A 539,117-nucleotide genomic window follows, 5' to 3' on the forward strand; every position below is an offset into this window, starting at 1 on the left:
TTGCGAAATTCTTTTATTGTACTTTCAGATATTGATGATGTCCTATCACTGAATAACCAATAGTGCAGTCAGTACTGGCATCTCATATATCCCAGTGAACTTGAAATAAATGATACTAATCATACAAGAGCGACTGTTTCATACCTTGATCTTTTCCTCAGTATTTACACAAATGGACGACTACACACTGAACTCTATGACAAACGGGATGATTTTAAAAACTTCCCAATTATAGATTTCCCATTTCTCTGTATTGCATACCCTCTATTCCGTCGTATGGTGTTTACATATCTTAATTAATACGTTATGCTCGTGCATTTTTCAAACTATGCGGACTTCATATACAGGAGTGTACTCCTTAACCAGAACCTGCTCCAACTGAGTTATGAGGAGGAAAGTTGAAAATGACACTCTATGCGATTTGTCTGTGTCTATACTAACCAATGACATTTTGATCATGATTTAGAGTTTTGTTCATGTCGTCCGTCTCCTTAGTACCATACATTGTCTATTCCCGATTATGCTTGTTTTAGTGAGTGTGAATTTGCATTGCTGTACGAGTATCTTGGTATTTGTACATTCAACATTCAGGTGTTTATTTTTAGTGTTTGTAATGTGGTTTCGGTTGTGTAATGTGTTGTCTTATCGTTTGTAGTCTTGATAATTATAAAATAGCCTTTTTCATGATAATTGTATGGGCTGGTATTGATAATAGTTGTACATAGTTCAAAATTACATATTCGTTACATAAGTGTGTCACTGTTTGTGCTGTCTGTTGTTGACGGAAGATGTTCGTTGAAGGTGCAATTTGCATGTTATGTCGACCATTATATTATCTATTTGTGCGTTTCTCAGTGATGAGTGTTCTTGTGTGTGTTTGTGTTGTATTTCTGTCACGTAGTATTGTCATTTTAGCGATATATTGTTTTAACATTGTGATATAAGCTGGTGGTTTAGAGCTGGCCTCTATTAAACCAGGTTCAAACAACAATTTTCTTCATAAAAGATCCTGTATCAAGTCAGGAATGTATCAGTTAAAATCACGTAGTTCGTTTTTGTGTAAACAGAATCCGCGTTTTGTATTGAGCGATGATGATGCCAAATATAAAGTATTGACTTCATTGAAAACTCTAGCAGATCTTTTTTTGTTTTATATAACTGTATGCCATGTCTGAGCTTATTACTTATGCATATGATAGCAATGATACCATATAGATTCATTGTAGGCATTCTTGATACCCCAAAGTTACCCGAAAAAGACATTAAGTTTCTATTCAAATTTGAATACCATGAAAGATATCTGAAATGTTCTGTATTTCAGGACCAAAATCTTACGAAATCTGGAAGATTGGATAGGTTTACAGAGCAACCATATTTGACAATCGGTAGAGATCATGGTGAACGTCATATAAAGATGAAAGATGTGATATGTTTGTTGATGAAACAACTTTTCGCCAGGGAACAACAAACGAGGATGTCTACACTATAGGACACTGTTTGAAAACAATTAGCCAGATAGCAATCAACGATAACCGATGACGCACATGGTTCTAACTAGGTACACACACAAAGAGAATATGGTGAGTTTTACAAGGTTTGTGATTTGTCATTATTAGTTGGAAAAGGCTTTACTCATCAGATCGACAACAAGTTCATGAAAATTTTAACAATAAGAAAATATCGATATCTATTTCAGATAAAATAAAAAATCTTGACAATTATCTTAAGAAAATCAAGAGCGATTTAGTCATCAAGACATTCATTACTCCAGCTATCACTTAGGTCGTCGCTGGTGTCAGCACTACTGCTTCCCATACCACCACCTCTTCCTCTTGTGTCTTCGCATCCCCAACGTTTTCCATCTGAAATGTAAAATATATTACAAATGTAGAACTGTTTGATGATAACATTGTTCTCACGATATTCCCTTTTTGCAAATGTATTAGATCATTTGTACAGATCACGTTGGTTTTTATGTGCACACGTTTGTATATAATATGTTGTCCTGTATAATTCAACTATTATCTGAACATTTCTTGTTTTTCTTATACATTTACAATAAAATAAAATAGAAAGTGATAAATACGTGCACTTTAAAACAAATATAATGCGTTTTGTCAAATGTCTAACAGCAGGTATGGGAAATTAAAGTGTGCTCCTCTGAACCACATTGAAAAGTGATTTGTTCTTAGTGGGGATCTGAACCATGATATCTGAATTGAATTAACGAAAATCCGACTAAAATTTGCAAAGTTCAAAATTGTATATGTTAAAAAATATGCTTAAGTTTTGTACAAATACTACCTTTAATTTAACATAAACACGTATTAGGGGGAACACAGAATTATATGAGTTTGTTCATAGATAGAAGCATTTAATGATTTTGTTTGAATATTCTCAAGTAAGAATTATACTTTTTTAAATAATCACTGACAGAGTACAATTTGCACAACATTGAATTCTAGATTTACAATATACAGAATTTCGAAGTAAATTATGTGGTGAAAATGGCCATCTTACAATAACGCAACTTACTTTTTCTAAATATTCTTCTGAGTTTTCCTCCCCCAGCACGATATCCTCGACGATATCCGTTTCCTGGTAAATATAAAAGATTTGGATAATAAAAAAAATTCAAGGATACCACATAGATTAAAGAAATAACACAATGTTACCCCTAACTAAGCACTTAATTCGGGCACCATTTTTAATTTATTTGTTTGGTAGGCTTGTTTCAAACGATTTTAAAATATGCAAGCATTAAGACAATCCTTCAAATTTTAGTATCATTTTCTGGCACTTGTCTTTTGTTTTGTCTTGTTCTAAAAACATACTACAATTAACACTACAGCAGAGAATACATTATATATCCTTATGATATATATAACTTATGCATGAAAAAAATAATTAAGATAACACTGGTATACACTTATTTTTATTCATGTATTCTAACTGCTTCGTAAATGAATTAAAGAAATTTAAGAATAGCATACATCAGCAATAAAAAAACAAGTGTTTAAAGAGAAACAAACACAAAGTCATAAATAAGATAACCCTAAAACGCGATTTTAAGAATTAAATCAGGCAAATCAACATTTTGCAACCCTCTGACGAGGATTTGAACTTAAAACAGACAACGACACCCTTGTAGATTTCGAAAAAGAGCGGGCTTATGTCGCTACAACGCAGCACTCGCACTCGCAAAGTGAAAAGGAATTAATTTAAGTTGTTATATAATGCTTCCCAATCCACTATAAATAAATATGTTTAAACTTGACTAAAACAGAAAAATTAACATGTCTCAATCCTCTAGCGAGAATTTAGACTTAAAAAAGCACATTGACATGTATCAATCCTCTAACCAGGTTTTAGACGACGTTTGACAGCCACATCAACATGTTTCAATCCTCTAGTCAGAATTTGAACCTTAAACAGGTACATACACATTTGTCAATCCTCTCTCGAGGTTTGAGTCGTTTAGCAACATGTGGCTACTTGCTTACGAGGTCTAAGACTTTAAACAGGAACATTAATAAAAGGAGGCGACATTTAATAAATGGACAGTCAAACTCATAAATAAAAGATAGACTGGGCAACACGAATCCCACCAAAAACTGTGGTTAGAATTTTGAATTAAAACAAGCACATCAACAAGTGGCGGTATAAACTTAATTTTGCCGTCATCTCCATGTTAGTTTATTTTATTTTCAGCATTTGTTTCATATAATGATATAATCCGTACTGTCTTATCATAGTGTTTGCCAATCAGTGGTATTAGACTAATACTTCGAATAATATCTTACCTTGTGCATCTGCGACCTCCAACAATAAAGCTACAATCAAGATCCCGAATAAAAGTTTTTTGTTCATCCTTTGCTTTTATGTTGTTGTTGCTAAGATGGGACTGCTTGAATACTGGAGCAAATAGTTCTGTATTCCCTTTTATAGGAATTCTAGTTTGTTTTGACAACATAGTTAAATACAACATCACGTATTTTCAGAATCCGAATATCAATCAAATAAAAATATAGCTTTCAAAAACGTCAGTCTGTCAAGTTTACTTCCTATTCGTATCTGGCTATGCATTTCACCAAATTACAGAAAACCCCCTCATTTTTCCAAAAAAAAAATCCATGAGAAAGTTATCAGCCAGTCGTTACATTATACTGACAGTTCGGCAAAGGCACTTTGAATGTTTTAACCATACTGAGAACGTTCGGACTGTAAATCAATCTTCGAAAGTGTAGCACCGTATTTCTTGTATCTGTATAACAATATATGTCATCCGAAGGTCATACATTAAATGATAAAGTTAACATTTAATGAGAATGTCAGATTGTTACTTTGATATGATAAATGAAAATACTGAATAGTACAAGCCACTGTTGAACTGATATTCTTTAACACATTTCGTTCGTATTTGCAAACTTATGAAGAGAACACACAAAATCACTTAGTTGAACAAATTTATGCAACAAAGTACTTACCTTAATTATCAAGATAGGCTCGTAGAATCAATTCCGGATGATTTGTGCATATCAATTTTCTACTTTTATTGTAACTATTGTATCATGGTTAATTTTGAAGTTGGTATTATTTTTGTAACGGGAGACTTTTACGAGGTTAAAATAATTATATTTTTCTCTAATTTAGAACTTGAACAGAGTGAGTGAAATAAAATCTATCGCACATCTCACATTACCATATCAAAATCAAGATACCAATGGGACAATACAAAACAATGAGTTGAAAGAAACCACCATGATAAAAAAACTAAAAACGACAAAAAGACCAACAAGTCAACGGAACACTGTAAAGAAATCTAAATATAAGAGCAGCAAAAACCCAACCAAAATTTCAGATGTCCTGGAATGGTTACAGTTCCTGTTTTAGTTTGTAAACATATTAATAAACAAAAATGAACAACATACATTTGATTTTCAGAAAAAATTTCATACATATAGCTAATCTAGGACCATGCACAAGCAAATGAAAAAATACAAAGAAACAAAGAATATTTTGTAAGTAAATGTGCGGTACTGTTACATATAAAAAAAAAAAAAAAAAAGATGTGGTCTGCTTGCCAATGAGACAACTCTCCACAAGAGACTAAAATGACACAGAAATTAACAACTATAGGTCACCGTACGGCCTTCAACAATGAGCAAAGCCCATACCGCATAGTAAGCTATAAAAGGCCCCGAAATAATGTATATAAATGACTTTAAAACATCTCTTTCAAATGAAAACTTGACAGCCATGGCATAGTTTTGAATCAAAACATTCTGTTTATTTATTCTTGTATATATAATTTGTGTGTACTGGAAAATTATTAAGCCAGCAATTTCGTTTCCACGAATAACTTTAAACTTTATTAAATTCTTTCATAATTATAAAGATTTGGTTTTGAAGTTTGGTCGAAAACTTATTTCAAACGAGATAGTACATCCTCATTTTTACGAAAATGGTTTTTACCGTGTCTGGAAATTTAGAAACGATCCTTTAAATAAACTTATTCTAAAAGGTTAGATCATCGAATATTGTTTTTACTGGCATGAATGATATTCATTTTGTTATCAGTAAATTAAAAGCAAACTAAATATTATTGTTATAATACATATGCACATTCATGGATAAACAATGTGTCTGATACCTGTATTTTGGCATTGCACAAGGTCATGTTTTTCTCTGCCTGTTTATGGCGTCTTAACACTAAATTTATTGGATGTTGGATGCGTACTTATTGATAATTAGGTCTTAGATGCATGATTTTTTTAATTGTTAGTGGATTTGAACTAGGTGTCAGTAATGCGAGTACTCTCAGATCTGTACCAAGTGGGGTTTTTTTTGTGTGTTTTTGTTATGTCTACTCTGTGTAGTATTTGTATTTGTATCCATCTGATCAGTTAATTCTTTTTCAACTGATTTGTATGGCTCGTTCTTATTATGTTATGTTACACCACTATCCCAGATTAGGGCGGGTGGCATCCAGCTAACATGTTTTACCCCGCCACATTCTATATGTATGTGCCTGTCCCAAGTCAGGAGCCTGTAATTCAGTAGTTGTCATTTGTTGAAGTGTTACATATTTCTTTTTTGTTCATTTCTGTACATAATTTAGGCCGTAATTTTTTTCGTTTTGAATTGTTTCACATTTGTCATTTCGGGACTTTTTTATAGGTGACTATGCGGTGTGAGCTTTGCTCATTGTTGAAATCCGTACGGTGACCTATAGTTGTAAATGTGTGTGTTATTTAGGCTCTTGTGGAGAGTTGTCTCATTGGCAATTATACCACATCTTCTTTTTTTTAAATGTCGGTTTTAAAAGCTCTCAAAAGCATATGTTGTATTGTTATTTGTCTACTCTATATTTCATGATATTAAATTACATTTTTTCTTACAGAGTGGTGGAACAAATTATGATTAATTTTGGATAACAAACACCCGTCGGATCACTAAGAAAAATATCGATAACATAAAAGATTACCACAATCATGTTCTCAGCAATTGACGAATCTCATTTCATTAAACAGTCTAAAGTATATTCTTAAATAAGTTATCAGAGACAAATAAAACCATGTGTTATATTAACTTATTACAGATTTGTTTATGAGTTGTCTACTCTTTGTTTCTAAAAATTTCTTATTAGTCTATAGTGACATATATATAAATGAAGAGATGCGGTTTGATTGCCAATGAGACAACATTATATCCAAGTCACAATGTACAAAAAATTAACAAATATTGGTCAAAGAACGGCTTAAACACGGAGCCTTGGCTCACACCAAACTGTATCTACAAAGGGCCCCTAAATGACTAGTACTAAAAAGACATGCTATAAACTAACAACTGCAATGGCTTAACTCGATCAAAAAGAAAATTAGACCGTTGGTTTTCCCGTTTGAATGGTTTTACACTAGTAATTGGGGTCCTTTATAGCTTGTTGTTCGGTGTGAGCCAATGCTCCGTGTTGAAGTCCGTACATTTACTTTCTTAAATTGTTATTTGGATGGAGAGTTGTCTCATTGGCACTCATACCACATCTTCCTATATCTATTAAAACAAAAACAAATATTAAAACGTAGGTACTTATATAACATATACGTAACAGTTAGTAGGAATAGTGTCAAAAAAACAACTTTTACCTGGAACAAAATGGCGTTAAATGAAACAACGCACTCAGGGTAAATTTTGTTGTTCAGGGTAAGAATACAGAAGTGAACATTCATCGTCATACAAAATGCTTCAAGTCATTAAAGGTGGTTACAGGTACATATGAAAAATAGTGAGACAAGATACGTTTTCTTTTTGTAAGAGACATAAAAAAAAGAAATTGGTGTAGTTGAAATTAGTCACTGGGGTAAAGCTGATGACCGTAACTGCATTTACGGTCATCCCAAGATGTCGGATGAAAAATTAGGTCAGTACCTGTATTGTCTGATAAAGTGTTTCTATATCATTTTCTTTACAAATCATACATTGATAAGTTGTATATTTATAAAAGATTCACACGGAATTCACAAATTACTACCGTGAAATGTACATGAAACGGGAAATTCGATTTGAAAAAATCGCTAAGATCGCTCATCAATGTATGATTTGTAAAGAAAATGATATAGAAACACTTTAACAGACAATACAGGTACTGACCTAATTTTACATCCGACATCTTGGGATGACCGTAAATGCAGTTACGGTGATCAGCTTTACCTCAGTGAATAGTAGTAAATATAATTACGATGATGACATAACCTTATCCTATCCTGATTTCGATATTCAGAATGTCATGAAAAAATTAGAAAGTGATAGTCTCAGAATGCTGGACTGGTTTGATTACAATTTAACATAATCCAGATATTGTTTTAAGTTCTGACCATTGACAAACAAACTTCCAATCATGATCTTGTTTTAAACTTAAAGGAAATAGTATATAGTTATCAAAGGTACCAGGATTATAATTTAGTACGCCAGACACGCGTTTCGTCTACATAAGACTCATCAAAATATTTATAATGCCAAACAAGCACAAAGTTGAAGAGCATAGATGATCCAAAATTCCAAAAAGTTGTGCCAAATACGGCTAAGGTCATCTATGCCTGGGATAGAATAGAGTTTGAAAAGATTTCAAGCTACTGGGAGTTCTATAGTCGATAGATCGTGTATTTGAGATCAAGGCTTAAAAGTATATGACAGACAGAAAATACTCCATGTAAATAGTAACTACCATGACAAATTACAATCAATTTTTTTTTTATTATTATTAAAAATGAAATGGATGGTACGATACTAAGGTTATACTTAAATTATCAGTGCAGCAGACATTTATAAATTATTTAATAGTTTCATGCTAGTTTGCATGACTTGTTTATTGTGTTTTTATTGTCCAACTGTCAATTTTCTAGAGCAGAGATGTGGTTTCATGCATACACAAGAATAAAGGACATTTTGTTTTACATTAATCAGTACACGTGCTATATCATTGATAAATCTTATAAATAGTTATCATTGACATTTATGTAAACGGGAAACACTTATACCATGTTATTATCTTTAATATATCTTTTTTACCTTAAATGTGATAAAAAAAAATCCATACCAAGTGAACTTTTAAAAGGATTCCCAAATATGATTCTTTAAAAAAAAAGTCAGCGTTTACTGTTGTCAATGGCCACTTGAAAATAATATTCCTATTTTATACCACTGGGTCGATGCCACTGCTGGTGAACGACTTCGGTGTTGACATGAATATCAATTATATGGTCATTTTTTATAAACGTCCTGTTTACAAAACTTTGAATTTTTCGAAAAAAAAATAAGGATTTTCTTATCCCAGGAATAGATTACCTTAGCCGTATTTGGCACAAGTTTTTGGAATTTTTGGTCCTCAATGTTCTTCAACTTTGTACTTGTCTTGGTATATAACTATTTTGATCTGAGCGTCATTGATGAGTCTTATGTAGACGAAACGCGCGTGTGGCGTATTAAATAATAATCCTGGTACCTTTGACAACATTTTTATTACTTCTACGGCTATGTAACTATTGTAGTTATTGTACCTCTGACTATGGGTTGATGCTTTAAAAAAATCATAAAAATTCCATTTTCGTCGCAGTTAATGTTTCCACAGCAGATAAGATTTAGAAATGATGAAACAGTCTAATTATCAAGAAAAAAATATTTTAAATCAATGTTTTCTGTTGTCAACTGCATTTTGAAATGCAAACTCCAAACCTCCGTTCGACAGATGTCGTATGTACAGTATACAAATTGATCGACATAATAGAAAGGTTGAGTTAACTTTTTTGGATTCGAGCGTCACTGATGAGTCTTTTGTAGACGAAACGCGCGTCTGGCGTATATACTAAATTTAGTCTTGGTATCTATGATGAGTTTATTTATAATAGTTTCTGCCTTGCCAACTTTCATTATTTAGAAATAAAAAGTGGTAATTGTTATTGAAAGTTCTATCGAATTTTAAGAGATTTGATACTGAAAAAAGTATCGAAATGACGTATTTTATTTTTTTGTTTATGAGTTTTATATACCGTGGCCATGATATATTTCGATAAAAAAATGAATAAAATAACACAGATACATTCAAAACCGAGGTTATGTCAATTTACCAAAATTATGACTTAATTTAAATACACATACGAGATAGCATGTGTCATAATAAAATTATATCTTGGTGAGCATTTAAAACTACCTGAGTTTTTATTAAAATTTCTTAAACAAATTGGGTTATCTCGCTTGGAAATGTCTAATATTTTTGAACATGTTTGCAATTACTATAGGAGCTTCATGATTTCTGGTCAACTTTGCATTCTTGGCAACTTTGTCATCTATGATATTATTTATGAATTGATCATCTTTAAAAGTATAGTAACGATGGTTTATTCATCTGTCTTCAGGTCAACTATTTCTTCAAGTCATTTTCGATCGTTCAAATTTGTTGTACTATACTTATTTTACAGTATGTTTATATTAACTTTTATGCACTAGTATGTTATGCTGGTGTTGTTTTAAGGACACGGTGCACTAAACGAAAACTGAGATAAATTTCCTTTACTGAAACCGTGTCTACCATGAAACTATTAATCACCGAGTAGAAAGGTGTAATATCGTACTGTCCTCCATTCATAAATACCGGATTCAAGTGGACAAAAGTTAATGACCTTTTAGGTATACAGTAACACTGATAGATCGCAGGATTAAGTGACCTGTAAATAAATTGTTGTTTAGTTTTTATAACAGGTGAATTATAAGTTATTATTTCGATTAAGTTGACTATTTTGGAAGAACATGATTTATAAATTAATGTTGTTGGCATTGAACTAGCTTGCAGGAGGCTCCCACAGGGTACCCCCTCAAGTCGCAAGGTCGCTTTTAAATTCGTCGAGAGGTCGTTTTTAGGGGAAATGTACAGGTCGCAGGTCGTTTTTTCCCAAACACAGAGGACTGAAGTCGGTCGGAGGTCGTTTTTTCTAAATTGTACAGGTCGCAGGTCGTTTTTAGAAGGCCCTCAGGTCGGAAATCGCCTCTAAAAAGCCCATAGGTCGCAGGTCGATTTAGACCCTGCGGGAGCCTCTTGCAGTGACTGTTATTACTCTTAGATCGGTGCTTTGTGTTTATTGTCTTTATGCTGGTTGTGTTTGTGCTTTTACTTATCTGAGGAAACTAGCCATTTACATTTCGGCCCTCTTTTACAAGTTATGTTGAGGTTTGCTCTTATGTTCGCGCTGTTACACCACTTTCACAGGTTAGGGGAGGGTTGATCATGATTAAACTTATTTATCTAAATTTATGTTTCTAAATTTGTCATAAATAAGGAAATTTTACATTCTCTATTTGTCATTTACTACCACCACAACCCTTTATCCTCCCGGGTATTTAGAAATCCAATAAATTCAAAGATTGGCTGTGGTATAGAAAAGGATCAACCCTACACTTTACATCTTCAGTCCGACAGTAAAACTTGTCCAGAAATGGTAATGGTGTGTGGTATGTAAATGTATAAATACTTTTCCAAGTTCGGTCGGACTGGGAACGTTGATAAATCGGATACTCCGTGAAGGGTGAATAAAGCCCTCTATATACATTAAAGAAACCCTTGTAACAACTCTTTGGGGGTTCGTATGTAGCCTTTTTCAAGGCAAAATCTCTTCCGCTATTTAACATTTCCTTATTTTCTGAAATACGAATGAATTACGCGCATAAAAGATATGCAAGTTTTATCCGGATCACCAAAGTTCAGTACTAAGTGTTAATGGGTTCCGTGTGTCTCATAAGAGAAAAACTAAACTGATAAGTGGTGTTCCTTGGACTCATGAATACGCTTAAGGTCTATATCGAGCAGAATTGACACATTTTTGTCAGTCTAGAGAAAACACACAGGCGACATATTAATGTTCATTTTAATTCAGACGAGACATATACTATCGAGAATGAAAGATGGCATTCTTCCTACAGTAAATAGTGTAATACAGTATAGAACTATGTATTGGCTACATTAGAGAGATTTAATTTTTGTGTTTTGTGAACATTAAATTTGTTCTTCGTTTTGCCTTTTTTGTCACGGTGTTGTGTGCTTTTCTTTGATAATGAATTTTAAAATTGCGCTTAGTATCATATAAAAATAATGATAAAGTATTTGACAATTTTTTAGGACTTGAAAAACTCTTATTAACTAGTAAACGATCTAATGATTTTTTTTTAAATGAATATCTATTTGTTGCTTTTTTCAAAATCAGAAATTTTTTATACATTAATTTTGTAATAGCCTGAATCATATTTCTTGACCTATGCATATTTCAAGATATTGATTTATTTATCAAAAACAAAGAATATTAATTAAATAAACACTTTTATAGATTAAAATAAGTGCTTCCCCAAACTGACAACAAGCTCTGATAAAATTTGCTTTGTAACAATCAAAATGTACTCATTAATGTTGTAACGTGTACCTGCCAGCTTCTGTAGTGTATTATCAATTAATCATGTCAATAATCTCGTTGAAGTAAATACAATAATATATACAATGTATAGAACTTTTCTTTAAATGACGTTAATGGAGTTGATTTTGAAATTTCGAATAGCAAATATGTGTATAAAGCAAATAGGAAATTTAAAACCATTAAAATATTGAACAAAAAAATGCTAACCGATATCAGTCTGCATAACCTAACTAAAAGCAAATTAATCATATCATTTGCCACTCAGTGGTCGTATCAGTCGAAAAGTGAAAATTATAAATTAAAGTTATAACGATCGTAACTAGTTTATTATGGTACTTTTTAAATTAGCTAATTTACAGATTAAACCAGACAAACTGTGTGTTTTTTCATCTATATTGTGTCGGCAATTTGTAAACTGAGGACAGGGGACTCTTGAAATATTTACTTTTATTGTGTATATTAATGATCTTGTTGTTATTTTTTATTTTCATTTTGTAATGTTGTGTCACATACTATAAACATGTAGTTTTATGGCAATAAAGATTTGAATTGAATTGAATTGAATTATAAAGATTTACTCTGGGCATTGCACAAGGGTATGTGGTCTTCAAGTGTACGGCATTTGTGGTAGGCCCGAGACCTATCTGTGAATCCGGCTTGGCTGGCACTAAATTATAATCCTGGTACCTTTGATAACTATTGGCATATAGTTTTGTTATATATGACCCCTACCCCCTCCCTTCTACCCTACATTAGACCGTTGTTTTTCTCAATTCAATTGTTTAATGTTTTTGTTATCAGGGTCTTTTATGGGCGACTATAATGTATGTTTTTTTTCACACTGTTAAAAGCCGTACGGTTGCCTATTATTGTCAACATCAACTTCATTTGAACTTTGGGGGATGGTTGTCTAATTTCGTAAGTCATTGCTGTATGGAATCTATATAGCCAACGATATTAAAGTGTACATCAGCATGACTACACACAACACTTAAAGTACTTTTTGTTGATTTTGGGGAGTGCTGACATTCCTTCCATTACTAACATATTTGCCACTGACCATCAAGCAGAGAACAATAAAGTTGAACTTATTAATGCAAACATGAGTTACCTCCCTTAATCCTTTTTTCAGAAAATAAAAAGATTTTAAAAAAACCACACCAATGACCGCTTGTTGCTTGCTTAACTTCAATTGCCAAATAATGCATGGAAAGGAATTTTGAAATCGTATAAAACGTCTTTCACTGAATTCATCGATTTTAGTTTGTTTTGCTTTTGATGTTTTTTTCTACGATAGATCTAACGTTATTAACTAGAGGCTCTCAAGAGCCTGTGTCGCTCACCTTGGTCTATGTGCATTTTAAACAATGGACACAGATAAATTCAAGATAAAATTGTGTTTTGGTGATCATGATGTGTTTGTAGATCTTACTTTACTGGACATTCTTCTTGCTACAATTATCTCTATCTATAATGAACTTGGCCTAGTAATTACAGTGAAAATTGTTAAAAAATGACTATAAAGGGCAAGAACTCTTTAAGGGGTAATTTTGGTCATGTTGACTTATTTGTAGATCTTACTTTGCTGAACATTATTGCTGTTTACAGTTTATCTCTATCTATTATAATATTCAAGATAATAACCAATAGGCTAACTGCAAAATTTCCTTAAAATTACTAATTCTGGGACAGCAACCCAACAACAGGTTGTCTGTTTTGTCTGGAAAGTTCAGGGCAGTTAGATCTTGACCTGATAAACATTTTACCCCCATTGTCAGATTTGCTCTAAATGCTTTGGTTTCAGAGATATAGGCCAAAATCTACATTTCGCCCCTATGTACTATTTTTAGCCATGGCGGCCATCTTGGTTGGGTGGCAGGGTCACGCCACACATTTTTAAAACTAGATACCCAAATGATGATTGTGGCCAAGTTTGGTTAAATTTGGCCCAGTAGTTCCAGAGAAGAAGATTTTTTAAAAGAATTCTAAAATTTTAGAAAAATGGTTAAAAATTTACTATAAAGGGCAATAACTCCTTAATGGGTCAACCGATAATTTTGGTCATGTTGACTTATTTGTAGATCTTACTTTGCTGAACATTATTGCTGTTTACAGTATATCTCTATCTATAATAATATTCAAGATAATAACCAAAAACTGCAAAATTTCCTTAAAATTACTAATTCAGGGGCAGCAACCCAACAACGGGTTGTCCGATTTGCTCTAAATGCTTTGATTTTTTAGTTATAAGCCTAAAACTGCATTTTACCCCTATGTTTTATTTTTAGCCATGGCGGCCATCTTGGTTGGTTGGGCGGGTCACCGGACACAATTTTTAAAACTAGATACCCTAATAATGATTCTGGCCATGTTTGGTTAAATTTGGCCCAGCAGTTTCAGAGGAGAAGATTTTTGTAAAAGTTAACGACGACGGACGACGGACGACGCCGGACGCCAAGTGATGAGAAAAGCTCACTTGGCCCTTCGGGCCAGGTGAGCTAAAAATAAATTAAATGAATTCCAGAGAACACGAAGTCAATACCTAAAAGTTTTGCCAAATACAGCTAAGGTAATCCATTCCTGAGGTAGAAAGCCTTAGTATTTCACAAATTTAAAGTTTTAACAGTTAATTTATAATTATAGACATATTGATGATAACTCAAGTCAACACAGAATTGCTGACTACTGGGCTGGTGATACCCTCGGGGAAATAAATCTCCACCAGCAGTGGCATCGACCCAGTGGTTACAAATAAACTCATCATAGATACCAGTATTAAAATTTTATATTTACGACAGAAGCGCGTTTCGTAGATACATACGACTCATAAGTGACGCTCGAATAAAAAACTGTTTAAAAGGCCAAATAAAGTACGAAGTTGAAGAGCATTCAGGACCAAAAATTGTTAAAAGTTTTATCAAATACAGCTAAGGTGATCTATTCCTGAGGTAAAAAAGCCTCAGTTTTTTCACAAATTTAAAGTTTTGTTAACATTTAATTTATAATTATGAACATATCGATGATAACTCAAGTCAACACAGAAGTGCTGACTACTGGGCTGGTGATACACTCGGGGAAATAAATCTCCACCAGCAGAGGCATCGACCTAGTGGTTGCAAATAAACTCATCATAGATACCAAGATTAAAATTTTATATTTACACCAGACGCGCGTTTCGTCTACATAAGACTCATCAGTGACGCTCGAATCAAAAAATGTTTAAAAGGAAAAATAAAGTACGAAGTTGAACAGCATGGAGGACCCAAAATTCCTAAAAGTTGTGTCAAATACGGCTAAGCTAATCGATGCCTGGGATAAGAAAATCCTTAGTATTTCGAATAATCCAAAGTTTTGTAAACAGTAGATTTATAAAAATGACCCCATATCTAATATTCATGTCAACGCGGAGGTGCTGACTACTGGGCTGGTGATACCCTCAGGGACGAAACGTCCAGCAACAGGGGCATCGACATCGATAAAAACGATATCGCTAACGAGTATTTTTGAAAAGTCGAATTTAAAAAAAAAGGTTACTTTGATTGACTTGTGTTTTGCTTAACGCCCAGTAACAATTAAATTGTGCATGCATTTTAAGGACGAAAACATATTATCAATAATAAATTATTGGGTCGACCAGGCTGAGCTCGAAGTTTACCTGCAACATGAAAAGTAGTGCATGTTTGACTGGATAAAAGAGGGAGGGTAGGAGGGGTCCTGATCCCGAAATCCCGAGCTTAAAAACACGAAATCCCGAAATCCCGGGCTTAAAAAACATCAAATCCCGAGGTCCCGAAATTCGATAAAAGAATTCCCGGATCCCGAAAGGGTCAATCCCGAAATCCCGAGCTTAAAAACACCCGATCCCGGAGTCCCGGTAAAGGTCCTATCCCCCCTCATAAAAATATTGGATTGGAACATACTCATTAATTGTTTCTAAAGAGTTTATCGTGCAGAAAACGTGACACTCTCCCTATACGAAATATAAAATTGATTGTTCCTCCGTTCGTTCCAACCGGGCGTGGCGGCGTATTTGTAAATCCCATACTGCCGAATGGACACCCTCTTAAGCATGTGTCTTTACGAACGGATGGGTAAAGTTCGGTTTCATTCCAAATGAGAACGAATCAATAAATCCAAGAAAAATGACTCGACCGAATCCAAGGATAAAGTAATGCACTGTCACTGTGAAAATCGGATAGGGTCCAGGTATAAAATATATTCCGCATAGCAAAACAACGTCCGTATCTTTGTAACTATTGTATTGCTAGAAAAAAGACGTGCAGATGGCCAAATTTCTATACGCCAGTTCATCCTTGGGATCATTTTTATGATTTAATATTTATAGTCGTGAAAGATAATATTTACAACCAACATCAACAAATTGGTTACAACGCAACTTATCGAAATCAATTTTATTTTGGTCAGTAGTACACAGCTTCTACAATATATATATATAAGTAGTTTACCCTCTGATGTTGATATAACTGTGTCCTAAAACTATTTCATTGTCATTATATAAATTATAAAACAACAACGAAAAAAGAAAAAAACTACACATGAGCAGCACAACGGGTGCCATATGTGGAGCAGAATATGCTTACCCTTCCGGAGCACTTGATATTACCCCCAGATTTGGTGGGGTTTGTGTTGCGTGGTCTATATTTTTTCATGTTTGTCTTTTTTCCTTTTTTTAGCCATGGCGTTGTCAGTTTTTTTTTTTCGATCTATGAGTTTGAATATCCCTCTTGTATCTTTCGCCCCTCTTTTACATTGTTTCGACTGCAATCACAAGCCAATCTTTATAATAAAGGACAGTTGGTTGGATAGAAGTGATGGATTGCCTAGTATTATTAAACTGAGTTCGTATGAACTAAGCCTGGCGTCCTGACCCAATCTAATACTTCGCTGACAGCAATGCAGTAGGCAAGGATACCAGGCTTTCTATGAAATGACTTCAGAAAGCTGTCAATATCAGGGGAAATATGCCAGATTTAATTACACTTTAAGTTCGTGTTCGATATTTGAAAAAAAAATGATATCTCTACATTTATCTAGTTGCAAATGTTTGATGATTAAAACAAAACAAGTTGACAAACCTGGACATGTTGTGGAATAAGGTTTAGCAGTCTCATTTATGTCAAGCAATACAATTAAACAACAAATCCATTAATCTATCAAATTAATTACTTGGTAAACTAACAAGGTTTGAGTAAAATGACTATGACTGTAAAACAAATATAGAATTTATATCTTTTTATCGGCAAATCAATATTCCTAATGTCCTGTAGGTTATTTCCCTATCTGCAATTTGGGGCGGGGAGGGGGGGGGTCTCTTCGAATTGTAATTTTAAAGTAGCTCAAAGACTTTGAGACCTGAAAGAATTTTTTTTACCTGCAAATAACATTTGCAAACTGTCATCGATTGAAATGCAATGTCAATATCAGCTGATTCATTAGACAAAAACATAACGGTTACAACATAGTAAGCTGGGGCAAACATATTACTATCGACAAAATAGAAGAAGACTGGATAAGGAGAAACACAAAAGTATTTGTCCAGAACTATGAGCGGACGGATGATCCTGTGTGTATGCCTTCCGAACTGTGAGCGGACGGATGATCCTGTTTACATCCCTTCCTAAACTGTGAGCGAACGGTTGATTCTGTTTATATCCCTTCAGAAACTGTGAGCGGAAATTTTTTAGCTATTTCATTGTCATTATATACATTATAAAAATTATAAAACAAAAACAAAAAAAGAATACAACTACACATGAGCAGCACAACGGGTGACACGTGTAGAGCAGGATATGCCTACCCTTCCGGAGCACTTGATATTTTCCCCAGATTTTGGTGGGGTTCGTGTTGCTTTGTCTTTTTTTTTTCATGTTGTGTCAAAAGTACTATTATTTGTCTGTTTGTCTTTTTCTTTTTTAGCCATGGCGTTGTTATTTTTTTTTCTATCTATGAGTTTGAATGTCCCTCTGGTATCTTTCGTACCTTTTTAACGTTGTTTCGACTGCAATTACATATCAATCTTTATAATAAAGGAAAGTTGGTTGGATAAAAGTGATGGATTGCCTAGCATTATTAAACTGAGGCCCTATGAACTAAGCATGGCGTTCTGACCCAATCTAATATTTCGCTGGTAGCAATGCAGTAGGCAAGAATACCAGGCTACTATGAAATGACTTCAGATAGCTGTCAATACCAGGGGAAATATGCCAGATGTAATTAGACTTTTAGTTTGGACCTGTGTTCGATATTTGAAAAAAATTATATCTCTACCTTTATCTAATTGCAAATGTTTAATGGGTCTTCGAATTGTAATTTTAAAGTAGCTCAAAGACTTTGAGACCTGACAAAAAGAAATTCTTTTTTTTCACCTGCAAATTACATATTCAAACTGTCATCGATTGAAACGCAATGTCAATATCAGCGGATTCATTAGACAAAAACATTACAACATAGTAAACTGGGACAATCATATTACGATCGACAAAATAGAAGAAGACTGGATAAGGAGAAACACGAAAGTATTTGTCTAGAACTATGAGCGGACGGATGATTCTGTTTGTATGCCTTCCGAAACTATAAGCGGAAGGATGATCCTATTTACATCCCTTCCGAAACTGAGCGGACGGATGATCATTTTTACATCCCTTCCGAAACTGTGTGGCGGCCAGATGAACATGTTAACATCCCCTCCAAAACTATGAGCGGACGGATACCCTGTTTACAGCCCTTCCAGACATATGAGCGGACGAATGATCCTGTTTGCATCCCTTTCGAAACTATGAGCGGACGGATGATCCTGTTTATAAACCTCCCGAAACTATGAGCTGACGGATGATCTTGTTTACATCCCTTCAGAAACTGTGAGCGGAGGGATAAGCTTGTATCATCCCTTCCGAAACTTTTAGCGGACGGATGATCCCGTTTACATCCCTTCAGAAACTATGAGCGGACGAATGATCTTGTTAACATACCTTTCGAAACTGTGAGCGGACGGATGATCTTGTTTACATACCTCCCGAAACTGTGAGCGGACGGAAGATCTTGTGTACATCCCTTCCGTTACGTTGTGGTGTTGGGATTGTAAGATGACGATACATACAAAGTTCTGAGTTTTAGGTAGACAGAATAGTACTTCATTGAAGAATCACATATCTTGAACAATTGTAGAAAAAAAGTTCGGGGTGAATTGATTGCAGCATTTTAGTATACATAAAGGTGATAAAATTAATGTGAAAAAAATTATGAATTATTATACTTTAACAAAACAAAATATGAGAAGAATCAAGAACATGAAAAATTCCCTAAAAGACATTGGCTTAGTATCTAAAATTTTCAAAAACAATACATAACCATTTAATATATCGAGTATTAAAATTTTATCAAATTGCGAAATCCACAATCCTCAATCCGGTGATATTTATTGACACTAGATTTTGACATTGAATAAATGTGACGTTCAAAGTGATGAATGAAGTGTATAGAAAGCATATTGTCAATATGCGACTAAAACGAGCAAATAAATAGGTTAAATATTCAACAAAGCGATTCAACTACAACATGTACAAAGACTTAAATTACTGTGTTTATCATCATGACGTGTGACCACTTACGATATATGTTAGGATAGTCGGGATTAACACCACACCGGTCAATTTGTTCTTAAAATTTATGCTCATTATGATAAGGATTTGCAGCAATAGCTTAGCAATGCCACTGTTTATTTTATTATTTCTTTGCATCTGGATGGGAAGAGCTGTAGTTTTAGGCTCAAATGATATCTACAAGGATTTATTTCAAAATTACACGAAGGAATTACTTCCGACATGGGATGTACCAACACCTCTCAAACTTAGCATCAATGCTGCATTAATATCAATAGTGTCATTTGTAGAACTCGAAGAAAAAATTATAACAACAATGAGTTTTTCATTAAACTGGACAGATCCTAGATTATCATGGAATCCAAGTTTATATAATAATATTTATTTGTTAACGTTACCGTCACATACTGTCTGGCTCCCGTATCTGCACATTTCTAATAGTGTGAACGATGTCAAACCCATTGGACAGGAAGCAAACTTCTATGCAATTGTAACATCCCCGGGAGCGGTTTATTGGACCCCAGGTGGAGTGTTTGCGACACAGTGTGCGCCTGATGTATCTAACTTTCCTTTCGATACACAATTCTGTTCGTTTACAATCCTTATGTGGGGTATGCCAGCTGGAGAAGTTGAATACATAAGTAATTCTAATGTTCCAGATCTGACTTACTATTATCCCAATTCTGATTGGACTCTTACTGGCACACAACAGTCTGTAGTTAAGGGAAATTATTCGTCAACGTTTTTTGTCGGACTTTACATTAAACGTAAACCAACTTACTATGTCGTAACCGTAATATTACCCACATTAATGTTTTGTCTGATGAATCCACTAATATTCTGTCTCCCCGTGGAATCAGGAGAGCGAATTTCTCTAGGTATGACAATTCTACTTGCTTACGCTATATTTCTTACCATAGTATCGGCTTCAATCCCAGCGAAATCGGACCCTTTGTGTATCATTCTTCTAGTTCTTGTTTTAATAATGATGATAAGTGGTTTAATTGTTATTTTGACTATTGTAAGTTCGTACTACTACTATATGGAAGATACAAGCCATGCGAATACATGTTTAAGGCGTGTAACATCGCGATTCAAACAAAATCAGGTAGAAAATTTCAATGAGGAGGGAAACAAAAAATCAAATTTGAATTCTCTGTCAGGAAAAGACTTGTCTAAAACACTTGACATTATATTTTGCATCATCTCTTTCGTTTCATTTATAGGAATATTGTCTGCATATTTTCTATATGTATTAATTGTATAGTATTGTAACATTATTAATTTTGTTCGGAAGACACATGTTCATAGTTCTGTATAAATTGTAAGGTATGTGAATTTCATTTATATTTTATTATAACTTTAAGGGGCTAAGTTTTACCTTTGAACTTATGTAGCCAGAAAAAAAAGACTGAACAATTAAGTACAGTCAGTATTACCTGCGACTTTTGTCTTTTGTTTATATAATAGTCTATAGTATCACTTAATGTATCTATTTTAAAAAGCTCCAAAGGTGGATTAAAGAGAAGAGGTTACATAATGATATTTAACTGTCGGGTCTCCTCTTACTTTTCGGTAAGCTCATTTAGAGCCTCTTTTTTAAGTGACAGATCCGACACTCGGTTTGGTTGGAGCATTTTTACAGAGGATGACCTTGAGGTCACTCCGATGTATTGTTATCGCTTAAATTTCCGTCATTCATAAATTCTAGTCAAATTAGTTTTGGGTTATCAACACCAGTGAAAAAAGTGCATTTTCATACCTGCGACTTCTGTTCTCCGGTTGTACGATGTTTCAACAAAATATGGAATCATTTCAGTTGTTGATTTAGTGGTGAAAATTTGACTGAATTATATCTTAATAAATACGATTTTATATGTTTAATTGGTGTTTCAGAAAGAGGTCAGGTGCTCTTGTTCATTCATAAAATTATCGTTCATTCATAAATTTATCGTAAAATAAAAATCACTACACAGGTTATACGTGTAGTGTAAATGACCACCTGTAATCTAAAAATAGCGGTCTCACTAATAACGAGAAGAAGAACTTTGAGCGACAAGAAGCGTCAAGAACGGACAAGAAGAATAAATTAAGCGACAAGACTATTTAGCGACATGAAAACTTCTCGTACCGCATGAGGATGACACATATCAAATGAACAATTATGTGTGGGACTAAGTTTTAAGAAATGATGTCAAAGTAACACTATGAAAATATTTTTAGTAAGCTGAAATATATATTTATTTTTTACATGTCAAAGTTTATGACTTGTAAGTTAGGCCGTGTTCACATTGACCTAAACTCGGTGTTGTGTAAGTGTAACTCACACGTAAACTAAACAAAATTATGTTCCCATTGATAAAATTCAATGTTTACATGTAGTGTATAACATGTTTTGTCTACATGCAGTCGATACTCGATGTAGGCCTTGTGTAGATTAAGTGTACACAAAACTAGGCATTTAAAACATTAGTTTCACCGTGTATATTTAAGGAAGAAACAATTTTTGAATAAAATTGATATTTATAACAATTATTAATAAAGTTCTTTACGGAAATATTTGTCTAAACTTGATATATTTATTTGTTTTTTTTTTAAACTTAACGTAGCTTTATTAACCCCTTATCAAGACTCAAAGCAGCATCATTGCCAAACACATAATTCATTTGAAAATTAAGTTCTTTCCGAATCGACTTGACTTGACAGAAATGTTTGCCACTGGTCTACTCAAACAACGATTCACTCATAAATGCATTACTTAAAAAGTGTGAGGTAAATGTATTGTTTGTCTAGTACATGTATCTCGGATCCGTTAAATACCTTTAAAACAAAAAAAAGCATTACCCCCTCCTTTGCCAAATACTTCTTGGAGAAGAAATACCATTTGAAACAAACAGAACAAATAGGAATATAGTGATCCCTAATATATCATTCCTTCTTCTCCTTCAATCTCTGTACCGTAATCTCTACCGACGTAATGCATTGGCTTCATGAGAATAAAAATATATATTCTTCGCCTGTAAGCACGCTACTGCAGCCTACGTTTTCTATTGCTTAAACGAACCATCTTTATTATTTTTAAACTACTGCAAATCAGCAAAATGGCTTTCATAAAGAAGCAACCACTTAACTTAAAAAAAGGAAAAGGGGGGGGGGGGAGTATTTTGATAATTTATCTGAGCCAGAAATTTTTCCGCGCAAACGTTTTATTCCGGGTTTTTTTTCGATGCTGGTAATCAATTTTTTTTCAAAATTTAACACTATAATGTATGGGGAAACTCTTGATTTAGAATATTTTTATATCATCTATGGGACCTTTTTTTTTATCCAATTGGGGTTCGAAATATTTCCATCCATACACCCCCCTTTCCCCCGGATTTGAAGTCAAATGGTCGTTTCCTTACTACTAGAAAAGTTGTCCGAAAACTTTACATTCGGTACTACGTAATGAACATTTAAATGACATAGAGTTTACAAATGTGAACAAATCTTATGTACAGGTAATTAAACAAGGTGTATAGATGTGAACAAATTTAATGTGAAACCAATGGCCAGTACGTTAAACTAATTGTAAACAAGTTTACTGTACATGGCGTTTGGTGTGAACACGGCCTTATTTTATTTCTGTCCCATTTTTCAACATTAGCGTCTCGAAAGGTGAAATGTTTTAACTGAATGGTTAATTTAAATTAATTATGAAAATTGTTAAAATTAAATAAATAAAAGTAATTATTGCCCAGTTACAAACACTACCAGGGGATAATCCATAATTACCCCCAACTTTAGCCTGGTAAACTTGTCTCCTTGTGAAATATAAAACATATTAAAAATGATTTCCTGCTTAAGTCTTTTATTGATATAAAGTCAAAACCTTCTTGCTTTTCACTAGACAACCATGTCCTGTCAGGTTTAATTCTTATATATGTAGATGAAAAATAAAAGTGTCCCAAAACATAAACATGGCAGCTATTGCTTTTACAGCCTTTAAGGCTTTGATTTTTTTTACAGAAGAGTGTCCACCACTGCACTATAATAATAGTAGAATAGAATTATCATATATACAAATAGATGAAAATGATATTTATCGGTCGTCCAACTGTCTATATAAATCTGCTCAGCTCTTAATAGAACTCCATATCACGGCTTTGTGACGTCAAATACGTTGACCTGGCCTTAATAACTTTGACCCGGACATATCAGCGACGTCATAATGTTTGAACCGACGTTGATAAGTTTGACCCGAACTTATCAAGTCAACTTCCGGTTGCTGGTGAAACTAAGACAATACTTCCAAAAGACGCAAATGCAGCCCGATAAATCGATTATCAGGTTATCGGCATATTAATATTGTAAAATATCAGCTGCTCGACATCATATGAAGGCTTTTTGATCTCGTTCGCTGCGCTTACTCGACAAAAAGCTTAATATTATGTCTCGCAGCTGATATTTTACGATATCAACATGCAGACAACCTGATAATCGGTACATACATGCAATCGTAATATTAATAATACTAGTACATATAACAACAAACCAGTGTATTCTCTACGACTATTATTATACAAGTATAATAGTCCAAGGTATATTGATTTCTTGCACTACAATATAATAGTTATTACGGTGAGGTTGAATTTCCTGTCATTTATTCATCATCCAAGCACGAACTTGTATCAGAAAAAAATATTTCTGTAAATTAACCCAAGTTTCAGGTATAGAGATGTGATCTGTTTCTGTGACATGTGCTTTTGACCATCCACAAGAACCTGCGGTCATCCGATGTTCAGTAGTTCAGTACTTTGATTTTTTATACAAACTCCATTTGTTGAAACTTTACTACTAGACAAGTCATTTGAGACCGGGCTGAAGTACGTTCACTATATTCTAAAATCATGCCTATCAATTTTTCGTTTTCTGTGTTCTTAAAAACATACTGCATTTGTTATACTAAGGGAAATTCAGAATACTTGTTTTCAAATTATCATGAAATTAAGAAATAAAATTTATATTTGTTTATAGTACTTTAAACATTTACTGAAATCTATTTTGTGTGCTAGGCTTCTAATTTAATTGATGTATACATGTACTTGTAGTGGTCAATATAATTTACCACCTAAGTTCACATTTTGTTTTTGTTTGACGCGTGTTTAATTAAAGCATAAATTATGTCTTTTAAAATTTGATATGAAAAAAAAATGAAATCTTTAAATGTGTTCTTGTTTCTATATATCCCTTTGAGTCTTTTCGTTATATAATAAACTTTAAAGTAATCTCTCTGTCTTCGAACGGTATCGGTATTTTGTGCCATACATTGTTAGCCTTTTTATGTATGTGCATGTCAAAGTTTGTTCCTCTTCACAAAAATTTATCTGAGAGGAAAAATATTATGATTCTTATTATCGTTGTCTATCAAACTTACATTTACTTCAACATATGGCATATATCTACACATCATTGAAGGACCCTACGCAATCATGGTTTGAGAAGAAGAATCATTATTATAATTATTAAATATCCTTGTACGGTCTGACATGACCAGACTCAAGCTGGCAGCCACTTTTATCGGCCAATCAAGATAGCAGCCAATTTTGATGATATGTCTAAAAATAAAAAAATGCATGAGACCCAAACGTTCCGAAAATCGATCAATCTTAGTTAAATGCAATTTATCAGCGGAAATCGACAATTTCACGGCTTGTACTGATTTCACTATCAATCCGTTTTCAATATGTATGTGAAGCTAGAGGTCTGTTCGTTATTTGATATTCGATAATTGATATAATGTAAAATTCGCTATATGTGCAACTTTGAACCTATGTGGTGGCCAGACGGACCCGGATCCCTGAAAAATATTTAAGTAGGAAATAGCATGGGTCTATGGTAGCAATACACAGTTAGGAAAAAAACTTAAAATTGACACTCATAATTTTTAAACACCCTCTTTCTCCCCCTGTCTAACAAAGAAGGCTTTATATGTGTGTTATACATGTATATACTTGTAGAAAGAGAATCTTCCATAGATTTGATTTCTAATGGTCATAAGGGTGAAATATAATCCCTTTTGGGTGTAACCATGGCAACAATCTGCATTTCTTAGATACAAAATATAGCAAAAAAGGGGGGTGAACATGTCACAAAAGTCTCCAAAATTTGGTCTAAAGGAAAATTTCAATGAATTACAGTGATACCTTTCCTGAATCCATAGGTTTATATCTATCAAGTGGTCCAAAAAAAATCATATGTCTTCCTGCTCGTTTTTCCATAAAATTGAATTGAAAAGATCGAGCGCAAAATCTTTGTTGATAAACACTACAATAATTTATGGACCTATGAACGGTACGGATAGGTAAATACGGACTGTCAATCATTGAAATGGCCTATAAAACATGTTAAAATCAATCTAAATGTTCATATAAACCCACTAAGTAGGCTATATTATTCTTCAATTATCTAAAAATCAATTTTATTGTACAAAAACTTTCATATTTAAAAAATTCACAGGGGCCATAATGCGAAACTAAACTTCTAACTGTGTATTGCTACCTTAAGGATTAACATTTTTTTTTCCCAATTCCACTTTAAATGGATTTCTGTTTTCTACTAGTTAAAACGAGCATTTTCGCCTGCTTGTTTTGAAAATCGGTTCAGAAATAAATATTTTATGAAGGTTAGCAGTTGACACTGAAATGCAACAAAAAAGTGATTTTATGAAACATGCCATGTCAAAGTACATTTTCTCCTTTTTTAGTCAATTTTCTAAAACTATACCTTCTAAGCCTGTCTTTCCTTGTTTAAAAACCTAAAATAACCTTAACAGTAGACAACTTTTACAAGTTAAAGCTATTTTAAAGCTCTAGAATGTCAATTTTGTTGTGTATTACCATACCAAGGCCTTGGTTAAAATTTAGTCAATACTGAATTCATTTATAACAGCGGGGAAAAAATTGGGCTTAATTCATGCTAAATTGTGACTTTATACTTGCTAAAATAATAAATTTGATTTAGTCGCATGAAAAAATATAAAGCGTTCCCTTCTAAGGTTTCTACATAACGCGCAATCTTCTTTTCCAAGGGGTAGCCAATAAAGTATCAATAAATAACGGAACCAAGTCTTTGTGTCAAAATGTCTATATTGGTTGCTAAGGACAATAAACAACAAAACTAACATATATTGGCATACTAAAGGTTGTTTCTCCCTTAAAATTGTATCTATAACCTAAATATCAATAGTTTTGTGGTATGTTTGTCTAAAAAAAAGGCAATAATTTGCTTTGTAAAATGCCATAAGGTAGCAATACACAGTTAGAAAAAAACTTAAAATTGACACTCATAATTTTTAAACACCCTCTTTCTCCCCCTGTCTAACAAAGAAGGCTTTATATGTGTGTTATACATGTATATACTTGTAGAAAGAGAATCTTCCATAGATTTGATTTCTAATGGTCATAAGGGTGAAATATAATCCCTTTTGGGTGTAACCATGGCAACAATCTGCATTTCTTAGATACAAAATATAGCAAAAAAGGGGGGTGAACATGTCAAAAAAGTCTCCAAAATTTGGTCTAAAGGAAAATTTCAATGAATTACAGTGATACCTTTCCTGAATCCATAGGTTTATATCTATCAAGTGGTCCAAAAAAAATCATATGTCTTCCTGCTCGTTTTTCCATAAAATTGAATTGAAAAGATCGAGCGCAAAATCTTTGTTGATAAACACTACAATAATTTATGGACCTATGAACGGTACGGATAGGTAAATACGGACTGTCAATCATTGAAATGGCCTATAAAACATGTTAAAATCAATCTAAATGTTCATATAAACCCACTAAGTAGGCTATATTATTCTTCAATTATCTAAAAATCAATTTTATTGTACAAAAACTTTCATATTTAAAAAATTCACAGGGGCCATAATGCGAAACTAAACTTCTAACTGTGTATTGCTACCTATACCTTTGAAATGAGCTAGGTCCGGTTCGGAACTTTGCAGTAGGGATATGCCGAAAAATACCGAATGTGTGGTTGGTATGGAAAATACGTAAATGGATCACCCCTAGTTTTTGGTGGGGTTCGTGTTGTTTATTCTTTAGTTTTCTATGTTGTGTCATGTGTACTATTGTTTTTCTGTTTGTCTTTTTCATTTTTAGCCATGGCCAGTGGCGTAGCCAGGGTTAAAATGATGTGGATGCGAAACTGTTCGCCGAGCGGAGCGAGGCGAAAATATTTTTAGGACCTTTTATGCACTTTTTTTTCAGACGTTTTTCCTGTATACATGTGTACTCCCCCTACAATCCGACAATGGCTAGATTTTTGTTTAATTTCAAAATACCCATCAATATATAAGTTTCTTACAGAATTTTGTTGTTTTCTCGTAACTACCATCATTAGATACAGTAATATGTGATGTTAAAGTTTCACATCCAATTGAAATACGAAATCTCAAAATGGACCCATAAAAAAGGCCTTTTTGTATATGGAATTTCGAAATATAGGCTCTGAAGTGATACCCCCTTTCGCCGGAATTTGAGCCTCCACATGGGATTTTTTTATTACATTTTATAAATGCCGGTCGTCCGTCAGGTGTTGCCAGATTTTTGTGAAATTTATATCATCAGCAATGTCTTTGAACCTCGCGAAAATAAGTCCTGATCAAATAATTTAACCAACTATGTCCCCTTTCAGTTTGAAATATAAATCATAATTGATATACCATTGCATTTGGCCTGAAGCTTTTATATCTCTTTAGATATTAAATAATAATAATAAAAAAAATGCTTTTTTTTAAGTAACTGCCCTTGTATATTAGAATAGATAAATATGTGCACTACGGGGACTTTTGAACTCTTTTTTTCAAAATAAAATTAATATTGTACCAAGTTTGAAACGGGTATTTATTAGCCCAGAAATGATCACACTCCATAATAAATACTAGTCGTATTTGATATCACAGGAAACGATGTGTTCGTTGTTAACTAGTAACGTTGCTTTGTCATCGCTCCGCTTGTTTCAATCTCAGACCAAACATGTCTACAGGTCTAAATATTATCATCCTCTGCGCTTGCCGTTGCCGACGACGCGCTAAGACGTAGACTTTTAACGAAAAAGTTGACAGCACTTTTCTGCAATTTATCCATCTTGTTTACATAAACTATAAATGATCTTAAAGGAAAGACCACATATACTGCTTTGGAAATGATTGGGCGATGTTCACATATCCTCACCCTTACATTCAGACACAACATATACAATTATATATATATATATATATATTTTTATTTTTAAATTATTTTTTTTTGTCAAAATGATGTGGATGCTTGAGCATCTGAGCATGCATGCAAGCTACGCCATTGATGGCGTTGTCAGTTTGTTTTAGATTTATGAGTTTGACTGTCCCTTTGGTATCTTTCGTCCCTCTTTTTTTAAACCTCTGTGGTGGCCAGACGGGCCCGGATCCCAGGAAAATATTTGAGTGGCGAATAGCCTTGGTCAATACCTTTGAAATGAGCTAGGTCCAGTTCGGAACTTTGCCGTAGAGATATGCCGAGGAGTACCGAATGTGTGATTAATATTTTAAAATTCAACTTTGAAACTCTGTGGTGGCCAGACGGGCCCAGATCCCAGAAAAATATTTAAGTGGCGAATAGCCTTGGTCAATACCTTGGAAATGAGCTAGGTCCAGATCGGAACTTTGCGGTAGGGATATGTCGAAAAGTACTGAATCTGTCTGTCAATTCCTTTGAAATGAGCTACTTCTGATTTGGAACTTTTCCGTCGAGATATGCCAAGGAGTGCATAAAGCCTGTGTTGTTGATATGAAAAGTTCCTTAAGACACCACTTTTAACTCTTGTAGTGATCAAACTGGCCCAGATCACAGAAAAAATATTGAAGTAGTGAATAACCTCGGATAATGCCTTTTAAATTATCTAGGTCTGGTTAGGTACTTTACCGTAAATATAAGCCGAGATACCGAAAGCACGGTGGTAAATATACAAAGTTATGGCACAAACTTGAATCCCTATGGTGGCCCGACGGCCCCGGATCCCAGAAAAATATTTAAACAAGGAATAGTCGAGGTCAATACCTTTGAAATGAGCTAGGTCTGGTTGGGAACATTGCCGTAGGGATATGCCAAGGAATACCGAATGCGTGGTTAATATTGAAACTTTGCTAAGAGAAAACTTTTAACTTCATGGTTAATTTTCAACGTTGTATTCTATCAGCTTTTGTTTTACACTAAGCTCTGTAAGTTTATTGCATCAATACAGAATATCGAAAGGAGAACGACATGTGTTATTTTTTTTACCTAAAATGACAAAATGCCGAGTAAAACTAATGTCATACCTAACCATTAAAAGAGAGTCACATTTTCAAAGAACTCTTTTAATAAAATTTACAATTAAAATTAAATCTTTTTTTTTTTTTTTGCTTTTGTAAAGAATTAACAACGGTATGTCGAGTTAAAGAAAAAAACAAAGAAAACACATGCATTAGAATGTGTATGACAGCAAGTACTTTCCGGACTGTTCGAAATGCAAATCAAAAGGGTATGATAATTTAAGATATTACAATTCGGAATGTTTTGAAACTTTGCAGGAATATGTATGAGATGTCTATTCCAAAGATCACCTTGAGTTGGGTCAAACAGTCACATTTTGCATGAAAATAATATAAAGGAAAATAATATTTCCCTGAGAAGGTATTTACCATAAAATTATATAGAAAATCCTTCCAAACGTCTCATAAGGGCTAGTGATGCCCTACAGGTTAGAAGTTCATTACTTAAAACAAGTACCTTCTTGGCAAAGGATTTGGGATTAAAAAGATAAAGTAGAAAACCAAAAGACATGTTGGTAAAGCTTATTGAAGCTAAAACGTCAAGTGTTACCCCGATTAGAAGTGTTTACTAAAAATGAATTAATATTACAAGCAAAAAAGGAAAAAAGACTTCAACAAGACATAGCAAAGGAACCGGTTATTAAGGTGAAAGATGGTAAAAAAGTACTACAGTGACCATTGAACCATTTGTTAGTACATTTGTGAGTGCTTTGCATGCATTTGATTAGTAAAATGTCAGAAGCACAAAAGTGAAGAAGGCATGGAAGGTACAGTTAGTGCTTCGATTAGACTTGGCAAAAACAAACCCTGCAACAGGTGACAATGATTCCATTTTTTAGGTCAACTCTAGTTATTGTTACTGAATCAACTGACTAAGACACTGAACTAACGTTAACAGTAATAAAAGTATAGCATATTGCATGCGTGATTAAAGGGGGTGAACGTTAAGCCATATTGTAGATTTCAACTTTCATATGGATAAAGTGTACCCCTGAAGGGTAAGTCTTACATACGCCTTTTGGTAAAACTAGCACAAAAAAAGGCCATTATTAAAGTGAGCTGTGTTATCAAAATTACATCATGAAGAGGTGAATCAGAAAAGTACGCATCAAGTGCGTCAATACGAACAAACGTGAAAATGAGTTTAACTAGAAGGGGTTACTTTGTCAAATGTCGTTGAAACACATTTGGAAGGCTTAATACTACCTTTTCTATTAACGTGTTTGCGTATGGTGGTGTTGAAAAAAAAACGACGATAAAAAAAATGAAGTACCCGTTAAGAATTTCTAAGAACATCGGAAAGGACAGAACCCACGCAGACATGTTGTATTAAACCAATGCTACTAAATAACATTACTGTTGGATAAAAAAAAGTTGATCACATTTGTAAAGAGCCCAAGTGTCATCTACAATGTTAATGTTTTTTTGTCGAAGGTGTATGCACCACTATTCAAGAGAAGACATTTTAGACGAACATTTATAGTATTGTGATCAGAGGGATGGAGTGAAAATCGAGATGCCAGAAGAAGATACCATAAACCTCGGTCACACCTTAACGGATAGCTCGAACGGACGCTTAACGGATAACTTTTTTTCAATCCGTTCATGTCCGTTAGACGTCCAACGGATGAAATGTCCGTTGAACGTCCGGTAGGCGTCCGTTTTGTACGGTACTCGTCCGTTTCGTTTCTGTTGTGTATCCGTTACGTGTCCGTTATACTTCCGTTGGAAGTCTGGCAGATAAATTCACCAACGGACTTCTACCGGACGTCTAACGGATAAAACGGACGTTGAACGAATGTGAAACGGACTTCTGCCGGACGTATAACGGAAAAAACGGATGATGAACGGATCTGAAACGGATAAATGCCAATTGAAAATTTCGCGTAGGAAATGATAATTATTGGTATGTTAGCTTTCTTAATGTTCGTGAATTCTTATTATTCATAATCGATCTTAGAGTAAGGGCACGTCTTCACAATCAAGCAGCTCTTATTCAGGCCACACACTGCCCTTTGGCCTCATTTTGAAGAACAAACCAAAATAGTTACAGTTAGAATGATTACCTCCCCTGTAATGGCAGCCACCATGTAATTTTTTGAAGTCCGGGGAAAACAACAAAATACTCAATGAATATGTAATAGAAATACTTAAAAGATTGCAAATATCATAAACAAAACATCGTCTAGAGGTTTAAGTTAGTTCAAAGACATTTATTACGCAATTTTCAATCGTGGTATTGTGACATAGTTTCATCGCTTCATCGTTGATATTTTTGTGTACATGTTACGTCATACATGTACATGTCATTCATAAAGGTAACATTGAAATTGACACACAATTTACTGATATCATCATGACAAGTCCTTCAAATACAACTATGGAAGATCTGAAAACCCTTATTTTGGCAGTAGACTCAAAAGTAAATAAATTTAATGAGAAATTAGATACAATTGAAAATAAATTTTCAAATCTAGTGCAGGAGGTAAAACAAGATGTAAAACAAGTTAAGTTAGAGGTCTCAGAAACAGGTCAAGCATTAAAAGAATTAAGGCAAGATCACGATGAGTTACAAAGAGGGGTTGAGGCTATGGAACTCAATGTGCAATCTCTAGAGGTAGAGAAGTTTGAGTCAATGAGGCAGAGTTTTGAGACTGACATGAAAAATTTAAAAGAGAAGCAGTTACTACTTGAAAAACATGACCGCAAATATAACGCTTTAGTGTATGGCATGCCTGAAAAGAGTGATGAAAACATCTGGAAAGTTATTGATGACCTAATGATTAATTATTTGAAAATGGAAAAACCTAAAGCAGAAAGTTTCCCATTTGCAAATGCTCATAGAATACCAGCTATGCAGAATTCAGGAGAGAAAAAACGACCAAATCCCATAATAATTAGATTTATACATTATGCCGATAAAGAGCTATTCTTATCTCATGGGTCACATTTAGCCGGAATGAATATCCGTATTGTAGACGATCTGCCTCCATGCATGAAGGAAGCCCAAAATGAACTTGCAAAAATTGCATAAAAGATTAGGTCAGATGAAAAACTAAAAACACGCATTCGTCACTTAGGAGTCACTGTGATCCTTGAAACACGCACTAGCTCAAGAGACCAGTGGCATATTCGCAAGCAATTCCGTTGTTGCTAACTTGCATAGAACTTTTATATACTCCGTCACATACTGTTATCACTATTGATAAGTTAATTGACTTTGCTTCAGATATTTTTTTGTTTGTCTCCAGTAAAATACATATACTATGCTTGCATATTTGTACATATATCTACCATTTCTGATGTATTTATTATTTCTTTTATACATTTTAGAATACTACAATGAGTGTAAGTATATGTGTGTTGAATTGTTCTTACGTGTGCTTCTATGTGCTTTTAGTTTATGAGCTGGCATTTGTTAAAAATCATGCAAATGAGCAATGGATTCAATCCTAAAACTATAAACCTACATGTAACTCTCATTTAAATAATCTAAAATATAGAATATCTCGAAACATGTTTTGTTTTAGACAAAGTTAAACAATTGAATATCTTTGGAGCGGTTATTTAGTTGTATTACAAATCTAAAATATGTGTCTAATCTAATTGTGCAGTGAATAAAACTATTTTAAAGTGTGTTCAATCGATTCTCTTAAAGTTGAATACGATCAGTTACTCTTTTAACCTCAATGATAAAAACCTATAACTGAGTAACACAGTGTCAGTGATTCATAATCCCATCCTTCTGTGTATCAGAATCGAAAGATTTTGGAAGACAATTTGAATATCTCTTGTTTGATTGAAATGAAACTTTTAAGAGAGATCGGTAAATGGAAGGAACCGATTGATTTTGGATAAACAGTTCAAAGGTCAAGGTTTCTGTAATATAAAAGAAAAAATGGGGAAAATGGTATCGGGATTGTTACACGAGTTTGTTTTGATTGATTGAAATGAAACTTGTAACCGGGTCCTTCATTTAGGCATAACCAATTTTGTTCGTTCCTTGCATTGAAATACAAATAATGAGATGCGAAATACTTCTTGCAATCCCCAAGTATATATAGGTTCTACCACTGCATCGAGTGTGATACGATATTTATCCTCTCGAGACACTTAACTTTTCAAATTTAAAACGCTAGGCTCGCCGATCGTTTAAAATATTTAGAATTTAACTGTCGATAGTGGATAAATATCGTATTACACGAGATTCGGTGATGGAATCTGTTTCTGTAATGATTTTATATCAATATGTAGGCAAACTTATTCCTTCTTTTAGAATGATCTGCAAAAATATGTGTTTTATCTATGTGACGTCATCAGGCATGGTCTCCTTTTTTCATGCCGTCACAATAGGAAATGCAGAGAAAAGCAAGACCATTCGACGTCATAATCGGATTTTAACCAATGAAGAACTTAGATCAAACGAACCACACGTTGAATAATTTTTTTTATACAATGGGTGCAGACAAGGATAAATTGACGAAGAATTAGAGAAATATATATATTGTGCTTTCCATACGTGTCTTTTCATACATTGTGCAGAACTTTTACAGGTGAATAATAAGCAAGTTTATGTGTACTTAATAGAGTATAAGTATTTTCAACTCGATCGTAGTTTATAATGTTTTCTCAGTTAATGCGCATTTCGGGTAGGTATAGAACCAATTCTAGCTTTTTTTCCTGCGTTAATCTGTATGCAATAGTTTAAAATGTCCTGTACCAAGTCAGGAAAATGGCCATTGATACATTATAGTTCGTTTCTCTGTGTGTTACATTGTAATGTTGTTTTTCTATTGTGTCGTAGTTCTCTTATATTTGATACGTTTCCCTCAGTTTTAGTTTGTAACCCGGATTTTTGTTTTCTCTATCTATTTATGAATTTCGAACAGCGGAATACTACTGTTGCCTTTATTGATATAACAATTTGTTCAAACGTGGCATATACGGAACATATGTAGACTGATTAATTAATTAATTAATTAATTAATTGTTATTGCAAATATTTAATATTTCGTTTTACATTATTTAGTTCCTTCTTGTTCCCAGTTGTATTCAATAAATGACTCATTTCTTTTTTTTTATCAAATTACTTGGGTCATTAAGATTCTGACATTTCTGACTTAAAGTAAGAACTTAATAACATTTTTCTGGTTTTATTCAAACGACATTCATATCAAAGAAATCAGATATTAATTGGTATCAGTTTCTGAAAAAAATATGTATCTGAAGTTTTGATTTTTTGTTAAAAGTCTATAAAAAAACATCTGGCAAATTTATTTCAAAAGTTATTTTGATCGATGGTTGTATATTTGTAAAAACTGTTAAAGAATACGTTCTAAATGAACGTATTAATATATCGTTGATTGCTTCACTTTTTTATACAAAGTCACGAAAAATTTGACAATACTACAGGATATACTCTCTGCGCCCCTTCGTCCAATGTATTACGAAATCAGTACAGGGTAGTTGCCCTTCATAGAGCTTCTGATTATATAACTAAATGGTCTAACAACTACAGATTATTTTGGGAAGAAAATTAACACTAGGATTATATGTCGTTTACAAACATCAGTAAACTACTCAGTTTCTGACATAAAAAGCAGAAAAAGAGGGGCGAAAGATACCAGAGGAACAGTCAAACTCATAAATCGAAAATAAACTGATAACGCCATGGCTAAAAATGAAAAAGACAAACAGACAAATACCGGTAGTACACAAGAAACAACATAGAATACTAAAGACTGAGCAAGACGAACCCCACCAAAAACTGGAGTGGGGGGTGATCTCAGGTGCTCCGGAAGGGTAAGCAGATCCTGCGCCACATGTGGCACACTTCGTGTTGCTCATGTTATTACAAATCCGGTAATAGTTTAATTCGGAAGGTTACATTCATGAAAAGGGAAAGGTATTGTAGCTACGACGTAAGAAACATAGTCGATATCATCTGTGAAACGGTTATTCCATAACAGTCAACCAACTCCTGATGGCGTTCGTAAAATTTACGAAGGGGTGATTTAAACTTCACCATTTCAGAACATTCCCTTCTTTATGGCAACAAAAATTGGTGATATAGATGCAACTGAAGCCCTGTCAAACAAATTAATGGAAACAATATAGAAAGTCTCCCTAAGAAAAAAAACATAGTCACACTAACTAAATATGGTGTTAGAATGACAAATGAAATAACAATAACACAGAACCGCAAAACAAAAGATATACCGAAGAGCTTACTGCTACTAGTTGTTACAACATATGATTCTGTAGAAACAATTATTTATAAGGATAAAAACGGAAAACTTACTAATTATCTTACAAAGTGAAACCATTATATAGTTCAAACATTCATACAGATGAGCATATAATGAATAGTATGCAAGGAAAGTAGTAATAACAAACAACTAATCCGAGAAAAAGTTAAGAATCTTCGAATCAACTTTTCATTTTCAAATTGGGGTGCATTAGCTGAAATACTCGTAATTGCCTGGAGATCGGAACTTCAAAGATATTCTCTTTTGATGGTGTTGTTAGTTAGCCTTTGAGTTTGAATATCCCTCAAATACCTTTCGTTTTACTTTTGTATCTGCGATATCAAGGACTTGAACATATTGTTAAACTTGTGCTTTTTTGTCATAACAAAGTAAATGTGAATAACAACAATTTTCTCCAAATATTAATGCTCTTCACTATAGGCCAAAGTTAGAGGTAACATATTTATTTTGCTGTTTAGTCATGAGATGATTCGCCCAGATTACAAATCTCACAAGCCTAATACGACCACCTCTAATACCAAGGATAATGAATCGATCAAGATAAATTTGAGAATGGAAATAGGGAATATGTCAAACAGAAAACAACCAGACCAAAGAGCAGAAAACAGCCAAAGACCATCAATGGGTCTTCAACACTTTGAGAAAATCCCACACCCGGAGGAGTATGATTCACAGTACCGCTAGAGTCATGATGAGAAGCAAAAAGTAAAATCACAAAAATACTAAACTCCGAGGAAAATTCAAAACAGAAAATTTCTAATCAAATTGCAAAATCAAATCTCAAACACATCAAACAAATGGATAGCAATGGTAAAACAATTCAAACGAGAAAACTAACAACCTAGTTTATGTACTTAAAAAAAGAACGTAAATCAAATATGTAACACAGCAACAAATGACAACCACTGAATTACAGGCTCTTACCTTAGTACAGGCACATACATACATAATGTAGCGGAGATAATCATGCTACCGGGATCCCAACCCACACCAATCCACTTACCAAAAACAGTGGTGTGACAGTACAACATAAGAATGAATTATCAAAATTAGTTGAAAAAGGCTTAACTCATCCAATGGATACAAATAGGAATACATCTAATAAAAACACTGAGTGAACGTGGCCGGGTACTTATACATTCTAACCTTCTGTGAATTGGTACGTTATTGCATTATACATGTTCATATCTGTTTATTCTTTCCAGCTGCTTACCTGGTCTTTTTCACATTGATCAATATTTAGAATTTATTTTTCGAATTTTCCTCAGCAATTATAAATCAGATTTATTTTTAAATTATATTTTTTGGGTATCTATTATAAACCGATAAACTTCGGATTCATCATTATCTACTTCATTTTGTTGCATTCATATATAAAAAAATCTTTGATTGATGCACATAAAATATCAGTATTTTATTTGTTTCTCAGCAATTTTAAAGTCATATGAAACTTCAAATTTAAACAAAAATAATAGTAGTTTTACCAGTTGTACATGCTTGAAGGTTTAACTAAAAAAAATAAGTGAACGTGACTTTTTTTCACTAGAAAATTCCATTTCATTATCAAACTCTTCATAAATGTCCATTTATTGAATTGATTAAGTTACCAAACAGTAAATCGCCGATATTTTCCTGTATGCAGTGACATTAACTACGACACCTCTAGTTATAACATAAAATACTGAAAAATACTGAACTCTGAGGAAAACTCAAAACGAAAAGTTCCTAATCATGAGAAAGAATGTAAGAAAAGGTATTCCTGATGGTAAATAGTAATGATCGATTCTCATGCCCCCATCACCCTAAACCACGACCGCACCACGCTTACCGCGATCTATAATAAATACAGACCGTGGTGAGGTTGCGGTGTGAGCGGCATGTAAATGTAAATTTTCGATGTTTTACGATCTTACTACGTCCTCATTATTCTTCTACAACGATCCCGCTACGATTATACCACGTTCTCACCACGCTTATTCTGCGTCCTTACTACGTGTATCACGATCTTACTACGCTCATCGCGTTCTAAATATGACCATACCACGATTTAAATGATTGCAACACGATCTTAACACAACCTACCAGGATCTTACCACGGCCTTACCACGATCATACTACGCTCATACCACGTTCAAACTGCGATCTTACTACGCTCTCAGCAAAAATGTCAATATCGTGTTCCATATAAATACTGTTTCGTTCCTTCTATTTCACATTAATACGTGTGTGGACGCTGTTGCTAAACTCGTACTATGGTCCTGAACAGCGTGTTATAAACGTGGTATAGTCGTGGTAGAAGCATAATTTGTTGGGTCGCGACGAGAACGTGATGGTCGTAGTAACGTCGCTGTGGGGTTGTATCTCAATCTCTCCGAGTAAAATCGCACTTTCGTTACGCTCTCGCTACGATGGTACAGCGACCTTTAGGATCTTTGAACGACTTACCTGCGCACTCACTACGCTTCTTCTACGATCTGATTTCGACAACACCGTAACACGACCTTACTGCGATCTACTTGATCGTACTACGATCGTCAAAATTTGCATTTTTTTCATAGATTGTAGTGCGATCGTGGATTAGTGTATTAAAGAACAAATTTAATACAACAAATCATTAAATAACGGTTAACAAATATTTTTTAATTATCAAAGGAGAATATAAAAACAAAGAACAAATTTAATACAACAAATCATATAATAACTGTTAACAAATATTTTAATTATTAAAGGAGAATATAAAAACAAAGGTCATGGCTCTTTCCATTCCTTTATATGTCACGTTCTCCACGTGATCGTTTTATTGTTTATTAGTATCACGATCCGGTAAACTTCGGGAAAACATCGAAGGTAATTAGCCTGCAATCAACAACCTCTGTTTTAAATATTATTTGTCGATTATACGTTATAGATTTAAAATAAATATAAAAAAAACGTGCATGAAAGACATGGTTTAGTTTATATGCATACATTAGCTCAGATCAAAATAGTTAGAAAGCCTTAAAACTTTTGTTAAAGTCTTTTATAGAAATAAAATAAATATTCGTTTTAACGTCCAGTTGTCTGTATTTGTTTTAATCTTATTACAAAAAGGATATCAAATCCTAATTTTAACAATGATATTGTTTATAGTGCAGGTGGATTAAATATCTATGTTAACTAATTGATCCTTTTAATAAACCTATTATCATTCATCAATCTGTCAGAAATGTAGTCGCAAATAAGATAAAAACCAGCGAAATTACCCTCTTGTAATGAATCAAACTTATATGGAAATGGACGCACATTTGAAATATTAACTAGTACTAGTGAAACTTCTGTATGGTAAGAATTCCACATTCCAAAGTAAAAGACAAATTGAAAGAGTTGGCATTGCTTTGTTTCATAAAAAAAGAATGGCCAACCTAGATACAAGTATCTTGTCTTATGGAGGAATAAATCCTACTTTGTAAAGGATCACTCTGATTCAAACAAAAAAATCTCTTTAACTGACATTATCAAGATGCTTGATTTCTTGATTAACAACATATTTGTTACGTTCGGAGGACGTGTTATTGAACAGGCTGTCGGTATTCCGATAGGAACGAATTGTGCCCCTCTTCTTGTCGACTTGTTTCTTTATTATTGAACTAGAGATAAAGGATACAACAGATACAGTTAAGTCGGCCTCATATCTTGACTAAAATCTAGAAATTGACAATGAGGGTCGGCTGAAAACAAAACTTTACGACAAAAGAGATGATTTCAGCTTTCCAATTGTGAACTTTCCATGTCTAAGTAGCAACATTCCAGCAGCACCTGCATACGGGGCATATATCTCCCAATTGATACGATATTCCGGTGCTTGTTTTTCCTATCATGATTTTCTCGATAGAGGGTTACTGCTCACAAGGAAGCTATTAAACCAAGAGTTCCAAATGGTGAAGTTGAAATCGTCCCTTCGTAAATTTTATGGACGCCATCACGAGTTGGTTGACCGTTATAGAATAACCGTTTCACAGATGATATCGGGTATGTTCGTTTTGTCGTAACTATAATCCCCTTCCGTTTCATGAATGTGAGCTACCGAATTAGACTATTTACCGGATTTGTTATAACATGAACAACACGACGGGTGCCACATGTGCAGCAAGATCTGCTTACCCTTCCGGAGCACCTGAGATCACACCTAGTTTTTGGTGGGGTGCGTGTTGCTTATTCTTTAGTTTGTCTATGTTGTGTTATGTGTACTATTGTATATCATTTTATCTTTTTCATTTTTAGCCATGGCGTTGTCAGTTTATTTTCGATTTAATATGAGTTTGACTGTCCCTCTTGTATAGGATACAATAGGATATTTTGTAGTTCATGATTTTACTTCCCTTTCTAACCATCGCCCAATTAGATGTGCAATGTTTGCTAATTTTTCATCCGTGCCTTGTGATTCACACAAACTAGATTCTTTGCCGGGTAAATTTCTTTGGACTGATGAAGCAATTGCTTCATACACAGAAAATATACAAAGTCAAATGTTTAAAGATAAATTTGCAAATTTTATGGCCAAAAGCTTCAATGACAGTGACTCGATTACCGAGTCATTTAATTCAATTTTACTAGACTGTGCTAAACAATCAGCTAAATTTATACAAAAACTGAAAAAATCAACCAGGAAACCATGGTTTTCACATTCCTGTACTGACTTAAGAAACACAGTTAAAAGCTATGAGAAACTAATTAATAAACATCCACTAAATGGACAATATAGGAAATTATATTATACATATAGATCAAAATTCAGAAGTCTTTGTAAACATGAACAAAAAATGTATAAACAAAACAATTGTAATGATATAAATGATAATATTGAAAAGAATCCAAAATCATTTTGGGCAATATTAAATAAGTTAGATAAAATGCATGCCAATTCTGACTCCCTTCAGGACATACCTCATGAAAATTTTGTTCAATTCTTAAAAAAGTTAAACAAAAGTGATGATAACTGTAGTAGTTTCCATAAAACCATAATGGAACATTTCCAGCAATTAAAAGATAATTTAGATAATGACCCATCTAATAACATTTTAGACGTAGATATCACTACAGATGAAATAATTAAGGCTATCAAAGCTCTTAAAAATGGGAAAAGTACTGCAATGGATTTGGTATCAAATGAAATGCTTAAATATGAAGGACAGGCTATATTAAATCCTCTCACAAAGCTGTTGAATTTTATTCTAAATATTGGCCAATTCCCATCTAAATGGAATGATAGTTTCCTAGTACTTTTACACAAATCTGGTAGCAAAATGGACCCGACCAATTATAGGGGCATTTCTATCACTTCTAACTTGAGAAAACTTTTTAATAAAGTCATTCATTCAAGATTACTGAAATTTGTTAATAACATATCTCTTATCAGTCAATATCAAAAAAGGATTTAAACAAAATTGTAGAACTGCTGATCACATATTTTCTTTAAAAACCATTATTGATCACTATAAAAGTAAAAAGAAGAAAGTATTTGCTGCTTTCATAGACCTGCGTAAAGCCTTTGATACCATATGGAGAGTACTAGGCTTATTTTATAAACTTTTAAAATCAGGTTTACCTAAAAAGCTTTTTAATATTTTTTCTGCTATGTATGCAAATACTACCACTAGAATTAAATTTTCAAATGGTCTTAGTACTGCATTTACTTCAGAGCGAGGTGTTAAACGAGGGGATGTTTTAAGCCCCACACTTTTTAATATTTTTATTGATGATGTCGTAAAAGATTTATTCAATGGTAGCTGTGAACCAGTTAGAGTTGGTGATTTGTCTGTAAATTGTTTATTATATGCTGATGATATTGTATTACTATCAGAAAGCAAAACTGGTTTACAAACCAGTCTCAATATTCTTGGTACATATTGCTCAAATTGAAAGCTACATGTTAATGTTAATTCTAATGCTAAAACATATCTAAATGAGTTTTTCTATAATGATAATGCCATACAAACCGATCCAAATATTGTTACTTGGGAATAATGTTAAAGTGTAATGGCAACTTTAACTTAGCTGTATCCTTACTAATGGAAAAAGCTAGGAAAGCATGTTTTAAGATTAAGAAAACAATTGGATTGGATAATCCTGGTAAACTTTTAGAAAAATTATTTGATTCATTAGTAAGCCCCATATTGCTGTATTGTAGTGAGATATGGGGTGTTTTTGATAATTCAGGAGACAATTCCATTTTGGAAAAATTCCTTTTGAAATTCATAAAAGAAATTCTAGGGGTTCATTGCAAAGCAATTAATGCTGCTTGTAGAGCTGAACTTTGCAGGCTACCGTTATGGTCAAAAATATTATTTTCTTGTATTAAGTTTTTTTATCATATTTTAAGGTCTGAAAACACACTTGTATCCAAGGTTTTTCTGGCAACTGTGCACACATGATCAATTATCAAAAATTCATGATTCATCAAAATTAAAATTTTACCAACAATTTCATAATTCAAATCAGCGTAGTTCTTATGTTGATGTTCTAAGTAATAGATTAGAAAGGTCATCTCTGTGTAAAATAAGATTGAGTGCACACAAAATTGCTATTGAAAAAGGGCGATATTTAGGTTTACCCGCCGATGAACGAGTTTGTAATGTATGTAAATCAGGTGAGGTAGAAGATGAAAATCACTTTTTACTGAAATGTGAAATTTTTTCCGACTATAGAATTAACTTTAAAAATATTATATTAGATATACTGTGCCTGGTGTTCATGTGGTGAAATCATGGTCTTTCAGTCAGTTTAATTGAAGTCTGGAGCTGGCATGTCGGTTGACTGCTAGTGGTCTGTTGTTATTTATGTATTATTGTCATTTTGTTTATTTTCTTTGGTTGCGTCTTCTGACATCGGACTCGGACTTCTCTTGAACTGAATTTTAATGTGCGTATTGTTATGCATTTACTTTTCTACATTGGTTAGAGGTATAGGGGGAGGGTTGAGATCTCACAAACATGTTTAACCCCGCCGCATTTTTGCGCCTGTCCCAAGTCAGGAGCCTCTGGCCTTTGTTAGTCTGTATTATTTTAATTTTAGTTTCTTGTGTACAATTTGGAAATTAGTATGGCGTTCATTATCACTGAACTAGTGTATATTTGTTTAGGGGCCAGCTGAAGGACGCCTCCGGGTGCGGGAATTTCTCACTACATTGAAGACCAGTTGGTGACCTTCTGCTGTTGTTTTTTTAATTGGTCGGGTTGTTGTCTCTTTGACACATTCCCCATTTCCATTCTCAATTTTATTCCTACATGTTGTAGTGAAAATCAGCTAAATATTGATAGTTGCATTAATAGTAATTCTTCAAAAGTCCTGAAAGTGACTAGTTCTTATATATATAAATGTCTGGTGTATAGAAACGAGATATTAGCTTCTTAATTATAACATATTTAACTACTAGTATGCTGTATTCGTTGTTGTAATGTACTGAAATATGGGCCTTTGCCAATTATTGTAATTGTGTTTGTGCCAATAAAATATTTGTATTTGTATTTGTATTGTATCTTTTGTCACTCCTTTAGTAACAAGTCTGTGCGGTAATGTCTCTTCCCAACTTTCCCACTCTATATTTCAGATAAAAATCTTATTTCAAAAATGCCGTAGTGTCATATCCGGTTGCATTATAATCAACTTGGTACTGGTATGACTTTAGATTACTTAGGGAAGCTCGAGGGTACAAAAAATTCAGCAAAATTCTAACTTTTTTTTTCATAACAAATTTTATTTATGACTTTATTCGTTGTTACTTTATCATATGGTACAAAAATCAACCAAAAACAATCAATTCTTTTTGGTCCCATATGACTTTTATTAAAATGTGTATATCAATGAAAAAGCTTCAAACTATCTCCCTTTGCTGCAAAAATAATTGAAACTCATCGGTGACCTATATTTTTTATCATTTTTTTTTCAAATAAGCTGTACTTTAAAAAATAAACGATTGAAAACTTAAGCGATTTCTGTTATTTAGTTCTTTTTTTATTTCGATATTAACTCTATTTCTCCTATTAGTTCAATAGAAAAAAGTACCTTTTCAAAATGTAGGCAGATTGTGAGCTTAAATGAACGATGACCCTATTTTTTTATATTTTTTTTGTATTAAGTATTTGATAAAGATCTTTTAAAGAAAAACATAGCGAAATCCTATATTAAAAAAAAAAATTCTACCCGCGAGCCCCCTTAAAACAATATTGTCATAAGTTTATTTGAGAATTATGATTTTGTTGTGAAGTTTTTCTTTTATTAGGATATATACACATCCGTGTTTATTTACCTTATAAAAAATTTCAACTGAACTAAAATCTGTGAAATGTATACCTGAGATTTTTTATAAATAAGGATGAGGTTTCGTGTACAACATATTTGATCTTGTAAAGGTTTTAATAACTCCTCCGTTTATTTAAACTGATCTTATTGAAAATGCAATAAAACCCCTTTCGGAACACTCTTTTTAAATAAAAAAGTTGTTGCCAAATAAATCAAAACAAATTATAGTTTACATTTACCGAAAGTAAAAGTAGAAAAGCAAGTTTATAAAATCAATTATCACGACGACACATAATATGACCTAACCATACTACAAGTTGTAACGTAACAATAATCAATGGTTGTCGACGAAATATTCAAACACAAAGTATAGTCATTTAATAGTTCACGCACTTAGTGATTCAATTTTCTGAAAATTCACATCAGTGAACCTTAACAATCACCATTTTTATGCATGAAAAACCGGTGATAAAATGTAGAAGCATCTGAGAGAAGCATCACAGTTTGTGGGGAAACGTGTGTTTGTGTTTTGAGTTTATCAGTAAGTGTATTTTTCTTTGTTAGATCAGTAAAGAATTGCGGTTTTCAAAACACCTTTTGACCTTAATCAATAATAACACCCATATAGCTAGGATTATACACACAGTGTGTGAATGAAACTGTACGATTTAATAATGTTTTGGTCATTCGGGAGACTGTCAAACGGGGCTCCGTCACTTGCAACAATAACAAGTTGGTGAATGGAAAGTTTGATGAACCCAAAAAGTTACTATAATTACGTTTTTCCTTCAAGTTCTTGTAATTAAAACATTATATGATTTGATTTAGAACAAACATAAATATTTGATAAATCAGTCTGAATAATGCAATAGATCGCTTCTTTGTTATGCCCGCGTCACACTGTCCCGATTTTTGTATACGATCGACACCCGAATGCGAAAGTTGTAAGTTCGTACGAAGTTGATTCCGATCTCGTTAAAATACCAAAAAGTGACCGAAGCAAGTACGATAAATAACGAAGTCTATACGATGGTGCCAACATTATATACGATAGCAAAAGATGGACATACGAAGGTTAACCGAAGACGGGTTTTAAAGCTTCATATCTCAGCCGAAGCCCACACGATGGATCACGAAGGCTACACGATGGATTTTGCAGGCTACACGAGGTATTACAATGATGGCGAGATGGCCATACGATGTCTAAAAGACGTCGTGTATGCATGACAGGAAATCGATCTTTTTGTCTAATTCTTATAAAACTTAGTTTATTATCCCCTCGCCTACTACATGTAAGTTGCGTGTAGATAAGATTGTTATGGACACTCTAGAACCAAAATGCTCAAAACTTGGTATGGTGTTACTCGTTAAGAATATCTTAAGCGCTACTGACTTTAAAGTTCAAAAGTCAAGGTCACAGTGGCAGTTGTAATACAAGGTAATATCACCCTTGTGGACACTCTAAAACCAATATGCTTCAAAAGATTTTAACCACATTTGGTATGTTGTTCCTCCTTGTAATGATCTGACATTTTTTACGTTCAAGGCCAAAGGTCAAGGTCATGCAGATAGACTTGTTTTTTCTCCTTGAAATAGCATAATACACAGGAAATTGGTTGCTCATTTTTTTATCTGCTGGTTCTAAAGACAATATTAAAGGTATTTCCAGTTACTGAATGTTTGGTTGATTTCTAAAAAAATTGTTTATGTATCAAATATTCATATTCAATTTACCATTTTCTGCATGTGTCATATACAAATAAAGTGTCCATATTTGTCCCGAAATTACCATAAATTACCCATCGAGATAGGGAGATGGACAAATATTCAGAGAGATAGACGAATTTGTAAATTATGTAACTCTAAAGATCTTGGAGATGAGTATCATTATATTATGATGTGCACAGAGATGTCAGTAAAACGAAACGAATGTATTGACAAAAAATATGTTAATCGTCAAAATATAATTATGTTTAAGAAAATTATGAATTTAAGTATAAAATCTAAATTGAGAAAGCTGTGTACTTCATTAGATTTATAAATTCCCATGTGTGCCCTCCTGGCTAAATACTATCAGTATGATTGTGAATAGTGTACATATTTTGCTCTGTGTATTCATGTATTTATGTCTGTATTATTGATGTCATGTAGTGTCTGTATACCATTGTAATTGCAAAGGTTTTGACAGAATAAAGATATATATATATATAAAAAAAAAATATGTTACATACCAGGGATGCCACGCTCGGCATTGCTTTGTTTGAACTGTAAAATGTGTGCACTAGTCTGAATAATCACCCATAATTATGCTCATGTTTACTGGTCTATCTTAAAGGTAAGGTAATGGGTTCGTTGATTCCTTTTATACAAAAAGAGCTCTTTCCAGGAGAATATCATAATAATATAGACAAAAGGAAGAATGTGGGGAAAGCAGCAAATGCGGCAAAATATGACATATAGAAAACAAAATGGTTATGAAGTAAAAATTCGTGTGACAACAACTCAGACGATACATTAAAAAATCAGAATAATGAAGACAAAGTTTCCCTATATACGTGTGCAGTGTTGGTGTACGATGCGCGTTTATGATTTTAATTAGGTTACTTGATATGAAAAATTGACAAAAAATAATATTTTACTTGTAAAAGTAAATCCTGAGCCTGTAATAGCGGCTCTTCTTGTTCATTTGAATTAATAGAAACAACGCTGTTGCCTTTCTTGTTCTCATAGAATCATTTGATATGAGCTCTATGTTTTGTGAACGTCTTTCTTAACTGTCGTATTAGGCTGACCAATGCATATCGCGCATGGCACTTTAAATATATTTTAGCGCGAAAATTAACTTACATTTAGCTGAATCTATTGCCGTCGTAGTTCCATCTTGTCGCCTTCGTACTTTTATTCGATGGCAACACGACGGGATTACGAGGCCTTCACGAAGTCGTGTTGCCATCGTAAGACCTTCGGGTAGCTTCGTGATTCATTCGTGTGGACATCGTAATGTCAAAACTGCCCGATGGAAACGATGGAAACACGAATTCAATACGATGTTCAAAGATGCATTCCCGTTGACATTACGATGGTGAGGATGGTAATACGAACTCAATACGAACGCTCAACATCGGACGCACCTTCGGGGATTTTTTAACATGTTAAAAAATTTAGAACCCTTCCCGAAGTTGTCCCCGAAGGCTAAAAAAAGTGGCCGATGGTTCTACGATGGTTAAAGATGGCACTACGAATAGCCAGATCTGGATACGATCAGTCCCGATTTTGAAAATTTCCATAATCGTGTTGCCATCGGCGTAAAACTCGGGACAGTGTGACGCGGGCATTATGAAAAAAAAACTAAACAAAAATCGCTTCTTTATTCCAATAAACAGACTTACTCATTAATTATCAATGTCCTAAAATTTGCATATTCTAACAAAAGACTAGACTCATTTTGGACTGCTATTTTACAATCCAAAAGGCAGTATACAGTTGTCGATATACAGTTAATCTACCGTAAGTGTAACAATTACATGTGTAATGAAGTATGGTAAACCCTGTTAATGCTTTCTAAGAAATTGACCAATTTTGATTTGAAATGAACTTGAACATTTCAGGTTCACATTTGCAGCTGAAAGTTATGATTTTTTAATTAAAATATGAGGAGATATATTTTAAAACATGCTTTATGAAATTAAAAATAAAAATGAGTCTCCGACCTTGATTTCATGCTACAAGTAAAACAATCTCTATCTTTAAAAAAAAAACTATCTCCCTTGAAATGGCCAAGTTGACAATTTGATTCGCACAAGCAACAAAATTTAGAATTTGGAAATCAGTCAGGATAATAAAATATGTGACTTGTTTTTGTCAATTCTATTGAACAATATGCCCTATGAACATGATGAATTGCCCATAAGGTGATATACAGTTAATCTACTATAAAAGAATCTGGGACGATTCATCTTTTAATAATTTGAACAAATATGTCCTAGCCTTTATGCTACTTTTTTTCTCGTAAATTCAATTACAATGGATTTTATACAATTTTTAGGTTTGTTAATAGAGCAGAGAAAATGGAATCTATTTTGATGGAGTTTCAGGATTTGAATACCAAGTTAGAAATACATCCGGGTTTAATACGCCTAAATCTGAACATAATGAACGCTCTTGATATGCATGTGATTCAAGAGGCAAAGCAAAATATTGAAAAACTGTTAATTAAAGAACATCCGATTGTCGAAAACGTTCAGAAAAATATCATTGCTATACTCAAGACTAAAATACCGAGAGAACGACGAGAAGCCAGATTTGATCTTGAAAATATAAGAATGAAGTCTCCAGACAATTTAAACGTACTAGCCGATTTGGAGTGCATTTATACAGAGCTAGATAGGAGTAAGGAAGCAGAGGTTTGCAAACAAAAATATCAACAAATTCTTTCTGGTACCTCCAAGAACAACATACGTTGCAAGCAATTATGTTTGCTTGAACAAGGGTATGCAATTTTGATAGAGCGAACACTGATCAACCAAAGTACAGTGGAATTAAGGATAACTGATTTACACAAAATTCTTAGCACTGAACTTGAAAGAAGTCAGGGACGAAGAAAAGAGTGTTTTGAAAGAGGACTCCATCACCAAATCCAAGTCTTACGTAATGTCCGAATTGCGAATGAAGACGAGATAGCAGACAGACATCTAGTTCGAAAAGGATCTAGTCTTCAAAAATTTAAATTAGCTGAGTCATTAGATGCATCTTTTCCAAATAAAATATGGAATTACTACTATGCTAAGGCATTAAACCAGTATTATGACTCTTTGGAAACTGTACTTAAACGTACAGATCATGGGAAAGATACAATAAACAAACGACAAATATTTGAAGATGACTTAACAAAAGAAATGAAAAAGGTAACATTAAAAGCAATTGAAAACTTTTGGATGATATCTCAAATTCAAATTAACAATTCCATAATTAGAACATTTGTTGCAAGGTCTTATGCCTACATCGGGCACATTCTTATGAAACGTGGTGATATGGTTCATTCTTCTGGAAACTCGTTTAACTTAAATACAAATAAAAGCTTTAAACGTTATACAAATAATCCAGTTGAGGCTGCAGAAATGGCTTATAGGCTTAAAAAAAATGATATGACTGTTTTGACGAGATATGGAAGGACTCTGTGGAATAAATCAAAGAGTTTTGATGACATAAAAGAAAAATTAGTATTACTTCACATGGCAAATGATATTCTAACATGTTCAATCGATGTGGAAAACACCGGAAATTGGTTTGCCTTCTCGACTAGAATGCATGTAAGGAAACAAATATCCGACATCAGAGCGAAAAGAGATATCGAGTTAGCTAGGAAATATCTGTTGGATGCGTTACAAGATGGAGAAGCAATTTTCAAATCACAAAATACACAAAAAGATTTAACTATCCTTGCAGAAATTTGCCAGAAACTCGCAAAGTTTCCGCACACCCATAAGTATGGGCACAATTTTGTTCACACAGAAGGTCTTTTACATCAAGCTTTAGACTATTTGTTATATGCGTCGTATTTAGGAGATCGACCAGATTTTCACTATGCCAACAGAAAGGCATCATGTCTCTTCGATCTCGGTGAATACGCTCATGCCATTGAATGGGCGAATAAAACTTGGTTGCTGTGTTCACCTTCAACTCAGATGTCGTTTTACATACTATGTAGTTATATGGTGACTATGTTTGAAGATGATTTGCAGATACCCTTTGATCAGTTCGTAAAAGAATTTTTGTACGCTCTAATATATGGTAAAAGAAAATACCAGGATATAGTTAAGAGCATAGAAAAACTGTATAAGAATAACAAAAAAGGACTCTTGGTATTAATAAAAGCAATTATCGTAGAACCGAAAACAACACTTAGAACGACAGAAAAGAATATTCTTAGCGAATGCATAAATATTTGGACAAATATTGCAGAAACGGGAGATTTAGAAGAGTTTTCAAAATTAGAAACCATTTTAAAAGATATGATACCACGACAAGAAAATGAGTATGTACTCTCAGAAACATTTCATCAAACATCGTGTATACCTCCAGTTAAGGTTATAAAGGCATGCTCCAGAGAGTTTGAGTATGATTTTTTCATATCTCATAGTCATAAAGATGAAGACTGGGTGACTAAAAGTCTACTCAGAAATCTAGAGAGCCAATTTGATGAACAAGATGTAGCGTTTAAAGGTAATGTACAATGATGGCAAGTATTTTATTTCCAGGAGAATAAAGTATAACATTTCATTTTTGATTCTTTTCTTCCTTGTAGATATTTAAACAATAATAAACTGAGTCATTTCATTTAACGAACTTTTATTAATATGGTAAAAATAAATAAGTAAGTGAAAACCAATGAATAAAATGATATATAACGTATTAAAATTGATATATATTTATACATAAGTACATTTCTTATTACAAATACCGTCTAGGAGTTTTAGGCTTGCATTGTTACAGAAAGCTATGAGTTATGTAGCATGGTGTGATAATTGCTATCCCATCAGACTCAACAAAAATGTACGACTTATTTGAGAGCTATCACTGGACATTTACAAGTCGAGAGAAGCTAAATGTAACTGTTGACTATGTATTTGATGGTGTATGGTACCGCTGGTGGTGTATATAACCAGGTCGGGATCGACTGACCAATATAAACGTGGAATTCAAGCATTTTAATAAATATAGATAAAAACAAAAATAATACAAAACAAATTAAAAATATAAATAAAGTAAAACATATATTTTTGATTTGTTCTTTAATATTAATTGCAAAAACAATATATATATTTTGATACACTTTTTCTTATGTAAAAAAATAAATATTAGTAATTTTTGATTTTAGTTTATTATGCTTAAGAGAGTTTTAAGGATTTTATTCCAGGCATAGATGACCTTAGCCGTATTTGGCACAACTTTTTGGAATTTTAGATCCTCAATGCTCTTCGACTTTGTACGTGTTTGTCTTTATAAATATTTTGATATGAGCGTCACTGATGAGTCTTATGTAGACGAAACGCGCGTCTGGCGTACTTAATTATAATCCTGGTACCTTTGATAACTATTTACTTCAAATCTTAATCATTTTAATATAATGACTGACCTAATAATTTTAAGGACAATTCTATTGTCTTATGCAGAATGCGGAAACTGATATAGTAGTACATTGATGTTATGGTAACGTGCCTTTTTTTGTCAACGCAATCATGGGAATGACTAAATATAGTAACGGTTAGAAAGTATTGTTTAATATTGTATAAATATATGTCCTAAATATTATAGATACTTTGATAGTCATAAAACTTGCATTTTGTTTTTTAACGATTCCGAAGTTTTTCAACGGAAAATTTATCGTCTTTTGGTCATCATTGTTTGTGCTTTATGTGTCCCTGATATAGGCTAATCCAAAAAAAAGCTTCGAACGCATTACATTTAAACAGTGTTAATTTCATTTGTTTTCATAAATATTGAGCTAATGATACACTCAGGGACTTATATAACAGTCAACTAGATAATGAAAGTAACAGCAACTCCTGCATATGCATAAGTTTGTTTTCAGAAGATGCATAACATCCAAAATTAAATTATTTTTCATTAGTTAGAACTTAAATTCATACAAGTACAACTTAAACATTTCAGACTTGAAAACAAAAAATCAGCAATTACTATTTACAATATAACTAATCAAGGGAATGCGGTTACAAAAGTCACTAGCCAGGAGGACAAACAAAAAAAATTTGATTGTTTTTTATAAATGAACAAAAAAATACATACAAGTATAAATATAGTAGATATTCATATGCACATTGCAATTGTTATATTGGCGGGAAAAAGTTTCCCTTTTGTTACGTTTTGCTTCTTCCTGTTTTAAGGCTTTACTTGATAAAGTTTGTAAAAGAACGTCTAACCACTTTTTAACTACTGTTCGTTTTCAAAGTGAATGTATGTAATTTCTTTGAGAAAAATTTTACTCTACTAGTAAGTGTTGAAACTAGGTATCACCGAAATAAATTTAGCTACAATCTTTGGATAGAAAAGTTACTTAGAATTTAAATAAATGAAACCAAATTTTGGTAATAAATCAAGATCTTCATGGATATCAGAAATAAATTAAAATGTACAGTATATTTGTGTAATTACATAAGCGCTTGAAGTCTCAGTATGACTGAAAATTGACATTAAGAAACTCTTCTCATATCAGAGTTCGTATTATTTACATGATGTCACTTTTTCATTGCAGGTTGCATTGCCGACAGAGATTTCATACCTGGTACTTCTATACTGGATAATATCATCGGTGCTATCAAGAAAAGTAACAAAGTTCTCCTTATTCTAACGGATCACTTTGTGTCTAGTAATTGGTGTCAGTACGAGGCAGATCGAGCCGTAATTAAATCATTAAATCTAGATTCGAAAGACAGTAATTGCGTTATACCAATTGTTTTAGAAGAGTGTACTATACCAGAGAAAATTGACCATCTAAACTTCATAGATATGACAATAAAAAGGGATTTCGTGCAGGAAATGATGAGATTAAAGAAAGTTTTGTTGCCAGAGGATAAATGAAACATGCAAACATAGAAATGTATATTTGTTTACTCAATAACTGATCAGAACTTATCATAATGATATGCCATGAAATAACTAATGTTTTGTTATAGTCAAATTTGTTTGTTTAAACTCTGAAAATTCTTTGAAATGTTTTTGTTTGTCTTTAATATTCAACTGTACAAATGAATGAAAACTTCAAAAATTTTATTAACAATTAATCAAATGGTGAAGCGTGTATACAATCGAATTAATTCTTGCTGTTGAATATTATCTGTTTTCTGTTGTTTTTTTTTTTTATCTCCATGAAAATAAAACGGAACCATATATCTATTGCTTTTTCAGTGATCCGTCTATCCTTCCGTTTTTGTCTTCGTTACTTATAACATAGAGAGCCTATTGATTACGACACAAATGTCACTGTTACTAAAAGAAGGATGTGATATAATAACTTGACTAAACCCTGCCAGATTTAAATGACATTTATACCGTGGAAAGATACTGTGGAGAAAATGCCCATTTAATGTTTCTTTTACTAAACAAAAGTTTATAAAAGAAAATGGTTACCGGATTGTTACACGAGTTTACCTTGCTTGATTTCAATGAAACCTGTTACTGGGTACATTAATTTTGAAGAAACCAAATTCTTTCGTTCCATGCATATGAATTCATATTTCAAGGTATGATCTTGAAATATCATGTGTACATATATTTCTGTCCGTACGTGTCTTTCCATATAATGAGCACAATGATCTAAAATGAATCAAATTCGAGGTAAGGTTCATCCAACTGATCATTTTGGCTTGTTTTTACTATTTCGTCGTTAATCTAAAACGAAATAAGCTACTAAAATACGCTAAAAACAAATTATTTGACAGAAATCCTACTCATCATTTGGTTTTAGGTGGTCCGTCGCCATACTGAAAATAATATTCTATAAATTTTGTTTTTTCTAAAACAAATCGCCATACTGAAAATAATATTCTATAAATTTTGTTTTTTCTAAAACAAATATGTTTGGGGTAAAATGGTTTTCGGAAGGTACCATTATTATCCTTTGCTTGTTCAGATTGAATCTCATTCAAAGGGACGAAATAAAAAGGTATAGATTATGGGGTAAATATGAAAAAGATCAAAATCACTGTAACAAAATACTGAATATTGAAATGTTTTCGGGATGGTATCCCACTATGAGCTGTAACATATCTATACATATATGTTGTTATTTATTTTTTTCATCATGTTGAAAATACTCTTTAAAAGAGGGACGAAAGATACCAAAGGGACAGTCAAACTCATAAATCTAAAACAAACTGACAACGCCATGGCTAAAAATGAAAAAGACAAACAGAAAAACAATAGTACACATGACACAACATAGAAAACTAAAGAATAAACAACACGAACACCACCAAAAACAAGGGGTGATCTCAGGTGCTCCGGAAGGGTAAGCAGATCCTTCTCCACATGTGGCACCCGTCGTGTTGCTTATGTGATTACAAATCCGGTAAATAGTCTAATTCGGTAGGTCACATTCATGAAAGGGAAGGGGATTGTAGTTACGACGTAAGGAACATATCCGATATCATTTGTGAAACGGTTATTCCATAACGGTCAACCAACTCGTGATGGCGTCCGTAAAATTTACGAAGGGATGATTTCAACTTCACCATTTGGAACTCTTGGTTTAATAGCTTCCTTGTGAGCAGTAACCCTCTATCAAGAAAATCATGATAGGAAATGCAAGCACGGGAATATCGTATCAATTGGGAGATATATACCCCGTATGCAGGTGCTGCTGGAATGTTGCTACTTAGAAATGGAAAGTTCACAATTGGAAAGCTGAAATCATCTCTTTTGTCGTAAAGTTTTGTTTTCAACCGACCCTCATTGTCAATTTCTAGATGTAAGTCAAGATATGAAGCCGACTTAACTGTATCTGTAGTATCCTTTATCTCCAATTCGATGGGATAGATGCGTTCCACATAGTCACCAAAATTATAGTTATTAGTTTTAGATATATAGTATTTCAATATCGTTGGATTTTTATATTTGTATATATTTTGTGTAATGTGTCTATTAAGCCAAATTGATATGGCTGGGTATTAATTGTTCTATGTATGTTTCAATGTTTCAATGTTTTGTGATTCCTTGTTTACTCCTTGGTGTTGATTGTTATTGTCTTATTGTCTAATATGCATGTGAATAAATATGTGACACAATAATAAAATTGTTTATTATTATTATACGGGTGATTAATTATCAAGTTTAAATTATCAAGTTAAAATTATATGTCAGTTAGTTATATGCGTCAGTCTCTAATTGAATATATATATGTAGTTATTTGATCATTTGTTTATAGAAACAAAAGTCTATACAACAAAAGGAAACCGGTAAAAAACTGGTTTCAAAAGTTAATTTGATTGAGGGGTGTAGGTTTGAATTTCGAACAGCGGTATAATATTGCTGCCTTTATTTATTTGATGATACTTTTAAAGATTACGTTTAACGTATGAGGAATTGAGATCCCTCTATTATGGGGAAAGGGGGGGGGGGGTTCGTGTTGCTCAATCTTTAGCTTTCTTGTGTTTTGTGTTTTGTGTACTGTTGTTCTGGGGTTTGTTTTTTTTTGTCATGGCGTTGTCAGTTTATTTTGAACGAGTTTGACTTTCCTTGTCATTTTCGCCTCTCTTTTCAATGAATGGATACAACGTTGATTGTTTTTGTATTTTTACAAAGTACTTAAAAACATTATGTTGTATTCATTCATTGAAAAGTCGACTGTTTGATTAATTGACTGATTGATTGATTGATTGATTGAATGATGCCGCATCAGCACAAAAATGCCATATCCCGGCGAATCAAAGTCATGAAAATAAATGACCTTACTATACAATATACTTAAACTCTCTGCACCCCATTCATCAAATGTACAATGGAAAACCAGAACATAGCGATTGCCTTTTTTTAGACTTTTAATTTGAAAATTCCGATGGTAAAATAACTACATAGTGACATTTCTTTTTATAGAAAACTGATACACATGTCATCTGTCGCATACGAACATCATAAAACTACTGTTGTCTCCAACACAAAAGCAGAACTTTCCATTCTGTACGACAAGACGTATGTGTGCTATAGATACAAATATAGACCTGTCAACTTTCGAAAATAATCTCTCTCAGAAAAGTCATATAGTCACACTTATTAAATATGGTGTTAAAAGGGAAAATGAAATATCAATAACACAGATCCGCAAAATCTAAGCCCTCGTGAAATAACCTTTACTCGTGTTCACCATTTTGGATATGCACCTCTTCAGCGGGCCATAATTGTAAAGTGTTTGATAAAAAGATATTCAAATTGGAAAAATATTATAGTGGAATAAAACACATTCTATTACCTCAATTGTTGTAAACTTAAAGGTCAGAGGTAGCTACATTTATTCGGTCGATAAGTCCTGAGATGTTTCTCCCAGATTACAAATCTCACAAGCCTATGTCAAGGATAAAGGATCGATCAAGAGTATGATTAACAGTACCGTTAGGGTCACGATGAGAAGCAACTCACTATCTTGTTGCAATACATATGCATACAAAGTATCAAGTTAGTTTTAAAAGATAACAAGCAATATGTGGTCAACAACAAGCGATGGGGAAACTTAAAAAAGGACTCAAGAAACAAAGTACCAATCTCGGAGATTTCGAACTGAGCAATTAATGATTTTTATCAATTTATTTTGCTTTCCAGAAGTCAATCAAATTTGAGTTTTTCAACAAATACAAACATATTCTGTGTGTTAAAATATATTATATAACTAAGATGCAAAGTGTGATTGAAGGTATATAAATTGGATATACGTATTGGACATTAGAATGTGGTGTGTACATTGAATTATGTGATATGTAGGGACACAAGACATTGGTATATTTTATGTGCAGTTAGAAACTCATCAGTGCCAGTGGAGATATCAGGCTTATGATTTTGTCTAGTGTAGATTTATAGAAAATTTGTGTAGCAAGTTGATTTTCTTCAGTAAGTTTATGATTATAAAACAAATCATGTTAACCATTACATGAATAAACCCTATGAATCGGTCTATCCAACCCAATAGATAAACAAACAATTGATTTAAGTGAACGTTTAGAATACTCTTTTATTCGAAATCAGTATTTTGAATGTCCTTGAAATCTTTCAACTTTCCACTTTTTATTGATGATAACGAAAATAGTCCAAAGGAACTTTTTCTGTTGATGGGCTTTTTGTCGAGAGCTTTATTATTTTGTCAGATTTATTGGATATTCCCCCTTTTGAATTTAGCTTGAAATTTCTGTAAATACTTTTATACATCCTCAATAATTGGTCTGTAGTATAAAAATGTATACATTTGTTTTAATAAATAATCCTCCTCCTTCATTATGCCGATCTCTTCTTTTCACATTTGTTTTCAATTATTACAATAAGCAAGTATTACGTAATAAGTTATAAATATAACTGAATTGATAAGACAGGATATTTTTAGAAATAAATTTTCTGAAAATGATTTCGACCTGCCAACATATATAAACATTCCTGTGTTGATCAGCTGATTCGTTTCTGACAGACTTCATTTTCAACCGATAAACATGAGCCACAGCAAATCATTGGTAAGTAAACTATAGGAACTAATTAAGAAACTGATAAAGGAGATAATATAAAAGCCTTAATTCAAAATGATTTACCGTAACATTACTTATAAACGATATGATTTTTTTACATGTTTTCGTCTCATGTCACGCCATGTCAAAGTTTTGTTTTCTTTTCAAAGCCTTCACATGTCAAAATTTACTACATATACAATAACCACGTTGGTTGGTTTTGCCTTTGGTTTTGCAATTGTAAAATACTAAGAAGGAACGTTAGAACTTTCTTGGCCATATTGTGAAACATGTACTCTTATTATTTTTAAAGAATTGACCCTTTTCAAAATAGAAACAATAGCTTAAGCTACATAGTATTATACAAGTAACCAGAATATTTGAAGAATTTATGATATTAGGTGCATATATAATTACTTATTAATTCTGCAATGCATCCTATAAATCCTTGTTCCAATCGTAAAGCATTTAAAAAGATATAATCAAATTAAACCTCAAATCCGTTGGAAATAATTATGTTACTGGTCGATGCCACTGCTGGTGGAGTGTATCACCAGCCCAGTAGTCAGAACTTCGGTGTTGACATGAATATCAATTATATGGTCATTTTAATAAATGTCCAGTTGTCAAAACTTTAAATTTTTCTAAAAACTAAAGATGTTCTTATCCCAGGAATAGATTACCTTAGCCGTATTTGGTAAAGCGTTTTGGAATTTTGGGTCCTTAATGCTTTTCAACTTTGTACTTGTTTGGCTTTATAGGTACCAGTCTTGTATTACAACTCCAGTTTCCGGTGCATGTCAAAACATGGAGGGAAACAAAATAGTCCTTTTTTCTGAATTTTCTTCTGGACTCAATTTTTTCTGTTTAATTATAGTTTTATGCTGAATTGAAACATAAATATAGATTTTTTTAAAATCTTGCATCTTTTGGGGGATATCAATCCAGGAAAGTGGAAGGATATCATGTTTACTGGAAGTGTTGCGGCCTACTAAAAACAGCAAACAGAAAGTAGAAAAAAAATGTTTTGACTTCAGGGTTACGTAACTTTTTATTCTTCGTGGCATGACCCACTTTTTTTTCGATTAAATCACAATTTCACATTAGTACATACATGATATGAACATGAAATTTTTTTTCTATGTAGCGTTTTTAATTTTTTTATTTTCAAAGATCATCTGTTTAGCATGTAAGCCTATAGAGCAGTCAATTACAAGACTGCAACCTTTATAACTATCTTCATCTGAACGTCACTGATGAGTGCTACATGCAGACGAAACGCGCGTCTGGCGTATTAAATCATAGTCCTGGTACCTTTCATAACTATTAGGTCCTCTTTGAATTATTCACCAAAGTTTATTCACTTGCATCACTGGGGTCTAGATAAGACCACACATAGATGTTCATAAAAGTATAAATATGAAATCCAGAATTAAAGATACCAGAATTTTATCGAATTCTGCATATGCATGTCCAATGACCCCATCCCCAGATGATTAAAGTATTGAATAATAGACTTATATCAGTAGTGCTTTATGATTCGATGATCGTATTTGGCTGGATAAGATATATGAATATACAGTCAAAAATTTCGAACAAATACGGAGTATGCAAAAAATTCAGACGCCACAGTGTCGAGAAAGGACAGTTAATAGAAAGAACACTTTGGTGTTTGTGCACATCGTGTCTTTACATTTCACCGTACGCGTATTCCCAATCTTTAAGTCAAACCACCTGTTGTACTGAATTGTTGTCTCTAACTGTGTTTTCACTACCGTTTATCAGACATGATTAAAGTATTCAAGGTAATATAATTATACTTGCTTAATGAAATAGTTTGTAACAGTTTTATACTACTTTTAGGAGAATAATAAAAAGATGAAATAGAACAGGCTGTCCAGTTCCATATCTTCATAAAAAGTTGATCAGATACTAGTACTCTAATATGACTGAGGATGTTAAGCAACCGACAACCAATCAATCAAATATAATTGAAGAGCATATTACGCCGGGATTGATAGGACTGAACTTAAATATTATGCATGCCTTAGATATGCATATGATTGAAGATGCAAAGCAGAATATCTACAAATTGCTTAAAAAAGAACATTCTGCTCTAATTAATGTTCACAAAAACATGGTCGCATTATTCAAAATGAAAATACCAAGAGAAAGACGGGAGGCTAGACTTGAGTTAGAACAAATATTGGAAAAGTTCCCCGATCATCTTAATGCTCTGGCAGATTTAGAGCACATCTACAGAGAATTGCACAGATTTACAGACGCCGAGTATTGTCGTCAAACAATTGAACACAATCTAGATGGCAAAAATCGGAATTCTCTACATAATAAGAGAATATGTTTGCTTGAGCAAGGGTATGCAATTTTAATTGAGCGAACGTTGATAAATGAAAGTACGGTTGAACTGAGAATTACAGACTTGCATAAGATGCTGAATACTGAATACGAAAGAAGCGAAGGTAACAGGAAGGAATGTTTAGAACGCAGTCTTCACCATCAAATGCAAGTTTTACGCAATGTACAAAACGCAAATGAAGATGAGAAAGTAGATGGCCATATACTCCGAAAGGGTTCTAGTCTTCAAAAATTTGAAATGGCGGAGAAATTATCCGCCAAACCCTTACCCCACATAGTTTGGGTTTTTTACTTTGCAAAAGCATTAAATCAATATTATGACTCTTTAGAAAATATTTCTAAATTAAAAGATGGTATGCAAGACGAAATGAGAGCAGTGACATTAAAGGCCATTGAAAAATTTTGGTATATAACACAAACACAGGAACCTTCCAAGGAAGACATGAAAACGTTTGTAGCAAGATCTTATGCATACATTGGACATATATTGATGAAACGAAAGAGTCTCATTGAAGCAAATTCAGCTGCTCCTGAATTGCTGCAAATTCCTGAACTCACGAAGCTATTGAATGATCCTCTACAAGCCTCCAAAAAAGCCTATGAACTTATGCCTGGTGATGTAACCGTACTAAATAGATATGGAAGGGCACTATGGAATTGTGTCGTCCAAACAGAGTGCCCGAAAACGAAACTTCACCAACTTTATCAATCCGAAAAAATTCTTACAGCTTCTATCGCCAAAGATGGACAAAGAAACTGGTTTGCCTATTCTTCTAGAATGGTGGTGAGAAAAGATATTGCTAGCTTGGAAAGATATAATTATGAAGTTGCTGAAGATTACTTAAAAAAAGCAAAATTAGATGGACATACATGCTTCAAATCAAAAACCACAAGAAAAGATATGACTTTATTGGCAGAAGTGTGTCAAAAACTAGCAAAGTTTCCACATACAAACGATTTTGGCCTTAAGTTTGTACGCGATCCAAATTATTTGCACCAAGCATTAGACTATCTGTTTTATTCTACATACTTGGGAGATCCTCCAGAATATCACTGGACATTTAGAATTGCCTCCTGTCTCTTTGATCTTGGAGAGTATGAGCAAGCTATTGAATGGCAAAGGAAAGCCTGGTTTCCCTCCAACGCCTCTTCGTCGTATGCTTTTTATATGTTGTGCATCTATATGCTGACTATGTTTGAGCAAAGAAAAATGTGGGGGAAATCTGATAATCCTTTCTTTAGAGAATTTTTATACATTTTAATATATGGTAAAAACAAATATAAGGATATAAAAAGAAATCTTAAGGGATTGTACCAAATAAGGCGAAAAGAAATACTTCGGTTTTTTAAAGAAGTTATGCAACTAAAGCCGATGAGGATAGACGAGAAAAATATACTAGAAACATGTTTGGATCATTTTATTGCTTTTTCGGCGACTAATAGAAATGGTGGTCGTGAATTTAGACAACTTAAGTATAAGCTTCAAGAAATTATTCCTGAAAAAGAAGTGGAGTATGTATTGTCCGAAATATTTAAGAATCCCTCAATTAAGCCACTTGCGACAGGATTGAAAGCATTGTCAAAGTCATTTAAATATGATTTCTTTGTATCACATAGCCATATAGATGGTAACTGGGTTGACAACATTTTTCTTCGACATTTGGAGAGCAAGTTTGATGAGAGCGACGTTGCTTTTAGAGGTATTTCTTTTAATAAACTATTTATTTACATATCCTACTTCGTTTCAAGTAAATATATATTGATTATAACAGAAAGAAGAATTAATACCAAAACTTGGTGTATGCATAATTTTAAATGTACTTTAACTTTTATTTACATAATGTTATAGTAAACATATAGAGACAGTTAAACTGTTTCAACGTTTCAAACATTTTTTTTCCGTCACAACTTTACCACGGCCGACACTCGGCTAACCGAGAGATTGGTCGGTTAATCTATATTGAGTATGTGGCTATATCGGCGGTGGGTCTGTTAATCGGGTTGGCTAAAGTCTGTTAATCAGGTGTTATCGAGGAAATCATTGGAAATTCTGCATGTTTCATTGTATAACTTTTTTAATATATGTTTATCATAAAAATTATTCATGTCTAACAAAACAATTCAATGTACTGAATCCAGTGGTGTAATTACTATTTTTCTAGCTTCGATGTGCGATCTATAAAATGAAAAGGCGTGTTTAATACTCATCAATAAATTTATACACATTTTACACACACAAAATGTACACAAAAAGACACGTTGGTTGAATTTACTTGCATGCGATATTTTGAACATCGAACAAAGACAGGCATTATGTTTGTCAACCAAATGGATATCATTGTGTGAAAAATCTACACAAAAATCTGTATTTTGGTGACATAAATCAATCTTTATTTATAACCTGGTCTGTTAATGGGTCGGATGTATAAAACTCGGTCTGTTAATTGGTCTGTTAAGAGTTATGAATGGCAATAAAAGTATAATTTTATTGATGTATGTGATGTTATCGGATCAAATGGGTAGACTCAAGACGAGTGGCTAAAATATACGGAAACAACACATGAGCAATGAAACAAAATATATACGGAAACACTGACATGAACAATGAATTTAGGGCCATGAATATTGAAAACTGATATAAAAAAGTGTAATATTAAAGTATTATTATACATCATGTTAAAATGCCATATTTTGATTGCCTAATACGAAGGTGTTAATTTACTCTATCACATGGCTGAGCGAGTGACAATTTTTTGGAATGTCACCCTCTCGGCTAGACCAATCAAAAATCGGCAGCTTAAACGACAATGAATTGAATCTACATCAAGTTATTTTATAGACAATGCTTAAAGTTCTAATTTACTATACAACGAAGCGTGGAACGACTCAAACTTATTTCTTTTACAATTGTTGGAAACTTGTTAATATTTTTACTTTAAAACCTATAAATCATTGTGTGTTATGCTTTATATTGTTGATATTAAACGCATTCGTTCACCATCGATGGGTTTCAACTGGTGATGTACATTTCATCATGTTCAATGTGATGTATATTTCTTAGCCAGATATGAGGCCTTTTGAAAGGGGTATTTACCCAAAATTTAAATAAAATAAATAACAATAACAAAATAACAACAATTGAAAATATTTTTTTTCTTGATAGCAGAGCTTTTTTCCCCGTTTCGGGCCTAATCCTTTTATCGTTATAAATATGTCAAGTCAATGCACTACTATTGTCTATTTACTTCACTTCTGATGATTTTTCAAATACCCGTTACGCTGTCAAGTACGTGACTACATAGAAAATACTTTATAATAAAACTCATCTGTTAAAGAAAATGATGATAGGACATTCATTATAATAAATCAAATATCACATAGCTGAGAGGGTGATAGAGCAGATCGGTATCCCTCGAAAAAACATTGTCAACCTTCGCTTCGCCGCGGTTGACAATGTTTTCTCGGGACCCAATCTGCTCTTCTTCTTCTTTAAGTTTTCCAGTTTTCCATCTGAATAAAGATGATTAATAACTGGTGCATACGTGGCCTATTTATTAAAATTAAGTTATATTTACAAACAGTGCAAAGAACAGATGTAGTGATTAAAACTATGTACATGAGATGAAGTTTTTTAAATAATAGTGGAGAGAACAGCATATGTTAGCTGATCTCTGAAAGAGTCGACTGACTGTGTATTTACTACTGTGGTTGGTAAAAGATTCCATTGAGTTATTGTGTATGGGAAGAATGAAAATCTGTACGAGTCTTTTGATGTATAAATATGTCTGAAGGTGTGAGAATGATGTTTTCTGGTTCTTGAGTCTGATGGAATGAGAATTGTGCTAGATGGTATAGCAACAAGTTGATGTGTGATCTTGTACATCATAACCAGTCGTGCACGCAGTCTGCGTTGTGTCAAAATGGGCCAGTTTAGTGTGTTCAGCATGTTTGATACACTACTAGTATTATGATACCTGTTGCAGGCATACCGAGCAGCTCGCCTTTGGACCATCTCTATCTTTGAAATAGATTCTGAAGTGTGGGGGTCCCAAACTGAGCAAGAGTATTCGAGTTTGGGACGGACAAGTGCTTGGTATGCCTGGCTCTTGATGTTTTGATTTGATGTTTTCAGATTTCTTCGAAGGAAGCCAAGAGTTTTGTTGGCCTTTGATATATTGTCATCTATGTGTTTGTCCCATTTAAGGTTTGATTGTAATGTGATGCCTAAGTACTTAGCAGATGTAACAGATTCTAGTATATGATTGTGGAGAGTGTAATTATGTTTTAAAGGTTGACGTTTAGTTGTTACAGAGAGAACATTACACTTGTCTGGGTGGAAGGCCATCAGCCAGTCCTCTTCCCATTTTGCAGCTGCGTCAAGGTCAGCTTGCAGTTTTAGGCAGTCACTCTGGGATTTAACTGGCATGTATAAGATACTGTCATCAGCAAATAGTCTTAGTTTGCTATGTGTAAGGTAGTCTGGAAGGTCGTTGATATACGCCAAGAATAAGACAGGACCTAAGACAGTACCTTGAGGAACCCCAGAGGTGACTGGGACTGTGCTTGATGATCTTCCATCCAGAACAACTGTCTGGGTTCGATCAGAGAGAAATGCAGAGATCCAATTTAAAGTGTTTCCATTAATGCCAAAATAGTGTAATTTGTATAGTAAGTGACGATGCGGAACTTTATCAAAGGCTTTCGCAAAGTCCATTATTACAAGGTCTGTTTGTGTATTTGAATTGTTTGTGGATTGAAGTTCTTGAATGAAGGTTTATATTCCCGATTGTTCCACTTTTTAAAATTTTAGAGTTCTGATTGTCCCACATGAAAAGTTCTGATTGTCCCACATTATTTTATGTAGTAAAATGTTCTTAGATAAACAAGGTAACTGTTGTTTGTTTTGCTAAATAAACAAGAATTAATTATTGCACATTTAATATTAATTTTATAAAAGTATAAAAAATATGTTTTTTAAATGATTAAAATGATACACTTTAAATTTGATTAAAAAAATATAATATTTCTGATTTATGAAATAGATCTTTTAAGGTCTTGAATTAAACTTTTTTTTTTAACCTGATTTTTGGGTTTATATAAGACTCTAGAAAACTAATTGGTGACGAAAATCATATGGTGGTACACTTATTTTTGCTACAGCCATTTTAAAGTACCCAATTCTGATGATTTTCTCAGTTTTCATCAAATGTTATCCATTTTTGGGCTATTATCATGAAAAAAATCACAGTTTCACAATTAAACTTTATTTTTTTCATACTTTCAATAAAGATAGAGTGGACCAATCTGAATAGATCTAACTTTTAAAAAAAAAACTAGAAGTAGGTGTTAATATAAGAAAGTTTTATAAAATTTTATTGCTTTTTTGTGTCAAATTGACCATTCTGGTCTATATCTATATGCCAGCATAGTAAATCAGCCATATTTTTTTATGTCACGATTCAATGTATAATACAACGGACAGCTATATTGCAATACAATAACAACATGAACAACAAATTTTTGTTCGCATAAATTTAGGGTGCCAGCATGTCCTCCTTTTATTCAAAATTTTGATACGTAACAAAATTTCAGTAGTTTTGATACCTCATACTGACTTGTACAACAAAATTATTTGACTGCATCAACTAAAACTGACCATATGTGCACTTTAATTTGTAAATCTATATACCAGCATAGTAAATCAGCCATATTTGTTATGTCAGGATTCAATGTATATTACAATGGAAAGCAATGTTGCTATACAATAACAACAATTTTTTGTTTGCATAAAATTAGGGTGCCAGCATGTGTCCTCCTTATATTCAAAATATTGATACGTAACAAAATTTCAGTAGTTTTGATACCTCTTGCTGACTTGTGCAACAAAATTATTTGACCGTGTTGACCAAAACTGACCATGTGAGCACTTTTATTCATAAATCTGTATACCAGCATACTAGATCAGCAAATTTTTTCAAATTTTTGTTTGCATAAATTAAGGGTGCCTTCATGTCCTCCTTTATTCAAAATTTTGATATGTAACAAAATTTCAGTAGTTTTGATACCTCATGCTGACTTGTACAACAAAATTATTTGACAATGCATCAACTAAAACTGACAATTTGTGCACTTTAATTTCTAAATCTATATACCGCATAGTAAATCAGCCATATTTTTTATGTCAGGATTCAATGTATAACAGGCATGGGGTAATCGTAATCAGTAATCGTAATCAGCTGTAATCGATTACATTTTGCAGTGTAATCCTATGTAATCAGTAATCATGCCATTTCTGATTACAAGTAATCGAAATGTAATTGATTACATTGCAAAAAACAGGTGTAATCATGATTACTTTTAGATTACTTTCAGATTACATTCATATGATTACTTGCTGATTACAAATCTTGTATATATATGAAAATAGTTTTTGATAGACAAGATGAAAATAAGAAAATGTAAAGCTTGAATGAAAAATCATGAAACTAGTATTCACAATGATGGGACCTTAATTGTTTAATGTGATAAATTCTATCATCTATATAACAGATTTGTATAACCAAGTGTTTTATTTTGTTAACAGTTTACTGAAGGAAATTGCCTCTCCAATATTTTGTTGTTAGATTGAGCTCTTATGAGACAAGAATATGCCTTGATTGCATTTTTTCACCCTTGATTGAAAACTTCTGATATTAACTGCAATTTCATATAAGTTTACCCAATATTTTTACATAACTACTTTGAAATTCAAATGCAGAAAACATTTAGTTCCAATTTGACTTTGATGGTCGACATAAATATATGAGCCCACTGAAATCAAAATGGAAGTTAAAACCAGATTACAATAATTGACAAATTTAATAAATTTTGTTTCCCATAAATTTGTGTATAATATGTGCTTTCTAATTTTTATTCTTTATTAACTTTGAGCCTTACGACTCGTCAGTATAAACAAGTACATGTACAGTGTATACATATCGCATAATATTACAAACAATGTGCATAGTAGGCAATAGGTGACGTCAGAAGTTTCATCAATACAAAATATCTTTTATTACAATAAACTGTTTCTTAATTTAAAGAGAATAAATGTATTTACTTTCCTAAGTTACAAAGTTGTTTTGTGTTTTCACCTGGCAATAATTCTATTTTAAATTATTAATTAGATCAAGTATTACAAATTTTCAAACAAATAATGACAATTAACCACTTTTAACTTTCTTGATATTGTTATTAAGACAATAGAATTTTAATACCCAAGCTCACATATTGTTTGTTAAAAAAATGGAAGTAGTGATTAACACCTGTAAAAACATTAATGGATGTGTCAATTATGTCCCAACAGACAATAAAACTATACTTAATTAATTTTTCCTTATTTGTTCAGGTTTTTTGTTAATTAGGCAGTTGGTTAAAATTTGTAGAAAAAAAAAGTTATATCTCTTTTACATAGAGAAAGGACACTTGTCTATAGCTATTTTATCAAATTACACATGTTGTACTGTACTCGTCTATAAATTCTTTTGAATAAGATGAATTAATTAAGGCTTTTAAAAAAAATCACCAAAATTAGCTTTTTGTGAGGATAAAAAGTTATAAAAAAAACTTTGATATTGCAATATACAATGTAATCATAAGTAATCTAAAGTAATCATGATTACTTTGAAGAAAAGTAATCTAATGTAATCGATTACATATAAAATAGGGTGTAATTGTTATGTAATCGATTACATTTTATTAGCAAAGTAATTGTAATTTAATCGATTACATTTTAAAGTAATCGACCCCATCCCTGCATTGTATAATACAATGGACAGCAATATTGCAATACAATAACAACAAATTTGTGTTCGCATAAATTTAGGGTGCCAGCATGTCCTCCTTTAATTCAAAATATTGATAAGTAACAAAATTTCAGTAGTTTTGATACCTCATGCTGACCATGCTGACTTGTACAACAAAATTATTTGACCGCATCAACTAAAACTGACCATATGTACACTTTAATTTGTAAAGTTATATACCTGTATAGTAAATCAGCCATATTTTTTGTGTTAGGATTCAATGTACAATACAATAGACAGCAATATTGCAATACAATAACAACAAATTTGTGTTCGCATACATTTAGGGTGCTAGAATGTCCTCCTTTTATTCAAAATATTGATACGTATCAAAATTAGTGTTTTGATACGTCTATACAAACTTCTTGTCAAAGTACCTAATAACTGACTCAAGATTAGTGTCTTTAAGTTCACGATAAAATTCTGAGTAGCTGTCTTCGGTCCTAACATATGCCATCTTTTGAAGCAATTCAAGAGCCAAAATACGTTCGTCTTTTGAAATTCCAAGCTTCTCAGTAGTCACTTCTCTCTTGAAAGTTCTTAGTACATGGAAAAGACATATTAGTAAGGGTACATTTGGTATTTCTTCCCTAATGACGTCTCTCTCGATCATGTCTTTGTCACTCATTACACATCGAATTTTGGACCAGTTTTCTTTGTACTTTTTGAAGAGTTGCGTTATTTCTTTTATAGTTTCTCGAGATTCGTCAGAAACTATCCAGAATGCTATAACCTCGCTCTCGCCGTTTCCATCAACAGACATAAGTACAAAAAGAGGAAGAGTATCTTTAAAACACCAAAACCATTTATACGTTAGAAAAAACAATTTAAACACCATTTGTTAACGATAATATTTATTATTTATCATTATTTCAAGTATTATTTCGTACATATGCAAAATTAAGGCAACAAAAGTTGTAACTATACAAGATTTAAGTTTAATGATTGCTGTTTTTCATGTAACAATAACGCCATGTAACCGTAGCCTCAGTAATTATTGTTACATTCGTAATTAATCGGTTCCTTACCCGACTTTGCATTCCGGCATTTAGTCTCCTATGTAACAATAATATTTTTATTATTGTTACATTTCCATGTAACCGTAGCCAGTGCCTTTCAGTTTAGTTTTATTTTAAAGATGTAGGGCATACCCTATTTTTTTCACTTTACAGGAACAAAATCAAAAAGTTTTAAGACCTACCCAGGGTAGATTTTCTTTCATGAAAAAAGGAGGGGGATGTGGACATGGACCTCCATTTTGTTTAAACAATAAGTTAATTGTTTATGGAACCACTGTTACGGCAGTCAGAAGTCCACACTCCTACACCCCTATGGAATTCGAAATTTATATAAGATCATATAAGTTATTTATGATACCCGGCTTACTCGTATCAAATTATCTTTTTATATTTCCTTATATATTCAATGAGATATATTGCGGCATCGAAAATATTGCTAAGTACGTTAATATGTTGAGAATATACTTACTGTAATAATTTGGTTTAGTAAAGATTGTAGGACTTTTGAAAAATGCCCTAGTTTGTATATGGATTCCTGGAAAAAATTCTACCCTCCCCCTTTTTTGTTGTAAAAGGGAAGTGATAAAAATGTGAATTTCACATCAAAATAGATTTTTTCAAACCATAAGCAAATGTAAGCAAGGGGTCTGGAAAGAGAGATGTCAGCGCATAATAAGCTGAACTATTATAGTAAACATTTTATTGAAAAAAGTGTATAATGATTTGTTTTGTAAAATGATTTGCTTACAATGATACTCTTAGTCTTGTGCTACGCCACTGAAACCTTGATCATGTATTGTTAGAGTTTAAAACATATTGTTGTATCCAGAAAATATTACACCTATTAAAAGATGATTAAAGATTAAGAAGAGGAAAGTCTTGGATTACCGAAATATTCTCCTCCAATGCTCATCCGTCAAAACATCAACCTTAAAAAGCGTTGTCTTATATGCGCCAATTGTTGATCATTATACTATGTTATGGTTCTATTGAATTGTTTTACATGTATACCAATATCAATTTAACCCCAGCTCTTTAAAATAAAAGCATGCATTGATCAACAAATTTAAATAATCATAACAAACTTTTACACGGGTGAGTACATGTGATGAGCTAGTATATATCATACGGTAATTAGAGAAAGGTTCCGATTTAAGTATTCCTTAGTTAAGTGAAGACTTAAGTAAATTTATGCATACCACTTAAGAATTTTACTTAACTAAGGAAATTCTTAGTGAAATCTAAGTTTAAGGAATACTTAAGTTAAGATGTTTTATGCATACGGCCCCAGGGCATATAAACGTTGAAAATATGCCGCACAGCACTATATGTTGACCCTTGAAAAAAATTGTAGTGCATATGAACTTTCAATTCTAGGATAAGATTTTTTTCAAAACTTCATACTAAAAGTGGTACAGTTTTAGCCGTAAAAGGAGTTCCTATGGGAAATTGCATTGTCAATATTTACAGAAATGCAACCTATATAGGGTGAAAAAAGATAATATTCAGAATTTAACCAAATTTGATTTATCTCACAGATTTTAAAGAAATTAACTCAAATATGAAGTTTTAAAAATATTTCATGAAGATTGATAGAATCCTGAGCCTTAGATATGATGACTCAGCATAAATTCACAGTTTACTGTATGCATAGTTTACTTAAAGTCCTGAATACAAAATTAATTCATAATATTTGCATACATGTAAGTTAAATTGTTAAGAAGTGCTTATATTTACTCTTCGCAGTCATTGAAACCCATCGATCCTTCCTGAATATTATTTATGGGGTGTTTGTGTCCTGTCGATAACCCAAAAGTAAGCCGTAACACCTAAATCTGCTTTTTTGTCACCACAGCATAAAAAATACAAGCTAGAAATACAAAAATATCTCAACAAAACTTACAATAGTGTGTTCTATCCTGAATATGTACTTCATACTAAAAGTGGTACAGTTTTAGCCGTAAAAGGAGTTCCTATGGGAAATTGCATTGTCAATATTTACAGAAATGCAACCTATAAAGAGAAGAAAAAGAAATCTATCTACATATGTAACATATGCACACATGATGCAGATTCAAAGGAAGCCAGTGTAATGTGTAGTTCCTGTTCGGAGTGGCAACATTTATCTTGTGCTAGATTAAAACTACTTACAAAGGCAAAGAATTGGTTTTGTAACAATTGCAAATGTTAAATCATGTGTCCTTTTGAAATTCGTAGCAAACAACTTTTAATATTGTCTTTTTTATGATGTACGTAGTTTAACATAACACTATTTTTATAGCATGGAAGGATATTTAAACCATAGATTTTACACAGATTTGAACATCTTTTTAATAATAGATATTTAAAAAAAAGTATATTTAGTAATGTACAAATGTGTTTTGATGCTTTTAATTAATATTATAAAGTTTATATTTTATTTTTGATTGTACTGTATATTTAATGCTTGATATTGTGATAAAATTATTTTAAATTCTTATTAAGCTTTTTTATTCTCTACTAATCACATCAATGAACAATTTTATTCAGTGCCGGCTAAATAGCAAATTTGCTATTTTGCCGGTGCCGGTCAAATAGCAAATTTGCTATTTAGCCGGTGCCGGTCAAATAGCCACTGCCTTTATTGATACGAAACAAAATTTCAGTAGATTTGATACCTCATGCTGACTTATACAACAAAATTATTTGACTGCATCGACCAAAAACTGACCTGCATATGTGCACTTTAATTTAAAAATCTATATACATGTATATCCGCATAGTAAATCAGCCATATTTTTGATGTCTGGATTCAATGTATAAAATAAATGACCGCTGTTTGGATGGCGCCTAATTATGTCTTCTCCTGGCACTCCTGTGAACATGTTAGTAGGACGGCAAATGTAAGCAATAAGGAAAACAATTAATGCAATTTTTTTCCCGCATACATTGAGAATGTCAGCGTTTCATCTCTGTATTCATAATATTGAACAGTCACTAGGGTGTGTAAAACGAAACTATTAGGCTGCATCATCCAAGTACATGTACCAACACTGACATGTCTGAATTCATTTGTGATTTTTAATAAAAAAAGTATTTGAGGTTCTCTTCTGGTAATACTGTTTATCTATTATGTCGGTTGATTGATTTTGTTTGTAGTTAAACGTCAAGTGACAACTATTTCATTCATGTGCACAAATCTCCCGACAAATCTGGATTGTTGGTAGTTTTACCACATCGTACATATCCGGACACTGTACAACTGTACAATTTTCGTTAGAATATCCTGCGGAAAAAGAATAGTAAATCCAATCCAAATAAGTAGAATAACAATGAAATATCCATGCATGTATTAACCAGTATATAAATCAGAGATAAACATCGTAATGTAACTAAACATCAGTAAGTAAAATATATTGGGATGCTAGAATATATAAAGAATAAAGAAATAATAATGAGTAAGATAAAATAAAATGTAGAGAAAAGTAACAGACAATTTAAAGAATATAGAAATAAAAAACACCCCCAATCCGGACCCTCATTGTATACACGAGAATTTGGATGGAAACACAGAATATATAGAATAATAGATAAGGACAGTAGGAAGTGATGCATTAATAAAAAAAGATAGAAAAAAATAATAACTGTTTGAGAATAAAGACATGAAACACCCCTGGGTGTTGAAACAGTAACGGATTGCTATGTACTCATATTGGTAATAAATGCTAAAAGTTTACATGCGGACAACTGCAGTTCTCCTCTGCACTTATGTAGAAAGGAACTAAACGGAATAAAATGAATTAAAACTTAAGATAACCAAATGTAGCTGCATTCGCTCCTTTCCGTTTACTTCTTTAGAATGATTTGTTAACAACATATGATTAAGTAATAAAAGAAAAGAACCAATCGGATGATGTTGACGATTTAGAGTTTAACGTCCAGTGACAAATATCATGTGCATATGAGAACGACAACACGTTATATGTACCCTGTGTTGTATTAGAAAGACACTTTCGGACGGATTTGAGAACGTGCTACTTTGAACAGACACAAAAATTAAGGCTGAAGAAAACGTTAATAATAGATTCATACATATTCCAGCAGGCAATCCATATCCATATATTGAAGTGACGACACCCCTTAATAAAATGCAAAGGAAGTCAAAATAAAAATGTTGTTACTAGAAGGACACTGTTGCAGCGTATTGTCATTTTTTTTTACTCAAGAGCATCTCATTCTTAACTTTTTCAAAGGGAAAATATAAAGGTAGCACAACTATTGTCGTGGCTAAATAACTCTTAACTGACACAATTTCAATTGTCCAACCCATTAACAGACTTTATTCCCATAATGTTCACTAAAACGTTGTATTACTCACGTTATATTACAATTATGAAATATTTACTAATTTCAATTTATATTTTAGAACCAAAGTACGATTTTGTGTCCTTTAAATGATATCTAAAATTGTTTTTTTCGCCTTTCATTACTAAAATTGCTATGCGTATAAGCATAAATACTACATACTTGCGCGACGCCTTTTAGTTTTACTGAAAACTGTGCAGACTATGAAATGTTTTTACAGTTGGTAAATGTTCTATGATATATATCATTTTGTCAGACACTTTTCTTTTTTTGATTTGATTCTTATAATGTACCTAAAATCTGTATATTAAATAGATTTTAATATTAAAATTGTGGGTTTTACTCTTAACAGACGTATAACCAACCCGATTAACAGACCAACCGCCGATATAGCCGCATACTCAATATAGATTAACCGACCTATCTCTCGGTTAGCCGAGTGTCGGCCGTGTTTACAAACATGTCAACCCAATATCCGAATAACCCTGTTTGTTCACAAGAGGATTTAACGCTTGTCTTATAAATAGAAGCAACGTTTTTCTTTGATGTAATAAGTATATATACATTGTAGTTTATGCAATGGAGGATTTCAAAAGTCAGGTCTTTCACGGGAGAAATCCCAATAAATCGGAAAAGTTGGCAAGACTATTCTATTTTGTTGGTTTTAAACCGGATTTTTGTGACAAAAATGTCGGTTATTGATTTGGGGATGTACGGCGGACGTCAATCAAATGTTGTCCGTGCATTAGCTCATGAACCGTTCAACCAAAGCTTTTAAAATTTTAATATGTGGTTACTGACAACTAAATGAAGGTCAAGTTCAAAAATGGCGACTTTTACCGTTCAGGAGTTATGGTTCTTGAAAGATTGAAAAATGGAGTTTCCAGTCGTGTCCGTGCATTAACTCATGAACTGTTCTACCAAAGCTTTTCAAATTTTAATATGTTGTTACCGATGACAAAATGGACCTCCTGTCAAGTTCAATAATGACGATTTTGACTTTTACCGTTCAAGAGTTATGGTTCTTGAAAGATTGAAAAATGGAGTTTCCAGTCGTGTCCGTGCATTTACGCATGAACTGTTTTACCAAAGCTTCCCAAATTTTAATATATTGTTATTGATGACAAAATGGAGGTCAAGTTCAATAATGACGATTTTGACTTTTACCGCCGGTTCAGGAGTTATGGTTCTTGAAAGATTGAAAAATGGTGTTTCCAGTCATGTCCGTGCATTTTCTCATGAACCATTCAACCAAAGTTTTTGAAATTTTTATATGTTGTTACTGATGACAAAATAGAGGTCAGGTTCAATAATGACGATTTTGACTTTTACCGTTCAGGAGTCATGGTTCTTGAAAGATCGTAAAATGGCGTTTCCATTCACGTTGTTGCATTTACTCATGAACCATTTAATCTAAGCTTTTCAAATTTTAATATGTTGATACTGACTACAAAATGGAGGTCAAATTTGATATTGACGATTTTCACTTTCACCATTCATCAGTAACACAAATAAATGTTAATAAATCCGGTTTGCTGTCGTTGTGACAGCCTCTTGTTTTATTCTACTTTATACACATATAAAAAAAAATACAATTCCAATTTTAACATATTACATGTGGGTGTACTGTTTTAACTTTTAGTCTAGAATAGGTATAAATGTTCGTTTTCAAATGCCTTTTTGTGGAATTTATATAATCCTAGCCTTTTAAGAGTTAAACTGAAAGATATCATGTTATTTTCAAATAAAAGGAATGAAATAATGGATTAGGGCTTTGTCAGTAGCAATATGCTTTTATTGTGTTATGGTAAAAAAAACAATAACCATATTTTATAACTTTCAGGTTGTATTGCTGATAGGGATTTCACACCTGGCATTTCTGTTTTAGACAATATTTTAGCGGCCATTGGTGAAAGTAATAAGGTGATTCTCGTGATATCCGAAAGTTTTGTGTCAAGTAACTGGTGCCAGTATGAAGCAGATCAAGCAGTCATTCGATCTCTGAATTCTAAAAATGATAACTGTGTTATTCCAGTTTTGTTAGAAGATTGCGACATACCAGATAAAATTGCACATTTAAATTATGTAAATTTATCAGAAGACACTGATTTTAGACAAGAATTTAGACGATTGAAATTAGCCCTACTGCCAGACGACAAGTAGATTATATTTTCATGTAAAGCAAGCAGATTTGTTATTGTATGATGTAGATTTTTTTCATAAATTATAATATTCACGTTTTTATTTTGGTACAAATTCTGCTGATAATAAACATTAATAATCTATGTCGGTGATACATTTTTTTTCAATTTAATCGGTTTAGTTTTATTGTCTAACGTCCAGTGACAATTATATGTCATGCATATTCAGGACGAAAACGAATTAACAAATAAAACAATAGGTAAGTTCTTCAAGGTATGGGTCGACCGGGATGCAGGGCGGATAGTTTGGCACAAGATATCGAATTCAGTTTCCCAATTTTGACTAGACAAGGCTTAGGTGCATATTTTTTTTATTGGTTGTTAATGGCTTTGAACTAGCTGTCAGTTACTGCGAGTACACTCAGATCTGTACTTAGCGTCTTGTTGTTGTTTGGATGTACAAGTACCGTCCACATCAACTTTATGTTTTTGTAAGATGTATTTCTATTTGTATCCATCTGAAGAGTAAAGCCTTTTTCAACTGATTTTTATAGTTTGTTCATATGTTGTACTGTTACACCACTGTTCCAGGTTATAGGAGGGTTTGTGCCTTCAACCTTGTTTAACCCCGCCACATTGTATGTGCCTGTCACAAGTCAGGAACCTGCATTTCTGTTGTCGTTTGTTGCTGTGTTCAATATTTGTTTTTCGTTCGTTATTTTGTACATATATTAGGCCGTTAGTTTTTTCGATTGAATTGTTTTATCTTTGTCATTTCGGGCCTTTAATAGCTGACTCTTTGGTATGGGCTTTGTTCATTGTTGAAGGTCGTACTGTGGTCTATAATTGTTAAAATGTCTGTGTCATTTTGTCTATTGTGGAGAGATGTCTCATCGGTAATAATACCACATCTTCATTTTAAATGGCTGCATGTGTATTTATATACATAAAGCATGTCCACACTTACGACCCACTTTAGCAAGGATTGTACTGCTGGAAGGGGTACGTCCAAGGGATTACCATATTTATATACCTCCACTCAACATTTTGGGTCTCTTTCAATATGTGATATTCCCACATAGCATTTATGATATACTGTTTGATTTGATTTTGTCTTACATCAACTGTATTGATATATTATAAAATTTAGAATGGAAATGGGGAATGTGTCAAAGAGACAACAACCCGACCACAGAACAGACAACAGCAGAAGGTCACCAAACAGGTCTTCAATGTTTGCTCCTTTGTTGCTATTAAATGTTATATTCCGCCTTTTTAAGAGAAATATATCGTGATAGGTGTGTCCTCTTGTTTTATTTCGTTCGTTTTTCTGTTTTGAACCTGTGGACAAAGATAAACGTCATATGTTCTTGCAGTGATCCTGGTGTAGCTTGTGAGATGCATCTATATTCCAAACATCAAAAACATATCCCGATGACAAAAATATAATGACTCGATTAAGGAGATGTCATAAAAAATCCAGATTATGCAAAAAATGCAAACAAATTGAAGATGAAATTCATTTCTTTTTATATTGTAATAGAAACCATAATAATAGAAAAGCTAATTTTGATTTTTTGATAAATGAGAATATTCACTTTATAAATTTAAATTACATAGATAAATTAACATATTATACTCAATCCAATTTCACACATTCAGGTAAATAAGCTAGGGTCCTTTTTAAAACAGTCTATTGAACTAAGGACAGGGGACTATTAAAATATTTACTTTTATTGTGTATATTAATGATCGATCGATCTTGTTGTTGTGTTTTATTTTCATTTTGTTATGTTGTGTCACATACTATAAATATGTAGTTTTATGGCAATAAAATTTGAATTGAATTGAATTGAATTGAATTAATTCACTGGGGACAAAGGTTAAGGTTTCGCGAAAATTGTGATGATTTCTAATATATGACAGCTGGGACTTTCCATAGATGATTATAATTAGCGACCCACAGTGTTATTATAAAACATGTTCATACTGAATATCATGTTAATGTCAAAAGATCAAAAAGTTAAACCAATCAGATAAAAAAAAATATCAATATATGTATCTTCTTCGAAGAACAGACATATTAATTCAGAAAACAGCAACAAACAAGAGGATAATATACATAAAGCTCTAGCTTTTCAAATCGCTAAAACCGGAAATGGCCATTAACAAATTCTACTTCTAATATTTGATTTGATTTTTTTGTTTTTAACGCCGTTTTTAAGCACCGCATTTAGGCTATTTCGTAGCGGCCAGTTTTTATTGGTGAGGAAGCCGGAGTGCCCGGAGAAAACCACCGACCATCGATAGGAAAACTGACAATACTAGTCAATTAGGATTGGTGTCGAGTGCACCCGCACGAGCGGTGTTCGAACTCACAACTCCAGTGTCGATTGGCTTATGATTACAGTAGTAACTACATAGACCACTCGGCCACCGAGGTCCCTCTACTTCTAATAGATTATGTCTGGCTGATAAAACTCTTAAATTATAGTTGTCTTTCAAATATTCTAGAAAATAAAATAAAAGAAGATTTGATGTTTACCTCAATCAGACTGCAACCCAATGACAACAATAACCAAGGACGTGAGTGGATTAATATGTAAAATGTCTAGCTCACCTGTCACTAGATACACATGTTATACTGTTATAGTAACAGTCAGGAACCTACTTCGTCAAAATTATCTCCCCATTACGCCAGTTCATTTTCACAATCGTAAAAATGGATGCCATTGTAGGGATGACGCGCTGTCAATTTTTCTCTCGGAAACCGATATATTTATCCACATTGCACCATTACGATCATTATATATCAGTTGTATTTTAAAAGAAAAATGTATCAACTAGCTAATGAGCATCAGTTAATAATTTTGTCTGCATTGATTCAACTTAAAACTATTGTCTGATCGGTTGTCAGGTGGAATTTTCGAAAATTAATAAACATTTTAAAAAAAATCTAATTAAATATTTCGTGGAAGGGCAGACTAGATTTTTTTAGTGGTTGAAGACTTGAAACCCTATTTTTCACGCACAAAAAATTATAATTTTTCGAAGATATGCATTTTCATCATCCAACTTTTAAGACTGTCGTCAAGTACTTTCAGTAAAAAAAATTGCTATTCGAACACACCAACTCTGTTTTTGTGATATCAAATTTTTAGAATTAAAATTTAGTTTTGTAAATTATACTCACCTTCATAAATTTAGATATCAGTCCACTCGCTGCATTATTCAACCGGAAACCAGCCAGAAAAAGAACCATGACCCCGTGACAACCTCTCCCACCTGACACCTGTGCTTCCTAAACCTTCATCATTTATTCCTTAAAATGCTAGGCACTAAGGGAATGAATGGGGAGGGGGGAGGGACCTCTGATTTATGAAGGTGAGTATTTAGTTTACAAAACTTAATTTTAATTCTAAAAATTTGATTTTTATTACATTAAATACCTCACCTTCATAAATTTAGATAACAGAATTTAACGAAGCGCTGAATCCCCATCACTAGGAGGAGGAAAAACAACATGTTGAGCAGCAACTAAAGGCCCTAAAGAATAGAGGTTGTCACAATGAAGAGGCATGGAACGTAAATAATGGTTATAAAAGGCACTATCAGACCTCCAAAAACCAGCTGACATGATTTCCGACATAGAGGAGGAATTTAAAATGTTCCAAGAAGAGGGTAAAGCTCTAACTTCATGTGCTTTAACTTGATGTTTAACTAAAACTTCAGAAGAAGCAGACTTATAAGCCAAAATGACAGTATTGCAAATCCAGGTAGAAATGGTTTTAGCAGAAATGTCAGAAATTTCTTTTTTAATAGGAATGAACAACCTAGAAGAACCAGTAGATCTTAATTTAGCTGAAGAAGCTAGGTAAACAAGCAAGGCTCTCATTGGACACAAAACCTGATTATCCGCCGTGGGAGGTAACGCAGGAATAGTAATTAAACCAGAACCTTTATCAGGTAACTGGTTCTTTGCTAAAAAAAGATGGATCAGTGAGAAGAGTAACCGAAGACTTATCAGCCGCAAAGCGGAGACAAGACTCAGAAATTGACAAGGCATGAATCTCACTCCTTCTGCGACCCGTAGCCAAAGCTATCAGAAAACAACATTTATAAGATAAAAATTTCAAGGAGGCTGAATGTAAAGGTTCAAAAGGTGGGAACTGAAGAACCTTCAAAACTAAACCTAAGTCCCAAGAAGGAACCAAACGCCTTTGACGAGGTCTATTAAGGCAAAAGTTTTTTTATCAACAAAGACAAAAACTCATTGTCACCAAAATCAGAGCCTCCTGAAAGTGATATTGTTCTGGCTATGGCAGATCTATATCCCTTTATAGTAGAAGGAGAATGACCCTTTTCTTCAAAAAGATGAAGGAAAAAATCCGCTAACTGTTGGACAGTAACTGTGATAGGATCAATCTGTTTCGACAGACACCAAGTACAGAAAATTGACCATTTGGAGTCATACACTGCTCCTGTAGATTGTCTGACTGATCCTGAAATACGCTTGGTTGCTCCCTCAGAAAAGCCTCCCTTTCTGAGGGAATTCCTGACAGTAACCAAGCGTGCAGATGGAGATTCTCTAGAATCTGATGCAGTTTTCTTCCTTTGAATTGAGACAGAAGATCCTCTCTTAGAGGAAGACGAAGAGGCTTCGCACAACACAGAAGTAGTAGTTCTGGGAACCAAGACTGTTGTGGCCAAGCCGGAGCAATAAGAATGGTCTTTCAAAGATCCCTCTGAATCTTGTGCAAGATCTTTGGAAGAAGACGAAAAGGAGGGAACATGTAACTGAACATTCCCTTCCAAGATAGGGTCATAGCATCTACTGCCCAGGCTTTCTCGTCTGGAATGGGAGAAACGTAAGTCTCCAACTTGTGATTCAGACTGGTGGCAAAAAGATTTATATGAGGACGATCCCTACAAAGAATGATCTCCTGAAACACTGATGGATGAATTTCCCATTCTGTGTTCACTGGAACACGGGAACGGGAGAGAGCATCCGCCAGAAGATTTTGACTGCCTGGAACATGTCTCACTGACAGAATTATATCGAGACTGTGACACAGAAGAAGAATTTCCTTGCTCAGATGATACAGAGAAAAGGAATGGGTCCCTCCTTGATTCTGAAGATAAGCCACTACTGTGGAGTTGTCCGTGGCAACCAGTAGTGACTGACCCTGAACCACAGCCTGAAACTGACGGAGAGAAAGGAACACCGCTCTCATCTCTAGCAGATTGATGTGTTCCTCCAACTGAGCACCTGACCAAAGGCCTGATGCTGTCCTGCCCTCCAGATAAGCTCCCCAACCCATCAAACTCGCATCTGTGAACAGAGTTAGGCTGGGGTCTGGAGGATCCAACAAAACTCCCTTCCGAAGATGTTTTTCCTGAAGCCACCATTGAAGATGAGGTAACAACCGAGGAAGAATTGGAACAGGTGCCTCCCACAACTGAGAAATTGGGTGCCAAAACTCCGACAGATACCACTGGATTGGACGAATATGTAGACGTCCTAGTGGAATGACGTCCATGATCGAAATCAAGAAACCCACCAGCTGAAGCAATTGACGAGCTGGGACAGATGAAAACTGAGTCAGAGCATTGACTAACTGACGTACCTTGACTACCTTCTCTTCTGGAGGAAGCACTAGACCCAAATCTGTCCGAAAATGTTCTCCCAGGAAATTGAAACTCTGACTGGGAATTATCTCTGATTTTTTTTCATGAAATCAAAAAACCCAGTCTCAGGAGTAAAAGGATATAGTCCATCAGCTAGTTTTCAAAAGCGCTCTAGTTAAGGAGTTTGTGTTACACCCCAGGGTACCGCAATTTGTTTTGAAAGAATTCAACTTCAGTATCTTATTAATAAAATACAAGGTGTTAGACCAAAAAAAAGTGTCCAAAAGAGGTTTAAAAACGTCCCTTACAATGGTCCCCTTATTTAGCTATCACGACTAAGTAATTTTTAATTAAAATTTTTAATATAAAGCGATTGAAAAAAAATAAAGTATAGGTTAAAACAACTAAAACAGATATAAAACTATCATATTTAATGTAAAACTAAAGATTTTTTGTTTAAAAAAAAGTGTGTATTTACATTACAAACAATCAGATTTTTTGGGTTAAAATCAAGGCATATTTTCTCATTTCATAAAGGAATTCGTAATACAATTATCCGTTTTTGTGAATTAAACTTTAAAATTGACCAGTATGCAATGTTTAAACTATTTGCAGTATGTATATATCGTCTAAAATATGAATTATTCAATAAAACATATATACGTGCAAATACTCGTGAAATACCGGAAATCATCAAATTACCGTCTTCGATTTAGTCGACAATATATTCATACCTGAGTGCACACATACGCACTTTAAGCTTATCAATTTGCAACTGAAAACAAACATTTAATTGTCGATTATGTTGTTTTTGTAAAACAAATTATTTTATAAAGTAAATGTGTAACAAAATATTTATGAAAAAATTACAAATTAAAGTTATTTTTTTTGCGTTTTTAAAAGGTGCACTCTATCGAACTCAATAAAGGTGTGCTTGCTTACATTTTGTGTTTTAGCTATGTGGTGATTGAGTTAAGATTGTTAAGTCATTCAATCGACAAACATTGCTTTGAACGTAGGTCAAATAGTCAGCTGGGGAATTTGTTTAGACTTTTTACTTTCTTTGGCACACAATTATGTCGATTTGACATACCATCTGGTTATTATTTATTTGCTTTTCGTAATATATACATTGTCCCTCATTTGATAGTGCTTTTTATCATTTTTCTTTCTAGCTTCTTAATTTGATATATTGCTTCACTATTGTTTTATAAATTTGAACATATTGTCACACTACATGTGCTTTTATGGCAGTCATTGGGAAACGGTTTGGCGATGCAGGGCTGGGCGATCTCCTGTTGGAGTCTGGAGTTATTGGGTCAGGTTCTTTGACTGGTGTATTTGAAGGTAAACATTATAATCGAGCCCTGCGATTGCTCAAAATTGTATCTGAAGCTTTTGAACGATTACGTTGGGAAGCATTTGGTTCTTGGCTTAATTCAAATGATGAGAATGAATTTCTCGATCCTAATTTTCAGCATCTGTTCTGTCAATCTTAGCTCAATCAGACAAAATTTAACAGAAAACAATTTAAAAACCTTGCTAATTTCACCTTATGTTGGTAAACTATTTGAGGTATTTAGTGTATATTGAAATCTAAGTGAGGGACTAATGAAAAAGTTCTGGAATTCTTACATAGAAATGGTCGAACTTTTATTGGTATTTATAAGAGCAACAAGGGAAGGTAAGTGGGAACTTCATTTGGCATGTGTTGAAAAAATGTTACCATGGTTTTTCGCATATGACCGTCAAAACTATTCCCGATACATGTCAGTATATTTGCTTCATATGCAAAATCTGCCAAATACATATCCTGATGCCCATGTGTATCGTTCATCTGGTGGTTTTTGTGTTCAGAGAAGTTCTCATGGATTTTCTAGATCTCCAGTTGACCAAACAATTGAGCAAACGTTGAACAGTGATACCAAAACAAGAGATGGCATTGTTGGTTTCAGTTTGAATAAAGGTTCTGTTAAACGTTGGTTGCTAAATGCACATGACAGAGCTTCAATATCATCAAAATGTCGAGATTTGGCATGAATAGTTAATCCTGAAACATCCACACAAACAGAACTTGACAAAACTCGAATGAAATGAGATGACACTGACGTTTTGAAATTGGTTTAAACACTGCAAAGGTGGACAAACCCATTTGAGACATCTGAGCAGCTATCAGGCTTGTCCTCGGGCACTGTTTCTTCCTCTGGATTAATGTGCGACGCCTATAAAAAGGGAATGTTGGCATCAGACAATTTTATCAGTGAACGGTTTGTTCAAAAGTCAATCGGCATTTTCAAACCAATTAAAAGACAATCATTGCTTACATTTTCTACAAAGAAAATAAAAGGTAAGCAGTTAATAACTGATATATGAACAACAACACATTGAAAGTAGATATAGGGTAATAGCTCAGACAAGACAGTTGGATATGCGAGAGGTCCTCGAGTTTGAATTAGGTCCTCTTCCATAGACTTTTGCAAACGTTGATGGTACACTAGTAAAGACAAATAAATTTGTCCTTGCTGGTCTTTTAAAAAGGGGCGTTGAACAAATGCAAGCTATTCCTGAGGAAAGCATGTGGATATTTGATTGCATGGCAGTCATTCAATCCATCACAAGGATACCAAGTACTTTTTCTGATTTGGCAAATGTTGTTTTTAAAACCATCCTTTCAGTTTCAAATAGAGCTCCCCGCATTGGTTTTGTCACTGATCAGTATCCCACAATGTCCATAAAAAAATCGGGATCGCAGGTCCTTCGGAGGGCAAATCATAACAATAATTTCGAGACCATCACAATCGTGTCCTCGGTAATGGTAGAAATTGTTGTCAGTTGGTAGAAACAAAGTTGCTCTTGTTAAATTCTTTGTGTCGGAATGGATTTAACAATCCTATAGAATTACACTTGAAGGAATCGATTTATTTGTATCACTGTTGAAAATGAAATAGTGACAAGTGTAAAATGCACTGAGCTTCTAAGCAAACAGGAAGAAGCCGAGAAAAAAATGTTTCTTCATGCAAAACACGCAGCTGACAAAGGTTACGATTCCATTGTAACAAAATCAATCTGATGTGGAAGTATTGGCCTGCTATTTTCAGAATCGCAGCAGTTCAAATATTATAGGTACGTCTTCCAAATGCAGATTATAAAATGTGCAATCAATGTGCGCAAAATTTGGGAAGAATGTTTGTAGAGCACTTACAAGATTTCACGCCTTTAGTGGTTGTGATTCATTTAGTGCTTTGTCTGGTAAGGGAAAACGCAAAGCATTTGGCGTTTTGAATCGTTCTGTGGAGTTTTCAGAAGGTCTATCCCGTCTTGGTGAAAATTTTAAAGAGGTAGGCGAAGAACTGCCAAAAACACTCGAGAGGTTTTTGTGTGCTATAAATGGATACGATTATAATAACATCAATGAATTTCAGATTTTTTTTGCAATGCAAAAAACATTCATTGTCATCTACTGCCCCAACAAAAGATGCAATGTTAAAGCACATCAAACGATTCAACTTTCAGGGAAAGATTTGGAAATCTGCTCTATAACACAACACTGTTTCATCGCCAAATAATCAGGATTGGATTGTTAAGAACGATTTGATCAGCATCAATTGGCTAGACCAACCGCCAGCGTCAGATGCCTTATTGATACTGATAAGCTGTTCATGTATAGCTGCGCTGGTTGAGCCACCAAAAGATGTTCATGTATTCGACAAGGTTTATCCTGTACAGATGGCTGCAAATATACGAGTGATTGTAGCAACAAGAATAATCAAATCGTTGATATGGTTGACGATGACGACGAAGATGATGAAGATGATGGTGATGATGATTCGGTAGATGGCGTTGACAAAAATAAAGATGATTCTATGGATTGACCTTCTTCATGACCTTAAAAAGTGGTGATTCTGTTGTTAAAAGAACTTTAATATAGATCTTGAAACCCTGACAGTTCTTTTATTTTTTTTAGTACTATGTGTGTTTTTCAATGACTGTGATGTACATTGATTATGTTTGTGTTTGTCATTAATTCCATGTTTTTTCCCTTTCTTACCTTTGAATTTTGTTCAACTGCTTTTAGTGACTTGATGCTCTATGTTTCAATGTAAAAAATATACCTTTTTTATCAAGAAAACTAGTATGTATGCTTTGGTTCATTCAACATCATGAATTTTGGATATTACCCTCCCCCTTTTTTTCTTGGTCCTATACGATTTAAAAATTAAATAAAAAGTAGCCTCCGTATTAATAAGATATGATTTGTTCAATTTAATAAGGGTAGTTGTACCGAATACTTGATTATTTTTTCTTTTTTCTGTACATATGTGTGAAACAAAATTTTTGATATACTCTTAAATAAGACCCCTTTTAACCCCTTTTGGACACTTTTTCAAAAGTCTAACACCTCTTAAAACATTCTTCAGACATTACTCTTTAAACTTAAACCAAAAAATTGCGGTACCCTGGGGTGTAACACAGAACTGAAATTTTGCCTTACCAGCTGATGGACTAATAGACAAATTGGTGTGTTCCTCCAAAAGAGATCGGCAATGATTCTTGATAAGAGAATCGTCTAGGTAGGAGTGAATGAGTACTGCCTGAGTATGAAGATAACACACCACCGTCTGAAAAATCCTGGTAAAAACTAGGGGTGCAATAGCCAGGCCAAAAGGCATAGCCTTGAAACTGTAAACCTTGTCTGCCCAAACCAGTCTCAGGAAATGACGAAACTTGTGAGAAATTGGGATGTGAAAATAGGCATCCATCAAATCTAGAGAGGTTGTCCAAGTTCCTAGATGAATAGTCGACCTGATAGACCTGTTGGTCTCCATTTTGAAATGTGGGACCACTAGATACTGATTGAGAACAGAAAGATCTAGAACTGGTCTCATTTTCCCGTTCTTCTTGGGAACCAAGAACAGCCGGGAATAAAACCCTAGATGAAAAGGAGGATTGACCTCTTCCAACACACCCTTCTGTATAAGAATGTTCACTTCGTCTTGTAACAACTGATTCTTTTGAGAATCCTTTGTCACTGACAGATTGATTGGAACAGGAGAAAGAGGAGGCTGTTCCAGAAACTGAAGTTCCAATCCCCTCCGTAAAATCGAAAGTACCCACTTGTCTGAAGTTATCAGAGCCCATTGATCTAGAAAGCCCCCCCACTGGAAGAAGATGAAGAGGAGAAGTATAGTCTTCCAGTGGGGAACGATTCAACGGAGGGGACAACACATCACTTACCCTGCTTCTTTCCCTTAACAACTTTAGCTTTCTTCCCACTAGAATAGTTGGGACGAGAAAAAGCTGGTCTCTTCGTAGGTTGTGAATTCAAAGAAGAAGAGGTAGAAGCCTTGGGTTGATGAGCAGAAGAAGGATTGTTAACCTGAGTGGTCTTGACAAATCTTTTCCCATCAGTGACCTTCACATCCACCTTGACCACATGAGGGGCCTTATTCAACTCCTCCTGTAACTGCTCTAAGGAAACAGAGAACAACTTGTCCTTAGACAAAGGAGAACTGACAAGTCTCTGCTGAAGCGCTTCAGAGACAGTTGATTTATCAAGAATCTCCTGTCTCTTAGCAAGAGTAAAGTTGGCCACAGTCCCAAGAAGAAGGAATTGAGACATTCCAAGACTCTTGTCTACCTGAAGCAGCATAGACCTCAAGTCTGAAAATTCCTCCCCTTTGTCCTTTAAAAGAGACCCAGCTGCTGACAAAAAGTGCTCAGCTGTCTCAAGAACAAAAGTCAAACACCTCAGATTATTCTCTGACTTGACATAAGAAGCTTGAGAAAGTCTGAGGCCATCCAAAGGTTTCGAACCAAGTAAACTAGAAAAAGCCCTGTCACAATTAGGAGCCGACATACCCAAGGAAGATCCATGGATCTCAAAGTCCTTAGATCTACATCTCCCTGGGTAAGAGGCAGGTCCGAAACCAGAGAACTTACTACCACCAGTTTTGCTAGTGTTATCAAGATTCTCAGCCAGAGAAGAGTTTACAAAAGACAAAGCAGTTGTAAAGTGCCCCGACTCTGGAAAAGAATAATACCCCTTACACTCTGGCTTGACTATACCTGAGCAAGCCATGAAATCCGAAGGAGTAGAAGAAACCCTAGGTTGAGACGACATGGGTATATCTGACATATCCCTGCGAATCGAGTAGACCAGACTCCTAAGGCAATCAGAATTGCCTGAAGAAGGCTCCTTAGGAATGAAAGCATCTCCCTCTGTGCTTACTACACTGTCAACATCTGAAATACCACCTTGGTCATCCAAAAAGTTACCCTCCTGACTTCTAGGAGCCAAAGACACCGAGTCGTCTTCCAACAACTGTCTAGGAGACAGACCCCTAGACTCTATCAGATCAAGCCTGTTACCAAACTCCACAAACTTAGCATTCACAGTAGCTTGAATCTTGTGTATGGACGTGGTAAGACTCCTCATCTCATCCTTCAAAGAGGATGACTCTGAAGAGGGTCTACCACCAAACCCCTGACCAAACTGATTGAGCCGAATACGGGTCAAAGGGCTGGGGATAAGGCGGCAAGTTGGGCATACCCATAGGCATGGGAGGGTAGGCAAAATTCATGGGCCACCTAGTCCTGGAAAAGGGGTCACTCCTGATGCCAGCTGGTAGAGTCTCCTGCCTGCTTGTCGTGCAAGACACAGGAGACGTTGGTATCTGTGCAGGCCTAGTAACGGTATGTGATACCCTACTAGGCCTAGATAGCCTCAACTGACTGGCACCGGGAGTGAACGGCAAAGTCCTGACAGGAACAGGTTCTGAGTCCTGTTCCATACCAACACCTGAAACACCTGGAAATTCCAAACTTCTATCCCAAAAGTCATCAGAATGGGTGGCCGAACGCCAAGGGGACAACAAATTACTGTTGGAAGTGTGTATTTAACTGTCACTTACCTCTTGGGTAGCCGAAGCTGGAATTTTATCCATAATATTCAGTTAAAATGATGATAAATTATCTAAATACACTTATAATAAACAAAAATATCAATTTGAATTTCTATATATATAATAAACCACTTGTTTGCAAAAAATAAACTTTTTCCTCCTCCACAAAAGCGTGCAGCATGCGTTGTTGAACCGGAAAAAATGATGAAGGTTTAGGAAGCACAGGTGTCAGGTGGGAGAGGTTGTCACGGGGTCATGGTTCTTTTTCTGGCTGGTTTCCGGTTGAATAATGCAGCGAGTGGACTGATATCTAAATTTATGAAGGTGAGGTATTTAATGTAATAAAATCATTAGATAGGTATTTCACTTGACCCATATATTTCATCTTTTAGTACTGTAATTTTTTGATGTTATAAAGTCAACCTATAGCTTTGATATATAAAAATGATAGAATCTGAAGCGAGACGATGTATGAAATATTCTTGCTTTGTACGATATCAAGACAAAATATTCAACTCAAACACGCCCTAACATAAAAAGGTGCACTCGATTTTCTCTTTTCGATACAATTGTTACCCAATTTTTGGAATTTTTTCTTGAGTCACATAATGGAAGGGCAGACACGAAAATTACTGAACTAATAGATTGATATGTTTTCCGTCCGTGGTAAATTTAAAAAAAAATCGGAGGTTATGCATTTTCTACATCCAACTTGAAAGATACCCATGTCGTCGACTTGATATCTAATTGTTCTGCTTAACTATGTACTAGATGAATTGAAAACTTATGCAAATGGTGTTTTTTTTTTTAATTAAACACTTCGTTATTGAGAAGAAAATTGTAATTTTGTTTGTTTCTATTAACTTTTAAAATTTTTGTCACTATAGTAAACATTACAGTAAGCACTTATCGCCTTCTCTTACAAAGAGCTTCGATTCTTTTGTTCTATTTCAACCGGGTTTCCGACTGGGAATAGACAGAAAACTTGATAATCTATTCGAGAAATCTTTTGATGGATTATCTATTTTGAACTAAAGAGTTTTCATATAAAGAGATGTGCAGCTACATGAGTGCAGCTACCAAACGGGAAAACCAACTGTCTAATCTATATAATTTCTTCCAGTTACAAGCTAGTAACCAAGGATGTCACGATGATATAGTAAGATTTTATACTATTTTTATTCTTGATTTAACTTACAAGAGTTTATCTATTGATAAATTCGACGCTCGATAAAATTGATTAGTCTTGTTAATTTTTTTATTAAATACTTGATAAATCATACAAAGAAAATTTTTGGGATTGGCTCTATATTTTTTTTTCAGAAAAAGGGGGCGGAATGAGGAAATTGAAATACAGTATTTAAACATTATGTAACAATTTATATTTCATGAAATGGTTATTTATGTCAGCTTTCGAAATCAGTTTAAATTTTACATATATATGTTAAGGGAAAACGGTAGTATTAAATTTTCCAAGCATTAGGTTGGCCTTTTGTGTACCCAAGCAGGTGAAGGAAGTCAAATTATGAGCGCTGTGATTGGATGTAAGGGTACAATATATTTTTTATTTATCTATGAATAACTGCAGTGTGTATATTTACAATATAAATTTTTAAACCTATTGAAATATTTTCTAGAGAATCATTCGAAAAGACTTGCAAAATTTCATAAAGGAGTAGGTTCAGTAAGAAAGACCCCTTTTTGGCCCCAAAATATAGCAGTTTTACAAAATTGTTCAAATGTAAACTTTTAGTAATTTATTGAATAGAAGAATGTTTCTGCTACATAAATATGGGCTGTTTTTGACAATACAATGAAAATATATCGGGTACTAGCACCACAAAGTCATGCTAAATTACTAAAATCTTCAGAATTCTAGCATTTTAGTTGAATTTTAGACGGTTTTCGTGTAAAACGAAAGTGGCCGCATTCGTGTTCATCCTTAAAATGCTTAATATTAAAATCTGAGTTGTATTTTATGATAATACATAACATATATAAAGGTTGAGGATGAACACGGATGCGGCCACTTTCATTTTTGACAAAAACCATCTGAAAAGTGACATTTTTCGGCATATTTGGTAGATTTTTCATATTTCAGCTTGAATCGGTTCGTTTTTTATGATAAAATCAGTTAAAATCTTTCACAAAAACTAATTGATTCAAATAAAATAGACACTTAACGAAGTGTTTAAAAAGTGGCCAAAATACTTCGTCAGATAAACCTGAAATTTGAGGCCAAAATCGGTCCTTACCGGACCTTTTTCTTCTCCTTTGGTGCAAAATGACGGTGGGCATGGATAACATAAACAAGCTCCGTTGGAAGTTGGTCATGATACTATTTGGCTTTAATTTTTAAAACAGAATAATAAAGTACTAACACAACATATAACTGTCTTATCCAGGTTTTTATCTTAAAAAGTGGTAAATTTAGAAAATGTTAATATTGTCGCCTATGGCAGAATAAATAGTACCGTTTTCCCTTAAGCCCTTCCCACGTAAAAACCGAACATTTTTTCACACTTCCGTGTTTTAGTCAATCCCGGACAAGGTCAATTTATTCGTCCGACCTTCACCTTATAAATCGAAAGGGAAAGTACAAAAGAAATAAAAGGATAGTCATATCACATCACGTATATATAATTTGTAGACTAATTGTTAAGTTATTTTACAACTGAACAGCTTTAACCGAAAAGTTTATATTACATTGTGTTTAATAATGTTGTTGTAAATACAGTGACTCAAATATATTATAGATTTAACTTGATAATTTTTTCGAGTAAGTTGATACCTGCAGTTGCGTCAGTTCCAAGAATTTCTCCAAAAGCGGATAGTAAACAAAGAAAATCATGGCTTTGGATAGACATTTACGTATAGACTCGCAGGAAGGGTAGGTTTATCCTTTATATTTGAAAGAATTGGGACTTTTACATTTGAAGTTTGAGGATCCCGAGATGGGATACCGGCCTGTACTGATGTAGTCTATGGAGAAGACTTCATAAGTCTGTTTGACTTGTGTCTTATCCAATTTGTATTTAAACAAATAAAATATGTTTAAACTAAACTGATGTAGTCCAAATAATTATGAGGTCTGGGAAGGCTATTTTAAATTTCTGCTTTGATGCCTTACTGTGCTGATGTACATTTTGTAAGGTGTCAAAGAAAAAAATATAACAGCCTTTCAAGATGTCATAATTATTTGGACTAGGAGACATGATGAGAAGTTTCTAGTTTTCTACACTACAGTTAGCACCACAGTCATAATACGTTCTGTCATTAATAATATAATATAATAAAATATTGGCAATCGGAAGAAAATAGTGTTCATGTATTGTATAAACATGGACACTATTTTCTGGGTTGGTCTTTTCACCACTGAAAACAACCGCACCGTGACCACTGAACACCACCAAACACCCAAAAAGACTATTAACTCTAAAGAAAAACATCACTCAATAAAAGATCATAAAACAATAAAATCATTTAAATTACTTAATTTTTAATCATAGGCACTGGCTACAGTTACATGGAAATGTAACAATAATAAAAATGTTATTGTTACATTGGAGACTAATTGCCATAATGCAAAGTTGGGTAAGGAACCGATTAATTACGAATGTAACAATAATTATTGAGGCTACGGTTACATTGTGTTATTGTTACATGAAAAACAGCAATGTACGCTAGATTTATTAAACATAAATCTTCTATATAGTTGGGTTGCTTAATTCATTCATGTCTACTAAATAATATGTGTTATAGTAATAAATAATAGATATTATTATTCAACAAATGGTGTTTAAAGGGTTTTAGGTATTAATGGTTTTGATGTTCTTAAAGATACAGTTTTTACTTCTCCAAATTAGTAGTGCCAAAGGTAAAAAATATAGTTCAATGGTTTGTTGTTGAAAACTTGGGCTGAGCAGGCCTCGACAATAACGCTTGTCCGATTGTCCGGTATCAGGGGGAAAAAAGGTCGGACAAGTAAAAGCTGTATCAAGCTTGTCCGTCGGGACAAGTACATTATTATTCTGCAGAAAATAAATTTAATCCATCTTTGATGAACAAAGTAATTATAAACAAAAAACAAGAAAACAAATATTAATTTGACATGTTTCTGTATTCTGTTTATTCAAATGCAAAGCCTTTTTCTTCAACATGTTTACTTGCAATCGATAATTTTTAACTGGTTCTTTGTCAGGTACTTTTTAACTATTCTTAGACTTTTCTCGGAAACCAGTCTTACTGATCCGAACACCCCCTCATTGGCAATTCCGACCTTATGATGGCTTATCTTCTTCTTTTTATTGATTGCATTTGAACAAGGATTTGTATAGTAAGACACTTACTGTACAAATCCTTGATTTGAATAAGCTTTTTTCAACTTAAAAAAAACCACAGGATACAAACCCAATGAGTGTACATTGGCCTATCAGATGGTGCCTCCTGTTAAGAGTCTGATGAGACTAGCTGGCGTTGATGAAAACTAGAACCTAATTCCTGTGACATGACTAGTTTTGCAGCTGTACTTGACTCATATTTTTGAAAAGTATTTCAAAAGAAATAAATCAAATTCTGTTATATTGTTTAAATTCGTTTTGCTCCTTTAATCAACTAAGAATATAAAAAGGTTATTTTTAATAGAAATTTTTTGGACAAGTATCAATTTCATTCGGACAAGTCAATTTTGGTATGTACTTGTCCTACAGGACAAGTTGAAAAAAAAGTTATTGTAGAAGCCTGCTGAGAAAACTGTTCACTTGTAAGTATTTAACTGCACACCTACTCGTATTACTGTCATTATACTTTGAACAATGGATGAAGAGATTCCTATTAACAATTTTGTTTGGATGAAAAATTTCAAACTTGCATGGGATGCGTTTGAAACGAAACTGAAACAATATCAAGACACAAATTTCATACAGCTATACAAACACACTTACCAAAAATTGTTCAGTGGTCAAAAGACCTACCGCTAGCCTATTTTCTTCCTGTTGCCCTTATTTATTACTATTGACAAAAACTTTTACTTAGTGCCTGTGTTAAGGCTTACACAATTTGGATTTAGATTCAAGATTTTTATTGACCATTTTGACCAATCATGGACCCTCAGGAGCATAATACTAGTAATATGATCAATAATAAACAACATTTTCACAATGGTTAAAATAGAATTCAATAACAGATTTTAAATTTAAAGATATGTGGTAGGGCACATATAATTGATATAATAAGCAAATAATATACCCGTATTGTATATGATAAGTATCATGGAATGAAGGCAAGGGTCCAGATATTTTTTTTCAAAAAAAGGGGTCCCAACACATGCAAGTTGTTTAAAAGCAGAATTCGAACTGAAGGTCCCCATATAAAAGCATAAGTTATCAAAAAGGGGGATACCAACCCCCAGAACACCTCCCTCCCCACCCAATATAATTAGATTGGAAGATTTTCTCATTTTTTAGGATAAGGAAAAATAAAGGGAAATTGGTCAAAGAGTAGAACATTGTATAGTTGTTTTGGTCATATACAGAAATAAGTCTTACCAAACTTTGGGTGTGGATATTTCTTATCTGCTTAAAAGCCCATACAAATTGGAATAGATAAGATTGAAAACTTGTACAAGTATAAATTTGAATGACTGTTTGATTTATTCTTGAATATGTTGCTGAAGGTTGTAGACAGTATATGATTCAGGAAAGTTTCAGTAATGTCCATATTTCGTCAATGTATCAAGAAGTTTAATTTCATTCACTAGGTGAGTATATTTACTGCACTGGAGTTAATTGATGAATTTTCACATGTATAAGCGATGTATTTCATGTATTTAATCATGTTAATGTAGGACTTTGTACTTTCAGGATATCCTTTGTCAGGAATATCCACCTTGATTCCATGGAAGAAGATGTCTTGTATCACCTGGCGCTAAGCAACAAATCACATGACCTGAAAGAAATATTTGGTGATGTGAAGGTATCATTTCATTAATTTGATAAAAGATATATAAAATTTCCTATCACAACTTTAAACTGAATACACATTTTAAAATGTCAGATCAGTATTTTTTAGAATGTTTTTTTTTTTTTTTTTTTTTATCATGGACTAGTACATGTAGTACAGAATAGCCTAAGAGTTATGTTAAGTTATGTACCGGTAAAAGGTGTTTGTCACTAATTCTTTGTGCAGATAAATAGCAAGACAATATAAAAAAGAAGATGTGGTATGATTGCCAGTGAGACAACTGTCCACAAGAGACCAAAATGACACAGACATTAACAACTAAATGTCACCGTACGGCCTTCAACAATGAACAAAGCCCATACCGCATAGTCAGCTATAAAAGGCCCCAATAAGACAATGTAAAACAATTCAAACGAGAAAACTAACGGCCTTATTTATATAAAAAAATGAACGAAAAACAAATATGTAACACATAAACAAACGACAACCACTGAATTACAGGCTCCTGACTTGGGACAGGCACATACTTAAATAATGTGGCGGGGTTAAACATGTTAGCGGGATACCAACCCTCCCCCTAACCTGGGACAGTGGTATAACAGTACAACATAAGAACAAACTATAAAAATCAGTTGAAAGACAAGACAATACAAATATTTTATTTCCTCAGAAACAAATGTGTACAAGAGGTCAAAACATGATATAATGTATACACAATAAATCGACAGCAGTGTAGTGTATCTTAGCACATGATTTTCATGACATTGAGATATATACATTATATTTTACCTATTAAGTTAAAAGGATTACATAATGCATAATGCTCTAAATTATGAAAGTCATGACACTTTAAGACACATCCTTAGATATTTGTCACAATCAGTCTAAGGAATCGATATTATATGGTATATTTCAATCTATTTAAAATCCATAAAAGTGCCTTTATATCTATGTAAAAAGTAAAACCACTAAAATACTGAACTTTGAGGAAAATTCATAATGGAAAGTCTCTAATCAAATGGCAAAACCAAATAATAAAACACATCAAACGAATGGACAACAACTGTCATGTTCCTGACTTTGTACAGGCATTTTCAAATGTAGAAAATAATGAATTGAACCTGGTTTTATAGCGGCGCCCTTAAAGTGTTGTGTGATGATTTCTACACAAAGGGTATGCTTCAGTGTAGCCCAACATGCTACGACTTAAGAGTGGCCTTTTGGAATAATCACTCTGCCTTTTTTTTAAACTGCAGGAAACACTACTATAATGGCATATCAAATGTAAGTATTCAAGATTGTGAATTTTTTTTAAAGGAAACAAAAGATAAATGGAATGATTTTGCTCATTAATGTTAATTTTGTGGACAATTTTGCCCTTTAATATCCTATATATGTGGGAACATATTCAGGGAATAATACTACTCTATAAACAAACACAAAAAAAAAATCTTTTTGCTTAATAAAAAATATTGTAAACTAACAACATTCTTTCCTTAAGATCATAATTATGACTCAAGTAATCGTTTCCTGAATGACAAAAAGAGTACAAATGTACCATAACTTTTATACCACAAAATGTACATTTTAAAAAGTATAAATGAATTTAGTGTAGTCATTTGAATGATTTATAGTTGGTGTTATATTTACACCACAGCATAATAAAAAGTTATCTGATCTATAACCATGATAACAAAGAAGAACTTGAAATGGATGATATGAAATTAACCCCCCCCCCCTTTTTGTTGAAAAATTTTGGTTGATTACATAGGGAATCACTGAAGCATGACTGGAGCGCAACCCCCCCCCCTTCCCCCTTGGCCAGTCAGTGGGCAACCCCTTTAGGTGTCAGACCACCAATTACTCCCTCCAATTTAGAACGTATGTAAAAGAAGCCCTACTCTGACACAAAATAGTGCTTTTGATGTCCTTGTTTACTTAAACTAACCAACAAATTTGCAGAAATGAAACTTTTAGTGAAAGAGAAATATATCTAGATCATTTTGAGCCAAAATTTACTTGTCTATGAGTTTGCATTAAAAATTGAGGATTAATGCGCTCCATAGTATACTAATTTGAGATTTCCAGAAAACCAGTTTTTATTTTTGGAGTACCTCTGTTTGAAGGTCAGTTATTTTGTTAGAAGGCTTTAAAGGTATGGTGGAAATTGGCATGTAGAAAGCTGATACATGTACAATTAAGGATATACCTGGTTTCTATGAAGTTAAACTTAAGGTAAAATATTTAGAAAGCTGTGAAAATTGCAAAATTTGGTTGAACAGATAGGGATTTTTAATTGGTGGTCTGACACCTTTTGAAAAGTTCTGGATCCTCCACTGATTTTAATTGTAAACTAAGACCTCCATTTCCCCCAACATTCATTGTACAACAAGAAGAAAGCTATATGGTATGGATATGTTGTTGGCTGAGACCATTCATGTAGACTTCCATGATGTTTTAGATTTTTCCTTGTAAGTCATCAATTCTGCTTCAATCTTTTTTTTTTAATTCTTTGTTGAAACCAAAATATGTCCGTTAGAACTGGGGGTAAAATTTTTCCTCTGTCTTAAACTATTTTCACAAGGACACTCACAAATTGTGAGTATGTAATGTTTAATTTTTTATTTTTAGTTTGTTTGTTTTGGTGGATCACCATCCCGGATGGAGAAGTTTGCACATTACATGGTAGATCAGCTGAAGTTTAAGTTAACACCAGGGCAGACCCTATATAACATCTCTAAAGGATCAGATAGATATGTTTTATATAAAATGGGACCAATCATCTCAGTTAGTGTAAGTATAAGAGAAGAAGAAAAAGGCAAAAGGTTTCCAATGTTGATAATAGATACATTTTTGTATATCATTATGAAAATAATCAGATGTTGTGTGATTGCCAATTAATTGACTATCCACAAAATGACATAGATGTTTACAAATATAGGTCACTGATTCAACAGGAAGCAAAATTCATATTATACAGTAGGCTATTAAAGGCCTAACGTAACGGTACCCAAATTGCACCGAGTACCCAAATTGCACCTATTTATCAAAAATAGCAGCGAAAATCTAACAAGATTTCCTAGAGACTAAAAAAATGGTATTTTTATGATTTGATACTATGCACGTCTTTCAACATAGGTAAAAATATTTAGATATACACAAAACGTTCACAATATTTATCAACAGATGAAGTGTTTACTGAAAAAGCAAAATGTACTGAAACGTCGCCATGCGACGTCATCAAAACGTCATCTTTTTAAAATTAACAAATACAATACGTTTCAAGTATCCATTTCTTAAAAAATGAAGAGTAAGCATGGACAAATATCCAATTGTTCAAAATATTTGAAAAAAATAAACAAAAGCTCTGTTATTCGACTTTTGACGATGTGAATTTAAGCATGGATGCAATTTGGGTACTCCTCATTACAGAATCTGGGATGGTTTGGAGGTAAGTTCAGACCAATTTTTCTATGATTCCTTATGGATTGAAAATCAAATTGGTGTACCTTTATAATAAAGAAGGATATGGCTACAAAATAAACACAAAATGGAAATTTTTGTCTTGATCATAAAAAAACTTAGTTGAAAAAACTGTCAAAATAGGTGCAATTTGGGTACCGTCACGTTATACATTAATACATAATGAAAAAATTTGAACCGGGAATACAACTTGATTTAAAACTATACAAACAATGAATAAAAAGCAAATGTGACACAGTATACAAAGACAACCCCTAAATTATAGGCATCTGACTTGGAATAGGCACATACAAAATGTCATTTAATTGAGTTAAATATGTTTTTTGAGCTCTCTACACTCCCCTAACCATGGACATTGATATAACACTACAACATAAGAACAACTGAAAAAATCAGTTGAAAATATAAGATGCAATTATAAACAATAATTGTGCATTTTTAGAAAAGGATATTTTTAAATATTACATTCAACTTCTCTACCTTTTAAAGTCAGAAATTGCATTTATTCAATCAAAACCTTACTGGACTGGCTTGATAGCTGATCATTTCTAAACTTTATCACATTTAAGATGAATAAAATATAATGCTCTATAAAAATTAAAAGAAATTGTACATCCATCCATAAACATGTTAAGAAATTGGTCAACGAACTACATACTCTTGATATTCAAGTTGCAAATAATATAAGGTATAAAACCTTGCTTGCCAAAAATAGATAGAATTATGATAAGTGTATGAATCTAGTATCTGTTCTAAAAATAACAATGTTGTCATTATTTACATAAAATTTAAAACTGGAGTTATCTACTTATGTCCATAGTTGTAGTTGAACCTCCAACACTTTATACACTGCAATGGTTTAGTTCCCAAATCAAAACTAGTGCTATCTTTACCCTTCAGTGCTACATGCTTTTTAATTTTATATTATGACTAAATTTAGATTGAATGTTTTACATGTATTGCAAAAACATTATGTTGACTGGTTTTGTTTACAGCATGGTATGGGAATTCCATCTTTGTCTATTTTGATTCATGAAATTCTGAAACTGCTTCAGCATGCTGGGTGCGATCCTTCAGAGGTAGTTTTCTTCAGACTAGGAACCAGTGGTGGACTAGGTATGTATCAATATAGAATCTACTGGACTACAAGCTCCTAGCTAGGGACAGTAACAGATTAAATGTGACGTGGCAAAACATGTTTGTGAGTGCTCAAAATTAGCCCTAAGGGGATTGACTCATAAAAAAAACTGTGTGTAAAAGCAAAACAGGAACATTCTGCTATTAAAGGGGCATAATTAGTACCTTCAAGAAAGAACACATTGATAATCTTTTTAGCTGAAGAGTCACAGATGTTGTCAGGGAGAAAATTAATAACTTTAATCTGACATGATCTAATCACAGTTTCAGTGCATATTTCTTACATAATTATCTTTTTCAGTACTGAAGGTCTGGATGAATTTGCAATGATATTGATATGAGTACAAGATTGAAAATTGTATATATTTCAGATTTGTTGATACAATGTATGAGTAAATGTATATCTGTTGTAGGGTTAGATGCTGGAACAGTGGTTATATCTGAAGCAGCAGTTGATGGAATTCTTAGATCATACATGGAAATTGTAAGTAGAGAAGTATACATTATGATACTGTTTGCATTTTGGTTTAGAAACGGGGTGGCATTATTTTTAAATATATTTAAACTTAATTAAGATCTTTATGAATTCCTTTAAGAGGTTCTGGTACATTGCTACATAAATGTTATGTTTTATAATTTAATGTAAAAGAAGTATGAACGGTTGAGTTAAACAAAATTAATAATTGCTTTTTAAATATTTTTTTATTTGTACACAGTCTTAATCAATAGCCATATCAAATTGACATTGAAGTGTCATTAAAAGTTTTTATGCATAATAAAACTTCATGATACAAATAGATTATACCACTGATTCGAGTGTGATAAGATATTAAGAGTGGACAAATATCATATTACACTAGATTTGGTGGTGGAATCAGTTTCTCTAATGATTTTTAAAGAGTATGCAGGCAACCTTATTTCTTCTTTTCAAATGATCTGCAAAAAGATGTGTACTTTCTACCTGATGTCACCAGGCATGATTGCTTTTTTCGTGCTGTCACAATAGGAAATTCATAGGAAAGCATGAAAATTTGATGTCATAATCAAATTTTGATCAATGAAGAACTGAGATCAGAAGAACCACACCTTGATTAAATAAAAATAATCAACATGTCAGGAAAAATTGTATAAGAATTAGAGAAATTGTAGTTACAGCCTTATCAAACCATTATGCAGATAAAATCATATCCAATTAAGAGTTTTAAAATCTGAAATTAAAATTAGCATTTTTATTCTGTTTACAGCCAACATTAGGACTTATTATACAACATCCTGCCAAATTAGACGAAGCACTAAACAAAGAACTTCTGCAAATTTCTGAAGAAATTGGATGCAAGTCTGAGTTAGGAAAGACTATGTGTACATATGATTTTTATGAAGGTAATTGCAGGATAAGAAAATAATATGTGTTTGCAACTGTCAACCAGTTTATTGATTAACCATCAGAAGTACTTAATATCAAATACCTTCAATTTTAACACGAAACGCACGTCTGGCGTATTAAATTATAATCCTGGTACCTTTGATAACTGTTTACACCACTGGGTCGATGCCACTTGAATATCAATTATATGGTCATTTTATTAAATTTCCTGTTGACAAAAATTTAAATTTCTCGTAAAACTAAGGATTTTCTCATTCCAGGAATAGATTACCTTACCCGTATTTGGCATAACTTTTTGGAATTTTGGGTCCTCAATGCTCTTCAACTTTGTACTTGTTTGGCTTTTTAGATCTGAGCGTCACTGATGAGTCTTATGAATAAGAAACGTGCGTCGTCTGGTGTATTAAATTATAATCCTGGTACCTTTGATAACTGTTAATCTAGTTTATTTACCTTAACTTTTTTTCATGACTGTGATTCTTTCTTGACTGAAAACATCAGAACCGTGGCATATGTGAGATTTTTTGTCTGACATAATTTAAAGTTGACTCTACAATACCTTTAGTCTTATTAGACAATTCCTGCAGGAAATATTGAACTAAAACCAATTATGTTACAACTTTTACTCAATGACAAATTTTAAATGCAACTTCTCTATGATCAATTGCCAGAAAGTCTACTGAAGTCTACTGTTCAGAAGCTCTTTTCACCAAAAAACTTACCAGTAAAAATACTCACAAGTCAAGAACAATTCAGTATAACTTAATACATGTATCAATTTTAATCATAAGATTTTTTGGTTAATAGAGCTGAGACATTTATATCCCTCAGGTGCACAGTAGCTAGAGGCATTTAAATACAGTGTAACACTCTTGTTATTTTTGAAGGTCAAGCAAGGTTAGATGGAGCATTCTGTGATTATACAGAAGAAGATAAACTAGCTTTCCTAAAAAGAGCACATGAGAGAGGGGTCAGAAATATAGAAATGGAATCCTTATGCTTTGCTGCCATGACACATCGAGCTGGTGTCAAAAGTAAGTCATTCTCCTCAAAGCTTATGTCTTTTATTTTGAAGTTGCATGTAGCAAAAACATATTAATGAAGTTGCTGTTAGAATATTTGATATTACCTAAAATAAGTTGTAAAATTAATTATATATGTGTTATACTGATCTGTGACAAAAACATATATGTTTATCGCACCGCGGGTAAAATATCACATTGTGATTGGTTTAACACCGTCACGTGGTGATCCCCTATGAGACTAGGGGGTTAGTAAATTTCATAGGAGGTTCTTGACGCATTAATAGTGACGTCATCTATTAATGTTGTTGTGTTTCATTGTTTAATTTTCAACATAACGCAGCAGAAAAAGTCCAGCGTGCGATAAATTCGTTATACGGTTAACTACTGACCCCCTACGGATCCATAGAGAGTGTCACCCCCTATGAATTTTACTAACCCTCTATGGATCCGTAGGGGTCAGTAGCGAACCATATAACTTATAATATGGTCAACACAGGTGCTTAAGAGCAAAAAATACAGTGACAGGGCCAGGTAAAATCTTCCAATATGAATATGTGTTTTTTGTGACATTAACTATTAGCAGGCAAAATTTTACTTTCAAGAGTGCAAAATAGAAATATCAAAAATGATAAAGTATCAAAATTACAAGAAAAAGTCAATCTCTTCTGTTTCGTATGTCCTTAAAAGATACTGTTTATTTGTTAATCCATGTAAGATTATTCATATAGTCTCTTTGATAAATGTGTGATATTTTTCACAGGTGCTGTATTATGTGTGACTTTGTTAAATCGTCTCAACGGTGACCAGATAAACACTCCACATGATGTAATGGAGGAATGGCAAGCTAGACCTCAAAGAATAGTAGCTGCTTACATTAAAAAGAAACTTGGAATGGAATATAAAAGTTAATAGTTTTTTAAAGAATATAGGATGATAACAGGGAAAAGTTTGACCAGCAAATAGCAATGCTTCTTATAGCATAATATGCTTACTTTAAATTATAATTAAAAAATTATATTTGCAATACAGTCAATCTAATACTAGTTATGACTGAAAATGACATTTGTTCCACTTAGCAGCAAAAATTGTTATTTAATTTTAAATATTTCATATTTTATACAAACTCTATTTGAATATAATGTTTAGTAAAAACTAAGGTACTCCTGTTTATGACAGAGTGCTCAAAATCTTTTTTTCCCCATAATTGAAAGAAATCTGCATGTTCCTTACTATTGTATCTTTTAAACAGTACCAAAAATGTGTCTGTCCTTTGCAAAATTTTAGACCACCACTTTTGAGAACTCTATTATTATGATTCAGATCGAAATCCACCAAAAACATGCTTTATAACATATGCTTTAGATGTACATGTTAATCTATGATAGTTTAAAGTCTCTAGTTCAAAGAGTTATGGCCAACTCTTGGGAAATCAACGATTAATCATATTAAAGAATTTAACAAGAATGGAACTTATATATCTGTTAATCGCTCACTTATCAGTCCAACGAAAAGATATATTCTGAGAGTATCTTAGATTTTAAGTATGATAGCTTTTTTATGCTTGTTTATAACATAGAGCTTATATTTTCAAAGCTTTCTAATATTATAGAGTTAGTCTTAAAGTCTAATATTTCAGTTTGGAAAAAAAAATATTGTTCAAAGCGATAAAAGCGTTTTGCTGATTTCAAGATTACCTTTGAAAATAAAAAAATAAAAAATATTATCAGAATGAGCAATATATGGAATAGGATTTGTGTTATGTGCTTATTTATCTTAGATGTTGATTTATTGTTTTTTTAGATTTTATTTTGCCATAATATTGTTTTATCAATTTGCTTCTATATGCTTAATTTATTAATTATTAATCACCCAGACAAATTATATTTATTATTCATCTCTCCAAGGTAAATATTTTCATTGTTATTTATTTTAAAAGTCATGTATTCCTTCTTTTATTTATTTGACATATCAATATAAATCATGTGCATTGTTTGAAGAAAGAAAATTCTCCCAACTAGTCGACTCTGTCTGTCAGAAGTACAAAAAGAGTACCTAGTTTGTATCAGTTACCCTATCAGTTATTCTTCAACCTATGGACAAATTAGAATTATTTTTTCTGATGTTTTTTATGAATTTAACTTACTTATTTTTTCATCTAATGCTATAAGGTGTATTTAGTTTGTATCAATGGTAAATCCAACAGTTTATTGTTTACATTATTCAAACTTTGCATTTATACCCAAATGGGGTATTTTCCAATTTCAAGAAGTAGAAAAAATATTACACATTAGAATTTTCCAATCTCTACTGGGCTGAAGGCTTTTTCATCAAAATAGCATTGTTTGATACAGGTCAATAAGAATCTAGTTGAATTATTTAATAAATGCCTTTTAATTTAGATACAATGAAAACAGCATACAACAGGGAAATTCATATCTTTGATTTTAATGCCTTCAAATTTACTAAAAAAACTGTTTTGTACTGATAGAGAATTATTTGCTAAACAACGAAAAAACATTTCCTGTCTCATATTTATAGGGAGCTAAAGAACATTAACTTTTATAACTGTAGAAAAATACCTTCCATTAAAGAAAATAATTCTTTCAAAGGGGAGATAATTAACATTAGATGAAGACAATAAAAGTAGAGTTATGCATACATTCCTTCTTTTTTATTTTATTTAGACCAGTTTTAATTTTGTGAATTAATTTATCATTATGAATGGCCACAGTTTACCTTACTACTTTTGGGGTGAATGTTTGAATATAGAAATCCTTAAATTTGAAATCCTGGGTTATTTTCTTGTCAATATGTGTTTATTGAATTTCTCTTTAACTAGTTTTATTAAGAAGCCTTATTGAATCAAGAATTTAGAATTGATATGTCTTGCTACTTTGCTTTAAGTTTGCATCTCCAGTAAAACTGCATTTATGACCATCAAATTCCAAATTGACAATTGTAACTCTTCAAACAAAGAACTGTTATTCCTTAATTATAACAGGAAATGCAACATAGACCACTTCAGAAATCAGTAAGTTAGACCAATTAAAACATATGAAGTTTGTGCAATACAGGATTTCAGAAATTGTGAAGACTTCAAATAAATAATTTATAATATGCTGTACTATCTGTTTTTCCAATTTTTGTCTTGTTTGTTTTTGGCAGTGTAGGGAGAATTAATAGTTGTTCCAGTGTGTGATTTTGTATCAAATTACAAAGACTAAACATATATCTATGTGTTAACAGTTTATTACAATTTAACATTATAAACCATGAAATAACTGGTTAAGAAAAGCCACTTATAACACAAAAGTAGTTTTACTTACCTGAAATCTTTATTGTTGATTTGTCTGTTTGTGCTATTATGTGTTATTAAGTAATTTTACATTAGTTCTATCATTATATCACCTTAAGGAATGTTTAAATGAATGTGGAGTGTTTAGTTGTTTACAATTTTCAGGGTTAAGATATGTATTTAATAGATTGATGAAGATTTTACTTTATATTATTTTATTTTCAGTGAATCTCTATCTTTCAAATTGTAATGCATGGTACATGTGTTTTGTATACTCTTTTAAGTCTGTTTGGTTTTAATTTTTTGTGAACAATAGTGGAAAGTGTGTTATAACAAAAATACTATAACACCTAAACATAACAGTAACGCTGCAATAAGTAAAAGAATATACCTTTTACATGCAGATTGATATTTATTAACATATTTTAAACATATAATCACATTTAAACTTTTGTTTCTACTTAAAATTCTTACTTAGATATAGGAAGGTGCAGTATGAGTGCCAATGAGACAACTCTCCATCCAAGTAACAATTTTAAAAAGTAAACCATTATAGGTCAAGGTACGGCCTTCAACAAGGAGCCTTGGCTCTCACCGAACAGCAAGCTATAAAGGGCCCAAAAAATTACTTGGTGTAAAATCATCCAGACAGGAAAACCAATATATAATTATAAAATTGTCAATGCCAACTTGCCAAGTGAACACTGGAGTACAGGGCGTTCTATATTTCTGCTTATATAACATCAGGCTTAAGCACCTGCTCTTATTAAATATGTATTTTATATAGATGTTAACATTTTTATATTAACTTAATTCCTTGTTATACTTGTTAATTGATTATTAATTTATTCATTATACTGTATTCTCTGTTTTATAACTTAATGATTTATAAATTCATGTAGCCAATATTTACATGTAAGACCAAAGTTTTTATACATTCTGACCAGAATATAAAGTACAATTTCTCCCTACCTCATTTTTTGTTATGATGCCAATTAAACACTGAAAAGTTTAATGAAATTATAACAAATATTTAAAAAGAACTAATTTTATATATGTTTAAATTATTTCAATACACCCATATATCATATTTTTCTTAATTCAGAATCAGTGATTAAGTAATAAGATGCTAAAACATTTATAGCATAATTTTCTTGTAACTTTTATGTGTTCAAAAATTGAAATTATTACAGTTTAAAATGTTTGTACTTTTTACACTTTTTATGTATTTTTGTAACTTGTTGCACTATGTGTCCCTGTTTGCATGTAGGCTAAATAAATATTTTAAAACATAATCTTCTTCCTGTGTACTTACTTTTACTGCCCTAAGAACAAGTGAACTATAGCAACATTGAACAAGATCGGTGATATAATGTTGTAAAAACTCTGAAATGATAAGCTTATAATATATTAATATTCAGTCTGTGAAAAATGCTAAAGGGAGATAATTTACAACTCTTTTGAAACTTTTAATTAAATATGGTCTCATATTTAAAAATTTAGTTGGGAAAAATTATGAAACAATTGGTTTATTGCTGATATGAACAATTTGTAAAAGTTTTGTTTGAAATGCTCTTCAAATGATAATTATTAGATACATGTGACCAATTCTTACATATATATAGTAATTACATGTAACCAAAAATGTACCAGGATGTTTTGGCATTGCTTATTTTTGACTTCAACTTGGGTTCATAAAAGTCCAAAAATAGCTCTCAAGTTTATTTTGCTAGATGAGCTTTTGAGTGCATATAGCATAAGATTGGTGATGTTAAATTATTTTTACAATAGACAACAGATTTAAGATAATAGTCAAGCAAAATAACTGCTGACTAAAAGTGAATGTTAACAGCACAATAATAACTGCTAAGCACTATACACATGCAGATAGTCAAGTTAGCCAATGATTCAGTTTCAATCCATAAATTATCAAGAATCAAAACATTATTAAACACCTGTCCACAAAATACAACACAGAACAATAAAAATTGAACAATGTACAAATACCCAGGATTAATGTAGGGGTGAACTTAGATGCCTTGAAAGGTTGAGCAGGTTCTGCTCCACTTGTGGCAACCTTTGTGTTGCTCATACATGAGAAGAACAAATCTGGAGATAAGTTGTATTTAAGGATATTAGAATCTTGAACTTGAAAAGGGGAACATGATTGTGGCTAAATAAAACTCATAGAAGTGGCACATATATTATACTGTAACTATGAAAATAACATTAATAATTAAAATACATTTTACATTATAAGTACTCTTGAATATTTGTCTTTCCCACAGTCATATAGTATAGCTGGTACTATTATACTTATTATGATCAACTATATATAGCCCCAGAGTATAAACGGTTTTCTGCTTTCCCTTATGCATAAGAGGAAAGTAGTGCCCTTTACTGTCAGGCGTCAAACAGTCATTTTCAGATACAGTAAACGTCAAATTGGTTAAAATTTTGCAGTGATTTGTCAGAGGTCTCAAATAATTAATGTTACCGTTATTTTGGAAAACACTTAACGTGATTCACCAAATCAGGGAGTTTTTTGTTGTCTCAAAAAAAGTGTACATTTTATCGTTATGCATCAAAATTTACCGCTAACAGTAAAGTCATTTGGAAAGATTTTGCCATTAGTAGAAAGTGTAACATAAAATATTGTCCTTCATGAAATATTGTCTGTTGGACAAAATTTCATATAGAATACTGTCCACTGACAGTATTTCATTATGATATATATTTTAATTGAATTATTACACAATTAGAAATATTACACAAGCATGCAGCATGCACATTTTTAGATTTATAACGAAATTGTTTTGTATAGTAAGGAATTTATATAAGTACTAATAGTGAGTTTCAAATTTGCATATAGATACATTATAAATGGTTAATTATAGATTACAATCACTTATTTTGTAAATATATACACAGGCACGTGTCGCAGGAAAAAAATCCTATATATACCTTCTCTATCATGAATACATTGGCGTGGAACGTTTGCGCTCTTCCATAGGAAGTTTGCGCTTTTTTAAATAGACATTTGCACTTTTTATAAAAGGACATTTGCTCTTTTTATATAGGACATTTGCGCTTTTTATATAGGACATTTGCGCTTTTTATATAGGACATTTGCGCTTTAACAATAATAACTATTCATGACTTCCCGGCCTCCTATTTCATCCGGGCTTTGGACCCGCAGTTTTGAACTGGCAGAGTCAGTAAAGTCACATTTTTTTCATTTATATTGTTGAAAGTCATTACATAGCACAGTCGTGTTTTAAAGTCATTTCATAGCACATCAATATAGTTATATATAGCTAAATGTAAACATTCTAAAGATAACATGGGGACAAAGTCCCAAATAACAGTAGAAAATCAATTAAAAAAAAAAAATCGAGAAAATTTCCTGAATTTTTCATTCTACTAATGAACTCAATATCGTTAACTTTTTTTTTCAGATCTACTTTCTTTTCCGGTCTTGTTGGTATGAGACTGAATAAAATGTATATTTATCAACAAATATAGGGAGGAATTCAACACCCAATCATATTTAATAATTGTTTGATATGAAAAAATGTTACCTGATAACAGGGTTCCTTTGTTTACATTGAGTATGACATCATTATTTAAATAACGTCACAACTAAATCCCTTACAACAGAACCAATATCCGAAACGTTACGGTATTTCCGTTTCTTTTATCAACATATTTGAATTAAAAAAAAAATTTATACAGACTTCGTCCCCATTCACAGGTAATGCCTGCCTCATATTATATAAAGACAAGTAAAGTCATCACAGATCAGTTTTAGCTTAATATCTGAAGCTCAGGGAATGAACAAAAGCTCTTGTAATCTGTACTGACTGGTATTTCGCCCATATTTCAAATAAATATTCTAGTTTCTTTTTCTCAATTCTTGACTGAGGTTCCTCAGTTCAACAATATAACGAACTTTAATGTAATTAACCGACTGTTGTTCAATGACAGAAAAAAACAACTATCGTGACATACACATTTTTAGCTCACCTGGCCTGAAAGGGCCAAGTGAGCTTTTCCCATCACTTGGCGTCCGGCGGCGTCCACCGTCTGTGGTCCGGCGTCTGTCGTCCGTCTTCGTTAACTTTTACAAAAATCTTTTCCTCTGAAACTACTGGGCCAAATTTAACCAAACTTAGTCACAATCATCATTGGGGTATCTAGTTTAAAAAATGTGTCCAGTGACCCGGCCATCCAACCAAGATAGCCGCCACGGCTAAATATAGAACATAGGGGTAAAATGCAGTTTTTTGGCTTATAACTCTAAAACCAAAACATTTAGAGCAAATCTGACATGGGGTAAAATTGTTTATTAGGTCAAGATCTATCTGCCTTCAATTTTTCAAACAAATCAAACAACCTGTTGTTGGGTTGCTGCCCCTGAATTAGTAATTTTAAGGAATTTTTTCAGTTTTTGGTTATTATCTTGAATATTATTATAGATAGAGATAAACTGTAAACAGCAATAATGTTCAGCAAAGTAAGATCTACAAATCAGTCAACATGACCAAAATTGTCAGTTGACCCATTAAGGTGTTATTGCCCTAAATTTATAGTCAATTTTTAACCATTTTTCAAAAATTTTAGTATTCTTTTAAAAAAATCTTCTCCTCTGAAACTACTGGGTCAAATTTAACCAAACTAGGCCACAATCATCATTTGGGTATCTAGTTTAAAAAATGTGTGGCGTGACCCTGCCAACCAACCAAGATGGCCGCCATGGCTAAAAAAGATACATAGGGGCGAAATGTAGATTTTGGCTTATATCTCCAAAACCAAAGCATTTAGAGCAAATCTGACAGGGGAAAATTAATTATCAGGTGAAGATCTATCTGCCCTGAAATTTTCAGACAAAACAGACAACCTGTTGTTGGGTTGCTGCCCCAGAATTAGTAATTTTAAGGAAATTTTTCAGTTTTTGGTTATTATCTTGAATATTATTATAGATAGAGATAAACTGTAAACAGCAAGAATGTTCAACAAAGTAAGCAGAGGCGGATTTAGAGGGGGGCCCAGGGGGCCTGGGCCCCTCCTTTTTGGGAAAAAAATTGGTTGCTTATATAGGGAATCACTGAAGCGTGACTGGAGCGGGCCCCCTCTTAGGTCAGTCAGTGGGCCCCCACTTATGAAATTTTTTGGATCCGCCACTGGTAAGATCTACAAATAAGTCAACATGCCCAAAATTGTCAGTTTATCCCTTAAGGAATTATTGCCCTTTATAGTCATATTTTAACAATTTTCATAAATTTAAAAAATAAATTTGGTTGCTTATAGAGTGGGGTGCTCATTTTCGCCGGGGACACAATTTCGCCGTTTAAGCATTTTGAGGTGTAAAAACTTCAAAGGATGGCTGAAAAGGAAGAAATGTACCCGTAAATTCCCGTAAATTATATTTTTATAACAAATATGATATTTTTTTAAACTGAGACAAAATTGCGGCTCCTACCGAAAATGACCGAAAAACGGACAACGATTTTCGGACAATTTCCTGAATAAAAAATTTCTAAGTAAATATTTGACTGAATGCCCTAATTTTGAATTCTTTATACCTTTGAAATGTCTGCTATTCATCTATAATGCAATTGATTTGATAAAAGCTGCGGTTATTTGGTTTTAAATAGATGTGTAAAAACGGCGAATATGTGTGTTGACAAAACATCCGGAAATTTCAAACACCCTTTAATCTTACTTTTCAGATGATTTTCTTAAAACAAACCGGTTTTCAAGCTTAAGTATATTTTGCATTTGAAATTATCTTCATATAGAAATATCAGTATACTTCAAAAGCATTTAGACCTGAACTTAAACTGTAGAAAACATGGAAAGATGTGGCGAAAATGAGCATCCCACTCTATAGGAATCACTGAAGCGTGACGAAATCAGGCCCCCTCTTAGGCAGCCAGTGGGCCCCCACTTATGAAAATTCCTGGATCTGCCACTGGACAAGGACAATATTTCATGATACATGGTTATGAAATATTGTCTTGTGGTACAATATTTCATTATAAAAAATAGGACAATAATTTGCTTTACAAGGTACCCCCATTATGACCCACATATAAAAAATAGAAAATAGGTGTGAAATGAATACAAAAGATTAGAGAAAAGTTATCGTACAAAGACCCCCCCCCCCCCCTACAAAAGGGAAAGGCATAAAATTATGTATGACCCCCATTGAGACCCTCATGATACTTTCAAGAATGTAAAAATAAATTTGTATTTCCCGCTTTTAAAAGTTCTTCAAACTAAAACATTCAAATAATCTTGATCACCCAAGCGTCTGAATGGTTTAAACCCCCAGGCACATGGAACTGTTTTGAAATTTTATACGATCATGACGATGTTATGAGCCACATTTTGACGAAGTTTTTTTCATAGTTTCGTATGTTTCAGTGTAATTTTGTAATTTGTATTGTTTCTTAGACCAGAAATCGACGACAAGTTAATCTAATTACCACAGGTAAATCGTGCACAGGTGAGTTGAAAAAGGTAAACAGGTAAATATCAGAAAATATCGCGCTTCCGTAAAATGTCAACAGGTTGACTCACAAACAATGATTATTTGTTGCATAACGAGATTTATCAGGGTTATTGAATAGAGGTGAGACAAATATTTTTAATTCATTTGTGTCACTGTCAAGCTAAATTCCGAAATTCAATTTAACCACTAGCTAAAACTGCTGAAATTTGCTGAAATCAGAAATCCCTATGAAATAAATCAGCATGAATCAGTATTTAAAATACTTGATCATGGGCTTTTCATGGCATGACACAGAAATTAAAATTTTGTTTGTCAATATAAATATATTTTTTTTACAGGGACTTCATTTGTAACCCAAAAAGAGTGAGTGGGGGAGAGATCTTTAAAATATTGGGGCATGAAGGGGGTGTCCAACTTTTTGAAACTTAAGAAAGAGGGGGGCATGGAAAAAAATTTGATGACCAACATATAAACAATTAAGAACATATTGTTAAAATGTGACCTGAAAAGATCCTCAATTGGCACGCCTTTGACGTACATCATTTACCAGAACGAAGGTGCAACTGTATCCCTGCTCTATTTAAAGTTTCCAGCACTTTTAAAATCGTCATTCCGTAAGCACGGTAAGGTAGTATAGAGTTAATTCATGTTCCGTAATTAAGGATTTTTAGATTTTAATTTCCCAAATATTTTGTGCAGTTTAAAATTAATCTTTATTACCAATTTGCTCAACGTGTGTTGGAAATGACAATGCATAAATATTTGTCACATGGTGATGAAAATCACATGACAGATTCATCTTTTAAAAAACCCTATCCAGGAACTGGCCTACATGTATGTAATTTGAGGTAAAAATAATGGCTTTTATATTCATCACAGCTCCAAAATTTTGAATTGGTTTTGTTTGTTTTTTAATTCGGTCGGGGAATTTATTTTGACCAAGGAGTTTCTGCATGAGCAGTATACATGATTAACAAATTCATAGAAAGTTGTACAATTTTTAATGAAAATGATTTTTTGTAGAGAGAATTAGAATGATCCCATATAGCCTGGTGATACTACTGGTAACCACTGTCTTATCCCAAGATCCTAGATATAGTAAGTAAAATTTCCATAAAGCATACATGTTTTTTGAGTCGCAACTTCTGGAACGACAAAATTGCATAAATTGATTTTTGTTTCTTTATTCAATTGTACAAATGTATACTTGTTAAAAAATGTGGTATTCATTTATGTTTGTACTTCCTTAATATATATATGTAAAATCCTGTATTTACCCAGGGATCTCCATGGATGAAAATTGAACCATGGAGAAACTTTCACCATTATAAACCGTGTCTACGCTGTAAAGTGTAGCGCAATCGGAAGTATTTTATCCCTCCATACAAGGAATGGTGAACATGCTAATTCATTGCTTATTTAAATTATTTATTTGAATTTTCATTATAGAATTAGAAGTATCAATATTTTCATTTTAATATTGCCGTTTTTAACCATTCAAATGCCAAGTCTTCATGGTCCCCCCTTAGTCGAGAATGACCAAATGCTGTCATGAAGGTCCCCATGTAGATTTCTTGTATTTTTGGTAATTGTTATGGGGGTTAAAAATCATCTGATGTGGAGCTTATTTTTCATGGACACTGTCAAATTCAGAGCCCATTACCGGTATGGCTGATTTGCAGCAACAACAAAACGATTCGTACGGGTTATGTAAAAGTTTAAAGAGATTTGTAAAGCAAACAAATGAAAAGGTTTTGAATGACTTTATCTGACAAATTGATGCTGTGCAACATGCATCTTTCGAGTCTGAATAGAAACCGGAAACGCGGATGTATCAATTTGATTGTAATATACGAAATGAATTCGGAATTTAGATACGATATTTCTTTACAGGAAATATTTAAGTTTTTACTTTTAAACTTTTAAAGTTATTCTAAATTATCGTTACAGCAGTACTCAAGTTATTTGCGATGAAATAATATTTACTGTTTTGCGTCTTATTTTGTACTTCTTAAAAAAGGGGGATGCTGATTGCGTAAGTCAAAATAAAGCATGTGTTTGACTTGTTAAACTGTTTTCTTTGTAACTGGATTATTAATTTAATCTAAATTATCATAATCATTTGCTGAAACTTAGTTGATTACTTCGACAAATGGATCGTCTAGTATTCTAGTATTCAGATAGTATTCTCCTGTCTGGTTTGTTGATCTACCTGTACAAGCTCCGGTACAAGTGATTAGCGATCTTAATCCGGATATCCCTCAGGCGTTAGAACTGTATTGGATTATAACATAAAAAGCCTAAGGGTTATGCAATTACATGCATTTGTTTATATTGATAAAAAAATGGCATCGGGGTACAAAAAACGATGAAGTTTTGAACGATGGCGGAAGACAATTTAACGATGGCGCAAGACATTTGAACGATGGCGGGGTGCAATCGTTAAACAGGCCATGGAGATCCCTGATTTACCTACATGTAACACAATATATTTTAATGCTGCACTTAAATGTATACAACTAAATAAACATCCAGAATTGTTAAAGATACTTTTGTTATTTAAAGGAAGTAATGGCAATTGGAAATGATAAAAAAACGAAAAAATATAACTGCTGGTTTAATTTGTGACAAACTATATATATACATTTACAATGTACTCAGCCATTTTACAATACATACCTATATTTCAATTTTAGATTGTCCAAGTGATTGGATTAGCACTGATAACACATGTTACAAGTTTGTTTTTGCACCTAAACTGACCTATGAAAAAGCAAGGAAGTCATGTGCTGTAAGTTTAAATAGATAACTTTTTGACTTAAGTTATTTCTAATTTATCATATAAAAAAGAAGATGTGGTATGATTGCCAAACTCTTCACAAGAAACCAAAATAACACAGAAATTAACAACTTTAGGTCACTGTACGTCCTTCAACTATAAGCAAAGCCCATACCACATAGTCAGCTATAAAAGGCCCAGAAAAATTCAAACGAGAAAACTAACGGCCTAATTTATGTACATGTATGTTTACATCAAATATCAGTTGAAAGTTACTTCACTTGAAGGCAAAACAAGATGACTGAGTACGTTATTTCTCTTTTCCAAACAAACATTGAACACCAAATCATAAGCATTGATGCTTTTTGTGTAGCATTCAAAACTTATAATAATCAGCGGCTTTAAGGACCACCTCTAATTAGTCATCTGTTCTATCAATCTTTCAAAGTATATAACTAAAAGATGCATTGTACTTTAAAATTATGAAAAGATGTCAGAATCAGGCCACTGCTGGCTGCTGCTGATCTTTGATCTTGATCTGTGTTGCAGCGTTCACCAGTGATTCTTCTGAAAAATATCGAGAAAATGGTTAATACTACTGATATAGGCAAACACTGATAGAATGATAGACTAAGATATAGGCAAACATCTGGAACTAATGTAATAATTCAGATGAAGTTGAAGGGAACTTTACGTCTGTCTGTCTGTTTGTCTGATCAGTTTTCCTCATTTCATTTCTTTGTGCTTAAAAATAGTGATTTAATATTTAGTGTAATGTTTAAACATGACAAGTTACAGATCAATTTGAGTTTTATTCTAATCTGATGATTTTTTTGGAGAGTTATGGTCCTTGGACTTAAATTTCACTTAAATAACTGTATACATCTATTTTAAAAATATTTTTATTTTGCAGGATATGTTTGCTTCACTGATAAGTATCACAGATTTAACAGAACACAATTTTGTTGAGAATTATCTAATCAATCATGATTTTTATAGGTATGTTAATCAAAAATTTGTAAAAAAATTGGTTTATCTAGTTTGCAGAAGTCTTAGAAAGTTCAGTTTTATTTATAAACTTGCACCACAGCATTGTTTGAACTCATAAATTACCTAGATTTGTCTAGCAGTCAGAGTTGAAGACTTCTGCAACATGTTTTTCACTATTTCAGTTTTATCAGATATTATTTATAATTATATTTTTTTAGTTTGATATTTTAGAGTTGTACTGTGTAAGTGGTTTTTTTTTGTAATTTATTTTTATTTCATCTGAAAATACACCAAGTATATATTGTGATACATAATTATATAATTAATTCATAATACATATAATGATATTAAATTTTTCAATAACAGTCTGAAATTAAAAAGTTAGTTATGCTAATTGTTCTAAATTTTCTACTGGATCATACACATCCTTTATCACTCTGGATTAGAATACCTGAATATGCTGATAAGGTTAATGATTGCATCAGCCCTCTCCCATAGCCACATGCATCACTGCCTATATACTGTGTAAGTGTTGTTCAGGCCTTTTGGTCATAAAATTGGAGTACATTATTTGTGCATGAAACATTAAACCCAGTATTTAAGGTGCTAGATTTCCAAATCTGAGTATGATAGTCCTGTTGGTATGGTTGTACATTTGTAATTTTTGGAGTCTTTTATGGGTTGCTGTTAGATGTAAGCCAAGGCTTTGTTTGAAAGGCTGTAAATTTGACCTTTTGAACTTTAAAGTTTAACAAATTGTGACTTGGCTGGAGAGTTGTCTCATTGGCACTCATACCACATCTTATATCTATATATGATAATTGTTCTCCAAATATTTCTGTATGGAATCAAACAATTTGGTTTGAAGATAAATATTCAGGAGTCAGTTTCACAAAAAAACTTACAATTAAGATTGATCATAAGTCATGAACAATTCAGTATACTTACAATCAATCTTAGTCGTAAGTATTTTTGTGAATTGACTCCAGTTGTACAATGAAAATGATTTTTCATCGGAAGTAAATAGGGCCATTTTCTTTTATTGGATTTCAAATTTTGATTTGGGTTCTAAAAAAAGTAGACAGAAGTCCCATGCCATTTCTTCTATTATAACCTACATTTTTCTGACATTATTTGTCTAAAACTACTCTTAACACTAGCAAGTAAACTTCATAGAGTTTTTTTATATTCAACATTAGACAATGAAAAAATTCTGTAAAAGCTATAAAAGGTCCAGAAATAACAAAATTAAAACAATTCAAGAGATAATCAAAAACCAACACCCTGATTTATGAGAGGGGGGAACAAATATGACAGCCAGCAACCAACAACAACGACTGAATTTCAGGCTCCTAACTTGAGACTATAATTAGTTCAAGACAGTTTCATTCTTGAATAAGGTTAGCAATCTTGTTTTGTCTTACAATTGCATAAATTTTGTTTAAAACAATCACTCTTGCTCATATTCTTTATTTAATATGCATTTTAGAAATAGTTGGTATACAAGAGGAATACAGGACTTTACAGGTTCAAAAAGCTGGTACTGGGATGGAGAGACAACACCTATACCCTACACTCAACAGTACTGGTTACCTAATGCTCAAAAGACTCCTGGTGTTATCATTGTATACAGTTATTTAAGTAAGTTCAAACATCGTTGTTAATATAACGGAATTTGATGACACTGTTGTAAAAGTTAGAGGTTAGGGCTATAAAACCAGGTTTAATCCACCATTTTCTACACTTGAAAATGCCTGTACCAAGTCAGGAATATGACAGTTGTTGTCCATTAGTTTGATGTGTTTTGTCATTTGATTTTGTCATGTGATTAGGGACTCTCCTGATTAAACTTTCCTGAGTTCAGTATTTTTGTGATTTTACTTTTTACTTGTCTTCTGTTTAGGGAGTTCTAACTTCATAGGAGTCAAGACTTAGTAATGCTTCATTGATTTTAATTTAGAAGGTGACTTTTATGGAATAACTTTCTGGATTTTTCCGCTACCATGTAAGCATTAAGAGTTCATTTAAAGGAACAAAGGGTGTTTTTCAGGAGTCTTCAGTCATAAACTTTTATAATTTTATTTCTTGTTGATTTAAGATTGTTCATTTTTAACCGGATTCTTGTGACAAAAATGTCGGTTATTGATTTGGGGATGTACGTCGGGCGGGCGGCAACCAAATGTTGTCCGTGCATTTACTTATGAACCGTTCAACCAAAACTTTTAAATTTTGATATGTTCTTACTGACAACATAATGAAGGTCAAGTTTAATAATGACGATTTTGACTTTTACCGTTCAGGAGTTATGGTTCTTGAAAGATTGAAAAATGGCATTTCCAGTGGTGTCCGTTCATTTACACATGAACTGTTCAACCAAAGCTTCCCAAATTTTAATATGTTGTTACTGATGACAAAATGGAGGTCAAGTTCAATAATGACGATTCTGACTTTTACCGTTCAGGAGTTATGGTTCTTGAAAGATTGAAAACTGGCTTTTCCAGTCATGTCCGTGCATTATACTCATGAACTGGTCAACCAAAGCTTTTCAAATTTTAATATGTTGTTACTGATGACAAAATGGAGGTCAAGTTCAATAATGTCGATTTTGGCGTTTATCATTCATCAGTTATGGTTCTTGAAAGATAAAAAAATGGCGTTTCCATTCATGTTGTTGCATTTACTCATGAACCATTCAACCTAAGCTTTTCAAATTTTAATATGTTGATACTAATGACAAAATGGATGTCAAATTTGATATTGACGATTTTCACTTTCAATGTTCATCAGTTATGGTTCTTGTGATATTGGCAGGACACAAATAAATGTTAATAAATCCGGTTTGCTGTCATTGTGACAGCCTCTTGTTCTGGATAATTTATTGATAAACTTCGGTGAATCATAAGATGCTAAATGCAGTAACATGTGAATATCAAGAAAACACCAACTTCTCATTTCAAATTGTAGTTATTTGAAGAAAAAAAACATTTATATTTTTTATTTATGAGTAATTTCTAAATCTGCTTTCACTGCTCTCCTTAGTCTAAGTCATATTGTCTTACAGAGGGAATTGGAATTAACTCAGGAGGGCTGCTTATGTTTCTGAATTTTTTCATAAAATTGTAATTCTCTTGTATTATCCATATAGTTTCATTTAAAACTTTGTCTGCTTATATGTACTTTTTTTTTCATAACTTTAGTACATATAGCTTAAAAACTAATTTTCAAAATCATGTAAAATCATTGTTATTTTTTCATAGTTTTTGAAAGAAAAAAGGTACTTATTTTAAATGTATAAAAATCTAATTTCTCGCCAAATTTTCACTTGCTTACATCTCAAAAACAAGAAAACAAGGACACTAACCTATCAATTTTTTCTACTTTTTCTATTATTTATATATCATCAATTTATAACATTTATTTAAAAGCTTGTTTTTTGCTAATAGTGCACGAATATATTTTAGTCAGATAGTGTCAGACCTTTCATAGATTTCCAATTTTCTATTTGACATTGAAATTTTATTCAAGTTGAAACATTTTTTGTTGTTCTAGTTATTTGATTTAAAAAATATGTATAAAGAATTGAATGAATAAATTGTTTTCAATTGTTTCAGCAAGTAAATATGGTTGGAGTTTAGCTGGAAAGAACAAAGTATTACCATACATTTGTGAAATACCAAGAACCTTTGCTTATAGATTGACTATGGAAAGGCGAACTTTTGGTGAGTTTGAAGCAAATGTTAAAAATATTAAGTATGTTAATAGACAGATTAGAAAAGACTTTTGAAAAATTGTAGCAAGCTATTGTAACTTTGATTTTGCATTTGCATTTAATTGTTCACCTGTTTGAGTTTGAGTCTTTTTGTTAGATGAGGATAATTACTAGTTGATCATCAAAATGACTTATTGCACACATCATCCTTTAGTATTTATTAAATCCCAGATTAACTGGGATGAACTTTATTTCTATGTTAGATAAAGCCCCATAAAATTATTTGTTGGTCTTAAAAAATATGACAGGGTAAATAGAAAAGAGAAAAGGGCTAAATATGATGAAAATTTTCTGATAAATGATAATTCTATAACTCAAAGGCATTGAAAGTATACTGTAAATTCAAGAGACATTAAATTTTTGGCAAATGTGAAGTTATATAAATCAAGTTTTTATGCTCCACCTACGATAGTAGAGGGGCATTATGTTTTCTGGTCTGTGCGTCCTTCCGTCTGTTCGTCCATCCGTTCGTCCCACTTCAGGTTGAAGTTTTTGGTCAAGGTAGTTTTTGATGAAGTTGAAATCCAATCAACTTGAAACTTAGAACACATGTTCCTTATGATATGATCTTTCTTATTTTAAAACAAAATTAAACTTTTGACCCCATTTTCATGGTCCACTGAACATAGAAATTAAAAGTGCGAGTTTCAGGTTAAAGTTTTTGGTCAAGGTAGTTTTTGATGAAGCTGTAGTCCAATCAACTTGAAACTTAGAACACATGTTCCTTATGATATGATCTTTCTTATTTTAAAACAAAATTAAACTTTTGACCCCATTTTCATGGTCCACTGAACATAGAAATAAAAAGTGTGAGTTTCAGGTTAAAGTTTTTGATCAAGGTAGTTTTTGATGAAGCTGAAGTCCAATCAACTTGAAACTTAGTACACATGTTCCCTTTTGGTTGATCTTTTTACTTTTAAGGCCAAATTAGATTGTTTACCCAATTTCATGGTCCATTGAACATGGAAAATAATAATGCGAGTGGGGCATCTGTGTACTTTGGACACATTCTTGTTTTAATCTTGAATATATGCTCTGTTGCTCAAATGGTTAAAACATTAATTTAAGTTATCAATAACATGTTAGATTGAAATTGTATTTTCATATTAATGTTTCTTTCCATGCTTTGAGACCCATAAGTAATTTTGACCTAACTTAACCACTGGACAGTAGGTATTTCTATAATGCTGTCATGTAATATCACATGTAATAATATAACTTTTTTTGTAGAATATGGTGTAGCATATCAAAATCTGACCAATGTAAAAAGAGGACCAATTTTTCAAGCACAGCCTAAAGGTGTGATGGTAGTATCTCGTACTCCAATTGCTCATATAGAGTGCCGTGCCATGTGTAATCCTGCTTGTCAATATAAATGGTACAGAGGATTTAACTTTGCAGAAGAGGTAAGATAAAGCCAAGAACTGTTTAGTGTCTTTAAAATATCTGCTGTATTTGTACGAGGCTAAGGAACAGATAAATTTCAAGCTTCAACAAGCAATTACTTCTTCTGTTTCCTGCCTCATACAAATACAGCTGTTATTTTAAGACACTAAACAGTTATTGTCTTTATCCTGTTATTGAATATTTAAATTTTTGTACCGTCTCAATTGTTGAATTTGTTTATGAAGAAATCTGCATGACCTAAACAGGGACCGCAATGGGAACCCTAAATTGAACTGTGAACTAAATAGTCATTGACATAACCGCTGGCTAGCAACAGAAGCAGGATACCAGGGGACTATATATGTCTAGTATATGTTTATCACTTCCTGTTATCTGTACACCTGTATAAGTATAGTAGAAAGGTTGATTGCAGGATAAAATGATTGTATTATAACCTGAAGGCACAACATTTTAGTAAGAAGAAAAGTATTGCAATTTAGTTACTGATGGAAATAAATACAATTTCTGACAAAATACTATGGAAATGTCAGATTCTTAATTACTTTTCATATTCAATAAGGTGTGCATTTCAAACCATCTTTGAGATTTCAACAGCATCTTTTTTTCATGGATTTGAAAAGACAAAGTATTACATATATTATGAGACTTTAATGGAAAAAATAGCTAGATTTGCCATTTCTGCACTCTTATTCAAGTTTGTCTCAACTAAAGGAGTAAGTTCGGTAAGGGCCATATTTGGCCCCAATTATAAAGTTCATAGTTACAAGACAATAAATGCTTTAAGTTGCCTTAAAGACATGTGAGAAAGTTAAACAGAACTGTTTTTGTCAAAGTTTAATTCTAACACGTTGATTTTTACATCCCAAAAAGGTCAAGATAAGGGATTTTTGTGAAATTTGACAAAATCAGCTGGATTTCAACCAAATAAAGGACCAGGAAACATAGAGCGCAGGCGTCGACAAGCTTAATATTCAAATAAGACATGTGAAATGTCTTCACAAACATTATTTTAAAAGATCTTTGTTGTCGACGTATGCGCTCTATGTTTCCTGTCCAATAATCTATGGAAATTTACCCATTTTCATTGATTTTTTCGTAAAAAATCAATATGAGTACAACTTGTGACGTCATAATGAAACGCAGAAACGTGAAATTTTCAATAAAATGGCTTATATCCTATCTAGTCAATGTATTAGCTAAAATTTATTGTGATATTGTTAAACAAATCTGAATTTGAAATTTACGCTAAAAAAGGGGGCCATTTTAGGACCTTATCGAACATACTCCTTTTATACACAATGCTTAATATTACCCGCCACAATCATGATCTAATTTTTGTGGCATCAATTACATGAATTTACAGTTATTGTCCTTTTTGTAGTTAGATTATGGTCCTTTTTGTAATTAGATTTGAATGATGTCCCTTTTAATGTTTTCAAGTTATGTCCCTTTTCAACACAAAATAAACCAAATTTAAAACCCAAGTGACAATTTCTGATTTTACAGTGCAAGGGTAGTTAAAATTTTGATTTCTTTGATTGAAGGTGACAGTTAAAACAGACAATAGATACACAATGACCAATGGAAAGCTATCAATACAGGATCCTGTTGAGGAAAAGGATGCATATACTTACCAGTGTCAAGTTTCTAATAACATAGGAACAGTCATTAGTAACCCAGTCCAATTGGCTTTTGGAAGTAAGTTTTAGAATGTTCATTAAGGTTTCCAGAAATTTAATGAAATGATCATATTTTATTTAGGTATATAAATGTACATTGTGTACACACTAGAGAAATAACATAACCTATATTTTTACAAATATTTTTTTTTAATGTTTCTGGATGTTTAATTGAATTTAAATTTTAACAGATATCTTAACATTTATTGGCAACATCTTATAGAGCGATCAGTAGGCAGTCTTCACGATGGACTATAAAAACTTCAGGCCCGGAGGTCAATTTTTGAAAATTTTTAGTTAGATTCTGTTGGCCTGTAGATATGATTTTTAAAGGCACGAGAGCAATTTTACTAGCCTGGGCTGTCTGGGCTGCCACTCAGCTTGAAGACTGAGTAGGCCAGTATTCCACTAAACAGACTATAGGTTTGACACACTGGGTTGGGTTAAAATCCAGATCAAGAATGAAAAGATATAAAAACTTTTATATGTATAAGTGGGGGAATGTAGTATGTAATGAATCATATTACACTGTATAAGTGGGAAAATGTAGTATGTAATGAATCATATTACACTGTATAAGTGGGAAAATGTAGTATGTAATGAATCATATTACACTGTATAAGTGGGAAAATGTAGTATGTAATGAATCATATTACACTGTATAAGTGGGAAAATGTAGTATGTAATGAATCATATTACACTGTATAAGTGGGAAAATGTAGTATGTAATGAATCATATTACATTGTATAAGGGGGGGATGTAGTATGTAATGAATCATATTACATTGTATAAGGGGGGAATGTAGTATGTAATGAATCATATTACATTGTATAAGGGGGGGAATGTAGTATGTAATGAATCATATTACACTGTATAAGTGGGGAAATGCAAAAAGCAATATCATGGAAATAACTTTCTTACATTTTGCTGCAAGTTTGTTTCGATTTTTTTTGGTACAAAATGAATTTTGAAGGACAACCTAAATTGGAAAAATTAATCTTTATTCAATAATCTAGCTATTAACCAGGACTAAAGAGATATATTGCCTTCTCCTGGGGAGCATAATTCTCTTACTAACCATTTGTATTTGTACAAAACCTAAATGTACCTTTTTATACTTCATAGCTCTTGGAGAATTTTCCAATGTACAAGATGCACCAGTATATACAAATGCATATAATGGAGTTGCATTACACTGTAGCGCTATCAAAGCTGATCCAGGTAACATTAATAGTATTTATAAGTGAAATACAATTACTGAAATTACATTGAATGTTCAAATTATTATAAGTCTATGTTAGATTAGAGTAAAATATGTTTGTCAATCACAATGAATCATAGCTTTTAAAACAATACAAAAAGGAATTATGTCTTTTTGCTCAAAACATTATGTATAAGCATTCTTTTCATGACTCAGGATATACCGGTAGCCAAAACTTTGAAACAGATCAATTAACACTGATTTTTAGAACTAGAAACTGAAAGCACATGCTTCAATATAAAAAAGATTGTTTAATATCATTATGTATTTTTGCCTATGCATTGTTTCGCATTTACCTCTTTCTAGTCCACTTTGTAGTGCTATGATTACATGATTGTCAAATTAACTGAATGTAGTTCAATCAGAAAAGATTTAACTTATTTGTGACAAATTTTTTTCACATGATCTTTTCGACTCACAAAAGTCTTGAAAAAGAATAACTTGTGAAATTGTAGGTTAAAACCAATTATGATAACTTTAAATATAGACTATATTTGGGACCATATAAGGCCATTTATAATTTGTTTTATGAAATGCATCAAAAAAACAAATAAATCATAAATAATTATCATAACAGAGACACTACAATGCTACAGATTTACCAGGCGTTGGTTCACTTTGTTTGTAATTTATAATTATAAAAATTGATCATTATGCGCAATTAAAGATACTATCTATCTTTTATATCGTTTCATGGAAATGGAGAATAAAACATGATGGATATTTGTATTAATTAGACAGCATCTGTTTATTACTTACAGCTGCAACTTACATGTGGCTAAGAGGAAGTCCACCAAGGGAGATAATTACTGAAACAACACCATATATCTTCATGTCTGCCAATGGTAGATTGTATTTCTCAGAGGTGACATTGATTGATACTTCAGACTATTACTGCCAGGTGTCATTGACCAGTTTGACGACCTCTTCTCTAGGAAACTCTCAAGCCCCTAGTAGAGTCAGCAGAGTTATCAAATTGGTTGTTATGCAAAAAGGTAAAAATTAATTTCTTTGTTATGACTACTGTTTTTAATTGTATAATCAAAATCTGGAAGACAAATAAACAATTTTTAAAAAATGATAAATAACCTGGTATGTTTAACGCAGCCACATTTTTGCGCCTGTCCAAAGTCAGGAGCCTCTGGCCTTTGTGAGTCTTGTATTATTTTTAGCTCACCTGGCCCACAGGGCCAAGTGAGATTTTCTCATCAATTGGCGTCCGTAGTCCATTGTTAACTTTTACAAAAATCTTCTCCTCTGAAACTACAGGGCCATATTTAACCAAACTTGGCCAAAATCATCATTGGGGTATCTAGTTTAAAAATGTGTGTGGTAACCCAGCCAACCAACCAAGATGGCCGCCATGGCTTAAAATAGAACATAGGGGTAAAATGGAAACTGAAACCAAAGCATTTAGATCAAATCTGACTAAGTTAAATTGTTTATCATGTTAAGAATGTGGCCGGGTCACAGCCAACCGACCAAGATGGCCGCCATGGCTAAAAATAGAACATATGGTAAAATGGAGACTTTGGCTTATAACTCTGAAACCAAAGCATTTAGACCAAATCTGACATGGGGTAGAATTGTTTATAAAGTGCAGATCTATCTGCTCTGAAATTTTCAGATGAATCAGACAACCGGTTGTTGGGTTGTTGCCCTTAATCGGTAATTTTTAAAACAATTTTGTCGTTTTTGGTTATTATCTTGAATGCTATTATAGATAGAGATAAACTGTAAACAGCAATAATGTTCAGCAAATTAAGATCTTCATATAAGTCAACATGACCAAAATGGTCAGTTGACCCCTTAAGGAGTTATTGCCCTTTATAGTCCTTTATAGTCATTTTTTACCAATTTTTTTTTTAATTTTTGTAATCTTTTACAAAAATCTCCTCTGAAACTACAGGGCCAGATTTAACCAAACTTGGCCAGAATCATCATTAGGGTATCTAGTTTAAAAATGTGTGTGGTAACCAAGCCAACCAACCAAGATGGCCGCCATGGCTAAAAATAGAACATAGGGGTAAAATGGAAACTCTGAAACCAAAGCATTTTGAGCAAATCTGACTAAGTTAAATTGTTTATCAGGTTAAGATCTATCTGCCCTCAAATTGTCAAGATGAATTTGACAACCAGTTGTTGAGTTGCTGCCCACCAATTGGTAATTTTTAAAAACAATTTGCCGTTTTTGGTTATTATCTTGAATACTATTATAGATAGAGATAAACTGTAAACAGCAATAATGTTCAGCAAAGTATAATCTACAAATAAGTCAACTTGCCAAAATGGTCAGTTGACCCCTTAAGGAGTTATTGCCCTTTATAGTCAATTTTTAACAAGTTTCATTAATTTGGTAAATTTTTGTAAATTTTTACCAAATAATTTCCTCTGTTACTAAGTGCAAAGTTAATTATCAATTCAATTGTAAGTAGCAAGAACGTTCAGTAAAGTAAGAACTTCAAACACATCACCATCACCAAAACACAATTTTGTCATGAATCCATCTGTTTCCTTTGTTTAATATGCACATAGACCAAGGTTAGTGACACAGGCTCTTTAGAGCCTCTAGTTAATTTTAGTTTCTTGTGTACAAATTGGAGTTTAGTATGGTGTTCATTATCACTGAACAATTATATATTTTTGTTTTGGGCCAGCTGAAGGACGCCTCTGGGTGTGGGAATTTCTTGCTGCATTGAAGACCTGTTGGTGACCTTCTGCTTTTGTTTGTTCTATGGTCGGGTTGTTGTCTCTTTGACATATTCCCCATTTCCATTCTCAATTTTATTGGTGTTCATTTTGTTACTGGTACTAATGACATGTATCATTGTTATTTGATCTTCCAGATTTAATGCCTCCTTCACAGTGGAGGTAGAATCAAGTTCAACCTTTGTCCATCTGTATGTCCGTTCTTTAACTTTGCCTCAACTAAATGTTATAAAAATTATACACATTGCTAATTACCACCAAACACAGATACATTTCAAATGTAAGTGGTGTTACTTTGATTGTTATTAGAGTTATGTCCCTTTATAAATGGAAAAATTTACCATTTCTGGCTCTACTAAATTTTATCAAACTTATACACAATGCTTATTATTACCCACCACAATCAAGATTGAATTTCTGTGGCATCACTTTCGTGAAATCTACAGTTATGGTCCTTTGTAATAAGATTTGAATCATGTCCCTTTCAATGTTCTCAAGTTATGTCCCTTTTTTTAAACAGATATATGCTAAATTTGATGTTTCCGCTCTATTTCATTAGTTTGACTCAACCAAATGTTATAAAATAATTTCACAAAGCTTATTATTTTCAAACACAGATTGAATTTGGGTGGCATCACTTTCTCTGTTCTGTAGTTATGTTCCTTCGTTAATTGGTTTTTTTTTATTCTTCATTCAAGTTTTCCATGTTGCTTGAAATGAAAGAATCAATTTTAAAGGAGCTTAACACTGATTAAGATTCTTACATTAATGATTACAGATTTTCCTATAGATCCTGTTTGTCTTATTGTGTTGCATTATATGTAGGTTTGGCATATTTATGGGCAATAATTCACTCTTTTTTTCAGCTCCTATGACCAACTGGGGACCACAAATAATGGATGATTTTATATATGTGTCACCAGAACGTCCATTGAAAGGATTCAATGTCAGGATGGAATGTTTTGCTTATGGATCGTAAGTATAATTATACTCCTATCCAAAAGGAGGAAAGGTATACTAGTAAATGTCTGTCCAAGTTTCAAAGTAACCAATTGAAACACTTTGAATATTCAGAGCTGTTCAATATTTGTCATTTAAAAAATCCAGTGTATGCCAGAGACTGAAGACCACATGTCAACTTCATTGTAAATGTTCTATGGTCTTTGGTTCTTTAATACGTACATACATACATACATGTGTTACACTGTATCTTTGATTTTCTAAACCAAGATCATTCAGGACAGTTTGATACAGCCTTTCAAAAAGTGTTTTTGTATTTGACTCATTGCCTGAGACACAATATATTGTAAAAAACATAATATCATACAGTTTAAATAGAAATATACTGAAACTCAACAAAACTTATAGCAAACTTTACCAAACTTTACAAACATTTACTAAAACATTATCTTTACTTTTGTCGCGATGTTTTGAATTATTTAAGAACCTTGATTTATAAAAACATTACAAACATTTGGTAAAACATTTATATCTTTAATTTTATGTATGTTTCAGGGCTGTGAATTATTTAGGAACCTGGAGATATCAATGGGCAAGACCTGGAGGCAAAATACCTGCAAATGCTAGATTTAGTGACTTTAATCGTGTCATGACAATTGAGAACTCTCAACCAGAAGATGAAGGAAATTATGTGTGTATGGTGTCCAGAGGCACAACATCCAGTGATGAAAGAAATTTGTATCTTCGTCTTTATGGTATATTTTATTTCTGGTTTTAGGTCATTGCAAGCTAAATACTACTTTTTTTTTTAACTGAAACAAAAAATTAGAGAGAACTGATACCGTTTGTTTTTCAAACAGATATTTGATTATTTAAACAAATGGTATTTTGCTTTAATGGATAATTAGTAAAATTTAATAAGCTTTCCTAAATCTTTGATGTAGAGGTTCTAGAACAAAGTTGCAATAGATTATGTGGCTTAGTCCAATCAGGAAATGATTTTTTTAAGCACAAATTAATATAACTTCAAAGTGATGCCAATTATGAGAAAATTTTATAGAGAATGGAATTTTATTCATGTACTGTCAATTCAAAAATAATGACCAGGATAGTTTTTGCTAAAAAATAAAAAATGCATTTTAGATATACACCTTATCGCTATTTGTCTGCCATTACTGGACATCACACCGGTTCCTGTTGAAATGTTGACGTCTTAATATAAAATATCTGATGCCACAATGGAAAAGTGATTGTTGTATGACGTCAATAGTTCAAGCGGGACAGATTCTCAGGTCAGCCGGTAATGGCGATAAGGTGTATTGATAGCATTATTTGTAGGCAGAATTTACCGAAATCACCATAATAAATGTACCATCTTTATATCTATAATTTAACAATCTCAAAATCAAATTAAATTTCTGGATTTACAGTAGTTTTAATATTTTTTTTTAGCTGTGCCTTATTACTTAGTTCCATTACGAGCTCAGCATGTAGATCTTGGCAGTGACTTGACATGGACATGTGAAGCATCAGGATATCCTTACCCTACTTACAGTTGGTACAAAGACGGAAAAATGATACAGAATATTCCAGGGGAAATAACTGTTGCTGGAAATGCCTTAACAATTTTGAACTTACAACGAAAACATAACGGAATGTATCAGTGTGCTGCAGAAAACTACCTTGGAACTAGTATGAGTGAAGCACAACTTAGAGTATTAGGTGAGTGAAATAAAAAGTTTGTTTTCTAATGTTGAATTATACGATAAGAAAGTCAACAACACCCATCAATCACCACATTGGAAGATTTTATTAATGTTTTGGTGTCTTTATTATTGTTTAATTTACTTATCTAGTGAAAGACAACTGTGAATACCTTTCAGTATCCACCCATTGTTCCATTGTTACCTAACGGCACAATTACTACTCCAGGTATTGGTTCACAATATATAAATACTTGTTGAATTATATTTAGAATCTTTTTTTTATAAGTCCCCTACCAAGGAAGTCGAAGGGGATGTTAGGTTTGCACTCTATTTGTCTGTCTGTCTGTCAGTATGCCTTTTGAAGCCTCTAGTAATCATTACATTTATTTTCTTTACAATGTTTATATATTATTTTCAGCTTTTGAGCCAACATTCAACAAGAAACCTTTACCTGCAGAAATGTATGGAGCCGTAAATGGAAACATAACAATTCAGTGTCGTCCTGAGGCAGCTCCTGCACCAACCATTGAGTGGTATATAGGTGGTAGTCTAATATCATCTACTGACAAATTTAAACGGGAGCTGAATGGAGATTTAGTTATAACTGGTCTTAATATGGCTGATGCAGGAGTCTATAGATGTAAAGCTACAAATGATTTAGGATCAACCGAAAGTGCAGGAAGTCTCTTTGTTAAAGGTTGGTATTATATAATACATGTATATAAGTACATACACATTGAAATTATTATCATTGCCATAAATTGGTCTATTCATTATTTAGTGCTTAGAAATATTTTATTTCTGGTAAAAGGGGTGTCTTCTAACAAATACTTTCTTCCAAATTCTTCACAGAAACAACCAAACAGAATGACTTCATATTTGGTTTGAGATTTGACAGTTGTGAGTTGTAACATGTAAGCACTATTCAAGTCTCTCAGATAACTTATTCCAGTTAGCACATGAATTTTTCAATGCATTGAATGAATTTGAAATTTTTAATCAACATACATTTTTCCCAATGCTACTGACCTGAATGATTTCATATTTGGTCAACAGCATAACATTGATAAAGTCAGTTGTAATGTGTATGCTATATTAGCATTTTACCATTTTCTAATACTTATGCAATAGTATTGGGTGTGTGAGTGTGTGTTTACAACATATCAGTGTTTACAATACAAAATATCAGCTGTTCTACAATTTGTGTTTTTTTGTAGGTCAAGTTGTTATTAGTGTACCACCAACTGTAACTGATAAGGCTGTGCAAAATGAAACCAAATTTATACGATGTGAAGCATCTTATGATCAAGAACTGGATCTTGTTTATGTGTGGAATTTAAATGGTCATCGGATTAATATCACAAAAGATTTCCATTATGAACAGGTAACTTATAGTATTCATAATTTATAATTTTTTTCACAACTTAATATCTACTAGAAGTATTAAATCTACATAATAGCCTTCAGGTAATACTGTGTACATGTAATATTGAATAACTTTGAATAGTTATGATAAAACATAAACTCAACAAAATATATCAATAAATGTTTTTATGTCCCACTTACTATAGTAGAGGGGCATTATATTTTCTGGTCTGTGAGTCTGTTCATTCCTTCTTCCGTTTGTCCGTCTGTCCCACTTCAGGTTAAAGTTTTTTGGTCAAGGTAGTTTTTTTATGAAGTTGAAGTCCAATCAACTTGAAACTTAGTACACATATTTCCTAGGATATGATCTTTCTAATTTTAATGCCAAGTTTTTTACCCTAATTCTTAGTCCACTGAACATAAAAAGATAGTGTGTGGTGGGGCATCCATGTACTATGGATACATTCTTGTTTCACTGTGTTTTTATTTTGAGAAGTTTATTTCTGTTATCAAGTATACTGTTGAGCTTTGTAAATTCAACTGCAGCTAATCTCAAGAGATAGATACCGTTTTTCATGAATTATCAATTTAAAATTTTCATTTTCTTATGTTCATTCCCCCAAAAGGACTATGTTAGATAACTTGTATTTTAGTTATTGGTAAACAGTTTCACTGACATCCATTGATCTCCCCATCTATTTAAACCTCCTCCCAGTAATTTTAAATTGCTTTTAAAAATATACAGTTTCCATTTCCATTCTCAATTTTAGTATTCTTTGTAGATGTGTTTGTAAAAAGATTTTACTTGTTATTGATATATGGCCATCTTTTAAATCTTACCTATTTATATGGTGCATCCAAGCACTTTTTGTTTGAACCAGAATGTGAGGCTCCATGGCCTTAGAAATATGCCTCAGTGTCATTCATAGAATGTTAAGGAGGTACATAACAAATCAGCTGAATGTTTTAATCACTTTCTATTGTACAGGCAATATTAAGCTTCTCAATGATCAAAACGAGTGTTTTACAAACTGCTATATATTGAATGAAAATGTTCAGATAAAGTGTGTGTTTAAAGTTGATGAATGTTATGAAAATTAAATATGCCAAATTATTTTTAGTCAAGGTGTTTGGTACCACCTTAAGCATTCTGATTTGATGGGTTTTCATAAAGCAATTAGGTGAATTGCATGATATTAGTAAATCGGTTAGTTAGCACTAATACAATGATATTTATAGAATTGTTAGGACTTATAGATTGATATTTTCAGATTGTAAGACCTGGTTATACAGGACTGATGATAAAACTGATTGATTTTAAACATGGAGGAACGTATGAATGTATTGCCAAAACTCCTGTCAATGAAGCAAGAGCATCAGGATTTCTCAAGATTTTAGGTAAGATTTATAAAAATCCTAAATAATGGCAAGGTTATTGCCAAAAGAGAGCAAACATTAAAAGTAAAAGGAAAAAATGGATTAATTCATTGAAAGTCATGTGGAATTCATAGGAAATTCAAGTGTTCAGTCAAACATATTTTGTATTAAATAAACTGGCGTAAAACCAAATGACAAAATCAAGTATCTACACTTAAATGCAATATTTTTCCACTGCACCCAGGATGATAAAAAGAATATTCTTGATATGAATTCTGAAGTTTCATCTTGGATAAACAGAAATCAGAATTAAAACAATCAAGCCTTCATAGACACCACATCATAATTTCTATATGTTCATTATTGACTGTTCTTTAAAGATAAGAAGCTGATACTGATTTAAGATTTTTTTATAGATAAGAGACTGCTATGGGTATTAAGATTTGAGGGGATTGTTTTACAAATTAATAGATTGAATATAGACTGATAAAATATATATATGTATGTTAGGTCCTCCATCAGAGCCTGCTGGTGTGAAAGCTGATTCAACTATGACCACTAGTTTGAGGATAAACTGGTTCCCTGGTAGAACAAATGGGTTACCAGTAGATTATTATACAATACAATCTCGTGTAGAAGGAGAAGAAGGTGTGATGACAAATTGGGAGTATATAAACAATGATGATGGCGGGAGTAAGTTTATTTAGCATTGTTGTTTCATATTTTCATACTGTAAATTCAGAAATTATTACGAGGTTTTTATACGACCGCAAAAATTTTAATTTTTTGGTCGTATATTGCTATCACGTTGGCGTCGTCGTCTGCTTCGTCGTCGTCGTCGTCGTCGTCGTCGTCGTCCGAATACTTTTAGTTTTCGCACTCTAACTTTAGTAAAAGTGAATAGAAATCAATGAAATTTTAACACAAGGTTTATGACCACAAAAGGAAGGTTGGGATTGATTTTGGGAGTTTTGGTCCCAACATTTTAGGAATTAGGGGCCAAAAAGGGCCCAAATAAGCATTTTCTTGGTTTTCGCACTATAACTTTAGTTTAAGTGAATAGAAATCTATGAAATTTTGACACAAGGTTTATGACCACAAAAGGAAGGTTGGGATTGATTTTGGGAGTTTTGGTTCCAACAGTTTAGGAATTAAGGGCCAAAAAAGGGCCCAAATAAGCATTATTCTTGGTTTTCGCACAATAACTTTAGTATAAGTAAATAGAAATCAATGAAATTTTAACACAAGGTTTATGACCACAAAAGGAAGGTTGGGATTGATTTTTAACCGGATTTTTGTGACAAAAATGTCGGTTATTGATTTTGGGATGTACGGCGGGCGGGCGGTCGGGCTGTCGGGCGGGCGGGCGGGCGGCAATCAAATGTTGTCCGTGCATTAACTCATGAACCGTTCAACCAAAGCTTTTAAAATTTTAATATGTTATTACTGACAACTATACAAAGGTCAAGTTCAATAATGGCGATTTTGACTTTTACCGTTCAGGAGTTATGGTTCTTGAAAGATTGAAAAATGGAGTTGTCCAAGCATTTACGCATGAACTGTTCTACCAAAGCTTCCAAATTTTAATATGTTGTTACTAATGAAAGAATGGAGGTCAAGTTCAATAATGACGAATTTGACTTTTACCGTTCAGGAGTTATGGTTCTTGAAAGATTGAAAAATGGAGTTTCCAGTCGTGTCCGTGCATTTATGCATGAACTGTTCTACCAAAGCTTCCGAAATTTTAATATGCTGTTACTGATGACAAAATGAAGGTCAAGTTCAATAATGACGATTTTGACTTTTACCGTTCAGGAGTTATGGTTCTTGAAAGATTGAAAAATGGTTTTTCCCTTCGTGTCCGTGCATTTTCTCATGAACCATTCAACCAAAGCTTTTGAAATTTTAATATGTTGTTACTGATGACAAAATAGAGGTCAAGTTTAATAATGACGATTTTGACTTTTACCGTTCAGGAGTTATGGTTCTTGAAAGATCGTAAAATGGCGTTTCCATTCAGGTTGTTGCATTTACTCATGAACCATTCAATCTAAGCTTTTCAAATTTTAATATGTTGATACTGATGACAAAATGGAGGTCAAATTTGATATTGACGATTTTCACTTTCACCATTCATCAGTAATGGTTCTTGTGATATAGCCAGGACACAAATAAATGTTAATAAATCCGGTTTGCTGTCGTTGTGACAGCCTCTTGTTGGAGTTGAGGTCACAACAGTTTATGAATTAGGGGCCAAAAAGGGGCCCAAATAACCATATGACCATAAAAGGAAGGTTGGGTTTGATTTTGGGAGTTTTGGTCCTAACAGTTTAGGAATAAGGGGCCCAAAGGGTCCAAAATTGAACTTTGTGTGATTTCATCAAAAATTGAATAATTGGGGTTCTTTGATATGCCGAATCTAACTATGTATGTAGATTCTTAATTTTTGGTCCGGTTTTCAAATTGGTATACATTAAGGTCCAAAGGGTCCAAAATTAAACTTAGTTTGATTTTAACAAAAATTGAATCCTTGGGGTTCTTTGATATGCTGAATTTAAAAATGTACTTAGATTTTTAATTATTGGCCTAGTTTTCAAGTTGGTCCAAATGGGGGTCCAAAATTAAACTTTGTTTGATTTCATCAAAAATTGAATAAATGGGTTCTTTGATATGCCAAATCTAACTGTGTATGTAGATTCTTAATATTTGGTCCAGTTTTCAAATTGGTCTACATTAAGGTTCAAAGGGTCCAAAATTAAACTAAGTTTGATTTTAAACAAAAAATAAATTCTTGGGCTTATTTGATATGCGTTATCTAAATATGTACTTTGATTTTTGATTATGGGCCCAGTTTTCAAGTTGGTCCAAATCAGGATTCCATATCAAGTATTGTGCAATAGCAAGAAATTTTCAATTGCACAGTATTGCACAATAGCAAGAAATATCTAATTGCACAATATTGTGCAATAGCAATTAATTTTCAATTGGAGTTATCTTTCTTTGTATAGAATAGTAGTTGATAATATATGTTGGAAATTTGCCAGACATGACTATGATGTCATTTTCTATTTTTATTTGCCAATAACTTTATGTAAATAACTTCATTGGAAATTTGCCAATATAAAATGTTGCTGATGAAGTTTTTTTTATTGTTTTATACAATAAACAATGTATATTCACTTTTACTACCAACCAATCTTTACCATTCAGTGATAACAAGCACTTTATTTCACATTTTAATATTTTATGATGTATTTAAAAGAGTAGTTATTGTTGCAAACTCCATTAGAAATTTGAATTGATATCAGTTTTGGAAAAAGGGAAACGGGGATGTGAAAAAAAGGGGGGGGGTAAATTTTTCTCATTTCAGATTTCATAAATAAAAAGAAAATGTCTTCAAACATTTTTTTAAGAGGATTAATATTCAACAGCATAGTGAATTGCTCAAAGGCAAAAAAAAACTTTTAAGTTCATTAGACCACATTCATTCTGTGTCAGAAACCTATGCTGTGTCAACTATTTAATTTTAGATTTAAAAAGTTTGAAGAAGAAATCTTTAAATGATTTGTAAAATCTTGACATTTGTTTTGTGTAAAAAAAAAAACCATGTAATGTCAAAAATTTGATCACAATCCAAATTCAGAGCTGTATCACGCTTGAATGTTTTGTCCATACTTGCCCCAACTGTTCAGGGTTCGACCTCTGCGGTCGTATAAAGCTGCGCCCTGCGGAGCACCTGGTTATTATTACAAAGAATGCGACAGAGTTATAAACGCAATAATTAAACTCGCATTTGGAAATATTGTATATGAATTATTCTCAAAATAGTAAAAATTAAATACGCATTTTTAAAAGTCTTAAATGACAAAATCGCAAATAAAAAATGCACACAATAATTTCTGAATTTACAGTACCTTAGATGTCATATGATTATGTGAATTAAATTTGTTTCAAAAATCACAATGTTTAAATCAAACAAAGGACAAAGTTCTCGCTTTGCCAAAATATGGCTTTGAATTTCAACTTAATCATAAAATATCAGAAAGGCCACAACTTGATTCATAAATAGAATTATTTCAAAAGCTTTCAGGCTAAGTGAAAAAAAAGTTCTTTTAGTTTCTCAGTTAAGTTACTGTGACCAGTTTTAATGTGACAGCAAAATATTGTATTTAACATGCCTTGTTTTGTGATATTTTAGGGGTTTTTGAAAGGGATGTGATGCCTCTAGGTGAAGCTCGACCAGACAGGAGAAGTTACCTTGTAAAAAATCTAAAACCAGGCAATGTATACCAGTTCAGGGTGGCAGCAAAAAATGGGTATGCTGGCATAAGTCCTCAGAGTTATCCATCAGGTAAATACAGATACTATTATTTTTAGGGGCCCTTTGTAGCTTGCTGTTCGGTGTGAGCTCTGTTGATGGCCATTCTTTGACCTACATACATTATTGCTTAATTTTTATACGACCGCAAAATTTAAAAAAATTTTCGTCGTATGTTGCTATCACGTAGGCGTTGTCGTCGTCGTCGTCCGAAAGGGTCCAAAATTAAACTTAGTTTGATTTTGACAAAAAATGAATCAGTTAGGTTCTTTGATATGCTGAATCTAAAAATGTACTTAGATTCTTGATTATTGGCCCAGTTTTCAAGTTGGTCCAAATCGGGGTCCAAAATTAAACTTTGTTAGATTTCATCAAAAATTGAATAAATGGGGTTCTTTGATATACCAAATCTAACTCTGTATGTAGATTCTTCATTTTTGGTCCTGTTTTCAAATTGGTCTACACTAAAGTCCAAAGGGTCCAAAATTAAACTTAGTCTGATTTTAACAAAAATTGAAATCTTGGGGTTCTTTGATATGCTAAATCCAAAAATGTACTTAGATTTTTTATTATGGGCCCAGTTTTCAAGTTGGTCCAAATCAGGATCTAAAATTATTATATTAAGTATTGTGCAATAGCAAGTCTTTTCAATTGCACAGTATTGTGCAATGGCAAGAAATATCCAATTGCACAATATTGTGAAATAGCTAATTTTTTTTTAATTAGAGTTATCTTTAATTGTCCAGAATAGTAAGCAAGAAATATTTAATTGCAAAATATTGTGCAATAGCAAGATTTTTTTTTAATTGGAGTTATCTTTCTTTGTCCAGAATCAACTTAAATCTTTGTTATATACAATATACAATGTATATTCACTTTTTACTACCAACTGATAAATTAAAATAATCTTTACCATTCAGTGATAACAAGCAGTTTTTTTACATCTTAATATTTTATGATGTATTTAAATGAGTAGTTATTGTTGCAAACTCCATTAGAAATTTTAATTGAGATTAGTTTTGGAATAAGGGAAAGGGGGATGTGATTAAAAAAATTGGGTTCAATTTTTCTCATTTGAAATTTCATAAATAAAAAAGAAAATTTCTTCAAACATTTTTTTGAGAGGATTAATATTCAACAGCATAGTGAATTGCTCTAAGAGAAAACAAAAATTTTAAGTTCATTAGAACACATTCATTCTGTGTCAGAAACCTATGCTGTGTCAACTATTTAATCACAATCCAAATTTAGAGCTGAATCCAGCTTGAATGTTGTGTCCATACTTGCCCCAACCGTTCAGGGTTCAACATCTGCGGTCATATAAAGCTACGCCCTGCGGAGCATCTGGTTACACATTGTGACTTGAATTGGAAGATGTCTCATTGGCACTCATACCACATTTTATTTATAGTCAAATGATTTCCAGTTAGTTGAACTGATTAGATATTTAATTTAGTAAATCAGTTCATTCAGGCTGTGTTCATATTAAGTTTTATTTTGTGACTTTGAAGAAAGTGCAAAAAATAAAACATGTTAAGTAAATTTCCATTATTTAAGAAATTTCTATAAAATGATTATTAAAATACAGGATTGAAACTATGAGCCAAAAGTTGAACACAATAATGTTGTTTTGGTTAAAAAAAAAAAAAAAACGAAATGTCCCTATTTTCAGTATAAACATGTTGCATTTAACACTTTGACAGTGTGCTGTTGTAAACCTATTTTATTTATTCTGATATTTCAGCATTAACAAAGACATTGGAAGCTCCCCCCATTGCAATGCCATCTTTGATCTATGGTGGAAATGGTAGTGTTGGAGACCTTCATATTATATGGAATGTAAGTTTTAACAGGAACCTTTTTTTCGAATGTTAATTGAATACATGTTTCTTTAATCTACTGTAAATTCAGAAATTATTACATGCATTTATTATTTTAGACTAAAATCAATTAAATTTGCAATATTCGGGAGAAAAATCCTGTTTAATTCATATAAAAACTATAATAATTCATATAATAGTTTAAATTATTGCGATTATAACCCTGTCGCATTTTTTAAAATCATAAAAGCATCGCAATAATTTCTGAACTGACAGTTTTGCAGCAATGAGAAAATTAACGATTTTCATTTCAGCCTTTTTTTTTTTTGTTATGGTAGATGTATGCCATCACAGCAAATATTTAAGTTGAGCTACAAAACCTTGTATATAACCTTGTCCTTATTGCTGCAAGCCTCAACAAGATTCAGATCTAACCCTGATTAGGAAAAATTCACAATTGCAGCAGACATTAAAAAATTAATACAATAACAGACATAGTAACAGTCATATATAATGTTTATACTGAAATAAACAGGTTAAATATGAATTAATGGTTGTCAACTTAATCTTGGTTTTATGAAGTTTAAAACATAATTTGCCTTTTATGAGAATTATTTTATGAACACCCATTTTTAAAGAATGGCTGAAAGTGAATAAAACACCATCATTAGTTTGCATAAGGTAATGTTCCTCAGGTACAATATACGATTAGTCAAGACCATCAATGCTTTTACCTTGTTTCTATGAAATGAATTTCTGTGTTTAACTTTCTTTACTTATAAATAAAAAAGTGCCATTACATCAAAATTGTTTTCTATCAAAGTAGTATTTATTAATACCTGCAATTCTTTTAAATTACTAACTAGATAGCAATAAGACTTTCATAGAGTCTTCAGTATGTTCATAGAATTTGTGATTTCAGCTTCTCTTTTAGGAACTTATCATTATTTATCTGGGAGGGGGGACTGGTCAAAATACAGGTATGTGGAAGAGGGGGGGTTCAAATTTTATTGTAAATTCAATATGGGGGGATCAATATTTTTTGCACAAAGAAATGAGTAGTTCGAGCATCACTAATCATGGTACCTTTTTTAATTCATTATAAGATCCCTACTCTCATTCCCTCAAAATCTGTATTTTTTAGGCTAACAATTCAAAATGTTGGGGTTTCCCTGCTTTCCTGACCTTGAATTATTCATGAATATTCATGAACAATTCATGAATATTCATGAATATTCAAGGTAACAGTTCATGAATATTCATGAATATTCATGAATGTTAAATGGCACCTTGAATATACATGAATATTGTTTGAACTGAATAAGCTTGAATATACATGAATATTGTATGAGCTGAATAAGCTTGAATATACATGAATATTGTATGAACTGAATAACCACGATTAAACATGAATAATTATCTGTAGAATATTCATGAACATGAAATAGGATGTCTATGAATAATGCATGATTAGAATCACCATGAATGAAAAATATATATCTATCCCAATTTTCTTGACATCTGCCCCTGCGAAATGATTATGAATAGTTCATGAATGTTCATGGATGATTCATGAATGATTCATGAACATAATTCATGAATTGTTCATAAAAGATTCATGAACAGTTAATGAACTAGACATGAACTACAAATGGACAAGCACGTTCATGAACCAGTGAATAATGAACTATTCATGAACAGAAAGTGTTCATGAACTCTTTGGTTCATTAAAGTTCATGAACAAAAATAGTTCTTGAACTTTTATTATTCATGAATTGTTCATGATTTTATAGTTCATGAACACGCTTGTCCATTTGTAGTTCATGTCCTGTTCATGTATAGTTCATGAATTTTTTTATGAATGATTCATGAATTTGTTCATGAATTTGTTCATGAACCATACCAGTCCATGAATCATTCATGAACACATGAACTACTGTGTTTATGAACTGTTCATTAGTAATTTAATTCATGAACATTGTCTGTCCACTTGTAGTTCATGAACTGTTCATCTAAAGTTCATGAAATAATTTAAAAGGATTTTTTTGAATTTTCATTTTTTGTGTTATTATCATAAGTAAACTCCTGTCTGTAATAAACGTATTTACACTTTTGGTATTTAGCTGTATTTTGCCTCCGAATGACCTTATATCACCTCCGAATAACCTTTTGACGTCAAGCAACAATCGCTTTTTAGTTGTGACGTCAAATGTTTTGAATTATGATGTCAAAGTTTACGGGAACCTGTGTGATTATATGTAATGGCGGACAAATTTGCATACAAGTGTAAATACGTCTATTAAAATTGCTGTATCAGGACTTCCAACTAGAAATGCTAAATAACATCTTGGTGCAGTTGTTCTGCTTGAAATTCTTCACAGTTGAACAGATCTTTTAATCAATAAATGCATCTGAGTTTCCCCCTGCAAAATCAAAAATCACTCCACAAAGAATCAAAAGTCCTTGATATTTGTTTTTATAAATAAGCACTCAAGATTAAACAGCTTCTAACAGGTATAATACAATGTAATAATTTAATTTAATAAATGTTGTTTTTATTAAAATATCAATAGAGTAAGATTAATAACATGAATATCACTTCAGCCTTTTCATGACATTTCAAATAATGTACCTACCCCCCTTTTTCCCCTTTTAATTTACCCACACACAATCATAAGAGTGGCTGAAGCATGAATTATTTTTACCTTGAAATACAATATATTGTACAAATCTATCAGTTATTCCTGAATGGAAATCATTAAACTAACACTGTAAAATGTAAAGGCTACTTTCTGGTGTTTTATATTTATTTTAAAAAATCAATAATTATTATAAAATGCTTCAACAAATAGTTATTCAGCAAAAAAATATAATCAAAATATATATAATTTACTTATCTGATAACAAATCTGCTTTGTTTTGACAGCTATATTACTTCACTCCTCATCAAACATCTTCATTTGTATTCAACCCTGCTTTCCTGACCTTGAATTATTCATGAATATTCATGAACAATTCATGAATATTCATGAATAATATTCATGAATATTCATGAATATTCAAGGTAACAGTTCATGAATATTCATGAATATTCATGAATGTTAAATGGCACCTTGAATATACATGAATATTGTTTGAACTGAATAAGCTTGAATATACATGAATATTGTATGAGCTGAATAAGCTTGAATATACATGAATATTGTATGAGCTGAATAAGCTTGAATATACATGAATATTGTATGAACTGAATAACCACGATTAAACATGAATAATTATCTGTAGAATATTCATGAACATGAAATAGGATGTCTATGAATAATGCATGATTAGAATCACCATGAATGAAAAATATATATCTATCCCAATTTTGAATGCTAAATACATACTCTAGAATAACCTTGAATATTTAATGAATATTGAAAGGTTGAATATTCTAGAATAACCATGAATATTGAAAGGTTGAATATTCTAGAATAACTATGAATATTGAATGGTTGAATATTCTAGATTAACCATGAATATTGAAATAAGTGTCCTTGAGAGGTTTTTTGAAAACCAAAAGCAAATACAGACATTTAAGTTTAAAATATTTTTTAATCATGATAGCTGTGAAATATGAATTTTACAATCACTTTCATTAAAAGCTAGCAAAATTGTCCACTATTTAATCTAGAATTTAATCCAAACCTGTTTAGTCGGATAGCTTTTTGAACATTTTGTAATTATGCAATGATATTTTTTCTCATTTATCTGGGAATTGTTCAAAAATTGTTATTGTCAATAATTCTTATGTAGGCCTATCTAATGCTGGCTTGACGTCGTCCTTTGCATTGGCTTTTCTTCCTTTCATTAACTTTACCCAACCCGCTAGTTTTCTCCAAAAATGAACAGGAAAACATCTATGACACATGACTGAAAGTCACTTTTGTTGCTTATTATTTTCTTGACATCTCAGCCTGAGTGTTTTGTATGAAGATGTTATGAATATCACCTACATGAGCTATCTATTAAAATTATCATATATTTTTTTCATTTAACTGTGGAATACATACATGTACATGTATGTTATTCCGCATCAACAATCAAGTAAAAATATACGTATACAAAAGTCCTAGAACAAATTTCATTATCAATTTTTATGCCGTTTACCACAAATAGTTCTGAGTCATTATCATGCAGCTTTATTCATGCTTATTCATGTTTGTCACACAATGGAAAAAATATTCTAAGTCCAAAATTTATTCCTCATTATTCATTCTTATTCATGAAATGTATGCAAAAAAATTCTAAGTCCAAACATTCATTCTTATTCATGTTTATTCATATTGACAAAAAGGGTTTTATTACCACAAAAAAAACAATTTTGAATGAAGGAAACTTGATTATACTATGATATAGTAAGTGACTAGCATTTTAAGAACATTTATTTGTTGTCTCCAAACAGTTATTAAGAATTCATGTATATTCCACTTAATTCATGTTTCATATTCATGAATAATTTTGACACTGGAATAGTAACCATGAATGGAAGTGGAATATTCATGAATATTCATGAATATTCTACTTTATTCATGAATACATGAATATCATGAAAGCAGGGTTCTATCCTACATTTATGAATGATATGTGTCAATAACTAAGCAAGTATGCAAGAATAAAAAAAATAAATAAATAAAAAGAATGAACTATCCATATAAACGTTTACCGATTCAATGGAGGTTTCAATAAGGCCTACTGTAAAACAAAAGTTTTACGCAGCGTCCAAGTGAGGAACATATACTGCGGGTAATAGATATCCCACTTAGTAAATAATGTGTTGTTGCTGTATCAAAAAGTCTTTATAGAACTACTTAGGAACAAGTTTTCTTTAATAGCTCAGTATAGGAAATTAGAAACAAAGTTTGAAAAAGCCTCCTAAAGCACTGGCTGGCTGCCTACCTTTTAATATTCATGGAAGAGCCCATATTTCAAGGCAATTTTCCTTCAAATATTTTTTTGGACTCAATCCACTGAGAACATTTCATGTTTGCATTATACATGTTATATCTGCGATATAACAAGTATTTTGCATGTTAAAATTTTGACATGTTTAATAGAGGGGGGGGGGGGGATCACATTTTTTTTAATGTTTCTGTGGGGTGTCAAATAAAAATAGTGAAATATTATGGGGGGATCAAGAAAATTTTATATCTTTGAATTCAAAATGACCAGCACCCCCTCCTCCCAGGTAAATAATGATAAGTCCCTTAGCTGAATTTGTTCATTGTTGAAGGCAGTAGGGTGACCTATAGTTGTTAATTTCTGTGCCATACTGTCTTTTGTGAAGAGTTGTCTCATTGCCAATCATACCACATTTTTTTTTTATATATCTGCCATAGGGTAAAGTGTCTTGCATCTGTTTTTCCTCTAAACCCATACTGATTATAAGAACACATTCTCTCTTTAGATTTTTTTTGGAACAATATAGAATACTGTGAGTAGAAGTTGATTTGTCCCAGCATTGAGATAATCAAATTGAAAGATTTATAAGATGATTGTCAATAGGCTTGATGTCAAAAAGTAAATGAATTTATGGAATGGTTTATATGCTATTTGTGACAGGTGCATTTACGTCCAATTCTGATTATGAATGCTACTTTTTCTGTGGCAGGTTGGTGGTTCTGTCCTGGTACACTTGTTTCCTCCACTAATAAATACTGGCCACCGCAAATATTTCTAAGAGTTCCTAAAGCAGCTTGTAATTTACTGAATGTGTATAACCATTATTTAGGAAATGCCATACGAAGACAGAGGTCATCAGAGTGGTGGATATATGGTTTACTGGAGACAACATCAAGAGGGTAATGATGATAGATTATGGAATAAGGTAAGTCAAACTTGTTCAAAATACAGTCAGACTAGTTCTAAGTATACAGTCAAACTAGTTATTAATATACAGTCAAACTAGTTATAAATATACAGTCAAACTAGTTCAAAATACAGTCAGACTAGTTCTAAACTAGTTCTAAGTATACAGTCAAACTAGTTCTACATGTTCTAAGTATACAGTCAAACTAGTTGAAAATACAGTCAGACTAGTTCTAAACTAGTTCTAAGTATACAGTCAAACTAGTTCAAAATACAGTCAAACTAGTTCTAAGTATACAGTCAAACTAGTTCTAAATATACAGTCAAACTAGTTAAAAATACAGTCAAAAAAGTTCTAAATATACAGTCAAAATAGTTCATAATACAGTCAGACTAGTTCTAAACTAGTTCTAAGTATACAGTCAAACTAGTTCAAAATACAGTCAAACTAGTTCTACATGTTCTAAGTATACAGTCAAACTAGTTGAAAATACAGTCAGACTAGTTCTAAACTAGTTCTAAGTATACAGTCAAACTAGTTCAAAATACAGTCAAACTAGTTCTAAGTATACAGTCAAACTAGTTCTAAATATACAGTCAAACTAGTTAAAAATACAGTAAAAAAAGTTCTAAATATACAGTCAAACTAGTTCTAAATAAACTGTCAAACTAGTTTTTAATATTCAGTCAAACTAGATCTAAATATGCAGTCAAACAAGTTCTAAATATACAGTCAAACAAGGTCTTAATATACAGTCATCCTAGATCTAAATATACAGTCAAACTAGTTCTGAATATTCAATAAAACTAATTCAAAATATACAGTCAAACTAGTTCTCAATATACAGCCAAACAGGTTTAAATTATACAATCAAACTAGTTCTAAATATGCACTCATCATGCTTCAAATGTAAATAATTTATTTCGAATTTGTGCCGCTCATCAAATGTTATTTCATCACTTTGCACAGGTAAATCACCTAGTGCTAGTGGTAACCAAAGTTAAAATTGTTTTGTCTTTTCACTTTAAGTAAAACTTGATAGTTAATATCATTATCAAAATGCTATCCAAAAGCTCTAAAAGAAAATTAGGATGTGCCTTGTATTAGTGGTGTTTTTTAAAACATTTAAGTATTTGTATTCAAATACTATACTAAAATAGAATTCAATTTCTAGATGAATTATATTGAAAACTCACCATACTATTCTCTCTCACTCTCTTTCTTTCTCTCTCTCTCCGGTGTTCAAACTGCTTTACTCCTTATCTTATATTTGTATATCTAAAAAAAAAAAAAAAATTGCTTCCTAATAGAAAGATGTATTGATTAGATAATATCTATAGTTTTTTATATTATATATTGCTATTATATTTGTGTATATTATGTTGTAAATTGGAAGTTATAAATAATAAAAAAATTTAAAAAATATTTGGATTAATTAGTTATCAAAGGTACCAGGATTATAATTTTATAAAACATACACTGGGGGAAAAAAAAAAAAAAAAAAAGTATTTGTATTCAATATTTGATATCTTTCAGGAAAAAATTAACTCCTGGAAGCAAACACACTTTGTTTACCAGGTCGGAGAGGACAATTTTTATCTGTTGTATGAAATCAAAATACAAGGCTGGAATATACTTGGAAGTGGTCCCAATGCTTCAGCCATGATTTACTCCTCTGAAGGCAGTAAGTAGATCAAAATAGTAGCAATTTCCTTATAAATGTACTTAAAACTTATCAGTAAAAACCTCCAAAGCATTACGTAAAAATTAACTGCCCGTCCAATATTATTAGTTACACATTGTGCAATTGTCCTAATACCAGAAATTATCGGGTCAATAAAATTCATTTTGGGTGAGACAAAGTCGAACTCGATATGAATTTTATTGATCCTATAAATCTATGAAATTTAAACACAAGGTTTATGACCATAAAAGGAAGGTAGGGATTGATTTTGGGTGTTTTGATCCCAACAGTGTAGGAATAAGGGTCCAAAAAGGGCCTGAATAAGCATTTTTCTTGGTTTTCGCACAATAACCTTAGTATAAGTAAACAGAAATCTATGAAACTTTAACATAAGGTCTATGACCACAAAAGAAAGGTTGGGATTGATTTTGGGAGTTTTAGTCCCAACAAATTAGAGTCCAAAAGGGTCCAAAATTAAACTGTGTTTGATTTCATCAAAAATGAATTATTGGGGTTCTTTTATATGCCAAATCTATCCGTGTATTCAGATTCTTAATTTTTTGTCCTGTTTTCAAATTGGTCTACATTAAGGTCCAAAGGGTCCAAAATTAAATTGAGCTTGATTTTAACAAAAATTGAATTCTTGGAGTTCTTTGATATGCTGAATCTAAACATGTACTTAGGTTTTTTATTATAATCCCAGTTTTCAAGTTGGTCCAAATCGGGCTCCAAAATTATTATATTAAGTATTGTGCAAAAGCAAGAAATTTGCAAGAAATCTTCAAATGCACAATATTGTGCAATAGCAAGAAATTTTCAATTGCTCAGTATTGCGAAATAGCAAGAAATCTTCAATTGCACAGTATTGCGCAATAGCAAGAAATATCTAATTGCACAATATTGCGCAATAGCAAGAAATTTTCAATTGCACAGTTTTGCGCAATAGCAAGAAATATTCAATTGCACAGTATTGTCCTGTTTTCAAATAGGTCTACATTAAGGTCCAAAGGGTCAAAAATTAAACTTTGTTTGATTTCAACAAAAATTGAATATATAGGGTTCTTCAATACCATGTATTTAGATTTTTAGTATTTGGGCCCGGCTATCAATTTGGTCCACATTGAGGTTTAAAGGGTCTAAAATTGAACATTATTTGATTTCATCAAAAATTGAATTCTTGGGGTTCTAAGATATGCTGAATCTAACCATGTTTTTAGATTTTGGATATTGGACCATAATAGGTAAATGTCCAATTTGAAATTATTAAGTTTTTAAGTTTAAGTTCTTAGACCACATTCATTCTCTGCCAGAAACCTATGTTGTGTCAGCTATTTAATCACAATCTAAATTCAGAGATGTATCAAGCTTGAATGTTGTGTCCATACTTGCCCCCAAATGTTCAGGGTTCTACCTCTGTGGTTGTATAAAGCTGTGCCCTGCAGAGCATCTGGTTATATTACATATTATTATATTCAAATTCAATATTAGGACAATATCAACCAAATATATTTTAGATATTTAATCTAAAACTGTGAAAAATTAAAAATATTAGAACTATAAAGCAACTCAAATTTTATTATTTTTATTAGGTCAATGGTATAAGGGAGATAATTCCAATTGCTGCAATAAATAAGGGAGATAATTCCAATTGCTGCAATAGAAAATTGTACTGAAATTTATTAGGACACTATCAGCCAATCAAATTGCGAAAAATTACTCTAAATCAGGATAAATGAATCTACAACATGCTGTTTCAAAATAGATTGTGATGTGGGATTGGAGGTATTCAAATTAATTACAGGTGGTTGCATTTTCTAGAAATTGAGACTCAAAGAAGTGTCTTCATGACAATCATTCGTTTAATTCTTGAAACTTTTTGAGAAAATTTATTGATTTATAGAAAAGACTGCATCTTTTACATTTCTGAAAAAAGGAAAACATTGCTTGATTTAAAATTCATATGAATGAAATATTTTTTTTATAGTGCCAACAGCTGCACCTGGTAACGTATTAGCAGACGCTTTTAATTCAACTGCTATGGAGGTAACATGGGATGAAGTAGAAGATACCAGGGAGGTTATGAAAGGTCGTCTCTATGGTTACCAGGTTAGTAATGATTTAACTGAAAAGTTGTCAAAGTTTCTGGATACATAAAAACATATAACATGGAAATATGTGATTGAAAAGTAATGATGAAATAAATAGATATATGATTATATATAATATTATATACTTACTGTCACTGAGACCATCAGCAGAGTTTTTTTTATCATTTTTAGAAAGTTAATTAAAACACATATTTACCGAAATAAAAGACTACTTGTTTTATTTCATATTTAAAGAGAGTAGCAAGAGAAATGTATGAAATAACAATTATTTACCAAACCAATTTCAACATAATTAATTATACATGTAAAAGCATGGGACGTTTTCCACTGGATTAATTTATAACTCTTGGAATGATTTATAAGTTCATATATTCATCCTCTAGTTTCATATGTATTATGTCAGATTAATTTATATGGTCATAATTTGAAAAGTTGGGAGAGATAACACAAACGTTTTTCAGGGTTTAAAATGAAAACTTTTCTTTACCCCATAATGGTTCCTGCATGTGAGTCTTTTTTTATTTTTAAATTTCAGATAAACTACTATTCTGATGATGATATTGAACCATTGTACAAGACATATATACGTTTCCCTGGACAGATGGGATCTGCTGTGTGTATTGGTCTATGGGCAGATTCTAACTTCTGGTTTCAAATTCAAGTGTATAACACTGCAGGACTTGGACCTGTCAGTGACTCTTACAAACAGGAAACTCTGCATTTTGGTATGTAAAATATACATGCTTGAAGTTGCATACGATGATGCTGTACTGTGTGATGCATTTCCATATTCCTATTCATTTTTCTTTAGTTCCTGTTTACCAAATATTGAGAGCCTGGGTTTCATTAGTGAGCAATAGCTCAAAATTCTACTTGTTGGATATTAATCTTATACTTATAATGAATGAAAACAACATTGCTCTCAGTCCATCGGTAATAGGTAACATTTGTCAGAAATTTGATTATTATTAAACTTAAAAAGATTTGAATTAAAATAAAAAGATTTGTTATGAGACAACTCTCCATCCAAGTCACAATTTATAAAAGTAAACAATTTTAGGTCAAGAACCAATAAATTGTATATGAAAGTTAAACTATTATTGGTTTTGTTACAGCATCAAGATTATACCCAACAGAAGTAGCAGTATACTCTCATTCAGCTACATCAGTTGTACTCAAATGGAGAGGTATTTTGATTGAATTTGACGAAGCAACTATTGTAAATTATAGGGTACGTTTTAATCTTATATATTTATGAATTTCTTGTTTATTTTACAAGGTTAGATGTAGCAACTTATAGAGAATTTTATAAATAGAATATCATTTGAATATTTCAACCACTTTAATACCAGAGAGATTGACATCAGATAGGGATCTCTTGATGTTACATTACCCTTTAGTGGAAAAGAGTTTAAGCACAAATTAAAATCATCTAATTTCTTAAAAGGACCTAACATGTTTGAAATTTATCTTGGTATCTATGATGGGTTTATTTATATACCTGCAATACTAATCAAGAAATCGTTAACTGGTATATTTTTATATTTTTGAGCTTCACAGATGTACTATATAACAGAAGTATGAATTATTCCTCATTCCACAATTTAATTCTCAATGTTAGTATATAAATCAATTGTATGCCCAAAATATTACCTTGATTGCCATTTTTTACTTAGTGTTAAGGGATTAAAATGGATCAGAAAAAAATGGCTTAAATATTTATTGAAAAGCCTGATATTAAATGTATTTAGAAAAAACTCTGAAAAATGAAAAAAAAATAACAAATTGAACATGTCAGAACATAAAAAAGAAGTGAGAAAATCAGGAGAGGTCATTATAGTTTTCATTTAATAATGTGGCTATTAAAAGAGTTTCAATCTCTGAAATTATATGTTTATGATCAAATAAAACATTTTTATATGGAATATGACCCTACAATGATTAAAAATATGCATGCATCATCTTTATACATAAAATTGTATCTTTCAGTTGTATCTTTGGCCTTCAAATGAGCACTTTAGATCAGCAGAAGAAATTGACACTGATGGACTGGTCACTTCTTATATCCTAACCAATTTGAAGAAAGGAATTATCTATGCAGTTAGAATAGCAGCAATAAGTGATGGTGGTGAAGGCAAAAAGTCTATTACACTTTATTTCACATTGACAGGTAAAGGTCTAGATAGTTCAATATCTGGTAACATATCAAACTGTTTGTTTTCCCAGATGACATGCATGAATAAATTTAAAAACACTTGATTTTACACATTGATAGGTCAAATTGATTCTTTTTTACATTTACAGATATACTATTTCTTTTCAAATTGACCTCAATAATTACATATTATTTGCAAATTGACCTATATGATCAATATGACTCCTTGCTGTTTTAACCTTTTGTGATATTTGCCTTTTATCTTGAAAAGTATCATTTTATTAATAAACAGATAAAAACTATGTCCAACTGAAATAATTAGCATGACAAGACTTTGATCTCACTCTTCACAAATAATCTTGTTTCTATGTATCAAGTATCAATTGTATGTAAAAATATCAGGTGAGCAATACATTTCATTTACATACATTTCATTTTGTTATTAGCTCACCTGACCTGAAAGGTCAAGTGAGCTTTTCTCATCACTTGGCGTCCGGTGTCTTGCGTTCGTCGTCCGTAAACTTTTACAAAAATCTTCTCCTCTGAAACTATTAGGCCAAATTTAACCAAACTTGACCACAATCATCCTTGGTGTATCTAGTTTAAAAAATGTGTCTGATGACCTTGCCATCAAACCAAGATGGCCACCATGGCTAAAAATATTTTGGCTTATATCTTTAAAACCAAAGCATTTAGAGCAAATCTGACATGGTGTAAAATTGTTTATCAGGTCAAGATCTATCTGCCCTGAAATTTTCAGACAAATCGGACAACCTGTTGTTGGGTTGCTGCCCCTGAATTGGTAATTTTAAGGAAATTTTTCAGCTTTTGGTTATTATCTTGAATACTATTATAGATAGAGATAAACTGTAAACAGCAATATTGTTCAGCAAAATAAGACCTACAAATAAGTCAACATGACCAAAATTGTCAGTCAACCCCTTAAGGAGTTATTGCCCTTTATAGTCAATTTGTTATTTTTTGTAACTTGTACAAAAATCTTCTTCTCTGAAACTACTGGGCCAAATTTAAACTAACTTGGCCACAATCATAATTGTGGTATATAGTTTAAAAAATTTGTCCGATGACCCCAACTACCAAACAAAATGGCAGACATGGCTAAAATTAGAACATAGTGGTAAAATGCAGTTTTTGCTTTATATCTTTGAAACTTAGACATTTAGGGCAAATCTTTCAAGATTTAAATGTCCATCAGAATAAGATCTATCCCCTCACAAATTTTCAGATGAATCCTACAACCCGTTGTTGGGTTTCTGCCCTAAAATTGGTAATTTTAAGGAAATTTTGCAGTTTTTGGTTATTATCTTGAATACTATTATAGATAGAGATAAACTGTGAATACTATTATAGATAGAGATAAACTGTAAACAGCAATAATGTTCAGCAAAGTAAGATCTACAAATAAGTCAACATGACCAAAATTGTCAGAGAATCCCTTAAGGATTTATAGTCAATATTGAACAACTTTTTGTCATTTTTGTAACTTGTACAAAAATCTTCTTTTCTAAAACTATGGGTCAAATTTAACCAAATTTGGCCACAATCATTACTAGGGTATCTATTTTTAAAAAAAGTGTCTAATGACCCCGCCTACCAACCAAGATGGCCGACATCAGTAAATACAGTAACAGGTGAGCGACACAGGCTCTTGAGAGCCTCTAGTTCCTTTTGTTGCTATCATATCTATATATACCCTTTATCCTATTTATATATACCCATTGTCTTTTACATACAGTTAGTTTTAAATGTTGTTTTTATAATAATTGTAGGTGGCTCCAATGTAGCTATTGATCAGACATTAACAGAATTCAGAGCTGGAGGAGATGCAGTTTACATGTCCGTCTTTCTACTGATTGGTTCTATAGTGATGTCCATTATTTCCTGGTTATAAATTAAAACAAAGCAGATAATTATCAAATTATTCTAGTCCTTCTTAATAACTCTTTTATTAAAAGACAATGAAAAATACTTTTTTGGTATATTTTACATGTAATTTTTCATATTTTTTTAATATTTTTTTATATGTCTTTATTATATTTGGAGACAGAATCTCTTAGAATTGACATATGATATGAAAGCTATGATGACTCTTATCATGGTTTGACTATCTTTAGGATTATGAGTCTTCCAATATAAATTATATTTTGAAAATCAAAAGTCAGTTATGGATAGTGTTGAAGCATAATTGTATATTGTTAATTTTTTATATTAATCTTTTTAGCAGGAGCTTGCCATATCAGCATTCTTGTAGACAGGTTGTTTAACTTCCATTATTTTTTTTAATTGTTTTGAAGTAAGAAATTAGAAGATTCCCATGGCTATGCAATTATATTTATACACTGCATGTTTTCCTTCATAATGTAGTTGTAAATAGTTGTGTTGATATAATAATGTACATAGTTTTTGTATTGAAAACATTAAAATTTTGAATTAATTTGCAACGTTTAAGAGAATACTGAAAAAAATATTTACATGTTTAATTGATATTAGAATTGTAGATCTATAATAACTCCTGGTATACCAAATTTCAATTGTATTGATAGACTAAGATATAACAATAGGCTTATATTCAAAACCAGTTAGTAGACATGTTCCAAATTAATTTGATCATTACACAATTTTAGCTTCTAAAAATGCATAAATTAAAGAATTTAGATTTCACTTGAGAAGAAAATGAATAAAGATAATAAAGTGTGTGATAAGTTATATATATTGACCAGATTTCAAAAACACTACTAGGAGTAATTAGAATGAAATTCAAAACAGTGTGGCTGTGGCCATTGATTGACACATTAATTCATCCATTGACTGGGACAATTTAGGTGAACGTTTGTATGTAACGACTACTGCTCACTATGTACTTTTTAAAGACACTTAAACTATGGGGTCACCAAAGGTTCTCAACACCTTAATAAAGTAATTCGAAAAATTAATCAGAAATAACACGATGTTTTGATTTATATCAATTATATAAATCAAAACATAAAGGTTATTCCTGATTAATTTTTCGAATCATTTTATAATTAAAGGCGTTAAGAAACCTTAGGTGACCCCACAGTTTAAATGTCTATCGTAGGTACGTCGTGAACAGTGGTCGTTACAGACAAACATTCAAGTAAATTGTCCCAGTCAATGGATGAATTTAATGTGTCAATCAATGGCCACAGCCACACTGTTTTGAATTTCATTCTATAATAAAACTTAATTCATGATTGTTATAAAAAGTCTATGACTTAAGGATAATTTCAAATCATTAGCTGTGGAAAGTAGTGAATTTTGCTTTAATTAAAATCTATTACAGTGACTTGACTGTTAGTGTTGCTCTCCACCAATTGCAACTCATTCAAAATTCTGACCAAATTGCAATTTGTTTTATAAAATCAAATTGTTCAACAGGTCAGATATTTGAACAAACTGCTGTAGAAAACCACAGCCAAGTCATGAAAGTGCAAGGTGATAAAATAAAACATACTTACAATCCTATAAGACTTTAACTCCACTTGAATGATGTTGTTTCAAAATTAATTTTGAAACAACATCATTCAAGTGGAGTTAAATTCTTATAGGATTGTAAGTATGTTTTAATTTATTACCTTGCACTTTCGCATTTTGACTGAACAATTTGTTCAATATTCTGACTAACAGTCAAGTCACTGTAGTACCATTGTGTTTTTTCAAAAGCTCATGAAAGGTTGTGTTTATGAAGTTAAATTTTCACCACAATTGTGTTTATTTTAAGTTACATTCCAAGCAATCAAGAGCACATATCAAAACGTTTTATATATATTACATATATGTTGTATTTTACAAATATTATTCATTATATATTTTTTTAATACTCGTGGTAAGCATTTTTAAACCACTAAGGTCAAAGGTTGTGTAGTTGTTTATTTTATATATGATTCTATAACTTTCTGTCATTATTGATGAAAAATATGTGCATGTCATTTTTTGGGGTCATTTATAGCTTGCTGTTCAGTATGAGCCAAGGCTCCGTGTAACTTTTCAATAATTTGTAAATGCATAAGTATCAATGAATTAATCCTGTAACAGGGAGGAATTATAAATATTCTGTTTTAGTAACAGTTCTTTCTTATTATGAATAATGAGTGTAATGCTTTCCCCATTTAATCAAAATATAAAATGTCATGTTATCTGTTTAATTATTATAATCATTAGTCATAATGTTTTACTTAAAATTATTGAAAACTTGCATTTGGTCAATATTAATATTTTAGTCCATAAATTTATCTAGTCAGTTGCATATAAAGAAGACTCGTATTATATAAAAATTATCTCAGATTAATGATTGAATGTACCCTAGAAAATCGGTTTAATTTTCATGTAATAGTTTTTATTAATGACCAAATTATACTTAATTAAATTTATTGGAATGGCTTTGCATGATGTCTAGTGATTTATATATATAGTATTTGCATAATAATCTGATTGGTTTTATTGTCTGAAGATATAACAGTTTACCAAAGTTTATATTTTTAAAGAAATCAATACTTTTAAAGTTGAGTTTTGTTCACTTCCAGTAAAGTTTAGATTGTAGTACTGCACCTTTTGTTGTGTTTCATTGACTGCATAGTTTACATGTTAAATTATTGCAGTTTTAATTTCAACATTTGTATTATACTATCAAAATTACAAAAAAATCAGACATATCTTTGCTTCAGCAGTTTATTATATTCTAGTCCATGAATTAATCTAGTCTGTTGCATATAAAGAATACTCATTTAAGTAAAGTTTCACTGTTTTTTTTACAACCACAAAAAATTTTTGTGTTCGTATAATGGTATGATGTCGTCGTCTGTGTCATCTGAAGACACATTTGGTGTCCGGACAATAACTTCAGTTTAAGTAAATGGATCTCTATGAAATTTTATAAAAAGGTTCAATACCTCTAAAGGAAGGTTGGGATTGATTTTGGGGATAATGGTCCAAACCGTTTTGGAATTAGGGGCCCAAAACAAGTATTTTTCTACTTTCAGGATATCAACTTGTGTTATAGTATTTCAATTGCTCTGAAATTATACCACAATGTTTAATACCACAGGTAAAAGGTTTGGATTGATTTTGGGGGTTATGGTCCCAAAGGTTTAGGAATTAGGGGCAAAAAAGGGGGCCCAAAATTAGCATATTGTAGTTTTCAAACAATAACTTGTGTTTAAATGTATGAATCTCTCTGAAATTATACCACAAGTTTCCATACCATGAAGGGATGGTTAGTGTTGACTTTGGGGGGTTGTGGCTCAAAATATTTTGGAATTAGTGGCAAAAAATTGGAAAAATTAGGTTTTTAGTCAATGGGAAATTAAAGACAATTTAAAAGCAGTGTAAGGAAGGTAACTCAAAAACATTTAACATACAATGTTGGGTATGTTCGGATTTACCTCCCTTACACTACTTGTAAATTATGTATAAAGAAATGTCATGTTTTGGACTAATTGCAAAAAAAATGGGGGTGGTAGTAGTTTTTTTTTTTTTTCCAAATTTCTCAAATTCCAAATTTTTGTAAAGTTTTTAAGAAGAAATCTTTAATTGCACAATATTGCACAATAGATTTATAAGATCTTGACATTTGTTTTGTGTCAGAAACTCATATTATGTCAAAATTTGATCACAATCCAAATGCAGAGCTGTATCAAGCTTGAATGTTGTGGTCATACTTGCCCCAACTGTTAAGGGTTCGACCCCTGCAGTCGTATAAAGCTGTACCCTGGGGAGCACCTGGTTTTTATTGGTGATGATAAATGAAGGAACCAAAAGGATAAAGGGCATTATATGAACAGTGTAATATTGTGTTATGTTATCAATGTAATATGTATTATGTTCTCTGAACAATGTGATTTGAATTCATCTAGACAATGTGATTTAATGTCATCTAGACAATGTAATATTATGTTAACATTGTGATATAATGTTAACTTTTTTTTAACAGTGTAACAGGATGTTTGTATGAAGGTTTCTGGTTCTCTTTCGGCACTCAAGATTCTTTTACCAATAAAAAACTGGCTGCATCAATATAAATATGAGTACTGAAAAAATAAAACAATCAATTATTATTATATGTTAAAGGAACAATGTAAATCAAAATATATTATATCAGCATTAATGAGAGTTTATCATTTTAGTGTTTACAGAAACAGTGTTTGTGAATTACACCTAAATCAGCATTCAACTTTGACTAGCTTCAAAGGAATCTAATTTATATTGTGTTCCATATCATTACTAAATGTGAATCAATTGTAAACATCAATAATGTTCAGCAAAGTAAGATTTACAAATAAGTCCCCTTAAGGAGTTATTACCCTTTATAGTCAATTTTTAACAATTTTCATTAATTTGGTAAATTTTTGTAAATTTTTTCAAAATATTTTCCTCTGTAACTGAAGGGCCAAGTTTACTATAGTTAGAGAAAATTGTAAGCAGCAAGAATGTTCAGTAAAGTAGATCTACAAACACATCACCATCATCAAAACACAATTTTGTCATGGATCCATCTGTGTCCTTTGTTTAATACATGTATGCACATAGACCAAGGTGAGCGACACAGGATCTTAAGAGCCTCTAGTTTTGCAAACTAATAATCTTTTAATCATTAATGTGAAAATTTTGCAGATTTTGTAATTTTATTTAATCTTTTATGTTTATTTGCTCTAGTATTATCAATTCTAGTCTATATACTCGAGTATTACCAATTCTAGTCTTAAATAATGGTTGCCGATTTATACAGTTCAGAAAAGAAGATTGAATGTTTTATTACTTTATCAATATCAAAGTCTTGATTTTCAATGTTTTCATTGTTTTTAGTTAAAAAAAAATTAGGCATGTATTTGAATAATCACAATCAGAAAGTATTGCCAAAATCAGTCACTTTGAAAGCTCTGTATTATATATGATAATACATGTACCATATGAATCCTATATTGCATATAGGCATCTTTAAAGTAAAAGATGTTTATCAGAGAAAAAAAAGCTTTGATGGAATATTAATTGAATTTTCATTATAGATTTGACAAAACGTCACAGAAAGTTTTGCAATTGAAAATTGTTCCCTATTTTTCTTATGGTAGAATTTTAATGATATGAAAAAGTGAAATCATGATTACCAACATGTGTTATGGTTCGAAAATATCATCAATTAAATTTGACTGTGGTTGTATTTTATTGTTTTTATATGATAATAATAATTAAAAAATTTACAATAGTTAATTTTACTTCTTTGTTGTGCCTTGCCAAAAAGGGTTTGGGACATATCCTTTTACTTGATCTATAATTAAATGTTATCAATATTTATTTTGCAGTTATACATTGATAAAATATAGATTAAGAATTTTTAATCATTTCATTCACCTACTGTTGCAGTCCTGGAATTCTTCTCAAGACTTTTTATACTCTAGAAAAAAAGTTTGGGAGCATAGTTATCACTTTGTTTGTACTTTGTCCATCTTTTTGTCAAACTCAAATGAATTTTGGTTAATAGCTTGAGTATCCCGTACTTGAAGTTGCTTATATATGAGAATGACAGACACACAAAAGAGGGGTTTTGTGAGAACAACTGATGCATGGGGTCCTTATAATAGTAAGATGATAGGGAAATAAAAGAACTTGAATTATGTATAAGAAACTTACAAAATGAAGTTCAAGTCATTAGGAAGAATAATACTATTGGTAAGTGTTATAACAATAATAATCCACCTCAGCAAAGGAGGGACAGTATTAAATCAAGAGGAACAGAAACTTCAACCAAAATCAACATCTGAAAATTACCAAGTGTTGAGTGCACTGGTTATGGAATGAAGTAGACATTCTTTATCATTAAAAGGGTGTATAAGATAAAAGACCAAAATATTTGGAGGATTAGGAGGTCAAGAAGTTTTTATGTTCTTCTCAAGATGTTTTTTTTTCTAAAAAAGCCTATCTGATATTTGATATACCGAAATAGTTAATCATCAAATAAATACATGGAACGCAAAACCAATTAAACTAAAACTATACAGACTGCCTTTAGAATAAGAGGTTATAGAGAAAGACTCACGTGACTTGGTATCGTTTCCCTGTTGTCATGGTCACGATCAAAGTATTAGATTTTGCATTGATTTTAGGAAACTTAATGAACTAACTGAGAAAGATTGTCAACCGAATCCCCGTAATGAGGAAAATTTGTACATGAGTAGTATAACGAAATCAGAGATTTATATTTTAATTATATTGACTTTAAGCGTCAATAAATGTTCACTACACTATAAAATTCTGTTTATCCCTATTTTACTTATAAATGAACTTATAGTTTGTCTGCCACTTAACTTTACATTCACTCTGTGGTTAAAGTTTTCAAACAGTTTTAGAATTCCTTTCTTAAACTATCTCAGATTTGTACCAAACTTGGACAGAAGCTGGTTTAATTGTGATCAAAAGCTAGTATCTAGAAGGAAATTTTGTAAAAAAAATATATCTGGTTTTCCGTATATACTTATAAATGGACTTAAAAACGTTTTCTTCATACAGTTTACATTAAAGTTTTCAAAACATTAATTAGATTCATAAACCCTCCAGGATTTTTACCAAACTTTAACAGAAGCTTTCTACATTCAAAAGAAAGTATCTAAAGGAAAATGTAAAGTTTATCTGCATTCGAGTCTATTTTCTTAAATTAGAGAGCAATTTAATAAAGTATTTTCACTTTTTTTTTTATTTTAAAAAGGCAGTGGCTATTTTTTGCCAGCTGCAGCAAAATAGTCTCTTATGTCAGGAACAGATCCAGCCATTTAAAAAAGGAGGGGGGCAAAACCCAGGATACAGGGGGTTCCATTTATATGTCCCCATTCAAATGCATTTATCGTTCCAAAAAAGTGATTTCAAACCCTGGAACAACACCCCTGGATCCACCACTATATGTGCTATTTGGCAAAAGCCTGCAAAATAGCATCATTGTCGCTATTTTGCCAGCTCAAACAAAAAAGTGAACTTTTTTTAGGGTTTTGCTATTTTGCCAGTCCTATTTCAGATTTTAAACAGACTATGTGAAATACTGAAATATTTTAATATAGATTATTTACAGACTTCCTATATTAAAGAACAGTATGTATATATGATTTAAACAATGTTTAAAAAAGACATGCTTTCAGAGAATTCTTACTGAAAATATTTATGCACCAATGATATGTGTGGCTAGATGTCAACTACTCTTTTTCTGCCTTGCAAACTGCACTCATTTAATTACAAGTACACATGTTAATTTATGTTGAACATAGACGTTCGAAATTGGAAGATGACAATTTGTTCCTCAAACAAACTTGAATTATCGCTAAACTCGTGAGGGTTTTAAGCACTTTGCAAACGACAACTATGTGCAACTATGAAAAAGTGATTCGAGGTCAGGACTATAAATTCATGAAAACCAGAGAACCATAGAAACTTTACAAATGATAATCTAGTCTATGGTACAATATTATTAAAGTATTAACATTGATAAAGAAATATTGTACAGAAGATGCATTGAAATCTATTGTCAGCATTAATTTTATTCTATGAAAGATGCATAAAATGTAAAATGTATATGTGCATTTTTTCGCAACACTGATACAGACGCAGAAGAAACAAATGTTATGTGCAGCTCATGTCGCTTTCATCTTGTTCCAAATTTTTTTAAAAAGGCACCAAAAGCAAGGCACTGGTTTTGTAACGCTTGTTAAGCATTTTTTAAGGTTGTTGAATGTTACTTTTTATATCAAAACTAATAGGATATTTTAATAAACGTTTTTAATTAGAATATCGTTTTTTTTTCATACGGGTTTGCATGCTTTGCCGAATTAGCATTATATCTTTTTTTTAAATATCTTTTTTTACAGATTTCCTATTGAAGAAAAATAAAAGTATCAATGTATGGTTTTAAAGATGTTTTAAAAAAGACATGTTTTAGAGACTTCTTAGTAAAACATTTGTGTAAAATGAGGAATATCAATTTTAATATGAAAGCTTTGTATAAATGTCTTAGAGAAGAATTATTTGCTTAAAGATTTCTAATTCAAGTGTATGTTTCTATATATATATTTTTCTATTCTTTTAAAATACGTATATATACTTCTTATTAGTCTTAAAACCGACAAAAAACATAACTCAATACAAATCGCTATTTTGCCGGAGCCGGTACAATAGCTCCACAGAGGCTATTCTACCGGAGCCGGCAAAAAAAAAACCCACTGCCTTTAAAAATATTTACATCAACAAACAGCACGCGTATTAGATTTTTTTTCAATTGTGTAAATCAAAATGAATTTAGAATTAAAAAAAAAAGTAATTTTCATTTAAACTTCAATTCAGCATGAGTCGTCGTCAGGTATATGGGTGGGATGTGAGGCGGAAACATGGTTAGAATTTTTATTTTATCATATGTGTGGACAGTAAATAACGTTAAAGTCGGTTTTAAAGACTACTAGAAAATGTGTTTTACTGACATATATTGATTTGCATGTATGCTGTTCCAAGATTGTGTTAACACAAGTTCTTTGCAGAAGTTTTAATGAGGGACGGTGCATTATTTATCAAGCAGGGGGGACCGGTGCAAATGGTAAGGGGACATGTACTTTTTTCAACGTGCAAAGTAGTGGGACCTGATGATATTTCATTATCTTAATGCATGGGACATACACTTTTTTCAAATGCTTAAGTAGTAAACATTTTATTTTAATTAGCCCAAAAATACACACAAGAAACATTCAAACAGAAACAGAATATGATAAACAATTTTAGTTTTGACTGGTGTAAATCAGCCCATCTAACTAAATTAAATATTGATCTTACAAAATTCAAGCTTATTAGGTAGTTTGATTTATTGCTGTGAAATGAAAGAATTTCATTTTACAATAGGTAAAAATAAAAATTATTATATAAATTCAGATAGGCATCTTTAATTTTTTTTATAACTTTTTCAAATCAACTTGGATTTTCATCAAACTATGCAGCTATCTTAGATATATATTAAGCTTACTGAATCCCAGGTCATTTTGTTTTTTGTTGTATTGCTGTCAAATTCAAGAATTAAATTAATCTAGGTAAAAAAAGCTAGAATTTGCATTTCGAACAAAATAGAGATAGTACACTTTAATTATTTTAATAACTTTTTCAAATCAACTTGGATTTTCATCAAACTACGCAGCTATCTTAGATATATATTAAGCTTACTGAATCCCATGTCATTTAGTTTTTTGTTGTATTGCTTTCAAATTTAAGAATTACAGTAATCTTGGTAAAAAAAAGCTAGGATTTGCAATTCAGACAAAATAGAGATAGTATACTTTAATTTTTTTAATAACTTTTTCAAAACAACTTGGATTTTCATCAAACTATGCAGCTATCTTAGATATATATTAAGCTTACTGAATCCCAGGTCATTTTGTTTTTTGTTGTATTGCTGTCAAATTTAACAATTAAATTAATCTAGGTCAAAAAAGGTAGAATTTGCAGTTCGAACAAAATAGAGATAGTACACTTTAATTTTTTTAATAACTTTTTCAAATCAACTTGGATTATCATCAAACTATGCAGCTATCTTAGATACATATTAAGCTTACTGAATCCCAGGTCATTTTTGTTTTTTGTTGAATTGCTGTCAAATTTAACCATTAAATTGTAAAGTGTACTATCTCTATTTTGTTTGAACTGCAAATTCTACCTTTTTTGACCTACATTTATCTAATTCCTAAATTTGACAGCAATACAACAAAAAACAAAATGACCTAAGATTCAGTAAGCTTAATATATCTCTAAGATAGCTGCATAGTTTGATGCAAGTCCAAGTTGATTTGAAAAAGTTATTAAAAAAATTAAAGATGCCTATCTTAATTGCAAATCCTAGCTTTTTTTTTACCAAGATTACTTTAATTCTTAAATTTTACAGCAATACAACAAAAAACTAAATGACATGGGATTCAGTAAGCTTAATATATTTCTAAGATAGCTGCATAGTTTGATGAAAATCCAAGTTGATATGAAAAAGTTATAAAAAAAATTAAAGATGCCTATCTGAATATATATAATAATTTTTATTTTTACCTATTGTAAAATTAAATTCTTTCATTTCACAGCAATAAATCAAACTACCTAATAAGCTTGAATTTTGTAAGATCAATATTTGATTTAGTTAGATGGGTTGATTTACACCAGTCAAAACTAAATTTGAAGGTCAAGACTAGTCGAGAATGTTAAAATGATTGTCAAAAACATTTATATCACAATAAATATTGTTGCTTTACGTTATTTAAGGTACAGATTGTGTTTTTATTCACTCAATATATTCATGATATTCATGGGACAAATACTTTTTTAATGAATAGAGGTCATGGGACATAACTTTTTTTCCTATCACATCAGCATGGGACAATACTTTTTTCCAAACAGGTTTTGCGATTTGCACCGGTCCCCCCTGCTTGATAAATATTGCACCGTCCCTGATCTTGAATGGCTATTCTGATAAATAAGTTACCGGTATGGTATCTTTATAGTTAGACCACCATAAACTGAATAACAAAATTTAAGACTCAAACTAAATATAATTTCCCACATGTATGGTATAGTCGTCTCGGATTTAAATACTTCTTTGTCAAAGTTTAAAATAGATTTATCGGTTTTACTGAATGAACAGTGTTATGAAAACCACCTCAATCGATAATCTTGACTTTTAAACGTGTGTAAAAAGAGTTGATTATTACCTGTGAGAACGGATCGCTATAAATACACATCATTTACAAAGTTCGACAACATGCAGACAATTAAACCGGTGTTAAGAAGGAAACAAAAGATCAGTCCTTATTCTTGTTAGGGGTAATTATTTATATGAATACAGTGACAATGGAAATACCAAAGGAAAGTATTGATGCGTGTGGGAGTGAAGTCACTGTGGCCATGCTTTGTGAAAATGGAAAGAAGTACCCAATGTCCGAGAGTGTTAGATATTTAAAAATGGATATGACCACGATGAATCCGATAAATGATCCAGAAAGACCACACATCTGTACGACATGCAGTAGAGGGTTCAAAAGTAATGTAGATCTACGAAAACACGTGAGAATACATACAGGTGAAAGACCATATGCTTGCAAACTTTGTAATAAGACGTTCACACAAAATGGAAACTTAACAATGCACATGAGAGCCCATACTGGTGACAAACCTTTCATTTGTGGCATATGCGATCATAGATTTGTAAATAGCAGTCACTTAAAGGCACATGCGAGGATCCATACTGGCGAGAAAGTAAAACTACCTTTGAAACATTTTTGTAGTGTATGTGAAAAAGGTTTTACAAATCATAGGGACTTAAAGAAACACGTGAGAACCCATACGGGAGAAAAGCCGTATGCGTGTACAGTATGTGAAAAAACATTTGCACAAAACGGCAATCTCCATATCCACATGAGAATCCATACAGGATATAAGCCATATTCTTGTGATAAATGCGGCAAACAGTTTGCCACCAATAGTAATTATAATGTTCATATGAAGATACATGCTGGTAAATTTTCACAATATTGCTCTGTTTGTAATAAAGGTTTCACCAATAACTGTGACTTGCAACAACACATGAGAAAACACACAGGTGAAAAGCCGTTTCAATGTAATACTTGCGGCGAGCGCTTTAAACGAGAATTTAACTTAAAAGAACACACCATGAGGAAACATACAAAAGAAAATAATTACGTCTGTGGAGTTTGTGACAAAGGATTCATTCGTAGTACTGAATTAAAACTACACATGAGAGGACACACAGGCGAAAAACCTTTTTCGTGCGAGGTTTGTGGTAAAGGGTTTAGTCAAAACTGTGATTTGAATAGGCATATTAAAACCCATGCTTCCCAGACAGATGAGAAATGTAGTAAACTATTTGTTAAAAAGGTTGATTTGACCAGACATATGGAATATCATACAGAACCCACAAACGAAAATTGCAATGGAAATAGTCAACATAGCGACTTGACTAACTTTACAGAATCAAAAAGTCAATCCAGTGACTTGACTAGACTTGTGGATTCAAATAGTCATCAGAATGACTTAACAAGACTTTCAAAAGCAACAGGTCAATACCGTGACTTGTCTAGACATATGGAATCAAATAGCCAACACAATGACTTGACTAAACTTGTGGTTTCCAATACTAGTAATGTCATATCAGACAGTAATTTGGAATCAAGCTCTAGTTCAAACAGTATTTTGATAGGACAAAGTACATCTAATACAGAAAAAAGCTGCGATGAAAATTGGTATAGTGATCTTACTCAAAACATAATTTCCCATCCTAGTGAACATAACAAAACAATTGGTGATTTGGACCAAATTAACTGTTTAAACAGCAATGAAAGACTAGATACTGTAGAGACCGGAACCGAGTCTTCCCATGATAGCGATTTGAACACAACTGAAACAATCCTTGAAGAAGTGAAACGACCTTTATACCTTTGCACAACGTGTAAACGAACATTTCCCGATAGCAATCGTTTACAATATCACGTGAAATATCACCACACTATTACAGAACATAACATTTGTGGTATATGTGATAAAATTTTCAGCTGTACGAATTCTTTAAGAAGGCACGCACTACTCCATAAAGAAAGTAAGGAACAGGACTTCGCGTACAACTGTAACTACTGCAGTAAACGATTTTGGAACAAAAGTGATTTACAGGTTTGCTTTATTTTCCATATGTATTAGAAACTAGGCTTACTATATATAAGTGATAAGAATTATGTTAACAATATTTGGTGCCTGGAATTATTGCACATGTCTTTTTGGTGGTTCCATTTGCCTTGACCCAATTTTCGTGGTTCATTGATTAACATTTAGTTAACCAGGTAAAGCCTGTTTCTAATATACTATTAGCAATAGATTTACTGTCTTTGGTGCATGAAATGATTGTAAGATGCACATGTCTGCCTGTCATGTACCATATTACCTTGACTGCCTCATTTTCATGGTTTATTGGTCAATGTCAAGTTTTTCTCAGTCTGTTTTTTCTTACACTTTTTTAAGCAAAAGGTGAACTATATTTAGTGTATGGCATGATTACCGGTACAAGGTGTACTTTTATGTCTGCCAGTGTTTATTTGAAATTGACCTCATCGATCATTGATAAAATTAAGCTTTTGGGATACTTGCAGCAAAACTTTATTTTTTACAAGATTTTCATCATCAAGTCAATCATGGTCGGTACAGACGGTACATTTCATTGTGCACTCTTGATTTTGTTGTAGACCTCTAATAGTTTTTAGTAACTTACGGTTGCTGTCTAGTTAAAGTCACAATACCTCACGTCTCCTTAATCGTGGTCCTAAATATGCATAGACCATTTGCAAATGAAGCGGATAAGTAAAAAACTATCGTTCATGCTATTAGTATGCTTTAATCTATAGCTTGTACATGTTGTAAAAATAGCGCAAGCAGGCTATCAAAAGTGGAAAATCGACATTTAAAAGACAATACATTAAACTGATGATCGCTTGCGTAAACACTTGGAACCATTTTATCGTATATACGTCTTCATTCAATTACATAAAAAATGTTACAAAAACGTGTTCAATAAGTTTTCAATCGATTAACACTTATACACATGATATACATGTACTAGTATGTTCAAAGTGTTTAATACAATTCAATGCAATGATATTAATATAACATTTCAAATGTTAGATCACAAATTTAAAAGTTATTTCTTTTTACAGAAGCATACGAGAACACACACAGGAGACAAACCATTTATTTGCAAAATATGTCAAAAAGCCTTTGCCCGAGATGGCAACTTAAACGTACACATGAGGAAACACACTGGTGAGAAACCGTACGAATGCAACTCATGTGATGAGAAGTTTACGTACCACAGTGGGCTGAAATATCACAAGATGATGAGATGTCATAAAACTACAAGGGTCAAATCTGTAAGCATGGGCGGAAGTTCTCTGGATAATAAACGGACATATGTAAGTGTAGCTTGCAACACAGAGAATGAAAACATTGGTCAGCCATGTGTCTTCATTAACATAGAAACGTTTGATAAAAGCAATCATCTAGAAAATGACAGTAAACTTCCTCAATCAGAATCGATCATTCTAAATCGCTCACATATTAGTGAAGCTTGTGACATTAAGAATGAAAGCATCGATCAGGCAGGTGTTTTTATTAACCATGAAACGTTTGATAAAAGCAATCATATAGACAATTACGATAAATTTACTCGAGCAGAATCAGTCGATCTAAATCGCTCACAAGTTAGTGTAGCTTGCAACACGAAGAATGAAAACATTCATCAATCAGGTGTCGTCAACCAAGAAATATCTGATAAAAGCAACCATATTGAAAATGACGATGAACTTCCTCAATCAGAATCAATCGATCTAAATCGCTCACATGTAAGTCTAGCTTCCAACATAAAGATTGAAAACACTGATCATTCAGGTATATTCATGAACCCAGAAATGTTTGATAAAAGCAATCACATTGAAAATGGCAACGAACTTCAAGCAGAATCAGTCGATCTAAATCGCTCACATGTAAGTGTAGGTTGCAATATGAAGAATGAAAACATTGATCAGTTGGGTGTCATTATTAACCCAGAAATGTTTGATAAAACCAATCATATCGAAAATGACAATAAACCTTCTCAAGCAGAATTAGTTGATCTTAATCATGGGTTTATGCATGAAAACATCCCTGGTGTTCCAAACTGTGAGAAACAGCTTTCAAATGATCACATTGATTCGGAAATTCCCAATTTCGAGTGTAAAGTTGACATTGGTCAGGCGGTAAATTCTGAACACAGTATTGCATTTCACAAGAATTCGTCTGGAGACCAAACTGATTTATTTTCTCAGGAAATGGAAAATTGCATTAAGACAAAGTCCACCAGAACTAACCAAGAACCGCCCACCATAACTTATAATACGCGTTCGCGAATTAGAATTGAACAATCACATCCCTGTATGACAACTGGAAGGTGTTGTCTGCACGGTACTATATTGAAATAGTACAACAAGAGTGCACACGCTGAAATGTCTCGCCTTCTATACTAATCATTGATATTATGTTGATAGTCCTAAGTATAAAGCTAAGCTTTATTACAACTGTCACATAAACTTAACATTAACCAAGATAACTAAACAAAGACCAATGAACCTTGAAAAAGAGGTCCAGGTCAGATGAACCATGCCAGGCAGACAGGTACAGCTAACAATGCTTCTATACAACATATATAGTTGACACATTACTTATAGTTTAAGAAAAATAGACCAAAACACAAAAACTTAACACTGTTCAATGAACCGTGAAAATGAGGTCACGGTTAAATAAAACCTGCTCGACTGACATAAAGATCATAAAATATTTCCATACACCAAATATCGTTGACCTATGGCATATAGCATTAGATAAAAAGACCAAAACTCAAAAACTTAACTTTGACCACTGAACCATGAAAATGAGGTCAAGGTCACATGACATCTGCCCGCTAGACATGAACACTTAACAATCATTCCATACAACAAATATAGTAGACCTATTGCATATGGTATGAGAAAAACAGACCAAAACACAAAAATTTAACTATAACCACTGAACCATGAAAATGAGGTCAAGGTCAGATGACACCTGCCAGTTGGACATGTACACCTTACAGTCCTTCCATACACCGAATATACTAGCCCTATTGCTTATAGTATCTGAGATATGGACTTGACCACCAAAACTTAACCTTGTTCACTGATCCATGAAGTGAGGTCGAGGTCAAGTGAAAACTGTCTGACAAACACAAGGACCTTGCAAGGTACGCACATATCAAATATAGTTATCCTATTACTTATAATAAGAGAGAATTCAACATTACAAAAAATTTGAACTTTTTTTTCAAGTGGTCACTGAACCATGAAAATGAGGTCAAGGACATTGGACATGTGACTGACGGAAACTTCGTAACATGAAGCATCTATATACAAAGTATGAAGCATCCAGGTCTTCCACCTGCTAAAATATAAAGCTTTTAAGAAGTGAGCTAACGCTGCCGCCGTAGCCGCCGCCGCCGCCGTAGCCGCCGCCGGATCACTATCCCTATGTCGAGCTTTCTGCAACAAAAGTTGCAGGCTCGACAAAAACGATTTGATTTACTGATAAATTTTCTATATGAAGCGTGAAGGATTACTCAAACACAAAACATAATAAAGCCGACGGTGAAAGGTCGCAGATGTCTTCCCAACATCGTCGTAGCTCTAGAAACATTCATGTATGTGAAACACGTTTTGTTTAAGAATTCGTTACATGTTGAAGAGGAGCATGCTGCAGGAATTGATCAAATTATTTCCGTATTACATTTCATCAAATATAAACGTTTTTAAGTAAATAACTCTTGAAGGATGAGATGGCTAATTCCTTATCCGTTTGTTGTTACTTTTTTACGATTTTTATGATTACTTTTTATACAACTCTTTTTTTTCATTTTTCTATAAAAAAAATCTTGTATATAAATTAAAAAAAAAAAGAACATATTGTCTTTGTATCTCTTACACCTGCATAAAAAAATGCGATACTATGGTTGATGGAAATCAACCAGTTCAGTTTATGCTTTTGATTTAAATAAGGAGATGTTTTATGATTGCTGATTGACCAAATGATACATGTAAATTTACGGAACTTACAGTTACTGTCTTGAACAGTGAGCAAGTCTTTTATTGTTGTGCTGTCTATAAAATTTGAGTTTCAGATTCTCAGTTGATTGTAATAACTGCAAACAAGAACTTTTAAACGTTAGTACTAGGAATAAATACTGCAGCCCCTTCAGACAAAGTTGGTCTAAGACTGTTCTTTTAATTCTTCTTTGGTTTTCTTGCTCTCATTTTATAACTTATACGTCTCCCAAAAAGTTGATAAGTGAAATCACATAATTATCTAAGTTCTTTGATTTTACTTGTAAAATTACCTTCATCAGTGACACAAAATGGATGACATCGCTAGTGTCTGTAGGCACATATTAAATGCGAGCAGTTGCAATTTTAAGTAAACCAATGATATACAAATGTACACTAAATTATTTAGTTATCCTGTTGATATGTAAAACCAGAACCTAAACATTGACCAATGGGAAATAATGTGGTCTATATGTCAGATGGTACCTGCAAGACATGTACGAAGTATAGTTTACCTAGTGCTTATAGTAAATAAGAAACGGAACAAAACTTCCATTGAGAATGAACTGGAAATGAGGTTAAAAGTCTGATGACACCCGACAGTTAGACATGTAGTACACCTTTGTACAATAATTCCATACTACACCTTGCATATATTTGACATCTCAAGTATATTCTTAGTGTCAATAAAATCTCAACTCCTACATGCATTTTCCATTAAATAAAACAACAAACCCAGATATTCTTTTGGAAATGACCAATTGTTCTACGATTTTGAAAACCTATTAGCATCAATTTAATTAAAAGCTATATTTTAATCAGATTGTATAAGAATATGCATTCAAAAAACAAAACTAGCACTTTTAGAGCTTGCATTTCAGATTTTGATGTATAGAAATTCAACGTTTTTAATCAAAAATTAAAAAAAACTTTGAGGAAAGGTCATTGAAAGTAAGGGAGACTAACACTTTTCCTTTGCATTTAGTACCAGTGTGATCACATTATGCAAGTTTCTAAACTGAAAAAAAATGATGGAAAATTAAATTGAATATGAAGTTATATTTTTACAGGCACTCAGTATATTAACTGAAAAAAGTAACAAAACACAAACCCAACATTGACCAATGAACCATGGAAATCAGGTCAAGGTCAGATGATGTCTGCTTGAAAGACATGTACACTTTACAATAAATTGGTTATCTTTTTGCTTAACGTAATGGACCTTACCAAAACTAAACAAGAAACTTTCTTTTACAGTTTGCTATGTTGAGCTGTTTCGCCATTGTCCCAAGTTATGAGTAATTTTGAGCGCATGTAAACCCTGCACTTTCTCAGACTTGTTTTTGTCAAATGTTTTGTTTTAATTTAGGTCGTTTGAATTGTTTCAAATTTTGTCATGTTAGTGGCTTTAAAAACCGACTATACAGTATGGAATTTCCTCTTTGTGGAAGGCTATTTAGTGACTTGTAGGTGTAATACCACCATTGATTTTCCCCTATTAGTCTTTGTTAAATTTGCACTTTTTAAATAAATGTGCAGAATTTATCTTTGTTTCAAATAAAGAAATACTTGGCATGAGTAAACTTTTATCCTGTCCAGTACTATAGAAAATAAAATTCGTAAGGGTTCCAGGGAACCCAGTGTCTCGCCTACTTTTGCTGTTAATCGCAGACTCAACAAAAAAGAGGAAAAACATCAATAAAAATTACCCTCTCGATACTGTCTTTTGATTGAAAGAAGCTTCCAAGTTTGGTAAAAAATCCAGGATAGTTTATGAATCTAATAAATGTTTTATAAACTTTAACTGCAGACTGTATGTAATGTTAACTGGAAGAAAACTAAGTCCATTTATAAGTAAAATACGGAAAAAGTGAATTTTTTTTTCACAAAATTTTCTTCTGAATAATATCTTATAATCAGAAACAAGCTTTTGTCTAAGTTTGGTAGAAATCCAGGATAGTTTAAGAAGATTATAAAAATTTTAAAAACTTAAACCACAGAGTGAATGTTTTGTTTCTGGCAAAAAAACTAAGTCCATTTATAAGTAAAATACGGAAAAGTGGAAATTTATTTTTACAAAATTTTCTTCTTGATACTATCTTATGATCATAAACAAGCTTCTGTCCAAGTTTGGTACAAATCAAGGATAGTTTACAGGCTCGGATCCAGAGGGGGGGTTCCGGGGGTTGGAACCCCCCCTTTTTTTTGGACGATCAATGCATTTGAATGGGGACATGTAATTGGAACCCCCCCTTTGTCCTGGGTTAGGAACCCCCCCTTTTTAAAATGGCTGGATCCGCCCCTGGTTTAGGAAAGTTATTAAAATTTTAAAAACTTTAACCACAGAGTGAATGTAATGTTTCCTTGCAGAAAAACTAAGTCCATTTATAAGAAAAATACGGAAAAGTGGAAATTTATTTTTACAAAATTTTCTTCTTGACACTATCTTATGATCATAAACAAGCTTCTGTCCAGGTTTGGTACAAATCAAGGATAGTTTATGAAAGTAATTAAAATTTTAAAAACTTTAACCACAGAGTGAATGTAATGTTTCCTCGCAGAAAAACTAAGTCCATTTATAAGTAAAATACGGAAAAAATGGAATTTTATTTTTACAAAATTTACTTCTGGATACTTTCTTATGATAATAAACAAGCTTCTGTCCAAGTTTGGTAGAAATTCAGTATAGTTTAAGAAAGTTATTAAAATTTCAAAAACTTTAACCACAGAGTGAATATTTGTGGACGCCGCCGCCGACGGAATGTAGGATCGCTTAGTCTCGCTTTTTCGACTAAAGTCGAAGGCTCGACAAAAATTCACATAACATTTCATTGCATATAAGAAAATAACAATCACTGGAAGTTAACCAACAGATTTCTCCCCTTATTTAGTCTGTGTACAAGGTTTAGTATTAAGTAACCATGTAACCTCAAGTTTACAAAATATTCTATAAAAACGCCAAATAAAAAAATAATGGGGCTTTGAAATATCCAAGATATATGTTTATGACACAGAAATGTTTTACTGCAATAAAATGTTGGATAAATTACCTACAACTGTCAAATTCAAGGGAATATTTTTTTCAATCCATTTTATGTATACAACCGGATGTGACGTACCATGATTTGGTGGTATTACACCTGAAATTGCTTATATCAACTTTTTAAAAAATCTGGTGGAAAAGTGTCTCTTTGGCAATCAAAGCACATCTCCTTATTTCATATTTTTTCTCATTTTGGAAGGTTTTACAGCGACCTATATATCCGCTTTTTAAATTCGGATGGATTGTTCATAAAAGCATCTCAGCTTTTTTTTAATTGACCAATGAACCATGAAAACAAGGTAAAGGCCTTTCAATAAGACATGTACACCCTCACAATGAATCCATTCAACAAATTTACATGCAGTTGACCTGCTGCTAATAGACTAGTAATTGAGTGAGAAACAGACATATTCATAATTATTTTTTTCCTTTACCATTCATAAATGAACCGAGGACTGAGGTGAATTCAGTCTAACAAACATGTATCCTTGCAAGGATCCAATATACCAGACATAATTATCTTACTACTCATAATAAGTAAGAAATTCACAGGTCATTAAACTTTTCTCATTTTCAAGCAGTCCCTGAACCATGAAAATGATAGACATTAAGATTGTATGTTGAATCCTGAGAGGCCTTAGTGAACATCCTCATTCCCAACCATTTTATGAGAAATGCTTAGCCAAGACCAGCCTAATACGACTGCAAAGGGTCAAACCCTGAACAGTTAGGTCAAGTTTGTTAAATGTGGTGAAAGATCTAAAAAATTTGAAATCTGGCATTTAATTTACCTAGTATGGTCTGATATCCAAAATCTCACAACACAGTTAGAAGCAGCAATTTAAAATTTTGAAAAATTCTTGGAAAAAGGTTAGAAGCCCCCACCCCCAATAAAAAAAAATTGTATCTGGTTCATTGGGCATGTCTGATAATTCTATCTTGTGACTGCACTAGTTCTTGCCATCAAATCTTTTTATCTTTTTTCTGTTTTGTAATGTTCTTTTCTCAAATTAACTAAATTCATGTTTTACACATCCTAACAAATTCAGTACTGTTAATTGGCAACCTCAATATGAAATCCATATTTCAACAATTTCCTTTAACGTAATAAGTTTGTAATTGACGATTACCCCCAGTCTTAAATTTTATCGAACATGTGAGTTGTTAATGGCATTCAAAAGACTCTACAAATCTGTATTTTTTTAATAAAGCACTATATGATAATGAAACTAAATGTAAAATTGTCTATGAAACACCATTTTCCAAACTGCTTCCCTGTTCCTTAGTGTTAGATTCCTTCTTTTCCTCTTCATCCATTGGCTCTTCCCCATTTTTAACATCAGATTCTCCATTTGTGTCAGTCTCTGTTTTGGGACAACCTTCAACATCTACATCGCCCTTTAGATGTTGAAGTAATAAACGAGTGCCATTTGATGTAGAGGGCTGTTCATCTCCTACTGGTGGTAAACTTATAGTTGGCGGGACAACTGGATTTAATTGTGTTTTAGGATCACATGACCCATTCATTTTTGCTGTTTTAGGTGGATTCATTATAGATTTTGTCATATTGTCATTTGCAGTTACCTCAGTCCTTTTTTCAGTCTCTTTTTGAGATAACTTTGGTTCAGTTTGTTCATGATCAGATCCAGAAAATATTAAATCAGGAAATTCTGGATTCTGTCCAAGAAAGTGATTTCCGAGGAGTAAGTCTTGAGGATTTAACTCTAAATCAGGCAATAAATTTTCTAACGCTTCTTTTGTTAACACAAGTGCTTCTTCTTTTTCCTGCAAGTATAAAATACAAACACTCTTATAACAAAACAGGACTTAGTAGACATATTTTAATTACAACACTTCAAAAAAAATGATACTGTAAACAGGGAAATTTTGGCGGTAGTTTAATTTTCGCAGTAAGAATAGAAACGCGAAAATAAAACGACGAAATGTTACATTTACTTTTACAAGTTGTGAATTGGATGGAGAGTTATTTCTTTGACACTCATACCACATCTTCATATATCTAAGCATATGAATAAAACATATATAGGACTACTGTATAACACTGATTTTATAGACGACACATATATAACTGAAATCATAACTGTATCTCTTAATGAAAAGCAGTGTTAGAAGTTATAAATTTAATGCAAATAGTGGACCATAAAAACGGAAGCAAACATAACGGATTTTGTTATGTAAACAATACTCATTGCAATTATGTTAATGATACATGTCAATCAGTAATAAAAGTATCACCTCGTTGAATCTACTACACAAATTAATCAGATAAAAAAATGGATTAATTATCATTAATCCTGACAGCATTTTATCTAATTCAATCCTAATTAGGTCAACTTTCTGATATTGTGTATGTGTTTTTTACAAGCAAACATTACAAACTTGTAATCTACTTTAACATTAACATGATAAATGAACCGAAAACAAGAGATTTCTGATTGATTTTATCACTTGATTTAAGATATCACTTTCCAAATCATTTATAAAAATATTTATATGGGCCAGGGTAATTGTGAATTCAAAACGGCGCAAATTTGGATTATGTTAGTAAATCGTGAAATAAAGACGGCACGAAAATTTCCCGGTTTACAGTATTTATAGGCTATAATTACTACAAGAAGTCAAATGATGGCATTTTTGTATGATGATGAAAAAAAATCCTTTGATATATTAATACTATTGCAGAAATTTGCATTTACTGCAGTTCTGCAGAAAGATAAGCATTTTTTTCAGGAGATAAAATGAGCTAATGTGAGTGAATGATAGTGGGTCGGACATTAATTAGAGGAACACTTTTCTATTTTATTCAAACAATGGTCCCTGTTTCATCTTTTACATTTCCATCTTAATAAACTGAATAAATTGTTTATCCAATCATCCCTGGGAAGACATTGGGACCAAAAGAGAGAAAGAGTAAACGTTGAAATTAAGATCTTTTGTATGCCAAAATTATCCAGAAAGGCTTTATTTCTAAGGTATTATTTTGCCATTTGAAACCCTGTTGCATGTATATGTTTTCTCCTCTAATGATTGCTTATTGGTTTTGAAAACAAAAACAAAAGGTAATGGGCTGCACTTTTTTGTAATTGTTATGGTTATGTTGTGTATCCTGCCTTCAACTTATAAAATTATTCTGCACTTAGCTTAGAGACAGCTAGATACAAACAAGAATGGCCTAAGTTTTCTAATATCATAGTACAAACCTCTTCTACTAGATGTATTCTTGGTTCACATTCTGAGAGTGGAGTATGTCTATGACATAGAGGTACTTCTTCCCATGATGCAACTGGACAAGTACAGCTGGTGTCTCCAAATGAACATTGTCTAAACAAAGCCTGGTGATTATCATTTAAAATATCTTGCAAGGTCAAGGAATTTGTAATACAGAGGAGTTGTTAATGAATGTAAATCAAAGCACCAAAGGGTGCTATAGGCAGTTAATCAAAAACCCAAAGGCAAACTTGGCCAAGTTCAGATGAATAGTGTAAAGAATTAGTAAAAATATTTATCTCAGGCATTGTTCTCAGCTATTTCTAAAGTATCAAATAACATGAATAATGCTTGTACAGTAATGTTTATGTTATGCAATCCTACCACTTTCAAAAGTTATTTCCAATTTATATTTATAAAGATTCCATGTCTGAGATTATACACATACACTGTCCTATGTTAGGGGAGAGTTTTGTGTCAGTTAAGATGTTTAAGCCACCACATTCTGTATGCACCTGTCCATAGTGAGGACCCACTAATGTGGTGATTGTTGCTGTATATCATATTTATTTTTCATAATTGTTTTGTACATTTTTTTTAAATTTTAATTTCTTGTGTATACTTCTGATTTTAGTGTATGTCCAAGTTATTGTAAATGCTCTTTTGTTCCGACGTTGGAAAGTTCCGGGCGGAAAGAACTCACTAGCCGAAAAGTTTCAGAGGAACTTATTAGTATGTGTTACTTTGTTCTTCCTCTGATTTAAAAGTTCCACCGGAACAAAGTGACTAGTTGAAATAGTATACATTTTCGTTATTATGTAAAGGGGCCAGCAAAAGCAATCCTTTGGGTGTAGGAGTTTCTCCCTGCATTAAAGATCTATTGGTAACCTTCGACTGTTGTCTGCTCTTAGATCAGGTTATTGTCTATATGACACATTCCCCATTTTCATTCTCAATTTTATTAGGCACTGGATACGGTTACATGGAAATGTAACAACAATAAAAATATTATTGTTACACTGGAGACTAATTGCCGGAATGCAAAGTTGGGCGAGGAACTGATTTATTACGAATGTAACAATAATTACTGAGGCTACGGTTACATTACCCTGAGATTAATAGTAATCTCAGCATTACGTTATTGTTACCGGGTGGAGGGGTACATGAAAAACATGCCGATCAATGCATTTGAATGGGAGCATATAGTTGGACCCCCCCCCTTTTATTAAATGGCTGGATCCGCCCCTGGTACTGATAGAAAATAAATATTATTATTCAACAAATGGTGTATAACTTTTTTGAATAGTTTTACGTATTAATGGTTTTGATGTTCCTAAAGATACTACTCAAGATTAGGAGTGCCAAAGGCGAAAAATGTAGTTCAATGGTTTCACTTTTTTAAAGTATTTAACTGCACACCTTCTCTTATTACTGTCATACTTTGAACCAATTTATTTAGAGTGAAAAACATTTAAACTTGGGATGCGTTTTAGAGGAAACTAAAACAATATCAAGACATAAATTTCATACAGCTATACAATTTGATGCAAATTGATACATCAAAAGCAAAGTTTGCTGACTGTCACTTTAATACTAAGAACTTCTGTATGTACACGTAACAGTGGAGGACTTTATTTCGTTCATCAAAAATGTGTCAGACTTTAAAAACACTTACTGGATTTGTAGAAATTGTCATTGTAAATAAAAAATTACAGTAAATAAATTGTATGTAATAAATGTATGCATTGCAAATATAAAATAAATGTCTTCAACTTTTATTATTAGTACATATTTCTAGTCCCATCGTACATCACTGGTTTTCAACAAGTCCTTACCCAACCATGCATTCCGGCATTTAGTCTCCTATGTAACAATAATATTTTTATTATTGTTACATTTCCATGTAACCATAGGCAGTGCCATACACCTTATCGCTATTAGTCCGCCATTACTGAAAATCACACAGGTTCCCGTAAAATTTTGTCGTCATAAAACAAAATATCTGACGCCACAATGGAAAAGTTATTGTTTTGTTGTATGCGTCAAAAGTTCAAGCGGCCGGGTCAGCCGGGATTAGTGATAAGGTGTATTTTATAAAAGTCTCAAATTATAACTGAATTAAAATATCTTGATTACGGTTTAACTGTCTTCCATTACTAATATCATAATAAAAAAACACATTTATTTAAACTTTAAATAACTGTAATAGTAGGAATTAAGAAAAACTTGTTTGTAACTTCAACTTGTTGAAAACATAAACGTTTCTCGAGCCTCGTTAGTCCATATATGTCAAGAAATTAGTGCTGAATATTTCCCCCCTTACATTTGTAACCAGGTACAAATCTTTTCAACTGTAACGAGTTACAAATGGGTACAACGATACATGATTGAGGGAACCGCATAGAATTGATTCAAGAACACTTAACGAGTGTTTAAATAAGAAAAATTATAAAAAGAAACATTATAACAAAAAAGTCGTATTTTTCTGAACCGGAAATCAAAAATTCCTTGTAAAGTAAAAACAATTACGGTGTGATACGCGTCACAGATTCGGACTTAATATTTTACAGAATATGCGACTTTGGAAGTTAAATAATGCCGTCCTTTAGAAAACAGTTGTTAAAGTTTTAATCTCAATATTTATTGAAACACATTGAGCTTAACAAAACACGTGTAGCATTATGTTACATTGTAACACCAAAGCGAAACAATCTTAAAATGACCTTGACATCGACCAATCAGAAAACTACAATAACAACAACTCTATTTGACAAGCATGAAGGAAGTCATTTGCGAGATAACGGAATAATATAACGAGAATACAAATGAGCATACATTTAAGATTACTGAATTTAGATGATTTAAATAATCTCAATCATTTCAGACAAAAAACGAATAAAATGATTAATAATAAAGTACCTATGTATCATCAGAATCCTCCCAATTTAAAAGGTACGTAAATTTCGTCTTCTATGTAATTTGAAATTGCCGCCAAGTTATATCAGCTGATTAATAGACTACTGACGTATGTAATACGTATCGATGACAAACAATATTCCTACGACTTTTGCCATTTGGGAAATGTAAACGACTCGTCTTTATAGATTTTCGGCGATCAAATATTTCATACAATTGTTCTTTGACATCTTAACCAACAGCACAGGGAATAATAAACTATAGAAGGATTTCTATCGAGCACTACTTCCTATGTGCAGCTTCAAAACTTTTGGGAAAATCGACGACCATTTAACGTTTTTATGGTAATATCTTTTATATTCCAGAATAAAAAGTATGAAAAAATTGTCCAATTAGTTATAAATAACATGATAGCCAGCCAGATAATAAAAGTGGCACATATTTCAGCATTTATTGGGTAGAACATAAATCTAGGGTGCTCGCATAAAGCAGCTTAACTGCTTAAAAATATATCTATATATTCCATCAAAAATTTATTTATTCATCAAAAATAATTTTCTAAAGTATATATATACTCCATGACAATTTCTGACATCCCAAAAACAATTAATATCCTTAATTCTTCTTCTCTGTCTATGAATATTTCATGTTGATGTCAAAAAGATATATTTAGAAGACTTAAGAACAAAAATACAGTCAAACTGTAAATTGTTTTCGCTTTTCTATCCATACAGTTGCCTTTTGTCCCATTTTAACAGGCATTTTGTATTTCAGTGTTACCTTATACATATTTATGTAAAAGTTATAGCTGGTTGGGTTCTTGATCGAAATAATCTTAAGATCTTTAAGATCAAACTAGTATCATATTTCCCGAATAATTTCACTGTAACCTGTGCTAGGGGCCCTCTTAAACTTGCAGTGAGGGGACACTTTTTGCTCTGTTGAAGGCCTTACTGTCACTTTGAGATGAAGAACAGTAATAAAAGCCTAGTTTCTTTCCTTTGAGTGTTTTTTGCTCATCCTGTACAGTTTCAGTGTCACAGATTGGTACCTCATATAGTTTTTTTCTATTTAGTTCTTTCAACAAAGGTTGTTTTTATGCTAATGCAAAGAGATAACTGCTAATATAAACTGGTTAATAGCCTTGAAAAAAATGTTATCCTTAAAATTTTTACACATATTACAAAAGGATACGTTTAGAACAATATTTAGATAAAGGCATTGCTCTTTCTAAACATTTAGCACTGCCATCGATGTTGATACACCTAGGATAAGATGGTGGTCTGTAATTAGAACCCTCTGACACAGCTATTCTACGTTGCTTTGATTGTCGATGCAACAAAGCCTCTTTTCCATATCTTCTATGATATCGCTTTATGTACTTCAGTTTCTCATATTTATGTAATGTTTCAGGATCTTGTTTGTAGTCTCTGATACTCCCTGGAAAATGAAGATATATGTTATTCTCTCCTCCTATTTTATTATGTCATCATAGCCATAATGAATAATTTTGTACAAAGTTATCCTGAATCATAAGATAAATTTAGTTTTAAGTTATTTGCAACACTTCAGGAGAAAACATTAAAAATAGAAAAATCAAAATATCCATAGCTTTGGAAATAATGTGAATTATAAAATTTCATGCTAGCAACTGTTTCCGACCAGATCTGTAGAGATTGGCCAATAGATTTCAAAGGAGATGATGATCATCTAATTTCCTCTTAAATTCAGTAGAAATCCTTGTGGCCTAGATTTCCTCAAATACTAATGGCCTGTGAGTTTGATAGTAAAAGAGTAATAAACATGGTATGAATGTATCCATTCCAAAAGTGAGCAAATCTTGTCTTCTGTATTAAAGTGCATATATTTTTTAGGATTCTAAGAGAAAAAGAAGAAATTTCACTTTGTATCCTCTCAATATCACTGTAAATGTTTATCTGTATAAAATTTATGCATTTGTCAATAAAAGTAAAACCATTAAACTAAAATATGTATGTCTCAACTAATTGCCTCAAATAAGTTTCAGAAACCATATTGTACAGTATACCTTTAGGAAAATCTGGGTTTCCCAATCCTATGTTGTTGAGGGCAATGATGCATGAGAAGTAGCATCTATGACTGGCCTCAACAAAAGAATTAATTACATATACATGTGATATACACACCTAAAGATTCCTTTTCCTGTTTGTAAGTATGCAAGTATTTTCTTCTCTTCTCCTTCATAATATGTTGTAATCTTTTGAACTGGTCGATATACAGAGATTGTAGACGTATCAATTTATCTCTCATGATTAATGCTACCTCCTCAGCTGTGTATATTCCAGCATACCTACAATTCAAAATCAATATCAGGAAATAAATAAACAAGAGTGCACACACTGAAATGTCTCGCCTTCTTTACTAATCATTGATATTATGTTGATAGTCCTAAGTATAAAGCTTTATTACAACTGTCACATAAACTTAACATTAACCAAGTAGCTAAACAAAGACCAATGAACCATGAAAATGAGGTCAAGGTCAGATGAACCATGCCAGGCAGACATGTACAGCTAACAAAGCTTCCATACAACAAATATAGTTGACCTATTACTTATTATAGTTTAAGAAAAATAGACCAAAACACAAAAACTTAACACTGTGCAATGAACTGTGCAATTGAGGTCATGGTCAAATAAATCTGCGGGACTGACATATAGATCATAATATATTTCCATACACCAAATATAGCTGACCTTTGGCATATAAAATTACATAAAAAGACCAAAACTTAAAAACTTAACTTTGACCACTGAACCATGAAAATGAGGTCAAGGTCAGATGACATCTGCCCGCTAGACATGTACACCTTACAATCATTCCATACAACAAATATAGTAGACCTATTGCATAAAGTATGAGAAAAACAGACCAAAACACAAAAACTTAACTATAACCACTGAACCATGAAAATGAGGTCAAGGTCAGATGACACCTGCCAGTTGGACATGTACACCTTCCAGTCCTTCCATACACCAAATATACTAGCCCTATTGCTTATAGTATCTGAGATATGGACTTGACCACCAAAACTTAACCTTATTCACTGATCCATGAAATGAGGTCGAGGTCAAGTGAAAACTGTCTGACGGGCATGAGGACCTTGCAAGGTCCGCACATACCAAATATAGTTATCTTATTACTTATAATAAGAGAGAATTCAACATTACAAAAATTCTGAACTTTTTTTTCAAGTGGTCACTGAACCATGAAAATGAGGTCAAGGACATTGGACATGTGACTGACGGAAACTTCGTAACATGAGGCATCTATATACAAAGTATGAAGCATCCAGGTCTTTCACCTTCTAAAATATAAACCTTTTAAGAAGTTAGCTAACGCCGCCGCCGCCGTAGCCGGATCACTATCCCTATGTCGAGCTTTCTGCAACAAAAGTTGCAGGCTCGACAAAAACAGATATGGTATATTATTTAAACTTCATTTTGTTTGTTATGTGTCATAACCACAGGGGTAGAAATTAGCGCTAGTCCGGTGGTTCCGGGACTAGTAAAATTTGCGTCAGACCAGTAGATTTTGTCAGCTGGTGGTCCGGGGGACCAGTAGAAATTTGTCGATAAAAATCACTGATTGCATCGCAATCTCCGTTTGTTTACAAAACAATTTACCTGTGAAATCAATTACACGGTACTGGGGGGTATTACAATTGATCAAGTTAATTAATATCTCGGGTGAGCGTCCTTCACAACAATATAAAATGTGTAAATTTTTGGAAGGAGTTAAACCGCCGGACAAAAAAATTAAGATAACTGAAAATCAAAAGGAAGATCGAAATAAAGTATACGAAAGTGACAAAAGGAAACGCAAATACCAAAAATCATGGGAAAAAGATCGTGAATGGTTGCATTATATAGTAGCTCGGAATTTAATGAACTGTACAATATGTGAAAAATTTGCAGTGACAGACCTAGATAGGAAATGTATTTTCGTAACTGGATCGTCACATTTCAGATTGGATTCTGTACTTGCTCATGAGCAATCAGAACAGCACAAAAAATCTACAGCAATAAAAGACAGGAAGGCACCCGAGGAATCCAAGGCAGGGAAAATTATTCAAACTTTAAATGTTGATATTTTTTCTGTACTTGATCCTGATTTTGATAAAGAAAATCATTGAGATTACCAAAGCCTTTATCAAAATCAGAATAAAGACTATTCCTTTGTCTAACTTATGTAAACGAAAGCATCAAAATAAAATTAAGCATCTGTCATTTATATTAGTGTTTGTCAAATTAATGTCATTTTTGCAGGACCAGTAGATTTGGAGCCGAACCAGTAGAGTTTTCAGTCCACTGGTCCGGCTGGCCAGTACACAAAAAAGCTTAAATTCGACCCCTGCATAACCATCTATTGACCTAGAACACTAAATGTTTTTTTTCTTTCTTTTACTTGTAATTTGTTTTATTATCTGGTCATGACATAGAGTCAGTTTTGTAATAATTAATGCATACCTTATAATAAATATCTTAAATCAACAATAGAATTCAGAACTGTTCTACATAATAATTAAGATTCTACCTAATAAACTGTAAGAGGATATATATAAAGCGAGACAAATTTGTAGCCTATAAAGGTTTTTTTTTTATATAAAAGTGACAATATTAATATGTTCACTGTTTTGAATGGGAAGAGCTAGAGGATTTTCTAAATATATACATCCTCACTAATGATGAAAGGGAAATTCTTAATCCACTGTTGGCTGCATTGTATTATATTGTTTGTTTTCCTGTTTGAATGGTTTTACACTAGTCATTTCTGGGGCCCTTAATAGCTTACTGTTTGGTGTGAGTCAAGGTTCCCTGTTGAAGACTGTACTTAGCCCTATAATGTAATTACTTTTACAAATTGTGAATTGGATGAAGAGTTGTCTAATTGACACTCATACCAAATCTTCTTACATCTATAAAGTTATAAAAGTCAAAACGATTTACTTCAAATAATCTTCTTGTTCACTATCTATACTCTCAGCATCACTTTCCCCGTCACCACGCCATGCTTGATCCACCAATGGTAATTCTTCATCTGAATCACTTGAACTGGCATATTCTGAAATAACAAATTATTATCAAAGAAAAAATAGTCTCTTTCTTGTGAAAAGCAAACAGAAGAAAATGATATTTATCACTGAATGCATTAATTAAATTCCTTACTCTCTGTGATAAAGTTACAAAATACTTTAATTTGGATATGATCATGATGTCTTTATCAAACTGATATTCAATTTGAACAAAAAATCATGGCACACTTGAATACATGTAAGTTGTTTGAAAATGAAGGTGAGAACCATTCAATATTGTGGAGTGGATGAACATTTGTTTCAATCGTTGTGAGAAATGGTTATTTATTTTTGGTTATAATGCTGCATGAATATTTATTTTCAATTCATCATGCACAAATATTTCATTTTTTTTTATTGGAGAAGAATCATTGTATCTATGTAAAATGTATGTAAGTATGGAAAATCAACAAACCTAAGAAAACGATTGATGGTCATTTTATAACAATGTAATATTTTCTGTTGACAATATAAAGATCACAAAAAAAAAGTTTGAATGCACCAGTGTTTTCCATTCGGCATTTAAGCCGGGTGTGCCGACCACCTTCTTTTGAAAGCCGACCACCTTTCGATTTTAGGAGGTGGTATTCTGTATTCTGTAGGTGTCGCTGTTGACACTGGATTGTCTCCCTTGTAATTATTTAAATCTCGCGTGTATTTATATTTCACTCTGGTAAACAACTCACTTGTACTTTAAAATACATACTATTAGGTGGCAACTGTGCTTAACATATTTTTCCAAAAATTAAAAAATATATCTACATTTATTAATTAACATGAAAATTTAAAGGAAAAGAAAGAAAAAAAATAAAAAAAATCTAACATTACATTAATCAAACCGACGCGACTCGCAAATAAAGTCACCCAACAATCGCATTAGTGTTTCATTAGAGACGGAGACATTGTCGTTTTTTTCTATTGACAATAAAAGTTCCAAATTAATATGTAACGATCCTGTGTTGAAGTATATCTCATGTATAAGTTTCTGTCTTGCCTCTTCATAATTTTCACAAAATAGTAAATAATGTTCCACAGTTTCTAATTGACCGCATTCACACTTTGGGTCTATATTTTGATTGATTTTGTTTTGATAATTTTTTAGGTAGTATCCGGATCTTAAATTTCTAATAATTTTTGCTGTTTTGTGATCTGGATAATTAAATGTCGATTTATTGCTGACAGTCTGATGAAAGTTATAATAAAATCTTCCTGTATCACTATTATCCCATCTATGTTGCCACTTTTTATTTACTAAAATTCTTGCTGCTGTTTTAATATCTTGTTTAGTTACTGTAATATGGGCTTCTTTCTGAATTTGATTTGCCTCTTTAGCTGCCTCTTTAGCTAGTTTATCAGCTATTTCATTTCCTCTAACATCTGCATGTCCTGGGGTCCAATCAAAATTAATTCTTATTCCATGGTGTTTTTGGATACATTTAATAAGGGAAATAATTTCATGTGAAGTGGATCTGTTATTTTCAATTTTCCAATTTAATGTTAAAATTCCAATTGCTGTTTGACTGTCCGAAAATATTTTTACTTCTTCAATTAATGTTTTGTTTTCAATTCTGCTTACATAATCTAATACTAATTTTATTGCAACCAGCTCTGCCAAAAGAATTGAACCCCTTTTTGAAACTGGTTGTTTAAGTTCAATTTCTTTATTGTTGAAGATTACAATTGCACCTGCTCCACAAGGTCCTGGGTTGGATTGGCAAGAACCGTCTGTAAAAGCAACAACTGTTGATGGAGATACTGTGTTAAGTTTGTTTAATATTAAATTTTTTCCTGTGATTTCTTGTTCTTTAGTTCTGTTTTTTGAGGAACCAAGAGTACGCCAATATTCTGGTGGAGATTTTGATGCTTGTAGACCTTGAAATTGATATTCTGGTTCTATGTCATCAATACTGATATCTGTTTCTTCTTTCATGTTTTTTGCTTGTTGTAACATTAAGCCTAAAGGTGATATGAACTTGTCCACTGTTTCTTTGTTTTTCCATTCATCTATTTTGTTTCTGATAGGGATTTTGGTTGAGTATGAATTAAGTCTTGCAATATCTCTAATAGCCATTTCTTCTCTTCTGAGATCTAATGGCAAAACTCCTGCCATAACTTGTAAGACTTCTAAACTGGCTGTTGCAGAAACTCCTAGACAAATAGATAAGCCCTTTCTTTGGATGGCATTTAATTTTTTTAAGTGTTCTTCTTTCCCTGTTTGCCAAATACAGCTTGCGTAAAGAAAAATGGAACCTATAATACTATTGTAGACTTGAATAAGAAATTTAGTTTTTATGTTACCTATTCCTTTTATTTCTCTTAATATTCCGAGTGATTTTCCAGCTTTTTTTTCTATGATGTTGATATGTTCACTAAAGGTAAGTTTTTCATCCAATGTAACTCCTAATAATTTTGGATTAGGATTGTATTTAATTGGTTGGTTTCCTAACACAAGGTGTACTGTTCCTGGATGCTTTTTATTTCTTGAAAAAATACAGTATTCTGTTTTATTTGTATTAATATTTATTCTCCATTTTTTGCTCCAATTCATGATTGTATTTAATTCATCTTGAGTTTTTAATCTTATTTCCTCTAAATCGTTACCAGTATTCCAAAAGGTACTGTCATCAGCAAATTTGCATTTTCCCGCCTTTACTTTTTCAAAAAGGTCAATTACAAAGATATTAAAAAGTATTGGTGAAATAACTGACCCTTGTGGTAGACCAGTTTCAGTCCTACACCATTGTCCTTCGTGTTTATTTACTATACATCTGGAGTACCTTTCATTTAGAAAAGCCTGTATCCATTTCCATATTTTTCCTTTAATTCCATATTGGTGTAATTTTACCAATAATCCTTCTCTCCAAACACTGTCATAAGCCTTTTCGAAATCAATTAGAACTGCTAACGTAAAATTATCTAAATTAAATCCATCCAGTATAGATTGTGTTAAATTTAATAGTGCATTAGTTGTAGATCTAAAATGTCTGAAACCTTCCTGTTCTATGTCTAAAATATTTTCAGATTCCACATAGCATTCAACTCTGGTAGTGATTATTCGTTCCATGGTTTTTCCCAAAACGCTGGTTAAACTAATTGGTCTGTAGGAGGTGGTCGGCTTTTTTTCAAATTTCGGATTTTTTTCGGTTCCGTACCGTTACAATTTGAATACTAATCGCGCCTCGCTGATTTGTTTTCATTGACAAAGATGGCGTCCAATCGTCAAATTTCAATGTTTTCATTTATCATTCGGGGTACAAGAAAGGCAGATGACGATGATGATAAAGAAAATACTAGACCAAATAAGTTAAATAAAATTGCTAGTAATGTTGAAGTTGTGGAAATTGAACAAAAATCAATCAAAAAACGGAAAAGACACGCAAGTGAAGACAAAAATGAGCAAGACTTCAAATGGCTTATAGTCACAGAGGAAGGATACTACTGTTCTATGGGCCAAAAATACAGCACAAAAGCAAGAAATAGGACATAAAATTGTAAATGAAAGAAGAGAGAAAAGAGATAAATTGTTGAAAAAAATCAAATCAAAGAATATTTGACAATTAATATGACTACGTCTATTTATGTTTGTTCAACTCCATTAAATGTGAATATTATACTAATCTTTATTTTTGTGACCCCCACGTGCACCCACAGTAAATTAAAAAAAAAAAACGGATGGACATTTAAAAAAAAAACACCCGGTTGCAAGTGATTTTTTTAAAACACCCACCTTCCCTTAGTGAAAAAAGGAAAACACTGTGCACTTCCCTAAAAGGTTATAAAGCAGTTAGATCATAATCTCTGACTTTAATAAATAAGGTGTACATGTATATCAAATCATAGTTTCATACATTAACCCTTTCAAATAATTTGATGTGCAGGGATATAAAGAATGCCTGTTATTAACAGACTCTGTAATTCTGTCAATAGATATTCATCTAGGGACTGGTACCAAGTGGCAACTCAAATGTGTAACTCACTATTATTCATTGTTATTATTATGAATCAGTTTAATATCTACAAGCTTAAACGAAAAAAACATTAAGACAACTACCATTGTCCTGAAAATTTCTTGATAAAAAAATGTCAACTGGCTGAAAATCCACTAATAACATTCTTTACAATATTTTATGTAAGTTTATAAAGTTAAAATAAATATCATTCAACTTTGCAATGATGGTGAAAGACTGACCTAAAACTTTACTTGATGTTGAATCGGTATATAATTTTGGTCTTGACTTAGTGACATCAGCATATTTGTAATGATCAATGGACTCCAACAAGGATTCTGCTGACTGTGATGGCTGGCGTTTCCTTGATGACTTTTGTCTTGTGACAGCAGCTGTTCTTGCATGTTCTGCACAGTATCTATAAATTGAAAATAGCCATGAGATAAATGTTGTAATCAGCCATTGTTACACAATTCTTAAAATAATGAAAAGTTAGAAAACTGATGATTTTTAAATTACACTTACATTTGGGTTAAATCTATATAACCGGAATGACCATAATAACACAATCTTACCTTCTTGTTAAATATCTCCTATTATTCATATCAGATCCTACATATACCATGTGCTTTATATAACAGTCTAATTCATGACCTTTAATGTCCTTTAAATGTCTACAGGTTAATTGCATCAGATATTTATCTAGAATATTCCAATGAAAAGTCTTATTCTTTAAAAAACAGAATAGTTTAATTAAATTCAGGGTCTTAGATATAAAAATAATGCATAAGATCTAAAGATTATAAGTTATTATTTTATTTCTTATGTAATTGTTTGCTATTTCTTGGGAAATCTTAAAGATATTAATAAACTGTTACACAATCTATTTATAGAAAACAGTAACTCTAATAGTATATCATTGTATTAAGGATGTACTAAATTACAGCAAGTATTTGTAGATTAGTCTATGAAATAAGGTACAAACCTTAAAATATTTATTCTGGTTTTAATATCAGATAATAATATATTTTCTCTTCAAAATGATGAACTTGTAATTGCAAAATTATAACTTGTAGGATTTTATTTTTATTTAATTCATTTTGATTTATAAACACAGAGATTTTTTGTTTACACACAACTTTTGTGTTCCTCAATCAGAGGCACATTAGCAATTTCAGGGATATTGACAAATATAACACATTGTTTCAATTTATTGTTTAATTGTATGCTTAAATCTTCTAATTCATGATTTTCGTCATGAGAACATTATAACTGAATTTCAGAAATTGATAAAAGGATTTTTCTTTTTCTTTAAATCGGCAACAGTGCTAAATATTAAGATGGTAGTGTCTGACTGGTGGAAAATAATGACGAATTCAGTGTTCTCCCCAGATATTTCATTTAGCATCCTGGTAAACAGGGGAAATTGAAATACCATCTTGTCTCTAAAAATTATAAAACCACTTCAGATAGTATCAAATTTAAGATGATAGCATCACATTGCCATGATGCTATTATAAAATTAAAGTCCGTGGGGAGAACACTAGGTGAATTAAGTCAGTTCAATTAAACTGTAAATAACAATTAAAGCGATAAACTGAGATAACTTTTGATTATATAATATTAGAGGCATATAATAAAACATTATTGGCATTGTACACTACAGTATAAAATAGAATTAAACTAGACCTGTCTACATAGCCCCTACATGTACATGCATTATCTCAATGCATTATAGTTAACTTGTTGTAGTGAACAGTATTGAGACAATGAAATTTTATATTTTTGACTTCCAGCAATTCACTTTATATGAAATCATTGCTTTTGTGTTTGGTTGACACATTGATACTTAGAGGGCAATTTGACAGAATTATACTGACTCGTGAATAATGACTGAGGTTTGTATACTGTAAATTCAGAAAGAAATGCGTCTACATGTATTTAATATTTAGAATCTCTGATGGACGTCTCAAATGAGAGTTTCAATATTGGTTTTTTGTTTTTTAGGTCAAAGGTCTATGCCACAATGATCTTATCTCCATGAAAAATCGATTTTCCCGGAGAACAGTTTTGCACCTGACATAATAACTTTCCTAGGGTCAAGGTAAGATTGATCTGATTTTGATATTGTTTCACATCCTGCTCCCATGATGATAAATATATACATTTATTGTATAGCAATATAATATTTCCCACAGAAAGTAACCAAAAGTTAGCGTGCAATAAATTCTAATATTGCACTAGTGCAATAAATCGTCAAAACTCATGACGTCATCAACGACAAAATCTTAGTTTAAACCAATTTTTACTTTCAAATATTATATTGCTATACAATAAAAGGGTTATTGCATGAATATTGGGGAATATTGTCCCTTGTAGAACATATATTGCACTCGCAAGCTCTTGCAATATAAAATTCTACTCGGGACAATATTCCCCAATATTCATGCAATAACCCTATAGTATATGTATTCTGCATACATTATTATTACAGTACATGTATACAAAGTTTTGTCAATTAAGCTACAATACAAAAGATTTATATGTAGTGCACAGAAATCAGACATCATTGTTTCCTATCATAGGGGTCAAAGGTCAAATCTAGGTCTGGATGACATGACCTTGATATATAACATCCGCCCACAACCTCATGATGTAATTGCATAACATGATTGATCAGCCTAAGTTCTATGGCTCAAAGTTATGTGCAGGACAAAATTCAGACAATGTTACTCATGTTGCTATCATAGGGATAAAAGGTATACATTATATAAGATCTGTTTTAGGACTGGAATATGATACAGGATTCTTTTGCTTTCAAATTTTAGGCACCATAATCGATCACAATCTGTTAATAAAAAACATCTTTTTTAATCAATCTAAATGTCATTTTAAAAAAGAAGGATCCATGATGATAGGAGATTTGAACAACCTTGACTGACTCCCCAACTGTTGCTTACAGGGCAAGGGTGATCAGCTTGGCAGCCTGCTTACCATGACGTTGTATTGTTGGTAGATGAATCATTGACTCTGTAGTAGATGACTACAAATTGCACTAAAACTTTGATACAGCTAGCCCTTGGATGTATGGACAGCATAATTACATGTATGACACTCACCCATTAAAAATGGGTTTAATATCAGACTCGCTGATGCCGGTTTACTGTATGAGGGCCTTATAAACTAATTTGACTTGTAACATGTTTTAGTTAACAGATAATCAGGACCTGATCCAGCACGTCCTTTCAGCTGTAATGACTGAGACATTACTGAGGATTGGAGGGATCCATGTACTCATTTTCAAGCTTAGAGCAGAACAAAATGATCAGTAGAAAAAGTAGGGAAGGTAAGAAAATCAAGCAAGGAGGCTGACAGCCATGTAGTGAAAATGGACCATTAATACATACCCATCTCTTTTATCTGTTTTAGGAGCAGCATTAATACATCGTTTGCCATTCTTCAAGGAAATAAATCCACACTGTTTGTATGGTCCATTCTTGTCTTCTAGAATATGCTTTATACAATATTCAAATCCTTCTAAGCGATTGTGCATACATGTTCTATGGGAATAGTTACAGAATACTCCTTCAACAGGCTGCTTTGTTTTTCTAATCTGTGGTTGTGTTATTTTACTGCGTATCATTGTAATTCTGAAAGAAAAAATACATAAAAATATTTAGATGTATTAAAACTACAGATATTTATTATCCCTGTAGGTCCACATATGCAAGGCTTTCCACCTATAAATTGCCCCCCCCCCCCCTTTTTCTCATAAAAATCCTAAAATTAGAGATACAGATAAATATCTACAGGGGTAAATTCAGTAAATAAATATACGTCATCAGGGACCGCCACATATTGGTAAAAAGTGCTCTTCTGATTGGTAGATGTTTGTAATAAATATTTTTGGATAGACAGATCAAAACTAAAGTAAAAAAGTAATTAAAAATAAATATTGAATGTACCTATTATTTTTACTACAGTGTTAAAAAGTCTTGGGGGTCAGTAAAGGAATTAAGTGTGAATCTACAGGGTTTGTAAACAAGGCCATGAATGCCAAAAAATGATGCATGACCCTATGACTATTTTTTTATTGTTGCAAAAGATAGGGCTACATTTGTACTTTCATGAATGATATATGAAAGATTTTAAATTCTAAAGGTAAATCAGGTATAAAATTCAAGACATAGATTAGTATTAAAGTCAATGGGGGATTTTTTTTAATGAATTTAGCACTACAAGAATGTGGTACCAGTGACCTACTTTTTTTACTAAAAATTGATGACTGAAAATTTAACAAATTTCCAAATATTTACACATAACCAAGTTTCTCTTATGATCTTTCAAGTTCATGCAATTTTAGGCATTTCAACTTGTGACTCTTTTGTTTCAAATGAGCTGGTTTCTTTTAGCGTAGGTGTTGGATATTATAAAAGGTAAATCGGTCAAATCTTCTATTTTACTATTTGTCTTGCGTTCTATCTGCAACTGTCATTTCAGTAAACTAAATATACGCCTTCCCGAATACATAGTTGTAAGGAAAATAAATGAAATACATTTTCTATGCATTTCATGTCAAAATTACCTGAAATGCGAAGTATTTGGAGGCTATGTTACACAGCTACTGTCCTCTTAGTGTATTGATATGAATTGGTAAAATGTTTACATCACAATTTATTCTTTAAGCTACAAGTAATTAAAATAACTATATAATATTTTTTGTAAAAATCAATGAATCTTAATTTTAAACTTCTTATTGCTCAGAGGACAAAACAAAAATATGCAATTGATTTTAAACCAATTAGTGTTGTCTATAAATTCAGTCCAGTCCTATGAATTTCGGACGAGCATGCGTCCTTTCCATTTTCCTCGGAGTTGTGTAAATGGCGGGGGAGCGATGGATATTCACAAAAGAACAACTTTTGAATACCCCCAGCCGAAAGAGTGGGATAGAAAACGACAAAGAACTTATTTATAGGCAACAAGCTGCCAACCTTATCCAGGATATGGGACAACGGCTCCAAGTGTATCCTGTTTGAGGGAAGGGGGCACACTGCAAACATCGAGACGCGAAGTTCCAATGAACATTTTTCTACCGACGTCACGTTTTCACTAAACGGATGATCACATTGAGCATAAATTGAATAATTTTTAATAAAAATAAAAAAAAAAACTAAAATACCAAGCAATGAAGAAGTCCTTACCATTTGGTCTGAAACTCTTCTCAAGACCGACCATTTTCTGAAAATGAAGTCACGTGTTTTCAACCATGTGACTCCTTGGCACATGTGTTTGTTTATAAAAACTAAAAAATGTACATTGCCTACTTTTGAATTATTAATTTATATCTAGTTCCAAGTTTACCAGAACTTTCATTTGCCTATGTTTCTGAAATTCTGATTTTTATACACCTGAATAGTATGTAATGATTCTTGTCCTTGAAAATAAACTCATAGTACCAGATGAAAACCACTCTTCTGTTCAAACAAAATAAGATAATATTTTCCAATATTATTATATGGAAAAGAATATAATTGAAATTTTATTCTAAATAAGTAAAAAGGAAGTGCTACACGAACAGTATATAGATAGTTAAATACCCAATTCATGTTCTTGGTTTGTCTATATATATAAGTTATATTAAAACCTAATATTTGTAACTATAAACAGCATTGACTACTTAGATGGGTCTTGCATAGTCTGGTTCTGTAACCTATTATAGATGCTACCAATATAGCAATCACTGCTTTAAGATTTATATACGGTCAATATCGACTTTCTTCTTCCTTTTATTTATACCATCGATCTAATTGCAACAGTTTTTACCTTTCACAATGAAGAATAACACAATCGTGTACAAATTAGTTCTATAAAAATTTCTGTGACACTGTACAAGCCTTTTGATTTCAAAATATTGCTAAATAAGCATATATGGATCTTCATAATCAGTTAATAATAATAGTCAGATGTCAGATTGGTCATTGTTATAAAAAATAGCCAAAATATGTTTTCTTGTATCATGATCATTGATTTCCGGGAAAATTTTTAGCTAATTCTGAGGTCTATTTTCTGGGATTAAATTTCTTTCATTGTAGGAGAGGAATGAACAAAAGTAAATATCCTTAGAAAAGACATAAATGATATATCTGTTACTAGATTCTAATACATGGATAATTATACATTTATAAAAGTATACAGAACTGAAAGTAATTGTTGTTCTTTAGTGTCATAGGTTTGTTGCTAGTACATGTTCATCTATCAAAAATATTCTTGCTTGCAGATCTGTTTCTTTTATAAAGATATTTCATTTACCTAATAAATAGACTTAAAAAATCCATGCCCTCCAGGAACTATACACTTGAAAGTTATTAGATTATTAATCGTTTACATTTGTAAGTAATTGTGCCCATCACTGCTTGAAACACAAGTCAAAGTGCATGGCTCCCTTTAAGGGAACACAGTTGTGTGCCGTTATGCTGAAAAAGAATTCTGAACAGTGTTGTATTCATGAATAGTGTCTATAAGTTATTTGTAGCACCTCTTTTAAATAAAACATTTCCTGCAGAAAAAGGGTAAAATTTCATGACTAGTAATAATAACACTGGTGAATGTATATCAAGTTGTAACTTAAAGATAAATAGTGGGAGAGTTTGTCTCTTGCTCTGTACAGGTGACAGAAAGTTTCCTATTGTACATATATTTTTAGATCAAATTTTTCCTTGACATTGATTTCAGTACTCAGCTATGTATCAACACCGCCATCGTTTACATGCACAGATTTTATATGTTCCACTCATTTCAAAAGTTCCATCGCAATGTAAGTTTTTAATTAACATTTGTAAGGGTGGGGGGATATTGTGTTATATATATGAGGGAAATAAAATGTTGGATATATTGTTGGAAGACAGCAACTGATGTAAAAAAAAATCAGAAGGTGTCTTAGAGGTCATCATGGGTTCAGCAACACTAAACAAGTGTTCCACTTTAGATTGTTTTTCCATGATCTACTATTAAATCCAAATTAAGTAGATGACAAAAAAGAAGACATATTTAACATTCCTCTCAGATCAGAGAAAAAGTAGCAGTACAAATTACTTAGCAGTACATGTAGCTCGCACAACATCTTGTTTTTATAAGTCTTCCCAGCCAATTTACCTCAATAAAATTTTTTGAAGTTTGTTTTACACTAAGACTTGTTTTTATAAAACTTTCCAAACAATTGAGCCCCTCTAAAATACGGTTTGACCTTTATTATAATGATTGACATGACAATTTTGTTTTTCATTTTAAACTACATCAATAAAAGATTTGTACTTTCAACATGTCACCATAATAAAGTTTTGTTATTGATATTTTTCTCATAGGCAATGGCAGCAGCATGTTTGTTTTTAGCTGCCAAAGTAGAAGAACAACCTCGAAAATTAGAGCATGTTGTCAAAGTGTCCAATATATGTCAGAATAAAGAAACTCCTGACACTAAAAGTGAAGTAAGTATTTCATATGCTATTCATGTACATGTAGGGTCATTGTTTATATACTATCTGAAATTTAAACCAGATCGAAAATTGTTGCACTTAAAGATGATTCAGTATTCTAGCTAGGTTTATAACATTGTACATGTAGTTTCATGTGATAAGTTAGTTGACAAAATTAAAAGAATATGTAAAATTTTCGCCATCCAAAAACAAACTACAATATATTAGGCTTGTCACTTCAAACAAATGTTGATCTCTTATTTAATAAAAGACAATTCATTTCATTCTGTCATATGTTTACATTTTGTAAGAAGAAAAAAAACACATTATATAGTAATGTCTTGTGAAAATTGATACTAAATACAATGATCATATTTAAACAAAAAGTGCTTTCTGACACCCTCCATTACAAATATGAATGTCACTTGCTTTCATTATGTATAAATTTTTAAAACTGCATTCAGCATTTCACATTACATGTTTTGATTTTTGAAGCAGAAAGCATTCTATGAAACTTCATTAACTTAAAATCTTGTATGTTAATGTATTTTCAGGAATATTTAAATGAAGCTCATCAACTTGTTATCAATGAAAGCATTCTATTGCAAACTCTTGGTAAGTAATGGTATTATAGATATAATTTTATTGTTCTGTCATAAGAGTTTAACAGTACGCTATACAGTAATACAAAATATTTTAAAAGAGAGGTAATGTCATCTTTCAGTTTCCTATTGTAACCTAATAAAATACATTTGTATCATTTTCTTCAAAACTACATGTCAAACCTGAAGAAAAATGCCAGTTTCTGTTGAAAACTTATTATTTGCTGGATACCAATTTTTGTTGGTTTCGTGTGTACTTTATGTATCTTGGAACCACAAATTTATAAGTACAACGATATACAAAAATTTTATGATTATATAGGCAGGCTGACAAAACCATGAAATCAAATATCCTCGAAATTGCAAGTATATCTCTAACAATGAAAATTTGTACTCGCCAACAAAAAAATTATTCCACAGTTATACAGAATATTTTACTTGGGCATGAGAAGTAATGTCAACTTTCAGTTTCCCATTGAAACCTAATGATAAATCACATTTGTACCATCTCCAAAAATAGATAGTTACAACATCTTTTTTTAATGTCACTTGTAAAATTAATACCTATCAACTAAAGTATTCTGAAATATTCTTCTTATGGACCAATTGCTACCAAACTTTAAAATGCTGACCATGTTTAATTATAAAGAATGACCATTTTTATATTCTGGCCAAAAATACCAAGTAGGCAGTTAACTGGTTTTCAAATTATGGTCTTTTCAATTTTAGTTTAAACCTTAGAATATCCTAAATAATTATCTACTGAACACATTTTGAATGAGTTTTATATTGTTTCCTTACAAGAAGTTTAGCATTATAACTAGTACTGTATTTTTTTATACAGGTTTTGATCTGACAGTAGACCATCCACATACCAATGTAGTGAAAACATGTCAGCTTGTAAAAGGTAAGAAAAAACATATTACGAAATCTGAGGATAAGTACATATAGAGAGACAGAGTAGTATTAATATTAAACCTCTGGAAAGCAGCACACAAGTTAACTGCAATTTTCAACTTTACACTGGAATTCGATACATTTAAAGCTAGAAATCACCACATCTAAAATAAATAACAAGTATTCATAATCCTTGGCTTTTCAATTTCGTGGTATTAGCTTTCCTGATGAAGGTAAATCCAGAAAAGCATTTTAGACATGCCAATTTATTAGGTGTTCATTCTATTCCGATTTCATAATTATCACATTGGGAGTGCTAGGTCGTGTGATTATAATTATATTGCGTCTGATTAATGTACTCCAACTTTGATTCAACCAATCAAATTTACAGTTTTTTAGTGTTTCAAGCACACATTTTTTACCTCCTAGTAATGAGTGAAGATTTATGATTGAGGTCCCTTATCTTTGCCCATATATTATCCTGAACATACATGTAGACACATTTGAGAATTCTTTTCAACATCATTAATAGTATCTTCAAATTTACATCCAATGTTGGAAACTTTTAAAGCAGTTGTTTATTGTGAATAATTGACAGACAGAGTTCTTCAACTTGATGTAAATTTTTATAGCATTTGAAGGTTAGGTTATCAAGCAGCAACATGTATAAGGTGTGTTTGTCCAGACTAAACTTGAATTTTGAATTATAAATTTCTATTTTACAGCTACAAAAGATCTTGCACAGACCTCATATTTCCTGGCAACAAACAGGTGAGATTTTATTCTGGATATGAATAAACGAAATAAATATGCATTAAAGCTGAAAAATCGTTATTATAATATTAATGCACAGAAATTGGAAAAAATTGTCCCGGGCAAACTATTTTATAGTATGAATGTGGATGTAGATAAATAGTTCTTCAGTAATAATCGGGATGCTCTAAATTATGACTAATATAAATAAAAATTGTATAAGCAAAATTTTTGATTATCAGCCATAAAAATGTCCCATTCACTGGAAGAAAACCAACTGATTTTAAAGACATGTTCATTGCATGGAACGTAGCTAAAAATATACCAGTTGTTCTCATTTTACAATGGCCATAAACACTACATTAAAATGTTGCAAATGAACCACTATGTTAATGATTCCTTTGCATCTATTTCTTTTAATTACACATATTATAAGAAGGTTGATAGTCAATGCACAAAAGTCACATACTTGTATATAACTGTGGATTCATTATTATGATGATGGGGTCATTATTTTCGTAGATATTTGTGGGTTATGGTTTTCCATGAACAATTTAGTTTTTTACACACTTGATTTCAAAATTTGTGAAACCAAGAAATCTAGTACTGTATCCTCAAAAAGTTTGAAGGAAAAAAATAAAAGAATCCACAGTTTTAATGTTTGCTCACCCATGCAAAGAATATTGAATGGTGAAAATAAATTTCAGCCTCCATCTGACCGCCATGTGTCTTCAATATAAGCCTACTATTGTAGCCTGTGTATGTGTTCATCTTGCCTGTAAATGGTCAAAATGGGAGGTGAGTGACATGCTGTTCATTTTAGTGATAAATGTGATGATAAAGGAAAACATCAAAAGTAATGCAGTTAATCAATACACAAAATTACTATGTGTTCATAACATGCTTTACAAAAGCAAGGAACAAGACTTTTGTTTATGTTTTCTTCTATAAATGTCACAATAGGGCTTCACCAGTAAAAGCTTTTACCTTACCTCAAGTTCAAGACAGCCCCTAGCACTCAGTCGGAAACCAGGTTGAAATAGAACAAAAGAATCGAAGCTCTTTGTTAGAGAAGGCGATAAATGTTTACTGTATTGTTTACTATAGTGACAAAAATTTTAAAAGTTAATAGAAACAAACAAAATTGCAATTTTCTTCTCAATTACGAGGTGTTTTATTTTAAAAACACCATTTGCATAAGTTTTCAATTTATCTAGTACATAGTTAAACAGAACAATTAGATATTAAGTCGACGACATGTGTATCTTTCAAGTTGGATGAAGAAAATGCATAACCTCCGATTTTTATGAAAAAATTACCACGGACTGAAAACATATCAATCTATTAGTTCAGTAATTTTTGTGTCTGCCCTTCCATTATGTGACTGAAGAAAAATTCCAAAAAATGGGTAACAATTGTATCGAAAAGAGGAAATCGAGTGCACCTTTTTATGTTAGGGCGTGTTTGAGTTGAGTATTTTGTCTTGATATCGTACAAAGTAAGAATATTTCATACATCGTCTCACTTCAGATTCTATCATTTTTATACGACCGCAAAATTTGAAAAAATTTTCGTCGTATATTGCTATCACGTTGGCGTCGTCGTCTGCGTCGTCGTCGTCGTCCGAATACTTTTAGTTTTCGCACTCTAACTTTAGTAAAAGTGAATGGAAATCTATGAAATTTTAACACAAGGTTTATGACCACAAAAGGAAGGTTGGTATTGATTTTGGGAGTTTTGGTCCCAACATTTTAGGAATTAGGGGCCAAAAAGGGCCCAAATAAGCATTTTCTTGGTTTTCGCACTATGACTTTAGTTTAAGTTAATAGAAATCTATGAAATTTGGACACAAGGTTTATGACCACAAAAGAATGGTTGGGATTGATTTTGGGAGTTTTGGTTTCAACAGTTTAGGAATTAGGGGCCAAAAAGGGTCGAAATAAGCATTATTCTTGGTTTTCGCACAATAACTTTAGTTTAAGTAAATAGAAATCAATGAAATTTAAACACAATGTTAATGACTACAAAAGGAAGGTTGGTATTGATTTTGGAAGTTTAGGTCCCAACAGTTTAGGAATTAGGGGCCAAAAAGGGACCCAAATAAGCATTTTTCTTGGTTTTCGCACCATAACGTTAGTATAAGTAAATAGAAATCTATGAAATTTAAACACAAGTTTTATGACCATAAAAGGAAGGTTGGTATTGATTTTTGGAGTTTTGGTCCCAACAGAATAAGGGGCCCAAAGGGTCCAAATTAAACTTTGTTTGATTTCATCAAAATTGAATAATTGGGGTTCTTTGATATGCCGAATCTAACTGTCATGACTGTGTATGTAGATTCTTAACTTTTGGTCCCGTTTTCAAATTGGTCTACATTAAGGTCCAAAGGGTCCAAAATTAAACTTAGTTTGATTTTGACAAAAAATGAATCAGTGAGGTTCTTTGATATGCTGAATCTAAAAATGTACTTAGATTCTTGATTATTGGCCCAGTTTTCAAGTTGGTCCAAATCGGGGTCCAAAATTAAACTTTGTTTGATGTATAGCAAGTCTTTTCAATTGCACAGTATTGCGCAATGGCAAGAAATATCTAATTGCACAATATTGTGAAATAGCAATTTTTTTTTTAATTAAAGTTATCTTTCTTTGTCCAGAATAGTAAGCAAGAAATATCTAATTGTAAAATATTGTGCAATAGCAAGATTTTTTTTTAATTGGAGTTATCTTTCTTTGTCCAGAATCAACTTAAATCTTTGTTATATACAATATACAATGTATATTCACTTTTTACTACCAACTGATAAATTAAAATAATCTTTACCATTCAGTGATAACAAGCAGTTTTTTTACATCTTAATATTTTATGATGTATTTAAATGAGTAGTTATTGTTGCAAACTCCATTAGAAATTTTAATTGAGATTAGTTTTGGAATAAGGGAAAGGGGGATGTGATTTAAAAAATTGGGTTAAATTTTTCTCATTTGAAATTTCATAAATAAAAAAGAAAATTTCTTCAAACATTTTTTTGAGAGGATTAATATTCAACAGCATAGTGAATTGCTCTAAGAGAAAACAAAAATTTTAAGTTCATTAGAACACATTCATTCTGTGTCAGAAACCTATGCTGTGTCAACTATTTAATCACAATCCAAATTTAGAGCTGAATCCAGCTTGAATGTTGTGTCTATACTTGCCCAAACCGTTCAGGGTTCAACCTCTGCGGTCATATAAAGCTACGCCCTGCGGAGCATCTGGTTATATATTAAAGCTACAGGTTGACTTTATAACACAAAAAAATCACAGTACTAAAAGATGAAATATATGGGTCAAGTGAAATACCTATCTTATGAGTCACAAAAACAGAGAAGGTGTGTTCGAATAGCTATTTTTTTACTGAAAGTACTTGACGACAGTCTTTCAAGTTGGATGATGAAAATGCATATCTTCGAAAAATTCTAATTTTTTGTGTGTGATTACTAGGGTTTATAGTCTTCATACACTAAAAATATCTAGTCTGCCCTTCCACGAAATATTTAATTAGAATTTTTTTAAATGTTTATGAATTTTCGAAAATTCCACCTGACAACCTATCAGACAATAGTTTTAAGTTGAATCAATGCAGACAAGATTATTAACTGATGCTCATTAGCTAGTTGATACATTTGTCTTTTAAAATACAACTGACATATAAGGATCGTAATGGTGCAATGTGGATAAATTTATCGGTTTCCAAGAGCAATATTGGTAGCGCGTCATCCCTACAATGGCTTCCATTTCTACGATTGTGAAAATGAACTGGCGTAATGGGGAGATAATTTTGACGAAGTAGACTCCTGACTGCACTGGTTTGATAGGAATTCATTGCCAGATGCTGGTCAGGCCTCATCCACACACATCATATTATCTGCAATGCATCATGGACCTTATAAATAAACATATTGATATGTTTTGCATTGAGGATATTTTCCATTCAAAAGTTTGTTTGAAGAAAATTGATAAAGTTATATTTGATCCCAAGTAGACATGGTCAATGTTTTAACCATGAAGATGAGATACCTATAACATCAATGAACCAGATGATTAATTCCCATATTTCAAAGTGCTAGTAGTTACAAATAAAATTATAACAGTTGTAGATCAAGTAGGAAATAGTAGACAGTTGGTCATTGTGATAAAGGTTTGATTGATTGAATAATTAGATATAGGAAGATGTGGTATGAGTGCCAATGAGTCAACTCTTCATCCAAGTCACAATTTATAAAAGTTGTAGTTCAAGGTAAGGTCTTCAACACGGAGCCTTGGCTTACACCAAATGGTAAGTTATATTGGGCCCCAAAAAATTACTTGTGTAAAACCATTCAAACGGGAAAACTAACTGTCTAATCTATATACAAAACGAGAAACCAGAAACACTTATGAACCACATTAACAAATGACAACTACTGAACATCAGATTCCTGACTTAGGACAGGTGCAAACATTGTCATCTGGGCCAGCTTAGTTAAAGCAGGCCTATATGAAATTATTCCCTAGATTGAAACAAAATGATAATTAATATATGTGCACAGTTATTATGGATAAATACTATGTTATGTATAAAAATATGTATTTGCAGTTTATACAAGTATATTCATCGTTATAATTCTTTCATGCTATATACAAAATACATTGATTTTATTATTCACAGATTCCAAGTTCATATGAGGGTAAAGAATGGTTCTGGTACAGTGATCCATCAGTGACAACTGAATTATTGGAAGGTGTGTAAGATACACCACATTAAATCTGTTGTCTAAATCTTTTTTGATTTATACATAAGTAAAGTAGTATCTTTATAGGTAAGTTACAGGTCAGTGTCGTAAATTGCAGTTGCAATTAAGTTGTGAAAATTTTTCACTAAATTGGGAGTTCCATATTTGTACAGAAAGCCTAGATTTGTTTCTATTGAGTGGATGTATTTGTTGTGATAAAGTATTCAATCACTGTAAACTAAGGATTTATACAGGTGTTAGATCAAACACGTCTTTCAAAATAGTTTTTGTTTGCATAGGCTGAAAATCTTGAGTAAAAACAGCTGTGGGTTAGTTGTCCGTGATACAAATAACCAATGACACAAAAAAGCCCAAAAGAAATTGTTATGGTTATGTATCTACATTGGAGAAGGATGGTCATTCTGAGGTTTTTATTTTTTAGCCTGAAAATGGCTTGGTCACAAACAAGGCTTCCAAAAAACATTTGAGCCAGCCGGACATTTTAAATCTGATCCCGATTTTAATCCCTTAAGACTTAGTCACAAAGGCAATTATGGTAATCAGATGGTCATTCCAATGATAATGACATTAGATTAAAAAACGATTTTAAACTTTACTTTGATATGAATTTGATGTTTGGATGTAAACTGTTAAATTGGCAGTGCATCACTCAAAGTGTGCTCATCAGCGTGCTCATATCTGCCATAGACTCTTTATTTGTGCAAAATGACATGTCAAAAACTTTATTTTCGTTTTTAAAATCACGTTTTTCTAAAACCGGATGTTGACTTGACAATGGTAAAACATGGACCATAAACGGATACGTAAAATCCGTGTACGTTTACAAAGCATGACTGAGTAAAGAAGCTCTTTCCACGTTATTTCTTCAACAAAATACTTGAAATGAACGTTTAGATACATGTATCCATGATAATTTTAGCATTTTGAAGAAATAAAGGATGCATAATTAAATTTCCCACATTTGCACATGCGCACACGTGTTCTAGTTCATTCAACGTAGTTCTGACGATTTTTCATTTAAACCTTTTAAAATTTTTCATCAAATCATGTAGATAAACTAATTTCTTATAATTTTAATCTTTTGTGCTAAATCAATGAGCTACAAACCGCTGAAATGTAAGAAAATAATTGTGAATAGACCGATCAATTTATACGATGTCCGGTACTGAACATAGTTCACCTGTCAGCTGAACAGGTAGATATGATATCACCTGTCCAACAACTAATTAGCCTTGATTAAAATAGAAAGTATTGAAGTAGGGGTTGTTTAGATAGTAATTAATCATCATGTCACTTTTATGACCTGAAATGTGTGGATGTTAAAGCCAAAAATTATGTTGGGTCAAAAAGATCGTGAATTATGTTAAAATGACCGAAAAAGCCTTGAAAACTAAAATGTATATGACCGTTTCATGCTTTACCCAGCCGGACTTTTACCGGACATTATACAAATGTCCGGAATATATGACCGTTTTGGAAGCCTTGCTTGGTCAGTCTATGATTTTATTTTTATTACAACGCAAGGTAGTGATTTTGATGTGTAAATGATAATTAAATGAGAATGGGTATGAAATGTGTATATGGTATATAATCAGAATGTGGGAAACCAATTTGAATTTATTTCAGTTTATGACAATTGTAAAGATATTGATTGACATGGTTTTTCGGTCTGTGTGTCCCTTCGTTCGTTTGTCTATCTGTCCCGCTTCAGGTTCAATTTTTTGGTTACAGTAGTTTTTGATGAAGTTGAAGTCTATTCAACTTGAAACTTGAACACATGATCCTTATGATCTGATCTTTCTAATTTTAATGCCAAACTAGAGTTATGACCCGAATTTCATGGTCTACTGAACATAAAAAAAATGCTAGTGCTTGTAGGGCATCCTTGTACTATAGACTTATTCTTGTTCATCTTAAAGTTCATCAACTAAAACGCACAGAAAAAGCAGAACACAATGTTTTGTAATCTGACAAATTCCTACAAGACAGTAAATTGTGTTAAATAAAAAAGAGTTGTACCAAGCAAATAAGAATCTGATTTTGAAAATTCAGAAGTCTACAAGAACTTTTTGTTCATACAACCAGAACTAAAACATTTGTGTAAGGAGGAAACTTTTTCTGCACCTTATTTTGAAATGTTTTCATTTATACTTTTCAAGTTAAAGTTACTAAAAGATGGGATTTTTTTTAATAAAAAAGTGGTTTCAGGGTGCTGAATCAAGTACTACATACATGTATGCCAATGTCATATATAATAAGAGAAAAATCCCTATTGATCGTTGAAGTCTCTCGAGTCTAAAAAAAGATTTGTGCAAGGAATAGAGGCAATGTCCAAAATCATATATCTTGTAATGTAAAAAAAAAACCAACCAAACTATGCCATAAGTTGACTTTAAGCTTTTCTCCTTTATTTTGAGGATGTTGGGTATGTGTGCTTGCTCACTAGTTTCTAGAATTTGTTAAGCTGGATCACAATTTATGAATTACTGGTTTGAAATGGTTTATAAAAGGCTATATATAACAACCTGTAATCACTCGGATATGAATTATCTAAAGGAAGATACCTATTTTAAGGTATCACAACACTTAGAAAATGAAGATAAAAAAATCAACAAATACAGAATAAAATGGAAATAATAGAATTCTACTATAGGAACTGTGTTTAAGAAAAACTTTCTGGCATATGACAAAGCTTCCACTTGTTTTAATTATACTATAGTGCCAGGTGTAAAATTGTTAGGATAGGTCTATTCCTTTAATTTTGTAGTTATACATTATAGAAAAACTGGGCTTTGTATTTGGGTTTGTTGTAAGTACTAGTTTCAGTGTTTTAAAATTGTTCATGATGTGAGGATAGGGGACTTTCAAATTATGGGTAATTGCATTTTCCTTAAAAAGATTACAGAATTATAATTACATGTAATGACAAATTTTAATTTCTGGTGTTTGGAATCTAATTTTGACAAATTACCTCCCATGCCCCAATTCCTGAAAGTACCTTAAAATTACAAATGAAGTGATGCCAATTTATTACTGTGCCCAGTTGTTAGGTTGGAATTTTGTATCTCAGAAAATGTATTTTAATAATGGATTAATTATGTGCATGTGACAAGTTTCATATGAATTCAACGTCAGTTTCAGACTTATTGACCTTGTTATTATTTAAATATTGTCATGACTGTCAACCCATGTTCCACAATGGCCTACTTGCTTTCTCAACTAACTATTGATTTTAGCATTGTTCCCATTTTCACCGGATCTGCGATACCTAATTGACAATTGCTTGTTTGATACAAAAATTTCCAACATCTATTTCTGCAAAAAGAATTCAAATTTTAAATGTAAGACAAGAAACATGTAGTAAATCCTATTTTCTTTACTTCTGCTGGTTCTGTAAAACAAATGAAAATTTTCTGCTATAATTGAGACACTTTTATTGAAAAAATGCTTATTTTAGTTAAATGAGTGTATAGTAAAAAAATATGTTATTTTTAAAGAGGCAAACAAAAGTTGTGGTCTGTGAAGGGTTTTCTTGGAAATAACTTATTAAAGTGTGAATCTGATTTACAATTAAAATTAATGCTCCTACTTGGAAGTACATTTGTATAAGTACTGGATTGCTGCAGTGGAGAGAATTGGTGAGAAGAAAAATAGAAAACCATGCATTGACAAACATTTTCAGTATTAAAATTGAGTTTGATAATGATTATGTTAGAAAACAAAATACAATTACAATGTAGTAAATTTTTGTATTTATGTAAACAGAGTATCTATACCATTAAACGAGAAGACCTCATTTTGTTTGTCGCTTTTCTTCTTTCCACAATAAATTAATCATCATGCTTTTGTGTCCTATATGTACAGTGCATAGTCGCATTTGTCATCCATTCATATGATTATTCAGATTGAGTTATTTTGGGAGAAAAACGAGAAAAAAGGCGTCTGGATATTGTTCTGTCATTGGACGAAATTTTAAGTCAAGATTAGACTTCCGGTTTGCTGGTTTGTTCTGTATACTTTGAACATACATATACTACGAATAAAGTGTATTTTCTATCTGCTATCATTTTCAGGTTTACTATCCACGGCGGTCACAGAGTTTATTAAATAGAGAGGGTCTGTTTAATATTACAATGACCGCCGTCGATCGATTAGTTAACTGAGAATCAATAGTGAAAGTAAAAAGTAAATACACTTTATTTATAGTAATGCATGTTCATAATATACAGATAAGCACTAAAATTATTCATGTGTAATAAAATTAATAGAAAACAAAAAATTGGGAATTTTGAAAATAAAGGAGGAGGGATAAAATAAAAACATTTTCCTGTCCATAAGTACCTATGACTTTTGATACCTTTCCTGAATTTCTCCAGTCATTAAGTAGTTTACAAAAATTCCAGCCACAACTCTTTACATACTTTCATACTCGCTTTGAATGCCCGCGATTTTGCAGGTGTGTTCTAGTTGTCTCTAAATCAGCAGGGATTTGAAATCACTAATCTGACTCTTTAATGAGATTTATTGTTGCTCTCTAAAAAAGGGAGATAATAAACTTCAAATTACAATTTTTGTCGAGCCTGCAACTTTTGTTGCAGAAAGCTCGACATAGGGATAGTGATCCGGCGGCGGCGGCGGCGGTGTTAGCTCACTTCTTAAAAGCTTTATATTTTAGAAGGTGGAAGACCTGGATGCTTCATACTTTGTATATAGATGCTTCATGTTACGAAGTTTCCGTCAGTCACATGTCCAATGTCCTTGACCTCATTTTCATGGTTCATTGACAACTTGAAAAAAAAGTTCAAATTTTTTGTAATGTTGAATTCTCTCTTATTATAAGTAATAGGATAATTATATTTAATATGTGCGTACCTTGCAAGGTCCTCATGTCTGTCAGACAGTTTTCACTTGACCTCGACCTCATTTCATGGATCAGTGAACAAGGTTCAGTTTTGGTGGTCAAGTCCATATCTCAGATACTATAAGCAATAGGGCTAGTATATTCGGTGTATGGAAGGACTGTAAGGTGTACATGTCCAACTGGCAGGTGTCATCTGACCTTGACCTCATTTTCATGGTTCAGTGGTTATGGTTAAATTTTTGTGTTTTGGTCTATTTTTCTCATACTATATGCAATAGGTCTACTATATTTGTTGTATGGAATGATTGTAAGGTGTACATGTCTAGCGGGCAGATGTCATGTGACCTTGACCTCATTTTCATGGTTCAGTGGTCAAAGTTAAGTTTTTGAGTTTCAGTCTTTTTATCTAATACTGTATGCCATAGGTCAACTATATTTGGTGTATGGAAATATTTTATGATCTTTATGTCAGTTGCACAGGTTTTATTTGACCCTGACCTCATTTTCATGGTTCATTGCACAGTGTTAAGTTTTTGTGTTTTGATCTATTTTTCTTAAACTATAAGTAATGGGTCAACTATATATGTTGTATAGAAGCATTGTTAGCTGTACATGTCTGCCTGGCATGGTTCATCTGACCTTGACCTCATTTTCAAGGTTCATTGGTCTTTGTTTAGTTATCTTGGTTAATGTTAAGTTTATGTGACAGTTGTAATAAAGCTTAGCTTTATACTTAGGACTATCAACATAATATCAATGATTAGTATAGAAGGCGAGACATTTCAGTGTGTGCACTCTTGTTAGTAAAATTCATGATTCTGATTTTGAGTTTATGAAAAGGGTTACAGGAAATACATTTCCGGCCAATATATGTATCAACAATTATTTTTTTTAACAGTAACACTTTTACAATTTAGTTTTAAAAACTATCTAAAAATTAAGCAGTTTTCTTTCATCTTTTAATATATACATATATGCAGATTGCTTAACACATGTTTTAAAGTGATGTTTCTCTTTTCAGAACTGACTCAAGAATTTCTGAACATTCTAGACCAATGTCCAAGCAAATTAAAGAAAAAGATACTCATGTGGAGGGTAGGTTTTCTAAGAGTTAATAATTGATTTAAAAATGAGAAAGCAAACAATAATTAATACATGATATAAGGTTTTTCCAGGAGCAGAGGTAAGGAGATAGAGATTTGGACAGCTGCATAATACACTTAATATTTCTTTATAAAATGGTTTGGTTATAGGTAAAAAAAAAAAACTGTTTCATCATTACACTTTTTCACTTAATATAATATGATCTATATTTCACACTTGAAAAACTGGGTTAAGATTTTCTGAGGATGATATATCTGTAATAAACATAGACCTCTCTATAGTACAGCTCAGATCAGCAGCAATAAGAACCACCAGTATCAACTTCACTTCCGACATCACAGTGTTGAATAAGGAGTGGTGGTTCATTGAATCATCTTAATACTCTAAAGCAACATGTTAATAAGTTAACCAAAACAGACATTTATTGAGGGACTCGCAAGATATTTTTTTTATTATACTGTGCATGCTTCATAACAACAACCTTTCACTAGCAAAGCACATATTTCAAGTTAATCATGTAGTCTAGTTATTTCTTCTGGGGTGAAATTATGTTTTTTTTTTTTTTTTATTGTAATACTGTAAATAACTTTATAATTACAGTCTGGAAAAGAAAGAGAAAAGTTAATGGACGATGCAGATTTAAATCTACCACCAGAAAAAAAGGTGAAATTGGAAACTTCTACATCGGGTTCAACTTCATCTTCAAAATCTCATCCGTCATCTCACCATCACACATCAACAAACCATGATCGGAAAAGTGATCATCACAAATCATCAACAGAACAACATGCGACCAAATCTGTATCAGGGGAAAACACAAATAAAAATGCTATTGATAGCAAACCAAAAAGTCTTTCAGCAACAGTAGTCCCAACTTTAAAGGCAGAACCTCAAACTGAAGTCAAAAGTGAGCCAGAAGAGCCCACTCCGACAGCACAGTCTGCTGCAGCCTCAACAACAATTACAACTTTTAAAGAGTATAAAGAAAGAAAAGAAAAAGAGAGATTATTAGCAATGAACAAACCTAATGACCAAACCACTAATGTTAAACATGATAAAGTGGAAACCAAAGAAATTAAACAAGAGGCTGATGTCAAACAAACAAGTCGACATTGGACTGACAATGTACAGAAACAGAATGACAAACCTCAGGATAGTCAAAAGAATAGTGATAGACATGAAGTAAAACATACTGTTGATGTACAAAAAAGTGACAAACATGTGTCAGACTCTCATAAATTGGAGGAAAAACACAAACATAGAGAAAAACATACCCTTGATGTGCAAAAACATAGTGACAAACATACTCCTGATGGTGAGAAACATCGTAAATCACATAAACATGAGAGAAATAAGCATGGTGATAGACATTCTCATTCAAAACATGCTGATAATAAACATGTATCAGATAGTGAATCAAGCAAACATATTGTGAATCACGATAATGCTTCATCCTCTCATGTATCTAGCAATGAGATTGGTAAAATTAGAATAAAAACTGATACTGGAGCAGTACCGCAGGTCAATGAGATTGGTAAAATTCGAATTAAAACTGATCCAGGAGGATCACCTTTAGTTGTTAAACAAGAAGCTGAGATAGTTCCTGGATCAGAAACAAAAATTAGAATTAAGACAGAACCTGGCATATCACCTAGATTAAAAGTAGAGTCAAGTTTATCACCTCATGTCAGAACAGAAACTGGTATTTCTCCAACAGTTTCTCGAGATGCTGCTTCTCCCTTGAAAATGAAAATTAAAAATATATCAAAGGAGCATCACAAAAGTACTCATCAGTCTGAACAGAAAGTGCCAAGTTTGAAAATTTCTTCAAAGATGCTGACAGAATCTCGGCATAGTGAACATAAATCTCACAGTGAACACAAGTCTCATAAATCAAAACATTCAGACAAAGAACATCGAAAAAGCCACACAGGGGCCAATGGGAAACCTGAACTTAAACTTCATATTAGTATGTCTGCTATAAATAAACACAAAAGTGAGTCTGAATCCAAAAAACATCATAAATCAAGTCATTCGGATAGAGGTTCTAGTGATGAAAAAAGCTCAGGAAAATCAGGACATTCACACAAAAGTGGGAAAGAATCCTCACATAGTTCAGGCAATCGCAAAAGACAAATGAGCCCCAATACTGAAGCTAGTTCCCAAAGCAAGACTAAAATTTCTAAAGTAGATTCAAAAGGATTGACTCGTTCATCTTCCAGCTATTCTAATGTTAGTATGGAAATGTCTGATTCAGCTTCAGTTGATGGTAGTGTCAATGGTGATAAAAAAGGGGTGGCTCAAAAGGAAGTGCTAGACCAAATACAAGCTATGAACCAAGTTATAGATTTGATCAAATCGACCAATCCTAATCTAGCTAATAGTGTGCCTGGCACGCCAACAACACCAACATTTCCTCAACCACCACTTCCTCCTTTATCAACACAGCCGCCACCACCTCCGCCACCGCCACCAGATGTTCCACCACCACCACCGCCACCATTTCAACAAACACAATTATATCAAACATATGCTTCAGCACAACCGTATGGTAACCAGTATATACAGCCTCAATATGGATATCAGCAGTCTCTGTTTGATTTTGACTTTCTGTCAGATGAAGCCATGCCTCCACTGCCATCAGACCAACCTACCCGTCCCCCAACTCCTCCCTTAGGGCCTCCACACTTTTGATCATAGTTTAATTTAGGTATTTTGTTAATTTGTACTTATTTGAATATTTCAGGCATTATATCAAGTGCTAATTTTATTTATTTCATATCATAATTGTTAAACTTTGAGAAAGACTATTATAGCTCCTCTGATATATTTTTTTCAGGTGTGTATGGAAGTGAGTATGTGAGGTGTGATTTGATGGTCTTAAGATATTATCACCATTTTGCTGTATTGTCTGAGACAGTTTATAATGTTAGTAGTTAATTTTGAGGATATATAGAATGCAGGTCATCTTGATTAATTGAAAGCAATTATGTTGGAAGTATGATTGCTGTTTGCCAGTTGCTGATTATTAACAACTTTTTTCCATTCAATATCAGATGTAAAATCTATTTGCAAAGAAGTTTCTCAGTTTAAAAGCAACAATCTCATTCATGGTTTTCATGGTCCTCAATCAGATCTTGCAACTTTGTATTCACCCTACTACCACAAACAAGATGTGGCTTGATTTCTAATTTCTCTTCTAGCAATAATTTTCTAGAGTTATACCCCTTGAATTATATGAAAAAAATAAAACACAAATATTACATATAGCATTTATCGGACTCCATAAACCAGACTCTTAAACAAGTAATACTATCATTCCCTATCAGAGAATAACCAGCAGAGCAGTTCAATATTCTTATGTTTCCAACAAATTTATCGAACTCCATTAGCCGGATAATAAACAAGTTATACTGCCATTCCTTATTAGAGAATAACCCGCAGAGCAGTTAAATTTTTCTGTTTCCAACAAATTTCTCATCTGTGTTAACAGTCATGTTCCAGTTGTTAGCAAAGGTTCTGGTTAATGGGTCTTCTTTAAAGCTCAAGTTTGTTTTATAGTTTCACCTTAAAACTTTTCAAAGTTACTACCTACAATTGTATATGGGTAAGGTATAGTTCAATTTCCACTGTTGCCAAAATCATTTTTACAAGTTGTGCCCCTTGAATTATTTCACAGTTTGCTTTGATGTGACAATTTATATCTCAGAAACGTTACCATGAAATGCAGGTCATTCTTGACTGTCTCTGTTGCTGCAATTACCATTCATCGAGGATGTCTTGTAGAAACCAAAACACTTTCTGCATTCTATTCATTAAATAATTGTAGACTCTTGGGAAAATGCTAGAATTCTTTTTATGGTAAGTAAAGCAAATGAAATGATTTATCTCGACAAAAGTAAAAATTTATTTTAAATAAAAATGCCTTTTAAATTTGCAAAGAATATATTACTACTCCTAGTTTTGAGAAATTTCTGAATGAATAAAACAATGCTGATACACAACTGTCAGATGTACTTTATTTTGGTCTAATAAATGGGAAATTTGGTATTGGTTGTGTGCTTGAATAATTTTGTCTATCATATATAGACTACTCGTAAATCTAAATTTGAAAAAAAAAATGGTAAAAACTAGATCAATAATGCTGAAACGTCAATGGGGGTTGGTAAAAATGATTTTGTTTTTATCATTATAGACTTTGTAAATCTAAATTTTAAAAAAATGGTAAAAACTAGATCAATAATGCTGAAAAGTCCATGATTGGTAATGGTTTCTGGTATAGTGCATATGGAGGGGTGTCTTGATTGATTTACTTTATTTCATAGTCCAACAACAATCAGCTGTGATATCGTATTTGTATTCATTTCATTTTGATGTTGGTGTAGTTTGATAAATACACACCTATATTATAGCTACATCAGATTATTAATTGGCATTTGAAGCATTTGGGTAATATTTATATTTTTAACCACAACAATACCATTTGTTAGGACTTAACATGAAAATAGAAATTAGAAATTTGATTGCTAGTTTCATAGAATTTGAGAGTTTGTTTATACTTGGCAGAAATATAACATGGAGCTTGATTCTATCACAAAACAACTTGATTCTGATATTTTTCTGCTGAGGATAATTAAATTGGAAGATTTAGAATTCATTAGAATATGAACATTTGAATTTCATCGGGGTAAAATGCTAGTCAGAAGATGATTCTAAAAAGTTTTATATAAAATAGAATTTACAAAAATATTTGCTCAAATACCTGGTACATGAAAACAATCATTAAAAAATAACAATTGACATGGTTAAGGTGAAATTGAATCTGTATTTCATCAAACCCTACATCAATGGCAGCAAACAAATCTATGTATAGTTAACTCCGTAATACCTCAGGTGTTGTAAAAAATCATGATAAGTTTAAAACTTTGGGCACAATATATAACTGTATTGAAAATATATATGATAAAAGTACAAGCTTTTGACCAGGAAGAAAATCTTAAGATGCAAGCTTTTACTTCTGCTTAGTATTAAATTCAAATGGTTTTTTTTATTAATTTTCAGACTTAATTGCTCATATCTTGCAATTAATATACACTGTCAAATATTAGATTGTTTACATTCCTATTTGTTGTCTGGATTCATAAAAGAATCAACTTTCTGTTGATGCTGATTATGAAATGGGTCACTAAATAAAAGTAAATTATTTTGTATCTTGATCTTTTTTAAAAGTCCACCAATTTTAAATAAATTTATTTGGACACCTTCATATGTACAGTAACATTGCTTATTGTGAGATATATTAAAGTAAACAAATTTAACATGTCATTATAAGGGAAAATATTTTATTTGACCCGTCACTTAACATGAGGTAATAAGTAAATAGGGGAAAAAAAACAGTCAAGCTGAAAAGAATTCATTCTTTATGTTTCCCCTAGTGCGCTCATATACTTTACATAATTTAATACATAGAAAGGATGTTATGAGAGATAAAACCAGATTTCGAGCTGCTTTGTAATATAAAGCTTGAAGTGACGAGTGAACCAGAGCAGCTGAAAATTTGGTCTTAATCAAATTTATGTGATTCAAAGGTGAATTGGAAATTCAAATTGACATTGTAGAATTGACTTGCTTATTTTAAACCATTTTCAATAAGAGGCACAAATTCAAGAAAATGTGTATTCATTTGAGTTCACTAAAACATGGATATGTGTAGTGTATACCGTCATTAAAAAATGGATGTATTTTGTAAGAATCATTGAAAAAGGCTCAATGTACATTTTGTATATTGTTCTCATAAATAAATGTGTTGTATTTACTGTCTTTGTCTGCAATTCATATACCATTTATATTAGTTCATGTACATGATAAACAGTATTTATGTAGTTCAACAAAAAAATGTTAAAAAGTATTAAAATCATATTTTTGTTATTCATGATGATAAAAAGAACAAAAAAAAAGTGACAAAATATCAACATTTCTGCATTCTTTAGAGGGCATTTGTAGATTTTATTCTCATCATAACTGCTTATTGTTTTCAAGTTGGATATTTTTTTCTAGTATTTTGATATTTTCTCACTCATAATATTTTGTATAAATATGATGTATGAAATACAATTTGAGTGAATGAAACAATTTTACTGTTTTCATAGTTTTATTTTAGAATTGAAGAAAACAAATTGGGGCTTCACTTTAGTGTGTTTACATGTAAGTGTGAGTGATGTGTTGATACTGTTGAAACACATCACTGCTCGAGCTCCCCAGTATGAATCGTACACGTTTTAGTGTTCACATGCTTAATTGCTACTCAAAATAAAGAAACTGAGATGCATGCAATCTTGTAAACACTAAACATAGTGCAGAGAAAACAGAAGACATATTTTGTATCAATTTGTTTATGTCATTTTTAATTAATGTACAATTTTTGCTATTTTTTTTTTATGTTCATTTAAAAATGAACCTCAGAAGAGTGGGATTGATTTCGTCATGGTGACAATTATGTTTTTACAGAGCTAGCACATTTGTTCATATTGATGGAAAAATAAAGAAATGAATTTTAATCATTTACCTTATACCAACATGTAAAACAGAATTTGTTCACAATAAATTTATACAAATGTGTGTTTTCTTCATTAACAAGAAGGCTATAATGTGTATACATAAGAGCAGAAAAATTATTCCAATAACGAAAGAAGAAAACACAGAAGTCATTATCAAAAACTTCAAAGAGAGCACAACCAACTAAGGCACACAAAAAACCCTTAACATTAGTTTTTAACGGTGAACAAGAAAGCATGGTGTAATCAAAAAGTAAAATGACATAAATACTCAACTCTGAGGAAAATTCAAAACGGAAAGTCCCTAATCAAATGGCAAAATCAAATAATAAAACACATCAAACAAATGGACAACTGTCATATTCTGGACTTAGTACAGGCATTTTCAAATGTAGAAAATGGAGGATTGAACCTAGTTAAACCTTTTACTTGTCTGACAGTTGCATCAAATTTTATATTGGTAATGACATTGAAACAGAAGCTTTGAATTGTGAACTTCCACAATGGGAAAATATAATCTAGAAAAAGAACCTCTGTAAAGCTTGAGGGAGCATTTAGCAAAGATGTCAGATACCAGTGTAGAAATGTGTATTTTTTATGCCCAATTTATTGGCTTTATGTTTTTCGGTCTGTGCATCTTTTTGTTTGTTTGTTGTTTGGTTTAAGTTTTTGGTCAAAATTGTTTTTGATAAAGTTAGACCAATCAACTTTAAACTTGGCACACATGTTCGATATGATATGACCTATCTAATTTTGATGCTAATAACACAGTCCACTGAACATAGAAAAATGTGTGAGTGGAACATCTGTGTGCTTTGGAAACATTCTTGTTAAAAATTTAAATAATATGAGTTGTGTGATTGCATTTCAGACAACTATTGTCTAAAGACCATAGGACAAGAATTTGTGCAACTATAGGTCAAAGTATGTCCTTCAATAATGAGAAAAATTGATACTGTTAAATTAAGTATTAAAGGCCCAGCAATACACAATCTGAGACAACTTCAAAACTGCTTTCTTTTAAAACAATGCATAGAAAAACAATTAATCAGTGAGCAGCATCATTATAAGCCAATTTTAACAAAGCCTTTAGCAAACCACTGTCGTGTGCAATTCCTAAAGATGTGTATGTAAAGAAGAGTATTTTTACCCTTCCTGAGGAAGGATACAAACAATCTAGGTGGTTAAAAAGCTCAAGATAATAAAATGACAAAAGGATTGAATACCAAAAAGGGGTCTATTTTCCCACAGCCAATAACAAATAAATAGAAATTGCAGATGGAAAATTATCCAGACAATCAAATTCTGCAAACAATTATGAAACTTAATCAAAGATATGTCTATAAATACAACTTAAAAACAAGATGAATGAATGCTAGCTTAAAGTTTGGGAAATGTTCACCCACAGACATACTTAACAAATAACAAACTTGAATTGGCAAAATAAAAAATCATTGCTTATCATGCAGTTATGTTTAAAAAGTTGTCAAAAGTTGCACAATAAGGTCCATTTCTCAGATACTATATGCAGAAGGTCAACTAAATGTCTTATATGAACTGAAAGCCATAAGGTGACCTATAATAGTTGTTAATGTCTGTATCATTTGGTCTCTTGTGGAGAGTTGTCTCATTGGCAATGATACCACATTTTCTTTTTTATAAGGGTTAAATTTTTAACTGATAGGTTTCATCCAACCTAGACCTCATTTCCAAGTTTCATTGGTCAATGTCAAGGGTTTTGTTTTTTTGGTCTTAAATACTGAAAAACAAAAGGTTTACTTTTCATGTAGTTGGTGTATGGAATGATTATAAGGTGTACATGTTGTCTAGCAGGTTTCATCTTACCTTGACCTCATTGGTCAATGTTAAGATTTTGTGTTTTGGTGGTTTTAAATACTGTAATCAGTAACTTACTGTAAGTCAAATATATTTGGTGTATGTAATAACAACAATATTCAATATCTGTCTGGCAGGTATGCAACCTTGACCTCATTTACATGGTTCATAAGTCAAGGTAAAGTTTTTTTCTAACCTGCAACTTCTGTTCCAGCAAACAGACTGACCACTTAAAGGCTTTATATTGCAGAAGGTTAAAGAACTTGATACATCAGACTTTGTATTTAGTTGCCTTATGTTATGAAGTTCTCATTTATCATATGTCCATTGTCCTAGACCTCATTTTTCATGGTTCAGTGACTACTAGAAAAAAGAAGTCAAGTTTTTTTGTAAAGATATTTTCTCTCATATGAGTTATAGGATATCTATATTTAGTATGTGACCACCTTGCAAGGTTCTCACCACCTTGCAAGGTTCTCATGCGTGTCAGACAGTATTCACCTTACCTTGACCAATTTTAAGATTTTGTATTTTGGTTTTTTATGGAGGTAAAGAGGGACGAAAGATACCAGAGGGACAGTCAAACTCATAAATCGAAAATAAACTGACAACACCATGGCTAGAAATGAAAAAAGACAAACAGACAAACTATAGTACACATGACACAACATAGAAAACTAAAGAATAAGCAACACCAATCCCACAAAAACTAGGGGTGATCTCAGGTGCTCCGGAAGGGTAAGCAGATCCTGCTCCACAGGTAGTACCCGTCGTGTTGCTTATGTGATAACAAATCCGGTAAATAGTCTAATTCGGTAGGTCACATTCATGAAAGGGAAGGGGATTGTAGTTACGACATAAGGAACATATCCAATATCATTTGTGAAACAGTTATTCCATAACGGTCAACCAACTCATGATGGCATCCGTAAAATTTACGAAGGGATGATTTCAACTTCACCATTTGGAACTCTTGGTTTAATAGATTTCTTGTGAGCAGCAACCCTCTATTAAGAAAATCATGATAGGAAATGCAAGCACAGGAATATCGTATCAATTGGGAGATATATACTCCGTATGCAGGTGCTGCTGGAATGTTGCTACTTAACAAGAGGCTCTCAAGAGCCTGAATCGCTCACCTTCAATTTTTTTGTTTAAATCATTCATCAATGATTATTTTTGCTTTTCAGTGTGTGCTAAAATATGCCATTCAAACATTCTTTGTATCTGTCATATTTTCTTCACAGGCAAAAATAATGCATTTTACCCCTAGCAACATTGGCTATTTTTCTTGAAGTAAAAGGAAATGAAAGAACATTTAAAATTAATAATAATTAGAGTTATCTCTCTTTTCATATTTTAAGTCGGTGTGTAGAAACCAAAAAAATAACTAAATCTATATAAATTAAGTTAATTATCTCCCTTCAAATATTTCAGACCAAGAATATCTTCCTTTATGCACATTCTCTGGTCATGTACTGGATCTGTGCAAAGTTTAATATTGGTACAGTCATTAAGGAGGAGTTGTGCTCATCTCCCTTGAAAAAAATCTTACCAGAAATATCTTCCTTCATGCACATCTACAGGTTGTGTACAAAAACTGTGTAAAGTTTCATCAATATTGATTAATCTGTTTAGGAGTAGTTGCGCTTACAGACTTGTTGCCATTTATAGCTATATTTAACTAAGTAAAATCAATTATCTCCCTTAAAATAATTCCGACCAGAAATATTTTCCTTCATGCACATCCTCAGGTTGTGTACTACAACTGTGTGAAGTTTCATTAATATTGGTCCATCCATTAAGGAGGAGTTGCGTTTACGAGACATATGGACAGACAGACGGACGGACAGGGTGATTCCTATATACTTCCCCAAAACTTTGTTTTTTGGGGGGTATAAAAACACAAATTAATACAAGTTACCCTAAGGATTGTTAAGTTTTAAGTTAAAGTGAAATTGGTTCAGTAGTTTAAGAGAAAAAGATTTTTTTAAGTTAGCAAACAATGAAAAATTGTGTAAAATTATCATTAAAGGGCAATAACTCCTTAAGGCGTCAACTGGCATTTTTAGTCATTAAACTTATTTGTAGATCTTACTTTGATAAACATTTTTGTTGTTTACAGTTTATCTCTATCTATAATAATATTTAAAATAATAACCAAAAACTGCAAAATTTGCTTAAAATTACCAATTAAGTGGCAACAACCCCACAATGAGTATTGATTTGTCTGAAAATTTCAGGGCTGATAGATCTTGACCTAATAAACACTTAAACTCCTCAACATATTTGCTCTAAATGCTTTAGTTTTTGAAATACAAGCCAAAAACTGCATTTTAACCTATGTTCTATTTTTAGCCATGGCGGCCATGTTTTTTACAAAACACAAACTTTATACAAGATACCCTTAGAATCATTTAGCATAAGTTTACCTGCAATTGGTTCAGTACTTTCAGAGATGAAGATTTTTGAAAGTTAACAAATATGATGAACAAATTGTGTAAAATTGTCTTTAAAGGCCAATAACTCCTTAAGGGGTCAATTTACAATTTTGGTCATATCTTATTTGTAGATCTTACTTTGCTGAAAATTTTTGCTGATTACAGTTTATCTTTATCTATAATAATATTCAAGAAAATAACCAAAAACTGCAAAATTTGCTTAAAATTACCAATTAAGTGGCAGCAACCCAACAATGGGTTTTTTGATTCCTCTGAAAATTTCAGGGCTGATAGAACTTGACCTAATGAACATGTTTACCCCCATGTCAGATTTGCTCTAAATGCTTTCGTTTTTGAGATATAAGCCAAAAACTGCATTTGACCCCTATGTTCTATTTTTAGCAATGGCGACCATGTTTGTTGATAGATCAAAACTTCGGATACAATTTATAAACAAGATACCCTAAGGAACATTCAGTTAAAGTTTGGAAGTATTTGGCCTAGTAGTTTCAGAGGAGAAGATTCTTGAAATAGTTTACGACGACGACAGACGACGGACGACGACGGACGCCAAGTGATGGCATAAGCTCACTTGGCCCTTCGGGCCAGGTGAGCTAAAAATGGAAAGTTCACAACTGGAAAGCTGAAATCATCTCTTTTGTCGTAAAGTTTTGTTTTCAACCGACACTCATTGTCAATTTCTAGATGTAAGTCAAGATATGAGGCCCACTTAACTGTATCTGTAGTATCCTTTTTTTCTACATCGATGGGATAGATGCGTTCAACATAGTCACCAAATTTTGAATTATTTAGTGAAAGAACATCATCTATATAGCGGAAAGTAGAGTTAAAGGATATTGCTAACTTCTTGTCCTTCTTCCTAAGAAGTTCCTGTATGAAGTCGACCTCATAATAATAAAAAAAACAAGTTGGCAAGAAGAGGGGCACAATTTGTACCCATTAGAATGCCGACAGTCTGTTGAAAAACATGTCCTCCGAACGCTACAAATATGTTGGTAATCAAGAAATCAAGCATCTTGATAATGTCAGTTTCAGAGAATTTTTTGTTTGAATCAGAGTGATTCTTTACAAAGTAGGGATTTATCCCTCCCTAAGACAAGATACTTGTAATTACGTTGGCCATTCTTTTTTGGTAAAGTTTTCAGGGTTAACTCCAAACCTCAGTTACTATATTTGGTGTTAGGTGTACATATTCAACTGGGTCATCTAACTTGATTTCATTTCAATGGTTCAGTGGTTAAAGTTAAGATGTTCTATTTGATCTTTTTTCCTCAAACTAAATGCAATTAGAGGTCAACTATATTTGGTGTATAAAAATATTTTAAGATTCTGCCAGGTTTTATTTGACCTTGACCTCATTTTCAGGGTTCATTGCTCAATGTTAAGATTTTGTGTTTTGGTTTGTTTTTCTTGGCCTTTAAGCAATAAAACAATAAATTTTGTTTATTAAATAATTGTAAGATGTTTATGTCTGACTGGCAGATATCTTCTGACCTTGACCTCATTTACAGGGCTCATTGGTCAATGCTAAGTTTCCTTTAGATACTTTAAGCAATAGGTCAACTACATTTAATGCAGATTGATTGTAAGGTGTACATGTCTGTCTGGCGAGGTTAATTTGACCTTGAAATTTTTTTAAGGTTCATTGGGCAATGTTAAGATTTTGTGTTTAAGTCTGTTATTCAATTACCATAAGTAATAGGTATTCTATAGTTGGTGTATGGAATTATTGTAAAGGTTTCATATGTCTGACCTTGACCTCGTTGTCATTGACCTTAAAAGTTTAATGTGATACTTTATCTTTAAAGACTTTCATCATACAATCAATGGTCAGTAAAACTGACAAGACATTTCAGTGTGTGCACTCTTGTTAAGTTATTGCCCTTAGACAGATAAAATGTGCATGAGAAGTAGGGTACCTTGACCTTCATTGGAGAAGATTTTTTTATAAAATTATAAAACTAGAGTCCATATGCATTTTTAAACTTCAACAAAAAAACATTTTGATGAATACACTTTGCTGTGCTAGTAATGTGGAAATTCCCAAGCAATGTATGTAAAGCACCTTAATTGATCCAATTTCCAAAACAAACATTATTGAAATACATATATATGGTAGCCATATTGTATGTGCAACTTGACACTAAGAATCAATCATAAAACCTTACTTATAATATTACAGTGTAATACAAATCTTGTGTCAAATCTATCTGTTTATTAAATAAACAACAATCAATTGGAAGTCATGTGACAAATGGAGGACGGCAGTATTTTTCCATGAGAGAAAGAAAATGTGAAAATTTTATGGTAAAATGCCTCGCAGAGGTGTCAAAAGAACAAATAACAGTAACAGTAATAGCAACACAAGTGATAATACTGCATTTGATGAATCAGATACGAAAAAACTGTCTAAAAAGGAAAGAAAACAAAGGAAAAAAAACAAGTTATCAAACGTAAACAAAGGTGAACACATAAGTGAACACTTGAGTGGTTCAGGTGAAGTTCGGAATGTAAACAATGAAACCTCTTCTACAGTAGATAAAGGGAATGTAATGTCTAGCTCTAATCAACCACGGTACTTTAACGATACAAATTTAATGTATTCACAAAGCCCCAGTCCGATGTTCCAAATGCAGAACCAGAGTCAACATCTTTGCTCTACACCTATTAACGGTAACCCCGGTATGATGTCGTATCCTTATCCTATACACCAAGTCCATCACACATCACCGCACGCCCAACAATTTCCAGAACAAAGGCCAGGTTGGGTTGACGAAATGTTCCAAAGAATGGATAGCTTTGAAATTAAGTTGGGTAAGCTCGAACAAATTGACTCGGTAGTTACGTCTATAAATTCTAAAATAAATAAATTGGAATATAATGCCAAATCGATAGACGATCGAATGGACCAGGTAGAAAGAAGCGCCCAGCTTATAAGCAACGATTTTGATAAACAGAAAGTTTTTTTTTCTAAATTTAAAACTGAACTTGACACGATTTCGAAGCAAATTAAATCTGGAGGAACACATTCTGTAGAAGGAATAGGGGAAACCTTAGATGTTATTCGTAAGGAAAATACCAAACTGAAGAGCGAGTTAATTGACGTTCAAATGAGGTCCATGCGGAATAATTTGATATTTTACAATATACCGGAATCGGAAGGTGAACAATGTACCCACATTATAAACAAATTTTGCGTTAAAAATCTGAAAATAGAAAATGTGGACACAAAGTTATCTATTGCTGAGGCCTATCGTCTAGGAAAGCATGGTGAGAAGACTCGTCCGATACTAGTGAAGTTTTCAAATTTTGAAAGCCGGGATTTGGTGAAAAAAAGCGCAAAAAATCTAAAAGATACTTGTTTCGGTATTTCAGAACAATTACCTTTGGACATCCAGAAACGAAGAAAAGAAAAGCTGCCGATTCTAAAGGACTTACGCGAACGGGACATTAAGGCTTACTTTGTGAAAGACCGTATATTTGTAAATGGGAAGGAATATTTGCCATAGGACAAATCCAGAGAACAATTTTGTAAATTAAAATGTCTATGTTGGAATGTTCATGGTTTAACTTCAGTCTACAAAGATAATGACTTTTTGAACTTAATAAATGATTATAATATTTTATTTCTCAGTGAGACTTGGTTAAAAGATAATAACTTGTTAGTTATAGATGGTTTTGACAGAATTTCTTGTGTATTTCGTAATAAAAATATAGGTACTAGAAATGAAGGAGGTATTGCTGTTTTTTGTAAGAGTTTTTTATGTAACGGTATTATTGTTGAAAAAGAATTAAATGATGGTATTATTCTGTTAAAACTTGACCATTGTTTCTTTGATACTGATAAAGATATTTTTATTTGTTTTTCTTATGTACCACACGAAAGATCTAATTATTACCAATTATGTGATATAGATTTTCACGATATTATTGAAAGTATTGTAAATAACTATAGTGATAAAGGTATTGTTTTGGTATGTGGAGATTTAAATAGCCGCATAGGTGAATTAAGTGATTTTTTACTTAATGACGATCTAGATAAATATGTCGAAAGTGTTGAGCACGTTGTAAACCCCATTATTTCTGACAGAAGTTCGATGGACAAAACAGTTAATGCATTTGGCCGTAAACTATTACAAATGTGTTTTAACACGGGTTTAGTTGTAGCCAATGGCAGGCTTTGTAATGACAAAAATGGTAATTTTACGTTCTGTACAGCCAAAGGAAGAAGTGTAAATGACTACCTACTAGTGCCCCCGAGCGAATGTAGGTTAATCAATGATTTTAAAGTGCTACCTATGAACGAATTTTCTGATCACATGCCTGTTTACTTCGAACTAGACTTATCTGTTATTCGTCAACAAAACCTCCCCCGAGTCCATAAATTCATTAAATGGGACAACAATAAGTGCGATGAGTATATTGAAATTTTACAGTCCCATCGTGACAGCCTCTTGAGTTTGGTGAATGATCTACCTTCGGAAATTGATATTAATAACGCAGTGAAGGAGATAACCCGAACTATCTATGAAAGTGCATATAAAGTTTTTGGACACTCTGTTTTATCTCGAGACGATATATATGTTAAACGACCAAATAACGAATGGTTTAACGAGAAATGCGCAAATTCACGAAAAGAATTTCACACTGCTAGAAATTTTTATATGCGTCATCCGACAGATACAAATAGACATTCATATATAACGACTAGAAACAAATTTAATAAAGTCAAACGTAATGCACAGTTTAACTTCAAGAAAAGGAAAGGAATCGAACTTTGTAATATTGCAAAAAGGGAACCTAGAAAGTTTTGGTCCGCTGTAAAACCGAAAAACAGATCAAAATGTTTAGTTGAAAATAATGAGATGTTGAACTATTTCGAAAATATTTTGGGATCGAACCCACCAGAACTTTGTGATGAAGTTTTACATTTATTAAACAATACCGACTTTGGTGAAATAAGTATTGATATTCTCGATTCAGAAATTACAGAAGATGAAATTATAAAAGCTATACAGAAACTTAAAACTGGCAAAAGTTCGGGAAACGATGATATAATTGGTGAAATGTTAGCTGCGAATCCTCTTTTCTTTGCGCCTATTTTTAAAATTCTTTTCAACTCTATGTTTGACAATGGAATATATCCAGATAATTGGACCGAATGTATAGTTATCCCTGTACCCAAAAGCGGTGATTTGTCAGACCCTAACAATTTCAGGCCGATTGTATTGGTGAGCATTCTTTCTAAGATATTTACTAGCATATTAACGGAACGTTTGCTGTCGTGGTCGGAAGACGAAGAGAAATTAATAGACAATCAGTTTGGTTTTCGTCCTGGTCGTTCAACTGTTGACGCCATTTTCACACTGCATGGAATTATATCACATGTTTTAGTTCAAAAGCTTCAGCTTTTTTGTGCCTTCGTGGACTTTCGCAAGGCTTTTGATAAACTACACAGAAGAATTTTGATATACAAACTGCTAAAGAATGGCATTAGTAACAAATTTGTTTCTATTATTAAAACTTTATATTCATCAGTGCGTCTTCGTGTACGATCTGGAGGAGTGCTGTCAGATGCGTTTGACAATTTTCTTGGTGTAAAACAAGGGGAACCTTTATCGCCTTTGCTGTTTTTGTTTTTTATTAACGACATTATTCAAGATATTTCCGTCGAAACAGATAAAGACATCGTGTCTCTAAATGGATTTTTAATATATTTGATCTTATTTGCTGATGATACCGTACTTTTTGGAAAATCAACGAATGTGTTGCAACATTTACTGAATAAATTACTACTATATTGTAATAAATGGAACATAGAAGTAAACACGGAGAAGACAAAAGTTGTTGTTTTCCGAAATGGATGGAGGCCTGTGGTAAACCATTTTTATTACAACGACAGAGAATTAGAAATTGTGAACTCCTATGTATACCTCGGTGTATTGCTCCACTATAATGGAAAATTTTTACAAACTCAAAAGCGTTTATCTCAACAAGGATCAAGAGCTTTATCTTCACTAATAAATTCATTGAAACAAATATATGTGACTACTGAACAACAAATTTTCCTATTCGATAGTATGGTTGGATCCGTTTTAAGTTATGGGTCTGAAATATGGGGTTTTCATCGTGCTGGTGATATAGAGCTTATATATAATAGATTTTGTAGATTTATTTTGAAACTTGGTAAAAAAGTCCCTACAAATTTTTTATATGGTGAACTTGGGCACCTGCCATTGCATATTTTGAGAAAATATAAAATCCTGAAATATTGGATTCATATTGTAACTAATAAACCTCATATTGTATATGAAGTTTATAAACTTTTGTACAAAGATGCAAATAATGGTAAAATTAATTGGGCGTCTAACGTAAAAAAATTGTTATGTAACCTTGGATTTTATGATGTATGGATTTCACAAGATACTAGTAAATTATCATTTGATTGTATAAAAACACGTATTAAAGATCAATTTTTACAAAGCTGGAATACAGCTTTAGAAGAATGTAATAAACTTTGTATTTATAAACGATATAAACTAGAATTTGGTTTTGAAAAATACTTAGATTTTCATTGTAATGTATCTATATTAACAAAACTACGTAGCGGCACACTTAAATTAAATGTTGAAGTTGGTCGTTATCTAAATACTCAAAGAGAAAACAGAATTTGTATGTGTTGTAATATGAATGTTTTAGAGGACGAGTATCATTTTGTTTTATCATGTCCAGCGTATAGATCTGTGCGTATAGAATTTTTACCTTTATTCTACTGTTCTTGGCCAAATCGGCACAAGTTAGATAATTTATTACAAGCTCATTCGAAATCTCTGACAGTAAAACTATGTAACTATTTAAATGCAGCTTGGAAAATTAGATCGCATATATTGTCATAATATTATTGTATACTCTGTAACTACTGTTCTCTGCTGTCTTTTGTTTGTCATATATTGTATATATTTTCGTTTGCCATAGCATGTATATGCTTCTTGCAAATAAAGTATTCATTCATTCATTCATGAACAAATTCATTAATTAGTACAATTAATATATACTTTGTAATAACAATATTACAGACAATGTACAATACAATGTATATGTATCACAGTTATTTAAAATGGTCATTTACTTTAATCTCATAACATGCATGTTATTTAAACAACCCAGTATGTTTACAGAAAATTTGGCTTTTACTTTAAACAATTTGGTTTTGTATTATCAATCATCAATACTCAAAATTTGAAGCCCAACTCGCTATTATTGTATAGTGCACCAAGGGATGCTAATTTAAAGGACAATCTTTGAAAATAGCCTTTTAAAGAAATTGTCTTTAACACTTTAGATATTTGAAAATAGCCTTTTAAAGAAATTGTCTTTAACACTTTAGATATTTGAAAATAGCCTTTTAAAGAAATTGTCTTTAACACTTTAGATATTTGAAAATAGCCTTTTAAAGAAATTGTCTTTAACACTTTAGATATTTGAAAATAGCCTTTTAAAGAAATTGTCTTTAACACTTTAGATATTTGAAAATAGCCTTTTAAAGAAATTGTCTTTAACACTTTAGATATTTGAAAATAGCCTTTTAAAGAAATTGTCTTTAACACTTTAGATATTTGCAAATAGACTTTTAAAGAAATTGTCTTTAACACTTTAGATATATGCTCATTGACATTTAACTTTACATGTATGATTTCATCTATTATCAAGGGTACCAAATTTTGTAGATTGTGATTTTTCATGGATATTTGATTTCATGGTTTTACAAATGTCTGCATACACGCCATTGGAAAATTTGTACTAAGTTGAATATTGAATCCACGAAAAATTGGTAACCCAAGAATTATAATGAATCCACGAAAAATTGGTAACCCAACAATTATAATGAATCCACAGTATAACATTTCATGAATGTTCGTTTGAAAGACCAGCCTTTATATCACTGCTAAGGTATAAAAGGGAGACAACTGACTGATTGATTATTGATTATAATTATGTAATTCTATTGTGATGATCAATAACTATGCAAGGAGATCTACAATCAGTTGGATTTTAAAACTATAAATTATGCACTTGGTGTTTTTGAAATTTATAAGAAATTCCATTTATTTTACCTAATACTCTATTATGGCAGCTTGAAAAAAAATGATGTATTTATTCTCATTTTCATATATTTACAAGTATTGCAATATAAAATTATTTTAAGGTCATTTATTGAAAAATCGTTGTGTGTAAGTATTTCTAAGCCAATGAATGTCCATTTATATAATTATATATGGAAGTTAATGGCTTGTTGAAGTTATCAATAATTTTGTAGATATGTTACCCTGAGCCTGGATATGGGTGGAATATGAAAATTACAAGTAGGACATTCATTGCTAAAATCATACATGGAAACTGTAAAACTACAGGATTTATTATACTTTTCTCAAAGATTCTTATAATCAAAAATGCATCAGAAGATGCTTGATCTGAAACTGACATTGTGTAATAATAATTATGTGATTGAGACATTTTGTCTGAAATTTAAGTTGACTTGAACATAGTTTGTTTACTCATTGCTTTGTTCATATGATAAATGTAGCACTTTAAGATTGGAATATTCCTATAACTAGACCAAAACTTAACAAATAAACTGCATACAAATTTAGAAAACTGAGAGAGAAAACAATAAAATTTAAACAGAACTTGATAAATGTGGTGATACCAATATAACCTAATGACAAAAAACAAGTGTCCTATCAAAGACCTAGAGAATTCCTGTGACCTTATCAAAAACAGTTCTTTTAAATGAAAGCTTTGGCCTATCAGAATGATTATTTTTACCTAAAAAAATATCACAAATATTGAAAATGGTATTTTAAAATGAATATGTTTATTTTGAACATACAATGTTTGACTTGAAAACTGAGTACTTACATTTTCCTGAAGTACATAGATAAACTTATTAAGTATTGATTTGCTGTTTCAGATTGGTACTTACAGTTTAACAGGTATGTTGGCACCTAGCTATAGGAGGTCAAGATTTTATTCATTGTGCACTTACAATTAAACATTGCCTTGTATTATTCAAAAAACATGTTTAGTCTATAATTTGAGTTGAATTATCTCCCTTTATCCAAAACATTAAGTAGCTTCAATTTCATAATTCTATTGAACTTTTACATCAGAATAACATAAAAGTTTCTGACATAATTTTATGACAAAAAATAGCACCAACTTTAAAAATATTTTTTTTTTTTAGTAAATAGTCTTCTTTCTTTGAAAAATAAGTGCACTGTTAATATAAAAAAGAAGATGTGGTATGATTGCCAATGAGACAACTCTCCACAAGAGACGAAAATGACACAGAAATTAACAACACTAAGGTTGCATTTAAAAAACCATATGATTGCTGAGTAGAAACATACTTATTTTCAATGTAGTCTCAAGTAACTAGTGTTCAAAGGTTTAAAATTGCTCATTTCCTAGTGTTTAACTTTAAAACCAGATGCTCTGCAGGGCACAGATTTATTCATTTTTTAATCAAAAAATCTAAAAAAATGTTTAGATTCAGTATATCAAACAACTACAAGGATTCAATTTTTGTTAAAATTAAACAAAGTTTAATTTTGGACCTTGATTTGGACCAACTTGAAAACTGGGCCCATAATCAAAAATCTAAGTACATATTTAGATTCAGCATATCAAAGAACCCAAAGAATTCAATTTTTGTTAAAATCAAACTAAGTTTAATTTTGGACCCTTTGGACCTTCATGTAGACCAATTTAAAAACAGGACCAAAAATTAAGAATCTACATACACAGTTAGATTCGGCATATCAAAGAACCCCAATTATTCAATTTTTGATGAAATCAAACAAAGTTTAATTTTGGACCCTTTGGGCCCTAATTCCTAAACTCCCAAAATCAATCCCAACCTTCCTTTCGTATTCATAAACCTTGTGTTTAAATTTCATGATTTCTATTTACTTATACAAAGTTATTGTGCGAAAACCAAGAAAAATGCTTATTTGGGCCCGTTTTTGGCCCCTAATTCCTAAACAGTTGGGACCAAAACTCCCAAAATCAATCCGAACCTTCCTTTTGTGATCATAAACCTTGTGTTTAAATTTCATAGATTTCTATTTACTTAAACTAAAGTTATAGTGTGAAAACCAATGTTTTAGTTTATAGTGTGAAAACCAATGTGTCTTCAGACGACGACGACAACGACGATGCCAACGTCATACCAATATACGACAAAAAAAATTTTGCGGTCGTATTAAAATCAAATAAAAAAAAAAAACATTCATATTACAGTAAATTAAAGTTCTGAATATTTGCATGTTTAAAGAAAAGCGGTATTTGACTTAATAAAGAAGTTAAGCTTTTGTGTTTTAAAGGGCAGCATGTGCAATTTGGAAAACAATTGTGATTAAATGTAATTGCAGGAAATACTGCATACTTATTATGTCATATAAATTATGCCTTATTATTAATGTGATACTAGTCCAATCACAATTTCACACCCTAAAATGTTTCTGGAATGACAGCAATCCATATAAAGAAACATATGAAAAACATGATATGGACTGATGCAGTGATAGATTGATCTACGAATATGAATTAGAATTAAATATAGGATATATCATATGTCATGTATATGTAAAGATGTGTGAATTAAAACTATTTTTTATATACATCCCATACCATTTCTTGGAATCTAATTATGCTAACTAATATTCATGGGATAGAATTAGTTTTCTATTTAAACTAATAATACATTATATATTAATGCTCAATATTTAAACTGAAATTTAAATAAATTAAAACTATTGCACATGAGTTGAATGAGACATATTTTCAAAAAATATTTCAACAAAATATATGTGATTTCCTATATACAATTAACAACGATCATCTTAAATTAATGAATAATGTAATGGCGACCAAGTCTCATTAGTTTAATGTAATATCAACATTTTACAAAATTGAAGTCGTATACTTGATTAAAACATAACTGATTTATCAAAAAGAAAGAAGACTGTTCATTGATGGACCTTTCAATGTGTGAAATAATTAAAAAGGAAGATATAATCAGTTTATAATTATTCATCTTAGAATTGCATTCATCATTTCAAATAATCAAACATAGAAAAGTTACAAAATAGGAAATGCAATGTTTGGTAATATTTTTAAATAACTGTTGAGCAGCCTCATATGACATATATATGGGAAAGGCTAACAATGCTATTCCAAATTGTCTCTATTCAAATAAGGGTGAAATATGATATAACAACATTTTATAATTTTTGACTATCATAAATATAATGACATCAGTTGTCAAATGCAAACTTTATAAAATGCATTCACATGAATAATGCCTCTCTTTAACCAGTAGCATTTTCGTTTTCTTCCGAAGCAGTTTCACCACCAAATTTACTCAAATCATCTGATACTAAGTCATATTGCTCTTCATTAACAGATGATTCTGATCCATTGGAGTTCTCTTCCTCTGATGGTTGTAGAATTTCTGGTGAGCTGGTTGATGTATCTCTTTCTGGCTCTGATCCATTGGTATTGTCTTCTGTTGATGGGTCAATGGCAGAGTGAGCTGGTTCTTTATTATTTCCTGTTGTAACTTGTAAATCGTCATGAGAACTAGAATCGTCTAGTTCTACAGACTTTTCTGAAGATGTCGAGTCCTTTTCACTTCCTGGTTCAGTGGTATTTTGATTTTCTTCTTGTTTGATAATATCTGTTTTGGCATATGATTGCTCACCAGTTATACTTTCCTCTACAATGCTGGAAGTGTCAGCTGAAGAAAGGGATTGTTGGTCATTTTCTGGAAAATTGATTACAATTGCTCCCTCTGCATCAGATGCTTTGTTGTTTTCATCATTTCTTGTAAAGTTGCTATTTGATGTTTCCTCACTACTTTTCTCTGATGAGAATGATCCTGCCATGACTAACATACTTTCTGTCTCAGCCTTCATTTCCTGTTTAAGTCCTCTTGCACCAGGAATGACAAGCTTTGCAGCAGATTCGGGAATATTTGAAGTACAAACATCTCTTGAACGGTAGTCTAGCCTGGAATAGAAAAATCATATTAAATACAGGGTAAGTTGTCTTTTTTGCAACTTGTGAGATATAAAAAATAAAAAATATGTTTGATTGAATTCTACATAATTAACTGTTTATCTTTGATAAGAACACATTCTGTATTTTACACACATTATTTGCTTAATTCATCTCTATAATTTAGTAAGGATCTCATATCAGACTTGTTTGTACCACATATTTCAATTTGGTTAGTCAAATAAGAAAGTCAACCATTTACCCCTCCAAATTGGCAACGAAGGGAAATAACTCTTAACTCAAATTACCTCCTATCAAAACCTATCTAATATCTGTAAATTGTAATATATCAGTATTCATAATATTGAATTTTGTCTTACATACAACTTCTTGAATTTAATTCAAAACTACGATCAAAGTGGTTGTAAGCACTGAAGGGTAAAGTTTGCTTTAATTTATCAGTGGGAAGTAAAATTAATTCTAATATGACATCCTTATTACAGTTTGTAAACAAAGCCATGTTCTAATTAGCACAAAATATGTTTGACACATGCACACAAACTTAGTGCTTACATTCTCGTTATTTTCATTTTTATCCCCATGAAGTATGTACTTTAGCTACTTATATAAACCTTTATTATATATTTTTATTAAATAACATATATATTTACCCTGATATTAGTTTTTAGACTTATTAAATATAAAAATCCAATTTACATACTCCATGGGGAGGAAACGAGAATAGCCGAACATTTCTAAGGTATTTTGGTACGCTTTGACCTATACAAATACTGTGTTTGTCCTATTAGAATCGAAATAATTACTTCATGTCATACTCTATGCTCATTTTAACATGGGTAGGCATTATATTTGATCATATTTTACACCTCGCAAACGCTCAGTGTAAAATATCGACAAATACTCGCTAAGGCTCAGTGTAAAATATCGACAAATATAATGCCTACCCATGTTAAAATGAGCATAGAGCATGACATGAATGAATTATTTCTTAAATATTGCATGTATAAAGTATTGGTTTTAGGTTTCAACTACAATTCTGGACAATGGGAGATGACTCCAATATTTAAAGACGACTTTAACAATGACATCATTTATATTTTATACTTTTAGTTCCTGCAACTTGCAAAAAATATATAATTTTCTTGACAGGTGTAACATCATTTTGTGACTTGAATATCTGAGCATATATTACATTGATAAATTCTGGAAATGTTCATGGATAAGATGTAGAATGTTATGATCAATGCACTATAATTTGTGTATCAAAAAGGTAGTGATAAACCTTGGAAGATTTAGATATCAAGTCAGTAACATAGGGTTTCGATTGCATTTTATGCAATCTTTACCCAAAAACTGTCAAAATAAAATTACTTTGAGGTCTGGTCACTCATATTTAGAAACAAAAGTCTAATCTTAAAATATAATTAGCTTCAAGATATCTTACCAAAAGATGAACTATTTTTGGGTTAGGCCTTGATTCAAATCTAATTTGTCCAAAAACTTTGTGTTAAAAGACTTCTTAGGTCATATAATGGATTATGTCATTTTCCATATTTGAATTCTTTGAATAGTTATTTCATTATTAAACTCTAGATCAAATGTTATTAAATCAAAATATGAAATTTAAAAATAGACTGCAGTCTTCTTACATTTTTTATAAATTCAAATACATTAGCTTTACATAAAAAATTCTTTAAACAACTTACTTATGCGAATCTTCTTTTGGTGATGAACTTTCAGGGTTAACTATTTCTAAGTCTATAAACCCAGACTTTAACTTTGTGACGAGAGCTTCATACTTAGTACTTACTCCTTCACACTTGGTAGTTACAGTGGTCCTAAAAACAAAAACAAGGTTAAATTGTTACTCATGAAATAAAATTTAGGTAAAATCAAAATATACCTGAATGAAATATAATGGTTTATGTAACTTTTTAGCTCACCTGGCCCGAAGGGCCAAGTGAGCTTTTCTCATCACTTTGCGTCCGGCGTCGTCGTTAACCTTTACAAAAATCTTCTCCTCTGAAACTACTGGGCCAAATTAAACCAAATTTGGCCACAATCATCATTGGGGTATCTAGTTTAAAAAATGTGTCCGGTGACCCGACCAACCAAGATGACCACCATGGCTAAAAATAGAACATAGGAGTAAAATGTAGACTTTGGCTTATATTTCTAAAACCAAAGCATTTAGAGCAAATCTGACTTACTTAATCCTCTTCGTGCGCATTTGCACATGAGGCCACCACCAGAGCAAATCTGACATGGGGTAAAATTGTTTATCAGGTCAAGATCTATCTGTTCTGAAATTTTCAGATGAATCGGACAATTTTGCTGCCTCTAAATTGGTAATTTTAAGGAAATTTTTCCGTTTTTGGTTATTATCTTGAATATTATTATAAATAGAGGTAAACTGTGAACAGCAATAATGTTCAGCAAAGTAAGATCTACAAATAAGTCAACATGATCAAAATGGTCTATTGACCCCTTAAGGAGTTATTGCCCTTTATAGTCATTTTTTAACAATTTTAACAATTTTTCGTAAATTTTTGTAATCTTTTACAAAATCTTCTCCTCTGAAACTACTAAGGCAAATTTAACCAAACTTGTCCACAATCATCATTAGGGTATGTAGTTTTAAAAATGTGTCCGTTGACCCGGCCAGCCAACCAAGATAGCCGCCATGGCTAAAAATAGAACATAGGGGTAAAATATAGATTTTGGCTTATAACTCTGAAATCAAAGAATTTACAGCAAATCTGACATGGGGTTAAAATTGTTTATCAAGTCAAGATCTATCTGCCCTGAAAATTTCAGATGAATCTGACAACCCTTTGTTGGGTTGCTACCCCTTAATTGGTAATTTTAAGAAAATTTTGCCGTTTTTGGTTATTATCTTGAATATTATTATAGATAGAGATAAAATGTAAACAGCAATAATGTTCATCAAAGTAAGATCTACAAATAAGCCAAAATGGTCAGTTGGCCCCTTCAGGAGTTATTGCCCTTTATAGTCAATTTTACCAATTTTTCTTAAATTTTTGTAATCTTTTACAAAAATCTTCTCCTTTGAAACTACTAAGACAAAATGAAACCAAACTTGTACACAATCATCATAACAGTATCTAGTTTAAAAAATGTGTCCGATGACCCTGCCTGCGAACCAAGATGGCAGACATGGCTTAAAATAGTACATAGGGTAAAATGCATTTTTTTGTTTATATCTCTGAAACTGAAGCAAATCTGACTCACTGGTGGCAAAAATGTTCATCAGATTTAGATATATCTGCCCTGAAATTTTCAGACAAATCCAACAACCAGTTGTTGGGTTGCTGCCCCGGAGTTAGTAATTTTATGGAAATTTTGCAGTTTTTTGCTACTATCTTAGATATTATTATAGTATCTAATGATATCTTATACTATAAATTATGATTTTAACCTTATTTTACATGACTTCCAAAGCATCAGTAAATACAGGTGAGCGACACAGGCGCTTTAGAGCCTCTAGTTATACATTGTGACTTAGATGGAGAGTTGTCTAATTGGCACTCATATCGCATCTTCTTATTCATATTATATAGCAAGCCAAAAATTATTTCATCATACAGTTCCACATCTACATTCCAAAAGTAGTTATTCAATACATATAGATTTTTCACCACTAAAAAATGTAGACCATTTATACTTTTGCTTTATTTGATAGCAGATCTTTATTCACATTTTTTCTAGACTTGAGACAATTTAGAATTTTTCAAATTTCTTAGAACCAATCTACTATTAAAGGTTGTGTCTAGGTTATTCAACTTGGGGATTTAGGTTGGTGTGTCATTAAAATATACACCTACATATCCCTTTATTCATACCGTAAGAATGATCATTACCAATTATAAAGGGTTCAATTAGACAAGTGGATTAAGTAGAGAAGATGGTTTTTTAAAGACTTTTTTGTAAAGACCTTGAGTCGATTTTACAAAAAAAATTACAACTAAGGTTGATCAAAGTATGCTGAACTATTCATGACCTAGATCAATCTAAGTCGTAAGGTTTTTTTTGTGAAAACCACTCCAGGTTAACATCTGTAGATTCATTTTCATTCTCTGTACTATCTATTTTTTGTGGATTTTGTGAGTATATTATTCAACAAAGTGCAAATTTCTTTTAAACAGAAGTTGCTAAAACCAAGAAACCAAATATGCATTAAAATATATGTTTTCCGGGTACAAGAAAATTGGTACTCAAAGAAAATCGAATGTCCACATAAAGTAAAGTTTTTCCTTCACTTACAACTGATGCTGAAGCTCTATAACTACATTTTCCATCTGTAATCGATCCTTCTTAGAATCACTGTCAAATTTCTTGAACACATTACACAAATTTGTATGTTTTCTTTGTAAATCTTGAAGTTGATGCTCCCTCTTTCGTAGTATCTCTTCTAGATATCCCTGAAAGAATAAACTTAATATGAACTAAATAAATGATGCATCCCTGATCAACGAGACATTAGTTGATACAAATGAAATCACAGTTGACAATTAGATCATAAATCTTATAATCATTGACAAAATTAAAAATAATATGGAACTCATTAAAAGAAAATGTATAAGATAAAAAAGACTAAGAAAGAAAAATCAATAGCTTACATGGATAAACATTCAGGCACTTTGAGTACTGAATTGTGGCATAGTAAAACTAATAACATATAATCTAGTCTGTACCTTTTGTTCTTTTATAGTTTTATGAGTTCTTTCCAGTTCTTTGAATTTGACCTCCCATGAATCACCAGATGACCCAACAACAGAAGAAGAAGTTCTGCCTGCATTGGTGCTTAATTCTTCCAACTCTTCAAAATCTTTGTTTACACTCTCTTCACTAAAATGATAAATTAATGAACCAAAATGATTAGAGCCCAATCAGCCTCATTTTTTGTAAGTTCTGGAAATATTTTTTAATGTTAGACCATGTCCTTTAACAGGGGCGTAGCTGCCGTTAGGCACTTTAGGCACGTGCCTACACATAAATTTTTCACAAATATTTTTTTTTATTGTAAAAAATAATAAACAACGTTATCTGTAGATAAACGCCAGCGAAGTTGTCAAAACTCTTTAATTATCAAATGTCATGTGTACACTAGTCTCTCGTCCTTAGTGAATGGAATGTTTTTATATGATTTTACCTTATATAGAAACTATAAGCTAGAAATTTGGTTCAGATCATTTCACTTCTATCAACAAAAACTTGAATGAACCTTAATTTAACCATATGATTTTTTTAATTAGTTGTTGTTAGATTTCAACTAGCTTTCCACTTTGTCTTCACCCGACCTACAATAAAACCCTTGCCAATGTTGGTCGTCTGTTTGGTTGTGCAGGATGTATAAATACGCAGTCACGTCTGGTCAGAATGGGGACATTAAATCCGATGCCTAGTTGTAGAGAGAATGCCACTCTTTGAGGAGTTCGTAGTTGATCTACTTAAAGGCAAAATTTCTGCTACTATCCAATAATCCATCTTTTTCCAGTGCATGGCATTTTCAAATTTCCAGACCTTCGTCCTGTACGACACCTATTACAGGACCTAGCTCCTGTTGTATTTAAATTACAGTAAAATTGTGTTTTTGTCCTGAACTTGCATAAATATTTGACACTGGATGTTTAAAAATCAATCAATCAACTAGCTTCCAGTAATTTTGAGTACTCTCATATATGCGTGTAATGACCACAATTATTCAAATTTCTAAGTAGGTAGGGATACAGTAGAGGATATAAAGACATGTGAATTACTTGAATTTTGTTACGATAGTATGAACAGAACAGAACTTTTGCATTAGGCATGGACTATGTGTGTATGTGTTTGTGGCTTGGATGAAGGTTTAAGAATCGAAAGATTGATGGTTGATGTCTAGCCAAAAGGATAGTTTTATTGTATGGTGATATCAGTGTTTATGTGCCTAATTTTTTTTAATGAAGGATTGTCAATATGTACTATTAAGTTAAACATGTATATCAGTCAGAACAGATTAGATATAAAAATACCAAACAGGGTGTACTGCTCAATTAAAGGTATACGATGATCTACGCTGGGCAATGCATATTGTAAATATTTTTTTTTTTTTTTATATATTTCTGATTGTACTGTGTTATTTAATTCACCAGTCAGATGTTATGGTAAATTATTCATAATTCTTCGAACTTTTCATCATGTATTTTATAATTATCATGATTAAATAACCAGTAAATTTAATATTTTTGTACATAAAATTTGGCTGCTAAAACGCTAAAAACCGTTTTCCGTTTTCCTGAACCCCCTACCAGGGAGCTCTGGACCTGCTGGGGGCCCAGACCCTCTGCCGATTGGTGCCTACAGTTGACTGAATACCTAGCTACGTCCCTGTTTAAAATCATCAAAATGGTTCAAATTTTGAGTTGCCTTTCACAAAATATAGAGTTATCTTATGCTTGCCCAAATATTGATTTTTGTAAACTATGACATGTTCAGTACAAAATTGTAGCCTTGCTTTTGTGGGAGGCTTAAAATGTCATTCAGAACAATGCAGATTTGTGTTAAAATTTGTTGCCTTTATCAGATTCTAAACAGCTTTTAAATTGTTGTAAATTTACAAAATTTACAAAATAAAACAACATTTCAAACAAATTCAATCAGGCAATTGGTTCTCTCTTATAAATTGTTTAAGATGTTGCCATGCCAGAGCCTTTTGATCATTACTATATGGTATGGATTTTTCTCATTGTTGAAGGTCATATGGTGACATATAGTTGTTTAAATCTTTATCCTTTGGTCTGTTTAAATTCTCATCCTTTGGATCCTGGTAGACAGTTGTTTCATTGGCAATCATATCACACATCCTGTTTTTATATTATGTAATTTAAAATGATAATTATATTACTATGTAAATTTGTTACCATAACTCCCTTAAAGAACCATACTGTAGACATCCTCTGTATAAACAAATTATTTGTTGAGTGTTTAAGGTGGTACCTAACACTACAGGGAGATAACTCTGTAAAATCAGCAGAACGTTTTAATGATGATGTGTTCTTAAGGGAATATTAAGCTTCTCAATGATCAAAATGAGTGTTTGTCAAACTGCTATATAACCAGTGTAATTTTTCTGATTAAACGGTTGGTTCAATTTTTTTTTTTTTTTTTTTTTATATTTTTGTCAAAGGGTCAAAGTAAATACTTTGTCAAAATTTTAAGAAAATTAAACGAGCCAAATTAATTTTAGTTCAGGTGTTAGGTATCACCTTAAGCAATGGTTAATTATTGTACAAGCATTACATACCTCTGTTGAAAAATGAGGTATGGTGTATAGTCAATAAACAGAGGGCTTTTCAATTCTTCATGCTGACCCTTTAAGCAAAAACTGAAAACAAAAATAACAAAATAATGATTGATACTACTAATCATCAACAGAGGAAATAATAATAAATTGATACATGATGACTTAGCAAATAATTTAAGTACATTTTAGTATTTCACTTTGATACTTGAAAATAAAAGGTTCAAAACTTATGCAGATTAAAATAAAAACATGCTAAATTCATTCCGTTTTATCTTGACATTGAGTAAAGTTGACAAAATAAACAATCTTGTGGAGAGTTGTCTCATTGGCAATCATAAAAAATCTTTCTGTTAACTATTTTCCAGCTTTTGAGTTCAAAATTTAGCATTTGCATATCTATTAAAATGGTTTATGATTTTATGTAACTTTAAAATACTTTTCTCAGCAATCTCAGAGAAGATTCTAAGGAACTTAGAATGACAGACTAAGAGGATATATAAAAATCTGGACATCACATCATGTTAAGTCTGAGAGACAAGTAATATTGATAAAATATAATATTACCTAAAATCAATAGAATTGAGTCCCAGCAAAACTCCACATAAAACATTGATATCTTCTGACAAAATTACTGATCCATCTTGATAAAATCTCCTAAAAAGGAAACATTAATAAGTCTGTGATTCAATGGTCTTTTTCTTCATGATATACATATTTTTCTATATAATTTCAATTATCCCTAACATTTTTGTCATGAAAAATATCAAACATGCATTTTGGTGAAAAGAATGCATATATATTCTAAATTTTATTCTACAAAATTTTTGTTTTCAGGAGCAAGAAAAATGTAATATTCTGACAATTGTAGGGCAAGCAACAACATTTTCAAAATGAAATTGATGATTTTATTCAATTCAAATGGGAGATAATTCAGAAAATCTTCAAGGAATGATGATAATTTTTTGTTTTCGGTTGCCTTAACTTTAAAGAGAGCAAATCCTAATAACAACGAATCAATTTGGAGAGGTTTTATCAACAAAAACAACTAGTGACAAGATTCCCCATCTGTGTCCAGCAGATAACATGTGGCAGGGATTAATCAGGTTTTTTTATAGTTATGAGGTCAGGCGCATTGCATTTGTGCAAATTTTTAAAAATCCAATCTTTCATTTGCGCTTCAAGTTTATATTTCATTTGTGCAACAAGTTTATATTTCATTTGTGCAACAAGGTTATATTTCATTGGCACAAAAAGTTAAAACTTCATTTGCGCCATTTTACAGGTAATACAGGTTATATATAACGGAAAAAGTTAAATATCCATTGCTCTATTGTGAATAAGATTTGTTTCAACAGCATTTCTCTTGAATAATCTAAAGAGTTCACACTCATTTCTACAAAATTGAGGTTTAGAATTATATAGCGTTCTCATGATTGAGTTGTCAAGATGGACATTGTCAATTCAGAAATGGAGACAAATTGTTAGGTGTACCAAAATAATTGCAAGCCAGATTAACAACTGATATGGAGGGACTTATAACTTTTCTACAGTGTATGGTGCTTAGAATTGTCTGCATTTTTACTCCTGTCTTTAGTGTTTCCTTTTTTTATGATCACCTTTATTTGTCAGAACTGTGTTTTATCAAAGTTTTAAGGGGGCTCGCGGGTCTAAATGATTTTTTTTTATTTAATATAGGATTTGTCTATATTTTTCTATAAATGAACTTTATCTGATTCTTAATAGAAAAATGAAATAAAAAAATGGGGTCACCGTTCATTTACGCTCACAATCTGCCTTCGAAAGAAGCATACATTTTTGTTCATGTCCTTTTTTTCTGTTGAACTAATAGGAGAAATAGCGGTAATATCGAAATAAAAAAAGAACTAAATTACAGAAATCGCTAAAATTTTACAATTATTTAGTTTATGTACAGCTTATTCGAAAATTACAATAAAAAATATAGGTCACCGATGAGTTAAATAAGATATTTCAATTTTAATGCCAAAAAATGGCATTTTGGAACCAAAGGGAGATAATTTGGAGCTTTTTCAATGATATCTACATTTTAAAAGTCCGCTGGGGCCAACACGAATTGATTTTTTGGAATGATTTTTGTACCATATGATAAAGTAACAACTACTTAAGGTAATAAATAAAATTTGTAATGAAAAATTAATGCTTAATTTTTTTCTGAAAATCTTATACCCGCGAGCTTCCTTAACAGCAGTTCTATGCTTTAATAATGACTGATTTAAGAGTAAATATGTTTTCTTATACAATCAAAAACTGTCTTTTTAAAAAAAAAATCATATTAATGTTACAACAAAAATGCGACGTCAAAAGGGTTTTTTATAGCGGTAAGTGTTTGCTAATATTTTTTGTTTGTTTTGCGGAGAGAGATTTCTATTTAAAGGAAAAAATTTGGACTACTGACCACAATGTCTGCAAATCTTAGTGGTATCAATGACAAATAATACATCAATTAATTTACCTTACAATTTTTGTCTGTTGAATTGCATTAGACAGATATTCTGACAGTCTCTTCTCCATAAGTACACATCTTATCCAGGCTCTTCCCTGGAAAATAAAAATTAAAACACATACCAATTAATTTAAAAACAAAGAAAGATAATACAGCTTATTTACATCATCAGGTATAAATAATGAAATATATATTATGGAGCAGCTACATAAGAATTTATTTTTTGTAAAAATTCCCCAAAATATTAACCATTCACTAGTATACTTGGAATTACAGCCTTTAATCTATAAATTTGGTATTTTTTCAAGCTATCATTATTATGGAGCATCTACAGAAGAATTTAGTTTTTGTAGAAGTTTCAAAAAAATATTAACCATAATCCATTCACTTGTATACTTGGAATTGCAGCATCACTATAATAAAATTTCGTATTTTTTCTTGATGTAATTTATTTCCAACTTAAAACAGTTGATCAATTGAAAATCTAACCTTTCCTATTGGAGACTTGACATTCTCAAGTGTAGCAATACTGGTGATACAGTTGTTTGGAAGATAGCGACATGCTGACTGTATAAAATCCCAAAATGGTCGAACTTCTTCTATACCATACCATGTTCTTTGTGCTGGAAGTTAGAATAACCAATGAATAATCATACACAATGTATATTTATGGACTTTATGCACAAATGTCAATAAACAATCACATTTTAAGTGTTATTTTAGGCATTGACAAATACATCAGATTTAAATTAACATTTTTATTCTAAATGTTATCTAACTTTTATTTTTAACTTTGGTTTCTAGTAATCTAAAATATACATAATATTGTTAAATGTGGTGGATTTTTCAATTATATCACCCAAACAAGGGTTAAAAACTGAGAAAGAATTTATATTCAGGAGAAAACTGTATTGTATTTAAAGCTCTGATGTCATCAACTGGTGATTTGATGGTTGAAAATTTAGTTTACTTGCGACGCAATGATTTTTTCATCATCTGTCTGTAACTATACCACATTCTGTAAAGTCAGAACTTTTTGAGATGTTTTTGACTACCAAAACTATAGTTTTCCATTAATTAAAACTTAATTTATATTTCTGACTGCATTATGTTTTACATGTACTTACTGAAAACATATGTCTATCTTTTATTTATTCATTGTCCAAAAATCACAAAAAAAATTGTTAGTTCCAAATTTTTAATACCAATAGATTAATAGCCCCTTGCCATTTTTGCAAATGACCCTAAGAAGTATTGAAACTGGAATGTATAAATGATTATATGCTGAAGTATATTTGTAACCTGTTTAAGAAGATGACAATCAAATGAGACCACTTATCTGACTCTGACACATAACACACTACTCAAATTAAAGCACATATATTTATACAACCTTTCTGTCTGTATGTCAAGATCTGTTCTATAGCCGCACAAAAATTAATGAGTTCTTCACAATCATCATCTATATTGGTAATCGATGCCTTGTCGATCAGTGTTTTAACTGTCAATCTATAAAAACATGACGATAAAATGTACACTTTCTTTTAGACAATAATAACACAGACTGATTTTGTAGAATCACGTTTATTTTTTTCCAAAAATGATGGTTACAATAATTATTTGAGACCTCTGACGATGTAATACACCAAAAATTACCATTAACGTCATTTGGCAAGAATTTTTACCGTTATTCGTTATGAAAGTACCCCATTACAACCCTGTATAATCTAGAAGCTCCTTCTGCAAGCTTATCTTCCTCACTAGCAAACAACAAAATATGCAACTGTTAACTAGTACCATTATGCAGTCTTCATGCTTAACCACAGGCCCAGCAGCTCAGGCAGTAATGACAACATATTAGACTTGTCTGCTACTTATGCCATAATTAAATGATTTATTTGATAGAAGTGATTTCCTACTACAAAAGAAGTGATTTCCTAATACAAATGTATAAGGATTAACAAAACTGACCTAAATATAGTCCTTGTTGACTGTGGTAATACGTCCCTAAATTTCGAAATGAAATGCTCTTAAAAGTAAACCAAATTACAACCATAAAACTATTTCAGTGCAATCTGGTACAAATAGGAAAAGAAGATAACAAAAAAGCTACTCCAATGCTGTTTAACTGTGGAATATAAACTTCTGAACATTAGACTGTTATACAACAGATATACAGATTCTATTATCCTTACAATTTAAAGCTGTTGTCTATACGACTTATGAGTTTTGAATGTGCTGTTGGTATCAGCTGCTCTTTTTTTTGGCAGCCTATAGACTTATGTGCTTTGAATGCCCTTGCTATCCTCCACCTTAATTTGTGTTGTCCATACCACTTACATACTTATGAGTTATAATATTCAAATGGTATCCTTTTGATTGACACCTTAGTATCCTTTGTGTCTTTTTTGTGTTGTCTATACCACTTATGAGTTTTAATGTTCGAATGGCATCTTTTTGAATGTCCTCTTGGTATCCTTTGCGTCTTTTTTGTGTTGTCTGTACCACTTATGATTGTTAATGTCCCGTCATGGTATCTTCTTGAATGTCCTCTTCGTAGTTGGTACCCTGGCCTCTTTTTCGTGTTGTCTATACATTCATATGTGTTCTGAATGTCGCCTTTGCATCTTCTGACTCTTTTTGTAATTATTTCAGTACTTCTTGCTATTTTCATAATCAAAGTGCTTATGAGCACTGAATAATTAAAACTGCATTCATTTTGCAATGGGAGCTAAAAAAAAATAGCATTGGATTGAATTCGTAAGCATTTGGAGTAGATTCTATGAATTGGGTTATGGACAAAAGGCAAAAAGTGATAGACATTTTGCCATGCACTAGTTTGTTTTGAACATAGATCTCAGACTCATATGTACAAATATATGAGATCCTGGGGTGACAAGAAATTTGAAATAAAAAAAAAGAAGTATCTTTAATGCACAACAATAAAAAATCTAAAACATCAAGCTGTTCTGTGGAAGTGAAGTTAACTTAATTATAAACCGGACTGCCAGTTTCCAGTGGAGGGTCACAGGTTATCCATAGATGCCAACCTCCTTTTGACACAATCAGTAACAAACTATCAAATTTTCTGTATTTTTGAAAAGTTTTCAGTAATCATTCATAAACGTGCATTTACCAATAAAAATTACTGACGAGTGGTTGTAAAGTGATGTACACTAAAATTTGTCATTTAACATGTTGTCTGTAGTATGTATTCCATTCATTAATTGTTCAGATGTTCTCGACTCAAACATTTTTGTTTTGTCAAGGAGAAGTAGAGAAAGGGGGAAAGCTACTTAATAAAATGCAAGTTTGCCTCTTCGGAAGTCAGTTAGTTACCCAACAATAGGTTGATAACTCCCGAGAAACCGGAAGCATTACATTGGCGTTTCCTAATACTGGACCAGGACGGAAAAGTAATGATAAAAATCCGCGTTTTACAAAATTGAACGTCGATGATTGGGAATCCGTAACTATTTGACTTTGACCGTAATAGCGTAGTTTTATCGCAAAATCGGAAAAACTACGGAAAAAATCGTAATGGTTGGCATCTATGGGTTATCTCGAGATTCCACCGCATATGGGAACTAGCAGTCACATTAAGGTTAATGACAGGAGTGCCTAATGATCTTATTAAGGAAAGTTCAGTTGTTAATAAGGTTATGAAAATATTTGTATTGTATTGGGTTTTTTTTTTATATAAATATGGCATGGGTATATGATATATATTTGTGTCATTTTAAAGTGACATTGGTTGTATATTGAAAAAAAAAGTAAGTAAAATCAATTTCAATTAGAAAACCTGCAAATCTGAACTAAGTTTTTTCTCTGGATGTCAGTCTGCCGTTTTGAAAGCTGAGCATAAATTTCCTCATTCATTTTGAGCATCCACCATTGTTTTGTCATGTGACCATGCACCTGACATGTCTAAAAATAAACATTGTTTTTTTTTTCCCCTGTTCTTTTCATATTGATTATCACTCAATACATTTCTAATGCACATGTGCTGTATAACTTTTAACTGAAATGTAATACAAAACATTAAAGAGCTTTATAGTTCGATTTGGTCATTGTAAGTCGATAAACGATTGACCTAATTTGTGACCTACATTCTAGAAATGAGCTGAGTGCGCACGTCCAGACTTATATTTGGGACACTGGCCAGGCACTGCTGTAAATACAAGTGTTATTTCTTTGTAAACAGATTCAAATGGCTATACTTAAACTTAAAAGAATGAAAAAGAAAAAGCAGCTACACATGTTTTAAGGTAAGACATTATATTTAAGTGTTTTAGTGAATGTGGATAAAGTTTTGTCCGAATGTCAGATGTTGTTTGTTCGTAAATTATCGCCTGGTGCTTGTAGATATCAACCACACTTTTCTATGTTATATGGCTTTAAAATGAAATTCTGAATGGACAGGATTAAAGTTTAATGAATATTAAAATGTAAAATTTCAATTTTGAATGATTTCTCACTTTATAAAGCGAATATTTAAGATTTTTATTCAGAACGGAAGTTGAAAATGAAACTTCCGGTTCATGCGAACGTATTTGAGCAGACGAAATTACACAAAATATTTCGTGCTGCACGTTTTTGTACACACATGACAAGAAATCATGAAGATACTATTGTATAGCTATTATTCTGTGCAAGATGATAAAAAGGAGAAAAAGAGAAAATCAACTTTCGAACTCGTACAAACAGCTTATCAATATCAGTAAGACAGTATGTGGCTATGGTAAACATGATAAAACAAGAAGCAAGCAAACCCCTGGAAGAAATGGCAGTAAATAATCTATATGTTTATTACATTAACAGAAAGAAATTATTCCCAAAGTTTAAATATGTTTGCCATGTTTGATATAACGGAGAAGATGTTACACATACCGATTACTATTAGTATTAGTAATTCATTCGGCTTCGATTGGAACATGTGCAAGGGACATCAATTGTACAATATTGAACATTCTGAAAACTTCTTTCACCAGTGTTCACCCAAATTGGTATCCTTAATCTAAAGGTATTTTCAATTTAACAAATTTTTGAAGAAAAATATATCAATTGCTTTAACTTTTGGAAATGTTCATGGTTCAGAGTACATGTACCTGTGAGTATTATATTTACATGAACAATCAGTTCACGATGGCATGCTGTAGCCGTGATTTCGGTTTCCTCCTCAGCAGATTTGTTGCAATTGTGTGTCAACAGCAGCATAGTAAAAATCATTGGTTCTGTAACACTCTACCACTGACTTGTTGCTTGGCTTATCTAGTTTGTTCAGGAGGAGTTGTGAAAAAAAATGGTAACCCCTACATAGGCTACATAGATATAGGAAGATGTGGTGTGAGTGCCAATGAGACAACTCTACATCTAAATAACAATTTGTATAAGTAAACCATTATAGGTCAATGTATGGCCTTCAACACGGAGCCTTGGCTCACACCCGGGCAAACAACAAGCTATAAAGGGCCCCAACATTACTACATGTACAGTGTTCCCACCTGCCCTAAATAGAAGGGCGCCCCGCCCTTGGTGCCCTTACCCCCGCCCTTCTGCCCTCCAAAGCCAAAGAATGCCCCCCTCTGCCTTTTCAAAAGATACATTTTACAAATTTCATGCCTTCTGGCGTTTCCGGTAAAATTGTTACCTGAGTGATTGTGTAACACTAATTAACTGACAATAGGATTAAGTTAAATACCTAATGCCTTTGGCAGTTTTATCACCTCTGCTAATGATTGTTCACTGCTAATTAGTGGATTTAAGATAATTGAACAAATACTAGATATTTAATACAGAATGAAAATGCTGACATGTTAGCCATTTGTAATGTTTACGTATCATAGCATATGTACACATAAAAAAAAATATTTTTAAAGAAAATTTAAAACAATTTAAAAGGCAGACTAAGTTTTGAGTAAATTGGTAGATTGGTAAAAACGTTTTGTTTTTATAACCACGAGTATGAAATTAAAAGAAGAACCAAAGAAATTTGTATTTGAACATAACAAGATTGCACCACTTCCTGTTTTATTTCTTGTATTATAATCCTCCTTACATAGGAGCACTTAACAAATGCTTTTATTTTTTAACCATAATGGAGTTTATACCTTCTGTAATATATGCAATGTATTATTGCATCATTATAATATAATCATCTCTTGTATCACCTGTTATATTTATAAAACTCCCTACTTAGGAGCACTTTGGTGTGCACTTCTTAATACTTTTTTGTCACAATTTACAAGTTAGGTAACTTTCAATAACACAAATACTATATGTCTAAACAAGTAGTTTTAATGTAAATAATTTAATTACATAACAAATTCAATTTTGTTTAGCTCCATCTTTCAGAACTACTTGTTTATTTTTATAGACTTGTATAATTAAGTTATATAAATTATAAAATAAAAAAAAAGATTTTTCTAAGGATTTTTTTCCTGATCAAAATGCACAGTTTGCATAAATTTACATCAATTAAAATGATATGCTTTGTGTCATGGTATGATAATTTGATAATAAAAAAATCTTACTGGAACCAACACTTGGAACACATTAATTTCTGAATAAGGTTAAAATACAAGTAATGTTCTGCAGCTGAGCCTAGAAATATATAATACATATATTCAAGGTTATTAATACACTGCCAAACAGTGCCCTTACAATTTGGGTTATTGCGCTAAAGTGCCCTTTCAGACAAGTAGCACCCTTCTGCCCTGAGATTCAAGCTGGAACACTGATGTAGTGTAAAACCATTCAAACGGGAAAACCAATGGTCTAATCTATATAAAAAACAAGACATAAGAAACACGTATAAATAACATTTATAAACAAACGACAACTACTGTACTTCAGATTCCTGACTTAGGACAGGTGCAAACATTTGCAGCGGGATTAAACGTTTTAATGGTTCCACATTAAACCTTCTCCCTTTTCTGAAACAATAGCATTACATCACAACATAGAAAAACACACAATAAAATATTAATTGGAAGGCTTAACTCAATCAAAAAACTTAAATTAACATACTATAAACGAATAAATTTGATCTGCGATACCTGAATGCAAATGCATAGTTAATAAAATATTAGGAACAAACATTGTACATTATAGTTTAAAAGTTTTCAAAATTTTGATGGGTAGTTTTGTCTCGCCTGAGAAGATGAAGTGGTCGTAGTAGTCGATAAAAATAGTTAAGTTATCTGCTCTTTTTAGCTTATGCTTCTTGTTATAGATGATAAAGATCACTTATATTTTGTATGAAGTTTCAATGCTATCAGAAATTATTAGTTAGCCAACTATATTGAGGTCATGCCCTCATGCCATGGTCCAGTAACTTTGAATTATTAGACCATGTAGATCAATGACATTTTGTATGAAGTTGCATTACTATCAGTACATATCAGTTTGATGAACTACAAATGTACATTTTGTACTTTTGCTAGATCAAGGATACCCTCTATAAAGTTGCATTATAATGATCTGTCTGACAGCTATTATGAGGCCCTTTATAGTTGCATTGCTATCAGTACGTATCAGTAAGATGACTATTTTGAGTCGCTGCTCCCAAGGTCATGTTCCAGTGACTTTGAATTAATTAGCAATTTTCAATTTTGAAGTTTTCTGCTGAAATCTCTTTGATTGGAACAACCTTTCTATATAGTTGTGTTATATTACTATCAGTAAATATTAGATTTTAAACAATTTTGTCTCCTTACCCCTTTGGTCATAGTCCTGTGACTTTCAGCCAATTGCCAATTTTCAATACGAGTTTTCTGCTGAATTTAGTTTGATTGGAACTACTTACACTAGACAGCACTATTAATTATGCAGTTAAATAACTGTCTGTACATCTTTAAGTTTGTTTACCATTTTCAGGCCTTGTCCTCCAATTCATGGTCCAGCAACTTGGAATTAATTAACAATGTTGCAGTCCATCAGATTATCTTTTCTGAATTTTATACCAACAGGCGATTCTTCAACAGCTTATTTTATTTAACAAATATATTTGAATAAATGTTTAATGCAAAATAACAAATAATGACCAAAAACAAAAAGGTAAATTAAAACTTAAAGTGAAAAAGGGGCCAAAAACAATCGTTTTTCTAGTTTCCAGACAATAACTTGTGTTTAATTGTGTATGGATCTCTCTGAAATTGTACTACAAGGTTTCATACTACAAAGAAATGGCTGGGACTGAGTTTTGGGTTTATTGCTACCATTGGGGGTTTCAAAAAGTTGAAAGGGGGGGTTCCAATTAGGGATTCATTTTTGTTTTCAAAATTTTCAAATTTCGAATTTTTGAAAAGTTTCAAGAAGAAATCTTCAATTGCACAGTATTTTGCAATAGATTTGTTAGATCTATGACCACATTTATTTTGTGCCAGAAACCGATATTATGTCTAATATTTGATTAAATCCAAATTCAGACACGGTCAAGCTCGGATATTGTGTCCAAATTTGCCCCAACTGTTCAGGGTACGACTTTTGGGGTCCTATCAGGCTGCACTCAGCAAAGTATTTTATTTAAAATTTATACTGCAAACCATGAAGATAAATTCAGGGTTTGACTCTTCATGCATTTTAGTATTGAGGCATTTAAAATTTAAATGTAAAAGTTAGACAATGCAGGCATCACATTATTTCAGAATTATAAGGAGAAATGAAAACTGAAATAAAAGACTTCAAGGAGAATGGGGGGATGTCTGGATGTTCAGAATACACAGATGTTATTAGTGTTGATGCATATAAAAAGTAAACTACATTTCACATGTATATGGAATAATTATAATGTATACATGCTTGTCTGGACCAGGTATATTTTACCTTGACCGTATTTTCATGTATCATACATTTTGAATTTGTTGATAATATTTACTTTCTATTTTACATGTATGAAGATCTTGATCTTGTGCAGCTAAATAACCAAAGTTGTTGTCTTTTATCTATTTAAGTTGTTTTATATAATTTCCCCTTTGTTAAATTTCCCCCCCAAAAAAGTTAAAACTAAAGATTTTCTTATGCATTGTAAATTCTGTTTTAATGGCCCTCCTACTATACATATAATTAGTAGGGGTTTTATATATTCCAGTCTGTTCTTTCCTCCTGTGTCAGACTCAGTTAAGTTGGATTTTAGGTACACATAGTTTGTAACCACAAAGTCCTGAACACCTCTGCTTTAAATTTTGTACACATGTTGATTATGATCTGAACTTTTAGGATTTATGCTTAATAAGGCTTTTTGACTCTAATTGCACAGTTCAGGGAAAACACAAACATATATATGAATATATATGACAGGTCAGAAATTTGGTTTTAGATACCGTAGTTTACCTACAATGTATTTGTTTGGGCATCACTTACGAGTCTTTAGGAGTGTAAATCATAAATGTGCATCTGGCGTATACATAGATTTATAAGCCTTGTTAGCTGTATCTTTGATGAGCTATTTTACCATGAAATTTATCACCAAATCTTAGGTACTGATACAGTTTTCAGAGACAATTTCAGTTTCCTCAAAATTTGTTCAAGGCCCATTGAATTTAGGAATGAGTCAATGTCTTTTTATTGTACCGGTAAATGTCTTTCTTCATGCAGATGTACATGTATTTCAAAACTTTTTAATAAGCTGCTTATTTCAGTTTATTAAATATGTACCCAGTTTGTGCAATAAAAATGCAAAGAGCCTGTTTGTAGTTAGTCTATTACTCTCTTATATGTTGGTCTTTTTGCGTAATGAAATCATTCTTGTTGATGGTGTTGGACTGGTGTTTCATCCAGTGGCAAGCATTACATGCATATTAGGACTTATTTTATATGAAATGATTTTACCCCTTCTTTGAACAAGACATACAAACAGAGCCCTATTTTTATTATGCTTCTACAGAATGTTAGTTCACAAGGTGCCAGTCTGCAAGAAGATGTGCTGGTGACCCTACACAGACATATTGTTCTGACTCTCAGCCAACCAGTCTTTTGCCTCAAAATGTCCATGTGAAGCAATATTTCTAATTTTCAAGTCCTTAGTTTGACTCATCCATACTTGTACATGTAGATAAAACCCACCTATCATGCTCAAAGGAAGCATGTTACTATCAGACAACTGAGGCGTGAATGTATTAAATATGTTCATCTTGTAGTTATACTTTGTATTATATAATACATTACATGTGTGAATAATCAAAGATACAATGTATTGACAAATTCTTTTTTTTTTTCAGCAAATCAGTTTCGCCAAAAGTAATTTATTTAGTAAACTGTTAATTTAATAAAATCTGAAATACAATATTCTGATGATTTTAATATGTTTGACTTTATTAAATATTATAAATCGTCCTCTATTCAAAAACAACTTTCATTTTTTTAGATCTGATAGTAACAGTTTGTCATCTCGGAAATCATTTTTCATATCTTTTCACCCTATTTTTATAAAGTTTAACTTCAATAATACTAAATATAGTCTTAAAATATTGTAGATGTTCAATAAGATCTGATTCAGCGTTAAGTGATACACATTACATTGTTTCCTGAATATAAAGTTAGATTATTGTATCAAATGATACTTCTTAAGGCAATTTGAAAAACAATACACCAATAAATTAAAGCTTTTGCATGTTACTAGAATCATGAGAATTGGGGACTAAAATTAAATCTGGACTTTCTGTGAGGATCTTGTCATGGGTTGTCCGTTTCTTGTGAGTTTTTTTTTATGTTATTTGAAGAATTTGGTGTTGATGGAACAGAGGGGTGAACTGTCTTGAGAATTCAATTTATAGAAAAATATGATCATCTGTCAACTTAATCTTGACTTAAAGTGATGGTTATTAAAATTAAGACCCAACTTTTTAAGGAGCATTTGTAAAGTAATATCATTTTATTGTATTTTATAACTAAACCTTTCTAGTGTTAAACAACAGTGAATACTCCTTTAATTTGAAAGTCCTTCTCATGATCTAAATTTCGTGAGTTGACTGATCATGTTTTACTTTTGATAGATTTCTCAGTCACCTACATGCATATTTTCAGGTCTGTTCTGCACTAAATTTTGTACTATAATGTAGAAGATACATTTTGATTTACAAAACATTCATGTACTACACTGATGATGATTTTCTATCGCAGTATTTTTGTATGCTTTATATGCATTACTAATAGTAATTTAAGTGTTCTCATGATATCAAGACAAAAAGAAAATCTGATTTGAAAGTGTAATTTCCTTCTTTTTGTCAAATTCAAATTTACAATGTAAACTAAAAACAATGTAACATTACATGTAAACAAGATTTACTTCCCTTTGCACATGATGTTGGATGTGTCATTTCATGCTATTTCTGAAACAAATAGACCAAGTAAAACAAAACTTTTCCTGAGCTTATTAATTGAAAGTGCCAATAAAAAAGTGTTTTAATCATTTGTTTTGGTTGTTAAACTTAATTTATAGCAGTCCTGAATTGAAGCAAAACAAATTTAATGATTAAGGATTGATACCTGTTGGTATATTTAGGCAACTAATTTTATATCTCAAAAATGTTTTAATATTGGTTTACTGCTTAGACAGTGCAGACAGTCTTACTTTAATATGGCTTATTAAAAAATGTGAAAACATCTTTAGGATATATCGATGTATAAAGACACTAAAAATTAGTGTAGAAGAAACACTGTTATAGTTTTTAGTCTAAATAGTGTTCAAAAACAAAATGTTGAGTTACTTGATAATTGCTCTAATTTTATATCTTTAAACTTGCAAGGTACAAGTAAATAAACTTTGCAATACATGTACATTTTTATTGCTGACTATTGACAATCAACAAGTGTTTGTTTTTATAGCTTTTATAAAAACTAGTGTTGGATAATCGGTTGAAATTAACAACCGATTATCTATTACAATCGTTTGACAGCAACCAACCGACTATCGGTTATAATCGCATCAGAATACTTTGCCCTTTTTTTAAATGAAATCATGCATTTTAGTCTCATTGGTCATGTCTAATGTGTATATTCCATTTCATTGCAGAGTTTTATATGTTAATATTTGATCTTCTGTTTCCTTTTCATATTTTATTTAGCAATTATAAAAATGAATTAATTAGAATCCAGATTCAGATTGAACATATTTTATCTCATAATTACAACATTAATTACCAAGAGTGACACTAACTTTTCTAAAGTTCAATGGTGTAACTCACATTATAATTTCTATAACTTAGCAGTATAAACATTTGAAGACAGACAGGGAGACAGATTTGTAAAAGCAAATTGCTTGTTTCTGAATCCTTAAAATTATTTCATTGTATAATATGTTTAATGTTGATTTATCTGAATAAATATTGTTTAAACTAAACATTTGAATGTTTCACATTAAGAAAAGATATATATAAAGTATTTTACTTTAAGAAATTTAAGATTAACAGAAAAAAATAATACAATGCATTTGCATTGAAATATATACAGTAAACAAAGAGGATCCAGCCAATGTCTGCTAATTCGTGTAGAATGCTTTTTTTCACTTTTATGATCATCATTTTTCTGTCAATTGTGTCATTCGAGCGTCTGAACTTATAATTGCAAGAATGCGGAATTATTACATAGTTGAACCGTATCCGATCCGTGATGCTAATGTATTTCAATGGCGGACAAATTTCAGAAAATTTACAAAAATAAACGATGTTTTTTTGGGAAGGAATATGACGCTTTTGACGCTACTAATGGATAAAACACTAATAAAAGGCAATTTGCGACACGCTCTAATGAAGTAAAGAAATTATTTTGTCTAAAATCTGAATGATTTCATGTACGCTCTCAAGTAACAAGTATCCAGTATTGAGAGAGTATTTCATACAAAGTTATTTATTTTAAAGATCAATCTGTATATATATAGTCAATGCTTTTGTCACGTTTTAAAGGGGAAAAAATGGTTTTGTCTTTAATTATAGGATGTTTGACATTGTTATTGTCATCGACTGACATTTTTCGTTACAATTTGTTTGACTGAGCAAATAAAATGCAGACCGCAAACGGACCGGAAGTTGATACGCAAAAAGTCCGGAAACTATAACGACAATCGATTGAACAAAATCCCAATCGATTATCGACATCGTGAGGCCCAACCAACTGATTTCCGACTAATTCCGATCATCGGAACAACACTAATAAAAACGAAAAAAATATCAGACCTATGCATGCAGCGTTGTCGTCGTCGTCCGAAAACTTTTAGTTTTCGCACTCTAACTTTAGTAAAAGTGAATAGAAATCTATGAAATGTTAACACAAGGTTTATGACCACAAAAGGAAGGTTGGGATTGAATTTGGGAGTTTTGGTCCCAACATTTTAGGTATTAGGGGCCAAAAAGGGCCCAAATAAGCATTTTCTTGGTTTTCGCACTATAACTTTAGTTTAAGTAAATAGAAATCTATGAAATTTTGACACAAGGTTTATGACCACAAAAGGAAGGTTGGGATTGATTTTGGGAGTTTTGGTTCCAACAGTTTAGGAATTAGGGGCCAAAAAAGGGCCCAAATAAGCATTATTCTTGGTTTTCGCACCATAACTTTAGTATAAGTTAATAGAAATCTATGAAATTTAAACACAAGGTTTATGACCATAAAAGGAAGGTTGGGTTTGATTTTGTGAGTTTTGGTCCCAACAGTTCAGGAACAAGGGGCCCAAAGGGTCCAAAATTGAACTTTGTTTGATTTCATCAAAAATTGAATAATTGGGGTTCTTTGATATGCCGAATCTAACTGTGTATGTAGATTCTTAATTTTTGGTCCTGTTTTCAAATTGGTCTACATTAAGGTCCAAAGGGTCCAAATTAAACTTAGTTTGATTTTAACAAAAATTGAATACTTGGGGTTCTTTGATATGCTGAATCTAAAATTGTACTTAGATTTTTTATTATTGGCCCAGTTTTCAAGTTGGTCTAAATCAGTGTCCAAAATTAAACTTTGTTTGATTTCATCAAAAATTGAAAAATTGGGGTTCTTTGATATGCCAAATCTAACTGTGTATGTAGATTCTTAATTTTTGGTCCCGTTTTCAAATTGGTCTACATTAAAGTCCAAAGGGTCCAAAATTAAACTAAGTTTGATTTTAACAAAAATTGAATTCTTGGGCTTTTTTGATATGCTGAATCCAAACATGTACTTAGATTTTTGATTATGGGCCCAGTTTTCAAGTTGGTTCAAATCAGGATCCAAAATTATTATATTAAGTATTGTGCAATAGCAAGAAATTTTCAATTGCACAGTATTCAGCAATAGCAAGAAATCTTCAATTGCACAGTATTGCGCAATAGCAAGAAATCTTCAATTGCACAGTATTGTGCAATAGCAAATATTTTCAATTGCACAGTATTGAGCAATAGCAAGAAATATCTAACTGCACAATAATTGGAGTTATCTTTCTTTGTCCAGAATAGTAGTTGAATCAACTTAAATCATTGTTTTATACAATATACAATGTATATTCACTTTTACTATCAACTGATAGATTAAAACAATCTTTACCATTCAGTGATAACAAGCGCTTTATTTTACATTTTAATATTTTATGATGTATTTAAATGAGTAGTTATTGTTGCAAACTCCATTAGAAATTTGAATTGAGATCAGTTTTGGAAAAAGGGAAAAGGGGGGGGGGGGTTAAATTTTTCTCATTTCAGATTTCATAAATAAAAAGAAAATTTCTTCAAACATTTTTTTGAGAGGATTAATATTCAACAGCATAGTGAATTGCTCAAAGGCAAAAAAATATTTTAAGTCTCATTAGACCACATTCATTCTGTGTCAGAAACCTATGCTGTGTCAACTATTTAATCACAATCCAAATTTAGAGCTGAATCCAGTAGAATGTTGTGTCCACTAGCCCCAACCGTTCAGGGTTCAACCTCTGCGGTCGTATAAAGCTGCGCCCTGCGGAGCATCTGGTTGAACATTAGTATGGTGTGAAAAGTATCAGCAACATCAGAAACCATCAGTTTTCACAATGTGCATTTTATCACGTTTGGTCTGAATAGGCAAAATACCAATTTTAATTTGACATTTATCAGCACTGTTTTCATATTGGCATAGTTAAGAATAGTGGTCAGGAAAATCTTTGTTGAATAGCACCTTAAAAGAAAGTTTGACGTCACATAATTGTGGTGTATGCAGCTGGGTCTCATCAATAAAGTATTATAAAACCATATTAGATGTATAAAGAAGTATATTTGTACTTACAAGAAATAACCAGACACGAAAAAATAAAAAGTGACTTTGAAAACAACATTAGAAAGTCTATCTTAAAATACTGGTATAAAATAAGAGATGACACAAAAGAATACTAACTATTTATTATTGATTTTAAACTTAATTCAGCAACTTAAAAGAAGAAATTTGATTTGTGTTAGCTAACATTAACTGAAATGACTTCATTGAAAAACATTGCTTTTAGTAAGGATTGATCCCCTTATATAATGTACAAATACATTTTAGAATTTACAGTAAGGAGGTTTAAACTGAAAGTTTTACTCACAAACTAAGACATTTTCAGCTTCTGAATGATCAAAATTAGATGTTTGTCATCATCATATATCCAATGAAATTGTTCCTGTAAATTGTGTGGTTCAAATTCCTTGATATTTTCCTATTTATTTCAACATTTTATATGTACTGCAGCTAATATTATTTTGTCAAAATTTTATGAAAATTAAACAAGACAAATTAATTTCAGTCAAAGTGTTGGGTAACCCCATAAAGTTGGTCTTTATATATAATAATGGGATAGTTTTCTCATTTGTTCTTGTCACTCACTCAGGTGAAAGCCTCCAGAAATAAAATTGTAAAACTTCATTTTCAAATTTTTTCTGCTCAAGATTTGAAACTTCATGTCAAACTTTGTTCAATCTTATTGGCAACTCCCTTTGAAGATTATTCTTTTTGGATGATTCATACTATGTACGATTCAACAGGCAGATGAATAATGAGTCCAAATTGAATAAGTATATAAGACACATATTTAGATGTGTTGTAAGAATCCTGTAGTTACCAGTGTATATAATAATGTGCTGATAAGTCTGATTTTTTTAACTATGCCTCCTTCATTTTGATGTAATTTGTAAATCAATGAACACAAAAATCAAACCGCAAAAAAGAGTAAAGAGAGTGATATTAACAGAAGAGACAGATGAATGTGAGAGAGAATGAAACAGAAAAGAGGGGGAGAGTTGAAATATGAAAGAAATTAGAGAAAAAGAGTAAGCATGAAATGGTATTGCTCACTTGGGGTCTCCCTATTACACAAACTATTTCACAAATCATTAATCCACAAAATACTGAATAAACTGGTTAATTTTTATTAATTACTAGTTTGATTATCTCCCTTGAAATGGTCTGTTTATAAAAATGATAGTTAGCTTTCTGGACAAATCATTATGAAAGATTTGATATAGTTCTGATTTAGTTGAATTTTCTAAAATATACCTAGATATATAATGTGTTATTTTGAACAATTATGTTTCTGAGAAAATTATGATAAATTCTCAGTCTTAATTAATGTAAGAAATTTTAAAAACATTTCACAAGATGTGTACTTGTTCATTATCATGTTAATAAAAGATAATATTTTTTGTGTTGGAAAGATCTTATTCCCAACTTAGTTTATATAAGTATGAAATACTATTTGAGTATTTTAACAATTTTCCATAGAGGCAAGACCTATCAGTAATAAAAACATAACAAATAATTCTGCTCTGGATTCCGCCCTTGATATAGACTTCTGTCAACTTTACAGAGATTTTCATGGACTTATGATTTGACCACCTGAAATTTTAAATCTTGACACTAAACAGTTTTTTTTTTTTAAAGTACATCATACATTTATCTGCTTACAACAGTTTGAACCAAACTGTTTTCCTCTTAAGCCTCAGTTCATAATTACAAATGTTTAATGCACAGTAATGTCTGATCTATCAAAAAGTCCACCAACCCATTAATTATTACATTGCCATAACTCTACTAAGTAGAAGATGACATTTATGGGGACAAGTACATTTCCAGAATATGTAACATGTTTTATAGATTTTCTTCTTTATTGATGCCATTTGCAGCGAGTTGTACTTTCTTAAAGGTCAAAGTTCTGTAAAATCATTGGAATACAGACAGTGCATATAAAAGGTGACTTTTCATAGGAACATCCCAACAGATATTTTCTGTACTTTTAATATGTTATGATATAATTCAAATTCTCTTGTTCAAGGTAATGTTTTGGAGATTGTTTCTGTGTCAAGGTTAAGTCCCCGGTAATCAATCTTGTTAATGCATGATAATGAGCATTGAATGGGAGGATTGAGTGCTCAGTTCATAATGTAGAAACTCCTATATTTTTTTTTTATACAAATGAGAGGTTTAGATAGAATTCGTTTGATGTATATGAACTTTTGATTTTGCAATTTATTAAGGGACTTTCTGTTTTGAATTTCCCGTGGATTTTTTTGTTCATGCCCCGCCGTTAGCCGAGGGGGGATTAAGTTTTACCCTTGTCTGTCTGTATTTCCATATCATTTTGTCCTGAAATTTGTTTCCTTTCTCTTACTTGTGTTTGCCTCAACCAAAATTGCAGTGATATTGTTGGCTTTTTTCAAAACTATATACCTCTACCCTTTTTTATTGGGAAAATATGCGTCATTTTTGTCGAGCCTGCAACTTTTGTTGCAGAAAGCTCGACATAGGGATAGTGATGCGGCGGCGGCTACGGCGGCGGCAGCGGTGTTAGCTAACTTCTTAAAAGCTTTATATTTTAGAAGGTGGAAGACCTGGATGCTTCATACTTTGTATATAGATGCCTCATGTTACGAAGTTTCCGTCAGTCACATGTCCAATGTCCTTGACCTCATTTTCATGGTTCAGTGACCACTTGAAAAAAAAGTTCAGATTTTTTGTAATGTTGAATTCTCTCTTATTATAAGTAATAGGATAACTATATTTAATATGTGCGTACCTTGAAAGGTCCTCATGTCTGTCAGACAGTTTTCACTTGACCTCGACCTCATTTCATGGATCAGTGAACAAGGTTAAGTTTTGGTGGTCAAGTCCATATCTCAGATACTACAAGCAATAGGGCTAGTATATTTGGTGTATGGAAGGACTGTAAGGTGTACATGTCCAACTGGCAGGTGTCATCTGACCTTGACCTCATTTTTATGGTTCAGTGGTTATAGTTAAATTTTTGTGTTTTGGTCTGTTTTTCTCATACTATATGCAATAGGTCTACTATATTTGTTGTATGGAATGATTGTAAGGTGTACCTATCTTGCGGGCAGATGTCATGTGACCTTGACCTCATTTTCATGGTTCAGTGGTCAAAGTTAAGTTTTTGAGTTTTGGTCTTTTTATCTAATACTATATGCCATAGGTCATCTATATTTGGTGTATGGAAATATTTTATGATCTTTATGTCAGTCGCGCAAGTTTTATTTGACCGTGACCTCATTTTCACGGTTCATTGCACAGTGTTAAGTTTTTGTGTTTTGGTCTATTTTTCTTAAACTATAAGTAATAAGTCAACTATATATGTTGTATAGAAGCATTGTTAGCTGTACATGTCTGCCTGGCATGGTTCATCTGACCTTGACCTCATTTTCAAGGTTCCTTGGTCTTTGTTTAGTTATCTTGGTTAATGTTAAGTTTATGTGACAGTTGTATTATACTTAGGACTATCAACATAATATCAATGATTAGTATAGAAGGCGAGACATTTCAGCGTGTGCACTCTTGTTATCAAATTGGAAAATTTATAATATACCATGAATTTGACTGGAATTCAATATGCAGACCCCCTTTCAAGAGGTAAACCCTCATTTAAAATAAGACCCCTTATGATACATAAATAGACCCTCAAATCTGCACATATAGTAATTTTTGGCATGAAAAATGTTTAAAAGAGTGTTTTTCAGTTTGAATTCATCCACAATTACTACTGAGACTGCACTTTTTGGGAATAATTTTAAGCCATTTTTTTTCAAATTGGAATTCTTCTCCAGGGGAAAAAGCCTTTATTCTCCAGTAATTTAAGGCAAACCATATCACTGAATTGTTATGTATACATACACAATGCTTTTATTTTATAACCTCGAAACTCTGATCAAATACGAATTTGACTTTCACATGTCAAGCTTACAAAAATCAGTAATCACGTGTCACGCTTAGACCCCAATGAGACACACTTCTAAGCACCATTTTCTAGGAGAAAACAGAGATTTTGATCAAATTATAAAAATAGATTTGGGACCCGCAAATATAGAGAAAGTCCATGACAGAACCATCTAATTAGTGGTTTATCTTAATTATGACATGCCCTCAATATTTGACAGTCTCATGTTAATATGTCAAATATATATACAGATGTTACAGTTTGTGATTAGTTCAATTTAAGAGGACATATTATTGGTAGTCAATGATAATTGGTATGCACATGTATGAGCACTGACATCATATTTAATGGATATTATTTGAACTGAACCACTCAGTTAGTGTCTTATTGACTTGGAAACTTTGGCATATAGGTTTTTAACTAGGTTAGTTTAAGGGGAACCATCATTTGAAAGTCAGTGATATTAACGGGTATTGGGTATTCACTATGCAGTTTTCTTGCATAGCAATATAATATTTCCCACAGAAAGTAACCAAAAGTTAGCGTGCAATAAATTCCAATATTGCACCAGTGCAATAAATCTTCAAACTTCATGACGTCATCAACGACAAAATATTAGTTTAAACCAATTTTTACTTTTAAATATTATATTGCTATACAATAAAAGGGTTATTGCATGAATATTGGTGAATTTTGTCCCTTAAGTAGAACATACATTGCACTCGCAAGTTCGTGCAATATAAAATTCTACTTGGTCAATATTCCCCAATATTCATGCAACATCTTATTTTGCATCTTATTTTCATGTAGATATGTTTGCCCTGCCCCTCAGCTAAGAGACATCAATATTGAAACCTTTGTACTGTTATCACTCAGGATCTTTTTCCTTTCATTTTGCCAAGTGAACAGATAGTGGTACAAAGATGCCACATAAAAATATCAGAAGCTCAAGACACACGCACTCAGGACATAATTTTTGTGTCAAGTTATTTAAACCAAATTCATTGTCAGCAACTTAAGGAGTTATTTTTTTTATTGCCCTTTGACCTTGAAATCTTAACAATTATTAGTTATATTTGTCCTTGTTGTTTTAATTTAGCACATGTCTATGCCTATCACTTATTTTAACAAAAAGACGTCTCATTAGCTTGTTATAATTCACTCATTAGGCCTAATAAAGCACTAAGTGCACCTATTCCAATGTTTCAAGTGTTGAAATAATGACGCTTTGATTTTTTTTTTCTCAAAAAATATTGCAAAATGAAATCTGCTACATCCATTTCTAGATTAACAGTGAATGTTAAGATTTTTTTTAACACTATTATGAATTGATGTAAAACTTTGCAATATGAGAAAAGTTGTAGGATTACTTGGAAATTAGACCCTTCAAAGTTGCAACAATGAAAGGTTGAGATGTTAGTTGCTGCATTGAATAAGTTTTAAATACTTATTGTTAATAAGCACAATATAATGGAGTGAATAGTGCTGTTTGTTTACCTCTAGATGTTTTATTTTTTGTTGCTGAGTGCTATGTCTTTGCATATATTCATACGGTCATAGTCCTAACATGTACTTTTCATCCTTTTATTATACATAGTAGTCAGAACACAAATCAATCTTGTGTTTTTATATGACACATGGATTGAAAGATAATTTAATGCACATTATGATGGAATTAAATGTACCAAATTAGGATATACTTGTACATGTGCTTGCATTAGGTCACCTTTTTAAACTTTATTATATTGTTCTTTAGGGTAAAAAACGTTTTCTATAATTAGTTTAAATATGTAACTGTGTAATCATAAAAAGAATTCATCTGAAGATAAAACAAGCTTTATTTTCCTCAGTACAAAGTAAACATTGTAATGTTAAATTATCATAAAATCTCCTTTACAAGGATGTTTACCTGAGCCAGTGTGGTACACCTTCATAACATCATTGTTTAACATCAGAAAATTAGATATTTACACTTCTGATCAATCTTATTGATTAATTATTATGAGGGAAATGAACTTCAATTCACCTCATCTTATGTGTTATAACCTCAGTAAATAAGCAATGTATCAGGTAAATATTGGCCAGTAATGAGGAGCAGAAGGACCTTTTTATGGAAGTCAGAATTTATCATTTTATTTCCTTCATGGACATTGGGGAATAGCCAGTCAAATGTTCAGGAATTCAGGATTCAATTGTATCATGATGTTGGAATGGACATATTATTTTCACAGGGATTTGGGATTTGGCATTTATATTCTCTGTGATTCAGGATGAGACCCCCTTTCTTCTGTTAAATTTTTAGGAAGATGGCACCCCATCAGGATAAATCTGAAGGTGTTTTGTTTTTCCTTGGGTAAAGTTGTCATATAAACGCTGTATGACAGTTGAATGTGATGTTGAACTCATATGTTTTGTCAATGTGTCTGTCCTGCCTCATATAAAGGGTGAAACAAACAGCTGATGTCTGTCTGTCTGTCTGTCTGAAGTTTGAAGTTGAATTTTGTTTTGGTCTGATGATTTTGTGCAGAGTTATGGTCCTTGGACTTAGAAAATTGATTATTGATTAATTATTATGAGGGAAATGAACTTCGATTCACCTCATCTTATGTGTTATAACCTCAGTAAATAAGCCAAACTTTTTTGTCATGCTTGAAAATATTGACTTGATATGTTTTAGATTGTTTACACATGACAAATTATAGGTCAAGTTAGCATTTTGTTATAGTACAATTCCTTTCTAAGGCCAACATTAAAAATATCTTTGTTTCCCCTCTCCCGACTGAGGTTGTTAGGGTATGGGTAGATAGGTAGGCAAATTATTTTATTTTATTCCTTGATATGGTTTTCTATATTGAATTTGTACAAAATTCAACAGATAAGGCTCAAGTCAAGAAAAGTGGGGTATTCCCTGTATTCTCATTCAGTGTACACCACAGTTTTCTGGTGTTAAAAAAAACAGTATACAGGAACCTTCTTTTTTTTCCTAAGCACACATTCTACTTGTGATAACAATTCTTAATGATAGCAAGTGTTTTTTTAGTTAAAAAATTAAGCTTATTTCAAGTCTAATTTGATGCATAACTCACAACAAAACAATTCCTTTGTTCACCAATTCATACCTTGATCATCAATTATGAGATGACAAAAAGATACATGTATGTTAATCACTTGGGAATTAAAATTCAATGAATAAAAATTTTCAATAGAAGTGAACATAATTCAGTTATGTCCAGTTACACCTGGATCATGCAGTTTGGTCAATTGATTCCTAAACAAAGATTTGTATGTTTTTTCGAGTTCTAGAAGAAACAAGGCTTCACTTTATATTCATGTTTTGTATTTCCTAAAATACTTATAAGTATTTACGAATTCTACTGATGCAGTTATAACGTTAAAACGTGTCCTTTTGTAATTTTCATGCCATAAATGAAATCCCATTTAAACTGGTTTTTTTTTCACACCAGAAAACAGGGACGTTCCCTGAAAGCAGGGAATACGTATGTATCCCACACTTCCCGACTTGTGCCCAACCTGTTCAAAGACAAAGTAGATAGATTTTAAAGCATGAGTCAGACCATTTTTGTCGAGCCTGCAACTTTTGTTGCAGAAAGCTCGACATAGGGATAGTGATCCGGCGGCGGCTACGGCGGAGGCGTTAGCTAACTTCTTAAAAGCTTTATATTTTAGAAGGTGGAAGACCTGGATGCTTCATACTTTGTATATAGATGCCTCATGTTACGAAGTTTCAGTCAGTCACATGTCCAATGTCCTTAACCTCATTTTCATGGTTCAGTGACCACTTGAAAAAAAAGTTCAAATTTTTTGTAATGTTGAATTCTCTCTTATTATAAGTAAAAGGATAACTATATTTGATATGTGCGTACCTTGCAAGGTCCTCATGTCTGTCAGACAGTTTTCACTTGACCTCGACCTCATTTCATGGATCAGTGAACAAGGTTAAGTTTTGGTGGTCAAGTCCATATCTCAGATACTATAAGCAATAGGGCTAGTATATTCAGTGTATGGAAGGACTGTAAGGTGTACATGTCCAACTGGCAGGTGTCATCTGACCTTGAACTCATTTTCATGGTTCAGTGGTTATAGTTAAATTTTTGCGTTTTGGTCTGTTTTTCTCATACTATATGCAATAGGTCTACTATATTTGTTGTATGGAACGATTGTAAGGTGTACATGTCTAGCGGGCAGATGCCATGTGACCTTGACCTCATTTTCATGGTTCAGTGGTCAAAATTAAATTTTTGTGTTTTGGTCTGTTTTTCTCATACTATATGCAATAGGTCTACTATATTTGTTGTATAGAACAATTGTAAGGTGTACATGTCTAGCATGCAGATGTCATGTGACCTTGACCTCATTTTCATGGTTCAGTGGTCAAAGTTAAGTTTTTGAGTTTTGGTCTTTTTATCTAATACTATATGCCATAGGTCAACTATATTTGGTGTCAGGAAATATTTTATGATCTTTATGTCAGTCGCACAGGTTTTATTTGACTGTGACCTCATTTTCACGGTTCATTGCACAGTGTTAAGTTTTGTGTTTTGGTCTATTTTTCTTAAACTATAAGTAATCGGTCAACTATATATGTTGTATAGAAGCATTGTTAGCTGTACATGTCTGTCTGGCATGGTTCATCTGACCTTGACCTCATTTTCAAGGTTCATTGGTCTATGTTTAGTTATCTTGGTCAATGTTAAGTTTATGTGACAGTTGTTATAAAGCTTAGCTTTATACTTAGGACTATCAACATAATATCAATGATTAGTATAGAAGGCGAGACATTTCAGCGTGTGCACTCTTGTTACTCCAAGTCTTTAAGATTTTATCCTTTAAACAGGAACAGAGGTTAGACACAAAGCAAATCAAGATGCACTCAGCGGGTTAAAAGATGCTTCAGTTTTTTTTTATTTTTAAAAAAAAGATCACCCTTGCACACAAACAAATCGTGTGGAAAGCATTTTGTTTGTTTTCCTTGATTCCGAATCATGTAGACGCTTCAATGCAAAAATACCTTGATTTAAAATGCTCGTTGACTACAGCATCGGAAAGGTATCACCAAAACCCAACGATCGTTGACTACAGCATCGGAAAGATATCACCAATAACCAACATAGCAAAAAAAAAAATAGTGGACAAGAATGGCCAATAAAATTTTTCGGGTCGCGGTGATTTTACCGGGTCGGTCGTGTGAGGGGAAACAAACAATATTTTATTTTTGGCCTAACCGGAAGGGGACTTACATAAATATTGCCCTGAAAAACTCTCCAATTTATGCTTATTCCTATTCTATTTTGTAGGCTTCTTTTTGCTTGAAGTCTCTAAGGCATTTATAAATTTATTCAAATTTCCTAGTCCAGATTACTTCAATATGAGCTGAAAATCTAACTACTTTTAACGCATAAATGTACAAATCTATAAATAATTTAGATAGACACTATTAAAATCATTATTTAGTCTGTGGTTTCTTTTTTTCTTGTCACCCACTTTCAATTTTGCTTGCTTAGTCATATGAAATCATGAGTGAGGGTGTTGTTTCAAAGTACATTCTCAGTGTTTTGTGCCATTGGCGATAAAATGGCTTTGGAAAATAATGATTTAAAGAACTTGTAACATTTAGAAATGTGACAGGGATGAAGCACATTTGATAAAACTAATTAAATATGTATACAAGTACAAATGACCTATATGTATATAATTACATTAGAAGTATGTTTCATTATGATACTTTATTCTGATTGGCCAACTGCACATCTCGTGTTATTCCGTAAGCAATTGCATTGCTCAATAAAACTTTTCATTCATGATAACACGTGGTCCCACAATAAAGTGCACAGGTGAATTAAATAAAACAATAATAAAATTCGACTTTTCATGATCATAGCTAAAAAATGTAATTATAAGTATTGAATGCTTCTTTTTGTAACTTCATAGGGTTGTAAAAGCGTTGACCGTGTGCACATTTTGAGTATGAAGCGCTTCCGCGCTTCATACAAAATGTACTTCGGTCAACGCTTTTACACCCCAATGAAGTTACAAAAAGAAGCATTCAATTCTTAAATAAAAGTTGGAAAAATTTGTACATATTGGTATTCTCTTTATATTTATTTACAAGTTTTGCAGACCTACTCATAGAGTGTATTATATGTCATTTCTATTTTTGTTTTTCTTGTTAATATTATAAATGTTTCCTACAAAGATGTTAAAAAAAACAAATTTTTGCATATAAAATAAGCCCTACATTTTACATACATGTACATAACATATTGTTATTTTCTTTATCACTTTTACAAGTTTCCCAAATACAATATAGAATCAAATGTCAGATTTATATTAGATTTTTGTATTAAAAGTTGAATGTCCTTACAAGGAGAAGTAATACACTAATACATAGTACTCTGTATCCAAATTTATGTTAAAAAAAGGAAAAAAAAAAAATCCTTGAATTTTCCAGTTGTAGGAAATTGATTAGCTTTATTTATAAGTTTATTAACATTTGGTTGCCGCAAACTAAAGTAGGAAAACAGAAAGGAAAAAAAAATCAGCAATTTTTATGTTTATTCAGGGGCATATCTCATGAATTGTATTTTGGAATCTTTCAGTAACATGGTTTCTAGAGCTTGTAACAGGAAAATATGGGCCGAACAGTTGCTTAGATTAATTCCTGTGATGATCATTTTCTTGTATGCTCATTTTGAAATGTTTTATGTGTAACTTTCATTGTAGTAACTTCCATTTTAGTACTCAGGACAAGATAAAACTTTTCTCATACCAAGAATTTCTTCTTCTTTTTTTTAAATTAAAGCAGTTTCAATTCAATTATAATTTATATAATTATAGAATATATATCATCATCAGCTTATTTTCCATATTCCATTTTCCAAAAATGTTGGTGAGTAATCTATATACCCAGTACCCTTGTTAAATTATCTTTGAGTGGTTTCTTATATAAATGTGTCTCTCTGGACCAACTTATTTATTATTTGATTTGATCCACTTCTTCTTCAAACTCTTTTGACTGATTCAGATTGTCAAGTTTATCCAGCATTATGTCTCATTCTTTATACTTGACAAAGTTTAGAGGTTTGGACTTCTGACTGTGTATTGTATATTAAAGAGGTTGGTTGATTCCTCTGTCAGATCTAGAAATTTTATTGTATCTCTATTTGATTGAAGAATTATTTTCATAACTTGCTATTGCACAGGCTAGAGTTACAAGGAAGCGTAGATTTTTCTGTTAACAAAATTCTTTTCTCGATTTTAATGTTTTCGTCATTTGGTTAACACATAGGGTATCTTGATCTAAATTCAAAGGTGGTATCAAAAAACCAGGGGAGCAATAACATAAGACCAAAAATCGTTAGAAAGTATAATCTTGATTTGATTCCAACAGAGGATTATGTTCTGTGTAAATTAGATCCTGACTTTTACTTCCGTAACTGTTCACAGTCTCGTGTAAATGTAAACCTGGTCTCAAATCCCTTCGCAGATTTTGAATAAGAGTACACTGTGTGTTAAAATACACTCAAATGTTGTTTAATGTTATGTAAAAATTAAAATGTTCATTAACAGTTTCATAGTATTCCTTTAAGTATATAAGTGTATTACATACATGACTTCAGGACATTCATTAACTGGACCACCCAATAAAAAATGGGGACACCAGGTCACTAAATGAAAATTAGCAAGGTCACTGTTCATGAAGTTTAAAATATTTAGGACTAACTGTTGTTATAGTTCAGGCTGAGAAATTTAATGAGACATTATTTAGATATCATCAAACTTAGCTATACTAAGCATGTTTTATACACATTTCATCATTTATATGTAATAAAATGTATCTACATTAATTAAATAAATATTAGTCTATGAATTTTTATTAGAACATTTTTAAATAAATGTCAAATGTTAAAAAAAAAATTCCCATCTTGAGCCTCTTGTCTAAATCCAATGTCAGTGCACTTAAAAGTAAGGATGGTGTGAGGTTCTCCATGTAGGTGGTTTATGTAAACCAATCAAACCTAGGTTTATATGAACATTTATAGTAGTCTTGACCTAACGGCTAAGTAAATAATCACTAATTAAAAAGGCAGTCCTTGTCCATTCACTCACCTGGTATGTCACTACCCATTAAAAGTCAACAATTTTATTAATCAGGAAATGCTTACATGAATGTCTTGAGGTTAGCACTTGAAAAGGTGTATATGATTTTGTTGACATGCGATACGTTTATACAACAGTGCATATATTTATAAAGAAAAATAATATCAACCTTCCTTCAACATTTCATCGGTTAACTGATGAAATATAGTGTGAATTGACTTGAATGATTAGTTCAGGAAAGGATAAATTTTATGATTTTTTAATTTAAAATTATACCGATACCATATGTTTATATAATAGAAAGAGAAAAGGTTGTCAAATTATTTAAAGTAATCGGAAGTGATTGTCAATGTGATTAATTGTTGATTTACATGTTCTTTTACTGAATTTATAATCATTACGCAACCTGCACTGGAATGTTTGACTTTTGTTTATGACAGCCAAAAAAAAAAACGTGAATGAAACAGTGAATTTTATTCTTTAAGTAAGGAGGAATTATTAATTGTATAAATCTTAGAGATATCTGAGATTATATTAACTACAACAAAGGAAAAAATCTTTTATTTGAGGAATTATTCAATTGATTAATTATACAAAAGAAAAAATGGAATTGTGTCTATAGAAAGATATAAAGATATTCCGAAGTCAGTGTCTTGTACTTCATTATAGGCAATAGTGGATTATATCGACAGTAATTTACATGAACACAACTGCACTAGAAGAACCAAATGACTGATTAAGTGCAGGAACAGGGATTTTATCCTGGAGCAAAAAATATTCAATATATTCTGTTTGATTTTAAGTCTTTGTTGTTTTTCTGTGTAACCGATAACGTTGATTGAAGTGGTATTAAAACACAAGGAGCTACGTTTCCGATTTTCTTGAGTGTTTAAAGCAAATCCGACTACAAAACCCTGTTAATGGTATCCTGTGGGATAATACTGAAGGAATAACACTCATTGAATATAGTTTTTTTATGTCATCAGGAGTTAACATCCCAGTGGTTGGCCTCTAAGATTTTTCAATATCCTCTCCTGGGCCTCAGGATTATCGAGTTTATATAACTTCACCCTTTTGGTTGAGTGCAGCAAATTTTGCAAAATTGAGTAAAAAAATGTAATCACTAGACTATAAAAGAAATATGTGTTGACAATTGCTTGTAAGAACTCATTGGATGGAGGTGTTTTGAGCAGACTCAGCGACCACTAATCCGGAAAATTTTAAATTACATTCATTCTTTATTATAGATATGTACTAAATTAATTTGTAGTTCATAGAGGTTTTTATTGATTTGGTTGTGGAGAAATTGAAAAACGATTGCATTTCGTGTAAATAAAACATTAATTTGGATATTTGATAGAAGCAAAAGTGCTGATTTGATTGAAAATTGAATTACAAGTGAAAATTTGACCAAATTCAGTTTTAAGGTGATAAGTTTGTGTAGAATACAATACAATGTACTGCAACTAAAAGGAAAATAACAAATTAAGACTTTCACAAGTTAACACTTACAGTTTGTGAGATTGCAAATTTTAAAGGGCATGGATTATTGTTTATTATTTCCTTTTGGAGACAAATAAGATAACATTTATTATGTAAAAATAATTCAGTGAGAAAGGAAGGTTTGATAATTGAAAACAAAACTGTTGGATAACTTCATGAACATTTTATATATCTAATGTTAATAATACAAAAAGTTTGGATATGGATGGAAATGGACCAGTTATCAGTAGTTCAGATGTAAAGTCAGATTTATCAAGGTATTGTACAATTATTACAGTGAACATTACAAAATACATTCTACAGAATAGAATAAAACAAAAATGATATTGAATGAACATTAGATCAATGTGGCTTTAGATTTTATTAGTATTAAACTAAAATCTTAACAGTACAGTAGAAAATATTGCACTTGAAATTCAATGTTTTTCAAGAAAGAACTAATAAAAAAGGTCTCAAAATTTAAAATGCGTTAATTTTCTTTTAAAAATGAAAAAAAAAAAAAAAAATTGAAAAAAGAAAGAAACAAGTTAGCACTTATATTTTGTATTTCTATTTTTAAAATTTATTAGAATTGATTAAGAATTGATCTTGTAATTTTAGGTGCAATTATCTGCAAACATTTCATAAAAATCCACAAGAAGTTAAATTATATTATCACATTTTATAGTACAATGTATAATATATATATACTTAATTTATCATGATACAGATAAATTAAAAAAAGTTGGTTATACATGTACAGTAAACATATTTTCTTGTTTATTGTGTCACCTTTTGTCATGTCAGGATCTTTAATAGCTGACTATGTTTCAGACATGATTATTGTTAAAAGCTGCAATAAGAACATTGTAGTTACTTATGGTGGCCCCAATGGCAGAGTGGTCAAATTTGTTACTTCTGTAATCACTAGCCTGTAAGTCAACACTGAGGTTGTGAGTTTGAACCCTGCTCGTGCAGGTGCACTCGACTCCAATCTTTCTTGACTAGGATTGACAGTTTCCTATGGAAGGTCAGTGGTTTTCTCCAGGAACTTTCTCTTGTTCCACAAATAAAAACTGGCCGCCATAAAGTAGCCCAAAAGTGGTGCTTAAAAGTGGTGTTCACATAAAATCAAATGTAGTTGCTTACCATCTGTGGTGGATAATTTGGTCAAACACATCTACTTATTTTTATATACAATCTCTTTTTGATTTGTGTACTTAAAAAATTACAAAATGTTTACAGTGAAAAAAAATTTTGTATAATATACTCAGCAAAACAATTATCCAAAATTTGTCCTATATAAATAGGGTATTTTAATCACCAGTGATACATGTTCAAATTAGAATAAAGTCTCTACACCAGATTTGTTTTACATAAGTAACATTACTCAGGTTCCACATGTGGAGCAACATTTGCTTATTCTTCCTGAACACCTGAGATCACCCCTGGTTGTTTGGTAGGTTTTGTGTTGTCCTGTCTTTAGTTGCCTGTGTTGTGTTTATGATGTTTTTCTCTTTGTCTTTCTTTTGGTTTTAACTATGTCATTTTCAGTTTATTTTCGACTTGTGAGTTCGCTTGTCCGTTGGTATTTTTGCCTTACTTTAAATCACAGTAAGGTGTGAATGTAAACTTGTTAAATGTTATTTGAATGTTAATTCCAACTATATATATATTAAAAGTCATTTTGAGATTCTTATATGACACGTTTGTAAGTTGCATGATATCAAAGTTTTTACATGTAAAAAAAAGAGTTCCTGATGATAATAATGTTATAGTATAGTGTAGTACGAACCTTCTTGCCATATTATATGGCCCCTGCTGAAAAAAGATTTTAAGAACTCTTTCTCAAAAAAGGTATATGTCAATCATACTTTCAGACACAGTATCAAAATCATAAAGTTGTTATAAAAAAACTGCAGCCATTTCAATATTAAAGAGTTTACATATTATGCTGAAAAGGTAATTTGTACAATTTTACTTATTTCAATCATATTGAGATGTTATTCAGAAAAGCAAATTGCTGTTGGAGACAATTTTCAAAAATGTTCTGTTTTGTAAATTTTGCATCTTGAACCAAAAAAAACGGATACAATTTGTACGTAGTTAACCTTGTTCAGGCCTGTAGCCAGGAATTTCCAAAGGGGGTTATTTGGCCTCAAAAACTCGACTTTAACAGTCACAATTTGAACAGAATGTTGACTTTATTTGTTTTCAAGGGGGGGTTCGTCCGAACCCCCCTGGCTACGGGTATGTTGTTTCTAATATTTTTTTGGTTTTATTTGTTTCTTAAAATGGCAGTATTGAGCAGTCTTTTGCATTTTTGTCGAGCCTGCAACTTTTGTTGCAGAAAGCTCGACATAGGGATAGTGATCCGGCGGCGGCGGCGGCGGCGGCGGCGGCGGCGGCGGTGTTAGCTAACTTCTTAAAAGCTTTATATTTTAGAAGGTGGAAGACCTGGATGCTTCATACTTTGTATATAGATGCCTCATGTTACGAAGTTTCCGTCAGTCACATGTCCAATGTCCTTGACCTCATTTTCATGGTTCAGTGACCACTTGAAAAAAAAGTTCAGATTTTTTGTAATGTTGAATTCTCTCTTATTATAAGTAATAGGATAACTATATTTGATATGTGCGTACCTTGCAAGGTCCTCATGTCTGTCAGACAGTTTTCACTTGACCTCGAACTCATTTCATGGATCAGTGAACAAGGTTAAGTTTTGGTGGTCAAGTCCGTATCTCAGATACTATAAGCAATAGGGCTTGTATATTCGGTGTATGGAAGGACTGTAAGGTGTACATGTCCAACTGGCAGGTGTCATCTGACCTTGACCTCATTTTCATGGTTCAGTGGTTATAGTTAAATTTTTGTGTTTTGGTCTGTTTTTTTCATACTATATGCAATAGGTCTACTGTATTTGTTGTATGGAATGATTGTAAGGTGTACATGTCTAGCGGGCAGATGTCATGTGACCTTGACCTCATTTTCATGGTTCAGTGGTTATAGTTAAATTTTTGTGTTTTGGTCTGTTTTTTTCATACTATATGCAATAGGTCTGCTATATTTGTTGTATGGAATGATTGTAAGGTGTACATGTCTAGCGGGCAGATGTCATGTGACCTTGACCTCATTTTCATGGTTCAGTGGTCAAAGTTAAGTTTTTGAGTTTTGGTCTATTTATCTAATACTATATGCCATAGGTCAACTATATTTGGTGTATGGAAATATTTTATGATCTTTATGTCAGTAGCGCAGGTTTCTTTTGACCATGACCTCATTTTCACGGTTCATTGCACAGTGTTAATTTTTTGTGTTTTGGTCTATTTTTCTTAAACTATAAGTAATAGGTCAACTATATATATTGTATAGAAGCATTGTTAGCTGTACATGTCTGCCTGGCATGGTTCATCTGACCTTGACCTCATTTTCATGGTTCATTGGTCTTTGTTTAGTTATATTGGTTAATGTTAAGTTTATGAGACAGTTGTAATAAAGCTTTATACTTAGGGCTATCAACATAATATCAATGATTAGTAAAGAAGGCGAGACATTTCAGCGTGTGCACTCTTGTTTTATCTCTGCATTTGTTCAGAAATGCCAAGAATGGCAAGATAAACTTTTGAAGTTGTGATTAACTGTGAACTTTAGTACAAATCTTCAAAAATAATATGAAACAAGTCTTTTTTTAATGCAATTTATTTTTAAATGAATATTGGTGATACAATTTTGCCCTCTGACTGTAGTGATAATTGTGTAAACCTTTTACCAATTCCATTTACTGTATATAAAGCCTTGGTTCATTATTATATGAATCCTGGAGAAATATTTTTTTATTGGTTTGTTATTTTGTGCTTCCCTATTCTGTCAAGGAAGTTAGAACTAACAAGTATTTGCTGAGGAGGATGTTTTATTTGTGATCATTGATCTATACAACCATGTTGACTTTTAAGCCTGGTCTGACTGAGTGCATTATCTAAGAGCAATTGGTGCACCAGGGTTAACATGGTTAATATTAAGTGGTTGGCATTTTGTTATGGAAGTTTGTGGTTATTTTATATGGACACCTTTTATCTCCCCCTTGTCACTTATGTTAATTGTTGCCACATGCAGTTAAAATGCAGATAGTAAATTTTTGAAAGCATGAAATTGTCGTAAAAGCAGTGATTGATGTTTTCAGTGTTTGAACTATTTTATTTCAGACATATTATAATATAATTTACTCAGTATTTCAAGAGTAAGAATTACTTGCAACCTTATAAGGCACAGAAATTTATGCTGCTTGAAAAATCAAAAATGATGGATATTTTTTTTTTAAATGTTTTGCCTCTTGTGCATTGATTATCATATGCAACATAAAACAAACCTGTGTGACGTTTCAAGTACTGGATATCACAAGCAAAAAAATCTTGATATTGATATCTGATTAAAACTGCAACTTAATTTATGTTTTTCTCACATGAAATGAATTTTGAGACTGCAAAAGCTTTCTCTGAAAAAAATGCTGGTCAATTATGTTAACAATGTAAAATACTTTGAAAACTTTGACAATCAGTGAAACATGAATGATTATAATGGGGTGAACTGAACCAAAATATACACTATCTTGTAGTCCATGTTAAATAGCATGTTTATGAATGGATAGCATTTATAAACACCAGAAAAAGTAATTTAACAGAACAATTTTTGTGAGCTATTTTAAAAAAAAAGTCAGTTGTCAAAAAAAAAAACAAGTTTGATACTTATTTTGATAACATGAAGTAAATTGTTAACAGCATGCAATATATTGTTGAATGGGAAAAAAAGACAAAAAAAACATTTCTTTCTCATTGTCATGGCAAACATTTCAAATTTGAGTCCTTGATTTTTTTTTAACCATGTGCAGAAATTTTGATGCAGTTTTTACTACCTTAGGTGCACTTCTTTGCTATCAAGAATTTTAAAATCTCATGCATACAAAAAAGAAATCATCCTGTTAATGCCATTATGGCAGGTTCATCTGGGACAATGTGCCTTTGTCAAACTGTCAAGTATTCATCCTTTAAGATGGATAACTGTTTAAAGTTGCATAATTTTACACAGAGAATTAAAGTTTGCAGGGTAAAACAATTTCCTGTTTTAAAAAGTTTAAACAAGGACAAATCTGTAACCTGCATAGTTCAAACAAGTTTCACCTATTAAGTAGCTCAATGAATTCAATTAGTACACGAGTGCAGTCTTTCATAATAATTAAAAATTGTAATTGATGTCCTACGGTTGTGGTTCGTAAATGATTATGTTGATATTATGTACTTTTTCTCTGGAGTATTGAAATCTTGAACGTCATTGATGGTATAACAAAAGTTATTCAATCAAAAAATGAGTGCATGCCTCGCAAGTTTTTAAATGACGTTGACATCTAGGTGGCATGTATTTATAAGTTTTACTTCCTCTCAGTATCTGTTGCGAACAGGAATTTTATCAAGCACAAATAGGTTTCTTCCTTTTAGGTTTTTTGTAAAACAATAGATTTTGCCATACTTAAATGATTTGTTCTTTAATGAAATGCAGAACAGCATCCTCCCTAAGATTTCTCAAACATGTTCTTGTTAGTGCGTTACTTTGTAATTGATGATTTAGTGGTACAATGAGTGCTCAGAGTTTATAATCAGGTAGGGGCACCTGACTTGTGTTTTCTGTACTACAGATTGATCATTAAGGAAATCCAAATCAGATTTATGTGTTTACACCAAGCTAGTTAACAATCAAGTAGATGTGTAATTGCACTTTATCGATTGGTCACTTCTGGAGGAAATATGTTGACAATCTTTTATTGAAATGGTATCTATGAAGTTATGAGTTCATTGTGTTCACCTCATTTTTTGCAAAAGTGTTTTTCTTTCAGATGTGACACCCTTCTCCTGTATTGTCCTTACTTATTGTGGCGGCTGGGGTTATGGACTCTATGTCAGGGTTTCACTTTTTGTTTGCAATTAAGACTATGATGTAAGAGTATATATGTAAATGATATAAAATAAAAAAATAAAAAACTGGTCACGAAATTAAACAAGAGAAAAAATTTATACAGATTAATAGTGAAATACGGTTTATAGAAATAAATGTGTGTGCTCTTTTAAGGCTTATTAATTTTATCTTTTAGAGAATAATCTCAAATATATGTATGAAAAATATTGAGCATCCGATTCACATAAGTTGAGTAAGTACATCCTTTAATCTAATTAATTTGTACTAAGAGTATCTTGTCTGGATATTAAAAATAGTTGTCACACTCCATAATGTTTGTTTGATCTTATCAGAGGAAGTTTCAAGGGCATTCTATACATACGCTTGACCCTTTTTAATTTGTGATTTTAGCACAGATAACAATTGATATAGATTCTGAAAATTCAATAACTAAGAACTTGCCAGTTATGCAAACAAAAATATTGAAAAAAGGCCGGTTTCATTGTATAATAATATGGATTAAATGTATTTCCTTTAAGCAAATCAACGGAATCTGAGTAAATTTTCAAATGAAGTCTTATTTAGGTCTCCCCACATATTTTCAAATGGTGGAAACCAGTACAAGTGCAACTTTAAATTTTGTGCAACATTTAGTTATGTAAAGTTATGCCCCTTGAAATATTTAGAAAATGTTTCTTGATAATTTTTTAAACTTAAAGCTTATTAAACGGTGCTCTCCCAAGTATTTGTGTATAGCACCATAGGATTTTAAGATAGTAATGTTTCCTAAGAATTATATATTATTGTCCCTAAGATTCATGTTGCACTCAAACTCAAGTATGCCTTGAAAGAATTTGTCATCCTTGTACTTCAAATTTTCGCTTTTTTCCCCCTGAATTATTGGAACATAATGAAATAATAACAGTTGCTTGGTACTCATGATTCATGTGGACATGTTGAAGCCTTTTGATTACTGATCTTCTTTTATTACTTGGAGGGGAAAGATAAAGTTCTATTTTGTTCCAGAAACTATCTTTATTGGACTTGCAAGCTGTCTTGAACACTTAAAGGAAATAAAAATAATGACATAATGTGCATTCAGCTGCATATGTGTTTAATTTTGAATCGATTTGTTAGATCTTTATTCAAAAGTCAAATCCTGACAGTATTTAAATTAAGTCCAAAAATTATTTATTCATGTTGTGCCTTTGAAGACCATAGAGACTAGTGTTGAGATAAAAAGATCAATTGTTCTTCGTTTTCATGTGTAAAAATATACCTAAAATTTGTGCAAATTATATGTTATTAATAAATTTAATTACTTTCCAAAGTTTTTTTTTTTTTTTTTTAGAAAAATTCTAGGAGTTCTGTCTCAAAAGTAGTGAAAATAACATTGTGTAATTAATAATTATTTTATGCATGCAAGTTTTTAAATGATTTTATATAATAATTCAAAAGAATTTTATGTAGTTCATCTTTTACCAAAAAAATTTATTTTGATAAGAAACAAATAACTACATGAGATACATTGCTTAAAGGGATATCAATTCATGTCCACAAGCTCCAAAATGTTTCCCTTAAATTAATTTCATTGCATAAAGTAATTACCAGTTAAGAGAATTGAATAAGTACTGTTTGTTTTTGTTGACATAAAGACATATTCAAGATTGTACCTTAAAAGGTGAAAGGAAAAATCGAATGTACTAGAAGAAAACAAAAACTTCCAGTTCTGTTCTTAACTCCACTATATAAAAAAAGAACTATAGATAAATGTTTTATTACATTTGAATTAGACCATTGTGTAATATAACTCGGTGCAAAGCCTGAACTTAATGCCTTTCTTTATATTCTCTCTTAACTTATTAAGTTAGCTCTAGGATCGTGTCTAGTAGGAAATCTACAGTAAACTCAATTAGTACCTAGTAACATTGAAAAGAAAGTAAACCTGAAAGATTAACAGCTAAAGTAGGATTGATTTGATATCTCAAGCTTATGATCTCTTTAAAATGTGAATCTGTAAACAGAGGTGGATTTAGAGGGGGGGGCCCCTTTTTGGGAAAAAAATTGGTTGCTTATATAGGGAATCACTGAAGCGTGACTGGAGCGGGCCCCCTCTTAGCGCAGTCAGTGGGCCCCCACTTATGAAAATTTCTAGATCCGCCAGTGGTAAATGTTGCTTAAAAATCATTGTCATTTTGTGTTCAAGTGTAAAGCTGTTATAAAAAAAAAACCCGAAATACTAGCTTATTGGCCTTAAATATCCTGTTCTCATATACTTGTGTGCTATACCTCCTTAATATTTCACTATTAATCTATAAATCTTATTATACACAATGTACATTGAGGTTTTACACCTACAACTCTTTGTTATTTGAAATTAATAAAGTAAGTGAGCGATAGACATAGTGTGGGTAGTTTGGTATATAAAGATAATAAAGCTTAAATTTGGATACAAAAATAGATAAGAAGATGTGGTATGATTGCCAATGAGACAAGTATCCACTAGAGACCTAATGATGTCAAGGTAAACAGCTATACTGAGGTCACTACTGCCTTCAACAATGAGCAAACTGCATACTTTCAATCTCTTGACATGGATATCATCAGTCTGTACTCTCAAGATATTTTGTATTGGTTTATTAATTATAACATGAAGTTATGACAAGGAAATAGAAGTACAATAATGCCTTAGTATCAAGTTTAATGGATTTGTAACCAATAAGAACAAACATGCTTATGTTCCTTTATGACTTTATTAAAATTATGTTAATTTCTTCCTTATTAGCTGATAGTTTCTGTAGTGTTGACTTACTAACAGGGAAGACTTTTTTGGTTTAAGAAATCTCTCTTTCTTTATGACTTATGACCATCAGACAGCAATCCAATGACACAAATAACCATAAAGCATAGTATATTAGGTCTTAAATATTTAAAAATTAATATTTTTTGATAATTTTTGTTACTAAAATGTCTACTTGTTTAATTCTCAAATTATTTTTAAAGGGTGATATAAGTTTTTGACAATTTCTGGTATTTTCCAATAAAATAAACTATTTCTTTGAAGTTTTAATACATTTACAATAAATGTTATGGGTGTTATTATCCAAATTTTTGTCTAGGCCTATAATCCTTGTTAAAAGAATGTTACATAAACCTTGCCAGAACTATTCCTTGATGTTTCATTCGAATTCATTGAAACTTTCCACAAAAACTGAGATAATGAGAAAATTTTAGTTTGATCTGAGAAGGCATGAAAGCTATAGGATCTGTCTTTTTTAGGAACTGTATGTCACATTTTAGCTACAAGATATTTGTTGAATATGGGTTTTCAACTTTATTGTACTTGTTCAAGCCATAAATTAAAAATTTACTTGTGCACCTGCAGTTACCGACTCGCACAGTTAAACCTTATTTCTATAGATAAAAATAGACCTACTTACAGTAGAGATCCCTTCTGTTAAGTGCACTAGAAATAGACCTACTTACAGTAGAGATCCCTTCTGTTAAGTGCACTAGAAATAGACCTACTTACAGTAGAGATCCCTTCTGTTACGTGCACTGATAGAAATAGACCTACTTACAGTAGAGATCCCTTCTGTTAAGTGCACTAGAAATAGACCTTCTGCTGTTGTCTGCTCTATGGTCGGGTTGTTGTCTCTTTGGCACATTCCCCATTTCCATCCTCAATTTTACTACTTACAGTAGAGATCCCTTCTATTAAGTGGACTAAAAATAGACCTATGCAGTAGAGATCCCTTCTGTGAAGTGCACTGATAGAAATAGACCTACTTACAGTAGAGATCCCTTCTGTTAAGTGCACTAGAAATAGACCTACTTACAGTAGAGATCCCCTCTATTAAGTGCACTGATCGTGACACTAATTTTTATTTCTCATCGATTATATCCATACAATGTCATGATTTATTAATGTAATATAAAAGTGATAATAAAGCATGAAAAATACTGCACCAACTTGCAAGCTAGTAATTTTTCATGATGAATAAACCTAGATAGGAGTACATATGTTCTCCACTGTTGCATTCAGTTACAGATAATTAGTTTATATTAAAGAGAGAACAAAGAAAGATATCAGTTTTAACTCTGTTGATTAATTTCATTTTGATCTGCAATGTATTATCTAATGTTTTCTGTATGCTACGTACAAAATGCAACACATTTTTATAGATGATCTATAGAAAGATTTGATTCAAGTTGCATCTAGAATTATGTACCCAGAGCTGTCATTGTGACAATATTATTCAATTGCACAGGCTTAAATTTACAGAGAAAAAAAGGGGGGAAACTATGTTGCTCATCACTTCAGAAGTTTCCCATAATCCCACATTTCAGCCTGCCCAAAAACCACTGATGAGGTTACAGGTTAATTGTATTAACATAAACATTTTCTTTTCAAACCTGTCAGAATATGGTTTGTTTTATTTTTTTGTCTTGAAGATAAAAAAAATAAAGCAAAGAAACATATGTCCAATAACTGACAGATCATTTCTGAATCATTTAATGAAATGAAACTGTCATAGAAACTTGTACTTTTTAACAATGAAAGAAACCAAACCTAAGAATAGCAATGCATGTCCTCTTGTGTTGTAATGAATGACATTGGGTGAATGTGGTTATTGACTTGAGTCAATAGAAAGTCACCAAGTATATTTAATCATTTAATTTTCCTTCCTTGTGGATTAACTCCTCATGTTGACCTGGTTTGACCTGTAACAAATCAGGACATGAACCATTGATGAATTTATTAAAATAAAAAAGAGGATCCCTTGAGGGAAATATGTTTAAGCTGAAAGATCAAAACAGACCAGCCTTTAATAAGACGTAGGTGGTTATAAATGATGATTACTTTAATGGTAGCGTGGATGTGTTCATGCAAGATGACAGCATATCGAAAAATTAGATTAATAATAGTATCACTATAACTTTAACCCAAAGTAATATTTCTAGGGCATGCACATGCTTTCTTGTCTTTCTCAGTTGGTTCAGAATAAGTAAAAGTGCATGAGATATAAAAATGATCCAATAATTATTACCAATGACTGAATTTAAAATAAAAAAATTAATAATAAAAAGTAATAGACAAATAATAAAATATGACATTTCATAATTTGTCTATTTCTTTTTTGTAAATTTTTAAAAATTATTAAATATGATTCAAATCTGCTCTAGTAAATTAAATGATGCAGGTATGATTTTTCTCTCTTTTTTTTAAACAATTAAAAAAAAATAATTTATATTTCATTTTATGCATGATGCCTTTTTGTACACCATTTGAGATTTACTGTCATTGTAATTTAAGGGGAGAATATCTACTCTTAATGGTATGAAAACTCATTTCAAATCCCAAAAGCAGTTCTACATTGTCATATATTTTAAGTCAAGCAGTCAGATTTATTTTTCAGTGTAACCATTTCAGTTTCAAAAAGCAATATTTCAAGTTTAAAACATTCCTTGTGAGAAATTAACCCTTATTTTTTCACTTTTACTTGGATTCAAACCAAAAGATGAAAATGAAATCTTACTTGTTTACTAATTTGGAGAAAAGTTGATGCTGGCAGAATATATCATTGAATGATTTGCGTAAAAAAGCCATTAATATTTGTTATCTGTCTGGGATGAAGGACAACAACCAGTAGAGAGATTATTGACCTCTATTTGAACTCAGGATTTCATCAGGCTACCTAGTCTAGACTATTGCCTGCTTAAGGAATTATTAGAATAGATACTAATTAAAAAAATATGACAGGCCGTGTGTCTCAAGTATATATTCAGTTTTCTTTTTGATGCAATAATTTTTTTTGAAAAAAGAGAATAATTTTTGTCGAGCCTGCAACTTTTGTTGCAGAAAGCTCGACATAGGGATAGTGATCTGGCGGCGGCGTTAGCTCACTTCTTAAAAGCTTTATATTTTAGAAAGTGGAAGACCTGGATGCTTCATACTTAGTATATAGATGCTTCATGTTACGAAGTTTCCGTCAGTCACATGTCCAATGTCCTTGACCTCATTTTTATGGTTCAGTGACCACTTGAAAAAAAAGTTCAAATTTTTTGTAATGTTGAATTCTCTCTTATTATAAGTAATAGGATAACTATATTTGATATGTGCGTATCTTGCAAGGTCCTCATGTCTGTCAGACAGTTTTCACTTGACCTCGACCTCATTTCATGGATCAGTGAACAAGGTTAAGTTTTGGTGGTCAAGTCCATATCTCAGATACTATAAGCAATAGGGCTAGTATATTCGGTGTATGGAAGGACTGTTAGGTGCACATGTCCAACTGGCAGGTGTCATCTGACCTTGACCTCATTTTCATGGTTCAGTGGTTATAGTTAAATTTTTGTGTTTTGGTCTGTTTTTCTCATACTATATGCAATAGGTCTACTCTATTTGTTGTATGGAATGATTGTAAGGTGTGCATGTCTAGCCGGCAGATGTCATGTGACTTTGACCTCATTTTCATGGTTCAGTGGTTATAGTTAAATTTTTGTGTTGGTCTGTTTTTCTCATACTATATGCAATAGGTCAACTATATTTGTTGTATGGAAGCATTGTTAGCTGTACATATCTGCCTGGCATGGTTCATCTGACCTTGACCTCATTTTCATGGTTCATTGGTCTTTGTTTAGTTATCTTGGTTAATGTTAAGTTTATGTGACAGTTTTTAATAAAGCTTTATACTTTAATAGGACTATCATCATAATATCAATGATTAATAAATAAGGCGAGACATTTCAGCGTGTGCACTCTTGTTGAGATTGTGGTCTTTTTATCTAATACTATATGCCATAGGTCAACTATATTTGGTGTATGGAAATATATGATGATCTTTATGTCAGTCGTTCAGGTTTTATTTGACTATGACCACATTTTCACGCTTCATTGCACAGTGTTAAGTTTTTGCGTTTTGGTCTATTTTTTTAAACTATAAGTAATGGGTCAACTATATAATATGTTGTATAGAAGCATTGTTAGCTGTACATATCTGCTTGGCATGGTTCATCTGACCTTGACCTCATTTTCAAGGTTCATTGGTCTTTGTTTAGTTATCTTGGTTAATGTTAAGTTTATGTGACAGTTGTAATAAAGCTTAGCTTTATACTTAGGACTATCAACATAATATCAATGATTAGTTTAGAAGGCGAGACATTTCAGCGTGTGCACTCTTGTTTAATTTTATTTAACGTTTAAACTGTTTGACTTTGAAATTGTATTTCAACAGTGTTCCTCTCCAACACTCTTTTGCGCTCTTTTGTTTGAGATAATGAAATGAATTTTGATTATATATTTATTTTGTAGTTTAATTTATGTCAAACAGTTTTTTATATGTCCATTCCATCCAACCAGGACTAAAAATAACTTTACGTAGATTCTGTCCACCTCATGTTTTACAACATATTTAGAGGTGAAAATTGAGATCATTTACTTAAAATGTAAAATGAATAACTGAAAGCAAGCCTAATATGAAAACATTATTTATGAAAAAGGAGAATAAAAATAAACTTAGAAAACTGTGGAAAGTCATAGTCTTGAGTTTGTAAGTGGCTGGTACGTGATTGCATTGCCATTTCATGATGACTTTGTGGTCAAAACTGTCTGAATAAGATTACATGACTAGTGGTATGATACACCAGGCATTGGTTGTTACAGCTACCTATGATTACAGGGTGCTTTGTTTACCTTCATACTTGTTAAGGTACAGGACATTTCTCATGTCATATCTACCTATAAATAGTTATTCTTTTTTTCTCTGAATAGCAAAGAGATGAAGTCATAGTCAACATTGGGAATGGAAACAAAATTTGTAATATTAGGCTTTTCAATTTATTTGTATTTTAGATCAATTGATGATTGATTGGTTTAATTGATGTCTGCTGAACCTCCAGTTGATATATATTTGGGCTTTTCAATTTATTTGTATTATAAATCTATTGATTGATTGATTGATTGGTTTAATTGATGTCTGCTGTACCTACAGTTATGATAGTTTAAAACTTTCTTGCTTAACACAAAAAAATGTGTTCTCATTTTCATAACACAAAATATGTGTGCTCATTGCCCATGTTTGATTAAAATATTTTGTTTCCCCAAATACATTTGTTTATTAAATTAAGTCAACATCCGTTTAACAGATTTAATTGTACAAGATTTAAGAGTGTTACATGAAAAATTCATGTACATTTGAATACCAGGGAATGAGTAAATTAATTTTGTGTTTCATTGGTAAAATAAGAAAAGAAAAAAATCACCTTTTTTCTATTAACCGAGATCAGCTACTTTCTGGTATTCCCCATTTACTGTAAAACCCAATTCCCATTAGAGATCAGTTATTTTTGGCCAAGATGTCACACTAATTGAATAAAAAGATGATTACATTTAAGTCCACATGAAATAGATTTTCTGAAAGGATGATGTGTACTTGTAACAAAACTGAAGAGTTTCGTAACCTATATATATCCAATAAAAAAGGAATATTGTTATATTGCAAAGTACAATGTTTAATTAAACATGTCAATAGGTCAGTCTGCATCTCAGTAACACAAGTTTAAAAAAAGAACATGAAGTAGAATTTAAATCAAATATTTTGAACATGTTTCAGACTTTGTGATTTCATTTATACAAAATCAATGAACATCTCATTCATAATGAATGAATTTATCAAGAATCATCTTCCAAAGGGATGTACTTTATAATTCTGCATCAAGTTCATATCCATTTAGATATCATATCACGTGTAATATAAATTTGCGATACATGGATATATATAAGGTATTATAGTTATATTAAAAAAAATAAAAAATGACTTGTATCATTAGCCATATAGAATGATGTAAATAGATAACTGTTGTAATATCCATATGTGCTGATATTTAAATGATAATAAACAAGACCAGCATGAAATTTTTTTTTAAAAGACCAAAAACCTTAGGAAATATCAAAGAGGTTATATTGAGACAACATAAATGCTAACCTCCTTGGTGAAACTATATTGGGATTTTAATCTAACCAATATAAAGTTTATGTGCTTAAAAAATTTAAACTTTTCCTTGAATATGTTCTAGATATTTGTCAAGTATATTGACCAACTTATTGAATGTCATTCAATGTATGTGTCCTTGATAATGACTAAATTTGGAAACAATGTAAGATCAATGTAAACGTGACAATACCTAAGGACCTTATTATTTTCTTTTTTTGCTGGGTACCATAGAATAAGATAGTGTGATACTACTTTTATTATAGCATTATTTTCTTTTTTTGCTGGGTACTATAGATTAAGATAGTGTGATACTACTTATATTATAGTATTATTTTCTTTTTTTTTGCTGGGTACCATAGAATAAGATAGTGTGATACTACTTTTATTATAGTATTATTTTCTTTTTTTTTTGCTGGGTACCATAGAATAAGATAGTGTGATACTACTTTTATTATAGTATTATTTTCTTTTTTTGCTGGGTACTATAGATTAAGATAGTGTGATACTACTTTTATTATAGTATTATTATTTTTGCTGGGTACCATAGAATAAGATAGTGTGATACTACTTTTATTATAGTATTATTATTTTTGCTGGGTACCATAGAATAAGATAGTTTTGAGGTACCAGTTTTGATAAACTTAGTTGATGGACATTTTTTTATTGAGTCTGAAAATAATTATCATCAAAACCATGAATTGAAAACCCCATAAACTAACAAATGATTAAAGTCATATGAAACGAGTGAGTGGTGAAAAATAATGTTTTTCCAATTCTTGAACCAATGCATGTATATATCACAAACTAAGTCCTCTGTGCACGATTTTATCATTATTTACGCAAATATATCGTATAATCGTCAATTTTTTTTCTCTCTGTCTGTTATGATTTAACAAATATGGCTGCTCATTAAATGCCGTGTTTTGAAGCCGAAGTTTACCGATTGTCACCTTATAGTAAATAAATAACAAAAAGCATGGGTATTGAGCATGTGCTTAACATGTACAATCAGATAATTGTTTATTTTAATGACATATTCATGCGTATTGCGATCACCGGATTTTTACAAGGAGGGTTACGCTCAGCTCACTATGCATACGGAAAATATGTCGGCGAATTGCTTCCTGGAAGCAAGCAATTAAAAATAAGTAAACTTCTTCTAAATGTGGACAAATTGAAGAATTTTCCTCAGAAAAAAGTATATGTACAAAAGTTTTATAATGAAAACTATCCATTTAGTTATAAAAAACAGATGCATATTTTTTTTTAATTTGAGGTTTCATATGACTTTAAATATTGTAACACAAAGAAAAGTACTCCCACAAAAAAAATCACACAAAAAAGAAGACAAATCTGTAGTCAAAGTACAAAACAGTAGAAGTAAATTAAAATTAAAAAAATAAAATAAGTATGGTGGGACCTATTTCTGTCTCCCCACCCCCCTTTTGTGGTATAAATTATTCTTCACCCCATTTATTTTGCTATGTCATTTTGTTCTATTTATTGTCTTTATATCATGTCAAAAAGATCTAAGTGCAAGATATAAATCTGTCTAATGAAGGTTATAAGTACGAGGAAGATTTGATTTACATAGTTCATACTCCATATTTAAAATAAATCATCTTCTTCCCATTTGATGTATGTATAACTAGTGTATTTGTCTTGTTTTAATCATTTCCCAGAGTTTTGTTATATGGTTTCTGTTATCCTTTGATACATATGTTCTAACAGATCCAGAATTACCAGGAAAATGAAGCAGTGTTTTATAAATTTTCCCATAGTGGGAAATGTCGTCATACACATCCTGACCAAAATCTGACAAATCAAAAAATAAGTCAGTACTTCCCTTTAACAGTGGGGTCTAAAAATAGGTTTTTTTTTAGATTAAGGTACATTACAGTTTAATCATTACTTAAGTATTAGTAATAGCAAATGTACTAGTATCCCTATTCTTAATCAATATTTTAAGACTAATTATCTCATAAATAATGATTAGTAGTAGTACCATGTGACATGGCATTTATCCATTCATAGTTCAAACATGTGAATAAGCATGCACATGCTCTGAACTGTTTTCTCATTCAAAGGGAAATCCTCATTTACAGGTCAAGGTTGTTAACAGAAAAATAGGACAACTCAAGTCACTGTTTATTCTTAGGGTTTATAACAAAGTGAAAGTTGGTTTTACTGAATGAGAAAATGATAATTTGATTGTTTAAAGGATTTATTACATACAACTGGAGATGATTGATGTTAATAATCTTAGATCTGTTTTAGGGTAAATATAAACCATTTGTCTATCCACTTTATTTTGAAGTATAAAAGTTACAGGACATCAGTACTTGTTATCCTATTATAATATTAAAGTTTCAAGTAAAATTTAAATTCTAGCTTTTTGCTTTGTTACATAAATATAAAATTATGTAGCAGTAAACTGTAGCAAGTGAAATATTCAACTGTTTCATATTTGCCTTTGAAAAATTCAGTCCCTTTGAAAAATTAAATCATGGCAGAATAATTTGAATTCTGTGTAATGTTGTCAAAATCTGTTCCTATGACAATTTTTTGGTGAAATATTTCTAAGAAATCGAATATTATATGAGTATAATGACAGAATTTTATAAAGAGAAAAAAAATCTGTTAATTCCCTACTTTAATTTCCCAAAATTCATCTGTTTAGATGTAATATCATGAAGAAATAACTTAATACCTTTACAACTGAACTGTTTCTGTAGAAAATATGGTAAAATGTATACATAGTAAGTTGAGATAACTTAAAACAAGACATTGGGATGAATCATTCTGTATCTATGACATTATCAGACAGATTCTACCTAGTCAAAATACAAGAGTCTTTATTATAGACCTTATTTTACTTTCTGACTTTTATGCCCCATTTATGGTCATCATGTTTTCTGGTCTGTGTGTCCGTCCGTCTGATTGTCCCGCTTCAGGTTAAAGTTTTTAGTTGAGGTAGTTTTTGATGAAATTGAAGTCCAATCAACTTGAAACTTAGTATACATCTTCCCTATGATATGATCTTTTAATTTTAATGCCAAATTAGGGTTATTATCCCATTTTCACGGTCCACTGAACATAGAAAGTGATAGTGCAGATGGGGCATCCTTGTACTGGGGACATATTCTTGTTAATACCTGGCCTAGCAGAGATCTCTAAAAACATGGTGGTCTGAAGGTTAGACCACTGAATTTTTCGAAGGACCAACACAACTTTGGTATTTTTCAAGAATAATAATAGTGAAGCCCTATATATTTTTTTCAAGGACCACCTTGTAGAAAAAAGATTTTGTGACCTTTGGCCTAGGACAGAGGTTAAATTATGTTTTATTGTCTGTGTGTCTGTCTGATATTCCTTTTAATCAACCTGTATCTGGCAAAAGATTTTGGTTAAGGTAGTTTACAAGGAAGTTCAGGTCGCATCAACTTGAAACCTTAAGTTCACATTGTCATTTGGACATGAACTTTTAAAATTGTATGCAAATTTCAGTTCTGGTTGACTGATCATAGAAATGTAATCATGTTATTCACATATATATCTCAAGTTGAAAGTTTTTGGTTAATGCATTTTTAATGACATGAAGTTGTGGTCATATCAACTTGAAACTTAGTACACTGTTATTCATTCTGATGTGAACTATTTAAATTAAATGCAAAGTTATGGATTTGACCCTGATTCCACAGTTCGCTGAACATGGAAATTGGATAGTGCAAGCAGAGCATTATGTCATACATATGGAAATATTCTTGTTCAATCATGGAAAGGGTAATGATTGAAGATTTAAAAGCACTGTCATGTCAGCTCTTGAAAACTGATAATTTCAAATGGCATCATAAGAATCCCTACTTTAAAGTTGTATTTTGAGAGAAGGAATGATTTGCCCAAGCTAATAAACATAATCTAATATTCTTTTGGCCTTATAAAACATTGAATTATAGTTTGATTGGTTGTCAGAGAAAATTTAAGAAAATTTAATAAATTTCATTTGGCTGTTGATTTTGTTATTAAATCATTTGACTGCCTTATTTGAAACACTACTATGTGATTGGGCTTGTGTGTGAATATTTCAAAATTACAATAATGATTTGTTAAAAAATGGCTAGTAAGTTAGTAAACATAGTGTTTTGCTCATTGTTTCAGGTTGTACTTTGACCTTTTGTTGCATAAATCCAGTCCTTTGGTCTCTGAAGGATAGTTTTCTCTTTGGCAAATTATGACATCATATAAAATAGTTTGTGAATGCAAGTGTTTTTGTAAACTTTAACTGATAGAGTTAAGATTATCAACAGAAACAATAGTGTTGCAACCATACATGACCATTGTGTATTGATTTTTAAATGAGCACCCATTCTTAACCTTTGTGTATTGATTTTCGAGTCTGTATTAGCACTTAATGTATAGTTTCCATATAATCCTAGTCCTGGACCTGATAATTTCACATTCCAGACAATGATTCAGTTTTTTGCACTAAAGTTTACATTACAATTTTGGACCAGACTGGTTGTTTCAGATAAATGTATGTCTAGGTAAATTGTACATACATTTATCTGAACTAAACATTGTAAAGGTAAACAGGATACATGTCTGTCTAGTTTTAAACTATTGGAGCATAGAGAACAGTAAATTGAATTCTAATGGCTATAAAATTCAATGTTCTCAAATACCTTTCACTGAGATAATATTTCAAAAATGGAATGTGATGTAAACAAGGTTATAGGTGAAATGATTTTGTTTACTAATTGTACAAGTTCAATATAATCAGAATCAACATTACAAATATACCTATTGCCAAAAGCATGATACTATTTAAATAAAAAAAATATAGCAAACTGGAATTCATTTTTGTTGTCAACAATTCCACCTGACCTCCAGTTTTCATCAATATTTTTAACTCTTCCAAAGGTGTTCCTAATAATACAGTTGTGTACCTTTAAGTAACATTATAGAATTTTTTGAGGCTCATTTTCCTTTTTCAGCAATATTTGGTTTATATCCAGCATTTATATGGATGGTCTGATGGTGGTATACCAACATAAGATGTGAGAGATGCTTGATTCCATCTCATAGCTATGTCAAATCAAAAACTTGAAAAATTGTATTTGCTGCTTCTAAGCAGCTGGATAGGATGACCTTCTATCTGTCTTTTGGGTTGTCAGCTTGTTGTCTAGCACAACTTCTTTAAAAACTATCTGTATGCCTAAGAGCTTAGTTTTTGTTTACTCAATGTTTGCAATTTTATTTTATATTTAATTATTCCTTTTTTTTCAGATCTGGCAGTGACAATTCAGCTAAAAATCCCAGAATTCCTTTGTCATATCTTGTCGCCCTGTTGCAACCGTCCAACATACCAGACACACTGGATAGAGAGGCGTCATCAGCACCGGATCATTCCGGACGAATGGCGGTGACGCGTGTTCCGACACCGCCACCGCCAGAAATGTCATGTCCGGTAGCAGAAAACTGGTGTTACACACAAGTAAGTCTTATGGCAAATGACATTTTTACCTTATAAATCAAACCCCAAATTTCAATTGGTTCCATTAAAGTTTGTTTTATGAAATCTTCACTGAAACAAAAATTACAATAAAAAACAATTGGTCAGTGTTATTTTTAAAAGAAAATGGTAGTATAAGCCAAATGGTATAGTTACCTGGAAATATTTAGCTGATTTTCAATGTAAAGTTGAAATTAGTAATGACAGATGCATGTGATTTGTTTTTCAAGTTTGATATTTTATGGCCATTAAATTTCAAGAAAATAACATTCTGAGCCCTTTCGCAGCTATTCATAGTTTATATTTGCCTAAGAAAATGATTTTTGCACTTAGTACCAGTATAGATACTGTCCAGTAGCCTTGGATAAATAACACATTTTTCAGTACTTCATCTTTTTTTTTTTTTGCAATGTTTTGTGGACTTCTTTAATTATTCTGGACACATAGTGTTGTCTGATTTATCTCGGATTTCGAAAGTCACCATGTTTTCTTCCCACTCCCCTTATTTTGCAATAATTTGACATTTCATTTTGAAATAGCAACATTTTGTTATAGTGCTACAAAGTAAGCCAATTGGTTAGAAAGGTTAGGATTTCTGATATTTTAAAGATAACTAATGGATTTTACTACTTCTCTGGTAACAATTTCATCTTCACTGAAGAAAAGAGTACCAGTGCAAAAATGTAATTTGTCTGCTGATGTGATTCAGGTCAATGTCTGGAAAATAAAATTAAGTATTCCTTTTTTTTCTGTTTTTCATGCATTGATGGACAATTATTCAGCAACAAGGCTGCATCTATTGAAAATGAAGCACTTTTTTTCATATACATGTAGATTATATTAAAAAATGGAATAATAATATTCAACAATTTTTTTCAGTAAAAGAACTTTGCTCAGTTGCTTTTTTTTTTAAATCATTGGTTATGATGGCAGTCTGATAAACTTGACTCCTGAAATCATCTCCTTTGTTGTAGTAAATACATGTATATATGTAACAAGAACTCACAGAAAATTACAGAAGTGTACTTTAATATGAATGCTTTGAACTTCTGTTATATTATCTGAATGCTTTGAACTTCAATGATATTATCTGAAAGCATTGACATTCAGCATAATATATTTTGTACTTTAAGCTAATGTTATGATTAACCATATTAAAATATTTTAAGGAATCATAGCCAAGAAATAGCTATAAATACACTGTCTTCCTGTTTGAACTGACTCACAATTTTAGTATTAAAATTCATTTTCATATTTATAATTATACCCCAACCCTAGGCTGCTCTAGGAGAAGGGGTTATATTGCAATCCCATTGTCTCAGTCTGTCCTTTTGTCCAACGAATATTTTAGTTGCACTTTTAATAGGTACTGCTACTAAGTTTGGGAACAGTTTGACAGCGATGAGTTGCATTGTATAAACATTTTTATACGACCGCAAATTTTGAAAAAATTTTCGTCGTATATTGCTATCACGTTGGCGTCGGCGTCGTCGTCGTCCGGCGTCCGAATACTTTTAGTTTTCGCACTCTAACTTTAGTAAAAGTGAATGGAAATCTATGAAATTTTAACACAAGGTTTATGACCACAAAAGGAAGGTTGGTATTGATTTTGGGAGTTTTGGTCCCAACATTTTAGGAATTAAGGGCCAAAAAGGGCCCAAATAAGCATTTTCTTGGTTTTCGCACTATAACTTTAGTTTAAGTTAATAGAAATCTATGAAATTTTGACACAAGGTTTATGACCACAAAAGAACGGTTGGGATTGATTTTGGGAGTTTTGGTCTCAACAGTTTAGGAATTAGGGGCCAAAAAAGGGCCCAAATAAGCATTATTCTTGGTTTTCGCACAATAACATTAGTTTAAGTAAATAGAAATCAATGAAATTTAAACACAATGTTAATGACTACAAAAGGAAGGTTGGTATTGATTTTGGGAGTTTAGGTCCCAACAGATTAGGAATTAGGGGCCAAAAAGGGACCCAAATAAGCATTTTTCTTGGTTTTCGCACCATAACGTTAGTATAAGTAAATAGAAATCTATGAAATTTAAACACAAGGTTTATGACCATAAAAGAAAGGTTGGGTTTGATTTTGGGAGTTTTGGTCCCAACATAATAAGGGGCCCAAAGGGTCCAAAATTAAACTTTTGTTTGATTTCATCAAAATTGAATAATTGGGGTTCTTTGATATGCTGAATCTAACTGTCATGACTGTGTATGTAGATTCTTAACTTTTGGTCCCGTTTTCAAATTGGTCTACATTAAGGTCCAAAGGGTCCAAAATTAAACTTAGTTTGATTTTGACAAAAAATGAATCAATTAGGTTCTTTGATATGCTGAATCTAAAAATGTACTTAGATTCTTGATTATTGGCCCAGTTTTCAAGTTGGTCCAAATCGGGGTCCAAAATTAAACTTTGTTTGATTTCATCAAAAATTGAATAAATGGGGTTCTTTGATATACCAAATCTAACTGTGTATGTAGATTCTTCATTTTTGGTCCTGTTTTCAAATTGGTCTACACTAAAGTCCAAAGGGTCCAAAATTAAACTTAGTCTGATTTTAACAAAAATTGAAATCTTGAAGTTCTTTGATATGCTGAATCCAAAAATATACTTAGATTTTTTATTATGGGCCCAGTTTTCAAGTTGGTCCAAATCAGGATCTAAAATTATTATATTAAGTATTGTGCAATAGCAAGTCTTTTCAATTGCACAGTATTGCGCAATGGCAAGAAATATCTAATTGCACAATATTGTGAAATATCAATTTTTTTTTTAATTAGAGTTATCTTTCTTTGTCCAGAATAGTAAGCAAGAAATATCTAATTGCAAAATATTGTGCAATAGCAAGATTTTTTTTTAATTGGAGTTATCTTTCTTTGTCCAGAATCAACTTAAATCTTTGTTATATACAATATACAATGTATATTCACTTTTTACTACCAACTGATAAATTAAAATAATCTTTACCATTCAGTGATAACAAGCAGTTTTTTTACATCTTAATATTTTATGATGTATTTAAATGAGTAGTTATTGTTGCAAACTCCATTAGAAATTTTAATTGAGATTAGTTTTGGAATAAGGGAAAGGGGGATGTGATTAAAAAAATTGGGTTCAATTTTTCTCATTTGAAATTTCATAAATAAAAAAGAAAATTTCTTCAAACATTTTTTTGAGAGGATTAATATTCAACAGCATAGTGAATTGCTCTAAGAGAAACAAAAATTTTAAGTTCATTAGAACACATTCATTCTGTGTCAGAAACCTATGCTGTGTCAACTATTTAATCACAATCCAAATTTAGAGCTGAATCCAGCTTGAATGTTGTGTCCATACTTGCCCTAACCGTTCAGGGTTCAACCTCTGCGGTCGTATAAAGCTACGCCCTGCGGAGCATCTGGTTGGATCATCAGACACTTGCTTCTTGTTTGCCAATGTTTTGAATTTTTCAAGGATTACATCACTTGGGTATAGAAATATCATGGTCATTCATTTAGATCTCCTGTTTCAGCAATAAAACCCATGTAAAGTAGTGTGTCTGTTTAGCTGTGTGGGATTTATAAATTTACAACCATTTCCAGTTGGAAATGAGACTCTGTGAGGAGCTCCTTTTTGCTCTGTTGAAAGGTAAAATTTCTGCCCCTTAAATTTATCAAACCCACATTTGTAAATGGTAGTCCAAATTTCCAACTTTTCATTCTGGTTAGAACATAGATAAAGTGTTTTACGTTGATTAGTTTCATCCTGAATATACTTGAAATATTTGCCAATTGACATTAACACAGGGACTTCATATTTGGTGGACAGCTTGGCAATAATGAATATTAACATATATGAAAAGTAAAATTACCAAAATACCTAATTCCAAGTAAATTTCTAAATTGAAAGTCTCTAAACAAATGGCAAAATCAAAAGCTCAAACAGATCAAAGGAATGGAAAATAACTGTCACATTCCGAACCTGGTACAGCCATTTTCATATGTAGAGAATTGTGGATTAAACCTGGTTTTATAGCAGGTTAAACCTCTCACTTGTGTGACAGTCATATAAAATTCCATTACATTTCACATTTTTCCATTATTAGTACTGATTAGCATGACTTCATAATTGGTTAAAAGTGATGACTTTTACTGTGTGTGAGTTTCAGATTTGTCAAACACAGTAACTTCATCTTTTCTGACATTCTTTGAGGTATGCTCAGTGCAAAAAAGAAGCCTACTTGTTAACCTGTGAAAACTAAGTAGCAATCGCACTTGGGTGAACTGGTGGAAAGATAAAAAGGTCTTCAATGATTGTTTAATTTGGTCCTTATAAAGCAAAATAAACAGTGTTTAAGATATGAGTAAAGTCTTAGAGAGGAAAGACACATGTGTAATGATTTTGTGTCATGATTTGACACCATATCTTTTCTTTTCATTTTAAAAACTGTGGACCTGCAATTAGATATGGAAATTTCCCTGATAAAATGCAATTCTAAATGTCTGAAAAAAATATTAGTTTTATGTGTCCTTTAAGCAGATTGTCTGATGAGAAATATATATGTCCCTACCACTTACCAATTATGGTCTGTTGTTTGAAGAATTAAAGTATCTTATATCTGGCTGCATACCTATTATTGTCTGAAAAATCTTTATAGCAGTTAGAAGATTTAAAAAGATCAAAATAATGCCAGAAATGGGAGAGAAAAATAATAAATGAGGTCAATTGTACTCCAAACAAACTCTCAGGACATAGTATAGATTGATGTTGGAAATGAAACTGTAGAAAAATAGCTGCTCCAGAATAGTTCTGTTAGCAAAAGGTTTCTAGGTCATATATTGATCAATACACTATAATTTTGCCACTATATAATTACTTAAATGTGATCAAGTTTGTAAGCCAGTAATTGGTTTCATGGAGAATAAAATCGCATGTAAATCAAATAATGACTAAATATAGTGATTACTTTAGGTGAAAAGATGATAAATTTGAAGTTGTCACCTAAAAAACTAAAATCAGGCCATTTTGTGTTTGTGAAAATGTACTGAATCTATAATAAGCCTCTAAATGACCTTTGGTTGAACTTACACAAAAAACAAAATGATACAGCTGGTTTTAGTGATATCTGTTGCTTACCTGGAAAACAATTATACCTGTACAACATTTCACTCTGTTTTACCAAAAAACTTGCTATAGGTTGACCACAGCACAGCTGATACAACAATTAAGCAAATTAGTGCAGTCATATGAAGAGATTTTATCAAACTTTCTTAATTTCAATTAATCCTCTAAAAATAAGTCCTCTGATAAATCACATCAGAAAAATTGCCGAACTGAGGTGGGTTTATTTATTAAAAGTTTTCAACTGGGTAGATGTAAGATACAATTTTCTAAAGATTCCTTAAAGTGTACTTATAAAAGTAGATCAGCTTAAAGGAAAAACTAGGTCACTTTTATTAAAGTTTCCTTTTCTATTGATATTGCTTAATTTCTTAGGGATGAGATGGTTTTTATTTTTTGCATTTCTTGCAGTCAGTTTAATATAGAGTTTTAAAAAAGAAGGTTTTGCATCTTTTCTGGACCTCCCTGTTTGTTTAGATGTCAGACTTGAAAGCAGGTGTGCACTCAACATCTTTCAGGGAAACATCTATTCATCTTACTTATGTACTGAATATAGTTCATAAATTATTGCAATTAATAAACACATATTTTCTTTGAAACCCTAACAAGACATTTTTTACAAGTTTTAACTGTAAAAACATCTGTTTGAAGTACACGTACTGCTGAGCTTGACAGATGATGCACAGCAGAATTATTAATTAATTAAAAAATTCATAACTATTTTAGATGCAGTTTATTTCTTACAATACGCAACACTGCTTTTGAAAAATATGCAAAAATGCTTCAGGGAACTCTTTGTGTTCTGTTGACAGGCTGTTATGAGTTTTCATTAAATTCATACAAAAGTAATAACTCTGTATTTAGTTTTTTGAGTGTCAGCAAGTTGGAATCTGAGTTCGGTACTCTAAAGCATGATTATTTATTATTAAATCATATTCAGCAAAGTTAATTAATAAAATATTCAAAATTGAATTTTAGGTTATAAAGTTTATTTATCCTTTCATAATTTTATAAAAAAAAATATAAAGATTTATACACCAAAATAATTATAAGAAATACATGAAAAATCATCATTTAAAAAAAATCACACATGTTTTTGATGAAGGATGAGTTAAATTATCAATGAGGTATAACAGTGCATGATAATAGAGCATTCTGTTTTATGTTTAAAGCTGTGTATAATCCTTTGTTTTCAACCTCAGCATTTTACTTGTATGATACAGTCATAATTTTGTTCAAAACATATTTGAATAAAAGCTGTTCATCAGTAACAGAAGCAATAAGCTAATGTTTTTATTCTTTATTTTTTTTTTCACAGGTGAAAGTTGTGAAGTTTTCTTACATATGGACAATAAACAATTTTAGTTTCTGTAGAGAAGAAATGGGTGAAGTTTTAAAAAGTTCCACATTCTCAGCTGGAGCTAATGATAAATTAAAATGGTAAGAATTCTGGAAGATTAAATTATGTTGTTTATACTTCGTTTATAAAAGGGTATTACATGTATCTAGTTTGATAGATGATAAATGCAGGGATATCTTATTTCATTTAATGGCATCATGATGTAAGTAGACAAACATTCACAAAACTTTTAAAATACTGTAAACCAACTTATTTATGCAACTTTCGCAAGTAGAAAAAAAACACAAACGTAAATCGTCACGAATAAGTAAAATTTAGATCAATCCTTATTCAACTACCTAGAGTAAATTTGAAAATCGCGAAATTAAATCGCTGCAAAAACAGATAGATCAGGATTAACGCAAAATAAAGTTTGTGAAAATAATTTGATTTACAGTAGTTCTTCTGTTTTTGATTTTCGGAAAAAGAAAGAAGAGAAATCTCTACGAGATGTAATACCATCAAATCATAGTATGTCACATACGGTTGCATACGAAATAGGAAGAAAAAAATATTCCCTTGAATTTGACCATTTATGAAATTAATCCTACATTTCCTTGCATTAGAAAAAACCTTGGTCATACACATATACCTTTGTGGTTTCAAAGCACCACTATTGTTTTATTTGGTGTTTCTGTAAAACATTTTGGAAACTTGAGGTTACATGGCTACTTAAGCTTATACACCAGAAAAAAAGGGGTGAAAATTTGTTTGGTTAACTTCCAGTGATGGGTAATTTTTTCTTATATGCAATGAAATGATATGTCAAATTTTGTCGATTGTTCTTGTCAGGATAAAACTTTACTAATGCCAAGTAATTCCTTATTTCAAACAAAGATAAATTCTACACAATTTTTTGAAAAGTACAAATTTAACAAAGACTAATAGAGGAAAATTAATGTTGGTATTACACCCACATGGAAAGAAAAAAAAACTTGTTTTCTAGTATTGTTTATTCACAAAACAGATGTGTCAATGAATATTCCTTGAGGCAGGATATAGGTGTTGGTTTTCAATCAGGATCTATATGACAGGCATATAGATCTCTAAATAAATAGTTCATACTGTATTCAATATATAGACACACAAAATTTCGGTTCAGTCTATATAAGTCAATCTTAAGATATTCTGAGGGATTTTTGTTACAACCAGAATTATTATTTAAGTTAGTACATTAACGGGATAATAAAGTGCATTCCAGCCATGTACATTTACATTTTGATTAAATTTGATTTGATTGTTATTATTCTATAAGCTTACAATGGGGGTAAATCAGCTGCATTTAGATTCACTTTTTAAGCCTAGTTTAAATCATATTAAATTATCTGAAACACTTTATAGAGCCGAAGGAAAAGTTTGAATTTTTTAAAGGCACATTCAATAGTCTTAGTGTAAATAGGGTCTAAGATATTCTTTTTTTGTATATTTTAGGTGTTTGAGGGTGAATCCTAAAGGTTTAGATGAAGAAAGTAAAGACTATTTATCGTTATATTTATTATTAGTGTCGTGTAATAAAAGTGAAGTTAGAGCCAAGTTCAAATTCTCAATACTTAATGCAAAAAGGGAGGAAACCAAGGCTATGGGTGAGTTTATGTAACACACTACACAATATGAATAAAAATATTCTAAGATGAACTAGTTCTCATACATGTTGTCCTTTCGTCACAAATTTGGTTTCTGGATGATAAAGTCCATGTTTAAAATCATATTCTGTAAGAACAGAACTTGTTCCCATCTTTGATAAGCTGCTTGTCAGTGTGTTTAATGCCTTGAAATGTTTAAATGTATAAAACTGACTTGTGTTGTCAATCTTAACTTTTTGTAACAGTTTTGATTTCTGAGTGTCAATACTGCCATTTTAAATAGCATTGATTTTATCATGATACTGCTAACATTTCAAATTGAACAACGTAGAAACCCATCGTAATTTTATTTTCGTCTTATGTTAACATTTAAATCAATATGAAACCTTTCAAACAACTGTAAGCCTTTTTGTATCAACTGTCAAAGTGGCAGTGGGTTGATTGGTGCTTGATTCATGCTTTTTTAACATCCAGAGCCCTGGGTTGATGGGGGGAAGGCGGTGGGTTACTTTGATAAATAGATAGATTAAGTTATACTACTGTGGATTCATGGGTAACAATTTTTTGGATTGAGGAAAACTTACACTTTGATGTATATTTAATTTCATGTTTGCAAAAAGTCGACATACAAGCATATGAAAAATTTGTAATTCGTTTAACATTTAAATTTGTGGTTCACTTTTACCAACAAAAAACAGGAAAATTGTTATCCAACGAAAAATAATGAATCCACAGTATCAAGATTGTTGGTAACATACTTCTATTTTTGGTAGGTTTATTTTTCATTGTATATATTTTACCTTACTATACTGCTGTTTTTGTATGAAAATATTGTGAGAGATATTATATTTGGCTTGTAGTATTACCACACCTCAGGAAGACTACTTTTCCATCATGATTTGGGTAAAAATATTTTGATACACATTCTTGATAGAATGATATGTCATCTTAGGCAGTTTACCATAGCCTCACAGAAACCCAACACTTCAATTTTATCAAAATAAAAGTGATTAACCAACCATTATCAAACTTCAAGCAACAACATGTCCTCTACAGAATACACAGAAAGAGAAAAAGCAATTAAAGCTGACTTGTTACACACACAAAATGTATTGGGTTTAATAAGTTTTCCAAATATGGAAACCTCCCTCAAACCATTAATTCAATACATCTTAAAATACATATATATATATGTTGGGTTGATGTTTAAGACAAGTTGTATATATATACCAGTACACGTGTATCATTAAATTGAAAGAAACAAATATTTTATGTTGGATTTGTTTTTTCCCAATATGATTCCTGCTTAGTACTAAATATATTTAAGCTTTTAGTGCAGGATTCATTTTAATGCTTAAAAAATTCAAAATATCTTCCTACGTAGGATCAGAATAGGTAATTTCATACTTAAATTATTGAATTTGTCTGATCTGAACAACTTTTATGTGTTTCTTGGCCATTCTCTTGTGGTAACACCCACTCAATCTGTTCTATAAAGATTCTGAAAAGTTCAAGATAAGTTGGTACCTAAAATCTAACACAAAATGGATCAATTCAACTGAATTTAGCAGACACCTAAATGTATACAGTTATTATTTTATCTCATAAACTTGGATTTTATTGGGATTTTTTTTGGGGTGATTAATTTTGTTTTAAATTTGAAGGGTAAATTGTTTATTGTACTTTTTTAAAAGAAAGAAATTATACAGTCAAAAATAATAGCAGGCACATCAAAGTTTTAACAAGTGTAATCCAAAATTTTCTTTGTTTTTGAGGCTTATCCCTTCCTAAAACTTTTCCTCAACCTCTTATGACGAAGATACTGCTTGTGCTTGAAATAAGAAAAACTATTTCATCAACTTTGTTAGTTTTAAAACAGCTTCTTGCAAATTTAGATTTGGTCATGACATAATCTGCATTCCTTTGTAGAAAGTATGCTTGATAAAAACCTATAAATAAAAGATGATGTTTGGCATGCTCATCAATGAGACAGCAACATTGTAATGAAAATATTCAGATAAATCTATCTGTAAAAATTGTCTTAAAAAATGGACCAGGGCATCTATAATATTGTAACAGTATATGCATTGACAAATCCAGAATATAGCTGAAGCAAAGACATAAAAACATGAATCATACTTTCTAGCAACAAAAACAATTATAACTTCCATTAAGCTTTTGGTCTAGTGGTTAGAGTAAGTATTGGTATGTATTTCATAAAATTATCATGCTATTTGAGTTCTGTCTGATCTGAAAGTTGTTCTTAAAAGGAATTACACTGTTTAATATATTTTCAGAGGTCCATGTGTTGGAAAGATAATTTTCCAAATCCTTCATATTTGTTCAGGTGATGCCATCTTTAAAATTGTCAGTCAAATCTGAAATGTTAACTTCATTAACACTCATTGTTTTATTTTAGAGTTTAAGCTATTGATTACTTTAAGACAAATTAACTTCTGAATGATTTCTTTTTTAACCAATTATATTTTTTTTACAGAGAGCCAAAGAGCCTACAGATTCGTACAAGGAAAGGACTGGGGATTTAAAAAATTTATACGAAGAGATTTTCTTATGGACGAACAAAATGGCTTATTGCCAGATGACAAATTAACAATATTTTGTGAGGTAAATTCCTGTGAATAGCAGACTATATATAATGCAGTTTGACATTCACAACTAAAGTGACCAGCTGTGCTGTCCACTATCGTATGTGATTCACATATATGTCAAATGGATAGTGTGTTAACATCTAAGATAATGTTGACCAATAGTAATACCAGATTGGAAATGAAGGAATATTGGATAAATATATTTGGAGACAACACCGTCATGAAACTCAATGAAACATTACCAATTTAAAAAATCCAGGCTTTAAATGCTGGTCTTAATCCTGTCCGTTACCAAAACCCCAGACCGGATAATCTGTCTCTTTACTTTTATTTTTGATATTTGATATTTCCTTTTAATCATTTGGATTTTATTTTTGTTGTGAACATGGATTCCGATGTTTAACAAAAATAAAATCAAAAAGGTCAAAATCTTGAAAATAAAATATGGGAAGGTTGAAATATGGACACATGAGACAGAAACGTTTGGTCTATTAATACCCCTGATGGTGATAGGTGTTTATTGCTGTGGGTTGAATTGTTTCTGACACTCTGAATGATCCACTTAATCATCAATATTCATCAGTAACTGCTAACATATATCAAATATGGGTAGTGTTCTTTGGTAGGAGCATACTTATACAGTACAAAGTATCATGATTTGAGTCCAGATATAAAACAGTGACCACACATTATTTAAAAAATGAGACCATTATCCATGGTAACCACTATCTTACTGGAATGTTTATGAACAGTTAAAAGATACCTTTTAGACAAATTTTGTTTTTCATTTTGTTTATTTTTATAAACAGATATTGTTTCATGTCTTGAAAAACTTCATGTAACAGTACAGAGCATGTCCAATAAGCTCTTAAAATTATGTGATATAAATATTGTTTTGGTCAGTTTTCATTTTCTTAAATATAATTATTCTTCAAGATGCTAGTTTTACAGTATAGGAAAAAAAAGACTGTAAAACTACAACGTACGTTCCACTGTATTATCAAATTTACAGCTTAATGGCAGAATTTTTGTATTTTTTTGTGTTATCAGATTTTTGGGTGGCTGTCTTTTTTGTTTAAACTCCTTTTATTATGATCAAGCATTTGATTACATTCAAATTAACTTGATATAAACAAGGTTTGCTGTCAATAAAATATTATTTGATTTGATTTCAGGTCTCAGTAGTAGGTGACACAGTAAATGTGTCGGGACAGTCAAATTGTACCCCAGTCAAAGTACCAGAATGTAAATTAAGTGATGACCTTGGTAGTCTCTTTGAAAGGTCATCGTTTAGTGATGTCACGTTATGTGTTGGAGGAAGAGAATTTCAAGCGCATAAAGCAGTATTAGCAGGTTTGTTTTATTTTTGTTTATTTATTGTTTGAATAAAGTCAAACTATAACTTTACAAAATCCTATTGGATATTTTAAACTAATAGATTATAGGTATTTAGTCTGACCTTTGGCATATGTATTTATTTGTACTTGCTTCATTACCTGAACAAACTCAATTCTAATAATGAATTTATATATGAACTCATTACAACTGCAACATCTGCAATGATTGTTTACAGAACAACTATGTTCGGTACTACAGAGGAGATTTTTATGTTTAGTCCTCAAATTTTCACAGATTTGAAAACAGGATATGGCCAACACCTGGTGTTTCTCAATGGATATGATGTAACTGCACTAAGTTATGCATATGAAATTATGATTGACATTTGAATATAATAAGTCTAGTTAAAACACATGCTGCACGTACAATTTATATAACAAGCTGTGAAATTGAATGGTAAATATAGGGGGAATAACTCTATCTTAAATTAAGAAAATTATTATAATATAACTATTACAATAAGTAGTAGAATTTTTGTGTTCAAAATAAAATTGTCTTACCCTTGCTAGCAGTTTTGTTATAACTGACCATTAATTATCTGAGTATAGAAAACATTATCTCTAAAAACCACCAGAGCAACTGAAAGAAAATTTTACCACAATCATTTAAAGAGTACAACTAAAAAGTAGATATTTAATATTTGTTACTCTTCCAATTTCAACCAACATGGCTGGCTATACTAAAACAGAAAGCAGAAATAAAATATAGAAAATGCATGTAAATTCTTCTAAACCATTGTGCGAGATAGAACAAACTTTACAAAATTCATCTGTTATTGATATGATTGATTTCATTATTTGCATTGGTAGATATATTTATTGAACATGTTGAAGATCAGATCCTCTATTTACTTTTGTCTTTTACAGCTAGGTCTCCTGTCTTTAATGCAATGTTTGAACATGAAATGGAAGAAAGAAAGCAGGTTTGTTGAGTAATACATTGGTTTACAGAGAGCAGAATTTATGCACTATTTATATAAATCCTACTTGCATTTACACAATAACCAGACCATAAAATATCTTTCTTTAGAAGAACCTGGTTCTATGTTTCAGGAGAAATGCACAATACTATCAAAAGATTTGTTTGTTGAACACAGAAATGTTGAAACATCTGATCTGTGAAAGTTTATTTTGTAAAATACAAATTAAACAAGATTTGAGGAATTATTCATGAGACAGCAATCCAAAAATATTCAGAAACAAAAAGACATAGATCTACAGGTCAACAATAGATGTCAATACAAGATTTTAAGCTATAAATCACATATTTTCTATACTTCACAATAATATTTAAACATTTTCACTAAATGAGTTTGTTTATTTTCAGAACCGTGTAGAAATTACAGATGTTGATCATGAGGTGATGAGAGAAATGTTACGATTTATATACACAGGGAAAGCCCCCAACTTAGACAAAATGGCTGATGATCTATTAGCTGCTGCAGACAAGGTATTTTAACTTTACTGTATTGCAATTAATTTTGAATTCGACAAATACAATAGCAGACTTAATTATTTATTGGCTTAAAATCAGTCTTGTTTAAATATACATAAATTTGATGGAACATTTGATTGTAGACTTATTAAGCCACTATAGAGTAATTTACCCTTTTTCAGACAAGTTTAATAAATTTTATATATATTTTCTTTACAACAGGATGCAATAATGTGATATTATACTTATATACCACTCACAATACTGCAATGCCCTTATCTATTATCGGTTCATTTATTGGTCTATCCTTTCTGATAAATATAACTTGAACCATTTGGAATTACACTGTGTATTTTCAGGACTTGGGACTCTTTTCCTGTTTGAGAAACTTTGGCTTTCACTTCCTGTTTTCATACCCCATCTATAATAGAGGGGCATTACATTTTTCTGGTCTGTGCGTCAAATTGTTCGTCTGCCTGTCACGTTTAGGTTAAAGTTTTTTGGTTTTTGGTCAAGCTAGTTTTTGATGAAGTTGAAGTCCAATTAACTTTAAATTTAGTACACATGTTACCTATGGGAAGTTTTGACCCCAGTATCACAGTCCACTAGACATAGAAATGATAGTGCGCGTGGGACATCCATGTACTATGGACACATTTTTGTTGCAATACAATTTCAAATTATGTAGAATAATAGAATCTATCTAAGTGTGTAAACATAAAAACATAAATACCAGCTATACTATCTGCATAGTTTGACCATGAACATTAATATAACAATATATTAAATACAATTAAATCACAGAAACTTTTATTAATGTTAAATATCTTTTTCAGTATGCATTAGACAGATTAAAAGTTATGTGTGAAGAGGCATTGTGTTCAAATTTAAGTATAGAAAATGTGTGTGAAGTTTTGGTGCTAGCTGATTTACATAGTGCTGACCAGTTAAAAACACATGCTATAGATTTTATAAACAGGTTGGTATTGTGTTATCTTATCTGCTTTATTGAATTCTTAAAATTGAACATTACTAGAAAGTTCAGCATTTGACAATTCTTGTTTTATACCATTGTATGTAATAATAAGAGGCAAAATGATGAACAGGTAGACACAGTGAAACCTTATTGTATGAAACTATTACAAAACATTGAGATTGAAAATAAAATAGCAGCAACATTTGATACAAAAAGCACACCAGATTACAAGTCTAAAAGGGTATTGCCCCCCCCTCTTTTAAGAATAGTCATGAAAAAAAACAGTGTACATGTCTAATACCAGTCATTAAAAACATACAAATGTACAAGTCTAAGTCATTAAAACACACCAGTGTACAAGTCTAATACAAGTCATTAAAAACTTACCAGTGTACAAGTTTAAGTTTAATACCAGTCATTGAAAACATACAAATGTACAAGTCTAAGTCATTAAAACACACCAGTGTACATGTCTAATACCAGTCATTAAAAACATACAAATGTACAAGTCTAAGTCATTAAAACACACCAATGTACAAGTCTAATACAAGTCATTAAAAACTTACCAGTATGTAAGTCTATAATTAGTAAATGAGATGTGATAAAGAAGTTTTAAAAGCAAAAACAAGTAATTTACTGATTATCAAAAATTTTGTACAGAATTTAATTAAACCTTGCATTATATTAACAAACAATAGAAAAAGATATCTTTTGTTGATTAAAAATTAAAATGAAATATCTTATTTTTCAGTCATGCAACAGACATTATGGAAACCCAAGGCTGGAAAACATTAATACAAAATCATCCTCATTTAATCGCTGATGCTTTTCGTGCTTTAGCAAGTCAGCAGAGTCCACCATTAGGTCCGCCTAGAAAACGAGTAAAGACTTCATAGCCCTTGTAGTTAACATTAATAGTATATGAACTACATTAGCTTTCCTGTAAATTATTCCCAGCAAATTATGTGATACTGTTGCAACAGATTTTATATTGAGGACTTGATCAAAGAACAGACTTGATATAGATGTGAGGAAACAGCATATAGATAAACCTACTAACATCTTGATGGTTAGTTGAAAAATCTTTTGACGGAGATCACTCTTGTGACAAAAAGTTAAAAAGAAGAAAGAGAAAGTTGCAACCTTTCACATTTATTCCATTAGTTTAGCACCAGGAATAATTGCTACGGTTAAAGTGGCAAAGTATCGTGAGGAATTAAGTATGTGGAATTCCAACCTGTCAAGGACAGGTTACTACAGATAAATTAGTTGCTAGTTTCTAAATATGTATTGACACTTAATAAATGATCCATGAGTCATTAGTGCATTTTATGTATTTATAGTAAAACTGGTATGCTATTATTTGTACAGGAAGCATGTTTAACTTTATTGTTAAACGAGTGAGTGATATGCTTACTTAATAGAACCATTGCAATTGTAAAACTCCAATATTTTGCAATATCAAAAAGTCTCATAGCTGTTAAATCTGATTGTTTGGTTCATTTGATTCAGTAATGTTCCTAAAAGCCTATTTTTATATAGGTTCAAATAATGCATGTTCTTCTTTTGTCTTCTTTATGCTTTATTTGTACATGTAGTATTGCAAAATGTATTATTCAAAGACATTTTAATAGGAAATACAGTTTTTTGTAAAATTTAAACTATGATGTTCGAATGCACTGTTAAAAGCAATATTCATTGCATATCTTTCACTTTTGTGGGCAACTTGGGATCGCTGGCCCAACTCTGCTTGATATAAAACCAGTCGGGTATTGTTACTCTATCTGAATATTTTCATTTTTACATGTCTGAAATGTGCATGTAATATTTGCCACTGGATGTTAAACATAAAATAAATCTCCAAACAATAGTATTTGGATTGAATTGTGCAACAATTATGTTAAAGTTTGTGTCTTTGTTCCTTTTCATATAATAAATCAGTGCTTTCCCACAATTCTTTTTTTTTTTGCATCATTTTACATATTTCTATATCCTTTTTTGTTCTGCAAAGCAGCAATTTAGGATCCCATAAAGTGAGGGCTATTTAAAGGATAAATGCAAACTCTGTATGTACCAGGAGATTAATGATATGTTTTGTAGTGAAACATAAATCATATGTTTTTTCACCATCACAACAGCTGTTTTATTTACCATTTTCGCAGAATGAATGGATATTTGTATGATTGTAATCTGTATACATGGAATTTATGTTCAAATGTATTTATGAATTTGTATATTTTTTGCCAAATATCACAATTCCAAATTTGGTGTCATTAAATTAAAGGATATTAGCTAGTGTAGTTTAAGATTAAAATGCTATAGAATAATTATTGCGAGAAATGAAGAACTTTTTGAAAGTGATAAAAGCAGATGTAAGGAATATGTAAGAGAATAAGTTATGTCAAGGTTATTTTTTTTAAATGTATTTATATATATTTGGGTGGAATGTATTACTAAATTTAATTTTGATAACCCAGCACAATTTTTTTTTAATACTATGATTAATGTTATTAGACAGTAACCAGTATTGAATCTTTGTAAAGTGGATGAGTTAAGATAATATGAAAAGAACCAGAAGAGTTGGTGTTATATTGTTGATATTGATGCATTGTTTCAAAATGAGAGCACACTCAAAACTTTTATTTATTTCAAAGGCACAGAAACCTGTTTACAGTTTTAAATAGTGTATTAAATATCTGACATGAGATTGAGGTTCAGCAGGTCTGAACTTTGTTGAGTGTGTATTATTACGTCTTTATTTCAGCAAATAAATGTAAGGATGTTCCATTCAAACATACAATCTACCAAGGGAAAGCATTTTAAAAATAGGATCATCATTCATGGATGCAATTATAGAATTTTTTCCACTTTCACTGTACAACATAAATACATAGCTGGGATTTTGGATTGTCTTCCCTTGATCCCCTGTATGTTTGTTATGGAACAGTCCTAAAAAAAAATAGAATACCATACTATAACATCAAGACAAAAGCATGTCTTGATTACAGTATCATTATTTAATACTACTTTCATATTTATAAAAGTTGCTAGAATCAAACTGTATATTAAAGTTCAAAATAAAAAAGCAAATAGTAAATACCTATTTATGGGGACCTAGATACTCTTTCTGCTGGTACTTGATTACTTATCTGAACTAATTGTTAAACTATTTCAAAATCTACCTTTTTTCCATTTTATGAGATAGTGTTCAAATAAATTTATTGGCGCCCCTCAAAACTTCACTCAACAAGTCAATCTGTTTATAAATAAATCAAAAAAACAAAACATTTTAATTGGAAAAGTGCTTGCACTAACCCTCCACATGCGTATTATCAAGATTACTCAAGATGGGATTATAAAAAAATCTTACTATAAACCATATTTTATGCATGCTGTTTAAAAAGTATTTATGATCTGACTAAGTAGAATATTAATGTTAGTCCCTTTATCACAGCATCATGGATATAATAATCCACTGCTATTTACTTATTGGTATGCTAGCATTCATCTGTCTGCTTAAATATCATGCTTCATCAACTTTTGAATTTTTGACATTCCTCAACAGTTTATAACTAGGTGTGCTAACTAAAAATAACTCACAATTGACCATAAATATTTTTAATGCTATTTGTGATTATTGGTATTTCATGTGGAGAAGATTGTGCATACTGTGGCTGTGTCATCCTTAATGAATTTAAAGTACACATATCTGAATTGTAAATTTTTTTAAAACTCTCTCCAAAGCAGTACCTCTGTTTTATGATCCATTATTTAAATACAGATGGGGCTATACAGAATATATATTTTACTTTTCTCTTTAATTTTTTTTAGATATAATTATTTATATATTCCAACAAAATATGGCCAGTAATATTGACCTTTTTCAACAAATACTGTGGATTCGTTTATTTTTGTGGATATTTGGTCCAGTAACAGGTACAAGTCAATATAACGTGAAGAATGATTTTTTTTAAAGACTTATTTATTTGTGTTAGTGCTAAGTTTAAATGGTTATGAATCAATTATGGGATGACTCAGCTTAATCTCCAAGTCTTTCCTATGATTTTCAGTCTGAAGTTATTTATAAATTTTCATAAAGTATTGTGTATTTTTAATTAAGCATGATCTTTTCTGTATTGCTTTAATGCTTTGCAAAAGAAAAAAAATGGGGAAGGGGGGGGGGGGAGACTTCAGAAGATTTTAGGCTTTAAAATCAAGAAAGGGTTGAAACTGATTTTCCTTGTTTGTAAATTTATTTCACAACAATGTAATATATTTAAAGTCCTTTGATCTTGACCAATATTGAAGTATCACATCTTCAAATATGTTCTTTGGAGGTTTAAACAGCACGTTTGGCAACATACTAATAAATATCTTAAGATGGCTCAGAACTGCAAATTTAATTTTGAATTTGGCAAATTTTGAATACAAGTATGAAAGTGATGAATGAATAAATGTAAATATGGGGTATAAAATAGCATCAATGGATATTCCTAACCACAACCAATATTCTATTGGAAGTAAATCTTTATATTTTTTTTTAAACACACATATTTAATTTTTATTAAGGATGTCCAATGATGCAATGTTTCATGAAAAGGTAAATTTTGCAATATTCTTCAAAATTGCATTCAGCAGCTGTGTATATTGCTGATTTCTTTTCCTATTTATAAAGAATACAAATTTGCTAAAAGTCATTGAAGTACATTATTTAGGCTGTTAAATTTAAATTTCAGTATTTCTGATTTTGACCCTCCAAGTGTAAAAAATACAAAGAAAATGGCTTTACCTCTTTGTTAGATTTAAATGCAGGAATTGAGAATTAGGAAATTCAGATACTTTAAGCTGATGTTATATCCATAAATTTTGTGGTGGGTGAAAAGAGCATTCAATCTCATTCCATGTAAATTATTATATAGGTATATATGTTGTAAATAAATCAATGATCAAAAACTATATTGTGTTTGTTATTTCTGTTATTTCAGTAGCAAAGAACTGTTGTGATATGACTTGTTTTTAGTTTATCTGGCTCAAAGGATCAGTGAAAGCTATATCCACCTGTTTGTGGATCATGTGTTGTCTTAAAAAAGTTTAAAGTATCTATACTTAACCCATGGAGACAGAATTTGTCCTGAATTATTGCTTCAGAAATTCTGAAATATTGCTTCAGAATAATCATTTTCAGCTTACCTGGTCTAAAGGGCCAAGTGAGCTTTTCTCGTCAGTTGGCATCCTTTGTTGTCCTTCGTCGTCGTTATCTGTTATATTTGACTAAAAAACTGGAAACAACTGGCACAATCATTGGGGTATCTAGTTTAAAAAATCTATTAAAAATTATAATAGATAGATAGAAACTTAACTAAGCAAAAATTATCAGCAAGACAAGACATACAAACAAGTCAACATAGTTGAAACTGTCCGTCGACTCTTTATTGGAGTTATTGCCCTTTATTTATTTATTTTACCATTTTTGTCTACTTTTGTCTTTTATCTTGAAAACAATAGAAACTTTGAATAGCAAAAGGTTATCAGCAGGACCAGATCTACTAACAAGTTGAATTTGTAAGATGAGTTATAGGCCTTAAATGACAATTTTTATCTCATTTTGAGCAAAAAAATATTGAAGATAGATAGAAACTGTATCTGCAAAACACAATCAACAAAAAAGCGCACAGATCAATGTGAAAGGTCAGTTCACTTATGGTAAATCAATGATATTTGGAATGCAGTTGTATTAGCATTGTTACTTCTCATTTCCATGGAGATCACGTATCCCTGCCTACCTATACAAGTCTATTGACTTTGCACCTTTTGTTATTTTAAAATAGTTTGTGATTAGGTCAGTTAAAGAGGAACCATTGATATTTGGTATTCAGTGATATTTAAAATGACACATTGTAATGTTGATTAAGAAATAATTCCTTCATGTCATGCTCTATGCTCATTTTAACATGGGTAGGCATTACATTTGTCTTTATTTTACACTGAGCGTAAGCGAGGTGTAAAATGTGGTCAAATATAATGCCTAACCATGTTAAAATGAGCATAGAGCATGACATGTAGGAATTATTTCGATTCTAATAGGACAAATACACGATTCTAATAGGACAAATACAGTCTTTTTATAGGTTGAAGCGTACGAAAACACTGTAAAAATGTTAGGCTGTTCCCGTTTGCTCCCCGAGGAGTCTGTACATTACATTTGATATTCGATAAGTTTAAAAACTACGAGCAGGGTAAATATATGTTGTTTGATAAAAATATATAATAAAAGTTTATGTTAGCTGCTTAAAAATGTATATATCTTAAAGTATAACGATGGAAAAAAATGTAATATAAACAGTAAATTTGTGCGCATGTGTCAAACATATGTTGTGCTCATTAGAACACGGCTTTATTTACAAAGCGTAATAAGGACGTCATATTAGAATTGAGATTATTTGTTCCCATACCCTTAATTAATCATGGTTCATAGAATCTAGAAATTTAGCAAAATATACTTAGTTTGTGATTGGCTTAGTTAAAGAGGGACCACTTGTGATAAGTCAAGTATACTTTGGTATGCAGTTGAATTAATATTTGCATATCTCATTTCCATAGAGGTTTCATGGATTTGCACTCTATGTCTGTTTATTGACTGAATGCTTTCCATAGTTTACTTTTAAAGGTATTGCCATTTTATTTTTGCTGTGATATCAAAATTATGTACATGATCTTAGACCATCATACATTTGTACATGCTCGACATATTTATATGTGAACAGTTTAGGTCATTCAACATATTTAGGTATGGAATAGCAGTATGGTGTACAGGTTCATCTGACCTTGACCTCATTCTCATGTTTAATTGGTCAAGTTTATGTTTTCCTCTATATGTCCTTTTCTCAGATACCATAAGCAGGTCATCTATTATTATTTTTTTTTGTATGGGGGGGGGGGAGATCTTTTAACATGTATGTTACAGTACAAATTGGAATTTAGTGACCATATGGTATCTGCTAATATATATTTGAATTCTGCACTGGATTTAAATTTGATATAAATAACAATTAAAAATTCCTATTAGCAGACATTGGAATTTTAATTTGTACTATGGGACATGGTATCCTACTGAATTCCATTTAAAACCGTAACATCTCTGAGGGTTTGAATGGGGTTAAATGATTAAAGAATAATGCCCTTAAAAATTGAAGATTAGAGAATAAAGGGCCAAAAAATTGAAGATTAGAGAAAAAAGGGGTTATTTTTTTGAAGATTAGAGAAAAAAGGGGTTATTTGTTTAAAGATTAGAGAAAAAAGGGCTGAAAACTAAATGTTTACAGAATAACAGACCCCCCCCCCCCCCCCACCCCCCATCCAGACCCTCGTCTCTCTGTCAGGGTTCTTCTGACCTTGACCTCACTTTCATGGTTCGTTAGTCAATGTCATTATCGCCTGAAGTTTGGGAGATAGAAGTTCTGTACTACGATTGTCAATTGACCTTGGCAAAAATAAAGTTGCCTGATGCCCTGTGAGCTAGTTTAAAAACTTTTTCAATATTTAAATGTAAATTGATTTATATTTCTCCTGAATGTGCATAACAAATTTGTTGCTATATCGTCTATACCGTTATAATTATGCACCCATCAATTTAGCAAATGGTTCTTGTTATTTTTAAAAACAACTCTTCAAACAGAAACAATCGTCCTGTACATGCATGAAATATTTGCCACTGTACTTGAAGCAAACAACAATTAATGAAAAGAAACAACTTTATTTGTCAGTGGAGCATTAATAATTGCTGGCCATAGCATTTTATTAGGCAGTATTGCTTTTATGACAGTGTTGTAAAAAAATAAATCTACAGTAGGTTACAAAACCTGATCAATAATTTTGTCCTTAAAGTCTATTTTGCGAGTTTCATAAAAATTGTCTTTACATATGTAGCTTCTACAAACAAGGCTTACTGTCCAGATTACTTATTTAGTACTTATTTACATGTTATCAATGGCATAGTACATAAAAGCTGTATTGTACTAATATTGTACTTTCTACGTGCGTTTTAATCCATTGGAAATGTTTAGCATATCAGTCAATATATAAAAATAGAATATTTCATTATTTTAAGATACCAGCCGTAAATTACAATCTCACGAAAACGATATACTAAATATTCATCAACACATTATATGTACAAATAACTGACGAATGACTTGAAACTGCATTTGCAGTGGTAAGCATTCGAAACAGGTTACGGAAATCCATCAAACGTATTAGTACAAAACTATTCTACCAGACAAATTTGTAATTAATTTATTGCCATAGGATTGTCGAAGAATTTGATCATTTTATCAGCTGTTTCCGAATCTAGACTACAGTCTAATAGATCTTCTTTGTTAGCTTTAACTATATTAGCCAAGCTTCCTAAACAGTCCTGCAAGATATGTATCTGTAATGTTGTTAAGAATTGTATAAAATCAAGAGTTTCTGAAAATGTCGTACTGGACATTTGGACTGATAATTAGTCATATGAACAAGGATTTGTATATAGTTATTACTACACAAATCCTTGATATGAAAGATTGGAACCCGTGAACCATGTTACTAGTTCATTTGTAACTCATCTCTAGCTAAGGAATTCAATTGAAGTTCACATGAATATTATACGGATTTAATGAGGTCGAATTATTCTCTTGCAAGTGAAAAATATATAAACGATAGTTTTTTTTTTCTTTGGACGAATGTGAACCAAACTGGCTGCTAAAAGCTACATCTTGAAGATGATGTCCCTTTAAATTGTAAAACGATGATATTTTAAATCTATGGCATGAAATTAAATTTTGATACATTATAAAGAGTCCATGCATTGTTAATCGTTTCTTTTGTACTTTTTTTTCAATTTACACGTCTTTAGTATGGGATAAATCAAATATGAGAATTGTAGTCAAATCTTTGAACATGAATTACACAGCTAATGCCACTAAAAATGAACAAACAGTATAGCTCACTAGAGTTCTAAATATCATTTTTAACACCGAAAAGTTTTTTTATGAACTAACTCTAATACATGTTATAAAAAAGATGTGGTATGATTGCAAATGAGACAACTGTCCACAAGAGACCAAAATGACACAGACATTAAAAACTATATATGTCACCGTACGGCCTTCAACAATGAGCAAAGCCCATGTGTCTGCTTTAATACCCAAATACAAAATGTTTTATTTTGATCGTCTGATTCGGCACACTTTGTAAAAATATTTGTACCATATCAAGGTATGATACTAAAACTCAAGAATTTTATATATGTACTGCCGAAATTTACCCGAAAGGGAATTTACTTTTAAATAAATCGAATATAAACGGTGATAACTGTACTTTCCTAGATATAGATATTTTAGTTTTACACGGAAAACTCTAAACTATACTATTACTTGTGCACTGGTAAATAATAAAATCAAGGATTTCATTACCATAAATTACTTAAAACCTTTACTAGATTCTTCCATAGATACAAATATTTGGTGTGGAAGTTCTGCATCTCCCTGGAATGAACCTAACACAATTTCTATATTCGGGCCAGTGGTATCGTTTGCCGTGTATGCTTGACTGAGTTGGTTCAATGATTGAAGATGGGTTTGGCGTTGGTGGACAATACTATCCAAAATTTATTGGTTCTAATCAAGTGGCTTTAAAAGCAAGGGTTATACATATATATTGTTGTGTAAGGGAGCCAATGGTTATCCATGTCAGTTGGGGTCGAATATTGTTATCTTGAGTTGTTTCCGATCTTTCGGCCATACCTTGAGCATATGTGGCAGCAAAATTTCGTCTTTATAAAGTTTAAGCAATTGGACTAGGTGTGTACAGTACTGCGGTTAAAGGACAATGCATATAATATACTTCCCACGTCGTAGACCGTTCGCCGCCAAATCTGTCAACTTTCTGCATGCAGACAGGGGTGCTTATTTTGACGCCCGTTCATTACATCCGTTTCAAAGAAGAAAACGTGACTTGCCGCTTTACCAAATTCGGCGCCAGTTCCTCAAATTCCAGGTCCTCAATGACACCAACGAACACGTGCACATATGAGTACCATGTAGGGCCAAAACTGGTCTTCTTTAGTTACAGAAAACCATCAACAGTTTGGAGATTACATTCTGGCGCATGCCTGATTGAGGTTGCTTTTTTAAATTAATTTCAATTTTTCTTTATTTTTAAGCTTTACAATTTTTATTGAACTTTTAATTTTTACATTTTTTTTAATTTTTTTTTTTAATTAAGATAAAAACAATAGGTACATTTAGAGTAAGTGAGAAAAGGTTTTAAGGAGTACTTCATGGGTAAGTGCATCCTTAAAGTTGTCTGTAGAAGTCTTGTTTGAAATTTCAGGTGGTAATTTATTCCAGTCTTTGATTGTTTGGCTGAAGAATGAGAATTTAAAACTGTCTTTATTGCATTGGAGCTGTCTGAATGTTAATTGATGAGTAGATCTTGTTTTGGACTGGCTTTTTATGAGAATATCTTGAGATGGTATTGCAATTTCGTTATTTATTACTTTGTGGAACATTTGTAATCTGGTTTTAATCCTTCGTTCTTGTAGGGTTTGCCATTTCAGATTTTGAAGCATATCAGATACACTGCTGGTGTTGTGAAATCTGTTGCAAGTATATCGTGCAGCTCTTCTTTGCACTTGTTCCAGTCTGTATATATTTTCTGATGTGTGTGGGTCCAAACTGTACAGCAGTATTCGAGTTTTGGTCTTACTATTGTTTGATATGCTCTTTCCTTCACTAATTTTGAACTAATTTTTAGATTGCGTCTGACGAATGATAAAGTGCTGCTGATTGTTGTATATGTTTGTTCCATTTGAGTTCTGAAGAGATTGTAATGCCTAGATATTTAGCTGATTGTACTTGTTCTAGGTTATGACCGTGCATGTTGTAATAAAAGTGTATTTGTTTTTTTCTTTGTTGAGACTCTTAAGATGTTACATTTGTCAGGGTGAAATGACATGAGCCAGTCTTGTTCCCATTTTATAGCTGCTTCTATGTCTTCTTGAAGCTTAAGACAATCGTCTTGGCAGGTAATAATAGGCCGGTAGATAATGCTGTCGTCTGCAAAGAGTCTTATTTGGCTGTGTTTAAGGTAGTCAGGTAAATCATTAATGTAGATAAGAAAGAGTATTGGTCCTAGTATAGTGCCCTGAGGAACGCCTGATGTTACTTGAATTTTTTCAGATGTCGTGTTTTCGAGAAGGACTGTTTGAGTTCTGTTAGATAAAAATGATTGAATCCAGTTTATTGCCTGATCGGAGATGCCGTAGTGTTTTAATTTGAAAAGTAAGCGTTTGTGTGGCACTTTGTCGAATGCTTTGGCAAAATCCATGTTTTCCTTCAGTATTTTGCCAGCGATAGTATCTGGTCCTGTAGCTTTATTGGTGTTTATGTTTTTTATGAGTTTGTATACACCTTCCCGACTGATGTTAATTTGTTCCATTTTATGGTATGTACTAGCTTCTTTCGTTGGTATTTCTGTGTTAGTTTCTGATGTGAAAGCAGATTGAAATTGATGGTTTAATATGTTTGCTTTTTCAGAGGGGTTTGTATGGAGGGTGCCTTCGCTTCTTAAAGATGCAATGCCGGTGTTTTCTTTTCTTTGGCTTTTTATATAGGAGTACAGCTTTTTAGGTTGTTTGTTGAAGCAATGCTGATCTGGTTCTTTCATATCGATGTCAAAGATCATATTTTCGATGTATGCCCAGTATGCTATTCTCATCTCTTTTTGAAGTTTGGTCTTTATCTCTTTGTATTTATTTTTGTAATTTGAGTCATGACTTTTCTTTTTATAGAGTTTGTTTTTCTTTCTTATGAGTCTTGTCAGGTCTCTATTTACCCATGGTAATTTTGATTTTTTTCCAATTACTTTAGTTGGTATATTTTTGTTGATGGTCTCTGTTGTTTTGGTTTTAAAGGTGGTCCATAGATCATCGATAGTCATATTTGTCTTGTTGGCTTTTAAATAATCATATATAAGGATAAGGTCTTTCTTTATGTTCTCCCAGTTTGCTTTTTTGTATATTAGTGCTTTATGTTGTTGTTGTTTTGGTGTTGGTATAGCAAAGTTGATTTCACAAAAGACAATATCATGGTCGCTTCCTCCTATTGGTGGGAGGGTCTCAACTCTGTTCATAAAGGATGGATTTGTCATGCACATTAGATCTAAAGTTCTATCATTTCTGGTGTTCTTGTCAATTACTTGTGCTAGGTTATTATCATCCAGAATATTAAGCAACAGAAGGTATTCTTTTCAGAGTTCAGTTTTCTTTAAACCATTAACGGATTGTCAGGGCTAAAATTAACCGTTAGCCTGGGATACAAGCAGCAGTGATTATAGAACAGTGACTATAAGAGTATTCGGATATAACTATCGTGGGCTAAATTTATGCGATGTCTACTACTTCGAAGGTGATTTTGAGCTGATGCCGTTATATTAATTTCTGCCAAAGACGTGAAAATGCGAAAGATACCAAAGAAACATACAAACTCATAAGTTATAAAAGGATATGATGTTCACTAAGTCCGAGCTGTTCAAGAGCAAACTTTGTGGTATCGTCTATGCTGAAATGATGAGCCAATTCATCTAATCTCCTGAACATGACATCGGAGGTCGGCTTACACAATACCTACAAGTGTGTATAAGAAGGTTTTAAGAATACCTTTACTAGATCAGTAATTTGTGAATAATCCCATCACGGAAAACTTATAAATACAAATAAATATATATAGCTTTATTAAAATGTTTAGTATAAGATAAATGTCAATAATTAAAAAATACAAAACTCTCTATGTTAATAGCAATGTAACTGAATAACAAAATATTTACGTTAATAATTGAATACGAATTATGTCATTTTAGTATAAAAGTATTTATAAAATATTTAAAATAATAAAAAATAAACATTTAGGTCGTTCACTCATTAAATTGTGGAGTCTGTACAAAATAAGTACACACACAATGGGCTATATGTGATAATCCCAATGGAGGTTATATCTATGGTGTCTTCCTCGAATGCCAACATTTTATATGTTACCTATTCCTTGAACGCCAACAAAAACAAAATCAATAGATGCTTATATAGGAACAGTATGTGTTTTTATAACTATTCAAATGATTTTATAAGTATTTAAATGTAAAAATAATTAGAGAACATGATAAAATTGCAACATTTTATTACTTTTTGATAAGGAAAAATAGTAGATTTTGGAGTTAGAGCTGTTATGAATTTTAAAGAAATAAAAAAAATACAAATACAAAATTTAATCCTGGTATCCATGATGAGTTTATTTAAAACTTTTTTTTACTTTATATTGAAAATAAATGTTTTGGAATGGAAATGTTTATTAACATAAGACACATCAGAAACATTAAAGAAATTCTAGCTAAATACAATAATTTCAAACTACTAAAAGGATATTAGAGATTTATTTAATTCCATATCATTTTAAATATTTTATTAGTTGATATGAACTATATGAACTTTTAATTGAACAATTAATTAAACTTAACGCTTGTAATGGACTTAAATGTGGTAATTGCTTGTAATTTTTATAATAATAAAGCCCATATGTATGATAGGAACCAAGAACTGTGTCATCAACATAATTTATGTGGCTAAAACGTTAACATAACCAGCAAAAGCTTCTATTTTCTTCTCTTTTTGTATATCTTTATTAAATATTCAGCAAAGCAATACGTTTTATTCTCTCTGTACATTGACTGTCTAATGCATTTGAATTCATTTCTTACATTTGGAAAACAAAAATTGGCGCAAATGATACCCCTGAAAAACAGTAATTGGTGCAATAGGATTGCTGCCCATTTGATTTAGCTTCCTGGAATTTACCTATCTGTTTAATTAATATGATTGTTTTGATAAGCATGAACTTTTGTTGTGATAACTACTTGCACCTATTCCTCGAATGCCAACATAATTTTACAGGTAAATTGTCGGTAGATCAAAAGATGTTGGCATTCAAGGAATAAACCATATCTATATAGTACAACCCGATTGATAAAACCATCGTTGTAACTGTTCTATAAAGGTTGTTGCTGTGGTTGGTGAATTAAGCTACATCATTGATTAAACTCAACTAGAACACACCCGCGAAATCGCGAGCATATACAGCTTGTGAACAGTTGTAGGATGATTTTTTGTAAAAGATATTATGACTGGAGAATTTTATAAAAGGTATCAAAAGCATTCTCCCTTTTTCCAAAGTCCGATATTTGTTTCCTTTCTGGTAAATTCAATTATTTTCGTGTTTCTGGCCTCAGATTAAAATTATTCTTCTCCTTTGCTACAATGCATCTTTTGTTAAAAGTCAAATTAAATTAAAAATTTGCACCGCTTCAAACATGAAATAAAAGTAACTGCTTATATATAGACCATTATATAATAAAATATGCTTCTAGGACAATCCATCAGTGCCTTTTCTTTTGAGAGCCTTATTAACATGCCAATGGTAGGATATGAATAATCTTGTATAAATAACTAAGACCGACTAAGGCTAATTTGAGGGGTGGTCGGAGAGGTCCTGATCCCGAAATCCCGGCTTAAAATCGTCGAATACCGAGATGAAGAATTTAAAGAAACTCATATCCCGAAATCGGAAAATATATATCCCGAAATCCCGAAATCGAAAAATATATTCCCAAATCCCGAGCTTAAAATCACCCGATCCCGACGTCCTGAAAAAGGTCCTGCCTCCCTCTAATCTCTACCTACTTTCATTTTTGCCAAATCACTACTTTCACTTTAAACAATAAATGTGTATGCCCCATTTATGGGCATTATGTTTTCTAGTCAGTGCATCCGTGCGTTCGTTCGTTCGTTCGTTCGCCCGTCCGTCTGTCCCGCTTTAGGTTAAAGTTTTTGGTCGAGGTAGTTTTTGATGAAGTTGAAGTCCAATCAACTCGAAAAACTTAAGTAAATATAGTGCCGATGTGGCATCCGTGTACTATCGACACAAACAAGTCATTCTTGTTTCCACATGTTTTTCTTATTTTAATATATATGCAACTGGTATGACCCCTTAAATGGTAAACATTTCGAAGAAAACAGTAGACAGAGTACAGAGAGTCTCTATATATTAAATAATAATATAATATAGTTTAGAAGAATGGATGACAAATGCGACTATGCATGTTACCTAAAAAACACAGAGGCATGATGATTCATGTATTGTGGAAGGAAGAGAAGCAACACACAAAATGAGGTCTTCTCGTTTAATAGTATAGATGCGTATCACATTTTTTTGTTATTTACGTGGCATCATCATTCGATTTTTTCGAATGACAAAATGAATTCTTCTACTTTAAGAATGTCTGATGTTATGTCCGTTTAAAAGTATTCCAGCAAGAAAGCAAAACCAGGCTAAAATAAAAAATGCTTGAATTTATAGTATTCGTGCAAATAAAATTGAGAATGGAAAGGGGGAATGTGCCGAAGAGACAACAACCCGACCATGGAGCAGACAACAAGTGTTTTGGAGGACACTTTGCCAAGTAGTGCTTTTCAAATCACCAATAATTTGCCGACACATTCAATCAATTGTCAAGGCGAAAAGATATCAATAAAATCAATAAAATTTATACTTTATAGAAACATTGAAAGACTTGACATAGATCAACACATATTAAAGTTATTTTGTATACTTACCTTTGCAATGTTTATCATAGCCTGAACCCCTTCATCAACATTGTGTATAGCTATCATCTGTAGTTTGGTTTCTAAAAATCTTCAAAGAAAAACATTTGCTGATCATATATGTCGAACTGAGATCGTCTTCCAGTCTCAAATCGTTGTCTAGCAAATCGGAATACAGTTTAGCGCTTTTATAAAAGATTTCAAAATTTAGTCAAATCGCAATAAAGTCATTGTCATGAAAACCAAGTATGGTTCAATGTTTTTGGAGGTTACTTCCATGTACAGATCAATTACCAGATACAAATTTGAACTCAACCGATACAGCTTATAAACGATGTCAAATTTCTGCATAGTTAGCTAAAAGAAAGTAATTTCAACAGCAAACTTAGTTTTGTTTTTTACATTTTTATTTCCCAAAAAGATAATAATGGACATTTTCTGATCTTTAAATATGAAAATCTTCATTTCATACACTTGATGTTTCATTCTTTGTGCTCCTGCGATCATGGTCTTTTCGCTTTATTTCGAAATTATGAACTATGATGACCCTATGATATCTTGTGCATTTTTTTTAAAAGCCTGAATTGATTGATTGTTTTTTTTTTTATGTCGATATTTTTTTCTAATCCGAGTGGTGTCACAGTTTGGCGGAGATACAGCAAATTCAAGTTTCGTAGTCTTTGGTGTGACCCAGACGGAGATCGATCACATGCCCTCCGGGTTGCATTCGAAGCATTGACTTTGAGAGTTGTAGTCATTGTATTGATACGTTACAGAACTTAAAAGCACCAAGGAAGGTATCAAACTATAAACATTGTGAACATAAGTACAAACAAATGAGATGTAGGTCGACTGGATCAATATTATATCTATAAAAAATGTCGATGTCAGTACAATCTAATGTCATGTTGTAATATACCCAATTAATACCACCCTCAATATACTTTGTTAATTTGCTTCTTTCGGGATGGGATGTCTCATTTGCGCGTTATATATATTCTTTATTGCAAAATTACACCCATCACTGGGGTAAAGCTGATGACCGTAACTGCATTCACGGTCATCCCAAGATGTCGGATGAAAAATTAGGTCAGTTTTTGTATTGTCTGTTTAAGTGTTTCTATATCATTTTCTTTACAAATCATACATTGAAACGATGAAAAATAATAAAAGAATCACTCGGAAATCACTAATTACTTCCGAGAAATGTGCATGAAACGGGAAATTCGATTTGAAAAAATCGTGAAGATGACCGTAAATCATAATCAAAATATTTTCAAGATGACCGTAACATATAACAAGGATGACCGTGATTGGTAAAAAGATGACCGTAACTTGTAAAAGATGACCGTAATTTGTAAAGACTGACTGTAATTTATATAGGACGACCGTAACTTTTATAGGATGACCGTCAATTCTATGAAATATCCATATTTGTATTGAAAGCTTTTTGTTGAGTTTGTCGATCTCAATAGGGGCTCGGTCGGCGGATATAAATATGTTTAATACATTTCTTTTATTAAACTATAATATAATTGGCCGTATTTGGGATTTATGACAATGATAGTAAATTGCATATTTCTCGTAAACAATGAAATATTTATTGATAACGACGTTGAAATTTTAAAACAAATTGACAGCGATACGACGAAAATTTGAAGAAACATGAATGTGTCCCTGGTACACGGATGCCTCATCTACACTATCATTTTCTATGTATAGTGGACTATGAAAATGGGATAAAACTGTTATTTGGCATTAGAATTAAAAAGATCATACCATAGGGAAAATGTGTACGAAGTTTTAAGTTGATTTAACTTGAAGCTGGACAAACGGACAAACAAATAGACGAACGGACGAACGTACGCACAGACCAGAAAAACATAATGCCAATTAATGGAGCATAAAAACCATTAATAATACATATGGATATTCGGTAATCGAGCCCATGTGTATGGTTCCAGAGCAAGCAGATTAAAATCTTAATTTGTCTTGATATATGCAGGCGGAAACACTCTTGAAATAGAACAAAAGAATCGAAGCTCTTTGTTAGAGAAGGCGATAAATGTTTACTGTAATGTTAACTGTAGTGACAAAAATTTTAAAAATTAATAGAAACAAATACAACGACAATTTTCTTCTCAATTACGAAGTGTTTTATTTTAAAAACACCATTTGCATAAGTTTTCAATTTATCTATTACATAGTAATGCAAAACAATAAGATATCAAGTCGACAACATGGGTATCTATAAGTTGGATGTAGAAAATGCTTAACCTCCGATGATTTTTTTTAACGAGGGACGGAGAACATATAAATCTTTTAGTTCAGAAATTTTCGTGTCTGCCCTTCCATTATGTGAATCAAGAAAATATTCCCAAAAATAGGTAACGATTGTATCGAAAAGAGAAAATCGAGTGCACCTTTTTATGTTGGGGCATGTTTGAGGTGTATAGTTTGTCTTTAAACGTAAAAAGCAAGAGTATTTAATATAGCATCTCGCTTCAGATTCTATCATTTTTATATATCAAAGCTACAGGTTGACTTTATAACGTAAAAAAAATGACAAAAGATGAAAATTGAATATATGGGTCAAGTGAAATACCTATCTAATGAATCACAAAAACAGTAGGTGTGTTCGAATAGCTATAACTTTTTTTCTAAAAGTTCTTGACGATGGATGATGAAAATGAATATCTTCAAAAAAATATGATTTTCCTGTGTGTGATAACTAGGGTTTATAATCTTCAACCACTGAAAATATTAAGTCTGCCCTTCCACGAAATATTTAATAAGAAATTTTTTTAAAATGCTTAAGAATTTTTTGAAAATTGCTCAATTGCTAGTAGATACATTTATCTTTTAGAATACAACTGACATATAACGGATCATAATGGTGCTATGTGGATAAATTTGTCAGTTTTCAAGAGCAAAATTGGCAGAGCGTCATCCCTACAATGGCTTCAATTTCTACGATTGTTGTGAGCATGAACTGGCGTGATGGGGAGATAATTTTGACGAAGTATAATCCTGACTGTATAAATAACATTTCTGTATATATACAAATTGACAACGTTCCGCCTTGTGATACGCTATTCGTACAAAACTATTTTAAGGATCTACTTTGCTGGAGCTCACCTTCACTAGTCGTATGATATTTTCAAAATATTTTCTGTGATTTTATTTGCACGACAAAATGGAAGACGATATAATATCAATGGGTGTACATGCATTGGCATTTTTGGAAAAATGTGTATTTATTATAATGCATTAAAAGGAATCCCAGAAATAAAAAAAAATCTTTTGTCGTGCAGTTGGAGGCTGTGCACCGCATTTTTTTCATTATACATGTAAGTTGTCATTTTATCGCGCTTTTGTAGCATGGTTTCCCTACCTGTTTATTTTTATGTCTTTTTGCAAATTCATTTTAAAAATCAAACCCTCTACCGTAAAAAAGATACATATGGTAAACTTTGCAATTTGAAGCACGTCTTATTTTCTTCTACCTATAGGATAATACTCTCATATTAATATGTTTATACCAACACGATTTATCATTTGATACAAAAAGGTAGTTATATAAATACGGATATTTCTTAGAATTGAGGGTCATCCTTTAAAAGTTACGGTCATCATTTACAAATTACGGTCAGCCTTGTTATGAATCGCTGTTTCTGTTACGGTCATCTCGATTGTGATTTACGGTCATCTTCACGATTTTTTCAAATCGAAATTCCCGTTTCATGCACATTTCTCGGAAGTAATTAGTGATTTCCGAGTGATTCTTTTATTAATTTTCATCGTTTCAGTGTATGATTTGTAAAGAAGATGATCTAGAAACACTTAAACAGACAATACAGAAACTGACCTAATTTTTCATCCGACATCTTGGGATGACCGTGAATGCAGTTACGGTCATCAGCTTTACCCCAGGGATAAGGGTCAAGCAATACAATCAAACAATGTGGTACAATATTTAAGACAGAACAAAAAAATGTTTAATGTGTCTGTAGTCTTGACCTCGATGGTTAATTAAGGGGAGACCTAGTCCTCGATCATTGTGTCGATGGGAGATTCGTCTGATAATACATGATCTTATATTGATATCTATTTTTCTTTTTTTCTTTTTGGGCTGCTTGTTTGTTATCTATATCAACCACACTTGCAATAAAATGCATTAGTATTAAAAAAAAAACATACTATAGATTCTTTATCTACGTATTCTTTAAGAACTTAAATAGTTCTCGTTTAACTTTTTTTTTTTTTTTTATTATCTCATTGTTTGTATTGTATTATGAAAAAAATTATTGATGTTGTAATGTTTATGCCCTTTGGGGCCCATAATTGGAAATAAAAAAAAAAAAAAAATAATAAAAAAAAAAATATCTTATCTATCTTATCTTATATTGGACGACTTTTTGGGAACATTTTAGACATTGATTTTAAAGACAGTACCCGCAGATCGGACATCAATTTAAGAAACGGACGGACGAAGATCTGACTCGGGTCTATAGTAACATCATATATATAAAACACTGATGTACATGTAGTGACAGATGGCGTATATGCGTATCATTCGAGCAAATTTATTATGGCAGTATGACTCTTAAAAGACATTTTAATTGCCTAAACTAACAACTTGCATGCATAGGAATTCTTTTCCATATAAAATAATATATCCTATATTAGAACAGGTCAGCGAAAAGTATTAAAAAAGCATTGTTCTTTTACTTGAACCAAAATCAAGTATTGTGTATAGTGAAAATGATATTTGTATTCCCAAAATAAATTAAACCAGTGTAACTCACTTTGTGTGTATCTCTGAACAAATTCTCATTTCACGTTCACTGTGCAAAGACGCCAACATTAGAGCATAACCTCTGGCGTGAAGCTGGGTAAATTTTTCAGTCCTGTTGATATAAATAAGTTGATAGCTGTACATTATGGTTTTGATTCAAAATTAGAAAATCTCAATTTGCAAAGTATTTGCGCCAGATTTTGTGTCTTCACCGGTGTGCATTACAGTGGCGGATGCAGGGGGTATTCCGGGGATTGGACCTCCCCTGTGGTTTGACAACTGATCAGTTTGTGTACGGAAAAATATGGTTGGAACCCGAACTTTTTATATGATTTGCGTGTGTTGCCGGGAACCCCTTTTGAAAAATGGCTGATCAGCCCCTGATTCATATTTTATTTAATCATTAGATTCTGCGTTATATTTCCCGAATCGTTTAGACAATGCTATACCATTTGTATCATCAGCATATAGTGATAGTGCTACAAACGCTGACGCAATTACAGAAGTCATAAAGTCGGATAGTTGTCTCATTGGCAATTATACCAGCAATTAGTCGGTGATTTAGTCAGGTAAGAATGGAAGCAATTATTCCATGGATTCATTTCAAAATCAGGTGCAAATCAATTACAATAAACAATTACGATAAGCAATTACGATAATGGAAGCAACTACGGAAAGAAATCCCCAATTTTAATCAAGGACAAAAGTCTACTAGAGATAACTTGGGCAAAGGTCTCATTTTTCAGTTTCCTTATCAAATCCAAGTAAAAAGATGCGATTAAAAAGATATGGAATCAATTAGAACAAACAACACCTTGCCAAAAAGATAAAGAGACGAAGAGACAAATTAGTTGTCCTCACATAGAACTGATTTCTTTCCGAAGCCGAAGTGAACTATGGAACTCCGACATGCTGAACATTTCCTATTACATGATGCGTTACACCCATGTAATTGTTGTTCATGTTGTGTAAAAATCTAGCGAAAGAACGTTTCCTTTAATAAGCTGAACTTAACTGAAGTTGATTCTTCATTTTTATTTGTCATATTGAACGTTGGGAGAGGCCTTTTGTTTTTATTCAGTTTTGTTTGTTTTTCCTTTATACAGTTATAACTCCCAAGGATAAAGAACTGGAACAAGTCGCTTCCGCTGCCTATATATATAGCATCTTTTATTTTTACGTGTGGTAATCAATCTCATGGCTGGTTTACTAGGCCCTATTTACCTTCAGCTTTCAACTCTTTGTACTACGAGATACATCGCACCCCGAGAAGACTAACCGATCATTGACTGCCTCATTCCAGTAATATAAAACTACATACGGGAATTTTTGGTATGCTGTTGCTCACCCGAAAGACTTCAAATCCAATAACAAGTCGATGCTTTGGGACGTACATATATCGTTCGTGTATTGAATTACTCGATATATGATACTAGGACATTTTGTTTTCATTGGCTTTACATACATGCACATAATTTTCGTCCGCAAACGTATTTTTATAGATTTTGCAGTCGACACAACTTTGCCTATGACTATAGTTTTAGTTGCATAATCCATGCATGTGCATTTTATAACAATGTTGCATGTCACAAAACCAAGCTTGTTATAAGTCTATTGTATTGAACGACATGACCACCTCTTAACTTCGTACATGTATATATAATTTATATCTTTCGGTACTATTTAAGGTAACGAGTTAAGATGAAACCACATAGCGGTAAAGGTAAAACCGTTTAGTTATGAAGTACATAAAGACGCCCTAAGACAGCCTGACGTTCAGTGTTGTTCCTATGATCGTAATTCTTGTTACATGCCTTTGTATATCTTGGTTTACTAGTCTAGTAACATTAAACGTAAGAAATTCATATTTGTTCTCGAATATATATTGACAGAAAAAAAAACCTCCCTTTTCGAATTAATGTCGTAGCATATAAAGAATTAGCACTCGGGGACTTTCACACTAATTATTATATATAAGCAAAGAAAACAGAGTGATTAGTCCTACAATTTACGGGCACGAGAATCATGCAGTTACCGTAATGCAAAATTAGAGTGTTGATCCCAATTTCACAGTGAACTGAACATAAAAGTGGTGGTGCAAGTGGGGCATCCTTGTATGGACACTTTCTTGTTTATTCTGCCTTGTACCAACGAACTCGGGGCATCTTTAATCCAATCAGAAATAGTATCCACGCCTTGTTTCGCATGTTTAAATTACGGTAACTGCATGGTCCTCGTGCCCGTAAATTGTAGGACTAATTACTCTGTTTTCTTTGCTTATATAATTAGTGTGAAAGTTCCAAGTGCTAATTCTTTATCTTATTTTACAATATGAATCAAAGTACTGAAGTACTGAACATCGGATGACCGCAGGTTCTTTTGGATGGTCAAAAGCGCATGTCACAGAAACAAATCACATCTCTATACCTGAAACTTGGGTTAATTAACAGAGATATTTTTTTCTGATAGAAGTTCGTGCTTATATGATGAATAAATGACAGGAAATTCAACCTCACCGTAATAACTATTATATTGTAGTGCAAGAAATCAGTATACCTTGGACTATTATACTTATATAATAATAGTCATAGAGAATACAGTGGTTTGTTGTTATATATATTATTAATATTACGATAGCATGTATATATAATTTTCATCTATTTGTATATGATAATTCTATTCTACTATTATTAAAGTGCAGTGCAAGTGCATGGTGGACACTCTTCTGTAAAAAATCAAAGCCTTAAAGGCTGTAAAAGCAATTGCTGCCATGTTAATGTTTCGGGGACTTTATTTTTCTATCTTTATATCTACATATATAAGAATTAAACCTGACAGGACATGGTTATCTAGTGAAAAGCAAGAAGGTTTGGACTTTATATCAATAAAAGACTTAAGCAGAAAATCATTTTTAATAAGTTTTATATTTCACAAGGAGACACCAAGTTTACCAGGCTAAAGTTGGGGGTAATTATGGATTATCCCCTGGTAGTGTTTGTAACTGGGCAATAATTACTTTTATTTATTTAATTTTAACAATTTTCATAATTAATTTAAATTAACCATTCAGTTAAAACATTTCACCTTTCGAGACGCTAATGTTGAAAAATGGGACAGAAATAAAATAACTTACAAGACATAAACATGTAAAAAATAAATATATATTTCAGCTTACTAAAAATATTTTCATAGTGTTACTTTGACATCATTTCTTAAAACTGAGTCCCACACATAATTGTTCATTTGATATGTGTCATCCTCATGCGATACGAGAAGTTTTCATGTCGCTAAATAGTCTTCTTGTCGCTTAATTTATTCTTCTTGTCCGTTCTTGACGCTTCTTGTCGCTAAAATTCTTCTTGTCGTTATTAGTGAGACCGCTATTTTTAGATTACAGGTGGTCATTTACACTACACGTATAACCTGTGTAGTGATTTTTATTTTACGATAAATTTATGAATGAACGATAATTTTATGAATGAACAAGAGCACCTGACCTCTTTCTGAAACACCAATTAAACATATAAAATCGTATTTATTAAGATATAATTCAGTCAAATTTTCACCACTAAATCAACAACTGAAATGATTCCATATTTTGTTGAAACATCGTACAACCGGAGAACAGAAATCGCAGGTATGAAAATGCACTTTTTTCACTGGTGTTGACAACCCAAAACTAATTTGACTATAATTTATGAATGACGGAAATTTGAGCGATAACAATACATCGGAGTGACCTCAAGGTCATCCTCTGTAAAAATCATATCATAGGGAACATTTGTACTAAGTTTCAAATTAATTGCACTTCAACTTCATCAAAAACTACCTCGACCAAAAACTTTAACCTGAATCGAGACAGACGAACGAACGGACGCACAGACCGCAAAAAAAAAACATTACTCCCCTAGGTTGGTCATTAAAAAACAGATAATTATTGCCACATATTAAAGACTGATACTGCCTCGTATGAAAAGAGTAAGTTTTCGAAAAGCTATGCCCCGAACGCGTATCTTCTCACGCGTATGGTGATTATCTTATTAACATAGAACTTTAAAATATACATACAAAATACTTACAGCTGGAGAACTTCTTGCTTTATGTCAAACTGTCCAATAGTGCAACTACTTAAAGGTATAACCAGGAAAGCGACACCAGACTTAGGAAATATAACGGAGTTTTCTATTGTAGAGTTTGATCCTGTAATAAAGATACACAATAACTAATGGTTTCAAACTAACAAGAATGTATTTTAAGAGGTCCATAGAATAGAATATAAAGTTTGATGGCAGTCATCACGAGTACGTGGCCGACCCAGCGCCCAACAGTGACCATAAAAAGTAAAGTCGATTGTTTGTTGAAACAAATGTCCTCCGTAAAATGTAAAAACATGATAATGCTAGTTTCAAAGAGTTTTCTGTTTGAATCATTTTTTTACAACGTATGCTTTATCCGATCCGTGAATTAAAACAAGCATATTGTCACTTTTTAAACAAAGATGAAATATTTCTCTCAATTACGGTTCGTTCTATATGTCTGTTCCTTTCGTGTACATAGCTTTAAAAGAAAATACACATAAGGCGGGAAAACTTTCGACCAGTATCGTATTCACAGAATAAACATAAGTTTGGCAAAACTGTCGCTGACGACGATGGGATTTAGGACTTTTGACACAGGCGAGACAAATAATGTACTATGCTTTAACTAGTTTAATACACCTTAGTTATAATCATGTTCATAACAGCGTGGATTACCGCCATACTTACCAGTATGTTGATAATAATACTTAATCGTTTACCTTTAACTTGTTTGTCATCGGCTATCGGTAACAGTGATTTTACGAAGTTCACCCAGACTGTCTGAGGCCTTCCAAATAGAATAAAAGTACATGTATGCTGGCGCACAAGAAGAAAAAAAAAAGAAAGTTTAAGTATTCAATATTTTATTTGCGCTGATTTTTTTCTTTCATTTGCGTAAATTACAGGTGAATGTCATTTTTTATTTATCATTTTAGAGCAGAAACGAGGTGGACAGAGTAACGTAGTGCGTATAATTATATGTTCTTAGTACGTAGTCTTAGAATGTATGACATTTGTCATCAGAAGGAGCGTCATAGTCGTGACATAATGCCTCTGTCTTTCGGTCATCTGTCGCATGGTTATGCTCGTTCTGTGTTTTAACAATAGTCAGACTATCAGAATCCGTGGTGACTGGCTTTACACGAGTTGATAGTACAGATTATGATACCCCTGACGAAAATAAAACTTTATAAACATCGTCATTCCTACTTGAACTAACGCATACCACGTATTTTCATCCGATGTTGTCGAAGTACTTTATCCCAACCGGACCCTTGCAAAGACTGATTCAGTATAACTGGCCACGTATCCATTTCCAGAGATCAAAGAATCCTTCAACAAGGCTAAAATGTCAACATAGCAGACGAATTTTGCCTCTCGCGTCATTGAAAAATGCTTATATCATTGCAAAATTTATGAAAACGAACGATGTTGGATCCTAGCTAGCGGTTCATCACTGAATCGTGCGATTTAAGTGAATGAATATATATATAGGTAAGTTTAACGTCGTAAAATTTCAACTGGGAAGGTTTGTGACATAGACAAATTTTTGTTTCCTTAAATTATAACAAATTAAGGGTGCTCTCTTACACGGCCGCGTTAATGTAAATAAATATAACCATAACACGATTATTTCTAAAGCAGGAAAACATATCACTGATTATTTTTAGCTCAATTCAGATGAAAATAGTCATTTTAAATCGATTCAGCCGTTATATTTTTATTTGGCATGTTGAATAGGTCTTGTGATGTCAGTATCCCGTCTTACTAGTTCACTTCTTTTTGTATCTGTTTCTATTCTTCGTATGTCACGGTGTAGAATGGTAACGGACTTATCGGGTTTTTGTCTGCGTTTCCGCACTAATCGGGTTCGGCAACGGACTTATCGCGTTTTGTTTTCAGACAGTATGACACAAAATCAGCCAAATAGACGAAAATAAGTCGTAAGTGTTTATGTTTATATGATCACGGAAGGCACCGATGATCTAACTATGCAAAAATTTTCATTTTGCTTCGATACCACTTGTGGCTTTTTCAAAAAGCTTCACACTAAACAGGACAACAGGCCGACCACAGCTACTAATGGTGTGTTTTCCGTTCAAATACACAGTATATTAGAATGTGGACTTTTTGTGCTCTTTTATTTCATACAAATTACATACTAGAACCACTTGTGTGCATTCAAAAACTTAAAATATCGTATATTAAAGCTTCATCAAAATTGCTTGGCCCTAAAACGACGTGTTTTTTTTTTTTGCACCGAACTGTTGATGTTTATTTAGCACAGGACTTATTGTGTTTTATTGTTTTACCAGGGTAAAAAGGATGTTTTCGTATTTTTTGTTTGTATGGGAAATGAAAAAAATAAAAGATTTTAATAACCCCATGTATTTGACATCGTGTTCTAGGCTATGAATATACAAATCTTGAACTTCTCACGGACAAGTGTTTTACCTCAATCTTGATTTTTTTCTTTGAGTAAAAGTACATCGGTATGTGGCAATATCACATGCAATGCCAAACAAAACACAAGTGGTCTATTTCTGCTGTATCCCATATTAACATGTGAAGGTCTTTTGACGGATGTTTCGAAAAGACACGTTCACTCCGGCGTAATAGAAATATTCATAATGATGCATGTATGAGTGAAGCTTTTTAAGTGTCAGTCCTGAAAAACGATTGTTGATGCCATGGAGCCGGTGAATAACTATGACAACCTAAATTATGAACCCATTTAGTGCATGTTAGATGCATGATTTTTTGTAATAGTTGTTAGTGACTTTAAACGAGTTGTCAATAAACTACGATTCCTTGCAGATCTGTTCGTTGTCTTTTTGTTGTTGGGATGTACAAGTACCCAGCCACGTCCACTTGCATTTTTGTCCATCTGATGAGTTAAGCCTTTTTCAACTGATTTTTATAGTTCGTTCTTATGGTGTACTATTATACCACTGCCCCAACTAACATGTTTAACCCCGTCACATTATGTATGTATGTATGTGCCTGTCCCAAGTCAGGAGCCTGTAATTCAGTTGTTGTCGTTTGTTTATATCACACATTTGTTTTTCGTTCATTTTTTTTTTATATAGATAAGGTCGTTTGTTTTCTCGTGAATTGCCTAACCGATTGTCATTTCGGGGCCTTTTATAGCTGACTATGCGGTATAGACTTTGCTCATTGTTGAAGGCCGTACGGTGACCTATAATTGATAATTACTGTGTTATTTTGGACTCTTGTGGTGAGTTGTCATATTGGCAATCATACCATATCTTCTTTTTTATACCTACTAGTTCGAATAACTATCACGTCTTGACAGGCTTTACATCGTCAAAGCAAGCATCTAGAATAGCCTTCCCAGACGTCATAATTATTTGGACTAGAAACCTCCCTGCTATGAGGCCGAGATACTAATGGCACAAAATTATTGGAATGCTCACCAATCGCCTTCGGGCACTGAGCCGACTGTGCGAGGGCTGTATAGCCAGTCAAGGTCGTTAAACACTTCCATTTGTTGATACTGAGAGACTCCCACACATTTTTTTGTGGTTTAATAAAATACATGTATATCATTGTGTGATGTGTGATTAATGTATAAAGTAAAGTGTTGAACAACCATGTAGGCGGAGTAAACACATAGACTGACAGAAAAGATATGAGTCTCCATATTCATTTGCGCACAACAAGTCCGGTGCCACAAATTTTCACCATCATTTAAGACCTTATAGTGCATCAAACAGTTCCGAAAGGGAAAATGTCTACATTTAATGAATAACAACCAAATATCTACTTGGAGAAGAAAACAACAAGCTTAAAACACGCTTCAATTGGACACCTTTCCATGAAAAATGCTTGTTTTCAAGTTGGGGTACCACATTGGTGGAAACCATTTAAAATAAATCGTAGCTTCCCATGAATATATGACTAGATATACATAGACAATAACTGTTTAGTGTCTTTAAATATCAGCTGTATTTGTACGAGGCTAGGAAACAAGGTGTATGCGAGCTTTTAGCGAGCTACTACACCTGTTTCGAGCCGAGTACAAATACAGCTGATATTTAAAGACACTAAACAGTTATTGTCTTTATCCTGCAATTAATTCTGTATATTGTTTGTGTTTTGAAAGACACAAACAACTATCATATTTCGCATTTTTTTTCCGATTTGTAATCCCTTGAGGCCCGCGTAGTAATATCAAAATCACACATTACGCTGAAGACGGGTTCGCAAAAAAGAATCTCGAATGGTCAATAATAATACATCGCTTAAGGTAAATAATTATCTATTTTTACATAACAACTAATTTCAACAGTAAAAACAAATAACAAAACATTGTCAAATGTGAGACAGAAGTGTACGACTTGTCCTACGCTTCAGACTTGACATTCACGAAACATGCATGCTGAAACTGACATGGTTGATTTTGTAACACAATCATACACATTCAAGTTTTGAAATCGACAATTGTCATCGTCATTGGAATGCACCTGGAATACACATTCTGAGGTCACACAGGTTCAAACAATACTCAGTCCGGCAGTGGGCGGAGCTTTAAAGCGATATCTGTATAGTATACAGATACAGCATAGCGATATCTGTAGGGCTGTATCTGTATAGAAGAACACCCAATTGCAGGATAAAGCAAAATAAATAATTTTCCCATTCCGTGACATCAAGCTTATTTGTAAATATCAATTCTACTTTAATACAAATTGAAAGAAATAACCACTTACGCCAAATGTTGTCACCTGAAAACACGATAAGTCCGTTGCCGAACCCGATTAGTGCGGAAACGCCGGAAAAAAAAACTCCGATAAGTCCGTTACCATTCTACACCGTGTATGTGTGTGTGTCACTGTGTGTATGGTTTTTTTTTAGGGGGGGTTCCTTACGGTGTGTTTATGTTGGTTTTAATTATAGGTACTTAAGTCTGTCTATGATTTTTTTCTTGTTTGTGAAGTAAAAAACATATGTATACTAGAAGAAGATATAGATATAGCATGTATATATTTACTATTCACTATTAATTCCTAGTTAACCGCTATCCACAGCTCAGTTTCATGGAAAATTTATCCGCCTTTTACACTACAGACACTAGATCAGTGGATATAGACAATAACTGTTTAGTGTCTTTAAATATCAGCTGTATTTGTACGAGGCTAGGAAACAAGGTGTATGCGAGCTTTTAGCGAGCTACTACACCTGTTTCGAGCCGAGTACAAATACAGCTGATATTTAAAGACACTAAACAGTTATTGTCTTTATCCTGCAATTAATTCTGTATATTGTTTGTGTTTTGAAAGACACAAACAACTATCATATTTCGCATTTTTTTTCCGATTTGTAATCCCTTGAGGCCCGCGTAGTAATATCAAAATCACACATTACGCTGAAGACGGGTTCGCAAAAAAGAATCTCGAATGGTCAATAATAATACATCGCTTAAGGTAAATAATTATCTATTTTTACATAACAACTAATTTCAACAGTAAAAACAAATAACAAAACATTGTCAAATGTGAGACAGAAGTGTACGACTTGTCCTACGCTTCAGACTTGACATTCACGAAACATGCATGCTGAAACTGACATGGTTGATTTTGTAACACAATCATACACATTCAAGTTTTGAAATCGACAATTGTCATCGTCATTGGAATGCACCTGGAATACACATTCTGAGGTCACACAGGTTCAAACAATACTCAGTCCGGCAGTGGGCGGAGCTTTAAAGCGATATCTGTATAGTATACAGATACAGCATAGCGATATCTGTAGGGCTGTATCTGTATAGAAGAACACCCAATTGCAGGATAAAGCAAAATAAATAATTTTCCCATTCCGTGACATCAAGCTTATTTGTAAATATCAATTCTACTTTAATACAAATTGAAAGAAATAACCACTTACGCCAAATGTTGTCACCTGAAAACACGATAAGTCCGTTGCCGAACCCGATTAGTGCGGAAACGCCGGAAAAAAAAACTCCGATAAGTCCGTTACCATTCTACACCGTGTATGTGTGTGTGTCACTGTGTGTATGGTTTTTTTTTAGGGGGGGTTCCTTACGGTGTGTTTATGTTGGTTTTAATTATAGGTACTTAAGTCTGTCTATGATTTTTTTCTTGTTTGTGAAGTAAAAAACATATGTATACTAGAAGAAGATATAGATATAGCATGTATATATTTACTATTCACTATTAATTCCTAGTTAACCGCTATCCACAGCTCAGTTTCATGGAAAATTTATCCGCCTTTTACACTACAGACACTAGATCAGTGGATATAGACAATAACTGTTTAGTGTCTTTAAATATCAGCTGTATTTGTACGAGGCTAGGAAACAAGGTGTATGCGAGCTTTTAGCGAGCTACTACACCTGTTTCGAGCCGAGTACAAATACAGCTGATATTTAAAGACACTAAACAGTTATTGTCTTTATCCTGCAATTAATTCTGTATATTGTTTGTGTTTTGAAAGACACAAACAACTATCATATTTCGCATTTTTTTTCCGATTTGTAATCCCTTGAGGCCCGCGTAGTAATATCAAAATCACACATTACGCTGAAGACGGGTTCGCAAAAAAGAATCTCGAATGGTCAATAATAATACATCGCTTAAGGTAAATAATTATCTATTTTTACATAACAACTAATTTCAACAGTAAAAACAAATAACAAAACATTGTCAAATGTGAGACAGAAGTGTACGACTTGTCCTACGCTTCAGACTTGACATTCACGAAACATGCATGCTGAAACTGACATGGTTGATTTTGTAACACAATCATACACATTCAAGTTTTGAAATCGACAATTGTCATCGTCATTGGAATGCACCTGGAATACACATTCTGAGGTCACACAGGTTCAAACAATACTCAGTCCGGCAGTGGGCGGAGCTTTAAAGCGATATCTGTATAGTATACAGATACAGCATAGCGATATCTGTAGGGCTGTATCTGTATAGAAGAACACCCAATTGCAGGATAAATACTTTAAATAGTACATGTATAAAAGATAACGAAAAAACAAGAGCAAACAAATAGAAAAAACAGTAATACCACACCGAAAAATGCCAGAAATTCTGAAAGCAATCTAGCTCAATGTGTTAGCTCCTAACCACTGCTAGCTGTTTCTCAAAGCAGATCATGAGCGGAAGGGTTAAGCACTTACAATTATGCTATGTACACTTTGCCAACTTATGTTTGCCTGTTGTTGTTTTTTTGTTTTTCTTGAGTAATTTGTGGTAACGAAATCTTTGACTTTCAAATGATTTTCCGCTTTCATTGATATATAAACAGATGAAAACTCGAACAACACTTTAGCCCGTGACATCGGAGTATCGAACGAGTTGGAAAATATGCACATCGCAAGTAGGGGCCAAAGGAACATCGCCGGACCAAAAAAATGAAAAATGACAATAGGGAACGAAAAATCGTCTTTTTTGCGGTAAATTTTAGTATAGAGTTTCCCGTCCGAAACTGATATATCAAAATAAAAAATTACAACTATTGTGTTTCTATAAGATGTGTTTACAAGTCCATTTTGGATTCATATTATAAAAATTAAAATTACAGATAAAAGTTAGACGTTTAGATGGGCAACCATGACAATCGAATGAAGTGGGTGTTTTTGTTTCGATCATTTATTTATTGTGTTCATCTCGTATAAACTATAGGCGTATACGGTAATGGGATGCAAGTCTGCACAATAAAAATTTAAAGAAGAGCAAAAATAACTGTTTATACATATGTATAAATGTATACAAATATGGTAATCTTCTATCTACATTGTTTTAGTGACAATTTCAATGTCACATATTAAACTACCTTTTCTAAGTTCAACGATGCATATCTGATTAAAATTAATGTGTAAATATACCTCTGAACCCGTTGAAATATACACATACATGTAGCTTAATTTATCTATAAGAAATAACGCGTTTTGTGATCAAATATGTTACCGACTTATATATTTTATTTATGGATATTTACACAAAATTTTTTGAGCGTTTTTACTTTATTAGTTCCACGAAGTTGCCGAGACATTGTTACCACGTCAAACGGTACTGACGGCGAGTACGTAATTTTTCTGAAGAATAATGTCGGTATTACCGTGTTTTGTAAAGGTAAGCCCTTTTATTCATAACATAATGTCATTATTTTCCTATTACGTAAATTGGGAATATTTTACAAATGCAGTGCCAGTTCTAACAACACTGACGCATACTGTGGAATTAAAAGATTCTTTTTATGACATCGTATAATAATAGCACCTTCTAAAGGGTCTGTGGGTGATAATTGGAAGACAAAATTTCTGCCCCTATCACATTTTCCAGTCTAAATTTCCTACCCTTTGTCCCAAGGACCCAACCTAAACCCTTGCAGAACCTACATATTTCATAACTGGTTAATTTGTTTCCATTCATGCATAATATGAATGAAATTTTTCTCGGCTGGATGTTTTAGCAAACGAACAATCAATCTATTAAACTATAGCCCTATATATAGCTTGCTGTTTGGTGTGAGCCAAGGCTCCGTGTTGCAGACCGTACTTTTACCTATAAATGTTTACTTTTACAAATTGTGACTTGGATGGAGAGTTGTCTCATTGGAAATCATACCACATCTTCTTATATAATCTATATAGCAGCATGCCATTTTAATGCTTACATTTGGTAAAGTTTCGTTACTATGCAGTAAAACAATTATTATAGAAGATCTCAATAAATCTAAACGATGTGGTGACATGCATTTCTATTTATACAAAGTGCATTGAACTGTGTGGTCAACTAATATTCAGAAAAACGTGCGGTGAAAATTCGATCCTCGAACGCAATCGTCCTGCTAAGTTACTGCAAACAATATTTAAACTGTTGCTGTCACTTCATAGTTCGTTGCAAGTAAAACGAATAGTTAAATAACATAGTAAATACTTAATATTCAAATGTGGCAATTAAAGTCTGTCAAAATAGAAAACATAGAGGGATTGTGAAACCACAAAATACGTACATACGGTGACTAATGTACAATAATAGTGAAAAACACTAAATTTTGTGGACAGTTTTAATATGTACTATTTTTTTTCTTCCAATAAATGAAGACGGAAGACTTCTTTACACTGCATACATGAATAATATTCAGATTGGTATAAAATGATTTCATATGCATGTGTTAGTCATTTTCATACCTCTCCTTCCACAGTGTCATGTACCATGTACTGACTAAACAGGAGTAGCATGCGTACTTTTAAAGTGGCGGATCCAGAAATTTTCATAAGAGGGGCCCACTGACCCACTGACTGCCTGCCCCCCCAAAAAAAAACCCTTTCTGTCCTTACATGTATATAGGTATACACTGCTAAAAGTTAAAATGTTTTGAATTGATGGGTATTTATCTCCTACCCTTACGATAGTGACCTTTGTATTGTCAATTATCAAACTGCATGCATGTTTGTGTATCATTCGTTGGTCCATGTCCGAAAATGTGTATACGACACCAGGAATAGATTACCTTAGATGTATTTGGCAAAACTTTTCCGAATGCGTGTCCTTCAATGCCCTTCTCCTTAAGTTCGTATACGTTATTTGGATTTTTAATTTTTTGATTTGAGTGTCACTGACGAGTCTGTTGTAGTCTGGCCGGTACAAAATTAAAAGCCTGAAATCTTTGATGAGTTACTCATTATCTACTATTTTAATGAGGTTAATAAATTTCTTTTTTCGAGGCAATTTTTTTTTTTTTGTGTATCCTGCTCAAAATGTTCCCATACTTTGAAAAGCAAAAGAACGTAAACGATAATAGTTGAACACATTTAGTTGCCAAATTAGATTTCATTAGAGCGGATCACGACCCATCAGTAAGATGAGATTAGAAAATTATATTTGAATACGGAATTTATAATACAATATACAACATATTCAAGCTCGAGAGAGCTCTTGACCGAATACAAAAACATATAAATAATATTAAAAACAACAATAACAACATGCATTATATACACAAAACTTGGCATTTATACATGAAAGGTTTGGTTTAACATGTCTAAGTAAATTTGAAATATGATAAAAGTGTATCTACTATAAAAATTGGAATAAGCATATAAGATGAAAATCGTGATAAAAAGAAAGCCATGAATTAGCTCTAAGAAGTAAATTATATATGAGCTACTGTAAACATAATGAACAAGAATGTGTCCAAAGTACACGGATGCCACACTCGCACTATTTTCTATGTTCAATAGACCGTGAAATAGGGATATAACCTCTAATTTGGCATTAAAATTAGAAAGATCGTATCATAGGGAACATGTGTACTAAGTTTCAAGTTGATTGAAATTCAACTTCATCAAAACTTACCTTGACTAAAAACTTTAGCATGAAGCGGGACAGACGGGCGGACGGACAAACGCACAGACTGACTGACGGACGAACGAAGGGGCGCACAGACCATAAAAAATAATGCCCCTCTACTATGGTAGGTGGGGCATAGAAATCGAAAATTAAAGATCTGTGTAATAATTAAAACTAAAAAAAAGATGCCCAAGCATTAAACTGTAACAAAAGCGTCTGCATTAAGTAAAGGATTTATAACGCCAGACGCGCGTTTCATCCTCATAAGACTCATCAGTGACAATCAAATCAAAAAAGTAAAAAGTTGAAGAGCATTGAGAAACCAAAATTTCAAGAAGTTATGCCAAATACGGCTACGGTTATCTATGCCTGGGATGGACCAACATAACCAGATTTAAAAAAAAAAGCTATCTGCTGTCTGAATTTAAGGGGGTTCGCGGGTCTAAATCATTTATATAGGAATTCTCTATATTTTTCTATAAATGAACTTTATCTTATAGTTAACAGAAAAATAAAATAAAAAAGTGGGGTCACCGTTCATTTGCGCTCACAATCTGCCTTCGAAAGAAGCATACATTTTTGTAAAGTTGGATTTTTTCTGTTGAAGTAATAGGAGAAATAAAGGTAATATCGAAAAAAAAAGAAAGAAATTTATTACAGAAATCGCTCAAATTTTACAATAATTTAGTTTAAGTACAGCTTATATGGAAATTATATTAAAATATAGGTCACCGATGAGTTAAAAAAGATATTTCAATTTTAAAGCCAAAAAATGGCATTTTTCCTCCAAAGGGAGATAATTTGGAACTTTTTCAATGATGTATACATTTCAAAAGTCATCTGGGGCCAACACGAATTGTTTGTTTTGAATGATTTTTGTACCATATGATAAGTAACAACTACAAAAGGTAACGAATAAAATTTGAAATGAAAAACAAATGTTTATTTTTTTTCTGAAATTTTTATACCCTCGAGCCTCCTTAAAACGTTCTCTCTGTTTTCTGTGTGTCATGAATGCAGTTTGGTTCATTATACGTTGTTCTTCTAATCATGAGTCGCTTTACTAGTTTCTTTGTTTGTTTTATTATTTATTTATTTTTTATCATTATTGTTTTCCTCCTTTTTAGGTATGCAACCAGGTAGCACACCACAAGAATATCTGACTTTGCCGACTGGCAGAAGTAATAACTTTGCATATTATTATGAAAATATCGGTAAGTGAGATTCTTGTCATTTCTTTTAAATACATGTAGTGATGAGCACTGTACTGTGTAAGCAAGTGGTTTCAATGGATAGGATTTATAGAATAGAAAAAGGGACAATACTTCCGAAAATGGCCAAGCAAATCATTGAAAGTTAACATATAAAATCGAGAATGCATGGAAATGGGGAATGTGTCAAAGAGACAACAACCCGACCATAGAAAAAACAACAGCAGAAGGTCACCAACAGGTCTTATATATACACGTGTATTAACATAGAAGTATAATGCAAAGGGAAACTCAGGTTTCCATTACTTCGTTTTTCGTCTTTCTTGGTGTTCCCGGCTGTGTTTTATAAACCAATTTTCTCTCTTTTGACACTTTCGTATTCCACTGTTACATTACTACACACCAAATGAAACCCCAAAAATATGAGAAAATATAAGAAAGAAGATGTGGTATGATTGCCAATGAGACAACTATCCACAAAAGACCAAAATGACACACAAATTAACAACTATAGTTCACCGTACGGCCTTCAACAATGAGCAAAGCCCATACCGCATAGTCAGCTATAAAAGGTCACATTTTTACCTACGAAATACATGAAAAGGTATACATTTTTGAAATCTAAATTATATAAAAAGGGTGCGGTAACAGAAGCCCAGCGACACTCCCTATCAATTAAGTATCGAAGTGTTACCCTACCACCCACACCCCGAGTGTATAAGTTAACACCAGAGACATTTAGTCACTGGTCTTGGGAGGGCGAGTTGTATAGAGCATATACACCCTGACAATTTGGTCGGCCAAAAATAAAAATCTCTTGTTTTCACGATACATGCAGAGACATATAATATGATTGTATAATATACTTGTATCAGAGACATATATACACGTATGTCTCTTGTACGTGTATTTTAATTTTTCTTGAATTACCAATGGTCTACTGAAAAATGTTTGTCTCGCTCCGCTCGTCATTGTATATTAATCGATATTTACCCTTTTAAATATCCTAGACAAACACTGACACTGATATCAGCAGAACATGTCTTACTATGAGTTATAAGTGGGTCCTTGCATTGGTGGAACCAAGGGGGTGGGATCCGTGGATTGGAACCCCCTTTTTTGGACGGTCAATGCATTTGAATGGGAGCATATAGTTGGAACACCCCCTTTTACTCTGAGTTGGGAACCCTCCCTTTTTAAAATGGCTGGATCCGCCCAAGCCTAAGGCCTTGGCCGTACTAAGGGTGTTTAAGATAAGATAAGATATTTTTTTTTTCCAATTAAAGGGCCCATGAAGAGAAAAGTAATTTTTTTACAATGATTTTTATAATTGACACAATAATGTTGATATAAATACCCACAGCCAGAACATGGCCACACACATATTGAAATTACTATTTTACTAACAACCTTTAGTGAGCTCTTCCCTTGAAATCGTGATTTACAACGTTTCTTTCCCTTTCCGGCAATGGGACCATGCACATCTCCCACGCAGTGACCAGTGACACCGTCATCTTCGCTATCCAAAGGTTATGATCAAGTCCCCATTCTCTCCTACAGAAATGTATGTCTAAAACTAGGTTTAACTAAAACATGTCTCATTGGCAATCATACCACGTCTTCTTTTTTTTTATATCTAAATATAGGCCCTTGATGTTAACAAGTTTTACAACTTCTTTTCTTCGTATAAGCTTCCTCTGTTAGGAACACCCCTCTATTGAGGGTAATGTGGATAAAAAAAAACTAATATCCCCGAGTAACCAGTAATGACGTACCTAAGGTTGTTTTTGTCTCTGCATGTAATCTACCATTTAAAAGAATTAGAAAAACGGAATGGAATATAAGATTGATAACTTGTTAATAATATATTTCAATCATTAAACAGTTGATATTTGAAACAGTAATAGCAATAAAAATCATGTTAGCTAACCTTTGTCATTACAAACGGACTGTCAACTAATGATGGGTACCAGTAATGAGGGGTCTAAAAAGGGGGATATCTGCATGGAAGAACACGAAATAAACTCGCTATTTCAGGATGATCGAATTATTAAAAATTTCTTGCAAATGGATCTTTTTACTGATTTCACGGTGAATAACAAACCTTATTCACGGCTGCACATGAAATAAAAATGGCAAAACACGTTTCAAGAAAATAACCCTTTACCACCCTCAGTAATGACACACTGTAAACAAACCAGTAAAAACCACTTGCACATACCTGATAAGTGAAAAATTGCTTCAACCCAGATTCTTTAATGTTAACAATGTTCAACAAATTCAATTTTATTAACAGCTTTTGACATTTTCATTCACTTTAATGATGATGATGATAGTAACACAAAATTTGTAATCAATTGTAACCTCAGTGGCGGATCCAGGGGGAGGGTTTAGGGGGTTGGAAGCCCCCTTTTTTTTGGACTATCAATGCATTTGAATGGGAGCATATAGTTGGAACCCCCCTTTTTTAAAATGGCTGGATCCGCCCCTGAACCAATATTTTTCATGATTCATTTTTTTAACATAAATCAGGCTGTTAGTATTCTTGTTTGAATTATTTTACATTGTCATTTCGGGGCCTTTTATAGCTGACTATGCAGTATAGGCTTTGCTCATTGTTGAAGGCCTTACGGTGACCTATAGTTGTTTATTTCTGTGTCATTTGGTCTGAGACCACAATTATTTCATAGTGCATTTCTTTTAGAACATAAATGAAAATTAAAATAATCCCACCTGCGCTTTCTCAATGAAATTTTTACAGCATGTTGTACTACTTTTGGGACAAATTATATCAAATTTCTACATTTGAAAATGCCTGTACCAAGTCAGGAATATGACAGTTCTTGTCCATTCGTTTTTTATGCGTTTTGTTATTTGATTTTGCCATGTGATTATGGACTTTCCCCAATTGATCTTCCTCTAAGTTCAGTATTTTTGTGATTTTACTTTTTATAGAAAATTTCATCGGCTTTAACCCAAAATATGGACAATTTTATGTTTAGGGTGTCTTGAAATCTTTTGACAGCTTCCGAAGTACTAATTTTTAACCTTTTTCAGCTGGACCAAATCACTACTTTCCTTTAAAATTCTGGACCCAAACTTTTTTACAGTGTAATTCCCTAAAAATTAGCCAAATCCATCTAAGGTAATCTTTTAACCTTGTTCTTCATTCTGGTTTCTTCAGCATTCATACCACAACTCCTTATTTTTATATTTTCTATGAAGGTAGATTATGCATGAGCATACATTTATTTGGGGCCGGGGAGCAGGGGTGCTGTTCTGTTTGTCTGTTGTCTTGTCACATGCCACTTATATATTTCCAATCATGTCTTTTTCAGGAAAATCTACAGACTGTTCTATGTTATATCCTCTAACATCCTATAAACTAGGTGGGAAGTCTGAGTACAGTAAAATCAGGATAAAAAATCTCGATTCATTGACTATACAGTCAAATGATTATTCTTTCTCAACGCAGCTCAACCATACAACTGGAAAGGAGTAAGTGAATCCTTTTACTGATTATCTTACATTACACTGGTAAAAGCTAAGACCAGAAAAAGTTTGTTTAATTTTATACGGTATGTTCAGATTTTTGTAACCTTGAAAGGAAAATTAATTACAGTAACAGATAAATTTCACATTAGAAGATGCATCCACCAGCAAGGTTTACATTTGTCAGATCATAACATACTGTGGATTCATTATTATTTGTTGGAATTTATTTTTGTGGATTCTGTTTCGAACAGGGAAACCACAAATTTAATGTTGAATGAATTAAAAGTTTGTAAGGGTTCCACGAAACCCAGTGTCTCGCCTACTTTTGCTGTTAATTGCAGGCTCAACAAAAATGAGGAAAAAATCAATAAAAATATTCTTCTTGATACTATCTTTTGATTGTAAGAAGCTTCTGTTTAAGTTTGGTAAAAATCAAGGATAGTTTATGAACCTTATATATGTTTTAAAAACTTTAACTTTGAGACTGTATGTTAAATGTTAACTTGAATAAAAACTTAAATCCATTTATGGGCCATTTCAAAAAAAATGATGCCTTTCCTTTAAACCTTTGTCCGTCTCTTGTATGATACTATATCTGTAATGTTTTTAGGTCAGATAATGTATTATGATTAGTTGGTCCTAACTACCAAAGATAATAGCAGTATGTGCTCTGTTTAAAAAATATTGTCCAAAATTGTACCTCAAAATGTCAGGAGTGTAATGCTTTTAGTGTGACATTTAGAAGAGAGCATGTCCATTCATTGATGATATAGAATAAATAAGGGCAGATACAATACCAAACAATATCTTTCATCCAACTATTATATCTTGACTATGATTTCTTGTTCAATTCTTCCATATATTTACATTTTTATGAGCCTCATAAGGTAAGTCAAATAAGTTTGTGTAAAAAAAAAAAATGTTAGTAAATGTCAATATGCTGCCAGAAAATGTCTTTGTAGGTGAAATAACATGTTTCTGTACATCTTGCACAGTTTATTTGTTTTGTTTAGTATCATAGCTTGGCACAGGTGCATCCAGTTGACCCTGAAGTTCTACTACTAGATTATTATGGTTACAATAAGAGGACTACCCAGGTCTGTCAGGAGTGTAACAACTGGGTTAAGATGTATTTTTTTTAGAAACAATGTTGTTATAGTTGTTGTTTTTTCTTGAATTTCAGTGAACATTACCTGTTACAGTTTATCAGTAACAAACATGCCATTATTATGGCCTTCATTGCTTTTGTATGCTCAATACTTCAAAGTCAGGAGTGTAACACAAAAAAATGCCTTATTTCAATCTTATTAGCAAAGGTAAGTTATTGGAAGAAAAACAAGCTGACAATTATTATAAAATGACATTACTACACCTCAGCTTAACACAGAATACAAGTATACATCATTACTTTTGAAATTTTTGAACTAAAATTGCAATTGAACTAGCTTGTTTAAATGTGTTACAGTCCTTACATACAAGTATTGAGCATAAACAAGCAATAAAGGCCATAATAATGGCATGTTTGTTACTGAAAATATGCAACAGATGGTGTTCACACTCAAATTCCAGAAAAGAAAACCAATAATAACAACATTGTTTCTATAAAGAATAACATGAATGTTACACTTAAACATTTTAAAGCGTTACACTCCTGACATTTTTGGGTACATTTTTGGACAATTTTTAATATACAGAGCACATACTGCTACCATCTTTGGTAGTACGAACAAACTTATCATAATACATTATCTGACATAAAAACAGCATATATATAGTATCAAACAAGAGACTGAACAAGGTTTAAAGGAAAGCCATCTTTTTTTTAAATAGACAATTAGCAAAATTTGTAAATATGTAAGAAGTATATAATTTTTTTTAACCTGTTCTTAATTTGCACTAAAATAATATGTGAAATATAAACACTCTACATGATTTCAGGTCAGTTTCAGGTTAAAATATGGTAGCAATAAATTATGGTCAGGAGTGTAACATTTGTTAGATAAGCTACATCAGAAACTTGTCAGGAGTGTAACATTTGTTACACTCCTGACAAGTTTCTGATGTAGCTTATCTATAACAAAATTCAACATGATTCTTTATTAAAATAATTGTAACATCTTTACAATGTACATTTTTGTAATGAGAAAGCCGATATGTCTTGTAAAAGTGATTTTTCTGCACACTATTCACCAAAGATTCTTAAAAATTAAAGTGTAATTCTCATTAAACATGTTAAAAGTTTGCTCTTTGCTCAGAAATTAAAAAAATATGTAATCAAATATCTAATAAATTTATTTATTTGTGAGATTGTAAATTTAAAATAGATATCATTACTGATTTTCTAAACATTCCATTAAAAAACAGTCTTACAGTTACTGAAAAAATATGTCAGGAGTGTAACAAAAGGATAAAAAACACATGTTTGTATTTTTTAAATGAAGAAAACTTAAAATTGGCTGAAACAATTGTTGTGAAATTTTCAGAGGATGTAATTAGATCATATATATATGTTTGCTTCCTTATACTTTTTATATAAAATTAAAGCTTTTGCAAAGAGATATAAAAATTTTTGAAATAAGATATTAAAGAATACACTAAAAATTGGTGAAATTTACATATTTAAAAAAAAAACTGTTTATAAGTAAAAAAAATTGCAGGAAAATCATTTAGTACCTTTATTGCAACAAACAAAAAAATTACATTAATATTTATATTCTTATTTATGTTTGTCAGTTGATATTATTATTTTGTTGTTTCCTTTGAAAAGTGGATGAATTCTTATGAGTAAAATGTTGTTAAAATTTTTGTTTTTATTATTTTGCATTAACCCTTGGTAGTTTTGTAAACTTGAATGTCTCTGGATTAAAGAAAAATGATAGAAAAAAGATTAGCAATGACTTAATTTTTTACCATGTTTGTCACACTTTGGCATCATTTTTGTCGAGCCTTCGACTTTAGTCGAAAAAGCGAGACTAAGCGATCCTACATTCCGTCGGCGTCGGTGTCGTCGTCGTCGGCGGCGTCCACAAATATTCACTCTGTGGTTAAAGTTTTTGACATTTTAATAACTTTCTTAAACTATACTGAATTTCTACCAAACTTGGAGAGAAGCTTGTTTATGATCATAAGAAAGTATCCAGAAGTAAATTTTGTAAAAATAAAATTCCATTTTTTCCGTATTTTACTTATAAATGGACTTAGTTTTTCTGCAAGGAAACATTACATTCACTCTGTGGTTAAAGTTTTTAAAATTTTTAATAACTTTCATAAACTATCCTTGATTTGTACCAAACTTGGACAGAAGCTTGTTTATGATCATAAGATAGTATCAAGAAGAAAATTTTGTAAAAATAAATTTCCACTTTTCCGTATTTTACTTATAAATGGACTTAGTTTTTCTGCGAGGAAACATTACATTCACTCTGTGGTTAAAGTTTTTAAAATTTTGATAACTTTCATAAACCATCCTTGATTTGTACCAAACTTGGACAGAAGCTTGTTTATGATCATAAGATAGTATCAAGAAGAAAATTTTGTAAAAATAAATTTCCACTTTTCTGTATTTTACTTATAAATGGACTTAGTTTTTTTGCCAGAAACAAAACATTCACTCTGTGGTTTAAGTTTTTAAAATTTTTATAATGTTCTTAAACTATCCTGGATTTCTACCAAACTTAGACAAAAGCTTGTTTTTGATCATAAGATATTATTCAGAAGTAAATTTTGTAAAAAAAAAATTCACTTTTTCCGTATTTTACTTATAAATGGACTTAGTTTTTCTTCCAGTTAACATTACATACAGTCTGCAGTTAAAGTTTATAAAACATTTATTAGATTCATAAACTATCCTGGATTTTTTACCAAACTTGGAAGCTTCTTTCAATCAAAAGACAGTATCGAGAGGGAAATTTTTATTGATGTTTTTCCTCATTTTTGTTGAGTCTGTGATTAACAGCAAACGTAGGCGAGACACTGGGTTCCGTGGAACCCTTATGAATTTTTTTTGAAATAGCCCATATAAGTAAAATACGGATAAACAGGTATAAAATTTTAACAAAATTTCATTTTAGATATTAGCTTTTGATCATAAACAAGTTTCTTTCCAAGTTTGGTACAAATTTAGGATAGTTTAAGAAAGTTATTAAAATATTAAAAACTTAACTACAGAGTGAATATTTGTGGAAGCCCATGACCACGACGCCAACGGAATGCAGGATCGCTATGTCTCGCTTTTTAGAATAAAATCGAGGCTCGACAAAAATGTTCTGTAGGAATATATGCTAACTAATGAGCTAAACCATGGATTCAAATGTCCACAAATATGCAAGTTTTTCCTCAGTCAAGGAACATTGGAGATAGGTTGGGAATGTGATAAACTGTTCAATCTTATAGATTTCCTTCTGTTCTACAAATAAAGAATAACATCAGAATTGTTGTGGTGGGAGTTTCTATGATTTCACCTTCCCAATTGTGAACTTTCCATTTCTATATTACAACATCTAACAGTGCCTGCATATAGAGTATATATCTCCTAGTTGATACAATATTTCAGGACTTGTATTTCCTATCATGATTTACTTGATAGACCATTGCTGCTCACAAGGAATTATCATACCAAGAGTTCCTAGTGGTGAAGTGGAAAACATCCCTTGGTTAGTTTTACAAACACAATCAACAAGTTTGTTGATCGTACAGTAATGAAATATCCATTTCACAGGTGATAGCAGATATGTTTCTAATGGTGGAACTACAATCCTGTACCCTTTCTTGAATGTGACCTACCAATTAAAAATTTTCACAGGATGTGTACTAACATGACCATCTGTTTACCACTTCAGGAGCACCTGAGATCAACTCTAGTTTTTTGTGGGGTTCATGTTGTTCAGTTGTTAGTTTTCTATGTTGTGTTTTGTGTACTATTTCGTATGTTGGTCTTTTTCTTTTTTAGTAATGGTGGTGTCAGTGTATTTTTGACTTGTAAGTTTGAGTGTCCCTCTGGTATCATTTGCCTCTCTTTTTCAGACTCACTTCTGCAATTGTAATCTTTAAACAAGAATCATAAGATAGAGTTTGGTATAATGACAGTGTCAACTTTAACTCATCTTATTGAGTCAAAGCAAATTTGAAAAAATTACATTGACATTTTAATAATTCCAGTGCTTTGCAATATTAACTAACTTTTTAACTTAGGCCATAAATCTAATTTCTGATTTTTTTGGTACCTTTTTTTGCTTGGTCCATTCTTGCACCAAAGTACACCTGAACCTTTATAGTGTGTCAGGTTTGATTAATTAGCTTAATTACCTTTCCATTGTAAACACAGTACATGTAATTCAAGGTTTAGCAATTCTTGGTTGTTTTTTAAAATTTGGTGCAAATATATTTTTTATAAGTGTACTTTTAGAAAATCAAGGCAGATATAATTCCTAAAATTTATCAGTTTTTATTAAATACCTTTCTGTTACAGAATGTAACTTAATTACCAGTAATTAAATTTAAGATGGTTTACATTAGTTTTGGTAAAACTATTTTAAAGATAAATCAATAACTTGAAACATACATGTAACTGAAAATTATACAATTGTATACATAACTAATTAGGTACATATATTGCCCTCCAGTTTTTCATACTTATTATTGAACTATTTAATCACAGAAATCAAACATGTACTACCACTTTATTTATGTAGACTGATATGACATTTACGGTTATCATTAATTATACAATGTATAATGTATGCAGACCAAATATAACTGTGTTAAGTGCATTTGTAGTAAAATAAAATATACATATGAATGTATATTGACGTGGAAGAATAGTGATTTAAATAAATTTTTTCCCAGTTACATAATTAGCCCTCAAACTTTTGTACATTTGTATTTGATCTTGAGCATCAATGAGACATTAATTATCTAATTTAACAATGTAAATAAAGAGATGTGATATGATTGCCAATAAGGTACAAGGTAATTATCCACCATAGTCCAAATGGTGTAGATGTAAGCATCTGCAGAGGTGGATTTGGGTGGGGTGCAGGGTACCCTGACCCCCTTTTTGTTGGGAAAATTTGGTTGATTGTATAGGGAATCACTGAAGCATGACTGGAGTGGGCCCTTCTAAGTTAGTGTTCCCCTTATGAAAATTTCTAGATCTGTCACTTATCTATAGGTCACTGTACAACCTTCAACTATGATCAAAATCAATATAGTATAGTCGGCTATAAAAGACCTCAACATCAAAAAATGTGAAACGATTCAAAGTATAATTTAAACTGTTAAATGGCCTTAATTTATTTATAAGAAAACAATTAAGGAAAACCAAATATGACAGACAGTAACCAAATGCAAAAACTAATTGTAAAACATAAAATTACAGGATCCCAATTTGGGACAGGTACCTGAAAAGGTGGCAGAGTTAATATGTATGTGAACGCTGTGACCTCTTTTGACCAATAACACAACATAAAAACAAACTGTAAATAAAGAGATGTGATATGATTGCCAATAAGGTACAAGGTAATTATCCACCATATGTAATCATACGTTTTTTGATTGAGTTAAGTCTGCCAATTGATATTTTATCGTATGTTTTTCTATGTTGTGATGTTATGCTATTGTTTCAGAAAAAAGGGAGAAGGTTTGGATCCATTAAAACGTTTAATCCCGCTGCAAATGTTTGCACCTGTCCTAAGTCAGGAATCTGATGTACAGTAGTTGTCGTTTGTTTATGTAATATATACGTGTTTCTCGTTTCTCGTTTTGTTTATATAGATTAGACCGTTGGTTTTCCCGTTTGAATGGTTTTATACTAGTAATTTTGGGGCCCTTTATAGCTTGTTGTTCGGTGTGAGCCAAGGCTCCGTGTTGAAGGCCATACTTTAACCTATAATGGTTTACTTTTTAAATTGTTATTTGGATGGAGAATTGTCTCATTGGCACTCACACCACATCTTCCTTTATCTATGTAAAAATCAGTTTGAAATGTCTTGAAAAAAAAACCCAACTAACATGACAAAAGACATATAGTACCAATCTTTGATTACTCACAGTTGCATCTAATAAGTAACTCATATTTCTCACAGACTAAAGTATTAATCAGTACAAATCAGACTGATTTAGTATGAAAAGAATGAACTTGGACCATGCCAAATTATAATAATATCAACAGGATATAGGACCCTTTAGTTTGCATAATTGTATATAGCAATACATTTTAGTTATGTTTTATTGATTTATCAAAAACAAAGTCACTGTTAATATGTTAGTACATGTACCTTATAAAAATCAGTCAATTCAAATGATAAGTTATATTTTTAAAATATTAAAACTACAATACAAAAAATCATGGTGTTGGAAAAAAAAAAATACTTTGAATTACAGAACATGGTCTTTATATAAACTAAATTTCTCTCCTTTGATTAGGAAAATATTTGTTAAATTCTTTTTAATATTTATTTTTTTATTTAGCATTTCATTGATGTTGAATTTAGTGTGATGGACATCATTTTGAAATCTCTTGTAGTTATGGAACAGCTGGAGACAAATACAGTAGTTCTACAAATTGTCCTCCTAGAGGCATTTTTAAAATTGATCTCAGGCTCACACCCTTTGTTGTGTCTCCAAAGGTTAAGTGGACATGGAGTGGATCTTATCCAAATTCCAAAGCTACAGGAACACCAGTTATATCAAATACAAGTAAGATTTTTATACTACTCCTACCATTGAGGAAGTGCATTATGTTTTCTGGTCTATAATTCATCTGTTTTTCTGTCAGTTGTCAGGTTAAAGAACGTGTTACGGTTGTTTACCATAAAATTGTGGTCACATCAATTTCAACACATGTTAATCTGCATGTTCATTATGATGTAAAAAATGAGGGTTTTGAGTAGTTTCACAGTTCACTGAACAGAAAAAAATAAAGTGTCAGTAGCACAGGATGATGTCATATGGACACATATTCTTGTTTATTTATATTTTACAATACACTGATCCAGAATTTTTAAAATAATGGGGTAGGCGGTCAGGGTGTGAGGGGGCAAAATAGGCAATGATAAGATAAAGACCGGGGGGTTACTGACTATCTTTTTGGGTATAACCTTTTTGAGTATAACTGCCAACAAACAGCACTTGCCAAATCATACCCTGTTCTAACCAGAAAACATTGAAAAACATACCCCGTTCTAAAACATACTGACTGTTCTAGACACGCTCAGAAAATGTATACCCTGTTCTAAACCATACAAAACAGATGCTCTTCTAGACCTGGGTTCTAGACTGTATCTTAAACAGTTAAATAAGCGATCCTGTTCGAGACAAATACTTTGTTTAAAAAAAGACCCTTGTCTCACCAGCAGGGCATGAAAAAGTGACTCTGTTTTAACCAGCAGGACATGAAAAAGGGACCCTGTTCTAACCAGCAGGGCATGAAAAAGCGACTCTGTTTTGCGGCACACTCATACCCCTAAAAATATAATAAGTAACCCCCTGGGATAAGGCATATTTAACATCTATGTATTAATGATATAGATAGCTCTATAAGCCCCTCCCCTATGATACATGTACAAGGTTAGCAGTTCAGCCTCTAACTTTTTATTGCTCATTCAGAGACCCACTTGTTGGTCTGAAATATTGACTCTTCTATATTGTAACTTTAATTCAAGCATACATTTGCCTGATTCCAAATATTTACAAACCAAAAGTAATACTCATTTACTTGAATCATTACATACTAAGATAATATGTTTTATTATTATTTTTTCAGCTTATATTGGATGCTTTATTGACAAAGATGACAGAATGCTACCAGCTCAGTATTTATATAACATCCACATGACTGTAGATATGTGTATACAACATTGTAGAAGTCGAGGATTTGCCTATTCTGGTGTGCAGGTATGATGTTGTTTATCTGAAAAAAAATTCTGACCCAAAAGAAATGTTATCTCTTATTTTGACCTATATTGGTCAATGACATTATGATTTAATACATTCACTTTCAGGATGAAAGGTTAAGTTTCTCATTGAAATTATAACACATAAATTAATGTTGTTTCTCATTTGTCCATATACATTTGTACATTGAAGAATCTTAATAGGAAAAAAAAGAGCATTTCTAAAGAGAGCTATCTAAATCCATCAGTGAAAGAGAGACCAATAAGGCAATAACCCCATGACCAAAGCAGTCCACAAAACACTTTAAAAAAAACCTAAAGATTGAGCAGTAACAATCCAAAATAAATCTTAAATGAATCCAGGTGCTCTGAAAAAGTTACCAGTCTCTCCCCCACAAGTGACCAATATTTTTCTTTAAAGGTAGCTACTTGTATTCATTTAATCCTAATTGTGTTAGATTATAATCAATTATAATCATGTCTTTCTTTCAGTATTATGCCCAATGTTTTTGTGGAGACAATCATAATAAGCATGGTGCAGCAGTGGATACACAATGTAACACACCTTGTAAAGGAAACCATCAACAGATGTGTGGGGGGACCTGGAGACTTTCTATTTATGGAACAGGTATATAGAAAATTAGTATATATAGTATCTTTTGTATATATTATAGATTATGTTATGTCATCAGCAAGTCTGACCATTTTGTAACATCTGCAGCTGCATCTATCAATTCAGACATGTCATGTTTGTGATGTTTTTTTTTGCAAATGCATGGTAATCAATATGCATGTCCATCTGTCAGTTTTCCTGTTGTCTATCTATGTGTCATTTTGGTTTAATTTTTATTGAAATTTTACTTTTTAATCTAAGATTTCATTTTTTGTGTCAGATAATCCTTAGTACACCTTCTGTTTTTTTCAAAATATTTTGTTCACAATTTTTCAGGAACAAGAATTTGATTCATTTATTTACACATTCCAGTAGTTCTACAGTTTATGATAACCATGCTCTAAGTTTCTGAACATTTTATGTCCTTTCATTATAGGATTACCACAAACTATTATTGGGCGATGTGGGGGATATCCAGGACAGTGCTTCCCTACATTGGAGAACAATCCTGGTACTCCAGCATTGATGTTACAGTTTATACCCACTCATCCATGTCTACAACCGTAAGTTAATAGGTTTTGAAAATAAATATTGTTTGTGAAGTTTATTTTTAGCTCACCTGAAGAGGGCCAAGTGAGCTTTTCTCATCACTTGGCATCCATTGTCTGTCGTCTGTTGTAGTTGTCATTTAACCTTTACATAAATTTTCTCCTCTGAAATTACTTGGCCAATTTTAACCAAACTTGGCCACAATAATCACAAGGGTATCTAGTTTATATAATGTGTCTGGTGACCTGGCTTGCCAACCAAGATGGCTTCCATGGCTAAAAATAGAACATAGTGGTTAAATGTAAATTTTGGCTTATATCTCTGAAACCAAAGCACTCGGGGGGGCCACTTGATATATAATTAGTGGTAGGGATGAGCCGCTGGAATAGGTCACTTTTTCATGCTCTATGATATATGAAAAGGGTGAGAAATTCAGATTAAATATATCAATAGGTTGCTATTATCACTTGCTTGATTATATCATAAGTATCTGAAACTAATCAGGTGTCCGTATTTATTCTTGATGCGGTTAAACCACAGTCACAAATGCATCAGTTATTTGTCAAACCAATTATACTCTATTTGTTCTGATGTGGTATTTCCACTGATGCCAGTGATAGATGCAATAAATCCAACTATTTAAACATTTGCACCTAATTAACATTCAAGGGTTTGTATACATAAAACATGATAACAATTATTTAAAAAAATTCCATTGTGACAGCGTCCTTTAAGAGGGAACGGCAATGAAACTTTTTATCAGTTTTTGATTAATATTTAAACATGTTAAAATCAGTGAAGGTGTAACACTCTGGGGTGATATTACATTTATCTGACCACAGATGTAATACCATCTATGATCTGACCAAACGTCTTTTATATGTATTGTATTTTGGAATTGAAATATCTTCATAATGAAAGATGTAAAATGGGCAATAAGAAAAAAGTGTTTAAGATGTGACGAATTTATTGGAAAAGAAGGTGATATTATTGCGACTATTTTGCTTCTTAACAAGATGATGAGCGGGGAAAATATTGAAATATATCTATAGGTCTGTTTTTTGTTAATTAATATATGACAAGGTATATATTTTTGATTAACAAAATATATGAAAAGGGTGGGGTACTTGATGTCTCAGCTGCTCACCCCTACCAAAAAAAGTTTGAAGTGGCCCCCCCGAGCCAAAGCATTTAGAGCAAATCTGTTTATCTGCTCTGAAAATTTCAGACGAAGCAGAAAACCTGTCATCTTGTAATTTTAAGGAAACTTTACAGTTTATATCTTGAATATTTTGATAGATAGAAGAGATAAACTGAAAACTGCATTAATGTTCAGCAAAGTAAGATCTACTAACAAGTCAACATGACCAAAATTGTCAATTGACCCTTTAAGGAGTTAGTGCCCTTTAAAGTCATTTTTTTTAACAATTTTTAACCGGATTTTTGTGTCAAAAATGTCGGTTATTGATTTGGGGATGTACGGCGGGCAACCGGGCGGGCGGGCGGGTGGGCGGGCGGGCGTCAACCAAATGTTGTCCGTGCATTTACTCATGAAGCATTCAACCAAACCTTTTAAAATTTTAATATGTTGTTACTGACAACAAAATGGAGGTCAAGTTCAATAATGACGATTTTGACTTTTACCGTTCAGGAGTTAGGGTTCTTGAAAGTTTAAAAAATGTTGTGTCCGTGCATTTACTCATGAACCGTTCAACCAAACCTTTTAAAATTTTAATATGTTGTTACTGACAACATAACGGAGGTCAAGTTCAATAATGACAATTTTTACTTTTACCGTTCAGGAGTTACGGTTCTTGAAACTTTAAAAAATGTTGTGGTCGTGCATTTACTCATGAACCGTTCAACCAAACCTTTTAAAATTTTAATATGTTGTTACTGACAACATAACGGAGGTCAAGTTCAATAATGACAATTTTTACTTTTACCGTTCAGGAGTTACGGTTCTTGAAAGTTTAAAAAATGTTGTGTCCGTGCATTTACTCATGAACCGTTCAACCAAACCTTTTAAAATTTTATTTTAGATATTTTCAAAATCCTAGGTAGGTGGACTTAGTAATTTTTTCTTACTTTATGCATTAAGGGCACACAGTTTGTCCTGCTAGAGGGTCATTTTCTATCTAGTTTATATATGTTGTTATTGCTGACAACATGGAAGTCAAGTTTGATATTGATAATCATAAATTTTACCTATTAGGAGTTGTAATATTGATAAATGCCAGAACACGAATAAATGTTAAAGAATCCGGTTTACTGTCTTTTGCCAGCTCTTGTTTGTAAATTTTTGTAATCTTTTACAAAAATCTTCTCCTCTGAAACTTTTGAGACTAAGGCCACATGCAATCATCATTTGTGTATCAAGTTTTAAAAATGTGTTTGATGACCTAGCCTGCCAACCATAGCTGAGATGGCTAAAAATAGAACATAGGGGTAAAATGCAGTTTTTGGCTTATATCTCTGAAACTAAAGTAAAAGTATAATGGTTGCATTATTTCATGCATCAATTGTAAACAAAAATATCAGCTGAGCGACACAGCTCCTTGGAGCCTCTAGTTTTCTTTTGCTGTCTCAAGTACCTATGAAATTAGTTTACACTATTTTGTTCATTCAATTGCAGGTACAACATTAAAAATAAAGTCTACTTTCTTTGATTTTTAAGTTTATTTTGTAAAAGGAAGAAGACAACAATGCTGTAAACAATTTTTCATTTTTTGTAGATTGTCTCCCTGTAAAAATGAAGGAAAATGTATTGCTGTAACAGATACAGCATTCAAATGCTTGTGTTATAACATGTATTCAGGGACAACATGTGACATACAAACAGGTGAGTAATACATGTGTTATAACATGTATTCAGGCTCAACATGTGACATACAGACAGGTGAGTAATACATGTGTTATAACATGTATTCAGGCTCAACATGTGACATACAGACAGGTGAGTAATACATGTGTCATACTATGTACTCGGGGACACCATGTGACATACAATTAGGTAAGTAACACCAGTGTTATAACATGTATTCAGGGACAACATGTGACATACAAACAGGTGAGTAATACATGTTTCATAATGTGTACTCAGGAACAACATGTGACAATCAAACAGGTGAGTAATACATATGTTATGATATGTATTCAGGGACAACGTGTGACATACAAACAGGTGAGTAATACATGTGTTATAACATGTATTCAGGGACAACATGTGACATACAAACAGGTGAGTAATACATGTGTTATAACATGTATTCAGGGACAACATGTGAAATACAAACAGGTAATTAATACATGTGTAACATGTGAACTCAAGGAAAACAGGTGGGGCAATATGTGTAATTGGTTCTCCATAGGTGGATAATGGTAACGTTTTCTTCTGTTGCTCAGCCCATATCGCAAACTTGTATATGTATGATGGCTTGTTTCAAAGCTGAGACATAATTACATATGTGGTTAAATTTTCGGGGTACGAAGTGTGATTCATTTTTCCATAAATTAGCAAACCCCAAGTATCCTTTTGCGATGCGGCTCCTCATGGTAAAAAATCACATTTTTAACACAATAAGTTCTTTGAAAATTTAATACTTTGAACACATTTGATAACTCCATAGATTTTACACATTTATTCTGTGTTCCCTTACTTTCTAAATTAACACAAATGGTTCAGCTCAGTCATTTGTTTATCATAGAAATGTGTCAAATATCACTACACAGAGATTTTTTGTTTACATGTGACTTTTGAGTTCCTCATTTCAAGGCACATTAGGGATATTGTCCCAATATGCAGTATGCGTAATTGTTTATCCATAGGTGGTAATGGTAACGTTTTCTTCTGTTGCTCAGCCCATATCGCAAACTTGTATATGTATGATGGCTTGTTTCAAAGCTGAGACATAATTACATATGTGGTTAAATTTTCGGGGTACGAAGTGTGATTCATTTTTCCGTAAATTAGAAAACCCCGAGTATCCTTTTGCGATGCGGCTCCTCATGGTAAAAAATCCCATTTTTAACACAATAAGTTCTTTGAAAATTTAATACTTTGAACACATTTAATAACTCCATAGTTTTTACACATTTATTCTGTGTTCCCTTACTTTCTAAATTAACGCAAATGGTTCAGCTCAGTCATTTGTTTATCATAGAAATGTGTCAAATGTCACTACACAGAGATTTTTTGTTTACATGTGACTTTTGAGTTCCTCATTTCAAGGCGCATTAGGGATATTGTCCCAGGTGACATACAAACAGGTGAGTATATGTGTGTTTCAATATACAGTTTCAATGTACACTCAAGAAAAACATGTGACATTCAAATGGATGAGTAGTATATGTGTTGCAATATATTCCCAAGGAAAACATGACACATAAACAGGTAGGTATAATATTTGTGTTACATGAATATGTACTCCAGGAAAACATATTACTTACAAACAGGTTGGTAATACATGTGTAACAATATTTAGTCATGGAAAACATGTGACATACTAATATTTGAATAATATTTATGTTTCAATATGTATGCCAGGAAAAAAATGTGACATACAAATAGATAATAATATATCATCTATTCACATATGTACTTAAGAAAAATATGTGACATACAAACAGGTGAGTAATATATGTGTTACAATATGTACTCCAGGAAACAATTGATGTTCAACAGGTGAGTAATGTATCTGTAACAATATGTACTCATGGAAAACATGTGACATAATAATATTTAAATAATATGTGTGTTTCAGTATGTATGCCAGGAAACAATTGATGTTCAAACAGGTGAGTTATGTGTGTGTTTCAAGATGTACTCATGGAAAACATGTGACATACAAACAGGTGAGTAGTATATGTGTTTCAATGTGTTCTCAAGAAAAATATGACATACAATCAGGTGAGTATAATATATGTGTTTCAATATTTACTCAAAGGAATCATGTAACATACACAAATGTAAGTAATATATGTGTTACAAAATGTACTCAAGGAAACATGGGACATACAAACAGTCAAGTAATATATGTGTCACAATATGTACTCAAAGGAAACATGTAACATACAAAAATGTTAGTAATATATATGTTACAAATTGTACTCAAGGAAACATGTGACATACAAACGGTCACAATATGTACTCAAAGGAAACATGTAAAATACAAAAATGTAAGTAATATATATGTGTCATAATATGTATTGAGAAAAACATTTGACATACAAACAGCTAAGTAATATATATTTGTTACACTATGTACTTGAGGAAAACATGTGACCTACAAATAGGTTCTATTTTCTATTCTTCGTAATAAATGTGTTACATTATGTACTCAAAGGCAACTAATAAAATCAGTTAATAACTTTGATGTAATAAATGTTGTAAATATGAAGGATTATGTTACTTTATCAATTCCAATTCCAATTTCCTGATTTGTTATTAATTTGTATGAATTATGTTGTAGAGCAGATAGTAACAATGGGAGCACTGTGTCCAGCAGGACTTTATCCAGAGAAATGTACCTGTGTACATAACAAATGTTCTGGGGCAAAGTTTGATGGGGATACATGTGTTACAACATCAGGAGAGGTAATATTTAATTCTGGGGCAAAGTTTGACGGGGATACATGTGTTACAACATCAGGAGAGGTAATATTTAATTCTGGGGCAAAGTTTGACGGGGATACATGTGTTACAACATCAGGAGAGGTAATATTTAATTCTGGGGCAAAGTTTGGCGGGGATACATGTGTTACAATATCAGGATAGGTAATATTTAATTCTGTGGCAAAGTTTGACGGGGATACATGTGTTACAACATCAGGAGAGGTAATATTTAATTCTGGGGCAAAGTTTGACGGGGATACATGTGTTACAACATCAGGAGAGGTAATATTTAATTCTGGGGCAAAGTTTGACGGGGATACATGTGTTACAACATCAGGAGAGGTAATATTTAATTCTGGGGCAAAGTTTGACGGGGATACATGTGTTACAACATCAGGAGAGGTAATATTTAATTCTGGGGCAAAGTTTGACGGGGATACATGTGTTACAACATCAGGAGAGGTAATATTTAATTCTGGGGCAAAGTTTGACGGGGATACATGTGTTACAACATCAGGAGAGATAATATTTACTTTTAACTTTATGGCTATCCACATGCACTTTTTATTTATTAGAAGCGTAAAGTGTATTAAGTGAATTTTTGTGTTTGTATTATAACTCTAGCACAAAGATTATACTTGTAAATGTTAGAAGTTCCAACAAATTTTGATGTTGTTGAGACTTGAATTAATTTAGAATGCATGTATAACATGCATTTATGATATATATTTGATAGATACCATTTAGACTAATGCACATGTGTATAAAAAAAATACTAAACTAAAATGCTTTATGAAAGTGAGGCAAAATACACCAAGGGGATATTCAAACTCATAAGTAGAAAACTAATTGACAATGACTTTGCAAAAAAAAAAAAACACTTAAAAAAACAAACAACAGTATACCAGACACAGCAATGAAAACTAAAAACTGAGCAATATGAACCACACAAAAAACTAAAGACAGAGCAATATGAACCCCACAAAAAACTGGTTGCTGATCTCTGGTGTTCTGGAAAGGGTAAGCAGTTACTGCTCCACATGTGGCACCAGTTGTGTTCCTTATGTAATTTCAACAACAAATGGAAGTTTTTACGACCTTGACTGGCTATAATGTAATTTCAAACCAGGCGATAAGTCTGATATAGTAGGTCATTTTCGCATGAAGGGGACAATATCTCTCTATTCATCATCCTAACGTTTTTGACAGTGAATAACAACACTTCATCCAAAGAAAAAAAACAACATATATTTAGAACAAAATGACTATTATTTCAATATTCAGATTTCTTATATATATTGAATGTGTATTATCTTTTTTTTTAGCCAAAAGTACTGTGTCGCTATTCCAATCCTGGTCATGTGATTCTGTTTAATGTAGAAGGATCAGGAACAGTGATATGTCCATCTGGATCACAGATGGTGGGATGTTCTTACTGGGACAGGTAAAAGTTATTGTTTTAGACATATACTGTGGATTCGTTTCTTTTCGTGTGTACCAATTTTGTGGATAGAGAAAATTTTGCATTTTCATGGATATTTTATTTCGTTGTTTTGGCATAATCTGCATAAGTTCCTTTAAATTTGTGGTTCCTCTGAACCCATGTAATCCACAAAAAATCAAGTATCCAACAAAGAATCCACAGGAGTTATCAACAATAGATCAATTTGATGTCTGAGTTATAACTTACAACTATATCCTCCACTCCCCAAAGTTCGTCCACCTAATGAATATCACGGTGCATTTTCAGCTACGTTTCCCGTATATTCCCGATAATTTGCAGTCATAAAGATTCAATGAAATTCTAAACTTTGACATGAAAAAGAATCAACAAAAGACCGTAGTATAACAAAAATGCTAAAGTGAACACTTACTTGAAATCAATGCCTGTTCTACTTTCGCCCCTCAAGTTCCTCCACCGAAAGTACAACCTTGTGACGTCACACAGATTAGGCTAAGCACATTGCATTTTCGCATTTTTTGTTCAAAGTTAATTTAAAAGGGTAAGTATTGAAAAAAAAAAAAATAATAATAATTAACAATAAAATTTTCAACAAGTAACAATAACAAAGAAATTTGGCCAAATTGTCTATCCATGTCCTTGCAATGCATGCAGTAAAACTTGGTATTCCTCCTCACAGCCCTCAGTTCTGTACATTATTTCAGATGTGTCCAGTGCTTGCACCTATATTGTCACACTGCACCCATTTGGTAAGTTCAACATCAACCCCAAGTCTAATTTGATTGGGGGTAAACTGTTTACACACACAGCATAATTCGACTTCTGTAATGTATTCATCATCTGTATCGCTGAAGCCCATGGAATCATCAATGTATATGTGACTAGGTCCTGGTTTTTGAGACATGTGGCTAGGTCCTGGTTTATAAGATATGCGGCTAGGTCCAGGTTTAGTGTGGCTAGGTCCTGGTGTAAGTGATGAAGCAGAAGTGGATGCATTCTTTTTATTTTGTTTTCCAGTTTTCTTACTACCAGTACTCTGGTTTTTGATTTATTTTTTCCTTGGTTTTCAACGTGCTGTTTAACCTTTTTTGCTACCTCACTTTCAGTTATGGGTATACCAGAGACAATCTTTCCAAGGGTTTTTCTTTCTTTCTTGTCATTTTCGGACTTAATTTATTTTAGTTGTATCTCATCTGTTTTTGGTTCATCTGTAGTTTCTTTGCATTCCTCATTTCTTGTAAATACTTCTGATGGTTTCAGTTGATCTTGGTTGATGACAGTCTTATACAGGGGGTATATTCCAGTCTTCCTAAATGCTGACTGAAGGTTTTCTGAGGGCAGAGCTTTCTTGTATGCTTTGCAGGCTAGTTCACATATATTGTATTTGGTTATTACTGAGGAGTTTTGACGTATGGTTTTGTGACATTCATTATCATAAATACGCTGCAACGGCCCATAACATCCAACATCCAAAGGTTGTAAAATATGTGAGGTATGAGCTGGCAAGACGTGAATGATGATGTGGTGTTCCTGTGCCCATTCAATTATGTCAACTGCTACATGTGACTTATGCCCATCGAGGAGAAGAAGTACGTTGTCATTGTTTCTGCCAAGAAAATGTTCGGTTAAATATTGTCTGAATATGTTGGTATTGGACCATTGAGTCTGATACTGCACCAACAGCACCAGGTGTTGCACCATTCATCAATTCATTATACATTCTTTTCCCTTCAAAAAGAAAATATGGAGGAACAGCAAATCCTGAGGCACTTCCACATCCAAGTATGGTGGTAGTACTAGACCTTCGAGATGTTACTGATGATGTGGTACATTCAATTCCAGATACAACATTAGGTGGTTTATGATTAAGTGTTATACCCTTCTCATCAACATTAAATATGAGATGTAGTTTATCCTGAAGATTGTATTTTAGGACAACTTACTTTAAGCTTGCAAAGTACTTTTCAACATTAGCAACAGAACCACATTTTGCACATAGAATCTCCAAACTTCTAGGTTTCACCACTCTGACCATCTTTTTATGAAACCCTTAAACCATCTCAAGGTAAATTCTTCATTCCTTGGTTTTATTTTGATTGTGCGGGCAAAATCAGTAGCTAGATCTGTAACTTCTTGTCTAGTGTACCCATATCCATATGAAGCTATGGACTTCACATGTTCCACAATCCGTGCCTCCTCTTTGAAAAAACAGGTGCCCTTCCAGTGGTGACACAATCTGGACTTATTTTGCCGCTGATTCTGTCACGTAGAGTTTGCCTTGGGACATTAAATTGTAGAGCTGCTTTTCTCTGTGACATTTCATTATTCTTTACTGATATGTATGCATTTGTCAAAGCTGTGGGACTGTACAGCCTGTTCTTTTTATCATGCCTGAGGAAGGTAGGTTTAGCCTGAAATGTAATGTGATGTCTTTTGTTTAATGCTGTATTTTTTGGTTTTAACATTATGTATGTATATAAAGTGCAAATTCTCAGCTAGATTTTGTGCCCTGCATCGTAAATATTGGTCAGGAAATAACAAAGCCTTACCTTTTTAGCTCACCTGGCCCGAAGGGCCAAGTGAGCTTTTCTCATCACTTGGCGTCTGTCGTCCCTCGTTGTCCGTCGTCATCGTCCAGCGTCGGCGTTGTTAACTTTTTACATTTTTAACTTCTTTTAGAGAACCACCGAATGGAATGAAACCAAACATGGCATGAATGTTCCTTATGAGGTGCTGACCAAGTGTTGTTACTTTGTAGCCGATCCATCATCCAAGATGGCAGCCAGCGGGGGACTTAGTTTAACATAGGACCCTATGGGAAATTCATACAAATGACTTCTTCTAGAGAACCACTAATGGAATGAAACCAAACATGGCATGAATGTTCCTTATGAGGTGCTGACCAAGTGTTGTTACTTTGACGCTGATCCATCATCCAAGATGGCCGCCAGCGGGGGACTTAGTTTAACATAGGACCCTATGGGAAATGCATACAAATGAATTCTAGAGAACCACTGAATGGAATGAAACCAAACATGGCATGAATGTTCCTTATGAGGTGCTGACCAAGTGTTGTTTCTTTGTAGCCGATCCATCATCCAAAATGGCGGCCAGTGAGGGACTTAGTTTAACATAGGACCCTATGGGAAATGCATACAAATGACTTCTTCTGGAGAACCACTTAATGGAATGAAACCAAACATGGCATGAATGTTCCTTATAAGGTGCTGACCAAGTGTTGTTGCTTTGTAGCCGATCCATCATCCAAGATGGCCGCCAGTGGGGGACTTAGTTTAACATAGGACCCTATGGGAAATTCATACAAATGACTTCTTTTAGAGAACCACTGAGTGGAATGAAACCAAACATGGCATAAATGTTCCTTATGAGGTGCTGACCAAGTGTTGTTACTTTGTAGCTGATCCATCATCCAAGATGGCCGCCAGCGGGGGGGACTTAGTTTAACATTGGACCCTATTGGAATTACATACAAACAACATCTTTTAGAGAACCACTGAATGGAATGAAACCAAACATAGCATGAATGTTCCTTATGAGATGCTGACCAAGTGTTGTTACTTTGTCTCCGATCCATCATCCAAGATGGCTGCCAGCGGGGGGCTTAGTTTAACATAGGAACCAAGGAATTGAATGAAATCAAACATAGCATGAATAGTCCTTTCCTTATGAGGTGCTGGCCAAGTGTTGTTACTTTGTAGTCAAATTTTATCTGTTTTTATATGATTTCAAAAACCCAAGTAGAGTCAGGTGAGCGATACAGGCTTTTGAGAGCCTCTAGTTTAGCTCACCTGGCCCGAAGGGCCATGTGAGCTTTTCTCATCACTTTGCTTCCGTCGTCCGTCGTCTGTTAACTTTTACAAAAATCTTCTCCTCTGACACTACTGGGCCAAATTAAACCGAACTTGGCCACAATCATTATTGGGGTATCTAGTTCAAAAAATGTGTCCGATGGCCGCCATGTCTAAAAAATAGAACATAGGGGTAAAATGCAGTTTTTGGCTTATAACTGAAAAACCAAAGCATTTAGAGCAAATCTGACATGGGGTAAAATTGTTTATCAGGTCAAAATCTATCTGCCCTGAAATTTTCAGATGAATCGGACAACCTGTTGTTGGGTTGCTGCCCTGAATTGGTAATTTTAAGGAAATTTTGCTGTTTTTAGTTATTATCTTGAATATTATTATAGATAGAGATAAATTTTAAACTGCAATAATGTACAGCAAAGTAAGACCTAAAATTAAGTCAACATGACCAAAATGGTCAATTGACCCCCTAAGGAGTTATCAGGGTTCTCACTAAGGCGAGTCCGTGAGTCCTGGACTCATCAAAATCTGTCTGGAGTCCACAGATGCATCAAGATTGAAATATTTTGTATAAACTGAACACAGTTAAACACAAATATCATCATTTTATAGCAAAAGTTTAAAAGTGATCTGAATTTAATTTCATTTCATTGCTCTGTTAGGAAATGGAGACTAAAATATTACTTTATATTGCAATAAAATATTTTCTTCTTGCTGTTGGACTCATCATACCTAAAAATGATGAGTCCCTGGACTCGCCTTCAAAAATCCTTAGCGAGAACCCTGAGTTATTGTCCTTTATAGTCAATTTTTAACCATTTTTTGTAAATCTTAGTTATCTTTTTACAAAAATCTTCTCTGAAACTACTGCGTCAAATTAATCCAAACTTGGCCACAATCATCTTTAGGGTATCTAGTTTAAAAAATGAGTCCGGTGACCCTGCCAGCCAACCAAGATGGCTGCCATGGCTAAAAATAGAACATAGGGGTAAAATGCAGTTTTTGGCTTATAACTGAAAAACCAAAGCATTTAGAGCAAATCTGACATGGGTTAAATTGTTTATCAGGTCAAGATCTATCTGCCCTGAAATTTACAGATGAATCGGACAACCCGTTGTTGGGTTGCTGCCCCTGAATTGGTAATTTTAAGGAAATTTTGCTGTTTTTGTTATTATCTTGAATATTTTTATAGATAGAGATAAACTGTAAACAGCAATAATGTACAGCAAAGTATGACCTAAAATTAAGTCAACATGACCAAAATGGTCAATTGACCCCCTAAGGAGTTATTGTCCTTTACAGTCAATTTTTAACAATTTTCATAAAATTTGTAAATTTTTACTAACATTTTCCACTGAAACTACTGAGCCTAGTTCATTATAGATAAAGATAATTGTAAGCAGCAAGAATCTTCAGTAAAGTAAGATTTACAAACACATCACCATCACCAAAACACCATTTTGTCATGAATCCATCTGCTTCCTTTGTTTAATATTCTCAAACACCAAGGTGAGCGACAGGCTCTTTACAGCCTCTAGCTTGCAACCATGATGGTGTGGGAAAATCACATTTGGCAGTAGAAGCCATCTTATAGCAATAATTCATCATTTTTCCCGAATTTTTCATAATCTGGGCATAAAATTCCTTAAAATTTCCATATTTGTTAGATACGATTTTTACGTTTGCTTGGCCTGTTATAGTTTTGTAGGTCACGAGTCTTGATCACTGGAATGTAAACAAACCGGCAACTCTGTTTGGAAGGGATTTTCCCTGTGTTTTACTATTAAAAAATCGATTTAAAGATTGGTAGAAAGGGGAATTAGTAAAAATGGCGATTTTGACAAGGATTTTTTTATTTTAATGATTTTTTACCTGTTTCAACCTCATGTTTTGGTTTCACTTATCCACGTTGTTCTTTACTATATATAGAACGCCGCTCAGCTGGAAAGTGACGTCACAGGTCTTCTGCATGCGTGATAAATAAATACAATGATGGCGGACAAACTTGTGGGTTGGACGAACTTCAGGGGTTGAAGGATATAAACTGTAAGAATTGTTTAAGATTCAGAATAAAAAATCCTCATAAGTTATAAAGTTTTTTCTACAGTAAAATTGATATATATTTGAAGATCTGTGACTTGTTGATAATTAGAATTGATTGTGAAGTCATACTTGAATGTTCAGGACTGTCATCGATTGTGTGGGTTGACTTGCTGAAATTTAACTGTAGATAGGGTCCAATAAAAGGACTGTTACATTTTACTGTTCAACCGTATAAATAGGTCTTGCAGGCAGCCTCATTGCACCTAGTATGATAAATGATAATTTGAAACTCTACTATCTTATATAAACTTTATTATAAGAATATTCTTAGTAAGAGAATATTTTTGTATTAATTAAAATATGTTTGATTTTGCTCCAGTTCAGGTCAACTGAAGGGTAATGGAGAAGCTGACAATGCACAGTATACAACAGGAACTTGTAGCATGAGACATGGATGTCAACAGTGTCGTCTGCAGGCTAGGTGTAAAAGTAAGGAAACGTTCAGAAGACACAGTTATAATCTCCACTTATTGAAGGGAGGGTCTGGAGTAATTGTTAGTGTATATTTATTAAATGTAGACTTAAAAAAGAAGGACTTATTTTCAAATTTTCAGTATAAAATTATGAATTATTTCTCTTTGGTCCCAATTTTGACTTTATTACAAAAATAAGACATGGGCTTACTGTACCAAACAAACTGTAAGTAAATGTAATATGACATTCAAAAGAACTTGTTTTGTGTCAATATTTTCCTCAGTCAGTACATTTAAAAAAATGACAGGTCACATTATTAATATTTAATTTTTGAGTCATTCTTATATTACAGAGTTTGATTGTGGCTGCCAAAATGGAGGTCATTGTCACATGGTCACTGGAGAATGCATCTGTAATGATGGTTACTATGGTAGCAAATGTGAATCATTTGATTACTGCAGCTTTTATGAAAAACAGAATGGACAGAGTGCTTGTGGATCAGGGGGTAAGGATGTTCTAATTAAAACAAAATTATGTATTCAATCCACCTAATTATAGTTCATCCAGACACATGCAAAAGAATTTCTTCATTTGATGTGTTTCCCTCAGTTTTAGTTTAATGTAACCTGGATTTGTTTTTTTTCTCATTCGATTTATGAATTCAGAACAGCAGTATACTACTGTTACCTTTACCTTTTCCAATATTGATTGTTCAAATTTTAAACACAACTAGCCGTTTTATAAAATGGTATTAAACATTGCCATGAAATAGTTTGGCTAAGATTTTTTAAGACTTTGTCCCATGTCTAATATATGTTGTGTTGTTTGACAACATTGATTATTTTGATTAACATCTTTGAACTTTGTGTGTGGGCCTTGGTGGCAGAGTGGTCTAAATAGTCAGACTACTGTATCACCAGCATGTCAACACTAAGGTTGTCAGTTTGAATCCTGTAGGTGCACTCAACTCCAATCTTTATTGAATAAGATTGTCAGTTTTTCTTGTGAGGGTAAGTGGTTCTCTCCGGGCACGCAGTCTCACTCCACCAATAAAAACTTGACTGGCACCATAGTGTTGAAAATAGAGTTTTTAAAACATCAATAAATCACTAGATCAATCACTAGATCAACTTTTTGTTGATATCAATTACTATCAGTTTGAATATGATGGCAAACATAATTGGTTGACAGAGTAAACAGATATTTACATCTTGATAAATATTAATGATTAAAGATTATTAAACTCTCAACTAATATTTTAAATTTATGAAGAATTGGAAAAAAAACTATACCGACAAACAGTTTGAAGCTGTTTACCCTATTCTGTGTTAATAACAGTTGTAATGATATCTTCTTTCAGGTATATGTAATGCTGTCCCAGCTAACAGTGTGAAGCTGGTTACCCTATTCTGTGTTAATAACAGTTGTAATGATATCTTCTTTCAGGTATATGTAATGCTGTCCCAGCTAACAGTGTGAAGCTGGTTACCCTATTCTGTGCTCAGATTCTGTGTTGTAATGATGTACCTATATTTTTAATGATATCATCTTTCAGGTATATGTAATGCTGTCCCAGCTAACAGTTTGAAGCTGGTTACTCTATTCTGTGCTCAGATTCTGTGTTGTAATGATGTACCTATATTTTTAATGATATCTTCTTTCAGGTATATGTAATGCTGTCCCAGCTAATTGTGTGAAGCTGGTTACTCTATTCTGTGCTTAGATTCTGTTTTGTAATGATGTACCTATATTTTAATGATATCTTCTTTCAGGTATATGTAATGCTGTCCCAGCTAACAGTGTGAAGCTGTTACCCTATTTTGTGCTCAGATTCTGTGTTGTAATGATGTACCTATATTTTAATGATATCTTCTTTCAGGTATATGTAATGCTGTCCCAGCTAACAGTGTGAAAACATATGGTGGAGACAATGTTGGTGATCATTGTATATTTCCTTTCACCTATAATGGTACCTCATATGGTACCTGTATTGAAAGCAATGATGTAAGGGTCTTTATTATTTTAATACCCCATTTATGGGCATTATAAAATTGAGAATGGAAATGGGGAATGTGTCAAAGAGACAACAACCCGACCATGTAACAGACATTATGTTTTCTGGTCTGCGCATCCGTTCGTCTGTTCATTCGTTTGTTCATTCGTTCGTCTGTTTGTCTGTTCATTTGTCTGTCCTTCTTCAGGTTCCTTATGATATGATCATTCTAATTTTAATGCAAAATTACAGGTCTGACCCTAATTTCACTGTCAACTGAACACAGAAAATGACAGGGCATCTGTGTACTATGGACACATTCTTGTTGTGATTTACTTTTATCTTTACTGTAATTCTCTAAAAGTATACTTTTTTGTCAAGCTTTTTTCAAAGTTAGACAATATCAGTTATTGTCCCAGTCAGTAGCTGCATATACTTCTGTTACCAAAATTTAAGAGAAAAAGGTTAAAGTAAAGAGGTTAAGTGTAGCAGGACACTGCCATTCTAACAATTTAAAAATTGACAGTGCAGTAATGCATGAAAGCAGTTACTTTTATCATATCTATGTGAACATTATTTTCAATGCTGAAAGAGTACAGATTTGTCCAGATATGTGCAGATTTTTTTCAGTTTTATGATTAAGTGTAATTTGAAGCTGCATAATTACTTATCTTAAAAGAAAGCATTTACTTGTAGTGACAGAAGAAATAATAATTCACACAATTTTATGGCCAGATTTCTCAATTCTTGATTAGGTTGGTCCACCATTTTCTTGTGGGTCTGTTTTTGATGGCACAAGAGAAGGATATGTTGATTTAGGAATGTGGTCCCCTGGCTCAGTCTACACAATGGCTGCATGGGTTAGACCAGACAAGGCAGATGGAGTCAGAAGGGTAAGTATGTATACAATATACAGTCACAAATTGAAACCTTTGCTCAATTTCACTGCTTACAATGTTATATTTTGTTCTGCAATTAAGAAATATATCTCTGAAAAGCTTTTTAAAATTCATAACACAATATAGGCTGAAAATTTATAAAAATATACCAAATAAAAAATCAGTCTACAAGAAGTGGTATTGACCATGCAATAAACAAAAACTTTAAGATTTTAAAATTTTGATAACAGCCTTATGAATGTGAAAGAAGACTGTTTCTACCTTCTGGATTTAACTTTATAATAGGCGTATTGATCCCTAAGGAAATAGTACACCTTCATGAGGGTAGAATTTTTACTAGTACTAAACCGAATACTATTGTATGCTTTTAGAAAGTGACAATTTTCTTCTTTTTTAAAATTAATCCACAAAATATAGTCACTCTGTTCTTAGAAGCCATCAGGAAAAATGCAGATAATATTTATTTTGAACTTTATTTCAAAATCAATGCCTTTGGAAGAAAATTTGATGATAATTTAAATGAGCATTAATCTGTATGTAGCAAATTGGAAAAGAAGGAAGATTGAAATAATGTACATATGTTTATTTTATTATTGCAGACAATAATTGGAGGAGTGGGTGACTGTCTAGATTATGGTATCTATCATTTTGAGAACTTCTGGGTTTACTACAAAGGAACAGACAGTGCATGTACTCGTGGAATTGACACAGGTGTCAGGATCCAGACTGGAGAGTGGTATCTAGTGGCAGCAATCCAGAATGGCACTCATGTTATAAGTTATGTTAATGGTAAACAGAGTGCTGTTAAGGTATGAGATGTATTGTGTTGGGCCATATTATTTTTGTCGAGCCTGCAACTTTTGTCGCAGAAAGCTCGACATAGGGATAGTGATCTGGCGGCGGCAGCAACAGCGGCATTAGCTAACTTCTTAAAAGCTTTATATTTTAGAAGGTAGAAGACAGGGATGCTTCATACATTGTATATGGATGCCCCATGTTATGAAGTTTCCGTCAGTCACATGTCCAATATCCTTGACCTCATTTTCATGGTTCAGTGACTACTTGAAAAAAAAGTTAAGATTTTTTGTAATGTTAAATTCTCTCTTATTATAAGTAATAGGATAACTATATTTGGTATGTGCTGACCTTGCAAGGTCCTCATGCCCATCACATATTTTTTACTTGACCTCGGCCTTATTTCATGGATCAGTTAACAAGGTTAAGTTTTGGTGGTCAAAACCATATCTCATATACTATAAGCAATAGGTCTAGCATATTTGGTGTATGGAAGGACTGTAAGGTGTACATGTCTAGCTGGCAGGTGTCATCTGACCTTGACCTCATTTCCATGGTTCAGTGGTCAAAGTTATGTTTTTGAGTTCTGGTCTTTTTTTCTAATACTATATGCAATAGGTCAACTATATTTGGTGTATGGAAGTATTTTATTATCTATATGTCAGTCGTGCAGGTTTTATTTGACCTTGACCTCATTTTCACGGTTCATTGCTCAGTTTTAAGTTTTTGTGTTTTAAGTTTTTGTGTTTTAAGTTTTTGTGTTTTCTTTCTTATGTTGTACTGTTATACCACTGTCCCAGGTTAGGGGGAGGGTTGGGATCCCACTAACATGTTTAACCCCACCACATTATTTATGTATGTGCCTGTCCCAAGTCAGGAGCCTGTAATTCAGTGGTTGTCGTTTGTTTATGTGTTACATATTTGTTTTTCGTTCTTTTTTTACATAAATAAGGCCGTTAGTTTTCTCGTTTGAATTGTTTTACATTGTCTTATCGGGGCCTTTTATAGCTGCCTATGTGGTATGGGCTTTGCTCATTGTTGAAGGCCGTACGGTGACCTATAGTTGTTAATGTCTGTGTCATTTTGGTCTTTTGTGGATAGTTGTCTCATTCGCAATAATACCACATCTTCTTTTTTATATTTGGTCTGTATTCTTAAACTATAAGCTATATGTCAAGTATATTTGTTGTATGGAAGAATTGTTAGCTGTAGATGCCTGCCTGGCATGGTTCATCTGATCTTGACCTCATTTTCATGGTTCATTGGTCAATGTTTAGTTTTCTTGGTTTATGTTTAGTTTATGTGACAGTTGTAATAAGGCTTTATATTTATGACTATCAACATAATATCAATGATTAGTAAAGAAGACGAGATATTTCAGTGTGCACTCTTGTTCTAGTTAATACAAATATTAAACCATTTTGCACTTCAGACATTTTAAGACTGTCTTTAAACAGAAGTATCATTTTAGTATGTTCTTGTCTAACCTACAATACATGTCTTGGAAGTCAGTGCATAATTGATAAAGTTGTAAACATATAATATTCAGGTTTGCTCAAATTAAATATTTATGATAGATAATTGGCATATAAGTTTACTGTTGTATTTAGCATTAATGCCTCTTAATTTTAAGCAGTATGTGAAGTACTTTGGGTTATATCAGACCCAATAATGCCAGGAGATGCAAGATTCCATACAAATGTGAAGCATGACAAAAATGTGTAAATCTGTGTATAACTTATTCTGTTTGTAGGTTAATCCGAATGTATTGCCAACTACCAGTGGTTTATGGATAGGTGGAGAGGTTTGTTGTCCAACCAATAGATTCAAAGGAATGATCAAAGTAAGCTTAATTACAAAGAAAATATATTGAACTAAGATCAAATTTGAATTATTTACTAGGACCAAAACAAAACAACATTTTTTTAAGTGTCCACTGTTTGTATTACTATAATAGTGTTTATCATGTTCTATCTTTGAAAAAATATTTTTATTTATAAGAAATGATAATGGTTATAGATATGAGATTTTTGGTTACAGTTGTCAGTTTCTGATCAAGTTGGTATATGATAATTAGTTCACCAACTTGGTTTCTATTGATTTTCACAGTGTTTTGGGGGCTAGAATTTGATTTAGTCGATTTTTAGTACTAAGGGAATTAAATCCGTTGGATTTCATGACAATTTTGTATGATTAAGTCTTATTAACAGGAACATTTGTGTTGAACTGACACATCTAGTTTAAAAACAGAAATAAGCTATAAAACCTATCAATGATTTTATGAACAATAACATATCAGAAGTATGGACCTTAATTGAAAGAAATTGATTTAGTGTAATAACTTGTTACTGTGATGACCTTTTCTTGTTAAAATATTTAAAAACATTACTGAAAAATATTTTTTTTTTTTATAGTTTTAGTTAATTACTTGCTTTTGTTTAAGTTAAGTTTTATATATTTATTTATTTCAGACAGTCAAAGTATGGAAGCGACCATTACAAGTATCAGAGCTTGAGAAAAGTATGAATCATCAAGGAAATGATCAGGCAACAGTAAGTAAGAATATTTTCAAATGCACAAGTTTCACTTTTCTTCTCTGTGCTTATATAGACAATAACTGTTTAGTGTCTTTAAACATCAGCTGTATTTGTAGGAGGCTAGGAAACAAGGTTATTGTCTTTATCCTGCAATTAATTCTGTATATTATTTGTGTTTTGAAAGACACAAAAACACATGTTTTTCATTTGTTTTCAATTTGAAATCCCTTGAGGCCCGTGTAGTAATACGATACAGTAATCAAACATTCAGTTCAGCTGAAGACGGGTTCGCAAAAAAAGAATCTTGAATGGTCAACAATAATACATCGCTCAAGGCAAATAATTATCTGTTTTAATATAATAGCTTATTTCAACAGTAAAAACAAATAACAAAACATTGTCCAATTTGAAACAGGAGTGTACAAGTTGTCCTACGCTTCAGACTCGACATTCACTAAACATGCATGCTGAAATTGACATGGTTGTTTTTGTAACACAATCATACACATTCAAGTTTTGAAATTGATAGTTGTCATCGTAGAAAATACTGCAGTTCATGTGTGTATGTTATCAGAAAATAGTGTGATTCTTATTGCTCTAAAGAAATGTTTGATAACAAACAGAATGTATAAAAGAAAATTTAATCGTTAATTTGCAATTAATACGTCATTGGAATGCGACTTCTGCAATATACATTCTGAGGTCACGCAGGTTCATACAATACTCAGTCTGGCAGTGGGCGGTGTTTTAAAGCAATATCTGTATAGTATACAGATACAGCATAGCGATATCTGTAGGGCTGTATCTGTATAGTAGAACACCCAATTGCAAGATAAAATGCACCATTTGTATTTTTTACAGAAGCAACAGGCTACGCACGCATTTTTATAAGAAATCAAAAGAACATATACAATATTTTCTCACTTTATTCCTGCCATCGGACAGAGAATTATAAAATTTTAGGATCTTATAAATCGGTTTAATATGTATCAGTGCATTAAAAACATATGGTGCATTTATGATTTGTAATTTACAAATTGCTTCATTATAACACAGTATTTAACAATTTTTTGATAACAGGAGGAAGCATTGCATGGAGGCCTTGTAGGACAGTGGGAACTAGGGGAGGTGATCCAACCACCATGTGCTGGAATTGATCATGGTGGAGAAGACTGGACATTAAAAGATGGACAACAGATATCTGGTAATGGGAATGTTTTATACCAATCTGAAAAAAAACATATATGTTTGTTTTTATTTTTGTATTTCCATAATGTCATAGTGCAAAATTTTCCTTAGCATTTATTTGTCGCTTAATGCATCTGTCATTCTAATCTATCTGTCCTGCTTATTTTGTCTGACTGTCTGTCGGAAACTAACTCTTGCTGGATGAAATGTGGAATTTCCTTTGCTTTGTTTAAAGTCATAATAAACGAGTGACCGGTGAAAATAATGTTATTCTAATTCTTGAACCAATGCATACAAACATCATTAACTTCATATCATTTTTTGTGCCTAAATTTCGTATGATCGTCAATTTTTTTTTCAATCGGTCATTGTTGTTCTGAAAATGTGGCAGGTAATTAAAGTTCGTGTTTTGAAACCGAGGTTTAACGATTGTCACCTGTTTGTCAACAATGAACAAAAAAGGTATGGATATTGAGCATGTGTTTAACATGTACAATCAGATAATAGTTTATTTTAAGGACATCCATGTGTATTGCGATCACTGGATTTTTGTGAGATTGGTCACACTGAGGTCACTTTGCATACGGAAAATATGTCGGGGAATTGCTTTTCAGGAAGCAATTAAAATAAAGTAAACTTCTTCTAAATAAGAACATATTAAAGAATTTTCTTCCGAAAAAATTATATGTACATAAGTTTTATAATGAAAACTATCCATTGAGTTATAAAAAACATATGCATTGTTTTTTTAATTTGAGGTTTCTTATGACTAAAAAAAAACTTTTACTAATTGAAGAAACAAGGAAAATTGGTGAAGAAGCCTATTAAATTTGGGTCAATAGGTGAAAATTCTAGGTTGCTGTTTCTTGAAATTATTACATTAATTTTTTTTTTTTTGGGGGGGGGGGGGTAATTGTTTTTCTGATAATAATTTCATCTTATTTTGTTGGACAGTAATTAAACTATTTAGATGGATGATATACATTATATAAACATATCTTTTTGATACAATAAATTGATATAATGTATTTGCTAAATTAAAGAGAATTTTACAGCAGGTATATGAGTTAGAAATTTGAATTTGTATAAGGTTCAGAAAAATGGCCATTAGATTTAAAAAAAATCCTGATTTCAAACACAATTATCCAGTGTATAATGATACTTAGTGATTTTACTGTTCTGAAATTGAAATATTTTGTGAATATTGTGGAATATATTTTAGGAACTCATTGTAATATCAGTACATTTACCATACCCAGAGGATCTACTGTAATAGTGATTCCATACAATGGTACAACAGGAGGCAAACTAGAAATAGTGGCTGAGGTAAATCGCTATTATTTAAGGAATGACTGTAATATTTTTTCTGTCTATGAAGAAATAACATAAAAAATTTGGTGCACACTGAATAAACGCGTAGCGGCTTATTTAACAGTGTGCACCACATTTTTTATGTTATTTCGAAAAGACAGAAAAGATATTACAGTCATTTCTTATAATTTAATTCTTAAATTCCATTTTAAACCGTAGATTACCATGAAAAACCGTTGATGACGTCACGGTCTATGGGCTGTTAACAAAATAATGTCAGCCAATCAGAAGACGCGTTTCATCCAAAATTAAATTATATCTTTATAAAGTGAGCATTTATCATTTGATTATTGTTAAAAAAGTTGTCAGCTCTTTGGTTGGGTCGGGTTATAGTCTCTTTGACACATTCTCCATTTCCATTCTCAATTTTTGTCGAGCCTGCAACTTTTGTTGCAGAAAGCTCGACATAGGGATAGTGATCCGGCGGCGGCGGCTACGGCGGCGGCGTTAGCTAACTTCTTAAAAGGTTTATATTTTAGAAGGTGAAAGACCTGGATGCTTCATACTTTGTATATAGATGCCTCATGTTACGAAGTTTCCGTCAGTCACATGTCCAATGTCCTTGACCTCATTTTCATGGTTCAGTGACCACTTGAAAAAAAAAGTTCAGAATTTTTGTAATGTTGAATTCTCTCTTATTATAAGTAATAGGATAACTATATTTGGTATGTGCGTACCTTGCAAGGTCCTCATGCCCGTCAGACAGTTTTCACTTGACCTCAACCTCATTTCATGGATCAGTGAACAAGGTTAAGTTTTGGTGGTCAAGTCCATATCTCAGATACTATAAGCAATAGGGCTAGTATATTTGGTGTATGGAAGGACTGGAAGGTGTACATGTCCAACTGGCAGGTGTCATCTGACCTTGACCTCATTTTCATGGTTCAGTGGTTATAGTTAAGTTTTTGTGTTTTGGTCTGTTTTTCTCATACTTTATGCAATAGGTCTACTATATTTGTTGTATGGAATGATTGTAAGGTGTGCATGTCTAGTGGGCAGATGTCATGTGACCTTGACCTCATTTTCATGGTTCAGTGGTCAAAGTTAAGTTTTTAAGTTTTGGTCTTTTTATCTAATATTATATGCCAAAGGTCAGCTATATTTGGTGTATGGAAATATATTATGATCTATATGTCAGTCCCGCAGGTTTATTTGACCATGACCTCAATTGCACGGTTCATTGCACAGTGTTAAGTTTTTGTGTTTTGGTCTATTTTTCTTAAACTATAAGTAATAGGTCAACTATATTTGTTGTATGGAAGCTTTGTTAGCTGTACATGTCTGTCTGGCATGGTTCATCTGACCTTGACCTCATTTTCATGGTTCATTGGTCTTTGTTTAGCTATCTTGGTTAATGTTAAGTTTATGTGACAGTTGTAATAAAGCTTTATACTTAGGACTTTCAACATAATATCAATGATTAGTAAAGAAGGCGAGACATTTCAGTGTGTGCACTCTTGTAAAGGTATACTGTCAATATTTCATACATATTCAAAATTGTTATTTTCCTTGATGTTCAATTTCATTTTATTTTTTTGGCTACCAATTTTCGTGAATGGAGGAAAATTTGTATTTTCATGGATAATAGATATCATGGTTTTGCAAAAGTTTACATATAAGCCTATAGAAAATTTGTACATCTTTGAACATTTAGATTTCAGTTTATCTATACCCATGAAACCAACAAAAATGGGTATCAAACTAATCATGACAAATTCACAGTATCTGATATAAGAAGAGGTTAAAGTCATAAGAAACGAGTGACCGGTGAAAAATAACGTTCTTCCAATTCTTGAACCAATGCATACAAACATCATTAACTTAGTCTTCTATGCACAAATTTATCATTTTTTTCATGTAAATTTCGTGTAATCGTCAATTTTTTTTTTTCAATCGGTCAGTGTTGTGAAAATATGGCAGGTAATTAAAGTTCGTGTTTTGAAGCCGAAGTTTAACGATTGTCACCTGTTTGTCAACAATCGACAAAAACTCAACAAAAAAGCATGGAAATTGAGCACGTGTTTAACATTTAAATTCAGATAATAGTTTATTTTAAGGACATCCGTGCGTATTGTGAACCGGATTTTTGCGAGATGGGTTACACTGAGGTCACTTTGCATACAGAAAATATGTCGGGGGAATTGCTTCCTGGAAGGAAGCAATTAAAATAAAGTAAACTTCTTCTAAATATGAATAAATTAAAAAATTTTCTTCCGAAAAAAGTATATGTACATAAGTTTTATAATGAAAACTATCCATTTAGTAATAAAAAAACATATGCATTTTTTTTTTTGATTTGAGGTTTCTTATGACTTTAAAAACAAAAGTTTCAGACCAATTAAGCAGTTTTCTCTTAGGAACTCCATTTACGGCTAAAACTGTACCACTTTTACTATGAAATTTCGTAAACAATTTTTTTCCTATAATGGAAAGTTCATATGCAATACCATTTTTTCAATATGGAAGATATGGGCTGTTTTGTGTATTTTCAACAGCTATATGCTTGTAACTTCCCAGAGTTTAAACTTGTACTATCAATATTCTGTACTACCCCTCCTCTTCACTTTGGGTCTTGCTCAGAATTCAATTTCACCACTAATCATTGGTATTTATACTGGTAACCTTCCCAAATTATGTCTCTATGAGATGAAACATAGAGACCATATCTTAGAACCAGTAGGTAAATAAAACAAAATATCTATGGATATTTTATATCTCCCAAAAGAAGTATGGTTTGTGAAAAAGCTGTATTTACAAAGTACAACCTTTATCAGTACATTGTGATTGAAATTATAGTTGTAATTTACTAGGAAATTATATTTAACAGAGTATACAGATTGATGGTGTACTCAATGGTATAGGGGCTGGCTATAGAGGTGGTATGATACCCTTAGCAGGACAGTCTGGGCAACAGGGACAGTCTTATTCTGGTAAGCTTGAAGTTTTAGGACTTTGTATAGGGGCTGGCTATAGAGGTGGTATAATACCCTTAGCAGTATAGTCTGGGCAACAAGGGCAGTCTTATTCTGGTAAGCTTGAGTTTTAAGGACTTTGTATAGGGGCTGGCTATAGAGGTGGTATAATACCCTTAGCAGTATAGTCTGGGTAACAAGGCAGTCTTATTCTGGTAAGCTTGAGGCAGGGGTTAAGAAATTTTGTTATAGCTCACTAGCCCAGGGCTTATTGGTTGCAAGATTTTACTAGCCCTGTTTGAAGAACTACTAGCCCAACAAAACTGACTTGCTAGCCCTAGTATGCCTTACAAATTTAGAGTTTGCTGCAATAACAAAGAATCTATAAGTTTAACATTTTTTATCCATGTACGGCATTGTACAGTAGAGTTTTGCAAATTGGATATTTAAAACTCATATCAGCAAAGAATCCATTAGCATATAAATTCAATTAATCGATAATTGAATATTCACTGAAAATTCTGATATAATGAGTTGACCAAATCCGGGGATGATACAAGTCTTGACCACTGCTTTACGTGGGTATGTAAAAGGATTGGAGGGGGTTTTATCAGATACAGTTTGTGTAAAAGAATTATCAGCACATATTTTAAATTTATATCTGACAAAAGTAAGGTTTCTGCTGTCAAAAGCGATTCACATTTATATTGCAATAAATTAAGGAGGTTAAATCAGGTTGCATAAGCAATGTACAATACCACCCCCTGTACTGACACATCGATATTGAAGGTACAAGATCCACCCAGAGCTATTTGTTCTATTTTAAAACTTGTAAAAAATCAATTCTAATTCTGGGAATCCCGGATGACATAGTTGAATCTGATTGGATAAGAAGAAAAGTGATGAGGGGATTTTCCCCTTTCAATTTTAGAAACGCCAATAATTTTTTGTTACTAGTCCGTCGGGCTTTTTGGGTTACAAGTTTTGGTTGCCCGAGGTCTAAATGTTGTAGTCCCGGGCGTAGGGCTAGTGGATTTATTAACCCCTGTGAGGTTTAAGGACTTTGTATAGGGGCTGGCTATAGAGGTGGTATAATACCCTGAACAGTATAGTCTGGACAACAGGGGCAGTCTTATTCTGGTAAGCTTGAGGTTTAAGGACTTTGTATAGGGGCTGGCTATAGAGGTGGTATAATACCCTTAGCAGTATAGTCTGGACAACAGGGACAGTCTTATTCTGGTAAGCTTTAGGTTTAAGGACTTTGTATAGGGGCTGGATATTGAGGTGGTATAATACCCTTAGCAGTATAGTCTGGGGAACATGGACAGTCATATTCTGGTAAGTTTGTGATTTAAGGACTTTGTATAGGGGCTGGCTATAGAGGTGGTATAATACCCGTAGCAGTATAGTCTGGGTAACAGGGGCAGTCTTATTCTGATAAGCTTGGGGTTTAAGGACTTTGTATAGGGTCTGGCTATAGAGGTGGTATAATACCAATAGCTGGACAGTCTGGCAACAGGGACAGTCTTATTCTGGTAAGCTTGAGGTTTAATGACTTTGTATAGGGGCTGGCTATAGAGTTGGTATAATACCCATAGCAGTATAGTCTGGGCAACAGGGGCAGTCTTATTCTTGTAAGCTTGAGTTTTAAGGACTTTGTAAAGGAGCTGGCTATAGAGGTGGTAAAATATCCTTAGCAGGACAGTCTGGGAAACAGGTGCAGTCCTATTCTGGTAAGCTTTGTTTATATTTTATGAATTTAAACCTACTTTGTACTAGTCCAGCATACTGATCCAGAATTTAAAGCTTGGGATCAAACCAACAAACGCAAGGTGAGCAGGACCCTATTAAGGTGGTTCTGTACAATAAGGTGGTAAAAAAGCACTGCTTGGTGTTTAAACATAGAACTTTGTGGTAAAAAGAACTGGATATTGAAATAATTGCCTATAGAAATTGATAGAATAAAGTTTTTTTCTAAGTTTGTGTCTTGTATATTGTAAAATCTCCATTTCAGTTTTATAGTGAAATGGAGAAACAAAAAACAAAAAATGCCTAATGTCACATTGTACAAACATACCAGTCTGTGATAAAGATAAATATAGTTTATAATGTTGTATTCTCAAACCCTTCATGTTTATTTGCAGGTCTTGGTCAGAGGAAAGTGTCAGATAATAGGGGTGGCGGAGGGGGAGGTGTGGGTGGTAATTTTAGAGCTGATCAGACAGGAGAACCAGGAGCTGGTGGTGGATATGGTACTGTAGGGTAAGTTTTTTGAGGGGATAATCATGTTGGGGGAGGTATGGGTGGTAATTTAAGAGCTAATCAGGCAGGAGAACCTGGAGCTGGTGGTTGATATGGTACTGTAGGGTAAATTTGTTGAGTTGATAATTGTGGTGGTGGTAGGGACGGTGGCTGGTAATTTTAGAGCTGATCAGGCAAGAGAACCAGGAGCTGGTTGTGGATATGGTACTGTAGTGTAAGTTTTTTAAGGGGATAATCATGTTGGGGGAGGTATGGGTGGTAATTTAAGAGCTAATCAGGCAGGAGAACCTGGAGCTGGTGGTTGATATGGTACTGTAGGGTAAATTTGTTGAGTTGATAATTGTGGTGGTGGTAGGGAGGTGTGGGTGGTAATTTTAGAGCTGATCAGGCAGGAGAACCAGGAGCTGGTTGTTGATATGGTACCGTAGGGTAAGTTTGATGAGTTGATAATTGCGGTGGTTGTAGGGAGGGTGAGTGGTAATTTTAGAGCTGATCAGGCAAGAGAACCAGGAGCTGGTTGTTGATATGGTACTGAAGGGTAAGTCTGTTTTTCATACAACATCAGACATGATGAAGAGGTTGATGGAATGCTATGACAGTGACGTGAGGGAAGTTGATTCAATAACTCTTTAATTATTGTCCTAGAAATATGAAAAATTTTCATTACAATAATATTGTGAAAATTTGATAAAAATATAATTTGTGACGTCATGAATTTCTTTTTTTCTCGCATAATTTGGCAAAATTTATGACAGTTTTCTGAGAAAAAAAATTCAGAGACACCACTCTTTGCCAATAAATACTTTTTCTGAATTATTGTTTCTTTTATACCATATTCATTACTTTTCAATGGGTAAGGGATGTTGTCGGCTTATGTGAAATAATGTAAAAAGGTAGAAAAAATGACAAATTCATAGAAAAATGGACTAAAATTTAATGATTTCTTTTTCAGACTAATATATTCATAAATTTAACGAAGATGAATAAAAAAAAAAATATGGTGTTAATAACAGTACATTAAGCAATTTATACACATAAAATTTACTCAAACAAAAGAAATTTGAACAGTACCCCTTTACAGTGCCATTTATTTGAGTTACTGTCTCTTCTCTTTTGTTGAGTAAGTTTGCATATCAGAGTTGAGAGGTAATCAACTCTTTTGACATCTTTATGAGTAAATATTTAAAATTGGGCATGAAAAAAGCACAGTGATTCTTCTTTTTAGCTCACCTGGCCCGAAGGGCCAAGTGAGCTTTTCTCATCACTTGGCGTCCGTCGTCCGTCGTCGTCCGTCGTCGTCCGTCGTCGTTAACTTTTACAAAAATCTTCTCCTCTGAAACTACTGGGCCAAATCAAACCAAACTTGGCCACAATCATCATTGGGGTATCTAGTTTAAAAAATGTGTGGCGTGACCCGGTCAACCAACCAAGATGGCCGCCACGGCTAAAAATAGAACATAGGGGTAAAATGCAGTTTTTGGCTTATAACTCAAAAACCAAAGCATTTAGAGCAAATCTGACATGGGGTAAAAATGTTTATCAGGTCAAGATCTATCTGCCCTGAAATTTTCAGATGAATCGGTCAATTGGTTGTTGGGTTGCTGCCCCTGAATTGGTAATTTTGAAGAAATTTTGCTGTTTTTGGTTATTATCTTGAATATTATTATAGTTAGAGATAAACTGTTACAGCAATAATGTTCAGCAAAGTAAGATCTACAAATAAGTCAACATGACCAAAATGGTCAGTTGACCCGTTTAGGAGTTATTGCCCTTTATAGTCAATTTTTAACCATTTTTCGTTAATTAAAGTAATCTTTTACAAAAATCTTCTCCTCTGAAACTACTTGGCCAAATTAATCCAAACTTGGCAACAATCATCTTTGGGGTATCTAGTTTAAAAAATGTGTGGCGTGACCTGGTCAACCAACCAAGATGGCCGCCACGGCTAAAAATAGAACAAAGGGGTAAAATGCAGTTTTTGGCTTATAACTCAAAAACCAAAGCATTTTGAGGAAATCTGACAGGGGATAAAAATGTTTATCAGGTCAAGATCTATCTGCCCTAAAATTTTCAGATGAATCGGTCAATCGGTTGTTGGGTTGCTGCCCCTGAATTGGTAGTTTTGAGGAAATTTTGCTGTTTTTGGTTATTATCTTGAATATTATTATAGATAGAGATAAACTGTAAACAGCAATAATGTTCAGCAAAGTAAGATCTACAAATAAATCAACATGACCAAAATGGTCAGTTGACCCGTTTAGGAGTTATTGCCCTTTATAGTCAATTTTTAACCATTTTTCGTAAATTAAAGTTATCTTTTACAAAAATCTTCTCCTCTGAAACTACTTGGCCAAATTAATCCAAACTTAGCCACAATCATCTTTGGGGTATCTAGTTTAAAAAATGTGTGGCGTGACCTGGTCAACCAACCAAGATGGCCGCCACCGCTAAAAATAGAACATAGGGGTAAAATGCAGTTTTTGGCTTATAACTCAAAAACCAAAGCATTTTGAGGAAATCTGACAGGGGATAAAAATGTTTATCAGGTCAAGAACTATCTGCCCTGAAATTTTCAGATGAATCGGTCAATCGGTTGTTGGGTTGCTGCCCCTGAATTGGTAATTTTGAAGAAATTTTGCTGTTTTTGGTTATTATCTTGAATATTATTATAGTTAGAGATAAACTGTAAACAGCAATAATGTTCAGCAAAGTAAGATCTACAAATAAGTCAACATGACCTAAATGGTCAATTGACCCCTTAAGGAGTTATTGCCCTTTATAGTCAATTTTTAACCATTTTTCGTAAATTAAAGTTATCTTTTACAAAAATCTTCTCCTCTGAAACTACTTCGCCAAATTAATCCAAACTTGGCCACAATCATCTTTGGGGTATCTAGTTTAAAAAATGTGTGGCGTGACCTGGTCAACCAACCAAGATGGCCGCCACCGCTAAAAATAGAACATAGGGGTAAAATGCAGTTTTTGGCTTATAACTCAAAAACCAAAGCATTTTGAGGAAATCTGACAGGGGATAAAAATGTTTATCAGGTCAAGATCTATCTGCCCTAAAATTTTCAGATGAATCGGTCAATCGGTTGTTGGGTTGCTGCCCCTGAATTGGTAATTTTGAGGAAATTTTGCTGTTTTTGGTTATTATCTTGAATATTATTATAGATAGAGATAAACTGTAAACAGCAATAATGTTCAGCAAAGTAAGATCTACAAATAAATCAACATGACCAAAATGGTCAGTTGACCCGTTTAGGAGTTATTGCCCTTTATAGTCAATTTTTAACCATTTTTCGTAAATTAAAGTTATCTTTTACAAAAATCTTCTCCTCTGAAACTACTTGGCCAAATTAATCCAAACTTGGCCACAATCATCTTTGGGGTATCTAGTTTAAAAAATGTGTGGCGTGACCTGGTCAACCAACCAAGATGGCCACCACCGCTAAAAATAGAACATAGGGGTAAAATGCAGTTTTTGGCTTATAACTCAAAAACCAAAGCATTTTGAGGAAATCTGACAGGGGATAAAAATGTTTATCAGGTCAAGAACTATCTGCCCTGAAATTTTCAGATGAATCGGTCAATCGGTTGTTGGGTTGCTGCCCCTGAATTGGTAATTTTGAAGAAATTTTGCTGTTTTTGGTTATTATCTTGAATATTATTATAGTTAGAGATAAACTGTAAACAGCAATAATGTTCAGCAAAGTAAGATCTACAAATAAGTCAACATGACCTAAATGGTCAATTGACCCCTTAAGGAGTTATTGCCCTTTATAGTCAATTTTTAACCATTTTTCGTAAATTAAAGTTATCTTTTACAAAAATCTTCTCCTCTGAAACTACTTGGCCAAATTAATCCAAACTTGGCCACAATCATCTTTGGGGTATCTAGTTTAAAAAATGTGTGGCGTGACCTGGTCAACCAACCAAGATGGCCGCCACCGCTAAAAATAGAACATAGGGGTAAAATGCAGTTTTTGGCTTATAACTCAAAAACCAAAGCATTTTGAGGAAATCTGACAGGGGATAAAAATGTTTATCAGGTCAAGAACTATCTGCCCTGAAATTTTCAGATGAATCGGTCAATCGGTTGTTGGGTTGCTGCCCCTGAATTGGTAATTTTGAAGAAATTTTGCTGTTTTTGGTTATTATCTTGAATATTATTATAGTTAGAGATAAACTGTAAACAGCAATAATGTTCAGCAAAGTAAGATCTACAAATAAGTCAACATGACCTAAATGGTCAATTGACCCCTTAAGGAGTTATTGCCCTTTATAGTCAATTTTTAACAATTTTCATTAATTTGGTAAATTTATGTAAATTTTTACCAAATATAGTTCTCTGTTACTAATGGGCAAAGTTCATGATAGATATAATTGTAAGAAGCAAAATCGTTCAGTAAAGTAAGAACTTCAAACACATCACCATCACCAAAATACAATTTTGTCATGAATCCATTTGTGTCCTTTGTTTAATATGCACATAGACCAAGGTGAGCGACACAGGCTCTTTAGAGCCTCTAGTTTAATATATAGATTTTGGCAAGGTATAAAAAAAATTTATCTGAGGAAATATTTAGTGATAATCTATCTAATGAACTGCTAGAATAACAATAACATAGTGTCATGTAACCCTGAATTGAATAGCATTAATTTTGTGTATTCTAATGATCTATCTTTGTATTAATTAAGAAAATCTTCAGTAAAAATAAGAGGAGACAGAGCTGGTTTTGGCCAGCCAGGAAAGATGTATGGAGATGGATCTCTGAAACAGATGTTCTTAGGTTCAGGAGGAGGTAGTGGGGGTAGTGCTAAGGATGGAACTAAAAATCCTTCAGGTAACTTTATGTTCTTTTTATGCCCCATTGATGAGTATTAATTTTCTGGTCTGTGCCTAATAATGATAGTGCGATTGGGCATTTATGTACTTTAGACACATTCTTGTTATCATGTATTTAAGATTGTATACATGCTAAATTTATTCATGTCTTTGAGACTTTGCGTAATTTAGAGCTTTATATATTGATTTCCCGGTGTCTTGTTTTAAGATCTGATGTTGACCTTAAGATGTCTTTCTGGTTTCTGTTTTGATGTATAACCAAATCATTTTTTGACATGTTGCTGCAGAAGGGAAACATAGGGATCCTTCATTCTGTCGTTGCTTACAGAATAAATTTTTAAGTTTAGTTGAAAAGCATCTACTGTGAATATATCATTTTGATTTGCTGAAATATTATATAATTTTCAGAAGCTGAAAATAGTGATTATGTTTTTACTATTTACAGGTGGTAGAGGTGGTAATGGGGGAGGTTCCATCAGTCTGAAGTCTTTAAGGTCTGTAGTGGTCACAGGACTGATCACTGTCAGTGGAGAAGATGGACAGGGAGACAATATACCCACAGGAGGACAGTATGTTCTGAACTACTGTGGATTCATTTATTTTCGTGGATACCAATTTTCGTGGATTGAACAAAACTTACACTTTCATGAACATTTGATTTCGTGGTTCTGCCTAAGCCTACAGACAAGCCTATGGAAAATTTGTAATTCGTTGAACATTTAAATTTGTGGTTCACCTGAACCCAGGAAATCCTCGAAAATTGGTATCTAACGAAAAGTATTAAATCCAAAGTATCATAGTTAAAGAACAGTTGCCACTAAATAATTTATAACTTGTAGATTTCTTCATTGATAAGCATTTTGTTGTGAATGTTATTGTTAGAGGGCAACTAAGCTATTAGTTAAAGTCTCTACAATTTAGCCTAATTATTTGGTAGTTTGAAACACAAATCCACACTCTTACTTAAAAGTTTTCCTCATTAAAATATTATGAAACTCCAACACAATGCTAAGTACCAGTTTAAAATTGAGAATTACAGAGCTTGAGAGGAGGGGGATTTGTGTCCTTACACACCTTCTTTGATTTAAAAAAAATGCAAGATGATTTTCATTATAGAAAAAATATGGTTCAAACATTGAATTGACATTAGAAAACAGTTGAAGTAACCCAGGTTTCAAGACAAGGAACTGAGTTTTTGAGGTGTGAATGAATGTTAAATAAATTTTTGAGTTGGTGATGTTTTTAATCTTCTACAGTTCAGATGCTTAGGAAACAAATTAGTTAATGTTTTATACCTTGATTTACATATTTAAACATTGTAATATTAAAAGAGTCCTTTTTTGTCAAACAGATGTTCTGGATGTCCTGGTGCATGTAGTGTAAAGAATTTGTTTGGTTGTCATGGAGACAATAGAACTGCATGCTGGGATATGTCAGGTCCAGGAGGTGGGGGTAGTGGAGGGAGCATTTATCTGGCGGGAAAAGTTGTCAATGTTGGTAATGCTGTTGACTATTTCTTCTTTATGTTGTGTATATTTTCCTAGTATTATAGCATTAAGGATGGCTGCAACTTTTGTTAAACCAATAAAGTACACTTTAATAAGGTAACCATAAAAAAAAGATTTCATTTCTGTTTCAAATAAATAATCTTTAAAGCAGTTACATATGGCTTTTGATAATATTGATCTTGAAGTTTGATATTTGATAATTGTTAAGGTCATCAATTTTGAATGAAATGTTAAGTATGGCTGCATTGGTCATGAAATAAAAAATGCTGTGAAGTTGAAATTTACGATATTTTAAATATGACTTATATAACTAGTCCAAACAATTTAGATTTGAAAAATATCACTAGGGAGACAAACCAAAAAGTTGTAACAACTTGTTTATTATGTTAAATTTCAGGTCAGAAGTTGTTATGGACCATGGGTGGCAGAGGTGGCTTTGGTACACTACAAGGATGTGGAGGTGATGGTGGATTAGGGAGGATTCGTGTGGATGCCGTTATATTTAAAGGATCAGTCACAAACTTACAAGGTGTTTTCACACAGTCTACACTACAAAATGAATATGTTGCAAGTATATAGATATCATCATTGTTTTAATTCTTTACTTTCCAAACAACTCATAAAGTTTAAACACTGTAGACATTGAGGTCTTAACCTTGATTTCAAAAGTTTCATTCAAAGTAAATGCTGAACCATTGCTGTCAATTGTTTGGAAAACTAGCTGTTGAACTAATGACAATAATTTAAAAATTTACATATGGTATATTGTTAACCATTATTGGAATGGTTAACTTCCATGTTTGTTTATTCAGGTAGTTCTGGAACATATTATAGCTGATGCTTTATTTGTTCTTACCTGATGTTGCTTTGCCATATTTATGGTTAAGAGCAAGCATGTATTGTTATTTTTCGTATGGAAAAAACTAAACTACACAATAAAATTTCAACATCAAATACTGGTCTTGACAATAAGTAAATCAAAGAAAAGGCTCACTACCCTGCATTCGTTATTGTTATTAGAGGTTAGAGGAGAGTGAAGCTCTAAATTAACCGTCTTTATTTTTATCAGGATCACAGTCAAGCAGGACAAAACTTGATAGATTACACTCATACTAACTATGGAAATGAGGTATATAGAGGGTGTTTTAATGACCCTGATATTGGTTATCGTACTTTAGCTTACACCGCACCTCTCACTAATAACGATAGAAGCAGAATGACACCAGACTTTTGTATGAAGATCTGCAGGTATTGCTACTTATTATTACAACATTTGAAAATTTTGTTTTGAAAATTACACGGTTTAGTAAACTTGCATCAGGTCAAATTTGTAAAGAAATAATAATGGGAGTTACTCAGTTATTGATCTTGCCAAATTCACTAATACAGCCCGTAACAGAGAAGTGATCGAATTGATGTTTCTTTACCGTCAAAATTAGCTACGTTATCGACAAACTTAATTGAGTAGTGACCGAACTATTGGTACTTTAACGTTAATAAGATTGACAATGCTGACAAACTTTCCTGTTTCGATAATCAAGTTTAATACCGATAATATTGAAAATAATTCTAAAAATATGAAACAAAATATGTCCATGCACCATTTCGATTGGGCGAAAAGTTGTCATTTCTCCAAAGTCAGAACAGAAAAAAAAGATTTATGGAAGGACGTCTTGATAGCATTATTTCCTTCACAATTTTACCCAAAACTAAAAGAAATATACTTTTTTGGATTCGAGCGTCACTGATGAGTCTTTTGTAGACGAAACGCGCGTCTGGCGTATATACTAAATTTAGTCCTGGTATCTATGATCAATCTAATTAAAAACCAATCTCTCATCGCTCCCGTTTTCTGATATGTCGCGCTCCCACGCGACATATCAGAAAACGGGAGCGATGAGAGATCGGTTTTTAATTAGATTGATCTATGATGAGTTTATATACTGGTAAACAATTAAAAAGGTGTTTGATAGGAATGAAGTCCTTTATTTTTTCGGACTACAATGTGTACCGTATGTGTGATGGATTTGAATTTAATCAATAACTTTGAAATGTTTTCTCATATGAATACACAAAAGGGAGGACTGGTATTTGTACTTCTGTTAGAATATGTCTTCATCCGTTCCACATGCCAAACTTTTTTCTAGTACAGTTTAAACGGGAAAATTTTGTTGAGATTTTTTTTTAATATGACAAAATAACCAGCAAAACTATTTCTTGCAATGGCACACACAGAGAATATTTTTTTTAGTAAAAATCAGTAAAAAAAATTTTCTCCAAAATATACCATGGCCAGGACCTGACAGTTTTTAGCAGTGTACAAATGAAAATCGTCCGGAAAACTGTGCTTTCTGTCATTTAATTGTGTTGGGTGAAACATATCAACCAAACATTTGGATAAGAAATTGCTTGTTTGTCTTTTTTAACTTGTGCCGGCCGTATTGTAAATTTTATTGAATATCCCAACGTATATCCTGTTTACAACAAGAAATCTGTGAAGTTATGATAACTTAACTTACAACAAAACAGCGATAATTTTCCATGTCTATTTTCTATTGACAAGTCCCACATTAAATTTATCAGTTCATAGCTTTGGATCTATACTATCATTTTATGATCGACATTTAATAGAGAATACAGCATCGAAAATATCCAACCCTTACACTTTACAGCAACTACAAAATATACATGCCCCATGCCAGTAACCGTTTGAAAAGTGCATATTACACTTATTTTATGTTTTTAGCCCCAAAAAGGTCCCAAAACATGATCTCGTCGATTCGCACGACGAAGCCATTGTTTATGACAGAACACACATTCTAGATTATGTATTTTTGTTTCCGTCAGTTCGAAAGTATTTGATCATTTCAACTCCTTTGTATTTCATAATATGTGTCATGAACAAAGACATATGTTTGATTGAATAATGATTTCCTCGTAACAAATGATAGAGATTTTGGAGATCCCGTATTTGATCCTTTACCGTTAAAATGAAAATGCCAATGACAGAGGTTGATTATAAAAAATGTTTTACTGTGTTAAAAAAACTTCGACTTACACAATGAAAACTTACACGGTGGACATAAAATATTTTGTTGATGAAGAAAATTAAATTATGTCACTTCTGAAATAAGTTTGTCGATAACGTAACTTATTCTGACGGTAAAGAAACACGAATTCGATCACTACTCTGTTACGGGCTGTAACAATTCTTGGCCTGTTTTACATGATGTTCAAATAAAAGCAAAAATATGAAAAGATTTGATCATGTACTGTTAATTCAGAATGTTTTTATTAAATGCCAATAATGCCACTGGGTGAGTATTGCAATAATAAAAACTTACATTCTGATATCTGATATATAACTGTATGCAAATTTCCCTTAAATTGTATTAATTAGTCTCACATTCTCATCCTTTCTAAAAAAAAAAAGGTATGACGCAATAAAAAATGCATACAATAATTTCAGAATTGACAAACATTTCTGAATTAACAGTATTTTAGACACAGGACAATTAATTAGAGCATAATTTTTATTTGTCAACTAAAGATCATTATTTACTTAAATAAGAAGACACTTTTTTGAGTAATGAACGATTTATTATGATATTACAGAGATAAGGGATACCAGTTTTCAGGAACAGAGTATGCCTATGAATGTTATTGTGACAACCATTTGAGAATGGACAGGAAGATGCCTGAAGGGTTGGTATATTAAAGCCTATTTTGTTTGAAGGGTTAGAAAAATGTATTTTTCAGTCACTTAAAGAGGTCAAGACTCACATTTTATGTTTGATTGTATAAACGATAACTTGGCTTTAAATAAAAATTCCTAACTTGATTAAAATAAGTAATCTGTAAATCATACTATGATAGTTTGACTTGTATATTTACCATAAATAATGATAGAAGATGTGGTATGATTGCCAGTATTCAACAACTCTCTACCAGAGACCAAATGATGTTTTGACCAAAACTACTGAGTTCCAGAAGGACTGATTTTGGATTTTTATGCCCCACCTAAGATAGTAGAGGGGCAGGGGCATTATGTTTTCTGGTCTATGCCTCTGTCCGTCAATCCGTTCGTCCTACTTTAGGTTTAAGTTTTTGGTCAAGGTAGTTTTTGATGAAGTTAAAGTCCAATCAACTTGAAACGTAGAACACATGTTCCCCATGATATGATCTTTCTAATTTTAATGCCAAATTAAAGTTTTGACCCCAATTTATGTTTGGTCCCCTGAACATAGAAAATGATAGTGCGAAGTTCAGGTTAAAGTTTTTGGTAAAGGTAGTTTTTGATGCAGTTGAAGTCACATCAACTTGAAACTTATTACACCTGTTCCCTATGATATGATCTTTCTAATTTAATTTCAAATTAAAGTTTTGACCCCAATTTCACGGTCCATGGAACATGGAAAATGATAGTGCGAGTGGGGAATCCATGTACTATGGACAAATTCTTGTTCTGGTTGTTTTAAAATGAATTCATCAAAAATTATAAAGTGAACCCTGAAACGCATGCCAAACTTTTTCACCTGAGTTGATATCTTATATAATTTGTTTTTAAATTGCTGACATAGTTATAAATATTGTAGAGATTGTCATACTGCATGCAGAGGTGACGGACATAAATTTTGTGGAGGTACCAATAGGATATCTGTATTTGGTCCCCCTCCAGGTACCCCTGCGTTTGCACATAGAGGTGTTATACAGAAATGTCAACCGTGGTGTCTCACAGCAGATGTTGAAACTACTAATGTAAGTATCAATTAGGCAGAATTTAATACACACCAATTTATTATATGTGCGTTGGAAAGCATTGGAGCATTGCATGCAATAGAAAAAATCCATGTGGAAAAAAATCAAGGTGAAACTAATTGCAGAGTGTCATATGACTACCAAAATTTATCAGAAGCTGTATTTTTTTTGTTATTTTAAAACGTTCATTTATTTAAAACAGGAGGTAAGAAAATCATAGGAGCTAAACATTGAATTATAAAAGTTTAAAGGTCATTAATGATTATGTATAAGTTAGTGATTCACTGACCAATTTGCACATCAATATACTCTTGTTAGGGATGACATCAAAAGATCGATGCAGGATAAAAAACTTAAATCAAATAGTTTTGGGGTGGGGGTCAATACTGCTGCAAGTTTTGTTAATTTAAAATCGATTTTACATATATCCATATAGGTAAATCAATTTTTCCTAAATTTTCAACTGTTTTGGAATCCCATGATTCCATAACTATATCGCAGTGAAATGGATATAGTGTTTATATAAGTTACGAAAATTAGTTTCGGTACCTGATGGTCTATCGAAAAATAAAAAAAGGAAACACTAACCAATTACTTTCAAGTATTTGTAGATATGTAAATCATATAAGAATGTTAAACTGCATGTTCTATATTTTATTTCAGCCAAAGTGGGGCCAGTGTTCCATGAAAACCCAGGAAGTGACATCATGGCAGATAGTGTGTCAGTGTCCTGTAGGTTTTCAGGGATTCTTTTGTAACCAAGTAAGCATCAGTGTCCTTACATTTTGACAAGTTCCATTTACTTTTAAAGAATATGCTAAAAAAAATTTAGACAGATGTACATAATACAAAAGTATATTAAAAAATAGTACAGTAACTAATGTTCAAATGATTTGAAAGTTGGTAGAGCTACTGGTCAGCCAGATTTTCTCTATTTCAGCTCTTAATAATTGTTTATCCTTTATTTCATGCTGATATTTTTATTATGCAAATTAAAAAGGGGTGTGCATGATGGAAAAAATGTCTGTTTAAGTATAAGAATAAGGATGATTGCCAATAAGACAACTATCCATCATAGTTCAAATGATGAAGATAAATGCATTTTTTTCTTCACTTTGATATTTTATAAAAGAAGGTGGTAAAGGGGGGGTGCTTGCACGAAAAAAACGTGAAATAAGACATAATTTCACGTTGAACGTGAAATAATTTCTGTAATGAACGTTGCACAAAAAATAAATACTTTTATTTGAACCTTTTGTGACCTTCTTGTATATATTAACTCTTTGTTTTACTTGATATTCCCGATTTAGTATACACATTTATGATATAATTGGTTTACGGCTTTTAAAAAAGTATTTCTTGACGATCCCTGCCGAGTGTTTGAATTTTATTTGAAAAATACCGAGCACGCAAAATAAGACTTTGAAAATCACGATGCACGTAAAATTAAATAAGCAGAACACGTTGAACGAGGCACCCGTCTTGCACGACTGTACGTCAAATAAAAAAGTAAAAACACGTTGAACGTGAAATAAAAAACGGCGATCACGTTGCACGAAAATAACCCTTTACCACCCTCATAAAAGCTTCTTATCAATGCATGTTAAATATGATTTTGTAGCAACGTTCTTATTTTTTTTAGCCATGTAAACAAGGTACATGGGGTAAGAACTGTGCCAATAACTGTACATGTAACAGTAACAACACACAATTCTGTGACCCAGTCATAGGTCAGTGTAAATGTTCACCGGGTTACCATGACGACCAGTGTAATACACCATGCCCCATAGGGTATTATGGAGTTAACTGTGCTGGTAAGACAACATTTTAATTTACATATTTCTATAGGGAGATAACTCTGTAAACATCAGCTGAACATGTTAATCACATTCTATTGTTGAAGAAATATCAAGCTTCTAAAAATCAAAATTAGTATTTCTCAAACTGATATATATATCCAATAATTTTGACTGACATATTTTGGAATATTAAATTTTTGTCAAAGGGTCAAAGTAAATAATTTGTCAAAATTTTACGAAAATTAAACGAGCCAAAATTCATTTAAGTCAAGGTGTTTGGTACCACCTTAACATCATCTGAATGTATTGTATGGTAAAATAGATAAATAGTATATATTTTATAATCATATCCTCAAGTAAAGAAAAGTACATCAAAATAAACAATATAAAGCACACACATTTCTCAATAGTTTATCAGTCAGCAAGTTGACAATCACAAAATGCACTAAGTGTGTGAATGTTTTTATGCCCCATTTTTATGCCCCATTGATGGGCATTTTTTTATTGGTCTGTGCGTCCGTCCGTTCTTTGGTCCATCTGTCCCGCTTGAGGTTAAAGTTTTTGGTCAAGGTAGTTTTTGATGAAGTTGAAGTCCAATCAACTTGAAACTTAGTACACATGTTCCTTATGATATGATATTTCTAATTTTAATGCCAAATTAGAGATTTCCCCCCATTTTCACGGTCCACTGAACATAGAAAATGATAGTGCGGATAGGGCATCCATGTACTATGGACACATTCTTGTTGATAGAGAGACATGCTTTTCATACTTCAAAATTTAACTTATAAACATAGAGAAATTTTTTAAATCATTTATCGCTAATTTTGGCCATGAGTTGTAACCTTCTTCATATGTCATTAAGTTTAAGGCATGGTTTAAGAGTTTTTATCAGAGAGAAAATTTTTAAACTGCTGAGTCAGGTCATAATTTGGGATTAGCATTTTATGATTTAAAATTTAATACCAAAATAGGACAACAATTGTTTGTGAGAGTTTTTAAGGATTTGAAATCTCTTGTAAAGTAATTTTGTCATAACGATAGAATCCTAGAAAAGTTGGACTTGAATGAAATTAAATGAATAACAAGATATTGTGATATTATTTTACTAGGTGTATGTAATTGCAGTAAAGCTAACTCACAGTGTGATCCAAGTACTGGAAACTGTATGTAAGTAGTCTTCTTCTTGATAAATTTTTTTATACGACCACAAAAATTGAAAATTTTTTGGTCGTAAATTGGTATCACGTTGGCGTCAGCGTTGTTGTCGTTGTCGTCGTCGTCCGAATACTTTTGGTTTTCTCACTATAACTTTAGTTTAAGTAAATAGAAATCCAGGAAATTTAAACACAAGGTTTATGACCATAAAAGAAAGGTTGGGATTGATTTTGGGAGTTTTGGTCCAAACAGTTTAGGAATTAGGGGCCCAAATTAAACTTTGTTTGATTTAATCAAAAATTGAATAATTGGGGTTCTTCGATATACCAAATCTAACTGTGTATGTAGATTCTTAATTTTTGGTCCGGTTTTCAAAGGAGTATGACCACGAAGGGTTAAAAACGGCCCTGTCTCGGAAATTTACGAAATTACTGCAGAATGATCACTTACTAGTGTAGTTCATAAAATGATCACCATTAGACTTGTAACTGTATCAGTATAAATTTCCAGAGCGTCAGAATAGACCAAGGTACAATGGTATTTTAGCCATTTGCGCGTAACGTTAAAATTGTTTTCTAACGTTATCGTTCTAGTAATTTTTAAATCATTTCATCACAAGAATTTTTTAACAAAATATTCCTTGAATCTCGTCCATATATATTAATGTTTTTTTTAGACTTTATTAATAGAAACTTACTAATATTTCAAAGGTTTTAGCTGCACATTAGCGCTTCACTTAAATTTTGTATAAGTGTCCCGTATACTCGTTTTCTGCATGGATATTCACAAAATATAAATCGTAGAGACCACGTAAACAAACATAATTCTATAGCATAGATTAAATTAAAAGTCATAAATGATTAAAAAACATAAGCAATGAATGTCTTTATTGGTCAGAAGTAATTTAGACTGAAAGCTGTAAAATATCTTGGCGAGCAATGTACAATCGTAAAAATGTATGAGGATAGTTGATCACACCACATCGTCTTATTTCTATATGGAAAGAAAACCCGTGATTTACTTACACACCGAAAAGGGTATTTTCTATTAAAGAAGTAAAGGATAAAAACACAGTTAACAAAATAATGTGTATAGACAGTACTAAGCATTACATGTACTTCATAATCATAGAACACATTATAATTATTGTATAAAAGTCATCAGACACCAGAACCACACATGCACTCATAAACATCATTCCAATTCCGGAGGAAAACATGCTTACTGTGTTACATATTTGTTTTTCGTTCATTGTTTTGTACCTAAATTAGCCTGTTAGTTTTCTCGTTTGAATTGTTTTGCATTTCGTGGCTTTTCATAGCCGACTATGTGGCATGGGCTTTGCTCACTGTTGAAGGCCGTACTCACGGTGACTTATAGTTGTTAATTTCTGTGATTTGGTCTCTTGGGGAGAGTTGGATCATTGGCAATCATACCAAATCTTTTTTTATATATATTTACTCTCAAATCAACATTTAGAATTAAACATTTGAATGAACACTAGTTTGATTAAATACTGCTATTCATACACTACTGACATAATATAGTACTGCTCTCTCCATTTGTACCTAAAGCGCTAAAATATGTAGTCGCCTGTGAAAATGAAAAATAATCCATTCAAATGGTTCAATAAATCCTTTTTATATTTTCCAAAAACCCTTTTGCTAGACAAAGTAATAGTTTAAAGGCAGTGGCTATTTTGCCAAGTCTATCTGCTATGAGATTTTTATCTTTCGTTTTTTTTTTACAGTATAGTTTAAAAATCTGAGATTTTATTCTTATGCATTAATGTAGCAGTAGACTGAGTTTAGAAGTAATTTCAATTAAATTTTGTAATGATTTCATTGCTACAAATGTATGCACAGCAGTTTTTATTTTTATTCCTTTTTCACAATTTTTACTTTCACTTGGACTCATACATGTTTTTAACTAAACGATTATATGTATCTCAAATATTGATACACTTATCTTATTCAACTATATGTCAAATAATAATTTGATTCTTGAATGACAATACATATATCAGAAGTATTTTTCAAAGTTAAAATTCACTCTTTACAAAGAACCAGCAAAACAACAAATCAAATATATTGCTGGTGCCGGCTAAATAGCCCGTTACTATTGAAATATGCTATTTGGATCATTGTAGTGAAGATATTTCTTAAATCAAAGACGACAAAATAGCATATTTTCTTTTTTGCCTGCCTAGTTTTAAAAACTCCAAAATTTTATAGAATACTCATCTTCAGTTGTCTGTTGTTGACGATTTAATTTAGCAATTCAGCTATATTCAATTAAATCTATCCGACTTTTGCATGTTCTATCAATTACGTTTTAAAAGAACAAATACTTTTATTATTTTATGATTCGTGTTATCGTTAAAGGGCATAAGCTACGAGATAAAGAAAAAAATAAACAGTTTTTGTTCAGTCACTCATGAAAGTGAAATTGTGAAATAATTATTCTCCTTTAGCAGCAAGTTTCCACCAGTTTTGTCATCATAAGCAAAGAAACGTCGCAAGTGAATTATGCACTTGCAAGTGGATAATTTGACTTTATTAAATCCGTATTCACATCTACGTCAATTGAATACTTTAGCAAGCGGTGGGTTACGCATGAACTGGACGTGTTCAGAAGTTAAAAGAAAAAGAATGTTAACATTGGAAGTGAAACAATGGGAAACCATTTGGTTGCCTGATATGATCTACAAAACTCGTTCTTATACAGTTAAAAACGATTAGTAACATATCGTTTTAACCTATATTATGAAACCAAACAGACCTAGAAAAATGCAATTACACGAGTTTATGTTTATGTTGATACTGAGTTGACTGTCGGTAGTCTTTGGAAGGTCGCCTCAATGGGTAATTGGATTGCGTCTAGACTAAAATACACACAAAATGCTGAGTCATACTTTCCACTCTATGCATCGTAAACCGTTTATTTTCTTTTTATTAAAAATTTGATGAACGTTTTAGTATGTTACGAGTCGAATATAAGAATTTGAGTCACATCGATGAGTATGATCGACAGCTAATGTGCCCCTTTTTTTCAATTTTTTCGTAATCAGTTTTTATGCTCCACCTAAGATAGAAGAGGGGCATTATGTTTTTTGGTCTGTAGGTGCATTTGTCTGTTCATCCGTCCGTCCGCCTGTTCGTTTGTCCCGATTCAAAATAAAGTTTTTGGTCAAGGTAGTTTTTGATGAAGTTGAAGTCCAACCAACTTGAAACTTAGTACACATGTTCCCTATGATATGATCTTTCTAATTTTAGTGAAAAATTAGACTTTTGTCCCCAATTTGACGGTCCAATGAACATACAAAATAGTAGTACGAGTGATGCATCCGTATAGTTGGGACATATTCTTGTTATCTTGTAAACTTAACTCGTTTTACTCGTGGTGAATGTGTTCCAGTATTTCAATTAAAACTATAACAAATTTAGAATGTATTTGTTATTATTCTTATTATCATTTGGTCAAATTCCACAATCTTTTTGAAAATGAGAAGATGTGATATTATTGCAAAGAAGATAACTTTCAACCAGATACCAAATGACGTGCATGAATTCATTTTAAAACTAATTATATATAACTACAATTAACATATGTTAATTAGGGCTCCGCCGACGGCAGGTCACCCTATAGTGATCAGTCTGTCCGTCCGTCCGTCCGTCTGTCCGTCCGTCCGTCCGTCCGTAACACTTTCGTGTCCGCTCCATATCTAGAGAACCGTTATGATTTCATACTTAATACTTAACATGATTATTAACCAACACCAGAGGGTGTGTCATGTTGTATGTACAACTTCCTAGATCAAAGGTCAAGGTCAAAAACTTTGGTTTCAGTTGACAACCCCGTGTCCTGTGGTGAAGATCGTGTCCGCTCCATATCTAGATAACCATTATGATTTCAAAGTTTATACTTGACATCCATTTTAACAACCACCAGAGGGTGTGTCATGATGTATGTACAACTTCCTAGGTCAAAGGTCAAGGTCAAAAACTTTGGTTTCGAGTTGACAATCCTGTGTCCTGTGGTGAAGATCGTGTCCGCTCCATATCTAGATAATCGTTATGATTTCAAAGTATATACTTGTCATGCATTTTAACCACCACCAGAGGGCGTGTCATGATGTATGTACAACTTCCTAGGTCAAAGGTCAACGTCAAAAAAACTTTGGTTTCAGTTGACAACCCTGTGTCCTGTGGTGAAGATTGTGTCCGCTCTATATCTTGAAAACCGTTATGATTTCAAATATTATACTTGACATCTATTTTAACCAACACCAGAGGGTGTGTCATGATATATGTACCACTTCCTAGGTCAAAGGTCTGTCTGTCTGTTGGTCTGTCCATCGCTAACAAATTTGATCCACATTATATTTTGAGAGGACAGCTGTTATTATTTCATACTTTATACCTGACAAACATTTTCAACTTAACATATATATTAACCAACACAAGAGAATGTGTCATAATGTATGCATCCTAGGTCTAAGATCAGTCTGTCGGTCTGTCCATCTGTTCGTTGTTCTTAACAAATTGTGTCCGCTCTACCTCTCGAGAACCATTAATATTTCATACTTTATACTTGGTGGGTCATAATATATTGAAGGCATAATTCTAAAAATATGTGACAAATATCAATTGGGCAGCACCTTTAAACATATTGTTCAAACATCAATCCATATATCCAGAAGTCACCTTAGAGTAGTAATCAATGAGTTCACATCATGCAGTCATATCACTATTATACTATGAAAGTAAGATGAGAATATTTATCAGTTTTAACTTAAAATCTTAGATCAAAATCACACATGAGACTATGTAATAACTTCAAATAATGCTTCATATCAGATTATCCATACAACTTATTTACCCCACGTTATTGACAGCGGGGCCCACAGAGATGGCTCCCATCTCAATGATATCTAGTTGTAGTTATATATAATGATAAACACAAATGTGACAATAACCTAACAATGATAAAATTAATATTCTATTCTTAAACTACACTCTGCTCATTGTCACTTTCGTCTACGGCATGCTTCTTTTTAATATGCATTTTCAAATGCATTTTCAAGAGAGCTCTTCAATGCTTGATTCATGTGTGATGTCTTGTATTCCCTAGATACCCGAGTATACAGTCAATGTGCGCAACTTTAAAACATGTTATCATCCGGAATATGCATTTAACTTGCGCTGGACGTTTAAACAGTCATCGGTAATCATGAGACAAACAACACTTTTTAATAAAAGGGTGTTTTTCTTTAAATCAATATTCAGTGGCGGAGCCAGAAATTTGCATAAGGGGGCCCACTGACTGTCTAAGAGGGGCCCGCTCCGATCATGCTTCAGTGATTTCCTATATACGTGCAATTCAGAAATTATTGCAATGTTTTTATTATTGCGAAAAATGCGACAGAGTTATAATCGCAATAATTTACACTCGCATTTTGATTTATTCTTATATGAAGTAAACAGGATTTTTCTCAATATCGCAAAAATTAAAATCGCATTTTAGTCTAAAATCAAGTAATATCAATAATTTCTGAATTCACAGTAAACAACCATTTTTTCCAAGAAAAGGGGGGCGACAGCCCCACCCCCTCTATATCCGCCTCTGATATTCCTTTATTTTCTTCTAACCCAAAAAGTGAATTACGTATTCAATTATGTTTAAATTCATTATAGTACTTTTAGCTTTAGCTGAGATATGATTGATAGTTGTTTGGAGAACGTCTAGTGGCAAATACTTCATGCATATTTATGACGGTGAGCAATTACTAGAATTTATTTCACCTCAGGAAACAAGAAATTGCATGTGTTGTCATTAGTAATAAGAGAAAGGGAAGGGCGTAATAAAGAATCATAAGACTAATAAAATCATACAACACCATGAAAATATAGAAGCGACAAAAGGAAAAACAAAAATATCACAATATAAGTAAAAACAGGTAACAACAGATTCAACACGAAGATCGGGCCTCAACAAAAACCGGAAATATAAAAATATCTCATAGATAAGATATTCATATTAAGCAGACATTTGTGTTGGTCTCTTGTACAAGTCTCACCGAAATTTAAAAGAGACCACCAAAAAGGGACCAAATAAACAATTTCTCTTAGTAAGCATTCTGACCAATTATACGTGCTATCCCGCGATGCGTGAATATCAGATATAATTTGAAGTTACCCAAGCTATATCATAGTTTTGTTTCATATTTATTTCAGTTTTCAATGCAAACAAATATTTGTTCTGGTTGAATGTCACGGATAGTATATACCATGCCCTTCACTCAAGGCTTCGTTGTTTCTATTTTTATGAAAAAATATTGAAAAGCTTATTCTACCACTGTGCTATATGATATAACAATTCTCACGTGATTTCTTACGTCTTTTGTCCTACGATTTTCAATGTATATTATTGTTCATAGGCTGTAATTTGTTTTCACCATCCGTAGTAATTATTTAAAAAAAATTATTAACTTGGCATGCCATACTCGATAGAAAATGCGGACGTGAAAGAAAGCACTTCATCAAAGCGTCAACATGAGATTACTTTCCATGGAGGTTATCTTTCGACGATTTCGTCTACTGAGGGGGGATAGGACCTTTATCGGGACTCCGGGATCGGGTGTTTTTAAGCTCGGGATTTCGGGATTGACCCTTTCGGGATCCGGGAATTCTTTTTTTCAAATTTCGGGATTTGGGATTTCAATTTATTTTAAATTCGGGACCTCGGGATTTCGTGCTTTTAAGCGGGATTTCGGGATCAGGACCCCTCCTACCCTCCCTCTCTACTCTTTATAAAACAAAACTAATATGTGTATCTATAAAAAGGATATGTTCATTAAATTCTAATGTTGGCTCATGTTTATAACATTCAGAATGGAAATGGGGAATTTGTTAATGAGATAACAACCCGACCATACTTTGTGTTTCAACCCCTCGCCGTGTCGGCGGTTTACCAAGCAAAAACAAAGACTTGTTTTTCCAATTTCTTCTTTTTTGTTTGTAATAAATATAATCATAGAATTTATTTCTATGTACGACGTTTATAACAATATTGTACAAGTTCTTTGTGCAGTTTTATTCGTCATAGAATGTATCGTACCTCGGAAATAGTGGCATTGAATCAGGATTTGCTTGTTAGCAAAATGTAGATTTTCGATGTGGCCACAGGCCTCGACCACAATAAATATTGTTGCAAACTGAGTCAAAATGTCAAACAATTAAAATAAGAGTGAAATTACTTTGGTCGAGGCCTGTGGCCAATGCGAATTTCAACCAGGAAGTATGAAATTCTTCAAGAATTTGGACATTTTGAGCGTTTCGGTTCGATTCCGGGTATTACGTCACATTAATGACGTCACAAAAATATGATTTTATACTATAATAAAAAATAACAATATACATAGATATGTTTTAGCCATAAAGGATCCACTTTATTTCACTTTTATTTTTTGTCACCTCACAGGGCCAATATTGGCACTTCGTGGCCATACTCCTTGGTCTACATTAAGGTCCAAAGGGTCCAAAATTAAACTTAGTTTGATTTTAACAAAAATTGAATCCTTGGGGTTCTTTAATATGCTGAATCTAAAAATGTACTTAGATTTTTGATTATTGGCCCAGTTTTCAAGTTGGTCCAAATCGGGGTCCAAAATTAAACTTTGTTTGATTTCATCAAAAATTGAATAATTGGGGTTCTTTGATATGCCAAATCTAACTGTGTATGTATATTCTTAATTTTTGGTCCTGTTTTCAAATTGGTCTACATTAAAGTCCAAAGGGTCCAAAATTAAACTAAGTTTGATTTTAACAAAAAATTAATTCTTGGGCTTCTTTGATATGCTGAATCTAAACATGTACTTAGATTTTTGATTATGGGCCCAGTTTTAAAGTTGGTCCAAATCAGGATCCAAAATTATTATATTAAGTATTGTGCTATAGCAAGAAATTTTCAATTGCACAGTATTCAGCAATAGCAAGAAATCTTCAATTTTTCTCATTTCAGATTTCATAGATAAAAAGAAAATGTTCTTCAAACATTTTTTTGAGAGGATTAATATTTTAATATTCAACAGCATAGTGAATTGCTCAAAGGCAAAAGTTTATTAGACCACATTCATTCTGTGTCAGAAACCTATGCTGTGTCAACTATTTAATCACAATCCAAATTTAGAGCTGAATCCAGCTTGAATGTTGTGTCCATACTTGCCCCAACCGTTCAGGGTTCAACCTCTGCTGTCGTATAAAGCTGCGCCCTGCGGAGCATCTGGTTTTACATGCTTTGTAAAAAATTATTGCATATTAATAAAAGGAAAGTGTATGTAAGTGATGCAGTAACCCAACAGCCATAGATGCCAATATAGTATCTTCTATAATAGAAAAGTGTCCAATTTATGTGACCAGATGTCAAACTTGAAATGGATCAAAGTCTCCACAAATTGTGAATGAACATCGAAATCTATAATTGATAAAAAAATATGATAACCATTTAACTCTCCCTATTGCCTTGTATCTTACTCAGTGTGGAGAATATTGTTGAATACCTCTACAGACAACTTACAGTATACTGTACACTATTTGTAGGTATAACTCAGGATGGATGGGTAGTAATTGTCAGTATCTATTTGTAGGTGTAACTCCGGATGGATGGGTAGTAATTGTCAGTATCTATTTGTAGGTGTAACTCAAGATGGATGGGTAGTAATTGTCAGTATCTATCTGTAGGTGTAACTCGGGATGGATGGGTAGTAATTGTCAGTATCTATTTGTAGGTGTAACTCAGGATGGATGGGTAGTAATTGTCAGTATCTATTTGTAGGTGTAACTCAGGATGGATGGGTAGTAATTGTCAGTATCCTTGTCCATCAGGACATTATGGACAGGATTGTAAACTTCCTTGTCTCTGTAATAATCAGGGATCATGTGACCCAGTTGGTGGAACATGCCAGTGTAATCCTGGTTATATGTTGCGTAAGTATTCACTTTTTATGGAAAATCACATTCTGTGAAGAATTTAACCCCAACAATAGAATTGTAATATGGTATTTATTATGAGATGACTTGTCTATGTTCATGAATTCCAAACTATTAAACTTTGAAATACTGTATATTCAAATGAGATTTTGATTTCGAATATATTGTGAAGGAATTAAGAGTTATACTTAAATAATGAAAGCGATCATTTTGCAAATCTTTTTTCACATTAATAAAAACAAGTTATTTCTGAATTTACAGTGTTGATGACACTAGTATTTATACGCCCGTAAAAATTTTGACGAGACGTATTATGGTATACAAATGTCCAGTGTCCGTCTGTCGGTCCGTCTGTCCATCTGTCTGTCCGGCGTAAATATGTCGCACCCTTTCTTGAGAATGACTTATCCAAATTTCATGAAACTTTATATAGTTGTTTCTTATAATGGTCAAATGATCTGTATACTTTTTAGTGAAAATAAGATTTAAACTTTTTGAGTTACGGCACTTTGTAACTAAAACAGGTTTTTTTTTTTTTTTCACATGTCGCACCGTATCTTCTTGATTATTGCTTAAAACTTAATACACTTCTTAGTTATATTAATCTTAATATCTGTATACTTTTTGGTGATGATTCAAAATTTCATTTTTGAGTTATTGAGTATTTTGTAAAAAAGGAGGGGTTTACATGTCGCACTGTATCTCAAAAACGATTTATTATTATTGCTTAAAACTTTACACACTTCTTTGTTATATTAATCTTAAGATCTGTATACTTTTTGGTGATGACTCAAAGTTTTATTTTTGAGTTATTGAGTATTTTGTAAAAAAGGGGATGGTTTTTTTACATGTCGCGCCGTATCTCAAAAACAATTTATGATTATTGCTTGAAACTGTACACACTTCTTTGTTATATTAATCTAAAGATCTGTATACTTTTTGGTTTGATTAAAAATTTTATTTTAGTGATATTTAGTTTTTTGTAAAAAAAAAACAGGGTGGGTTGGGGAGGGGGGGGGGGGGGTTCACATGTCTCGCCGTGTCTCAAAAACAATTAATGGTTATTGCTTAAAACTTTCTCAGAAACTATTGATGATTATTGCATAAAACTTCCACACAAGACGTCGGGTGTATCATGCGCTCATGGCGCAGCTGTTTATTTTAGTATTATTTATTCAAGTTTAAATCAATCAATGTGATCAAAAATGTTCCATAGAAAAACAAAGAAAATTGAAAATTTAGCAACAACAATCCCACCACTAAATAGAAATGAACTTAGGTGCTCAGAAAAGATAAGTTAAATTTCCATGTAGACCTCATCCAACATCATATAGTCTCTTCAGGGAAGATAAAATTTGGAGCGAATCGCTTTCTTAAGGATGTTCGCTACTCTGTTCAAAAATAACAAGCTTTTTAAAAGACTGTTATGAATTGATAGTATATAGATAAAGAAACTAAAAAAGTAGAAAAAATGGAGGGTCCATATGCTCGTTTTCGAGATATAAGCCATTGAAAATTTGGCGGGAAATAATTCTCTCCAGAATTTTCATATGATTAACATTGACATCTTATTTGTTTCAAAAAACTATGAAAAGATAACAAGAATTTTATAAAATTTTGAAATATATAAAAAAAAAAGTATGGGTTAGTTGGCAAATTTTTTTTTAATGACAATACATGCAGAAAACCAGGGGATTCCCAAAAATCTTGCAAAAAATGAAAAAATGGAGGAGCAAACATCCTTAAATAATTGAAATTACAAAGTATGGTTGAACCAAATATAACCTGTATGATTTTGAGGAGATGTTCATGAACATCTGTAAAGGCTTATTGTCAGGTGAATGATAAAAAGTTGGGACATTCGTTTTCGAAATGTGCACAGCAATTAATTTTTTTTACAAGAATGGATTTGTGCCATGGTGAACTTGTTATATAATTTTATTATTTGATTTTTTTTTCAGCCACATGTATCTTTCAGTGTGAACTTGGTTCGTATGGACCTGATTGTGGATTCTTCTGTAACTGTAACAATCAACCATGTGATCCTGTAACAGGGCTTTGTCAATGTGGACCGGGATTCAAAGGTCAACATTGTGAACTGGTAGGTATAGGGAATAAGTAACCTTATTTGTTTCTTCATTGGTCAATAGTTTGAATGATAGAAGTGGTCATTGAGATGATTGATCAATTTTGTGAACAGTGATCATTTATGTTATAGAGATAATGTCTTCAGTTGAAACCTGAATCGTAATGCTAATACAAGGGGAGTAATGAAAATAATATATAATCAAAGCCTTTGAAAAACAGTTATAAAAAAATCATAGTCATGGTCTGGAATTTGCATTTCATCAGATACTTGTATTTGTGGATCACATTGACCACAAAATCCGCAATTTTTTTATCCCAATAATGAAACCAGAACTCAGTACGTATCATGAGAATGAAATTCTATACCAGTACAAAATTTTATCTGTTGATTTAATTTAGGAATGTCCAATTGGTTTTTATGGACAATTTTGTGAGCAGAAATGCCAGTGTGCCGGGAAGTATGGGTGTGATCATGTGACTGGAGCATGCCATTGTGGTCCTGGATTTGTTGGACAGAAATGTGATGTGGCTTGTCCACCAGGATCGTAAGTTAAATAATAATCACATAATATGTAATAATGAAAATCTCAAACTAGTTGTGCTAAATTTTGCTTAGATAGAGTAGCACCCTTGTAGTAATTTATGTAGTTTAAGTTAGACATTGTTAGAAGTATAAGAAATTATGAATTACAGAAAACAAGCTAGGTCTACATTAACTATTTTTAATTGTATCTAAAGCATATAATTATGCTATACATAGCCTAGCTTTCAGTTCATAAAGTAAGATTTTTTATGACTGAAGCAAGAAATTGTGTTGTATCTAGAGGGATGGCAGGGATTTCGGGATTGACCCTTTTGAAATCCGGGAATTCTCTTTTCGAAGTTCGGGATGTTGGGATTTAAATTTCTTTAAATTCGGGACCTCAGATTTCATGTTTTTAAGCCCGGGATTTCGGGATCAGGACCCCTCCGACACCCCCATCTACATTTCTATTTTATGCACTTAAATAAGATGCTGTGGTTGATCCTTCAAGGGAATAGAGTGTAGAAACAGCATTAGTTTTGAGGCAATTATTGCCAATAATATATAAGAGGTCACATAAGTTATGGGGTGTCTGCTCAATAATTGTCAGAGTTTGACTATATTATCAAGATAAGAAGGGTAATTACTAGAAGTAATGAATCAGTTATTCTAAAAATTGTAAGCTTATTGTGAGGAATTTATGATATCCTTCAATGTATCAGTCACGTGTGTTTGTCCAAACTACAATCATACACTGAGTTAGGAACATTCTAAATTATGTCAGCTAGGATTTTCTTATTTCCAGGTTTGGCATTAATTGTGCTAAAAGGTGTAACTGCTATAACCAGCCATGTGATGGAGTCACTGGTTTATGTGAATGTAACCCAGGATATAGAGGTCATCAATGTGAGCTGAAATGTCCTTTAGGTCGCTATGGAAACAAGTGTAAACAGACATGTGCTTGTAAAAATGGAGCATCTTGTAATGGTGTAAGTAATAACTTTGTTGAATTTTTGAACATGGAAATCTGGCTTTTATTCTAACCACACAAGATGGTGTAAGCAATAACTCAGTTGGAAATATGAGCAAGCCAATCTGTCTTTTATTCTCACCAATAAAGAGTTCAAATGGAACATAGTTCTAAAATACAGGTAAATAATAAAAGTAAACATTACTTTGATCATCTTCCACCAACTTTTCACATGTAATTTGCTCTTTTTTTTTAAAGAAAAAAAAAAATACATTAATGGCTAGATCATTAAGATTTAAATAAGTACACTTTAAGATTGTATCATGAATTGAATCAAGAAAGAATTAATTATAAGAAAAGGGTATATAAGTACCATGTGAGAGATGTAGTTTCCAAGTCTCTAAGTAAGAAAATGTGAAAAATCTTTTTTAGGTCACTGGAGCATGTTTATGTCCACCTGGTTGGCAAGGTAATATGTGTGAAATGCCATGTCCAACTGGTTATGGCGGTCCTGGGTGTAACACTTCCTGTCCTGCTAACTGTGGAAATGGATTCTGTAGTAAGGCAACTGGATCTTGTATATGCACAGTAAGTTGAAAATATAAAGATATCAACATTTAATGAAAAAGATTTCATATAAAAAAGAAGATGTGGTATGATTGCCAATGAGACAACTCTACATCAGAGTCCAAATGACACAGAAATAAATAACTATAGGTCACTGTAATGTTTATTTGAGTTTTTTGGTATATTCATATGATGTACAAAATACTAAGGAATTGGTTGAATAAAAACAACAAAACATTATCAGAAAAAAAGAAAGGTTCTGATTGTAGAATACTCAAAATATCAAGAAATACCTGCAATCACCAAAATTATCAAACTGCTTCTGGGAGTTTTTCTACTCTTCTTTTTCTCTTACATTTTGGCAATTATATCAGAAACTGTAATAGATACATTAACACTATAAACAGCAAAAATAAACATTTACAAATAAGTCCACATCATTGATTTTGCCAATCAATTTTCCAAGAAGAGTTATTGCCCTTCAAGAATAATGATATTCTTTACCTCTGTTCGGATATAATCTTACAATTATCAAAGATAGACGGAACACACAAAAATTATCAGCAGAATAAATCAACACTAAAGAATTGTCAAGTGACTTTAAGTAAGAGGTATTGCCCTTAAATGGCAATGTTTACCTGTTTTTCTCTTATTAGAGATTTACTTCAAAACTATTATAATAAAGTGAAAACTTTAAAAAAGAATTAGGTAGAATTAAAATGAATATTATATTTAAAATGGAGTATTGGTTGACGAAATAATAACGAATGACGTAGGCTTGCTACCAATGATCGAGATCTGACTTCAAAGGAAGGCATATTCTACACCATTGTGAAGATATATCAATTTTAGATTTACTGCTTGACAAATTTGTGTGGGGTTGACAACTGAGAAATCGAAACAGAATTTCGCAACAGAGTGACATTTTTAAAAGATGTGTTAAGGTGGCTTGCGGGTCTAAATTTTTTTTTTTTTATCTAATATAGGATTTCTCTATATTTTTTCATAAATGAACTTTATCATATACTTAAGAGAAAAATGAAATAAACAAATGGGGTCACTGTTCATTTAAGCTCACAATCTGCCTCCGAAAGAAGCATACATTTTTGTTTATGTCCTTTTTTTCTGTTGAACTAATAGGAGAAATAAAGGTAATATGGAAATAAAAAAAGAACAAAATTACAGAAATCGCTAAAATTTTACTATTATTTAGTTTGTGTAAAGCTTATTTGAAAACAATAATAAAAAATATAGGTCACCGATGAGTTTAAGAAGATATTTCAATTTTAATGCCAAAAAAAATGGCATTTTTGCACCAAAGGGAGATAATTTGGAGCTTTTTCAATGATAAAAACTTTTTGAAAGTCATCTGGGGCCAAACCGAATCAATTTTTTTGGTTGATTTTTGTACCATATATCATAAAGTAATAACTAATAGTGTAATAAATAAAATTTGTACTGAAAAAACAAATGTTTAATTTTTTGCCGAAATTTTTGTACTCGTGAGCCTCCTTAAAAATAATCTGCATTATGTTTTTTATTCCTCAAATAGCTATTGTTGATTTACATTTGCAGACGCCTGGTACAAAATGTGAATGTCCTGTTGGTTATTATGGTAGTACATGTCAAACTCCTTGTGACTGTGTCCATGGAACGTGTGACAAGACAACGGGAAAGTGTCTTTGTGTTGATGGTTGGTTTTTAACAACTTGTGCCTCATCTTGTCCAACAGGTTGGTATTACATTTCAAAAAATCATGTTGACATGATCTGCTTTATATTGAAATTTATTATGCAGTGCTTTGTGGATGTTTGTGCCATTTCAGCTTCTTTAAAACATGATACATTTATTTACTAATCTAATCTGCTTGTTCATTGTTATGTAACTTTTAAATTCATTTTGATAATGGTATTATGTAGATTTCCTTTTTAAGGTGCATGTTCATGTATATCACACATGTCCAGTGTGCATCCAGATAAAGAAGATGTGAAATCTCTGTAATTTGGTTTTAGAATAAACATGATTGTTTTATTATGGAAAATAATGTAATGTGAAAATCTGAAGTAACATTGGCTTCTTGGAAATTTGCAGATAATTAAACTTATTTGTTTGAACAACATTTCTCGATTAGATGCTGTTTTCTTTTCTTTTAGAACAAAAACATAATAATAATAATAATAATAATAATAAATACTTTATTTAAAAAGGGTAAAATCAGTTAGTACAATACTAATCTCCCCTGATGCCCTCTGAATAATTTAAAATATACAATAATATAATATATCCATTTACATACATACTTTTTATGCAAAACAAAAGGTGACAAATATACAGCATAGGTTCATGAACATATTAATATCAGATGTACAAGATAAATATATGGACTCATCTGATAATTACATTTTTAGTTTAGAAACTAGAAATTATAAAAACTTTGTTTGAACTGTTCTATCAATCTTTTTTTATTTGAACAGGAATACTATTCCAAAGAACTGTACCAGAATATTGAAATGTTTTTTTCATAAAATTTGTTCTCAGACGTGGTATGAAAAGACAATTATTGTCCGATGAATGCAAAGAATATCTTGCAACAACATTTTGGTTATTATTAGATAATTGACAAAGATAATCAGGTGCAAGACTATTTACACACTTATACATTAATCACCGTGTATCATCGTACAGCGGATATAGTTACTAACCAAGCGGGGGTGAGCGATTTTGATCTTACACGGTAATGACAATTTTTGTTTTGTTCACATAATATCAATGTGTACTTCAATCTAAATATAATTGCTGTTTTAAGAAATGATTTGGTCGTAGGATGATGATTAGAGATGTCTCATTTTTCCCCAAAAATAAGAGGAATTACTTAAACATTGTAAAAGCATGTACAAATACTTGTCCTTGTCTCATCCGATATAATTCTATATTCCTTGCGACTCTTTTTCTGATAGAAGGTCAATGTGTGTGTGTGTAATAAGTATAGCTGTTTCAATAATTGGCATTGAAATCTTTCATACATATGTTATTTTTCGATATTTTATCCCTAAAGAAGCGTTGTGTATGGTGTTCAGCTGAACACATAAATCCTTATGTACGGTGCATTGTTAAAAAGTATAAGTTGTTGTACACCGTACACAAAAACTTTATTTTCATACTCGTTTATTACCCAAACAGTTTCAAGGAATGAGTAATCACAGCTAGGTTTATGATTGGTAACTATTACTTTTGCCCTGTATTAGGTTTCTTTCAGATCAAACATGTAAATGTCTCAACAACTGTATCGAAATTGAAAGTTGGTATTGACATTCACAACTATTTGCGCATGTACAAGTTAATTGTTCTTACTAGAATATCAAAGTTGTTTTATGAATAGGAAAAAATCGATGCAAACATTATTTGGGTGCAGGAATTTCAAATGTTGAGAAATGTGCATTGAATATTGATAAAGCAAAACAAAGTTTTTCGTTACCTTGTAAGGTCAAAATCGATCATGCCCGCTTGGTTAGTACCTATATCCGGTGTACTGATGATATACGGTGTTAATACTCCTTTGTTGAAAAGTTAACCATCCTAATTGTTTAAATAAAGTTTTTGATGGTGTGTCATATGATTTGTTAAGAATTATTCTGGCTGCCCTTTTTTGAAATTTTAACATTTTTTCCATATTAAGATTACATGTTCAGTCCATATTGTACAACAATATTCAAAAAGAGGAAGTACATATCCATTATAAAATAAACATAAACCTTTTTGTGGAATATAATGCTTTAATCGATTTAGTAAACCTAGTCTAGTACAAATCACAGTACATACTTTGTTTATTTGTTTATTCCATGAAAGACAATCATCGATTATGATGCCAAGTAATTTATAGAGGTCTTTTATGGAGTCATTTTTGTTTATGTTTAAAATGGCACATGACTTGATAAATCAGTAGATATCTCACCATTTCCTTGCTAGTTTTCAAATAGCCAAATCTCCATTAAGCATATTAAATACTACAAATGTAGCATCATTACAATTTATAATATGACAATTACTGGTAATGTGTAGAAGTCTTTCAACCAACCATTTGAGTCTTCATTCAGCTTTTTTCTTATATGAGACAATTTGTACATATAGATATAGAAAGATGTGGTATGAGTGCCAATGAGACAACTCTCCATCCAAATAACAATTTATAAAAGTCAACCATTATAGGTCAATTTAAGGCCTTCAACACGGAGCCTTGGCTCACACTGAACAAAAAGCTATGAAGGGCCCCAAAATTACTAGTGTAAAACCATTCAAACGGGAAAACCAATGATCTAATCTATATAAAAAAGAGAAAAGAGAAACACGTATAAATTACATAAACAAATGACAACTAATATACATTTTTTATACCCCCGCTTTAAAAAAGGGGGGGTATACTGTTTTACCTCTGTCTGTCCGTCCGTCCGTCAGTCCGTCTGTCAGTCCGTCAGTCCGTCCGTCAGTCAGTCCGTCCCATGAAACTTTCGTCACATTTTTCTCAGGAACTACACATCCACCCTTTCTGTACTTTGGTATCAACATTTATATATGTCAGCCATACCGTGTGATGCGTTTTCAGATTCATCACTTGACAACTTCCTGTTTACCGAACACTTGTCTGATTTTACACATGATAGCCAAGTTGAAAATTTTCGTCACATTTTTCTCAGGAACTACAATACAAGGATTTCTGAAATTTGGTTTCAGGATTTATATAAGTCAGCTATACCGTGTGATGCGTTTTCAGATTCATCACTCGACAACTTCCTGTTTACCGAACACTTGCATATTTTTACACTATTAATATTATCCACTTGCGGCGGGGGTATCATCAGTGAGCAGTAGCTCGCAGTTTCACTTGTTGTACCACTATTTCTGGCTTATAGAATCAGACACACAGTCACACTGATCTTTAGGTCATTCCTGATATTTATACTTGACAGATACATATGGTGCTGGTTGTTCTGGCAATTGTAACTGTAACCTTGGAGATTGTGATCCTCTCAATGGAAAATGTATATGTCCCCCTGGCAAAGGTGGTGCTCAGTGTGATAAACCCTGTCAGGTAAAATTGCATGTGGCTTATTGCATATTGTGCAGAGAGTTTAGTTTTTGTTCTTCTTATTGTATGCCCATCTAAACTAATTGTTTTTTGCTTGCTTAATTTTACATCTGTCTAGATAAATGCTTAAATATAATTTTAATTTTTATGCTTCCATTCCAAAAAATATGTTTATATGGTATACAGTTGTCTGTCTCTGTGTCCATTGTTGCTTTCCAAACATGTATGAAAATTGCTAAAAAAATGTTCTATCCAATTTTCATGAAGCTTAGGTGAATTTGATTTTTATAAATTTTAGTATTTTTATGCCCTCCCCGTAGCAGAGGGGGCATTAATTTTACCCATGTCCTTGTGAAAGTACATACATCCCAAAGTTGGTTTCTGTTCTCTAACTTTAGTTTGCCTCAACCAAAATGTTATGAAACTTATACACAATGCTTATTACCACTAAGTACAGATCAGGTTTGAATTTTGGTGGGGTCACTTTTACCGTTTTAGAGTTATGCCCCTTTACAAACAGAAAAATTGCTTCCGTTCGCTTACTAAAGCTTGCCTTAACCAAATGTTATGAAACTTATACACAATGCTAATTACTACAATATACAGATCAAATTTGAATTTTAATGTCGTCACTTTTACTGCTCTAAGAGTTATGCCCTTTTGCAAATGGAAAAATTGCTGAAAAATTTCAAAAATATTAATCGAGTAATTTTTTTTTTAAATTGGAGTTATCTTCCTTTGTCCATGATTATAGTTGAATCAACTACAATCAATCCTTATTAAAATCTTCTTTGAAAATTGGAGTTATCTTTCTTTGTCCAGAATGGTAGTTAAATCAACTGCAACGTATGCTTTATACAATGCAATATTCAATTTTACTACTAACTGATAGATTAAAGCAATCTTTACCATTCAGTGCTTACAAGCATTCTAGGGTAATATGCTAGCGGAGGCATCATCTGTGTCCCTATGGACACATTTCCCATTTATTTTTCAAGTTTTGTATTTATGTAGAGAACTAGAGTACAAAAAATAATCAATTTCTTACAACAGTAAAGCAGTATACACTCTTTAGTCTCTTAGTATCTTTCTAAAATACCCTGGTTTACCTTTGAAAAAATCAATAAAAAATATTGAATCTTATCAATAAAACACAATTCAGTTATGTTTTACAAAGTTCAAAATCATTACCAAAAAGAAAATATTTTACAGTTTTGTGCAAAATTCACTCAATCAGTTTTCTGCACTTTTTTGTCATGCTTGAAGATTATACTTGATAATTTTTATATTGTTTACACCATGACAAGTTATAGATCAAGTTAGCATTTCTTTGAGAATACTTGTTTATATTAAAGGGAGGAACCTATGGACCTGGTTGTCTGATTACCTGTCCACCATGCGGTAAATATGCCCAAAACCAGTGTGATCCTGCTACTGGAGCCTGTGTTTGTAAAACTGGATATACTGGTGCCCTTTGTGACCAGCCATGTCAACAGGGATACAGTGGGGTCAATTGTTCTTCAAAGTGCAAGTGAGTATTACAAATGCTGAATTTCAGGACTCATGCTTTGAAGCACAATCTGTTAAAAGAGTCCAATTTTGTTATAGACCTTCACTTATGTGATTAATTAAAGAAAATTTGTAGAAGATTTTCATTACATTAGGCCATTTAAAAGAATAGGTTTGTTTGCCCTAACCCTACCTACCCAGAAAATAGCTGCCTACTCAAAATCTTTTATTGTCCTGATGTGAAAATATTTTTTTTATTCAGATAGGCATGGAAACTAATAAACATCTAATACTTAAATTTCTTTTGCCAAAAAAAAAAAGAAAAGAAAATTCCTTCCTACCTACCCACTGTCTGGATGTTTGGGTAGGGTTTGGGAAAACCAAAATATTTTGAAGTGTGGCCTTAGACTATTGAAGTTTTTAATACACGAATCGTAAAAGTTGCAACATTTTGAAAAGCAGTGTATCCTTTTCATAACATTAATTATGATTAAAACATTGAAGTTTCAAGATATATTAAAGGTTGAATCATTTTTAAACCAGTATATTTAACAAGGAACAATACTTGAATGTATGGTTTTATTTTTACAGTTGTCAGAATAGTGGACTGTGTAGGAGTACTGATGGTGTCTGCCTGTGTCCGGATGGTTTTACTGGTTCCAAGTGTGAACTGAGGGTAGGCAATATGACCATTTTGGAATTCCTATGGTTCGACCTTATTTCAAATAAAATCCCACTATGCAGATTAAGTAATCATAGCATTCTGCTACCACACATAAACATTTTACTTGTTTGGTTTTTGCATGGTCATTTTGGAAAAGTTGCCAATGACTAGTTGTCATCACATTAACAATAGCTGGGTAAAGACATATTACTACCCAGCCTTTCAAATTCCATTAGTTAGATCTTAGTTCAGTGACATTATATAAAAAAAAAAAAATGTTCATGCTCTTTGCATACAATTTTTCATTTAGCAGTAAGATTTGTCTACCCTTCTACTCTTACATTTTACATCCAAGAAGTTATTATATTGTGATTGTTAAATTTGTTTTGTTCCTGAATATGCCTGAAATATATGTAGCTAGACATTAAGTTATCGACAATTATTAAATTGTACTATTCTTGTATAATTCTTTTATTAATTTCATTTAATGAGTTTCAGTGTTCTTTGGGTACGTGGGGAGCAAATTGTACTAATAATTGTTCCTGTGGTTACCATGGCAATGGATGTGATTTTGCGACTGGTGCCTGCCACTGTAAACCAGGATTTTCTGGAGGTGAGTATTTGTGGTAACACTGATCGTTTGGGGTAAGTCTTTGTGATAACACTGATCGTTTGGGGTAAGTCTTTGTGGTAACACTGATCGTTTGGGGTAAGTCTTTGTGGTAACACTGATACAAGTGAGATTTGTTTGAGTCATTTTTGTCTTGAGTTTGAATATCCCTATGGTATCTTTGCTCTATTTTAATTACGCTCATTGGAAAATCTTCTTTGTTATTAATATAGCATGGTTGTTATTAAGCCTTTTAATTTCCTAAGATTGATGCAAAAGACAATTAATATAATTTATGTGCTATTAAATTATTAAAATTCAGTAGTTTTGACTAGTAATGTTTTTTTGTTTTAAGCACAATGTGAGAAGAGTTGTCCCGTATTAACCTATGGACAAGATTGTGATCAATCCTGTAACTGTTACCCAGAGGGAACCAGTTCATGTAGTCCAATTGATGGATCATGTCAGTGTAAAAGTGGCTACCATGGGAATGCATGCTTTGATGGTAAGATTCACTATATTGAATATCTATATGCAATAGTGCCAGTAGATTGAATCATTTTGATACAAGTGCAAATTTTTCATTTAGCTTAGTAAAGGGAAACTGTTTAACATATGACTTGCAAGGCTGCCATTATAAAGATAGGATAATATTAGCCAGTATTAAATTCTGGAATCATTTAATCACTTCAGAAGGAAGTTTAGTTCACCAAATATATAATGCTACAAAAATAGGTTTTCAGGAACAACATGCAAATATTTCAGCATCTCCAAAATTAACATTTTTCCAGAGTGTTTATAAAATGATTGAACATGAAGCTTATATTGATCCTTTATGAAAATCCTCATTATTTAAATTAAGATTTAGTGATCATAACCTTGCCATTGAAAGAGGAAGATAAAATTGCCCAGGGATCAAAGAATTTGTGAAATCTGTAAAAGTGACAAAATTGAAAATGAACAGCATATGCTACTACATTGCAGAGGTTACTCCAGTATCAGAGAGACTTTGTATTCAAAATGTCCAATTACAGAAAAAAGTATAACCCCATTGTGCGATAAATCTAAGATAAAGGTTATACTTAATAATAAATCTTGCACGGCACTAAAACTATCTTCCTTTTTCAACAAAATTGTTTAAATGCGCAAAGTAATCTATTGCAATAAATTTTCGTTATACTTGTATTTTATATTCACCTAATTGTTTGTATTTTCCTACTATTTTATCCATTCAGTTTATGTCAATAAAATATTGTCTATATTCTTAAATCTACAATAGATAAAAAGAAACTTAAACAGCAAAAATGATCATCTCGACAAGATCTGCAAATCGGTCCAAAAACATTTTTGATATTTAAAATAACAAAAGCTGTTTTTTATTTCAGTATGTTCATATGGTACGTGGGGTAGAAACTGTTCACAGAGATGTCAGTGTGGTTCTCATGGCAACTGTAACCCATATACCGGTGACTGTTTCTGTTCACCTGGTTATATAGGAAAGAACTGTCAACAAAGTAAGATAACTATGTTTAGAGATTATTTAGTATCATAGTTAAAGAGCGTTATGATGAAGACTTTAATTTTGAATCTTTATAAATTAACATTAATATGAATTTTGACCTATAATGGTTTACTTTTATTAATTATTACTTTGATGGAGAGTTGTCTCATTGGCACTCATACCACATCTTCCTATATCTATTGAAATCAATGACATTCAATTTTATATTTTGTATCAAAATTCTAGTGAGAAATTGCTATGAAAAATCACACATTTCTGTCAATTGTATTCTATAAGAGAAACCAACACCTGAAATGGTGATGTTGCGGTAGGGTTAAAACAAGTGGATACCTCTTCATATTCACAATTGTCTTAAAATAAATAAGAATAAATAAGAATATGTCGACAAAAAAGACACCACTCTCAAATAAGGATGGATAACACAATGATCTAGCATTAGTTTTAGATGAATGAGTTAAAACTGTCTCATATATTTTATAGTGTGTTTGACAGACCAGTATTACGGACTGAATTGTTCCAAGCAATGTAATTGTAATGGAGGTCACTGTGACCCAACTTCTGGTCGTTGTGAATGTAAACCTGGATCTAAAGGACACCATTGTGAACAGAGTAACTACAATATTTAGTTCTTTTTTTTGTTTGAGAATGAAGTGAAAGTTTTTTTTTATTGAATTCAGTTTTATTAACTTTCTACAAAAGTTCAAGACAATTTCCTGTAATGTTTTCAGTACTTTTTTAAAATATTTTTGAGAAATATTTGACAAGTAAAGAGCAATGTTTTTATTGGAATGATTTTCTTTTGATAATTGTTGTTTGGAAATAAGTGAATACAATTATGAATATGATAAATTAAGACCCATTTTAAGAACTGAAAAAAAAAAAAACTATTTTAAGGTCTCTTTTCATCCTGGTATCTATGATGAGTTTATTCATGTGTAATCTATTGATGACTTCAGAAACGATTTATTTATAGGGATAAGATATTTATTTCTAAATCATTATTTTATATTAATTAAACAGAATGTGGACCAACTCATTTTGGAATTCAATGTGCCCAGGTGTGTGGATGTAAAAATGGTGCTGTATGTGATGCTGAGACAGGAAATTGTCGTTGTCAGCCTGGATGGTTTGGTACATTATGTGATCAAAGTAAGTGTAAGGGGAAAGAGGATTGTTTTTGGATATAAGAATATGTCGACACAAAAGACACCACTCTCATATAAGGATGGATAACACAATGATCTAGCATTAATTTTAGATGAATGAATGCTCTGCAGACCTATGACTCATTTCACCAAAAATCTTATTATTCAAAATACTTGTATGTCATCAATAGGAATTGTGACCTAAAAACCAACTTGATCAATTTTTTCTGCTGAAAATTTTCACTCCTAGTATATAGTTACCTTGATCTTATTTATTTCATTGCTAATAAATGTTTGTAACAAAATCTATCTTGGTTGAAGGTTGTCCAGCAGGACAGTATGGAGTGGATTGTTCTATGTCATGTCCTGACTGTCAAAATGGTGGATTATGTGATGGTACATCTGGTATGTGTGTATGTTTACCAGGATTTATTGGAAGCTTATGTAATCAGAGTAAGTTGATATTTTTTTTTTAAGTTTTCAAGCTATATAAACAAAGTTGTAAATAAAATTAAGAATTGAAATGGGGAATGTGCCAAAGAGACAACCCGACCATAGAGCAGACAATTTGTAAAGTATCTATAGAATACATGTGTAACAAACAAAAATCTGAAAAATGTGAATCCAAAGATTTATAGTGTGATATCTTTATTTTCAGCAATGTGTATACCAAAAAGGGTTTTTGCTTTAAGGATTGATAAAAAATATTTTAAACGTTTGAGCTCACCTGACCTAATATGACATAATTCTTATATGATTTGCATATTAGGGAATACCTTGATATGATTGATTGAAAGAACTTCCGGTAGTTGATCTTTACATTGGTTATTTTTGGATAGACGACGTTGAAGAACTTTTTGTAACCAATGTAAACATGAAGATGACGGCGATAACAACACTGACGTTATCAAATTTATTTTCACTGCACGTTAATCGTTAAAAAAAATAATACACAAAAACATTCCTTTGAATGATAATAAGAGTTTTTACAGTTTACTTTTTATCAGATAGTAAATTTCATTGAGTACTTATTTTTGCGTTACCCAACAAATATATTCATGCTCCAGGCCTATTCAATGACATAGATATACAATTTACCTGTGATAAAGATAACAGGTGTGAACAAATATATTCCCTATACCAATTTTAAAGAATTATAAGGATTACACCTCTTTTTAAAGGAATTTATTGGTGTATAAACTGTACAAAGTCACTCACAAACATATCATAAATGTCGGATTTTACTGAAGCAAGAGACAGTAATTGTTATTTTCCATATTCCAACAGAGTGTTGAGAAAAAAGTATATGATAACAATTCTATACCAAAACCAATTGTACATCATTTGTTTAAAACATATGTATACAGGTACCAACATGTGATGTTTTGCACATTATGAACAATTTTTTTCCCAGGTGAATATGAATATTTTTTCAAAATCCAATTCAAATAGAAAAAAACTTCTAAAGATTATTCAATATAGAATAAATGCTATTTTTTAATTGGTTGAATTTCAGCATGTAGTCAAGGATATTGGGGATTGAAATGTCAGATGAAATGCCCAAATACATGTCAGCTGGGATGTCAGCCTCAGACAGGGATATGTAATTGTTCACCTGGTTCCTGTCTAAATCAGGGATTTTGTTCAAGTAGTGTAAGTAAATGTTATTATTGTTGAATCTTCAAAATTGATTTGTTGAGGGGAAAAGTGATTGTTTTTTTTTATTATGAAGGTAAAATAGTATACAATTTCCAATACTTGATTTAATCCTTTTATTTGCATTTGTGACATTATTAAGTTTTTTTCTTCTATCAATCTTTATTTTTGTTTTCCCATTTGAATGTTTTTACACTAGTCGTTTTGGGGACCCTTTATAGCTTGCTGTTTGGTGTGAGCCAAGGCTCCACGTTGAAGACAGTACTTTAACCTTTAGTGGTTTACTTTTACAAATTGTGACTTGGATGGAGAGTTGTCTCATTGGCACTCATACCACATCGTCTTATATCTAATTAATATCTGCTTAAAACTTTCTAATGCAGACTCAGTATATCTTAAGGGTATTTTCAGGGTTTATGTTTATGTAAAGATACATATTATGGAGACAGATGTCAGAATACAACAGGCCGATACTTAATGCAGCAGAGTCAATCAGGTAATAAAAATCATAGTTTCAATTATATTTTCATAATTTTTTAACCATTACTTCCAATTTAAGAAATCGGAGTAAGAAGGTTATAGTACTGACATATCTGATTTGCTAGATATTTTATACCAGAGAAGGGTCTGTTTATTGAAGGTTTACATGGACAGAATTTTTTAAAAGGAGGGTAGAATTGTAGAAAGCATAATAGATACAGCTAAGCTGAATGAGTTGAAATTGTTTTGGAGGTTTCTATGCTAAAAAAAAACATAAATGGTGAAAAATTTTATTTTTTTATTTTTGGGACAATCAAAGGGGGCAGGTTAACCCTCCACACCCTATCCTGGATCCACCAAGGGTTTATTTTTTTAATTTCACAATTTTTGGGGGTTTACATGGTCATGTGATTTTATTTTCTCATCCCTTATTTTGACCTTCATTAAGCAAGGGAGGTTTGGGGATTTTATGTTATTTGTGAAATTTAAGTAAATTTCCCACAGTAAATAGTTTATAAATATATGGCTAGATGTTGCAGTGTTTGTTAGGTTGTATGCATTTTCAGAGCAAATGGAAAATGTTTGTAATGAGTTATATACAGATCAGCCATCTACTTTGATCAGAGCAATTCAGTGAATCAAAATTGAGAATGGAAATGGGGAATGTATCAAAGAGACAACAACCCGACAAAAGAGCAGAAAACATCTGAAGGCTACCAATAGGTCTTCAACACAGTGAGAAAATCCTGCACCCAGAGGCATGATTCAGCTTGGACCTTGAACAGAAATTAATACTAGTTCAGTGAAAACGGACATATAAATGAACTAATATTTAAAAAAAAAAAAAACAAGACTAACAAAGGACAGAGGCTCCTAACTAAGGTCTTATATAACTTCATGTATTACTTTATTCTTTTAGAAATAGCTGAAAGTTTTTTTAGGCTAATAGTGTATAGAAATTGTATGTTGTGATAACATGCAACTGCAATTTGTGAAACAAAACTGAATCAAGAGAACTAAGAATTGCAGAATATCAGAATTTATGTGTTAAGAAAACTATTTTGAACTCAGTATTAAACATACAGTTTTATCTTCAGGTTTTGTACAACTGCAAAATTTGTAATTGTTTATGAATTAACATTACATGTATATGCATTGTATGTGCTTGTAGTAGCATCTGTTAACACTTGACTTTCAGCTGATTTCGTGTTATTGAAGTAATTTGTTGTAACATCCTGTTTTAGGTTCAAGCTATTCACTATCTAAAGGCCAGCTAATAGGACTTGTGTTTGGTGTTATAGTACTGATTGTTTTAATTGTTGTTGGTGTGATATTCATTATGAAAAAGAAATATACAGGAGTGTTACTGCCTTCTGGATTATCTAGAAAGTATCAACAAGATACACAAAAGGTAATGTATAAAATTTTTGTCTCATCTGATATGATTTTCAGAGGAGAATGCTAGACATAGGGATACTAATTCAAAAGTGATGGCATAAAATATTTATAAATTGCTTTATAGTGAAGAAGGTAGAAAAGTGGGATAAATCATATCTTGTAAGCAGATGCATTTTTAGTGTGATGTTTTTTTCTAGCAAATGTCCAGTGACATTGGCCTTATTGTTATGGTTCACTGGCATGACTGCTCATAGGTAACACTTTGTAAATACAGCTGTTTCTCTAACCCCGCCCCTTTTGGGGAGATATATAATATTCATAGATAATTAATTTTGTTTACATACTGGTTTCCAGATATGATCTCTATCTTTTATCTCTAGACATAACTTGGGAATGTTTTTTACCAGTAAATATACATATGAATATCGATCAAATTGAAATCTGTGGAAAACAAAGTCAAGGAAGGGGGTAGTACAAAATTTTAGTGTAAGTTTAAACTCTAAAAAGTTTGGGGCATATTAACTTTGAAAATATGCCGCACAGCCCTATATTTTGACCTTTGAAAAAAATAGTACTGCATATGAATTTTCCATTCTAGGATATATTTTTTTTCAAAACTTCATAGTAAATATGGTAGTTGTATCCGTAAAAGGAATTCCTATGGGAAATTGCATTTTAGATATTTACAGAATTGCAACCTAATGAATTTTGTATCAGTTTTAGGGGTAAAGATTGTATTCATGCAATCAGAACCCCATTGTGGCTGCTTTATTATATGACATCAATTTGCCAGACTTTATCACTTCTTTTGAGATAAAATATATATAGTGCAAGAAATCAATTACAGGTTTGTTTTTCAGAACAATGAATCTATGCAGCCTATCACCATTATTGTAAGAGTTTCACACTTTCTCAACTTGGGAGACATTTGAAAAACTGGAAAAAATACCTTCTGAACTTGTATCTGCCAGAATTTTGACTTGCTCTTGACTTTTACTTTCATTCACTGAGAAAGAAACTACCATGAAATTATAGAAATGAATAAAAAAAATGTTAAAATGTACAAACACCTGTCTGCAAAAAAAACCCAACTATATATTATATAAGAGTGTAAGGGACGACATCAAAAGATCGATGTAGGATAAAAAACTTAAATCAAATAGTTTGGGGTCGGGGGGTCAACATTGCTGCAAGTTTTGTTAATCCAAAATCGATTTTACATATATCCCTATTAGTCAATCAATTTTTCCCAAATTAAGTTAAGAGGGGGGATGTGGGGGTCAGTGAAAAAACTATGTGAATTAAGTTTTTTATCCTTCATTGAACTTTTGATGTCGTCCCTAAAGGTAAAAATGTTCAGAGATAAGTGCCTGAAACAGGCTATTATTTGAACTTGGAATTATTTTTAATTATGGAATTTGCATAATTTCTTGTGCTTGAAATTTTTAATAAATTCCATGTTTGTTCTGTACTTTTATGTTCTGTGCTGCGCACAACACCTCCTATTACAAAGAAGATAGTACATTTTCAATAGAATATACTGTGCCACGCACAACACTATCTATACAAAATACATTGAATGGAAAGTGTTATGAACTGCTCAAAACATTATGATACCAAATAAACAAAGAATTTATTAAAAAATCAAGCACAAGAAATTATGCAACTTCCATAATTAAAAATAATTCCAAGTTCAAATAATAGCCTGTTCTGTGTTAAAATTATATAAACCAAATATTCAAGTCATAATGTAGGTGAAACATTAAATTCTATGAAAAGAAATTTCATTTGATTCTTACATTTTGTTGTCTACTTTCAGCTGGAAGAAGTTCAAGATGATGGTTCTCGAGGATTCAGCAACCCATTAGCAGATGGTGATAATGACAATACAGTAATATCACAAAATGACAATTCTGATGCATGATCAAGTGATATTAATATTAAGACATTGTTATCTAGACACTGAATTTTTTTTTTAAAATAGCATGACTGTCTTATTATCATTATCATTCTTTCTATTATTGTGTTCAGATTATATATTTAAATTTTTTGTCTCGCTTCAGATGAAATTTTTTACAGTATCAGGTTAAGGATTTTTATACTTTTTTCATTTTGACAAACCTTCAAAAGCATTTTATAAAACTTGGAGGACAGTCACAATATCTTTATCATGATTAAAAGATAGCATTTAAAGCAAATTCTAAAAAGTTATGTTTTCTTTTTCCAATATTTTACTGTTTGAAGGAAATTGCAGTCTAGTGATAAAAAAATTTAAACATCAATAACCTTTTTCAAACTTGATTAGAAGAACAAGAAAATTTGACAGAAGCTTCTTCATAATACATACCATCTAGGGTAAAATAGTTTTTTGATTTTGTCATTGTATGGACTTTTTGCAAACAACATATAGTTGCAGTTGGTAATGCAGTGGAATGAATGTAACACACTGGTCGGGTTCCAAAGAGCCCTTTATGACTTTTTGTACTATTAACTTTATATTTGTAAGAAAATAATCTCATTTGTATCATTTTTGTTGAGTCTGCAACTTTTTTATCGCAGAAAGCTTGACATAGGGATAGTGATCCTACAGCAGTGTTAATTAACTTCTTTAAAGCTATATATTTTAGAAGGTGAAAAACCTGGATGTTTCATACTTGATATATAGATGCCTTATGTTACAAAGTTTCTGTCTGTCACATGTTCATTGTCCTTGACCTCATTTTCATGGTTCAGTGACTACTTAAAAAAAAATCAGATTTTTTGTAATGTTAATTTCTCTCATATTATGAGTAATAGGATAACTATTTCGTATGTGCATACCTTGCAAGGTCCTCATGCATGTCAGACAGTTGTCACTTGACCTCAACCTCATTTCATGGATCAGTGAACAAGGTTAAGTTTTGGTGGTGAAGTCCATATCTCAGATATCATAAGCAACATGTCTTGTATATTTGGTGTATGGAAGGATTTTAAGGCGGACATGTCCAACTGGCAGGTGTCATCTGACCTTGATCTCATTTTCATGTTTCAGAGGTTATAGTTGAAGTTTTTTGTTTTGGTCTGTTTTTCTTATACTGTATGCAATAGGTCTACTATATTTGGTGTATGGAAGGATTGTAAGGTGTACATGTGCAATTAGCAGGTGTCATCTGACCTCATTTTTTATGATGTACATGTCAGTCTCCCAGGTTTTATTCAACCTTGACCTAATTTTCAGGGTTCATCGCTCATTCCTCAATTTTTGTTCTTTGGTCTGTTTTTCTTATACTATATGCAATAGGTCAACTTTATTTAATGTATTGAATGATTTTAATGTGTACATGTATTTCCAATTTGGTTTATATGATCTTGACCTCATTTTCTTGGATCATGTTAAGTTTTAAGTGATAGTTGTAGTAAAGCTTTATATTAAGGACTATCAACATAATATCAATAGTAAGTTAAGATGGTGAGACATTTCAGCGTGTGCATTCTTGTTTACTTTTGTCTGCATTAAAGCATTCATCATTCGTTTGATTCTTGTGTCATCAGATATTGGTTTTTAACTGATACAATAAGATTGTCAACTGTAGTATGAGAATGACATAAGAGAATAACAATTAAGTGAATCCTACATTGTTGTAGTGTATTGTATATTTAATACCATTCCCTATCCCAGATACTAAAAGCATTACTTGAACTAAATTTGGTGTAAGGTGTTAAAGTTCACCACACCTCTGTTACAGTAATTATAATTGATCAGCAACTCTCACATGTCTGCACATTCTTAAAGAAACACGTAATTAAATTGTACTTGTTAATAAATTAGTTATAGAAACTGGATTGTATTATTACATAGAAAATATATTACATAAGGAATGATTGGAAGGTAGATATGTCTGTCTGGCAGGTTTCATTTGTCCTTTACCTCATTTTCATGTTTAATGTTAAGATTTTTATGGTAATGTCTGTTTCTCAGATACTGTAAAAATTAGGTGTACTGAATGATTGTATGGTGCACATGCCTGTCCAATTGGGTTCATCAGACCTTTTCCTCATTCACATCAATCATTGATTAGATTAATGTTATGTATCATTTGTTGTACATGTATAACCTTTTTCTTGTAGACTTTCAACATAATTTTAATCATGTAATAATTTGGCAAGACTTTTCAGTGTTTGCACTTTTGTTAAAATACCTATTTGTTTATACAAATAAACTTTGTCACAAAAATTGAACTTCATAAAAAAAAAATTCTGTCAACAACAAGGAATGTACTAGGATCTGTCTTCAAGACATTAGTGTATCTTAATGTTTGGTGTGTATCGATGATTAATGATGTGTTACCATTACCATGTGTGTAAACAACTTCTTTAACAAAGCCAAGACTATTCACCGTTGACATAACATCTAAGTCTAAAGAGTTGTGTTTTTTTTATTGGTGGAAACTTGTTCATGGATACATTGCTATTGTGACAACACCACATCTATATTTTTTCAATATAAAAAAGAAAATATGGTATGATTGCCAAGGAGACAACTCTTCACAAGAGACCAAATGACACAGAAATTAACAGCTATAGATCACTGTACCACCTTTAACAATGAGCAAAGCCCATACAGCAGTCAGCTATAAAAGGCCCCAAATATGCAAACATAAAACAATTTAAACTAGAAAACTAACAGACATGCTATCTATGTATTGAATTCTTCAGTGATATGCTTCATTACTGAAGGGTCTGTTCATATATGTTAATGTCTGTCTTGTTTAGCCTTACTATTAGCTGTGTTGGTTGTTGGGCATGAGCCTGTATATTCAGTAATGGATATAGATGACTTCTGAACAAAGTATATGCAAACTGAGACAATAAGGCAGAAACAGAAAGGATTGGTGTTGAATGTTATGTACAAGTGTTGTAGAACATGATCATATGATTTGGTGGTATTACATTTTAACATATTACATGTATTCTCATCCAGTTGCATTATTCACATGAATAAAAACCATGCAATAATTTCTGATTTACATTAGTCATACCCAATTTCTAAAATCCCACCATACCAAATTAATTGATTGTAGGTGAGTTAATGTCCATGATCTTGATATGGATGACAATAGACACATTGACATCAAGGATTCTTAAATTGAAATGATTAAAAAACGTACAATAAAATGAAATGATTGATCGGTGTTTAACTTTCAACACTATTGTGCAATTTCGTGGCTATCAGGCAGCGGGAGAGAACTACAGACCTTCAATAGGAAAACTGACAATTTATTCAATTAAGATTAAGTCAAGTGCACCTGCCCTGTGCGGAATCTCAGTGAAACAGTAGTTGGACTACTTAGACTACTCAGCCTTCTAAAATAAAATGAAAATAAAAAATAAGGTTATCACTAAAGCATATATATTATGTATTTTTTATCAAACAATAACAACAAATTTACAAATATGGAATGCAGAATGTATAACAATGTAATTAAAATACATAAAAATTATACATACAGTTGTTTTGGATATATAATAGAGGCCAGCTCTGATTAATGTAAACAGTTTATAGCTGATGTAGGAAGCAAAGCATTAATTCAAATACTTTATTATGATAAGTTATTTAGAATTTTTTTTTTATTTTGTGTAAACAGTTATAGTATATATGCTGAAACATGTACATGGCTAAAAATGAATGTTCACAGATGCCACTATACATTTAATAGAAGAACCATCTCATTCAAATTGTTCTTGATATTTCAAAATACTGCATTCATATATGAACAAATTGTTCGGCTTCAGGATATAATATATTTCATATCTATTTCTTGTAAAAAAATAAACAAATTTATACTGTTAAATAGAGATTTGTATGTAGCTGCTATTATTAATATGTAGATCACACATCTTTAAAGAAGAAAGCTAATTACTAGGCAAAATAATAACAAATTGCGACAGATACATGGCAAAAAATAAACCCATTTCCATTCAAAGTAATAAATAACTATGGAAACAAATACAATGAGAAACACCAGTTGATCAAGACAAAATAAGATATATATATTAACAAATAAATAAGCATATCTAGAAGAGCAGTTTTAGAGAAAATCATTCTCAGTTAAAAAAAAAATGGAGAAAAAACTAAATAAAATAATGTGTCATACATGAAATAATGTTAAACATTTGGAGCAATGCCATTCTAAAAAATGCTAAATGACATCACAACAAAGAGACAAAAGTTGATAGGATTGTAAACATAATAATTCAAAAGAAACAACATTTAAAGATGATTTCCTTCATTTTTAGTTATCATAACCCTATTGATTGTTTTTTTTTTTTGGCTATTGAGTTTTAGCAAGTTCTATCAAATATCTTCTTAATTGCACAATTCACTATAAGCAATCATTTTAATATTCATGATATTTTTAGTTGAAACAGATCATTAAATTGACCGAAATATGACCTAAATATTGCTTTTATCTACTTCATTTGAACTCTGGTGGAAAGTTGTCTCATTGGCAATCATACCACATCTCCTTATTTTAATACTTATACAAAGTATACGTGTTGATGGTTGATTCCTTTAAATGGTCAGTTTATAAAAAAAATAAAACCCTGAGTTGTAAAATGACATTTATATGAATATGATATCCACTTACATACACTATTTGTTTCACCACATTTTATATTTGAATAAAAATATGGACATATTTATGTAGTGATGGGGGAAACACACTATTATATAATTATTATCAAGTAAGATGAGAAAAAATAGGTTATATACATGTATTAGAAATATTTTTTTTGTAACCTGTACAAATATAATTAAAATATATAAAAATATAACAATTAAATTGATATAACATTTAAAGTACATCTGCATTTTGTATGCATTCAAATACAACATCATTTGTAATGTTCATTTAGATTCGATAACATCACAAAAATACCTGTTTACTGGCTCCGCTAACGCATCACCAGTATACTTAATTTGTGACCATCAAATCACCAATTGATGCAGTCGGAGCTTAAAATACAATACCGTTATATTTTGTTGTTTAATGGAATCGTTATATCAATTGGGAATATTTTTGTTGTTAAATTCATGGAAAAGTTATATCAATTCAGAATGTTTTTGTTTTTTCATGCAAAGAAACATCAACTTGGAATGTGTTTTTTGTTTCATGGAAAAGTTCATGAACTGAGAATGTTTTTGTTGTTTCATGGAATGGTTTAGATAATCATTTTCTCATGAAAGAGAAGACATACAAATTTCAATTATAAAACATTTTGACACAGAAACAAATAGAAAAGTGATTATAAACACATTTGTAAACATTTAGAACATTCACACAATATCACAGAAATTCACATTATAACAAAAGGTATCTCCCCTATATATAAGCTACACTAAATATAAAAAAAAAATTGATAGCAAACATAGAACTGAAATTTTTGTTTTCTTTTTCTTATCAAATATTTAAAAAGCCATGTCAAATATTGACATTACACAAATTCAAATTATCATTTCAGGCATGGATTATCATATGTATCCATGAGTCAGAAAAAATATATAATTTCCTACCCATTTTAAACCCTGTATAAATTGTATCTAGATTTTAAGACTAGAGTTAGCAATAATACTATTTGTTCAATAAAAGACATTGTTCAGTAAAATTTTGACTGTAGATCTCTATATGAACTTCATATAAACACCCCTTTTCCTAGATTGTGATGGTCCCTTTTAAATCAGTCATATATAGAAGTTCAACATATTATTGGGGGCTATACATTGTTTTTATAATTGAGATCTTTATAAGTTTTAATAGGCTATTATATCAGATTATTATTCTTTTGCCTCTGGAATTTCAATTTCGTCTACAAAGAGTTTATGTTGAACACCATCTTTACGTTTTCCTGTTGTATAGCCCTTTATGACAGCTGAATGAGCACCTATTTCAAAATGAGTCTCTGCTCCCTCATCTGTAAACTCTCCCTGTAAAAACAAAACAAAACATTCTGATAATTATGAACTTTTAATAAATGTGTCTCATCTTCATTTAGCATCTTCTAATTAAATATAGCCAAAAATTAAAAAAAATCAATTATCAGACTCATCTCAGTAAGGAGTAAAACAATTTTGCATTGCTCCTCTTGACAAAACATTCTGATCATTTTTATTTTTTAATAAATGTGTCTCATCTTCATTTAGCATCTTCTAATTAAATATAGCCAAAAATTAAAAAAAATCAATTATCAGACTCATCTCAGTAAGGAGTAAAACAATTTTGCATTGCTCCTCTTGGAAATAAATATGTGCTACTCCATTTCTGACAACCAAAAGCCCAATCATTTTTATCTAAACAATGTTTCTTGAATTCAAGAAAAACAAGATAGCAAACATTGTTGTGTTCAGCATACCCCATTCATAATTCAAACTATTAGAAAACGGGAAGTGGGTGTCTGACAGACATGAAAAGTGCTCAGATGTTAAACTTAATCACTGTCAAGCTGAGTTGTGAAACTTTATATCAAAGCTATAGGAAAATAATAAATTGCTTCGCCAAGCACAGCTGGATACGACCGCAGAGGCTCACCCTTTTTTCATAATATGGTTAAATGGATTTTGATTCTGAAACACTCAATGTGGTTAATAATTCCTATATTATTTCAATCATAATCAGAAACAAGCTACATGTGTAAGGTATTTCAAATATATAGTATTGCCTTTATAAAAACATTTAGACTATTTATAAGTATGTACCTGCATGTAGTAGAAAAAAATATGGTGGAGCCTAAAAGAATTTTACTGGTTCTTGGAAAAAACTTTTGGGATATAGGCTGGCCTCTTATTTTGTTTTCTTCCTTCAATTACTTATTTTTTCCTATTCTTTACATTTTAATTTTAAGACATTTTCTCTATTCTGTAGCATATACAGACCATAAGCTAATTTATATTCTTCTACATATGAAATACTGACAAAAGAAAATAAAGTACACATGTTGTTTTGTTGTATGTATATAAACCCTATGCAATAACTTACTTACTATTACATGTTAAATGATATAAAGTGCAGGCTGATTGCATAAAAAATCATAGTTTAAATTTTTGTAAAGAAATAAAGACTAGCTGGTTCTAAAGTTTGCTCCAAGTTTTCAAAACTGGTGACAAAATATAGCAACCGGCGATTTTTCTGGCTCCAACTTTTTGGGAGCCAGAGCAGCCCCTGTACAGGTTTGAATTTGGATTGTAATTAAATGTTTGACACATTATAGGTTTTGGACACAGAACAACTGTAGTCAAAGAACTTAGAATTGGTAATAGGCTCAATTTTTTGCTTTTGTTTAATACATTATGCTGTTGCCCATAATTCCTAAACTGTTAGGACTATAACTCCCAAAATCAATCCCAACCTTCCTTTAGTGGTAATAAACCCTTGTGTTAAAATTTTATTGATTTCTATTGACTTATACTAAAGTTATTATCCGGAAACCATCCATCTTTGGACAACCCTGACGCTGAAGACATGATACCATTTTTTATTTTTTGCGGTTGTATAAAAACTTCCTAGATAAAAGAAGAAATATAGGGTCAAATACAACTACAAATTTATCAACATTTATCAATGTCTTATGCTTTAAGCAAATATGTATATTTCATATTTTAAATTGAATTATATGTTTAAAAGCATTCAATGATTACATTATCATTTACCAAAAGTTATGTCTTTAATTAAAGCAAATATTTAAACTTACAAAAGTGTCTACTTTATCACCATTCACATAAACATATAGGGTATTTTTCTCTGAAAAATATAATTCATACAAATAATAAAATCATGTTCATTATCAGAAACAAGTACAATGCATACTATTTTTCCCAACTTAAATACTGTGGATTCATTTATTTTCGTGGGTATCAATTTTCGTGGATAGAGAAAAAAAGACGTTTCGTGGTATACGTAAATTTGTGGATCGCTGATTACAAAAAAAAAAATTCAGATACGTAATTCGTGGATTTCTTTTTGATTTAGGAGATCATACTAACCTCCTTGGTTTGGTCAATAATGAAACAAACAAAAAAGAAGGAATTCATTGAAAAAGTTTTGAATTGTCAAAATCCTCACTTGGTCATTCTAGGTTAAAGTGTTCATTGATAACTGCTATTACAATAATGGACAGAGACAACTAATTATTTGTTTGTTTTACAATTTATAAATTCTTGTCGGAATTCTATAAGGCATTCAAAACTTTATGATTGAAAGCTCATTTCCCTAATCACGATATAATAAACAGTCATATAAGTATGTGTGAAAATAAATGTTCCTGTCATAAACAATATTACCTACGTGCAATATCCCCGTACTTAATCCTATTGATTTTAAATCACTAGTAACCAAACTATGACACGGTAATTAACAACTTGCAGTTATTTTCCATGAACAGTGTTAATCAATTTTAGAAAGTAAATTATCACTGATATTCAATATATTTATTATTGATTTACTTAAAATATTTGTATCTTCTTTCAATAAAAAAACACGTGTTATGTTACAATGTTTATCGCTAGTCAACACTATACTAGAACTGCATAACATAACCGGAAATAAACATCCGACTCCTTACACATTTCTCGGGATTATTCTTCGTTGAATTCTTAAATTTGTGGTTCGCTGTGACCCACGAAACCCACGAAAATTGGTATACCACGAATAAAAATGAATCCACAGTAGACACTTTAAAAGTAATGGTTACTCTTTTTTTTTTATTTGTTATTCATTTATCACTGAATTTTCTGCTGATTCATGAAGATATAATGATAAATCAGTTTTGTACTTGTCAAGAAAAATCAAAGTATTTGAATTAAGAAAAAACAGCAAGTACTATTTCTTTTAACTATAAAATAAATGGAAAGTTTGTCTGTGGGACACAAATAATGTCCCAGCTTGCATATAACGTTATATAAGGACATAACAAGACAGTGATATTGTTTGCCACAAATTACAGCCGAAATTCGGCTTTTTCCCCTAGAGAAAATTCCTTCCAAAAAGTTTTACATTTTCCCCAAACAGTGATGGTATTGGTAGTAATGTTCATGGTAATATTTTGATATTAAAAAGCACTTTTGAGATCCGGTTTTCTGATCAGAATCATCATGGTGTTTGTAACACATGTGGGTTTCAATGCATTAAGTACCATCATGTCTTCTGTTTCTTTCCCCTCTCCGAAAAGTACCTTTCAGGTTTAAAATGTCTGACAACCGAAATATACATGAAAAAAACAGTACAAAAAAGACAGCAAAGGTCAGCAAAAAATCGAAGATGTGTTTAGAATAAAATATACAAATTTCCCAATTTCATTAAAAAAATATGCATTTTTCCCAATAAAAAACGGTAGAGGTAGTTTTGAAGAAAGACAACAATATCACTGCAAGAGAACGGTACAAGTGACGCCACCCAAATTCCAACTTGATACTTGTATGTGTTTTATAGAAATAAGCATAGTGAATAAGTCTTATAATGTTTTTTGCTGCGTTGAAGACCCATTGCTGAACTTCTGTTGTTATCTGCTCTTTGGTCGGGTTGTTGTCTCCTTGACATATTCCCCATTTCCATCCTCAATTTTATTGGTTGTGGTTAACTTAAGTTAGAGAACAAAATCGACAGATTTAGAATTTTTTACATTTATAAAGAGGCATAACTTAATGGTAAAAGTAACATCCCCCACATTCATACTTGATCTGTGTTTTGTGGTGATAAGCGTGGTGATAAGCATTGTGTATAAGTTTCATAACATTCGTATGAGGCAAACTAAAGTTAAACAAGAATGGGTCCCCAGTACATGGATGCCCCATCTGGACTATCATTTTCTATGTTCAATGGGCAGTGAAAATGGGGGAAAATTTCTAATTTGGCATTAAAATTAGAAAGATCATCATAAGGAACATGTGTTCTAAGTTTCAAGTTGATAGGACTTGAACTTCATCAAAATCTACCTTGACCAAAAACTTTAACCTGAAGCAGGACAGACAAACGAATAGATGAACAGACCAGAAAACATAATGCCCATAAATGGGGCAAAATAATGGAAATGGAAAATTCAGCAATTTTTATGTTTACATTTTAGACTTAAACAAAAATTACAAAATTGTCATTTGAGCACTTAACACACAATGCATAAAAATTGAGAATAATATTTTGATTATCAAATTTGTAAACATTGATAACAATAGAAAAAAACATTAAATTCTCTAAAAAATGTTGTTTATCAGGACAAACCTAAGCAAACTCTAAAATTATGACCAGCAATCTTTAAACACCAGGCTCTCTGTATCTTTGATTGATTTTCTTTAAACTTCTTCAGTGGCTTTCCATTCACTTCTAACAGATATTCATAGGCAAATCCACTAACAGCGTCTATACTTATTACACATTTGGCATTTCCTACTTGAAAGTGTTCTTTTCCAACAAGTTTGAACATCCAGTCTTCTCTATAAATTTCCTGAAAATAAACAATATACATATGATTAATTATGAATTACAAGCTCCTGACTTGAGACACTGGCATACAAAGAATGTGGCTTGGTTAAACATATTAATGAGTGCTCAATCCTTCACATAATCTGAGACATTGGTGTTACAGCACAACAGAAGAACAAACAATAAAAAATAATCTGTAAAGGACTTGACCATCAGATTGGCAGAAGAGCACATACCAAACCTTAAAGGAATATGAACAAGTGATAATTGTTAAAAGTCGATGCAATTATATTATTTTATCATATATGAAGTTCAATATTTATATCTTTGTGTAAAGTTTCATAAGGCCTTAGGGAAAATTTGTATTAACAAGTAATTAAGGGGGCTCCTGGGTATAAATTATTTTTTTTTTCTAATATAGGATTTCGCTATATTTTTTTAAAAATTAACTTTATCATATACTTAAAAGAAAAATGAAATAAAAAAATGGAGTCACCGTTCATTTAAGCTTACAATCTGCCTTTGGAAGAAGCATAAATTTGTGTTAATGTCCTTTTTTCTGTTGAACTAATAGAAGAAAAAGAGGTAATATCGAAATAAAAAAATAACCTAATTACAGAAATCGCTTAAATTTACAACTATTTAGTTTATGTACAGCTTATTTGATAACAATTAAAAAAAATATAGGTCACCGATGATTTAAAAAAGATATTTCAAATCTAATGCCAAAAAATGGCATTTTTGCACCAAAGGGAGATAATTTGGAGCTTTTTCAATGATATGAACATTTTAAAAGTCATCTGGGGCCAAACCGAATCAATTTTTTAGGTTGATTTTTGTACCATATCAAAAAGTAATAACTAATAGTGTGGTATATAAAATTTTTGATAAAAAAATAAAAAAAGTTTAATTTTTTGCTGAAATTTTTGTACCCACGAGCCACCTTAGTTGTTACATGATAAATAAAACAATTCATCAAGTCAATTTTCTCCCCTTCAAAATATTGCACCAGAATTATTTAGCATCAACAAGTTGTTTCATTCATTGTGCTCATTCTTTCTGTTTCAAGTACCCAGTATTGATTAGTTAGATATTATTGTCCCAAAGTTATTTATATTCTTTTTCCTTTTTTTCCCTCTTCTTTTGTGAGATTACCTTTCCATCAACTGTGATGACCCTTTTCCCTGATGTAGTTCCATGTTCAAACTCTACTTTATGTACTCCATCTGGCAAAGGAACATCCCATGCTGCTACAAGGTCACCTGATGCTGCCATTGTTATTGTCGTCGGTTATGTCTATTTCTAGAGGAATTTACCTTTAAATAAAAAATAAAGCAAAGTTTTATTATACATTTTTCAGAATTCAAAATTTGAGAGAATTTTTACAATCAGGAAAGATTATATGAATCATTATATCTAGAATATACTTGACCTTACATGTATTGGTAATTTTCCATATAAAAACAGTTTTTGGCAATTACAAAATAAAGATATACGATGTATATGAGCAAATGTCCTATCCTAAAAAATAGTTTCCCCGTGTTATCATCTTTGTCATGTTATATTCGTTCAAGACATGATCATCTTGTAGTAAAATATCTTTTTCTCTTACATTTATGCATTAAATATAAAAGATTTTAATTCAAAAAGTACCAAGGTGTTAATTAACACAAATACATTAAAGTTGTTTGTACAACCATATATTTGTTTTATCATGTTGACACATTATAATTCTCACTTTTGTTAAAGAATGGCTTTGCATAAACATGATAAAATAATCACTTAAGATATATATATAAATTCTACAGAATATAATATACTTACTTATGGTACCATATATATATTGACAATAAAGTTCAAGAATCGAATACAAACAGTGAAACACGTGAGTAAATACGGAAACTGATAGAATTTATCAAATAGTGTGAATAATCTTACTGGTAAATACCGGGTACTCTTCAGGAGCATAAATTGTAGTTGTGAAAACACCTGTTCTCATGTTTAGATTTGTTATTATCACTCATCTAATAACACCTAGTTTTCAGTCTCTCACAATAGAATCCAGAAGTCTGAAAGGCGTCCAACACTCTTAGCAATAATTTTTCATGTCTATAATGATAGAAATTGTCAAAGACCATTGATCATGTTGATAATAATATAATCCAGCCAGAATTGAGTCAATTGATGCTTCAACAAATGACTTTCACAAGTAGAAAAAATATGCATGAAGTCATTGCAAAAATATCAGACCAGATCAGATAAATCATACTTATACTGCAATCAGCTATTTTACTATACAGATAAAGCTATACGTATAAACGTTAGCTTTATACGTCAATGACCTCAACTCACCTATAAGCCCCGCCTACTTACAACGTCACATCACAACCATGACAACGTGTAGTAACAATGGTCAAACTTTTATGAATTTAAACCTGTTATGTCTTCAAATTGGTAATTTATATACCATGTTTATCAAATGTTATTAAGTAAATTCATTTTCCCTTTCTAATTCCTTAAATTGTCAATGCTTACCGCCTAGACTACGCTCATAGGGAAATACCCCAAAATGGTACCCCAGGGGGGAAATTCCAAACACTTTTTTTTAATAATATTTGTTTCATATTTTTATTATTTTTTTTATTTTTTTATCGATTTCAGTATAAAAACAATATACGTATAGTGTCTTGAAATATGAAATTTATTTGTATTCGGCACGAAACGGGAAAATGCTCGGTAGAACCTCGCATTTTCCCGTTTCTAAGCCTCATACAAATAAATTTCATATTTCAAGACACTATACGTATATTGTCTAAATGTACATGTCAACTAAAACTGACTTAACGCAAAATGTTTGTTAACAGTTGCCCAAACAGAAGTCAGTACTTCTACACACACTCAGCCATAATTTTACAGAATTTGTTCTTACCTTAAGGTATAATCAACCTAACCTTATGCAAATTTTAGTTTTGTGAAAGTCCCATATATATTTATAAACAAGAGGCTTCTATCAAATTTATACCTTATGTATTGCTGATCATTTATAATGTTTACAGTTTTTATCTTTTATATATAGGTTTGGAAATTCTAGACATAAAACTTAATAAAAGTAAAAATCTCCATTAAGGTGTCATCGAATGGTTTTGTTCATATCATCAATTTGTAAATTATGTTTTGTTGATCATTTTTTAGTTCCCTGAGATAATGTAAAAGGCAAAAATTGTAATCATTTACAATTTCTACCAATTTATCATAGTTTTTAAGATAAGACTAGAGGCAAAAATCTAATTGAAGTCAAAAATATTCCTTTACATGTACATGTATTAGGACAATAACCCCTGTAGGGAGTCAACCAATAGATTCAGCAATATTGGCATGTTTGTAAGTCTTGTATTGGTGATCAAGTTTATGAACCAGCTTATCAACAGTCACAACGGATGTCACAATTCATTGTTAAAGGTCATCCAGTAATAATCATTAATGATCACAAAAATAAAATAAATCAAATAGAATCGGTCATTTCATCTAATTTATTGTACAATCACTTAACTTGCAATGTTTCCAGTTGTTTGATGATGAAATCATACTAGACAGAAAGACTTCAACCTAATGAACTTATTAAAAGCATTGTGTACTTTGTTAAATTCACTCAGACATATTTTGTCTTCACCTACAAGGTGTGGTCATGGATTGTATTCACTGCTACTGTGTACAATGATTCCCCAAAAGAAGTAGAAGCACTCCCAAATGTAAGAAAGATATCAAACAGTTATAATTCTTTTTTAGTATTGAAATATATGTTCCTACTCAAGATTAGTCTCTCTACTTCTGACTTTAAATTTACGAGTTGAATTAAGTTACAGACAAAGTGTAGGGTCCTAATATGTCGTCGGGGAAGGGGATGGCCTAGTCAATTCTGTAGAATTTATATTATCAATCACTGTGATATCAAAATCGTCATTTCACTGATGATTTTTTTTTAACGTTTGACTAACTTGGATGGTCTGCTTCAAAAGATTCCAGCAACAAAAATAAGTATGGATACATCATTTTGCAGACAATTTGATGTAGATCGATGATAAAACAAGTATTTTTACTATAAGCATCAAGGAAAGTCATGCATAACAATGTTTTGCATTTGTATTCAGATGATTTCTCTTATAATGCTAATCCTGAAACACTCAAAAAAGTATCCAAGAACAAGAATGTGTACACGGATGCCCCACTCGCACTATCATTTTCTATGTTCAGTGAAATTTGGGTCAAAACTTTAATTTGAAATTAAAATTAGAAAGATCACATCTTAGGGAACATGTGTACTAAATTTCAAGTTGATGTAACTTTAACTTCATCAAAAACTACCTTGACCAAAAACTTTAACCTGAACTTCGCACTATCATTTTCTATGTTCAGTGGACCATGAAATTGGGGTCAAAACTATAATTTGGCATTAAAATTAGAAAGATCATATCATTGGGAACATGTGTACTAAGTTTCAAGTTGATTGGACTTCAACTTCATCAAAAACTACCTTGACCAAAAACTTTAACCTGAAGCGAACGGATGCACGGACAGATGAACAGACAGACAAACAAATGAACAGACCAGAAAACATAATGCCCATTTCAAGTTGATTGGACTTCAGCTTCATCAAAAACTACATTGACCAAAAACGTTAACCTGAAGCGGGACAGACGGTCGGACGCACAGACCAGAAAACATAATGCCCCTCTACTATCGTGTGTGGGGTATAAAAAACGAACCACAACAACAGCTAGTATAGAAACTTAAGAAGTAGTAGCAGGAATTCTTCCACTGGACCTCAAAAGAAAAGAAACCGGTTTAAGGCAAATTGCAAAAATAAAATCATATAAAATCACTATCCCTATTAAACTAATTTTTGAATATTGAAAGAATATAAATGAACCTGAAAAAATAATCTCACCAATTGGAAGAATGGTATTACAGTCTGAAGACATGATGAGGTCAACAGAGATTGATTCTGAGGGTATAGATATAAAAAAAAAGATGTGGTATGATTGCCAATGAGACAACTGTACACAAGATACCAAAAATGACACAGACATTAACAACTATAGGTCACTGTATGGCCTTCAACAATGAGAAAAGCCCATACTGCATAGTCAGTTATAAAAGGGCGTGATATGACAATGTAAAACAATTCAAACGGCAGTGATTTTGCTAGCGATCGTCACTTTCGTAATTTACGAAAGAGTTTTCGCATTGACGAAAGTATTTCAAATCAATTTCGTCACTTAAATTTTGAAAGTGTAAAAAATATTTTCGCATTAAAATACTATAAAGGACTATAAATCTACCTGTTTCTATGTTTTTGACAAGTTTATGACCCTCAGGTAATTAACATTTTCAACAGGTGTTACAAGTTGTGATTACAACTAATCCGATTATCGCCATCAGATGGGTCACTAATCCGTTTATTATTAATAAACCTCATAGTTGACCATCATAATTATTTACTCAGGAAAATCAGTCAGTTGACATTTCAACAACCAGGTGTATATTATAGTTTCGTCATTTAATCGAAATGGTTACCCCCGGACAGTTCGCATTTGAAATTTCAATATTTCTCTAACGATCACAATTTGAAGATCATTTGTCGTAGATTCGTCATTCGAACGCATTTTCGTCATAATTGATATAAATTGCCATCAAAAACTTTCGACAATTTCTATTTAAAATATAGAACTGTATTCAAAACGTCGCGAGTTAAACAGGTGCTTCCTGTACTGTGTGCTACGCATGCGTGGAAGTACTTATGACTATTTATAGACTCTGAATAAAAATGTAAAATACGAAATCATTTAGATCAATTAAACGAGAGAGACAAATATATAGCTCTAACTAAAAAAAATTCAACCGAAAACTGATAAATTCCTGATGAATCCGGACTTTATCATCCACGTGTCACTTCCCGTTTTCGTTTCATTTTAAAACCGAAAGTAGTAAACGTGATCTATTCTTGATTTATTTACAACCTCCTTTCAGTCGTTGTACTCGTTCCAAAAGGATTTTATACAGTTCCAACTTAATAGAAAAGATTTCCAAATATTGATTTAGACTTTTTATAAGGATAATGATTATGCAGTGATATTATCATTGCAAGTTAATTTCTGCTGTGTACCCTTGTTTAAAAAAGAAATAAATCTTAACTTTTGTTGATCAGGAATGTCCTCTGGAACAAACTGAAGAGAAATTGTGAACTAAGTTTCCACATCCCATGTCAGAATCTTTCATAATAAGGGCCAAAAGTCAAATCATATAATACTGTTAGACTGCCAATCATGCCTAAGCCCTTTAAAATCTGACAAAGTCAAAGATGAAGCTAGTAATATAAATCCTTGGTCCCTTGCTGTTACACAAAAAAAAGGTTGATTTTCATAGCGCGCTAAAGTGACTAAAGCCCTCAAAATCCTAGCTTAAACCCTGTAAATCAAACGAGAAATCTAACGGCCTTATAGTATGAATTGGAATTCCGAGGGTTAGCAGCCTCAAAATCACCACCAGAGTATTGGAAAAATCTCAGAAGTTCAAAGTCTAGATCAAAGGAACAAGCTTTTCAGGGAAAGACTATTATTTTGAAAAAATATATCAACTAAAAAAAAATACAACAATAGCTTTCGCTGGTGGCTCCTGCAGAGGAAACCCAGGTTGTGGGCTGGGGAAGCTATTTTAATACCAAGCAGCACAGAACATGTGGAGTTAACACAGCCAGAAAACAACAGAAAAAACACAGAATCCATCAAAATTTTCTCAGACAGCCAATCAGCAATTGGAATTCTAACTTTAAATTGGAAATCGGTTAATTACGGCAACTATTCATGTTATTAAAATTGGTATTTGGCACTTAAATCTGAAGGAATCATTGTTTCCATTGAATGGACCCCTGGACGCGCTGAAATACAAGGTATTGAACTAGCAGACCAACTAGCTAAATAGGCAACACAGGAGGCAGAAAAAAATAGAAAGCATTCCAATAGTCACAAAACAAGATATATACAAAAAGGAGCAAAAGACAGTGTAATGTTAAAACGGCAAAACCGATGGGACAACAGTAGTAAAGGAAAAAGATATTATTCCTCCCAACAAAATGTAAAAAATACACTTCTAAAAGACAAACCATCAACTGAAATGTATCGGATATCAACTAGCTTAAGAACAGGATATTGTAATTTAAACTCGTACAAATCAATGATATGCCCAGCACTCAACAACAAATGCAGCTGTGGACAAAAAGAAACAGTTGACCTTTATCTACTGTATTGTGAACATTATGAGGAGGCTAGAGAGAAACTGTGCTCTGCACTTTACTTCATAACATCAAAACTAACACTTGAATCAGAAGTATTATTAGAAACAACAGAAATAATAGATGATATTCAACATTTGTTAGGGGTTTTTATTAAAAATACTGGAAGGTTCACAAAATAAATAGTTAAGGTTTTATAAGGGTTAATTATTTATTGATTTATTTTTTTATTTATTTTTTTATTTATTTTTCTCTGCGGTGCCACATCATAAATACAAACGTACTAATGAGTTTTATACAAAAGCGACATAAAATTACCAGAGTGATCTAAATGAATCCGGGTCCGTTCGCACACACTCATGTTCGCCCCCTTTCACTTTCGCACCCTACATGTTTGCACCCAAAGTCTGTTCGCACCCTACATGTTCGCCCCCAATTTTAATTGGTTTTGTGTTTGATAACTTTGTAATCAAATTTTTGTCAAGTGTATTCTAATAAGTATAATTGTTGTCATCGTCTCAAAATAAAGTGAGACAGCATTTTTTTGTGTTGAACAAATCTTAATCATGTTTTGGATAGTGTATTGTTAAAAAAATTAATAATCCTTTCTAAATAAAGTGGGATTCTGTCAACGTTTTATTTTGTGCTGAATAACTCTTAATCATGTTTTGGTTAGTGTATTGCTATAACTTTTGTTTCATTGACTTGTTTTAAAATAAAAGGAGATTCTGACTACGTTTTTTTCTTCTGTGTTGAATAAATGTTATCATGTTTTGGTTATAATAGTGTATTGCTATATTTAATTGTGTTATTGTTTCAGGTCAAAGGGACCAAGCTGTTAAAAACAATTATCTTTTGTGTTTTTCATTTAAAATCTTCAAAGTTTTACTCATATTAAGCTATAAATACATTCAGTATTTACACCAAAGCAACTTTAAACAACAATCATAATTTTCCAATTATTCAACTGGAATGTGAATTAAAATTGGGCACGAATGTGTAGAGTGCGAACGGACCTTGGGTGCGAACATGCGAGGTGCGAACGTGTAGGATGCGAAAGTGTTTTGGGCGCGAACGGACCTGATACCGATCTAATACAGAGAGATTATAGTGTCAAGTTGACACTCACTAAAGACTAAAGACATTTTGCACTAATTTTGTACACTGGCAATAGCGTAGTGATGTCAATGCAGAAATTCTTCATGTAAAAAGTACATTTACAAAGTCCTAACAAACTGACATGAATACCGATTATAGACTACGGAGTACGGCAGGATATGACGGCCGGAGAGGAGAACACTGCAACCGCAGAACTGATATATCACAAAAGTTCGTGATTGAGCGTTATTTCTCACAAATGCATTGGGTACTTTGTGTTATATTAAGGTATAGATACAAATGTACACATGTATATGTTACAAAATTCAGAAACATTTGCCTATGACTGTGTGGACAACCTGTCAACAAGGTAGGAGGATTTAAAAACTTTTGCAGAGGTTACCAGCTGGTTACATTTTGCATACAATTAAAATACTTTTACTGTTTAGCAGGTTTAAAAGTTCACTTTACCTTAAAGCATATAAAGGTATAAAAACACAGATTTTAGCGAAGAAGAATGAAACGATCTGCCTGGCAACACTTACACAAAATCCGGGCACTTGTTACTTCGTAAAGCCGCAGTGAATTTCGATCCAGTAATAACTATTTTCCCACTGTTTATACTTTTAAAATATGGTATGAAAAATTTACCTGTTAATTTTATTTTCGAAAATATTTTTTTTTATTGGAATTTCTTCCTTAAATTATTGAGTTTTTGTAAACAAAACAGTGTCGCATATGTAAACAACAATGGCGGCTTTTGGAAACAGATATTTTGAAAAATTGGTATTTGATTGAAATTATTGTACAAATCAATTTTTATATAGCTATAAAATGCTGATTTTGAACATGTTTTATCTAAGAAAGATGGATATTGTAACATATTCTGATAAGTTAACAAATAATCTGATGTCAGTGCCCGCTAAAATTTGAATTTCTTGGCCCACTTCAGGCACTTGCTTGGACATGTTTCCTATCCGTAACTTCGATAACACTTATTATACAGCTATGAAATTATTTTATTAAGAAGTACCTGAACGTTGATCGACATTATGCCTCGCAGAGTAAATATTTCACATTTGAATCACATTTTTACATTCTAAAAAATCAACAGAATTATAAATTTAATGTAACTCAATGCTACTGTAGTATACTGTGCAGTAGGTGGTCACTTACTAATGAAAATACACTTTGTCATTTGTGTAGTCCTTCTTTAAGTCAATAAATAAAAGTTGTTTTGACTTTATTCGGTCATTCTTGCAGGTATATACATTTTATTTTGATATTGAAATGATTTTTAGTGCATTTTTCATGATTAAAGGTGGCATTAACCCTCTTGCTGCCAAAGGGACATTTATGGCTTCTACACACAAATCTTGTTGATTGTGTAGAACGTCAAAGGTTCATTGTAACGTCACAATACTCAGGGGCACTGACAACGTCAAAATACGGCGTCAAAAGGGCGATTTTGGCGGGAATGAAGCAAACTGAATAAAATGCTTTAAAAGGATACTTAAAACGGATGTCAAGAAATGATACAGGATCATAAGCTTGTTAGTACTATAATACCAACTTATTTAACGTGTTAACTAATTATCTAGTTCGTCATTTTCATGTAAAATGTTGCATTTTGTCGAGAAATTTACGTTTTTTTTCGTACATCTATCAATCAGAATATCTCATATAAAGAAAAAATCTTATCCCTGATAAAAAATCATAAAAAAGATAACTGTTATACTTGATGACGTTAAATATTAATAATCATTCACAATACTCCATACACGCTTTATTTAAAAGAACTAGATAATTTATTTAGGGCTCAAATACTACGATTGACATAGGATTTTTTTTGTAAAAGTACACACATGTTAACCGATGTACTTGTATTGCCATACGATATTTCAATACATTTTAAACCTGTTTCATCAAGGAAGCACTGCCTTAAAAATGTTTATTTTCATTCGAAATGGGGATGTTAAATTAGAAGTAGACACAATGATTTCCATTCCTATCATATATATCATAGATGTCCATTCCCAGATGCAACCTCTTTTTTCTGGCATTCACCACAGATCTTTTACTTTGTAGGACTGCTGTTCAAAACTCATAAATCTATGGACAAAAAACAAAATCGGGGTAACAAACTAAAACTGAGGGAAACGCATTAAATATTAGAGGAGAACAACGACACAACATTAAAATGTAACACACACAGCAACGGACTAAGCATTAGACAACATCCGATGAGAACAATTTATCAATTAACAGATGCTCGGAGATTTTATTTATTTTTATGAATTTGCACACGCTTTGTTTATATTTTCATTTTCATTGAGTGCCGTTGTTTTGCCGTTTATATATGATTTGAGAGATTTTTTTACAGTATTTATACCAATTATCTAATAAAAAAACGAGAATAAATATTTTACTATTTTATAAGTGGTTAAGAATCATTTATGCATTTCACTTGACAAAGATAAAACAAAGTCGCCTTTAAAGCTAGTATAGCAATCGGTATATTATTTTCACTTTATTTTAAGACAAGAAAGATAAAAAAAAATATATTACAAGGTTAAAAGTTGTATTTTTAAATAATCTTGTATTAAAAACATCGTTTATGACAATCTTGGAGCATATTTAATCTGTAAAATTACTTATACATCGTTTTCATAATTACGGCTACATTGACGCAGGAAAAATCATGGACGGCGGGAAAGCGCAGTTCTACAGAGAGGCACAAGTTTTGCAACGTCACACATAAGAAACTTCAAGATGCTTTTGGCGCGACAAAGCAAGAAAAAAACTCGGCAGCAAGAGGGTTAATGCACACACATACTGTATGTAAAAGTGACTGTTTACATTCATTTTGAAATGTTTATCTATGCTATTATCATCACATGAATTGGGAAAACACATTCAAATTATGAATATGTTGATAAGGTCGGTAGCATGAAGCTCATACAACTTACAATACAGCTTTTAATTATTTGTTGTTTTGAAACATTCAAGCTAGTTTCCATCATCATCAAGGTTTCAAGTTATGTCCTTCACCAAAAAAGTTTCAATTATACATGTATATGCATGCATTTATGATGTCATTTACCTAATAAAGGGAATCATGTGCCTGTATTCCTGAACTTTTATAAAAGTTCATCAAGGGTTTAGTAAATGTCATTATGCAGGATAAAGTACAAATAATGTTTGCTTTGTAGGTACTTATCACCCACTCTCTTAACATGGGACGGAAGTGATAATGCTCCAAAACGCATGAAATTCATTCAGAATGATGTTCACTAAAACCAAAGTTTTTTTATGGAAATGCAAAGAACTTGAAAGTGGTCTATAGGTTTCCTGTACAAATATTACATTCCTTTTGAGAAAATGTCCAGGGGTTTGAAGAGGAGGTTTCAGTTCTGGTAGCTATGTCTTGATAACCTTGCATCAAAATGTAGCAGTTTTTATATACATGTGTCTAACAAAATGATTGCCATCATCAACTAAGAAGACAATAATCCTAATATCATGTCCAACAGTAAAACTATTAGCAGCTTTTATACTGTCTGACATGGACATTAGGTCATGCTCCTTTGGATTTGTCAGCCTAAAAATCAGATATATTAGGCCAAAAGATCAGATAGATTAATAAGAAACCTCTTTTATTGTCAAAATTTAATCTTTATATATTGTAAAGTTGAAAACTTATTTGGTATTTGTGTGTGTGATTAAAACTGTTATGCTTTATTATTTTCAGGGTGACGTTAATTATGAAAATGATGACATGAGGATTTCATCAAATTATCGGGTAAATTTGCCTCTGTATTAATTTTGATATATATCTTAGAAAAAAATAATATATGTTTAATACTGCCAGGGTGTTTCTGGTGCAAATGTACAAAAGTTCATTATTCGTAATTGTAATAACCTGATCATAATGATTTTGGTTTAATAGATATACATGATATAAGAGAAGGGGTATGAGTGCTCATGACTCAACTCTCCTTCCAAGTCACAATTTGTCAAAGTTAACCATTATAGGTCAAGTACAGTCTTCAACAGGGAGCCTTGGCCTTGACCCACTGAATTGCAAGCTTTAAAGAGCCCCATTCCCTCCAAAAATGACAAGTGAAAAATCATTCAAACTCGAAAACCAACCTTCTAATCTATACACATAAAAAAAAACAAGAAATGAGAAATACTTATGAACCACATTAACAAACAACAACCACAAAACATCAGGTTCCTGACTTCGGACATGTGCAAACAAATGCAGCAGGTTTAAACCTTTTAATAGGTACCAACCTTCATCCTTACCTGAAACAATAGTGTAACATCACAACATAGAAAGACACTATGAAATATCAATTGAAATGGTTAACTCAATCAAAAGACATTTTAACACAAACAATTGAACATACACTCAGTGAATGAATATTTGATCTATGACACAACATACATGTAAATACAAAATCAATAATTTACACCTTTGATATTTGATAGCTGCAGAACAAAAATCATCATGGAGAGAAAATTTATTTATTGCATAGTAAAATACAATTCAAAGTGTAAATCTTTCAGAAAATATTTTTATACTTTCCTTCTGAACAGTTTTTGGCTTACAAAAAAACCCAGTTCTTTGTACCAAAAAATCTTTATTTATTAAATGTCAGTTCTCATAATGTTTATCATAATGGGTATTTACCTTTTTTGGTCCTCATGTTGAGGGAGATTTTGTTCAAAGTTTCTTGGTTTAAGTCCTGTCTTACTAGCAATGACATATAAATGGTAACTGTATGATGAAAACAGCTGTAATACACAAAAATTTCACTATAATTTGGCCATCCTGATGTGTAATTCAGTAATTTGATTATTGTGATTAGTAATGTATTAAAGCTATCCATTAATGTGTTATTATATAAAAAAGAAGATTTTATGACTTTTTTTTACACTCTAAAGATTTTCATATGCACAAATGTGGGTCAAAGATGTGCCATTGTACAAACACATTCTTTTTAAAAACAATATACTTATTTATAGTACAGATCCTTCATATCCCCCTTTTTCTCATTTGAATTCAAGATCCATCAAAACTGATTAATAATATATCTTCTTCAAAAATAATAAGGTTAATTTTAGTTCATTGAAAACCAAATTATGCAAAACAGTTTATAAATATGATCATACATTGTATTTTCTTCCAGGTTGAAGTAGAAGAATGGCAAGATATCAATAAAGAGTTAAAAAAGCATGGACTACCTATAGTTAAAATTCTCCATCCCTCTGATGTTACACTGTTATCAGGTAAAATGAGATTCTTTGTTTATTATTAATACAGGTATTCATAGATTATTGATGGTTTTTAAAAAGGGAGGGTGCTTCTCAGCTTTAATCTCATCAAAGGGAGACAATCACATCCTAAATTGCAATGAGGAAATTTTTATTTTCATCTGTAAAGAAAATATTTCATCTTGATGTAACATTGATTCATAAATTAAATAAGTGTTGTGTCCTTTCTTGAGCAAAATAATTAACTCATACTGTAATTAACTTTGCGAGTATTCTTCCCAACTGTGTACATGTTTGTATTCATATAATAGTTCTTGAAAAACTGGTCATTATCGTGATATATGGACTGCCCACAGGACAGTCGTATTGACTAAGATAGTGATAATGACTGAGCCAAAGGCGAGGTCATTATCGCTGTCGCAATCAATACCACTGTCCTACGGGCAGTCCATGTATCACGATAATGACCAGTTTTTCAAGAACTATTATGTTTATTTCATTGAGAAACCATGTTTTGGAAAATTCTCGTAAATTCAAAATGCCTAAAGTGAACTCGGGTAGTTGTATGATTTCTATGACAAAGAGTGAAGACCAGTCGTAGTAATACTGCCATTCATTTTAGTGCAATTTTTCAGTATATAAATACTTAATCAAGTTATCTTTAATTTTATATTTAACAAAAACATATAATAAACAATTCAACAACTTAAATATAATATTAAAATCAGGAACATGTTTCATAAAAGGTAAATCTCTCTAAACAGAGAAGCCACGCCCCAGCGGTCATTATCAGACGGAAACCACACCCCAACGGTCATTATCAGACGGAAACCAGGCCCCACCAGTCATTATCATGTAAAAGTTCGTTAACGACCGGTTTTCTGGTCCGTTTTTTCTGTTAATGACCGATGGAATTTATTATTGAAGAATAATGAATGCCATGTGACCCCTTTTTATCCGATAAGAGAATCTTATTCTCAACCGATATGAAATAATATGTTACAATCATTTTATAGGTAGAACAATATGTATGGACTTACCTATGAGCCAGACAGTGAGGGAAAATTTCATCTCATTAATGGTAGACTGTGATCACAGGCAGAATCTCCTACAAGATCTCATCTTATCTAATAACCAAATCAAGTATGACTGTGGCATAACTAATAATTATTGCTTTATAAATACTAACAGATAATACTGTGGATTCATTATTATTCGTTGGATAACAATTTTTCGTGGGTTTAATGAAACCAAGATTTTAAATGTTCAACAAATTGAATATTTGCTGTATATTATGATAAGCAGAGCTGCAGACTTTTTGAAAACCACGAAATCATATATCCATGGGAATGCAAGTTTTCCTTAATCCACAAAATTGGTACCCATGAAAATAAATGAATCTACAGCACTAGCACATATTATTATTTATAAGAGCTGCTGTAGAAATACAGATAATAATATCTACAACCATAATTCATTATATCTAACCAAATCAAGTATTATTGTGTCATTAAATATACTTGTAACTGTATAACAAACATTATATCTCCTACAAGATCTTATTATATCTAGCCAAATCAAGTAAGATTGTTGTTAAAGAATTTATTACTATAAAACACTCATAATATCTCCTACAAGATTTGATTTTAAACCCAATCTAGTATAAATATGTCAAAACATTGATCACTGAAGATAAAATTGAGAATGGAAATGGGGAATGTGTCAAAGAGACAACAACCCGACCAAAGGACAAAAAACATACTGAAGAACACACATGATATCTACCATTATAACTCATTATATCTAATAGACAAATCAAGTATGATTGTACCATAAAAAAAAATCTTCTTTTCCACAAGACAGTTTTCCTTTCTCTAAAATTGTGTTTTACTTTGCAAAAAGTGGTGTCGAAATTCAGTTTTATAATTATTACTATCAAGGGGAAATAACAAAACTCAGATCAGTAAAAAATAGTTTACTTTAAGAACACTGTCAGTGTAGGTTGGAAATATATTTTTTATTAAATCAAGTGTATAAAAAAAATCAGAAGAGATAATTATGTGATTTGCATTGAAGAACTTGAAAGCAGAAAATATTTTGTGTTTATTTATTTTGCTGGGAAAGGGCTATTAATCAATTAGTCTATCTTCATGTATATCTTTTACTTGTAGCTTTTTTAAATTGCTTCTTAATTGCTTTTTATACGACCGCAAAAATTTTAATTTTTCGTCGTCGTCGTCGTCCGAATACTTTTAGTTTTCGCACTCTAACTTTAGTAAAAGTGAATAGAAATCTATGAAATTTTAACACAAGGTTTATGACCACAAAAGGAAGGTTGGGATTGATTTTGGGAGTTTTTGATCCCAACATTTTAGGAATTAGGGGCCAAAAAGGGCCCAAATAAGCATTTTCTTGGTTTTCGCACAATAACTTAAGTATAGAAATCTATGAAATTTTGACACAAGGTTTATGACCACAAAAGGAAGGTTGGGATTGATTTTGGGAGTTTTGGTTCTAACAGTTTAGGAATTAGGGGCCAAAAAAGGGCCCAAATAAGCATTATTCTTGGTTTTTGCACAATAACTTTAGTTTAAGTAAATAGAAATCAATGAAATTTAAACACAAGGTTTATGACCACAAAAGGAAGGTTGGTATTGATTTTGGGAGTTGAGGTCTGAACAGTTTAGGAATTAGGGGCCAAAAAGGGGCCCAAGTAAGCATTATTCTTGGTTTTCGCACCATAACTTTAGTTTAAGTAAATAGAAATCTATGAAATTTAAACACAAGGTTTATGACCACTAAAGGAAGGTTGGGTTTGATTTTGGGAGTTTTGGTCCCAACAGTTTAGGAAAAAGGGGCCCAAAGGGTCCAAAATTGAACTTAGTTTGATTTCATCAAAAATTGAATAATTGGGTTTCTTTGATATGCCGAATCTAACTGTGTATGTAGATTTTTAATTTTTGGTCCCGTTTTCAAATTGGTCTACATTAAGGTCCAAAGGGTCCAAAATTAAACTTAGTTTGATTTTGACAAAAATTGAATCCTTGGGGTTCTTTGATATGCTGAATCTAAAAATGTACTTAGATTTTTGATTATTGGCCCAGTTTTCAAGTTGGTCCAAATCGGGTCCAAATTAAACTTTGTTTGATTTCATCAAAAATTGAATAATTGGGGTTCTTTGATATGCCAAATCTTACTGTGTATGTAGATTCTTAATTTTTAGTCCCGTTTTCAAATTGGTCTACATTAAAGTCCAAAGGGTCCAAAATTAAACTAAGTTTGATTTTAACAAAAATTGAATTCTTGAGCTTTTTTGATATGCTGAATCTAAACATGTACTTAGATTTTTGATTATGGGCCCAGTTTTCAAGTTGGTTCAAATCAGGATCCAAAATTATTATATGAAGTATTGTGCAATAGCAAGAAATTTTCAATTGCACAGTATTCAGCAATAGCAAGAAACCTTCAATTGCACAGTATTGTGCAATAGCAAGAAATTTTCAATTGCACAGTATTGCGCAATAGCAAGAAATCTTCAATTGCACAGTATTGTGCAATAGCAAATATTTTCAATTGCACAGTATTGCGCAATAGCAAGAAATATCTAATTGCACAATATTGTGCAATAGCAAGAAATTTTCAATTGATTGGAGTTATCTTTCTTTGTCCAGAATAGTAGTTGAATCAACTTAAATCATTGTTTTATACAATATACAATGTATATTCACTTTTACTACCAACTGATAAATTAAAACAATCTTTACCATTCAGTGATAAAAAGCACCTTTTGTTACATTTTAATATTTTATGATGTATTTAAATGAGTAGTTATTGTTGCAAACTCCATTAGAAATTTGAATTTAGATCAGTTTTGAAAAAGGGAAAGGGGGATGTGAAAAAAAAAATGGGGGGGGGGGGGTTAAATTTTTCTTATTTCAGATTTCATAAATAAAAAGAAAATTTCTTCAAACATTTTTTTGAGAGGATTAATATTCAACAGCATAGTGAATTGCTCAAAGGAAAAAAAAGTATTTTAAGTTCATTAGACCACATTCATTCTGTGTCAGAAACCTATGCTGTGTCAACTATTTAATCACAATCCAAATTTAGAGCTGAATCCAGCTTGAATGTTGTGTCCATACTTTCTCCAACCGTTCAGGGTTCAACCTCTGCTGTCGTATAAAGCTGCACCCTGCGGAGCATCTGGTTATTTTTTACTATTGTGGTATTAAAGCTTTTGAATGCAACTTTACTGGGATAAGAAATAATATGATTTTATTTTAAGGGAGGATTTGACAAAGCAAACTGATTTGATGGAAAAATACCATGGTCGTATGAAAGAATTAAAAGTTTTACTGGAAAGTTCCAGAAATAGAGTAGAGGTAAGTTCATAATTTCATTCTTGATTGCTTTTGATAATTGTTAATTGGTTGTTTGGTGATTGCTTTACTCCGCATCAGCACATAAAGGCAATATCATGGCGATGATAATTGTTTAACACCACATCAAGGTGTTTGGTCTGTATCTTAGTTGGGATGATTATTGAGTAAGATTGAATTGACACTTTACTTGAAAACAAAAATTTGCTATCATTTTAATTTCTCTATTATCAATATCGCTTGAGTTACCTGATAAAGTCATTGTTTCTGTAATGTATTCTATCTGGTACTAAAGTAATCAAGTAATTAGTATTTATTTTGAAAACATATCAATTCACTTTGGTGTAAAAAATGGTAAATATCATAAGTTAATGTTTTTATGCCCCACCTAATATAGTAGAGTAGCAATATGTTTTCTGGTCTGTGAGTCTGCCTGTCTGTCTGTCTGTTTGTCCCACTTCAGGTTAAAGTTTTTGGTCAAGGTAGTTTTTAATGAAGTTTAAGTCCAATCAACACATGTTCCCTATGCTGTGATATTATCTTTCTTATTTGAATGCTGAATTAGATTTTTGTCCCCATTTCACGGTCCACTGAACATAGAAAATGATAGTGCAAGTGGGGCATCCTGTACAATGGACACATCTAGTTCAATTTTGTTTGTTTACAGGAACTAGAAAAAGACCAAGATATGAAGTCTTCTATCTTTGAAGAGGAAGAAGAAAAATTGAAGAATACCAAGAAATCAATGCATCAAAAATGTAAATTTCTTCAACAGAAATGTGACAACCAGGAAAAAGAACTTGAGAGATTAAAACATAAACTGGGCAAAATGGCCAGTGAGGTTAGAACATAATTGATATACAATGATATAATAAGTCAACTGCAGTATAAATACTAGACTTTTTGTTTTGGTACAATTATTTAAAATTATATCAGACAGTTTATCAAATATGTAATTTAAAATTTAACAATTTAAAGCAAATAATAACCAAAAAATATCTGTTCAATGGGAAATAACTGAACAAAAATAAATCTTAAAATATTTTTGTTATGGTTGTGTTTGTAACAAGATAAGTTTGGAAGTTGTTTATTTTATTTTAACTAAATGATCAAAATGCACAAGTGCTTCTAAAAACATTTTTTTGCAGTCGATAGAAAGTATATATCTGTGTGAATATTTTTTAATTTTAATATTTTTAAATTATACCTCTCCAATGAATAAAATCATATCTTTTTCAAACTTTACATGCATGCTAGCAAGTGATGCATTCTAAGTTTACAGATTACAAAACAGGTACTCGATGTATAACTTGAATTTATCTTTGTATTCATGGAATTATTCAACTCAATAATAAATCTTGTTTTCAGGAAGAAAAACGTACTGAAAGACAGAATCAAATTTTCCAAGAATTTAAAAAGAGAACTGCAAGAGCTCACAATACCATGGATGAAAAGTAAGAACAGAGTGATTTTATTGAAATGCTGTTGATTAGTGTCTGGATTGTTAATTTTGCTATTAGTATTTTCTTAAAAGCTAGATCAGTTTTATGATATCACAGATTGAAAATATTTTAGAATCTTCTTTGATTTAATTGTTTGCTAAAATAAGGGGTACTGGAACTTCAAATTTACAACAAAATTAAACATTTTAAATACCATTTTCAAAGTATAAGATTTTTTCTGTTATTTTCATATTCTTTACATGTTTTTTTCTCTCCATCATATTTGTGATTTTAGAATAAGCCAGAAGAGAAGTATTATGAAATATAAAAGAAAACAATGAATTCTATGAAAACAAATAATGATACATTTTGTTCTTTTTATTTTATTTTTGAAAGTGCGATCATACTTCTACACAAATCCCCATATTTGTTATCAAATTTTAAAAGTTTTGCCAAATTTTTTATATCTATTTCCCTGTAATGCTATTGTAAAGTAAAAAAATAAATATTACGTTCCCAGAATTTGACATGTTTCAGCTAACAGGCACATGTTATAGAAGTCTTGTTTGAAATAATTTTAGCAGAAGTACCTTAATGTTTGATTATCTTATTAGCATCTGATGAACTCAGAATTGTGAAAAAAAATAGTAAAGATAGTGGTATTTATGAGGGTCTGGATGGAATTTTCAGAATTGAGAAAACTTCAAAAGTCAGCCAACAAATGCAAATTCTAGGGCAAAAAATAATGAACAGAGAAAAACTGACAAACAAAACAGAGAATAAAGATTAATTGGGTGTTAAAATATTTTTAGAATAGAGAATAATAGGCAAATAAATAAAAAAAAATGGCGCAAAACGGTGTAAAAAGTTAAGGAATAAAGAAACAAAGGACCTCTTATCCAGACACTCATTTATGAGTTTATGTGTATTGATTTATCAGCTTTGCTTTATTCAGCTCCATATTCTTTACAGGTTTTAAAGCCAATTTCAAATGTTTTGAATAGCTATACTGCTTTATGTCTGAAATAACATTATGTTACTTTTGTGTGCTGTTATTTTTTCCAGGTTGCTAGATATAATTGATGCTTATGAAAAACAGATTAGTAGTATGCAAAAAGAGCTAGACTTTTATAAGTAAGGTTTTTAGCTTTGCTTATATTCTTACATATTGTAGCATATTGATTTTCTTTATACATTTTGATAATTAAAGTTAAAGTATGTTACTATTTTTTGTTCAATTTTTAATTGACCCATTATACTGTGAGCGCATTTGTTTCTAACCTAAACGATGGAAACGATTATGCGCATAGTCGTTTAATCCATTTGTTTCTTACATTTTTTGGTCAATGTTGACATTTTTCACATAAAAGATATATGCGCAAAATAGTCACGTAGTCGTTGATCGTTTATCGTTGAGACGTGTAAACGATAAATTTGTTTCTGCATCTGTCGTTTAAATAATTACGAGCACGTGTTGTTTTCGCACAGTCCTGGTTATTTATTTCCCGCACTTTTACCTGTTTGTTTACAGTGCGTGAGTGTAATCTATATCTGTCTGACAACGTGGGGTCGATTAAGTTTATTAAACGATGTATTTGTTTCTAGCAGCTTAACGTTTACTAAACGATAGTCATCGATGACAAAAGTTCGGGTTAGAAACAAATGCACTCTGTGTTTGATATTGGTTGCACATATCAAAGTCCATCATATTGCTTTTGATGTAAGTTGTATATATCATGTCAAGAAATAATTCCAGATAAAGGTTATATAACCAGCTTAGTGTGCAAGTTAAGTAAAAAGTTAAGAGCCAAATTGAGGCAACCCTGTTTAATTTCTAAACTGAATAAATTTTTAACTGAAATTTTAACAAAAAATGAAGTTCATTTTACAGTTTAAAAGACTATATCATTATACTTAAGTAAGTAAGTAAATTTTATTTAGAGTCGGCATTTATATATATTATAACAGACAAAAAATATGAGTTCTGGTGAGCTCTTTAACCGACTATCAAACTTGTCAGTAATTGATCTTTCATCTATTTATTGTCTGTTTGATCTTGATATACTACTTTCTTAGGCCCTAACCCTACCTACCGAGAAAATAGCTGCCTACTCAAATTTATTTTATTGTCCTAATGTGAAAAAGCTTATTTTTTAATCAGATAGGCATGACAATTAACAAAACATATGACACTTCAATTTCTCTTTGCTGAAAAAAAAAATGCCTACATACCTACCCACTGTCTCTACCTTTGATTAGGGTTTGGGAAAACCAAATTTTTTTAAGTGTGGCCTTACATAATACAATAATTTTTGTTTTTTCACTAAGTTATGTTTTGAAATAAGTAATAAATTACATTGCTTGTAAACTTGTATGCTTAACTTATTTTTAAGTTTCCCTTGAAAAAATATTGGAGGAGCTCTTAACTGCTGCTTTGTCTTTTTTCCATCATAAACCTTTTTTTGGTATATTTTCCAACTACCTTATGTATGTTTACATTCAGTTTTTTGAAAAATGAATTATGGAAAATGGTAAAAAAACTGCAGATTTTTTTGCTGAAGATAGACATAAAAACTTTTAAGAAATGGAGATATTCTAAATTGCAAAGTTTTAAATCCTCAAGCAGAAAGCTTAATTAAAAATTAGTGAAAAAACAAACTATTAAAAAATACATCAATGAAACATATTTCTCTAATTTTTGTGCTATTTTCACATTTCCTGACCGGTGTGAGAAAAATACTTCTCCCCACTAGTGAAAAATCTGTTCTTGGCAAATGATTGGTTGAAATTTAGTTGTGAAGTTAAATTTTCTTGTTTCTTCTGAATTTTCTTATTGTGACGTCATGAAAAAAGGCCACCATGCCTGATGACGTCACATCAAAAGTACACAATTTTCCTCAAATCTTTGAAAAGGAAGGATAAAAATCAGAAGAGAAACAGATTCCACCACTATAACTCGTGTATTACGATATTTCTCCACTCTCAATAGTTAAATTTTAATTATTGAAAAATCTCAGCAAGCCTCATGCTTTAAATATTAAAATTAAACTGTCTCGAGTGGAGAAATATCGTCATACACTTGTTGCAGTTGTGGAATGTATATGTAAATTATTAATATTAACAATATTTAGGTCCGATGAGGTTACAGACAACAGGACCTATGAAGAGGACTCATTACATGAAGCAGGGGTATCATCCAATATGAAGTCTCTTATCAGGGTAAGGCTAAAAATAATAAAATAATTGTACCTGGTTTTGTACTCAGCTCTTTGCAGATTTGTTTTGTACCATGACTAGGAGTCTGTGAGGAATATTTAAATGAAGCGAAATTTAAGGAAAGTTATAAATTGCAAAAGTTATTATTATTGGAGAACTAAATGATTAGATTTACTATTGTATTATTTTCATATGGAACTTTATTAAAGGCAGATATTCATAAGCACGAACAATGTTTGAGATTGGAAGTGTTTGTTAACTGTAAATAAATTTATTTTACTGTTCTTTTTTTTTAAGTTGAGACCTTTTCAGGTGATATCAGAGTCATTAATATTTTGTGAATTCCAACTTTTTTGTAATCTTTTAAGAAAAAAGGAGAAGGTGAAAGTTTTGCATATTTCATGACTTTTTATATTAGCCTTATTTTCCACTGCCATAAGTTCATTTTACCTTCTTTTTTTAATATGTAGACTGTTTCAGCTGATTTCACAGTCATTTATATGTTGTGATTTCCAACTTTTTATTATTCTTAAAACCTTATTTTCTACTGGCAAAGTTGCTAACAATAAATTGCTCACAAATAGAAGTTAGTTTACAATATATTTCAGTTGTCAATGAGCATTAACTGAATAAGTAAATGTGACCAAATATAAATAGTAAATAAGCTTCATCATTGTCTATCTTTTTACTTTTCAGTCTTATGAGAAACAGTTGTCCAAAGCAAATGACAAAGTAAAGAAATTGCAAGATGAAAAGGACTTAGTCAAATTGGAAATGGGATCTAGGTAAGTTAATATATTTCAGGACATTTTAAGTGGAGGATTCTGAATTGCAAATAAAAATTATTTCCTATTATCATTTCTGCAATTTATATAGCTTTAACTGTAGGCATAAAAACATTTGGTACTTGTTTCTGATATATGTTTCTGGAGTAACCTCCCTTTGGAAGCTTCTGGGCTTAAGTACAATGTATACTATATACACTTGAGAAGTGGCAAAACATGCCATATAAAAATTGATATTTCAGAAGTATACAGATTTAAGTTCTTTATATTTTGACTGTTGATACTAATGGCTATTAAGTCTATATTGCATACAGCAATTATTTTTGTCGTCATATTTTGGTTAAATGAAGTTAAAGTGGTATCCAGTTGATATGATTAGGAATCTTTCTGGGACTAGATTATATATTTTTCCTTGCCTTTCTAACAAAATACTTTACAAGAAAAACTAATTTTCAGTTAGTTTTCAAACTTGCAACTAGTAGTAGTATCTTTAATCATTGTTGTCAGATGATGTGGCATTTTATCCTCTTTCCTATATTATTTTTAAAATATCATTTTTATTTCCTTTTGTATTGCTGATCTGTAACTTGATAAGGGCTTTTAAAAATGCAATTAATGCAATTAATCATTGTCCTCTTCTAACAAAAGCTGGTAATAAAAATGCAATTAATTCAATTAATCATTATCCTCTTCTAACAAAAGCTGGTAATAAAAATGCAATTAATGCAATTAATCATTGTCCTCTTCTAACAAAAGCTGGTAATTATAAATCATACTACAGCATTACTGTATTAAAAATTTAAAAGATTTATTTGTAAATTGATATGGGAGGTAACCATATTGTAAAATCTTGTAAATCACAATTTGTCTCCCTTATTGATAGCTTCTTCAGCTTGCTATGAACATTTAGCGACTTTTAGCAACTTTCATATTTTTGGGGCGATTTAAATCATCATTCAGTTGGCAAGAGTATGCCCTGACCATAAAGAATGATGTATAACTTGAAAAGCAATGCTTTATCTCAGATTCCTTATAATTTGTAGACCAGAGATAACAGACTACAGAGTAATTCAACAAAGAGTGAAAAAATTAGAGAAATTATTAGCTGTACATAATATAAGGTAAATGTAATACAATCAAAAATATGTCAACAACAAAACAACTTTTTACTGATCATTATGTCTTAATCATAAAGATAATTTAAGAATGTCATGAAAAGAGACAAAAACAATACTTAATCAGCTGTTGAATACCAATGTACAGTGGTTTATTATTATTCATTTAACACCAATTTAGGGAATTTGCTTAAACAAATAATGAATGAATCGAGGTTCTCAACAAAATGGGAATCTTTTGTTGTTTATGTAGAAACAAATGCATAAGTAACAAACTAAAGTATCCTTCCAGGAGAGAAATTTTCCCTCTGAATGTATTTCATTGTTCTGATACAAATTTCCATGTTTTCGCTGTTTTCACCTAAAACTTATTTTGAAAGCACTGCATCTTGCATGCTTCATTTTTAATCATGTAAATGGCCTGATTGCCATAACTGATGTTAACACTAAGTTGCTAAAAAAGTATAAGGACATAATGGTGTCTAAAACTTTTATTTTTTTTACAGCATACCTGGAGAAAATGACAAGAAGGATCCATTTAGACAGAGGAAAAAGTACAGTACAAAGTTGGATGATTTGGAATACTTACCTTTAGATTTATGTAGACAATATCTAAAGGTAAGAGTTACCTCTCTTTGCAATACAAGTCTTAATTTGGCAACAAAGTGCTAAACTTTTTAATGATCCTTGTATTCATTTTCTAGTTTATCAAAGTTTGCCTGCTAAAAACAACTTTAAGTTTAAGGATTTCAATACTGTATATGGTATCAGATCGCATTTGTGTCTAAAGACTGAAATATGTCTTGTTATCCTATCTCTAAAGTTACATCCCAGCTCCTTTGTTCTACCAGGGGTGATCTGAGCCAGATCATCCTTACCAGATCATCCCAGCTTGTGTTTCTTTTTTTTGCATGCTTTCCTTTGTTTTTTAACATTTCGGCGGGAAGGCCTAATCCACAATAAAACTTAGAAATACTTATTGAGAAAAGACACACTTTCAAAAGTTATGTAAAGAAATCCTTGTCTATACTGGGATACGAACTCAAGACCATTAGCATATCAACCCACGACACATACCCCTACACCAGGACGACTGGATACAGACTCTCAGTTATTAAATATATTTTAGGAAGCAAGATATTTTTATAAGCGAGAGGAGTATGCAGACCTTTATTCAGTGGGATTTTAACCCCTTTTCATAAATAAGGCGAGTTGTCAGACTGATTGTTCAATGGAATTTTACCCTTTTCCTAAGTGGGGCGAGTTGGTAAACAATAGTAGGGTGTTTTTTTTTGGAAGTGGTGATTTTGTGTGGGCCGATTGGCCAGTGGGGCGAGTTGACATGGTTTCATATTTAAACATTGTTTTTCGGGGTCATAAAGGGTATATTATATAGTAATATATAAAATGTATTATATTGGTTGTGTGGCGTTCTAAACTAGATTTAATGAATTGTAATTGTTTTTTGTCTAATCTAATACAGCAAGGATGTAAATAGTTATCCCATTTGGACTTGGTGTGTCAGTGTCTGGACATCGGGGTGATCTGACACTGACACATCGCGTCCTCATGGGATAACTATTATTAAAATGGATGTATTTTATATCTATCTGAATGGCATAATAACATTCTTATGTAAAAGAATGAGGAAGCTTGTACATTTTGTAACTTAAGACTGAAAGTTTGAAACAATTACCATTAACCAAAGTTTAAGGGATGGGTTTCAAGGACAGAAAGTGTGCCTAATTGTCTAATCAACTGATAATCAAAAGTTATTTATTTAGAAATTAAGATTTGTATATACATCCATTGTAGGATGTTGCTACAGAATTAGACACAGATGATCTGGAGAATGTTACACCTCAGGTACAGAAATTTAATGAAAGACTTGAGACTGCATTACAGTTTGAGCAGGTAAGTTTATGTGTGTGTGATACATGTACCTTTATATTATATATTTATACTTTAATCTGTACAACTTTTCAGGAAGTCCTCATACTTAATAGGTCAACATAAAATGGATGCACATCTTAAAGTATATTTTATTATCAGTTTTCAAGAATAAAATTTGTTGTAAATCTACAAATGTTTCAATTCAGTGGCAACAGCTTTGGTCTTAAAAAGTAGAATATATCATACATTGTGATACAATTATTTATAGGTTAAGATAGCAAATAAGATTGTAATTCTTCCTTAGCTTGTATACCTACATTGCAAGCTTCATCTTTTTTTACAAACTATTTTTTGGGTAATGCTTAAAAGAATAACACTGTTTCCATTCGCTTTAAACACATTGCCCCTGACATTGACTAGCTAGCTATCAAACAATTCACTACCTTCAAATCAGTTAGGTCCAGGTTTTCTGCCTTTTCTTAAGGTTTTTCGTGGATAAAAGGTCCATAAAAAATTTGAAATTGGACTTGTGGTTTGAAAAACATATACTTGACAGTCAAACTATGTAAGATTTTTCTGAAATCTAGACTACTAACAATGGTGAATACTGAACCTTGTAAAGATTTGTTGTAAGGCAATGTAAAGATGAATATCAAGCTAAATGGCCCTCTGTTGAATAATTGCATTTAATGTTAATGGTTACTCTCTACAACAAAGTCAATACATGAGCCAGAGAATCAAATATCAATTATGTGATAATTTAGTCTTAAAAATGTTATACCTCCTGAAAGATGATGTGAGTACTAGACTGATATTTTAAAACAGAAAATGCCATAGTTAGAAGACTGATAAGCTGTTCTGGTAATAATTACAGAGGGTGGTGTGAAAATAAGTTTAATAAAAAAAAAATGTCCATGGTATATTGTCTTGTAATGAGTTAGGAGAGAGTTTGCTTGTGATGATATAATTTAATAACCTTTAAAATCAATGTATACCTGTTTATTATTTTGATAAGGTGATAATGTATATCATTACCCTAGGAATCTTATTAATAACAAGATGATAATTTATGGCATGATTAATACATTTTAGATAATTTCAGTTAGCCAAATAGTTCAAGGTTATTAATGGCAACAGAGTCCTAGAAATTTGCCATAATTCTGCTTATAATAATTCTAAATGCAGGCAGGCTTAGAAATTCATTTACCTTTTGACCTTTAATCTTGACCTCATTTACATGGATTATTAATAATGTTAAGTATATGTAATACTTAAAATAAAATCTTTATCTTAAAAGACTTTCAACATAAATCATGATCAGACAAACAGATCAGTAAAGCAGACATTTCAACATGTGCACTATTGTGATAAAGTAGAAGATTTCTCAGATATTTGCGAAAAATACCAGTCTTGGGACCGAATTTCCCTTGACTGGTATTTTTTGCAAATACCCCTCCAGAAGATGATATATCTGTTCAATATCTTTTTTTTTATGCTCATTAAAATCATTGACAGAAGGGTCTTTTAGACTTCTGGCCATAAAAAAGAATAGGTTTGTTTTCCCAAACACTACCTACCCAGAAAAAAGCTGCCTACTCAAATTCTTTCATTGTCCTGATTTGAAGAACTTTTTTTTTAATCAGATAGGCATGAAGACTACTAAACACCCGATACTTCAAAAAAAAAAAAAAAAAAATGCCTACACTGTCTCAACCTTTGGGTAGGGTTTGGGCAAATCAAAATATTTTTAATTGTGGCCTCTTCTTCTAGTAAAATAATGGGAAGTAACCCATTTAGGCTTCACAGTTATGGCAAGCCGTTCTCGTCAAAATTATGTTTAAACCCTTTTTTCGAAAAAATTACACAATGAGAAAAAACCTAAAATGACACACTGAGAAATCGAAATTACACACTGAGATTTTAAAATTACACACTGAGATTTTAAAATTACACACTGAGATTAAAAAAAAATGAAAAAGACACACTGAGAAATTAAAATTACACACTGAGGTTTTAAAAAGACACGCTGAGATTAAATAAATTGAAAAACACACACTGAGAATTGTTAATTACACACTGAGATTTCAAAAATACACATTGAGATTAATATTCAAATTACTAATGAATATTCATGAGATGAATAATTCAACAGATTAATATCATGGTCTCTAGAACTCTTGCCATTATAATGAAGGGGTTTCCTTCAACCAACGTTCATAATAAATTTCAAGACTTAACATCGTTTTTTGCTAACTCATATTCATTAATATTATTGCTAACGGTGTATCAGGTTTGTTTACTTAAAACTGTTTAAGCATAGGTCCTTTTTCAAAAGTCTTTCAACTGTTACCCTGATTTCGCAAGGTAATCATTTATATTTTTGTTGTTACGTTTATATGTTATAATAGACACTTGGGTGAACATGTCATTGCATTTTTTGTCTTTTTAAAAATTGTTCCGATAATTTCTTATAATTTTAATAAAGTTTACAACATTTGATTATATCAGAGACATATGATACATGTCTCTGGTTATATTTTGAAATGAGAGTAAGTGGGTATTTTTCTTGTTCTATTAGTCTTTAACTTTGTATTGCTATTATAAATGTATTTTATAAAACATTGAGCACCAGATTTAAGGACTAACGAGTTATGTCCCCTAGTTGTTTTAAGCATGTAATAGATTAGGATTACGTATGGTAATTAGATATGTGTGCATAAAAAGTGCGCACAAATCTCAGTTTGTAATTTTAAATTCTCAGTGTTTAATTTCAAATTCTCAGTGTGTGTTTTTCAGTTTATTTCATCTCAGTGTGTCTTTTTGAAATCTCAGTGTGTCTTTTTGAAATCTCAGTGTTTAATTTTCGATTCTCCGTGTGTAATTTTCAATTCTCAGTGTGTGTTTTTCCTTTTTTGTAATCTCAGTGTGTATTTATGAAATCTCAGTGCGTCTTTATGAAATCTCAGTGTGTAATTTCTTATTCTCAGTGTGTGTTTTTTCATTTTTTTTTAATCTCAGTGTGTTTTTTTTAAATTCTCAGTGTGTAAAATTTTCGAAAAATGTTTTAAACATAGTTTTGACGAAAACGGCTTGCCATACAAAGTGAAGTCCTTTCACTGTGTGTTTGAAATGTCATGTGAACTACTAGCTAACTTACTTAATTCCTTGGTAAAAAAAAATTGACTTTTTTGTTGTAAAATTGGAAGAGAGGCTCAAAGTATTTGGGAAAATGGTTATCTTTTGAGATTTTTTCAGTTGATGTACAATAGTAAGAGATAAAGGGCACAATGTATTTAAAAGGTGTCTTTTTTCACTCATGAAAGGATTTAGTTAAGTTTTGTGTTAAAATATATTTGGGTATTAGCCTTTTGATGTGATGGCTTGCCTTCATGTCTTTATTATAGTTTTAGAATCCTTTTTCATGATAATAAGATTGTTTAAATACCAGTTAAAATATTGAAAATCAACCTACCTTGACATTGCTACCTCTAACAGCTAGTTAATACTAATTGTACCATTTCTTTTCTAAAAGTTCTGTAGGAATGTAACAGAAATGGTAAATGAAGATGATATAAATACAAGTAAAGGAAGATCTAAAAGTCCTTCTAGGAAGAAAAATACTCTTAGTTCTAAAAGTTTACAGTTAGCCATGGCCACCATACAAAGCTGGAAAGATGACCAAGATTCATTGCAGGTATTTTTAATATGGTTAACAATAGATCACTCTGTCCCAAACCCTGTTGGTTAGACTGTCCTGACCAATAAAATAGATGCAGGTCAACCAAATCGTATGCCAATTCTGGCTGTTCAGTTCTGTGACTTTTTGCTATTTTTACATGATCAAACATAGATCAGTTAATATTCTTTAACATGTATATCATTACTGTAAATTCAGAAATTATTGCAACATTTATTATTGTGTTACTTGAAGAATAATAGACTACAAAGCATTTTTGGGACAATCTGCATACAGACATCTGTACCAGCTATCAGAATGTGAGATCTTGATATTAGGATAATCACCAAAGCCACTATGTACGTTTAAGGGAAACTTCGCAAAAAAATCAAAAATTGATATTATGTCCATTTTGTATAAAAATGCTCAAATTCATAGATATTAAAGTTTTATTCCGCTAGATAAGATATCACCATCGATTTTAGATTTAGAGTGTCAATTCCCTGCATGCCGCCATTTTGTCATCTCCTCCATTTTGAGACCACGATATGTCTAAGGACCAAAACAATAGTAACCTGATGTAGTCGTAATTGCATGTCGATATCTTGTCAATCGTACGGATGTTTTATCCGACTAACTAACTTGATACGAAAAATGTTATTATTTTTTAAATAACCATGGTGTGTCATTTTTAAACTGTTTATATTGGAATTAGTTAAAAAGTCATAGTTCATCATAAATAAGTGTATTTTGAAAATTGTTTTTGAAAATCTAATTTGTTCATTAGGACATTCTTTTATGTGATTTAAATAAATTCGGACCTTCCCTCAATTGATCACCCACATGGCTAAAGGTATTACCCCGAAAGGTATTGTGAGGTGACACGTCCAGGTATTCAAATGATTTCCTGTCGGACTTGCAAGTTCATGCATTGTTTCACTTCTGAGGGTATTATAAGTGTACACGGCCGATAACTTGTTACTTTCCATTTTCAACTATCATGTGTATAATATACATCTCTGTCTTGCGTGTCCAAAAGTGATATACTAGTCATTACTAAACTCATACGCTTGTTTATAAATAACATTTCTGGTGTAAAGAATATTATTTATAAAAATCTAAATAATAACATTTAAAAGATAGTGTATGCCACTACAAAATTCTATGATTGTTTACAGTGGATGCTAAGGAAAATGATGCACTTCTCGAACTCAGGATAATTAAATGAGCTTTACAATAAAAAAAAAAAAACATGATAAAAAAAACTTAGACTTGGCTAGGACATTTTAATGTTATTATTTCAGGAATTAGCAATATCAGTAACCAAACTTGGAGATCGAGTAGCACCCTGGTTAAAGATCAGATTGGGAAGTGAACCATCTGTTTCTAAGATCATCACAGCACTAGACAAACTGGTGTATGATGATGGTATCTCTAAAGATAAGGTAGGATGTACATCAAATTGTAAAGTATTCTTTAAAAAAGACATTTCAGGGATCTTATAATCAAGCAAGTTCTTTCGAACAAATCTTATAAAGTTTCAATTTGTTGAAATTTCTTAACTTGAGTCAGAACGAGTATTCTTCAAAATTAAATGTAAAAATTTGGTTTTACACTGTATTGTAACATATCTGTTCTAGTTTGTTTTCTATTTAAGCTTTAAGGGGTTGAGTGAAAAAAATATAAAAAAAAATATATGAAATTTCTTTTCTATTGTATATTTCAGGATGGAAAAGAACATCCCTCTCGTTCAGTCCTTGAGAGCATTGTTAAACATTTCCAGACTCTGTTTGATGTTCCGTCAGTGTCTGGGGTTTACCCTCGTATGAATGATATCTACAGCAAGTTAGGAGAAGTCCATAATGTATTAAATACTCTCAGAAACCTTTTAGGTTTAGGTAAATAAACTTTTGAATTCAAAACAAGTTAATTGATAATTTCAGGATATATTTTTAGTTAGACAAAGAAAGATATTTTTTAGCCTCATTCATGTGTTAATAGGAAATATGTTATTATCAGTTATTTGTTCACTTCTTCCCATGTAGAATGTTGGCAGAGGTTTAGCATTCTTACAATATTGCAATTTATTTCAGAGTAGAATTCATTTGATTCATTTTTAGTTTCAGACCTTCAAGATTTCGATCTTGCTTGATGGTATTACATGTATATGAAATCCAACTTGGTAAAATCACCTGAATTGAGCTGTTTCACCACAGAAATTTTTATTTTAACAAGTGATAGTTTTCTTCAAAAATTGGTCTGAATATGCTTAAAATAAATGCCACTTGACTTTTAAGCAAGCAACAGTCACTATTTTATATCTATTGTTGAAATTAAAATGGCCAGATGCAAGGAAATTTTGATAAGGGTTTTTATGGTAAAGAACAATTGATTATTCAATATTTTATCTTGTTTCAGATACTGATTGTAAATCTTCAGACATTGTAGATACAGTAGGGCGTCTATGTAGCCAACATAACAACACAACAAGTAGACAGCTTAAAGCTCTGTTACAGACAGAGGATTTAGAGGGGTGAGTTTTATATCAAACGTATAACACTAGTTAAGAATGACATAAAGGCAGTTTTATGCAAAATAACAATTTATTTAAGTATCTGAAATTTTTAAAACACATCAGGTTTTGATCTCTAATTATGAATGTGGCAGTTGCATTTGACTCCTATCTAAATTGAGTAGGAGTACAAGATGTTGGTTATCTCCCTTCCTTCACCAATAAAATCTGACCTCCAGGAATAAGCACATTAGTGCTGAAAGTAGCATTTAACAGCAAACAATCAATCAATCAAATTCAAACTTGTTTAAAAGTATTCAAAGCTACAAAAGTTCTAATTAAGCTATGGCTGCCTTGAAATCAATCAATTCATTGTATGTTTTTGGCACAAGCTAGCAACAAATGATAAAAAAATATCGGGTAAATTGTATAAGTTACTTTGGTACTTGCATGAGCATAACTATGTAAAATCTGTGTTTAATGACTGTGGCTTTTGAGAACTGTATAATATTCCGGACAGGTTTATTTTTATATTAAAATTAATGTAAGGCAGTGTCTCCAGGACCAATTTATTCAATTATAATGGGATGTAAGGGGGAAGTTCATACCTCCATATTACTGAAAATATCCAAATGGAAAAAAAGTACTTGGCATGCTTAAATATTGTAATAGTAATGTGCTGTCTAAGCTGTTTAATTTTATTCAAAAGGTAGTAAAGATGCTTGTCAAATTTAAAACTGTAATAAACACAGACTTACTTCTGAAGATGTATAATTTAAAAATGTATACTGTTTGTATTATGAACTAATTAATATTGTGTATAAATTATAATATGCTTCTGTTATCCAGTCTTCTGCGGCTGAGTTTTCTTTAATTAACTATAAACTATTGTTTCTGAATGAAAAAAATAATATGCTTTGATTTGTATCAAAGTTTCAATACTATAATGAATCATTAAAAAACTGTAAGTACAGAGAGATCATGTTTGTTTAGATGCCTCATAGCTTTTATGGTTGATAAGTTATATCTGTAATGGATTTCAAGTTCAATTTAGTTCTGTCTAGAGCTACATCACTAATTGTTAAGTATTGATTTTTTTACCTGAAATTGTAATGATGAGGGTTTAGATGGAGATTCTCCATTTTTGTATTCTTCAATATTTCTGTATTCTTTATATGTTTTACCCATTATTCTTAATTCTCTATATTGTAGTACCCTTGTATTCTCTATTCTTTATTGTTTTTGGCCTATTTATCTCTTATCTCTATTTTATTTTGGTCATTTTTTTCTAATCTTGCTACTTTATTCTTCTTTCTGTAAACCCCATCCACATCCTGTTATATGATTTTGAGGATATTGACTCTTACTTCCAAGTTCATGTTGTTATCAGAAGTTTATTATAATGTAAGACAAATTATATTCTTTGGCATCTCAATTATTTCTCTTTGAATAAGTATTCTTTTGTTGATTGATTTTTTTGCTTAGTAGCATTCTTATAAACATTTTTTAGCTAACAATGTCAGTTTTTGACCAAAAAAATTAATTCAATCAAAGAAATATCAAGAGTTTTTATGTTTGTCTTTTAACCCCAATACAGGGACTGTATTCATTTCCCCAAATTTAAAAAGTGTTACGATTGTCAAACATTATGAACATAAAATATTAAAAGTTATCTTTTTTTTTCCATATTTATATTTTAGTGTAATAAGAAGACTGGAAGAGCATAATTCATTTTTCCCAGCTTTCCAAGAAGTTATGAGAAAAATGTTTGATATTTTAGGTAAGTTGTTTACTGATATTTTTGAAGATCATATTTTCTCTAACAGATGAGGCATCTCAAATTGGTAACTCAGCACTATCAAAGTTCTGTTATCATGATTTATCATTTTGTTTGACTTAAGTTAGGTTTTTTTTTGTCTAGCCTGCAACTTTGTTGCTGGTAGCCCACATAGGGATAGTGACCAAGTGACAGTGGCGGCGTTAGTTCACTTCTTAATATTTTAGTAGGTGTAAGACCTGGATGTTTCATACTTTGTATATAAATGCCTTATGATAAGAAGTTTCTGTCTGTCGCATGTCCATTATCCTTGACGTCATTTTCATGGATCAGTAACTGCTCGGAAAATAAATTCTAATTTTTTTGTAATAATAATTTCTCTCTTATGATGAGTAAATAAGATAACTATATTAGGTATGTGAGTACCTTGCAAGGTCCTCATGATCGTCAGGCAGTTTTCACTTGAACTAGACCTCATTTCATAGATCAGCTAACAAGGTTAGGTTTTAATGGTGAAGTCCATATCTCAGATACTATAAGCAATAGGTCTAATATATTCAGTGTAAGGAAGGATTGTAAGGTGTATATGTCCAACTGGCAGGTGTCATCTGACTTGACCTCATTTTCATGGTTCAGTGGTTATAGTTTTAGTTTTTATATGCCCAACAAAATTTTGACGGGACGTATTATGGTATACAAATGTGCAGCGTCTGTTCGTCTGTCTGTCTGGCGTCCACATGTCGCAGCGTAACTTGAGAACCACTTATCCAAATTTCATGAAACTTAACATAGTTGTTTCTTATGATGATCAAACTATCTGTATACTTTTTGGTGAAAATATGATATAAACTTTTTGAGTTACAGGACTTTATAACTAAAACAGGGGTGTGTTTGTTCACATGTCGCGCCATATTTCAAAAACAATTTATTATCACTGCTTAAAACTTTTCGCATTTCTTAGTTATATTAATCTTAACATCTGTATACTTTTTGGTGATGATTCAAAATTTTGTTTTAGAGTTATTGAGTTTTTTTGTAAAAAAAAAAAGGGGAGGGGTCACATGACGCACTGTATCTCAAAAATCATTAATGATTATTGCTTAAAACTTTACACACTTCTTAGTTATAATAATCTGAAGATCTGTGTACTTTTTTGGTCATGATTCAAGTTTTATTTTAGAATTATTGAGTTTTTAGTAAAAAAATGGGGGTTTTCACATGTCACGGTATATCTCAAAAACCAGTAATGATTATTGCTTAAAACTTTACACACTTCTTAGTTATAATAATCTAAAGATCTGTAAACATTTATGTGATGATTCAAATTTTATTTTGGGGTAATTGAGGGTTTTGTAAAAAAAAAGTGGGGGTTTTCACATTTTGCACCATATCTCAAAAACAATTAATGATTATTGCTTAAAAGTTTATGCACTTCTTAGTTATATTAATCTAAACTTCTGTATACTTTTTGGTGATGATTTAAAATTTCATTTTAGAGTTATTGAGGTTTTTGGTAAAAAAAAATGTCTTCACATGACGCACCATATCTCAAAATCATTAATGATTATTGCTTTAAACTTTACACACTACTTAGTTTTATTAATCTAAAGATCTGTATACTTTTTGGTGATGATTCAAATTTTATTTTAGAATTATTGAGGGTTTTTTTTTTTAAAAGGGGGGTTTACACATGTCGCACCATATCTAAAAGCCAGTAATGATTATTGCTTAAACATTTACGCACTTCTTAGTTATATTAATCTAAACATCTGTATACTTTTTGGTGATACTTCAAAATTTTTTTAGAATTATTTTTTTTCACATGTTGCACTGTATCTCAGAAACTATTTACGATTATTGCATAAAACTTCACACACAAGACGACAGGCGTATCATGCGCTTGTGGCGCAGCTATTTATTGTGTTTTGATCTGTTTTTATAATACTGTATGCAATAGGTCTACTTTATTTGGTGTATGGAATGATTGTAAGTTTTACATGTCCAACTAGCAGGTGTCATCTGACCTTGACCCCATTTTCATGGTTCAGTGCTCAGAATTAAGTTTTTGAACAGTATCTTAATGTGAATAATGATTTTCTTTTGTCATTTAGAGAATTTTGTGTTGATGGGAAAAAAAATTATATACTGTCAGTTTTATTAAATAGTTTAATTTAAAATTAATCAAACTGAAGTTATGTAACCATAAAGAATCAAGCATTTGATGAGAATGTTTCATGAATAATCAGTATTATATATTACAAAGAATAAGCCTGATGTTATTGAAGGATTGCAGACTAAAGTAATTCACCTACATGATATGAATTGATTTTAAACTTCAGGATATTCGTTATTAGAGACATTCAATCTAGTTCAATCCTGTAGAAAAAGTTTTAAAGAGCTGTTGAGTGATTTTAGTGTTCATCTTTAATATAATACAATACCACCATTTTTGTTTGTTCTTAAAAGAAATACAGACATATTTCTGACTCATTTCAAAGCTATAGTAAAAGTCTGCCCCCTTCATATTTCACTGGTCAACACAAACATGACCAATGTAATTATTTTATTTTAAGGCTGTTTTGAGGAATGGGAAAAAGATAGAAAGTGGTTTTGTCTTTGTAGTCATCATTTTTAGCTTACCTTTATGCATTTTAATTGAAACATGAGTGAATATGATGTTAAAACAGCTGTTTAAAAAATCTATAACTAATTATTTCATGGTAAATGGTTTTTAATTAATCTGTAGTAGTATACTTTTAAAATAATGAATGTTTGTCTGGAAACTTAATAAAGGGTGTTAAATTATTTAAAGAGTTGTCACAGATGTGTGGTACCATGAAACAGAAACATATCACATTAAAAAAAATCCATAAGACGTGTAAAGGTCAATATATAGTCTTCAACATAAATAAGTACAATGTATCTATATTCTATAAACTATTATAAATTCTATATTGTATATATATAGTCTAGAAAGTTGTGATTAGATTTAGACAGAGTCTGGCAAGATTTGCCATTTAACACTTTCAAAATTCTTTAAAGAGCAGAAAAAGTATTGAAATGTTACTAAAAAAAAACAATTTCAGATAAACATGTATCTTTTTTATCAAGTATGGAATGTTCTCTGCTTTTTTATCAAGTATTGAATGTTCTCTGCTTTTTTATCATGATTGTTCAATAATCATATAAATCTCAGATAGCAAGGTTACTTTGTTGACAAGAATTATCATGTTAAAAAACTTTGAATTTTTCAAAATAATTAGGATTTGTGTATCAATGATGAATTTATTTCTATTCATATCAGGGGGCAAAATGTTTTCTTTGTGACCTTTTTTGGCATAAAGTCATCCATTGTTGACAAGATCTTCATCAGTAAGCTATGCATCAGTAATGTCCAGTATTTTTTTTCCTTTTAACTCTATTCCTTGCTTTCATAGAATAATTGATATCTTAATGTTATAATAACTGCCCAGTGCCTTTAATGACAGATATTCAGGAAAATTCAAATTAATACAAATTACTTTTTATTTTACAAGTCTTTTGATGGTAAAGGAGAAAATCAATTGAATTCTTATTGTTAAGATGCATTATAAGCTAAAACAACTACTAAATAATTTACATCAGGTATTAAATCAATAATAAGTGAAGATAAATTAATTACCATCCCACATCATTGCTTACACTAAGTGGTGAAGTCTTGCATCAACACATATTACTTAAGCAACAAATTAACATAATAACTTAAACATGTGTATAAATATAAACAACAATACATTCATGTGTTGCCAATGTACTGCGTAAATTATAATAACTTAATCATTAATAAATAATTAACCTTGAAACAGTATTTAAAAACTTTTAATTTGTTTAAACTCTAATCATTTACAGGAAAGGATTAAAATTTTAAAGATTATGACATCAATAATCATAAATTTTTGATATTTATAATAAGATTTATATTATATGAAGGATTGGTATCAAATGCTTTCAAAAACGTCAACAGGAAGTTTACAAATACATGTAGTGAAAATAAGTTATTAATGAAGTGTTTCCTCAGCTAACATTTATTTTTGCTATTTTAAAGTTTAGCAATCAACAAGGATATTTTTGTCCCTTAGCTAGTCCACAATTACTAACTGCATTATTTTCTCTTTTTCGAGTGGAGTATCAACAAGGACATGTTTGTCCCTTAGCTAGTCCACAACTAGTAACTTAGTTATATACCTTTGCATTCCCCATAGCTTTACTTTATAAATTAAAATTTGGTCCTGTTGCTGTAGTATACTAATGTAACATCAAATTGACCAAAACAACCCTGATAAATCATGTTGTTTTATTTATAGGTATGGTAAATTCTATTTTTTTTTTAAATTGACATATTGAAATATTTGAATGTCATTCAAATTAATTGGTCTTATTAATCAACATGTTTTACAGAGATCATGAGTGAACATTGAGTGAACATCATGCTAAGCCAGTTGTTTACAATATTCTTATCAGATATTATCAATATTAGTAATAGGTTTTTCATAACCTTTTATATACATCAATATTGATTGTCTGACAGGAAGCTATATGCTATTTATACGCTATTTAGTTTTTTTTTCCATTTAGGCATTCATTGGTCAAATATTCTTGGTCAACTTTTGAAAAATAATAATTACTACTAAATGACAAGTACTTCTGTAACTATCTCTTGATAAAACTCCTTACTATCATTCTACTTTTAACAAAGATTTCCTATTATTCTGAATTGTCATCTAGCCTAATCTGGTTTTTTGGGTGTTTTTTTTTTTTATTGTATGTATGATTTTACATGCTTATCAGGCTGCTTTTTAAATACAGAAGCACAGAAGTTCCATTTGAACCCTATATTATAGGTTATATTTAACTCTGTTTTATTTACGAATAAAATTACAGTAATTTTAAGCTACCCAGTACTCGAAAAGCTTTGTTCACAGAAAAACAAGTTTAAATAAATGAGTACATTTCCATTCTCAATTTTACATGAACTGGTATCACTGATTTTGAATGGACTTCCCTTTGTATTGAGTTTTTAAAGGTTAAGTCTTCAGAATTTGTAATTAAAAGGATTTTTATTATCATTTTGATCTTTCCTTTGAATTAATTATTACCTTATTTATTTGTACAGTATTTAATATTGGACTTTGATGACGCAAATGTAATGACACGTAGTGTTTTATTTATAAGGTTAAGCGTAGAAAAAACCAATAATCAATACATATAGACAATTTGTGATTTATTTAGTATTTATTTTGTAGATGTTCAAAGAATGGATCAAGTGATACCAGCAGTCAGAGCATTGAAATTACTGGCCAGCTGAAACAACGAAACTGTTATCAAAAGGAGGGTCTAGAACAAAATACTACTGCAGTTAAATCATTGAAAATATAAACTGGCTGATGTATCAAAACTTTGTTATTGTGGGGAGGGTCTTGAATGAGGTATAACTGCAGTCTTGATCTTCATTGAAAGTTTTGATTGCAGTCAAAGCAAGACAATTTTTGACCAGTTTGAATATATGGCATTAAAGGGAAAGGGGTAATGTTAAAAGAAATTTTAGCAGTCATAGTTATCCATATCTACAATGAGTCGATTTGGTATTGTAATTGCTAGTAATTTAAAAAGTTAGGGAAGAAATTTGAATTCTGCAACATAAGATGTATTTAAAAGTAATTCATTTCATTGAATAGAATTGAAGTGAGTTGCTATTTAATGACTAGAAAAGGCAGCAAATTAAATATTAGCCAATGAATCCAACAATATTTGTAATTAGAGAAATATTGTTTATATTAGATATTTATATTATGTAACTGTTATTGTTTGAAAGGTGCTAGTTTTCCAATTTCTCAGCTTCAAATTTAGAATAAATTGGAAACCTTGTAAGGTTTTTTTTTAATCCCTTTTCAAAAATTATGATTTAAAAAGATCACACATCTCTAGGCTTGTATTTGAAGAATTCTATGTGTTTGCTAAAATGCAAAACTTATGTATTATTATGTTTTATAATGCATGAACTTCATAATTTTAAAGTTTTAGAGATGAAATTTCATTGAAAAAGAACAAGATGTTATGATTGCCAATAATTAGAAAAAATATTTTTTATTCTTTAGGATGAGATTGCTTTATTAAAGTTTCAAAATGTTGAAAAGTATTAAACTCTCCTGAAATCACAAACTCTCAATCACCATGGATGATTCAGCTGTATCTATTGTCCTTAAATACTCTTTATTTCTTTATAAATCAATAACTACTCTACACCTTTGTCAGCGTTGGTCTAGATTTTTTAAATGATTTTTGTTTAAATCAAACAACAAAGGGTACAGAATGTATATGTATGTATGTGTTATTTATGATAACTTGTGTTGTTTTGATAACTAACTGAATAGATATATGCATCAATAAATATAATGTGTCTTTTGTTTCCCTTTTATACTGTACAGCTTTCCTTCTACTACTAGCAGGTAAAATACAGATGACAAACCAGAAATAGTTCTAATATATTGTTTTTCCAGAATAAAGAACTGATAAACATAAAAATCAACAATATTTAACAAAATAATTATTGGCTAATTGTATTGTAATACATGTATAGAAGAATGCATCTATTTCTTATTTTTTATTGCATGTTAATGATAAATTGAAAAATCCAGAAATCCCCTTCACATACAACGAAAGCATTTGCAGATTAAACCTTTCGCTTATACCTGTTAGAATCCATAGTATAATATTAACAATATTGTTTAATATCTGTCAAGGACTTAAGATTGAATTTTCTACAATTACAGCAATGGTAATTGGTGTATTTGTAAAGTATTTTTAGATAAAATGTTATTTCAAGAATTTCAAAAAGGATAAAACAGTGTCCCCATTTATTCCAAAACAAATAACTAAATTTTATAACAAAAACAAAAATGGGTCATGGTTTGATGGATATTTCAGTCTTGTCCAAAACAAATGCATTTTTCCAGACAATAAACATCAATAGTTGGTGCCATTTGCACAACAATACAGATAAAATGGAACAAATTAAAAAACCAAGGACAAATAAGAAAATAACTCCTATTTTCCATTGGACAAGATCTTTCATTAAAAACAGAATTTTGACATTCATACTTTTTGTCTCACATGACACGTAAAATTTATATTAAACAACCAATGAAGGAAAATAATCATGTTGAGGCATAGTGGTCTAGGTCACTCAAAAATTGAAGTTTCCTATGTACAAACCTGGAATGAAAAAAATACCAACAAAAACTATAAAAGAGGGGCAGAAGATACCAGAGGGACAGTCAAACTTATTATGAGGTTGGATGCGACAATTTAAAACAATTTCAGGCACTAAGGTACATTTGAAAATGTGAATAAGCCCTGGTCTGCACCTATATGTATAGTCAAATAATCTTGTCACAGTGATAACAATAGTGTCATTATGATATAAAGACTGTTGAGGTGGGGTGTGTAGCTGTGCTTCATCTTCTTTAATGGACATATAACTGCCCTGCTTTAGCTGCGCTAGTGCAGCACTCCTTTAGCTCAAGCTGGTAAAGCAGTGGCTTACGGTGCTAGGGGTCTTAATTGGGATAGAAAACTGGCCAATACAGTAGATACAATTTTGGCAGGCAAACCATGCTCATTAATTACAGTATCATGAATTGATTTCACTGTTGATAATTTCCTTAAAAGAATTCATATAAACTGAATGACACATTATAAATAAACTCATCATAGATACCAGGACTAAATTTAATATATACGCCAGACACTCAATATCTTATTATGACATAAAATGTATTAACATAAATAAAATTAATTTAAGGCCTCCCAAAACCTGCAGATTTCAAACGCTAGACCTTATTACTTTACTTGCTTGATGAGTTAATTTTCGTTATACTCACTGGGTATACCACTTACTTCAATTGACAACCTGAATATCTTTCCCCCATTCTTCTTTATTGTATTTATTTGTATAGTATCTCCGTTCACAAGAGCCAATATTACATTCAAGTGAATAGATTCTGGCTCCTTTGAGAATCTATATGTATTTGAAGAACAAATTATTAGATAAATAAAATCTGCTTTTTTTATAAACCATAATATTTCAGAAGTTAGAAGATTTGGATGCTTCATCCCTTGTATGCAGCTACCTTTTGTTGTAAAGTTTCCTACCGTAAAATGTTCATTGGCCTTGACCTCATTTTCATGGTTCAAAGAATGTGTAGGATATTTTTGTCCTGAAATACTTATTTTGATTTAGATAATAACAATATTTGGTTTATAGGATACATACAAGGTCTACGTGTCTGTCAGACAGGATTCACCTGATCTTGACATCATTTAGGTGTATACGTCCTTCTTGCAAGGCTTCATTTGACTTTGACCTTTTTATCATTATTCTATAACATATTTATTTTAAAGCAGGTAAGACATTTCAGCGTGTGCACTCTCGGTTATTAACCTGAGCATCGGGTGTGCATCTTCTCTCATTCTACTATTAATCATCCAGTAATCCACACAAGAACTTCACTTTAAAATTAATCGTAAAATCTCACTATAGGATCTTGATACTTCTAGCTATTATATAATTCTAAAAATCTGAATTATTGTTTTCTTTTGTAGCTCATCTGATCAAACGTCTGAATAAACTACGTTAAAAAAAATCTGTGAAACTAATGGGTCAAAGTTACCTTGGGCTAAATATTCCTTAGAAAATCTCGTTATAAATTTGTGCTTGGGGATTTGATCCATCAACAAAGATGACCACTGTTGCAAAAGATAGAACAATGGGTAAAGCTAAAAGTTATTGAGTATATCTTACACAGTTAGATAAACAATTACAGAAAAATGTAAAATCAGAAAAATACTTAACTCCGAGGAAAATTCAAAACGAAAAGTCCCTAATCAAATGTCAAAATCAAAAGCTCATTGATAAATACAACAAACGAATGGAGATAGCAACCATTTAACTGCAAAAAGGGGAGGGGTGATTTTTTGTCTGGAGCAGTTTTTTTCAACGCTTTATATCAATCAAATTATTTTTTCAACATTGAAAAATATTGAAAGGTTTACAGAAAATCTGGATTCCCGAATACTTTTTTGTCATCGGCTTGACCACAACATTTTTTTCATCAAATTAGGGATCCCAATTTTTTAAAGGAAAATACCATAGCCCTCATTGTTTATTGGTCATTCCTTTAAATAAGCAATTAATCCAATACAGAACGGTATAGCGCATCATCAGACAAAATTGATTTATAAATCGGAGAAAAAAAGTGTCATTTCCTTACAATACCATTCATGGAATTTGACTGAACTCAAGTGATGGAAAACACTTGCCCAGGATGAATTCCTTTCATATTTTAATCATATTGTATCAAGGTATTTTATATTTAAAATATTCAATTGCTTTGTTGTATATAGCCGGATGTATATATATATATATATATATATATATATATATATAACAGTCAGCAGAATACGGTTTTATAGAAAGCATTTCTGTGTCACCTTGTCAGTCCTCAAAATTTGAGGCAATGTAGGGTGTATAAATGAAGACGGTATCATGTAAATATCTTGTTTATTTGTTTATCATATTTATTTATTTCATGTTGTTATATATCCTGTACAGCAGCTATTTAATCAGTCGCACAACAAAAAATGATTGCTAACAACAGTTCTTTAAATTCTGGTTCGATCCAGTTTCTTGTACATGCAGCTGATCATGAGTGTAGCTTGTTCTTTTCGGCGCAATATAAATGCACATAATTTCAAATAAAATTAGACACTGGCTACGGTTACATGGAAATGTAACAATAATAAAAATATTATTGTTACATAAGAGACTAAATGCCGGAATGCAAAGTCGGGTAAGGAACTGATTAATTACGAATGTAACAATAATTACTGAGGCTACGGTTACATGGCGTTATTGTTACATGAAAAACAGCAATATACAATGGGTCTATAAAAATGTACTAGATAATAAAAATTAAAGACATTTATTTTATATTTACAATACATACAATTATTAAATATTAATTCTTTAATTATTTATTTGCAATGACATTTTCTACATATCCAGTAAGTGGTTTTTGGAGCATTTCTGAGTCCGACACATTTTTGGTGAAACCACTCCAAGCAGCCATCACACACCAGTGAATGATGTCGCACTGTGAACGTCCGTATCACATACTGTACAGTTCCATTCTGCGATATCCCTTTTTGATGATAATGCAACCTTTAATGTTTGCCATGCTTCCGGTGAGAAATATTTTTTCACTCGAGCAATGTTTATGTTCTCATCTAATAGTTTGGTTGGAAGCATGTGATGTAGTTTTATGTCATCTTTCAGTATGGTCACATTGCCGTCCATAACGGATGTAAGGTTTATCTCGGATTTCAGTATCCAACTAAGTTTAATGATTGCTGTTTTTCATGTAACAATAACGCCATGTAACCGTAGCCTCAGTAATTATTGTTACATTCGTAATTAATCGGTTCCTTATCCGCCTTTGCATTCTGGCATTTAGTCTCCTATGTAACAATAATATTTTTATTATTGTTACATTTCCATGTAATCGTAGCCAGTGCCATAAAATTATTCTGATTGGATAGTAAAAATAGATACCTTGTTACTGATATCATTACTACATAAAAATAGTTCTTTAAATTAATTTATATATCATAAAAAATGAAATATAACGGATAAAAATACTACTAGTTTGTAAAATGATAATAAAGAAACGTATTCTATTCAAATTGGAACCCCTTCTGTTCAAATAATCTAAATATTCCACAAAACATGAAACATGATGTGAATTCATGCGTTAACCGGTTAATAGAATAGAAAGTAGTTCCAACCTAATCAACATAATTGGTTTCATTGACATTGTCATAGTGAATGGCGGACGTCAGAGAGAACAACATGTCTATCGGGCAAAAAATATACGAAGACATTGTAATAGTGGTTTCAGATGAGAAAAACAACAAAAAAGAAGTTCTAGGAGAGGTAAGTAAACTTTTTTAATTCATCAACACAGTTATCTTTATTGTTAATGAATTATGTGATGAAATTTTTTAATGACAATGTCAAATGTGTTAAAACCACGTGCTCTACTCAATTTAAAGGTGGTGCTAATCCCAGCTGTGACGGACTGCCAAAATGTGGTAAATCCGATGACAGATGGCCCTTGCGAGTGTGAACCTTTGGTCCACGGTGTCAGTATCAAGGAAAGGAATCAGGGTCACCCAGACGACGGGTCAGATGATGCCCGTGTTGGCGTTTGCGTTAATAGTAATGGTGGGTAAAAACGTCAACGCCTGCGAACATTTTACTGTATTGTTTTTTGAAGGTGTAGTTTGGTTGATTTGGGAAAAAAACTCTTCCCATTTCCAGATTGCATCTGTCCAACCAATTTCTGAAGTATGGAGTTGTGACCGACCTTTATTTATTGGAAAACATGACAATTTCTGAGAAAACATTTATTTTAAATCTGAATTTCAAATTCTCATTAGGCAACGACACTTTTCATCTTTTTAGGAGAGGAATTATATTATTTATGAGACTTTTTTGTTATATATATTTTTTTTTTGGGGGGGGGGGGGTGGAAGGGAAATTCATTGTGCATTTCTTTCTTTTTGTAAACACACCAAAGAATTCCTTAAATTAGATTGATAAAAAAATGTTGTTGCACTTACATCTCATGATTTTCAGTAAATTATCAAATAATTGTTTGTATAAAAGTTTTATAATTGGCTTCCTCCATACTATCAGGTATTGGAAAATAATATTTATAGATGTGCATATTGATTTAATACACTGTCAATTAATGTAGTCTTGAAGATCAATGACATCAATACATAACTTCCTGCATCTTGAAAAATGTCATCTCATTTAGATAATATAAACTTTTTTGTTAAATCATGGAGGAAATATTTCCTGATAACAAGGATTTGTATCTTACTATACACATTCTTGAAATATCTGATGAAATATTGCTGATTATCAAGATTATAAACAAATTTAATTGTATTGAAGCAAAATCTTTGATGTCATCTCAAAATGCTAGAAGTTTGTTACATTTTTGTACATAGCAGCATAACAAAGGTAGATCCAGCATTTTTAGAGGGAAATTCCTGGAAAAAGTTTCCACCAAGATTTTTACTCAATAATATGTGCTGATTTTAGAAAATCCTTTATTAAATGGTTATATTATTATAACCACTTGTTGGATCCACCTTATATTGATAAATTTGAATTCTATTTGCAGGAAAATAGTAAGTATGATCATCTGACTTTTGTTTTCTTTTAATACTATTTTTTTGTTGTTGAAAAAATTGATGGCAAATTCTAGAAATTCTCTTTAGATAATGGTAATGATGAAAGGAAAATCTTTCTGAAATATTTTAGATGGTGAAAAGTATCAATATTATCAATACCATCTGAACTTGTTCATCAATGTCTAGATTAAAAACTCCTAACTGTTTGTTCTGGTTTGATGGTGTTTAAGGGATGCTGTCTCGTTGACAATAACCAATATCCTTGGCATTAGTATTGAGTCAAATTCATATTCTTTATATTAACTGATTAACATATATTCCTACTTGTATTTTTTCAGGAACCAAAATCAAACATGGCTTGCAAACCGCTGGAAAATTTTTACTGGTACTTGGATTCCTGTATTTCTTCATATGCTCACTGGGACTTCTTGGTGCAGCATTTCAGTTGCTTGGAGGAAAAACTGCAGGTACTTATTCAAAAGTTTAAAAAGTATTTTTGTAATCTTTTGATTTCTAACTGAACGAGTAGGCAACTTAATTTAAAAATGATCATATGTTGCCAGGAGCAGCTAGAAGAGGATGTTAAACATTGCTTATTAGAGTGTGCTGTGTTGCCAGGAGCAGCTAGAAGAGGATGTTAAACATTGCTTATTAGAGTGTGTTAGAGGATTTAAAAAAGAATTTAAAATTTAGACTCAAATTTGTTATTACTCCAATTCCACACAGTACAACATCTAACTGGTGATTGCTTTATCTTTTTAGGAAAGGTATTTGAGCAATCAGAACTACTTAGTAACCCAGTTTGTGGGTTGATGATTGGTATCTTGGCAACTGTTTTGGTTCAGAGTTCAAGTACATCCACCAGTATAATAGTTACCATGGTAGCATCAGGAAGTAAGTTGATATATACAACATTTTAGGTTAAAGGTTGCAGACAAGAAATTCTTATTCTTCTTCCTTGAAAAAAACACAAACTATGATGTAGTGAATTAACCAGAATAATTTAAACTAGAACTTGATGATAGTGAATTAAGTGAAGGATGTAAATCAGACCTTGAAAATACAAATATTTTTGAAATTTATAAAATTTGATTTTTCATTTGTTAGTAATTGGAAGTAAGCATTTCAGAAAGGGAAAACAATGGGCTAGAAAATTAATTAACCTTGATGTTTCATAGGAATTTCATAAAAAAGATGGTTAGAAAGTAAAAGAGAAATTTGAGAATAAGTAGTGTTCTGCAAAATGATATTTATTAAAGTCATAAGAAACCTCAAATTAAAAAAAAATATGCATATGTTTTTTTATAACTAAATGGATAGTTTTGATTATACAACTTATGTACATATACTTTTTTCTGAGGAAAATTTTAAAATTTGTTCACATTTAGAAGAAGTTTACTTATTTTTAATTGCTTCCAAGAAGCAATTCGCCGACACATTTTCCGTATGCATAGTGACCTGAGCGTAACCCTCCTCGTTAAAATCCGGTGGTCGCAATACGCATGGATCTGTCATTAAAATAAACAATTATCTGATTGTTCATGTTAAACACGTGCTCAATGACCATGCTTTTTGTTATTTGTTTACTATAAGGTGACAATCGGTAAACTTCGGCTTCAAAACACGGCATTTAATGAGAAGCTATATTTGTTAAATCATAAGACAGAGAAAAAAAAATGACGATTAAACAATATATATATGCGTAAAAAATGAGAAATTCGTGCACAGATGACTTAGTTTATGATATATACATGCATTGGTTCAAGAATTGGATAAACATTATTTTTCACCACTCACTCGTTTCATATGACTTTAAGTAAACTACTTAAGCTGTTTGTTGTCAATATTTGTAATGTGCTTAGGCAAAAGACTGGTGCATATCCACTTTGTTTCTTGTTATTTTTTCAAAATAAAGCACAAATGATGATTTTTTTTTACATCAGTTAAAATAATCTTTCAATGACAATGTAATGTACATAATTACCAATTATTTCAGTAATTGGTGTAAGACCAGCTATACCAATGATCATGGGAGCAAATATTGGTACCAGTGTAACCAACACAGTAGTATCCATGGCTCAAGTTGGTGACAGGAACCAGTTCAGAAGAGCTTTCTCTGCAGCTACAGTTCATGATATGTTTAACTGGCTGTCAGTTATTATTTTACTGCCATTAGAGTGTGCTACAGGTAAACCATTAATTTATATTCATATATAACTAATAGGTTTTATTTCAGAAGGGGAAATAGACATTAATTTGCGACACATATCCCATGCCTAGTTTCACATTCACAAAAGCATCAAAAAAAATTCTGAATTCAATGTTATTCTTTGAAAATATTTATTTTGATTTAAAAGATTGGTTGTTTTTTTTAAATACATGTATCTGATTTTGATCTAACAAACAGGGAAAAATTGGTACTAGAAAGATAACTCTTATTTGAATCATTTTATTTTCAATTTTTGTAGGATATTTAGAGAAACTGACGGGTGCATTGACAAAATCTTTTAAAGGAAGTAGTTTTAAAGGAGGAAAACAGGATTTCCTGAAAGTTATCACTAAACCACTCACTAAACTTATTGTTGAGGTAAGTTAGGCCTAAAAAAAAAAAAGATATGTGTTTCCGGTAACACCATTTTGAAAAATAGGGTCGGTAGGTCGGAATTCTTTTTTTTTTTTTTTTTGACATCGAAAATTATCATGGTTTTTCCAAGTCCGGATCCGTAATTAGTTTCAAAAACCGGAAGTGTGCCATTTGCAATGTTTTTGAAGCACCTGCTGTGCAAATTTCTTGGATTTTAGAGGGCCCTCATGGGGTTTTTGATTATGTGATTACTTGGCCGTTTTTTTAATGATTATTTGATTATTAAGCCAAATATTTCATGATTATTTGATTACCTAGGACTGTATTTTTAGTTTATGATTATTTGATTACTAAAGATAAGCAAATATTTAATGATTATGTGATTATATTGGCAAAAAAATGGTGATTATGTGATTACTAGGACCCCCATGAGGGGCCTCATTTTAACCTATTTGGAATACCTTTTGACATTAATAAAATGTTTTACTGGCTTTCTATGCAAGTAGAAGCAAGAGAGAAAAAATATTATGTCATCTATCAGAAGCCTGTGTCAAAAACAGGGTCGGTTGATACAATTTTTTTTTTTTTTTTTTTTGAAGATCCAATAAAAAAGTTAGGGTCGGGGCTAAAAAACAGGGTCGGTCGGGTTACCGGAAACATTGATCTTTTTTCTCTCGGCCTTATCTAATGTGAGCATGCGAAGTTTTACCAGGAAATCAAATACAAAATTATAATAAATAATTGTACCTGTAGAAAACATTTGCTTGTGTATAATATTATATATATTTATTTGAACAACTTGGAAGAACATTTTCTCATTCCTTTCTCTGTACTTAAAAATGGCATTTTAAGCATAAAAATTTAAAAGTATATAGCACAGATATCTTTATTTATCAAAGTTGCTGTTAAATAATAGATTTTATTGGATTTTGTTTTCTCTTTTTAGCTTGACAAGAAAATCTTGCAGAAAATTGCTGTTGGTGACAAAAATTATGAAGACAAAAGCTTGATAAAGGTATTAAAAGATTGTGGTGGAATTTACTCACTGAGTGTGTGTCTGTCAACTGTAGTCCTAATTGCTTTCATCTTGTTTGTTAATTTACTAGAATATTCATACATGTTCCATAGTGAAGTGAATGATTTGAAAAGATATTAAGCATTACAATGGCAGAAGCTATAAAAAAATTCCAAGGTTTTATTGCATTTGAATATGAACCAAATGAGATTTAGTATAAAATAAGAAAAAAATTAAACAGTTTAAGAAATGCACATGATGGTGCTATTAACTGCAGAAATTTATTCTCAATATTGAATCATATATAGTTGAATGCTCGCAATAATGCATGTCTTCACCCCGTAATTCCCCATAACAACATTACGTTTGATAAATTAAAATAATAAAATTTAAATTCCTAATGAAATTTGAGTTGAAGATAAAATTTATAATAGTTTTTTTCTTATTGTTTCAGAGATTCTGTGTCAATGAGGCAGATAAGGGTGATTGGACATACAATGTGACTGCCACTGTTAATACCACACTCAATTCAACAGTAAATGTTACTGAACAAGGAGGTCCCAGATGTAAGTTGCAAGAAAATAGATGAGTGAAAAGGGGGTTAAACAGTTTTAAAAAAAAGAACTATTGAATTGTGTAAGCTTTCTTATTCAGTCCAAAAAAATGTTTTATTCCAAAAATGTCTCCTATATCTGGACAGGAAGGTCAAGTCCCTATATTCTGGAGACAAAGATTTTCTTGGAAGTTTGAAAAGTTGATATCCATGAAACAATGTACACGGATAAATAACATTTCAAAGGCAATTGAATTCAGTTATATATGCAATGCTATGAAACTACTGGTCATCTAAGAATAAAATTAAATCATATCTCCTATACAAATGTATAACAATATTTGTTTGTTATTCCAGGTGCATCATTATTCAGCATTCTGGACTTGAATGATACAGTTTCCGGTGTGATCTTACTAATTTTCTCCCTCGTGGTGCTTTGCTGTTGTTTAGTGGGCATGGTAAAGGTACTAAACTCTATGATGAAGGGACCAATAGCCAAAGCTTTAAAGAACGTAGTAAATGCTGATTTCCCAGGATGCTTTAAGTTTTTAACAGGATATGTAGCCATGTTGGTTGGGGCAATATTAACTGTTTTAGTTCAGAGTTCATCTGTATTTACTTCAACACTAACTCCATTGGTAGGACTTGGATTAATTAAAGTTGATCGAATGTACCCTCTGACTTTGGGATCAAATATAGGTACCACCATGACATCATTATTAGCAGCTTTTGCGGCATCAGAAAATAAACTGGATGTAGCGCTCCAGATAGCGCTTTGTCATTTCTTCTTCAACATTTCTGGAATTTTGATCTTTTATCCAGTTCCTGTAATGAGAAGAGTACCAATTCGAGCTGCCAAGTTTTTGGGAAAAATTACCTCCGAGTATAGATGGTTTGCAGGAATGTACATTGTATTGTCTTTTTTGTTGTTGCCTGTGATGGTATTTGGATTGAGCATGGCTGGACAAATTCCATTTATAGTTGTAGGATCCATTGTACTTTTCATTATCTTTAACGTAGTAGTGCTGAACGTGTTACAGAGTAAAGAACCAACATGGTTACCTGCACGATTAAGGACATGGGATTTCTTGCCAGAATTTTTGCATTCATTAAAACCATACGATGAAGTGTTCACTGCCTGTTCTATATGTTTCTGTACAAGTTGTCAGAAAAAAGACTCGGTATATAATTCTCTGCCATTGACAGAAAGTGCTTCAAGTTCTCCTAATAGTAGCTCGAACAGTAGTAGATTTGCAAGCACAGCAAACTCAACAGTTGATCTTCTTCAAAACCGTGTATGATGATACTTTTAATTTAGTTGTGCACTTATTTATTTATTTTAAGGTTCTTTTTTGTGTAAATATTAAAAACTAAATTAATGATGAACAAAAATAAAGAATTATTTAAATTTTTACAAACTAAAAGAAAAGGAAACAAGTTGTCTTTTATAAACTCAAAACTAAAAGACAATCGTCAAATATTAGTGCTATGATTTCAAATTTTATATGAATCTCACAATTTTAGTGCTATTATATCAAAGTATATATGTGAATCTCTAAATAAGATTAAAAGGCAGCTATATTGATTTTTCTATTGATGAAATTTATATTTGTTTCAATTTATAATAGAAATAAGTATTGCCGGTTTTGTATTAAATGTTTGTAGTTTTGTTAATGTATAACTATTTCTGTTTTCCTATTTTGGAAGCTTGATCTGCTAAATCTATTAAAAATATCTAGTATTAGTGTATGAACAATTTTTCTTTTGGTTCAAATTGTAGCATTACTATCAGCATTTAAAAGTTGATCCCCAATTTTGATAATTTTTGTGGCATTAAAATATAAATGTACAACAGATAATATTATATTTTAGTACTTTTAATTTACAGATATAAGATATAAAACACTACTTCAATTTTGGTGATCATGATTATAAAGGAGAGTGAATTTAAAATTGCTTTTTTACTGCCAAATTCAGAATTATTTCAAACTTGTTCATCACATTAAATACTTGAAGAAATAAGGTGGATACAGGTGTACAGGAATTTTGATACTGTCCACATTGGATAAAGTGAATTAAAAAAAAATCTCAGAGTTTACAATATTTGTGAATGCGTATGTGAAATAAATGAAATACAAGTTGCCATGCTGAAACAGTGCATATGGAAGATTCTTTTAGATTTGTGATCATAACTTGTGTGGTATGTGTGCGTGTATGCTAAAGTTTTCTCGAGTTGAGATTGATTTTAAGATCTGATATTTTAAAGTACACAATTTTTATGTGTAGTGAGTATGCCTATGAATACAAGTTAAAACCCAGTATTTCAAAGGATAACTGTTAACCAAATAATTGTTAATGTTTACTTTTATTTATTGATTAAAAATGAAAATTATGTTTTATTTATTTGTAATTCTGCACTTAAGCCTTTTTGTAGTTTCATTGGTCTGAAGCCATACCACAGATGGTGTTAAGATGCACAACTGGGAATATGGTTTCTATACTTTGTTCTAAATTAATTAAATGCAGAGATTGTAAATTAATTTGTTGACACCATTGAGACCTGTTGTACTTACATGTACACTGTACAATCATTTCCATACACTAAATATATTAACTTGTGGCTTTAGTAAAATATATCTGGGGGAAAAACCCAGACCAAAACCACAAAAACTTTTTATTGTCCAATGAACCATGTTTCAGGGTACGGTTTCCTGCTCCGAAAAGAGCTACAGTGGCTGCAAAAAAGTTTTCAATTTTCACTGCCAAAAAACAGGATGTTTACAGTGTTGTCTCCTCTCAAAACATGTAAAGTTAATATAATTTTTAAAATTATTTCAATCATTCAACTTGTTTTAATTCAAAGCTAATTAACTAATTTTTACAATCAAATACAAAAAACATGATACTTTTTCACCAATTGAGTAAATAAACAGGGGTTTCCCTCCATGGTTATTTTTAGTCGGGGGGAATAACCCCTAGTTTTTTATACGAAACTGTTTATAGCACCCCTATAGTTGTTAATTTCTGTGTTATTTTGGTCTCTTGTGGAGAGTTGTCTCATTGGCAATCATTCCACATCTTCTTTTTTTATATGTACCTTTACAATCTTATCCATACACTAGATGTAGTTGACCAATTACTAGAGTACTTGACAAAAATACCAAAACACAAAATCTTACAATGGATCATGAAAATGTGGTCAAGGTCAATCATTCCATACATCACATATATTTGACACACTGCTAATCGTGTTGACTTTGACCTTTATCACTGATCCATGAAATGAGGTTGGTGTCAATTAATCTTGCATGACAGACATGTAGACGTATCAAGGAACCCATATTTCAATTGAAGTTCTATTACTCATTATAAGTGAGAAATTCACATGACAAAAAACTTATCTTTAGGAAGACTAAGATTTTACACTTCCCTGCATATTCTTATTTTATTCTGGCTGCCTCCTGGGCTATGTATTGTTACATGCAAGAACTAAAATTCTCTACGAGGAATAGAATAAAAGTAAGTAAGAATCATAAATTCCAGTTGATGAACTACGTGTATATAGGCTTATACAAGTATGGCATATTTAACCGACATAAAGAATGAAAAATTACTGATGAATAATGAACAAGACCAGTATTATTACATATAATAATTTATCAAAAGATGTACATTTATAAAAAAAACAACATGAGTTCTATTTTACAAATTTATGGAAATGGGTTAAACCGCATTTTTTAAGTGCTGACCTATATAGGCTATTAACAGTTTGGTATGATAATGTTAACCTTGACATAAAAAGAATGAAAAATTACTGAACAATAATTCATACACTGAATAATGACCAAGACAAGAATTTACACATAGGTAGTTATTTATCAAAATTTCATATTATAGAAGATGTACATTTAAAAAAAAATACCAAGTGGTCCATTTGACAATTTATGAACCTGTCACTATATTAAGTCTCGAAAAATGATCAACGTCTCAAATGGCCTGGATGCAATACTTGTGACTAATCATTGTAGAATGTTTACAAAGTTTATAAATTTGCTGAAAAATAACTAAATTCTAAAGTGTGGGAAAAAAAATTTGAAACAAAAAATTGCTGGAAAGATCAGACAAAAGAAATGTGTTTTCCCGACAGGCTGTACTATGTGATTGGAAAACAGTTATTTTTTCATCTAAAGTGGTGGCTCTCCAAACATAAATCTACCCATCATTCTAAGTTTTAAGACATTAGTTTCAGACATCAATACATCTTTTTCCAAAGTTTTGTAAGCTCCAATTAAAAAATAAGGTGAATCATTATCCTAGGAAATGAAAGGAAATAGGTTTTTAGAAAAATCATCTTGGGAAAATGTAAAATAAAGTATAACATTTATTAGTACTGTACAATAAATCTATCAATAATATATATAAAAAAATAACAATAAAACTAGTCCATAACAAAATCTATGATCTATAGAATCAACAACAATTTACTACTAAATCTACATTACATGATTATCCGAACATATCAAACCTATTTGCTGTTTTTCTTAATATAAAATGTAAAACAAATTGTAAATTGTAATATCAGCAGTAAATGAGATCACAATTCTTTCCTGTTTGTTGGAACAATTGTGTAGATTACATAACAATCACATGACAAACACCAGTAACAGACACTATCTGCAAGGCATGAGATCATATCCCATCAACATCTCAGCAATAGGATCACACAATGAAAGCAGTTTAAATGGAGGGTGCTCACATATCTCTCTAGCATGAGGTATTGAATCTGTGATCCAAAAATTTTCAAATTTAACATCTGAATCAACAAACCTCTTCCATGAGTCATTTGGGAAAACTGGATGTGTCACATAAGCACTTACAGACTTTGCTCCTTTTTCCAGTAAAGCCTGAAAATGAAATCAATTTTTTGTTGTAAAAATACACGACTGCCCAGATTAATAAACTGAGGTGTTAAATCATAATTAAGAGTTAAAACTACCTACTGTGACTTGACTGTTAGTGTTGCTCATCACCTATTGCAACTTATTCAAACTTTAGTTAACTTTAATGTTGTTGTGAAAAATCAGTCTAACAGTTTGCATAGACATTCATTGTCATTGTCATGCTAAGGTGATAGGTAGTAATTTTGAATTACTATAAAAATGTCCAAACTATTAAGCTTTCATATAGTTTTTCTTTCGAAAAGTATTCTATATTCATAAGAATCAGACATCATTTCAATTAAAACATCTTTTTTTCAGTAAAATATATGTGAAATAACAATACCTATTAATAAGTTTACATGGGCAGAAAACCTTAAACATTCTTATGAATATAAACTTTTAGAAAGAAAACATGATTATCTCCCATGGAAACTTCATAAAAGCATATTGTTATAGAAATGCCCATAACACTTCGGTTTTGTACATTTCATGAGCAGAGGATTATATAATATAGGCAAATACTAACTTATAACATCATCAAAGTATCATATTTTACATTAATTCTAAGAAAATAAATCAACAAAAGCTGACAAAAAAAAAGATATTTTTTGCAGAGTTATCTCCCTTTCCAATGTTAATTTCCATAAGGAATTAAAAATGCAAAATTTGAGTTTTGCTCAAGTTTGATTTTATGAGACTTTCATCTGTGTAGATTTTGGCTTAATGCTTTATACAATGTATAAGAACTAAAACATTTTCTGTTGCAATTAGTTTGAGGTTCAAACATAATTTTATTCCTACTTTCTGCTGCATCCATGCTATATGTTTACTTTTGTAGCATTTTTCACTATTTATCTGACAAGTAACTGTACACTTGAAGAAAAGTACAAACCTTTCCACATTCTTTCAATGTACCCCCAGTCTGTACAAGATCATCAACTATTATTACATGTTTGTTTTCTGGACTTCCTACAAACAGAAAATTATAAAATTAAGAACGTTTTTTTTATTATATATATTTTGGTGATAATCCTTTAAATAGAGAACTTTTGGGGTTTTCTTTTTATGGAAAAGTTCCTTTGTTTACCCACTGTTTTAACTTAAGCCACAATTGAACAACATTGTGCTTTCCTTAAAATATTAATAATGCGGTATTTGAAATCTATCTTAAAGGGAAATTCCACGATTTTTTACTTATCATCTAATTATGTTCATCTTAACATAAACTAGAGGCTCTCAAGAGCCTGTATCGCTCACCTGATTCTACTTGGGTTTTTGAAATCATATAAAAAAATATAAAATTTGGCTAAAAGTGACAACACAACCTCATTTATAAGGAAAGGAACATGTTTAATTTCATTCAAAAGTCCCCCACTGGCGGCCATCTTGGATGACGGATCGGCTACAAAGTAACAACACTTGGTCAGCACCTCATAAGGAACATTCATGCCATGTTTGGTTTTATTCCATTCAGTGGTTCTCTAAAAGAAGTCATTTGTATGCATTTCCCATAGGGTCCTATGTTAAACTAAGTTCCCTGCTGGCGGCCATCTTGGATGATGGATCAGCTACAAAGTAACAACACTTGGTCAGCACCTCATAAGGAACATTCATGCAATGTTTGGTTTTATTCCATTCAGTGGTTCTCTAAAAGAAGTCATTTGTATGCATTTCCTTATAGGGTCCTATGTTAAACTAAGTCCCCCGCTGGCGGCAATCTTGGATAATGGATCGGCTACAAAGTAACAACACTTGGTCAGCACCACATTAGGAACATTCATGCCATGTTTGATTTCATTCCATTCAGTGGTTCTCTAAAAGAAGTCATTTGTATGCATTTCCCATAGGGTCCTATGTTAAACTAAGTCCCACGCTGGCGGCCATCTTGGATGATGGATCAGCTACAAAGTAACAACACTTGGTCAGCACCACATAAGGAACATTCATGCCATGTTTGGTTTCATTCCATTCAGTGGTTCACTAGAAGAAGTGATTTGTATGCATTTCCAATAGGGTCCTATGTTAAACTAAGTCCCCCGCTGGCTGCCTTCTTGGATAATGGATCAGCTACAAAGTAACAACACTTGGTCAGCACTCCATAAGGAACATTCATGCTATGTTTGGTTTCATTCCATTTAGTGGTTCTCTAGAAGAAGTCATTTGTATGCATTTCCCATAGGGTCCTATGTTAAACTAAGTCCCCCGCTGGAGGCCATCTTGGATGATGGATCGGCTAAAAAGTAACAACACTTGGTCAGCATCCCATAAGGAACATTTATGCTATGTTTGGTTTTATTCCATTCAGTGGTTCTCTAAAAGAAGTCATTTGTATGCATTTCCCTTAGGGTCCTATGTTAAACTAAGTCCCCTGCTGGCGGCTATCTTGGATGATGGATCAGCAACAAAGTAACAACACTTGGTCAGCACCTCATAAGGAACATTCATGCCATGTTTGGTTTCATTCCATTCAGTGGTTCTCTAAAAGAAGTCATTTGTATGCATTTCCCATAGGGTCCTATGTTAAACTAAGTCCCCCGCTGGCGGCCATCTTGGATGATGGATCGGCTACAAAGTAACAACACTTGGTCAGCACCCCATAAGGAACATTCATGCTATGTTTGGTTTTATTCCATTCAGTGGTTCTCTAAAAGAAGTCATTTGTATGCATTTCCCATAGGGTCCTATGTTAAACTAAGTCCCCTGCTGGCGGCCATCTTTGATGATGGATCGGCTACAAAGTAACAACACTTGGTCAGCACCACATAAGGAACATTCATGCCATGTTTGGTTTCATTCCATTCAGTGGTTCACTAGAAGAAGTCATTTGTATGCATTTCCAATAGGGTGCTATGTTAAACTAAGTCCCCGCTGGTGGCCATCTTGGATAATGGATCGGCTACAAAGTAACAACACTTGGTCAGCACTCCATAAGGAACATTCATGCTATGTTTGGTTTCATTCCATTTAGTGGTTCTCTAGAAGAAGTCATTTGTATGCATTTCCCATAGGGTCCTATGTTAAACTAAGTCCCCCGCTGGCGGCCATCTTTGATGATGGATCGGCTACAAAGTAACAACACTTGGTCAGCACCCCATTAGGATAATTCATGCTATGTTTGGTTTTATTCCATTCAGTGGTTCTCTAAAAGAAGTCATTTGTATGCATTTCCCATAGGGTCCTATGTTAAACTAAGTCCCCGGCTGGCGGCCATCTTGGATGATGGATCGGCAACAAAGTAACAACACTTGGTCAGCACCTCATAAGGAACATTCATGCCATGTTTGGTTCCATTCCATTCAGTGGTTCTCTAGAAGAAGTTCAAAATGTAAATTGTTAACGACGACGACGACGGACGACGACGACGACGGACGACGGACGCCAAGTGGTGAGAAAAGCTCACTTGGCCCTTCGGGCCAGGTGAGCTAAAAACACATTTGCAAAGTTTTAAATTTATATTCCTTCTAATAACGGAGAAAATCAAGTATTTGTAACTTTTTTGGTTGAATTCTCGAGTGGGTCGTGACGTATTAGCCCGATTTATTGAATTCTGGGAAAAAATAAAATCTGTTTAACTCTTATAGCTTATCCACAATATACTTAATTAAAAGCTCACAGCTGACGAATGGTCGAAGTTATTAACCACAATATAAGAATGAACGAAAATGAATATGCATATACCGTTTTGTATTGATTGAATTAAACTCCTATAAAATTATCTCTAGTAAATATTTTGAATAAATTTAATTAATTATTGTTGAGATTTTTTTCATAAAATATTTATTGAACATTTTTACTGATATTGAACTGAAAATATTTCAGTTATATTTACCGTTATTGTTTTGATAATCATTTCAATGCAACTAATGTGTGAGCAGAGTGTGTATATTATTTTGTAAAGGTCACTGTATATTTCTCGGCTTGAGGTCAATTCGTTTACCTTGTAGCTATTTAGCCGCAGGTGTGAGTTCAAGCGTACACAGGTATAAATGTTGTTATTTGGAAAGGATAAACAGAAAGGATTAGAAAGAGTATGCTGTCACGATGTTAATACACTAAGATTTAATACACGATGAGAATAAAGATACAATAATTAAATTGTGTAAATTAATTGAAAATAAAATTCAGATTCGTAATTCTGAAAGTGTATAAAAATAAAAGGAAACAATTTTTGATTACTTTCTTAGCGGCAATTGGCGTAAAGATTCAAATATGAAGCAAAAAATAGTAGTTTTAATCTTTTATAAAAACTAAATGCAATCATGATTACCCAATTTGATATACCATTGTACATCTGTTTGATATCATTGACTTTACCGGAATTTCTTAACTTGTATTCAAATCTGGCTGTGTTTAAAGTCATATGAAACGAGTGAGTGGTGAAAAATAATGTTTATCTAATTCTTGAACCAATGCATGTATATATCATAAACTAAGTCCTCTGTGCACGATTTTATCATTATTTTCGCAAATATATCATATAATCGTCAATTTTTTTTCTCTCTGTTTGTTATGATTTAACAAATATGGCTGCTCATTAAATGCCGTGTTTTGAAGCCGAGTTTTACCGATTGTCACCTTATAGTAAACAAATCACAAAAAGCATGGGTATTGAGCACGTGTTTAACATGTATAATCAGATATTTGTTTATTTCAATGACAGATCCATGCGTATTGCGATCAACGGATTTTTACGAGGAGGGTTACGCTCGGGTCACTATGAATACGGAAAATATGTCGGCGAATTGCTTCCTGGAAGCAAGCAATTAAAAATAAGTAAACTTCTTCTTAATGTGGACAAATTAAAGAATTTTCCTCAGAAAAAAAGTATATGTACATAAGTTGTATAATGAAAACTATCCATTTAGTTATAAAAAACATATGCATATTTTTTTTTAATTTTAGGTTTCTTATGACTTTAAATGCTAATAAAACTATTGCAATTTTAAAGTTTTTAATTGACAAAAAAATACAACATACAACATGCATGATTTTTTTTTAGTTTCTTTTTAACATTTTATTCTTACATAATTAAATTCATTTGACCATCATTTACACGAACTTTTTGTGAAAAGAATATCAATTATCTAAGCTAAGGCATTATTTCTTTTGAGGATTTTTGAGGATTTTTTTTTAAATTCTATGATAATATTTGTGCAATGTTGAACATGATAGCCGTCATTAATCCAAATAAGTAATACAGTAGTTGTAATAAAAGTTATATTTTAGTCATGCATAACTGATATTGACGAATTTATAATAGTTCGTCCATACATCGTTGTTCTTGAAACAATCATTATTATAAAATTGAGAATGGAAATGGGGAATGTGTCAAAGAGACAACAACCCGCCCAAATAAAAAACAACAGCAGAGGGTCACCAACAGGTCTTCAATGTAGCAAGAAATTACCGCACCCGGAGGCGTCCTTCAGCTGGCCCCTAAACAAATATATACTAGTCCAGTGATAATGAACGCCATACTAATTTCCAAATTGTACACAAGAAACTAAAATTTAAATAATACAAGACTAACAAAGGCCAGAGGCTCCTGACTTGGGACAGGCGCAAAAATGCGGCGGGGTTAAACATGTTTGTGAGATCTCAACCCTCCCCCTATACCTCTAACCAATGTAGTAAAGTAAACGCATAACAATACGCACATTAAAATTCAGTTCAAGAGTAATCCGAGTCTGATGTCAGAAGATGTAACCAAAGAAAATAAACAAAATGACAATAATACATAAATAACAACAGACTACTAGCAGTTAACTGACATGCCAGCTCCAGACTTCAACTAAACTGACTGAAAGAATATGATTTCATCATATGAACATCAGGCACAATCCTTCCCGTTAGGGGTTTAGTATCATACCATCATAACATATATGAGAAGAACATAACCCGTGTCATGCCAACAACTGTTTTTAGAATAAATGTGTTTAGTTCCGATGCAAAGACCTTATCAATGACTCAATATTAACGCCAAAATATGCAATCTTTAATGACTTGACAACAGTATCGTAATTATATCCCTTCTTAATAAGTCTATTCAAAGGTTTTGTAAGTTTCTGAGGTGAATACTGACACCTTTGTGCTTTATAAAGAATATTACCATAAAAAATTGGATGTGAAATACCTGAACGTATTAAAAGTCTGCATGTTGAGCTATATTTACGAATAATGTCTTTATACCGATGATAAAATTTAGTAAATGTTTTGACTAGTTTGTGATATCGAAAACCCTGGTGTAATAATTTTTCACCATTATTAGTATACATGTAAGTTTCCTGACGTATAAGAGCAATTGAGGATGAGCTCCAGAGAAATCAGACTAGTGGCGTTTCGTTCGTTTGTTTGTTGGGAAAGGAGAGGAAATGCAACCGCTTGTACAGATAAACGACAGAATTACCATACAAGCATTTATAGTCAACACAATCAGAAAAAGTTCCCATCGTTAGACGGGGAATATGAAGGCTTCCAAGAATGAACAAGTGACATGTCTAACTCTGAACAGTTAGAAAACAGACTATCGACATCGACCGCTTGTTCTTAATATTTGAAACTGTATGCATATATATACGTATACGTTTATGATATATATAGTGATGAGTTCTTGCGTCTGACAAAAACAAAATTTCTTCATGGTTATATCTTGCCATACGTTTATATTGGTTTGTAAGGTGATTACTCACAATCGTTATTTAAAAATCCTGTTTGTGAGATGTAGATTCATTTCAATACAGAAATTTCGTCTATATATTTCACAAGTGTATAACACGGAGAAGCTCTGAAGGTCCATTACTCCCATTTTGTTTGGGTGTGAACCATCGATGTTTACAGCAATATCACAGAATAAGATGATGATGGTAGAAATAACTATGGGCGTCATGTGGCAAATATTACATGCATATCGGACAATGAGTTGTCAATCTGTATGAAAAGATTTCCAATACAACCATATTATTGAGAAAAAATGTTTACATGCTATACTCTCGTACTAGTATTACAGGGTTCTTGTGGCGTTCACCTTAGACACACATCTTTTTAACGATGTTTAAAAAAAAGACAGAACCAATTTAATGTCATATTTCCCTATTTTTAAAATATAACTAAAAGTCTTTTATCTGACAAGAATACCCCTATTTAGCGAACAAGTAATTTATTCTTTTTTCTGTTATTGAATACCAAGAAAGAAAATAAATCCCGAAATTAATTTGAAACTTTGATACTCAAAAGTTTCCCAGCAAAATATTCACATTCCCTGGGGATAATTAGTGTTCGTCCAGTGGCATATATAACAATTGTGATGACGAATTTCTTCCTTTGTTCAAGAACAATCTTATTGAAATATAAATCTGTGATTTTACTAGGTCCACAGCTTCAATGAACCAAAGCAAAAGTTATACATCGACCTGTATTTAAATCAAATTGGTTCTCTTCTTCTTCTGGTATACAATAGTCTATCGACATTCGATGATTACATACTGTTGGCATACGTGGACTAGTCTATTTACAACACTTTTACCCCTATTTATTCAAAATATATGTTTTTTCTTATGTTCAATGTATTCATGTATATATTTTAAATTGCGCTATAGTTCCGTAACTTTCTATCCAGTCGTATAAACGAATCGTCGGCAAGCGCGTACATTTTTTTAAATCAATATTTCTGGTCTGTTCCAATCTGTCCTTCACTATTGACAATGACTATATATTACATTTTCCCAAATTCACCCTTGGAAAAAATATTTAAATAGATTTTAATTTCATCAAATCTTATTTTTTGGGTATTATTTATATGTTTATGAATTATATTCTTTACACCAGAAATGTTATTTATAAACAAGCGTATGAGTTTAGTAATGACAAGTAAGACAGAGTTGTATATTATTCATCTGATAGTTCAAAATGGAAAGTTATAAGTTATAAGTTATCAGCCGTGTACACTGATCAATACCTGCAGAAGTGAAACGATGCATGAACTTGCAAGCCCGACAGGAAATCGCTTGAATACCTGGACGTGTCACCTCACACCCCTCACAATACCTTTGGAAGTAATACCTTTAGCCATGCTGGTGATCAGATGAGGGAAGATCAAAATATATTTGTTTATTACTTTAAAGAATTATGAACAAATTAGATTTTCGAAAACAATTTTCACGGAACACTTATTTATGATTTCAACTTTGACTTTTCACCTAATTCCAATATCAACAGTTTAAAAACAACAGACCATGGTAATTTAAAAAAAGTAAGAATATTTTTCGTATCAAGTTAGTTAGTCGGATAAAACAACCCTACGATTGACAAGATATCGACACACAATTACGACTACATCGGTTACTGTAGTTTTGTTTCTTTGTGGTTTATAGACATATCGTTTTTATTAATCGGGAAAGAAGACAAAATGGCGGATCGCAGAGAATTGATACTCTAAATTTAAAATTGATGGTGATCGCTTATCTAGCGGAATAAAACTTTAATATCTATGAATTTGAGCATTTTTATACAGAATGAACATAATATCAATTTTTGATTTTTTTGCGAAGTTTCCCTTTAAAGTAGAGTGTCTGATAAAGGAAAGCAATGATACTGTATCAGCCATTGACGAACTCTGAGCTCATTTTCAGTAATCCGAAAACATTCTTTGACAAAATTTTATTTTTCTTGTAGATACATTTTTTGTCATTTGTTATAACGCAATCAAGGAGAGAAACAAATTACTGATATGACTTATTTTGTGTTTTTCTTCTTTTTAAAGTAAAATGGCTTTTTCAATGTCACACACCATTTAACCCTCAGCCAATATAAATCCCTAAGAAGAGCTCTTAATGTTATATTAGTCTTTCAAGTTCTTTACAGGTGCAATATTGAAATAGTCATGTAATGTTCTTTTTTCATAATTACCATCTTTGACTTTAACGATTCTCTTGTTCCCATCTCTTATTTTAACACATGTGATTGGGTTATCATCACCAAAAAAGTGATGAAATCTTTTACAAGCTCCATCATCTGGGAAGGCATATGCTATGTTGTCTTTGTCTGCCATCCTATCAACCTCTCTCAGTAATAATGGAACTGCTGACTCAAGTCTACAAAAATACAGTTTCTAATTAATGAAATAATTTAAAACTAGCGCATATTTCACAATGTTATAGTCATAAAATACATAGCCTGTAAATCTATACTCAAATTATTTTGGTATGCATCTAAAGAAAAGTTTCTGAAAAAGTTTTTAAAAAATGAAGATAAATGACACACAATGAATGTGTCGTAAACATAGCATGGACTATGTTCCACTTTTATTGTCTGTTGTTTGTCTATTTTGGAACATCAATGACGTTGGCGTGGGTGGAAGTAAAAGCTATATGTTATCAAATGATTGACTTGAATGGCTGTATATTTATATATCCCTGTTGCCACTACAGAATGCATAGCATTAGCTCAACCTTAGGTCTTAAAAATGTTTTGTTTTTTCATAATATATCTTACTTACCTTGGAATGATGTTATCAGAGAAATAAAATCTTTCTTGTAAAGCATGAATATCAAAAATACAAATCTGTGCTGGTCCCTTTGCTGTTAGAGGTATGGCTGAAATAAGAGTTGCTAATGTCTGCGAATAAAAAATGTCTGTTAAGTTCAATGGTATGTTATCTCAAAATTAAATGTAAATAATTGATGAATAGCTTATTACGAATAAATTTTTACAAAAAATTACAAACTTTTTATGAAAAAAACTCTAAATTTCAATTAGTATAGCAACATGACAAAGTGGTTTTCATAATAGCTAGCTAGTTCATATTTTGTGTGTGTGTGTGTGATATTTTTAGACGATATGTTTAGTTTGAAATACCAACTTTTGAATCTGACCTTAATAATATCAACTTGATAGTCTTTACCTTAGCAGTGGCTATTTGTCCCTCAGTATCTACCCTTTCCATTGTCCCTGTTGGAAAGTATGGCAGGATAAAGTGAAACGATTTTGCTAAATATCTAAAACATAAATTAACATATAAGTAAAATATAGACATGTCATGTTTTTTAAGCTTGGTTACAACTACATGTAGTATCAAGATATGGAATATATGTTAAATAAAATATGAATTTTTAAATTTAAATAAAATATTGATGTTGACTTCATATCTAGTGTGATATGTGTAAGGACTTAGTTTTTTAGATATAGTTCATGTTTGATTGTTGTTTGCTTAATATCCAGTAGCAAATATTTCCTGTACATTCAGGTAGAGGGATTCATTTCCTACTGAGATGTATTCACTATACAGTAATCTCTTTTTAAATTCCATTAATATTTGCCTTTCCATATAGATTTTTATCAGGTAAAGGTTCAAAATATATCAATTTCCCCTGCACATAAAAAAACACCTAATTTTGACTAAATACTTACATATAATTATTTCCATATTCTGTTATTCAGTTAGAATTGAATTTTATACCTTTTAGACTGCAAATCTATTTCAAATATGTTTAAATTTAAACCAGATGCTTCTACTCCACAGGGCGCAGCTTTATACAACCGCAGTGGTCGAACCCTGAACAGTTGGGGCAAGTATGGACACAACATTGAAGCTTGATACAGCTCTGAATTTGGATTGTGATTAAGTAGTTGACACATCATAGGTTTCTGACACAGAATAAATGTGGTCTAATGAACTTAAAATTTATTTTTTTTCCTATTGAGCAATACATTATGCTGTTGAATATTAATCCCCTCAAAAAAAAAATATTTGTAGAAAAATTCTTTTTAATTTCTGAAATCTGAAATAAGAAAAATTGACACCCCTCCTACATTTTTTTTCACCTCCCCCGTTTCCTCAAATAAAAAAAAATATCTCAATTCAAATTTCTAATGGAGTTGGCAATAATAACTATACTCATTTAAATACATCATAAAATATCAAATTATAAAATGAAATACAGTCATGGTTAAAATTAATATTAATAAACAATAACTTCTAAAAATAAATTAACAGGTTGCACTTTGTAAATACAGCTGTTTCTCAAACCACACCTCTTTTTGGGAGATTTAGAATATTCATAAAAAATTAATTTTGTTTACATACTGGTTCCCAGTTATGATCCCTGTGTTGTTACCAGTAAATATACATGTGCATATTGTTTATATTGAAATCTGTGGTAACCTTTTATTCGAGGTAGGGGTAGTTAAAAAATTAACGTTAGTTTAAACTATGAGAAGTTCAGGGCATATAAACATTGAAAATATGCCGCACAGCCTTATATTTTGACCCTTTGAAAAAAATTGTAGTGCATATGAACTTTCAATTCTAGGATAAGATTTTATTCAAAACTTCATAGTAAAAGTGGTAGTTTTAGCCGTTTAAGGAGTTCCTACGGGAAACTGCATTGACAATATTTACAGAAATGCAACCTACAGCTACACATCTGAAGACAATCATAATTTCTTAATACATAATTTTCAAGCAGTGTAAGAGAGGTAATCAAGTAATCAAACCTATACATAACAGTGTTCTTTAAATTTTAATTGGATTACCTCCCCTTCACTGATTTTAAAATTTAAAAATCGTCCTGTAACCAGAAAAACCCTTTTGTTTTCCCCCTTTTTTGTTCCTAGTTGCTTGATGAATTGAACCATAACCCCATCCCCCACCCCATAAACATCCCTTTGTAGTATGTAAATTTGTGGTATAATTTCAGAGAGATTTATACACTTATTAAACACAAATTATTGACTGAAAAATAAAAAAAATGCTTATTTTGGCCCCTTTTTTGGCCCCAAATTCCTACACATTTTGGGACCATTACCCCCAAAATCAATCCAAACCTTCTTCCTGTGGTATTAAACATTGATGGTACAATTTCAGAGCAATTGAAATGCTTATATACAAGTTGATAGCCTGAAAGTAGGAAAATGCTTGTTTTGGGTCCTTTTTGGCTCCTAATTCCAAAACAGTAAGGACCATCATCCCAAAAAAACAATCCCAACCTTCCTTAGGAGGTATTGAAACTTTTTATACAACCGCAAAAATTGAAAATTTTTTGGTCATATATTGGTATCACGTTGGCGTCTTCGTCGTCGTCATCCGAAGACATTTGGTTTTCCATTCTTACTTTAGGAAAAGTAAATAGAAATCTATGAAATTTAAACATAAGGTTTATGACCATAAAAGAAATGATGGGATTGGTTTTGAGTGTTTTGGTCCCAACAGTTTAGGAATTAGGGGCCAAAAAGGGCCCAAATAAGCATTTTGGGGGTTTTCGCACAACTATAGTATAAGTAAACAGAAATCTATGAAATTTTAACATAAGGTCTATGACCACAAAAGGAAGGTTGGGATTGATATGGGGAGTTTTAGTCCCAACAGTTCAGGAATTAGGGGCCAAAAAATAGTCCCAAATAACCATTTTTCTTGTTTTTTGCACAATAACTTTAGTATAAGTTAATAGAAATCTATGAAATTTTAACACAAGGTTTATGACCACAAAAGGAATGTTTGGATTGATTTTTGGAGTTTTGGTTCCAATGAACTAGGGGCCAAAAGGGTCCAAAATTAAACTTTGTTTGATTTCATCAAAAAATGATTTATTGGGGTTCTTTGATATGTCAAATCTAACTGTGTATTCAGATTCTTAATTTTTGGTCCTGTTATCAAATTGGTCTACATAAAGGTCCAAAGGGTCCAAAATAAAACTTGGCTTGATTTTAACAAAAATTGAATCTTGGGGTTCTTTGATATGCTAAATCTAAATATGTACTTAGGATTTTTTATTATGGGCCCAGTTTTCAAGTTGGTCCAAATCGGGGTCAAAATTATTATATTAAGTATTGTGCAAAAGCAAGAAATTTTCAATTGCACAGTATTCCGCAATAGCAAGAAATCTTCAACTGCACAGTATTGTGCAATAGCAAGAAATTTTCAATTGCACAGTATTGCACAATAGCAAGAAATCTTCAATTGCACAGTATTGTGCAATAGCAAGAAATCTTCAATTGCACAGTATTGCGTAATAGCAAGAAATATCTAATTGCACAATATTGCGCAATAGCAAGAAATTTTCAATTGCACAGTTTTACGCAATAGCAAGAAATATTCAATTGCACAGTATTGTCCTGTTTTCAAATTGGTCTACATTAAGGTCCAAAGGGTCAAAAATTAAACTTTGTTTGTTGTTTGATTTCAACAAAAATCGAATATATGGGGTTCTTCAATATTCTGAATCTAACCATGTTTTTAGATTTTTAATATTTGGGCCCGGTTATCAAATTGGTCCACATTGAGGTTTAAAGGGTCTTAAATTGAACATTATTTGATTTCATCAAAAATTGAATCCTTGGGGTTCTATGATATGCTGAACCTAACCATGTATTAAGATTTTGGATATTGGACCATAATAGGTAATTGTCCAATTTAAAATTTTTAAGTTTTTAAGTTTAAGTTCTTAGACCACATTCATCCTGTGTCAGAAACCGATGTTGTGTCAACTATTTAATCACAATCCAAATTCAGAGCTGTATCAAGCTTAAATGTTGTGTCCATACTTGCCCCAACTGTTTAGGGTTCAACCTCTGCGGTCGTATAAAGCTGTGCCCTGTGGAGCATCTGATTATAAAATTTCATAGAAATCCATTCACTTAAACTAAAGTTATTGTCTTCGGACAATGACACAAACAGACGACGACATCATATAAAAAAAAATTTGCGGTATAAAATTCAAAGAACTGTTTTCAAAAACACCTATTTTTTGTCTCTCTATCTCTCAATAAAATAATTAGGTAGTCTAATTAACTATTAATAGTTTACATGAACATTTTTAATTACCTTGGGAAACTGTATAAAACTGATAGCTGTTCAAAGATGAGTTCTGGTGTATGAAAACTTCCAATAAATATAACTGAAAAAATACACCAAATTTTGATATATATATGATGCAATATTTCTATTGTAGTACAGAAAAGAATGAATAATTGTGATTTATGTGAAAATGTGATCATCTAATTAATTCAGGCATCAAGAAAGATGGGTTCCAGATATAAAGCCCTCCTAATAAATGCATTGATAATCAAAATAAGGGGTTAAAACCATCAATATGGTCATTGGCAAACGATTTTAAAGATTATATGATCAACTAACAAGTAAAGTACGTACATACAGTTTAACACTTTCTTTATATTTGTTAACTTAAAATGCTCTATATATACATCACTTGCCATCTTTCCCTGCCATATATTTGACATCTTCAATGAACAAGTTTGGGAAACCATCTTGAAACTTCTTCCACTGAATGGTTTTTCTAAATATCACAGCTCTTAAGCCATTGCCACTTAAGGAAAAGGTTCTTTCAATCTGAAAGTAAATAAGATATTAAAGAAATAAAATGTTAATTTTGAGTTATAATTTTTACATGATAGTTCACAAAGATCAAACAGTATCCAGGATTGTCACCATACCAAGGCATATAAAGCTGACTTATTCCAAATGACATGTGCTTGGCAGAGAGGAATCAGAGATCAATTTTCAAATAAAAGTCTTTGAATTGACCCTGCCTGAGATTAACCTATAACATTAACATGCTACCAAAGACCACACTAAAATGTCAATTGCGACAGTTTGCATTTTTTTAAATTGTACATTTAAAACTGACAATAACATTAAAAGGTCTATTCAAAAATTTTAAATATTGTAAATCTAATAAATTTGCACACTTCCATTAAATGTATGAACATCCTATAAAACATTAAGGTTGTACCTCCAACACTGTAGGAGATGGCTGGACAAACAATTTTGTATCCCAATTCAGGACAGAAGGATTGACAGACAAACCGACAGAGAGAAATTTGGTTACTTGGGCATAGAAAGAGGACACTAATTTGTGATAGTCTGTAAACAAACCAGTCTCAATATTATTTTTGGAAAAGTTAAACTTTGTTTTATATATTTAATTTCAAATGTCAATGCTATATGCCTCAAAAATTTATTCAAAGTGCTTAAGAGCACTGAAGGGAAAAGATTTCAATTATTTTTAATGGGAACTAAAAATAAAACATTGTATCAAACACTGGAGGGCAATATTCAACAACAATATGGAAAAAGGAAGATAACTCCAATTATTTTTTTTGCATTCATTTTTTAATTAGTGCTGAACATAATTATACGTTCTACAACTGTTTGAAACAAAACTGAAAGATTTTTCATTGATTGTTTAAATATTTTGATTATTCTAATATGATTTCATTAGGGATGTTTTAAACAATACTTATTTCATGACATTTTTGTATTAGCGACATAATATTCATAAAAAAACACATCACATGTTAAATATTAAAGCTGTCCTACCTTTCCAGTTATAAGATAAAGCTGATGTCTAAATGTTTGAAAATTACTAGAACTTATGATTAAAATATTAAAGTGTTATCATTCAAACTTTTTAGATTGATTTAAAAAGTCTAAGACCCATGAGTTGGTGAGACAGTAAAAGGAAGCCACTCCCTCAAAAGTTACTAATTTTCTTTAATTTTAAGTTATAAACTTTCAATTCTAGTTCGAAATGTGCATTAAATCTTAAAAATATAACAATGTATTCCTTAACCATAACTGTAAAACCATTTAAACCATCTGACTGCTAAAGCTATTGAAAGTGATTGGAATACACACACAAAATTGGAGGCAAGATCTGTATTTATCATTGCCAATTCTTTGTAAGGGTTAAATCATTTATATGCAGTGAAAAACGAGTTTAGTATGGCGTTCATTATCACTGAACTAGTATATATATTTGTTTAGGGGCAGGCTGAATGATACAGCGGCCTCTGGGTGCGGGAATTTCTCGCTGCATTGGCGACCTGTTGGTGACCTTTTGCTGTTGTCTGTTCTATGGTTGGGTTGTCGTCTCTTTGACACATTCCCCATTTCAATTCTCAATTTTATCATATAACATTCTGTATGATTATTATTAAACTGACAAGAAAACTGAAAACTAAAAATAAATATCTATTCTACTAGTACATGCAGTAAAATGTTATAGAGGTTTACAAAACTGAAAGGAAAGATAATATCATTTGGAGTGAATAAGGGGAGAAGATGGAAATATGTTTGCAATGATAAAAGTGATGCAAGTGCAAAGGGCTAATACTCTATTCCTTGAACATTTATTCTAGTTTGTGGCTTCCCATACCAAGTTACAGATGTTGTCCATTTTTTTTAAGTGTTTAAGCTTTTGATGATGCCATTTGATTTGGGACTTTCTGCTTTGAATTTTCCTTTAGAGTTTCGTATTTTTGTAATTTTACTTTTTCCTACAAACCTTCAGCATGTTGAGTAAATCTACTTCACCTGATCTTCAGATATAAGCAGTAGATGTGCACATTTTATCATGCAGCATGGTTTCAAAAGAGAATACATTCTTCAAAACAAGATAGAAATTTGATGGAAAGTAAAGGAAAAAAGACAGACTATAACAATGCTGAATCAAGTGATTTAAACATCCAAGAACAAAAGTATATACATAATTAACTCAATGTTTGGACAGATACAGATTTTTTTTAAATATTTATACAACATACATGGTTAATCTATACAATTGTTCTCACTAAGTCAATTTAAAGTAAAATGCATGTACTAAATTTCTAACTTACCAAATCTTGTGTACACTGAAATTATTTTAATGTTAAATATATATACATGCACATGCAAATACAAGTCATTCTGGATAGTCAAATTATATCACCAAGATAGGCTTTAAACAAAAATTTAGACAGTTCACAGGCTAAAATGAAATTGTCCACAGTCACCTATTCCAACCTAGGCTGAGGGGGAAGTGGGGACGCCCTCTATGCCCGAACCTTCTTCCACCATTGATACAAGTATTTTCAAGTACTTTCATTTTCAAGAACATGTACTTTATACATTCTAAAGTAGAAGTTTAGAAGGAAAAAGAGTTCTCAAAAAGTGTTGATCTGAAGGTTTTGAACACTAAAATTTGCAAGGACCATAACAATTTTGGTATCTTGAAATAGAAATAATAGTTAGGACCAGAAAATTTTCTTCAGGGACCCCCAGTGGGCGAAAAGATTGGGGAAAAAAGTCAAAGGGATACAATTTTCATATCTCAAATACTGATACACGTACAGCAAAAATTAATACCAAGCTACATACATAACAAGGCCCTTTCATGGTTACTGCAGCAATATTGAATAGGGGTAGATCCTCCATTTTTCAGAGCACCCTTCTAGAGCTGCAAGTTCAGTGGAATTTGTGAACATTTCCAACTTGGATAAATGGAAATGTGTCACAAATGTATATATATAATTGTACAATACATGTTATTAAAACAATATTTTCAAAGACAATCGCCAACCAAGAACTGGAGTGCTAGGACACCACACAAGTCTGTTATTATTAAAATATTAGGACAGAACATAACAAGCTGCTCTTCTTGAACAGACAAACCAACAGATATCAGCAGATACATTGTAGATCTCCAAGTCAAAGTTGGGGCAAAAAATGACCAACCATGCAAGGCCCCTGAATGGAGCTAGTGAAATTACAAAAAATTCTTGAAAAACATCATTGAAACAACATTTGCTAGAAAAGATGATATAGGTTCAAAACTTTGCTAAGTATTTCAATCGCCATTCAAAAAATTTGCCCCTTTTCAATACACCTTATTGCTATGCAGTCCAATCCAGGTACTAAAATATCTTCCTGAGGTCAAGTGGAACAAAATCAAAGATTATCAGCAATGAGCTGAGTAAGGAAAAATTTTGGAAAAAGAGGACATTTTAATAATTTATAGTTTTTGGTAGCAATTTTAAATAGAAAAATTAAAGTCATACAAATGCTTTGTTTAATATGTTTACAATGGTTTAAACAGGTCTCTATGAAAATTTTTGTGAACAAAACTTTTTTGAACAAGGCTCCCAGTTAGCTTCAACTGATTTGAAAAATAACTCAGTTGTGTAATTTTAAAACTTATCTGCATAGGAATAAATTGCTAAAAGGTGTATATGCTGCAGTAATGGTGAAAAGGCCTATTCTGACAGGCTACATGTATGTGTGTAGATCCCTCATGTTATGGAAAAACTCTAGAGAGCTTCAAGGGTACAGTGGAATCCATGTACACTCCCTATCAGGATTAATGGAGATGTGTCACTTAAGTATTTACAACAATATTTACAAGGAAAATCCCTACTTTAACACAAGGGAGTGCTAGGACACTGGGCAGAGTCTGTTACTTAGATGGAAGAAGCCTTAGTACTCAGAGAGGTATCAGCAGGTCAAAACATCATGCAGATTAAATTTTCCAAAGCTGCAGTGTACATCTTATGGCTACTTGGAAATCTTTCCAGCTAAGCTTGACCTGTGAATCTGTCCCGCTTGAACTTTAGATGTCATACAACAAACACTTTTCCATAGTGGCGTATATATATTTTTCTTATAATGACGTCAAAATTTTACAAGCACTTTTGTGATGTCCAACATGTCCAAATAGGGATGAGGTGTAACATGTGTAAGGTATACGCATATGTTAGTCCGAGATTACTCCAATGTCCAATGGCTGTTTTGCCAGACAAGCTTGGTCTCACAAAACACAGCCGTTGGATGTCAGAGTAAACTGAGACTACAGCATATGTGTACTTACACTTCACACATATAATATCATATGCTGTATTGTAAACAAAGTGAATACATGCAGTTATCGTATGGTTTAGAAATTATTAAAAGTCAATAATGCCAGATACAAAATCTGTCAGTGTCAGCAATTTCCCATAGTTTTAAGATCTTTTATTTTTTTTTTTTAGTTTCGTTTTTACCGATCGTTTGCTGACTGACGGTGTATCGGCTTGAGAAGATTGGCTGCATTCGTTAGATAGCCTTGTACACATGTTGACAATTTCTTCTGCCAGCAAATACATCGACGGATGTGCATAAAGTAAAACTGGACTGTCGTCGTTGTTCATTTTCGTTCTGTATCGCCAAAAAATATTTAGGAAACAAAATTGGAAAAATAGGTAAACAAATTCTTTTCTATACCTTCTGCAGAAGAGCTCATTCAAGGGAGGGAATCATGAGTTTTAAAAGCGCGAAATTTAAAAGAAATAATAGAGACCCAATAATAAAACATTTTTTTTGCTCGTCAATTTGTTCTTAATTATTAATGTTGGCAAATGTAAAAAGAAGGGGCGTAGGATAATAATAAATAAATATTTACAAAAGAAAAGTGCCAAAAATAAACAAATACTAACATGACATGTGGTTAAAACTATTTACATAACTACTAGGTTTACTGTTTTATATTGTAGAGAACAGTAGGTGTCAACTGTTCTCTAAAAATATTTAAGGTCGGAGAAAGTACTACCTTTGGAGGTAGTACATTCCATTGTGTAATAGTAAACGGAAAAAAAGGAATATTTGTAACAGTCTTTAAATGTAAGTATGTGTCTGTAAGTTTGTGGATGGAATTGTCTGGTTCTATTGTCTGTTGGTATGAGTAAATTTGATGGTATGGCGACAATATGGTGAACAATTTTATAGAACATTATAAGTCTAGTTTTAAGTCTGCGTTGTTGTAAGGTAAATGTAGGCCAATTTAAGGTATTGAGCATGTCTGTAACGCTACTGGTGTTGTGGTAACGATTGCAGGCATACCTAGCTGCCCGACGTTGAACCATCTCAAGTTTATTGCATTGTTCAGCAGTATGAGGGTTCCAAACCGAACAAGCATATTCTAGTTTTGGTCGGACAAGTGCTAGGTATTCTTGTGTAATCCACCAAGTTTTTTCCACAAAAGGGGGGCTTTATCTGCCTATGAGAAATTTACAGAACACAGTGACACACATGGATGTGGCTTATAATATGTTTTCTGGAATAAAACAACTCATCCATTGCCCCATTGCAATAGTGACATAAAGGGCACACATGGTCCCAGAATTAGTTGATTTCGCATTGAAAGAACATTTTAATTTATTCATTTCATAAGAATTTTATATTGTTTTATTTATACAATTTTTATAAGCAGTTGTAGGTATATGTCTAAAATACAAATTAAGTGGCAGTCATTTCATATTATTCATAATAAAACTATAACTTATCCTGACTTGACTGTGCTGTAAAATTCAACATATGATACTTTTAATTGCATATCTTGATTTGAAAATTTTTGACACTGAAAAGGTAAAAATATTTTGATTAGAAGATAAAGGATTTATTGGGAAAATACTATAGACGATAATGAATATGTTACAAAAGGAAAATTGCGTACTTATTCTTAATTTGAAAACATCTTCAAACTGGAAGCATATTTATGTAAAGTTCATAAATTTCAGTATTAAAAATGCTTAACCAAATTTAGAATCAGTGCTCATCAGTTAATACGGTAGCTATTGTAGGAGAAAGGAAGATATACAACCAGATGCTCCGCAGGGCGCAGCTTTATACGACCGCAGAGGTTGAACCCTGAACGGTTGGGGCAAGTATGGACACAACATTCAGCTGGATTCAGCTCTGAATTTGGATTGTGATTAAATAGTTGACACAGCATAGGTTTCTGACACAGAATGAATGTGGTCTAATGAACTTAAAATATTTGTTTCGCCTTTGAGCAATTCACTATGCTGTTGAATATTAATCCTCTCAAAAAAATGTTTGAAGAAATTTTCTTTTTATTCATGAAATCTGAAATGAGAAAAATTTAACCCCCCCCCCACATACAACATATCATTCCTATTTGTATATTGCTGACATGAATTTTCCTGTTCTATGTCTATTGCATGTTTTGTAGTTTACTGTTTCCTCCTTTCGCCGTCTTCCTTGTGCTACTGTTCGAACAGTACCAAACAAATAACCATACATACCAATCAGTTAAAGGAAATATATACACTATAAATGTATTTGTGTAGATAATTTTTTTAAATCCGCATATTTTTAATCAACAAATACTGTCAGAAACGAAGTCTTGAGAGTAAAAGAGAGATGACATATATTAAAAGGAAATTCCAACTCACAATAATAGTGGTGAGGTTTTTGTCTGCTCGAACATATTTGACATACAGAAAGGATAAGACAAATTCAGGCTTCCTAAAAGAGTCAGAATCCCATGAGCTCATTAAACATCATTGATTTTGAATGTGCTTCAGAGATCTGAATGCATGACAGCTGATGGGTTAGGGAAATCGATAGTTAATGCCACCAAGTTTCAAACTTGATCTGTGTTTTGTGGTAATAAGCATTGTGTTTAAGATCTATAACAATTGGTTTGGCAAACTAAAGTTGCCAAATGGAATAAAAAAAATCAGCATTTTTCTTAATTTTCAAAGGGACTGAACTCTAGAAGGATATAAGTGATGTAACCAAAATCCAAACTTGATCTGTGTTTTGTGGTAACAAGGATTGTGTATAAGATTCATAAAATTTGTTTGGAGCAAATTAAAATTACAGAATGGAAACAAAAATTCAGCAATTTTTCAATTTTGAAAGGGACATAACTCTAGAAGGGTAAAAGTGATGCAACCAAAATGCAAACCTAATCTGTGTTTTGTGGTAATAAGCATTGTGTATAATTTCATAACATTTGGTAGAGGCAAACTAAAGTTGAGATTGGAAGTCAATTTTGGGATGTACAGATGCACAGGCAAACAATGGTAAAACTTAATGTTCACCTCACTATGGTGGGCATAAAAAGTATTATAAAATAAGTGCATTATTTTGTTTTAAGCAGCAAGATCTGCTGCACTGCTAGGTATTGGAAGTTTCAAACTTGAATCTTAATTCATAAAATAGCCATGAAATAATGATTTTTTATATTATTCCAGTCTAGAATTATTACAATTCAGCATATGCCTGTAAATGTATTATATACATAAAAGGCTTTTCAGTGTTCTATAGTTGTTAATAGTGTCATTTTGTCATTTGTGGCGAGTTGTCTTATTTGCAATCATACCACAACTTTTTATTTTTATATTTATACTAATCTTAAAGAACAGTTACAAAGAGTTACAAGTTTCATTAAATTCTAAGAATGATATTCAATATGCTACCAAAATAAAAATACTGAATCTTTTTCATTTTCCATTTTTATTACTACATTCATACATGAATTATGACAAACATACAATGGATCATGACACAATCTTCTCATTCATACAAAACATTAAGTATAACAAACACTATGTTTTCATTGGTTCACTTCCATCTGCATTCTTTCCTTGCTTTTCCAGTTCAGCTCTGGAAATAAAAAATATAAATATTAAACATTTATAAAGATTTTATTCAAAACTTTAATAGAAACAAATTTTACAGTACTCTGGAATGAATCAAGCAAAGGTAAATTGTGTACTGGATCCCTATTTTAGACTTGATGACTTGTTCAATGACATAAAGTGTGTGTATTACTTTCCATGATTCATAGTATGATAGTATATGAAATATCTATCTTTGGTAATTTTTACTTTTTAATTAGATTTCTTGTACATGTATATATAAAAGTCAATATTGTGTAAAAATTGTAATGTTGTTCAAATTATACCAGTAATTTACAGATAATTTTTTTTCTAAGTTATCCGTGTTTTATTGTGTCAGTTTTAATTATGGGGTATGTACATATATCCATTCCTTCTTCTACACATCTTTAACAAGTGAACAAATTATCAATTACTGGTATACATTTGTACATTTACAAAACTGACATTCCATTTTATAGTACAAATTAAAATATATTCCTTTCTAAGTTTTTTTAAGAACAATTGAAGATAGTCTTTATCATTTTCTTCTTTCCAATCTAGCTTAAGTTGGAAAGGAATATATTTAATCTTGTTATTGCAAGATTTTTAATATTATGAAAAGTATGTAAAAAGAAGAAAATCAGAATTGAAGCTTGACAGAACATCAGGTTTAAAACCAGTTTACCTTATCATAAATTTTACTCTTCAAAGACTTGTTTTGGCTTTACCATAAGAGTGAAGTCACCTACCTACCTCAATTGTACTGAAAAATCATCACTAAACCATCAATGACAGTGAAGACACCTACCTCAATTTTACTGAAAAATCCTCATCTAAATTATCAATAACAGTGAAGACACCTACCTCAATTTTACTGAAAAATAATCATCTAAATTATCAATAACAGTGAAGACACCTACCTCAATTGTACTGAAAAATCATCATCTAAATTATCAATAACAGTGAAGACACCTACCTCAATTGTACTGAAAAATCATCATCTAAATTATCAATAACAGTGAAGACACCATCAATTGTACTGAAAAATCATCATCTAAATTATCAATAACAGTGAAGACACCTACAATGTACCTCAATTGTACTGAAAAATCCTCATCTAAATTATCAATAACAGTGAAGACACCTACCTCAATTTTACTGAAAAATCCTCATCTAAATTATCAATAACAGTGATGACACCTACCTCAATTTTACTGAAAAATCCTCATCTAAATTATCAATAACAGTGAAGACACCTATCTCAATTGTACTGAAAAATCCTCATCTAAAATTCTAAATTATCAATAACAGTGAAGTCACCTATCTCAATTGGACTGAAAAATCCTCATCTAAATTATCAATAACAGTGAAGACACCTACCTCAATTGTACTGAAATATCATCATCTAAATTATCAATAACAGTGAAGACACCTACCTCAATTGTACTGAAAAATCCTCATCTAAATTATCAATAACAATGAATTTAAAAGTCACCTATCTCAATTGTACTGAAAAATCCTCATCTAAATTATCAATAACAGTGAAGACACCTACCTCAATTTTACTGAAAAATCCTCATCTAAATTATCAATAACAGTGATGACACCTACCTCAATTTTACTGAAAAATCCTCATCTAAATTATCAATAACAGTGATGACACCTACCTCAATTTTACTGAAAAATCCTCATCTAAATTATCAATAACAGTGAAGACACCTATCTCAATTGTACTGAAAAATCCTCATCTAAAATTCTAAATTATCAATAACAGTGAAGTCACCTATCTCAATTGGACTGAAAAATCCTCATCTAAATTATCAATAACAGTGAAGACACCTACCTCAATTGTACTGAAATATCATCATCTAAATTATCAATAACAGTGAAGACACCTACCTCAATTGTACTGAAAAATCCTCATCTAAATTATCAATAACAATGAATTTAAAAGTCATCTATCTCAATTGTACTGAAAAATCCTCATCTAAAATTCTAAATTATCAATAGCAGTGAAGTCACCTATCTCAATTGGACTGAAAAATCCTCATCTAAATTATCAATAACAGTGAAGACACTTACCTCAATTGTACTGGAAAATCCTCATCTAAATTATCAATAACAGTGAAGACACTTACCTCAATTGTACTGGAAAATCCTCATCTAAATTATCAATAACAGTGAAGTCACCTACCTCAATTGTACTGAAAAATCCTCATCTAAATTATCAATAACAGTGAAGACACCTACCTCAATTGTACTGAAATATCATCATCTAAATTATCAATAACAATGAAGTCAACTACCTCAATTGTACTGAAAAATCCTCATCTAATTTATCAAAAAACATTGAAGTCACCTACCTCTATTGTACTGTAAAATCATCATCTAAAATTCTAAATTATCAATAACGGTGAAGACACCTACCTCAATTGTACTGAAAAATCATCATCTAAATTATCATCATCCCAGTTATCTTCCCAAACATTTATATCTTCTTCATCTTCATTTTCTTCTGTCCAGTCTGAAAGTAATTTTAAAGCATATTAAATAAAAATAATTTAAAAATGTTTAATATTTCACTGAAATACAAATGACATTTTGTGTAAATGCCCAAAAATAGATTTGATTGTGTGGTTTTCACAATAAAGGATCATAAGAGCAGAATTTTAACACTTATTTTTAATCAACAGGAATACATTAAAAATAAATTCTAAGTATAGTGTTTCTCCACCTTTCAAGTTTGCAGCTGATTCATAGTTCTGACCCTATTGCAAGTTGTTTCATCAATGAATTACATGTTCAATCAATCTATTATATTCCACTGATTAGAAATTTGAAATACTACCAAACAGTCATAGAAGAATTGCAAATCATTGCGTCCTGAAATATTTAATAAAAAATTCTACAGTAAATGTGAGGCCATAATAAATAATAGGTTTGTTTGCCCAAACGCTACCTACCCAGAAAAAAGCTGCCTACTCAAATTCTTTTATTGTCCTGATTTGAAGAAGTTTTTTTTTAATCAAATAGGCATGAAGACTTATAAACATCTGATACTTCAATTTCTTTTTTTGAAAAAAAAAAGAAAAGAAAATGCCTGTCTCAACCTTAGGGTAGGGTTTGGGCAAACCAAAATATTTCTAAGTGTGGCCTGAGTACTCCCAGATCTGTACTTACAGTGTCTTTTTTGTTAGGGATGAGGGATGGATATAGTTACCCTGCAAGGTCATGTCTGTGTTTTTGTTTTATATTTTTCTTTGCATTGATGTGGGTCTCATTGGGGTTTAAGAGTGATGCAGGATTGTCGATTTTTTTGTAAGTGTGACACATGAAATACAAAATGTATTGCTATAAAAAAAAATCATTGTTTTTAAATAAAGTGTGATTCTGACAACAAGTATTTCATTTTTCTGTTGAATAATTCTCAATCATGTTATGGTTAGTGTATTGGAATAATTTTTTTTAATTGTTTCTAGTCAATTAAGTGTGAATCTGACAACGTGTTGAATAAATGGTAAGCATGGTAAGTGTATTGCTATAAATATATTTTTTTCATTCATTGTTTCTAAATATAGTTAAGATTCTGGCAACATTTTTTATAATGTGTTGGATAAATTTTAGTCAACTTTAGGTATAAAGTGTATTTCTCTATATACATGTAATAATTCCTCAAATTTTATTCAAGTTAAAGAACATAGAATCATTTGGTATATACATATAAAATATATCTATATACATGTAATAATTCCTCAAATTTTATTCAAGTTAAAGAACATAGAATCATTTGGTATATATATATAAAATATATCTAACATATTTTAACTGAAATTCTAAAAAAAATTGGGTGTGCACGCGTCGAGTTGGAACGGACTTCAGGGGCGAACATGTGAGGTGCGAACTTGTAGGGTGCGAAAGTGTATTGGGCGTGATGGACCTGATACCTCAGAACCCCCTCAATGAGACCCCCATAAACATATTTACATTTTTGATATTTAGCTTAATCTTGCCCCCGAATGACCTTAGATTTACTCTGAATCACCTTTTGACGTCAACAATCACTTTTAAATTGTGATGTCAAAGTTCACAGGAACCTGTGTGATTTTACGTAATGGTGGACAAATTTGCATACAAGTGTAAATACGTCTATTAGCATGAATAAAGCCTTTTCCTACTGATATTTATAGTTTTTTTTCTCATGTTGTGCTGTTACACCAGGACGACTGCACTCACTAACATGTTTAACTGCCAAATTATTTATATCCCTGTCTCAAGTCAGGAGCCTGTAAATCAGTGGTTGTGAATGGTTGTCATAGGTTTGTTGCTATCATATTTGTTTTTCATAAATTGTTCTGTTTCAGATTACGCCGTTAGTTTTCTCAATTGAATTGATCATTATTTTTTCTGTCGAGAACTTTAAAAAAAAAAAAAGACATCACCATAAAATATATATCCGTTTGAGTACACCAAGGATTTGTATAGTATAGTACTATACAAATCCTTGAGTACACTAACCCCTAAAGTAACATTTAGGAATGTCAAGTCCACTTTAAAATTTTCAAAAAGACTGTGACGCTACATAGTGAATACTGTAATTTTTGTAATAAATCTATACCTTCTGCTGGAAATTCTTCGAACTCATCGTCTTCTTCCAATAGACCTAAGTCTGGTTTCTTTTCTTGCTTGTCTGCCATATCAATAATTTTGAATGAAAAAGTGAAATATAATTCAGCAACGGAAGTTCGGAAAAGGGAAACAACCCTATATTAAATGAGTAAAGGATAGACTTTGAAACACCTTGTTTCGGCCAAAATGGTTTCGGCCTGTCAGTTCGGGAATATTAAATTTGATTATAGTTTTATGTCACACTGAAATAATTGTTTTTAGGTTTCTTTTAAAACAACATGTCGTATTAAGGCGAAGTGTACGTAATTGCACGCCTCTAGCGGAATACGGGATTAAAAACGTTCGTCGTTAGTTACGCAAGTTATCTCCCTTACTCCAAGAAAGGACACACGAAAGAGAAACTACTTTCTGCGGTCTATAATGAATCCAACAAGCACGCCTGTGCTGTCTTAAACCTCATAGAAATTATCTAAATAACTCCAATTAGAAATCACAGCATTCTGTACGTTGTTCTGTGTGCAGCCTGACTTAAAAACACTGTTTTGTTTTTTTGTTTTAGACGCGTAGGAGAAGGCATTTCGTGTTTATGATATCAACAGAAAGAAAAAAAACGCCTCACAACAAAATTATAAACAAATAAACAAATAAACATGTAACAAATTTTCTTCTATTGATATCAAATTAATTAAAATGAAACCTGAATTGACCCAACAATATCGTTTTAAAACGCCGTAGTCTTGAACGAAAAACACAGTACTCAACGTAAAGTTTTATAATAGGTTACAAATAATTAATGAAAGACGTGTGAATTTAATTGTTTAATCAAAAAGACGTTGAAATGTTCGTATTTTGTGCAATTGAAAATTTAAGGACATGACTTACGGTATATTCATATAAGAAATCAGACGATACCAAGAGAATAATTTAATCTCTAGTGCAACACTTACAAGTCGGAAGAACAAAGACGGAAAACAAACAAAACATAAAAAAAATTATGCCCCAAAAATTACTCAGTAACTTAAAAATTCTAACATTTATCTTAAAATAAGTAAAAATTATGTCATTCAACTCCCAGTTTTCAACTTTTTCTACATGTGCAGAAAATAAACAGGTGTCTTCTATTCCGTCCGCAATTTATGGGAAAACTAAATCTAAATTTAGAACCATATTGAAATTGAAAGTACACATGTAAGATAAAATATAACATGTCATTTCTTCTTTCACAAATTCCAATTTCGAAGAGATATATAGCGAAATCTGTTTTCTTTTATTGTGCCTGTGTTCATCATTCAAAATTAGAGAATGTAATTTTGAAGTATCAAGTCTCAATTCAAGATTAAGAATGAATAGAATATAGAATTACGAAAGGGGGGGGGGAGCGGTAGGACCCTTATCGGAACTCCGGGATCCGGGAATTCTTTTTCCGAATTTCGGGTAGTCGGGATTTGACTTTTTTTTAATTTGGGACCTCGCCGAAATTTGGTGTTTTTAAGCCCGGGATTTCAGGATCTGGATCCCTCCTCCCCTCCTCCCTCTATTATGGTTAAAGAAAATAGGTCAGGGAAGTTTTGTGATACTTGTAACTGCAATTTAATATTCAGTGGAATGAGCGGTGAAATGTGTTCAGACTATTACATTTCGATGTTTTTTAAATTTAACCAAAGTTTACTGCAAGGGGTGTTTAACGACCTCGATGATTATCCATGAGGATCTCGCACTCGGTCAGCTCTAGGTTTTCACCTAGTTCATTATCATACAAGAATTTAGAAGCCTGTGGTTACTAGTCTTATAATATGAGATTTTGGAGTTCATATAATTAACATTCAACATTTTTTATCGAATATTTCAAGGCTTTTTGACTATCAATGTTGACCCCCCTTCCAATTGATTGGATAAAACGAATGGATTGCCGCCCCTATTTCAAACCGAAGTCCTATAAACTGACTGGTATTCGAATTTGTTAAAAGAAATAATTGGTATCTCTATTGATTCAATACCGTAATGTCAAAAATTTGTTTCCGCGAATTCCGAACAGCTAGAAATAGAAGCCCTTTCCATGTCCGATTTTCTCCCACACGAGAAATGTAGCATTCGTACATCAGCTGAAAAATACGACTGAATTATTCGGGTTACAATTTGTGTAAATCCCGAATGCACATAAAAGTAAAGGTCCAGCCCGACTTTCGGAAATGGACTGTTGTAGATTTCAGATTGATTTCCAGAAATAAAAATCATACAAAAATGTTTCACGCAAATATTCGTCTTCAGACGTGTAAAGTTATACAACGGTTACTAGCGGTCTGGATTGTGATAAAAAGAAGCGCATGCGATGCATAAAATATGTAATGTCGTGGCTCAGGGATGTGTTGAATTATAGAGATGCTTATGCGGCACAAAGATAAGATTAATTTATCCAAGTGTACTAAGAATTACCACACAACTTAAATTTACTTAAATATTGATTTGTTATCCTGTGTCAGACAGATGGCTGATATTCTGAGAAGAGACGTTGATGAAATGAAGTTTTATGAGAACAAAGATTTTGAAAACACGTCGCAGTGTTTAGATTTTAACAAAAATAAGGCACCAAAGTCGAAAATAGTTCTAGTTTATAATGAAGAAAATGTCAACCGTTTTCTAGCTTGGCGATCTCCGCACGCACCCGAATATAATAGACAAATACAATACAATAGTACACAAAACGTAACATAAAGAACTTAAGACCGAGCAACACGAACTCCAACAAAACGGTATATATACTTCATACAAGTATTATGGACTATATGAAGCGTCGTAACTGTTGCGGCGACGTCAATAACGTTGTCGTTGTTTTTTGTTCTTTTTACACTCAAGATTCAACTTTAACAGGGTATAGCTTGAAAAGTAGCACGGTTGCTAAGGACTTTCTTTGCACCAATCGATTCCTCAGACATTTTAGAATCGTCTCATAAATTTATAAAAAAATCGATTGTCTAATATAATAGAAAATCTTGGAAATGTAACAATTCCTGCCGAATTTCACGATTTTCCCTATATATCCTTTGTAATTTTGGTGTATGATGCTGTTAACTTCAACAACTCGTATCTCAAAAACGAAAACGGTTACCCCCTTTTTTTATTTTATTTTCCGATTTATTTTTACAAGCAGAATCTACATGTAAAATTTTAAAAAAATCCATTGTGTAGTTTAATTACGTACACTTCGCCTTAATTTATTTTTTTTAAATTTCATCAATGTATCTATTAGAGCCAGATGTTGATATATTTCAAGTCATCAACCAAGGGTAAAATACATATGTATATGTATATATACTCCTTTAAGCCTTATTATGACAAAAAACGAAATTTTCCTTTGATCTTGCTGACTGATAATTTTCTTTCTCAGACTGAGTGGAGTCGAGTGATTTGAAAAAATAAACATTATCGCTAGAAACTTAGGGTGCACGTGCCCGGTGTCAACCAAATTAATGACATCGTCATAGGTAAAACAGCGATAGACAGATTATCATTGGTCATCTCGACTTGATTGCTTTTCTCACTTTTGCCGTACCGGCTCAGCGGCAAGCGAGAAAATCAATCTCTTACATATACATAAAAAGTAAAATCACAAAAATACTGAACTTAGAGGAAATTCAATTCGGAAAGTCCATAATCACATGGCACATAAACACATCAAAAACGATTCCAACGATAATCTATAAATACTGAAATGTACATAGACGTAAACTGATACTTTAATCATCTCATTACAGTTCTTGTTGTTACTATTTTTGGCATGTGTTTAATTGTTTACATTATAGAAGAATACTGAGGTCAATACTGTGTATATGTTCTAGCAAATACATAAGATTTTCAAAGTACCGTGTTATGATCAAGAAATCATTTACTTGATAAAACCCTAGGGGAATATGAAATGTGGGTTATTGAGTTACAGGACATTAATATATCTGTACCATCAACTTGATATAGATTTGGAAACACGGAATACTAAATAAGATAGAATATATGGTAACGATGGAGTATATATTTGTAGATCATTAGGGAGCTACCATTTGATTTTTATGGGCGGGCTAGGATGAAATTTGAAAAAAATAGGCAGGACAGGAGTTTTGAGTAAAAAAAAAGGCAGGATGTGACACTTGCAAAAAAAAAGTCAGGACGACAATTTAGGTAAAAAAAAGTCAGGATGAACTAAAAAAAGAAGAAGGCAGGACCGATTAGAGTGAAAAATAAAAAAGGCAGGACAGAGATTACAGCTAAAATAAATGCAGGACAAAATTTTTCATCCTAGCCCCCCCCCCCCCCCCCCCCATAAAAATCAAATGGTAGCTCCCTTAGTCATAAAAGAGTAGAGAGAGATGAGCTGATAAACCAAATACACTGAATGACAAGTGACAAAAACTAAAGACCAACCTTGTAATTTGAGATCTCTTTGTATGAGTTGTTTCCCTTCGGAGGGACATTCATTTGGAAAAGGATCCAAGTTAAAGAGTATAATGAACTTCCTTTGTACAGCCCGTAACAGAGTAGTGATCGAGTTCGCGTTTCTTTACCGTCAGAATAAGTTACGTTATCGACAAACTTATTTCAGAAGTGACATAATCTAATTTTCTTCATCGACAAAATATTCCATGTCCAACGTGTAAGTTTTCATTATTTAAGTCGAAGTTTTTTTTAACACAGTAAAACATTTTTTATAATCAACCTCTGTCATTGGCATTTTCATTTTAACGGTAAAGGATCAAATACGGGATCTCCGAAATTTCTATCATTTGTTACGAGGAAAACATTATTCAATCGAACATATGTCTTTGTTCATGACACTTGTTATGAAATACAAAGGAGTTGAAATGATCAAATAATTTCGAACTGGCGGAAACAAAAATACATAATCTAGAATGTGTGTTCTGTCATAAACAATGGCCACGTCGTGCGAATCGACGAGATCATGTTACATGTAACTGATCTTAGCTGTAGAAACAGTTGGTGCGACCTCGATAAAATCTCTATCCATTTAATATAAGCGATAAATATTCATGACTACAATGATAATGAATTTATTTGAGTCACATCCACTGTTTCTACTGTAAACATGAACTCGTCGGTTAGTGCAATGAAGACACTTTTAAAGATTGAGATTGTTGGTTTATTCTTTACACCTTCGAGGTATTAAAATTATTTCATTGTTTATTTAAAGTTAAATTTATTTTCAAATCTTTTCTGTTTAAAATTGTTGAAACTTCCGTTTAAGATTTCTGTGGTTAACTATCTATTCTATAGTTAGGACCATTTGATAATAAATACCCTTTTGTACAAGAATACTTTCTTTATAGAAGTATAGATCTGCTGGTTATACATGTTATAGATTATTTTTATAACTTTCATTATTGTGACGACGCGCTATGAAATTCAGATTAATTTATAAATGAAGTTTTACATAAATTTTTGGTCATAAACACAAATCTTTTAAACAGTTCGACGAGTGCGTCAATGTTACAGTAGTCTGTTTACTGTAAGTTACTAAGCTTGACCCGATTCATCTGTCATTTATGGAAACAAATTCACCACTTTCTGAGACATTCATTTTTATTTCACCATCAGACATGGGGCTACATTTGTAACTAAAGAAAAACTCTCAAATTAAAGAAATTTGACATGATATACTGATAGTTACCAGGATTATAATTTAGTACGCCAGACACGCTTTTCGTCTACATAAGACTCATCAGTGACGCTCAAATCAAAAATATTTATAAACCCAAAAAAGTACAAAGTTGAAGAGCATTGAGGATTCAAAATTCCAAAAAGTTGTGCCAAATACGGTTAAGGTAATCTATGCCTGGGATAAGAAAATCCTTAGTTTTTCAAAACACGAAGGTTCAAAGTTTTGTATACAGGAAATTTATAAAAATGACCACATTATTGATATTCATGTCAACACCGAAGTGTTGACTACTGGGCTGGTGATGCCCTCGGGGACGAAACGTCCACCAGCACTGAAACTTTCTTATAATCAATTAAACGACTGCTTTTCTTAGATATGTGATTTTTCATGGTCAACTTTTTCATTGTTAACGGACATTTTGAGATTTTTTATTGTAAAAAAATGGTGTTTTTTTTTAAAGAAATCAACACTCAAAATTTAGAACTTCATGAACATGTACAGGAAGCTGAATTATTGCACATCTATGTGCTACTTAAAATTGTACTTCGATCTGTTGCGTCCTTAAAATGTTCTGACCGTCCTATACGGAAATGTTTCGGTAAATTAAATTCAAATCCGAATTGAATGTTTATGACACACAAAAAGAGAAACCAGAATCTCTTGATGACCAAACGTATGTACACGTTGGGGCGATTTAGATCTTTTCAGAAGGAGTGTGATTCCACCCTTGTTGAAAGCCTTGTGGAGACCTCTAGATTTTTAAATGCCCTCCGTTTTTCTCATGGATGGAGTGTGGTCTCTCTGTAAATTACCCTATATCTTTTCATTTTCCTATTTACCGAAGGTTCCATGTGAAAATTTCCGTTGGATCACATCTGTTAAACTAAATGTACAAAACAGGCTCAAGAAAAGGCGAAATTTCTTTTTCAAACCCGAACTAGAAATGCATTTTTTCTTATAGAGCACCTTACATTATCGTCAATGAGTTCAGGCATGTGAAAAATTATATAATCATACACAAGAAAGAAACTCTGAACAGGCTTTCAGCATAAATGTTTACCTATTTAATATTAATTGTTTACCAGTATATTTCTTTTAGTTTAAATAATACTATCAAGACGTCCTTCCATAAATCTTTTTTTTATCTGTTCTGACTTTGAAGAAATGACTACTTTTCGCCCAATCGAAATGGTGCATGGACATATTTTGTTTCATATTATTAGAATTATTTTCAATATTATCGGTATTAAACTTGATTATCGACACATGAAAGTTTGTCAGCATTGTCAATCTTTTTAACGTTAAAGTATACCAATAGTCACTACTCAATTAAGTTTGTCGATAACGTAGCTAATTTTGACGGTAAAGAAACATCACTTCGATCACTTCTCTGTTACGGGCTGTAAATCTTCCATCCTCGGCAGTATAATGGGTTAATGTACTGAATTGAAAATTATGTAAAGTTGATTAAATTTGTACTATATAATCAAAAATATTCATTAGACTTTATTCATTCAACTATCAACTTCTGTTAAAGGATAAGGTACGATAAGGCCTGTTTTTGGCCCCCCCCCCCCCTATTTTCTCATTTTTCAAATTCTGTTTTGGAAAGCTACATGTTAAAATACCTAAACTACATAAGTGTCCTTACAAACAACGGTATATTGCTGGGTCTTCCAAGTGTTCCACGAAACCTCTTTCTAAATTATTAACATCTATTTTATCAGCAATAATAGACGGGCTTCAAAGTTATTGTGAAACTCCCTATTCTAGAGGTGGCGTGAATCAGATGTGGATACTTAAAAATTCCAAAGATCTTTTAGAGTACATACAATCTAACTCTCTTTCATCTTGTAACAGTATTAAAACATTTGACTTTTCTACTCTGTACACAAGTATTCCACATTCCAAACTAAAAGACAAATTGAAAGAGTTGGTATTACTTTGCTTCATAAAAAAGAATGGCCAACGTAGATACAAGTATCTTGTCCTATGGAGGGATAAATCATACTTTGTAAAGAATCACTCTGATTCAAACAAAAAATTCTCTGAAACCGATATTATCAAGATGCTTGATTTCTTGATTGACAACATATTTGTAACGTTCGGAGGACGTGTTTTTCAACAGACTGTCGGCATCCCAATGGGAACAAACTGTGCCCCTCTACTTGCCAACTTGTTTCTTTATTATTATGAGGCTGACTTCATGCAGGAACTTCTTAGGAAGAAAGATAAGAAGTTAGCAATATCCTTTAACTCTAATTTCCGCTATATAGATGACTTTCTTTCACTAAACAATTCAAAATTTGGTGACTATGTGGAACGCATCTATCCCATCGAATTGGAGATAAAGGATACTACAGATACAGTTAAGTCGGCTTCATATCTTGACTTTAATCTAGAAATTGACAATGAGGGTCGGTTGAAAACAAAACTTTACGACAAAAGAGATGATTTCAGCTTTCCAATTGTGAACTTTCCATTTCTAAGTAGCAACATTCCAGCAGCACCTGCATACGGGGTATATATCTCCCAATTGATACGATATTCCCGTGCTTGCATTTCTATCATGATTTTCTTGATAGAGGGTTACTGCTCACAAGGAAGCTATTAAACCAAGAGTTCCAAATGGTGAAGTTGAAATCATCCCTTCGTAAATTTTACGGACGCCATCACGAGTTGGTTGACCGTTATGGAATAACCGTTTCACAAATGATATCGGATATGTTCCTTACGTCGTAACTACAATCCCCTTCCCTTTCATGAATGTGACCTACTGAATCAGACTATTTACCGGATTTGTAATCACATAAGCAACACGACGGGTGCCACATGTGGAGCAGGATCTGCTTACCCTTCCGGAGCACCTGAGATCACCCCTAGTTTTTGGTGGGGTTCGTGTTGTTTATTCTTTAGTTTTCTATGTTGTGTCGTGTGTGCTATTGTTTTTCTGTTTGTCTTTTTCCTTTTTAGCCATGGCGTTGTCAGTTTGTTTTAGATTTATGAGTTTGACTGTCCCTTTGGTATCTTTCGTCCCTCTTTTATTACCACTGGGTCGATGTCTCTGCTGGTGGACATTTTGTCCCCGAGGACATCATCCGCCCAGTAGCAAAACTACAATTGCATGAACTTACGAAGATTAAACAGGAAACTGGCTCGGACGTCGCCCAGTATAAAAAGGTCCAAAACAGACGTCAACATGGACACAATGTCGTCTGATATGGCAGGTGTCCCCTCATCACCAGACATGACAAATATCTCAAACACGACTCATTCAGATCATCGTCCTAGTGACAATAGCAATATTACACATATACAGCCATGTTCAGTTTTCCTTAAAGACATTTTGGTTTTTGATGACACAGTACAACACTGTCGCATTTCAAAATGTGAGACCAAAGGCTGCAAAACTTGTGCTATTTTAATTACAGATGCTGAATTCACTAGCAATTTGATCAAGAAGTCCTATTTTACCAGAAGTTACGATGATCTGAATTGTAAATCGATAAATGTCGTCTACGGATTAGAGTGCAACCTTTGCGGATTGGTATACGTCGGTGAAACGAAAGGAAGGCTAAACAAACGTATGTGCGGTCATAGATCAGACATTAACCTCAATGCTAACGACATTCTATACCAGCATTTCAATCAGCCCGATCTTTCCATCGTTTCTATGACAGTTCGCATTATCGAAAAGATATACCATAGCTCTAACAATCCTAATCTTCAAACGACTCTCCGTAGACAAAAAGAAGACTACTGGATTAGACAATTGGGAACTGCAACACCGTATGGCTGCAATGACAAAATTGATGGTATAGGTATTCTATCTAGTCCTTCGTGTAACTCGGTGAATGTGATGAATATTTTCAACTCGACTCCTCGACGTAGACGCAGTCATGGTCATCGTCATTATACATCACCTTCTCTGCATGATGTCTCTATTAATGACTTGCTGTCATTCATACAAAAGCCGTTAGGTATTCATCACATTCGCACGAAACTTTATTCATTACCCCTTTCAAAACTTCATTCTCTGTTCAATTTATGTTTGGAATCCACTGTTACAAACCCTCATTCAAACCAATACAAACTTCAAGCTATAATTTCGGATATTGCAAGTCACAGACTTTTCAAGCCAGTTCGCATTGGAAAAGATGAAAAAGAGAAAAGATCTTTTCTAAATCTTTCCTTTACTAACAAAGGTCTCGATGGCGTCAACCTAGGCAATATCCTTCATCATAAATTAGTTCAATCGAAAATACCTCCTTATTTCAAAGACCAGTCTGTACCAATAATTTCTTATACCTATACCAAACCTATTGCAACTAAAATTTTCAATTACAAACGCGTTTTGCAGAATCTCGATATTGACGACTTCAAGTCTAAATCTCCTGATTGCACTTGTGCTAGTTCCCAATTCACATATAATCCTGCTGGCCACGTTATTACCGGTGACCTTAACATTGTTAATAACACTTCTCTACGAAATGTGTTATCGAAATGTCCGAAATATCGTGAGCCTAAATCCGTCAATTGGAAATACAACTTTAAAATTTTGATGGACTCAGTCAAGGATTATGCCAGGCAATGGGCTGAACGTGAAAAGGAAGACGTAGACACTCTATCCGAATGGATTAAGGCAGTGAGGTCGTTAATACAAATCAGAATTAAGAAACTGAATGGGTCCATCAATGCCCATGCTACGTCAATCTTTAAAGACCCAAATGTTGCTAAACACTTATCCGACCTCCATGATAAATATGTTGTTGTCCCCGCAGAGAAATCCCCAAATAACATCGTTTTTGTCTGTAAAAGTCACTACATTAATTGCTTGATAAACGAATTAGGTATAGACAATTCACTTGGAAACTCAACATATACCCTCACAACACTTACCAAAGAGGAAATCCTGGATAATCATAGGTCTGTTCTTTGTTCCTTTGGTATTTCAACCAAAGATGAAGAACTGGATCTTCCATTACTGTATTGGATACCTAAACTACATAAGTTTCCTTACAAACAACGGTATATTGCTGGGTCTTCCAAGTGTTTCACGAAACCTCTTTCTAAATTATTAACATCTATTTTATCAGCAATCAAAGACGGGCTTCAAAGTTATTGTGAAACTCCCTATTCTAGAGGTGGCGTGAATCAGATGTGGATACTTAAAAATTCCAAAGATCTTTTAGAGTACATACAATCTAACTCTCTTTCATCTTGTAACAGTATTAAAACATTTGACTTTTCTACTCTGTACACAAGTATTCCACATTCCAAACTAAAAGACAAATTGAAAGAGTTGGTATTACTTTGCTTCATAAAAAAGAATGGCCAACGTAGATACAAGTATCTTGTCTTAGGGAGGGATAAATCATACTTTGTAAAGAATCACTCTGATTCAAACAAAAAATTCTCTGAAACCGATATTATCAAGATGCTTGATTTCTTGATTGACAACATATTTGTAACGTTCGGAGGACGTGTTTTTCAACAGACTGTCGGCATCCCAATGGGAACAAACTGTGCCCCTCTACTTGCCGACTTGTTTCTTTATTATTATGAGGCTGACTTCATGCAGGAACTTCTTAGGAAGAAAGATAAGAAGTTAGCAATATCCTTTAACTCTACTTTCCGCTATATAGATGACGTTCTTTCACTAAACAATTCAAAATTTGGTGACTATGTGGAACGCATCTATCCCATCGAATTGGAGATAAAGGATACTACAGATACAGTTAAGTCGGCTTCATATCTTGACTTACATCTAGAAATTGACAATGAGGGTCGGTTGAAAACAAAACTTTACGACAAAAGAGATGATTTCAGCTTTCCAATTGTGAACTTTCCATTTCTAAGTAGCAACATTCCAGCAGCACCTGCATACGGGGTATATATCTCCCAATTGATACGATATTCCCGTGCTTGCATTTCCTATCATGATTTTCTTGATAGAGGGTTACTGCTCACAAGGAAGCTATTAAACCAAGAGTTCCAAATGGTGAAGTTGAAATCATCCCTTCGTAAATTTTACGGACGCCATCACGAGTTGGTTGACCGTTATGGAATAACCGTTTCACAAATGATATCGGATATGTTCCTTACGTCGTAACTACAATCCCCTTCCCTTTCATGAATGTGACCTACCGAATTAGACTATTTACCGGATTTGTAATCACATAAGCAACACGACGAGTGCCACATGTGGAGCAGGATCTGCTTACCCTTCCGGAGCACCTGAGATCACCCCTAGTTTTTGGTGGGGTTCGTGTTGTTTATTCTTTAGTTTTCTATGTTGTGTCGTGTGTGCTATTGTTTTTCTGTTTGTCTTTTTCCTTTTTAGCCATGGCGTTGTCAGTTTGTTTAAGATTTATGAGTTTGACTGTCCCTTTGGTATCTTTCGTCCCTCTTTTAAAACATTCCTTGAGGTTTGAAGTTTGTTTGGATGAACTTCAAAACTACTAATTTTCGCAACTAGGAGATGTGACGGGGTTAAATTTCTGTTATTATTCGAATATTGATACCCTCTAACCCCCACAATCTCACCCATTTTCTGACATTAAAAGGTTTTGAAGTTCATCCAAACAAACTTCAAACCTAAGGGAATATTTTAACGTGATAAGTAGCTTTCCAAAACAAAATTTAGAAAATGAGAAAATAGGGGTGCCAAAAAAACCGGCCTTATCGTACCTTGTTCTCTTTTAAATGTATATGGTTTGTAATTGGGAAATGGAACATAATTACGGCCTATCAATACTCAAAACAAGCTGACTCTATTAAAAGCCGATCATGACCATTCAAGATTTTATTTCTCGAAAAACCACGAAGGGAGCTAGAAGTACTAGAAAGAAAAGGAATCGTATAATTATAAATCTCGTTAAAGATGAAAAATCTGATAGTTCCATTCAAACTTTTTTTATAAAGCTGAAAACTGTTGATATCAATAGCCATATAACACTAAGGTTAACCGCAAACAGTTTTAACTGTATAGTTATTTTCATTAAAGAATTGGCTATCATCCTTTGCATGGGCAACAGTCCATTTTGACCGGTTTACAACCGGACTACAATTGACAAAGGAAAATAGCTTGACGTGTTGAAAATGCGAAAGAACAGAATAAAATAATCCATGCAATAAAAAATAAGGAATTTCGAATATAACTAATAAATAGATATTGAAAGCAAGTACGGATTAAAAGAAATTCTGTATAAACAAACTAAAAGTTTAAGGACAACGAGACATATTATGAACATTCAAATATGAAACCGTTGGGAAATGAGAAAACCAAGTTTTAAACTAGCTTTCCACTTTGTCTTCACCCGACTTACCAATGCTGGTCGTCCATTTGGCTGTGCAGGATGTGTAAATACGCAGTCACGTCTGGTTAGAACGGGGACATTAAATCCGATGCCTAGTAGAAGGGAGAATGCCACTATTTGAGGAGTTCGTAGTTGGTCTACTGAAAGACAAAATTTCTGCTCCTATCCAATAATCCCTCATTTTCCAATGCATGGCATTTTCAAATTTCCAGACCTTCGTCTTGGACGACACCTATTACAGGACCTAGCTCCCTGTTGTATTTATTGTATTTTTTTTGTCCTGAACTTCCATAAATATTTGACACTGGATGTTTAAAAATCAATCAACTAGCTTCTAGTAATTTTGAACACTCAGATCTGCGTGTAAACACCACAATTGTTCAAATATCTAAGCAGGTAGGGATTTTACAGTAGAGGATAAAAAAAATTATAAAGAAATACGAATTTCTTGAATTTTGATACGATAGTATAAACAGAACAGAACTTTTGCATTAGGCATCGACTATGTGTGTATGTGTTTGTGTGGCTAGGGTTTAAGAATCAAAAGATTGATGGTTTTTGTCTAGCCAAAAGGATAGTTTTATTTTAAAGTAATATCAGTGTGTACGTAACTATTTTTTTTAAATGAATGATTGTCACAATATGTACTGTTAATTAAGTTAAACGTATATATCAATCAGAACGGAATAAGTATGAAAATACCAAACAGGGTGTACTGCTTAATTAAAGGGATACGCTGATCAGGAACATACATATTGTTAGGTATACTGTTCCCAGGGCTGATCTACGCTGGGCAATTCATATTGTAAATATATATTTTTTTAATATTTCCGATTGTACTGCGTTATATAATTCACCAGTCAGATGTTGTGGTGAATTATTCATAATTCGTTGATCTTTTCATCATGTATATTATAATTATCACGATTAAATAACCAGTAAAATTAATATTTTTGTACATAAAATTTTGCAGCTAAAATGCTGAAAACCGTTTACCGTCGGGGGGCTTCGCCCACCTGAACCCCCTACTAGGGCTCTGCTCTGGACCTACTGGGGGGCATTGAGCGGCCCCCAGACCCCTGACGATTGGTGCCTACAGTTGAATGAATACCTAGCTACACCCCTGGGATTTGTTATAACATGAGCAACACGACGTATACCACATGTGGAGCAGAATCTGCTCACCCTTCCGGAGCACCTGAGATCACCCCTTGTTTTTGGTGAGGTTCATGTTGTTTATTCTTTAGTTTTCTATGTTGTGTCATGTGTACTATTGTTTATATTTTTGTCTTTTTCATTTTTAGCCATGGCGTTGTCAGTTTATTTTCGATTTATTAGTTTGACTGTCCCTTTGGTATCTTTCGTCCCTCTTTTAGCTGTACTATATTATAAAAAAATCTTTCGGAATGTTTGGTCTTTATGCTTTTGAACGTAGTTTTATTAAGCCTTTTGACACTTATTTAATCGAGCGTCACTGGTGAGTCTTTTGTAGACGAAACCCGCTTCTGGAAAAAAATAGAAACCTGGTATCTTGATCAGGTTTTGTTAGAAACTTCCAAAAAAAGTACCAAAAAATTATTTGGTACTTTTTTAGTTTTTGAATGCGCTGCCAGCTGTATGACCGAACATACTTCCATAATTCGGATAAAGTGATAAGATTGATTTAAGTACGCTGAAAGCACTTTCTGACATAGTACTCAACGTCATCCAGCATTTACTTGAAGTACTTCTCGTAAATGGGCACGAAAATTTGATATTTCGGGCCTTTGGCTAACATCTTTATAAATAAGCGAAAAATCTATTTAGTATAATTGCTACCTCCGTTTGATATATTAAAATAAGTATATTAAGATACCAGGTTTCTTTCTGTAATTAGTTAATACTTCAGTTTTATCATGTATATCTATTATATAGTCATTTTATAAAATTTACTGTTTGCAAAAGTATAAATTATTCTATATAATAAAGATGTTCTTGTCCCAAGCAGAAAACCCTAGCCGTATTGGGGACAATTTTTTTAACTTTTGGTCCACCTTTTTTTTCTTAAAAAAATGTCCTGTACCAAGTCAGGAATATGGCCATTGTTATATTATAGTTCGTTTCTATGTGTGTTACATTTTAACGTTGTGTTTCTGTTGTGTCGTTTGTTTCCTCATATATTTGAGTGTGAATTCGCATTACTATAAGACGTGTCACGGTACTTTTCTATCCCAAATGTATTAAGTTTTGAGTTATTTGTTTTTCTCATCGGAATTTGTTTAATGCTTAGTTCGTTTCTGAGTGTTACATTTTATTGTGTCGTTGTTCTCTTATATTTAATGTGTTTCCTTCAGTTTTATTTTGTAAGGGACGAAACATCAAAAGTTCAATGTAGGATAAAAAACTCAATTCACATAGTTTTTTCACTGACACCCCCACCCCTCCCCCCTCTTAACTTAATATGAGAAAAATTGATTTATCAATAGGGATATATGTAAAAATCGATTTTAGATATACTAAACTTGTAGAATTTTACCCCCCCCCCCCCCAACCCCAAACTATTTGATTTAATCTTTTTATCCTACATCGATCTTTTGATGTCATCCCTAACCCAGATTTGTTTTTTTCTATCGATTTATGAGTAAATACAAAATTTAATCCTAGTATCTATGATGAGTTTACTTAAAGAAAAACTCGTTGAATGTCAGTACCGAGGCAGCCGGATTTATAAATCTGTCTGGGACTAGCAGTCCACCAACATACAAGCGTTTCGTCTTTATAAGACTCATCAGTGACGCTCAGATCATGAACATTAGAAACCCAAACAAGTATAAAGTTGAAGAGCACCAAGGACCAAAATTTCCAAAACTGTGCCAAATACGACTAAGGTAATCTATGCATGGAATAAGAAAATTCTTAGTATTTCGAATAATTCATACATTTGCAAACAGTTAACTTATATTATAAGTGACCATATACTAGAAGTTGCTATTCATGTCAACACCTAAATACCGAATAAAATTTAAAATGAAAAATCTCTTATCAAATGAAAGTAGTTATAAAGTTGTTCATTACCGCGCTACAGTAGCACTTTCCTGGATTTACCTTCATTAACAACTCTACGTCCTTCATTATGAACGATGTTAAGTAAAGACAAATAATGCAAAAGTTAATGGGAATATTTTAGCAGACACCTTTTTAAATTTCTCCACTGAAGAGCTAGAACGACCAATACACATTCTAGACAATACGGAAGTGGAAAATTAATTACAATAAATAAATGTTATGGCGGAGACGGTATACAAATATTGTTTAAATTCAAATTTATCAATCACCGAGACCAGATGAATTACAATATGCATCTATAATTACTGCTATCATCTGAGAAACAGATATTCCAAAAAGGTCAACCAACTCGTGATGACGCAAGTAGAACTTACCAAGGGACATTTCAACTTCACCACTTGGAACTTATTGTTTACGTATACTAGCTACTGTTGCCTTTATTTAATAGCGTTCTTGTGAGCAGCAACCCTCTATCGAAGAAATCATGATAGGAATTACAAGCCCATGAATATCGTATCGAATTGGAGATAAATTATCGAAGTCAAGAAATGTAACAAATTCGATAGGATAGATGCGTTCAACATAGTTTTGAATGTTAAAATTAATTAGAAAACATTAGTTAAATTATATAGTAATACATTAAAGAATACTGCTGACTTCTTTTCTTTCCTCATATTAATATGGGAACAAGTCGAAAAGAAGAGGGGCACAGTTTCTTCCCATTGAAATGCAGATAGTTTGTTGAAAAAACACGTTGTCTTAGCGTTAAAAATAGGTTGTCAATTAAGAAATCAAGCATCTTGATACAAAGTAGGATTTATCGCTCCCTATGACAAGATACTTGTATCTACGTTTCCCATTCTTTTTTATGAAACAAAGAAGGATTAATTTTTCAATTTGTGTTTTACTTTACACTGAACTGCAGTTAATTTAAGCGAATGGTCGTGCGAAATTATCAGATAAACAAACTTTATTGGATCAAAATGTATTGAAACGATCGTTGTTTTTGCCTTCGACCTCAAAGAAACTTTAATGCTCCGCCAATACACACCTGCAGAAATAGAACAAGCGTACAATAACAGATTAAAAGTTGAAGTAATAGTTATTCACCGAGGGATAGGTTTGTCTGGATAAGAGAAATCCCGTCGGCCAGAGGCTGTAGGGGTTTCTTATCAAGACACGTAGTATCCCGAATTGTATAACTAACTTAAACCCCATTCTAAACCATAAATATTTGTTAACATTGATTTTTGAATGACCCCCTCTCCCCCCGATTATAGCATATTAATTGACAATATCAAACCATAATTTAGAAGAATTTTTTTGGGAAAAAAAAACAAACATTCATATTTGGGCATACTAAGAGATTGGGATGACCCGAGTATTAGACACGCTCAACATACAAAGATACAGATTTAATAGATAGGAACTCCGTTTTTGAAGGCAAACAGAGGCTGATCCAGGTAGGGGTCACAACCATTCAAATGCATTAATCTTTTAAATTCCTGGGAGCATCTTACAGCATGGGATAAAAATAAATCCTCAAGTAAAAGAGTATTTAAAGGATTATATTTGTATTTAGAATAGATACTTAATTTTTTTTTTCGCTATTGGAATTTCCTGGTTTTTTTTTTTAATATCTTGAAGCAATTTGTAGTGAACACTATTAGTCATTTCTCATGTTCATGCTTGTAAAAAAAAATAATCAATCTTACTGCATGTGATGAAAATAAATCCTCAAGTAAAAGAGTATTTAAAGGATTATATTTGTATTTAAAATAGATGCTTAATTATTTTTTCCCTATTGGAATTTCCTGGGGCGTCAATAATGAGATCCTGCAAAACGTGTTTGTAATTGAAAAGTTTAGTTGTAATTGTTTGGTTTAGGTATAAGAATTGATACGTTAAGACTGATCTTTAAAGTAGGTAGATATTTACGAATGTTTGAATGAACTGAATTATGAAGAAGGATATTGTCAAAGTTGATGGCATCGAGACCTTTGTTGGAAATGAAAAATTTAAGAAACTTTTTTTTCTTCTTTTCATCTTTCACAATGCGGACTGGTGTTCTCTGATGGTTGATGGGTTTCTCTCGACCCGGATTGTTTTCTCTCTATCGATTTACAACTTTTGAACAGTGATATATTGCTGTTGCCTTTTTTGAAAAGTCATTGACCCGCAAGATCTGAAATAAAAGCTGTAAGTTTGTATTGGTTTGAACGGGGATTCGTAACAGTGGTTTCCAAACATAAGTTGTACGGAGAAGACAGTTTTGAAAGGGGTCATCTACAAACTTTTACAAGCCCAGTAGTCAGCACTTTTTGTGCTGACATGAATTATCATTGATATGGTTATATTTATAAATACTGTTGAATTTTGAATTGTTTGAAATACCATGGAAGTATTATATTGACAGGAACTACAACGATTAATTAGCATTTATGTTTAACCCGGGTAGCCCTGTAGAAAAGATATGGAAACTGTCTAATAAGTACGCTGTCGTTAATTTCTTTTGTGACTATCTGCGATGCCGCGGTCATAAATTGACCAGAGATACTTCTTATCAATCACGTGGTTTTAATCGAGACAGCTTAACAATATTACCTGTCGGAAAACACCTTTACTTATTTCAATCGCGTCGGTAGACCTTTATTCGTGAATAACTTATTTAAACAAATCGACTGATGCATAAAAAATGAAAATCGGCCCAGAATTAATTATTTTACAACAATTTGAAATAGTGAGTGACATTATTTTATTAGTTTGTGGGTGAAGTTTAAATCTCGATTAAGTTACTGGATAATCCTGGAAAGTAGAAATTTCCAGTTTACAATACGAAAATTAATCGAGCAAGTACCAATCGACAAAATACAGCAGAAGAAAACAGAGATCTAATAACTACGTTATATAGATATTTATATAATACATTTCGGTCCCCTAAAATATGTTATCACTATCCGACCAAATGAAACCGTCCAAATGATACTGGTAAATATTATTGAACAGTCGCACAATTATTTGTATAATGTCACTATACACACCCTTAAGTCGCAGTACTAAAAAATATTTCAACACACAGGGGTTCAGCTGAACATTCGTATATACCAACCAATGATCTTACCCTGGATTTAGAACGAAGCTTAATGTTTCCTACATTTAGTAAAAAGTTCTTTGATCTTTTTGATTTTATCAGAACAATTATTTACAATCGTCTTAAATATGCAGGAAATGTGTGCCACTCAATGGAGTAATCAGTAGTTATTATGTAATCACAACTTGCGATATATTTTACATATAGTGCAATTTCTACCGAAAAAATAAATCAATAAAAATGGGGCATTTATTCAATAAATTTGGTACAAATTTCCATCGTCAATGTGTTTTTCTATAGAATTAATGATGACTCGCATTAATCCATCAGTCACTCAATCGGCACAGTTAGGTAACGGAATATGCTGAGGTTTGCCGATTGCTGTTTCCTAAGAATTTATCACAACTTTCGATTTCTTCGTTTATTTCCGTAATCCCGAAAGCAACCGAGAATGACAATATTGTAGGGCAACACACGCTGGTATGTAAATAACGTGCCATGTTTCAAGCTAGTTAACATGTCATTAAATTTGGCGCGGCATCGCAGATGAAACGTTTGAAGTCGGGTCGTAGTACTTCCTGTCAATATAATACTTCCATGGAAATACTAAGGCTTTTCTACCTCAGGCATAAATCACCTTAGCTTTATTTGGAAAATTGTTTAGGAATTTTGGTTCTCAATGCTCTTCAACTTCGTAATTTATTTGGCCTTTTTAACTTTTTTGGATTCGAGCGTCACTGATGAGTCTTTTTTAGACGAAACGTTCGTCTGGCGTATATACTAAATTTAGTCCTGGTATCTATGATGAGTTTATCTACAAACTTTTTACTGTAACACAATCCTTATCATCAATATTAATTGACAACAGAATGGAATACTGAATTAAAAAATTAATTAAATATTTAATGAATCGTTAGCATGAAATTGTTATCATGATAATTGAACGTCCTTTGCTAACATTTGATCAACATAAGGTCTGGAATGCAGTCGAATTTTATAAAACTTTGAGCCGGAAATAATCCTTTGAAATCAAAAGAGCTCAGATTATGAGCATTTCACATGGACATGCATTGGTTCATTGCTACAAAATGAGCGATAGTGATTTGTCCTGAGCATTTAAGTAGTGTCAATGACCTTCCATCGTTGTTCTCATGCATAGAGAGAATACAATGACACACACGATGAAATACATTTCCTGGTATTTTGTTATATATACACATCGAATGAAATCATTTCCATGTAAACATTTATTGTCAAACCTAACAACTAACACGATTTGGGAGAGGAGTGAGCGCTTACAGACATACTTAACCTAATTTATGTTTAACTGTCCGAAGTCAGGGGCCTGTAACTCAGTGGTTGTCGTTGGTTTGCTGTCTGTTATAATGTGAAAGCTACACAAGAAAATATTGCAAATCATACTTTAATTTTAAATCATAGAAATAAAAAAGCAAGCCCGAAATGAAACCCTATTTGTCGTATGAGAATTACATATTATATAAAAAAAATGAAATAATAACTTCATCGCATATCATCTCCGGAAATCTGACTTTCATTGATCGAAACTTCTTTTCGTAAGAATTTACCGATTAAAATTGTACATGGATAAATTTCGGTCAAATCACATGGGAACTTTCCATGTCTGGAAATAAACTACAGGTATTTTATTTTCAGTTGGCACTAAAATTCGTGGATAAAGTCATCAACGAAAACCACGAAAAAATGGTACCCAAGTAACCATTTTTTTCACAGCTGTTGGTATCAATTTTAAGTGATTGTGCAAAAGGTACATATTAGTAGGTTTGGTCTCACGAAAAAAAACCAGACTTAGAATTTGTAGACTAAAGAAACGAACATTCGTAAAATTAATCATGTTGTTTTAAAATGATTTTGGGACATTGAATAAAACGTGTTCATTTACCATCATTTTTTCGTCTTTCATTACTAACAATATTAATAATAGTTTTGATAAATTAAATACTTTCAGAAATAAGCTAGTTTACCTATGCTTTACATTGTCTCGATTGAAGGAAAAAGCAAGATACACATTTTAGTTGTTTGGTGTTATCAGAAGGGAGGCCACTACTTCACTCAAGCAAGCCTACAATGAAATCATTAATTATTTTTTCGTATTGGAATTACATGTATGAAAACATAAATTAAACCCTTCACCACGTATCAGCACCAGAAATCTTTCATTAACAAAACTTATTTTCATGAAAATTTTAAAAGTTAAAGTCGTACAGCTTATATTAAAAGATTAAATGGGTAAATTCCGGTCTAAAGTTGTATATTTAATTCAATTTATGCACTGTATTTGTTTTTCGTTTATTATTTCGCCATACCTACGTCATTTTGTTTTCGTGAATGAATTGTTCAACATTTTATCATGTCGAGGCATTTTATAACGGACTATGATATGATATGAGTTTTGCTTATTTTTGAAGGTCGTTTGGCTGCATCATTTGTTGGATAGTTGTCTTAATGCAGATCATCTCATATCTGTAAATTTTAAAAAGATACCATTTCGAAAAAGTCGTGCACAGTGGACAGTAAGTTAATCGATTTGATATAAATGCACTCTTTATGGAAATTTTTATTTAATTTCCTACTCTAATCTGTTTCTAGACATAAAATCCTTTTTCCAGGCTTTGGGTTTAATATTTGAACATGATTACCCTTATTTTCCGATAAATTACTGCACACAAAGAAAAATGTCCTATTTTCTCAAGAACCATATGCCTGCTTTTCACAATAGAAGTAGCAATTGCCTGTTTTACACCAATGCTTAATATAAAATTTGATTAAACATCTAATTATGTAACGTTTATCAATGTATTGTCAACATTGATTTAAAAAAAAAATCGGGCCTTTGCTTTTTTTTATTTCTTTCATAGAATAGCTTACCATGATGTTGTGGCCATGAACTCGAAACTTAATAAACATGTTCATTGTGATGTGAACTATACTTACATATTATATACATATATCGCGATTGATTTAAAAGAAAATTCTAGTACTTCTTTGCGTCTAAACACTCTATAAACCGGTGAACCGGACTCTTATGATCAAAGTAACACATTCAATGATTTGTTTACGTCGGTATCCATACTGATTGATAACTACTTCGAAAACATAATTTTACATGTTTTAGAGATTGTCTGTTTTACAATGTTACTTACGATATACATGTGAGTGTATAGTGTCATTAGACGCATTAGAATAAAATACCGTCCCATATATAAATTCTAAGAGTTTTCCACAGTCCTTAGCATGGTGCAAGCGCAGGATTCTAATCAATTTTCTACAATTATAATTTTCAGCATACTGGACGGTTTATTGTCATGATAAATTTCCTTATAAAATATTTACTTTAAGTGAAAACAGCAATTTAAAAGTTTTCTGTTCATGCTGAAGAGTAGAAACATATTTACTTCAATAACTGATACTTCTGTTATTTCTTGAAAATTGAAGATTTTTTTGGTAACTAGTCTTATTATTGTCGTGAGAACTTTCAATATAAAATGATTGTCTGTTAGTGAAAACAGCAATTTAAAAGTCTTCTGTTCATATTAAGAAGTTAGAAATGTTTTACTTCTATCATAGATATTTGGTCAATTTCTAGATTCTATACTATGGCCAGATTTGTATAACACAAAAGATGAAACATTGCTAAAAAGTAAAATAATAAAAATACCGAACTCCGAGGACAATATAAAAGAGAAAGTCCCTACTCAAATGTCAAAAGCAAATGTTCAAACACTAGTCACACTAAAACTTTCACCTGAACGCAGATGAAAATTTGAAAATGTATAATTTTTGTTTATGCAATCTTACAATACAATTGACTTTATACGAAAGACTGGTTAATATTCATAGAAATTTGTACATAACTTTACTGTATAACAAAGATAAAATCAAGGATTGACATGGATGGACCAGCGCCAAATATAAAAACTATTAAAGAATACCTTTTAGTTCTATTTGACGTTCTTTTGCTTCTGCTGGTTGACGTTTCGTCCTCGAGGGTATCACCAGCCCAGTGGTCAGCACTTAGG

General features: G+C 32.1%; 19 protein-coding genes and 1 pseudogene across 28 annotated transcripts; 12 read left to right on the forward strand and 8 right to left on the reverse strand.

Annotated features, from left to right (window-relative positions):
* The first annotated feature begins 19,538 nt into the window (after positions 1 to 19,538).
* On the forward strand, positions 19,539 to 21,011 carry LOC139512476 (acetylcholine receptor subunit delta-like). The gene has a single exon (XM_071300106.1). It carries the CDS (start codon positions 19,641 to 19,643, stop codon positions 20,838 to 20,840), a length of 1,200 nt encoding a protein of 399 aa, XP_071156207.1. The 5' UTR covers positions 19,539 to 19,640; the 3' UTR covers positions 20,841 to 21,011.
* An 11,254-nt stretch (positions 21,012 to 32,265) lies between these two features.
* On the forward strand, positions 32,266 to 32,943 carry LOC139510925 (microtubule-associated tumor suppressor 1 homolog). Its single transcript, XM_071297477.1, has one exon. It carries the CDS (start codon positions 32,266 to 32,268, stop codon positions 32,941 to 32,943), a length of 678 nt encoding a protein of 225 aa, XP_071153578.1.
* Positions 32,944 to 44,682: 11,739 nt separating this feature from the next.
* Positions 44,683 to 53,364, forward strand: LOC139510283 (uncharacterized). Its single transcript, XM_071296779.1, has 3 exons — positions 44,683 to 44,996; positions 48,501 to 50,677; positions 52,728 to 53,364. The coding sequence occupies exons 2-3, from the start codon at positions 48,523 to 48,525 to the stop codon at positions 53,051 to 53,053; spliced, it is 2,481 nt and encodes an 826-aa protein (XP_071152880.1). The 5' UTR covers positions 44,683 to 44,996; positions 48,501 to 48,522; the 3' UTR covers positions 53,054 to 53,364.
* Positions 53,365 to 57,555: 4,191 nt separating this feature from the next.
* Positions 57,556 to 75,537, forward strand: LOC139510284 (uncharacterized). Its single transcript, XM_071296780.1, has 3 exons — positions 57,556 to 57,681; positions 59,536 to 61,748; positions 75,099 to 75,537. The coding sequence occupies exons 2-3, from the start codon at positions 59,618 to 59,620 to the stop codon at positions 75,416 to 75,418; spliced, it is 2,451 nt and encodes an 816-aa protein (XP_071152881.1). The 5' UTR covers positions 57,556 to 57,681; positions 59,536 to 59,617; the 3' UTR covers positions 75,419 to 75,537.
* Positions 75,538 to 80,129: 4,592 nt separating this feature from the next.
* LOC139510926 (uncharacterized) lies at positions 80,130 to 80,936 on the reverse strand. The gene has a single exon (XM_071297478.1). The coding sequence runs from the start codon at positions 80,934 to 80,936 to the stop codon at positions 80,130 to 80,132; it is 807 nt and encodes a 268-aa protein (XP_071153579.1).
* A 9,544-nt stretch (positions 80,937 to 90,480) lies between these two features.
* LOC139510285 (uridine phosphorylase 2-like) lies at positions 90,481 to 105,506 on the forward strand. Of its 2 annotated transcripts, XM_071296781.1 has the most exons (8): positions 90,481 to 90,816; positions 93,788 to 93,899; positions 96,519 to 96,680; positions 98,366 to 98,486; positions 98,921 to 98,991; positions 99,752 to 99,887; positions 100,779 to 100,925; positions 101,677 to 105,506. In XM_071296781.1, exons 1-8 carry the CDS (start codon positions 90,776 to 90,778, stop codon positions 101,823 to 101,825), a joined length of 939 nt encoding a protein of 312 aa, XP_071152882.1. In that variant the 5' UTR covers positions 90,481 to 90,775; the 3' UTR covers positions 101,826 to 105,506. The 2 variants fall into 2 exon arrangements, with proteins under 2 accessions (XP_071152882.1, XP_071152883.1); XM_071296782.1 differs by lacking the exons at positions 90,481 to 90,816; positions 93,788 to 93,899 and adding an exon at positions 94,952 to 95,171.
* A 5,078-nt stretch (positions 105,507 to 110,584) lies between these two features.
* Positions 110,585 to 151,362, forward strand: LOC139510286 (contactin-like). 2 transcript variants are annotated; one of them, XM_071296783.1, is made up of 26 exons: positions 110,585 to 110,722; positions 111,752 to 111,826; positions 113,425 to 113,519; positions 114,421 to 114,506; positions 115,987 to 116,138; positions 118,109 to 118,216; positions 119,497 to 119,672; positions 121,218 to 121,371; positions 122,479 to 122,574; positions 123,376 to 123,609; positions 126,190 to 126,298; positions 126,839 to 127,038; positions 127,736 to 128,005; positions 128,408 to 128,686; positions 129,207 to 129,373; positions 130,626 to 130,752; positions 131,242 to 131,424; positions 134,930 to 135,082; positions 136,794 to 136,888; positions 142,643 to 142,738; positions 144,257 to 144,404; positions 146,389 to 146,510; positions 147,048 to 147,237; positions 147,628 to 147,743; positions 148,502 to 148,682; positions 150,458 to 151,362. In XM_071296783.1, the coding sequence occupies exons 2-26, from the start codon at positions 111,763 to 111,765 to the stop codon at positions 150,577 to 150,579; spliced, it is 3,723 nt and encodes a 1,240-aa protein (XP_071152884.1). In that variant the 5' UTR covers positions 110,585 to 110,722; positions 111,752 to 111,762; the 3' UTR covers positions 150,580 to 151,362. The 2 variants fall into 2 exon arrangements, with proteins under 2 accessions (XP_071152884.1, XP_071152885.1); XM_071296784.1 differs by having other exon boundaries at positions 110,661 to 110,707.
* A 9,976-nt stretch (positions 151,363 to 161,338) lies between these two features.
* On the forward strand, positions 161,339 to 167,293 carry LOC139512477 (zinc finger protein 271-like). Its single transcript, XM_071300107.1, has 3 exons — positions 161,339 to 163,379; positions 164,414 to 165,711; positions 166,820 to 167,293. Coding segments are annotated over exons 1-3 (3,147 nt in total). The 5' UTR covers positions 161,339 to 161,531; the 3' UTR covers positions 166,821 to 167,293.
* Positions 167,294 to 171,380: 4,087 nt separating this feature from the next.
* Positions 171,381 to 190,883, reverse strand: LOC139512479 (KAT8 regulatory NSL complex subunit 2-like). Its single transcript, XM_071300110.1, has 9 exons — positions 190,811 to 190,883; positions 190,192 to 190,292; positions 189,014 to 189,256; positions 185,849 to 186,024; positions 181,535 to 181,649; positions 178,712 to 178,875; positions 177,741 to 177,986; positions 173,624 to 173,778; positions 171,381 to 172,187 (listed from the first exon to the last, which is right to left on the reverse strand). Exons 3-9 carry the CDS (start codon positions 189,247 to 189,249, stop codon positions 171,648 to 171,650), a joined length of 1,632 nt encoding a protein of 543 aa, XP_071156211.1. The 5' UTR covers positions 189,250 to 189,256; positions 190,192 to 190,292; positions 190,811 to 190,883; the 3' UTR covers positions 171,381 to 171,647.
* Positions 190,456 to 212,688, forward strand: LOC139512478 (cyclin-T2-like). Its single transcript, XM_071300108.1, has 10 exons — positions 190,456 to 190,632; positions 192,342 to 192,423; positions 192,971 to 193,093; positions 193,636 to 193,696; positions 194,528 to 194,590; positions 195,306 to 195,351; positions 196,041 to 196,131; positions 200,021 to 200,093; positions 205,988 to 206,061; positions 206,671 to 212,688. Exons 1-10 carry the CDS (start codon positions 190,490 to 190,492, stop codon positions 208,762 to 208,764), a joined length of 2,850 nt encoding a protein of 949 aa, XP_071156209.1. The 5' UTR covers positions 190,456 to 190,489; the 3' UTR covers positions 208,765 to 212,688.
* Positions 212,689 to 227,851: 15,163 nt separating this feature from the next.
* On the reverse strand, positions 227,852 to 242,809 carry LOC139512480 (RUN domain-containing protein 3B-like). The gene is made up of 10 exons (XM_071300111.1): positions 242,591 to 242,809; positions 240,182 to 240,297; positions 239,278 to 239,411; positions 238,798 to 238,883; positions 236,871 to 236,960; positions 236,307 to 236,387; positions 233,719 to 233,872; positions 233,288 to 233,445; positions 230,710 to 230,841; positions 227,852 to 228,994 (listed from the first exon to the last, which is right to left on the reverse strand). Exons 1-10 carry the CDS (start codon positions 242,692 to 242,694, stop codon positions 228,295 to 228,297), a joined length of 1,755 nt encoding a protein of 584 aa, XP_071156212.1. The 5' UTR covers positions 242,695 to 242,809; the 3' UTR covers positions 227,852 to 228,294.
* On the forward strand, positions 242,718 to 307,422 carry LOC139512481 (speckle-type POZ protein-like). 3 transcript variants are annotated; one of them, XM_071300114.1, is made up of 10 exons: positions 242,718 to 243,056; positions 287,740 to 287,947; positions 294,386 to 294,507; positions 295,898 to 296,049; positions 298,547 to 298,674; positions 299,834 to 300,011; positions 300,923 to 300,978; positions 301,383 to 301,505; positions 302,327 to 302,469; positions 303,218 to 307,422. In XM_071300114.1, the coding sequence occupies exons 2-10, from the start codon at positions 287,870 to 287,872 to the stop codon at positions 303,360 to 303,362; spliced, it is 1,125 nt and encodes a 374-aa protein (XP_071156215.1). In that variant the 5' UTR covers positions 242,718 to 243,056; positions 287,740 to 287,869; the 3' UTR covers positions 303,363 to 307,422. The 3 variants fall into 3 exon arrangements, with proteins under 3 accessions (XP_071156215.1, XP_071156213.1, XP_071156214.1); XM_071300112.1 differs by lacking the exon at positions 242,718 to 243,056 and adding an exon at positions 265,968 to 267,792; XM_071300113.1 differs by lacking the exon at positions 242,718 to 243,056 and adding an exon at positions 284,484 to 284,731.
* Positions 307,423 to 310,742: 3,320 nt separating this feature from the next.
* LOC139512482 (protein SPO16 homolog) lies at positions 310,743 to 328,394 on the reverse strand. The gene is made up of 6 exons (XM_071300115.1): positions 328,257 to 328,394; positions 327,032 to 327,152; positions 322,963 to 323,064; positions 318,167 to 318,245; positions 315,012 to 315,130; positions 310,743 to 310,895 (listed from the first exon to the last, which is right to left on the reverse strand). Exons 1-6 carry the CDS (start codon positions 328,342 to 328,344, stop codon positions 310,754 to 310,756), a joined length of 651 nt encoding a protein of 216 aa, XP_071156216.1. The 5' UTR covers positions 328,345 to 328,394; the 3' UTR covers positions 310,743 to 310,753.
* A 6,519-nt stretch (positions 328,395 to 334,913) lies between these two features.
* On the forward strand, positions 334,914 to 425,009 carry LOC139512483 (uncharacterized). Its single transcript, XM_071300116.1, has 50 exons — positions 334,914 to 335,163; positions 338,514 to 338,600; positions 341,936 to 342,095; positions 349,615 to 349,787; positions 350,854 to 350,984; positions 351,476 to 351,611; positions 352,033 to 352,159; positions 354,881 to 354,987; positions 357,617 to 357,741; positions 359,085 to 359,203; positions 365,468 to 365,577; positions 365,915 to 366,067; positions 367,442 to 367,566; positions 368,311 to 368,448; positions 369,054 to 369,263; positions 371,003 to 371,092; positions 371,721 to 371,801; positions 372,867 to 372,990; positions 374,197 to 374,300; positions 377,173 to 377,275; positions 379,402 to 379,519; positions 384,221 to 384,366; positions 384,814 to 384,937; positions 385,720 to 385,865; positions 386,274 to 386,443; positions 386,946 to 387,124; positions 389,492 to 389,581; positions 390,472 to 390,634; positions 391,298 to 391,396; positions 392,277 to 392,448; positions 393,546 to 393,603; positions 402,427 to 402,578; positions 404,543 to 404,682; positions 405,069 to 405,214; positions 405,998 to 406,181; positions 406,595 to 406,750; positions 408,305 to 408,461; positions 411,694 to 411,815; positions 413,168 to 413,343; positions 413,913 to 413,997; positions 414,484 to 414,598; positions 414,951 to 415,100; positions 415,981 to 416,109; positions 416,598 to 416,726; positions 417,138 to 417,266; positions 417,584 to 417,715; positions 418,779 to 418,915; positions 419,330 to 419,414; positions 420,643 to 420,809; positions 422,616 to 425,009. The coding sequence occupies exons 1-50, from the start codon at positions 334,992 to 334,994 to the stop codon at positions 422,718 to 422,720; spliced, it is 6,636 nt and encodes a 2,211-aa protein (XP_071156217.1). The 5' UTR covers positions 334,914 to 334,991; the 3' UTR covers positions 422,721 to 425,009.
* On the reverse strand, positions 359,945 to 361,686 carry LOC139510370 (uncharacterized; annotated as a pseudogene).
* A 3,234-nt stretch (positions 425,010 to 428,243) lies between the features above and the next one.
* On the reverse strand, positions 428,244 to 442,221 carry LOC139510287 (fas apoptotic inhibitory molecule 1-like). 2 transcript variants are annotated; one of them, XM_071296788.1, is made up of 5 exons: positions 442,177 to 442,221; positions 434,401 to 434,561; positions 433,045 to 433,267; positions 430,523 to 430,572; positions 428,244 to 428,762 (listed from the first exon to the last, which is right to left on the reverse strand). In XM_071296788.1, the coding sequence occupies exons 2-5, from the start codon at positions 434,518 to 434,520 to the stop codon at positions 428,613 to 428,615; spliced, it is 543 nt and encodes a 180-aa protein (XP_071152889.1). In that variant the 5' UTR covers positions 434,521 to 434,561; positions 442,177 to 442,221; the 3' UTR covers positions 428,244 to 428,612. The 2 variants fall into 2 exon arrangements, with proteins under 2 accessions (XP_071152889.1, XP_071152888.1); XM_071296787.1 differs by having other exon boundaries at positions 442,103 to 442,209.
* Positions 442,222 to 442,348: 127 nt separating this feature from the next.
* LOC139510288 (centrosomal protein of 70 kDa-like) lies at positions 442,349 to 474,147 on the forward strand. Of its 4 annotated transcripts, none has more exons than XM_071296789.1 (19): positions 442,349 to 442,417; positions 445,383 to 445,433; positions 446,830 to 446,929; positions 447,931 to 448,057; positions 451,200 to 451,296; positions 451,961 to 452,134; positions 452,662 to 452,747; positions 453,801 to 453,869; positions 455,867 to 455,954; positions 456,648 to 456,736; positions 457,780 to 457,857; positions 458,358 to 458,469; positions 459,667 to 459,765; positions 463,277 to 463,438; positions 464,725 to 464,865; positions 465,147 to 465,318; positions 465,839 to 465,953; positions 467,633 to 467,712; positions 472,992 to 474,147. In XM_071296789.1, exons 1-19 carry the CDS (start codon positions 442,382 to 442,384, stop codon positions 473,051 to 473,053), a joined length of 1,938 nt encoding a protein of 645 aa, XP_071152890.1. In that variant the 5' UTR covers positions 442,349 to 442,381; the 3' UTR covers positions 473,054 to 474,147. The 4 variants fall into 4 exon arrangements, with proteins under 4 accessions (XP_071152890.1, XP_071152892.1, XP_071152891.1 ...); XM_071296790.1 differs by lacking the exon at positions 442,349 to 442,417 and adding an exon at positions 442,563 to 442,695; XM_071296791.1 differs by lacking the exon at positions 453,801 to 453,869 and having other exon boundaries at positions 442,355 to 442,417.
* Positions 474,148 to 478,410: 4,263 nt separating this feature from the next.
* Positions 478,411 to 486,553, forward strand: LOC139510289 (sodium-dependent phosphate transport protein 2A-like). Its single transcript, XM_071296793.1, has 9 exons — positions 478,411 to 478,738; positions 478,858 to 479,029; positions 480,348 to 480,476; positions 480,772 to 480,903; positions 482,006 to 482,197; positions 482,478 to 482,596; positions 483,540 to 483,608; positions 484,063 to 484,174; positions 484,519 to 486,553. Exons 1-9 carry the CDS (start codon positions 478,631 to 478,633, stop codon positions 485,460 to 485,462), a joined length of 1,977 nt encoding a protein of 658 aa, XP_071152894.1. The 5' UTR covers positions 478,411 to 478,630; the 3' UTR covers positions 485,463 to 486,553.
* A 1,244-nt stretch (positions 486,554 to 487,797) lies between these two features.
* LOC139510290 (uncharacterized) lies at positions 487,798 to 508,155 on the reverse strand. Of its 2 annotated transcripts, XM_071296794.1 has the most exons (9): positions 507,909 to 508,140; positions 505,731 to 505,745; positions 503,307 to 503,442; positions 502,918 to 502,990; positions 499,000 to 499,093; positions 498,595 to 498,713; positions 498,006 to 498,190; positions 489,994 to 490,070; positions 487,798 to 489,065 (listed from the first exon to the last, which is right to left on the reverse strand). In XM_071296794.1, the coding sequence occupies exons 1-9, from the start codon at positions 508,053 to 508,055 to the stop codon at positions 488,832 to 488,834; spliced, it is 1,080 nt and encodes a 359-aa protein (XP_071152895.1). In that variant the 5' UTR covers positions 508,056 to 508,140; the 3' UTR covers positions 487,798 to 488,831. The 2 variants fall into 2 exon arrangements, with proteins under 2 accessions (XP_071152895.1, XP_071152896.1); XM_071296795.1 differs by lacking the exon at positions 505,731 to 505,745 and having other exon boundaries at positions 507,909 to 508,155.
* A 2,995-nt stretch (positions 508,156 to 511,150) lies between these two features.
* Positions 511,151 to 516,087, reverse strand: LOC139510291 (26S proteasome complex subunit SEM1-like). Its single transcript, XM_071296797.1, has 3 exons — positions 515,929 to 516,087; positions 513,741 to 513,837; positions 511,151 to 511,317 (listed from the first exon to the last, which is right to left on the reverse strand). The coding sequence occupies exons 1-3, from the start codon at positions 516,005 to 516,007 to the stop codon at positions 511,260 to 511,262; spliced, it is 234 nt and encodes a 77-aa protein (XP_071152898.1). The 5' UTR covers positions 516,008 to 516,087; the 3' UTR covers positions 511,151 to 511,259.
* Between the last annotated feature and the right edge of the window lie 23,030 nt (positions 516,088 to 539,117).

The sequence above is a fragment of the Mytilus edulis genome, chromosome 2 (assembly GCF_963676685.1).
Source record: "Mytilus edulis chromosome 2, xbMytEdul2.2, whole genome shotgun sequence".
Classification (NCBI taxonomy): Eukaryota; Metazoa; Mollusca; class Bivalvia; order Mytilida; family Mytilidae; genus Mytilus; species Mytilus edulis.

Excerpts from the sequence above, each read along its gene's own strand:
- LOC139512476 (XM_071300106.1), top strand. The coding sequence starts at position 19,641 with ATGCTCATTATGATAAGGATTTGCAGCAATAGCTTAGCAATGCCACTG.
- LOC139510925 (XM_071297477.1), top strand. The coding sequence starts at position 32,266 with ATGACAAGTCCTTCAAATACAACTATGGAAGATCTGAAAACCCTTATT.
- LOC139510283 (XM_071296779.1), top strand. The coding sequence starts at position 48,523 with ATGGAATCTATTTTGATGGAGTTTCAGGATTTGAATACCAAGTTAGAA. Across the intron at positions 50,678-52,727 it reads ACAAGATGTAGCGTTTAAAG|GTTGCATTGCCGACAGAGAT; the intron begins GTAATGTACAAT and ends TTTTCATTGCAG.
- LOC139510284 (XM_071296780.1), top strand. The coding sequence starts at position 59,618 with ATGACTGAGGATGTTAAGCAACCGACAACCAATCAATCAAATATAATT. Across the intron at positions 61,749-75,098 it reads GAGCGACGTTGCTTTTAGAG|GTTGTATTGCTGATAGGGAT; the intron begins GTATTTCTTTTA and ends TATAACTTTCAG.
- LOC139510926 (XM_071297478.1), bottom strand. The coding sequence starts at position 80,936 with ATGGACGTCATTCCACTAGGACGTCTACATATTCGTCCAATCCAGTGG.
- LOC139510285 (XM_071296781.1), top strand. The coding sequence starts at position 90,776 with ATGGCTTTGGATAGACATTTACGTATAGACTCGCAGGAAGG. Across the intron at positions 93,900-96,518 it reads AAATATTTGGTGATGTGAAG|TTTGTTTGTTTTGGTGGATC; the intron begins GTATCATTTCAT and ends TTTTATTTTTAG. Across the intron at positions 98,487-98,920 it reads AGGAACCAGTGGTGGACTAG|GGTTAGATGCTGGAACAGTG; the intron begins GTATGTATCAAT and ends TATCTGTTGTAG.
- LOC139510286 (XM_071296783.1), top strand. The coding sequence starts at position 111,763 with ATGATCCCATATAGCCTGGTGATACTACTGGTAACCACTGTCTTATCC. Across the intron at positions 121,372-122,478 it reads AGTCCAATTGGCTTTTGGAA|CTCTTGGAGAATTTTCCAAT; the intron begins GTAAGTTTTAGA and ends TATACTTCATAG. Across the intron at positions 146,511-147,047 it reads GTCGTCTCTATGGTTACCAG|ATAAACTACTATTCTGATGA; the intron begins GTTAGTAATGAT and ends TTTAAATTTCAG.
- LOC139512477 (XM_071300107.1), top strand. The coding sequence starts at position 161,532 with ATGAATACAGTGACAATGGAAATACCAAAGGAAAGTATTGATGCGTGT. Across the intron at positions 163,380-164,413 it reads GGAACAAAAGTGATTTACAG|AAGCATACGAGAACACACAC; the intron begins GTTTGCTTTATT and ends TTCTTTTTACAG.
- LOC139512479 (XM_071300110.1), bottom strand. The coding sequence starts at position 189,249 with ATGATACGCAGTAAAATAACACAACCACAGATTAGAAAAACAAAGCAG. Across the intron at positions 181,650-185,848 it reads AACATCAAGTAAAGTTTTAG|AATATGCCAGTTCAAGTGAT; the intron begins GTCAGTCTTTCA and ends TTGTTATTTCAG. Across the intron at positions 177,987-178,711 it reads ACAGGAAAAGGAATCTTTAG|GGAGTATCAGAGACTACAAA; the intron begins GTGTGTATATCA and ends TTCATTTTCCAG.
- LOC139512478 (XM_071300108.1), top strand. The coding sequence starts at position 190,490 with ATGGCGGGGGAGCGATGGATATTCACAAAAGAACAACTTTTGAATACC. Across the intron at positions 190,633-192,341 it reads ATGGGACAACGGCTCCAAGT|TACTCAGCTATGTATCAACA; the intron begins GTATCCTGTTTG and ends CATTGATTTCAG. Across the intron at positions 200,094-205,987 it reads GACAACTGAATTATTGGAAG|AACTGACTCAAGAATTTCTG; the intron begins GTGTGTAAGATA and ends TTCTCTTTTCAG.
- LOC139512480 (XM_071300111.1), bottom strand. The coding sequence starts at position 242,694 with ATGACAAAACAATGGTGGATGCTCAAAATGAATGAGGAAATTTATGCT. Across the intron at positions 238,884-239,277 it reads TCAAGTCTCCAATAGGAAAG|GGAAGAGCCTGGATAAGATG; the intron begins GTTAGATTTTCA and ends TTTATTTTCCAG. Across the intron at positions 233,446-233,718 it reads AAACTATAAAAGAACAAAAG|GGATATCTAGAAGAGATACT; the intron begins GTACAGACTAGA and ends TTATTCTTTCAG.
- LOC139512481 (XM_071300112.1), top strand. The coding sequence starts at position 267,737 with ATGGATGGAAATGGACCAGTTATCAGTAGTTCAGATGTAAAGTCAGAT. Across the intron at positions 300,979-301,382 it reads AAATGGAAGAAAGAAAGCAG|AACCGTGTAGAAATTACAGA; the intron begins GTTTGTTGAGTA and ends GTTTATTTTCAG. Across the intron at positions 302,470-303,217 it reads GCTATAGATTTTATAAACAG|TCATGCAACAGACATTATGG; the intron begins GTTGGTATTGTG and ends CTTATTTTTCAG.
- LOC139512482 (XM_071300115.1), bottom strand. The coding sequence starts at position 328,344 with ATGGATACGTGGCCAGTTATACTGAATCAGTCTTTGCAAGGGTCCGGT. Across the intron at positions 323,065-327,031 it reads AAGCAAGAAGTTCTCCAGCT|GACTGAAAAATTTACCCAGC; the intron begins GTAAGTATTTTG and ends TTATATCAACAG. Across the intron at positions 318,246-322,962 it reads TGTTCAGAGATACACACAAA|ATTTTTAGAAACCAAACTAC; the intron begins GTGAGTTACACT and ends TTTTCTTTGAAG.
- LOC139512483 (XM_071300116.1), top strand. The coding sequence starts at position 334,992 with ATGTTACCGACTTATATATTTTATTTATGGATATTTACACAAAATTTT. Across the intron at positions 350,985-351,475 it reads TTGCCTATTCTGGTGTGCAG|TATTATGCCCAATGTTTTTG; the intron begins GTATGATGTTGT and ends TCTTTCTTTCAG. Across the intron at positions 413,344-413,912 it reads AATTGTTCTTCAAAGTGCAA|TTGTCAGAATAGTGGACTGT; the intron begins GTGAGTATTACA and ends TTATTTTTACAG.
- LOC139510287 (XM_071296788.1), bottom strand. The coding sequence starts at position 434,520 with ATGGCAGCATCAGGTGACCTTGTAGCAGCATGGGATGTTCCTTTGCCA. Across the intron at positions 433,268-434,400 it reads TCATCACAGTTGATGGAAAG|GAAATTTATAGAGAAGACTG; the intron begins GTAATCTCACAA and ends GTTTATTTTCAG. Across the intron at positions 428,763-430,522 it reads GTGATAAAGTAGACACTTTT|GGAGAGTTTACAGATGAGGG; the intron begins GTAAGTTTAAAT and ends TTGTTTTTACAG.
- LOC139510288 (XM_071296789.1), top strand. The coding sequence starts at position 442,382 with ATGGCGGCTTTTGGAAACAGATATTTTGAAAAATTG. Across the intron at positions 446,930-447,930 it reads TGATGTTACACTGTTATCAG|GTAGAACAATATGTATGGAC; the intron begins GTAAAATGAGAT and ends ATCATTTTATAG. Across the intron at positions 464,866-465,146 it reads ATGGTATCTCTAAAGATAAG|GATGGAAAAGAACATCCCTC; the intron begins GTAGGATGTACA and ends TGTATATTTCAG.
- LOC139510289 (XM_071296793.1), top strand. The coding sequence starts at position 478,631 with ATGGCGGACGTCAGAGAGAACAACATGTCTATCGGGCAAAAAATATAC. Across the intron at positions 482,597-483,539 it reads TCACTAAACTTATTGTTGAG|CTTGACAAGAAAATCTTGCA; the intron begins GTAAGTTAGGCC and ends TTCTCTTTTTAG. Across the intron at positions 483,609-484,062 it reads AAGACAAAAGCTTGATAAAG|AGATTCTGTGTCAATGAGGC; the intron begins GTATTAAAAGAT and ends TTATTGTTTCAG.
- LOC139510290 (XM_071296794.1), bottom strand. The coding sequence starts at position 508,055 with ATGAACAACGACGACAGTCCAGTTTTACTTTATGCACATCCGTCGATG. Across the intron at positions 502,991-503,306 it reads ATATATGGCAGGGAAAGATG|TTATATTTATTGGAAGTTTT; the intron begins GCAAGTGATGTA and ends GTATTTTTTCAG. Across the intron at positions 499,094-502,917 it reads GTTTTATACAGTTTCCCAAG|ATATTTAGCAAAATCGTTTC; the intron begins GTAATTAAAAAT and ends TTTATGTTTTAG.
- LOC139510291 (XM_071296797.1), bottom strand. The coding sequence starts at position 516,007 with ATGGCAGACAAGCAAGAAAAGAAACCAGACTTAGGTCTATTGGAAGAA. Across the intron at positions 513,838-515,928 it reads CGAAGAATTTCCAGCAGAAG|ACTGGACAGAAGAAAATGAA; the intron begins GTATAGATTTAT and ends AATTACTTTCAG. Across the intron at positions 511,318-513,740 it reads GATTTTTCAGTACAATTGAG|AGCTGAACTGGAAAAGCAAG; the intron begins GTAGGTGTCTTC and ends TTTTATTTCCAG.